Below are 430,922 nucleotides of genomic sequence, written 5' to 3'. Positions count from 1 at the left end.
AACCTTGAACCCACGAGCCGTGAGATTGTGACCTGAGGTGAAGTCGGACGCTTAACCGACCGAGCCACCCAGGTGCCCCTAGTTGTTTTGTTTCTTAGATTCCACTTATAAGTGTAATTGTGTGGCATTTGTCTTTCTCTGATGTATTTCACTTAGCGTAACACCCATTAGGTCCATCTATGTTGGTAAGATCTCAGTCTTTTTTTTTTTTCTCATTCATTTTTATGGCTAATATTCCATTGTATATATACACTGCCTCTTCTTTTTCCATTCATCTATTGATATGCTTAGGTTGCTTCCATATCTTGGCTGATGTAAGTAATGCTGCAAATGGGGGTGCATATCTTTTTAAATTAATGTTTTTGTTTTCTTTGGGTGAATGTCCAGTAGTGGCATTATTGGATCCTATGGTATTTCTATTTTTAACTTTTTGAGGAACTTCCATATTGTTTTCCACAGTGGCTGCACCAGTTTATATTCCCACCAACAGTGCATGAAGGTTCTTTTTAAAGATTGGATTATTTGTTTTTCTGATGTTGAGTTGTATAAATTCTTTATATATTTTGGATATTAACCCCTTATTGGACATATCATTGCAAATATCTTCTCCCATTTCATAGGTTGCCTTTTAGTTTTGTTGATTGTTCTCTTTGCTGTGCAAAAGCTTTTTATTTTGGTGTAGTCCCAATAGTTTATTTTTGCTTTTGTTTCCCTTGCCTGAGGAGACATAGCTAGAAAATGTTGCTAAGGTCGATATCAGAGAGATTAGTGCCTATGGTTTCTTAATAACACATACTATTTAATAAGTATTTCCCTACGTTTCTAAACAATCTTTATAGTAGTTTCAAAGACTGCCTAATCCATTGAATTGATTGCATCACAGATGACATATCACTTCCTTACTCGTTGCATGTATGGGTTTTTGCAAAGGTCATGTAGTTGAAGAAAGTGCCAGAGAATGCAGTACTCATTAGTGGGGTGGGAAGGGGGACCACGGTGAAGGTGCTGGTACCCACTGCCACGTGAAGGCAATGGGTACCTTGGGGTGGGCTTATAACAGGACAGAAACAAACCATTCACCTATTTTGCGCGAGACTAGCCCTGGTTCTATGTACATCAACTCACACTTCATCTTAAAAACAAAAACAAAAAACAAAACCCAAACCAAAAATCTTACATAAGAAAAAAAATGTTGAGGCATGTGTCATTGTTAGTATTGCAGGAATCACATGGTATCCCATCAAGGTCCAAAAGCCAGAGCCCGCTGGTCAGCACGTGGTAGAACTTCTGTTAGGTTCCAGGACTAGCATGGCTGCTGCTGGGCTTTGTGGAGTGGGTAGTGTACAGACTTCCTGCTCCTCCCATCCTTTATCCCATAGCTATGGCCCCTGGGCCCTGCCCAACTTCCTGGGATCATCCCACTGCTGGTCAAGGGAGAGCTGATTAGCCTTAGGCATAGACATAGGAATCGCCTGGGGGAGGGGTACTGAAAGTAGAGATTCTTAGCACGGCACCCCCCCCCATCCCTCCTCCCCATGCCATGCATGGCTCCCCATGCCATGAAGGTCCAGAGATCTGGGACGGGGCCTAGGAGTTAGCATTTTGACAAGTATGCTGATTACCCTGATACAATGAGCAACTGTGAGACACACAACCTCTGGACATAGCTTAGGACTTGTCGTCAAGGCTACTTTCTGGCTGGAAGGTGCTCCTGATGCTATCGCTGGGTCCCCACCAATGTACCCTGCCCACTTCTTGGGGAATGGGGCTTCTGTGTGACTGCTCCATGCCTCCCAGATTCTGGCTGGGCCCAAGTACTGGCTCATGGACCACCATGACCCTGGCCACTTTGCATCCTTATACTGCCTGGCTGTCGGGGAACTCACCAGGTGGCTACTTGGAGTGACACCCACCAACCTGCACGCTCTCCTATCTTGTCAACGTCTCCCCACCCTGTACTCTATGGGCCTTCTCTCACCTGCTACCAGGCCCACCCCAGGAGCCATGTCCTCCCCACCCTCCAAACACATCTTATCTCCAGTTGTACTTCTCCTCAGCCAGCCCATCCGCCTGTGAAAGCATTGCTCTCCAGTCAGAACGCAGACATCCCAGGAGCTCTTATGGATGCCTTGTTTGGCAGCTACTCAGTCTCCTTCCAGCTCCCATGTTTTCAGCCTTTCTGAAAAACAACACGTGTGCTCACCTTCAGTCATTTGGGTCCTTCATGAATCATCTCCAAAACAACACCTTTCCCAACCTCCACCGTGCCCTGGTCCGTACTCTGATCCAGGACGTTATGATATCTCTGGGCTCAAGAAGTCCTCTCTTTGACATTTACAAATGGATGAACATGAGGCCAAATATGGACAGTTACTGTTGGAGTCAGTCAGTCAAACCAAATAAATGTGATATATGTAATGAGGCCTCCTAATTATCCTGCTTTATAGTATTTAATCATGAATAATAGTAAGCAGTAAACTCTAGTTATAGTGCTGTATTGCTGATGACTCAGATATGCATTTGTAAATTAGACCGGACCTCTGACTCATCAACCAATAAAGTATGAACGTGTACTTCGTTGCATGTGCCTGCAATGGGCTTCTTTCACCACTAGAAGGCAAAGGTGCAGTGTTTCTGCCTCTTTGTTTTTCTGGTAGCTTAAAGCTCTGTGGGAAGGTGCCAGAGAGGCCGAGGGTTCCTAGGCTCCTGAAGTCCAGAAGAGGGTGGAGGCAGGGGGGCCACTGAGGTGGGAAAAGGAGGAAATCGACATTTACTGAGAGTTCACCGCGCGCTAGACTCTGCGTTGGTCATTCATGCATACGTTTATCGTTTAGTCCTTTCAGCCACTCAATTTACAGATGAGGAAACTGAGAATCAGGGGGACAGAATGACCTGCCCAAGCTAACAGAGCCAACTCTAGTGGGAGCACAGATTTAAACAGAAGCCTGTCTTGGTTCCAAAGCCTGTGTGCTTTGAGCCATAAATAACACCAGAAAGGGAAGGCTAGGGTGCCCCCTCACAACTGGGCTTTATTTTTAGGACTGACCTGTTCCTATCACCTGTGCTCAAACTACAGCTGTCTGTGAACTTCCTGCTTCACACAGCTGTGTGTATGCGTTTGCCTCCAGAAATGGTGCCTTGGAAGCCTGGAATGGCTCTTTTCTTTCCTGAAACTGAAATAATCAAGTATCCTTCTAGGGTCAGGCCTTGAATCCCAAAAGACCGACAGGACATCCTAGCCTAGGGCTCTAGAAATGGGTGTGAGCGGCTGCCATCAGTCCTGCCCAGGCAAGGTGCTGGCACCCGGGCCTCCTTGTTCTGACCTTCCACACGTCCAGTGCCACCGATTTTGGTCAAAGTTGTATTGATCTACTTTTATTCAGTTATGTGTATCATTTTGAAGAATACACCATGAACAGTTCTACTCCTGGGTACATGCACAGAAGAAATGAAAACAGGGACTACAGATATCTGTACCCCAGAGTTCACAGTGGTGTTATTCACAGGAGCCCAGTGGTGGAGTCAGCCCACGTGTCCACTCACTGATGAATGGGTAGACAAAATGTGTACACATACAATGGAATATTATTTGGCCGTAAAAAGGACAGAAATCCTGGCATAGGCTATAACATGGATGAACCTTGAAGACATTATGCTAAGTGAAAGAAGCCAGTCACAAAAAAGATAAACCTCGTATGGTTTCCCCAGTAGGAGGCACCTAGAGTAATCAAATTCAGAGAGATAGAAAGTAGAGCAGTGGTTATCAGGAGCTGGGATGGAGGGGAAAATGGAAGAGTGGTGTTTAATGGGTACAGATGGTTTCAGTTGGGGATGATGGAAAAGTTCTGGAAGTGGGTGGTGGTGATGATTGCACAAAGATGTAAATTATTTAATGCCACAGAACGGTACCTGGTAAAATGGCTAAGATGGCAAATTTAATGTCATGTACAATTTACTATAATTTTTAAAATTGTGCCGAATATTTCACTGAAAATCTCAGTCCAAAGCTGTTGGTGTCCTGTCCCTTAAAGGAGCCTTGTTTCCCACCAATCGCAGCCAAAGGTGTGCATCCCCGGGCATAAAGGAAGGCCCTGTTGTCTGGCTTGGCAAATAGGGGACCCCAGAGAAGGCTGACCCCCTGTACCATGCCCTTGAACACTCTTCAGATGCCCTCATGTCCCAGCCTCCCGTCAGACTGTGCCAGCGCCCAACCTGGATAATGACCATCCTAGACTGTTTCTGCTGCAGCCGTGGCATTGCTGGAGGAAAGCCATGTGCCAGGCAGCTGTCCTTGCGATTCAGGCTCTAACTCAGTCGGGACCTCCCTGTTGCTCAGAAATCCCATGTTTTCCAGCTCAAGTGCTATCAGTAGCTCATTCTCCACCATGACTCTTCCAAATTCTTTCTTTCATTAAGCTTTAAGTTTTTCAACATCCCCACAAAGCCTGCAGCAAGATCTCTCACTTTTCTCTGTCACTGACTTTATGTTCTTCTCCATCTTGTCTCCTCCCTTTCTGTTTTGCTTGGAGCTGATGCCCCAGGAGGATGAGGGCCTTCCGTGGCCTGCTGGTTCCCTATTATAACTCAGCATCAATGATTTTAGATATTGCGTGTTTTTTTTTTTAATTTTTAATGTTTATTTTTGAGAGAGAGAGACACACACACACACACAAACAGAATAGGCGGGCAAGGGGAAGAGAGAGAGGGAGACACAGAATCCAAAGCAGGTTCCAGGCTCCCAGCTGTCAGCACAGAGCCCGACGCGGGGCTGGAACTCACGAGATCGTGACCTGAGCTGAAGTCGGATGCTTAACCGACTGAGCCACCCAGGCGCCCCTGGATATTGTGGTTCTGATTAAGGTTTGCCCGAGGGAAGTTTCTGTCATTAAAAAAACAAAAAAACAACAAACAACTGTCTTTAAACAGCACTGACTTGGAGGACCAAGTACTTGTTTTCTTCTACAGCTGACTTCACCACTACCCAGTCCCCTTTTCTCCAGGGCAGTGAGGCTCCGTCGCCCTTTTTCACCATCTCTTACCTACAAACACGTTCAAAGGTATACACCCTAAAACCCATTTTCCCTTGACCCTGAACCCCCTTCAGCTTGCCACCCAGCCCTCCTCTCCTTACCGCCAAACGTAATGAAAAAGTTAAGAAAGCCTGTCCCCGTTTTGTGACCGTGCTTTCAGCTTCTCACAGCCTGGCTTCTGCCCGCCCTCAACTCTTCTTCTGAGACCACCGCCCCTGCCTCGCCCTGCACAGGACAGTCGCCACTTTCCATCCAAGCCTCAGGACCCTGCTCTCCTCTGCACTCTCAGTTCCGCCACTTTTCCGTCATTTGCTTCCTCTCCTCTGATGTCAACAGATTGTGCCATGAGTTTCTGCCTTCAGCCCTCTTGTCGGACACTTCTGCCTCTGCAGCTACAGCCTTTGAATGGCCGGCTCTCCCGTGAAGTTCTGCCTGGTCGCTCAAGCCTCTGGCTGGACTGGGCCACTTGCACTGAACTCACTGCTTCCCAAGCTAACCCTTCACTTTCACCTCCTCATCCAGCCTGTTTCCTGTCCCCATTGCCAGCATGCCCAGGGCTCTGTCTCAGGGGGCTTTAGCCCCGGAATCATCTACAACTCCTTCCTCCCACCAGACACCAGTCAATCACCAAACCCTATCAGTTCTGCCCCTGTGACCTTCCTCCCATCTTTTCCTTTCTGCTCACCTGCAGACACCCCCGCTGTATCAAGCTCTCTTGGCTCCTCCCTAGCCAGGCCACTCCTTCCTGTCTTCCCCACTCTGTCTCCAAGTTCCTGTCACTGTGCCTTATTCTTTTTTCTCTCTTTTTATTTTATTTTATTTTTTTTCTCAAAGAATTATTTATTTATTTTTAACTTTTTTTTTAATGTATGAAATTTATTGTCAAATTGGTTTCCATACAACACCCAGTGCTCATCCCAAAAGGTGCCCTCCTCAATACCCATCACCTCCCCTCCCCTCCCTCCCACCCCCCATCAACCCTCAGTTTGTATTTCTCTCTTTTTAAAAACTATTTATTTTGAGTGAGTGAGAGAGAGAGAGAGAGAGAGAGAGGGAATCCCGAGCAGCCTCCACGCTGTCAGCACTGAACCTGACGTGGGGCTTGATCCTATGAATATGAGATCATGACCTGAGCTGAAATCAAGAGTCTGATGCTTAACTGACTGAGCCACCCAGTATTTGAAAGCACAGCCCAGCAGACCACTGGAGCTATGAACCCTTCCTGGCTCCACTCCCCCTTCCCACCAAATCTCTCCCTGCCCTCGCTCTGCATGCTCTGGACCAGCCTCACCAGACCGCTCACCACTGCCCAAGTGCACCAGGGGCTTCCCCACCTCTGCCATCTGGCTTCCACCGGCTCCACAGCCTGAAACACCTCCTCAGGGGTCATCTCCGACAAAACCCATCCTTTAAGGGCCAGGCAAGTGATCCTTCTGGCCGGACATGGTCTCTTCCTCCTCCTGACTTTGGTAGCACTGGTCCCCCCACTTTTAAGTGTTCTGCCTTGTGGGATAATCCTCTCTGTCTCTCTGTGTCTGTGTCTCTCTCTCTCTTCTCCCCCTCCCCCACCCCGTGCTGGGATGCCAGCTCCTTGCAGCAGAAACCCTGTCTTAGTCATCTTTGTGTCCTCTTCAGCGTCTTATGCAAAGTAGATGCTCAAAACTACTGGTTAGTTTGAATGAAGAAGATGATCTTAACTTCAGATGGGGGTGGGGGGTGAGGCGATGTCACTTCTGTCAGTGCCTCTCTCTGGTTTCCACCAACAAAACACTTGGTCAGGTCACCTCTCGGGCAGTGCCGTTTCCTTGTTCTCTGGTCTCCTGCCACAGCCATCTTGGCACAACGTGGGGCACCTCAGGGTCTCTCACCGTGGCCTTGTTCTACTTTCTTCCTTTGATGGAGTTACAGAGAGTCTAAATTACCCTTTGCTAGCTTGCCCCTCTTCCTGGTCAGCCCCTCTGCGTCCCTGGTGGGTCTCCTGGATGCTATCAGGAGGGGCCTGTGCCTCTGTCAGGGCTCCTGCGGCGTGGAAGGCCCCAGGCCACTCCCAGAGCACACGTGGTGGGCTTTCTCTTGTTCCCACAGGAACACCTGGTTACTCACCAGGGTGAAGAGCAGGGATAATGAAGTTTTAAAAAACTTTACTATAAAGGCAGCATATAAGGAAGAAGAAAAACCTTCACTATGATCTCAGCTCTTTTATACAACGATTTTCATGTTTGCATGTTTCTTTCTGGCAGGGTCCATTTTTATACAGCTCTGGAAATAATATATATTTTATATATATATATATATTACATAATATATATAATATATATTAAATGTGTGTATATATATATTACATAATATATATAATATATATTAAATGTGTGTGTGTGTGTATATATATATATATATATATATATATATATATATATATATCATATTCCCCTAATTAGGGAATCCTGAACACTTCCCTGTGATTCTACACCTTTCAGAATATTTCTTGTAATGGCTATATAATATTGCCCAGGCAATAATTTATCTTTTTATTGCATATTCAGATTGGTGCTGAATTTTTTTTTTGACATTGGTGGTGATGCATATAGCTTTTATCGTATGTTTAATTATTTCCTTGGGATAAATTCCCGAGGATGGGATGATAAAGTCAAAGAACAAACATTTTTATGACTCTTGATTCTTATTCCATTTGCATTCCAAGAGTGTTGTACTGACTTACAGAGAATAGTATTTCAGTGCTACCAGAGTCCATTTTGTTGCTAATGCCTACTCAGATTCAACAAATATTTGGCTGCTTACTATGTGGGAGGCACTTACATATTTATTTATGCATTAAAATATCTTCCTAGGACCTTATATAGGCTTTCAGAGTTGGCGGACACCTGCTCATTTTACAAGTAAAGACACGAAACCCAGAGAAATTATGTACAGTGTTCAGCATTGCATGGTCTGAAAACAATAGCACATATACAGTAAGCCTTGAGTGTCTGGCCTTTGAGCCCCGGACACTGCCCCCGGCCTTTGAGCCACGTCCAGCTGGTGCAGTGTGGGTGTTTGTTTCTTTCCCATTAATGCAGCCGAGAAGTGACAGCGCGTTGTCCTCTGGCCACCGCCAACCCGGACAATCTCCTGTATGGCATATGTATGGTCAATAGAAGTGGGAAAGCTCCAGACCTCTAAGACCCCCACAGCTAAGCCAAGACCTCTGATGAGTAATGGAAGACTTATTTTCCAAAAAGGGGGACTTCTTTACCCCTTCTGGGTGTAATTCCCACAGACTGTGGCATATTAAGCATGAAGCGGCCTGTAATTCCCTGTCCTCCCCCTTCCCCCATGCCTACACTTACCCCCATGCCTCCTACCTTGCGGTGCCAGGGATAACCTTTCTGTGGCCTTCTATGCTCTCACTCTTTCATCTTTAAGTACCAGCTCTTCCAAGAAGGCTTTTTTAAATCTTCCCATGAGTCAGTTATCTACTGCCACCTAAAAAAACCATCCTGAAACTTTTTACTCAAACTAGCAATGATGTAGAATTTCCCATAATTCTGTGGATTGACTGAGTAGTTCCTCTGCTGGTTTCACCTGGACATACTCATTCAACATAGGGTAGGAGGGGCTGGAGGGGCTGATGGTCAAGATGTCTGGCAGTTGTTCGCTCACACCTGGGGCACCTCAGTTCCCCTTCATGTGGTCTCTCCTCCTCCAGTAAGCCGATGGTCTTCCTTACGTGGCATCTCAGGGTGATGTTCTAACGTGCAAGTGCCCGTCAAGCCTCTGGTGCGTCATTGTCCCACTGGCCAAAGCAAATCCCAAGGCCGCACTGAAAGTCTATGGGAGAGGGAGACACACACAGCGGGGATACTGGGAGATACCTAGTGGGTATACTGGGAGGCATGGTTAAGAGGACCACTCCTCTAACAAATGGCTCACATCCCTTGCACGTGGGATACCCTCACTCTTACAGGTGCCCGCACGCCTCATCCAATCAGGGCCCCAGGCTCACAGAGGAGGGCCTCCGGATCCAATCAGGTTCCGGTTTGTGCAAGGCTCCTCGCTTGCAGCTCCTCCCTGGGTCCCCTTGGGTCAAGGACGGTGAACTAAAAAGAGAATCATCTCCTCGCCTCACATCTCACAGTGGTGAGAGAGGGCTGGACGACCTTGGTAAACACTCAGGTCCCAGAAGGGAGTGGAGGGAGACACACAGTGACTGGGCAATTCTGAACCGAGCAGGATCCGAGTTGTCGAGGCTCTCTACTTTGGAGGTAAGGATGCTCGTGCTCCAAGGCCCTGCTAGCTCGCTGGGAGTGATTCCTCAGTCAATTGTTCTCTGTGCCTCTTAGCTTCGGAGATACTCTTCCGGGTCTGTAAGAACTGTGTCTGCAGCTGAGTAGCTCTTTCTGCCCTTAGATCGTGTGGAGCTGAGGGGGGAGGGAGGCTTTTTTCACTTTGAACTCTCCCTGTCCGAGGACTCCCCTAAAACGATGTCGGCTTTTTTTTTTTTTTTTTAAATCTGTCAGAGAAGAGTCTACTTTGTTAGACAAAAGCCATTCCCACAATTATTTTAGAGATGGTCCTCCCTCCACTTTGGGCAGCATGCCAGAGAGCCACAGAGCAAATGACCTCAAGATTCTTAGAAGCTCCTTTTCCAGAGAGAGCTACTAGCACCACCTTATATCTTTCTGAGGTCTTAACAAAGAGTCACAGCCTCAAACTTGATTTGATCTTTACCCTGAAGACATCCATGTCTTCCTTGGAGACTCCTGTGGGTTAGAGAGACTAGAAATATGAAACACTTGACTCTGGTAGCCAGCACACCCCACACCTCCCATCTTCCTTCTAAATTCTGCTGGGATGCTGAACAGTTCCTCCTTGCTGTCCCTTATGGCAAAAGCTGCTAAAAAAGACAATTTACGCTTTTAACATTCTGCCTGGAAATTCCCCGAGTCCGAATCATAAGCTTATTAGGCCAGTTTTCTACCTTCTAAATTCCTGCTGGGGCCGTTTCACTGCTAGAAGACACAGGTGCCGCCTTTCCCCTCCTGCAGATTTCCCCCCAAAACCTCCTGCCCCCCCCCCCCCAGCCTTCCTTTGCCACACAATCCAAAGCCAATACCACATGTTTCATATTTTTGTTAAGGTGCTAATTCCTTCCAGGTACCAGTTTCTGTACACTATTGGTGCGAAACAAATCACTCCAAACTTTGAGTCTTAATTATTATTCCTCTCATCTTCACAGGTCAACTGGGAGGCTCCTTTGTTGGTGTCACTAGAGCACGTGGCTGCACTTAAACTGTAAGATCAACCGACTGGAATGTCCTAGATGGCCTCACTCCACATCTGGCAGTAGGAGCTAATCAACAGTGAGACTGTCTCCGTTTTCCTCCCTGTGGCCTCTTCGTAGGCTAGACTGGCTTCCTTACATTATGGTCACAGGGCAGTGTTTCAAGAGAGCAAGTCCTACTGTGCAAGTATTTCCCAAGCCTCTGCTTCTGTCATGTGTGCCATTTGTCCCAACACACAAGGGCACGTGCACCACGAGCCATGACCCATTGGGGACCATCACTGTTACAGTCTACTTTACCATGCCTCTAGACTGAATGGGTCTTCTCCTTTGGGCTCTCCTAGTGCTTTGAACCTCTACTAAAATGCACTTGAGGGGCACCTGGGTGGCTCAGTCGGTTAAGTGTCTGACTCTGGCTCAGGTCATGATCTCGCGGTTAGTAGGTTCTAAACCTGTGTTGGGCTCTGTGCTGACAGCTCAGAATCTTGAACCTGCTTCGGATCCTGTGTCTCCCTCTCTCTCTGCCCCTTCACTGCTTGCGCGGGCGCTCTCTCTCTCTCTCAAAAATAAAATAAACATTAAAAAAAATTTTTTTAATACACTATGGCACCTGGGTGGCTCAGTCAGTTAAGCAACCAACTCTTGATTTTGGCTCAGGTTTGTGGGTTCAAGCCTCGCATTGGGCTCTGACAACGTGGAGCTTGAATGGAATTCTCTCTCACCTCCTTCTCTGCCCCTCCCCCACTCACGCTCTCACGCTCTCTCTCTCTCTCAAAAATAAATAAATAGGGGCACCTGGGTGGCTCAGTTGGTTAAGTGTCTAACTTTGGCTCAGGTGATGATCTCACAGTTCCTGAGTTCGAGACCTGCATTGGGCTCTGTGCTGACAGCATGGAGCCTGCTACGGATCCTCTGTGTCCCTCTCTCTGCCCCTCCCCTGCTTGCACTCTCTCTTTTTCTCTCTCAAGAGTAAAATAAACATTTAAATATAAATAAATGAAATATAAAAAAAGAAATGCATTTCTTCAAAAAATAATAAAAATAAATGCACTTAACGTAGTCTCTCTTTAAAGTCAGCATTTCTGTTTAATTCACTGCCATCTGTAAGTTTTTTTTTTTTTTTTTTGACTGGGAAAATTATTTTCTTTAGTGTGGGCAGGCGTCTAGTCTCACAACTTCCAGAGTTGCTTCTTGATGCCAGTGGCCTTGGTGACCTTGAGCACATTGCAGCACACAGTCTTGCTTGAGAGCTGGCACTCACCCACTGTGATAATGTCGCCAACATGGATGTCTCTGAAGCAAAGGGACGGGTGCATGGATATGTTCTTGTGGTGTTTCTTGAAGCGGTTGTACTTTGGGATGCAGTGGAGGTAGTCTCAGTGGATGAAAATGGTCCTCTGTATCTTCATCGTGGCCACCACACCAGACAGAATCTGCCCTCAGATGGAGACATTACCAGTAAAGGGGCATTTCTTGTCATTGTAGGTGTCCTCAATGGCCTCCGTGGGCATCTCAAAAGCCCAGACTGTTTTTGTAGTATTGTGGAAACTTCTCCTTGCCAATTTCTCTAAGCAGGATCCTCTTCTTATTGTGAAAGAAGGTCAGCTGCTTTTGGTAGGCAGGCTCAGTCTGAATGTCCACCATCTTCCCAGCCACCTGAGGAAGGGTCTGTAAGCTTCTTTAAGCAGATAATTTCCAGGTCTGTTTTCTATCCTACCTTCTATTTCATAGGCTCATATACAGTATGTGTTCATTAAATATTAGCTGTTAGTGAGAAAGTCCTAGAAACACAGTGCAGGGCATTGTCATTTGTGTAGTGTTGGCATGTTTTTCTTCTTTGAGGTTTCTCACCAAACACCAAACATAGGTTCTCAACCTCCTCAGGTACATGACTTTTCCAGATTTCTGAAGAGCCGTGAAAGGATGCTGACTGGTGAGAATGTTTAAGATATGATAGTCTACATATAGAATACAGTCTCATCCATCATAATCACGTGTAACACCAGCATCCCGGCCAGGTACAGACCCTCTGAGGTCCAACCCAAACCCAAGGCCTACATCTCATCTCTTATAGCCACAGCTCTTTTGTGTTCTGACCATGAGTCCTGGGTTTTGGGGAACTTGAAATCTGGTTGAGGAAGCATAATGGGTGTATATGAAACAACCCAAACTACTTACTTAATCAACATGTCAACAAATGTAAAAATCAATACACTACAACCGGGCCTGGCGGGGTAGGAGGTACAACACAGACATGGTCAGAATGCAGTGAAGTTAGTTCTAAGACAGCCATCTCCTTGGAGAAGGTGATGTTTGAGTTAGATCTGGAAACAGGGTATGGACAGATATTGATGGAGACAGTAAAGGATGATGTAAGTGGTATTAGCATCTATGAAGGTACGGAGTCCAGTGAATGAGGTAGGAAATTAACACTCAATGTGCGGAAGAGAGTACGTAGATCTGGAGGTGGGGAACAAAAAAAGATTGGGGAAATAAGTGGGGTGATAGACATGCCTTTAAAAGCCTCAGCAAATGACACCGAGTGTCATGTGGGTACCTGAGACTGTGGGTGAAGTTTGTTTCTGGAAGTTTCCTCACTCTACAGTGGTTTTCCATGCAGGGCATTAAAGAGTGAGTACTGCATACCTAAGAAATGGAGGAGGTGGGAGGCTGTCTTGCCAAGGGGGAGCCCAGAGCCCCGGGTGGCAGTGCCGGGCAGTTGCCAACACGGAGTGTGGGACTTGGCCCTCCTTGCGTTCCACGTGGTTTGCTATAGCTGTTGTGGCCCCTCCAGTTCCAAAGGGTGACTTTTTTTTTTTTTTCCTTTCTGCAATTTGGGCTCTTTGCTCGGGCATCTTTGCAAACGATGGAGACTTCGTGATGTGAGGAAAAGGAAGGACTTTTCTGGTATACAGTTGTCCTAACCAATCCTGGAAGCACCCTTAATATGACCTGAACTGAAGCCACAGAAGCCCCTGAGTAGGCCCAGAGAAGCACTCAATAGTAGTGACCCAAGCCCTAGAAGGAGTCGCTATGGGGAACAGGAAGAGGTGGAGGCTGCCACGGGCTGAGCGCTGAAATGCTGAGAGGAGGAACGTAATTGTGCCGACGTGGAGCAGAAGGGGCTAACCGCAAGATGAGGAAACTGGTAAATGTGGAGAAGCAAAAAAGAGATGGGACAGCTCAGCAGTGGTGACAAGAAAGCACATTCCTGTTCCTGGGGCTTGCTGGGCTCATGCATCCTTCTCTCTGGTTCTAGAGAGGAGCACAGAGGCAGCGCCTACAAGAGGAAGGGGCACGCATAGCTCTCTTCTCTGTCCTCCCTCATGTGACAGCAGGGACCTGAAAAACTTATCTTCCAATGTCCAAGGCGGTCTGGTGACATTCAGGAAGGTGAAGCAGCTCGGCACGCCTGCCCCTGTCGCCCGTGCGGGGACAGCCCGGGGTTGCATGCAGGCACGTGCGGGCACTGGGGAGCTGGCAGAGCCACCTTGCTTCTTCCGCTGAGCTCGTCCCCAAATGCCCTTTGCCCTCTTCCTACAATCAGAACCTCTTCAAATAACTAACTTTCACTTTAATGGAGAAGCTTGGTGGTTCTCCACTTTGGCTGCACACTCGATCACTTGCAGGCACTTTAAAAAAATGCAGTTCGTCTAGGATGGGTCCAAGATGTAGGGGCTTTTTCCAAAAGCATACCAGGTGAGTGGTACATTGAGAACAGCTGGATTTGCTAATCTTGAGCCACCTTAGTTTGGTCAACATGGAATTTGTTGATCTTTGGAGGTGTCTGAAAACACCACAAAAAGAATTAGCCTTTGGGAAACCAGCAAAACCTAAGAGATACCCTCCCTTGGAGACTGTGGCCCCTGGGTTGCCTTCCTGGGGAAATTCTCGAGGTTCTCTAATGTGCCGTGTGAGCTCTGGCCTCCTGAGCTTCCGTCTCCTGAGCTTCCCTCCGTAGGGCAGGATGGGAGTTCTTCGCGTGATCATCGGCACACAGAAAATACCCTGGCGGCTCAGTGTAGCTGTCTCTTCATCCCGGCACCATCCTGGACAGTTTTGTTGAAGAACACGATTGCTGTCCATAATGTAAATCTTACAAAGTCCCTTTTTTATTTTTGTTTTTTAAGTTTACTTATTTTGAGAGAGAGTGAGTGAGCAAGGGAGTGGGGGAGAGGCAGAGAGAGAGAGGAAGACAGAGAATCCCAAGCAGGCTCTGAGCTGTCAGCACACAACTCGCCACAGGGCTCTCATTCATGAACCGTGAAATCATGACCTGGGCCGAAATCAAGAGTCTGACGCTTAACTGACTGAGCCACCCAGGCACCCCAGAAAGTTTCATTCATAAAGGTTTTCCATGCAATTTGTCACAGACTCAGACCTCACATGATACTATGAAGAGTGAGAACACCCTTGTCTTAGCACCGCCCTCTTCCTGGCCATCCTGTCCCTAGCCAGCCTCCCAGTTGGTCTTCTGTGCAGTCTTCATTTCACGTTTGGACAAGACCGAGAACCAATGATTCAGCCTCTGGGGGGAAGGATTTCCACATTATTACCCACTGTGCAAAACAGCCTTTCCCATTTATCTCTTCCAAATTTGCCTCTTTCAACCACCATCAGCCAGCCCTACCTGCCAGGATTACAAGATTTGGTGACCGCGTCTGATCCAACTGTGCACACCTTTGGCATGTCTCATCTAAGCCCTCATCCTCCCCCGAAGGCCAGAGTTTGGTTTTTGCTTGTCATCATGTAAAGAACACTCTTTCTGCTTGTCATTTTAATTACTCTCTATTGAACCCTTTCCAGTCCTTTCACATCGTCCATGAGTGCCAGAGAACAGAATGACACTCATTATGGCGTGAATTTACTATAATTTGATACAAAGGTGGGATTGTGATATTTTGTTTCCAGTATTCTTATCTGCATGTTATTAGGGATTTTTGGTGGGGATTGAAGGGCAGGGCTGTGGATTCATAACTTCAAGAAATGGTTTTCAGGTTCATTAAATTATTTTCCTTGAGCTGTGATTATCTTCTTGTTGCCCACACTGACGCTCAGCTGGCAGGCGTCTGGCCTCCCACGCAGCTCGCTAACATCCTTCTGTAGCTTTACTTCCACTGCTGTCAGCTCACTACCTGGCCAAACTTGGTGTCACAAACGACCTTGGAGATTCCACTGCGTACCTCTCCCTCGGATAATTTATAACCGTGGAAATTAAGACTTGGATGTTCAAGCTGCCAAATGAAAATGAGACAGGTTCTAGGAGAGATTTTGAAAACTATTTTTTCCTGTTCTCAAAAAAGTGCATGCTCATTTAACAGTTTGAAAATATAAACAAATACAGAGAAAATTAAAATCACTCCTAATCCCCCCCACCCCGCCCCGAGATAATCTCTGCTAATATTTTGGTTTCTGTTCTTCCCATCTTTTCTTCAGGAAGGACAACACACACACACACACACACACACACACACACCCCTACAAACTTTTTCCCTCTAACTTTTTTTTTTTTAAACACAAACACTGAGAAACAAAACATTATGAGTAATTGGCAATAACTGTAATTTACTACTGCAATTAACTACCTGATGCTCTCCCAGCCTTCCTCCCACAGGGTAACTATTTTCTCCTAGTCTGGGTTTATTATTCCCTTGCTTTATAAAAGTGATTTTATAAATTGTGGATTTAAAAAGTGAATTCATAAATTGTTTGGGTTTACTTGATTTTAAGCTTTATAAAAATGTTATCATGCTGTAATCATACGTCTCTTGCTTTTTTCACTCAAAAGCACATTGGGTCACTTTATCCAAGCTGTTCTGTGTAGATACAATTATTTCACTGTGGCTGTTGTTTAATATTTCCATTGTGGAGATACCCACAATTTACGCATTCATTCTTCTCTTGCTGGTCACTTGGATTGTTCTTAGTCTTTTGCCATTATGAACAGCACTTGTACATGTCTCTTGGAAAATGTGTCAAGAAGTCTTTGGGGTGAAATCATTGGCTACAAAGCATGCAAAATTTCAGCTTCATGAAGCATTGCCAAACTAGCTGCACCAATTTACATTCCCGGGAATCAGTGCATAAGAGCTTCCAACTGATCAACCTCCTGTCCAACATTTGGAATCATCATCATAATTTTTTTCTTAATGTTTATTTATTTTTGAGAGAGAGAGAGAGAGAGCGAGAGCGAGAGTGAGAGAGCAACCTGGGGAGGGGCAGAGAGAGAGGGACAGAGGATCTGAAGTGGGCTCTGTGCAGTGAGCCTGATGCAGGACTTGAACTCAAGAACTGCAAGATCATGACCTGAGCCAAAGTCAGACACTCAACCGACTGAGCCACCCAGGCACCCCTGGGAATTGTCAGACTTTACAACTTCTGCCTCTCTAGTGGGTTTATAATATTGTAGTATTAATTTGCATTTTCCTGAATACTAAAGAACTTGAGGATCTTTTCATACATACACTTGCCATATGTGTTTGCCCTTCTGTAAAATGTCTGCTCATATTTTTGACCCTTTTCCTCTTGGGTTGTTTGTCTCTCACACATATTGTTAAGCAAAATTTGAATCATACTACACATACCATTTTGTACTTTTCATGACATGAAACATTCTTTTACACTGTTATTTTAATGACTGTGGCACCTTCTATTTCATGGCTATCTTGTGATTTAATCAAAGTCTTGTACCTGTATATATTTTTTCAATTTTATTTTTTAGAAATAGCTCTGGTAAGATATTCTAATGCATAGATTTAATTATACATCACTAAATATTTTTATTAAAAAAGTTTCAAGGATTTGGATTTCTGGGTCAAAGGATATCAACGTTAAAAAAAATGATATATATTTCCAAATCCCTTTCCAGAAAGGTTGTATAATTTATATTCTCCAAAAAACTCTTTAACACTGGATATTAAATATCAAATATTTTGCTAATTTAATTTGTAAATTTAGCAATAAAGATAATATTTTTAAATGTTTATTGGCCACTGTGTTTCGTCTTTTCCTGGTATTCTTTCCCCAGCTTATGGTTTGCATTCAACTAAAGGTATATCTAAGTACTATATACAAATTATTTGGTTTACTTCTTTCTCCCTCTTCATGTGGCTATGTCATTCATTTGACACCCAGTTGGGTTTATTTGTTTCTGTTTGCATCTAGTTACAGGTTTAAAATTTTTTCTTATGCTTGCTGATTTAATTTAATTTAGTTTTTTATTATTTTTTAAACTTTATTTAATTAATCTCTATACCCCACATGGGGCTTGAACTCATGACCCTGAGATCAAGAGTTGCATGATCTCCTGACTGAGCCAGCCAGGTGCCCCTTAATTTTATTTTTGAACATATATAAATAACACAAACATGCATCCAGAAGGCAAAACTACCCCAAAAGATACCCTCAAAATTGTCCCTCCCTCTGTTATCCTTTCTACCTGTTTCCTCACCCAATTTTTTACAGGCAAACAATTTCATTGTTTTCTGATTTATTGTTCTTATGATGATCTTTTAATAAAAGAAGCAAATCCATTTTATTTTATTTCTTGTCTTTATTACACAAAATGTAACATATTAGAGATTTGCTTTTGCACCTTGCTTTAAAAATTTTTTTTTACTGTTTATTTATTTTTGAGAGAGAGAGAGAGCATGAGCTGGGGAGGAGCAGAGAGAGAGGGAGACACAGAATCTGAAGCAGGATCCAGGCTCTGAGCTGTCAGCACAGAGCCCGACGCAGGGCTCAAACCCACGAACCGCAAGATCATGATCTGTGCTGAAGCTGGACACTTTACTGACTGAGCCACCCAGGCACCCCTGCTTTTAAAACTTAATAATACACCCTGGAAATTATTATAAATCAGCTCATAAAGATATTCCTCACTCCTTTTTATTGCTTCCTAGGAATCGACTGTAAGTATCATGGTTTCTTCAATCGGTCTTCTCTGTTTGGGCACTTAGGTAGCTTCCAATATTCTACAAATACAAATAATGGTACAGTGAAGAAGGGACATATGTAAGCATGCATATTATTTCTGGAGATATCTTTAGGGTAAGTTCCTAGAAGTTGGAGTGCTAGGTTGAAAGGTAAATGCACAAACCGTTCATTAGATATTGGCAAATGCCCCATTCAGAGGGGTTATACTGTTTCCCCTTCTCTGTAGTGGTATTTGTCTTCCCATAACCTCACCAACAGAGCGAGTCTCTATATGGCTGTACGGTCATCCCAACATCATGTTAAAAAGTCCTTCTTTGCCTCAGCCATTTGACTGCTTATCGTATACTAGATTTCCTGGGTGGTTGTACTGACTTCTGTACCTTCTATTCTGCTACATTGGTCTGCCTATTCGTTTGCCAGAACCACATTATTTTCGTTCAAGACGCCCCACGGTAAGTTTTGATATTTGTCATCTCTCATATCTCATTTCAGTGTTTTACTAGTGATTTTTGAGTGTTTATTTTTCCATAAAAGCGTTGGCATCAATTTGTCTAGCTACAGAAAACCAGAAAAAAGCTTGTTTCTATTTTGGGGGAATCATATTAACTTTATAAATGAACATAAGGAGAACTGTCATCTTAACAATGTTGAGCTATTTTAACCGAAACCAAGGGATGTCTCTTTCGAGTATACTTTTGTGTCTTTTGGGATTGTTTTTATAGTTTTCTTTTTTCAAAGAGCCTGATTTGTTGAGACATAATTCACATACCTTTCAATTCATCTATTTAAAGTGTACATACAATTCAGTGGTTTTAGTATAATCACAGGTTTGTGTGCCCATCGCCACAATCATTTTAGAACATTTTCATCAACTCATAAAGTAACCCCATAGCTGTTAGCAGTCCTTCCCCAATCCCTCCAACCCCTCCAGCCTCCCGGCATCCACCAACCTGCTTTCTGTCTCTGTCAATTTGTTTCGTCTGGACACTCCATATCAATAGAATCATATACTATACTGTCTTCTGTGACTGGCCTCTTTCACTTGGCATAATGTTTTCAAGGTTCTTCCATGTTATAACATATACTCTGTTCTTTTTTATTGCGAAATACGATTCCACTGAATGGATGGATGTACCACATTTTGTTTATCCATTCATCAGGTGATGGAGTTTGGGGTTGTTTTAACTTTTTGGCCATAATGAGTAAGACTATGAACATTTGTGTATAGGTTGCTGTGTGGGCATTTATTTTCAAGTCTCTTGGGGTATATATGTACCTAGAGGTAGAATTGTTAGGTCATATAACTTCATGTGTAATATTTTCAGGACTGCCAAGCTATTTTCTGAAAGAGCTGCACCATTTTCCTTCCCACCAGTTATGTATCAAGGTTCCAATTTCTTCACATCCTCACCAACTCTTGTTATTATCTGCGATTGTGATGGGAGCCATCACAACTGGGTTATTCAACTGGGTTAACCCTTCAACTGGGTTATTTGTGTTATAATTATGTTCGTTCATGTATTCTGGATATAAGTCCCTCAGCTTGTATGTTATTTGGAAATATTTACTCCCATTCTGTAGACTGTCTTTGCATTTTTTTATGGTGTCCTCTGATGCACAAAAGTATTTAATTTTGATAAAGCCAAATTTATCTGCTTTTTCTTTTGTCATTTGTGCTTGTGGGGTGTGTCTAAGGAGGCCAAGGTAATGAAGATTTACACCTATGTTTTCTTCTAAGAGTTTTATAGTTTTAACCTTTACATTTAGGTTGTTGAAGTCTTTTTTTTTTATATTAAAAATATATTTTTTAATGTTTATTTTTGAGAGAGAGAGAGAGAGAGACAGAGCATGAACAGGGGAGGGTCAGAGAGAGGGAGACACAGAATCTGAAGCAGGTTCCAGGCTCCAAGCTGTCAGTCCAGAGCCCAACGCGGGGCTCAAACTCGCAGACTGTGAGATAATGACCTGAGCCGAAGTCGGACGCTTAACCAACTGAGCCACCCAGGTGGCCCAAGGTTGTTGAAGTCTTGATCGGTACTGCAGAATGTGACTGTATTTGAAGATAGGGTCTTTAAAGAGATAATTAAATTAAAATGAGGTTGGTGGGCCCTACTTCATGGTGACTGGTATCCTTAGGACAGACACTCACAGTACAGAGCGAAGACCATGTGAAGACACAGGGAGGTGACGGCTATCAACGAGCTGAGGAAAGAGGCCTCAGAAGAAACCAACCCTTGTGGTACTATGATATTGGACTTTAAGTCTCCAGAACTGTAAGGAAATAAATTTCTATTCCTTAGGCCAATCTGTGGTATTTTGTTATGGTAGTTCTAGAAGATTAATACAAAATCCTACTTGGTTGTGATATATTATTTTTTTAATTATGAAAACATTTTTTAAATGTGTATTATTTTTGAGAGAGAGAGAGAGCAAGTGAGCACAAGCAGGGGAGGGGCAGAGAGAGGAGGAGACACAGAATCTGAAGTAGGCTCCAGGCTCTGAGCTGTCAGCACAGAGTCCGATGCGGGGCTCGAACTTGTGAACCGTGAGATCATGACCTGAGCTGAAGTTGGACGCTTAACCAACTGAGCCCCACAGGGGCCCAATTATTTTTTTAATTTTATTTTTTAAAGTTTATTTTGAGAGAGAGAGAGCATGAGCAGGGGAGGGGCGGAGAGAGAATCCCAAGCAGGCTCTGAACTGTCTGTGTGGAACCTCATGTGGGGCTCAAACCCACAAACTGTGTGGGCTGAAATCAAGAGTCTTAACTGACAGAGCCACCCAGGTGCCCCTTATTTTCTTAAATCATATGGGTCTTGCACTTTTTTTTTTATATTTATTTATTTATTTATTTATTTTTTAATATATGAAATTTACTGTCGAATTGGTTTCCATACAGCACCCAGTGCTCATCCCAAAAGGTGCCCTCCTCAATACCCATCACCCACCCTACCCTCCCTCCCACCCCCCATCAACCCTCAGTTTGTTCTCAGGTCTTGCACTTTTTTGAGAGAAATAACTTTCTTTTCTTTTCTATTTTTAAAGTAGGCTTCACGCCCAACCCTGAGCCCAACACCAAGCCCAATGTGGGGCTTGAACTCACAACCCTGAGATCAAGACCTGAGCTGAGAGCAAGAGCTGGACACTTAACCGACTGAGCCACCCGGGCGCCCCAAGAGAAATAACTTTCTCTATTTCTTTTCTTCTGGTACAGGACTGGCAAACTGCAACCCATGGGTCAAATCAAGCTGGCTGCCCATTTTTGTAAATCCAATTTATTTGGGGGCATAGCTACACTCACTTATTTGCACACATCTATGGAGGCTTTTGTGCTACAATGGCAGAGTTGAATATTACACCTGCAAACCCCAAATGTTTGCTAATCTGGTGCTTTAAAAAAAATTTGCTGACCCTGCTTTAGTAAATACCTAGGATGGGCTTATGTGCATATTATTCCTTGAATTCTTGCATTTTAAAAACAGTGGTTTTTTTTTCTTATAGAGTTCAGTGCCTGAAAAACAGCGTGGATGGGTGGATACAAAATCCTTAGCTTGCATCTTTTTTCCTTGCGTTTTTAGAAAATACTGAAAATGCTGCATCACTATTGCCTTGCTTTGCCCTTGAAGTCTAATGCCAAATATTTTGGTCACCAGGTTCCATAACAGACTATCTACCCTGAAACGTAATGGCTTAAAGTGAGAACTGTTTTGATTATAATCTCACAATCTTTGGGGTCAGGAATTTGGACGGGGGTTGGCTGGATGATTCTTCTGTTCCACATGGCTTCCCGTGGGGTCACTCAGTGGTATTCAGCTGATGGCTGAACTGATATAGAGCATTCATGATGACTTCACTCATATCAGCTAGGATCAGCTAGCCTCCTTCCGTCTCTGTGCCGTCTCAGAACCTCTCCACGGGGAGTTAGATGGTATATATTGTGGCCCAGGGCTTCAAGAGCAAGTGCTTTCAAAGACCCAGGTGGATTCTTCAAGACAAGACCTAGGCTTGGAATATACATCGCATCTCATATACATCACACATTCTATTGGTCAGACAATTCACGTGGGCCAGCCTGGATCAAAAGAAGTGACAAAGAATTTGCAGACATCTTGAATGTACTGCGTCCTAATTTCCTTACCCTTTTAAGTAATTTGAACTTTTTGCATGGAGGCTTTGAAAGTTATTAAAGTTTATTTGAGGAATGTCTACACCCAGCATGGGGCTGGAACTCATGACCCCCAAGATCAAGAGTCGCATGCTCCTCCAACTGAGCCAGCCAGGCACCCCCAAAATTATTATTTTTGTCTAACAGTTTGAAGAGTCTAGCTCTCAGAATTGGTCATTCTGTGATGATTTCCCCAAGTACATGGCAGCCCTTTCATTATGTACGTTTACGTTTTCTGATTTCCAGAAAGTTTCATTCTATGTGGAACTTTAGCTACACATTGGACGTTCTTTGCTTGGACTCAAATGACATTCCAAATGGAGAGAGAAATAAGCACAAAGGTATGGAGGCAAGGGAAAGTAGGAACATTCCAGGAGTTTGGATGCGGGGTGTGTAGGAAGCGACAGAAGATGCAGTGAGGAGATAGATGAGGGCCAGAGAAATGGAAGGTCTTGTGTGCCATGCTGAGCAGCGACATATATAGGCAGCATATTTTTGAAAGTGTTTTCTGACACACAGTATGGAATATGGAATGGAAGGAACCAGACTACAAGAGAGGGACAAGAGCAAAGGCTATTGCATTAGTCCAGTGAGAGGCTTAGCTACAAGGGACAGATTCTAGAGTTATTTATGAGGAGAATCAACAGGATTGTTGAGTGTGGTGGGGACGGGAAGGAAGGAATCAAGGATGACTCCCAGGTTTCTGGACTGGGCAGCTGAGCGACGGTAATGCTGAACGGCTTTAGACGTGCAGAACTTGGGATGTCTGTAGGACATCTAAGTGGGGAAGTCCAGTAGGCTTCTGTGTCTCTGGAACTCAGATGAGTGGGCAGAGTCAGATAATGCTCAGGGAGTTGCTGGTAAACATGGCCAATGAAGAGTGAATGGAATGAGTTAAGGAGAATGGGCGGGGTGAACTGAAAAATGAACACAGAACCCTGGAGACAGAGGAGTGTTCAGAGGAGTTAGGAGGTAGTCATGTCACGAAGTCCAAGGTAGTTTCAAAAAGACTGGAGTGCTTTGTGTTGTCAAATGCCACCAAGAACTCACTACCTGACTCAAAACTGGCCTGTGGCATTTAGGATTAAGCAAGACCTAAATGACTGAGAGCAGCACCTTGATGTGGTGGGGTCAGAAGTCACACAGCCATGGGTTGAGAAGGGGGAGGCTGCCGTGTTGGCAGAGTAGAAGTGCAAACTACTTTTAAGGCGTTTGTGAAGGCAAATACAGAAAGGGAACAAGTGGTAACCAGAAGATAGTCCAGAGTGACAGAGGGGTTTCTTTTTCTTGAGGACAGGAAAAGCTTGAACATGACAGATGGTGAAGGAAAAAGGTAAGAGTCGATAATTTTGGGAGTGAGAGAGGGAGCGTGATCGAAATATGTTTGAAAGGAGTTTTCTGAGGATGTGGGAGGTGATGAGGTACAGAACCGTGATGGAGAGATGCTAATACAAGTGTATTTAAAGAAGTTAATTCCCAGAATGCTTTATTATAGTCTAGCTCACATACTGATATTACCTAGGTTTCGATCAATACGGCAAATATAGCAGACAGTATTGACATATTTATTTTACATCATTTACACGTCTTTTCTCCGAAGGGTAGGATCAATGTTTTACCCTTTCAAAGCCTCCCACGTAGTTGGTGCTCAATAAGTGGTAAATGAATAAATAAGACGTCTCTTGCCTGTATTCTGAGTATCTTAGCGTATTCAGAACACAGTCAGGATCCTGAATACAAATGAAAAAGTCTTCTAAGCATGAAAAATGGTCCTAAAATTCATGTGTGAAAGGTGATGTCCTTTTTTTTGAGGAGCCTGTTTACCCTTACTTAACAAAGTTAGTTACCAGCATTTCCTTCACCAGAGGAGTTTAAAAATAGGAAAATGTGAGGAGGAGGAAGAGGATGTTCTAAAGGCAGGCAGGCATGCAGGCAGACAGCAGCAGGAGGTGGTACGATCTGCCTTACCATAAGGTGCCAAAAAGCAGTGAAAAACCAGACGTTAAAGCATACTGGCTTGGGGGCTCTTGGCTTAGGGACTTACATCATGGGCTCACATATCAGTAGCCCTTGAAGGACACTGCTGTTTTGAGCCTTGAGAAAGGCTCATCGTTGAGAAAAATGATCCTTTGAACCATCAAAAAAAAAAAAAAAAGTTTAGCTGTTTCTAATTTCGAATCATCTATGTTTGGAAAGGGTTCTATCAAAAATGGATAATACTAAAACACAAAAGCCGATGCTGAGATGGTAAACTTGGGTAGCCCTCTGTTCCTTTGCCCAAGCTGTTTACCTAGCCTTGGATGCACTCCTTTTTTTTCTCTTAGGACGTCTTTCTTTTTCTTCCTTCCAGACTGAACACAAACGCCACCTCTCCCTGGAGCCCCTCCACGCGGTTCCAGCGGAAGTAATCTCTTCCTCCTCTGCCCTCGCACAGCATCTCCCTGTGGCTTTGCTTTGCATGGGTCACCACACCTGGTTGTTTACACGGCTGCTTTTGCACTAAATTATGCGCACCTCGAGACCGGGGGGCCGTGACTGTGACCGTGACCGTGACGGTGCACCTACACAGCACCTGGTACAGCGCTAGGCACGGAGTCGGTGCTCAGTCAACGCTTGCTGAGTTGAATTAATTTGGAAAAACCACTCAGGGCAAGATCTCTTGCTCGAGGCGCGGATGAATGATTCATGGGGTGGTTCTTTGCATTCTTTACCTTATAGTCACGTCGTGCCGAGTATCCGGCTGCCCCGCACATACCTGTGGAATTGAAACGCACCTCGGCCGCCCGCCGCCAGTGTGAGCGACCAGCCCGAAGGGGGCAGGTTTCCCTCGCAGGTCTGCGAGCCGCCTGGCGAGCTGGGGGGGACGGGTCCTGCTCGGCCGCAGGGGGCGGGGTTCGAAGGGAACTCGGCCCGCTCGCCCGCCCCCTCCTCGGCGCGGCGGAAGCCCCGCCCCCGGCCGCGCGCTCGCGCAGGCGGCGCGTGCCCGCCCCCCGCCCTGCGCCCTCGCGCCCTCGCGCCCTCGCGCCGGGGGCGGGCTTGCTGCGCGTGCCGGGCGGGGAAACGGCGCGAGCCGGGCGCCTGAGAACGTTCGCCGCGGGGGCGGCTCCGGGGCCTGAGCGGGCTCAGCCGCCACCTCAGCCGCCGGGGCCGGGCCGGAGGAGGCGGAGGAGGCTGCGGCCGCCCGAGACCCTCTCGACGTCCCCAGCTCCGGCCGGGAAGTGAGTGACGTGGGGGGTTTGCGGCGGCGGCCGCGGGCTGCGGGAGAGGAGCGCGGTGCTGGAGCCTCGCGCCCGCGAGGAGCGGGAAGGAGCCCTCGCAGCGCCCGGACCTCAGGAGCCTGCGGGGGTGCAGGGCCGGGAGCGGCGGGGACGGGGGGCTCCGGGAGCCGGGGCCCCTGCACCGCGCGCGCTGCGAGGGGAGACGGTGCCGCGCGCCCGGCCCCGGAGGGGCGAGCGGAGGGGATGGAGCGGAGTCCCGGGCCGGCGCTGCCGGGCTCTGAGCCCCGGGCCGGGGAGGGGTCTTCGGGGTCCGGAGCGCACGGTGGCCGCAGGGCGCTGGGGCCGGGGTGCGGGCGCCGGGTTGATGCTCCTGGAGCCCGGCTCGCTGGGAGGGGGCTCTGCGTTAGGTGCTGTAAGGGGCGAAGGAGGCAGGTCCTGGCAGAGGGCAGGTGAGGCAGTTAGGCCCTGGCAGAGGGAAGGGAATTTATTTCAGATCACTCCCAAACACTGTTCGCCGAGGCGCCTAACAGTGAACCTGTGCACCGAGGTCACCTTTGAAAGGAAGGTGTCCTGAGAGGAGGCAGGATGCAGCTAACAAATGCTTGCTGTTAAATTCCTGTGCCAGGCCTTGGGATTAGGAAGACCTTCCAGCGTTCCAAGTAAACGTTTATTGATCAGCTACCTTGGGTAGAGAACCATGGTCAGCACTGAGGCCACAAAATAGCGTAAAACCCAACCGTAATTTGCTGTTTAGGTGCTGACAATGTGGTAGTGAAGGTATGCGTATAAAATACAAAGCAGCATGAATTTTGTCTCATACTTCATTCACTTTAGGTGTTTCTTTTTTTTTTTTTTTTTGGTCTTTTCCCAGTGTTGGGGAATTGGAGCCGTAAATGGCTTGGTTTGGGGATAAAGCAGAAGAGTCAGAGGAGCTTGTGGGAGAAATTTGGGAGAGTTTGAAGGCAGTTCTGCCTAACATTTAAAGGGGGGAGAAGGGAAGAAGAAATTTGGAAATTTCCTACTAAGCTCCGTGACTATCACTGCTATAGCCTCAATGGCAAGAACAGTGCGTGGCCCACGCAGTCAGACAAAAAATATCGATTGCATGAATGAACGAACCAAACAAGGTTTTGCTGTATTTTACACGGAGCACACTATTAAACGTTGGTGTTAGGGATGGCTGATGGACTTCCTCTCTTCCTGAAATAATTTCCTTTTTTTTTTTTTTTTTGGCGGGGAGGGCGGGGGGGGAGTCATGTAAGGTAACCCAGGTTCCTAGGTCTGGGTATTTAAAGCCATGGCTAAGGTGATGTTGTCGTGATTTCTTGTGGCCACACTGCCACTTTCACATCTTTATTGCATGTTGTCCAGCAGGAGCTTACTCCGTGGGTCATTGCTTCAAATCATCCAATTCTGGCCCTTTTGTTCTATCACTTGAGGAAGAAGAAGAGTACTTTTATCTAGGGAACAGTTCCCCCCCACCCCCCCCTTTTATCCTGGTCTTTGGATCTTTGATCTGTAGGAAGAGCGTGTATCTCTTGTAAGGACTGCAATTCTACCTGTTCTCTGCTGAGGTTGGATTTCTGGGCTCCCCAGCTCCCGGCTGCTGTTTCAGTGCCCCGGGTGGTAGTGCCTGTTGGGTTACTTTGTGTGCCAAATTAAAACTTGACCTTTTATGAGTTCTGTGAGGATTTTTATCATACATAAGTGGAATTACCTTTGAAGAGGGTTATGTAGTCAAAGTTATACTGGCAAGGGTTTTGAGCGTCCACTATGCATGAGAGGCAAGTTTTCTACTTAGAAAATTAGACTCAGAACCAGTAGAATGCCAAGTTACCATTTATTTTATGTCTCTAATAGAAATCTTTCAGGGCCTTCGTTTCTGTATACAAAAAACAAGAGTCATATTAATCCACATTTGGTCTTGTGCTGTAAGCTTTGAAGAACTAAGTTAATTTCTCTTCAGTTTTAGGACTGTGTACTTCAGAATGCATCCAACAGGAGTCCATCTGTTCTTGTTTTGGGGTGCCCTGCCCCTGTAATTTTGGGTACCTTATTCCAGGTTCTCCCAATGACATTGTATTTTATCTGTATATTTAATTTATTTTTCTTTTAAAATTAATTTTATTAATGTATAGTTGACATATAATAAAATGCACAAATGTCTATGTACAGTTGGAGGAGTTTTGAAAAATGTATATACTCTGTAACCACTACCCCAGTCAGGATATAGAAATTTACATCACCCCAGAAAATTCCCTCATGCTGGTTTACAGTCCACCCCCTCTCATTTTATTTACCTCTAATTACACAGCCATCAGGGCTCTAGAGTCTAGTTGTGCAGGATGTATATCGCCCAGCTTTAGGGGGTGCTGTTTATGTCAGAGTCCCTGCACATGGGACTTCCTGGGGTTGTCTCATGCACAGTCTATGTGGCTGTGTACTGCAGCTCTGCGAATGGCTTATGAATGCACATTTTCTTATAAAAAACTCAAATAGTACAGACAGAATAAATGCCCCCTTGGCCCACTCGCTTTTCTGCTGAAATTGCTGTTGTCAGTTGTAGAAGGATCAGTGGTCCTTCTAGGCCTTTTCATTTTCATCTATACACACACACACAGTATAGGTAATCCAGAAATAAAGCATTTTCCTTCTGCCCCTAAGTTATTGACATGATACTGTACACATTGTTCCGCAACTTTTTTTTTTTCCCTAACAAAATGTCTAAGATCTTTCCATGTTGGAACATAGGGATCTACCTGATTTTTCTCAACTACTCTATGATCTCTTATGCAGTATGTGTATTATAGTTTATTTAATCATCTCCTCATTAGGGTTGATGGGGGGTGGGAGGGAGGGGAGGGTGGGTGATGGGTATTGAGGAGGGCACCTTTTGGGATGAGCACTGGGTGTTGTATGGAAACCAATCTGACAATAAATTTCATATATAAAAAAAAAATCATCCCCTCATTAAAGGCCATTTAAGCTCTTTGCTATTTCAGACATTGCTGCAGTGAATGAAAGAAGTAGATTTGCTAGGTTGGTGGGGGGTACACGTTTTAAATTTTAACTGAGGGAGAATTGACTGTAGAACTGGTGGATCTGGTTCATTTTTTTTTTAACTACTAGGTAACGTTCAGTTGTGGACTTAAATCACCTTTTTCATTCTTCCTTCAATGAGGAACAGACAGTTGGGTTACTCTGGATACTTAATTATTTGATGGCTATATGTGTTGCAAATGCATCCTGCTAGTCTGAGGCTAGCCTTTTCCCTTTGTTAGTGTCTTTGTATACAAGTTTAAAATGTTAATGTTACATTTGTGAAAAAATTACCCTTAAATTAAAAAATGTGGTGTGTGTCTGGCTTAAGTAAATTTTCTCTACCCTGCGGTATGAATTATAGATTTCTATATTTTCTTCTAAAATTAAAAAAAAAGTTTTGCTTTCCATGGGGGATTTCTATGTGGTATAATGAAGAGATAATTTTTTTTTTCAATTGGGATAACCAGTTTTTCAGTATCTTTCCTCATTTTTTAAATTGTAAAATATACGTGACATAAAATTTACCATTTTAACCGTTTGTAAGTGAGCAATTTTGGCTCTAAGTACATTCACATTGTTGTGTAACCACCACCACTGTGCATTCCCAGAACTTTTTCATCTTCCCCACCTGAAAGTCTGTACCCACTAAACACGAACTCCTCATTCTCACCTCCTTCCAGCTCCTGACAACCACCATTCTACTCCCTGTCCCTGTGAATTTGCCTACTCCAGGTACCTCATGTGAGTGGAATCATACAACACGTGTCCTTTTGTGTCTGGCTTATTTCACTTAGCGTAATGTCTTCAGAGTTCATTTATATTATAGCATGTCTCAGGATTTTGTTTCTTTTTATTAAAAAAAATTTTTTTTTTTTTTTAGAGAGAGAGCACAAGCTGGGGAGAAGGGCAGAGGGAGAGAGAGAGAATCTTAAGCAGGCTCCACACTCAGCATGGAGCCCGACTTGGGGCTCCACCCCACCACCTTGGTATCATGACCGGAGTCGAAATCAAGGGCCGGACGCTCAACCTACTGAGCCACCTAGGTGGCCCCTGGATTTCTTTCCTTTTAAAGGCTAAATAGTCTTCCATTGTATGTATGTACCACATTTATTTATTCGTTCATCTAACAGTGGACACTTGGGTTGTTTCTACCTTTTGGCTACTGTGAATAATGCTGTTATAAACAGGGTGTGCAAATAAATATCTGTTCAGGTCCCTGTTTTTGGTTCATTTGTGTGTGTATCTAGAAGTGAGATTGTCCATGATATTTTTTAAAAAGTTATATACATAACTGAATATGACCAATGTGGGTAGATAGTGCACAGTATATACCTCTTCATCCTCACAGTTCCCCCTATTATTAACATCTTGTATTAGTGTGGTATATTTGTTACAACTGACGAATCAGTGCTGATACATTATTATTAATTTAAGTTCATAGTATATATATATATATTGGGATTCTCTTTGTGTCCTTTGTGTTTTGTGGATTTTGCAAATGCAAAATGTCATGCATCATTAATGTCATTACATGACATTTCATGTAGTGTCATTGCAGTATCATCAGAATAACTTCATTGCCCTAAAATCCCCTGTGTTCCAGCTATTCATTCCTTCCTCCCTCCTCCTGAGCTCCTGATAGCTACTGATTATTTTACCCTGTCCATAGTTTTGCCTTTTCCAGAATGCCATACAGTTGGAAAGCCTACAGTATTGTAGTCTTTCAGACTGCTCTCTTTCACTTCGCAATATGCATTTAAGGTTCCTCCCTGTCTTTTCTTGGCTTGATAGCTCATTTCTTTTTATCGCTGTATAATATTCCATAATACGAAAGCACTTGTTTGTTTATCCATTCACCTATTGAAGGACATCTTGGTTACTTCCAGTTTGGGGCAGTTATGAATAAAATGTCTATAAATATCCATGTTTGGGTTTTTGCTTGGACATAGATTTTCACCTCTTTCGAGTAATATGTAGGAGCATTTTTGCTGGATTGTGTGGTAAGAGTATGTTTAGCCATACAAGAAACTGCCTAACTGTTTTCCAAAGTGGCTGTACAATTTTGCATTCCTGATAATTAAAGAAATTTATATCCTAGCACCCTAAATGTACTTAAAAAATAAGTCTTTGTCAGACTGTTCTCTAAACTTCATCTGGAATGAATTCATATTCTTAAAACATTTTTTTTTTTAACATTTATTTATTTTTGAGACAGAGAGAAAGCATGAACAGGGGAGGGTCAGAGAAAGAGGGAGACACAAAATCTAAAACAGGCTCCAGGCTCTGAGCTGTCAGCACAGAGCCCGACACGGGGCTCGAACCCACGGACCACGAGATCATGACCTGAGCCGAAGTCGGACGCTTAACCGACTGAGCCACCCAGGCGCCCCTGGAATGAATTCATATTCTAATTGTTGCTTTTGTTGGCTGTGTTTCTTAGCATTATATTTCTTTATGTCTTTTGAAGTTTTGATTTACAGACTCATTCAAGTGTGAGTGCTTTTGATTGTGTTTTCCTTATTTCTGTGCTCACCCTTCTCTGTGTGGTGGTATTTCAGGCGCTTTTATTGCCTTTTTGGACCGTAGTCAAGAAATCAGATATGATGATGGTGGGTCAGGGGTCCTACTCTTTGAGATAATTGGGGCTATTTTAGATCTGTTCACAGAGTCTGTGAATGTCTCTGTTCAGTTCCTGGTGGTGAGGCTGTGTTTTTATCTTCCCATTTGTCTAGGCCTAGAGCAGTATACACACTGTAGCTCTAGGCAGAGACTGGCAGCAGTACATTGTAGCTTCTTTTCAGCTCCAGCCTCATCCTTGGCTTGAAGCCGTGAGTCTGGCTCAGCTGTCATGTCTCCTGTTTCTCCACCTCCTTCGCTTTGTGTTACTGTTGCCCTGCAGAAGATGTGCACCTGCTTCTGGACTCCAAGTCCAGTGAGCCTGTAGCTTCAGTCCTGCTCACAATTTTGTGTGTCTGTTTTGTTTCTGATCCACATGGGGTTTTACCTTGTTTTTGAGCATGTTCAAGTCATTTAAAAATATATTTAACAAATATTTTATCTATTGCTGTGCATTTGGAGTGGAGGGGATGCATCAGGGTTGTTTACTTACTGGGTTACTTTGATTAGAAGCCTGAATTGCCCAGGCTTCTTTGTAAAGTTCATGCCATTTTGTTGTCTGCGTTATTGCAATGCCCGGACCCTCCAGTATAGAAGTTGAATAGTAGTGATGATAATGAGCATTTTTATCTTTTTCCTTGATGAGAATGCTTCCAGTGTTTCACTATTAGATATACTTACTGAAGGTTTCTGGTAGATTTCTTTTGTCAATTTATGGAAGTTTTCATCTGTTCTTGGTTTGTATTTTTATTGGGTGTTGAATTTTATTCAAGGGCATTGTTTTTTTTTTTTTTTTTTGGTATTTGTTGGAATTATCATTCTTTTCTCTTTAATATGTTAAGACTAGGACAGATATTTCTGAGTTGTAGGTAACTGAGAGAAACAGGTATATTGTACATGGTTTATTTGATAATGCATTTTTAACAAAAAGCGAATCTTTATAAAACCCCATTTTGATTGAATTTTTGTGTATTAACACTATAAATAAGCTAAAACAAGACTGAAATGTTGTGATGAAAAAGTCTAGGCTAAATATTCTTGTAACTAAGCATTCTATAGTGAAATAGTGCACAGTTAAAGAATTTTTTTTTGGTAACTTATGGGATTCAACAAAGACTTTTTCAGCTCCTAACAATTCCAACTTCTTCCTGGCTTCTATTTGTAGGCTCTTTATTCCCTCCTTTTAACTTTTCTCTCTGCCTGCTCTGTCTCTTCTTGCCAGAGAGAGACCTTCTGCCAGGAATAATATTTATTTTGAGGCTACAGTGCATCAAGTGATTTTCATAGATAAGGACTACTCTTTAATCTTTATAACTTTGGAAGCTAGATATGGTATCTCCAGTATATGGGTGAGGAAATTGAGCTCAGAGAAATTAAAACTTGTTTAGGGCCACACAGCTAATTAGAAACCCAGGTAGTATTTGAACCCAGGGCAGACTTCAAAGCCCATGTTGTTTCTACAATACTGTCCTTAAATAGCATGTTTGATGTTCCAGTTAAACTTGAGTTTTGTGTTTTGGCTTACCCACATGATTCCTGAGCATGGTGATAGGACCGCTTTGTGTCTCCAATATGATTTCCTTGAGAGACTTTTTCGTTAGTCAGGTACTTCCTTGCTTTTTCCCAGTCTGATGTTTTGTATCTTCTGGAGAGATTTCTTATAATGATTAAATCTTTCTTTTTTTTTTTTTTTTTTTTTTTTTTAACGTTTATTTATTTTTGAGACAGAGACAGAGCGTGAACGGGGGAGGGGCAGAGAGAGAGGGAGACACAGAATCGGAAGCAGGCTCCAGGCTCTGAGCCATCAACCCAGAGCCCGACGCGGGGCTTGAACTCACGGACCGTGAGATCGTGACCTGAGCTGAAGTCGGCCGCTTAACCGACTGAGCCACCCAGGCGCCCCTGATTAAATCTTTCTTAACAAACATAGATATAGATATATACTCTCTCTATATATAGTATACTATAGATACTATAGATACATAGTATCATGGTTAAGTATGTGGGCTCTAGAGTAACTATTTTGGTTGGACCTTGAGTTTATTTTCCTTTAACTTTGTGAACATTATGAAACATTGACCTTCAGAGGTACAGAAAATAAAAATAGTGAATACCTGGGGCGCCTGGGTGGCTCAGTCAGTTGAGCGTCCAACTTCAGCTCAGGTCATGATCTCACAGTTTGTGGGTTCGAGCCCCGCATTGGGCTCTGCGCTGACAGCTCGGAGCCTGGAGCCTGCTTCAGATTCTGTGTCTCCTTGTCTCTCTCTGCCTCTCACTTGCTCACACTCTGTCTCTCTCTCTCAAAAAATAAATAAACATTAAAAAAAATTAAAACCTTTATATTAAGAGTAGTAATTATTTCTTTTTGTAACTTGTCTTTTTTTCCTCTCAGTATTGTGACACTCATCTGTATGGATATATGTAGCATACATATATGGATATATGGATATATACATCTTGGCAGAATGGGATTCTGGTTTTTGACTATATCATAGTTTACCTTTATGTTTTCTCATTGATTGGCAATTCATTTGTTCTGGATTTTTTTTTTTTTTTCCCATCACAAGTAACGCTGCTGTGAATATTTTTGTCACATTTCCTTGTGCACACATGCATGACTTTTAGAGTGTGTACCTAGGGGTAAAACACTGGCTTATGTGCCAAGCACATCTTTAACTTTAGTGGATATTACTAAATTTCTCTCTGATGCGTTAACCAGTTAACATTCACACCAGAGGTGTGTGGATTCTGTTGCTTCCCTGGTTTGTCAACGTTTAGTGTTATTAGGCTTTATAATTTTTGCCAAATTGCTGGATGAAAAATGTAATCTTATTTTGGTTCTGTCTTTTAATATATGTTTTTCTGATTACCAGTGAGTTTGAACATTACTCGATGTTTTTATTGGCTCTTTAGACTTCCATTTCTGTGATTTGCTTTTTCATCATTTACCTTTTTTTTTTGTTGCATTGTGTTTTTTCATACTTGTTTATAATTTTTACTACATTTTATACTAATGTAGAAAGATGGTATAATGGACCAAGAGTTGGGGGTTCTGGGCTTTCTTTATTGTGAAGCATAACTGTAACCTGGGACAAACATTTATTTGGATGCTCAAAGTAGGGGGTCTGGGTTAGGTCAGTCATTTCTAAGCTCTCCCATTCTCATTCGCCATTGCTTTGCTTTGGTTTTTGTAGCTCGTAATCAGTACTACAGATATATTAACTGATATTAAAGATATGAGAACTCAGAAAAGGAATTGCTAATGTCTAGGATTAACAAAAAAATTTTTTTAATGTTTATTTACTTTTGAGAGAGAGAGAGAGAGAGGGAGACAGAGTGTGAGTGGGGGAGGGGCAGAGAGAGGGAGACACAGAATCTGAAACAGGCTCCAGGCTCTGAGCTGTCAGCACAGAGCCTGACGCAGGGCTCGAACCCATGAACCTCGAGATCATGACCTGAGCCGAAGTTGGACATTCAACCAACTGAGCCACCCAGGTGCTCCATAGGATTTTGATGTGAAGGTTGAAAATTGCTATTTATTTATTTATTTATTATTTTAAAAATATTTTATTTTATTTATTTTTAAAGTAATTTTTTGAAGTGTTTTATTTATTTTGAGACAGAGAGATAGCATGAGCAAGGGGAGGGGCAGAGAGAGAGGGAGAGAGAGACTCCCAAGCAGGCTCCACTCTGTCAGTCCAGAGCCTCGCATGGGGCTCAATCTTAACAACCCTGAGATCATGACCTGAGCTGAAACCAGGAGTTGGATGCTTCACCGACTGAGCCACCCAGGTGCCCCTAAGATTTTATTTTTAAGTAATTTCCACACCCAACATGGGGCTTGGGCACACAGCTCCCAAGATCAAGAGTCAACACTCCACCAACCGAGCCAGACAGGTGCCCCTGCACACTGCTATTTAATTGGTTTTATTTTCTTTTCATTAGTTCCAAACTCATTTGAAAAAGTCATTTTTTTTTTAAGTTTATTTATTTTGAGAGAGAGAGAGAGAGTGTGTGTGTGCACATGCGTGCATGCGTGGGAGGATCAGAGAGGGAGGGAGAGAGAGAGAATCCCAAGCAGGCTCTGCACTGTCAGCACAGAGCCCTGTGCAGGGCTGGAACTCACCAGCTGTGAGATCACGACCTGAGCCAAAATTAAGAGTCAGATGCTTAACTGACTGAGCCACCCAGGAGCCCCCAAAAAGTCATTCTTAATATCTTTCTTTTAAAAAAAAGTCTCTGGGGACAAGCTTAACTATAGAAATAACTAACAAGGATACATTTTTTGAAATGTGACTATGAAAACTAGAGCTTTGCATGTCATTTCAAGAGTGTACCTTTTATTTACTGTTCATATGCTATTATTATTTCCTTATTAGATAAGTAGTTTAGTATCTTTGCTTAGAACTAAAATTTCCTCTTACCAACTAAGCAGCCTTTGGCAGGTTTTAGGCAAAACTAGGAGGTTTGTGTCGAGCACACTAGAGGCACCTGTTTCTCCTTTCTGTGGCTTACTTTCTATTACATTCTTTCTCTGATTCTTTGGGCACATTGCATTTCTACTTCTTTATCTCTTTCACTTTTTTTAAAAGCCTTTTCTTTATTCCAAATTTAGTGTTGCAAGTGATTGATAACAAAGTGTTTACTCTTCTTCCAAGTCTGTGTTTTTATCCTTTATTTTTTTAAGTTTATTTTATTTCATTTTTTCAGTAAACGCTGCACCCAGAATAGGGGCTTGAACTCACGACTCTGCGACTAAGAGTCACATGTTCTTCTGACTGAGCCAGCCAGGCACCCCAATATTTTTATACCTTAATAAATGAGAAGAATTGTTAATTAGGAAGGAGTCTTGCCTGTAGAATTCTAGTTTAGACATTACCCAGGAGGGTAGTTACATGATAACATCAATATTAATGATAATAATAATAATAATAAGTAGCTAACATTTATTAGGCTCTTATTTTGTGCTAGGCATTGGGCTAAATGCTTTACATAATTTATTAATAGTTTCCATAGCCCTGTGAGGCTATTATATTAGCTATTCAGAGCTCTTGGTAGTAGTGGAGAGCAGTTTTGAATGTTTTTTATTGGAATCTAGAGAACTTTTTTAGATTTGTAAAAATGCAAATCTTAGGGTTTCACAACATTTACGTCCCCTGACATTTTTTTTTTTTAAATCTGAAAGAGAAGAGAAAAGAAGAAGTGTTAGAGGAAAGATAGTTGAGAATTTTCCCGAAATAAATAAGGAGGTTCTCTTTCAGAGAAGTTTGAGTAGTGTAACTAGTCAAGTACTAATTAGTGATAATCTCCATTATCTTGGACTTCTTAAATAAATGGGCATCCAGAGAAAAACTGACAGGAGTTTTGCTGGGAGACAGTGAATTTGCACAAGAAGTTTTGATACCTGGGTGCTTTGGAGTAACTGACAGCTGGAAGGGTTAAGACATTAACAGAAAGATTCAAGGGAAATGAAGGATATTTAACACTTGGGTGTAGTACAGAGACATTCTGGAAATGTTTCTAGAGCCTGCTCTCTTTCCTTTAATCTTTACTGTGGGAATTACTTAACTTCCCCTGCAGACTTTGTCCAACTCTGAAGCATATTGCTGCCTAGATAGGACTAGAACCAGGACAAGAATCCAGACGTTTCGTTACACTAGCCTCCAAACCCCATTTTTTTTTTAAAATTAAAAAAAAAATTTTTTTTTAACGTTTATTTATTTTTGAGACACAGAGAGACAGAGCATGACCGGGGAAGGGTCAGAGAGAGAGAGAGGGAGACACAGAATCCAAAACAGGCTCCAGGCTCCGAGCTGTCAGCACAAAGCCCGACGCGGGGCTTGAACTCACGAACCGCGAGATCATGACCTGAGCCGAAGTCGGACGTTTAACTGACTGAGCCACCCAGGCGCCCCCCTCCAAACCCCATTTAACTGTGACGTGAGGTCTGATCTAGCACCCCAGTTTGTGGACCTGTGTTTTCCTCACTCCTGGAATCCTTCTGTCGTCCCTGTAGGGGCGATGTGGCACAGCCGAAAGAGAATAGGCTTTCGAGTCCCATGGGTTGTCTGCTTCCACCAATGACTAACTTTGTAACCTTAGGCCAAATTAACTAACTACATAGGCTGTAAATGTCCTTATCTAATTCTGCACCTGTATTACTCACTTGTTTCTCAAATCTAGCATAGTCCCATTTTCTCATTGTTGGTTTGTTTTTGTTTTTTTTTTAAGAGCAGTGGTTTCCAGAGTGGGAGGCATGCAAAATGATCCCCTAGGTAGGGTATAACAAAATATGGGCTTACTAATATTTCATCCGTAGGTCGACACTTTACTCCATCTGTATGCCTGGTGATATATATCAGGTATGGTAAGCAAAGTAACCTGAGAGGGGGATAGTGGGGACCACAAAGCCTGGAGGGGCCCATTGTGTGAGCCTCCTTATTTGTTGGCTTACGTTCTGTTCGGACATATTACAGTTCATCTCTGCCTGGATTAGTGGTCTTTCAGATTATGTCATCTTATTTCAATGAAGTGAACCTTGCTAAATAGACAAAGGGCTTAAAAAGGTTTCTGCAAAGAGTTGTAGATTGAAGTTTCAGACTCAACTGGAGATTGAAGTACTAACGTGAGGACACATGAACAACAAGAAAAAAGCAGAGCTGATACATGATATTATGAGCTTGTCAGTCTGATGCAGAGTACAAAACAATAATGATCTAAGTGGAATGAAGAGGAATCAGTAAAAAAAATTTGTTAAATACTATTTGATATATGGGTTTATATGCACTGTTGAGTGTAGTGTGTCTTAAGATATTCACTAATGATAGTATGAGGCTAATGTTATCAGTTGAGATATTTTAAAGCTAAGCATTTGGTATATGAAGACAAACTGCGCTTTTTCAGTAATGATTACAGTCATGAGCTAACTAATCTAGTACATTAAAAATTATTAAGTTAGTGATACATTTTTAGGAGATTCTTTGGAGATTTCTTACTTTAGGAGTAAAAGACAAAAAGCCATAAACCTTTGCTCTTCCTGTTTTGGTAAAAGTGGCTTAAATACTATATAGACAAATCAATAACTTTAGTTTGGTGACAAACTAGAATGCATCCTTTGTTGGGATACTCATGGAAGACATTGCTGAAGATTGAAATAATAAATATTATATCAAATTATGGAGTTTGCAGGAGTTCTTGTACATTTGGATAAAAGTACAGAACTATGGTATTTGGTATGCTCCTCTTTTAAAAAAATGTTTGTGAATTTATTTTTGAGAGAGAGAGCATGAGCGGGGAAGGGGCAGAGAGAGAAGGAGACAGAGAATCTCAAGCAGGCTCTGTGCTGACAGAGCTGACAGACACAGGGCTCAAAGTCACAAACTGTGAGATCATGACCTGAACCAAAACCAAGAGTTGGTCGCTTAACCGAATGAGCCACCCAGGCGCCCCTAGTATATTCCTTTTTAATAATAAGATATATGGTGTCCTGCCTGCCCTGTCACCACCCCCCAACCACTAAAGAAAAGATTTACTAGAGAATACATTCAAAGTAAATGACTTAACATTTTATTATAAAATAGGATGTATCAAGTGTAAAGAATGATACAGTGTACCCAGAATCCAGTCTGATAAATAAAACATAGCTACATAAAGTTGGAGTCCTTCTGCACTCACATCATTTTGCTTCCATCCCCAGAGAATTTGTGATGAATTTGGTGATGCATGCTTCATGTGTACTTGGAAAGAACGTGTATTGTGCCATTATCGGGTAGAATGTTCAATAAGTATCAATTAGACTAGTTGGCTGATGGTGGTGTTTGGTCCTTCTATATTCATCTTGACTTTCTACTTGTATTGATCATAGAGAAATACTGAAGTCTCAAAGTGGAAGTGTGGATTTGTCAATTTCTCCTTTCAGTTCTATCAATTTTTGCTTAGTGTATTTTGAGGCACTGTGGTTAGGTACATAGACATTTAGGATCGTTCTGTCTTTTCAGAGAATTCTTTATGTTACAGGCCCAACAAAACAATGCACAATGTTATAGATATTATTTCCTGCAATAGTGTTTTTTCAAGATTTTATTTTTAAGTAATCTCTACATCCAACATGGGGCTTTAAACTTAGAACCCCGAGACCAAGAGTTGCATGCTCCACCGACCGAGTCAGCCAGGCATGCCTATGCAATTGCTTTTCAAATCAGTTAAGAGAATAAAGGAAAAGAAACAAGTAATTGTTCTTTTATTTTTCTAATTTTTAATGTTTATTTTTTAGAGAGAGAGACAGAGCACGAGTCGGGGAGGGGCAGAGGGAGAGGGAGACATAGAATCGGAAGCAGGCTCCAGGCCCGAGCTGTCAGCACAGAGCCCGATGCGGGGCCCAAACCCATGAACCGCAAGATCATGACCCAATCCGAAGTCAGACGCCTAACCAACCCAGCCACTCAGGTGCCCCAGTAATTGTTCTGTCTTTAAAAACATTTTTTGAACAGTTTTAGATTTACTGAAAAACAATAATAGGGAGTACCCATACGTACCCCATGCCTGTTCCTTCTCTTATTAACATCTTACATTAGTGCAGTTCGTTTGTTACAATCAATGGACTGATGATGTTCTGTTATTATTAACTAAAATCTATATTTTGTTTAGGTTCCTTAGTGTTTCCTCATGGCCTTTTTCTGTTCCAGAATCCCATCCAGGATACCACATGATAATTAGTTGTCGTGTCTTCTTAGACTTCTCTTGGGTTTGTCAGTTTCTCAGACTTCTCTCTTTCCCTCTAAAAAATGTTTTTATTTATTTATTTAAAGTAAGCTCTACACCCAGTGTGGGGCTTGAACTCACAATCCCAAGATCAAGAGTCATATGCTCCACTGACTGAGATAGCTGGGTACCCCTGTTTCTCAGACTTTTCTCATCAAATTTTTTATGAAACTTGACAAACTTGAGTACTGGTTAGGTATTTAGTATATTTTCCCTCAGTTGAGATTTGCCTGATGCTTTTCCTCATGATTATACTGGGTTTAAAGGTTTTGGGAAGGAAGATCACAGAAGAAAAATGCCATTTTCATCACATCATATGAAAGGTACATTCTGTCAACATGATTGGTCACTGTTGGCTTCAGTCACCTGATTGACAGTTGTGTCTGCCAGGTGTCTTCACTGCCAAGGTATCCCTCCCTCCCTCTGTTCTTCTTTGGAAGGAAGTCACTGTGTGCAGCTCACACTTAAGGAGTGGGGAGTTATGCTCCACTTTCTTTAGGGCAGAGTATCTATGTAAATAATTTGGAATTCTGTGTAGGATATTTGTTGATTCTTTATTAATTCATTCACTCATTTATGTAAGTATCAACTTAAGGATATTTAATGCTATTTAATTTTGTTGCTGAAATTTCTAACTTTGGCCATTGGGAGCTTACAGTTGGCTTCTGTGTCTCTTTGATACGCCCCTGTCATGTAGTGTTTTCCCTCCCAGAACTTTCTTTCAAGATGCTCTAGGGCTCATGTTGTGTATTTCCTGCCTCAGCCATTTCTCCAAGGAGCTCTGGTTCCTTTTATTGGAGAGTGGTGTTATATACCAAAAATTGAGCACTAGGTGTTGTCATTGCTATTGGGATATTGTTGTTTCTAGGCCCTCTCAGTTGACAGAGCAAGGACGTATATCTGTGTATACTAACCCCTGTATTTACACGTATCTACAAATGCTTCTATGTGTGGGTATCTGTATCTATATTAAACTAACATGAACTTGCACTAATGTTTCCAATTGTAATCCATTACCACATGGATCTTGCTAGCTTCTCATCTTGCTTCTCTGTAACCTCACTCTCCACCATCTGCCATCCATTGACTTAGGTGTTCAGTTGCAGTGCCCATGCATACTCGTATCAGAATCGTTAACTTACAACCCGTGAGAAACTAGAGTATGGTACTTACGTGTGTTTTGCTTTGTCTTTAGTCTTACAGACTCCATTTATTTCCAGAGTTACTTAGGTCACTACTTTCCCCCTCACCCTCTTCAGTGAGGTTGTGTCATACATTTGTAACAGTAAGATTTTTTTTTGTCACATTCTGCATTTCATCCTGAGATCCTCTGACATTACAAGGATTTGAAAAAATTGACGTACATTAAGGTTCACTCTGAAATTTCTGTCGGTTTTGACAAATGTTTAGTGTCATTTACACTAAACCTGTATACTGTGAAAGTTTCTCCACCCTAAAACGTCCCCTGTGCTTCACCTGTTCATCCCTTTTGCCTCCCCGCCCCCCTCCGAAATCTCTGGTAACCACTGATTGTTTTAACATTTGTATAGTTTTGTTTTTCTGGAAGGTCCTGAGATTGGAATCATGTGGTGTTTAGCCATTTCAGACTGGCTCTTTTCACTTAACAGTATGTATTTAAGCTTCCTCTGTGTCTTTTCATGGCTTGATAGCTCATTTCTTATTGCTGAACCACATTCCATTTATGAAAGTGCCACAGTGTGTTTATCTGTTCACCCATTTAAGGACATCTTGGTTGCTTTTCATTATTTGGCAATTCTGAATAAGCTGGGTGTAATCATTTGGGTGCAGGTTTTGTGTGGATAGAAGTTTTCAACTCAGTTGGGTAAATACCGAGTTGTACAATTTCTGGGATGCATGGTAAGGCTGTACAGTTGGCTTTGTAGAGACTTCCAGGCCGTCTGCTAGTGTGGCTGTGTGTGTGTTACTGCCAGCGGTGGGCGAGGGTGCCTGTTGCTCTGTGTTCTGGTCAGCATTTGGTGTGGTCATTTTTGTTCAATTTCAGCCATTCAGTAGTATCTCGTTGTGTTTTAATTTGTGATTTCCTAATGATAAATGATATTGAATGTCTTATATGCTTATTTATCATCTGTATGTCTTCTGTGAGGTATCCGCTCAGATCTTTTGATCATTTTTTTTTTTAATTGGGCTGTTTTCTTAAAAAAAAAATTTTTTTTTACATTTATTTATTTTTGAGAGACAGAGAGAGGCAGAGCATGAGCAGGGGAGGGGGAGAGAGAGACACACACACAAAATCTGAAGCAGGCTCCAGGCTCCAAGCTGTTTGTCAGCACAGAGCCCAACGCGGGGCTTGAACTCACGAACTGTGAGACCATGACCTGAGCCAAAGTCGGACGCTCAACCGACTGAGCCACCCAGGCGTAATTGGGCTGTTTTCTTACTGTTGAGTTTTAAGAACTCTTTTTTGCACTTGGGATGCAAGTCCTTCATCAGAAGTGCTTTGGAAGCATTTCTTTCACATTAGGGCTTGTCTTTTCATTATCTGAGCAGTATCTCTTGCAGAATGGTTAATTCTGGTAAGATCTAACTGAACAGTTTTTTCTTTCATGGATTGTGTTTTGGGGTTTTGTATCTAAAAACTCACTTGTTTTGTTGGCTTTGGGCTTAGGACATTAAATAGCCTCTTCTATGGGCTTACAGTTTCAACCTTTTTAGATTGAAGAAACTTTGCATACATTCTCATAGCTAGGACTGAAGTCTTTTTTTTTTTTTTTTTTTTTTTTTTAACATTTTATAGGCTAAGGCTGTGTTTGGTTCTTTTTTTTTAATTATTAATTTTGCTTCAAAGACATTTATTGTTGCATTGTTTAAAGTAGTAGATAACTGAAAATAATTGTCAATAATCAAGGCTCAGATAAGTTTTTGAGGAGTATTTGACAGCTTGGAAAGATGCTCAGATATATTGTTATATTCCTCCCCCCAGCTTTATTGAAGTGTAATTGACAAATAAAATTTTATATATTTAAAGTGTACAACCTGATGATTTGATATATATGTGTACCTTGTGAGATGATTTCCACAGTTAATTAACACATCTATCATGTCACAGTTACCTTTTTTTGTGGTAGTTTAAGATCTACTCTTTTACCAAATTTCAAATACACAGTACACTACAGTATTATCAACTGCACTTACCATGGTGTGCGTTTGGTCCCCAGATTGTTCATCTAATAACTGAAAGTTTGTATCCTTTGATTACTATCTTCCCATTTCCCCTACGTCCTAGCCGCTGGAAACCACCATTCCACTCTGCTTCTATGGTGAATTTGACTTTTTTTTGTATTACTAGATTACACATATGAGTGAGATCATGGTATTTGTTTTTCTTTGCCTGGCTTGGTGCACTTTGTGCACTGATTTTTTTAAATTGGGTCGGGTGAAACTCCTGAGTAGGGTGATTAGGGTCCACTGAAGATGAAACGTGTTGGCATAAATATACCTAGTGGATTTCTCTGACCACAGGATGAGATACAGGAAGATGTGGGTGCAGAGTCTGAGATCATGGTATCATAGAATTTTATTTGTGCATTCACGTGGACAAAGATTTTGGCAGTCGAAATGGGAAAAAGGGGTGGATATGAGATATCATGAGGAAGGAAATGGCAGGGTTTGAAATCAGAGTTAGTATGTGAAGGGAATAATACAGAGGTGTTAGTTATCTCTCGATTATGAGGCTAAGAAAAGGCAAAGTGCCAGGAGTGTGAGTGGAAGGAAGTTAAAGCGATGTGCTTACATTCATGTAAGTGTTGATTTTCAAGGTTATGTCAGGAGCACAAGGACATACAATCAGGTATGGCAGTAGGATTAGATATTTGTTCATTGTGGAACTGTTAAAATCAGAATTAGAGAGCTTGAGTTCTTAGTATCCATGGAGCACTGGATGGACTTACCTATCAGTAAGGCTTAGGGAAATCATTTATAATAATCTTAGTTTATATGTACCCCATACATTTGGATTTTATGTAATCTGAATTGTTGTTGGCCTGGTTAAGTGAAAAAACTTACTGTTTTAAACAGTTTGAGTTCCCCCAGAAGCTGCCTCAGACAAGGATTTGAGTGCAAGTATTTTATTTTGAAGATTATCCCAGGAAATACCAGTAGAAGACCATGAAGTGAGATAGGGAAGGGAAGTTTTGCAAGTAAAGGATTTGTTATCAAGCAAGTTACAGCTGCAAGTAACTATCTGGAGCTTTCCCACTGGGGAACTCTAGGAGCCAGTATAAAACATGTCCTCAGAATTATCCCTCTTGAGGGGGCGAGGTAGGTGGTTAGGACCGTTTCCAGAGGGTGGTAAGTCTGTAATATTTCAAGGTTGGCATACAGGGAATAAAATGGACTTCAGAGGTCAGAGAAGGCCATCAATTTGTTGTTTATGTTGTTTTGTTTTTGAAGCAGATGCTGTCAGTCTAGTAGACAGAATTGGCAAAGGTTAGGAGATATGGGGAAGGGTATGGATATGCCTCTTTATACTCTGCCTTGTGGTTCTAGCATCTCCAATTCATTTCCTATAGGTCATCAATCGCTTTCACTCCAAGGCTTAAATGGGCCAATCTAGCAGTACATTAGGACTGGGTCCAGCTGTCCTTTTTGGAGCATTAAATCCAGTGTCATGGGGGAGTGTGCCTATATAACAGTTTCCTCACCAACCTTATACTTGGTCCCCAAGTTCAGCTCTCAAAATCCATTCCCAGGTATGTTCTCCCAGGTCCCATCAGTACATATTATCAGGTCCAATAGCTGTTTTGGTGAATCACTTCTTTCCATCCAAAGCAAGGACAGTACCTCCCTGTTCCCATGATGCCAAGACTTGACCCTAGTTGTTAGCCTAGAATCAGTGTATCAGTGAAGCCTAGAATCAGTGAAGGGACAGATCCTGAGAAGTGTCAGCATCTTTTGAGGCATGTATCTCAGATGAGGCCTTTCATGGTCTTTAGGCAGAGGAGACTGCCATCTTGTAGCAAGGGCAAGGGAGCCACTTCTTCCGGCCTAGAGGGTTCAGGAGAATCTTGACTGGAGTGTCAATTCAATATTTTTAATAATTTACCTCCTTTCATAATCAGAATTTGGGTCTGCTTTTTAGCACAATCTGCCTTCTAGTTGTAGAGGCTGAGGTTCCTTAAAATGCTGCTGTGAGGTCTTTGGGCTGTCTTACCATACTTTGAGTTGATACCTATATGATTTAGCCCTTGATGTTTTCTTTCTTCTGTGCATCAATGCTACTGAGCAGAAACTCAGCCAATTTCATTGTCTTTAAGATTCTTGATACCCCTGTATCTCTCAGATGCTAAAGCTATTGCATAACCTAGTCATCTTTTACCTGTATCTCTTCCTAGCTCCACCACATCAAGAATCTTATAATATTGATGCAACAGCTCACCAGGGGTTCTCACCAAGCCACTTACTACCAGCACTGGGAACCTTGTTGTCTGGTTGGCAAGTGATCCACTTACAGAATACATCAGAAGGACCTGTTATACCAGGGTCAAATTGGTCTTGTTTGAGTTACCCTAGAAGCAAATGCTGATATAAAGACTCAAGTGCAAGTATTTCTTGTTTGTTTGTTTGTTTGTTTGTTTTGTTTTTTGTTTTTTGTTGGTTTTTTTTTTTTTTTTTTTTTTTAGGTGATCTTAGAAGATACCAGGAGAATGGAGAAGTCAGAGAAGAGAAAGCAGCTAGTAAAGGGTTTCTTATCAGGCATTGTGAGTCAGCAAACTTAATTCCAAAGGGGAACTTAGGAAGCCAGTGGACAACATTGTTTTTTGATGCGTAAAGGAGCTGGAGTATTTATATATTAACTTCCATCAGTGAGAGGGCTCCTCCAGGAATGTTAATTCCCTGGGACTTCTGGACTGCCCTGCAAATGTCAAAGTAGTCTTCAATGGCCAGAAAAACCCTCAGGCAAAGAAATGCAGGTGTTGGCAACTGGAAGCTGATCAGTTCTACATGAAAGTAGTAGTATAGGTGAAGGAGTAAAGGCAGGATATCAACAGGGTCTTCTACACTCTTAAGTCAACAAATAATGTCAACGTCGTGGCTAATGTTGAGTAACAACCTCTTCTTGCACATTGGCTTGGTTTTGAGAGTTTTTTTTATATACTTTTATATATAATCCTGTGTCTGAAATGTGATTAGCTTGTCTTTTCATTTCTTACCAGTTTCTTACATAGAACAAAAGTGGTTAATTTTGGTGATGTTCAATTTGTCTTTTATTTTATTTTATTTTATTTTATTTTATTTTATTTTATTTTATTTTTTTTTATGGCTTGTGCGTTTAGTGTGATGTACTAGACCATGAAGACTTTATCCTGTGTTTTCTTCGAAAAGTTTTATACTTTTATATTTTACATTTATTTTCCATTTAGAATTATTTTTTGTGTATGGTGTGAGGTAGAGGTCAAGGTTCATCATTTTGGCATATAGATAAGCAGTATATTGAATACCAAGTTTGTCCTTCATTGAATTTCTTTTGCACTTAAAAAAAAATATCAAATGGCCTTTCTAGTACTGTGTTGTCTTGATTTCTGTGGCTTTATAGTAATTCTTAAAATTCGGGAGTGTAATCCTGCAACTTTTTTCTTCCTTTTCAAAATTGTCTTGTCCAATCCTTTTGCCTAGTCATATAAAATTTAGAATTGTCTATATTTATAAAAACTTCTGCTGGGATTTTGATTAGACTGTCTGGTTAGATGGTATGTCTTTCTGTTTGTTTAGGTCTTTAAAAAATTTCTTGCATCACTCTTGAGTTCCAGTATACAGATCCTTTACTATACATATTTTGTTAGTGTATACCTAAGCATCTTATTTTTTGTTAGAGATATCGTAAATGCTGTTTTCAAAGTATTCAATATCTAGTTGTGCAGTGCTAGTAAACAGAACTCTGGTTGATTTTTGTGTTTTGATGTTGTGTCCTGCAATAGTGTTAGACTCACTTTTTAGTTCTAGGAGCTTTTTTTGTATATTCCTTTGGAATTTCTACAAAGATAATCATGTTGTCTGCAAGTAAGGATAATTTTATTTCTTCCTTTCCAATCTGTTTGCCTTTTATTTCTTATCACTAGCTAAGACATCCTGTATAGTGTTTAATGGAAGCGGTAAGAATGGGCATCCTTGTCTTGGTCCCAATCTTAGGAGGAAAGCATTTAGTTTTCTACCATTAAGTGTGACTTTAGCTATAAGTTTTCTCTAGATACCCTGTAGGTAGAGAAAGGTTTTATTTCTAGTTTGAGTAGAGTTTATCATTAGGAATGGACATTGTATTTTGTGAAATGCTCTTTCTGCATCTGATATAAACATGTGGTTTTTTTTTTCCTTTAGATTGTTAATATGTTGGATTATGTTGATTAGTTTTCAAATGTTGAACTGGTCTTGCATTCCTGGGATAAACTCCTGTTGCTTCCAAGGTTTTTATATATTGCTTGATTCAATTTATAATACTTTGTGGAGGATTTTGCTTGTTGATGAGGGTTTTTGTGTCTGTGTTCATTAGAGATATTTATTTTTGTATTGTCTTTGTCTATTTTGGGTATCAGGATATTGCTGGCTTTTTAAGATGAATCAAAAGATGTTCTTTTGTATTTTCTGGTAGCAATTGTGTGAAATTGGTGTTATTTCTTTTAACATCTTTTCTATTGCTATTCCTTCATTTGCAATATTTTGTAATTATTTTCCCCTCCTTTCTGAAGAACTTTCTTTAGCAGTTATTTTAGAGCATGTCTGCTGGCTACAAATTCTCTTAGCTTTCTTTAATTTCTGAAGGATAATGTTCTCTCAATATAGAATTCTGGGTTGACCGTGTTTTTTTTCCCCAGCACTTTAAAAGCCTTGGTCTACCATCTGCGGACTTCCATAGTTTCTGATGAGAAATCTGTAGTAATTCATATCATCGTTCCTCTCAAACGGAGCTGGCAGACTGTGGTCTGTGGGCGGACTATTTTCTAAATAAAATTTTAACAAAGCCACACCCACTTGTCTACATATTGTCTATGGCTACTTTCACACAGCAGTAGCAATGGTGAGTAGTTGTAACAGAGACCACATGGCCTGCAAACCTAAAATATTTATGGTTTGGCCCTTCAAGAGAAAAGTGGCTGATCCCTGCCCTATGGGTAAAATGTTTTTGTTTTTTTTTAAGTTTTAAAAAAAAAAATTTTTTTAATGTTTATTGATTTTTGAGAGAGAGAGTTCGAACAGGGGAGGGGCAGAGAGAGAGGCAGACACAGAATCCAAAGCAGGCTCCAGGCTCTGAGCAGTTGGCACAGAGGCCAACACGGGGCTCAAACTCACAGACTGAGATCATGACCTGAGCTGAAGTCTGACGCTTAACCGACTGAGCCACTCAGGGGCCCCCCTTTTTTTTTTTTTTTAAGTTTTTTAAAAAAAGTTTATTTATTTATTTTGAGAAGAGAGATCTGTGGGATCATGACCTGAGCCCAAACCAAGAACTGAACACTTAACTGACTGAGCCACCCAGGGGCCCCAGTAAAATTTTCTTTTACTCTGACTTCTTTCAAGAATTTTTCTTTTTAATTTTATTTTTTATTTTTTAAATTTTACATCCAAATTAGTTAGCATATAGTGCAACAATGATTTCAGGAGTAGATTCCTTAGTGCCCCTTACCCATTTAGCCCCACCACCCCTCCAGTAACCCTCAGTTTGTTCTCCATATTTATGAGTCTCTTCTGTTTTGTCCCCCTCCCTGTTTTTATATTATTTTTGCTTCCCTTCCCTTATGTTCATCTGTTTTGTCTCTTAAAGTCCTCCTATGAGTGAAGTCATATGATTTTTGTCTTTCTCTGACTGACTAATTTCACTTAGCATAACACCCTCCAGTTCCATCCACGTAGTTGCAAATGGCAAGATTTCATTCTTTTTGATTGCTGAGTAATACTCTATTGTATATATATACCACATCTTCTTTATCCGTTCATCCATCAGTGGACATTTGGGCTCTTTCCATGCTTTGGCTATCGTCGATAGTGCTGCCATAAATATGGGGGTGCATGTGTCCCTTCAAAACAGCACACCTGTATCCCGTGGATAAATGCCTAGTAGTGCAATTGCTGGGTCGTAGGGTAGTTCTATTTTCAGTTTTTTGAGGAACCTCCATCCTGTTTTCCAGAGTGGCTGCACCAGCTTGCATTCCCAAAGAATTTTTCTTTGTCATGACCTCAGTTTGTGGGATCAAGCCCTGTGTTGGGCTGTGTGCTGGCAACTCAGAGCCTGCTTGGGATTCTCTCTCCCCCTCTCTGCTCCTCTCCTGCTCACGTATATATGTATGCATGCTCTCTCTCAAAATAAATAAACACTTTAAAAAAAATTTTTTTTTCAACGTTTTTTAATTTATTTTTGGGACAGAGAGAGACAGAGCATGAACGGGGGAGGGGCAGAGAGAGAGGGAGACACAGAATCAGAAACAGGCTCCAGGCTCCGAGCCATCAGCCCAGAGCCTGACGCGGGGCTCGAACCCACAGACCGCGAGATCGTGACCTGGCTGAAGTCGGACGCTTAACCGACTGCGCCACCCAGGCGCCCCTTAAACACTTTTTAAAAAAGAATTTGTCTTTTGGCAATTTGATTATGATGTGATCATTATAATGAGTTTCTTTGACTTTAACTTGTTTGCTCAGTTTCTTGAATTTGTAGGTATGTCTTTCACTGAACTTGCTAAGTTTTCAGCTATTATGTCTTCATGTATTGTTGAGCACCATATCACCACACTGTTTTTCTCCTTCTGGGATTCTGAGTACATGAGGAATGTTGGATCTTTTGTTTTTGTCCACCAAATTCCTGAGGCTTTATTCCTTTTTTTTTTTTTTTTTTTTTTTAAGAAATCTCTCTCTCTTTCTGTTGTTCAGATTGGATAATTTCTGTTTGATGTATCTTAAAGTTTACAGACTCTTTCCTTTGTCTTCATTCTATTGTTGAGTTCATCCAGTGAGCACCTCCTCTCCCCCAGTGAGTTTATATTTCAGTTCTAACATTTCCATTTGGTTCCTTTCCTATCTTTTGTTTCTCTACTGACATGTAAGATTTTATTTTTTTTTTATTTTTTTTTTATTTTTTATTTATTTTTTTATTTTTTTTTACAAGAGAACAATCTACACCTTTATTTATTTACTTTTCAGTTAGTTTAAATCCTTGAGGGGTACAGCATCACACGGATTCTGTGGCCAATGGCTTTAGCAGGAAGGTTGCTTCGGAATTTGGCACGAACCATGCCACTGTTTCCATGAGCACGAGTTACTTTTCCCCAGATTACTCTAGTTTTATTCGGTTTGCCACCAGGAGTCACTGTGTTGTTCTTTGCTTTGTACACATAAGCACATCTCTTGCCTAGATAGAATTCAGTTTCATCTCGAGCATAAACACCTTCAATTTTAAGAAGAGCTGTGTGCTCCCTCTGGTTCCGGAGACCCCGCTTATAGCCAGCAAAAATGGCTTTGGACCACAGCCTTCCAGACATATTTGTCGTTTCAGGAGTCCTGTTCCCAGCAGGCCTCCACGGGTCCCAAGATGACATGTAAGATTTTAACTGACGTTTCTGGGGTGCCTGGGTGGCTCAGTTGGTTGAGCATCTGACTTTGGCTCAGGTCATGATCTCACGGATTGTGAGTTGGAGCCCCACATCAGGCTTTGTGCTGACAGCTCAGAGCCTGGAGCCTACTTCTGAGTCTGTGTGCCTCTCTTGCTCTGGCCTTCTCCCACTCTCTGTCTCTGTCTCTGTCTCTCTCAAGAATAAGTAAAACATTAAAAAAAAAAAAAGATTTTAACTCATGTTTCAAGAGTGTATGTGATTGCCAATTGGAGCATTTTTATAATCACTGCTTTAAAGTCTGTCAGGTTACTACCAACTGCATCATTTCATCAGTGGCATCTATTGATCATTTTTCCCCTTGTGAGTGAAGATTGTCTTGGTTGTTTGTTTGCCAAATAATTTTGTGTTGTTTCCTGGACATACTGAACATTATATTGTTAGACTTTGGGTCTTCTTTAAATTTTATAGAGAATGTTGGTATTTTTATGTTAGCATTGTAGTTTGGTGGACATCCAGATGATCCAGAATATATTTATATTAATTTTTTCAAGATTAACTTGGAAACAAAGATACAATTTAGAAGATTGTCATGAAGAATTTAGAGATCTCCAGGAATTCTTATACCCAACTTTGAAAAAAAGTGATGTAGAGAAATAGCAAAAGTAGAAAAAGGATTTAATAAATGAGATGTGTTATAAAGGATATTATGATATTCTCTTTTAATCTGTGTTTAGCATTTAAGATTTGTTATTACCTTTTCACAGGCCAAGATTGAGGAAGAGGCAGTAAACTTTTAAGTAACTTTCTTTCTTAGTAATTACAGGCTATGGGTATCAACTTTTGTTTTTTTAATCTAAGTAGGACTTAGATTTCATTTAATTTTTGCTGTTTCTAGTTGCTTTTTCTTTTGGCTTTCTTTCTGTTTAAAATTCTGTTCTCTTGGGGGTAAATTGTTAAGTAACCAACATGTGTGTTGAAGAGTACTTTGTAACATATCAATGATCTAAAATGGTCAGTCTTAATTATCAAAACATTAGTTGTAGGATGTTAAGGATTGCATTTACATTTTAAATTTTCTTTAGGATACTATTTATAATTATAATTTGCCGGGCAACTTGTCTTAATGGATATGTAATTTGTGTAGCCATCATTTAATTTATGATTCTAACATATTTGAGAGTATGTTATGTAAATAACAGCTTAATTTTGCTTAAGGAAATTGTTAGGCTTACGCTCTTTGTCTAGATATTTTTTCTTCACAGAATAAGGCAAAATGCAGCGGAAATTATTAGAGATTTTGCATCACTAGGGTCTGTGCAATACGCTGTTGGGTTTTTTTTAGCTTTTTAGGTGTAGAGATTTGGCAATATGCATCTAAAAGCAACAGTTATGTAAGAAGTTTAGTGAAAGGGTTAAGATTTCATCTACCACTTCTGTTTGTGTGCCCTCAAGCAAGTTAGTGTTCTTTGCAGGCTGTTTCCTGATTTATAAAATGGGTATAATAAGAATGATAACCAGTATCTAGGATTGTTGGAAGTATTAAATGAGGTAATGCATGGAAAGAGTTTTAACAGAGTGACAGCCTATGTCTGTCAACCTAAATTATTATCATGTGATAAAAACTTACCTTTAGGAGCTCTTTGAGTTTGGGGATAAATACCTTTTTGTTTAATATTGTTTAATATAAAATAGAATATTTTATTTATATCTTTTATGTATAAGCTAATAACTTCTTATGTTCTTTATTTTAGCTTTTCATTATAATTATTTGCTAAGTTATACTTAGTAACATGTTTATCTTTGTAAAACAGTAGGGATATGGGAAACTGTCTCAGCTAATCCAGGACTCTGCAGAGAAAATAATCAAGGTTAGAAATAAGACATAGCTCCATATTTTCAGCACAGGAAGCAAATGTATGTGCTCATTTAATTATTAACTTTGTAATTATTTTAGAAGCTGTCAGATAAATAAAAGGACAGTTATTTGTCTTTTTCTGTATCAGGCTTTCACTTTGTTTTTACTGATGCTGTCTTAAATGTGCACATACAACTTGGTTTTTGGGACCTCTTCTTAATAGAATGATAAGCTCTTGGTTGAACTGTCAAATTACAGTGGTCTATTGTATCTTTTTTTGTCTCTAGGATGATTGAGGAAAGTGGGAACAAGCGGAAGACCATGGCAGAGAAGAGGCAGCTGTTCATAGAAATGCGTGAGTCTTGAGTGCTTCTGGAGCCCTTGTTTGTATGTGTGGGGATGCCTTTTTTTTTTTTTTTTTTTTTTTTTTCTTCCTGATCAAGTCACATCTTTAATCCTTAGCACATTCCAAGCTTTAGAAAAGGGAAAAAAGGGAGTTGAAGAATCATGGAGTCGAAGGACCTCAAGTCAGAGCATATATTGTAATTGAGTTGACTTGAATTGCTTTCTTTCTTTCTTTTTTTTACATATTTATTTATTTAAATATCTACAACATGGGGCTTGACCTCATAAACCCGAGATCAGGAGTTGCATGTTCTTCTGACTGAGCTGGCCAGGTGCCCTGACTTGAATTACTTTCTTAAGTAAGATCATGAATACTAAGGCAGAAATGTTACCTAGCATATCTATGAGTTTAGGGCACACCGGTCAGTTTATTTATTTATTTATTTATTTTTAAGATTTTATTTTTAGGTAATCTCTATACCCAAGCTGGGGCTCAAACTCATGACCCTGAGATAAGAGTCACATGCTCTACTGACTGAGCCAGCCAGGTGTCCCAAGGCACACCAGTCAGTTTAGACCTCTTGTTGTAACTCCATTGTTACCATGAGCTTGCAGGTGGTGATAAATAATTAATACATTATATAAATTAAGTTACACTGGATACAAATTCTGAGGTATAGAGGACTAAGTGTTAAAACTTAGAGCTATAGGAATAATTAAAAGTACAAATGTATAGTTTGGTATATTACTTTACAGTACGGTTTTAAATCTTGTTAAAAAATTATATTCTTCTATAAAACTCAAAGAGAAAGATGGCCGAGAGAAGTGGGTCATTTCCCAGTATGGTTATTTTGGTCTCCGATTACTTGTCTATGTGACCTTGACTCGTGCATTCATACTTGGGGGACCACAAATTCCTTTGCCAGGAAATAGGGTTATTGGTCTGTACCAGTGTTCATGATTGCTTTTAAAAGCATTGTACTCTTTTTAAAAAATGAGATCTTACAAGGACCCTCAACACGAGAGTGTCATAGAATCGGTACTGCTTCGTTGAAGAGGGGAGGCAGGAGCCCTGCCTGAGATAGCCCCTGAGATACTTGTAGAATTCTGGAATTCTGCATATCACAGAGTAAAAATCAGTAGATAAAGTCTCAGAAGCCTCTTTCAACAAGCAAGATATTTTAAACCTTTAGAGTCTTAGTAACGGGAGGCAGAGTTTGACTTAACTGAGATCTATGTTGTCCTGTCAAGCATAAGCTAGAGAAGTATTGAAGATGTCAGAGAAGAAATTTGTGACATTGGGTGGGCAGTCAGTCCGGGCGATCTTTAAGGAGTTCTGTAGTTCTGAGTCTCTAATTGCTAGTCATCCAAGCCAGACACCCTACAGTCACTTCCCTCCACCTCACCTTCCACCTCCAGAGAAATCACAAAGTGCTGCTGAGTTTTACCTCTTAAGGGACTCCTGAATTTCTCATGCCTTAGTGGCTTTAAATCCAGGCTCTGCTGTGAGACTATCTGTGTTTGGATCTCGGCTCCCTCATTTTCTGGCTGTATAATCTTAGGTGAGTTACTTAATCTCTGTGCTGCTACACTTGTCTTGTCCATAAAATGGGAGTAGTATCTATTTCATAGAATTATTGTCAAGATTAAATGAGATAACGTCAGGCCTTTAACACGGACACAGAATAGTAGGTATTTAATGTGATTAGCTGTGTTTAATATTTTTATCATTGTTACTTTTCTGAACTAAAAGCAATCTGTTTTGGATCCCTTCTTCCAGTGTCAACCCCTTGCAATCTGTGATCTGTGATGCTGCCAGTTGAACTGCAAAAATCTGTGTTACTTCCTTCATAAATCCCTTCAGTTGCTCCTCATCACTTTCCCAAGAAAGTTCAAGCTGCTGGGCATGCCCGGCAAGGCTCTCCTGGCCTCTTTTTCCCTTGGTTCATAGGTTCCCAGTTTCCATCATACACCATGGGTGTCACTGCCCGGTCATACTGAATTGGCTTTTCCCACATCGATCATATGTTTGATGTCTCTGTGCTTTTGCTCATGCTGTTTGGCTCACCTTCATCTGACTCGTTGTTCCTGTTTGCTGTTCAAGGCTCAGCACAGGGGTCATCTTTTCTATTTAATTTTTAACACATTTATTGAGGATCTATTATGTTCCACGAATTGTTCTAAGTGCTAGGGTTAAGGTGAGAACAAAACGTAGTGCCTGACTATGCTCATATTGCTTATACTTCGGCAAGGGGGAAACAGACCAAATAAGGAATCCAAAGAAATAAACAATAATTCCTGATATTAAGAAGTACCAGCCTGGGAGTGGGGGGGGGATGCCTGGGTAGCTCAGTTGGTTAGGCATCTGACTTTGGCTCCGGTTATGAGTTTGAGCTCTGCATTGGGTGAGCTCAAGCCCCATTTTGGGTTAGCTCTGGTTCTCTCTCTTTCCCTCTTTCTCTGCCCCTTGTGGGATTCTGTCTCCTCTCTCTCTCTCTCTCTCTCTCTCTCTTTCTCTCTCTGCTCCTCACTCACTTGCACCCTCTCTCTCTCTCAAAAAAAAAAAAAAAAAAAGAAGAAGAAGAAGTGGGGAGGGTGGGGGGTGGTGCCTTGGTGACTTGGTTGAGTGTCTGACTTTGGCTCAGGTCATGATCTCGCAATTTGTGGTGTTGAGCCCCGCATTGGGCTCTCTGCTGTTGTTGCAAGCCTGCTCTGGATCCTCTGTCCTCCCTTTTTCTGCCCTCCCCACTCACATGCACTCTCTCTCAAAAATAAATAAACATTAAAAAAATAAAAAAGAAGTGCCTGGGGTGGCTTCAGGAAACAAACATGGGCATGTGAGAGAGTACAGTGACGGTCGATATTTGGAATAGAAATTGGGTGTTCTGTGAAGAACTGGGTTTACTGCTTAGTGAATATTATTCTGATACATGAGCCCTGGATAAATTACTATTCTCTGTAACAAACTCAAGGATTTGGACAGTTTGGGAGATGTTTGGTATGGCTTCTTGTCTCTCCTGTTTTTTCACGCGAAGAATTGCATTGGTGGCAGTGATATCTGGCCTACTCTCTCATTTTCTACTCCCCCCAAATCTCCAGCATTATTCCCTTCTATGGATGCAGAAATCATCTTTTGCCAGCCTTCTCATACAGTTCTACCCTCTAGGTTTTGGGTTGATTTCATGTCAAGTTTGAATCCAGTGATCTTTCTCCACTCTTTTATTACTCTCAATGGTTAATTAATAGATTTTTACTTAAAAGAGACTTAAAAATTTTTTTAATGTTTATTTTTGAGAGACAGAGAAAGCATGAGCAGGGGAGGTCAGAGAGAAAGGGAGACACAGAATCTGAAACAGGCTCCAGGCTCTGAGCTGTCAGCACAGAGCCTGATGCAGGGCTCGAACCCAAACAACCACGAGATCATGACCTAAGCTGAAGTCGGACGCTTAACTGACTGAGCCACCCAGGCGCCCCGAGACTTCACTTTTTCGAGCAGTTTTAGGTTCACAGTAAAATTAAGAGGCAGGCACAGAGAGTTCCCATCTATTCCCTGTCTCGACACATGTACAGCCTCCCACATTATCGACATCCCCCACGAGAGGGTACATTCATTAAAACTGATGGGCCTGTGTTCACAAATTGTAAAACCCAAAGTTCATAGTTTACATGAGGGTCCATTCTGGATGTTGTACATTCTATGGGATTATATTATTTTTAAACGAAGACAGTTTTAATTCTTGTTTTTGAAATTCTTATGCCTCTTTTTCATTACCTACCTACTCATTAGGACCTCTGATATAAGAACAGGAAGAACAGGACGGATAGCAGCCAGCCTTGTCTTGTTTCGTACTTTAATGGGGATACATGTAGTATTTCACTGTTAAAATGATATTTGTTGCAGGGTTTGTACCCTTTATTAGGGTTAAGGAGGTAGGTTAAGGAACTACTTCTAGGTTCTAATTTACCGAGAGTTATTACTATTATTTTCTTTATTCTATATATTTATTTATTATTTCTTTAAATTATGAACGAGTATCGAATTTTATCAGATGTTTCCTGCTTCTCTTGAGATGTATGTATTTCTCCTTTATTCTGTAAATATAGTGCTAGGGCTAGCTATCTTTTCCTTTCAGGGTCAGAAAGTGAATATTTTAGGATATGGAGGCCATATAATGAGTTCTCTGTTACAGCGACTGAACTCTGCTGTTATAGCATGAAAGCAGTCATAATTTAATAATTTAGATAGGTTGTTTTTTTTATGTTGTGTGGCTTTATTATTATACCATTGTTATATTTTTCTATAATCTTCTTAAGCTTTTCAGTTTTTTTTTTAGGCTTTTCTGTTTTTAGACCATATATTTAAATTCCATACTATGAAGGGCAGTGAAATTAGTTTATTCTTTCTTTGTTTAATATTTTCTCTTGTAGACTAAGCACTATGAGAATTAGGATCACATCTCTTCATCCCAGTAGGCCCGGTAGCTCAATAAATATTTATTAAAAGAAGACTGGAATAAATTACATAGAAGGAATTTGGTAGTTTACAATTCTTACATGATATAAAACTACTAAGAAAAAGGTGATAAGTTAGAACTGTAGTTTGCAACTCTGGAGGTAAAGTGAAAGCTCTCTAGGTCAGGTGATAAAATGCTGACGTCAGGCCTCCCTCCAGTCTCAGAGACTGTGATTTTGTTTTTTGTTTTCCCAAATTTTGTCAATTTTATTGGTCTTTTCAAGGAACTTTTGGCTTTTGTTGGTCCTCTCCATGTATTTTGTTTCTTCCTCATTATTTTGTTCTCTTGTGTTTTTATTTTCTTCTTTCTACTTTAGGCAATTCTGTTGTTCCTTTTTCCAACTGCTTATTTTAACACTTTTTTCTTTCTTATATAAGCACTTAAGAACTTCTTTCCTGTGATTTTCTATTTTTGTGCTCCATGTGTTCCGATATATGCCATTTTCATGATCACTTCTCTGTGCTTTCTTATTTCTGTTAGGAATTATTTAGAGTACTCTTTTAAAAAAATTTGCAAATAAATGACTTTGAATTAAAAAAAAAATACTTAGCTGAATTGGGATATGGATCAGGGAATGAGAGACGTTCTAGAATCTTTGAATTTGGCGATCTTTTTTGTTACATGTTTTTGTAAATATTCCATGAGTGCTTGAAAATAATGTGTATGATTTCTGCATTATTTAGATCAAACTTGTTACATGTTTTATTCATATCTGTTTTGTCCTTATGGATTTGACTCCTTAATTACTAAAAGACGTTAAAAATCTCTGCTTTGATCATAGATTTTAAATTTTTTCCCCTTAGTTCTCTCAGTAGTTTGAAGCTTTTGTTTGTAGATGCGCATGCATTAAAATGTTACGTATACCTGGGAGATCAAATATTTTGTCATTATGTAGTTACCCTGTTTTTCTAGTAATGTGTTTTGCTGTGAAGTCTATTTTGTTGTTATTAATATGGCTGCACCAGTTTTTTTCTTTGGTTAGAATGCTTTGTATGGTATCTTTTCAAAACTTTCTGTAGCCTTATGTTTTGTGTGTATCCCCTGGAAACAGCATAAGCTAAGCTATTTAACAACTACCCTTGTGACCGACAGTCTTTGCTTTTTCACTGAAGAATTTATTCTGTTTAATTTTTTTTATGAATACAGATAGATTTCATTTTTTCATCCATCTTGCTTTGTGCTTCAAATGTGTCCTTTCTTTTTTCTTTTTTTCTTCCTTTCTTGCCTTCCTTAGATGAATTGAACTTCCTTCCTTCCATTCTACTTTTCCCTCTTCTTGGTTGTGAGTTTTTGTATTCTTTTCCTGTGGCTACCCTAGAAATTCTAATGTCAATTAAAATGAAGTTCAGAGCTTGATATTTATAACTTTGTTCAAAGTAATACTGGAATATAATGTTTTAGAGTACTTCCTTTATGAAAGATACACCACTTTTAGTATTAACTTTTTTTAATAATTTTTAAAAATTTTTGATTTTCTGTTTTTAGAGAGAGGAAAAGAGCAAGTAGGGGAGAGGGGCAGAGGAAGGGAGAGAGAGAGAGAGAGAGAGAGAGAGAAAGAGAGAGAGAGAGAGAGAGGGAGAGAGAGAATGAATATCTTAGGCAGGCTTCATGCTCAACACAGAGCTTGATGCAGGGCTTGATCCCACGATCCTGGGATCATGACCTGAGCTGAAATCAAGAGTTGGACGCTCAACCCACTGAGCCACCCATGTGCCTCAGCATTATCTTTTTTAACGCCAAAAGTTAGACTTTATAATTCTTTTGCATGATCAGTTTTTCTTTTGTCTCATCTATTTGACTATCACTTTCTTTGCTTGCTTTTAAAATTTCAATATAGGTGTGCCTGGGTGGCTCACTCAATTGAGCATCTGAGTCTTGGTTTCAGCACAGGTCATGATCCTAGGGTTGTGGGATTGAGCCCCACGATGGACTCCACGCTGGGTGTGGAGCCTGCTTAGGATTCTCTCTCTCCTCTTCTGCCTTTATCCCCCATGTACACATGCTTTCTCTCTCTCTCTCTCTCTCTCTCAAATTAAAAAAATAAATAAATAAAATTTAAATCTAAATCTAGGTGGAGCCAGCCATGTGTCCCTACCATTTCCCTTTGTGGTATCGTTTTTCTTTCTTTCTTTCTTTCTTTTTTTTTTTTTTTTTTTTAGTTCACCCCCTGAGAAGTCACCACTCTGTGGTCTGTACCTTCCTCTCTGCTGGGACCTCTGGCTTCATCTCTGGTCCCCAGGGTTTCTAATTGTACTGCCAAAAAAAAAAAAATAAGGAAGTCATTTATGTTTATATTTGTTACTTATTCAGACTCACTCTCTTGAAAGGTTTTTTTTTTCCTTATTAAAAGTGGTTGTAAGTTTTCGGGACAATTCAGAAATGTTGCTATACTTATATTTATTCAGTTTGTAATCTCTTCTCTCCTTTCTCCTTCTCTTCTCATCTCATCAGTTAGAGGCCTTTCTAACAAAATACACTTACCTCCTTGCACCTCCCATGGTCTGCCGAGCACCTCCAGCAAATCCTATGGCTCCCTCGAACATGGTTTGGAATCCTGTGATCTATCTGAAGAAGGCTAAATGTATCGGCATGTTTACCTGGAGAAAGGAGTTGGCTTTCCCACTGCTTTTATCTCTCTTTATCAGCTTTTCCAAAATTGTATAGTTTGTCTGATACTTCGACTTTACTTGGTATATTTTTGGGAGGAAGCAGATCAGTCTTTTATACCAGTGACATAGAACTTCCTAATTTTCAGTTATTTATCCATTCAGCAAATATTTCAGGAACTAGTCTTAGTATGTCCTACTTTTGGGCATATAATAGTGAACAACACAACAATTAAATGGTTTCTGTCTGCATCAAACTTAGTTTCCTGGAAATGGACATAAGGAACGATAGGGCAGTAGGGACCATGACTGGGGCAGCTCGGCGGAGGGTGGGGAGGTGGGTCCAGGAAAAGATCTGGGAGGAAGTGATATCTAGGCTGAGTCGGTTCAGTGATGTGATGAAGAAGGGGCTGGAGCAGTAAGTAGCACTTACAAAGGCTCAGATGAGAGGGTTTGGCATGTTTGGGTAATTATATATGTAGCCCATACTGATTGGGCTTGGGTGTGAGGTGGAATTTAAGAGTTGCATGAGCCAGACCTTTTAGTTGAGTTGGATAGTTATGTTTCCCAAACCTAGCTTGATTGTAGGACTCTCTAGACTGAAGATTCCAGGTTCCCCAGGAGACTCTGATACGAGCAGATACAATGAAACTCACCCATTTGATTTTTTGCTTTCCTTGGGATTTGGTTATACAATAGAGATTGATATCCTGTTCTCATGAATGAAGAGAGCCATAATAAAGAAAGAAGAGTTAATCCTTTCTTATCCTTTCCCTCTATGTTTTGGGTACTCAGTATTTCTAGATTGTCTCCTATCTATCTAGGAGCTTCACCGGGCTCTCCACCTGTGGCTAGGGTTTTGCCTGTGTGTTTAGTTAGGACTTTTTGTACAATTTCTTGATAAGCTTGATACATACTGTCTGACATATTAGTATTAAAGGGACATTTAGTGTATTTCTTATAATGAAGTATTCTCAAAATGAATGATAATGAAATGAACAGTAATCTCTTCTAGTTCAGAATACTCAAAGGGGTAATCATTTTAGTTTCTTCACTGGGGACTTTCTGTTCTATTTTTTTATGTGCCAAACTACAATATTTTCTGATCAGGAAATCAATATGACGTTTACATAAGGGACATTTTTATTAAAAAAAAAAATTTTTTTTTAACGTTTATTTATTTTTGAGACAGAGAGAGACAGAGCATGAACAGGGTAGGGGCAGAGAGAGAGGGAGACACAGAAGCGGAAACAGGCTCCAGGCTCTGAGCCATCAGCCCATAGCCCGACGCGGGGCTCGAACTCACGGTCCGTGAGATCGTGACCTGAGCTGAAGTCAGACGCTCAACCGACTGAGCCACCCAGGCGCCCCTTACATAAGGGACATTTTTAAAAAGCGAAGGCTATTCTTAGAGCAGTATATGAGGGTTTTCCTTATAGATATCTGGTAAGAGGACTGCTTCAGAAGAAGGTAAATGTATCAGAAGTTTGAGAACCTGGATGGTTGAATGTTGGTACAATAAGATTTTAATAAAGTTCTAAAGTTATTGATTATATCTTGACTTGTAGAAATTATTTTGGGATTCAGACTGCTGTTAGATTTTAAAAATGATATTATGGCCAGGGATCCCTAGAATGTCTGAATCCTGTGCCATCCCACTGTTACTTCCTTTTTCCACTGGGTTTAGAGGGATATATTTTCACAGCGTAAAAAAAATGGCAAAGGAAAACAGTGATAATTAATTCTTGACTAGCACCTTGAACTTAAGAGTAGAGATTTCTGGCAAACTGGGCTGGAGCTTATGGAGTTTCCCTCAACCAGTTTGCTTTGGACTTGTGTGATACTTGCTCTATTCCATTTTGCAGTACCTAAATCTGACTCTAACTGCACTGGAGAGAGAACCTGAAAGAGAGTGAATTATATACCATATGTGCTGACTTTTTTGTACGGTTACTTCTCCAGTGGTAAACATGGTGTACAGTCTGATTGATCAGATTAGTAATCTTTCTGTTTGGTTAGTTGGGGATGGAACTTCCCTTTCCCAGCTTCTCACATTAGTTTCCCTAGTGTTTCTCATATAAGTGGTATCGAAGGAAAGATTCACTCGAGTTATGAGTGTTCTCCCTCCGAGTTTTGTTAGGCTGGCAGACAGGATAATATAGGCAGAACTGCTGTCATGGTGCTGGGCATGGAGTGGGCATGAAGAAAGTGTGCCTGACCCTTCCTTACCCCTTTTGTTTTCTCAGAAGAAAAGCCTAGTTGCCATGTTATATATAGCCTGTGTCCATGCTGTGGAATAGTCACTTCCCAGTATTTAGAAATTAAATGGTAAGTCCAGTTGAACATATGTTGTTTGCCCTTTTTTCAGGTGCTCAGAATTTTGATGTCATACGACTATCAACTTATAGAACAGCTTGCAAATTACGATTTGTACAAAAGCGATGCAACCGTAAGTCATTTTCACTAATTTCTGTGATAGCTGGATAGTGCTCTCAATAATATAAATAAAAGGTTTTTAGTATCTTTTAGTCCTCCTGTAATGTTAATTGAATTATTTTTGTCTTGAATGTTTATTAAAATGTAAGCTTTGTCATGGAAAGGACTTGTCCCTCAAAATGTTTACTAAATTCAATAATGTAATTGGTTTCGATGCTGGCATAGTATTAATGTTCTTTAAGTGGGAGAATTGCTTTCTCCTTCTCACCTCTTTAATCAGCTTCTGGAAGAAAAGAAAAACAGTATTTTGATAGAGGTGTGATAAATTAATTTTCTTGATTAAAATGAATACAACATGAATCAGCCTTTTCTATAAGTAATCACTCCACAATTGCTACTTATAAAATAAGTAAATAAAAAATATATATGTGTATGTACGGATACATATATATACACACATGGATATAGAATCTTCTCTTAATTTCCATGAAGATTAACTTATGACAGAATTATTGCACTTTTCTTGTTTGTGTGTGTTAACGAAAAACTGTTTTGTGTAATGGAAAGAACGTTGGCTTTGGAATTGGAAAAACCTTAGTTTAGTCCTGGTTTTGGCATTTACTATAAACACATGATGTTGGGTCAGTCACTTTACATCTAAATACTTCTACCCTACTTGAAGCGTTACTTAAAAGTCCTAGTATGAAATTCTCTCTAGGGAGTTTACCATGCCATCTTAAACTGAAGTCTCTGATTTCTCAAAGCATTGTTTTTCAAATTATGGGTTTTGACCCACTAATGGTTCATGAAATCATTCTGATGGGCTGCAGCCAGATTTTAAAGCACATAATAGAGAAAAAAAGAGAAAGAAAAGAAATCAGAACACGAATTATATGGTAAGACAAAGTATTTTGTGAAAGTTTTGTTTTTTATATATTTAGACGTGTGTGTGTGTGTGTGTGTGTGTGTGTGTGTGTGTATGTTAAATATATTTCTGTGGGTTGTGGTAAAAAAAGTTTGAAAATCACTATCAGAGCAACTACCGTTTTAATAATTCTTCCTGTAATTATTTTTGGGAAATGGTAGTGTATGTGTGCAGTGTTGAGAGTTTGAAAACAGACTAGTGGCATTAGTAATATACAGTAAAAAGATGCATTGTTCTAGAAGCTTTATTTTGTCACATATGGTTTTTTTCACACGTGAGCTAGGGAGAGAGAGAGAGAGAGAGAGGGAGGGAGGGAGGGAGAGGGAGAGAAACTTAAGCAAGCTCCATGCTCAGTGTGGAGCCTGATGTGGGGCTCAGTCGCACGACCCTGGGATCATGACCTGAGCTGAAATCAAGAGTCAGACACTCAGGGCACCTGGGTGGCTCACATGGGCTCAGGTCGTGACCTCACGGTTAGTGGGATTGAGCCCTGTGTTGGGCTCTGTGCTGACAGCACAGAATCTGCTTGGGATACTCTCTCCCCGCCCCTCTGCTGCTTGTACTCTCTCTCAAAATGAATAAACATTAAAAAAAAAAAAAAAAATGAAGAGTCAGACACTTAAGCAACCAAGCCACCCAGGCATCCCTCACACATGATTCTTTAATCAACCTGAAAAAATTTTTTCTGTGGGTGTATAGTTTAAGTAGGAGTAAAATTTCAGTTTTATCCATATATATGTTCTATTGTCCCTTACATGGTTTATTGAAAAAACTATCCTTTTTTCTTCACTGCCTCCAGATCTTCTCTTCATACTCATTAGGAGAAATGTATAATTGTTCAGGGGCGCCTGGGTGGCTCAGTCGGTTGAGCATCCGACTTCGGCTCAGGTCGTGATCTCACGGTTTGTGAGTTCAAGCCCCGCGTCAGGCTCTGTGCTGACAGCTCAGAGCCTGGAGCCTGTTCTGGATTCTATGTCTCCCTCTCTCTCTGCCCCTCCCCTACTTGTGCTCCGTCTCTGTCTCTCAAAAATCAATAAACATTAAAAAAAAATTAAAAAAAAAATGTTCATAGCAGTTTCCGTATATGCTTTTAGACTCATGTGTTCCACTGGTCTATTTGTCTATCCTACCAGTAACTGCTGTTATAGCTTTATAATAAGTCTTAATATCAGAGCAAGTCTTCCTAGTTTGTTTTGTTTTTGTTTTTGTTTTTTTTAATTTTTTTTAATGTTTATTTATTATTGAGAGACAGAGAGAGAAGAACATGAGCAGGGTAGGGGCAGAGAGAGGAGGAGACACAGAATCCGAAGCAGGCTCCAGGCTCTGAGGTGTCAGCACAGAGCCCGACATGGCGCTCGAACTCACAAACCACAAGATCATGACCTGAGCCAAAGTCAGACGCTCAACCGACTGAGCCACCCAGGCTCCCCTGTTCTGTTTTTCTTTTTAATATTGGGACAGTTTTGGCCTTTTTATATTTATTTTCATATAAATTTTAGAATCTAATTAACAATTTCTACTGAAAAGAAACAATAAAACAACACTGCTGGGATTTTTTTCTATCTTTACTTTTTTTTTTTTTTTTTTAGTTTATTTATTTTGAGAGAGAGATAATGTGAGTGGGGAAGGAGTAAAGAGAGGGAGGGAGAGAGAGAGAGACAGACAGACAGACAGAGAATCGCAAGTAGGCTCCATGCTGCCAGCACAGAGCCCGATGTGGGGCTTGAACCTGTGAAGCAGTGAGATCATGACCTGAGCTGAAACTGAGTTGGACACTCAACTGACTGAGCTACCCAGGTTCCCCTCTTGATTTCTTTTTAGTTATAATTTACATATAGTAAAATTTATCCTATTTTAATGTATAGCCCCTGTGGCATTTTGTTGGGACTGCACTGAATCTATAGAGTAAGTTGGGGAGAATCAACCTAGTTCTAATATTGACATTTCCTCCAATGAACATGGTATGTTCCTCCATTTATTTAGCTCTTTAATTTCTGCCAGTTAAATTATAATTTTTTTTGTTTTTTTGTGGAGATATTTACACTTCCTCCATTGGATTTATTCCTAAAGTTTTGATGATTTATGATACTATTATAAATAGTATATAAAATTTAATTTTCTTTTTCTTTCTTTTTTATTTTATTTTATTAAAATTTTTTTTTTAATGTTTATTCATTTGTGAGAGATGGAGAGAGACAGAGCACGAGCGGGGGAGGGGCAGAGAGAGAGGAAGACACAGAATCTGAAGCAGGCTCCAGGTTCTGAGCATCAGCACAGAGCCTGATGCGGGGCTCAAACCCATGGACCATGAGATCATGACCCAAGCTGAAGTCGATCGCTCAACTGACTGAGCCACCCAGGCACCCCTTGTTTTATTTTTTTAAATGAGAGAGAGAGAGGTGGGGGGGGGGAGAGAGAGAGAGAGAACTGGAGGAGGGGCAGAGGGAGAGAGAGAATCCTAAGCAGGCTCCGTACCCAGCACAGATCCTGACACTGGGCTCAGTCTCACAACTGTGAGATCATGACCTGAGCCCAAATCAGGAGTTGGATGCTTAACTGACTGAGCCATCCAGGCACCCCTAAAATTTCATTTTCTGTTACTGATAGAAATACAGTGACTTTTATATCTTGACTTGTATCTAGCAATCATTCCAGACTCAAATATCAGTTTTAGTAATTTATCTGGAGAATCTTTGATAGTCTATGTGTAGAATTTTGTCATTTCTGAATAATGACAGTTAAATTTCATCATTTCTGAAACTTACATGGATAATTACTGCTTATTTATTTTGGTTTAGGACCCAAAATACAATAGAGATGATGATAGTTGGCATTTCCTATTTTTTTAATTGAAGTGTAGTTGCTACACAATGTTACATTTATTTCACATACACAACACAGTGATTCTACAACTCTGTATGTTACAATATGCTCACCGCAAGTGTAGCTGCCATCTGTCACCATACGGTGCTATTACGGTACCATTGACTATATTCCCTATGCTGTGCTTTTTATTCCCATGACTTACTCATTCCATAACTAGAAGCCTGTTATCTCCCACTCCTCTTCACCCATTTTGTCCATCCCCCCACCCTCTTTCCTTTGGCAAGGACTAGTTCGTTCTCTGTATTTATGGGCCTGTTCTGTTTTTTGTTTGTCCGTTTGTTTTTTACATTCCACGTATAAGTGAAATCATATGGTATTTGTCTTTCTCTGTCTGACTTATTTCACTTAGCATAATACCCTCTAGGTCCATCCATGTTGCAAATGGTAAGATCCCATTCTTTTTCATGGCCGAGTAATATTCCATTCTCTATATGCCACATCCTTTTTATTTATTCATCTATTGGTGGACACTTAGGTTGCAACCATATATTGGCTAGTGTAAATAATGATGCAATGAACATAGAGGTGCATATATATTTTCAAATTAGTGTCTTTGTTTTCTTTGGGCAAATACCCAGTAGTAGAATTACTGGATCATATAGTATTTTAATTTTTAATTTTTTGAGGAACCTCCATACTGTTTTCCATGGTGGCCATACCAATTTACATTTGATGGTGAGCCTTTCTTATCTTATTCACATATCAGAGGAAAAGCTTTCAACATTTTACTTTTAAGTAATATGTTTGTTGCAGTTTTCTGTAAATACCCTTAATCAGATTAAGGACATCCCCTAGTATTGTGTTTCTTCATTTCTGAACATAAAGTTTATTTGAAAAGTGTTGTTTTTTTTTTTTTTTTGATGATTTCTGACAATCTCATTTTGATCAGAGAACATGGTTGATATTACTTGAATCCTTTGAAATTTGCCTAGATTAGCTTTATGACTCAGGATAAGCTCAATTTTCAGACAGGTGGTTTGCACTCTTGAGAATAAAGCATATTCTCTAATCACTAGGGGCAGTAATTCATATAGTGCCCTTTATGCCTACTCTTAATTGTCTACATCCACACTTATGCTTTTGCATGTTTCCTCTATCACTTACTAAGGGAAATGTGTTAATTTCTCCCACTAAGCTTATGAAATTTGTCTCCTTGAGGTTCTGTTGAATTTTACAATATATACTTTTGATGCTATTGTAGGGGAGGCAAAACTTGACCCTCTTAGGGTCTCTGGTTGGGCCTGAGAATTAAATGGACATAGACAGATTGGCAGTTTTGCATGCAGAGTTTTCCTATACCTGGGAGCTCCCATAGGAAAATGAAGAACTGAAGGGGTGAGGAGGCATCAGTGCTGATACACTAGGGAGGAAGGAGTAGCAGTTGTGGAAAAGTAACTAAAATATATGGGGAGACTCAAGGAAGATAAGGGTTATTTTAACAAAGTCTATGCAGATTTCTCTTGGATTCAGTTCACTGTCTCTGGGGATAAGAATGTTTCTTTCCCTTTGGAATAGGGAGGGCATCTTTCACTTGGGAGTTTATTTCCTGCTTTCAGGAAAAAAAGAGGAATTTAACATGACCTTCTTGGCACCTGCTGTTTTTCAAGTGTCTTTAGCTCAAAATAATCCTTATGCCAAAGTGGCATGTTTTGGGGTCCTATTCTGCCTCCTTTCACTATTCTATTAGATATAAATAAATGAAAAGTTCTTAGATCTTTCTGGTGAAATAAAACTTTTAAATTGTTGACAATTTATTTTCTTTGTGTTTCAGTCCATCTTGTTGATATCTGGAACATGATTGAAGCCTTCCGAGACAATGGCCTTAATACACTGGACCATACCACTGAGATCAGTGTGTCCCGACTCGAAACTGTCATCTCCTCTGTCTACTACCAGCTGAATAAGCGCCTTCCTTCTACTCACCAAATCAGTGTGGAGCAGTCGATCAGCCTCCTCCTCAACTTTATGATTGCTGCATATGACAGGCTAGTACCTTATATGTTTACTTCATTTTAAGAATGTTTATCTCTTAGTCATCCTTCTTCCAGAATGTCTTGCTGAGTTGTCAACTTGGAATCACAGTTAAAAGGGAAATTACTCCATATGAGTTCCTTCTAAAGACTGGTTAAATGCCAGAGTGACTTACTATCACATATTAAACTCCATAAAATTATGGAGAATCACAACACTGAGACACAGTGTTTGGTAAAATTGTAAGTACCTTAGTATAGCTGTTCTCTATCCAGAGAAGTATAGCTAAGTTGTGAATTTGATTATGAGGCTTTCTATTTGACCTTGAAGCTAACCTTTCTTTACTTTGGAATAGTAAATGCCCCTTGATTCTAGTCTTGTTTTCTTCTCTTTATGTTTAGGATGCTGTTTTAATTTTTTTCAGTGCAGAACATTATCTTATACACCTTATAACACTAGAAGAAAACTATTTAAATGTACTACAAATTAAAACAAATAATTTGCTATATTTGTATTCATAGAGAATTAAGTTGGTATTATAAAAAGCAAAAAAGAAATCGTAAATGATGGAAGCATAGAATTTAATGTTTATATTCCGGGAACCAAGACTTTAGATTTTTGATTTCTGCTATACTGACAACCGTCCACTTTGGATGGGTTAATTCTTTCTGCTTCATTTTTTTCTCCCTGTAGACCTACTTTGAGTTTATACATTTGTAAAATGCTTTTATTTATTGTACTTCATAATATTGAAGATTCTGTGCCTTGATAAAACTCTGCAGGTGACAAAGTCAGGTCACAACATAGGCACTCACTAAATTTATAACATTTTTATAAGATGTTATCAAATTAGGGGCGCCTGGGTGGCGCAGTCGGTTAAGCGTCCGACTTCAGCCAGGTCACGATCTCACGGTCCGTGAGTTCGAGCCCCGCGTCAGGCTCTGGGCTGATGGCTCGGAGCCTGGAGCCTGTTTCCGATTCTGTGTCTCCCTCTCTCTCTGCCCCTCCCCCGTTCATGCTCTGTCTCTCTCTGTCCCAAAAAAAAATAAATAAAAAACGTTGAAAAAAAAAATTAAAAAAAAAAAAAAAAAAGATGTTATCAAATTAAATATTGTATCCATTTAATAGAAAATTATTTTAGGAAACTTGAATTTTTAAAACAAGAGTACACATGAGACATAAGTCCTAGAATTTGAATGCCATTTTTTTAGTAATTTGATTAGTGAATCCATAAGGTTAATTTTATATTGTCCAAGGAATGACTCTTTGGATACAAAGACCTTAGTAAAAATGTTATTCTGTGGTGAATAAGCAGCACTTATCATGACGCTAACTCAGTGAGTAAATCAGTTCAGGGTTGCACAATACAAATTAATTCAAGAAACAATTTTTTTTTATACAAAATCAGAAATAAAAGTCATCTTACTTTTAAAAAATGATAAAGCAGAAATTATATAAACTTTGATTCTATAACCATATCAAAAAGTTAAGTACTATGGCTGAGGAAGGAAGAAGGCAGAGCAAAGAAATGGCTAAGGAAGGAAGAAGGCAGGCAAAGAGATAGCAAGAGAGAGAACAGGAATACCCAACTTAGGAGCAGAAGGTGCAGAGGTTCTGGGACATATTCAGAGATGGCTAGACACATCCAGAGGGAGACAACGGAAAACAGTAAGCAAACAGTAAATCATATGAAGACAATCCATAGAAGGGCATGCTGCAGAGAACTAGGAAAAACAAAAAAAGATGAGTAAGTTAAGAGGAAGGACTGTAGTATGTCAGTGGTGAATTTGGTAATTCTCACATCATATCCTATTTAAAACTTTGGCCATAGGCATCAATAAATCCTTATATCACTGCTAACCTTGAAATCTTGAGTGTGTGTGTGCGCGTGCACGCGTGTGCGCCTGTGCATACATATGTATATATATGTACGTACGTAACGTACATATGTATGTATATGTATATATGATAACATCTTGTTTCACTCTAGTAATTTGAGATTGGCTTTCACATACTGGAAAAATGAAAGGATCTGGTTATTGGAATTTTATTTTTGAAAATCGTAGCATTTTGTGAAATATTTCAAATATTAGTCTCTGTATTGATTGGCCTCTTTATTACTTAGGCTGGAGAGTGCCTTTGATATGTAGAGTATGTAGTTTTTTATTTTTTTAAGTATGCTTCACACTCAGCGTGGAGCCCAACGTGAAGCTTGATCTCCTGACCCTGAGATCAAGACCTGAGCTGAGATCAAGAGATGGATGCTTAACCCACTGAGCCCCCCTGGCACTCCTCTAGTTCTTTATTTTAATTAATATTTTCAGGATTTCATATTTTATAATTCCTAAGTTAAAATTTGAATTACTAATTTGATTATTCTTAAATTCCCTTACCTCTGAATTTACAGTCAAATTTTGGCCAGCCGTGTTTTGTTACAATTAAAATACATTGTAAGGCTGTAAAACAATAGTAAGAAACAAATAGGATCCAGACTTTGTTCCTCAGGTGTGTATCTTATTAGGAATTATTTTCTTTTTCTGCTGAGGATTTACAGTATCTTATATTTGACAACTAAAACACAGAGAACAATGTTGTAAACATCTGTGTGTAGGACATTAGTAAAAGCTATGAGGAATAGCCAAAACACTTGGGTAGCCTCATTTTTTTCCTTATCAGGTCTTTAGTATAATAATATTGGTGGTAGTCATCTGGTCTGGTCTGAAGGTACAGCAGGCGATGCTGAGGGACAAGAACTCTTCCTTACTCTTCTTCAGTTGAGCCAATTCCATTACTTAGGGCTTGTGATTTGCAAACTCCCTTTCCATCACCAAAGTCTGTGTTAGGTCGGCGTCTTTAGTTGTAAGCAGTAGGAAGCCCACTGACGCGTGTGCTTTTGTAGCAGTGGGCGAATAGGCTCACATCACCAACGAGCCCAGAGGCCCAGAGGCAGGCCAGCCCTCTGTCTTCTTGCATCAGAGCTCTCGCTTCCATTTTTCTCTTCGTAGTGGTTGTGGTTTTGCCCTCCTCTTGTATCAGCTTCATCCTTTTGCTACATCAAAAAATGCCTGCTGTCAGCTGCTACATGCTTCCTGTTTCAAGTCTAGGTAGCGGGAGAGAGCTGGTTTCTTTCAACACCAAACAAAAGTATATGAGCCTCCCTCCAGAAATGTGCATTTGGGCCATGCATGTGTAGATGTGATGCTTTTTAGCTCAAACAGATCAGGATTTGTGTCTCTGGAGTAGAGTGGTTAAATTCTTCCCCTCATTACATGATGCCTCACAGTGGTGGGGGGGGGGGGGTGGTTGGACTAGCTATGAAGGAGATGGCTACGTGTCAACCCGAAACTGCTCACTGAGCATCGTAAACTTGTGGCTCCCTTTCTTGTTAAACGGCCCCGTTCTCCACCCAGCTCCTTAAATCTGAAACCTGAGAATTACTTACACCCTTCCTTCTTCTCCACTCCCATTTCCATGCCAGTTACCAAGGCCTGTCATTTCTATATCGGTTTAAAAAAAAAAAATTTTTTTTAATTTTACATTTATTGATTTTTGAGAGACAGGGTGAGACAGAGCATGAGCAGGGGAGAGGGAGAGAGAGAACGAGACACAGAATCCGAAGCAGGCTCCAGGCTCCGAGCAAGTGTTCAGACGGAGCCCGATGTGGGGCTCGAACCCACGAACCGTGAGATCACGACCTGAGCTGAAGTCGAATGCTCAGCCGACTGAGCCACCCAGGTGCCCCCATTTCTACATCTTGACTCGCTCAGATCTGTGTGCATCTCTCTGGCCCTACTACCACCCAGCCTGCCACCGTCATCTTCTGCCTGGACTGCTTCCGTGGCTTCTAACTGATCTTTTTACACGTGCTTTCTTCCCTCATTCATTCTTAGAGGTAATAAACATCGTGAGCCCTACTATCTAACCCAGGAACTTGAACATTAGCAATAACTTAGGTTTATCTCTCCTGTCCCATCCCACTGACCTGCACATAACTAAAGTGAATCCGATTCTGTGTTCTTCTTAACAGTTTTTTCCCCAGGTATATAGGCATAAACACAGTGTTAATTTTAATTATTTTTACTAATTGTAAAAAAGAAATTCATGCTGTCTGGCTGTCTGTACTATTACCTCATTTACTTTTTTCATTCATTTCATGTTTTTTTTTTTAACGTTTTTTATTTTTGAGACAGAGAGAGACAGAGCATGAATGGGGGAGGGTCAGAGAGAGGGAGACACAGAATCGGCAGCAGGTTCCAGGCTCTGAGCCTTCAGCACAGAGACTGACGCGGGGCTCGAACTCACGGACTGCAAGATCATGATGTGAGCCGAAGTTGGCTGCCTAACTGACTGAGCCCCCAGGCACCCCCAGGCGCCCCCAAGTGCCCCCATTCAGTAATATATTGTAACACTTCATTCATGTTGCATGTAGCCATAGTTCAGTTATTCTCGCTGTTGCACAACGTTCTGTTGTAATACTGTACCTGTCGTTTTCTCCAGGTTCTTGCTGCGGGAAACAGCACTGCCTGGAGCGTCCTGGCTCATGCGTACAAGTGTTCTAGACTGCTCTCTTGGTCCTAAACTGAGGAATAGAATTGCCAATTCGGGGTGGGGGGGAGGTGCGGTACATGAAATTCAGCTTTAGAGGATAGTATCAAATTATTTTAACAAATTATACCAGTGCATAAGAGATCCTTTCAATCCACATTCTTTCTGAAAGTTTTAGAATTGTCAGACTTTTTAGTTTTTGCTAAGTGATACCTCATTGTTGTCTTGATTTGCATTTTCTTGATTATCAAGCATGTCTTCATGGGTTTCTTAACCAAATATATTACTTCTGTGAAATGCCTCTTCGTGTCTTTTGCCTGTCGTTCTAGCGTGTTGTTTTCTCTCTTTGTACTGATTATAGGGGCTCTTCATAGACTCTCGATGACAGTTTTTTCTTGGTTATATGTGTTGCACATATGTTCTCTCCATTTGTAGCTTGACTTCTTACTTTTCATAGGATATCTTTCTCTTCAAATGTTTTTAATGAAAAATTTCAAATATTTACAAACATAGAAAGAATATTATAATAAATCTCAAGCTATCTGTCACTCAGCTTCAGTAATTACCAGCACATCCCCAAACTTACCTCATCTGTATCCTCAGGATCTTCACCTCCACCCTCCCTCTTTTCATGCCTTCTTTGAAGCAGATCTCAAGTATCATTATTTCGTATGTAAATATTCCAGTGCCTACATTCTAATGTGTTCCAGTACCATTTTCCCTCAGCTTTGCTCCAAGAAATACTACTGCTTAGAATGGAATGAAATTACACCTTAAATGGAACAAACCTATAAAAAAATCATACATCTAATGAAACTAGGTTTGGATAAAATCTTCAAAATACATCAGTATTGAACATATTAACGAAAGGTCAGAGTTATTGTTTACCATCTAAAAGAGCAGTATAAAACACTCTTGCTACTTTGAACAATCTAAAGATTTCTTTAGTGTAATGAGTTTTATGTATCTAATTTTGATGGGTAAATATGGAAAAAGTTGCTGTGTGGTTTGGAAATATGGCTAAGAACTGTTTTAAAGTCTTGCTCTGACAATTTGGACATATTTAAAAGTTTCCATGGTTTCCTCTTAATACTGAATGCTAAAAACAAAACAATATAAAAAAACAAAGCAAAAACAAACTCTTTCATTCTAAATAAAGCAGTTGTATTCCTTAAATTTTGAATATGCCCAGCTAGCGTATTATGGAATGGACGTTGCTGAAAAAGATAACGTTAGGTTACAGTCTTCCTCATTTGTGATTTTTTTTTTTTTTTTTTTTTTACGTTTATTTTTGAGACAGAGAGAGACAGAGCATGAACGGGGGAGGGGCAGACAGAGAGGGAGACACAGAATTGGAAGCAGGCCCCAGGCTCTGAGCCATCAGCCCAGAGCCCGATGCGGGGCTCGAACTCACGGTCTGTGAGATCATGACCTGAGCTGAAGTCAGACGCTTAACCGACCGAGCCACCCAGGCGCCCCCCTCATTTGTGATTTTCAAGCAAAACTATCATATCCTGGGAGGCATAAATACTTGATATATTTATGTACAGTATTTACTGTTATCTCTGCTTGTTGTCAGATGGATTCAGGATGGCAAGAAAAAATACAGCCAAACACAAGTGGAAGAGAACTAGGACTGAGTGGGAAGAGTTTGAGGTTCACAGAAGCAGCACATTTAACTCTTGCAAGGATGTGAGCATAACTCCTTTAGGAAATTTCCAGGGGTTGGTGGAGAATGAGGTAGGGATTTGGGGTGTTTTAAAAAGGTGAAATCCTCAGCGGAAACCTTGTGTGAAATGGAGAGAAACAGCTGCTCTGGTGGACCAGCAGGAGGACAGCCCACCTGCCTGCCCTGCGTCCCCCACGCTGCCTGGTGGGTGTCTTGATGTGGTGTCACCAGAACTGGTTCACTGAGTCACAGTCTGAGTACTTGGTGCCAGGATTATTCAGGGAGCAGAAATGAGTGAACTTGAAGTTCACTTACTCTTCCCATCACTTACTCATTATTTTGTAGCTTTTCTTTCAAGAGAAGTCATGCATTCATGTTAATTTTCAAAGAATCTTCTTGATTCCAGGATATGCAGATCTGAAAAGGGTTTGACCGTTAGCTAATATTTCAGAAAAACAATTTTTTGCTAATTATTTTGGCCTTATCTTACTGTCTCCTTTTTATGTGTTTATTTTTGTATTGTTGTTTTTTTAATGTTTATTTATTATTAAAATTTTTTTTTAAATATTTGTTTATTTTTGAGAGAGAGAGAGAGACAGAGCATGAGCGGGGAAGGGGCAGAGAGAGAGGGCAACACAGAATCTGAAGCAGGCTCCAGGCCCTGAGCTGTCAGCACAGAGCCCGATGTGGGGCTTGAACTCAAGAACCGTGAGATCATGACCTGAGCCGAAATTGGACAATTAACCGGTTAACTGACTGAGCCACCCAGGGGCCCCTAAATGTTTATTTATTCTTGAGAGAGAGAGAGAGAGAGAGAGAGAGAGCGAGCATGAGCAGGGGAGGAGCAGAGTGAGAGAGAGGGGCAGAGGATCTGAAGCAGGCTCTGCATGCTGACAGCAGTGAGCCTGATGTGGGGCTAGAACCCACAAACTGTGAGATCATAACCTGAGCCAAAGTTGGATGCTTAACCAACTGAGCCACCCAGGTGCCCCTATTTTTTGTTTTTGTTTTTAAGAAAAGGCAAGAAAGGGCATGCTTCTTCTGAGTGTGTTACTTTTTCCTTGCCTTTGTTTCTCTGAAAGTGAGGAGAGAGGTAGTAACAGAGAGATCTCTAGTCCATTTGGTACCTCCAAATTAATCTGATTAAGACACCTTTTTCACCTCAAGAACCTTCCAAAACTCCCTGTGGTTTTTGAATGAGATTCGTACCCTCACTTCTAATGGTATCATTCCTTGATTCTCTGTACATACCAAGCTCTAAGTAAACTACTTGAGGCACTTCTCAATTTTTCTAATATGATATACTCCCATTTCTCTCCAAGCATACTTACCCCAACCGCTACCCCACCCCGCTCAAGTTTTTATATACTCTGTAGCCTTACTTTTTACCACCAACCCCACTTTTATCCCTTTGATGACCTATGGTATTTGCCTGTGTTATTATTTTGACCTTAAGTTATACAATGCTCTAAACTGCTTCGTAAGTGTACAAATAAGGATGAAAGCCCTTGAGAGCAGAGATTCTACCTTATACTTCTTTGATTACTTGATAAACACAATGCTAAATTCTTAATAAATATTTGTAAGGTTGAAATGAAAAAATGCAGGCATTCTGATTGTGATAAAACTGAATATTATTCTAAGTTGATTTTACTTGATTAAGCCATTTGACATTTGCCAAATGGATTCTTGATTTGCAGGTGATTATTGCATAATCCATTCACTGTGAAGTTTTGTAAATTAAGATTAATTTGGAAAATATGAGTTTTTGAAAATCAACAAGAAATGTTCTTTTACTTTTAGCTGCATGTGGTAATTGGACTAGTAGCAGTGTTTGCAAAGTAGAAGTCTATTTTTATGTGAGAAGTACTAATTTATGGTTGGCAGCAGCCACAATTGTTTGTTAAAGATGTAGAAACAGCTTGTTTCTTAAGTAAAAAATGCCCCCTGTAGTCTTGTTTTCAAAAGTATTAATTTGCATAGCAAGTTCTTCTTAGCGCAAAGCTATAAACGCCATCCAGATTAGGTTAGTTTAAATATTTTTTTAAAAATAGGTAGAATTTGAGACTTTGCTGAACTGAAATGAGCAAGCTCTCAACGAAAGGGCACAGGTGAGGATGGCGAGGCTTCTGAAGGTGCCTGCATGTTAAAACATAGCAGTGTTTATTCAGGGTGACTCACTGTCTGCTTAGTTTGGCACAGAGCTCATCGTGGTGTTTTCTCAGTATTGGATAATAAGAACTCTTTTTAGAAGTCATGTGCATGGTTTATTGTCAGACCATAAAATGATAGGTCTGTAGCAGTGAATCATGCAGGGAAGTCTGAGAAAGAGAAGCATGATGTTTCTTACCGAGGGAGGGTGCTCCCTGGAGAGACTCTGGGTGGGGTTAAAATAACAAGTTTCCTTACTCCCATCATCCTCAACAAACACTACCTGTTTGCCCTTTCATTTTAGTATCTTTATGCAGGGGTTAATATTTACTGTTACTTATTTTTTTTAAATAACTTCTTTCACATTTATTTATTTTTGAGAGAGAGAGAGACAGAGCGTGAGCAGGGGAGGGGCAGAGAGAGATTGGGAGACACAGAATCCGAAGCAGGCTCCAGCTTCTGAGCTGTCAGCACAGAGCCCAACGCGGGGCTTGAACTCAAGGGTGAGATCATGACCTGAGCCAAAGTCAGACGCTCAACTGACTGAGCCACCCAGGCACCCCTACTGTTACTTATTAAGTATTCACCTACTAACTCTGAAGCTGTCATAGGTCAGATTTTCAGTTGAACCACATTTTTTTTTGTGATAAAACTGAATCCTATTCGAAGACAACGGATTCTGGGATGAACTTGGATTTTACCTTGGAAGGACTGAGAACATAGGTGTCGGGGAGGTTGTGTGTGCCACGACCAAGGGCAGCTAACCCTTGAGTTTCAAATGTAACTTGACTTGTATACAGATTAAATTCAGGTGTCTGCTGGGAAGGATTGAGACTGAGTTTTTCCAAGAAGAAAGAATCAATTAGATAAAGGACATAATCACAGGGTGTTAGGCTGCTAAGTGGCTGCAGCTCCTCTCTGCTGCCTCTAATTCTAGGCAAGAATGCAGGGGCGCTAAGGCAACACTAGAGAACACAGTGACAGAGACACTTTCCCTTTGCTTTGTTTGGGGGCAGCTGCAGGAAGTTTTAGTTACGCTTAAAGTAGACTGAGGAACCCAGTGCCAAGAAAAGCATTCAGAGCAAAGGAGTAAATGCTGACGTTTGGCCTACTAAGCAAACAGTTGAGAGGTGGGGGAGCTAAGATTCTTTCTGTTTGAAGAGAAAAATGTAAATAACGTGATTTCAGCAAGAATTCTGAGTACACCCTTTCACTAATTTTATTAAGTGATTATTTCTGTATGCTAAATTATACTTAGATTTTACATCAGTATCTTTAGTATTTAAAGTATCCTTAAATACACCATTTCTTAATTTGTTTATATCAGTATTTACTTTTGAAAGGTGAATAAAGGGCGCCTGGGTGGCTCAGTCGGTTAAGCGGCCGACTTCAGCTCGGGTCATGATCCCGCGGTCCGTGAGTTCAAGCCCCTCATCAGGCTCTGTGCTGACAGCTCAGAGCCTGGAGCCTGTTTCGGATTCTGTGTCTCCCTCTCTCTGACCCTCCCCTGTTCATGCTCCATCTCTCCCTGTCTCAAAAATAAATAAAAAAAAAAAGTTTAAAAAAAAAATTAAAAAAAAAAAAATGAAACGTGAATAAACCTTTTGATGGTTGAAACCGTGAGCCTAAAACTGTAAGCATTGTAAGTGGGAAGGTTAGTTCGTAATTCAGACCTGAACCCACTGCCCCATTTTCAGGATACACAATTATATATTTATAAACAGATTCTTTTTTTTTTTTTCAACGTTTTTTATTTATTTTTGGGACAGAGAGAGACAGAGCATGAACGGGGGAGGGTCAGAGAGAGAGGGAAACACAGAATCAGAAACAGGCTCCAGGCTCCGAGCCATCAGCCCAGAGCCTGACGCGGGGCTCGAACTCACAGACCGCGAGATCGTGACCTGGCTGAAGTCGGACGCTTAACCGACTGTGCCACCCAGGCGCCCCATAAACAGATTCTTCAACATGTTCAGTAAGCGTCATTCCTAAATCTGTGTGTAGGTCCTCATGATCCTTAATCTCAGATACCTCTCCTTTCTCCTTACTTAAAACACCCCCCACCTTGCTTACACGTTCCCTTTATCCTCTTGAGTTACACATTGACACGTACATGGATTTCCCCTCACCCTCAATAAAGCATGAGATGTTACGCGCACACATATTAGCACACCCCAAAAGGCATGCAGGCAGAAAGGGGAGAAGATTCACGGTGCGATGGGTGGGAGATTATGTGTGGATATTGCTGTGTGGCTGTACGAATAGGAAAATGGTTAGAAAGTAGATCTGAGAGATGATGAATTAAGGGACCACACATTACTGATAATAGTTGAGGGGTGACACACACACTGTCCTGTTAATACGTCTGATCAGAGGTCAGTCATTGAGATTAGTAATAATCTTAATGAGTGGAGGGGTGGCTCAGTCGGGTAAGTGTCCATCTTCGGCTCAGGTCATGATCTTGGGGTTCATGGGTTTGTGCTCCATGTCGGGCTCTGTGCTGACAGCTCAGAGCCTGGAGCCTGCTTTGGATTCTGTGTCTCCCTCTCTCTCTGCCCCTCCCCTGCTCACGCTGTGTCTCTCCCTCTCTCAAAAATAAATAAACATAAAAAAAATTATAAAAAATAACAAGTGGAAAAGGATACAAGTGCTGATCTAAGTCAGTTGAGAAGGATGTTGTTATCCTGTATTTGAATATAAGACTTTCTGAATTTGGAACTAATATCTGCATTAAAGCTGAGTAAAGAATATTTGAATAAGGGATATGAAGTATTTTAAATATTAGTATTTTAAATATTAGCTTCCAAAGCATTCTGAAATTTTTAAGAAAAAAGTGTTAAGTGCTCTTATGATAATTTTTAGAAGTAAAGGTGTCATAGTACCCATTAAGACCTGCCGTATGGCATTTATTGATGGGTACTGTACGTTAAATCTTTCTCGAGTAACAGAGTTGAGTTTGACCTGGCTCTCTTGTCAGCATGCCGGGCTCTGCCGCACCCTTCTGTTTGCATAAATGGCATCAGTTTCTTCTTTGCATCAGGAATAGATCCTTTTTTCTCTTTGAAGGAAGAACATGAGATTTGGAGCCAGAAAGAGTTATACAATCACAATATGATTAATTCTCTTTAATCTTTCATTATGTCCTTTGATTTTATCATTACCTGCAACATAAAAGCTGAAGTCTTAGTATTGCCTTCAAAGTTCTGTGTTGGTAGTTTTCAGCTCAGGATGCATATTAAAATAACACGAAAAACTTTTTAAAAATATCAAGAACAGGGTAGGGTTTTGGTATCTGGATTTTTGTGTCCACATTCATGAGGGATACTGATTTGTTTTTCTTTTGTTGTAATAGATTATTGTGTTTTTGGTATCAAAATAGTACTGGTCTCATAAAAGAATTGGGAAGCGTTTACTCCTTTTTTGTTCCCTCAAAGAGCGTAGAAATGCAATTATTTCTTCTTTAAATGTTTAGAATTCACCAGTATAGCTCTCTGCATGAGGAGCTTTCTCATTTGGAAAGCTTAAAAATACAGATTTAGTTTCTGTGATAGATACGGGCCTATTGAGGTTATCTGTTTCCTCAGTGTGAGCTTTAATACTTGGTGTTCTTCGAGGAGTGGTTTGTGTCTGTCTGGTTCATTGTTGAATTTATGGACACAACGTCTTTATATTTTCTTATTTCTATCATGTTTATAGAAGCCTTAGTTGATAACCCTTCTTTCATTCTTGATATTGGTATTGCCAATATCTTTCTTTTTTTCTTAGACAGGCTTGAGGTTTGTCAATATTACTGATTTATTCAAAGAACCAGCTTTTGGCTTTATTCATTTTTCTCTTTTTCTGTTTTTTAATTTCACTGATTCCTGCTCTTATGTATATATTTTTTCTTTTGCTTGTTTTGGGTTTAATTTGCTGTTCTCTTTCTAGTGTCTTAAGATTATTGACTTGAGAACTGTCTTTTCTAATATAAGCATGTTTAATACTTACAAAGTGAAAAGTGCCCATACACTCATGCTTTCCTTTGGCTGCCTTCTTTCCACCCTGGACACAACCATTGTTATTTTTTCAATATCCTTTCACAGAATGCTACATAGCATTCTAGCAATTATTTTCTTCCATGCTTTGCTTTTTTTTTTTTTTTTTAACTTAGTAATCTATCCTGGATATAACTCTTTATCTTTCACGATATTATTTTTTATTCTCTTTTATGATAGCATAAATAGCCAGTCTTTTATTAATGGGCATTTAAGAATAGGGCCTAGGTGGCTCAGTCGGTTGAGCGACCGACTTTGGCTCAGGTCATGGTCTCGCGGTTTGTGGATTTAAGCCCCGCGTCGGGCTCTGTGCTGACAGCTCAGAGCCTGGAGCCTGCTTCGGACTCTGTGTCTCCCTCTCTGTCTGCCCCTCCCCTGCTCATGCTCTGTCTCTCTCTGTCTCAGAAATAAATAAACTTTAAAAATTAAGAATAGGGCCTGGGTCTTGGTATTTTTAACAATTTTATTCTTTTTATGCATTTCATTATGAAAAATTTTATGCATACAGTTTATATATTTTAAGTGTCTTTTAACTTCTAGGTTTCCCTTCATCATTTTCTGCCTTAAACCATTAGCCTTGTCCAGTAATGGTAACTGTCGCTTTCCCGGGATTCATTTATTTTAAGCAGTTTATACTGAAAATTAGAAAATGCCTGCAGAAGGATACCTAAAACAGAGTACAGTGTAATGAATCATTGTAAAGCAGGTGTCCCATGTGGGTACTATGGCGGCCAAGGAGTCGAGGACTGTCAGCACCTGGAAAGCCTTTCGTGTGGTCCTTTTGTGTCTCCCCTTCCCTTCTCCCACAGGTAATCAGTATCCTGATTTTTATGGAAATCTCCTCTAAGATTAATTTTTACTTTCCCCTGGATACTCTCACAGATTGCAGATACTGAAATCTGTATCTGCAAACAACGGTTTGAGCAAGTTTACCTTAAAAAATGTCATTAGCTGTGTAGCGAGGCTCCGTCTACTGTTGATGAGCCCTGCCGCTTCATTCTTGCTCGCTGGCCATCAGGCATGCCTGCTCCCACTCTGGACTTCAGGAATGTTTTCTTTTGTTGCTTCATCTTTCTGGGCCACTTCACTTCAGGATACAAACTGCATCCAGTGGAGTTCTTAGTTGTAAGCAATAGAAACCATCTCTGGGGGCAACTGGGTGGCTCAGTTGGTTGAACGTCTGACTTCAGTTCAGGTCATGATCTCACGGTTCGTCAGTTCAAGCCCTGCATTGTGCTCTCTGCTGTCAGCATGGAGCCCTCTTCGGATCCTCTGTCCCTTTCTCTCTCTGCCTGTCCTCCACTCGCTGTCTGTCTGTCTCTCTCTCTCTCAATGAATAAACTTTAAAAAAAAAGAAACTGTCTCTGGCTAATTTATTAAAAGGGTATGTGTGACCCACAGACTCTCTAAGAAGGCTGGGAAAGTGGGCCTGATGACCACACCACCAAGAACAGATCTCAAAATTGTCACAAAAGCGCTCTAATGAAGACACCACTGCCACCTCTCTGGGGCACTGATATCGTTGCTTGCACCCCACATACCACTGACGCTGGGCCGTGGGCCTGCCACAAGTGTCTGTGTCTCTGCCCACTCAGGAAGCTGGAGGTAACTGCTAGTGCAGCCATGCTTGCTGGTGGAATCTTTGGAGTTCCTCCTTCTACAAGCTAATGGTTTTCTATTTGGTCTAGAGCGGGTGCGTCTTACTGGCAGAGCTTGTGGCATGTGGCCGTGTCTTAGTTTTGAAGAAAGATGGGAAAGCAAGCGGGTGAGGTTTTCTTTGTTTCTTTCTTCACACTTGGGTTGTAGGACACGTATTTGTCTCATAATATAAGGCATGCTTAAAGGTAGACTTGGCATTTAGATGGTTGGTGACCAAAAAGAAATGTCCACTGTAGAAGTTCTGTATTGGTTTTAGAAATCCATTCCTCTTAGTAGCTGATGTTCTTTGTAGCTTCTCGTGTGGTTTGTACAGTGCAGGGAGTGTTTGACACAGGCATATTCCTTATATTGCCAGGTGCCATATAAGATGTGGAGCGGTGCCTGTATTTCTGGAGAACTTTTATTTTAAAAACCCCATCCCAGGGAAGCCTGGGTGGCTCAGTCAGTTAAGTGTCAAACTCTTGGTTTTGGCTCAGGTTGTGATCTCATGGTTAGTGAGATCGAGCCCTGCATTGGGCTCCGTGTGCTGACAGTGTGGAGCCTGCTTAGGATTCTCTCTCTCCCTCTCTCTGCCCCTCCCCCGCTTATTCATTTTCTCTCTCTCTCTCTCTCTCTCTCTCTCTCTCTCTCTCTCTCAATAAGTAAAAACACTTAAAAAAATAAAAACCCCATCCTAATTTTAGCTAATTACAGGGATTCTGGTTTTATCTTATGAATAAACTTAAAGAGATGTAAGAGTCGAAAGTCATACTGTAACAAGCATTAGTATTTCCTGGAGATCTTTTCACTGAGAACCTTCTGGCTTATAAACCATTTGCCTTTTTTTCAAGTGCGATCTTACTGTATAAAAGTTTTGGAAAATGGAAGGCACCCTGTTAGGACCATAAGCACTTGCTTTTCAAAACCAAGGTGATATAGTTCTCATCACTGCAGAGGTATTTTACTCTTACTGTGAAACTTTGTAAGCGCAAGCTTTATAAAATGAACACAAAAGCCCATTGTTAGTTTACAAGTGATGACTTTAAAAACCTGCTAGTGAGGTTTTCATCTGCTGTGAAACCAGGGAATAGTTGGATGGAGGGAGCAGCGGACAGGTTGGGTCAGAGGGGCTTGCGGACACTGTCTTGTCTCTGCAGGTGGTGTGTGGCATTATTTTAGATAATTCATGTATGTTTGACATTTCATCTCCAGTTACTAAAAAAGAATTAATATTACTATCCCTTCCCCTACAGTTTTCTCACAGTTGTGGTATGGGAAGATCTGAGACAGATCCGATCAAGCTTCTTAGAATAAACACGTTGTAACGTAAGGTTGTCGTAGTAAGAACAAAGTGAATGTACTATAAAACCTTTATAGCAGTGTGCACCCTGTGGGTTTACTGTATAACAATAAACTGTTGTTATCGTGCTAGAAGGGACACATTTCTGAATTATTCAAACCAGGTGGTGCCTCAGTTTTGAATACTAAAAACAACTCAATTGTGGATTCAGTGGGCTAAATTGATAGGAAATTTATTTCTGGTTCATCCATTTGGCCTCTGTCTACATAGCCAGTAGAAAATTCTTTACAGAATGTTTATAAAGCTCATTTCCAAATAATTCAGGTTAGTTTTAGCACTCTGCCTAACATGCATGAGGCCTTAATTCTACAAAGGAAAACAATCTAAGGTTTCTAAAAATTCAAGGTAATAATTGTAGAATATAATGGTAGGGGTGAATGTACTGGTTGCTTGATATTTAGTGATACATTTGATTAATGCTTTTGTGGTCCAGATAGCAATTGTTCTAATATAATTTATTTTGCAGTGAGGGCCGAGGCAAGTTGACCGTATTTTCAGTTAAAGCTATGTTAGCAACGATGTGTGGTGGAAAAATGCTGGACAAATTGAGATGTAAGTACTTTCATATGATTTGAAAGATTTTATTTTCAAATTAGGACCTTTAAACAGTTTTAAATGAATGTTGTCAGAATTTTGGATGATGCTGTAATGAACTTTTTTGTGTTTTTACTAGATCATTCCCTTTGTAACAACTGGGAACTGGCTCAGAATATGTCAGTTATGCCACCTACTGTTGAGATGGACAAATTAGTTGAATTAATTTGTTTAGTTTTTTGTTTTTGTTTTTTTTTTTTTAGAATAAAGTAACAAAACTGAAGAGATTCAGAACAGGAACATGGACCTTAAAAAAGTTCTTTTAAAAATGTTTCCTATATTATTAAAAATTTTGCTTGCAGATGATTATGCTGATTGCTTTTAGTTAGAAAAGAAATTTGATTATTTTTACCAGGTTTGGTTAAGATTAGCCCTTTAAAAAAATAGCCTTATTCTTCATCAGAGGGTATTTGCTATGATTAAGCTTTTCCTTAGTACTTTAGAGTGCAGCTCAGTTATTTAGAAATTTATAGTCTTTTTTTTTTTTTTTTTTTTTTTTTAGTTATTGTTCCTAAGTCTTTTCTTACTTTTGGCCATTTTGTCATTTTACTGTTCCCTAAGTATACTGTAGGATTAAGTGACATCAAAGGAAGTGACATTCACAGTAATTTAATTTTGCTGCTTATGGTTTTCACTTATTCATTCATTAGATAGTTACTAACTGCCTGAGATATGCCAAACATCGTGCTAAGTGCTTTACATATATTTTCTCACTGAATGTTTAAAATTTCTTTGAGCAGCAGGTGGTATTTTCTCCATTTTACAGACAAGTTAACTAAGGGGGTAAAGCTGGGATTTCAACTCAGGCTGCTGAGCTTCTAGCCCTGCTCTAAGCTACTTTGTTGTCCTCCATATACTAATGCCGTGATGGGCGATGCACATACGATGCAGTACAAGGAGCAAAGTGCCATACTACACGTAAGGAGCTCTGGCAGGTTTCAGGGAGGTGAGATTGAAGCTGTGGGTTTTGATGAAGTGTTGAGATACCCTGTGAATTGCTTTGTTGAAGAAACTGCGTCATTTGTCCAGTAGCATTTCTCATGGACTGGATTTTGATGTTGCATCCCTATGATGTTCCTTTGCGTCCTACATTTTTTGTTTTAATTAAAAGCTATAAATGCTTGGTTGGATTTAAACACAAGCTTTTGGGCAAGGTGACTTGATAGGTACCTTTGTCTTCTGTGCTTTTTCTTACATGTTACCATGGCATTGAAAGTTGGAAAGCTGGATGGCTCACTAGATATAGATATCAATATTCTAAAGAAAGGTCTTACATAGTATGTTTGGTCAGCTGTTAACGTGGTTTATCTTCATTTCAAAATCAGCGGCAATGTAAACCAAAATTTCAGTAGTAAAACTTCTAGTTTCATTAAAGACTCTTCTATGTATTTTTCACATGGTTTCTCAAAATATTACTATTTGGGCTGAAATTTCTTCATATTTTTTAATTCTAGCATGGTGTTTTTCTGAGACAGATAATACAATACGGATGAGATTATATTTCATTCAAACATAAAGGAAAAGAAAGTTGGAATTTTATCTTTCTCTTATTTTTTAAAGTTTATTTATATATTTTGAGAGAGAGAGAGCATGAGCAAGGGAGGGGCAGAGAGGGAGGGAGAGAGAGGATCCCAGGCAGGCTCCATGCTGTCAGCACGGAGTCCAACTTGGGGCTGGAACTCACAAACTGTGAGATCATGACCTCAGCCAAAATCAAGAGTCAGACGCTTACCTGATTGAGCCACCCAGGAGCCCGAGGAATTTTATGTCTTTTTTAATGACGATGATACCAGGTAAAGAATATACATTGCCGTCTTTATTAGTACTGGAGAAAGTAGCTGAAAATAGAAAATACGTGATATAACTGCAGATTGTAGATGACTCTGGAGTCTTTCAGTTTCTGTGGTTAAAGCAGCTATATTTACATAGAACTGGAACGTGGCACATAGCAAATGCCAAAATTTTGCCAAATATCAATTGTTGCTGGAGTACTAAAATTACTGCAATTCCCTGTTGTAACTGCTAGTGAAAAAGTGCAAATTTTAGTATGATGTGAGATGTGGAAGGGATCCAGGTAATGGCAGGTTTTTCATTTGTTTTTAGGTGGCTTTCAAATTTCTTTTTTTTTTTTTTAATTTTTTTTAACATTTATTTATTTTTGAGACAGAGAGAGACAGAGCATGAATGGGGGAGGGTCAGAGAGAGGGAGACACAGAATCTGAAACAGGCTCCAGGCTCTGAGCTGTCAGCACAGAGCCCGACGCGGGGCTCGAACTCACGGACCGCGAGATCGTGACCTGAGCCGAAGTCGGCCGCTCAACCGACTGAGCCACCCAGGCGCCCCTAGCTTTCAAATTTCTTAGAGGAACACAAGTGATCACTATTCACACAGCACAAAAGTACACATGCTCAGGCCAATGTGACTTGTCACTGTATTCAGAATGCCAGATCATTGCACATCAGATATGGATTGATGAGATACCAGCCCACGCTAGGTCACTAATTACCATAGTTGTGTTATGCAGATAGGTCTAAAGTATGGCTTTCTAATCTTCATGTTCAAAATTATAGTTTCTTTTCCATCTGTAGTTCTGTTTCATTATTTTTATTGTACTATAATTATCTTCGCTTGAAAATGAGATGTTTAACATAAGTAAAACATTTCAGGTATTGAAGTCTGTCTCCACTTCTTAATTTTAATCATTCAGAGTGGAAACCACATTTATGTGGTCTGTCACTCTTGTTTTAAACAGAGCTCACTGGTTATAATTTACATATTTTTCATAACTCGGAGATGTCATCGTCTGATGCATTTGGGGCTAATTGTGAGGCTCTGGGTTGTTTATCCCTTCTGATGTTTTCAGACAACTTTGCTTTCTCAAGTTCTTGAGCTTTTTGTTGTTGTTGGTGGTGGTGGTGGGTGTGTGTGTCCCTTTTATCACTGGTAAATGTGTTAGGATTATCAGAGTACCAGTCTCTAGAAATCTTTCTTTGCTTCCGATTTACTTAAAAAAAATTTTTTTTTAGTGTTTATTTATTTTTGGGAGAGACAGAGTGTGAGCGGGGAAGGGGCAGAGAAAGAGGGAGACACAGAATCCCAAGCCAGCTCCAGGCTCTGAGCTGGCAGCACAGAGCCCAATGTGGGGCTCAAACTCGCAAACTGTGAGATCATGACCTGAGCTGAAGTTGGAAGCTTAACCGACTGAGCCACCCAGGTGCCCTGCTTCTGATTTACTTTTAATATGGAGAAAACATAAGCAAACTTCTGAGCGTTCTATTTAAGGTATGAATGTAAGTGATGACTCCTGTATTATGAGAGAAGTACTGGAGCTTTTGTAGTGTGATTGGCAGTTTGTCTGCTGTGAGAATCCTTTTCTCCTTGGTTTTCCAAGTCTCAGCTATGTCCTGCTTCGTTGAGAAGGCTGAATAACAGCTTAGGTAAAAGTGAGCTATAACACTATATTGTAATATCCAATGATATTTGACTATTCACTTTCCTTCTGTTTGTTCCGTTGACTTTGTTCTCAGTTTCTCCATCTTCCTCCCATTAACTGCACTTTCTGTTTGTTACCTCTGTTAATGTTCCTTTTATTTATTTATTTTAAATGTTTATTATTTATTTTGAGAGAGAGAGCACATAGGAGCGCACGTAAGAGGTGGGAGGGGCAGAGAGAGAGAATCCCAAACAGGCTCTGCACTGTCTGCGCAGAGCCCTACGTGTGGCTTGATCTCACAAACCTTGAGATCATTACCTGAGCCAGAATCCCAGAGTTGGACATTTAACCGACTGAGCCACCCAGGTGCCCCATGTTAATGTTCTTTCTAAATTCAGTTTTCTAATTTATGGAATACACCTTAGTGTTTCTACTTTTCTTCCTTTTATTTTGATCTTTCTGCTTTTTCCCTTTTGTTTTAGATTTTTTTTCCTATAATTTTCTCTCCCCCCTTTTTTGTTTGATATATTTTTTGTTTTTTTTAGTTTCAAGATAGCATTTAGAACAACTTAAACAATACTTGTACTTTTAGCTTGAAACATTTCTTGATTGGTTTTTTCAGATCTCTCTTAAGAGAGTTTCTGTCTCCAGGTAATGTTCATTTATAGAAATAGTTCACTGTTATGGCCATTAGGGACTGTATCCTAGATTCACAGTTAACTGGGATCACATTCTAAATACCAGTGATTTATAATCAGAATACAGACTTTAATTATAAGCCTAATCAAAACTTAGTAATGTCAGAAACCCTAAAAATAACTCAGAGAACAAAACTTACAGACTGTAAAGCCTATTATTTATGAAATCATACTTGTCATTTAATTTATGGGATTTATTTACTTTGTCTAATTCTGCTGTTTGTTTTCTAGGAAATTTAGTCTCTTATTCAGACCTCACCTGTCTTGCATTAAAAGATAGGAGCAGATAATTTAGGGCTCCTGGGTGGCTCAGTCAGTGGAAGGTCCGACCCTAGATATTAGCTCAGGTCATGATCTCATGGTTTGGGAGCCTGTGTTGGGCTCTGTGCTGACAGTGCGAAACCTGCTTGGATTGTCTCTTTCCCCGTCCCTCTGCTCCTCCCCCACTCATGCTTTCTCTCTCTCTCTCAAAATAAATAAACATTAAAAAAAGGATAGGAGCAGATGATTCATGTAATTTATATTTAAATCCTTTAAAAACCTGGCACTCCCATTTTGAATGACAGCCTAACAGAATGTATCAGGGAGGCTGTGAAAATATCCACATCCATTGACTCAGTCTGTTTCTTGAGTTTACCCTGAAGAATTAGTCAAGAGTGTGCCCTAAGTTTTATGTATATTTGTTATGACATTTTTTTATAATATGTGAAAGCTTGAAACAGTTTTAGTGTCCAAAGCACAGAACTCAGTTACAGTCTGGGATACTTACATGATTGAATATAATGTCCTCAAATATGTGTTTCAGATCAAAATGCATAAATGTAATATAGTTTTAGGCAAAAATTTATTACGCACATAGAAAAAGAAATAATATGCCAAAATGATAACAGGTATTTTTTCTGTGTTATAGCATAAAAATGCTTTTGTAATAAGAATAATTTATATTACTTTTGGTTTTGCGTGTTTCTGATATACCGCACTTTGAGTAGTCAGAGAAAAGATGGCCTGAGTGCTGATTATGCCCAGAACTGGCAGTTCTCACCGACATTTCAATTGCTTGCTTCCTTCATATTTTACTAACAGCCTGTAGAGGGGCCATCCTTTGCAGTTCTAATGAAACAGATTCACTTGTTTAAAATTTAGCTTCCTCTGCAATAGTCTTTTAACTGCCTGTCACTGCATAGTTATCCTGGCTGGTTTCTATTAACCATCCTTTCTCATCATTAGATGGAAATGACGGTTTAATTTGAATGAATGATGCCCACATTTGCATTTCTCATATAACCAAAATGTTCTAGAACTGGAAGCAAGTAAGAGATAAGTCCTAAATCAATGTTTTGTCAAAAGGAAGGCCTAGAGGGGTGCCTGGGTGGCTCAGTTGGTTGAGCGTCCAACTTTGGCTCAGGTCATAATCTCTCAGCTCTGTGAGAGTTCGAGCCCTGCGTCGGGCTCTGTGCTGACAGTTCAGAGCCTGGAGCCTGCTTCTGCTTCTGTGTCTCCCTCTCTGTCTACCCCTAACCCACTTGCATTCTGTCTCCGTCTCTCTCAAAAATAAATAAACATTAAATTTTTTTTTTTTTTTCTTTTTAAAAAGGGAGGCCTAGAGACTTGTCTGAGGTAGTTCCTGGCTGAGTCAGCACTAGAGGTTCAGACTCCATCCTCTAGCCTCACTCTGACTTAATGAATGCTGTAGGACTGTTCATGAGTTTGGGAATAAAATATTTATTTGGATTTGGTTACATACAGGTATTTATAAATATACAGATGTGTATACATGTTTTTGTGGGTTAGATTACTCAATTGGTAGAAAGATGACAGGCGGTGAGAGTCATTTGCCAGGGAAAGCTAACATATGAAAGAAAATGGCATTCTGTTTATAGACTTGACTCTTTATTGTAAACAACCCTATCATCTTGCAGAAGTGTATGATTGGTTATATGGGGAGAAAAAGAGTGGATAGATGCAATGAGTAAAGCCAGGGTCGTTATCACCAGAATAAAAGGTTGAAACAGATGTGATGATGGTAGAATAGTAGAATTATTTTGCCATTACACAAAAGACAGAATTTTTTTTAAGTTTATTTATTTATTTTTCAGAGAGCGTGCACGCGTGAGAGAGAGCATGGAAGGGGCAAAGAGAGAGGGAGAGTGAGAGGATCCTAAGCAGGTCCTGCGCGATCAGTCCGGAGCCTGATGTGGGGTTCAGACTCATCAACTGTGAGATCATGACCTGAGCTGAAATCAGGAGTCAGCTATTTAACTGACTGAGCCACTCAGGCACCCCCAGAATATTTTTTAAAGTGTGTATACATATACATTTAGGGACTTGATTGTGGGTTTTTCACAAGGGAGAAAGCCTACATTTTAATCTGGAAACATCTAATGGGGAATTAGCATAGCTTTTTTCAGAGGTATATAAATAGAAAAAGAATTACTGGGGAAATTAACCAGTGTTCTGGGAAGTAATTTAGTCCCTTAATGCTGAAGGGTTGAGGGCTTTAATTAGAGGACTAGTTTAATTTTTTATTAATTTTATTGTCTCTTCTTTTTTTTAATGTTTATTTATTTATTTTGAGAGAGAGAGGGAGAGAGAGCATTCCTGAGCATGCAAGTCGGGGGGGGGGGGGGCAGAGAGAGGGAATCCCAAACAGGCTCTGTGCTCTCTGTGCTATAAGCACAGTGTGGGACTTGATGTCACCAATGATGAGATCATGATGTGAGCCAAAATCGAAATCAGACCCTTAACTGACTAAGCCACCCAGGCGCCCCTCTCTTACTTACTACTTTGGTGAGATCTTTGTATTTGTATATAGTAAATCACAGTAACTTCACTCATTGTTATGCTTCATTTAAGATTAAAAAAAATTTGCAGTACTTTTTTACTGTTTTTCTTACAGATAAAAGAAGCCTAATCTTTAAAAAAAAATGCTTTGTAAACCAATAACTCAAGCAATAATAAATTAACTTCACTGTGCCTTCAATTTGGGGGTCTGGCAGTATTTCTCTTATTAAATCAAACAAAGAAACATGTTCTGGTTCTCTTATAATTGTAACATGGCCCTATTAAGTGATAATTTCTTTTTTAGTGAATTTTTAAAAAATTTACTCTGAATATATTATAGGACATAGTAACAAAGTATGATAGAAAATAATACTTTTTTGAGGGTAAGGTTGGTCATTTTATTGTCAGTTATTTCCTTTGTTACTCTGAATGAGTTAGGTATAGATGTGTCAGTGCAAGTATATACACAGATGTTTTTGTAACTGTGAAGCTGTAGATATGTGTATTTATGTGCTGGGCAGCTAAAGTTTCTGGTCTTGGATATTTCCACCATTTAGTTAGCGGGTAGAACTTAATAACTTGCTAATTTATCAGTTATTGAATACCTTGAGTGGCAACAGAAAACTTAACCAACAGTGGCTTCAACACATGGGGATGTATTTTTCTCATGTAAAATTAAGTCCAAAGGCAGGTAGGTCAAAGTTGGTACCATGAGTTAAGGATGTCATCAAAGACTCAGGTCCCAGCCTCTCGTCCTGCTCTGCCATATGGCTTTCCTCCTTACGTTCATAATGTGACCGCTGCATGCCAGGCCTCACGTTCTCATTCGAAGCAGAGAGAAGAAAGAAGTGCCTCTCTCAGGAAAGCAGAAGCCTTCCTAGAAATCCACTTTAGAGTTACCTTGTACAAGAGAGACTGAGAAGTTGTTTTTCAAGTGGAGCACATTGCCATTCTCATCACCGTCAGAGTTCAGTTGGGGAGCAGGCAGGGGAAGGTAGATACTGAGTAGTAGGCATGTTGCCACATCCCATATCGACCCTTTGTTTTCGTTCAGATTTAAGGAATGATTATTTTCCTCATAAGACTAGCACCCAGCTATTTAAAAATGAAGTTAGGGGTGCCTGGGTGGCTCAGTTGGTTGGGCGTCTGACTTCAGCTCAGGTCATGATCTTGCGGTCCATGAGTTTGAGCCCGGCGTCGGGCTCTGTGCTGACAGCTCAGGGTCTGGAGCCTGCTTCGGATTCTGTGTCTCCCTCTGTCTCTGTCCCTCCCCTGCTTGTGCTCTGTCTCTCTCGCGCGCGCTCTCTCTCTCTCAAAAATAAATAAACATGAAAAAAAAATCTTTAAAAAAATAAAATACATAATAAATAAATAAAAATGAAGTTACTATGGTCTCCCCTCCTTCCAAGGGCATCAGTTTTTCACATAATTGGCAACATCTTCAAAGCGCTGTATCTGCAGTCCTGAGCTGTGGCCCAGTACTCCGGTTCTAACTACCTGCAGGATGGTTCTGCATGGACATTTGCTGATTGGTTCAAATAAACTTATGTGCAAAGATAAATATTTGTGTCTTCAGGGGTTTTTCTTGTTTTGTTTTGTTTTTTAGTCAGGGTTGTCATTTTCCCAAACTGGAAACTTAGAATAATAACCCTAACTTCTTAAATTCCTTTATTCCCTAATCCAGTTTGCCATCAGCAGGCGTTTCCTGCATTGAAATGTCTTGGAGGTGACCCTCCCCGCCGCCCCCAACCTTACTGTCACTACTGCAGTTCACACACTCGCTACCTCATTTGTGCCTCCTCCACAAGGTTTTGTAGCTGATTTCCCTAGTCCTGATTTTCCTTTTTTATCCATTCTGTTGGTCACTAACAGTCTCATTTTACAGAAACTTAGCTTTCTAAATATCTTTTCCCTTCGTAAGAGTTTTTAAACCAAATTCAAAGTGATTTCCTCTTTCAAAGTTTTCTTTCATGACAGATACGTTTCTTATTCTGTCTTTATTTCCCTTTATTTCTCAATCTAAATTGTCTCTCACTGAAGAATGTAGTATACTGTTTCAGTACACTGTTTCCTGCTTTACCCCCCCCCCCCCAAAAAAAAGATAACAAATTCCTGCCATAGACACTTGCCTCCTCTTCTCTGGTTGTGTCCCCCAGCCCCCACCTCCAACCTCTTTTGACCTCATCATTCTATACCTTTCAAGGCCTAGCTTCTAATTCCTTTCTTCTAGAACTTCCCTAACAGGTACTGCCTATGTGTTTTGTAACTATTCTAAACTACATTTTGAAGAAGTGTGGTGTGATAGAGTCAGGGAAGTATAACTTTAAAGTATAACTTTAAATCTTGACTTAGCTACTTACCAACTTCTTAACCCTAAGCAACTTAACCTTTCTAAGCTAGTTTCCTTATCTATAAAATTTAAATAATTATGTGTACACACATACACCTTTTTGTGAGAGTAAAATGAGGTATTGTTTAGTAATGTATAAGGCACTTAGTATTAGGGATTGTTGCTTGAAAACAAAAACCCAGGATAATAGTGTCTTAAACAAAGCTGAAGTTTATTTTTTTCTTACATAAAAGAAGTCCAGGGTTAGGTAGTCCAAGGCTGATGTGGTATTTCATTTGGGACCCAGGCTTTCTCTACCTTTGTTTTCTACCATTCGAGTGCATGACTTCTGTAACAAAATCACAGTTACCACATAGTCCAAGGTGGCTGTTGGAGCTCCAGCCATCATAACTACATTTCAGATAGCAAAAGGAGGAAGAGGATAAGGAAAGAAGGGCCTGATTTCCAGCTTAGTCAGCTTTCTTTAACCAACCTTCCTGGAATTCCCTCATAACCCTTCTGCTTATAGTCTCATTGGCTACCAGTTAGTCACATGACCATGACTTGCTAAAAGGAGGCTATAAGTTTTAATCTCTTAGTTGGGTGCATTGCTGTACAAAATAAAATTAGTGTTCTATTACTAGTAGAAAAGAGGATAATTAATTTTGGGTGGCTACAGGCAGCCTCAGCCATGGTTACAACCTGTTGTGGTGCTTGACAAATAGGCTTAACAGGCATCTTTATGTCTCTGTTCTTTCTGTTCCACTTAGTGTCAATTTAACACTTAATTCTTCTTTGCTTCATATGTATCTTTTTTTTTTTCAGCTACACTGAAAGTTTCTTGGGGGATAAAGACCCCCATCATACTTCTTTGTTGTGTTTCATGACACCTAGCAGAATGCTTGGCACTTGGACCACATAGAAGGAACTTAATATTTGTTTGTTGATTAATTGATTTTATCTTCCACTAGGATTGTAGTTCTTTTAGCCTCTCATTGAATCTCCCCACCCGCCATGAGTATTTAATACTTTTTCTGCAGCTACAAACTAACAGCTATTTAGAGAGCATATATTGTAGATTTTCATTCCTTTGATACTTTCTTGTTTTTTAATGTTAATGTTTTTTTTCTTTTCTTTTTTTTTTATTTTTTTTTAACATTTATTTATTTTTGAGACAGAGAGAGACAGAGCATGAATGGGGGAGGGGCAGAGAGAGAGGGAGACACAGAACCGGAAGCAGGCTCCAGGCTCTGAGCCATCAGCCCAGAGCCCGACGAGGGGCTCGAACTCACGGACCGTGAAATCGTGACCTGAGCTGAAGTCGCACGCTTAACCAACTGAGCCACCCAGGCGCCCCTAATGTTAATGTTTTTTAAAAGTTACTCTGTGGAGTTGATAATTTAACATTTTATCTTTCTTTAGTTAATATATTTCAAATGTATTTTTTTTTCTACACCTAGTGCTTCAGGATAAATACCTCGAATTAAACCTAAAGAATAATGCATATATAACATATATCAATTACATCTATATCTGTTCTATACTTATTAATTATGTATAGAATCTGACTTTTTAAAATGCCACACTTGGCAGGGCCTCAGGAAACGATTTTTTTGTGCATGTTTAACTCACCCATTTGTTTATAAGGAAGCTCAATACTTTGAAAAAAAGTTTAGGTCACATTTCTCTGACACATTGATTTTGAGCTGTTGGTGATTTTTCTTTTTCTCCCCGACTATGGATGAGAAGAGACGAAGAACTAACTGGAGAGAAAAGACTCTCTCTAACAAGATAAAGAAATAGTATTACTAGAAATTTCTTTCCCATCTGCTTGAGTCAGACTTTATGGTAAAAATAAGATCTTATAGTATCAAAGTATCTTGGGGTAGAAGAATTTATAGGAGTTCTTTTTATTCTACTTTGGAACTCACTGAATGGAATATTTTAAACACGTTTTATGCTTCCTTCAAATTTATTCCTTCACGGGAATACATTACATTAGTAGCATATGAATATATAAATATAATACAGTTTCATACCCCCAAATCAATATGCTAATATATTCATAAACCCAAGCATGCATATGTCTTATATAAACACATACATAAATGCTAAGAGATAAAGGTATGTTGCTACAAATTCTTCTTGGAACAAAGTTTGTTATAAATAAAATAAAAAGTTATGTATCATTCAGTTATGTACACTCAAAAAGAGGAGGTAGGTAGACATACATGAATCGTTATTGGGTTTAATATTTAGGTAGATATTAAGTGGGTGGGAGAGAGGGCTGGGCAGTAAAGGAACTATACAATGTTAATAAGAAGGAGAACACATATTAACTAAAAATCATAATAGCTTTATGGTACTTTTTAATGGTACTTTTTGACCAGTATACAAATAACATAGAGTCATTTATAAAAAGTTTATATTTCTTTCTAGTTTGACTTTATTTGGTTTTGTTCTCATAGATGTTTTCTCCCAGATGTCAGATTCCAATGGCTTAATGATATTTAGCAAGTTTGACCAGTTTCTGAAGGAAGTTCTGAAGCTCCCAACAGCTGTCTTTGAAGGGCCATCTTTTGGTTACACAGAGCACTCAGTCCGCACCTGTTTTCCACAGCAGGTAAGGACAGTTTTGTAGAATCTAGGACTAGAAGAGCACTCATCCATCCCTCCGCCCTTTATTAGATTTCACCAGATTGCTTCTAGTCTAGGGACATAAAGCCTTGGGTAGAGGAGGGAAAAGAGCTTTAAGTGGGAGGGGTGTGAAAAAGAGGGCAGACAAAAAATTCACCTATGAATTCTGGTTTGGGGGAGAGGGGAGTCTTTTCTGGAAAATGGTAACATATGTAAAATTTTAAATTACCAACATTTTAAAGAAAAATGTTGAAGATGAAGTGTTTATATTATTGCTACTGGACATATATTACTTGCCTGAATGAGTTCTTTCAACTGTGAAATAGAAGAATTTTGGCGTAAAACTCTATACAATACTGGGCCATTGTTTTCTCAGCACCAAAGGCAAGGAATGCTACACGGTTCTCAGCTGCCAGCTCAAAATCTCTCGAGGGTACACTCTCGTTTTTTTTTTGTTGTTGTTTTTTTTTTAAATTTTTTTAACGTTTATTTATTTTTGAGACAGAGACAGAGCATGAACGGGGGAGGGGCAGAGAGAGAGGGAGACACAGAATCAGAAGTAGGCTCCAGGCTCTGAGCCATCAGCCCAGAGCCCGACGCGGGGCTCGAACTCACGGACCGCAAGATCGTGACCTGAGCTGAAGTCGGACGCTTAACCGACTGAGCCACCCAGGCGCCCCTACACTCTCGTTTTCATGTGAAGAAACGATAGACTGGGTTTCCTCTTTATTTGTGAGTGTCCTTGTGTGATCCTGCCCTAGAGATTGTATGTGTGGATTCCTGAGATCTTAACTGAGTCTCAGGGGTCTCAGAGCAGAGTGGATGCTGGCAGTAGCTCCATTTGTGCAGGTAGACATGAGATAAAAGGAGCTTCATGCTAAGCTTAGAAAGTTCTGGAAAGGGGGGAATTACTGAAAAATCTGTGTTAAAACTAATGAGTAAAAGATTAATGGAAGTAGGATATTGACATAGTCTGAAAGCATCTCCTCATAAGGTATTTATTTTTTATTTAAAAATTTTATTTATTTGAGAGAGAGAGAGAGAGAGAGAGAGAGAGAGAGAGAGAGTGTGCATGCATGTGTGCTCAAGCAGGAGAGGGGCAGAGAGAAGGATCCCAAGCAGGCTCTGTGCTGTCAGTGCAGAACCCGACGTGGGGCTCAATCCCATGAACTGCAAGATCATGGCCTGAGCTGAAATTAAGGATTGGATGCTCAACTGACTGAGCCCTACCATAAGATGTTTATTAATTATGAAAGGAAATGTAGTAACATTAGAAAGTTACCATGTTACAATAGAGAAACCTGTCAGATTGACATTAACCGAGTGATCAAAGTCCCTATCACCGGCGAAGGGACAGACTGATATCCTTGCCTCCTGAGCGAATGCACCAAGATGTACCCAGTATTGCTGTTGTGGTACTTGGGCCAGAAAAGCACAGCCTGAGTCTCCTCTTCCCTTCCCCCCCCCCCCATTTTTTTATGTTTGGTTTTATTTTTTACAGTTTTATTGAGATGTAATTCACATATAACATTGTAAAAGCTTAAGGTGTACAACATAATGATTTGAGATTTGTATATCTTGCAAAACAGTTATCACAATAAGTTTATTAACATCTGGCCTGAGTCTCATCTTGAGGAACCATCTGACAAACCCAACTGAAGATAGTTCTACAAAATAACTGGCCTATACACTTTAAGAATGTCCATGTCATGAAAGACAAAAAAAAAAAAAAACAAAACCAAAAAAAAAAACCCGAAAAAAACCAAAAATCTGTTCCAGGTTACAGGAATCTAAAGAGATAAGAAAAACCCAATGCAGTTTATGATCCAGAGTTTCCTTTTTGTTATAAAGGACACTGTTGGGACAATTGAAAAAATCTGAATACGTTTTGTAGACTAGAGAGTAGTATTTTGTTATTAAATGTTAATTTCCCGATTTTGATATTTGTATTAAATTATGTGAGAAAATAACCTTGTTTTTAAGAAATATAGGTATTTAATTTAAGGGTAAAGGGGCATCTCTTCTGCAGTGTTAACATTTGAGAAATCTTGGTAAATGGGAAATTTTTTTGTAATCTTATGATCTTTCTAGAAGTCTGAAATTATTTAAAAATAAAAAGTTAACACATAAAAACAACAAATCTAAAAGTTTGAGGACTGAAAGAACATCATAAATCAGATCCTCCTGATCTGTGATACTTGGATTCACAAAAGAAGCAAAAACAAACACACACATACCTTTTTTTTCTTTTACATTTAAAGTTAAGAATTCATATTTATTTGAACTCAGACTTTCAAAAACTATTTTGTAATTTGTTTAGAGATTACTCATTAGCTTTAGCACCGAAAGTGGCACCCATAATACTGGTGAGTTATTTTTAGTAAGTTCTGAGGAGATGTTCTTCCAAATTTGTACATACTTTGGCTTATTGTTTTTGTGGAAATTTGCCTCTGCGCATACTTTATGTCTTTCTCAGTATAAATGACAATATCAGCTTTTAGCACAGTAAAAATAGCTCTGTGCTTCATTTTATTCTAGTATAGTTTGCGTTTTCCCCATAGATATGCATTTCTAAATGAGATGAGGCTTTCCATACATATCCTGGTACAGGAATGTCCTTCAGGTATTAAAATGCCCTGAAGCGATGTGAGGATGAGTGTGATAAAGAAACTACAAACATTTTCCATTGATTTTAATTTATTTTTTAAGTAGGCTTCACGTCCATTGTGGAGCCCACTGTGGGGCTTGAACTCACAGCTGTGAGAACTGAGTTGAGATCAAGAGCCAGATGTTGAACCGACTGAGCTACACAGGGGCCCCAGACAGTTTTCACTTAGAATTCCTCTCGGTGCTACTGCTTTAGTAGTACCATTACATTAAACGGTTGCCCCCACAATACTCTGGGGTGATCATATCTGATGTACATGTGGCTTTTCACACAAGATACTTCCTGGAGGTCAGGCTAAAACTTGATCAAGTCCTGGAATGCTACTGTTAAGTAAAGTGTGTCAGAATGAATGGGGAGGGGAATTTATACAAAGAAGTGTCTGTGAAGAGTAACATCTGACCAGTGGATGACAGTTATGTGGGGTTTTAAACCTAAAGTAACCTTTGATCTGATTGTAACGTGAGGACTATAATGAGAATCTAGTACTGGAACGACAGTTTAAAATGTTGAAGAATATACAGAAATTTCCAGCTGTTAATCCTAGGATTCTCCAGATCACCTTCTGCCTTTATTGTGAGGCTTTTGAACTTACAGCTTGGCTGTTGCTTCTTATCTGCCTCTGATTCCTATAAAAAACTCAGTCTGTGCTTTGGTATGTGCCAAATTTGAAAAAGTCAGAGCAGCATCTCAGGCTAGAGGAAACTTGAGCTTTCCGTGGTCTGTAAAGATGGCCCAAAAAAGGACCCTCAAAAGAAAAAGAAACTACTGATAGAATGACCAAAAATATGAGACTTTGGACAGAGGTTCATGCAGCAAGAGTTAAATCCAATGAGTTTTGGGTTTCTTTTTGAAAATGGGCTTTTCCTGTATGGTTTATTTTCCTACCTATGTGTTTTTTAACACGAGTTAACTTATCCACCATCAGATAGCGAGAGAACAGGGTCAGTGTAAAGTGGAAATTGCTCTGTTGATTCACGTGCAGTTTTCCCAGCATATTAATGTTCTGGGCTGAGCAAAAAAGTGATCACAATGAAAGAGAATGTAGGACTGTTTTAAGAAAGAAGTGGAAAACCTGCAGAAGTACCTTTCTCTGGTGAAAGAAGCGGCTGGTTTGCAGGATTCATGAACTGCTTCACTTCTGTAGTATTAAGGGGTGAAACTGTGGATGCACAAGAAAGATGTGTGAAGACATTGTTTTTAGGACCCCTCACACCTGTGCTACAAAAATTGATTGATGGAGTTAGCTATTCCCTGGAGCCCGTATTTAGTTTTGATAAAATTGATCTGTGTTACAAGTTGTATGCCCTTATTATAAAGAAGGGAAAAAATGACTCAGGACTTAGGACTGAAAGGTATCATCTGATAGTGACCTTGTTGGCAGTGCCTGTGAGAGATTTAATTGTGCTATTAGTGTTGCTGTTGTTTTGTTCTCTGTTTACAAGGTGGCATCTGTTTTTAGGTTTGTGCCAACCCTGTTTTTTCTCATATACCTTATTTTTAAATCCACTGCTTTGCAGTATGCAGCTTTTCAGTGATGTCTGTGTTGCATTACAGGAGAAATTCTTGAATTTTTCAAATGATGTGAAGAGAATTACGTGTTTCTTTATTTTAATATAGCTTGAATTCTTTTCTAAAAAACAATTTTGCCTGCTTTTCACAAACAGACCCCAAAAAAGATGTTGGACTTAACATAGTTTTAAAAACACAACAAATATTAAAGGCATTTATAAGCTAATTCAGCAGAACACATCCACTGGAATAGCTAAAATCCAGACTGACAACTAATGTTGGTGAAGATTTGGAGCGACTAGAACTCTCATATGAGCCACTTTGGAAGATGCTCTGGTGGTTTCCTATAAACCTCAATATCAAAGATTCTTTTATCAGTTTCATAAACATCTGAGGTGTCCGTAATAAGCCACTGGAGTGAAGTTAATTCAAGAAATAGTATGCCTGGAATTTGTTTCAAAATATTCCATACTGAAAGAAGTGTGAAGGCATAAATTAAAATTAGTCATTATTGAGAATTGTTGAAGCTGGGTAACAAGCATATTATACTATTCTCTCTACTTTGGTATATTTTAAAATTTTTAGAAAAAATCTAGCTGTTTATTTGTGCTAATGATTATTGTCTGTATAAAGCACAGTGTTAACATAGCACCTCAAGGCTAATATTTTGGTGGGTAGACCAGGTATATTGATTTTTCAGTGTTTGTAAACTAACAAACTGACTTTAGAGACTTAAAAGTTATTAAAAAACAAGCAGTGAATATGTTAAATCTCTCCCCAATTTTTCTAAACTTCAGAGTTTAAGGATGAGTTCTGTTTCTCCTTAAAAAGATGATTGCTATTTGTTGTGCTATTTATTTTTTAGGTTCATATTGACTTTAGTTTGAAGTGTTCAGTCCACCCTGCAGAGGATCTTAAACTTGATGTCCGTCTTTATGGAAGACTGAATGAGTAGGGGAGAGAGGGAGATGGGAAGGGAGCGGTGCTCTTTCACTGGGTGTTGGGACTCTCCGTGATTCATGGGGAGGTGGGCAGTGGGTAGAAATGGGATTACATTATCACCAGTGGATTTTTCAGAACAGCAACAGTATTTCTTGTGCCTGGAGATGTCCTCTGGCTATACTTTGATCCGCATATCCTCTTCTGCTACATGCCAAAATGACTTTTCTCCCCACTCCATCTTTGAAGTGAGACATTTTCTGGATGTTCTGACTTTGTTTTCCTGGACGTTGTATAAAGTTTGATAAGAATTACCTGGTGCGTGTATATGTGTATTTCATAGGAATTCCAATTAAGCAGATTTTACAATCTCCATCAGCAGTCCCTCATTACCAAGATAATCTAGTTGGGTAATTACCATGTTTCATTGATTTGAAGACACTCTTTCACACCTTACCATCTCTGATATCCAGGTACCTCATACAGACACTAATATCTTACAATTGCACTTGGCCAGTAGTTATGATGGGTTGTCTTTTCTTGCACATGTGTGAACTTGGTCAGAGCTGTTCCTGTTGTCACTTCAGCTGAATTATGTCTACATTTGGTCCTGCGTATGCTGTCATTTCAAATGATATTAGCTCTCACTGAAATGCCAATAACCCCTGACCTTCTTTCTCTCCAATAGAAGCCCTCATATTTCATACCCCAGATAAAATAGCCCTTCTTCTTTGATGCTCTGAATCTTTCATTGTAGGATTAATTGTTCCTCTTCTGCATTCCCATGGCGTGTTATATCTAGTTCACTTACGCCCTGAAGGGATACACCTTGATCTCCTTCAACTTTATATCCCTGTGACTAACAGTGTCTGGAAAATGATTGATGCTTACTAGAGATTTGTTGGATTAAATGATTTAAATCAAATATGGCATGAGAAAGTTTCTTGGTTTGAATTCTAACTGAAAGCTTAAATCTCATGGATGTATCTGAAACCTTGTTGTTGTTTTCATTGATATTTTTATTCTGTGATTTTCTCAAATGAAACAGTCTTTGCAGTGAGGAAAATATAGTATTTCAGAAGTACTGAAGTTTCCCCCATTTTTTAACCATAATAAATAAAATCATCTCTAACAAAGAGCACAGCAGGGGTGCCTGGGTAACTCAGTCCGTTGAGCGTCCAACTTTGGCTCAGGTCATGATCTCACAGTTTGTGAGTTCAAGCCCCACATTGGTCTAGCTGCTTGTCAGCACAGAGCCTGCTTCAGATCCTCTGTCTCCCCCCCCGCCCCGCCCTTCTCTGTCCCTCTCCTGCTTGTGCTCTTTCTTTGTCTCCCAAAAATAAACATTAAAAAAAGAGCACAGCAGCATGATATTGTTATGTCATTACAAAGTACTTTAATTTTTCAAGTTCAAAATAAATTTGTGATATGGTCAAATTCAGTGTCTAATAATAATCAAAAGGCTGACCCATAGCACTGGTCCTATAACCAGTTAATTTATGTTTGTCCTGGTCAGACAAAATATTTTTAACTCTACACAAAAGTTTGTATAAAAATATTTTAATCTAGAAGACTTTAAAAACACTTTTAAAAATGTTTCAGGTTTGTTAACCGTATGTCATTCATGGTTTTACTGATTACCAAGTAAGTCAGAGCAATGAATAAGAAATACTTACCTGTTGGGGAACCTGGATGGCTCAGTTGGTAGAGCATGTGACTCCTGATCTCGGGGTTGTAAGTTCAAGCCCCACATTGGGTACAGAGATTAAAAATAAAAGTCTTTAAAAAAAAAAAACAAAAAACTTACCTGTTGCCCATAAGGAAATAGGAGGTTTTAATGGAAATGATGAGGCTGGAAATTGCACCTGTGATGACCCAATGCTAAACTAATTTACTTGTTTTCTCATGTTGTTTTAGTGATACTGGATTTCTTATTTTTAAGGGGTGGTCTCTACCCCCTTTTTTTTTTTTTTTTTTTTAAATTTTTTTTTCAACGTTTTTTATTTATTTTTGGGACAGAGAGAGACAGAGCATGAACGGGGGAGGGGCAGAGAGAGAGGGAGACACAGAATCGGAAACAGGCTCCAGGCTCCGAGCCATCGGCCCAGAGCCTGACGCGGGGCTCGAACTCACGGACCGCGAGATCGTGACCTGGCTGAAGTCGGACGCTCAACCGACTGCGCCACCCAGGCGCCCCTCTACCCCCTTTTAAAACAGGGAAAATGTAGTCATGGGTAGAGGGAAGGAGGTGAGAATGGCTCTAGGGTAATAATTGTCAGTATTGAGGATTAGAATAACAAAGGGCAGGAAGGTAGATGACAAAAAGAAATGCTTACTTCCAGGGAAAAATATATATGAGTACACACAAGGATAGAAACAGCCTCAGTGTTTTATAGAGGAAGGCAGAGATAAATCATGGCATCTCAGCTCAGTGGATCAGGCAGCTGTTAAAATGATTAGAAATGAAGACCTTGTAGCAAAACAATTAGTATTTTAAAAAAAGTTAAGTGAAAAAACATTATATATTTTTATCTACCCTATGTACATAATTACATAGAATCATATGTACATTTACAGGGAAATATAGGAAAATGAGAATTGTGGGAAGCAGTTTTTGCAATTTTGTTGTAGTTTTTGTTATAAATACTGTGCTATAAAAATAGAGAAAAATGCGGGCACCTGGGTGGCTCAGTCGGTTGACCGTCCGACTTCGGCTCTCACAGCTTGTGAGTTCGAGCCCCACGTTGGGCTCTGTGCTGACAGCTCAGAGCCTGGAGCCTGCTTCGGGTTCTGTGTCTCCCTCTCTCTCTGCCCCTAACCCACTCGCATTCTGTCTCTGTCTCTCTCAAAAATAAATAAACATTTATAAAAAAAAGGTTTTTTTTTTTTAAATAGGGAAAAATGCAAAGAATGTGTTCAACTCAAGGATGAAAAACAAAACAAAAAAGGAGAAAAAAGTGCTAACTGGTCATTTACACAGTCATTTACTAAATCACGGAATTTTTGAGCTGAGAGGTCTAGCACAGCAGTTCTCAAACTTTTTGGTCTCAGGACCTCTTTACAATAAAAATTATTGAGGACCCTAAAGAGCTTTTGTTCATGTGAGTTATTTCTATTAATAGTTCTATACTAGAAATTAAAATTGAGAAATTAAAGATATTGTCATGTAAAAATAACAATGAGAAGTCTGTTAAATCTTAAATGTTTTAATGAAAAAAAGCTATATATTTGAAAACATTTTTATGAAAAACTATATATTCGAAAACATACTGGGGCGCCTGGGTGGCGCAGTCGGTTAAGCGTCCGACTTCAGCCAGGTCACGATCTCGCGGTCCGTGAGTTCGAGCCCCGCATCAGGCTCTGGGCTGACGGCTCGGAGCCTGGAGCCTGTTTCCGATTCTGTGTCTCCCTCTCTCTCTGCCCCTCCCCCGTTCATGCTCTGTCTCTCTCTGTCCCAAAAAAAAAAAAAAAAAAAAAATATATATATATATATATATATATATATATATATATATATGTTTTCTTTTTTTTTTCAACGTTTTTTTTTTGTTTTTATTTTTGGGACAGAGAGAGACAGAGCATGAACGGGGGAGGGGCAGAGAGAGAGGGAGACACAGAATCGGAAACAGGCTCCAGGCTCCGAGCCGTCAGCCCAGAGCCTGATGCGGGGCTCGAACTCACGGACCGCGAGATCGTGACCTGGCTGAAGTCGGACGCTTAACCGACTGCGCCACCCAGGCGCCCCTCGAAAACATATTTTTATGAAAAAAGCTATATATTCCAAAACAAAAAAATTTAACAAGAATGCCATGGTTCTACATTTTTGCAAATCATTTTAATATTTGGCTCAGTTGAAGATAGCTGGATTGTCCTGTCTGCTTATCCTTTCAATCTGTTGTGATACGTTGTTTTAGTTGAAGTGTAGAAAGAAATCTGGCCTCACGTGGCGAGGAGTTGGGAAAGGGAGGAGTGCTTTAGTAGCTTTTTCAGATGGTTGTGAATCTGCCGCCTTGCCTCTGGAATGCCCACTGTTTGCCTATAAGAGAATGAGATTGAAAAGGGCAAATAATGCCTGAGAATTCTATGAAAATAGCCCCAGCCTCAGGGACTCATTGCAAATGTTTTAGGAACCAACAGGGCAGCTTCTGAACACACTTGAGAACTACTGCTCTACCTTTGATAGGTGAGAAAACTGAAACCAGAAGGGTAAGCGATTTTCCCCAAATCACATGGTTTATTGAAGACGCTACTGGGACACAGTTCTGGTTTCATTCCTCATGATTTTGGAGGACTTCACATCACAGTATGACCTTAGAACAACTTTTGTAAGCTGGCCCTGAGCATTTTTATCAGGGTCTAATGAGATGTCATATATAATTGTTCCTTTTCATCTCGAAGATTAAAAAAGAAGCCTCCATGATAGGTGAGTCAAAACTTGTTAGAGAAAGTAGCATTAGAATTACAGGTAGACTTGTAAAAATTAATTTTAATGTAAGATATAAAGTAACAAATTAGATATAAAATATATAGAAATATTAATTAAAACATACATTTAAGTTTTGGTTCCTACCTCTTGCTAGCTAAAAAACACTTCTTAGTATCTTCTTTCTCAGTAATGTTACGGGGACACTTTTCATTTTTTTGTTGCTTTGTTACGGTTATGTGCATATCCATAGGAAGAGGCATTTTCTATATCTGGACCTCCATTCAAATGTTTGGTGACTTTCTAGTTTTGTTTTTAATGTTGTTCACTCATTCCTCCGAGATTCCACTGAGGTGTCAGAAACGTTAGGGACTTGGATGCCTGAGATGGAAAACACTTTGGAAAACTTTATTTAGCCTAATTGAGTAGATATTTTTCAAATTTCACCCACGCACAGATATCTATAAAGGGCCTTTGTATGGTAGGTTCTTACTATTATCACCCTCATTCAGCCCTCTTGCTCGCCCCTTCCCTCCCTTAATTCAGTGATGGCCTCCAGCCTCTGTCCTGAATCTGAGGCTTTCCTTCCTCTTTCTTCATCTTTTTTGAGTTTTATTGCAAAAGCCTTTCTTGTTCTACATCTACTTTATCCTCCCTTTTCTGTTCCCTACTTACCAGTTTCTTTTTTTTTTAAGATTATTCTTAATAAGAATTATCTCCAATTTACATACAATGAAACCAAGATTCTCATATTTGCCAAAAAGATACACAGAAGTGAGTCTGTAGTCTCCTGTTTGCATGATGGAACCATCACTGCAAAGGTGTCACGGTGGATCGGATACAAATGCTGGAGGCCGCCATCCTCCTGACTAGCCACCCCGGTGCCTTCACTTGTTGCTTCCAATTTGAGGTGAACGGATTAGTGGTAAAAATCACTTGTTTTATAATATACTGGCAAAATCTTTGAGTCGGCTCTAACCAATTTTGTCCTTTTTTTTCCTTCCTGAAATAAAGTATTTTAAAGTTTTATGGGGAAACACTCCATTTCATATACCCTGTTTTTCACCTCAAGAAAAGGTGGTGGGACTGAGAACGTAGTTACTTGGGAGAGTGAGATGAGATTCTGGGTGCCTTTTGGTGTCCACATGCTCCAGTCCTCATTCCCTCCCCCTGCCTTTGAATGGTGAGACCAGGGCTTATTAGAAAAGCACTACTTACTGGGCCTGTATCTCCTGCTCTCCTGTGTTCACCCTTTTGTCTCTGCCCTTCTTTAGGAATAAAGTTGGAAGTGGGGGCCTCCGTGTCCAGGTTATAATCATAGAGCTCTCCCATCTCCAAAGCAGGAAAGGTGCTTTGTGGGTTAGAGGAAATAAGGAAAATTCATTAATTTGAAAATTTTTGATAATCTGTTCTATCTATATCTCATGGCTCTATTTTTTCTAAACTGTTTTCTGATTTTTTTGTATCCAGTGGAATGTAATTATACCGGTGTTTCACACACAGTGGAAGCTTCGTATGTATTTGTTTAAAAGAGAGAAATAAAGATGAAACAGAAAAATGCAGTCTAGCTGGGGAGATGATGTAATGGGGGGGGGGGAGTGATGGACATTGGATGTTTAGGCTCTAATTTCATCCAATTCTTCCCTTTAGTTTTCTTTCTTTCTTTCTGTACAAGAAAGTTGTTAAATGATGTTTAAGAGTGTTTGCCCCTCACTGCAGTATTTATTTAGTGATAACACACCAATGTTATGAAATGCTGGAGATACGGTAAACAATAAATGGAGTAGTTCTGCTTTCACTGATTTTTTTAATGTTTATTTATTGTTTTATTTTGAGAGAGAGAGCGAGTGAGAGCAAGCATGGGAGAGGAGCAGAAAGAGAGGTAGAGAGAATCCCGAACAGGCTCCACACTGTCAGTGGGGAGCCTGACTTGGGGCTTGATTCCATGAACGCTAAGATTATGACCTGAGCGAAAATCAAGAGTCGGGCACTTAACCACCTGAGCCACCCAGGCGTCCCTCACTGATGTTGTTTTATAATAAGGTGTGGGATGTCTGTCTCCCCCACTGGTTAACATAAATAGTAGTTTGAAGGACAGCTGAGTTCCTGTGCTGGCTTTGTGTCCTGTTTGAGTAGGACCTTCACAAGTCATATAAATGCTTCTTTATTTTCTCATCTGTAATATGAAGTTAGTAATAATACCTAACCTATTTACCTGGTACAGTTGTTTTAAGACTCAAAATAATGTGTGTGGAAATGCATGTGACTATTGTAGTGACATACAGTATGTTGCATTGTCTCTAGTAATGTAAAATATTGTATTTTGCTATGGAACTTCACAAGGATTTCATTACAACTTGGTTGGGAGAATTCTAGATCAACGTAATTTTGGAATTCATTAATAATATAAAGTATGTTTGCTCTTCTTCTCTTTACAGAAAAAGATCATGCTAAATATGTTTTTAGACACAATGATGGCCGATCCTCCCCCCCAGTGCCTTGTCTGGCTACCTCTCATGCATAGGCTTGCCCATGTTGAGAATGGTAAGCGGAACTTTTATCATTCAGTTTCTTGTGCTATAGGAAATACACGAGCTGATAGTATTTTGTAATGTCCTTAGCTATTACCATTGAAAATTATTAAAAAAAAAAAAAAAAAAAAAAAAAAAAAAAAAGAAAATTATAATTGACATTGGTTGTCACTCTGTCATTTGGATTTGTGATTTTAGCTTTCAAAAGAGGGATATTTCTTTTTTTTAATTACAAGTTCATTTATTTTTTTAATGCTTATTTTACTTTTGAGAGAGAAAGAGAGAGAGACAGACAGACAGAGCATGAATGGGGAGGGGCAGAGCGAGAGGGAGACAAAGAATCTGAAGCAGGCTCCAGGCTCTGAGCTGTCAGCACAGAGTCCGATGCGGGGCTCGAACCCACGAACTGTGAAGTCAGACACAGGTGAAGTCAGACACTTACCCTACTGAACCACCCAGGCGCCTCGATGGATATTTATTTCTTAAAGAAAAGTAAGGGAAGGGGACTTATTACTTAGGGTACCAAGAAATAGTAATATCAAACTTTGTGGTTCACACTCTTGGCTTTTCCCCCTGAGATTTCAGGTGATTGTTTTCTACTTGAACCGACCTGATTTACCTATGCCTTCCTTTTTTCCTTTAATTTATAAAATTCATAGTTCTAAAAAATTGCATATATGCAGTATCACCCACTAAAATTATAATGCTTTTAGAGTAGTTTCAAGGAGAATAGCTAAGGTAGGATTTGGTACTTCATACATCTTTACTTCTTCCTTTACTATTTTACCTTGAATTACTCTCGGTATCTTTTCCAGGAATTTGACTAAATCTGTTTTGCTTAAAATGACAGTTATCTCTTAGTAACTTCTTAATTTTTTCTTCTGCTGTTATCCATTTATCTCATTGTTTAGGTTGTCTGAGTTTGTTAAAGGAAAGGCTGAAGTTTTTTATGTAACCTCCCTCCTTCCTCTCCGGGCCTTTGCCTGTATCTTATTCCGCCAAAGAGAACCAGTAACAAGTGAAAGGAGCTAAAAAGCAGAGCCCCTTTTCCCTTTTTAAGAATGAAATACACTTCCATACTCTTTTTATCTTCTCTCTGTCCCATCCATATCTTCTGTTTTTAAACCTCTCAGCCTTTTGCCCCACTGTGGCTTTAGTTCACAGGTACCTTAGATTCAGGATTATTTAATTAAAGGTCGAGAATCTCTTGACTAAACTAAAACAGTTAAATAATTTTTTAACAAGATTTTTGGATAGAGATTTATACTGTTAAATTATTACAGTATTATTAGTTCTTTTGGAGGCAATACTTTTAACCTGAAGTGTTTTAGTACTTTTATATTCAATTTGTTTTCATGAAATCATTTTGTATTTGCTATGCCAAGTAGAAAGAATCTCTTTTGTTCTGATTTTTTTGTTATCATTGTGAACATTTTACTGTTACTTTGTATATAGTGTATTACTTGTTGATTACATTCTTATGAGGTTAGTGATATTTTCCTCAGCGACAGAGAAATAGTATGAACTCATTGCAATATCTTAAAAATAAAACATGTTATCTATCACGGTAACATTTATCTACATATCTTAATTTTTATGGCGGGAAGTAAATTCTAAAATTATGGTATTTCTATATATTTATATATGGTATTTTTGTTGTTGTTTGGGCTTTTTCTATGGACTTCATCGCTGGAATCATACTGAAGTTACTATTAATAAGGACAGATATCTATTTGCTTAAGCAGAAGTTGCACTTTTTTAATTGAAAAATCCAAGCATATAATATATAAGAAGGTACAACATGATGTATTCTTCCAAAAAGAATACTTTTACCAAAACTTGATCTTATTTATAATTGACCCAGTACATAGGTGATCCTTTCCTTATTCTGGCTCTCCTTTCCATCTGGTCAGCCCCTTATACTATCTAATGTAAGTGTTGGCTCTTGACTGGTGTAGAAGAAAAGAAAAATCACATAGACATGCATATTCATCCAAGATTATCAGAATATACTTGATAATTTAATATTAATATACATATATTTAATATGTATATATTTTTAATTTTTTTGAATGTTTATTTTTGAGAGAGAGAGAGACAGAGCATGAGTGAGGGAGAGTCAGAGAGAGGGTGACACAGAATCTGAAGCAGGTTCCAGGCTCTGAGCTGTCAGCACAGAGCCCGATGTAGGGCTCGAACTCATGAGCCGTGAGATCATGACCTGAGCTGAAGTCGGACGCTCAACCGACTGAGCCACCCAGGTGCCCCTATATATTATTTAATATTAACTGAAAGTTATATAGAATTATAAATTCTGATATGCTGATGTTGACTGTGTTGATATTAGCTCCAGATTGATTTGAGAGTAGTGTTCTTTGGTGGAACTTTACTAGATTGTATAGTTTTAATTTGGAGCACAGAGTCTTATCAGCACTTTCATTATTCCTTAGAAATATCTTGATGACAAAATGCTTGAATTTCTTAGAGGAATTATGTCCTTTGGAGTTCTTATTCTTGATTTTACTTTTTATAGTCTTTAATGATCTTGTTACATTGTTTTCTTCACCAAGTGCTCCTTTTTTTTTCCCCCCCTGAGTCTTGATGTACATTTTTGGAAACAGAACCCAAAATCCTTATTTTATTTTTTTGAGAGAGAGAGAGGGTGCAAGTGAGCGAGGGGCAGAGAGAGAGGGAGAGAGATGTGGGGCTTACTCGAAGTGGGGCTCTAGCTCACCTGATGTGGGGTTCAAGCTTACCTGAAGTAGGGCTTGAACTCACGAACTGTGAGATCGTGACCTGAGCCAAAGTCAGATGCATAACCGACTGAGCCACCCAGGCACCCCCCAAAACCCTTATTATTGAAATAAGATTGGATTTGTATACATATTGCTAAAAAGAGTTATTCAAGTGAAGATTTGAATACTATATGCCCTTTTCCTATTGACTTCCATTTCTTGTGTTCAGAATTGAATTGCCAGAGGGAACAATTATGTTACCAACACTTAAAAGAATAAACAACTGTCTTTAATATACAGTTATGCATTGCCCACTTCCCACTCAGTGAACTGGATGTTCAGGCTGTAAGAGAATCCCAGCAATCTCTATGAATCCTGACTGCTACCTGGCAGGTTTGCATAAGGTGACATGCTGTATGAACGGAGAAAAGGGTGACAGGTCCCTAAGATTCCCTTCCTCCAAATCCCCGCTGCTTTGTTGGTCTAGAGTACTTTATTTTACTGTTTTGCTACTTAGAACTCTTACCTAAAACTAACATGGTAATATGTCTAGCCTTACTTTTTTTTACCAGTAACCACAAACTTGTGCCCAGGCATGTTGTAGCATTTAGTTCAGCCAACATTTGAAGGCCTTCAGTTGAAAGTACTGTGTAAAATACCATTTTCAGGTAATAGAGACCCATAGTATATCATTCCAGGTGTTATTAGCAAAGGAAACAAATGTCTGTACAGCTGACAATGATAAATCTCTTTAAAAAGCAATGGGTTTGAAAAATAAATTTTAGACTGAAACTTTCTCTTCTTATATATTTATCTGAATTTGAGAAGCATGAGTCTCGTTTTAAAGAAATTGGTTATTTTCTTTTTTTTTTTTTTTTTTTTTTCAACTTTTTTTTTTTTTAATTTACTTTTGGGACAGAGAGAGACAGAGCATGAACGGGGGAGGGGCAGAGAGAGAGGGAGACACAGAATCGGAAACAGGCTCCAGGCTCCGAGCCATCAGCCCAGAGCCTGACGCGGGGCTCGAACTCACAGACCGCGAGATCGTGACCTGGCTGAAGTCGGACGCTTAACCGACTGCGCCACCCAGGCGCCCCGAAATTGGTTATTTTCTAAGGTGAATTGGAATGTAATTGTCTTCTCTTTAATGTTTATTTATTTTGAGAGAGAGCGAGCAAGCGCGTGTGCACGTGCAACACATGAGCAGGGGAGGGGCAGAGAGGGAGGGAGACAGTCTCAGCAGGTTCCATGCTCAGAGTGGAGCCCGACAGGGGGCTCAGTGTCACCGCCAGGAGGTCACGGACTAAGCCTGTATCAAGAGTTAGAGGCTTAACCTATTAAGCCACCGGGCACCCCTGGAATGTAATATTGTAACTTGAAAACCTTTTCTCATTTCTTGTTTTCCCCCCTTATTCTAGTAAATGGCGGCTCAGTTAACTAGGAGGCGCTTCAGAGTTTTCAGCGTTAGTGTTGTTTTCACTTTTGCTTTTTTGCGTTAGGTGTGGTTTTCCAGTGTATTGACTTGACTCTCCGAGTGAAAGTAAGATAACTTGCTTCTCCTCCTCTCCCGCCCCTTCTCCCCTGCCCTGCTGTCTGCCTGCCACAAGTCTTCCACCCCGTGGAGTGCTCCTATTGCCGGTGTGAGAGTATGATGGGCTTCCGGTACCGATGCCAGCAGTGCCACAACTACCAGCTCTGCCAAAACTGCTTTTGGCGTGGCCACGCCAGCGGCCCTCACAGCAACCAACACCAGATGAAGGAGCACTCCTCCTGGGTAACTGCTTCGTGTGTCAGTCCGGGTCCCCCGCTGTTCCTCTTTCATCGCCAACAGCACCAGGAGGGTCTCCCGACAGGTCCCTGGCAAAGAGGGACGTGGTGCAGTCAGATCTAGGTGCCAACACTTGGGATGGGTTGCGAGCGTGTTGCGCTTCATCACCTGATTTTACAAGCAGAATCTTTAAAGTTTCAGGAGCTGGAGGTATTATTACAGTTGAAATGGAAAAGTAAGCGAGAAGTGTCTTCTTATTTTAAAACTGTGCAAAGGTATTCTCCCAAAGCTTCCTCTCTGAGCTTTACGTGGGATTGAAAGTTCTTTTTTTTAAAGCATATTTTCTTCATGTCTGTAGGGCTTAAATGGGGTAAAGAAAGCTGCATGAAATAAAGGGGTTAATTTTTGTCTCTCTGAAGTTGGGGAAATACTGTATTTTACAGTTGCCACATCAGTGTCCTTATTTTCAAAAGTAGTCTTTTATTTTTATTTAAAAAATTTTTTTTTAACGTTTATTTATTTTTGAGACAGAGAGAGACAGAGCATGAAGGGGGGAGGGGCAGAGAGAGAAGGAGACACAGAATCGGAAGCAGGCTCCAGGCTCTGAGCCATCAGCCCAGAGCCCAACGCAGGGCTCGAACTCACAGACCGCGAGATCGTGACCTGAGCTGAAGTCGGACGCTTAACCGACTGCGCCACCCAGGCGCCCCAAAAGTAGTCTTTTAAGTAACAGTATTTGGGTGGAGGTTGATGTGTGATTTTCCTATAGTGTTTACAAATCATGCAACAAGCTTAGCATCAATCATTTTTCTTCCTGTCTCTCAATTTATTTTCAGAGTCTTAAAAATGCCATATATTTTTTTAATGTTTATTTGAGAGAGAGAGAGAGAGAGAGAGAGGGGTGGGGAGCAGGGAGGGGCAGAGAAACAGGAGGACAGTGTAGTCTGTTCACTGACTGCAGAGAGCCCAATGTGGGACTTGAACTCACGAACCATGAGATTATGACCTGAGCCGAAGTCAGGTACTCAACCGACTGAGCCACCCAGGCAACCCCCACAAAATGCCATACTTTTATTTCCAAAAAGTTGTTTTAAAAACTTTTCCCTCTGGTTTTCATTTGTTGGTTGGTTGGTTTGCTAAAGGGTAGAACATATAGAGTGTCATAAGTGTAATTCAGGATTTAGGTTCTTACCCTTGGTCATCCTACTGGACTTTAAGTATTTAGAAAGCTTCAATAATCAGGATTTTTTTTTTCTTTCCCTTTTTTCTAATTAGTCTTTTTAAAACTCAACCAAGAACAAAAAGAAGGTAAGTTCATATCAGGGATTAGTTAAAAAAAAAAAAAAAAAGAACAACTTTCAATCCACGTGTGCACTTTACTTCCTACATCTCTGACATGTTAGAGGTAGTTTTTTGTTTTTTGTTTTTTGTTTTATCAGATAGGTTTTCAGTTATACTTAACCATAAAATTTGTGTTAAACTGAACATCCTATCTGGGGTTTTGTTGTGTTGTAAATTCTAATATTGTTTTTGGTTGAGGAGTGATTATTTAAAAATTTTTTAAACAAGCAAAGGAAAAAAATACAACGTAGTAGTCTCTTCCCTTTTTCATTGAATAGAGATAATTTATAGATTTCCAAGTTGTTGCTTTTCCCTTTCTTAAAGTACAAGTGTCGCTTGGTGGTAAATGATTTGTTAATGTTTTTCCCACTGTTTTTTGTTTAGAGTCTAACTCTCAGCACTGAGATAGCTCTTTGCTCTGTTACCTTTTGTAATGATTGGATTCATTGGGATGTTTCTTTTGACAATTCTCATCTACATGTTGGGCTAGAGAATGAGGAGCTTGGGGTGCCTGGGTAGCTCAGTCAGTTAGGCGTCCAACTTTGGCTCAGGTCATGATCTTGTGGTTTGTGGGTTGAGCCCCACATCGGGCTCTGTGCTGACAGCTCAGAGCCTGGAGCCTGCTTCATATTCTGTGTCTCCCCCTCTCTCTCTGCCCCTTCCCCGCTCACACTCTGTCTTTCTCCCCGTCAAAATAAATAAACATTAAAAAAATTAAAAAAAGAGAGAATGAGGAACTTGTTCATCTTAATTTGAACTTGCTCATTTAGCTAATTTATAACCCTTTTAGAAATGGGAATTTTACATTTTTTTAAAATATAAGTGACTGAATATTGCTTTATGATTTACAAAGCAGGTTTTCCTGTGCTTTATTTCATTGAGCAAAAGCATACATAAAGTACAGAAATCACAGTGAATTTTTGTGCTTTTGCTTGATTCTCATAACACTCTTGTGTAGTAAGTCATATCCCCATTTGTTGTTATTTTTATTTCAGCTTTGTTGTTTTTTAAATTTTATTTATTTTTGTTATAGTGACTTAAGATTTCAAGAAAAATCGCAAACAATACGCATGCATCATTTTGAAGTTGCTGTCTGTTTTGAATTTTGATGAGTGTGTGCATTATGTGTGATTGATGCATCCTGGTAAAGTTTTTTAGCAGTGTGTGTGTGTGTGTGTGTGTGTGTGTGTGTGTGTGTGTGTATGTGACTTGTTTTTAGGATTAGAACTCTGTATGTATAATACCCTTGCTCTTTGAGGAAGATCTGAATGAATTTTGAGACTGATGTGGGTAAAGAAGTTTCTACTAACAAAAAATGTGTAATCTCTTTAATAGTCATTTCAGTATTTGAATAACTATTTCTCTGTGTTCACAAGGGATAAATTTAGTGTACGTTTAACAAGTTTGTATATGAATTTGCATTGTAGATTTGATAGGTGTTATATTGGTGCTTGGAAGTTTATTTTGATTTTTCCAAAAGTTTAATATTTTGTCTAAGTAACTATGCAATGTAATTCATTATTCTGTCAGGCATCAATCCATTCATTTGACTTTACTTTAGAAAAAAATGCTATATGGTGATTAATTCTGTGCATTCATTATTCGTTCAAAAGATATTATTTGAACTCATGCTGTGCGTACCAGGCACTATTACAGGCATATGAGATACATCTACAAACAGAACCGGACAAAGATTCCTGCTCAGTGGGGCTTGAATTTTAAGGGGTGTGAAAGAGACCATGAGGGCTCACTGACATTGCTCTTTTCCCATTTTTGCTTGGCATGCAACTAGACTACATTTCTCAGCTTCCCTGTATCTAAGAAAAACCATGTAAATACCAGTTATCAGTGGAATGTGAACAGAGTGATATGTGTCTTCCCAGAATAAGACCATTAATAGCCGAGGGCCTTTTTTGTCCTCTCTACCACAGCTTAGGGGAGAGAACTTCATTAGGACCCAGAGGAAGATGAAACCATAAATGAAAGGAAACTGGGTCCTTGAATGATGGGTGGAGAAGAATATCCTGCTCCCCTGCTTGACTTTGATCAAGAGAGCTAGGAGCAAGAGAGAAACCTTGTGTTAAGCTACTGAGGTTTTAGTGTTGGCTGTAGTAGCTGGTTCTGGAAGTAAGTTCTATTACAGCAAAACCTTGAGATTTGTGTTGTTGGCTTAGCTGTCAGGTAGCCCTGATAAGGACACCAATGTTGGAGGTGGGAAGGACAGAAATCTATGTTATGCAGTGGTGACCAGTGGCTAAATTTGTCATCCATAATAACTTAGAAGGTCCACTTCTTGCCACCTGAGCTCTGGGTCAAATGTTGGAAAGGACTGAAGTGCGAGTGTGTGTTGACTGTCTTTTGTTAGGTCTTACACGAAAGAGATGAGCTTAAGAAAGAATTGTCTAGTTTCCAAGCAAAAAATGAAAGGGAATAGAGAAAGTTCTGACAGTTGGAGCAGTGACAGGAAAAACAGATTGCTTGTAGACCCTAGAGAGCAATAGGTAAGAGTTGAGAAAGGCTTTGAGCCACAAAGGCCTAGTGAACCTTCTCAGTCAAAGAAAGATGACAGTCCTATGGCAAAGATCGAATCAGGGCATGAGTTCTCATTCTTGGCTGTTCATCAGAATTACCTTGCTCTCACTTACATAGCTTCTGATTTAATGGGTCAAAGGTACATGAAACCTAGATAAGACAGTTTTTAAAAGTTCCCTCAAGTGATTGCATCGTGCAGCCAACGTTGGAAACTGCTGACCTGTTGTTTCATCTGGACTCCAGGTGGCTTCTGTTAGTTCAAAGCGAGAGGAATGGAGGCAAAGACATAAATCAGCCTTAAGAATGATGTCCAGGAAAAGACTTTGTGTGCGGTTACTGGCACATGGAACTAACTGGAAACAAATAGATCAAAGGCCTACTAAGTTTTTGAGGGAATTATATATTGGCAAAGGAACTAGGAGCCTGCACTTAACAAGCCCCTGACTGTTCTAACTGTAAGACTACTTTCTAACGACCCAGAACTTGCTCTGCAAAGAGGTGGTCTGTGAAGGCTGTACGGCCTCTAGGAAGGGCATGCCAGAGCCCACTTTGCCAAGGAGGATATTAGATAAGGAAGAACCTTGTGCTTGTGCTCCTCCATTGTGTGTTGGGCCTGGGGAGGGTGGGTGTGGATCATCTGCCCAATCCGTTCATAGGGTCCATCATTTGGAGCTACGCATGATCCTGATGAAGAAGACTGTGATAGACCCAGACGTCCTGGACTTGTCTTTAGATGCACTGACTGAGTGGCGCTTCACATTTTCTTTTTGGAGAGGTTTGAGTGTGTTTTGTTTGTAGGAAAAGGGAGGAAACATATTTTGTGATCAGAAGTACTTATCTATATCCATGTTTTGCTTTTCTTCCTGGACCTGTACCTGGATGATCTAGCCCGTCATCCTTGCAGCCTGACAGGGCCATATGACTAGTTCTGACCAGTGGGATTTGTTTGCAGGTGATCTGTGTTACTTCTGGGTCAGGGCTGTTTAAAGCAGATGTATCTCATCTTCTCTTTACCCTTCCCACTCCCACTAGACATTGGCCACATGGAATGATCTTCGAAGAAAGTAATAGCAGCAGAAGCCCTTGAATGAAAGGGAGCTGGGTACCTAGTAGATGGATCAGAGCCCCTCTGCCAGTTTACACTAGGCTTGCACATGAACAAGAAATCAAAAAGCAGCATCCAGAGTATAGGGTCATAGAGGCCTTGTTGATAAAGTGAGATTTGAACAGAGTCTTTGGTGTATGATAGTAGACATCTGGGGAAGAGGAGGCATTTTCAGCATGAATCCTGTGAGTAGGAGTGTGTTTCTGAGTTCAGGGAACAGCAGAGAAGCTTATGTGGCCAGAGTGGAGTGAATAGGAGGAGGTCTATAGGAAAGGAGGACAGCTCACAAGGGCCTTTCTGACCATAATAAGGATGTTGGCCTTAACTCTAGTGGAATGAGTAGTGTTTATTTTTTTTACAGGGGAGAGAGAGAGAGAGACAGAGAGAGAGAGAGAGAGACAGAGAGAGACAGAGACAGAACGAATGAATATGAGTAGGGTAGGGGCAGAAAGAGAGGGAGTGAGAGAATCCCAAGCAGGCTCCACATTCAACACAGAGCCTGACTCAGGATCCTGGGATCCTGAGACCATGACTAGAGCCAAATTGAAGAGTCAGGTGCTCTGGGCATCCAGGTAGCTCAGTCAGTTAAGCATCCAACTCTTGATATCAGCTCAGGTCATTACCTCACAGTTGGTGAGATCAAGCCCTGTGTTGGGCTTTGTGCTGACAGCACAGACATTGCTGGGATTCTTTCTCTCCCCCTCTCAGTGCCTGCCTCCCTCCCTCTCTCTCTCTCTCTCTCTCTCTCTCTCTCAAAATAAATAAACACTAAAAAAGAATAGTTGGTGGCTCAACCAGCTGAGCCACCCACTTACCCCAGAATGTGAGTCCATAGGGTTTTGAGTAGAGGAATGGCATGGCTTGATTTATCTTTTAAAATGATGAGTCTGGATAACGTGTAAAGAGTAAAGTGGGAGGAAAAGATAGAAGCAGAAAGAGCCTTTCAGGAGAGATGACTGCAGTAATCAGAACAAGCTGTGGTAGGATGGTAGCAGTAGCGGTGGTGACAAGGGTAGAACTAGAATTTACTTTCTGAATCTGCCTAATGCGTTGGATGTGGCTTGTGAGAAGACAGGAGTGAAGGTTTTGTCCTAAACAGCTAGAAGGATGGAATTGTCATCAGCTGAGATGAGACCGCTGTGGATGGAGTACATGTAGAGGTTAGGATTGAGAGTTCACTCTGGGAATTCAGTTCAGTTGGATTTAAGTTGCTTACTAGACATAGGGAGTTGTTGGATAGGCCATGGCATATGAGTCTAAACATAAAGAAGTCTGAGATAGAGATGTCAGCTTGGGGGTCATTGGCAAGTGGTTGATATGTAAAGCCATGCAACTGAACAGTACCACCAAGTGAGTGGAAATAGAGGCGAGAAGAAAGAAGAGAAGAGGAATGAGAACTGCCCTCAGGGCTCATCATTAAGAGATCTTAGAGAAGAGGAGGAACCTGTGAACAGTGACACAAGGTGAAAGCCAGGAGAGGGTGGTGTTCTGGACTATGCGTGAAGGGTGTTTTGAGGAGGAGGGATTGATCCTCTGTGTCCAGTGCCGTGACAGTCAAGGGAGGAGATTGAGAAGTGGCCCCTCATCTAACATTGTAGAGGTGGTCTTGCAAGAACAGTTTCTGTGGAGTGGTGGGGACAAAACCCGACGCAAGTGGGTGCAAGAGGGAGTGGGGAGAGAGATGGAGACAGAGAGTATAGACAACTGTCAGTGAATATCTATTTCTAACCTTTCTTTCTTTCTTTCTTTCTTTCTTTCTTTCTTTCTTTCTTTCTTTCTTTCTTTCTTTCTTTCTCTTTCTTTCCTTCCTTCCTTCCTTCCTTCCTTCCTTCCTTCCTTCCTTCCTTCCTTCCTTTTCCTTTCTTTTTTCTTTTCTTTTTCCTTTCCTTTCCTTTCCTTTTTTCTTTTTTCTTTTCTTTTCTTTTCTTTTCTTTTCTTTTCTTTTCTTTTCTTTTCTTTTCTTTTCTTTTCTTTTCTCTCTTCTTTTTTCTCTTCTTTTTCTCTTCTCTTCTCTTCTCTTCTCTTCTCTTCTCTTCTCTTCTCTTCTCTTCTGTTCTCTTTTCTTTTGAGAGAAAGTGCAAGCAGCAGAGAGGGGCAGAGGAAATCCCAAGCAGGCTCCTTGCTCAGCGCAGAGCACAATGCCGGGCTTGATCCCCTGACTCCGGGATCATGACCTGAGCTGAAATCAAGAGTTGGATGCTTAACTGACTGAGCCCCCCAGGTGCCCCCTAAGACTTTTTTTCTAATAGCAGTTCTTAGCAGGATTTTAGGAGACTCCATTAATCCCACTTCACTTTTCCCCACTCACAATTGCAGCCGGGAGTTGGGCACATGGCAGTCTGTTCGAGAAGGTGGTTTTAACTGTGAGGAAATAATGGACTGCCAGTAGCCCCTGAACTGAATATAAGCCAACCCAAGGTGGGCCTTCCCAGCACGCAGCGGAGCCTGGAGGCTCATGGCTCTGGGAGCAGAGAAGCATGTTTGCTTTCTGTAGAGCTTGTGGATACCAGCAAACAGGGGAGGGAACGAGGCTGAGCTAGCATGTTCATTCCTTCTCTAGAACCAACCAGTCTGGTCCGAGGAGGGAGGGGCAGAGAGTGACCACCTGCTGGGGTCCTCCAGAGAAGGTCCTCCACATGGAAACAAGACAGTGGGCCATGGAATCAGTATGGATTTTTATATTCCAGTTTGCAAGGATATAGTCGTCATCTTCTCTTGGTCTTGGGTCATATTTCAAGTAACCTTGCCATTAGGAGGCCTGCACGTACAGTATTTCAGTTGCTACAAAATAAGCCACTCCCAAACTGGTCACATAAAACAACCATTTTTTTTTAAACGTCTTATTATTTATTTTTGACACAATGCGAGAGACAGAGTGCAAGCAGCGGAGGGGCAGACAGGGAGACACAGAATCTGAAGCGGGCTCCAGTCTCGGAGCTGTCAGCACAGAGCCCGACGCGGGGCTCGAATTCACGAACCGTGAGATCATGACCTGAGCTGAAATCGGACGCTTAACCGACTGAGCCACTCAGACGCTCCCAAAGAACAACCATTTTATTTCACCCATGGGTTTGGTGTCAGGAGTTTGAATAGGGCAGGGGGGCTGGGTTGTCCCTGCTCCATGCCCTCTGAGGTCTCTGCTGGATGACTGAAGTACCAGTGGGGTGGGTGCTTCTTCACTCGCTTGGCCAGTGTCTGCCCTGGGATGGTTAGAAGGCTGGACTCAGCCACACTGTAGACTGGAGCCACCTGTGTGGCCTCTGAACGTGGCCTCTGCTTTCCGCAGCATGGTGGCGGTGTTTTCAGAGACAGCATCCCCTGAGGGAGCATCTGGAGAACCAAGTGTTCCAAGAGGACTAGGGGAAACCCGTCAGGCCTTTTCTGCCTGAGCTGTGGAAGTCACGCAGCCACATTCTGCCAACTTCTGTTGGTTACAGTGTCAAGGCACTAGGGCCAGTCCAGCTCAGGGGAGGGAGAGGATGCTGGTGGCGGTGGTGGGGGTAAAGTCCCATCACGAGGAGCATGTGTGGTGTGGTGAGTGGGACGGTGCAGTTATGTTTGGAAATAATTTCCTGGCCTATAGTTAATGCTCAGTAAGGATCTGTTAAATGGGTGAATGAAAGGACACCCAGCCGTGCATCCAAGTCTGCCACACAGGAGGAAAGCCTTACGACCTGAACAAGCGTTTCTGTTTAAATGGTTAATTCAGCCATAGAGACTACCCTATTTTTCTACAAAGTTATGCTTTTTAAAAGAGCACTTTGTTAAAACAACGATGCATAATGTTTACTGGGACTTTTATTCCCTTATTTAAATGATTCAGATTTGGAGAAAGATTCTTTTAAAGTATTTCAAATATAGTGCTGTTGTTTTTAATCCCTGTTTAATGATCTTAACCCTGACCTTCATTTTCCTTGGTTGGGCATCCATGCTTTTCTGATTTACTGTATGCATCCTTCCCTCCCTCTTTTCCTCCCCCTCTTCCTCTTCCTCTATCTCTCATCTCTGTCTTTCAGTTACTGTGAAATATGTACAACATAAAATTTACATTTTATCTCTTTTTAGGTGTCCACTTCACTGGCATTCAGCACATTCATATTATTGTGCAACCATCACCACCATCTGTCTGGAACTTTTCCATTTTCCCAAAGAGAAACTCTTAACCCTTTCTAGATATATGAGGAGGGCTAGAAAGAAGCCATTTCCTGACCTTCCCTGTGCTTTACATTCAGATCTCTGCTTACCCTGGTCTTCACTTTACCAAGAGGTATTTGACTGATTTCCACTTGGCAGGAAGTGTGTGTGTGTGTGTGTGTGTGTGTGTGTGTGTGTGTTTATACAAAATACACTTGTAGCACAGCTACCATTTGTTTAGCTGAGTGCCTCAGTAGAGGCAGTTACGTAATATGGAATATGTGGAAGTTTTTCCTTTCTTCCCAGCAGAGGGCAGACTCCACCTCTGAACAAAGTTACTTCTCTTGTTCTTCAAAAATCTATAAATAAGGAAGTACTTGGATTTGTTTAGCAATCTGTTAACATTATTGCATCTTTTTAAAAAATAAATATTAACAGGCAACACACGTGTCTAGGATACTTGTTTGAGCATTAGTGATATTAAATAATTTACTTACTGACTCAGAACATATTCTGTTGTCAGAGACCAAGACCTCTGTCAGGTATTTAATTCTCCTCTGACTAGTGCACCTCTCCTCACATCTCTTGAATTCTGAGAGAATATGCATTCAGTGAGAAGAAGGTATGCCGTGCCTCTTGGTACACTTCTGCCCAGTTCCAAATAGTCACATCATAATTAAATAACTCCTTTGTACAGAGTGTAAAACTAGGCAGGAGGCTTTAAAAATTTTTTTAATTAATTTTTAAAATTCAAGTGCAGTTAACATACAGTGTTGTATGAGTTTCAGGTGTACAATACAGTGAGTCAACAACTTTATACCTCACTCAGTGATCATCTTAATTGTCCTCTTAATCCCCTTCACCTATTTTGCCCCTCTCCTCACCCACCTCCCCTCGGGTAACCACCAGTTTGTTCTCCAGAGTTAAGAGTCTGTTGTTTTGTTTGTCTCTTTTTTTCCCCTTGTTCGTTTGTTTTGTTTCTTAAATTCCATGTATGAGTGACATCATATAGTATTTCTTTCTCTGACTTATTTCACATAGCATTATGCTGTCTAGATCCATCCATGTGGTTGCAAATGGTGTTCTTTATTCTTCATTCTTTATTATGGCTGAGTAATATTTCATTGTATCTATATACCACATATTCTTTATCCATTCATCTGTTGATAGGCACTTGGGTTGCTTCCAAAATTTGACTATTGTAAATAATGGTGCAATAAATGTAGGGATGCGTGTTATCTTTTTGAGTTAGTGTTTTCGTTTTCTTTGGGTAAATACCTGGTAGTGGAATTATTGGATCATATAATAATTCTATTTTTAATTTGTTGTGCAGCGTCCATGCTGTTTTCCACAGTGGTTGCACCAGCTCATCTCCCACCAGCAGTGCATGAAAGTTCCTTTTTAGAAGAATTGGTTTTTTCAAAGGCATAGGGCAATATCCCCACTTGTGGCAAGTTACAACATGAGGTAAGGCAAATACATGAAGACATTCCGAACAAAATCTGTAAATGAGGCATTTAGCCCAACATCCCACAGTCCTCAGAGGAGCTGCTGAAACCGTGTCCACCATAGCTCCCACCTCGTGTTCATGAGTCACTATCGCCATTGAAGCTGTCTGGCCTTGCTCTTTTGCATGGCACTGCCATTCCCATCGTGATCTGTTGGTGATTCATTGCCCACCCTCCCCCCCATCCTTCTTACAGTTCTCCACATCTCAAGAACCTTTAGAACTGCTGCTCCTGGGGCGCCTGGGTGGCTCAGTTGGTCAGGTGTCTGACTGGATCTCAGCTCAGGTCATGGTCTCACAGTCATGAGATCGAGCTCCAAGTTGGGCTCCATGCTGGGCGTGGAGCCTCCTTGGGAGTCTCTTTCTCTCCCTCTGCCCTTCCCCTGTTTGCTCACTCTCTCTCTCTCTCTCTCTCTCTCTCTCTCTCTCTCAAAAAACAAAAACCAAAAAAAACCCTGCTGTAATCAGCAAGCTGCCCTCACTTTTACTGCTTCTTGAAACTTTTCTTTCACCCCCGTCTTAATTGAGGTTGACTGCCCTCTAGAATGTCCCCTTCTCCTGCATCCCTTCAGGTGGTAGCTATTTATTCTCCCACATCTGTGAGTTTTAAGGGGTTGGGAAGTAAAATTATTGTTAGGGTGGCTATATAATTTATCATATAAAGCAGACTTACTTGAGAGTGAAAGGGGGCACTATTTATGCAGGGACGACATGCATAGGCTGGGATTTCCTGGGTAAACAGTTTATGGACACTGTTTTGGTGTCCTGTTACTGCATAACAAATAACACAAAGTTAGCAGCTTAAAGCAGAAATTTGTTATTTTAGTTTCTGTATGTCAGGAGTCCAGGCAATGACATGACTAGATTCTCTAGGTCTTCCTGGGCTGAATTCAAGGTGTCAGCTCAGGCTGTGGTTATCATCAGTACTGGGAGGTCCTCATGCCGGCTCACTGGTTGTTGGCAGAACTCATTTTGTTGCAGATGTGGTATCGAGGTCCCCATTTTCCTGCTAGTTTCCAGCCAGGGATGACTCTCCTCAGAGGCCACCTGCAGTTCCTTGCCATGTGGCCCCATATGGAGCTTACAGAATGGACATTTGCTTTCTTCCAAGCCTACTGGAGCACATATCCCCGACTTTCTCTTCTGTAGCTAGCCAGAAAAAATGCTCCTTTTAAAGGGCTCACCCGATTGGATCAAACCCATCAGGGTAATGTCCCTGTAACATAGTCAAAGGAGTGATAGTTCATCATACTCACAGGTTCCAATGACGCTCAAAGGGGAGACATTTGATGAGGATAAGGGTTGCTGAGAGTCACCTTAGAATTCTGCATATCCTACTACTCATCCTGGTTATTTTCTTCCTTGCTTTCCACCTTCCACTTCTAGCCCATCACACCCTGAATCTCTTGGATCAAACAACGACAAGAAGCAGGATACTGCCTTGAGGCTCATGCCATTTTAACTCCAGCCCCCTTCTTCTTTCCTGACTGCAGTTAGCCCCTGACTTTCTGGCCATTTTCCTTCACCCCTGTATGGATTGGTACCAGAATTATGGTCACCTCTTGGTTGGTTTCAGTATCTGTATAGTCAGATCTTTTAAGACCCTGGCCACACAGTTTCTTGACTTCCCCAACTCTGTCTTCTCCACTGAGCCTCAGACATCCACTCCCTCACTTCCACCTGGACCCTTTTGCCAACTCCACCTGCTCTACTTGAAAACCACTGATTTAGACACCCCATTCTGTGTCGGTACCCGTTGTCGTTCCAGCTGACTTGTTCATCATCTCTCCCGAAGACCGTCCCTCATGTCTTCCAACCTCTGTTCCATTGACCTGTCTGCTTTTTCTTTTCTCCTTACCATTTTAGATACAGCGCTTCCTTCCTGTACCATAAACTCCACTGTCAGGTGATTTTTTATCCAGATCTCTGTCAACTAAATTCATGGATGACTTAAATCTGTCTGCTTTCTCCTAAGTACTTCTGGAGAAAGCCATACAAAAGGGCTGACTAGTATTAGCATAAATTCATGATCCCCAACTTTGTATTGATTCTCAGTAGTGCAGTCCTATCACATTGCTCTGATCACCTTGCTTTCCATTCTTGGCAATAGTCAATTAAAGTTGTGTAGGAATAAAAAACTCCATTTGTTAAAAACCATCTACCCCCACTCTTCTCTCTCTTTCAAAGGATGACCTCCTTTCTTACCACACAGAGAAAACAAAAGCCAGTAGACAGGAACTCCCATAACGAATTCTTTTTAGGTACCTGCTGCATAGCAAACGTACAGTGAAAACTATGAAACATCATTGAAAGTAATTAAAGAAGACCTAAGTAAATAGAAAAGCCTACACATTTATAGATCAAAAGACTCAATATTGTTAAGATGACAGTACTCCCTAAATTTATCTGCACATTCAATGCGATTTCCATGAAAATCTCAGCTGCGTCTTTACATAACCCTATAAGCTGATCCTAAATGCATATGGATATGCAAGGGGCCCAAAATAGCCAAAGCAATCTTGAAAAAGAAGAACACAGTTGGAGGACTCAATACTTCCTGACTCCAAAACCTATATTATCAGTAAAACAGTAATCAAGACAGTGTAGTACTTGCATGAGGGTAGATGTATAGATTAATGAAATAGGGTTGACAGTCCCAAAATAAACTCTTACATTTGTTGTCAATAGATTTTCAATAAGGGTGATAAGACCATTCAGGAGGGGAAAAATAGGCTTTTCAAAATATGGCACTGGGACAATTGGATATCCGCATGCAAAAGAATGAAACCAGACGCCTACCTTATACCATATAAAAAATTAACTCAAAATGGATTAGAGACCTAAATGTAAGAGCTACAAACAGGAAACTCTTAGAACAAAACATAGGCATAGATTTTCACGACCTTGGGATATGCTGCACCTTCTGGATGTGACACTAGAAGTACAAGCAACAGAAGAAAAATAGATAAATTGGACTTCATTGAAATGACAAAGTTGCTGCTTCAAAGGATACCAGCAAGAAAGCAAAAAGACAACTCACTGAAAAGGAGCAAATACTTGCAAATCACTTACCTGATAAGGGACTTGTATCCAGAATTATAAAGAACTCTTCGAACTCAACAAAACCACCAAATAACCCAATTTAAACATGGGTATAGGGAAAGTAGAGTGGTGGTTACCAGGAGCTGGGGGTGGGGGAAAGAAAGAAGGAGAGTCGTGTAATCAGTTTCAGATTCGCAAGATGAACAAGTTCTGGAGACGTGTTTCACAACAGTGTGAATATACTTAATACTACTGAAGTGAGATGGCCAATTTTCTGTCATGTGTTTTTGTAATGAAAAAAAAAAAGTAAGGTAACTTTGGGGGGGAAATGGGTAAAAGGTCTGAATAGACATTTCTCCAAAGAAGATATACAAATGGCCAATAAACCCATGAAAAGATGCTCAACCTCGTTAAGTCATTAGGGAAATATCTAATCAAACCCACCATCACATGCCACTTCATATCCACTACAGTGGTTAAAATAAGAAAAAACTGACAATAACTAGTGTTAATGAGGGTGTGAAGAAACAGGAACCCCGGTACACTGCTGGTGGGAATGTAAAATTTTTCCATTGTGGAAAACAGTTTGGTAGTTCCCCAGAATGTTTGTTTGTTTTAAAATTTTTTAATGTTTATTTTTGAGAGAGACAGAGTGTAAGTGGGGGTGGGGGGAAGGCAGAAATGGGGAGACACAGAATCTGAAGCAGGCTCCAGGCTCTGAGCTGTCAACACAGAGCCTGACGCTGCAGGGCTCGAACTCACAGACCGCGAGATCAAAATCACAGACCTGAGCCAAAATCCGACGCTTAACCTATTGAGCCACCCAGGTGTCCCTTTCAGAATGTTAAACAGAGTTATGATGTGGTCCAACACTCCTAGGTGAAAATTGTCCTTTGGGAGAAAATACATGTCCACACATACACTTGTATATGAGTGTTCATAGCAACATTATTCAGAATAGCTAAAAAGTGGAGATAATCCAAATATTGGTCAATTGACAAACGGATAAAAAAAATGTATGTCAATATAATAAAATATTATTAGACAATAAAAATAAATGAAGTACTGATACATGCTAAAGCATAGATGAACCTTGAAACTATGCCAGGTGAAAGAAGACAGATACAAAATGTCACATATTGTAGGATTCTATTTATCTGAAATTTATCTGGATCGGCAAATGCAAAGAGACAGAGAAGTGGTTGCCAAGGGCTGAGGAAAGGGAGGAATGGGGGTTGACTGCCAATGAGTATTGGATTTCTTTTTTGGGGTGAAGAAGATGTTCTGAAATGACATATTAGTTATGGTGGTATAACTCTTTTGGTATACTAAAAACCACTGAATTGTAATATTAAAAGGGTGAACTTTATGGTATGTAAATTATATCTCAATAAAGCTGTTATTATTTTTTTTTTAACCTGGTCAGGGAAAGCCTTTTTGAAGAGATGACATTTAAACTGAGATTGGAATGACTAACTTGAGGTTGGTGGTTATAAAATCCAAAGTCAGACCAGTCAGCATAGTTGTGTATTTACTTCCCCAGTGTGTAGAGGGTAAAGGAGCAGAGTGGATAAAGTTGGGGTTTCGACAGAGAGTCTGACAAAGGAAGAGCTGGCAAGAGGGGTTGGAGAGTGTGCAAAGAAATGAATATAATAATGGGCCATGGAGTGTAGGTTGGTTAAAGGAGAAATGAGGCCATGAGGTTAGATAAGGAACAATGTGAAGGTGGTAGGCTCAGTGGAGTAGTGGACCTGCTGGCCTTGAAGTTCTGTTGAAGGAGTGAGCTAGACAGAAGTTTGTAGGAGAATGAGGCGCTTGAAATTGAGATTTTAGGTGACGTACGGTAATTGGCTGTAAGATGTGCCAGGATGTGACTCTGAGGCTGGTGGCCAATGTAGAGTGAGGGAAGGTTGTTGAAGGTGAGTTCCAGGAATCCCAGTGTATAAGTTTCCTATAGGTGCCAGAACACATTATTATTCACTTGGTAGCTTAAAGCAGGAGTTTATTCTGTCATAGTTCTGGACACCACAAATTTGAAATCAAGATGTCAGCAGGGCCACACTCTCTCTGCAGACTCTAGGGAAGGATCCATTTGTATTAGAGTTCTTCAGAGAAACAGAACCTATATATATATTTATCTGTAAAGATTTATTATAAGGAATTGGTTTATGCAATTATGGAGGCTGACAAGTCTCAGGATGTGCATGATGAGTCAGCAAGCTGGAGACCCAGGAGACCTGATGGTGTAGAGCCAGTGTGGGTCTGAAGTCCTGGAAACCAGTAGAACTGATAATGTAGGTCCTGTCTGGGTTTGAAGGCTGGCAGCCTCCAGACCCAGATAGAGCAGATGTTGCGATTCAAGTCTGAAGGCAGGAAAAAGCCAGTGTCCTAATTCAAAGACTAGCCAGAGGAATACTCTCTTATTCGGGTGAGGGCCAGCCTTTTTTTCTGTTCAGCTCTTCAAACTGATTGAATGAAGCCCACTTATAGCAGGGAGGGGAGTATATGTTAATCCCATCTAAAAACACCCTCACAGGAACACTCAAAATCTGACCAAATATCTAGGCTCCCGGTAGCCCAGCAAGTTGACATGAAACTAACCATCACACCATTCTTTGTCTCTTCTCACTTTTGGTGGCTTTTCTTGATTTGTGGCTGTGTCACCGCAGTCACAGCCTCATTGGTCACATTTCCTCCTCTTCTTTCTCTTTTCCTTTGTGTGTCTATTTTATGAGGATACAGGTAATTGCATACGGGCCAACCGGATAATCCAGGATAAACTCTTCGGTCACAAGATCCTTAACTTAATTGCATTTTGCCATAGGAGGTAGCATTCACTCTTTAGCCATATAGAGTAATATTCTCAGGTTCCAGAGATCAGGGTGTTGGACATATCCTTCGGGGGCCACCATTCAACCCCCTATAACTAGCATATGGGAAGGGTCAATTCTATGTGGATGTTGGAATCAACAAGAATTATGTTAGCCGTAATGTTGGACTCCACTACAGAGGGATGTTTGATGCTTTGGTCCGATGACGTGACATTCAAAATTGGGGTTTTAAGAAAAAGAGAAAATGATATGGGAGTGGCAGTGAGATTCTAGGAGCACGTATCCACAGCTGGAGATCCAGCAGTTTGAGGGTGTGAGAGAGAAAGCAGGTGCATCTTGAATGGCTGTGAAGGGGGGGAGGGTTGGTTGGGTGGGGGGGAGTTGAGCCCTCAGGGAAAGCCAGGTTTCCTCCCAGGGCAAGAAGGTGAAGTAAGACTCAGAGAAGAGGATTCTTTGCCAGAGAAGGGATTTGGGGGATGGGGACTATGAAGACAAGTAGAAGGATTTGAGAGTGAGGATTAGTGAGATGGGGTCATGTAAGGGTATTGCAGAGCCTTATGAGAATCTAAGTGGGAGTCTTGGATTTCTTGTGGAACAAGCATGGTGTGATAACCTTATGACAAAGGTTGTGCTGGAATCAGCCCCAGATAGTGTCCAAGGCAGACCGTGGTGCTGTCGCTCTGAGTGTTAGTTGGGAGAAGCCTTGCCAGGCACGTGCAGAGCTCTGGGTTCCTATCTTTCCTCCTGTCCCTGTGGTATGAAGGTCTGGGGAGAAGGGCCCTGAAGTTCTCCTGACTGATGGCTCAGCTGACTGCTTCACTGACCAAGCTCCCTCTGAAACTGTGGACTTTCTGGTGCCAGCTGAGAGATAGAAGGAATAGGCTGGAGATATCCTGACAGCATTTATCAACATTTTCAATAGGTTGATCGGGATGTTTAAAATATTGCTTTTTTCAGCATCTGAACATCGCCCCCACTCTACTATGATATTTGGATGCACTATTTATTCTTAAATCCATTTACAGCTGCAAAAGTGCTGAGTTTGAAAGCAGAATATTTGAAATGGACCCAGCTGTTTAAAAAGATGGATGCTTATCAAAGAAAGGATTGGTGTATAGTTTATGAACAATAAGGCACTTTTTTTCCAACCAGCCTGAATATTCTTAGAGCAAAGAGATGATAGGGTGGTTTTCCATCTGTAGAGAAATGAATGACTTAACCCAAATGGCTTCTTCAAATGAGCGGTCTCCTCTTGGTGGTCATGACTTCCCACAGCCCTTTGTCCAGCTTTAGATCGTTCCTGATTCTGACAGCTGGCCACCAGAGCGGAACTGGAGAATGTATACCCTACTTCCATGTGTGGAGAGAATTACAGAGATCCATGTGATCCAGCAATGTGAATTGCCTGTTTCTATGTGAACTCATATATATCAGGAATTGTCATCTGGTGCTTTCTGAGATCTGTTGGTGCAGATTTAGGGGAGAACTTTTTCTGCAAAGAAGTTTAATACATGTGTATTGTATATTCCTCACATTCTCTGTCCACTTAGTGACTACAAAGTATTCAATTATGGAATGTTCATGTGTTATTGATTAAACCTTTGATTACCTCTGATAAACCAGATATATGTTCCCTGGCATTCTCTCCTGAACTGTGTTTTCTTCTCTTTCAGTGCCCTCCCTCTGAATTTTTCACACAGTTCTAGGTTTTTAAATGATCCCCCTGGACATGGATAGATTCCTGCAGTTCTTAATTTCAGCCCAGTCTTCTTATCCAGGTTAGGACTCCTATGTTCAGTGGTCTAATAGACATTTCCATCTTGAGGCCTTACAGACTTTTCTCTCAATACATGTTTCTAATAATGTTTCAGTCAGTTTGCTCCCACTTCTTTTTTTTTTTATTTTTTAAAAAAAATTTTTTTTTTCAATGTTTTTTATTTATTTTTGGGACAGAGAGACACAGAGCATGAATGGGGGAGGGGCAGAGAGAGAGGGAGACACAGAATTGGAAACAGGCTCCAGGCTCCGAGCTGTCAGCACAGAGCCCGACGCGGGGCTCGAACTCACAGACGCGAGATCGTGACCTGGCTGAAGTCGGCCGCTTAACCGACTGCGCCACCCAGGCGCCCCAGTTTGCTCCCACTTCTAAGTAGACAACTGTATCACTTAGAGGAAACTAACTTAGTAATTTTCCAATCGTTACAACTTTTAAAAACAAAAACAAACAAAAAAACCTCTGCCTTCTTAGGAACTTCTAGAGTAGCGGTTGCCCAAATTTGCCTGAAAAGACTGCTGGGCAGCTTATTAAATATACAAAGTACCAAGCCCCTATGCCTGGGAATTTTATCTTAGTAGGTCTGGGTTGAGGCAAAAGAATCTGCTTTGTTTTGTTTTATTTTTAAAACGAGTACCCCAGGATTTCTTTTTTTAATCTTCAGGCAAGTTTGAGAAGCTATTTGAGAGCAGTGTTAGGTAATAGTGGTGGTGGTGGTCTTCGGTCCTGACTTTGGCATGTCTGCCTCATGGATGCTGTTAATTGACTCCTGCCTCGACTTGTGGCAGTATTTGTGAAAGTCTCTGCAGCTATTGGGTGACCGGGTGTAGTCATATGGGTGGTGATCTAAGCCAGGCAAAGAGCCCTCTGCCCTGGTGATCCTTCAATAAACATTTCTAGTACCTGTTACATTCCAGGCTCCGGACAGCGCTGCTGTGCACAGAAGCACATGGCAGGTCTTCTGGGTTCTTTCGCCCCATGCTTCCTGCCCTCCAGCCTCTCTTTCCTGGGCCCTGACTGCCTGTCAGTCTACTTCCATAGTACTCGGTGCTCTGCTTCTTTTTGTTTTAGCTGACTAGACCCTTTGTTTGCTGAAACCTGAAGTATTGGTCACCTTTTCTATTTTGCCATGCAACCTGTCACTGCTTTTGAGCCAGAGAACTGTCCGCTCAGTCTATACTAGAAGCAACTTGTAAATCAAATGATCGAGAACACACTGAAGTTCTGTCTTACGGAGTAATGTTTGAAAGCTTTTACAAGTATCTTTGGTCTGGGACTTTTATTTATCGTTTCCACTCGCAGGCAGCACTCTATCAGTATTAAACTACTTGCAGGTGCTTTTCCACCATGTTTTCTTACCTTTCTTTGAATCTGTTGTTCTAGGTGCCCCTTTCCTCCTCTCCTCCCCATCTTCCTTGCCACCTTCTGTAGAGCCTCTACAATTCAGCTTAGCTGCTGCCTCTTTTCCTGGTTTCCCAGGCTGATTTCTGTATCTGTTTGTGCTCTGCTGTGGTCCACTGAACACCTCTTTGAAAGCACTCACCACCCCACTGTAAGTATCTGTTCGTTTGTCTGTACGTTCCATTATATCGTAAGTCCTCAGGATGTCATTAGTCTCTATACCTTAGTGTTTATTAAAGAACTTTCTAGGGGCTCCTGGGTGTCTCAGTCAGTTGAGCGTCCGACTTCGGCTCAGGTCATGGTCTCGCAGTCTGTGAGTTTGAGCCCCGCGTCGGGCTCTGTGCTGACAGCTCAGAGCCTGGAGCCTCCTTCGGGTTCTGTGTCTCCCTCTCTCTCTGCCCCTCCCCCACTCATGCTCTGTCTCTCTGTCTCTCTCTCTCTCTGTCAAAAATAAATTTTAAAAACATAAGAAAAAAAAGAACTTTCTAAAAGTTGGCCTTCCCCACTTGTTCCAGTTTTTAAACTACTTTAGGTCATGGACATGTTCATTTTATGCCCACCTGACTCTTTAGAGATTGATAACATCCAGTTCTGGTAGCATGTGGAGAAGAGGACTCTAGAAGATTCTTGGCAGGAGTGTGAATGGATACATTTGAAAAATAAGATTTTTAAATGAATACAACCTTTGACCCAACAATTCCCCATCTAGGAATTCTTCCATAAAAACATTTGCACCAAATATATTAGGATCTCTGTATGAGGCCCATCCCCACCCCCCAAAAAGGAAATGGCCAAAATATCCAATAGTAGCAAAATGGTTAAATTTTGTTATGATATATAATAACTATACCTATGGAATTCTGTATATGCAGTCAAAATAAGTGAAATAGATTTTTGTGTAGAGATACGGAAAGAAATCTGTAATACATACCCATTCTCCTTCCTCCTCAGAGGTAACCTCTACTGTGATTTTGGTGTTTAGTATTTCCATTCATATTTTTGTATTTTTTTGTTATACATATGTATGTGACTATTAAAATATATAGCATTCTTTCATATATATATATTTTTTTACGTTTAAAAATTTTTTTTAATTTTTATTTTTTATTTTTTAAAATTTACATCCAAATTAGCATATAGTGAAACAATGATTTCAAGACTAGATTCCTTAATGCCCCTTACCCATTTAGCCCATCCTCCCTCCTACCACCCCTCCAGTAACCCTCAGTTTGTTCTCCATATTTATGAGTCTCTTCTGTTTTGCCCCTCCCTGTTTTTATATTATTTTTGTTTCCCTTCCCTTAGGTTCATCTGTTTTGTCTCTTAAAGTCCTCATATGAGTGAAGTCATAAGATTTTTGTCTTTCTCTGACTACTTTCACTTAGCATAATACCCTCCAGTTCCATCCACGTAGTTGCAAATGGCAAGATTTCATTCTTTTTGATTGCCGAGTAATACCCCATTGTATATATATATACCACATCTTCTTTATCCATTCATCCATCAATAGACATTTGGGCTCTTTCTATACTTTGGCTATTGTTGATAGCGCTGCCATAAACATGGGGGTGCATGTGTCCCTTCAAAACAGCACACCTGTATCCCGTGGATAAATGCCTAGTAGTGCAATTGCTGCGTCGTAGGGTACTTCTAGTTTTAGTTTTTTGAGGAACCTCCATACTGTTTTCCAGAGTGGCTGCACCAGCTTGCATTCCCACCAACAGTGCAAAAGAGATCCTCTTTCTCCGCATCCTTGCCAACATCTGTTGTTGCCTGAGTTGTTAATATTAGCCATTCTGACAGGTGTAAGGTGGTATCTCATTGTGGTTTTGATTTGTATTTCCCTGATGATGAGTGATATTGAGCATTTTTTCATGTGTCAGTTGGCCATCTGGATGTCTTCTTTGGAGAAGTGTCTATTCATGTCTTTTGCCCATTTCTTCACTGGATTATTTATTTTTTTGGGTGTTGAGTTTGATAAGTTCTTTGTAGATTTTGGATACTAACCCTTTATCTGGTATATCATTTGCAAATATCTTCTCCCATTCTGTCGGTTGCCTTTTAGTTTTGCTGATTGTTTCCTTCACTGCGCAGAAGTTTTTATTTTGATGAGGTCCCAGTAGTTCATTTTTGCTTTTGTTACCCTTGCCTCCGGAGACATGTTGAGTAAGAAGTTGCTGCGGCCAAGGTCAAAGAGGTTTTGCCTGTTTTCTCCTTGAGGATTTTGATGGCTTCCTGTCTTACATTGAGGTCTTTCATCCATTTTGAGTTTATTTTTGCATATGGTGTAAGAAAGTGGTCCAGGTTCATTCTTCTGCATGTCGCTGTCCAGTTTTCCCAGCACCACTTGCTGAAGAGACTGTCTTTATTCCATTGGATATTCTTTCCTTCTTTGTCTTGGCTATACGTTTGTGGGTCCATTTCTGGGTTCTCTATTCTGTTTCATTGATCTTGAGTGTCTGTTCTTGTGCCAGTACCATACTGTAGTATGATTACAGCTTTGTAGTATAGCTTGAAGTCTGGGATTGTGATGCCTCCTGCTTTGGTTTTCTTTTTCAAGATTGCTTTGGTTATCCAGGGTCTTCTCTGGTTCCATACAAATTTTAGGATTATTTGTTCTAGCTCTGTGAAGAATGCTGGTGTTACTTTGATAGGGATTGCATTGAATATGTAGATTGCTTTGGGTAGTATCGACTCTTTCTAATATTTTTAAACTTATCAAAATAATATTATAGTGCATATATTTTTCTGCAGCTTCCTTTTTGCCCACATTGTTTTTTAAATGATCTCTATGTTGTAGTTATTGTCATTGCCATATAGGATTTAATTCTGTTAATATACCACATTTTACCCTCCTATTGACTGACCATTCAACTTGTTTCTAATTTTCTACTTTTCCAAACAAAGCTTTAATGGATTTTCTGGTGCAGGTCATCCTGTGTGGTGTGGAACTTCTCTCGGGTGTGTTTTTAGGGGTGGGATCCCTGATTTGGGGCACTGCGCACCCTCAGTTTTACTAGATATTGCAAAATTGCTTTCTGAGGTGGCTTTACCTCTGTGTACTCCCACCAGCAGTGTATGAGCCTTACTGTTTATCCACATCTTCATTTATAAGGAATATATTCGTTTTAATTCTCTTATAGAGCAACAAAACTCTTAACAAATTGTTTGAAGAGGAAGGGAATATGAACTGCCAGTTAGAGCTACAGAGAAGGAAGATTCTATCCATGGTATCAAACTGATGTTTTATAGGACAGTCCACACTCAGCACCACATTTTTCACTGCTGTGTAGACTGTGAAGGGGGCCACCTCCCACACAAATACAACGCTTTCCACTCAGGTCAGCTTGATATGGCAACTCAGTTGGGAGCAAGGCGTGGTGTTGAACTGTGTTTTTGTCTATCCGCATTCACAACTTTTTCAGTTTTAATTTACTTGCGTTTAATGTAGCACTCGTTTGTGCTTCAAGGGCCACTGTCACCCAGTGTGTGTAGAACCATAAATACTGTGTTGGCGATCATGGCATCCCTAGGTAGTCAGTCTGTCGATACTGACTTCCCACAGGTCTGTCTTCTTTTTCTTCTGAAAGAGGGGCTGAAGCTGTTCGCTGCTCAGACCAAGGTACTGCTGTTCTTTGGTAGGTACTGCTTCCTGCCCCATCTCTTGGTGGACCAGCTGGAATAGCAGTGGTTCCTTTTTTGTGGGTTAAGAGGTTGTTGTAACTTACAAGCATGTTTCAGAAGCCATATGCCAACTAATTACATTTTATTTTACCTAACCACACTTTCATAACTGTCAGAGAGCTAATACTCTTACATCTTGGAAGAGTAACAAAAATTACACGGATTACATTTCTCTCATACATTAATCAATTAAAATTATAGCTTTACAAACTAAGTTAAACTGGAGCTTAGCAATTTGAGTTTTTTACTTTCTGAAGTAGTTATTCTGAAGACCAAAAGTAATAATATATCACAAGAGATATTATAAAATTTTCAAAATAAATTTTTATTAATTTTAACTTAAAAAAAGAAGTGGGCATTCTGTTTCAAGGCAGTGGACTGAGGTCCTGGTGTAGCCATTCCTTCTTGTCCCAGCTACTTAGAAATGGTACATTGGAATTTTAAAAATAATCTGCAAATATACTAGAGGGATAAAAAAAAAAAAAGAAGGAAAACCCGTGGCAGGCCCTAGACTGTGAAGAATCCCCATGAAAAGCACATGGGATCCATTTGCAAAAGAAAACCTTGTTCCAAAACAACGTCAGGAAAGTATTGCTGCTCAAGATAGGAATAGCATCTAGAAGAATAGTGTCTATTTCCACTTGGAAGCAGTTGTTATAGGGAGCTGTGAAGGGCTCAGCACAATGACAGAGTGACCCCAGTACCATTGCATGGTGATGGAGGTGTCTCAGGCAGGTGTAGTGTATATAGGAACTGGGGTTGGAGAGACAGGGCTGAGTTCCAGGTGCTTGATGAATTCCAGAATAAGAAGCTCCCATGCTCTGAAGACTAGATACAAAGTCTTTCCATGAGGTGGTACCTCCTGTGCCCCTGCCACTCTCACTGAAGACACGTCTTCCTTCTGAGTAGGTAGTGCACACAGATAGACTGTCTGAACAGAGCCTTGACAACAAAGATGAGCACTTTGCTAGAAATCACCAAAAACCAGAGGAACACAACCTTGCAGAGGAGATAACAGAAGAATTTATCTCAGACATAGAATTAATAGAATAAATAGAACAGATTTTATAATATGTATAGTTGAAACCTTTGGAGAGAGGTGATCCGTTATTTTATCTACCAAACACAATTAAGTATTGATCCGGGAAATTACAATTTTGATTGTCAAAATAAGATTCATTACATGGGCTAATTGACAGTGTTTCCAGCTAAAGAGCAAGTTTGTGAGCTGGAAACTAGAGCAGAGAAATGTTCCTAAGCACATTGCAAAAGGATAAAGTAATAGAAAAAAACAGTTAAGATGTGGAGGATAAATGGAAGATTGCCATTTAATAAGAATCCCAGAAAGAGGCTGAGGAGAATGCAGACAGACTATATTTAAAGAAGTAATAGATCTAGTTTTGAGATGGTTGACCAAACACTACTTCTTCCTTCTTCTGCACCAAACCCATAGAAATGATAAAACTTTAAGTTAGATGAATAAATTCCCTTTAAAGATTGAAAAGAAAAGGAAGGGTGCCTGGGTGGCTCAGTCAGTAAAGCGGTTAAGTGTCCGGCTCTTGATTTCAGCTCAGGTCCTGATCTCACGGTTTGTGAGATTGAGCCCCGCGTCAGGCTCTGCACTGACAGCGGGGAGCCCGCTTGGAATTCTCCCTCTCCTGCTCTCTCTGCCCTTTCCCAGCTTGCACGTGCATGCTCTCTCTCTCTCTTTCAAATAAATAAGTAAAAACGTAAAAAAGAAAAAGAAAAAGAATGTTCCAGACCTGAAGCCATAAGACATCTTTAAGCAGAGAAGGTATACATTAAATGAGAAGTTGCAGAAATGAGCTGCTCCCACTGCCTGTTTGAGGTCATCACTACTGCCGGGACCCCGAAGCTGATCTGCCTACTTTGTCAGAACAGATTTCGCATGAGATCCTCTGGCCGGAAGGCCACTGCTGGCTAAGATGGCAGCTGAACAGTCCCTGTGGGAGATGTTTGCCTGGCCAAGAACCATGAAACACCAGAAGAAGCCTAGCACTGTGAAATAAAAATAGGAGAACAACACGTTAGGAAGCAGAACAATGAGAAAGAAACTTTAAAAATAGGTCAATTTAATTTTCCTAGAGGACCAAGGATAGACTTCCATGCTTCCAAGCATGCTTCCATGCTTCCAAGAAACAGAGGTTATGAAATGGTCAACAGTAATTAAAATGAAAAATATGCTTGTTGAACAAGCTCATTGGATAGGTTATAGCAAACTGGATATAACTGTGAGCAAATTAGTGGACTAAAATAGGGTGAGAAATTCTCTCAAAACTCAGCATCAAGAGATAAGAGTTTGAAACAAAGGTTGAGGCATTTAGGACCATGTAGAAGTTACAATATTTATCTAATAGGAGTTGCAAGAACGGAAAAAGTGCAAGCCCTTAAGTGTAAAGAGCCTGCGACATGTCAAGAAGAATATATTTTAAAAGGAACAACACAAAACAACACCTATATACATCCCGGTGATAATGAAGAAGAGAAATTCCAAAGAGATACCAGAGAGAAAAGACTGATGGTCTACACAAGAATGAGAATCCAGATAATATTAGATTTAATCTCTTTAAGAAAACAGTAGCACAGTGTCTTAAAGATGCTGAGAGAAAATAAATCAGAACCTAAATTCTGTTTCTGCCCACACTATCTTTCAACAGTGAGGGCACTCATAATAACATTTTTAGACTTGAAGGACTTTGACAGCCCTTTGCTGAAAGAACTAATTTAAAGATAGATACACTGCAGTAAGAAAAAAACAAAAAATGAACCAAGAAGGTAGCAATAGGATAAAAGAGAAAAGAAGAAGCAGAGAAAGCAGGAAAACAATGTTAAATCTGAGTAAACATTGGTTGTAAAAGAGAAGATGACTTTTAGCAAGTTGTAACTTTAATCAGCAAAGATAGCAACATGGAATTTGTGCTTAGGTGGAGTGAAAAGGAAATAAAAGCATGCATGGGATTGCAGGAGGAGGATGATAAAATGTAATCAACTCTATAAGAAAATATGTGCATTAAAAATGTAAGGGCAGCTACTAGAATCCGATATAAAATCTAGACCCTTAGAAGGGAACAAAACGTAAGAGACTCTTAAATATGGAGAACAAACGGAGGGTTCCTGGAGGGGTTGTGGGAGGGGGGATGGGCTGAATGGGTAAGGGGCATTAAGGAATCTACTCCTGAAATCATTGTTGTAACATATGCTAACTAATTTGGAGGTAAATTAAAAAAATAAATAAAAATCTAAAAAAAAGAAATCAAAAGAAAAAAAGAATAAATCAGTCATTCAAAGAAAAAAAAAATCTAGACCCTTAAAACTATTAGAAGAAAAACTGTAACACACACAAACTGGAACAATCCAAAAGGAGATGTGAAAGTAGAAAAAAAGAAGACCATGGTAAATACAAAGCACAAAATAAGTTGCTATGAATGAATTTAAACATACATATCAATAATTACAATAAATGAAAATGAATTAAACTCACCTACTTAAGAGGTAAAAACTCAGATTTAACAAAACAACAACAACAAAAAGCACACAGTATACTGTTTTAGGCAAGGATTCAAAAGTTGACAATAAAGGGACAAAAAAGGCAGTATAAAATATTAATATGAGACAAAACAAGGCAAACAACATTGGAAGGGACAAAATGGGAGTTCAAAATGCTACCAAAAGGTATAATTTACAAGAGTTGCTCTCAGTTGTGAGCCTATTTGTCTTGCTTTTAATAACTGCATGTCTATTTATGTATGTGTATAAATATATACATTTTGAAATTATTGTGGAGCCTTTCTCCATGGTGTCCCTCATTTCTGCACTTGTGACCTTCAATCTGTTCTAAGTATAGCAGTCACAACAATCCTATGAGACACCTCACATCCTTGCCCGTTCCACACACTCCTCCGGCTTCCCACCTCATTTGGGGTGAAGGCCCTACACCACCCAAGCTCTGCTGCCTCCTCTCTCCTCTTTGCTCCGCTCCCAGCACACTGTACTTCTTGCCATTCCTCCCACTGACTCTGCTTGTGAAGCTTTTTCCTTCCAGTGTCCCCATGCCCCAGCCCCTCCTCTCCTTCTGACCTTGCATCAGAGTGGAGCATTCCCCGACCCCAGTGCAGTAAAAGTAGAAATCAACAACAGAAAGAAGAAATAACCTGTATACACATCTGGAGTTCTAAGCCTGTGGGGTAAAGATAATGGATAATCAAAATTATCAAAATTAAATGACTGGAAAGCACATGTCGAAGCCTACGTCCTTAAATTATACACAAAGGAAGAATTATTATACCCTTAAGTATATAAGTTAGCAAAAAATTATAGAAAATAAACAAAATGAGATTTCAACTCTGAAACTGAAAAAGTACAACTAATAAGCCTAAAAAATATGACTAAAAGAACTTTATGCTGATGAATCAGAAGACCTAAATGAAATGGACAATTTTCTAGGAAAACAGATACTAACAAATTTAGTATAAAAGGTAGAAAATCTGAATAGGTTACAAACCAGTCATAAATATTGGAATGGGAATCACAGATCTACACGCTAAAGAAACCCTCAAGCTCAGACTGTTTTACAGGTGTTGTTCTCTCAAATCTTCAAGAAATCGATAATTTTCATTTTATGCCTGCTATGGTGGAGCACAAGAAAATACTGGAACCCATCTAACCAATTTTACTAGGCCAGCATAACTTCCATGTACAAATAGGCACCAGAAAACACCAGAAAAGAAAGCAATAAGCCATCCTTACTTAAGAATATAGATGCCCAAGGGGCATCTGGGTGGCTCAGTCGGTTGAGCTTCTGAATTCAGTTAAGGTCATGATCTCACAGTTCATGAGGTCGAACCCCGTGTGTGGCTTACTGCTGTCAGCACAGAGCCTGCTTCGGTTCCTCTGTCCTCCCTGCCCCCAGCCCCTCCCCTGCTCATGCTCTCTGTCTCAAAAATAAATAAATATGTTTTAAAAAGAATATAGATGCCCAAATCCTACATAAAAAAATTAGTAGTGGCACCTGAAAGGCTCAGTTGGTTGAGCTTCCAACTCTTGTTTTTGGCTCAGGTCATGATCCCAGGGTCGTGGGATCAAGACCCCCATTGGGCTCTGCACTGAACATGGAGCCTGCTTAGGATTCTCTTCTCTTCCTCTGTCCCTCTGCCCCTCTTCCCCACTTGTGTGTTCTCTCTTTCTCTCTCTCTCTCTCTCTCTCTCAAGAAAAAAAAAAGTAATTTGATGCATGATGAGTAGCATTTATCTTGGAAGCACAAGAATAATTCAACTTCTGAAGTTCTGTCTGTTGCTCCAACTTAAAACTGCTGGCTTCAGCAACATGGTAGACTGAGCTAACTGTAGTCTCCCATCCCCAGTGACAGATAAGCATGTTGGATTAAATGTAACAACAACAAAACTAAAATGCAGAATTGAACTTGAATAAAAGAGAAATATCTGGCTATCAAAAATTAAACCCCAAATTGTGGTGTCCCAAGGGGTTTCAGACTGGATACTGGATTTAGGCCAGTGGTTGGGGTTTAATGCCCCCATGGCATGGGAAATCTAACTTGGATCCATTCAAGATGAATAGAACTGATATTTTTGTAAAGGCTGGGACTTTAGAAGAGCAGCCTCCTTGAAAAAGAGGGACTAAAAATATTCCAGTGGCTGGAGAAGGTACAAATGGGACTCCCATACAAAAAGCAGTCTCTGCTAAAGGTGAACTCATTATTAAAAATTGCAAACTGAGTTATGAAATTATCAGCAAGAGAAAAATAGGAGTTTTAGTGTGCCAACAACTTTAGAAAATTCTACATTTAAAAAGATAAAGAAGTACATTTAGGAAGAGTGACATTTTAGAACGGAACAAGCCAATATGAAAAAGAACTAAGTTGAGCTTCTAGAAATAAAAATATTAAGGTTCATTAGAGGTTAAATGGCAGATTAGAGACAGCTACAGCAAAAATTAAGAAATGGGAAACAGATCTGAAGAAATTAACCAGGATACAGAATATTGAACACAGATACAGGGAAATGGAAAATGTGAAAGGCAATTAAAGGATAGAGCAAGAAGATCAACTTAGAATTCTGTACTTAACTAATCTATTCAAGAGCAAAGAAGAAAAAAGATCTATTTTTGCAAAGATTCTTAGTGGCTTTGCCCCCATAGACCATTGCTGAAGGAACAATAAAGTATATACTTTTGGGAAAAAATAGATTGAAGCAATAAGGAAGAAATGGGATACAAGAAGAATTGGTAAATGTGGGTAAATGTAAATAAGCATCATGTGTAAAATAATAATCAACTAATTTTTGTGGGCTTGACATAAGATGCAGCTAGAGAACTAATCAACGATGACACGAATGTGGCTGAGGCATGAGTAGAGGGAAAGGATTTTAAGTTAAGAGTTAAGAGTTAAGGATTTTAAGTTAAGAGTTAAGGATTTTAAGTTAAGTGAGAGTACAGATGCTAATTAAGATTGTGGTAAGTGTTCATGTTAAAATAGTTAGTGGAGGTTCCTGGCTTGTCTGAGGATTTAATAGGCTTATGTTTCTGCTTGGATCCCCTCCGTGGTGGCTTGGAGCTCAGGATGATGGACTCAGAGAGAGTAATTTGAAGTGAACATGACAGAAATGGCCTCCGAGGCACCAATACTGAGCTTTTTCCATTAGGCTGTTGTGCTCCCAAGTGTCAGGGCCTGTCAGCATGTGCCCTGAGCTGAGCTGAAGCCTGTGCTGTGCAAGCAATTAGCTTGAGGCTGATTGAAAATACCATCATCTGAGCTCAACAGCAGCAACAAAAATTGGGGGGGTGTCTTAGTGCCTGGTCCACAGTTATCTGAGGAAAGCAAGTTTTAGCCCTGGTGCAGGAGCATACAGGGCAGCAGTAACAGCGCAAGGCACTTCTCCCTCCCTAACTTGGAGTCTGCTTCTCAGTTGGAAACTCTGTGTCCCCATCCCTCAGCCAGGCTTCTCCTTCACGACCTCCATGCTGGTGCTTGGTGTCCCCAGTCTGTTGCTGACTCCTTGCAAGAAGAATGTCTCACTGTCCGGGGCGTCCCTCCTAATCTCTATGTGTTCTTTTCTCTGAGTGATTTTACCTGTTGAGGGGCTGTGTTATACTGTGAAAAGAATCAGACATGCCTAGTTTATATGAGCTTTAGTTTCTACACCTATAAAATTGAGACTGTTAACACCTAATTCATAAGACTGTTGGGAGGGTTAAATGAGCCTTACTTTGTGTGCAAAGCACCGTCAGGAACTTGACCCTACATTCTTTTTTTTTTTTTTTTAATTTTTTTAAATTATTTTATTTTTGAGAGAGACATAGTGCAAGCTGGGGAGGGGCAGAGAGAGAGGAAGACACAGAATCTGAAGCACATTCCAGGCTCCAAGCTGTTAGTCCAGAGCCCGACACAGGGCTCAAACTCATGAACTGCAAGGTCATGGCCTGAGCCAAAGTTGGATGCTTCACTGACTGAGCCACTCAGATGCCCCGACATTACATTCTTAATAACCATTGCTTCTAGTTCAGGAAAAAAAACAAATAACAAAAGGCAACCACTAAAAAAGTGGACTCAAAGAGTATAATTGCCATAAAAGGAAAACAAAATGAGAAAAAGAAAAAAACCTAAAAAGTAAGAAAAGATAAAGATGTAGGGAAAATAATGACATAAATAGTAAACCAAGTGATATAATAAGATATAGAAATAAGTAAAAGTATATTAGTAATCAGCAAATTAAATTTTCCAGATAAAAAGCAGCAGATGTCAAATAGATATTTAAATTTTTTTTTTTTTTACATTTATTTATTTTTGAGAGACAGAGACAGAGCACAAGTGGGGGAGGGGCAGAGAGAAGGAGACACAGAATCCAAAGCCGGCTCCAGGCTCTGAGCTGTCAGCACAGAGCCCGACGAGGGGCTCGAACTCACAAACTGAGATCATGACCTGAGCCAAAGTTGGACACTTAACCGACTAAGCCACCCAGGCGCCCCTTGTCAAATAGATACTTAAAAAAAATTTTTTTTTTAGTTTATTTTGAGAGGAGAGAGAGAGAGAGCACGTGCATGCACAAGTAGGGGAAGGGCAGAGAGAAGGAGAGACAGAATCCCAAGCAGGCTCCAGGCCATCAGTGCAGAACCTGATGTGGGGCTCGAACTCAAAAACTGTGAGATCACGACCTGAGCCAAGAGCCAAGATCAAGAGTCAGATGCTTAACTGACTGAGCCACCCAGGCACCATTTGATAATAATCAAATGGTTATTATTATTTTTCTATTTGACTTCATGCTGCTTATAAGAAACAGTAAACAAACAAACAAACAGAAAGGTTGAATGTTAAGGATAAAAAAAGACATACCACGCAAAGTACCAACTAAGAGAAATTTAGTGAAACTATATTAATTTCAGAAAATAGATTTCAGGGCAAAAATTTTTACCAGAGAGGCTAAAATGGTATATTTTACACTATGCTTGATCACAATAAAGTTGTTTTTTGTTTTTTGTTTTCTTAACCAGAGCTAGTTTGCCAAAGGTAAAGGATGCAGTTAACAATTCTCCACATGGGGCACATGGGTGGCTCAGTTGGTTAAGTGTCCGACTTCGGCTCAGGTCACGATCTCACCGTCTGTGGGTTTGAGCCCACATCAGGCTCTGTGCTGACAGCTCAGAGCCTGGAGCCTGCTTTGGATTCTGTGTCCCCTCCACTCCTCTTTGGCCCTCCCCCGCTCGTGCTCTGCCTTCCTCTGTCTCTCAAAAATAAATAAATGTTTAAAAAGTTCTCCACAAATACACCTTTACTAATGTAGCTGTAAAATACATAAATAATAGAGGCACAATAAGAAATTGAAAAATACGTTGTTAAAATGGGTAATTTTAACACACTTCCCTCAACAACTGTTAGAATCATTAGACAAAACACAGACCATAGGAAGTTTGAGTGCATCCATTAATTACACATTTTTTTCAAACACAAAAAAAAATTGACCACAGTAAGGAAGCCTCGAAAGAATTAGTATCACAGACTATATTCTGTGACTATAGTACATTTGACTTAATCAGTAACAGAAAGATGACAAGAAAACTGGTACGTTGGTTACTGAAAACTTAGTTGAAATGAACAAATTCCTAACACAATCCTTCTTACCAAAACTGGTTCAAAATGGAATAAAAACCCCAAATAGTGGTATAATCATTAAAGAATTTGAATTAGTAGCATAAAATCTTTACAAAGTAAACAACCAGGCCCAAATGACTTGACATGAGTTTCAACAAGCACTCAAAGAAAAGATGAATTCCAATATTATGTAACATTTCCCAGATTCCAGAAAAAATAATGAGCATTCCAGTTTCGTTCTTGAGGCCAGAAGAACCTTGATACCAAAACCTCATAGGACAGCAAGAAAGGAAACTTATAAGATGTTTTCATGAACAGAAGTAAAAGCCTAAACAAAATACTATGAAACTGATTCCAGCAGTGTGTACAAAAGATACCACAGCCTGATCACCCTGGTTTTATTCCAGCAATTAGAGATAAATTATTATAACAACTAAATTCATAGATTGATGGACTAAGTCCATATAATCATTTCAAAAGACTTATAGAGGACATTTAATAATACCCAATATCCATTGATAATTTAAATACACACACACACACACACACACACCCGAAAACAGTTTCAAAACAAAAAACCTTAGCAACCTAGAAATAGAAGGAACTTCCTTAACCTAATATAGGATATTTATAAAAACTGATAGTATCTATTATTTTTACTGGTGAAATGTTGAAATTATTTAAGATTGAAAACAAAACAAAGAGGCTTGCCATCACTGCTTCTGTTCAGCATTTTATTGGTAGTCTCATGCCGCATAATAAACAAGGAAAAGATGTTTGAATTGAAAGGAAACCAAATTGCCATTATTTGATGATGACTGTCAGTGTAGGAAGCCTGAAAGAATCTCCAGATAAATCAGTAGAACTAAAAACTTCTTTGTATCAAAGGACATAAACACAACATAATGAAAAGGCAAACGATGGAATGGGAGAAAATATTTGCAAATTGTATATCTGATTAGGGGTTCATATCCAGAATTTATAGAACTCCTGTAACTCAGCAACAAACAACAAGCAACTCAATTGAAAAATAGGCTAAGGACTTGAATGGACATTTCTCAAAGATGATATAAAAATGGGTAGCAAGTGGCAGACAACCTCTCCTTTGCTGTGCAGCTTGCTGCTTCCTTGTGATGTATGCAATAAAACTTTTATTTCCTTAAAAAAATAAGTGGCTGGGGCACCTGGGTGGCTCAGCTGGTTAAGCGTCCGACTTCTCAGCTCGGGTCATGATCTCACAGTTTGTGAGTTCAAACCCCGCATCAGGCTCTGTGCTGGCAGCTCGGAGCCTGGAGCCTGCTTCAGATTCTCTCTCTGCCCCTCTCCTGCTCATGCTCTGTCTCTCTCTGTCTCTCAAAAATAAATAAACTTTAAAAAAATAAATAAATGGCTAACACGCATATGAAAAGATATATGACATCACTAATCATTAGGGAATTGCAAATCAAAACCACAATAAAATATTCCTCACATACATTAGGATGGTTAGTATTTAAATAGAAGTGTTGGTGAGCGTGTAAGGAAATTGGGACCCACCTTTGGTGGAATGTAAAATGATGCAGCCACTATGGAAACCAGCATGAAGTTTCCTTAAAAAATGAAAAATAGAATTATCAATAATTCTACTTGTGGGTATATACCAAAAGAAAGCATAGTCTTGAGATACTTGTACACCCATGTTCGTAACAGCATTATTTACAATAGCTGAAACTTGGAAGCAACTCATGTGTCCATTGATGGATGAATGGGTATACAAAATGCAGTATATATGATGGAATATTTTTCAGCCTTGACAATGGGAGAAATTCTGATACATGCTCCAACATGGATGAACCTTGAAGATATTATTCTAAGTATCTGAAGCCAGTCACAAAAAGGCAAATACTGTAGGATTCCACTTATATGAGGTTATCTATAGTAATAGATAGATAGTAGAGAGTTCATAGGACCAAAAAGAAGACTGGTGATTGCCAGGGGCTCAGGGCAGGGGGAAACGAGGGGTTGTTTAATGAGTATAGAGTTTCAGATTGGCAGAATGAAAAAATTTTGGAGATTGTTTGCACAACCATGTGAATGTACTTTACTGGTAAACTGTACACTTTAAAATGGTTAAGGTGGTGGGAAGCCTGGATGGCTCAGTTGGTTACACATCCAACTCTTGATTTCAGCTTAGGTCCTGATCCCGGGGTTGTAGGATCGAGCCTCTTGTCAGGCTCCATGCTGAGCGTAGAGCCTAGTTAAGATTCTTTGTTCCTCTCTCTCTCTTTTCCCCTCCTCCCTCCCCTGCTTTCACACTCTCTCTCTCTAAAATTAAAACCAAACCGAACAAAAACTTCCTAAAAAAATATGACTTAGTCAAAAACAAGTGAAGTAGGAGTTATTTGCAAGATCTAACTTCCATAGGTCTTCCGCAAAAAAATATAAACAACTCTTACAAATCCATAAGAGAAAGGCAACCCTATGTAACACTACACCAAAGACAGGAGTAGGCATTTCACAGAGGAAGGAACCAACTGGCTTGTAAATATTGGAAAAGATACTCAATCTTTTTGGCAGTCAGGGTTGCAAATTAAAATCATTTATCACTCATTAGATTGGCGAATGTTAAAATGTCTGACAATAACAAGGGTTAGCCAGAACGTGGAGATTTAGGAAGTCTCTCACACAGCTGATGGGAATGGAAATTAGTGTAACCACTATGTAAAAACAAGTGGCGAGTGCCTAGTAAAATTGAATGTGTATAACTCGATCCGGTAATTGCACTCTGATAAACTCTTACACATGGCTACCAGGAGACTTAGACAAGAAAGTTTATGGCAACACTGTGAGAGGGGAAAAAATGGAAACATCCCAAGTGTTTATTAGCAGTGGAATGAATTATGATATAATTAAGCAATGACATACAGTCAGTTGGTGAAAAAATGAATGTGACATGTATCGATAGGGATGATTTGTAATGTCATTTTAAGCGAGAGCAGCAAGTTGTAGAAAAATATATCTATGTAAGTCTATATAGGTTTTAAATGTATTAAATCATGTATTTATGCATAATCACCAAAGTAGTAAAATCAAGGACATGATTAATACAAAATCCAGAATACAGGTTACCGGCAGAGGAGCAAGTGAGGTGGGAGGGGGCTCTTAGCCTAAGATCCCACAGCAAGGCTTCAGAGTGACAACCATATTTCGGTTTCTTAGGCACACTGGTGGGTAGGTAGGTATTTGTTTTATAACTTTTTAAAGTGCACATACACATTTTATACACTCTTATATAGACTTCTTTAATCGTACCCTGTAGTATTTTGAAGAAATGGTAGGAAATGTTTTGAAATTGACTAATGTGGATTAAGGTATTGAAAACGGACGAAGTTTGAAAATCATCACCTCAGAGTGTTTAGAAGAGATTTACTTTTTTAGGTTAAGGCTTCTCCATATATTTATCAGTTTTAGAGTCCAAGTGAGGGGAAAGTTACAGAGACAGAAAGTGGCATCTCTTGCAGAGTATTTTACACCACGTGTGGAAGACACCAGTCCCTGCGCCTCGCCTGCCTTCTTCCTTCCTCACTCCCTTCTTAACTTCTGTAAATATTTGGTGACTGACTGCCAAGTCCTGGGCATTGTCCTACAGGTCCAGGAGCCTGAGAGGTAATGTCCCTATCTTGGTGCTTAAAGCCATTTTTGGATTCATGCTTACAGGCTTTATTAATCTTAGCCTCCTAAACTACCTAGATAGCAAAATTCACTTCAGGTCCATATCATAATTTATCTTTGTAAGGAAGTCATTTATTTACATATTTAGACAACCTAACTGAATGAATGTCTTTAAAATTTTCGGAGTAAGGGCGCTGGGCTGGCTCGGTCAGTAGAGCATGTAACTCTTGATCTCAGGGCTGTGAGTTCAAGCCCTACGTTGGGTGTGGAGCTTACTTAAAATAATAAACAAATAAATAACATTTTCAGAGTAATATATCCTCTTTGGTTTGGTCCTAGCCCTTAGTTAATATTGTAATTCCTGAATATGTATATTTATTCTCAGTCTTTTTCCCTTTCCATACATGTCAAAACTCATGATATGTTCTAATCATTTAGAATTGACTTTAATGTATTAATTTTAGCTTCCTATCTATATTTTTGAGACTCAAAGTTGGATCTGATCTTAAGCCTTGACTTTAAAGCAGTATTTTCAAATGAATTACAAGCACACTACTAGAGATTATTAGGTGGTACAGAGGGAGCCATTTTTTATTTTAATAGTTATGTAGTTATTTTAATGTTCATTATAAAATATACATGTGAAACCTGTGATTTCATGGTTGTTTTTGCTCAGGATGCAGCTAAAGCAGTCTATATGATAATCCATCTCATAGACTACATGAATTAATGGCCCAGGGGGTTCTCAGACATAGCAAAATATCATGAAATTAATACATGGATCACAGATGTAGTGTTTAGTTGTAAAGGTGAATTAAGGTATTCTCTGATGTCCTCTCTCTCCTACTTGTGTTGTAACTCAAGAAATAAGTTTATATGGTTTGATCAGGAAAAAGCAGTCTAGAAAATTCATCTAGGCCCACTGTTCAAATAACATATTCCATTATGGAACAGATCCTGGAACTATACACATGATTAACATGTAGAGCCTACCTTTCAGGAGCACCAGTTTCACAGAAATAGGCACATAATTAAAAAGTGCATGATAGCATCGTTAGCATAACAGTGGAAATTTGTGCCCAGTAAGTGGGTAGCTTGGAAAGGTGGTCTCTGGCTTATGAAACTGTGAGAAAAGTCTGCCCGGAGCAAGACTTGCAAGCAGTCTTGAGAGATGAGCAGAAAATTTACAGAAAAATAGAATGGCAAAAGGTGATCTCAGAAAGGCACACGCCAAGGTACAGAGACCTAAGAGAACACGGTGTTTGGGGCTAACTGAGCAGCTTGTCATTTATGCTAGTGTGAGGAGAGGCGGGAGCCAGGTAGGAAAGCTTTTATGTGGAATGTGATGGTGGGTACTTAGATCTTATTCTATAAGTGATTAGGAGTCTTTGAAAGATGTTAAACAGAGAAGTGATGTGAGGTCTGGGGACAGTGTAGAAGACAGAGGGGAGGATCAAGTCACATTTCAGCCTGTTGGGCAAAGGGGAAATGGAGAGCACTTAGGGGGGATGTTCAGGTTTTTGCTTTGTTTAGCTTCATACGCTTTTTAGGAAATACTACATTTAGGCTTTGCTCAGAATTTAATGTGTTGAAGGGGTTAGTGGTAGGTGATTTGGAGCCAATATATGAAGTTTCCGAAGAAATTGGTATTATTTAGTCTGTGTTATAAACAAGGTGTTAATTAACTTTCCCTGCATAGTCTTAAAGGCAAAGAGTTTTGCTTATTTTGTGTTAAATACATGCAAGCAGCATATAAAAGTTAAGTGGAGATGTGATATCGATAAGGCACATGGCTGCAAACAAGTTCTGTTTTTCAATTAGAGTGCTACATATGGTAATATGTTGCAGAGGGAGTAGAATGAAATATTTACACCTTTTTGCAGTTAACATCCTGCCAAGAAAATTTCAGACAAATGTGTTATTTAAAGGGAATTGGGTGGGCAATAAAATCAGTATATGAAGAGCTTCCTTTATATATGGGTTTCCAATGTGAATGTTCTGAATAATTTAATTGTGGCATATTGTTTACTAATGTGTATATTTACTGATACATCTTAGACTTGATAGTCTTTGGATTTGGCGTGTGTGGTTCTACCTTACAGAGAAATGTATTAGTATGCCAACTTACTCTTGTACCTTCCGCATATCTGAATTTACAGTCACGGGTCTGATGCTGACTGCCTGTCTATGTGAGGGCACTCATCTGTGTCTGTATACATAGCCAGACCCTTAGCACCAAATGTTCTGCCTCACGTTTATTTTGGGAATATTCTCTTAATAGGCATGTTTTGGGATGTGACTTAGTCAGCTAATTTGCTAACATTCAAAAGCCACGAGCTCTCAGCATTATCTTAGCCTTTTAGTATTTTAGTCCACCAAAAATTTCTGACTCTGATTGGGAAATTAACTGTAACATCTTACCAAAAATGATCTAGAAGCATCAGAAGAGAGAGTTCATGCAAAGGGCACAGAGAGATGTTCAAAAGGAAAGTTAACGTTAACTTTATAGTCTGACTGCATGGTAGAAATGAGGGAGTAAGTATAGAAATGAAGGACCACAAATGACCTTGGGACAACTGTAGATCCCATTCTGTAAGGCCCGGTAAGGTTGATTATAATGCAACTTAGCTTGTATTTAAAAGATATTTTCTTTAGTTCTTGTCACCATGTTCTTTGGAAATTCCTTTTCATTATTTTGAAGATTTAATTTCTTATTTCCTTATTTTCTACTTTGACACAGAAATCCCCTGCAAAGAAGCTGAGCCATGCAATTAGTAAATCTTTGGGGTGTGTACCCACCAGAGAACCCCCACATCCTGTTTTTCCTGAGCAACCCGAGAAACCACTTGACCTTGCAAATATAGTGTAAGTATACACCTGGTTATGGATATGGATTATACTGAAATGGAGACCTTGCTGAATTCTTTTGGATCACAGCCAACTTACCTAACATGAACATTTAACCTTCTGGTTTTTACTTTACTTTTGGGGAGCTTAAGACTTCAAGATTTTGGGGCGCCTGGGTGGCTCAGTTGGTTGAGCGTCCGACTTCGGCTCAGGTCATGATCTCACAGCTCGTGAGTTTGAGCCCCGCATCGGGCTCTGTGCTGACAGCTCAGAGCCTGAGACTGCTTCAGATTCTGTGTCTCCCTCTCTCTCTGCCCCTCCCCTGCTCATGCTCTGTCTCTCTCTGTCTCAAAAATAAATAAACGTTAAAATATAAATAAACAAGGGGCGCCTGAGTGGCGCAGTCGGTTAAGCATCCGACTTCAGCCAGGTCACGATCTCGCGGTCCGTGAGTTCGAGCCCCGCGTCAGGCTCTGGGCTGATGGCTCGGAGCCTGGAGCCTGTTTCCGCTTCTGTGTCTCCCTCTCTCTCTGCCCCTCCCCCGTTCATGCTCTGTCTCTCTCTGTCCCAAAAATAAATAAAAAACGTTGGAAAAAAAAATTAAAAAAAAAAATAAAAAAAAAGACTTCAAGGTTTCATTTATTTAAATCACCATAAATATTTACATGGAAGCATATAGCTCCTGAGCCCTGAAGTCTAAGTGATAATGATCACAAACAGAAACTTTAATTAATATATTGAAGAGTAATTATTGAACTGGTTTTAGCAAGGTTACCTTTTGTTGTTAGCGTGTTCTTCCTTAAATCAGCGGTAGTGATCATTTCTTCTCTATGGCTGTAATGCCCACAGGGGTGTTTAAAACTGGTTCAGACAACATGGAAATGAAAATCAACTTAATTTGTTGGTTTTTTTATTTTTATGTTTTGTATTGAGAAAATTAGGAAACACAAGATTGTATTCTGTAAATAAAACTGGTGTTTTATTTTTACTTTCTTTGAATATTCATGCTAAATGAAAGAAAGCCAGACAGGATCAAAAAAGAGAAGTAGAGAAAGAGGAAGAGTAAGGAAGAGGAGAAACGATGAAACTTTAAGATTCAGCCTCTAAACTGGTTTCTTCACTTTGAATTAAATGGTGATGTTATGTGTCCTCCTGGATAAAGTCAGTAGGCTTTTGATCATTAGTCTTTATCGGGTGTCAAGAAGTTTTTCTGTTGGAATAGACATCTGTTTTCTTTAACCTCCTTAAAAAAGCAGTTAGGGTTCTTGATCTTTTATTTTCTTTCTCATTCAATAATCTGAAAAACTTCTTTTAAAATGGTACATACCTATAGATTAAAATTTTTAGAATACAAAAGAGCATAAAATGAAATGCAGCACATTCTCCCACACTTCGTTGTGTGTTGTCTGGCTTTTAGATTTGCTGGTGGATACCTCGATATCTCTGATGTATTCAGAGCCCCATTTTTTGACTTCCCAATTTTGGACACTGTTGAATTCCTTCTGTTGTGTAAGAAACCAGTCTCACTTATAACTCTACGTATCAACCCATCCCGGTTTTTCATAATTATATTACCATTTTTAAAGCTGATTACCTGTTATTTTATTTTACTTTTACCTTTGTAATTTTAAATACTAATCCTAAACCTCTATATCTTGTAACTTTTTTTGACTTGCACTGTGTGAACTGAGGAAATTAGTACCTTCTCTCTACTTCTCCCTTCTCTTTTTGCCTCCTGACTTCTGTCATCTGTCTTTCATATTGTCAATGCTGATATTTCTGTTCTCTTCAGTGACCATAGCTAAGTCTTCTGAGATTCATTAAGGGTCAAATCTAAAAGTTGAAAACCCGACAGCAGCACTTACAGTTCATGTTCATTGCAGAGTCAGTGCGCTTCGGTTCTGTGAACTCTTCCTCGTGGTGCCGGCGCCCCCGTCCCTGTGCAGGTACCTCCCGTCGGGGTGCAGGGGGGTCGTCTCCCGTACACACCACTGATTGCTCAAAATCAGGCCTGTTGACTTTATAACTGGATTGACTTTCTTGTACTGTTTTTTTGCTCGTCTTTTGGTTTCTTCTTCTTGCTGGGAAAAAAATAGATACTTTTGTTCCCCACTGTGTTCCATAGTGAATTTTACCTATTGCTTGTAATCCACTTTTTGATTAAACTTTTCAACCTTTCCCCTTTTTGGTTAGTGTTTGTTACATTTTTTGATTAAAAAAATTTTTTTTTTGCCTCTCCAGTATTGTAGTGGTTTTCTCATTCTCTCTCTCTCTCTCTGTCTCTCTGTCTCTCTCTCTCTCTCTCTGTCTCTCTCTCTCTCTCTCTCTCTTAGTTTTGAAGATGTCCCTTTCACTAATGTTTTTAGTTTATGTAGAATGGACTTTTGTGTATGGTGTGGTATAGAATATCCAGTTCTCTCTCTCTCTCTCTCTTTGCATTTGAATAATAACTTGTGTCAGGGCCATTTATTGGGTGATCAGTCATTTCTCCACTGACCTACATTGCCACGGTTGTCATAAATGAAGTGTCCAAATGTGCATGGTCTGGTTTTGGACTCTCCTGTTCCTTTGGTCAAATTGTCTATCCTTATACCAACATCATGCTATCTTAATTACTATAAGGGATTAAGTAATTTTTTTTTTAGAATGTCTTGTGTATTTTTTTGCCCTTTGCTCTTTCATATAAATTTTATTGACAGTTTACTCAGTCCCTCATAAAATTTTGTTGGGATTTTGACCTGAGAATCATGGAATCTAAAAATCAAATAGAGGAGAATTGACATCTTTATAGTATTAAGTCTTCCATGTCATGAATGTGTTGTATCTTTGCATTTATTTAAATATCATTTTGTGCTGAGGTATCTGGGTGGCTCAGTGGGTTAAGCATCCAACTCCTGATTTCAGCTCAGGTCATGGTCTCATGGTTGTTAGATCAAGCACCACATCGGGCTCTCTCCCTCTCTCTCTGCCCCCTCCCCACTTGCCCACTCATTTTCTCTCTCTCTCTCTCTCAAAATAAATATTAAAAAAGTAAATATTAGTTTGTGCCTTTCATTAAAACTTCATAGTTTTCCCCAGAAAGTTATTATATATGATAGATTAATTCTTAGGTACTTAAAAAATTTTTTTTTATGTTTATTGTTTTTGAGAGAGAGACAGAGTACGAGCAGGGGAGGGGCAGAGAGAGAGGGAGACAGAATCCGAAGTAGGCTCCAGGCTCTGAGCTGTCAGCACAAAGCCCGATGCAGGGCTTGAACTCACAAACTTTGAGATCATGACCTGAGCCAAAGTCGGACACTTAACCGACTGAGCCACCCAGGCACCCTGATTCTTTGGTACTTTTAAAAATTCTTCTGTATATTTGTTGCTGTTGCAAATGGTGTCCTTTTTTCTACAGGTTTTTTGAGATATAGTTTACATATAATAAAGGCATCCACTTCAAGTGTACAATTGAATGAGTTTTGTCAAATGTATATACACAGTCATGCAAATGGTATCTTTACTGAATTATGTTTCTTAACAGTGTGTTGCTGGTATGTGGAAATGCAAATTGTTTCTGTATTTTAATCCACTATCTAGTCATCTTGCCTAATTTGCTTATTAATTTTAGTAATTTTCACTCAGATTTTTTTGGATTTTCTAAAATAATTGTATCACCTGCAAATAATGATAGTTTTATTTCTTCCCTCCCACTCCTTGTACTTTTATTTTTATTTTTTTAATCTTTATTTATTTTTGAGAGAAAGAGAGAGAGGCAGTGGGAGCGGGGGAAAAACAGAGGGAGAGAGGGAGACACAGAATCTGAAGCAGGCTCCAGGCTCTGAACCGTCAGCACAGAGCCCAACACAGAGCTTGAACTCACGAACCGCAAGTTCATGACCTGAACCGAAGTCGGACACTTAACCGAGTGAGCCACCCAGGCACCCCTCACTCCTTGTGCTTTTAAATATTAATCATCTGGTTTTTTTCTTTTGGTCTTCTTAAGTTGGCTAGAGCCTCCAGTGCAATATTAAAGCAGTTTTTTTTTTTTAAACATTTATTTATTATAGAGAGACAGAGCATAGGAGGGGCAGAGAGGAAGGGAGACACAGAATCCGAAGCAGGCTCCTGGCTCTGAGTTGTCAGCACAGAGCCTGACGCGGGGCTCCAACTCACAAACCGTGAGATCATGACCTGAGCCAAAGTCGGACGCTTAACCGACTGAGCCACCCAGGCGCCCCTCCAGTGCAATATTAAATAAAAGTGGTTTAGGGGCGCCTGGGTGGCGCAGTCGGTTAAGCGTCCGACTTCAGCCAGGTCACGATCTCGCGGTCCGTGAGTTCGAGCCCCGCGTCGGGCTCTGGGCTGATGGCCCAGAGCCTGGAGCCTGCTTCCGATTCTATGTCTCCCTCTCTCTCTGCTCCTCCCCCGTTCATGCTCTGTCTCTCTCTCTCTGTCTCAAAAATAAATAAACGTTAAAAAAAAAAAAAAAAAAATTAAAAAAAAAAAAATAAAAGTGGTTTAGTAGGCATTCTTGTATTGTTGCTGATCCCAAAGAGATGGCTTTCAGCATTTATTAGTATGTTATTTGATGTAGGTTTTATAGAAGAAATTGTTTATCAGGTAAAAGAGATTCCCTTGTATGCCTAGTTTGCTAAGAGTGCTTTTTTTTGGGGGGGGGGGTCATGAATGAATGTTATCAAAGTTTTTTCTGCATTGACATGATCATATGAGTTTCTTTATTAATGTAGTGAATTACATTGTTTTTTAAACAACCATATATTCCTGAAATAAATACAAGTTGACTCTTCTTTTAATACATTGCTAGATTTCATTTGCTAATATTTTATTTAGACTTTGCCTATGTTTAGGAGTTCCAATTGTCCTGTAATTTCCCGGGGTTTTTTTGTTTGTTTGTTGTTGTTTTGTTTTATTTTTAGGACAAAGTTTTCCCCGTGTGCTATCTTTAAAAAGCTGAAGAGCATTCTCTCTTTTTATATTTTTTGGAGGAGCTTTTCTAAAATTGAAATTATGTACTTGCTCCTTCAATATTTGGTACAACTCACCAATGATGCTATCTCTGCCAAAAGCCTTAGTGGGAAAATTTTTAACTGTGAATTCCATTTTTAAAAGCAATTATAAGACTTCATTTTTTATTTCTTTTTGAGTCACTCTAGAACATTTTATATTTGTAGGAATTTGTCAATTTCATTTGTATTTTCAAAGTTATTGGGACAAAATTCATGACGTTTTATCTACAGTATATGCGCTAATGTCCCGTTTTCATTCCTACTCTCACATAATTATGGTTTTTCTCTGGGTTTTTTTTTCCCCCTCTTGAACAAATCTTGCCATAGGTTTGTCCCATCTAGTGGACTTTAAGAGGACCAACTTTTGGTTTTGACGATTCTCTTATTATATGCATTGTATTTTTGAATATTATTTGTTTCTACTCTTTATTATCTCCTTTGTTACAATTTCTTCGGGTTTATCTTGCTACTCTTTTTTTTAACTTCTTTAAAGATACGGTTAGCATATTCATTTCAGGTTTTCCCCCTCCTTATATAAGCATTTAAGGCTGTGAATTTCTCTAAGTAGTCCCTGAGTAGTGTCCAAGTTTTCTTATGTAATTTTTTTATTGTTCTTTGAGAAGTATACTTTCCTAATTTCCAAACATGTGAGGATTGTCTAGTTTCCTTTTTTGTTATTAATTTTTAGTTTAATTTAATTTTGGTCTAAAAAGCGGTCTGCACTGTTCAGTTCTTTCAAATTTGTTGAGACAGGCTTATATGTAGTATATGATCCAGTTTTTATTACACTCTTAGTAAGCATGAAAACATTTATTCTATGCTTGTTTGGGTTTAGAGCTCATAGTGAATGAATGTACGTCAGGTCAAGTTTGTTAATCATGTTGCTCATATCTTCAAAACTATACATATTTCACTAGGAAGTTGAAAATTTCTTCTTACCTAGTAACTCTTCATTCCTAATAATTCTGTATGTTCTCAAGTCTATTTTACCCGCCACACCTCTTTTAATATCTTCTGCTATATTTGCATAGCGTAACTTTCCCCACCCTTATACATTCAACCTTTCTGTGTCCTTAGGTGTTCAGCATGCTTCTTGTAAATTAAGAGCTGGATTAAAAAATGTCATCTGACAACCTGTCTTAACTGGCGAGTTTTTTCCATTTAAATGTGTTATTATAATATTATTATTATAGTTAGTCATTATAAGTAAAATTGGCTTTCATTATTACAGTTAAAAGTATTACACCATGATAATTGAATTTTTTTCTCCTCTCTTATTTTGTGCTATTTATAATATTTTAAAAATTCCCCTTTATTTGCATATCTCACTCTGGTCACCCTTTCCCCAGGACTAATCATTCTAATTAGAATGCTCATTGTATATCTTTTTCCCAGTACATGTTCTTGAAAACTACGTAGTGTTTTGTACCTCCTTTTAAAAAATTTATGTAAAGTGGCCCTATGCAGATTATACCTATTCGTTCTCCCTGTGATGGACATCCAGTTGCCTCCATGTAAAATGCTGCGGTAAAGACCTCAGATGTTTTTTCCCAGTGGAACAGGGTAAGACTTTCTTTAAACCTAGGGTACAGTTATTGGGTCAAAGGTTGTGTGTATCCTGACCAGAGGAAGTGTGTTGGGGAATCCAGCAGTTTAGTGTATTCTTGCAGTTAATCTCTCGCATCTGAATTCAGGCCCCACATGGCCATCTCTACCTGGTGTGCCTGGGTTCAGAGACTTTCTGGTCAGTTTCACTAGAGAAGAACCTCTAGCTGTTTTACCAGGCCTAGAAAAAAGTAGTCATTTGGTGTGTGGTATTGGGGACTGGGGTCCTCCGCTTTGTAGGTGGACTTTAAACCAAACCTCTAATTTTTAATGCAGCCACTCTCCCTTCTTTCAGAGGCACCTGGCATCTCTGGTCTTCTGTGGCTCAGGAGAACGTTCACCTCAGGTTTCTTCTCTCTATATTAAAAAAAGCCCTCCTCGGGGCGCCTGGGTGGCTCAGCCGGTTGAGCATCTGACTTCGGCTCAGGTCATGATCTCATAGTCTGTGAGTTCGAGCCCCACGTCGGGCTCTGTGCTGATGGCTCAGAGCCTGGAGCCTGGAGCCTGTTTCAGATTCTGTGTCTCCCTCTCTCTGACCCTCCCCCGTTCATGCTCTGTCTCTCTCTGTCTCAAAAATAAATAAACGTTAAAAAAAAAAAATTAAAAAAAAAAAGCCTTCCTCATCTCTGGTTTCTGTTAGAAATTTAAGTATGAATTCAGTTTAGGACTGAGGGCTAAGAATCTGAACCTTTAATATTTCTTATTGATTCTTATCATTTTATTATGTTTACCTCGGATCCTTTTTTAAAAAATTTTTAATGTTTATTTTTGAGAGAGAGAGAGTGTGAGTGGGAGAGGGGCAGAGAGAAAGGGAGACACAGAATCCGAAGCAGGCTCCAGGCTCGAGCTGTCAGCACAGAGCCCAACGCAGGGCTAGAACTCACAACGCGTGAGATCATGACCTGAGCTGAAGTTGGACACTTAACCCACTGAGCCACCCAGGCGCCCCAGATCTTTCTTGTTGTTGTTGTTATTAAGACTTTATAGATAAAGTTGTGGTTTCCTGTGTTTTTCCTAATCCCATTACCCTTTCTCTCTCCCATAGAGTAGCTCCTAACATTTATTTGGTATTTATCACTCTATACATATTCTTACACTTTTACCAGATGTTCATGCATCCATAAAATAGCATTATAAAACTTTATATAAGTGGTCATGTTCTACATATCCTTTTGTATGTTTATTTATTAAATAGTATGTTTTTGAGATTTATTGAGAATCTCAAATGACATTCCACCGAATGACTATACAATAAATAATCCATTCTCCTGTTGACAGACATTGAGGTTGTTCCTAGTTTTTCACCACAATCTACAGTACTGGTGTGAGCATTCTTATACAGAGAATTTCTCTAAGGTATGAGTGGAACCACAGGGTCCTAAGATACGAATATCACATAATCAGGATAGATTAGGTGATAATGCAGTGGAAAATTAACCCTCAAATCTCATAGTTTAATGCATGGATGTTTATTTGTCACTCACACGAAGTCCCATGTGGATGGGAAGGACTCTAGAGCCGCTGAACTATGGACAGTGGCTAATGGTTTAGGCTGCTTCAATTTTTGGCTCCACTATCTTAACATGAGGCCTTATTGATCCCTGCGGCAGGGAAAGGAGCTTATCGGGAACTCATACCCATCTTCCTGTGCTTTGGTTCAGAAGTGACACATGTGGGGTGCCTAGGTGACTCAGTTGGTTAAGTGTCTGACTTCAGCTCAGGTCATAATCTCACGGTTTGAGATGAGGTGAGTTTGAGCCCCACATCAGGCTATGTGCTGTCAGCACGGAGCCCACTTCTGATCCTTTTTCCCCCTCTGTCTGCCCCTCACATGCTCACTCTCTCCCAAAGATAAATAAACATTAAAAAAAAGGGGAGGGGTGCACCTGGGTGGCTCAGTCGGTTAAGTGTCCAGCTTCGGCCCAGGTCATGATCTCACAGTCTGTGAGTTCAAGCCCCTCATTGGGCTCTGTGCTGTCAGCTCAGAGCCTGGAGCCTGCTTTGAATTCTGTGTCTCCCTCTCTCTCTCTCTGCCCCTCCCCCACTCATGCACGTGCACACGGTCTCTCTCTCTCTCTCTCTCTCTCTCTCTCTCTCTAAAAATAAATAAACGTTAAAAAAATTTTTTTTAATAAATAAAAAATAAAAGAGACGGGACATGCTAGAAAGTCTAACCTTGTCAAGATGGATCTTAGTGTAGAGAATAATGTTTCTTACTAAACTTTTTAGTTTAAAGATCAAATTTGTTATTTTTGTTTGTTTGTTTCTGGCTTCCAATTCATGTTTTACATTAATGTGCTCCTCTCAAAATTAAAAGAATATCTGTGTCTATAAAAAAATTCTTATTTCTGGATTTTTTTTCTTTTTTTGTTGTTGTCAGATAAAAGATAAGAATTTAAGGGTTTTCTAGGGCACCTGAGTGGCTCAGTTGGTTAAGCATACACCTCTTGATTTCAGCTCAGGTCATGATCTCACAATTGGTGGGATTGAGCCCGCTTGAGATTCTTTGTCTCTCTCTCTCTCTCTCTCTCTCTCTCTCTCTCTGCCCCTCTCTCTCTTTCTGTCCCTCTGTGTCTTAAAATAAATAAACTTCAAAAAAAATAATTTAAGGGTTTTTCTTTCCCAAAATGGATAGCCATTAGTCCCAACTCCATTATTTTCCTGATTTGTTGCAGTTTTAATTTTGCTTTTCTTTTAGCAACTGATACTCACCTTAACACCCTGAGAAATAATATAAATCACATCTGTGTCTATATTTGTAAAATAATTCTCTAGTAAGATGCCTTTACCTTATGGTTTGTCTTTATCTTAGTGGCAGGTTAAGAAAAGCTTTTGTGAAGAATAACATTTTTGGTGAAGCCTAAAAGATGAATGGGGATTAGCCATGTTGGAGCTTAGTGGAGGAACATTCACAGCAGAGGGGGAACAGTAGGACAGAAGAGAGGGAAAGGCTGCAGAGGTGGGCAGAATCCAGCTGAGATTTTGGACATGATACTAAATTGGAGAGTTTTAGGTAGGACAGAGATATATTTGCATTTTGCATTTGTAAAAGTCACTGCCTGCATGGAAATAGGAGAGTAGGACAAGAGTGAAAAAGAAGAGGCCAGCTAGGAGGTTTTTTTCATAGGCCAGATGAGAGATGATGGTGGTTTGGATTCTCATGGTGATAGTGAGAAAAGTTTGTGAACACATAAAGAATGTAAGGTTTTACCATTATTGGACACCTAGAAATAAAATTAAAACCCCAATGGAAATGTGGGACAGGAATTGAAGTTAAGTATGAGATAAAGTATATTTTAATGTTAATTGCTTACATTTCATGTTAGATGTAGAGATTTATCCAGATCCTCATAAATTCAGGACTCAAGTGTTGTTGATATTTGTTGAGCACACATAGTATTCCAAGCCCTTTGCTCACCTCTCCTATATCATTTCATTTAACTCCTATAGCAACCTTTGCAGTATAAGTATCATTAACCATTAATGGGTCAGGAAACGGCATTGGTGAGTTTCAATGACCTAAGATTACACAGCTCAAAATGATGGAGTTGGGACTGGAGTCCACACCCAGCCTCTTTCCATCACACCTCACTTTCCTAACAGGCAGACCCAGTAAGAAATTTTTACCCTGGAAGCATACAGTCATCGGACCATTGTTTGAGCCCTACGGTTAGTTCTAGAGTGAAGAGAGAACATTGAATTGCTGTATGTTGGTTGACTGAAAAATAGAAGGGAGGCAGTGTGGTATGATAGAAGAAAAACTAGATTAAATATAGAGACATCAGGTGCACCTGGGTGGCTCAGTCAGTTGAGTGTCTGACTTTGGCTCAGGTCATGATCTCATGGTTCGTGGGTTCGAGCCCCATGTCCAGCTTTGTGCTGGCACTGCAAAGCCTGCTTCAGATTCTGTGTCTCCCTCTCTCTGCCCCCCCCCCCACTCACTCGTGCACTTGCCTTCGCTCTCTTTCAAAAAAAACATTAAAGAAAAAATAGAGATATCAGTTTGCTTTACTGTAAAGTGGTAATAGTAATACTTAATTATCTCAGGATATTGTTTAAGGTTAATGTATTTGAAAGTACTTCTAAGAGGTTAGGATGCTGTAATACTGTATTCTAAACTTTTAAAGTCTTTTCCTCAGAATTAAGTAAATCATATCACAAAAATGTAAACTCCAGAAAAGCTGGGACTGTGTCTGATGCTTCGCTGAGTTCCCAGTGCCCAGAATAGTGCCTGGTGCGTAGTCAGCGCTTCAAATGCATTGAATGAATGAATGACACTAACATGATCTATCTAAACAGACACCTCCCTCATCCCCTCCCCTCTTTATGTTTGTTTCTTCAGAAAATAGTACAGGTCACGTACCTACAGTAAGTCTCCACTAGATGTCAGGCATATTTCCTTGATTGGCTTATTGTGGGTTTTTTTTTTTTTTTTTTTCCTGGAGTTGAAAATATTAAGTAAACAAGGTTTTTCAAATAAACCTCAAACAAAACCAGTTCACTTATCATCCGTACTCTAGCAACTTTTCTTACTTATAAGTCTCTCAGAGAAATTAGGTATTTCCTTTGGCCAAAACATCTTTATAAAACTTCTGATTCTTGATGTCTGATAGACTTTCTGCTAGCCTAATTCAAGCAATTTGCTGTTGCTTAAGATCTAATTATCTAAACACACAGTCCTTATACCTAATTTCTTTAATTAGCAGTTAATCACTATTACATTTCAGTTTATGGTATTTATTTCTGAGAGAAAGCAAAACTTCCTGGTGTTGTCTTAGTGTATGTATTCCTCTGAATTTCGTCAGGGAAGAGCATGACCAGTGTCCCACTGGACATACCTGTGACTGATGTGTTCTCTTAAACAGGGATTGGCAAGCTACAGCCTGCAGATTAGACTTAATCTTAATAGGTTAGACTTAACCTATTGGCTGTCTTTGTGTGGCCCATGATCTAACAGTGGTTTTTATATTTTTAAATAACTGGAGAGAAAAAAAATAATATTTTGTGAAATAAATAGAGTAACATCGTGTGGAAATGTATGAAATTCAAATTGCATTGTCCATAAATAAGTTTTTTGGGACAGTCCACACTCCTTTACACATAGTCTTTGTCTGCTTTTGGGCTGCAGTGGCAAAATTGAATCTTTGTAACTAAGGTTGAATGACCCTCAAAACCTAAAATATTGTACAGCCTAGGAAATATAGTCAGTGGTACCTGTAATAGCAATGTGTGGTGACAGATGGTAGCTACATAGTGATGAGCATAGCGTAACATACAGACCTGTCCAGTCACTATGCCATATACCTGAAACTGACCGACTGAGCCACCCAGAGACCCCGCAGTCTATTTCAATTAAAAAAAAATGAGGCGCCAGGGTGGCTCAATCACTTGAGCGTCCACCTCTTGATTTTGGCTGAGACCTTGATCTCGTGGTTTGTGGGATTGAGCCTCGTGTTGGGCTCTACGCCACCAGTGTGGAGCCTGCTTGAGATTCTCTCTCTCCCTGTCTCTGCTCCTCTCCTGCTCACATGTGCATGCACACATTCTCTCTCTCTCAAAATAAAAATAAATAAACTTAAAATAAAAAATATTTATTATCTGGCTCCTCATAAAAAAAGTTTGCCAGCCCCTACTCTGAAGGAAGGGTTGGTAAAAACTTCAAATTTAGGGTACTTGTTGCTTATTGGTATTTTGTTTTTCTGAATGCTCATCATCTTTAATGGTCCAGGTTGTTTTTTCAGCCCAAGGGTTAAGGTTAATTGATAACTTCTTCTGTTGAAGCTCTTGGATAATGTTTGTTACCTAGAAACCAGACTGCCTTATTGTTTCTTGCTGCTTATGCAAATATAAATATTAGCCTATTTGAACTGAGCCAACTAGTTTTCTCTACACTTAGCATCAAAAGAGAATTAAGCTAGATAATAAAAAAAGTTATTTAAATTGTAATTAAAAACTTTAATATGGTTCTATTTTGTTCAATTTTAACTGCCCTTCTATTTAATACTTAGACTGTCTACGCATTATTTTGATTTGATCAAAACATATCCTCTCTTTTATTTCAACTTCATAGATTTTTTTATAACTTTAGACAATTACGCTTGAAACATCTCATCCTTACAGTATTTGTGAACTTATTAGCATAATATGATAATTCTGCCTGCTTTGTTCTTATTCATGACTTTAAGTAAATCAGTAGAAATTTGTGAGACCAGGAATAATGTAAGACCATTTATTAAAACCCTATGAAATTTGTAAGACTCTGAAAAAACAAGTCTAACTACTTGTTTATGTTATTTAGATATTAAGGCACATTTTTGTGATGCTTCTTTTATTTTTTTATTTTTAAATTATTTATTTTTGAGAGAGAGACAGAGAGACAGAACGCGAGCAGGGGAGGGGCAGAGAGAGACAGAGACAGAATCCAAAGCAGGCTCCACGCTCCAAGCTGTCAGCACAGAGCCCAACACGGGGCTTCAACTCACAAACCATGAGATCATGACCTGAGCTGAAGTCAGACGCTTAACTGACTGAGCCACCGAAATGTCCCATGATGCTTCTTTTAAAATGATGGATAAATCTGGATTTGGAGATGGCTTTTGTGACAAGGATGCTTCTGGGTAATTGTCCTGTGCCAAACTCAGTGCCTCATTGTTTGCAACTTTTTTAATACACTAAATTTGGGTGTTTTCAAAGAGAGTTATTAACTGGCTTTAACTGTATTCCCAAACAAAGTGTGGGGTGCAGTAGACTTTATAGTACTGATTTGTTGGTCTGGATTGAAATCACTGTCTTCCACAACTATTTACTGAATGTGTACTGTGACTGGGGCTCAGTGCTTGGTGCTGAGGATAGTCTTATTTGAGAAAACTGACAAGATGATACTTTTCTCTTAGATCATTGGATGAGTCTGATGTTCTCATCACTTGAAGGGAGTATCACATTCATTCTGGGTGTCTTGGTCTTTTGAGATTGAACCTATTGGGAAGGTTATAATTTTGAGCTGTTTCCAGCAGGTTAAGTATTATAATTTGACTCTTAGATCATAGCTCATCCGATACTAATTCTGTCTTGCATTTTGCTGTAGTGATTTTGAAAAACCTAGGCAATGGTGACATAATCTGCTCACCAGTGGGCCATCAGACACCTTATATTTCAGGTCTATCTAATTTAATCTTTGGAGAAAAGAAAAGCTGCTTTTCATTCTCCTGTTCATGTAGCCCGGAATGTGAAAGCTCTTACGGTTCTTAAGGTAAGCTCTTAGCATCATCTGACGCTAATTCTGTCTTAACGTTTGCTGGGATGATTTTGAAAACCTAGCACCTGAGGAATACAAGATTCTCTCAGAGCTTTGAGCCTCTCTTCACCCTGGTTTGGGTGTTCTTTGCTTGGCTCCATTTCAGGAGGATGGTCCAGGGGATTATTCGCTTCTGGGGTTGGGGCCACTTGGTAGCCCTGGAAGTATATCCTTCCAAAAAGAAAGATGGAGCATAGAGAGCACTGATACCAAGGGTCATGTGTCATGTTAGGTAGTCCTAGAAATAGGATAAGATTTTTGCCTGAACTTCAGTGTGGAGCTGTAAACACGAAGCCACACATGTGAGTATATGTGTACCTATCTGTGTGTGTGTGTGTGTGTGTGTGAGCGTGATGGTCAGGTGAACAGCAAATGTGATAACTGATTATGATGCAGTAAGGAGAAACAATTATTTAATGTAACAAACCTCAGGGTTTAATCCTAGGAGGGTAACTATTTACAAGTGGCTGTGACTTTGGTCTGCTGAGTTTCACCTCCCCGCCTTGGGATTTTCCTCACTCTGTTTACCACTACCTGTGCTTAACACAAGCTGTGCTTCTAAACTCTAAATTTAACATGGTCGAAACATCATCCCTTGTTTTTTTTTTTTTTTCTCTCTTCATTGTGGTAAATGCACATAACATAAAATTTACCATCTTAACCATTAAGCGTGCAGTAGTGTTAAGTATATTTATATTGTTGTGAAACAGATCTCTAGAACTTTTACAACTTGCAAATCTGAAACGATACATCTATTAAACATCAACTTTTTGTAGTAAAAAAACTACAAGCCTGTGGTAACCCCCATTCTACTTTCTGTTTCTATGAATTTGAGTACTTTAGATGCCTCATCTAAGTAGAAGCATGTATTTTTTTTTCTTTTTGTGACTTTCTTATTTCACTTAGCATAATGTCCTCAGGGTTCATCCATGTTGTAACATGTTTCAGGATTTCCCGTTGTTGTTTTTTTTCTAAGGCTGAATAATATTCTGTTGTATGTGTATATACCACATTTTGTTTGTTCATTCCCCAGCGGACGTTTGGTTTGCTCCCACCTTTTGACTGTTCTGAATGATGCTCCTCTGAAGATGGGTGTACAAAGAACTCTGTGAGACTCTGCTTTCAATTCATTGAGACCTATACCTGGAGATGGGACTGCTGGATGTTACAGTAGTTCTATGTTTAGTTTTGGAGGAACCTCCATAGTGTTTTCCATTGCAGTTGTACCATTTTACATTCCTACCAACAATGTGCAAGGGTTCCAGTTTCTCTACAAACTCACCAACGCTTGTTTTCTATTTTTTATTGTTTTCATTTTATTGAATTAGTCACCCTAATGGGTGTGAGGTCATATCTCATTGTCATTTTGATTTGTCTTTTATTTTTTTAACAGTTTTACTGAGGTACAATTTACGAACCATAAAATTCACCCACTGTGACAATTAAATAACTCCTAGTAAATTTATATAATTTTGCAACTGTCACCATCATTCAGCTTTAGAGCACTTCTGCCATCCAAAAAAGGTTCCTGGTACCGATTTTTGGTTCATCCCAGCTCCTACCAGTAGCCCCAACACAACCGCTGATATACTTCTTATTTCTATAGCTTTGTCTTTTCTAGCAATTTCATATAAATAGAATAATGTGTGGTCTTTTGTTTCTGGCTCTTTCATTTAGCATAATATTTTTGAGGCTTATCCATGTTGCATCCAATATCAATTGTTCATTCCTTTTCAATGCTGAAAATATGCCATTGTATGAATATACCACATTTTATTTATTCCTCAGCAGTTGATGGACATTTGGCTCATTTCCAGGTGTTGCTTGTCTATGAATAATGCTGCTATGAACATTTGCATCTTTGTGCGGACATAATGTTTTCATTTCCCTTGGGTGGATACCTAGCAGTAGAATTTCTGGGTCATGCAGAGTAAGTGTATATTTCATTTTTTAAGAAACTGCCAAACTGTTTTTGAAAGTGACTGTACCGTGTTGCATGCCTGCCGGCAATACATGAGAGTCCCAGGTTCCTCACATTCTCACCAGTGCTTCGTACGCTGTCACGATTTGGATTGTAGCCATCCTACTTAGTGAGTAGTGGTATCTAATTGTGGTTTTCATTTGCATTTCTCCAGTGACTAATGATGTTGAGCACCTTTTCGTGTACTTACAAGCTACTCATGTGTCTTCTTTGATATGATGGTCTATTTAAGATCTTTTGCCCATTTAAATAGACTTGTTTTTGAGTAGTTTTAGATTTACAGAAATGTAAAGATAGAACAGGGAGTTCCCGTTTACCCTGCGCTCGGTTTCCCCCGTTGTTAACATTTTACAGGTGAACCAATATTGGTATCAGTATTACCTGAACTCTATTCTTTATTAAAACTTCATTCATTTTGCTCCCAATGTCTGTTTTCAGTTGCAGTTCCCATCCAGGATGTCACATTCCATTTATTCATCATGTATCCTTGGGGTCCTCTGAGCCGGGACACTTTCTTTCACCCACTCTATAACTGGGTTGTTTATCTTACTGAGTTTTTAAGAGTTCTTCATATATTCTTGTCGTAAGTTCTTCATCAAATATATGATTTGAAAATAATTTTTTCCAGTCTGTGTCTTATCTTTGTATTTCCTTAATGATCTTTTGAAGCAAAATTTTAATTTTGAGGAAGCCCAATTTGTTTCTTTTTTTGTTTGTTTTAAGGATTATGCGTTTGATGTTACATCTAAGAAATCTTTGCCTGACCCAAGGTCACATAAGTTTTCTCCTATGTGTTCACCTAAAAGTTTTATATTTTTAACCCTTACATTTTAGTCTGTCTATAATCCACTTTTGTGTTACTTTCGAACTAATTATGATTGCTAAAAAAAATCCTTGAAAAGTAATCATTCTTAATATTGGAGAAATCTGCTTTTATTTGAGCTTTATTGCTTCCCAAGCCAAATCTAGAGTAAAACTATAAGGTAATTTCATGTAGACATTGAGCCTCAAAATTATATATTTCATCGAATGGAATTTCTTTTTTTAAGTTTATTTATTTATTTATTTATTTAGTAATCTCTATATCCAGCGTGGGGCTCAAACTCACAACCCGAAGATCAAGAGTCATATGCTCTTTTGACTGAGTCAGCCAGGCACCCCTCAAGTGGAATTTCTCAATAGAATGTGTATACTGTGATCTGGTTGCAATTTAGAATAATCTGAATATTTCTTGACACCTTTATAGGTCTTTATATTGCCCACTTTTGATTAGTAAGTACCTGAGTTTAGTACCTACTAAATTAGCCCTTTTCATTTTTCTTAAACCTCAAATCTATCTACATGTTTCTAACAAATTAATCTTCTTGAGTTACTGCCTTTATCATATTACTTCCCTATTTAAAAGTCTGCAAAACTCCACTGCCTGTGGAATTAAGGGGCACTCCTCAAGTTGGAATTCAAGGTCCTGTGTAATCAGGACCCACCTTACTCTTTGAATCTTATCTTCTGCTACATTTATGCAATATGAAGCCTGTGCTTCAGCCAAACTTGCCTCCTTCTTTCCCTTTAAAATTTTGTATCTCTTCCTGCCTCTCTGAGCAGGCTCATGAACTTTCCAGGCCAACTGCCCCCTTTCCTCAATGCCCTTCTTTGCCTCTTTCAGACTTTTCCACTTTTGTATATCCATGAGCCAAGCTTAAATTCTGCTCTATCCATGAAACCTTTGAATCCTAGAAACAGCTAACTCGTATGGATCTCTTCTTTCCTTCCCTAAATTCCTTTAGCTTTTGTTGGTTTATCAGTCATTTGAACACCAAAAGTGCTGTTCTTTTCTCTAAGGACTTTTTGATTCTGTATCAGGCCTGGATTCCTTAAAGTTGTAAGCACGTGCTTTGCATCTTCATTTTCTTTTTTTTTTTTTTTTTTTTTTTTTTTTTTAAATTTTTTTTAATGTTTTTTATTTATTTTTGGGACAGAGAGAGACAGAGCATGAACGGGCAGGAGAGGGGCAGAGAGAGAGGGAGACACAGAATCGGAAACAGGCTCCAGGCTCCGAGCCATCAGCCCAGAGCCCGACGCGGGGCTCGAACTCACGGACCGCGAGATCGTGACCTGGCTGAAGTCGGACGCTTAACCGACTGCGCCACCCAGGCGCCCCTGCATCTTCATTTTCTTAAGGGCTCTGATCGAATGTCCTTTGTGTCTGCTATGTTCCAGGTGTTTGTGGGACTAAACTGTACTGACTTGTATGCTTCTGGAGTATGAAGCACAATTGTAAATTCTTGTTGAATTAGGTTAAGTTTGGCAAGTTACTTGTAGTCATTCTCTTCAGGGTCACATTTTGGGACCTGGCTTGTTTATTGGTTATGACTTTGCAGACCTTACTGAAGCTTTGGAAGGCAATCAAGGAAAGGCTGCTTAGATTGTAAAACTCTGTATTTTTTTATGAGCTTTTGGAGAGGTTTTATTTTACTATTCAGAATAATCCTAGAGGTCAAGATAAGGTCAAAATATGGCATCTTCTCCTTTGGTAAAGTAACCTTTCTCTTTTGTCTTACTTATTTTTTCCCTTTTGGATAATGCTAATGGATCATCTTCAGGGTAAAACTGGGTATTTTATCTTCAGGCATGAATTTCAGGAACGATTCTGTTGAATAGTATTGAATGGTCTTCCTCCTTGGTTTTTCACTTTTTCAACGGAATTCATTTTGGAATTTAAGTGACTTCTTTCTCTTCAGTCATTTCTTCCCAGCTGTCACCACCTCACGTTTAATTCTCTGTAAGTCCAGCTGTTATTTTTCACTCATGTCCTGTGTCCAGTTTATCACCAGAAAAACATTCTTGTTAACAGCTTCTCCATAGAGTTTCTTGAGATGAGTATTTAACATCTTCATTTTAAGAAATTGATTAATTTGCCATGGATATCATCTCTGTGAACCTCAGACCTTTTGAGAGCTTAAAAGTCTAGAAGTGGTGTAACATGGAGGGGTAAAAATGTTGCTGACAGATTGACACTGAGTATGAGAGAAAGAGAGAAGTCAATTTGGCCTGAACAACTGGAAAAATAGAGATCGGGATACCTAGAGGTGAAACAAGTTTGGGTAGAATGGGAGCTCCATTTGGGTTTTTTTGATACCCAAATAGAGATGTAGGCAGTTTATATATGTCTGGAGGGTGTTCATGTGTATAAAGTTTGGAAGTATAAATTTGGAAATTGACAATTTGGAGGTAATGTTTAGATAGAGAGGAGAAGCGGCGCCTGGGTAGCTGAATCGGTTAAGCTCGGGTCAACTTCAGCTCAGGTCGTGATCTTGCAGTTCGTGGGTTCGATCCCCGCATTGGACTCTGTGCTGACAGTGCGGAGCCTGCTTGGGATTCTCTCTCTCCTTGTCTTTCTCTGTCCCTCCCCTGCTCATGCGTGCTCCCTCTCTCTCAAAATAAATAAATAACCTTAAAAAAAAAGAGAAGAGAAAGCATGTAAGAATCAGATCCTGTTACTAGTTTCTTTATTAGATGATCATTCAGTTAATTTATTTTTTAAAATTCTTTTTTCCTAATATGCAGAGTTAAGGCAATTTTTTATTTTTTTATTTTTATTGTTTTGAAGTTTATTTATTTATAAACTACACCCATTGTGGGGCTTGAACTCACGATCCCCAAATCAAGAGTCACATGCTCTTCTGACTGAGCCAGCCTGGTGTCCCTAAGGGGATTTTTTAAATTTCCAAACACATGAGACTTTTAGGGGTATTCCTTGATGCTTTCTGATATTATTGAATTTTGATCAGAGGTGGTATTCTGTGTGGTATAGATTCTTTGGTAGAGTTGAGATTTCTTTTAGGGTTAAGTATGTGAACAGTTTTTTCTAAACATCTTGTGTTTGTTTTAAAAGATTCTCAGATTATTGAGTGCAGTGTTCCCGGTATTCCCATTAGATCAAGTTTATTAATTATGTGTGTTAAAAAGATGAAATTTAATCTTAAAAATAAAAAATGCATTAAGTGTCTATAGATGGAAATGCCAGCTGGCTGAATATTATGGGAGAAGCTTTTGGTACATCTTCCATTAAGAGCATTAGATACAGAGGAATTGTTTCTTAGCAATTTGGACAGAAATGACCATGATGTACTCTGGAGAACTGTGCGATGACTCAGAGAACCTTTAGTGATGACGAAGACACGGATATCAAAGATGCATTCAAAGAGTTTGGATGAAATTGAGTCATGAAAGTGAAACAAAATTCTGTTTCTAAATTATTGTGTCCTTAAATGTTAAGTAGTGGCAGAAGGAAGGAGAGAAATGGGATAAATAGAAGTGCAAGTAGCTACAAGCTTTTGATATATTTTTTCTCTTTTAAAAATAGGGGAAGGCGATCTTTCCCAAGAAAGGATTTCCAAAAACTAACTTGAACATGTAAACCTTTAAATGAATCCATCCAGTCAAATGGCTTCCTGGTGTGGATGCAGTGGGAGTAAGTTACAAATGAGAAAGTACTGGTGGATCTAAAAATTTACCATCTTCAAAGTGAAAAACACCCTAGACTCCTCCTACCACGTGCTCCTGTCTGCGGGAGCTGAGCTTCTGATGACTGCATCCGTCTGTCATTTTCCCCAACCTTTGTTATGGTGGCAGAGGAGAAATAGTGACGGTGAAGACCTTGGGCGAGGGAGCTGTACCAACGCCATTGTCAGCTGTACTGACAGACAAAACAGAGGCATGGGGTGTGGAGCCCATAGCAGTGAGAGATATCACTTAGGTAATAATTAAACGGCCTTCACGATCTGTTGCTCAGTCCTTGCAGTGTTTAGGTTTAGAAACTTTTTCAAAGCCAAATAATGTCATATATTAGGGATTTTTCTGTAACTAGAGAATGAATGATGGGTTATTTATGAATATCTCTGAACCTTTGAACATACTAGTACAAGTTGAAATTGGGAGATACGTATCCTGCAATTTTGTTCTTTTGAAAGATTGTCTTGGCTATTTTATTCTTCTCTTATTTCTATATGAACTAAGGATCAACTTGTCTAGTTGTATAAAAAAGGCAGCTGTGATTTTGACAGGGATTGCAGTGAATCTGCAGATCAATTTGGGGACTATTACATCTTCCAGTCCATGCACGTGGAATGGCTTTCCTTTATTTTTTTAGACCTTCTTTAATTTCCTTCAATGATATCTTAATAGTTTTCAGTGTACAACAAGTCTTCCCCTTCTTTGATTAAATTTATTCCTATTTTGTTCTTTTTGATGCTGTTGTAAATGAAATTGTTTTCTTAATTTCGTTCTTAGATTACCCATTGCTAGTTGATAGACATGCGACTGATTTTTTGTATTGACCTTTTGTTATGTGGCATTGTTGAACTTATTAGCTCTAATAGTTTTGGGGGGTTTTATTTGTTTTTTGTTGGATTCTTTTTTGTTTGTTTGTTTTTAGCCCCACCCCTGTTTGGGGAGTTCTTTAGAGTTTTCTATATATGGGATCATGTCATCTGCAAATAGAGATAGTTTTACTTCTTCCTTTACAATTTGGATACATTTTCTTTTTCTTGCCTAATTGTTGTGGCATACCCTCATTATGGAATGATAATTTGGCTGGATTTAAAATCTAGCCAAAAGATGTTTTCCCTTCATTCTTTGAAGGTATCATTCCTCTGTTATCTTGTAACCAGTTTTGATGATAACAATCTGATTCTCCTTCCTTTCTGTTGAATCTCTCATATTTTACGAGTAACATTAGTTTCCTTTATAACATTAGTGCTATAGTTTTTACTATAATTAAAAAAAATTTTTTTAACGTTATTTTTTTTGAGAGAGAATAAGAGAGAGAGCGCACGCGTACAAGTACGGGAGGGGCAGAGAAAGAGGGGGACACAGAATCTGAAGCAGGCTCCAGGCTCTGAGCTGTCAACACAGAGCCCGACATGGAGCTCGAACCCAGCAGCCATGAGATCATGACCTCAGCTGAAGTTGGACACTTAACCAACTGAGCCACCCTGGCGCCCCTACTATAATTTATTGTTTTATTTTTATTTTTTATTTATAACAGTTTTACTATATAATCTATCTAGCTATGAGCTCCTTTTCTTAAAAGTTTATTTCTATTTAATTTGTTTTATTACTCAAAGGATTCTTATTCTCTAAAGGCTCATATCTTTCATCAGTTCTGAAAAATTCTCAGCCATTATCTGTTTCAGATACAATTGCCTCTTCATTCTCTTTGGTCTTTCTGGAACTCTGACATAGAGTTTAAAACTGAATTTCACTCTCATGTTTCTTAACTTTTTTTTTTTTTTTAATTTTTTTTTAACGTTTATTTATTTTTGAGACAGAGAGAGACAGAGCATGAATGGGGGAGGCTCAGAGAGAGGGAGACACAGAATATGAAGCAGGCTCCAGGCTCTGAGCTGTCAGCACAGAGCCCGACGCGGGGCTCAAACTCACGGACCGCGAGATCATGACCTGAGCCGAAGTCGGACGCTTAACCAAACGAGCCACCCAGGCGCCCCTCTTAACTTTTAAAGAAAATGTACGATCCGCCTTCCATTGGATTCAGTATTATATTAATCCTGTGTTTGGAGTGTTTTTTTTTTTAATTTCAATAATTATGATTTTCATTTTTAAAATCTCTAATTTGTTTCTTTTCAAAACATTTTATGGATATGGGGTACCTGGGTGGCTCAGTCAGTTGAGCATCTGACTTTGGCTCAGGTCCTGATCTCATGGTTTGCAGGATTGAGCCCCACATTGGGGCTCTGCACTAACAGTGCAGAGCCTGCTTGGGATTCTCTCTCTCTCTCTCTCTCTCTCTCTCTCTCTCTCAAAATAAATAAACTTAAAAAAAGAGAACATTTTATGGATGCTATTCTATGCCTTAGGTGCCTGAGGATATTAAATATATTAATTTTAAAGGCTTTTATAGATGCTCTGTTTTCTCTGTTTCTTTGGAGGGAGGGGGAGTTGAGGGTTTGTTCTTCCAGCTTCCTCAAAGGAGGCAGCAGTCCTTGTGTGGGGGTCATGGAAGCTTTGCACAACCCTTGCTCACCACAGTGGCTTCTTGTTTATTTTCTTCCTTGGGGGATACTTCTTTTTTTAGATTTAAAGAGTTTCCTTTTTTTGTGTTGCTTCTAGCTATGTATACATCAATTTATTTTTATATCTTCAAATCATTTTTGTTTGGTGCAGGAGGGTAAGCTCTCTGCATGTGCTTAACCTGCCACCTTGAACCTGAAGTCTCTCCACTACTTCTTTAGCTGATTTATAATTCACTGTCACAGCACTGTCTTCAAAGGTCTCTGTGTGGCCTTTCCAGCAGAGACTTTGATACACTTTTAATGAATGGTGTGTGGTTCTTTATTCCCCTTGCAAACTCCCTAACGTATTAGGGCATTTCAAATTACTTTTAGATTCTTTTGGCCCAGAAATTAAATACCAAGACTGCTTTAACAGGCGTCGCTGGCCTGATGTGTTTAGTCCATATGGGAGGGAAGTGCTGCTGTTTTCATGTGCTCAAGTGCACCCCTGAGCACACTGTTTCATCATCATTAGGCCTCCTGCTCAAGTGTTTTCACCATCCCAAATGGCCTGACCATTAGCTATCCTTTGAATACATATTCTCAATTTGAAATTCAGGTGAGGAGGTGCCCGAGTGGCTCAGTCAGTTAAGTGTCTGACTCTTGATTTCAGCTCAAGCCATGATCTCATAGTTCGTGGGATTGAGCCTCACGTTGGACTCCCAACAGCATAGAGCCTATGTGGGATTCTCATTCTCTCTCTCTCTCTCTCTCTCTCTCTCTCTCTCTCTCTGTCTGTCTCTCTCTCCCTCTCCCCCTCTTGTGCTATCTCTCCCACTCTCAAAACAAATAAATAAAAAATAAAATTCAAGTGAGCCCTGCACCAGTTTGCACTTTTAGGTTTAGCTAATCCATTGTTTCAAGTAGATTAGAATTATAAGTAGAATCATAAAATGTCATTATTGAACCAGTATTTGTTGAGCACCCACTATATGCCAGCCGTGGTGTTAGGTGTGTGGTGTGAACCCAAGGGTGCAGTCAACTCTGTGGGCCCCATTCTCAGGAAGTTGACAGCCTCTTAAGTGAGACCAATCAAGAAGTCAACGCGAATCACATATAATTGCAAACCGTGATAAGTCCTGTAGAGGAAAAGAACAGGCTACTATGCATGAGCATAGCAGAGACTTCTCATTTAAATTGTGTAGTAAGGAGAGGAGTTTTTAAACTTTTTTAAAAAGCAGCAGTGGAATATTTTGTTTATATGACATTTTATGTGGAGTGGAGTGGAGCTGCTTTTATGGAAATGAGGTTGAGATCTGATCCTCTTGCTCTCCTTCATGGTGACTGAAGCACCTCATGGAATCCTTTGGTGCCCAGGGAGCATATGTGGAAGCCACTGTTCTAGAACCAGCTCCCTTCATTTCACAGACCAGTTAGCTGAGGCACAAAGGGCTTCATTGTCCAGAGTCATGTAGGTCACTCAGTCTGCTTAGTGCGGAATCAGAACAAGAACCCACCTCTCCCAAACATGCATTCTTTTCACTCCCCCCCTGCCTTTCTTCCCCCTTCATGTGTTTTTATTATAAAATTAAGGTATTTCGATCTCTGTTGTGCTGTGGTTCTTTTTTTCCCCCGAAATTAATTTTAACCCATTGCTGTTCACATTGCCCTTCACATTCTGTGCTCTGCTCCCCCTTGTCTGTCTTCAGCATTTGTAACCGTGAGAGATATTATCTCACTGCTATTTTGTTTTTATTTTATTTCTGATATATCATCTAAATCAACTCTTTCATTTTCTGCCAAGAATTCAAACACATACATCCGTTTTATTTTTCAGGTTTTTAAAATCAGTATCAAAGTGTTTATATTAACCAGTTAGCTGTCTGATGTGTCTTGTTGTCTTTTCTTGCCTCTTCGTGCATCTTAGCAAATGATAGAATTTTTTGCTAGGCACTTAGGTTTTTAGTCTGGGTTTCATTTTGACTTTCCTGTTTTTAGTGTAGTACTTGTATATCTTTTACCATTTTGTTTTGTTTTTGTTTTATTGTGGCAGAGAAGTCAGGGCCTATGTAACATTTTTGCTCAGACTCTTAGGAAGTATAAGGAAGTGGTAAACTAAGACGGACTGGGAGACTGAGGCTGTAGTGTCTGGGCAGTGACTGCAGAAAGGAAGGTGTTTGTCCTCATTTGGGAGACTGGTAGGGAATCAGTGATTTGAAGCAAAATGGCACGTGAGAACTGTTCTTGGGAAAGCAATTTTAACCATGGGAGATCAGATGAGTAACAATCAAAAGTTCTGTGGACACCAGCGGACTACCAGAAAGCCCTTACGATGTTATTGACGTTACGCCGGCCAGCCACGGCAGTGTGGGGGTGCCGATGGAGGTGGAGACCGGGGCCAGACAGATGTAAGGGCTACTGAGGAGATGAAAGAGATAGGAGGGCACAGGATGACTCAGAGTGTCAGGGATGTCCTCATCCTGGGAGTGCCCTGTTGGAGGTGTCCCTGAAAGCCCATTCGGCAGCTCACACTGCACAGCCCTTCTCAGCTGCCCTCTGATGAGCTGCCCTTCTGAAGCCAGGAGCTCTTCACATCCAAGGGGTAGGTAGACACCATCGTCTATTTTTTTCACTCTGCCACCGTTCCCATTAACTCCTCAACAAAACGAGACACCAAGCCTTCCTAACTCTCCCTTCCTCCCAATCCTACCTACCCAGCTTGCTTGGCAGGTACAGTACCGCAGGCTGCTTTCCTGTCAAGCAGTTGGCCATTAGGAGAGGAGGTGGGGGATGCTCCTTAATGGCCCCATCAGAATGGAATTGCCGACTGGATTAATGGGGTCAGTAATTTGCAGCGGAACTTGGATTCTCTTGCAAGAGGTGTGTTTCATGTTTCCGCTTCCAAGGAGTGGTACCTACTCTGTGTGTGACATCTGCCTTTCTGTCATTGGCTGCACCCGACTGCTTGATGGGCTTGCTGACGGATGCAGACGTGTGTTTGCCTTCTAATGAACTGTGCGCTCGTACCTCCTCTCCCCAAGATGCTCCGTGGGATAAACTACCTTGTGGAGAAGATTCTTCGTCATGCGATTGTTCTGTTTCCTTAGAGACAACAGCAGTGTAATACACTAGATGTCAGATCCATAGAGAAAGAAGAGGCATTTGCTACAGAACGTAAAGGTTTGATAGCTTTTCCTTGCCTTTATGTTTTTGCTGCTTCAGCTGCTGGGCTGATGACGATTATGTTTATTTTTGGCAGGGTGCAAGGGCCTCTGGAACTTCCCAGGCATTTATTATAAAGGGAAAGCCCACTGTTATCTTTTCCTGTCTGCTTCGTTATAAAAATACCTGAGAATCAGCGTGTCTTCTCTAATAATGTATCTGTTTCCATTTTTGAACACAGATTTCAGTAACGATCATGTGAACAGTCAGGAAATGACAGTGTTGCACCATGCGTTGACCCTTCTGTGAACAGAAACTTGTTGAAGTTTTTAAGTTGCTGTCTTTTCTCATTTTTCTAGAAATACAGGAGTTAACATCTATATAAAGTATTGACAACTTCCTATCTAAGTTTAATGAATAAAGAGAACAAAGAGAGAGGGATTTAGTGTGGAAAGGTTTTTGAAATAAAATAATACATTTCTGTTGATTTAGTTATCTGTCTTATTAGGACCCTTCCCCTGCTTTTTCAATATAATAACAATTAAACTGATCCGTAGTGCTAAATAATCTAATTCAATAATTCATTTTATAATTCTGTCCTTTTCCAGAGTAGAGCAGGATATCCAGGTTCCTCAGGGTCCCTCTAGCTGTCATCTGGTGGTGAAAGTTCTGTATAAGAATGTGTTTGTGGTAAACCTTTCCTTCCTGAGAAATATTTCATTATAAGTATTATACCACAAATGGCTATGATGAACTGCTAGAAACAAAAATTGAAGCATGTATATCTTGTTCATAGGTCTTTATTACATTGATGAATTAGTCGCAATGTGTTTAGATTAGTAGTTGGTTTGGAAACTGAAATCTTTTCTCTTAATTAATTGTAAATGACCAATAATATCATGAGATGTACTTCCCTAGAAGTCAGAGAAACTTCATTGTAGACAAGTAATATCACATTTATACTATGTTTACAGTACCATATATTTTTTTTAACCTTATGGTTTTCCAAAAGGTAGTTTTGTTTGTTTGTTTATTTATTTGCTTTGGCGGATAATCATAGAATATAGTGGAGTAACAGAGATGGTTGGTCTGGTACATAGAAACAAAGAACAGGGGCGCCTGGCTGGCGCAGTCGGTTAAGCGTCCAACTTCAGCCAGGTCACGATCTCGCGGTCCGTGAGTTCGAGCCCCGCGTCGGGCTCTGGGCCGATGGCTCGGAGCCTGGAGCCTGTTTCCGATTCTGTGTCTCCCTCTCTCTCTGCCCCTCCCCCGTTCATGCTCTGTCTCTCTCTGTCCCAAAAATAAATTTAAAACGTTGAAAAAAAAATTAAAAAAAAAAAAAAAAAAAAGAAACAAAGAACAAAACGTCACGCTACTCGAGGAGCATAAAAATGATCTCCATTTGTCATGACTGTTGTCAAGAGGCGGGGTGTTTTTTGAGAGACTAATAGAATCAGAGAGATAAAAGGGATCTTAGAATCTGTCCTTCTTCATATTTCACCAGAGCTATGGTGTGCCATTATTATAGATCATTGTAACTCTCGTGTATTCTCTTCATCATAATGGAATAATTAGATAAACTGGTTTTCTCATTAGATCACATATTGTCTCAGTGTGGGGTCTGTGAATAGTTTTATAGACTACTAAATTTTGGAAGTTAGTGACAAAGAAGACAGAAACATATACTACCTTCATCCTAAAGTAGTGTTCATCTAGGCTGATCATCCCAGCAGAGATCCCACAGTACCTGGACCCTAGACACTGACAGCTAACCTTGACTTTGGAAGAAAGTTAATCTTTAAATAAGTGAATATTTTTCATTGATTTGCCCTGCAACCTTTTTTTTTTCCCTGGGAATAATAACCTCTTTATACAATTGGTCCTCTCTCAGACCTAGGTGTGCTGTTCTGAGAGAACTCCCAATCAAAATACTGGGCCCTCTGTCTACCAGAGTGGGCAGATGACTTGAGGTGTTTTCTGGGAATTTCAAATTGGAATTAGGGGAAGAGGTTTTATTCTCCAGTGGTGAAGCTACAGTATTAGGCAGAAACTATTTCTTGTTAAGCATAAAAAGCCATGAGATCTGTATAGACTCTGACCCAAAATGAGATCTCAGCAAAGAGTCAATGTCCTAATGACGTTCCAGTGTCCTGAAAGCCAGCTGTACCCCCACCCTTCATCAAGTTGACTTATGAGTTTGTGTTATCATTGGTTATCATTTGGTGATGATACTCAGGAAATTCCCCTTTTTTTCCTAAGTTACTTCATGTTAGATTTGAAGCCAGTGGTCCTGTTCTTCCCTGAGAGCTCTAATCTGAAATTTTCATTTGGGTAATATAGGAGTAGGATGGTGAGTCTGTAGATTTGAATTATTCAGTGAGTTCAGAACCAGAAAAAAGTGGGTTCCAATTCTCATTCTGCCACTTACTAACGTGACCTGGAACATGTTAATTCTCTTCTTTGACCTTTATTTCCTTATTAGTAAAATAGAAATACCATGATGAGCAGTAGCAAGAATTCAGATAATGTATCTGAGGACCTAGCTCAATGCTAATGCAATGCTTGGACTCAACAAGTGTTAGTTCATTGACCCTTCCCTCCCCAACCTTCTCCAGTGTTCTAAAAGTGAAGAAATAAATGTAAACTATTTAGCAAATCTTCTAACTTCATAAGATTTTTCATTCTATTTTGTGGTGCTGGTCTTTAGTTAATTGTCGGAAATAATTAAGTTGTTGTCTTTGTTATAAATGATTTTACACATTTTTGGTTGTACACGATAATTGTCAAATCAGATTTGACTTAAGAATTACAGTACATTAAGCTGAAACCTAAATGTCTGTTGTTGCGACGACTGATGATTATGAGGACTGACTGGTTTATAAACTTGTCAGCAGAGACAACCTTCAACTTCATTTTGTTTTTTGTTTTTTTCTCAAAGTGAACAGTGCTAGGCATGAATGAGCCATGGATTTTGGTGTGTTTCTCTATTGATAAAGTCCTTGTTTATTTATATGGAGTTTGTAGTGATCAGAAGGGCTTTGTGGTGATACTATAACTTCAGGAGCAATTTCTCTGGTAGGAGAAGTGAGAAAGTGTAACCTTGCCGAGTCTATGAAGAAGGACATTCCAGGTAGGTATCAAGGGGAAGACTTGAAAGCAGGGGCTGAGAATAATTTGCCTGAAAGGTATGAAAGGCCTAAATAGTTTGATAGATTAAAGAATGAAGTAGTCTTCAAGGTAGGTTTTGAATCTATCTTAAAGTATGGTGGAATCTGCTGCATAATCTTGAGGATGAGAATAGTATGATCAAAGTGAGTAGGGAAGAGCGGTTCAGAAGCAACACAGGGGTCTAGAATTGAAGGCAAATAGCTGGCTACAAAAATAGTTAACTAAAATCGTTAAGCACTTCATCTGTGAAGCATCGTTGTGGGCAATCATCAAGTAAATGAAAGCATACAGCATAATAAAATCTTTTTCCCTTTCACACTAACAGTAATAAACAGAAACCAAAAAATCTGGTTAAGAAGTCCCCAAGCATGGGGCGCCTGGGTGGCTCAGTCGGTTAAGCGGCCGACTTCAGCTCAGGTCACGATCTCGCGGTCCGTGAGTTTGAGCCCCGCGTCGGGCTCTGGCTGATGGCTCAGAGCCTGGAGCCTGCTTCAGATTCTGTGTCTCCCTCTCTCTCTGCCCCTCCCCCGTTCATGCTCTGTCTCTCTCTGTCTCAAAAATAAATAAAAAACGTTAAAAAAAAAAATTAAAAAAAAAAAAGAAGTCCCCAAGCATGTGATTGAGCTGTCAAGGTAAAAGAGAATTGCAGGATCACGGTCTTAGCCTCTACAAACAGGAGAATATTCTGGGAAGAAGAGCAAGATAATGAGCAAATACTTTTAAAAGTCTAGGGTAGGGTTAAAAGTATCTCACTGTCTGGATGACTTCCTACAGAATAGGTTCTGTCAAAGGACCTACAGAAGTGACAGCACTTACAGGTGCCCAGGACCTCAGTGTTCTCTCAGGCTTCAGTTGGCTTTGTTCTTGTGTCCCTTCATTCACACATAATTTTTAAGTAGCAGTTTTGCTTAAACAACAACATTATACTTTCACATCCTTGGTTAGAGAGTTCCACCCAAAAAGTATCTATGTCTGGACCTAGGTCAACTTAGAAAACCAAAACAAGTAATTACACGCAATGTTGGTCCTGAGCCCAGTCTTAAACTCTCTCTCTCTTTTTTAATCAGTCGTCTGGCTGATAGAATAGATAATTTGCTCATTAAACCTATGTATTTTGTTAGACTGAGATGAGGAATCCATAACACCTTTGAAATTAAGATTAGATTTTAAATTCATCTTAATAAATTAGGATCTGTTTTGAAGGATCTGTTTTGAGGATCTAACTTACCCAGTTTTCCTTGGGGCAGCCTAGAGGTGGTGAAAGATGAGAGCTCTGCAGCCAGATGGTTTGAGATCAGATAGGCATTCATGATACAGAGCTTTAAGGATGTGATAGGGGAAAGAGTAGAGTACCCCAAAACTACTCCAGGTGTATATTGTTTTACCTTCCTATAGAAACAGCTTTTTAAGAACTTTGATCTAACACCATGCTTTTGTTTATAATTTATAGAGTAAACAGTCTTAAGTAAGCTTTTCTGAAAATGCAGTAATCAAAGTAGTAGAGACACTACACCATGGTTAAGAACAGACACAAGAGCAACACCGCCTTGGTTCAGATCCTCCTTCTGCCAGGATTTGGCTGTGACCTCAGTGTGCCTTAGTGTCTCCGTCTGTAAAATAGCGTTAGTAATAGTATCTGTCTCATCGAAGGCTGTAAGGTTTAAGTGAGTGAACCCTTGGGAAATGTTTGAACTGAGTGTGACACATATTAGGCACTCAACAAGTGTTGCTGTTGTTATTTAAGACACCCCATTCTGCTGATTCCATGACACAGTCACAGATGAAAACTTGCTGTGGCTGCAAGCAATACCAATATACTTACCCAATATAACAGCTAATAATGTCATTATTTCATTCTCCAAGAATAGTTTCACCAAACCTGAATTTAACAGAAAGATTACTTCTTATACACTGCACTCCTCTGTATTCTGCATCATGGTGCTAACTTGTGACCAACAAATATTTCCCAGAAGCCTGCTCCATGTCTCATACTCTGCCGGGTACTTGAAATACAGTGATTAAAAAAAAAAAAATCACACAAATTTCTCACAGTCTGGGAGAGGAGATAATGTGCCCTGATCTAATATGTTTTATTAACTTTCTTTTGCGGGATTGTGGTGGTGAGGGTGCTGAGGGGATGTACAATTTTGCATCTACTCAAATCATTTAAAGGTCTTTTGTCTACTCACAGTCCCTCAGTTAAACATCTTCCTTCAATTTACTTTCTTTATGATAACAAAAAATGGTATAGGCTCACTTCAGACAATTTGACTCGGTGTTATAGCTTCTTTTTTTTTTTTTTTTTTTTTTTTTTTTGGTCTTTTTTTTCTGCTTTATAATTTTTTTTAACATTAAGCATCTTTTTCTCTGGAAATCAGGAAAAATTAAACCGGAGAATTTGGGGAAGTACAGGAAAGTATAAATAGAAGGAAAAAACTAGCCATAATTCGACTTCTCTTAACATTTTGACATATTTCCTTCAGTTACTTTGTTTACTTTTATTATTTAGCTGAGAACATGCTGTGTGTATATATAATTCTATTTACAGGGTTACTGTGAAGATAAAATGATATATTTACAGCTCTACACACAGTGTCTGATAGGTATACATCAAACATTCAATAATTGTTAGTATTACCGTAGTTATCATGCCCTTTTTTACCTCTTATGTGGTAAGCATTTAGAAAGTCTTCATAGGGGCGCCTGGATTGCTCAGTCGGTTGAGCATCCTACTCTTATGTCGGCTCAGGTCCTGATCTCAACCTGTCTGTGTTGGTGGGGCTTAGTGCTGACAGTGGGGAGCCTGCTTAAGATTCTCCTCTCTCTGCCCCTCCCCTAGCTTGCGTGCATACATGCTCTCTCTCTCTCTCTCTCTCTCTCTCTCAAATAAATGAACATTTAGAAAATCTTCATAAACATTGTACTTTATTTTTTAATTTTTAAATTTTATTTAAATCCAAGGTCCTTAATATATAGTGTAATAATGATTTGAGGAGTAGAATTTAGTCATTCGTCACTTACATATAACACCCCGTGCTCATCCCAACAAGTGCTTTTATGCCTATCACCCAATTAGCTCATCCCCTCATCCAGCACCCCACCAGCACCCTCAGTTTGTTCTCTGTATTTAAGGGTCTCTTATGGTTTGTTTCCCTTTCTTTATCTTATTTTTCTTTCCCTTCCCCTATGTTCATTTATTTTGTTTCCTAAGTTCCACATATGAGTGAAGTCATGATATTTGTCTTTCTCTGATTTATTTCGCTTAGCATAATACACTCTAGTTCCATCCATGTTGTTGCAAATGGCAAGATTTCATTTTTGATCGCCAAATAATATTCCATTGTTTATATATACCACATCTTCTTTATCCATTTATCAGTCGATGGGCATTTGAGCTCTTTCCATACTTTGGCTATTGTCAATAGCACTGCTATAAACATTGGGGTGCTTGTGCCCCTTCAAATCAGCATTTTTGTATCCTTTGGATAAATACATGGTAGTTCAATTGCTGGGTTGTAGAGTAGTTCTAATTTTAATTTTTTGAGAAACTTCCGTACTGTTTTCCAGAGTGGCTGCAGCAGTTTGCATTCCCACCAGCAGTGCAAAAGAGACCCTCTTTCTCCACATCCTCGCCAACATCTGTTGTTGTCTGAGTTGTTAATGTTAGCCATTCTGACAGGTGTGAGGTGGTATCTCATTGTGGCTTTGATTTGTATTTCCCTGATGATGAGTGATGTTGAGCATTTTTTCATGTGTCTGTTGGCCATCTGGATGTCTTTGGAAAAGTGTTCTTGTCTTTTGCCCATTTCTTCACTGGATTATTTGTTTTTTGGGTGTTGATTTTGATATGTTCTTTATAAATTTTGGATACTAACCCTTTATCTGATCGTTTGCAAATATCCTCTCCCATTCCATCAGTTGCCTTTTAGTTTTGCTAATTGTTTCCTTCACTGTGCATTTTATTTTGATGAGGTCCCAATAGTTCGTTTTTGCTTTTGTTTCTCTTGCCTCTGGAGACATGTCAAGTATGAAGTTGCTGCAGCCAAGGTCAAAGTTGTTGCCTGTTTTCTCCTCTAGGACTTAGATGGCTTCCTGTCTTACATTTAGGTCTTTCATCCATTTAAAAAAATTTTTTTTAACATTTATTCATTTTTGAAAGACAGAGAGAGACAGAGTGCGAATGGGAAAGGGGCAGAGAGAGAGGGAGACAGAATTTGAAGCAGGCTCCAGGCTCTAAGCAGTCAGCAAGGAGCCCGACGTGGGGCTCAAACTCACAGACCGCAAGATCATGACCTGAGCCGAAGTCAGCCTCCCAACCGACTGAGCCACCCAGGCGCCCCAGGTCTTTCATCCATTTTGAGTTTATTTTTGTGCGTGGTGTAAGAAAGTGGTCCAGGTTGGGGCGCCTGGGTGGCGCAGTCGGTTAAGTGTCCGACTTCAGCCAGGTCACGATCTCGCGGTCCGTGAGTTCGAGCCCCGCGTCAGGCTCTGGGCTGATGGCTCGGAGCCTGGAGCCTGTTTCCGATTCTGTGTCTCCCTCTCTCTCTGCCCCTCCCCCGTTCATGCTTTGTCTCTCTCTGTCCCAAAAATAAATAAAAAACGTTGAAAAAAAAAATTAAAAAAAAAAAAAAAGAAAGAAAGAAAGTGGTCCAGGTTCATTACTCTGCATGGAGCTGTCCAGTATTCCGAACACCATTTGCTGAAGATTGTCTTTTTTCCATTGGATATTCTTTTCCTGCTTTGTCAAAAATTAGTTGGCCATACGTTTGTGGATCCATTTCTGGGTTCTCTATTCTGTTCCATTGATCTGAGTGTCTGTTTTTGTGCCACTACCATACTGTCTTGATGATTACAGCTTTGTAATACAGCTTGAAGTCTGGAATTGTGATGCCTCTAGCTTTGGTTTTCTTTTTCAGGGTTGCTTTGGCTATTCGGGGTCTTTTCTGGTTCCATACAAATGTTAGGATTGTTTGTTCTGTCTCTGTGAAGAATGCTGGTGTTATTTTGATAGGGATTGCAGTGAATATGTAGATTCCTTTGGGTAGTAGCAACATTTTAATAATACTTGTTTTCTAATCCATGAGCATGGAATGCTTTTCCATTTTTTTGTGTCTTCTTCAATTTCTTTCATAAGCTTTCTGTAGTTTTCAGTGTATAGATTTTTCACCTCTTTTGTTAGGTTTATTCCTAGGTATGTTATGATTTTTGGTGCAATTGTAAATGGAATCAATTCCTTGATTTCTCTTTCTGCTGCTTCATTATTGGTGTATAGAAATGCAACCAATTTCTGTGCATTGATTTTATTTCCTGCGACTTTGCTGAATTCATGGATGAGTTCTAGGAGTTTTTTGGTGGAATCTTTTGGGTTTTCCACATAGAGTATCATGTCATCTGTGAAGAGTGTAAGTTTGGCTTCCTCCTTGCTGATTTTGATGCCTTTTATTTCTTTGTGTTGTCTGATGGCTGAGGCTAGGACTTCCAACACTATGTTGAATGACAGTGGTGAGAGTGGACATCCTTGTCATGTTCCTGACCTTAGGAGGAAAGCTCTGTTTTTCCCCATTGAGGATGATATTAGCAATGGGTCTTTTGTATATGATTTTTATGATCTTGAGGTATGATCCTTCTATTCCTACTTTCTTGAGGGTTTTTGATTGAGAAAGGATGCTGTATTTTGTCAAATGCTTTCTCTGCATCTGTTGAGAGGATCATATGATTATTATCCTTTCTTTCATTAATGTGATGTATGACATTGATTGATTTGAGGATATTGAACCAGCCCTGCATCCCAGGAATAAATCCCACTTGATCATGGTGAATAGTTCTTCTAATTCTCTTTATTCTTTTAATAACTCTTGCTAGTATCTTGTTGAGAATCTTTGCATCTATGTTCATCAAGGAAATTGGTCTGTAGTTCTCCTTTATAGTGGGGTCTTTGTCTGGTTTTGGAATCAAGGTAATGCTGGCTTCATAGAATGAGTTTTATCTCAGATGCGATTGTGTTTCAAAACCCCACACTTCAGAGACCCCTGTGGCTTGGACCCCCGCCGACTCTCTGGGGGAGGGTCTTGCTGAGCAATGGCCGGGTGCCCGCTTGCCCAGAAAATGCTCCTGCAATCTGACAGCAGCAGAAGTTCAGAGATTATGGCAAATCACGACACACAGCTAGCATGAGGTTTCACCACACTCTGGCATCTTTGTCCCAATACCAGCAAATGTGGCTGCTCTATGGGGTCCACTAGGACCTTTGCCTGTGGCAGGCCATATGACCTCTACCAAATGCACTCCATGCAGGGGAACCGCTTCTTCCCGCATGGCACCCGTGTGACAGAGCCCGCTGCCTGCTCCTGGGGATTTGCCCTGGTTCCCCACCAGAGCACCACCAGGACTGAACTCCGGAACTTCAGACTCCGTGCTCCACTGTTTTTAGAATCCTGATGCTATTGAAAAGCACTCCTTTCTTCCTGTCCGTGGTTTTGGGGAACAGATTTCTTGTTCAGTCACCTGCAGGTGTTTTTACTCTCTCTCTCTCTTTCTCTCCAGCTACTTTCGAGGGAGTGTTTTTCTTGCACTCTCCCAATACACCATACTCTCCCCCTTTCTCTGTCCTCTGTCTGCAAAAACAGCTCCCTATGCTCCACAGCTTTTCTCTCCCCCAGTTCACCTCTCCGCACTGGGTACCTGCCAAGTTCTTTGGCTCAAGTTATGCAGATTGTTGTGTTAATCCTCAGATCAATTTCCTAGGTGTGTAAAATGGTTTGGTGCTGATCTAGCTGCATTTCAGGGATGAGACAAGCTGAGGGTCTCCATGCTACCCCTCCATCTTAACTTGAAAGTCCATAAATGATTTTTAAAGGGGGTATGCATTAGGAAAAAAGTCCTTAGGGCACCTGGGTGGCTCAGTCGGTTAAGTGTCTGACTTTGGCTCAGGTCATGATCTCATGGTTCGTGGATTTAAGCCCCGTGTCGGGCTTTGTGTTGACAGCTCAGAGCCTGGAGTCTGCTTCAGATTCTCGCTCTCTCTCTCTCTGCCCCTCCATTGCTTGTGTTCTCTCTCATAAAATAAATAAATAAATAAATAAATAAATAAATAAATAAATAAATAACTTTTTTAAAGAAAAAACTCCTCTTTCTCCTCAAGATTCAGGTTCATTAAATTGAGGGTAGAGCTTGCATATCTTACTTTCAAAGCTTCTAAGATGATTTCTATGCATACCCTTGATTAAAGTCAGTGATTTATTCACAACCTTTTTGGGTCACCTTTTCAAAGCCCATCTATTGGTACATCATCCTTTGGCTTAAAAGCTTTCCATGTTTCCCCCAATGCCATTGGTATAAATTCCAAACTTCTTAGCTTGTGGTAGAACAGGCTTCATTCACATCCTGGCCCTAATCTACTTTTCCAGAGGCATTTTCAGCTATTCCCCTTCAAGTGCCTTTGAGTCCAGCCAAATAAGTTAAACCCAAATATGCCATGTACTTTTGGGCTTCTGTGCCTTTTCCCATACCATTTCATCCATCCAGGGTACCCTTAACTTTTTTCTGTATCTGAGAAACTCCTCAGTGTTACTTCAGCCTCACTCCCATTGCCCCTCCTTTCCTCCAAGAGTAACTGCTCTTCTTTGACTCCTCAATTTTAGCTGCTTTCACTACTTTGCATTATGATGATCTGTTTACATACCTGTCTTCATCAATATGTAGTTAGGTTATTGGGATGAAGATAGCCTTACTTATCTTTTGTGAGTAGGTACCCAGGAAGAATGCTTCTTTCTTTTTGATTAAGATTTTAAAAATTCTCTCCATGTCTTCTTTTGTATCGACTACTTCTGCCTAGCAGATTGCCTTCTGTCTGTATCATCCATCTATCTCCTCAAAAAATTGGCATGTCTTATGAACAAAGAAGGAACCTTCCAAATTTGTACAAAGAGATGGTTGGTGGTCATTTGGGTATCAGGGAACTCATTCGTGTCTAAGGATGCCTTGTTGAGATCTTCATCAAAGGAAGATATAAAACATCTGGTGACATGTTCAAGGTATTCAACACGGTTTTGCACGTTAAAGAAGACCAACAAAGCTGATCTGATGAGTTGTGTCAATTCTGCCTTGTAAGTTTCTGAAACTGGTACTATTAATGTCTACTTCACACCTGGAAGCATTTTTTCAGCTGTGTCCTACTGGCCATATGAAAAAAATTTTTAAGCCAGAAGTCATTCTTGGTGTATTACATCTCCTAGGACCACACCTGAGTTGTTGGTTTTCACAGTGAATTGTGGGTCTAGTGGTAGATCCTAAATAAAGACTCCCTTTATGTTTTCAAATTCCTCTTTCATCTTGGACTACGAACACATAGTACCTATTTCTCTGGGAAAATGTGCTAGAAGTTCACAAAGGGTATGAAGTTTTGGGGGGAGTTAAGATTAGCTTCCAACTTACAATGTAGTCATTACTGTCTGGTTCTGAGTTTAGAGAAGAGGCTTTGATGTATGTGCTGAAAGATAATAATTGAGCATGGGGCCCTTTGTTTGTTGAGCATCGACTCTTGATTTTGGCTCAGGTCATGATCTCACAGTTTGTGGGATCAAACCCGGTTTGGGATTCTCTCTCTCCCTCTCCCTCTGTCCCTCTCATTTGCACTCTCTCTCTGTGTCAAAATAAATAAACATTAAAAGAATGATAATAATTGAGAATGCTATCTGCCAAGAGATAGAGATGATTGTTAACCAGTCTTGTGGCATCAGACCAAACAAAATACTACAAATCATGAAATTTTATCACATGGATCCATGTGTAAGAAATTTTTTTAAAAAATTTTTTCCATTGTCATTTTTCCTCTGAGAATGTCAGAAAGGAAATTGAATGTAGTAGTATCTTCAATATTGAAAAATACTAGGTATCTGTATTAGTTCTGAAAGCATGAACATGTCCTTATCTTATTTGGGAAATGGGTCACTAATAATAATATATTAAACGAGCAAAGCCCATTCTGTTTTCAGGACCAGAATGTTTCTGGTGCCCTCAGGGATGAAAAGCTGTGATGTTGGATTTGTTTCTTTCATAGGAATTGTCTCCTTGTTCCATTTGGACATTTAGTCCATTAGAACTAGAGTTAATCTCTGTTCATTTTTATTATTAGCCTAAAATGATTGATTGATTGATTGATTGATTGATTCATTGATTATAACTCAGCACAGCTACTTGGCATTAATAGGCTTGAAAGTGTGGGAGGCAATATTGGATATCTGCCTGGAAGATAGGTGGGGAAATATATAATGTAGAATTAAATTCTAGCCTAGAAAAGCATATTTCAGTTCTGAATGTCTTACTTTGCAACTTGTCACATAAAGGGAGGAATGTGTAATAAATAAACATAGTACTGTGGCTTAAAAGTCAAGAGACCTAAATCTGTTCCCTGCAAATTACTTTTCATTAATCCTCTCTGTTAAATGGAAAACCATTAAAAATATTTCCCAGGGTGCCTGGGTGGCTCATCGGTTGAGTGTCCAACTCTTGACTTTAGCTCAGGTCATAATCTCAGTTTGTGGGATCAAGCCGCATATCGGGCTCTGCACTGAGAGCACAGAGCCTGCTTGGGATTCTCTCTCGCCCTCTCTCTCCCTCTCTCTCTCTCTCTCTCTCTCTCTCTCTCTCTCTCAAAAATAAATAAATAAATAAAATATTTCCCCACCCAGAAATGAAATTGGTTAAAAAAAAAAAAGGTAGGTAGGTAGTCCTTGGCTTAACCTGAAAATTTTCCCTTGCGTTTTTGAGTGTATTATAAAACCTACAAAACAGTAAAGGCTCTGGTCCCTTAATATTCACCAAGACTTGCTAAGTATAACCTCTACAAAATCACTTTACATAATTAACTCAGCACTTAAATATAAGGAGAAACCAGGAGCTAGTTCCCAAGCACCTAAATATGAAAGAAGGACTTTTTTGCTTCACTTTTTGGCTTTGATGGACAAATTTCTCTGAAAAGTACTTCTTTCAACTTAGGAAAGGAAGTGAGAGATTTCCCAGGAGTAATATTTAGCAATAGTCATGTGGCTCCAATGCAAGACAGCAACCCTTTGTAGCTGAACTTGGTGGGGAGGAAGAAGAGCAAAATCATAGATTCCTTTTGGTAAGTTTGGATTCATTCTTTTAAGACTTTCTCAAAAAGGAGCACTAGATCTTGAGTCCAGAAAACCAGTGCTACAGACGAGTTATCAAATGTACTTACCTTAAAATTTAAATTTAGATTATGTTATAAAAGAAAGCATTCTAGGGGTACCCAGGTGGCTCAGTTGGTTAATTGTCCAACTCTTGATCTCAGTTCAGGTCTTGATCTCAGGATTGTGAGTTCAAGCCCCACATTGGAATCCACAGTCTGCATGGAGCCTACTTAAAAAAAAAAACAAAAAAAACATTCTGATTAGAGGATAAGTATAAAATATGGATTGATTGTTAAGATTCTAGTAAAGCATTAATAAAAGAATTTAGTACTTAACAGCCTGTTTTGGTAAAAAGTATGCAAACTAAATCCATCTTGTTCATCTGTGATCTTCCCTTTCTTGCCGATGACAAACGTGTGCTATGGCTATGGCATCTTTTGGCATCAGAGTCTCCCCATCACCTCCCAACTTGATCCTGTGTTTACGTTGGTCTATTTTGATGGGCTTTTTCCATCATTCTTTTCTGCCCTCCCCCTGTGCCCACCTGCCAGTTTCTTGACTCTGCTGTGCTGCCTTCCTGCCCATCTCTTCTTCCATCACGGGCCCATTTTTGACACATTGTCCTTCTTTCTGTTCCTGGTTTGTCTCACTCCCCTCCTCAGGCTTGCACGGTGCTGTCACCTGATTCGGGTATGCCCAGGAAACCTAATCCTTTCCACTGCCCTCATCATCATGTCTGTCCACCCAAATCTTTTTTTTTTTTTTTTTTTTTAACGTTTTTTTTTATTTATTTTTTTTTTTTATTTTTGGGACAGAGAGAGACAGAGCATGAACGGGGGAGGGGCAGAGAGAGAGGGAGACACAGAATCGGAAACAGGCTCCAGGCTCCGAGCCATCAGCCCAGAGCCCGACGCGGGGCTCGAACTCACGGACCGCAAGATCGTGACCTGGCTGAAGTCGGACGCTTAACCGACTGCGCCACCCAGGCGCCCCTGTCCACCCAAATCTAAGGGAAGACAGTGAACTCTAACCAAATCAGGAACAACGTGCAAGTTGCCATTGTGACCCTCATAATATACCACAAACGTCAAACACCTCGTAACCCTGGAAACACCTAAGATACAAAGATACTAATTAAGTAGCAGAACTCAGCCTCTTGTGCACTAAAACTACGGAACAAAATCCGGTGAAATTACATCCCTGTCATGGTGTGTGTGTGACCAGTTGCTCCTCTTGATGCAGTGCAGCTCTGTGGTCCTTTGGCTTTGAGTGAAAGAACCCTTCTTGTTGAGTTTGCTTGGGCTGCACCTATCCATCTCCACCCTTCCTCCCTGTGAATCCTACTGTGCTTATCAGAAGCAATGATAGTTGGTTCCTTTGCCCCTATCACTCTTTCATTTGTTTCCCCGGTCCTGTTGGTAATTATTAATACAATGTAAATGTCTTTCCTTTCAGTCCTCCTCGTCCTCTGGCCAACATGAACGACACCATGGTGAGCCACCTGTCCTCTGGGGTGCCCACCCCCACCAAGAGGTATGTAGGGTCTACGCCTCAGTCACTGCTCAGAGTTGGGTACAGGCCTGGCCGGGGAAGCAGAGATTCCACAGGGCAGAATTCTCCTCCTTTAACTGTCTTTTAAAATTATTTTGTGATTTTTTTTTCTTCTTTTTTTCCCCACTAACTCGTAAATGTAGCACCAAAGGAGTCTGCTTGTGAGTGGTGCCTGAGGTGGAAACTCTTCATTTGTGACAAGCAGTGAACACAGTGTCAAAGCAGATTTGGCACTTTGGAAAGCCTCTTCTTTAACATTAAATAATATTTTGATGATCATGAATTTCAACAATTTTGCATTTGCATTCTTTAAATGTTGAAGATCGCTTCTGCTTCTTGATTAGACTGTGTGAACTGAATTAATCCCTGATAATTCTCCTAAATCAATGTGTATATGATTCATAAACATTTAAGTTGAAAAGCTTGGGTCTTTCTCTTAGTTTTACAGAGAGTCTCCTTTAGGGTCCTACAAGGAGCTAGAACTGTGTAGTCCTTTCTCTTCTTTATTTAATTTACTCTTCTCCAAAATTCTCTCAGGCAGGACTTAAAAGAACTCTATAATGGCTAACTTTCTGTTTGATTTAAGCTGTTCCATAATGAGAGTATTGCAGAAACTCCCTCAAGGGCACAGCCATTAAAGAATCCTTTCTACCACCCAAAAAAGAACAAAAAAACAAAGACATTCCAACCAACTCCCCAAGTTCTTCCTGAAGAAAAACTACTTTGTGCCATATGTACTGATTGCTTTGGATTAATTCAGCTATAGAAATGTCATCTGCTTAATAATACTGTGACTTAACATATAATATATGATACTTAAGATCAACTGTGTTTGTTTTCATTGGCTAAAACTCCTGGAGCACTCTTTCCCAAACTTGACTGCTGAGAAGATTCAAAAGAATCACGTGGGTCAGTTATTAAAAATACAGTTTTCTGGGACCACATCAGACCCAGTGGATCCTGAGATCTTGAGAAGTTACACCTCTAACAATAAGTATTCCAGGTGATTATTATCATCAAGCAAGTTTGGGAAAGAGCCTTAGAAGGAAGCTATGGAGTAAACTGGAATAGAGGATTTAGGGATTAAATCAGAGTGACCTGATAATGTGTTGTCCACTAGGAAACTCAAGACGACCAGGTAAGAGTCCTTGCCTACAGCCTTGTTGAGACACTACCGCTTCTTCTTCTTTTTTTTTTTTTTTTTTTTCATGTTTATTTTTGAGAGAGACAGAGACAGAGCATGAGCAGGGGAGGGGCAGAGAGATTAGGAGACACAGAATCTGAAGCAGGCTCCAGGCTCCCAGCTATCAGCACAGAGTCCGACACGGGGCTCGAACTCACAAACTGCGAGATCGTGACCTGAGCCACCCAGGCGCCCCCCTTACCGCTTCTTTTGAGCAGATTTGAGTGGTATTCTTGACTACAGCATAGGCTTGAGCCTGACTGGCTGCCTTTAAGTCCTGGCTTTCACCTGACCTTGAACAAGATTTTTATCTTCTTTTTTTAAATATATAAAATGGGGACAATGATAGTGTCTACCTTGTGGGGTTATGCGAAAATTTAAGATATTGTTTTCACTATTTAAGAAGTAAACTGATGAAGGGTGCCTGGGTGGCTCAGTCAGTTAAGCATTTGACTTCGGCTCAGGTCATGATCTCACAGTTCTTGAGTTCAAGCCCCACATTGGGCTCTGTGCTGACAGCTCAGAGCCTGGAGTTGCTTGGGACTCTGTCTCCCTCTCTCTCTGCCCCTCCCCCACTAGTCCTCTGTCTCTGTCTGTCTCAAAAAATAAACAAACATTAAAAAAAATTAAGAACTAAACTGATGAGAGAAGAGGTGGTGAAGAAACAATAACTTATAGATGACACTCTTTTTAGCAAAGTCTAGTAGACTTGGTCCTTCCTAGAGGTGGTTATCACAGACTTTGTAGGCGTTGACCAGCAGAACAAAGGCAGCCAGAGCCCTTAGCAGGCCAGAACGGAAGACTGAGCGCTATAATTTATTAAGAAGAGTAGTTGTCATATGGGAACAAGATGCTCCCATCCTAACAATTTAGTCCTTAGAATTTTAGATTTCATTTATATTCAGGATGAGATTATGATGTAACACGTGGGCATCAATTGCATAATCCATAGATTTGGCTTTTTGTGGCCCAAGTTACCAAACCAATGTAAATTTCCAACTAGTATTCTGTTTACTTCCTTAAGGATTCATCAGTTTTTCTTTTTTCCTCCAAATGTCATTAGACGTGTGTCTCCAGAGTCTGGTGAAAGCTAGAAACCCAGCACATCATCCCAGTCATACAGAACCTTCCTCTGCTGGGGCAGAGAATCCTCAAGGAGAATAAAGCTACTCTCCAGAATTAAGAAGTTTCCTTTAGGACTCAGCATACGACATAAATCACTGAATCAGACAAGAACATGCACAGTAATAAAAATGCAGGAAAAAGTTATGAGCTACAGTTTCTGTAAGAGCTACAGTTTCTGCCTTTTCAGGAGGCAGTGCATATGAAAGTAGTGATAGCTCCAAGGGTCAAAAATACTATGTGAGTCCAAATAGAAGATGCTCACAAATGTAAGAGTGACTTTTTAAAGAAGAAAAACTTGTCAATGGCAAAGATGCTGGCTGTCATGTGAGATGCTGTGAATTATGTTCCTGAGAGGGTCCACTGTAGGGATTTGCTCTATATAATATTCTTCTAGTATTCCTATATTGAAATTTCTATAATTGGAAAGAAAATTTCATCTTTGCTTTAGACTAAATAGTTCCTGGAAATTTGCTTTCTTTAAAAAAAACCAGAAGAGGGTTTGCTGACTGACTCAGTCAGTTGAGCGTCCGACTTCAGCTCAGGTCATGATCTCACAGATAGTGAGTTTGAGCCTTGCGTTGGACTCTGTGCTGACAGCTCAGAGCCTGGAGCCTGCTTCGGATTCTGTGTCTCTCTCTCTGCCCCTTCCCCGCTCATGCTCTGTCTCTCTCTCTCAAAAATAAATAAACATTAAAAAAATTAAAGTAAATAAAATAAAATAACGAGAACAATGTACTTAAAAACAAACAACAAAAAACTTTCAAAACTTTAAAACAGAGGCTTAAAGTCTCCCCCTTCTGCTGGATTTCCTCCAAGGCTTGCTTCTGTCCCTCTTTTTCCCCAGGGTTCAGAATGTGAATGGTGGTATTAGTCTCTGGACTAAGGTACTGTATTATTTTATTTATTCATTCATTTTTATTTTGAGAGAGAGAGAGAGTGAGCGAGCCGGGGGGTGGGGCAAAGAGAAAGGGAGAGAGAGAATCCCAAGCAGACCCTGCTCTTCCAGCACAAAGCCTGACACGGGCCCAGACCCATGAACAATGAGATCATGACCTGAGCCGAAACCAAGAGTCGGATGCTTAACCAACTGAGCCACCCAGGCACCCACTATTATACTGTTTTAAATCATTACATATATTCAGACCAATATCGAAAATTTTGCCAATATATTCTAATGTCTTCTAAAGCCTTAGCGTTATTTATGAATATTTAAACTTTTACAATTCTGTGGGCAGTTCATATAACTATGGCAGTAACAAAAACTTCCAATATGACACTTTTTGCTTTGTGCATTCAGTTGGTGTATTAGTATTAACTCTTTTAACTTCGTGTATTAAAATTTAACTTAAAATGCACAAACCCAATTAAGCAAGATGAAAAGGTTGTAAATGAACTGCTCTATAGCATTGTGCTCGTAGTTAGTACCAGGTAGATCTTATGGTATGTGTTCTTACTATAGTTAAAAAAACAGAAAGGAAAACAAAAAGAGACAAACCCACAAAGACAAAGGCAAAGGCAGAAGTGTCCATGGATCACAAAAGCAACTTAAAAGCCGTCGGAATGTCTATCTGTGGCTTCTCCATCTCTTGGTTACTCACAGAATGCCATCTTCCTTCCCTACTGCTGCGAAACATCTACTTCTCAATACCGCCGATGGCTTCAGACGCACAGCCACAGCATTGGCACTCAAGGAGTTATGCTTTTCCTCCCTTCAGTTAGAAAACTCCAAGGAAGGGTTCTCAACTGTCCTGGATTGGATTACTGCCCACCCTTGTGAATGTGGTAGGCCACACCCATTAAACCTACATCATCAAAACAGAGGAGGGAGTGTGTCCCCAAAAGATGGTCATACTGTCAAGAACAGAAGAGAGAGGTCGTGGGAAGGACAAATAACAGAGGCTGTTGGCAGACCACCGTTTTGCTACCCAGCACACAGATGTGTGCAAAAGTATATACATATACACACCTTCTCATACAGGTTTCCTCTCCTAGGGTTTTCCTTCCCATAATGTAGCATTCCACGTACAACTGCAAATGGGTGCATGCCTCTCCCAGGAGTCTGTCCACGTGCTGTAACAGCCCTGGACCCTGGTTACATAGATTACGTCCATTCACCCAGGTCAGGTCTAGGTGTGTCTTTCTATGACTCCTTAGCCCCTCCTGCCCTGAAGCAAATGATAAGTTGTAAGCACTTTGCACCCAGTCCACAAAGGTAGAGATCAGAAAGTAGGAGAATTGTAATTCGGACAGCAGGAAAAGGGAGGTGACAGAAAACATGGCATATTAAGCCACATCTGCTGTGTTTCCTTGTGAAACACCACCAAAATGACAGTGCGGGGATTATTTTGAGTAAAAACCCGCAAAAAAAAAAGAAAAATGAAAGAGGAGACCATACCAACAAGAATTTGGAAGCAGCAAAGCAGGTGGGTGAGTGGAAAGAGATTTTACAGACTGGAGAAGACTACAGCATAAGCAGATGGGGAGAGGAGCCCAGAAGAAGGCCCACTCCAGGAATTAGAAGGCAAAGGGAGGATGCAGAGCGTTTAGTTGGTAGTCTGTACAGGAAGCGCTTCGAACCACAGACCATCCACATGACTGGGTAATTGTCCCTACCCCACTCTGCCAAAGAGTTGAGGTTTATATTTGGGGTTTTTGGAACAATACAGCCCCCACGAGATCCTAATTGTCTTCATTATCTCACCCTTGGTGGGCTGAAGCAACTGGCTTCCAGACAACCCATCTCCCTCCCTTCGTTCTGAAGACTTCGGGAAATCACTGCTCCATCCTGTTATTCCTCTCCGGTGCCTGGAACTCCAGCCATCAGGGGCACAAGATCGAAGCCCCACGATCCTTAAGATCACAGTTGAACCAGTTGCTTTTCTTAGTGGCCACGTAGCAAAGATACATGTGTCCCCTCCCTGGGATGGAGTGTTGCTACCATCCATTCCTCAACCCGACTCAGCTAGTTCCACTCAGTGTTACTCCCCACTTCTAGTATCAGTTTCTGTTTTAGTCAGAACCCTTGGCTATAAGTGACAGAAGCTCAGTTTGGATGAGCTTAGGGAAAACAAGAAGATTTTTTTGTTCTTGTAGCCAAACTGGGGGAAGAAGAGCAGGGCTGTACGTGGCTGGGCCTCAGGGATGACCAGAGCCAGGGGGGCTATAACTCACTTAGGTGTTTCCCTGTCTCCCTCTGCTACCCTCCTGCTCCTTGCTCCTCCCTGTTGTATATCAGCTGATTCTTCCCTATAATAGTTACCTTTCACACAGCAGGGAATATATCTGTGAGACCTGTGTGTTCATATTTCATAACCTCAACCCTATAGCGATTGCCTTTCTCTTAGTTCCGACTTGGAAACTCCCAATGAGAGTTCTTTTTGGTCCATCTTAGATCATGTTACCCATCCAGGGGTTTTCTGTTTGGTGGCCCTACCTAGATTACCACGGTTGAATGGGTAGGGGTCGGTTTTCCAAAGAAGGGGGTCTGCTCTCTGTGGAGAAGGTAAGGATGCTGAAGAGACATTAGCTATAGACTTCTTTTTTGGGTGATTTCTGAAAAAAAAATTGCATACCTAAGTAGATTATATCACTCTCGCATTAGCATAGATTTGTTTCAGGAGGCCCTTTTTACCCCCCTACCACCTCATTTTTATTTTCCTCAAATATTAAATAGTGCTTTCTAGTCTGTTTGGTTTATAAAGATGTATTGTGTGCCACCATCTTTGGGTAGCAACACGTAGATATTAGAGCCACTAATTCTAAGAAGTTACCAATTACTAGGAATCATAAGTAAAGGCACGATTTTATCAGTCAAAAAAATTTTTTTTTTAATTTTTTTTTTTCAACGTTTTTTTATTTATTTGTGGGACAGAGAGAGACAGAGCATGAACGGGGGAGGGGCAGAGAGAGAGGGAGACACAGAATCGGAAACAGGCTCCAGGCTCCGAGCCATCGGCCCAGAGCCTGACGCGGGGCTCGAACTCACGGGCCGCGAGATCGTGACCTGGCTGAAGTCGGACACTTAACCGACTGCGCCACCCAGGCGCCCCATCAGTCAAAAATTTTTAACTTAACACATACTTCACAAGAAGGAGAAGTATTTTTTAAAGGCCATAAAATGCCATGTTCTATATTATTTCTGAGATGAAGACACATGACCAAGTTAAGAGATGCATTGCACTATAATAGTATTATAATGGCTTTCTGAGTGGGTGCCAAGGCAAAGGTTTTATCTTGTTATCTACAGAATACTGAAGAACGACAGAAGCCACAATCTGTTGTTTTTAGACTGAGAACAACAGAAATATTGGCAAAACGAAGAAAGGAGGCAAACTGAAATTGGTCAAGCCAGAAATTATCCATTTGTGGACTCAGGCTATTGGTGCTCTTCCCTCCTGTGAAATGAGAGTGAGTTTGGTTGAAAAGCAAGAATTAATGAGGGTTTAAGCAAGATCATGAAACAACTTAGCTTGCATGAATTCTTCATGAGAATCTGAGACAACACAAGAATTACTTTTTTCTCCAATCTATTTTTGAGAGACAGAAAAGCAGAGTAATTGAAAATTAACACATAATTTTATGTGACTGCAGGGTCCTCAGTGTTGGCAGATCTCCAAAGTCCATCTGATGGCCCAGGCAGTCAGCCAGGTTTTAGCTGCCTCTGGGTTGGGATTAAATTCCATTTCCATTCAAGCATTTAAGGTAAACCCTTCAGCAGTTCTAACTCAGGTTAGTACAAACAGAAAGCTTGAGTATTTCCAAGTCCATACTTTAAAGCTTAAGGTTGGAAAATTGAAGCTTACAGAAGCATAGTAACTCCTCTCCTTGCACTGAAGTAATAGTTACCTCCTCTCATTGGACTGAAGCTGGAGGTCCTCAACCTGAGTAAGAATTACATCCATTATGGACTGTCAGCAGACCAGAAGGGAAGAAGGAACAGGTCTGGGGAGAAAAACTGTGAGTTCAGCATTGCGTGTTCAGACTGAGATGCCTGAGGGATCCTGAGAGTGATCCACAGAGTGATCCAAACTCTGTGGAGTTTGGATGTGGGGGGCCAAGGAAAGGAATAGATGATTCTCCTCCAGGTTCCTTTCTGGCTTACAGTACTTATGGTCGAAACATGGGAGGAAGATTTGGGCAGGAAGATAGCAAGATTATGTTGAATTAGAAGTGCCTGTGGGACACAGAGGAACCAGACCATAGCATGAGTTCTTGTCATCCAGATTCTTCCAGCTACCTCACATTCACACTAGCAAAGGGCAGGCACATACTCAGATCCAACAAATGTACAGAACCCACACACACACAATTTTACACATTTTTCACATTTGGAGGCTGTTAACTTGAGTCTCTTGACCATATCTGCTCTTAAGAAGCTGACTCAGTGCAGGGCACCTGGGTGGATCAGTTGGTTAAGCGTCCAACTTCGGCTCAGGTCATGATCTCACTGTTGGTGGGTTCGAGCCCCACGTCAGGCTGTGTGCTGACAGCTCAGAGCCTGGAACCTGCTTCAGATTCTGTGTCTTCCTCTCTCTCTGCCCCTTCCCTGCTTGCTTGCACTCTCTTTCTCAAAAATAAATAAGCATTAAAAAAAAAAAAAAAGCCGACTCCGTGCGGTATGCTGCTTTGTAGTGAAAGGGGTGTGCCAAAGGCTTGCACTTATAATGGAAATTCCTATAGCAATGCTGAAATTCCTATGGTGATCCAGTTTAACCATGGCTCTTCACTCCTTCTAACATCAAACTATTACAGTATTTTAACTTAGCCATAGTAAAGCAGATATTTAAAACAAATCAGTGCTGTGGTATAAATTCCTACTTTTTTCATGGATCTTACTAGGAAATCTCCAGTCTACTCCCCACCTCACCCCCAATCTAGTCCTTTCTTTGTTACCAGACATTTTACTGAAATGCAGATCTAATGATGTTACTCTCCTGGTTAAAACTTTCCAGTGGCTCTTTGTTTCTACAGCACTGTCCAATAGCATAGAAACCAGAATGGTAGCCATTAGCCAAGTGTGGCTGTCAAGCACTTGAAATGTGACAGAGGAGTGAATTTTAACTTACTTTGAATTAATTTGAATGTAAACAGGTACATGTGGCTAGTGGCAACACAATTCTATAGGATTAGGCCCACATTCTTCAGTGTGGCTTTGGAGGCTGCTCCAAGGTGACGGTTGCTAGTCTCCCCAGCCCTACCTTATTTCATTCTTTTTATTTGGCTTCTACACCCAGAATTACTCAAATCACTTACAGTTCCCCAAGCAGGTTTCTGCACCTGCTCCTTCCTTTTTGTGCCTTCCCTTCCTTTTTCCTTTTATGTCCCTCTCTTTGTCATCTAATTCTTCCTTCTGAACTTAGCTTCAGCTCCTCCAGGAAGCCCTCCCTAATACCCTACAACTAGGTTAAGTGTTCTTCCTCTGTGATTCATAGCATGTTGTACATATCAGTGTATCATAATTACCTGTTTGTTCCATGCTTTTCTAGACTATACGCTCATTGAGAGTGAGGACTCACGAGGCTTTATCCAGAAACATACTCCTTTTCTTCAAGTCGTGCTGCTGTTTTGTATCTTAATCAGTACTTCTGTTAGGAAAGGGGTTTTCTTCCTCAATTACTTCAAGCATGTGGCATCTTATTAACATTGCCTGCTTATTCCATTCAGGGCAGAGAAATAAAGGACATGAGTTCTACTGAAGTATCTGGTTCTACTCCAGTACTGCATGATTCATTATAGCTGCCCCCACCCCTGGTTATCTGTAACTTTCCTCTGCAAGAGTGAGAAACCCGGCCCCCATCACCCACCGTCCCTGTGCCTATTTGTTTAGCCATGGTAGCATGGATAGTGGTTTCAGAACTGTTTATTTATTTCTTTAATAGATTACTGAGACATAATTCATTCACCATACAATCCATCCACGTAAAGTGTACGATTCAGTGGGTTGGGGTATGTTTACAGAGTTGTGTGGCCATCACCACAATCAATTCTAGAACATTTTCATCACCCCCACTACTAAAAGATCACTCACTGTGGTGTGGAGAATCGACTGTAGTGGGCAAGAGTGGAAGAGGAGGGCAGTCAAGGGCTGTTGGGTGGCACTTGGTGAGACGTGCCAGATAGAAAGGATGGCAGCAGTGGGGGCAGTGAAGGGGGCTGGTTTCGGAGGGCAGCCAGTAAGGCTGATTAAGGAATTGGATGTGGGGCACGAGGAAGTGAGAAGAAGAAACAAGAAGACTTCTGCTTTGAGCTCGGTGACTGGGTGAGTGGTGGTGCTGTTCCTTTCAACTGGTCAGCCTGGGAGAGTGGCAGGTGAGGAAGTGGGTGGAGAGAATGAGCTCTGTTTTGAACATGTTCAGTTTGGGATGCCTGTTAGGCAGCCAAGGGGAGATGCTGACTGGGCCCTCTAATACACAATCTTGGAGCTCCAGGGGGAGGTCAGAGCTGGAAATGTAAACTTGTGAGGATTACAGTAATACCTTTTGGTAAGATTATTCTGAGAATAAGCAAAAGAGCATATATGAAAGTCTGTGATAAGGTCACAGGTACTCTGCTGATAATGACTACTACATTATCTTCTGTAATCCTTCCTGTACTCTCTAAAGTCAGTAATACATGAGGTAGATTTTATATTATTATTTTACAGATGAGGGGACTGAATCTCTCTGTGGACAGATTAAAGCCCAAGTTCACATAGCAAGCAGGTATCAGAGTATGGATTAAACCCAAGCCTGCCTCACTCCAGAGCCCATGCTCTCAGATGCTGTGCTCTCCTGCCTCCTGCCAAGCAATGAGCCCTGCTCCGGGGCTACAGACTGCCACTCCAGAAGCAGCCTCTGCTTCTGACCTTGTCCCACCACAACTTACCCTTCATCCCCACCCTCACCACTCACATCCCTTTCCCTTGTGTCCTGACCCCACAAGTGTGTCTCTTAACTTCTGCCAAAGCACCCTCTCTTGCTGCCACTGGAGCTTCTGCTGAAGCCATGAGACACTCTGCCTTAGATTCAAAGGCCCCCATCATCTTGGAGAGCAGGTGTCACCCTGGAGTGTGCATCTGGAGCACCTAGAAGCTTGTTTCAAATGCATAGAGCTGGGAGGGTGTCTTGGGAAGGAAAGTATGCTGCAGAGAGAGATGTGCTCATTTCATTGTCACTCCTCTTTTTTAACTCTGGTTTATTCTACTCACCCTTGCTTTTGCTGATCTCCCTAACTGGACAACATTCTATTCTTATGTCTTCTTCTTCTTCCTTTTTGTTTTTGTTTTGTTTTGTTTTGTTTTTTCTGTTTTGTTCCTTAAGTAAGCTGTACACACAATGTGGGGCTCAAACTCACAACCCTGAGATCAAGAGTCACATGCTCTACTGACTGAGCCAACGAGGAACCCCTATTAAGTTTTCTTAGAGAAAAACAGTGCCCCTGTCATCTTAACACTTACTATATTAGCCATTTTACATTTATTTTTGCGATCATCTCTTTTTCTACTAGACTGTTAACATCAAGAGAGCAGCAGCCGTGTCTGGATCCTGCTTACTGTGGTATGTCTTCCTCTCCTGGCACGGTGCCTGACATCCAGTAGGTGCTCCAGACATTGACTCAAATGCCAAATTTCCATCAGAAATACTTCTAGAACTATTGTATATTCTGCCGTGAAAATCACTTACTTTTATGGATGGAATTGACATGTGTCAGCCTAGAATAGAACAAATTATTATTATTATTATCATCATTATTACTATCGTTATTATCATTATCATTATTTTATGTATTTATCACTTGTGTGGGGTTCCAAACTATTCCAAACTACTGACTTTGCTTTAGAAAAACAGATTTCTAAAGCAAAACCTACTTATAAGTTGGGGGTTGTATATAGATTTATATTTTATCAAAAGGGAAGAATTTAAAGGAAAAAAATCTGGAAACACAGGTACACCTTTCAGTGGAGTATATATTATCACATGTATATCTAACATAACACCCACACCTTGACACAGAATTGTCAGAAAATATATGGACACTTAAGTGCCTTATTTACTGTAGATGGCTACTGATAATGCCTTTCATTTTGGTTTAGATTCCTCATTATCTGGCCAAAGACACTAGTTCTGAATAACAGTTTTCATAGAAAGTTAAAATGGAGTTTAGTTGGACTATTGCTTCTATAGTGAATGCCTACAATTTCTTTTCTGCCACTCCCTTTGGAACGCACCTTGGTCAGATTTTCACATCCTGTTCGCTGCCAAACCAGTTCTTTCAAGGAGACCAGTGACTTCCTCAGCGTTAAATTCACTGATGAATTCTCAGGACTTATCTTAATTGATATATCCATGGCATTTGACAAAGATGATCGCTCCCTTCTACTTGAAACGCTTTCTATACTTGCCTCCAGCTATTGTGCTCTTCTGCTTTTCCTCCTCTTCCTTCTTGGCCCCCTTTGCTAGTTATTCCATACCTCTTTGAACTCTAAATGTTAGTATGCCACAGGGAGCACTTTTCTTTTCTGTTTGGCCTCACTGTAGGTGATCCCATCCAGACTCACAGTTTTTAATACTGTCTACATACCAGTACTTCTAACCTTATTTTTCCGGACCAGACCTTTTTTGCTGAGCTCTAACCTCATATATCTCCTCAGTGGTATCTTCACTTGGATCTAATGCATACCTTAGTTAGATGTCCCAAGCTGAGTTCTGTATCTTCCCAACCAAACCTACTTCTCTCAGGGTCTTCACCGGCTCAGTTAATGGCGGTCTCATTCCTGTAGTTGCTCGGTCAGAAGTCTTGATGCTTATTTCGTCAAAAATGTCAGATTATTAGATCAGCTTTATCCAAAAACACTGTCAGAATCTGTCCAAGATCTTGCTGTTTCTTACACCTCTACAGCTACTGCTACTTTGCTGGCCACTCTTGTCTCTCATATGGAACGTTGCAGGAAGCTTCTAATTAGCTGCTGCCTCCCCATTCTCTGACACTTTATCTTCCATAGTGCAAATGATCTTATTAAAATATAAGTTCTTTCATACCCTACCTCTGCTCAAAACCCACCAATAACTTCTCATATCAGAGTAAAAGCTGAAACCCTTATGATGGCCTTATATAACATTGCTACTTTTCAATCTGTCTTAGAAAGAAGCACTTTTGTTTTGTTTTGTTTTAATTTTTAGTTTGAAGTAGACAAATACTTTACAAAAGTATGATACAAAATGAGTTACTATGGGAGAGAATTCCACGCTGGTCATGATGAAGTAACTGCTATAAGATTAGCTCTTCCACTATAAACGTCTAGAAAACTATTCTGAATATAACACTCTTTTCAGAAATTAGACAGTAAGTAGGGCAGGACTCTTCTCCAAGGGAAAGGAAGTAAATGAGGAGAGCCCTATGATTGCCCAGGCTTTCTGCTGGGAGGCATTTACCAAACTCCAGTGCCAGAGACAAGCAGAGTAAGCCTTATTTGCTGAGAATAAGAAGACAGAGATTGGAGTTTAGGGAGGCTATAATTTGCCAAGTAGAATACCGGAGGGGAGGAAGCATTTAGAGAAAGAGCTCCATAAATCTGCATACAGGTCTGTTAAGTCTTTGGCTGAAAACAAGCTGCTTGTGCATAGAATGAGATTTCACAGGACCACCAAAGAACAGCTACCTGGGAAAGAACAGCTCAACTCCCAGGGATTTGAAAGTAGAACAGCTACTCAAGCTCAGACCGTTGTTTGGGTTCCAATCAACCAGAATAGAGACATCATGGAACACTTGGAGCACCCCGGAAAGGCCACACCTTACGAGCAGGGTGAAAATAGCCCTAGATAAAAATTACCATAGATCTGCACTAATGAAGCTTTAACACAGGCCTCAAAAGGACCAAACTGTCCACAGGTAAATTAACTGACTACTAAAGTCTTTAGAAGAAGACAACAAAATTCAGACATTCAACAACATACTACTCACAATTTCCATCATCCAGTAAAAATTTAGAAGACGTAGGAAGCAGCAGGAAGGTATGGCCTGTAACCAGAATTAAATTAGTCAATACAAACAGAGCCAGAAATAACAGGCATGATGCAGTGAGCAGACATGGACTTTAAAACACTCACAATAAATAGAAAAATGTAAAGGAAAATATTAACGTAATGAGAAAAATGAAAATAAAAAAGAACCAAGTGTAAACATATTGGAAGTTTCTGAATATATATTCTACTTCAATGACAAAGTTTTAAATTGAAAAATACAACTTCTAGAGTTGAAAGGGATAGTACCTGAAATGAAAAATTCCATAGATGGACTTAACAGTAGATCAGAAATTGTAGACAAAAAAAGTCCACTGAACTTAAAGACACAGCAATACAAACTATCTAAAATGAAACACAGAAGGGGCACCTGGGTGGCTCAGTTGGTTAAGCATCTGACTTCGTCTCAGGTCATGATCTTATGGTTCATGAGTTCGAGCCCCACGTCAGGTGAGCTCAAGCCATGCTTCTCTCTCTCTGCCCCTTGCTCACTTGTGCTCACTCTTGCTCTCTCTAAAATAAATAAATAAATAAATAATAAATTGAATGAAACACAGAAAAGTGGCTGAAAAATTAACAGAGCTTCTCAAGACCTACGCAACAATGTCAAACAGTTTAAAAGAGGGAGGAGAGAAAAATTATTCCAGGAAATTGTTTTTCCAAATTTCCAAATAAATTTTTGCAAATTAAATGAAAACCATAAACCCATAGATAAAGAAGTTCGGCAAATTGTAATCAGGATAAACAGAGAAAACCATACCAAAGTACATCACAATCAAATTGCTGAAAACCAATGATAAAAAGATATTTAAAGCAGCTAGAGGAAAACAAAATGTTATATACAAGGGAACAAAGATAAGGTTTGTTTGTTTTTTTTTAACTTTTTTTAAATATTTATTTTTGAGAGAGTGAGACAGAGTGCAAGTGGGGGAAGGGCAGAGAGAGAGGGAGACAGAATCTGAAGCAGGCTCCAGGCTCCGAGCTGTAAGCACAGAGCCCGAAGCGGGGCTCGAACCCACAAATGGTGAGATCATAACCTGAGCCGAAGTCGGACGCTCAGCCGGCTGAGCCACCCAGGTGCCCCCAAAGATAAGGTTTTGAAATGATTTCTCAAAAACAATGCACGCTAACAGAAAATTGAATGGCATCTGAAAGTAGTGAGAGAACCTGTTTTTATTTCTTCTAAAATACATAGATTTCCTAGCTTTATCCACTGAAAAGTTCTAGAAGCAGTGATGATACTCCAGGAATAAAGAGCACCCTAGTACCCTGACTGTGGTCTCTAAATACTCTTTCCTAGTAACGGGAACCTGGAATCCTTGAAAGAATAGTTGATTCCAGATGTGGGGCAGGACATGCACAAGACAAGACTGGGACATCATACTATGCCAAGCAAGGAAGCTGATAATATCTAATGGATATATTAGATTAACACAGGAGCCTACTTATAGGGGGCTCCCACTGGCCAAAGACAGGATAATTTGAGCATCTAAAATATTATTATAATGGATTGAAGCAATCAGGTACATAAAAATCTATGAGATCATAATGATAAAAAAACAACAACAACAACAACAAAAAAACTCCTTGGTAATCATTGTAGGTTACTAGGGCCCTAACTCATTGTTCTGAAATTTGTTAAGTAATAAATGTCAACCATTTGTTTTACCTTTCTTGAATGAATGATACTTCATGATAAACAAATAGAGAAAACTAATAAATGCAGAAAAGATGATAAAATTGCAACCCCACAAGAACTAATGAATCTAGGAAAGAACTCATTAGTAAATCCTAAAGCCAGTAGGTGAAAAATTGGTGGGGAACTTTATACTAGAGAGATGTGACCAATAACTTCTGAATTCACTGATCAATGTTTATATTCCATTATGTGCCCCTATTTGATTTGTAAGTGCACCGTATTACCTATGACAGATTCTAGCCTCTTCTCAAAAATGAAACAAAAGCAAAAACATCAAATATCCAGATCCCGCCACAGGGAATAGAGAAACAAATTGAATGGCAACAAAGAAGCAATCAGTTAAATCCAGAATGTAGGATACGCTGTTTTCTTCACAAATGACATGAAAGAAACAAGGAAAAGGAAGATTAAAAACAAAAACATACAAACCAAATGCAAAGTGTGTGAACCTTGCTGGGATCTTGATTTTAAATGTAAATGGATATTAAATTGGAAATTTTTAGATGGGCTGAATTAAAACTTTTTCTTAAATGTGTTTAGGTGTGATGATGGCATTATGGCTATATAAATTAAGTGTTCCAAAATGAAATAATAAACTGGGATTTTCTCCAGCCACCCCTTTCAAGGCAAAAAGTTGAGGGATAGACTCAGCAAGTTGACAAAATGTTGATTTCTTTGAGGTTGGGTACGTGAAAAGTAGTCATTAGTTTATTTTGTGCCTGTTTTAACATTTCTGGAGTAAAAAATTTTTAAAAACTCATGTGCAGGGTCCTACGGAACGTCTATAAAAGAGCCTCACTCAGAATGTATACAGTGTTGTTTTACAATGAGAAACAACTCTGACAAGTTTGGTTTAAGTATCAGTTTTATGGGAGAAAATAGAATGATGCTAAAGGCGGTATCCTTATAAAAATAAAAAGGTTTAACTGGTATCATGAGGTGACACTGAAAATCTTTTAATGTGTAGACAAAAGCTGTAAAAGCATTAGAGGGCGTTTAGTGATGTTAAATAGACCCAGGCTGCCTGTTTTCCTGCCAGAGGGCATTCCCTAAAATGGTGCGTCCATCCCAGAGCCCAGAACCTGGGTAAGACTGGTGGGCAAGGCTCCTTGGCGACCCCTCCTTGGTTTCTTCTGCTCAAAGGCTAAAGTGTCAGTCAACCAAGGCTGTTTCCTGAGGGACTGCTTTTGTCCAAAGGATTTGTGAAATGTATTCTCTATGGTCTAACACCATATTCCATTATGCATTGTGTTTTTTTATTTTCCTTATCATGATTTTTTTTTTCTATTTTTCTTTGAAGTTTGCCCATTTTAATCCATGTTCATTTCTCGCTCTATATGTGTCTGTGTCGTGCTTGCTGTCTTTGCCTCCATTGTTCCTAGGTTACAGTATAGCCAGGATATACCCAGTCACTTGGCCGATGAGCATGCGCTGATAGCCTCCTATGTGGCCCGTCTGCAACACTGTGCACGGTCAGTGGTAGCGCAGCAGCAGCAGGCGGGTAGCCAAGGGCTGATCAGAGGGAGGGAGAGCTATGTTACCTGGGGTTGCCAGCTGGAAAAAGCTCTGCATGTGGGGTTTTTCTTGAGAAGCTACCAGCTATGTTTGGCAGAGCTTAAATAATTGCTAAAGCATTAACTTCTGAAAGAGAAGGAGCCTTGCCAAGCCCGGGCACTTACCTAAACATATAGTCAGAAATGCTCTTATGAAGTGGAGTTCGCTTCCTTCGGCCCACACGTAAAGGCTGAGCAAATCTCAGACAGATGTGCAGTCTCAAGATGCACATGCACAGAGTTACCTGATGCCACGTCTCACTGTTCATTCTTGTGTAAATAATGACCCCTTTCTGTCGACATTCAGGGCTTAAGGTTGATCAACCCACAGATGTCTCACTTTGTCTCGTCTAAGGTGCCATCACCCCAGAACGTCTTTACGTGCTACATCTTCATCTCTGTCTCCCAGATCCATCATTGATTAACTAAACCAGTGGTTTTCAGCAGTGATATTGGATCATTGTCACCCCAGGGCCTTTTCCAAAACATATATCCCTCCTCATATTGTATGTATTATAATAACTCCATGTACCCCTTTCTTTGACAACTGTGGTAGGGACTCACTGTTAATGTGAGAATATGCCTGGTTCCTCAGTGGGTTAGGATGGAAAAACATTTGATAACCACTAACTCTAGCAAAGTTAGATTAAAAGGATTAATACCAATCTAAGTGCTGTTACATTCAGGCAGACACAAAGCTACCTGTCCACTCTGTGCCCACACCTACCACCATTCTGCAAGGAGAATAGCAGGTAACGTTTAAATCATACAAAGCCATCCCTCCACTTCACCTAGCAGCAAATAAGAGTCACTATGCCAAACGGATTCTTAATTTTAGCGAGGAAGCCATAATTTATTAACTGAGCACATAAGAGAGCTGGAGCCTTGCATTTTGATCTTAGTTTTGCACAGAACCTGCGATGGCTTCATAGGAAGGTCATTTGAGCTTGTTTTATTTCCTGCGATGACAAGAATAATTAATGTGAAATATATATCTTTGAAAAGGATTGTTTTTTACATTTCATACCATTTCCCGTAATTTTACCAGTGTGACTAAATAGCATTGATACGTTTAGGCATTTGTCTCTAAAGTCTACTTCTTTACTTCCCAAGTATTTTTAATATAGGCCTATCCTATGGGAGGGGAGGGAAGGCCTGATAATTATGCATTGTATCACAAAGAGTGTCTCTTCATCCAACAGATGATTTCTGTACACTCTGTCTCAGCTCCTTGGATCTAGGAATAGAGGTGTCTCACCTCTGGCAGGACAGCTTACTTATTATCAATAAGGGCATTTGTGTAGGTGATTAAAAGTTTCCATGGTGAAAATAGGAGCAGAATGTTGGGCAGGGACTGCTACCTGGTATTTCAGCCCAAAGAGATTTATGGTGGGTCTAGCTTAGGTCCTCAAGCCTCCTCGTTTAGGGATTAGGCTTCCTGTGCAAGAGCTGGTGGCTGGGAGGCCTGGGGGAACATGAGGATTGGGTGAGTACTGTATCTCTTCTTGAACCTAGCTTCATGCTTCCTCAAAGAAGTCAGAAATTTCCTGGCTAATTCTGAAAATGAAAGTTAGCTCAAGCAGAAAAATAAGGAACCTTTCTAATTTTCCTCTTAATTTTCATTGACCTTAAAACCTCTGATCAGCATAAAGTTCTAGTTTCTGACTGGAAAGCATAGCCAAATAAAGCAACCGTGTCGTCCACACTTGTGTATAAATGACAAACAGAATTAACCTTCCTAGGGGGTGGAACATGATGGAGGAGAAAGGAGCTCTTTTGCACAGAGGGAAAAAATGAAGTGTTTGTTATATCCCTTGCCAAAACAAAGGGCAGACACTTTAAGTCCCATTTCTTAGGCTGCCACTCCCTCTATAATATTATCCACTTGTATTATTAAATGTTCATTTTTGTTGTTTATTCAGAAGATAAAGGTAGTTCTCTTATTTCTAACAAACATCTTTAAGGCACAAATATTACAGTTCAGCCTTGACCTTGGGGCCTTGGCCCTAATGTATTAAAGCCAACTGATGCTAGCATGTTCTTATTACAAGATCATCTTTTCAGAGGATGATGAGACATGCTGGAGACTGATACTTGCATACCTGAAATTATCAAATATTCTAAAGTGGCACAGGCAGAAGACTTAAAGCACCTTAAAAAAAAAAAAAATCCATCCTAGAAGAAAGACCAAGTTAATCTTAAAGAATTAGCCACAGAGATTAGAAATATAGAAAGGTGAAAACATCTAGGAAAAATACATAAATAAGGTCAGACACATCTCTATAGATTTAACATCACCCTTCCCAGATTCCCCTCAGTAATTATTACAAGATAATGTAATGGATAAATGACAGTTGATGTAACATGCTAAATTAAAGGAGTGAATTATTTCATAATCCAATCCGAAGTTCATTGCATCACATATATACAGAGCTAGCTTCTTTCATCCAGGTGCAGCAGTATTTGATATCCCAACTAGGTAGGTCTTTCAGTTTTGGGGGTACCAGCACTCTTATGAAAGAGTAATGAAGTAAATTAATTTACTCGAAGATGAGGCTATAATGGTAACAAGCTTGGTAAAAGAAGAAAAAGGAGCGTTGAAAGGGAAGGTTTGATACCATGGATTCTTCTCTGACTTTAGCATATGTTGGACATGCCCTTGCCCAGGCTTCTTACTTCTGTTCAGCCAGTGTTAAGTACTTTTCCTTAGCCCTGTTTTTCATGGTGCTTTACTTTTCTCTTGGTCTTTTTAAATTCAAGACCTATGTGTAAAAGTCACAAGTTCTTCCAAAACATTTGATTAGAAATCCCTCTTTCAGATTTTGCAGATGGTCTGTCTTTTCTCAGACCTTGAATTCAGAAAGAAGTGCCCCTTCTGATGGTGTAGGAGCAGGGAGATAAGTGTGGCGTCTGTGGCCTCATCATTTCTCTAAACCCCCTTTCTCTCAGAGGACCATGAGTATCTATGACCCAGGCTTCTGTTTATTTTGCTACCATACTTGTTTACAAGCTTTCTCCCATCTGTTCTTTCTAAAAGAAAAACGAAGGTAGGGGATGTTTAATGCACACCTATTGAATTTTTGTCTCCTTGGTAGTGTCCTGGACAGTCCTAGCCGACTGGATGAGGAACACCGGCTTATAGCTCGCTATGCTGCCCGGCTGGCTGCAGAAGCAGGAAACGTGGTGAGTAAATGGAAGGTCCTAGCAGAGTAGCAGAAATTAGCATTATTTTAATATGCAAATGGTAGAGGGATGGTAAACTTGAAATTTAGGAGAATAGATATAGGTACCTCAGGAACAAAAGGAGAGGCATGGGTTTAGGGAAGGGATTACAGTGACCTTTAGTTTTATCTATAATATCCTCCTTAAAAAATGAGTCAAGAAAAGAAAATCAAAGAGCTAGAATGTGGTTCTTTAAAAAGATTGAATAGGGGCACCTGGGTGGCTCAGTCGGTTAAGCGTCTGACTTCGGTTCAGGTCATGATCTCACAGTTTGTGAGTTTGAGCCCCGCAAAAGGCTCTGGGCTGACAGCTCAGAACCTGGAGACTGCTTCAGAGTCTGTGTCTTCCTCTCTCTCTGCCCCTCCCTCACTCATGCTGTCTCTCTCTCTCTCACAAAAATAAAAACATTAAAAAAGAGGATCAAATAAATTAATAACCCTTTAGAAATCCTGATAAAGAAAAAAGGAAAGAAAACACAAATTACCAGTATCACAAATGAAAGAAGCGACATTGCTACAGATCCTACAGGTATTTTAAGGATGATAAGGAAATATTATAAGCAGTTTTTTGCCAATAAAGTTGGCCACCTAGATGAAATAGACAAATTCCATGAAAGACACAAGTTAGGGGTACCTGGCTGGCTCAGTTGGTAGAGCATGCAACTCTTGATCGTAGGGTTATGGGTACGAGCCTGATGTTGGGTGTAGACATTACTTAAAAATAAAATCTTAAAAAAAAAGGCAAATTAACAAAACTGACATAAGAATAAATAGAAAATCTAAATAGTCCTAAATCTGTTAAAGTGATTGAATTCATAATTAACTTCACACAAAGAAAACTCTAAGCTTAGAGGGCTTAACTATTGAATACTATCATGTATTTAAGGAAGAAATAATAACAATCTGACATAAATTTTCAATAGAGGAAGAAGAAACACTTTCCAAGTTTTATCAGGCCACTCTAACCTGATACCAAGACAAAAAAGGCCATGACAAGAAAAGAATATCAATAACCAAATTCTCTCATGAACATGAAAAAATCTTTAACAAAATATTAAAAAATTGAATCTAGCAATATATAAAAAGGATAATACACCATGATCAAGTGAGATTTATCCTAGGAGTGCAGATTTAACTAATACATAAAAATCAGACAATGTAATTTGCCAAGTTAGCAGTTTAAAAAAGAAAATTATAAGATCATTTCAGTAAGTGCAGAAAAAGTATTTAACAAAATGCACTGCCCTTTCTCTTTTCTTTTCTTTTCTTTTCTTTTCTTTTCTTTTCTTTTCTTTTCTTTTCTTTTGTTTTCTTTAATCTCGGTAAAGATTATTGACATTGAGAATTTTTTTAAAAAAGGAAATAGTTCTATAAAATGCCAATTATTACGGACATTAATTAAGAGTCACGAGTCATGAAGATATCTAAAGCCTTTCTCAACTTATTTATATTTTCATTCTTACTGCAGGTAGTGTGCTTGCTTTCATTTGTCCTATTTCCAAATAGAACAGGATTTTACTATTTTGGAAATTATTGAATAAGGCTTTGACCATTTTTTTCTATTTTTTTATTGTTTATTCACTTTTTTCTATAATTTATTTATTTTTTATAATTTACATTCAAGTTAGTTAGCACATGGTGTAACAATGATTTCAGGAGTAGATTCCTTAAGCCCCTTACCCATTTAGCCCACCCCCCCCTCCCCCAACCCCTCCAGCAACCCTCTATTCTCTATATTTAAGAGTCTCTTATGTTTTGTCCCCTTCCCTATTTTTATATTATTTTTGCTTCCCTTCCCTTATATTCATCTGTTTTGTATCTTAAAGTCCTCATATGAGTGAAGTCATATGATTATTTGTCTTTCTCTGACTGACTGATTTCGCTTAGCATAATACCCTCTAGTTCCATCCATGTAGTTGCAAATTGCACTGCCCATTTTCAGTATACTAGTAGTAGAAGAAACTTCTTAAATCTGCTAAAGAACACCTACAAGAAAATCTACAGCTAATATAATGAAAGGTTACATTTTGGACTATTTCTCCTACCTAATATTGAGAACAAGACAAAGGTGTCCACTTTCACCACCTCTATTCAAAATCGCCCTGGAGGTCTTAGCCAGTACAATATGGAAGAAAAGGGGAAAAAAGGAAGAAAAGGGTGTGAATATTGGAAAGGAAGAAGTAAAGCTGTTATTATTTACAGATGACACGATGGTGTAGAGACTGTCCTAAGGAATCTACAAAAACACTGCTAAGACAGATACATGACTTTATAGCAGTGCTGCAAGATACAAAGTCAGTGTACCAAAATTGATTGTATTTCTATCTACCAGCAGTGAATCATTAGAAAACTAAATTTAGGAAAAACACCATTTACTATAACATTTAAAAACATCAAATACTTATGGATAAATTTCACGAAAGATGTTAAGCAATAAAATATTGCTGAGAGAAATTAAAGAAAACCTAAATAAGTGGAGAGGTATGCCATAAAATATTCAGATTTAATATTGTTAAGATGGCAAAATTTTCCAAATTAATCTACAGATTCAATACCAGTCAGAACCTCAGTAGACTTTTTATAGAAATTGGCCAACTGATTTTAAAACATATTTGGAAACCAGAGGACTTAGAAGAACCAAAAGTCTTTAAAAAGAACAAAGTTGGTGGACTTAACCCTACTTGACATCAAGACTTACTATACAGCCACAGTAATCAAGAAAGTGTGGTATTGGCAAAAAGATAGACAAATGAGGCATCCATAAGATAAGCTCATATGTATAAGGTCAAATGACTTTTTTTGACAAGGCACAAAAGACATTTTGGGAAAGGAAAATCTTTCTAACAAGTGCTTCTGGAACAGCTGTATATCTATATGAAATAAAGAATCTCAAACCATCCATAGAAACCAACTTGAAATGTGTCATAAATTTAAACCTAAAAGCTAGAACCATAAAGCTACTAAAAGAAGGCTTAGAGAAATATCTTCATGACCTTGGAGCAGGCAAAGAATTCTTAGAGGGATCATGAACCATTAAAAAAAAATTTTGATAAATTGGACCTTTTTGAAAATAAAATCTTTTGCTCATCAAAAGATACTATCAAAAAAATAGACAAACCAAAACCTGGAAGAAAATATCTGCAACACATGTCTGATAAAGGGCATACTATGTAAAGAATTCCTGCACCTCAATAATAAGACAACTCCCAGTTTTTAAATGGGCTCAAGACTTGTCCAGACCCTTCACTTCACAGAAGAAGTTATGCAGATGAGCAATAAGCACATAAGAAGGTGCTTAATATCATTAATCATCTGGAAAATGGCAATTAAAACCATATTGACCCACCAGAATGGCTAAAATGAAGAAGATTGACAACATCAAATGTTGGAGAGGATGTGGCACAAACAGAATTCTCGTACGTCAGACACCAACAGTGCATACTGTTTGATTCCATGTATATGAAATTCTAGAATAGGTAAAATTGATTTATGGTGATGGAAATCACATCAGGTGCTGTTTCTGGGAACGAGGATATTGAAGAGAGATAAAGAAAATTTCTAGATTGATGGAAATGTTCTGCATTTTAATAGAGGTGTGGGTTACAAGTTATATGCACTTGTCAAAACTGATTGGATGGCGTATTTAAGATACGAGCATTATATCTCAGTTAAAAGAAAAAGGAACCAAGAATGGTGAATATGGAAGAGTTTGCATTGAAAAATGGCTAGCTACCCAGGGATTTGCCATATGTTTACTATAAATTTGAAGTAATTTATAATAAAATGTTCCCTTTTTTCTTTCGTTTCAACCCTTTCCTTGAAGAGTTATATGCATATTAATATCCATTTCCCCTTCCTTCTGCACACATATTCATCGTATTCATTTGGCAACTATTTATTACTTATTTTATTTACTATGATGAACAAATGATTCCTGCCCTTAGGGAACTAACAGTCTAGCGAGAGGGACAAACATTAAACAAATAATCACACTACTACCGTAACTACAAACAATTAGGTGCAGTGGAGGGAAAATAGAAGGAGCTATGAAAATGTATAGCAGGTCCCTGCTTTATACTGTATGGCTTCTGTGAGAAAGTGTTACTTGTGTTGAGATCTGAAAATAAGTAGAAGAGAATTCAGTTTCCTAGGAGCTAAAAAGAACTGAAACCCAAAGCAGCCCATGGGCTGCTGTTGCTCCCACTCCAGCCCTGTGCTTGGATTTTAATTGTCTTGAGGTACAGTGGGCAAAGCCTTGTGCATATGCAAAGTGGAGAGTTGGAAAGGAAGCTTTCACATTAAGCTAGGCCCCCAGAAGCACAACCTGGTGAAAGTATGATACAGAAGACATCCATCTGCTGGCACAAAAATAGAATCGGAAAGCTTACGGGTCTCCTCCTGTAGGAGCAGAAGAAGAGGTCTCCCCTAGGAATTCACAACCTTAGTCCTGTCTGTGTTCGTGTTGGGTGCATTTACATAACTTCATAGTTTGAGAAACACCCAGGTGAAATTCTAACATGAAATTAATCCTCTGGCATGGAAGAGAAGCAAAATATAAATCCTCTCCTAAGGTTAACGTTCACAGTTGAGGCCAAGCAGACATGAACTCCTGAGCATCTCTGTAAAGGAAGGAATCCAACTAGACATGAGAATCCCAACTAGACATGAACTCCTGAGCATCTCTGTAAAGTTAGACCCTCAGTGACTTTAGATATTAGAATTATTGGCTATAGAATAGCTGTTTAAAATTTCTTCAGACCTGAAAGAAGGAATTAAAAACGTAACAAAAGACTAAGAAGACCAGAGATGAAAACAAACCAAATAGAATATAAACATTTTTAAAAACCAAAGTTGTTGAAATGTAAAACTCAGTGGATGAGTTAAAGGTCAGATCAGACACAGCTGCACAGAGAATTAGTCTGCTAGAAAACATATGCAAGAAAGTTTCCCAGATGCAACACAGAAAGATGAAAAGATTGAAACAAGGTTTTCACACTTACAAGATAACCAACAGCCATCTGATTGGAATCCCCCTCCCCCACTCCCCCACCACTAAAAAAAGGAAAATAAAATTATTTTCTATTAGGTGAGAAAATATTTTAAGAATTAATGGCTGGGGCGCCTGGGTGGCTCAGTCAGTTAAGCGTCCGACTTCAGCTCAGGTCACGATCTCGCGGTCCGTGAGTTCGAGCCCCGCGTCAGGCTCTGGGCTGACGGCTCAGAGCCTGGAGCCTGTTTCAGATTCTGTGTCTCCCTCTCTCTGACCCTCCCCCGTTCATGCTCTGTCTCTCTCTGTCTCAAAAATCAATAAACGTTAAAAAAAAATTAAAAAAAAAAAAAGAATTAATGGCTGAAAATTTTCCAAAATTGATTCATGACATGAATCCTCAGATTGAAACATAACAATGAGTTCCAAACTTGATAAATAATTTCGCACCTAGATGTATCCTAGTGAAACTACAGAATACAAAGACAAGGTACTCAAAAAGCAACCAGAAAAGATAGATACCTGCAAAGAATTGATAGATTTCTCAACGCCAACAACAATTCAACAGTTTTTTTATAAACAAAAAAAACCCGCTTTCTTTAAAAATAACACTTCCAATTATATCCACTGCTGCTGATGTTTATGTTGAAACTTTTAAGAATTTTCTTTGTGAAAAAAGACAGTTGAATATCATTAATGTACTGAAAGTAACTAACCCTGTCAAAGGAAAAGGGGAAAGACTTTCTGGTAAGCATTGAGAAAGGCCCCAGTGAGATTCATGCTGAAAGAATAACACTGATAGCTAACATTTATTGACAGTTTACTATGTGCCAGTCATTATTCGAAGTGCTTTGCATATATTAGCTCATTCATTCTGCAAAACAATCTCATGAGAAAACTAAGCCTCAGAAAGGTAAGGAAACTATTCAAGGTGACAGTTGGTCAGTGGCAAGCTGGGACTGGGGTACTAGTCAATCAACTCCTGAGATTTAGCTACAGAAGGTTGTAGTTCGGGAAGAGCATTAAATCTGGAAGAAAGAGCAAGACAAAAGGAAGAAGGATCTGAGGCTGAAACAACAGACTGTGTGAGCATTAACCAGGTAAGGAACACCCAGTGTGTGCCAGGGGGGTGTTTCAACCTAGGTAAAGGCCCTGAGGTTGGAGGTTTCAGCACCGAAAAGATGTCTGTGAGGCTGGAGCCCAGAGAACAATACTTGGAGTGAAATTAGGCTGGACAGGCAGGCCAGATCTCTCAGGACCGTCTTCTACAAACACAGTATACTAATTTTAGAAATGTGTGCCAATTTATGTTTACTTCTTCATAGAGAAATAGTGCTTCCAGTGGAGAGTCTGGCTTTGTTTCTCCCCCGAAAAGTAATTTATTCCTTTAGATTTGTTTAGGCTTCGACATCTTTTCCTTGAGTATCTAGTATTAGGTCATATATCTGACTCCCAACATTACAACTCTAAAGGTTAGTGAAATGGAACAGAATGGAGGACAGGTGGGGAGAAGTCTGAGGAAAAGAAAAGTTCCATTTAATTAGTTAAACCTTACATGTGTCCTCAGTCACAACCATTTAAGTTATTTTAGAAATTAATTAAATTTGTTGAGATAGCATTGTGGTTGAATGTTTAAAATTAAGTATATTTAATGCCATCATGTAGTCTTGTTGACTTTACATAGTACTTTAAAAATACTGTAAATAAAAGCTCCAAAGCCACTTGACCCTGAAAAGGAGGTCACGTTCTCCTTTCCTGCAAACAAGATAAGTCTGTTTACACCTGATAGTTTCTGATGCCACTTCTCTAATTCGTGTGAAAATGATAATTGTTAGAATGGTCTTGAGTGGAAATACTGATAAGGTCCCTTTCATCTTCAGTTTATTTTCCAGTGTGTGGTTATCTTCTAAATATTGGGCCTCTCAGGAAGGATTCTTCTTGACTAGATTTCTGTTAAACAGAGGACTACTAATCTGCTAATCTCTTGCCGATACAAGTGCTTTGCATAAAATGGGTGTAGTGCTCGAAAGAATTTATTTATAGCCTGCCAGATAGGCTTTGTATTGACGTTTTACTTTTTTTTTTTTTTTAAACCTTCTTTCACAAAAAAAGACCATTAAATCACTTAAGCAGCCAGCATGGCACCCTGTGGAGTACCTCAGTGTCAGAGCCATCCCTTCTCTTTTAGTTGACAACATGGCCACTGGAAACCTCTTCAGGCTGACCCTTGAACAAAGAAATTCTAGGTTGTTTAGATGAGCCAGGAGAGTTCATTTGTTTTCCTGGAGTGCCTAAATTCCTTTAATAAAAAAAAAAAAAAAAAAAAAAAAAAAAACTACAGTGTGTGGTAAATCATAGTAATAAGAGCAAATTCTTAAAATTTCATCACAAACATCAGCAACACTAGATGTAATCAGAGGAGAGTTTTTGTTTCTTTATTTTTTAAGTTTTTTTCTTTATGAAAAATGTGAAATTCCTTATGGAAGACTTGGAAGAAATGTGAAAGGAAGGGGAAACATTTTGTTGTCATCCCACCCAACATGTTTTCAAGAAGCTTTTTTTTTCAGATAGCCCAGCCTTCACAGCCTTATCATCACATCGACTGCTCCAGGCATGCACCATTCCAGAAATATCCTTATGGCTTCTTGCAAGTAAAGATCAACAGTATCCATGTGGTGTTTTGCACACATTTAATGACTCAAAGCCCCTGTAGAATAGTAATTAATTGTCAAACGTGGGTACATGCTATAATCGTGTGAAGCATTTAAAACGTAGAGATCCTTGGCTTTGCTTCCAACCTACTGAATCAGAATCTCTGTGTTTAGAGCCCATTGATTTTTTTTTTTTTATTTAAAAAGGAAAAACAGAACTTTTTGTAAACAAAAATGTATAGCTAGCTAGGGAACCACTGCCCTAAAAATCATTGGGTTTTTGAGAGGATTAGTAATCCACAGTCTTCTAGTTAGTCTAAGTGAGATTGGGGTGATGGGAGGGTGCCGCTGGAGTATGAAGAAAGCATAGCTGATATCAGGCACATCTCTCTGGAACTCCTCCTGCCAAGCTCATACAGATGGGAAGCCGCCAGCCCTTTTTTAGGAGGCTTCAGAAATGCATGCTACCAGATTGCAGTTTGCTGACTGCATTGGCTTTCCTTGGTTTTTAAAAATTTGCCCAGGTTTACACAGAGGGATCTTGTTTTTACCCTGTATTTTTCAGATGTATTTCCATCTCATTAAAGATGCTGGAGCTCTCTGAGATTACCTAAATCTAAGAGAATGCTAAGTGGTCCTCTTCACATCTCTTTCTGTAAATATTCCCATTTTACAGCTGAGAAAATAAAGGTGTAGGAAAATAAAATAAGTCAAGGTCTGCATAGTGAGTAAACAGCAAAATTTAGGATTCCTCACTAGCCTTTCTACTTCCATTCTTATCCCACTACAGTAATAAACTTTATTATAGAATACTTTTAGATTTACAGAGAAATTACCAAGCTACCACAGATTTATATAACCCATGCTGTTTGTCCTCTTATTAACATCTTAACATTAGCATGGCATGCTTATTGCAATTAATGAGCCAATATTGATGCATTATTATTATTACCTAAAGCCCATACTTTATTCAGATTATTAGTTTTTGTTTCTTTTTGTAAACACTTATTCATCTTTGATAGACAGAGCATGAGCGGGGAAGGCGCAGAGAGAGGGAGATACAGAATCTGAAGCAGGCCCCAGGTCTGAGCTGTCAGCACAGAGCCTGATGCGGGGCTCAAAACGAACCGCGAGATCATGACCTGAGCCGAAGTCAGACGCTCAACCGACTGAGCCTCCCAGGCACCCCAGATTTTGTTAGTTTTTATCCAATGTCCCTTTTCTCTTTCAGAATTCCATCAGGATAGCACATTACATTTAACTGTCATGTCTGTTAGGCTCCCCTTGGCTGTGACAGTTTCTCTAACTTTCCTTGTTTTTGATGACCTTAACAGTTTTGACGAGTACTAGTCAAATGCATTGTAGAATGTCCCTTATTTGGGATTAGTCTGATGTTTTTCTCATGATTAGACTCAAGTTATGGCTTTGGAGGAGGAGGAGGAGAAAGAGGAGGTAAGTGCTGTTTTTCTTCCATTGTACCTGGGGTACATAGCGTCAACATCATTTATCTATCACTGTTGATGTTGACCTTGATCACCTGGCTGAGGTAGTGTTTGTCAGGTTTCTCCAACATAAAGTTACTCTTCCCCTCTGCCTCCACACTGTCTCTTTGGAAAGAAGTCTCTGCGGACAGCCCACGCTAAAGGAGTGAGTGTTAAGCTCCACCTCCTCGAAGGCTGAGTATGTACCTACAGTATTTGGAATTGATTCTGTATTTCCTTGTTTAGAGCCCTACAGTGGCTTCATACTACATTCAGAATGAAATGGAAACTCTTCTCCAAGGCTAAAAGGCCCTTGGCGATCAGGGTCCCGGGGTCATCTCCTAGAGTCAGCCACCATTTTCACCAAAGCCCACTTCCACTCCATCAGTGCTGACCTAAACACACCCAGATGAAGCAGCTGCAGGCCTTGCTTGGCCTTTACCTAGCACACCCGTCCCTCAGATCATCACCCGGTTAGCTTCCCTGCTTCACTGAGTCTCAGAGAGCCTTTTCATAACCACCTTATTCAAAAAGAGTCTTCTGTCTCAGTTCACTCTGTTTTATGACCCTGTATTTCTTCATTGCATCTATCACTACTGATGGTATGTACTGTCTTTGGTTCCTTATCTTTCTCTCCCAGCATAATGTAAGCTACCTGAAGGTGGGGCTGTATCTTATTCACTAATGCATCCTAGTTCCTAGCACATAGTAGGTGCTCAGGAAGTATTTGTTGACTAAATGAATAAACTTGTTAATTTTTGAAAGAAATCATCTTTAGGTCTCTTGTGGTTAAAGTATTCCATGTCTTTGTGAACTAATAATTCCCTTTCTGTCTTGTTCCCTTCAGTATCCTAGAGGCATTTTAGGAAGAGAGACCTGGCTTTTTTTTTTTTCTTTTAAGGAGCACTGTGAAGTTTAAGATAGTAAATAAATACAGTCCCAAGTTTCTCTGTTATTTAATGTAACTTGACTGTGTTTCACATTTGATTGGGGGAAATCAGCCGTCATCAACACTTACCACTGGGGGCTCTCCTTGTTGTCATCTCCAGGTGGAGAGGCTCTGAGCTCCAGCTGGAACTGCTGCCTCAGGATAGAAGTCTTTGACCCGCACTTCTTTGTACTTGAGTAACAATACTTCTTGGTGCCTAAGAATCTCTCCTGGTTAGGAACTGCTGATAATAACTCTTGATTCCTGTGTTAACCTCTTCTTTGAAGGAAGCCTCAGCCTTGCAGTAACTCAAAACTGAAAAGATTCTTTAGAAATCGCCAATGAAATACTATGAGGTTTTTGTTTGTTTGCCATGATGAAGCCAATTCCTTTTGAGAGTCCATTTCCTCATCCAAATTTTCCCCAACATCACACTAATAAGGAGCCATTCGCTTCAACTCCAGTTTTCAAGAACTGGAAATCTGTTATTCACAGCAGATTTAGTCTCAGGCAAGCCACTTTTGTGAGGCTCAGCTCTGGCTCTCACAAGAGTCTGAAAAGAATATAGAAAATTTGTTCAGTTGGCTGTTGGTCCACTCTAGAGAAAGAAACATCACCTTTTTTCCTTCTTTTAAGAAAAAAAATATTTGGTAAAAAAGCCTCCCACCCACATTTGCTGTGCTGTTTTGCCCCTGTTTATTTAGGAAATGCCACATGAAAAGAACTATTTATTGCATCTTTAAGCTCTAGACAGGAAACAAGGTTTCTGCTTCACGGTAGGTCATGTTTTGGGTAGAACCAAGAATGTGCAGTGTGAAACATAGCCATCTCAGAGCCTTCATTTTGGGCTTCCGTTCTGGTTAATCAAAAAAAGGGAAACGTCATCTATTTATCCATTTTCCTAGTTTGTGTTGATTGGCTTTCATATTCTTAAAGGAGGCAACAAGGGTCAGAAATGTCAGTGGATATGCAAATCATAACCACAAATGATTTCGCCAGAGAAGATATGCAAATGGCCAGTAAGCACATGAAAGCATACTCAATATATTAGTCATAGGGAAAATGCAAGTTGAATCCACAATGAGATACCACTTCACACCCACTAGGATGACTATGATCAAAAAGATGTACAATTACAAGTGTTGACAAGGATATGGAAAAAATGGAACCCTCCTACATTGCCAATGGGAATGTAAACTGGTGTAGCCACTTGGAAAAGCGGTTACTGTATAACCCAGCAATTCCACTCCTAGATATATACCCAAGATAAATGAAAACCTATGAGTACACAACACGTGTCCACAAATGCTCATAATGACGTTATTCAAAACAGCCAAAAAGTGGGAAGAACCCAAATGCCCATCAGCTGTTGAATAGATAAACAAAATGTAGTATATCCACGTAACAGAATATTATTCAGCTACAAAAAGAAAGTATTGCTACATGCTACAACACAGAGGAACCCTGAAAACATTTTGTGGAGTAAAAGAAGCCAGACATAAAAGATCATGATTCCACTTATATGAAATATCCAGAGTAGGCAAATCCATAGAAATAGAAAGTAGGTTAGCAGTTCTCAGGGTGTGAGTGTAGGGGGAATAGGGAATGACTGCTAATGGGTATGGGGCGGGGGGGGGGGGGGGTTTGAGGTGATGAAATATTCTGGAATTAATGGTGATAATCTCACAAGCTTGTAAATATACTTAAGTCCACTGAATTGTACACTTTAAAAGGGTGGATTTCATGGTATGTAAATCATATCTCAAAAAACCCACAGTTAAATATTTCACATGAACTAGAATGGTTAAAACAACAAAAGAAAAAAGACAATGACAAATGTTGGCCAGGATGCGGAGAATTCAGAACCCTCATTCATTGTTGGTGGGATTCTAAAATGATACAGCTACTTTGGAAAACAGTTTCATAGTACCTCAAAATATTAAATACAGGGGGCACCTGGGTGGCTCAATCGGTTGAGCGTCCGACTTCACCTCAGGTCATGATCTTGCGGTTTGTGAGTTTGAGCCCCACTTTGGGCTCTGCTGACAGCTCAGAGCCTGGAGCCTGCTTTGGATTCTGTGTCGCCTCCTCTCCCTGCCCCTCCCATGCTCATGCTCTGTCTCTCAATAATAAATAAACATTAAAAAAATTTTTTTTTAATATTAAATACAGGGGCACTTGGGTGGCTCAGTCAGTTAAGCGTCTGACTTGGGCTCAGGTCATGATCTCACATTTTGTGGGTTCGAGCCCCACATCAGGTTCTGTGCTGACATCTTGGAGCCCAAAACCTGCTTCGGATTCTGTGTCTCCCCTCTCTCTGACTCTCTCCCACTGGCACTCTGTCTCTCTCTCTCAAAAATGAATAAACATTAAAAAAAAATTTTTTTTAATTTTTTTTTTAACGTTTATTTATTTTTGAGACAGAGAGACAGAGCATGAACGGGGGAGGGTCAGAGAGAGGGAGACACAGAATCCGAAACAGGCTCCAGGCTCTGAGCTGTCAGCACAGAGCCCGACGCAGGGCTCGAACTCATGGACCGTGAGATCATGACCTGAACCGAAGTTGGCTGCTTAACCGACTGAGCCACCCAGGCGCCCCTAAAAAAATTTTTTTTGGATATTAAATACAGAATTATCAGATAACTCAGGAATTCCACTCCCAAGTATTTACTCAAGAGAAATAAAAACATATCAACACAATGACTTGTAAATGATCATTTTTAGCAACTTCATTTGTAACAGTCAAAAGCTGGCAACAGTGGAATACTATTCAGCAATAAGGTGGAAGGAGCTCCTGATTCATCGAACAACAATGACAAACCTCAGGAACATCATGCTTAGTGGAAGCCAGAAACTAAAGACTACATGTTGCATGATTCCATATATATGAAGTTTCTAGAAAAGGCAAAACTGCAGACAGAAAGCACGTCAGTGGTTGCCTGTGGTTGGGGATGAGAGTGGCAATTGACTGCAAGCCAGCATGAGGGATTTTTTGTGGTGATGGGAAATGTTCTAAAACTGGACTGTGGTGGTTGGTTGCACAACTGTTTAAATTTACTAAGTCTCATTGAATGGTATACTTAAAATGGGTGGATTTTATGGTATGTAAATTGTACCTCCAAAATCTGTTTTATTTTTTAATGTTTATTTTTGAGAGTGAGAGACAGAGAGAGAGACAGAAACAGAGCATGAGTGGGGGAGAGGCAGAGAGAGAGGGAGACACGGAATCCAAAGCAGGCTCCAGGCTCTGAGCTGTCAACACAGAGCCCGACGTGGGGCTCGAACTCACGATCTGTGAAATCATGACCTGAGCCAAAGTTGGACACTTAACCGACTGAGCCTCAGGTGCCCCAAAAATCTGTTTTAAAAAATCAGTAGTCTTAAGTTTCTGGAATATTTTAATCACACACACACACACACACACATACACACACACACAGAAAAAAAAAAAAACCAAAAAACCCTTTGCTTTCTTCTCACTGTAGACCCGTCCTCCTACTGACTTGAGCTTTAACTTTGATGCCAACAAACAACAAAGACAGCTTATTGCAGAACTGGAAAACAAAAACAGGTAAGAATGTAGAGGCCAAGCCAGTTTCTAAAGTCCAAGACTGTCATGTGAGTATCTGATTCTCCTTTTCCTTGCAGACTAGTTGTATTTTGACCATAAAGGAGGATCCCACCTTAGTGAATATAGGCCAGACCAACTCATGGGAATGCCCCTACTCTGATTTGGAGATCTCTGCATGCTGTATATTCTGGTAGCCCAAAGCCCTGTTCCTGTGCCCTCATGGATTCTTTTTCCCGTGCCTTCTCCCACCTACCAGCTCCCCTCTCATGATTCCCTTTTCCACCCCACCCCTCTTTCACTTTATCTGGTCATCTTATCCTGGCCCACTGTGCTGTATGTGACTGTCTGCTCTCTCCCCACAAAGCCATTTAAAGTCACAGACACCAGACGGCACACCAGTATGCCCTGAATAGTAGAAACCGGGACAAGGAGATTAGATGTAAAGTAACAGGTTTTGGAAGAAGAAATGGCAGCTCTTATCACTCGGGGGCTCAAGAGGAAGAAGGGAGATGGGGGGAGTTAGCATAGGACCCACATTCAGAGATTGCAGGGAGTTCGTTTTTCCTTTCCCTAGAAAGAAAGAAAGTCTTCTAGTGGCTGTTTTCCTTTAGTGGAGATTTTTCAAATTCTTGAGAAGAGTGTTTATATGACTTTCTCTACCACAAAAGATTGTTTCATTGAGTAAATATGAAGTGTGGAAATGTCAAGAAGGTGGCTATTCCACATCTTGGTCATTTGGAAGCAGTCAGAACAAGATTGGTAGAGGCTGTTCTAGAATAAAAAGACCTGACAGGAAAGAGCTGTGAAGCACTGTGCAGCCAACTTTCTTTCATCTGGCCTCTCCAGGGAGATCTTGCAAGAGATTCAGCGTCTCCGTCTGGAGCATGAGCAGGCTTCCCAGCCCACCCCCGAGAAGGCCCAGCAGAACCCCACATTGCTGGCTGAGCTGCGGCTGCTGAGGTAAGTAGGGATACTGCACCACTGTCTGCAAAGGATGGTCTGCAGTAGGCATTTACGTGTCGGGAAACAAAACGAGTAGGATAGAATCTGTTTCTCAATACAACTAGTCCTGTTAGAGCAAACAGTTAAAACATTCCAGTCATTCTGTTACTGCTTCAGGTGTTTGGATTCTGAGAACTTCAGCCATCATGGCAGAACTAGGTCAACACCAGTGTCCGGCTCCACGACAGGCAGAGCAGTGTTTACACTTTTATGATTGCTTTAAGAAGACTGTGCTCCCATCCGTCTTCTTATTTTGTTAATTAGTCTGACTTTGAAGACCCTTGGCAGGAATAATGCTCCTCTGTCCCATGAGTATATACTCCCGGTGCTTCACAGTCAGAGCAGGACTCTGTTGAAGGGGAAGGGTGCGTGTTATACAGGCACATCTCTGAGATGCAAAACCACGTGGGAATCCCTTGCACCACCGCTGTGGAACCTTCCCACTTCAACATAGATATAAACGGCCTCAGGGCCCGGAGACTCAGGGCTCAGGACCCGAATGCGGGCAGAGATCTGCTTCAGCCCCCACTGAGATGCTGTTTTGGAGCGAATGAAGAAGTCTGCCAGAAGAGCTTAACATGAGAGTGATCTGATCAAAGTTATTAGGCTCTTATTTCCTATCAGTCTTAAAAAGATGTGTGTGTACTGTTTGGTAAATGCAGACATTTTTTGGACGCTAAGCTAGTGGCTGGCTTCTCACCAGACCTCTAGATGTCCAAAGAGTATCCTTTCTGTGTAGGTTGTAACATTTGACATTGCACAGTTGATTTTTAATGTGCCATCATCTGGGGTTCTGCATAGCCGAATATCCTTTTGTAATTCTTCCTTTGGCTTAGGTCATGTAGCTTCTCAACCATCATTTCTTCTCCTAGAGAATGGAGATGATTGTTTTTCTATAACTGTCTTTCTTTCTAGATTTATATCATCAATAAATAAGTCATAAAGAATTTAAACTGTGCAGATGAAAATCATTAGAGATACAGAGATTCCCATTCTTCTGAAAATTCACTTTAGTTCCTAAATTTAATTGGGCTTGAGGATTTGGTTCCTAGGCCCTCCGTTGCATGTCTGGGATGTTAGCAGCTTGGTGCTACTCTCCGAAGTCTGGGAGAGCATGTGCAGCTGACTCAGTCCCAGTGTTAACTCTGAACTCTCGGCATAAGATACAACTGTTCCCTTTTCCTCACCACAGCCCAGGCACAAGTAACTGTTTTATATCTAGCAAAGCAAAAAATGATTATACTCCAATCTTAACTGTTGCTGGAAGTGGGATCGCTAAAAGTCCTTAATTCAGCCGGAAGTGTCTGGAAAATGTCACTGATTTAGTAGGCAGAGGGCTGAGCCCAGGGATGTCATGTAGGCAGCAAGAAGCAAGAATTTACCCTAAATCTGAGGAGGGTCTAAATCTTGAAAAGTCCGGAAGTGTTTAATCTGAAAAGCAGCTTCTGTTATCACTAAAGAAAGAGAGACTATTTAGTAAGCGTGCAGGATCAATTGCTTATGCACACAGACAAAACATATTGGCTCTCCACTTCACACTATATACAGAGCACACTACCAGATGGATTAAACATGGAGACAAAACTTTAAAACTTCTAGAAGAAAATGTGAGAGAATTTCTTTAGGATTTTGGAATAGAAAATAGTTTCTCAGAATCACTTACCGTGAAAGAAGTTGGTAAATTCATCTATATTCATATTGAGAACTTTTGTTTATCAAAAGACACATAAAGGGCAAGATTCATTTCTACGTATCTGACATCCTTCTGGTTTTGATCAATATATACGAATCCAGGAACTGCCAGGTACCCAGTTAGTGTAATAAAACGAGATAGAGAATTTCATTCTTGGGATTAGTGGTTATGAATTCTGTCTTTCCCCCATGATTGTTATTTTTAATTTTAATTTTTTTTTAAGTTTTTTAATTTATTTTTGAGACAGAGAGAGACAGAGCATGAACGGGGGAGGGTTGCAGAGAGAGGGAGACACAGAATCTGAAACAGGCTCCAGGCTCTGAGCTGTCAGCACAGAGCCTGATGCGGGGCTCGAACTCACGAACTGTGAGATCATGACCTGAGCCAAAGTCGGACGCTTAACCAACTGAGCCACCCAGGCGCCCCATGACTGTTATTTTTAAATGGTATATTCATTTCAATAATATATATGACAAATGTGTAAGATATGAAGCATAAAGATAAAATGAATACCCATGAACCCACACCTTTGTCATGTGTTGTTAAAACCATGTCGTGTGTGTAAGTGCCCCCAAGCCCATTTCCTTGCTTCCACGTTCCCCACAGAGCTCTCCTCTATCCAGAATTTGGTTTATCATTGTCTTGCTTTTTAAACAGTATCTATCATCAAATATATGTGTATTCCCACATAATAAAGTGTTTAGTTTTGCTTTTTGTTTTTTGCGCTTTATAGAAATGTTGTTATATGCATAGAGTGGAACCTTTCCCCCCTTCAGTACTACGCTTTAGGGTCGTTCCATGTTGTTGCTGTAGCTACATATAGTTCCTTCATTTTCACCACATAGTGTAATTATTTGGTTGTGCATAGCACAGGGAAAGAGTACCGCATCCAGTCTCGGAAGTTCAGAGAAGAAAGGCTCTCTAGAAAATCGAATGAGTCGGTTTTTCTTTATTGAATTTATACCTGTGCTGGAAATTTAGGGAGTATGAAGACTAGAAAACAATGATTCCATCTTACAAATTTGTGATCTAGTTTTGGAAATAAACATAAAATAATTTTCTGGTCAGTTAACTAATATTATATAGTGTTAATAAATAGTATGGGCATTATGCTATAAGAAATCTAAGTATGAAAATATATAGAGAGGCTAGAAGCAATTAGACCCATGGAGGTGGTGGAAGTTGAGCTAGACCATGGAAGGTAGGGTTGATTTGGATGGAGTCTGGGACAAAACATTTCAGATTAGAAGTGGAGTTGGGGTTCAGCATGATCCCCCAAAGAAGTATGATACATTTCAGAGAAGGGAAAGAGTCTTAGAACTAAGAATTTGTTTCGGGCATCCATTGAATTAATCTTTAGAGTGCCAGTGATAGGAGATAAAATTACTTGAGGAATTGAGACCAGATTCTGGAGAGCCTTAAGTGATAGGTGAGTGGAAATCCTTGGAGGATTTCAAACAATGATGGTGTTAACTTCACTAGATGTTAATTGAGTACATACTGGATGTGATATTCTCTTAAGCATTCAGTACATGCAAAGATGAGTAAGACTCATCCCCTAACCTCAAGGATTTTGCATCATGGTAGGTATGACAGCAACGCAAGGTAAAATAAATTAGGTGCCACAGGAGCACCAGTTGTTGTAGTGATTAATTAAGCAGGATCTGACACCTGCTGAAGTAATTAGGAGTAGCTTCCCGGGAAGAGTGACATTTGGGTGGGACACTAAGGAGTGAATAATATTTGGAAGAAGTTGGGGAATTGCTGGGATTTGTAAAATGATAGGATCTGTTTAAGGAAAAGTGAACCATCAGCTGGACCTCCAGACGTGGAAGGGAATAGAAGGTGAGGCACTAAGGATAGGCATGCAGGTGGGGTCTGGAGCAGCACTCTGATAGAAATAGAATGTGGGCCACACATGTAATTAAAAACTTTTCTAACAACCACAGTGAAAAACTAAAAGGAAATAGGTGCCATTAATTTTATCTTTCATACCCATGGTCTTATTTGATCCTCCAGATATTGCCATAGTTGTTTGTATGTAATTAGTCCCATTTTAGTGAAGAGAAAATTGAGGCTCTTACAGGTTAAGTGACTTGTCCAAGGTTGCAATATTTAGTAAATGGTGGGCCTCAAGCCTCTTGATTTCTATTCCACTTCACCATAACAGATGAAATCAGGATTAATCAGGCTAAGAGACCATTGCACGTGTGAGGTAAGGCGTGCTTGGATAAAGTGAGAGACGGGAGAGAAAGACACATACATTTCTAGGAAAGAGTCATCTAAGTCGGATGACTGAATATAGGGTATAAGCAGGAAAGTATCTAAGAGGACAGAAGTTTTCAGCCATGACAGCTAGAAGAAATGAGGAAAGAGAACCATTTGCGGACTAAAGTCTTAAGTTCGGTTTTGGACTTATTGAGCTAGAACTGATGCGAAACCTGGCCTCGGAGAAAAGTGAATTCTCTCAGACACAGAGCCACCCTGATGTCAGTCTCACTCTTGAGGCTGGCGTCTGGTGCTGGAAGCATCAGCTACTGAACCCTGTTTCCCCTGAGCAGTTTTCATACGTTTTCTCCACTATCAATTTAAGTTCGGACTCGTTTCATGTATCTTTCTAAAATTGACTTCCTGAGGAATTTTTAAAATCACTTTAACAATGATATTAATCATGCTTTGTTCTGTATATGGCCATGTGCATTTTCCAAAGCATTTTTACATACTATTCTCACAACAGGAAAGTGAGCAAAACAGATATTATCACCACTTTCTACATAAGGTATCAGAAGTTCAGTAACTTGCTCAGCATCGCAGACCCCAGTAAATAGCGGAATCGGGTCTGAAGCCCATTTCGCCTAGGCTTAGACCCTTCCTTGAGGGTCCCTTTGTCTTCAGAGCCTCATTCCGGATGGGCTTCTCCTCTCGGACAGGCAAAGGAAAGATGAACTGGAGCAGAGAATGTCGGCGCTGCAGGAGAGCAGGCGCGAGCTGATGGTTCAGCTGGAGGGGCTGATGAAGCTGCTGAAGGTAAGAGAGAGCCCTGGCCGCTCCCCCACGCCCCCCCCCCCGCCTCCCTCCCACCGCTTGTTCCCCTTCACCTCCAGTTCAGCTGCTGCCGCCCCCCCCACCCCTGCCGTGCTGCCTGAACAGGGTGCCGCTAAAGGCTTAAATGGCACTGCCCGTAAAGTTAGACACGACTCCATAAAGTCATCTAATTAGTGTAAAGCCTGATTATAAAAAATGAGTAACTGGAATTAGCGTCATGTCCTGAGATAGTGGTAGGCAGGTTTATAAATAGGATGTTAACTATATGTAAACAAATGTTTCTCGACTATTTGAAGTTTCTTTTAAAACAAATTTTCAAATATTTCGCCTAAATACTCAAGAAGGATTAAGAGTCCGATTTTAGTAAGTATTATCGCGGCAGACCAAGCTAATCAGACTAATTCTAATGAATAACTTTATTAGGAGGAACAAAAGAGCATCCCAGCTCTATGTTTGTTATCTTGGGGCTTGAATAAATTTGGAATGATTCAGGTGTCACTATCGTTGTTGACATATTACAACATGCGACAAATGTATCACAGCCCCTATACCCCAGAGGAGAGAAAGGCACACTTGGCATTTAAGTGTCCTCACCTGGACAGTTTGACTGGCACTCCACAGAAATATCTACCCAGATACGTAGCAGCAATACCAGAATACATTTGTTCCTGCTGTTAGTTCCTTCAGTCTCTGTGTCTGTGCTGGGAAACCACTGTGTTTTGTGGTACCACACCAAGTTCGCAGCCAGAGTGGAAATCACAAAGTGTGGATTACCTCAAAAGCCAGGCTGAGGGGAGTAGATTGAATCCTGTGGTAAGGGAGTCACTGACGGTTTGGGAAATAATAGTTTGGGAAAATATGTAGAGCGGATCAGAGAGGGAAGAAACTAAAGGAGAAATGGAGATAAATATAACTGTCTAGCCCAGTGATTGTGCTGCATCACAACCTGTGAGTGTGAGTGTGTGAGTGACAGGGGTCCAGACTAGCAGTGCGGCTCAAGGAAACATCAGCTTGGAGACTTTTCTTCAACTTCTCTATGCTAAACGAGTCCCTTCATAGTGAAGCAAGTGGTATTAGCAACTTGGGTGAATGTAGCGTTTGTGTTTTAAACTGACTTTTGGGGCGCCTGGGTGGCTCAGTTGGTTAAGAGTCCGACTTCGGCTCAGGTCATGATCTCACAGTTCGTGAGTTCGAGCCCCGCATTGGGCTCTGTGCTGACAGCCCAGAGCCTGGAGCCTGCTTCACATTCTGTGTCTCCCTCTCTCTCTGCCCCTTTCCTGCTCATGCTCTGTCTCAAAAATAAATAAACATTAAAAAAAAAAACAACTGACTTTTGACTTGCTCAAGACAATCGCTTCTTTTAGTCTTTTTTTTTTTTTTTTAATTTTTTTTTTCAACGTTTTTAATTTATTTTTGGGACAGAGAGAGACAGAGCATGAACGGGGGAGGGACAGAGAGAGAGGGAGACACAGAATCGGAAACAGGCTCCAGGCTCCGAGCCATCAGCCCAGAGCCTGACGCGGGGCTCGAACTCATGGACCACGAGATCGTGACCTGGCTGAAGTTGGAAGCTTAACCGACTGCGCCACCCAGGCGCCCCTCGCTTCTTTTAGTCTTAAGCTGAATCTCTTTTTCTAACTTTGGTCCTGGGTATTTGGCTTGTTTTGCATGGACGTGTTTCTTTTTTTTTTTTAATTTTTTTTTTCAACGTTTTTTATTTATTTTTGGGACAGAGAGAGACAGAGCATGAACGGGGGAGGGGCAGAGAGAGAGGGAGACACAGAATCGGAAACTGGCTCCAGGCTCCGAGCCATCAGCCCAGAGCCTGACGCGGGGCTCGAACTCACGGACCGCGAGATCGTGACCTGGCTGAAGTCGATCGCTTAACCGACTGCGCCACCCAGGCGCCCCGCATGGACGTGTTTCTACATTAACCCTGTTAACGGAATTTCTCTTGAGAAGTATTTCGTGTCTAAATGGGTCTTGTTTAAAGAAAACCTGGCCCAGATCCCTCTAATAGTTGTCAAGTATCCAGCTAATCCAACCCAATCACCCACTCAAGATGGCAGAGAGGGACTTAAATGCATTTGGCCGGTATAGCATCTGGAGCCGTGTGGGGCTTTGAAAGTCCTGCCATTGTGGGGTAGTCCCCTGCAAGATGGGAGATAATAGGGGATCCACTCATCCCTGGCCTGTGTCAGACTTGCTTGTAGTAAGTTGCTTTCAGACATTGCCCAAACATAGGTGGGAAGATACCCTAGGGTAATTTTTGTAAAAGGCAAAAGGTTTATGCAAACTGAAGGGAAGTCAGAATGCATTTCCCCCAAAGTCCCACGGTGTGCTTTCTCGTTAGCTGCGCCGCCCTCAGTCTCCGTTAGAGTTCCTGGTTCAGAGCCCTGTGAATATTGTTGTGACCTGGTTCACTTCTGATGCTTGTATTCAAGGGCTGGGCAGAATGAGCTGAGGCCTGGAACTCTGATCCCAAACGCTGAGCTTCTTTGTATTTCTAGCTACTGTCTTACAGTTATAATTTCCTAAAATAAGCAGGATCCTTGTGCCCCATTTTGTAAAATCCCCTGCCGGCTTCTTAAATGCCTTATAATTTACTTACCAGATAGGCTGAGGCCATTCAGACTGGGAGGAAGAATTTGCAACACAGAGCAGGAATGTTGTCTTTTTACCCATTGATTAGAATTTACAGTTGAAAATTTCATGCCTCTCTAATGTCCAGCTTCCTAAAAAGATGACAGCACAATCCTAATTTGTGTATTATAATGCACTCCTAGAAGGTCACCCGTAGGAATCATTGACTTCCATGAAAATTTCAAAGATGTTTTCCTACTATTAAGAAAATATATTCACTAACCCATAATAAAAATACGCTTTAGAATCCTAATTTTAATTTCAAAGGACTGTCCTGCCCTCGTTGATGTTCAATCTGCTAGCATTTAATTCTCTCATAAAACAGCTGTAAGCACTTAGTCAAATGGACAATGAAACCACATGGTCTGGGATACTCATAAATTAAAATACACTGCACAGTAAATTTCCATTTCACAGGGAGTTCTTTCTACTGCTTCAGTGAAATATTGTGTACATTATCTATTTATCTGAAAAATGATAATTTAAAGAAGGATGTATATGAAGTGTTCCCATTGTTTATTAATTTATTCAATAATAATCTTAAGTCCTTTTTTGTAAGAAGGCAGGGTAAAAATTAATCATGCATTTATTTAACAAGAAAATATTGGTTCCTAACTGTCACATTTAGGTATTTGGCAGTAAGACCAAGGAGTACCAGGGACCTTCTTTCTTTCTTTCTTTTTTTTTTTTTTTAAGTTTATTTATTTTTGAGAGAGAGAGACAGAGTACGAGCAGGGGAAAGGCAGAGAGAGAGAGAGAGGGAGAGAGAGAGAGAGACAGAATCTGAAGCAAGCTCCAGGCTCTGAGCTGTCAGCACAGAGCCCAACGCAGGACTCGAACTCACGAACTGTGAGATCATGACCTGAGCCAAAGTCGGACACTTAACTGACTGAACCACCCAGACACCCCTCAGGGACCTTCTTAATTGTATTTTTGGTTTTTTGGTGGCATGATGCAGACTGACACCCAGGTACCCATGGTGAGAAGGTATCTTTTCCCTACATTTCCCCCCCTGATTAATGTGTATGGATAACCTCTGTCCCAAACTTATTTAAGCTGGAAGTGGTTGTATGTTGGTATTTTACTTTCTAAATCATGTTTCCAGTATTTTTCTGCCTCATTTTTCATTTTCCTAATATTGCTTTTGAAACAGAGTCACCAGGTGAATTCTGCAGTTTTGGATTTCAACCTTATTTGCAAATGAGGTTTAAAATATAAATTATCATGTAGATAACTGCAGTACTTACGGTGTTACTTTGGCCACCTAGCCAGACATCCCCCATGTGGAAAAGTCTCACATGTTTTTAGGTGACATAAGCACTTTTGGATTTGTGATTAAAGTATTATTATTCCCTTTAAATCAACCTTGGCTCCTGTGCCAGTTGCCATCAGTCAGTGTTTACTGACACGACTGACTGACTGAAAACAAAAACCTTACATCTGAGGCCTCGTATCTGACCTGTTAAGTGTGTTGACAGAGCCTTCAAGGCTTTTATCTGAGCAACTTCTGTGAGTTTAAATTGTAAAACACCATCCTTAGTAACACATTGTCAAAGCCCACCCTCTGCCAACCCCAGTGCACAGCAGAGGCCCCTACCTCCTGAAAAGGCTGCCCTGTCCACCATTCCCGTCCTAACCTGACATGTGTCTCCTGCAGATTATCATGATGTCATGTCCTGGGACAAACTATCCATAGCAGAGTTCCCAAATGTGCAAATGGGAAACATTGCTTCCTGAAATTTCCCTATTCTGTTGAGCCAAAGCACTGTTACCTTGCCTGGAGAAAACAGTAAAAATAGGGAGGTGTCTTAGAAACAGTCCTGAGAACTTTTGTCCTTGTCTTCTGACCTCAGCTGCAATTTCAGCCTGTCAGGATTGCCTCATCCCTCCCCCACCATCTCAGTGTCCATTTCAACACTTAGTGCCAGCAATAAACACACATTTTAAATGGTTTAATAACTCTTCCTATGGCTCTTTGCCCTGCCGAGTGAATGGAGAAAAGTATTCTGCCTTACAGGGAAGCCTGGCTAGGAAGGGAAGGCTCTTCCCAGCTGTGGAATTCTAAGCCCTTCTGACCAGAGCCACGTGCCAGATGTAAAAACTGAAAGATGCCAACTTCTTTTTCTTTTGTTTTAATTTTTTTTAAAGTAATCCCTGCACCCAAGGTGGGGCTCGAACTCACGACCTCAAGATCAGGAGTTGCATGCTTTACCAACTGAGCCAGGCACCCTAAGATGCTAACTTCTTAAGGCTTACTGAGCTAACGCTCAGGGCCTTCTTTGCCTGGGCTCCTGTGAGTATAGGTTTGGTCAGGCATCTAGCAGCTGGCTCCGATTATGAAGAACATCTTCTTGTGCTCAGTTGGAGTCTCCAGAAGAGAGTTCTTGGTGCCTGTTTAATTTCTAGTCCATGTGTCTTCCTTGCAGGAATAAAATTTTTTTTTCCAATTTTTTTTACTTCCTCTCTCCTTTTTGTAACTGGTTGGATTTTCTGAAACCATTCTTACCATTGGCCCCAGATCTGCAGACCCTGAAAAAGCAGAAGCACCCGTCCGTCCCTAAGACTTCCTACACACATGTTCAGTAAAGACTGCCTGCACGGCTGGATCCGATTTAAATAGAACCATTACAGCAGCTTTTAGATTTGCACACCCTGGGCAAAGAGCAGAGGCTCCCTGACCACAGTTACTCATGATGAGGCAGAGAAAGAAGAAGCACAAAGGCCCATTAAAAGACAGAGTAGCTGAAGAGCAAAGGACCACGGAGAGACAGACTCAGAAGTGTTTCTCTCGTCTTTGCTGTGCTTCTCCCCGCGGCGCCCAGTGGTGCATTGTGATAGCTGAGAGTTGGCAAGTACCCACTCTGCCCGCCGTCACTGTGAGGCTCTAAAAGACAGAGACCACATCTTATCTTCAGGTTTCCAGGGCCTTATGCATAAGAAGTACTAAATGAACCTGTGTTGAATTAGTGGAAAACCGAGGTCGAGAGTTCTTTTTGAAAAGCCTCTCAGGGCCCTGAAGCAGCTTCCAGTTTGTTGGAGGAATGGGGATGGGATGTAAGCGCATCTTTGGGACAAAACCACAAAAAAGCAGCCCCAAAGCAAGTGGAGAGGAGGGGACTAAGGAAGAGAGTCTGGTCAGGTGAAATTGCTAGTTTGGGGGAAGTTTTTAGGGCAGTGGCTCTCAAACCAGCAGGCATCAGAATCAGCTGAAAGGCTCTGAAACACGTTGCTGTGCCCCACCCACCCCAAGAGTTTGGATTCAGGTAGTCTTGGCAGGCGCCCAAACTTTGCATCTCTGACGAGTTTCCAGGTGCTGCTGCTTTGCGAACCATTGGCCTAGAGGAAGGTAGCTGACACATAGGAATATTAGGAATGGGGAGATTGATTATTGGGCTTCTGGGTCCTAGTTGAGCTATTTCTTCCAGTCTACCCTAAACAGCTATGTGAGCTCGGGCGAGTCAGGCTCTCTAGGCCTTTTCTGTCCATAAATGAGGAAGTTGGATTAGACGGTTTCCCAGTTCTAGAGGCTAGCCCTGAATGAACTGGGTGGGACGGAGGCCTGCCATTCGCTCTGTGCAGCTGATGGTGCCTGATGACCGTCTGGGCCTTTGGTCTCTGAACCCGTGCGCCTGGCCTGGTTTGCCTGATTCTTCCATCATTTCTTCCAGATGCTTTGTGGTGATGGCCATTAACCTCTCTCCTTTTTCCCTCTGCCTTTTTTTCCATCTTCAACACCTCTAGGAGGAAGAGCAAAAGCAGGCAGTAAGTGAACTTGGGAATTCTCCACCTGATTCTTGCTCCTTTTGCATGTTCTTCTCTTCCTCGGAGAACTGTTACATTCTTTCTCGTCTCCTCCCTGCACAAGTTCGCCTCTGCAGAATTGGTGATGTGTAAAACCCTCAGCCGTTCGCTCCATAGTCGTGTAAACCGGCCTGAAAGTCCACGTCATGTTTACCTCATTAGCAGAGCATGTTCTTACTTGAAACCAGAGCTCGTTGAATTGTTGTTAAAGTACACATCTGTTGTGTTTATTTAACTACGCATGATTAGCCAGGCTACGATCGCATTTCCCTGCTTTTGCATTCGCTGCTGCTTCATGTCTAGAGTGACTTTAACTGCTTGAAACAACTTTCGGGGTTGTGGGAGTGACCTCAGGTCGAAATACTACATCATGAATGATTGTGCATGGAAATGTATAGTTTTTCTGATGACTTCAAATGTCCTTTAGTCTCAAACAGGCTTCTGGATGCTCCAGCCCCAGGAGCCTTCTTAACAAAGTTACCAATGAAAGCTAAGTGACTGGTTATGCCCTGAGTGATTTCCTGTTCAGAGTCTGCTCCAGGGGGAGCTCTGGTTTTTGAGCTGCATGGCTGTTGCATGGTGTTTAGGGAAGGTTTATGTTTGTTTTTATTTTTCCGGACAGCCCTTAACCCACACAAGAAAATCAACTGAGGGCCTATCCACAATAGTAACACCATATGTTTATATAACATAGTAAGGTTTTCAAAGCATACATTTTTTTTATACAAGCTAAAGCTGATTTTTAACTTACCTCAGGGCTTTAATTTTAAAAGAGAGAAATATGAATGTTTAATTCAAAAAACTTACTTGTTTCTTTTTCAAAAAACAAAGTGATCCATGTTTTAGATTAAGAATAGGAATATACAGGGGCGCCTGTGTGGCTCAGTCAGTTAAGCGTCTGACTTCGGCTAAGGTCATGATCTCACAGTTAGTGAGTTCGAGCCCTGCATCGGGCTCACTGCTGTCACTGCAGAGCCTGCTTTGGATTCTCTGTCCCCCACCCCACCCCACCCCACCCCCCGCCCCTACTCCCCTTACTCCCTCTCTCTCTCTCAAAAATAAATAAATATTTAGAAAAAAAAGAATAGGAATACCCAACAGTATATTTATTATTTTCAGTTGGGAGGGCAATGAAATAATAGAGTGAAGAGGAAAAGAAAGGAAGGAAAAGATCAAATGGGGGAAGAGGCAAGAAAGGAGCAAGGGAGAGACAGACTGTCAGAAGGAAAGCAGATAGATTATGGGATTAAGATAGGTGATCAACCCAGAAATCTCAGTGGCTTTACTGTAACAAAAGTTTGTTTAGTGTTGTTTTTGCTTTGTTTGTTTGTTTGTTTGTTTGTTTCCTCATTGACACGTAGTTTATTGCTTTGATCTTATGGCACTTCCTCAGTAGGTACATTCATATGGGCAAAGCAGGAGAAGACAGCATGGAAAGTCAAGCCCAGTCATTAAATGTTTCTCCCAGGAAGTGACACTCATACTTCTCTTTCCCTCCATTTCATTGGCCAAAGCAAGTCATATGACCACACTTAACTTCAAGGGGGGCATAGACGTATAATCCTCCAGTTTGCTTAGAAGCCACAGAGACGCGGATGCCGGTAACACCGACCACAAATAGGAGGATGGGTGCGCTTGTGTTGAGGGAAGGAAAGAGAACATCTCTCCTTCCTTCTCCTTTCTCCCGCTGTTTCCCTGACAGTCTCCTCTCCTTCGTGGTGCTCCAGGGCATCACCTCACCTGTAGCTGCCGACAGCCACTGTTCCCCTCCTTCTCTTCTCTCCTCTATACCCCAAAGATGCACGTTGCAGCTAAAACCACTTGCTGGGACCTTACTCCAACAATCTGCCCAGACTAGCATCTCCTCCCTCTGGGAATGTGCCGGCTCAGAGTGAAGAACCCTACACCTTACCTGAGAACTCTCTTTCCGAAGAGGGCGGGCTTTATGAGTATCTATTTTAATGGTAGCAGTAGAGCTTCCAATAGACGTTTCATTCTTAAAAAACATCATGGATTGCCATGTAATCCAAGAACGAGAAATTGCCACTGCTGGTATGTTATTTCTCAGGTCGCTTTAAAGCTGACCTTGAGCAGACAGGGACTTAAATAACCTGTTCGCTTCAGTGACCTTTGAGTCTGTGTGAGATCATCATGCCCTTGAAGTCGGCAAAGTAAGAGGCTAGACCCAGACTGCTGAAGCTCGCCCCTAATGAACCACTTGTGTGTATGTCTTAGAAGTTCTCCATGGCCGTGGTCCTGAGTTCATGACCTTGTCTTCGTACTCTCTTAGGACCGTCCAATGCACAAATTGGTACAAATTGTCTTTTCCCCATCTTTCTCCACTATGATATAGGTAAGACATTCTGCTCTGTGGATATAGGTTTAAATATCCTCTGTTTACATCACAGGTTTAAACTGGACCCACCCAAGGCTCAGTGCTGAGGCTCAAATTTGAAAGCTCAATAGCTTTATATAATTCAACATTTTAAACAAGTAGACACATAAAGCTTTAGAACTAGTGCTTCTGTTTTAGTCTGTCTCCTTACTGAGTGAGATACAAAAAGGTATTTAGCACAGAGCTAAGTTGTAACTTTTTCTTCCTTCCTGGGTTCTGGCTGGTATAGTTTAATTTCTTCCCCATCATAATGTGTTACCTATATGGGTGATTAAATAGTTGTGAGAGACTCCTACAATGAAGAATTTACTAGACACGCTTCCCAAAATTGGCTCTATAAATCCATTATAGAGAACTTTTCATGTAGTCGTCTTCTTGCTTCTTTCCTCTTTAGGGATTATTTTAGCTTTGGGGGGATTTGAGAGGAATAGGTAATGACTGTGACTTAACAGCTTTGGTGCTGTGGGTCCACCTTCAGCCTTCAGCCACTTCTCCAGGGCTTTGAGTGGCATCAGCACCTCAGCTGATAATTCTTCTGTCTTTCCTCTCTCCCTCCCTCCCTCCTTCCCTTCTCTTTTCTCAGATCCAAGAGTTATAATTAAGGGAAGAACTGCCTGGCTATTTCAGATAAGACTTCACTGAGTGACTCTTCAACCCACAATATACCCTACAGTTTAACAGGCTCAGGAATTAGATTGTATCAACTGAGTCAGGGTTAATCAGGCCCGTGATAATCATCAGACTGTAATTAAAGGACTTTGTCTGCCTTTTTCACTACTGCCATCCCCAGTCGCTAGCTAGTGCCTGCCACAGAACAGATACTCAATAAATAGTTGCTGAATGAAAACTAGTATTAACCAAATTTACAAGATTTCGAACTAAAAGTGGTGTGAATTTATAAGTTTATTGATTATAAGGCACAGAACTGCTTCGAGTATTTAGAGCAGTGACTTTGCTCAAGGTACTCCTGTTCCCTACTCGTTCAGAAGACTAAATCATGGTTCAGAAACGCCCTTTATAAAAAGGAATCAGAAAAAGGAATTTCAGGGTCGCCATTAATTATGATTAATGCTATTACCATTTCTGTCTAAAGAACAGATGTTGAGTATGTAGAATAAAATCATCCTCTCTTTTTTTTTAAATACATATAATCTATAAAATGTGGGATATATGTAGTTATTTGTATCACTTGAAAGTATTTTGATAATTGTTTAGTAAAAACCTGGCGCCTACAGCCTGGTTAGGGGATTCACCAGCATGTTACAGAGGAACTCACTAAGGTAACAACAGACTGACGAGTAATGCTGGTGATGGTATTTACTGCCATTGGTGCACTTGAGCTGTGGGCTACTCCGGTCCTAGTCTGGAGGGATTTCAGATGTCTAAATTCATGCGAGTTACATCTCAGTGTTCCATTTTTCCCAGTGACTCAACACACCATAAAATTGTACTGCTGGATTGCTAACACCAAATAAAATGAGCTATCCAAGGCAAGAGGTACAGTTTACTCATGAAAGATGTTGCCTGGAACATTTCTCTGAATTCTCCTATTAGACATCACTACTTTTTATATACAGATCAACATCAGGCTTAAAGACTCTAACTTTAGATAGTAAGATATAAGAATAGAGGGCTCCCATGGGGTTGCCTTGATCCAAATTGGTAGTATGGTAATGGTCCAGAGGGTTAGATAGATGGGACTCTGAAAATTGTGTAATTAGAGGAGTCTTGGGGATTCCACTAAGAGAGCATTGACACGCTTGGAACCTTTCCTTTTACTTCAGTAAGTTGGAATATCAAGTGGGATCTTGCCACATGCCCTTTCTGATTTCCAGAATCAGATGAATAACCCACTACAACTACACCAAAGAAAGCATGGTGTGAGCTGGTTCTTAAAAGCCTGCGTCTCTGATCTGGCTCCCCCAAATATACCTCAGAGGAAGGGTGCTCAATATTTAGTTAGCCACGGTTGACCCATGAGGGTTCTAACAAACTTCATGAATATTAACTTTGTAAATTTAAGAAAAAGTACTTTTTAAAAACCCTATACAACAACAAATAAAAGCCTCCTTTGTCCATTAAAGAGATTATTGGTGAACCCCTCGATGTGCTCATGGACCACTTCTCCTCTCGCTTCACTTAACCTTTAGATACAGTCTCATTGGGAAGTGATTCAAATTCACATGCCTCTAAATCTTCTGGACTCTCTGACCCCACCATACTCTAAAATAGAAGGCTGAAGCTACTTCTACCCCGAGGCAAAGAATCGCCGTTCACTTATTTATTCAGCAGTGTCTTACTACGTATGTTCAAGACAGTGAACTTGGCGTTTTGGAGGATAACAAGAGGAATCCTACAAAAATACCACCCTCAAATAGTATGAACGTTATTTCATCATTGGCATCATGCCTTAAATACAGAAACACATGCCAGGTCAGTGGTATCCTGAGCTATAGGCACCACTGCTATCCCTCTAAGTTTGTGAACTCCACAGATGTCTTTTGGTAAACAAAGATCAGTGTGATGTACTGTGTGACTCTGCCATAGACCTTCAGCCTGGGTTCCAGTCCTAGTCTGTCTAGATGACCCCATGTGCTAACTGCACGTAGATTGCCTTGTGGGTCTGTGAAGTGGGCTCATTCACCAGTCCCGGCTCCTGTACTCACTATAGGAACCTGGTAGTTTGTTGCTTTGTTTTTCATTCAGTTTTTTCCCCAAAGGAGAAAATATTGTTACAGTATTAAAAATAAGATTTGTATTTCACTCCCCCAGAACTCCTGGAATACCTACAAGGAGTTTACAGTGTGAGGATATAGGGGGAAATCGCTTTGAGTCTCCGCAGTATTTTTCATCACCCTCGTCAAGGACAAACTGAGAGGTTTCCTTCCCTGCTTTTCTATTTCCCTCCTGCACTACATTTCTGTCTTTCCCTCTCTTGGACAGAATGCATACAGCATATGAAAACTATCTTCCAAAGTCTCCAGGGAAATTCTCTACACACCAAGCTGGAGAAATTGTCCTTCCGCTGGAACAACATTGAATTCCTGGGACACACTGTCTCACCCAGAATACTACAATCTGAGTCTCAGCAAAGCATCAGCAGAAAAGAATGAGTGAAAGGTGACTTTTTTAGGTTCTGAGCCTGAGGATCTAGGAAAATGATGGGAACACTGACTGAAGAAGTAAGAAGAGGAGATGATCTGGGTTGGGGAGGGGACTTTGACCTGTTTTTGAACATACTGAGTTCTGAAGATTAGGCAGGCACTCAGGCTTTTTGCCTGATCTACCATATATTTGGGGATATGCAGCTGGAACTTCAGTGGGAAAACACGGCTAGCATTGTAGATTTGGAAGTCTTCAACATAAAATTAGGGTTGAAACCATAAACATGAGGCTTAGGGAAAAACCATAGTAGAGAAAAAGAAGAAAGAGGAGGTGGGAGGGGTAGGATTGTGGGTTCTTGGTGAGCGCTCAGAAGCTTTCAAGAAGGAGAAAATTAATAAGACAATAGGATAAGGAAGCCCTTGGATTTGCCAATCAGGAAGTTACCAGCAACCCTGGAAAGAAAATTTTCAGTAGAGTAGTAGTGTAGATAGCTCTGAAAAATAGGCTTTGTTTTGTCCAGCCGCCACCCTGCTTTGGTTTCAGCCCAAAGGAGAGGGAATTAAATCTTCAATCCTCCTTATTGAATTACATATGAATGGATTGCTCTTGTGATTCAAAGGTCCTTCTCATCAAAACCACTTTTCTGTCTAAACATGTCCATAGACTTTACTAACCTGTTTCCTCATCTGCAAACTTCAGCTTCACAGTCCTTTGATGCTTTTGTCACCTGTACCAGCCAGTATGTTGGGGAAAGGCGAAAGCCAGAAAGGGTCTATAGAAAACCAACTGGGTTCATTAGACTGGTGTCTCCTTTTGTGACTTTCAAATGCACTGGGCTTTTCTTTCAACACCCAGCTCCTTCCTCAGTGTTTCTTCACGCCAGCCTTCTACCTCCTCCTTTCCAGACAAAAGAAAGCATCCTAAGAAAATATCCGCTGCTTCCCTGAAGCCCCCTCCTTTGGTTTATCTCTCGGGCTTCCACAGGAGGAGAGGAATCCCTAGTGCTCTTCCTGGTAGACCTCCCCCCAGCATCCTCTCTTGGCATGGATTGGATCTATGATCCTTCACTTGGAGAGCATCTGTAGGCATTTCATCAAATCCTGATCCTGCACCAATCTCTTGGGTCTTATAGCTGACCTCGGGCTGGTTCTGATGTTCCGTATTAACACTAACGCAACAGTAGGGAGCCTTCTCTCCTAGAGTCCTTAACTGAAATGAACATCTGCTTAGTTTCAGCTACAAGAAGCATGTTATAAAAGGTACACTAGACTTTTTTGCACTCTTCTCCATTTGCTGCCAATCATAGTCTGGCAAGTGGAATTACTGTCATTTGGCATTACCGTATGGATGCCCCGATGCTTTAAAAGAAAGAGAAGGGGGAGGGGAGAGAGGGAAGAAGGGAGGAGGGAGAGAAAAGGAGGAAGAGAGAGAGAAAGAGAAGAAAAGAAGAAAGAAAAAGTAGAAGCTTGTTTTACAAAATTAGAGGCAAAGAGAGAGACGGTTAACTGTAGCTAATGTGGTACCTTTAATAAGAAACCACACCAACTCACCACAGGTCTACAAGCTGGCTAACCGTAAATCCTTCAATACTTTTATTATTTTGTATTCTTATTAACTTAAATATATATGTAACATTCACTATTTATTCATTGCTTTCACATCTCCAATTTCAACTGCCGTATTTAACCAGCTCAGACCTGAGGAAACCAAGAGACAATCTAGGAGACTCTGAGGCCTGTAGCCGCCCCCCACCCCCAGGACATCTTCCAAATGTGCGGAAGATACAAGAGTTTATTCTTGGGCCCCTTGACGATCCTAACCTAACCCGAGGCTACTGGTGACCTGCCCTTCCTTCCACAGCAGCCTGCCGCCTGGGAAAAGAAGATTCTGACTCACCTTCAGCCAAGTTTCTCATCCTCAGCACGTGGAACTCTGGGCCACATAACTCTGGGGAGTCTGGGGGTGCTGATTTGTGCATTGTAGGGTGTTTAGCAGGACCCTTGACCTCTACCTGGTAAATTCTAGTGATATCCCCCTCCCCAAGCCCTAGCAGGTGAAATTACCCCCAGCTGAGAAGCACTACCCTGAGCTCAGAGAACCTTGCTCTGCGATACAGCCTGAGCCGCCGAGGCATCCTCAGAATCCCTGATTCTGAGGTTTACATGTGGACTGGATGGTGAACGATTCCCAGGCACCTTCCCCGCAAATCAGTCCTCTGGCCATATTTCCTGTCAGCTCCCTGTCTGCACACTGTCTCAGGTTTCTCCTCATCCACGCACTTGTCAAGGTGCAGGCAAGTTTTTCTCCAAAAGCCTGCTTGTGTCTCTCTCTTTCCACTTCCTACCACCTTTCTTCATTCCAGCCTCCATCATCTGTCACCTGGTCTGTTGGAAGAGCCTCCGCATAAGGGCTCCTTGTGCCCTATCTCTTCCTCCTCAGTCCCTCCTTCACGTTGCTCCAGAGCCAGAGTCCTAAATGCATGGCACTGGCCACGCCATTCTCTCCTCTGGAACCTTCCCCTAGCTCCCTGTGCCGCTGCCCCCAGCAGGGGTCAGTAGGCATTTTATTAAAGGGTTAGACGGTATGGGGCGCCTGGCTGACTCAGTGGGTAGAACATGTGGCTCTTGATCTTGGGGTCTTAAATTCAGGCCCCACACTGGGCATCGAGCCTACTTAAAATTAAAAACAAAAAAAAATTTTTTTAAAGGGTTAGACTGTAAATATTTTATGCTTTGTAAACCAAATCAGAGATATTATGTAGGTACTTGTATAACCATTTAAAATGCAACCATTTCAAAATGTGAAAACCATTCTTAGCTCATGGACTGTAAAAAACAGGTGGTGAGCTGGATATGGCCATAGGCTGCCGTTTGCCATCTCCGGCCTAGTAAATAAACTAGGTGACTATTTATTTAAGGCTCAGATGATGGTAGGCCACACTGCTCTTTCCTACCACGTGTCTATGTGCTCCCTATATGCTAGCCCCCCCACACTGCTCCTTACCCCCCACAGGCAGCCTCCCCTCCCAGGCCAGCGGCCTGTGTTCATGCCCTTTCCTCACCTGGATTGCCCTTCCCGAGCCTTTTCTGCCTATTGAAATTATAGCCCTCAAGATACTCTCAGATGCTACCTCTTCTGTGAAACCTTACCCTGTTCCAGAAGCTCAGAGTTACATTCTCTCGATTCTGTGCTTTTCCTTTGTGCCTCCACTAAGGCATGGATTTCACTCTCCTTTGTATGCTAATTGCATACATGCCTAACAACCCCAGGGGACTGTGAGCCTGCTAACAGTGGACACTTTGCCCCTTTGTGACCCACAGCACCTTTCAAAGTAGAATAATGGCAGGTGGTCCTCTATTGAGCTGGTGTGTGAAGCATTTTATGTTCATCCACACCAGCCTGTAAAGATATTATCTCCATTTTGCATATGAAGAAACTGAGATGCAGAGAGGTTAAGTAAGTTACCCAGGTGCATGCTGCTAATAAATGGTAAAGCTGACATCCAAACTAGGTCTCCCTAACTGCAAAGCCTGGACTCTAACTGCTGCATTGGGTACAGCAGGGACTCAGCAAAGAATGGTGCTGTTGAATAAGGGTGCCATACCTCACCATATGAGTTTTGCATACCTATAAGTAGCCTTTAAATTTGACTCATTGGAGTTTAAAATATCCCTGATAGGTTCTGGCTTCTTGCCTGATCACCGATTGAGCTGTCTGAATAAGGACCATGCTCTCCTGGCAGTTTATTCTCTTTTTGTTTCTAATATGCAAGCTGAGTGTTTTGTATTCATTTTATAGGGATTTTCCCTTCAGTGAGGTCCCTGATCATTTCACCGAGAACTGGCTTTGAAATGAGAACTAAAGGAATACCATTCTCAAATAGAGTCGGACAGACTAGGAGAAACAAACAGAAAGAGGGTAATCTAGTCTTAGAATTTATGAGCTTCCCTATCTGAAAGTTTAAATTTCAACTTCTTTTGATCTTTGGGTTTATGTTGAGTTGTAGTAGGTTGTTCTTTGTCCCTGGAGCTTAGTATGCTTTCCTCCTCCTACTAAGAAAGATAGCTAGACAACTTGCCTCCCACCCCTCGAAGCCTTGAGGTAAGCTTTGTCTTCTGCAGTGTAATTGGACTTGAACAGGGACGGAATCTACCCACTGCCAGTACCGAGACCATAAACATCCAGCAGTCCCATGGGAGCTGTTTCCTGTCTTATAGCAACTTACCCCATGAACCACCACAGTGAACAGTGAGTGACAGGCTGTGTGTAAGCCCTGAGTTTCCTGAAGTGACGTGGGAACAAACGGGTGCCAGCCCTCTGCAGAGGGACTGCTGGCACACTTTTTGGTGGCCCCATCCTATCCTTCCAACAGACCTACACAGTACGTAAATGTACGTTCATGGTATCTGTGGTGGAAAGAAAAGAGAGACATCGTAAAACTCGTCAGCTCTTCTCTCTGGTGTTTAGACGCAAAGTTTACCTTGAAAGGCTACACAACACTTAAGTCACACAGCACCTTTGCTCAGATAGGAAGGTCTCCTGGCGTGCTCTTTCGCTGTTTCTAATTCACCCCGGAGGGAATCACAGCCTGTTTCTTTGCTCGCTCCATGCGCTTGTCTCTCTCGTCTCCTCCACCTCGTTCTCTGCTGTCTGCTTGCTCCCATCCCTGGTGCTAACTACTAGCGGTCTCAACTGTTGTCGTGTTAGGCACGCAGGATGGGCAGCGCGGCCTCCTGTCTCTCTCCTTTCAGCTGCACATTTGATGTGATGGCTGCATTTTCCGAGCAGAGCCACCCAACATCAGATCGATATAGTATGTGGGGTTTGTTTTACCTTTTCTTGAAGGGAGAAAAATCTGCCCCAAGTCCATTCTTTAGGGGCACCTGTGTGGCTCAGTCGGTTGAGCATCCAACTCTTGATTTTGGCTCAGGTCATGACGTCTAGGTCATGAGATTGAGCCCGGAATCAGGTTCCAAGCTGAGCACAGGGCCTGCTTGGGATCTCTCTCTCTCTCTCTCTCTCTCTCTCTCTCTCTCTCTCTCTCTCTCTCTCCCTTTCAAAGTAAATAAATCGACATTAAAAAAAAAAAAGTCCATTCTTTATACATCCCATTCCCCTATACAGTCAGGGTTGCCTTATCTAAATTTCAGACTTGCAGCTCCTTTCTCCCAGGGTTGATTTTTGTGGATTTTGTTGTTGTTGCTGTTTTTCTGAGAGGGCCTCTGAAAATCAGCAGCAAAGAGGCCAGTTTGTTTAATTTAAATACACTGCAGCAAAATGAAGGTAATTGTCCACAAAGGCCATCTGCTCCCTGGCAGGTATCCACGAGTCAGAGAGACAGATGGAGGCTAAAACGCCTCCTTCTGGTACCATGATAACAGCTTAGCTCAGAGTTTCAGGTGGGTCTGTGTTTGTGCAGAGGATACAGTTATCAGGGCTCCATAGAGGGCAGTAACTCAAAATCAGGCTTTTTGCCACAAGCCGCTCCAGGCTCGATTACCTAACTGTAGTGTGTACCAAGGAGATAGGAAAAAATTCATACCTGTCCCGTGAAGAAAAAGAAGGGAAGGAAACAGTATTTCTGGAGCCCCTCCTGTGTGCCAAGCACCATGCCGAGGATGCCTGAACACAGCTGAGTGTGGTGCAAATCACCCTTCTGCTAAGGACAGTGCCTTTCTCCCTTTGGGGCCGGCTCTCTCTGCCACAGCCTGTGAGCTCCTGTCTCTGCTCACAGTGTCCTCAGGTCACCTTCTCTGGCATACTGTGTACCTGCTTTGGCTCCAATATTAGATCTGTGTCATAGACAAGAGACTAAGTCATAATCACTGTACTCTCCTTTCGGGTCTCGACTGAAACATGGGTTCCTCCAGGCCTCAGCAACACCGTGCTATGCTTTGGTTTTCTCCTAGCCATATGAGGCCGTTAGAAGACCCGGGTACCAGTCGTAGCCTTCCTACTGATGTATTTGGAACCTTGTGGCCGCTCTAGGCATCAGTCTCTTCAAATATAAAATGAATGTTGGACTAAAAGAGAGGCTATTTTCTTGGGGTCATGAACATTCTGAAATTGTAAGCATAATCTCTGAGTCCTTTTCTTAGAATGTGATACCCAGTTTTCTCAGGTTTTTAAACTCTTTTGCTAATTTAGAAGAAGTGAAGAGCCAACAGACCGGAGAGCGTCTCAGAATGTATTTCTCGAGCTCTGTATTTCTAGCAGAATTGTTTCTAACTACAAGGGACCTCTGTATTCAGAGAACCTGAGTGACAGGGCATGTATTGTGTTCAGTCATTGGTGACTGGCCCGTGCTGCATTCAAGCCTTTGTTATAGGTCGTATTACAGCAAGATCCCACTGTCCTTGCATCAGGAAACCTTCGAACACCAAGTAGCGTATTGCAGACCTTCCCTAGCTTCCCCAGGCTAACTGCCCCTGTCCTGGCAGCTCAAACCCAGAGGCGCAAGATGGTTTTACACCCGCATGGGAGAGTTTATCCCCATCCCCTGGAGCCGCCTGACTAGTTCCTCCACCTTTCCTGATTTCTGTGTGATTCGCAGGTTCCCCATAACTTCAAGGTTCCAACTGCGATGCTGCCCCCAGCCTGCTCCTGTGACCATTTATTCTAGATTGGTTTGCAGTGACTGGAGTGCTTGGCAGTCTCTGTGGGGAGGTCCTGCCTGCCTGAATGTAAAGCCCATCTGCGCTTCTGAGACATGGTGAAATTTCACAACGCAGTGCCCCAGGCAGATTGTAGTGTATCTGTCTGGCCCAGACCTGTCGAGAGGGCAGAGAGTGAACAATCCCTACCCAGGATCGTAGGTAACTGATAGCACGCCTAGAGTGCTGCGCTGCACTGCAAACAGGGTCTCGAACTCTGTGTGCTCTGCGCACTCCAGCTTGTGGGCGTGTAACTAGAAGGGGCTTATTGAAATTCTGTGCGTCTTGAGCTAGAATCATCCTTGTTGCAGTCACCTGCTCCCTGCACCTCCGTAGAGGCTCTGTGTGCATGAATCTAAATGGACAGCATCTCTGGTACTCACCGTACTGGTGAGAAGGGTATGTTCGGGGGCGCCTGGGTGGCTCAGTCGGTTAAGCGTCCAACTTCAGCTCAGGTCATGATCTCACAGTTCGTGAGTTCGAGCCCCACGTCGGGCTCTGTGCTGACAGCTCGGAGCCTGGAGCCTGCTTCGGATTCTGTGTCTCCCTCTCTCTGACCCTCCCCTGCTCATGCTCTGTCTCTCTCTGTCTCAAAAATACATAAAACATTAAAAAAATAATAAAAAAAAAAAAAAAGAAAGGTGTGTTCGGTATAGAACATGCCGTTATCTGACCCTGAGATGGCTGCCGGGAACCCTCAGAAGATCCTTCACCGACGGCCTCTTTGTGACTGGAGCAAAGCCGTGATTACTTGACATCACTGAGATGACGTGACTTGGCCAAAGGCATAGAATCATAGAATTTTAAATCAGAAAAATACTTCAGAGATCATCTGCTTGATGCCACTCAGTTTTACAAATGAGAAGACTGAGCCCCAGAAAAATTAAAAAGCAGGTGCTGTACGGTCAAAAGAAAACCCCAGGTCTCCCGACTTGCAGGCCATGCCCTTCCCACCGAATCACACCTCCTCTTTGTGTGTCTACCCCAGAGTGGTGGAGAGAGCTAGGATTCCATCTCAGAACCTCCAACTTCCCCCTCCTCTTCTGAGTCTTTGAATTGGCAGCAAAGAATCATCTCTAAGGCCTGTGATTATTGACAAAGCAAAGAGGTTGGGACTTCGGCATCAGGACAGGCTCATTTACTCAGGGACTTAGACACATTCTCTGATCGGGTAGAATGTTTTTTGATTATATATCCTTGCGCCTATTCTCATTCACAGTCCTCTTTCCCTGAGTCTCTGGGCTTGATCTCTCATGTTCCACAACCTTCCCTCCCATTCCTTCTCCATCAAATGTCCTTCAGATGGGACTGACCCAATAATGTATCAAGAAGAAAATCAACCTGAGAATATGAGTTACCTGTTGCTGTATCACAACTTACCCCAAAACCTAGTGGCTTCGTGGAATAAATATTTATTACTTCACAGCTTCTATGGGCCCGGAGTCCAGATGCTGGTCCTCACAAGCTGAGGGTCAGGGTCTCTCACAAGGGCTACAGGCATCTCAAGGCTCAACTACTCACATGTTGTTGGCAGGATTCTTCGTGGGCTGCCGGACTGAGGGCCTCAGTTCAAGCCAGCTGGCGGCTGGAAGCCGCCTCAGTTCCTTGTCACGTGAGCCTCTCCACAGGGTGGCTCACAAGATCGCAGCTGGCTTCATTAGACTGAACAAACAAGAGAGAGAAAGAGTGTATGGGCAAGACCTAAGTCACAGTCTTTTATAACCTGATCTCAGAAGCGACATCCCATTCTCCTGACTCAGTAGCAGCAGTCACTATGCCCAGACCACATTCAAGGAGAGGGGATTACACAGGAGTGTGACAGCAGGGAGCAAGGTCATTGGGAGCCTTCACAGAGGTCTGCCTACCAACCACATTTACTCATCTAGTTAAGTATGTCACACAAAGCTTTATTGATGACTGATAGATTTAGTGCTCCCTGGAGATTACTGCCTGCTCTGGCTCCATTCCCACTTTCCATTACTGAAGAAAAAGGGTCAGAAACTTGATATACCTCATTGTCATTTAACAAACATTTATTAAGCATTTACATGTGCTTAGCACAATGGTAAGGAAGATAAAATTTGAGAGGTGAGGTTAATGCTGTCAGAGTTCTGGGGAGCATGTCAGGAATCTGACCCTAGAGGAGGTGACCATGAAGCAAATGCCCCGAGGGGCAGCAGGAGCTAGTCTGACCACACTGGGGGTGGAGAGCTTCTGACCAGAGGACGACAGGCAGAGAGGCCTGCAGGCAGGGAGAGCAAGCCTTTCTGTAGATGTAGCACCTGTCGCCCGTCCTGCTTCTTTATGTCTAAACCACCCAGTGGCAGCCATGGGCATGCCTGCACCCATGTGTACCTCCTCCAAGACCAACCCCAGTCTCTAGGCCTTCCTGAAGCCGTGGCCTCGGGCCTCGGGCCTGACTTGAAGTATGTGTGTATCGATTGGCTGTGGTTTGTGCCTCTCCCGGGGCAGTTGGGATTTACTGACCTACCAGGATGCCAAACCAGTGTTGCTCTGCTGGAGCCTGAATTCACACAGGGCTCTTGATGGTTCCATCCCAGCATTGTTGTAATCCAACGTGACCCTAAAGCCAAGGGCTGGTGCTTGAGATTCACTGGGGAGAATCGTGCCTTCCCAGCAGTCTTCATTTTTCTCTTTCTACTGCTCTGAACAAAGACAACTTCTGAAGCCTGTTTTTTATCTTCCTCGGAAGGCATGTCCTGGGCACTGATCCCAGGAAGAGGGCTTGATTATTTCCAAGCTGATGGTGGGCAATAGGTTTCATTTTCTGATCCTAGAGTTTTAGCCACATGTGGCTTTAGCTAGAGTTTTAGCCACATGTGGCCGGCCACCTTGTGCATCCCTTTTGCCTCATCCCCCATCATCATTTTCCTATTAAAATGCTTTCAGAGGTTCGGTTTCATGTTCTTAAAAAGCAACCTAGTTGCTCATCTTGGGTTTTGCGACTCTGACATTTAGTCCTCAGGCAGCGGTGCCTGGCCCAGATCGCACTGAGGGAGATTTAGGGAATACTTGTGTGCTTAATGCTGGGTCAGCCCTCTGCGGGGACGACAGACAACTGTCACACAGTGAAGTGCATTTGAATTTCACAAGCCACATAGATACGCAAAAAAGAAATCTTTAGCTGGACTTCATCCCTCTTGAGTGCTTGCTGTCTGAGCTGGACACAGTCTGGGCATCTCCAGGCAAACTCTGAAGCCAGTCATCCCAGATTCTGGCACCGAGATGGGTGCTGTGCCCTGGGGACTATGCTGAGTGCTGTGGCATCAGGGGAGGGGTGTCCGTGGCTCCAACTCCATGTGTGGTGAGGCAGCCCGGTCCTTTGCTTGTGGCCAAGCCTGGTTCTTCTAGGCAGCACTCCTCACTCCCCGGCCGAGGCAGCCGAATTCATAGGCTCTCCCGGCAGCCAGGGTGCACACGTGATCTCTGTTAGGCTCTAACTCTTCTGTGACTGAGAGACCACTTGAGGCTCGTTGCCTCTGCAGCTGGGAAACCGTGGGCTACAGGGGTGCATGGGGTCCTTCCTTGATGCTGTCCGAGCATCCCAGGCATCGATCTTCCTTCCATGCCCCTCAGCTCTTGGAAGCCCAAGAGAGGTTGGGGCTTGGCCCGGGTCCACCGCGTCTGCGATCTCCTGTATCCCACACTGTGCTGGCTCATAGGACTTCCCTGCAAGGGACACACCACTGCATCAGACTTTCTTGCTTTTCTGCACATCCTCTTACCTCTCTCCCAGCTTCATTATCTCACTTGGATTGGGGCTGGAACTGCTGGATCTGGCTGTTCATAAGCACTTTCCAAACCAGAGTTAATTGTATACTTTATTATTTGTCCCCTCCCCCCCAAAAATGGCCAAAAGTCAGGGATGATGGTAATTATAGGGTAAAAGACAGAGGTGATTCCCCAGGATACAGTGATTAATATGTGATAATGATTTATATTAATACAGTGATTAATGTGTTATCCAACCAAAACGGGATTCCTGAGATGTTTATAAACTAGTTGGGAAGAAAAAATATATACCCTGAAAAAAAAATAAATGATAATACATGTTTCATGTACGCTGACAAAAATAAAATATTTCACAAGATAGAACATGTTTAATTGTCAGAGGAAAATTATTATAAAAGTTAAACAGCAAAAAATAGCAAAAAGAGATTTCGTAGTATTTCCTTGAATGGATAAACCACATTCTGTTAATCTATTCACCAGTCAATGAACTTTTGGCTATTTCCTCTTTTGGCCTACCAGACCATAGCTACTGAACATTTGTGTCTGAGTTTTGGGTGGACATATGTTTGCGTTTCTCTTGGACACATACACAGGAGTCAGATTGCAGGGTTATATGGTAAGTTTATGTTTACCATTTTAAGAAACTGCTTACCTGTTTTCCAGAGTAGTGTACCATTTTATGGTCCCATCGGCAACATACAAGCGTTTCGGTTTTCTCATGTCCTTGTTCGTCTTTTTGATTATAGCTCTTTCAGTAGGTAAGTGGTATCTCATTGTAATTTCAGTTCTCATTTCCCTATTGATTACTCATGTTGAGCATTTTTCGTGTGATTGTTGCCCATTTGTACATCTTCTTCAGTAGAATGTCTGTTCAAGTCTTTCCCTGTTTTGTAATTGGGTTGTTTGTTTTCTTATTATTCAGCTGTAAGAGTTCTTTCTATGTTCTGGACACAAGTTTCTTTTTTATTTTTTTAGTTTATTCTTGGTGTTTTTTTCCATTTCTGCTTTATTGATATACAAACTTGTAAGATATTTTTTTTTAATGTTTATTTTTGAGAGAGAGAGAGAGTGAGCACGGGGGGGGGGGGGGGGGGCAGAGGTAGAGGGAGACATGGAATCCAAAGCAAGCTCCAGGCTCTGAGCTGTCAGCACAGAACCCGCCGTGGGGCTTGAACCCACGAACTGTGAGATCATGACCTGAGCCAAAGTCAGACACCCAACTTACTGAGCCACCTAGGCGCTCTGTCGTTTTCATTTTCTTTTAATTTTTTGAAGAACCTCTACTCTGTTTTCTCCAGTGGCTGTACCGATTTACATTCCCACCAATAGTACACAGGGGTTCCCTTTTTTCCATGTCTTCACCAGTACTTATCTCTTACCTTTTTGATAATCATCCTAACAAGTGTGAAGTGATACCTCATTGTGGTTTTGATTTGCATTTCCCTGGCTACCTTTTCATATACATATTGGCCATTTGTATGTCTTCTTTGGAAAAATATTTGGTTCCTCAGTCCATTTTTTTAAATTATTTTTCTAAACAAAATGTTCATTTATTTTGAGAGAGAGAAAGAGTGAGAGAACTTGAGTGTGAGCAGGGGAGGGGCAGCAAGAGTGGGAGAGAAAGAATCCCAAGCGGACTCCTCACTGTCGCCACAGAGCCCGACACGGTCTCGATCCCACCAACTGTGAGATCATGACCTGAGCCGAAATCGAGAACTGGACACTTAACCACCTAAAGCACCCAGGCACCCCTGCCTTAGTCCATTTTTTAATTAGATTGGGTTTTTAGTTTTGTTTTGTTTTGTTGCTGTTGGGTTGAATGAATTCATTATATATTTTGGATATTAACTCCTTATCATATATATGATTTGTAAATATTTTGTCCCATTTAGTAAGTTGCCTCTTCATTTTGTTTTGTTTTGTTGTTTTTTTAATTCTTAAACATTTATTTATTATTGAGAGACAGAGCACGAGTGGGGGAGGGGCAGAGAGGGAGACACAGAATCTGAAGCAGGCTCCAGGCTCTGGGCTGTCAGCACAGAGCCCGACGCGGGGCTTGAACTCACAAACCGCAAGATCATGACCTGAGCCAAAGTCGGACGCTTAACCAACTGAGCCACCCAGGTGCCCCGACCTCTTCATTTTGATGATGGTTTCCTTGCTGTACAGAACCTTTTTACTTTTGATGTGGTTCCACTTGTTTATTTTTGCTTTTGTTGCCTTTGCTTTTGGTGTCATATTCAAAAAAATCATTGCAAAGACCCACAAGTTCTTTATCAGATATAATTTGCAAATATGTTTTCCCAGTCTGTGACTTATCTTTTTTATTTTTTCTAGTGCTGTCTTTTTTATAATATTTTTGAGATAAAACTCACATACCATACAGTTCACCATTTTAAAGTCTATCATGCAGTGGTTTTTAATATATTCACAGAATTGTGCAACCATCACCACAATTGACTTTAGAACAATTCATCACCCACTGAAAGGACCCCACATCCATTAGCACTCACTCCTTATTCCTCCCAAGTCCCCAGCCCCAGGCAGCCACCAATCTACTCTCTGTCCCTATGGGTTTGCCTGTTGTGGACATTTCATATAAATGCAATCAAACGATATTCTGTCTTTTGTAACTGGCTTATTTCACTTAGCATAATATCTTCAGGGTTTGTCCACGTTGTAACATGTATTAGTACTTATTCCTTTACTTGCCGAATCGTATTCCATTGACCCTTGAACAATGGTGGGGGCCTTAGGGGTACTGACCTCCTGCACAGTTAAATATCTGTGTATAACTTTTGACTCCCCCCAAACTTAACTACCAACAGCCTACTGTTGATCCATATGTTACCCATGACATAATCAGTTAACACATATTTTGTATGTTATATGTATATGTATTCTTACAAAAAGAGAGTTAGAGAAAAGAAAATGTCATGAAGAAAATCATAAAGAAAATACATTTATAATGCTGTGCCGTATTTATCAAAAAAAAAAATTGGGGTGCCTGGGTGGCTCAGTTGGTTAACATCCAAACTGTTGATATCAGCTCAGGTTGTGATCTCATGGCTGTTGAGATCGAGCCCCACGTCAGGCTCTGTGCTGAGCGTGGAGCCTGCTTGGGATTCTCTCTGTCCCTCTCTCTTTCTCTCTGCTCCACACCCACTCAACGTGTACTCTCTCTCTCAAAATTAAATATGGTTTTTTAAAAATCCACATATAAGTGGAGCCGTGCAGATTAAACCCATATTGTTCAAGGGTCGGCTGCATCCCACATTTTATTTAAATCATTCATCAGTTGGTAGACCCTTGGATTGTTCCCACTTTTCAGCTCTTATGTATAATGCTGCCATGAATACTTGTGTACAGATTTTTGTGCAGACCTGTGTCTTCATTACTCTCGGGTATATACACGAGACGTGGAATTGCTGGGTCGCGTGGCACTCAGTGTTTAATCTTTTGAGGAACTGTCAGGCTCTTCTCTAAAGCAGCAGGAATGCACCATCTTGCGTTCTTGCCAGCAGCGTGCAAAGGTTCCAATTAAGCTGCATCCTTGTTAACACTTGTTATTGTCTACCTTGTTGATTGTAGCCATCCTAATGGATGTGAAGTGGTGTTTCATTGTGGTTTCGATCTGCATCTCCCTAATGGTTTATAATGTTGAGCATCTTTTCAGGTGCTTATTGGACATTTGTATGTCTTCTTTGGAGAAGCATCTATTCAGGCCCTTCACCCATTTTTAAATTAGGTTACTTGTCCTTTTGTTATTGAGTGTAAGTTTTCTTTCTGATTCCAGATAGAAGCCCCTGATCTGATAGATGATGTGTAAAAATCTTCTCCCATTCTGTGAAGTGTCTTATTACCTTCTTAAAGGTGTCCTTTGAAAAAAGTTTTTAATTTTCATGAAATCCAATTTATCATTTTATTTTGTAGTTTATGTTTTAGGTGTCATATCTAAAAAGTCATTGCTTAACCTTTTCTTCTAAAAGTCTCCTGGGTTTCATGACCCATTTTGAATTAGTTTTGATATACAATGTGAGGTAAGGGTCTAAGTTCCTATCATTTGTATCATGGAAAGATCTCAGAAAGCATGCTAAGTGATAAAAGCAAATTGCAAAATGATATGCACAGTATGATACCATTGATGCAAAATTTTAAAGTATGAAATATCATACATTATTCATAGTTATATAGGTACACATAGGAAAAAGAATTCACCCCAAAATCTTTGATGATTGTTGCCTCTGAAGGGATGAGAGGAGAGACTGGGACTGGACACTAATAGGTCTTCAGACTTCTCTGCGGCGTTTCTAAGTTGAAATGAATTTGACAAACTAAGAACAGTTTGCAATGTGGGTGTTTATCATGTTATGCTTTTTAGCTTTCTGTATATTTTAAACGTCTCAAATTAAAATACACACACATACGCTCACACAAACCAAAGGGTTAGAGAACAGACTGTTTCTTTGTGGCGCCGCTCGCACGCCGGCCGAAGCGCTGAGGTGAGGCTTTGTGCATGGAGCCCGTCGGCGTGTTTGGGGCAGATTCTGTCGTGCGGGGTGTTTCTGAGCTAGATCCCCAAAAGATAAATCTCTTCATTTGAACTAATTTGCCCACTTTGGCTTCTATTTTCCCAGTTTTGCTTCCACAGAAAACCTGCCCTGTGTCACACCCAGTGTCCCTTGTTCTGAAGAGCAGCATCGGGGCCCAAATCTCAGTGAGCTTCCTTTAACTAGAATTTTTAAATGTGATCCCCTTGCTCCAAGCTTCCTCCGAAACTGTACCGGAGCCTTCACAGGGAAAGTTTGGCTTCCACCAGGTGTGTGTCCGTCCTCACCTGGTCCCCATGGAATGGCCCCGACAGCCTCACTGTGTGCTTTTGGCAAGTGCGGCGACCCAGCCCCTGGGAAGCAGCCTGCAGCGGAGCTCGGACACGCGCTCAGGAGCGTGATCCCCTCGGGCTGGGAGTTCAGAGGTGCCGGGTGCCCGCCGTTGCCCTGGGAGTGGAAGGGGCTCTTCCGGCATCTCCGTGAGCTGTGTTGGCCTGACACAAAGCTCTTCCGCTTCCCTCTGTGTTTTTCTACCATAAAATGGGCACAAGAACATACACCCTTTCTGTTCATTCACAAGTTATTGTGAGGGTCAAGTGAGGTCATGTCCATAAATGTGTTTGCAAACAAAAAAGAAAGATGTTTGTGTATCATTTTCCAACTGTGTGGCCCCAGCCCCTCTCAGATCCTGGACCCAGCTACTCTGCTCAGGCTGTCTGCCTGCGAGGACCCCCTCTCCATGCTAGCCTCTGCTTTTCCTCCCACTTTTAGTCCAGTCTAATGGGATTCTCTCTCCTTCTCCCGCCCCCACCTTCCTTCCTTTTTTCCTTTTCTTCCTCTCTGCAGTCCTAGAGGCAGCCTGACTCCTTCCTTTCAAATGTGATCACGCAGTGCACTGGCCCACTGAACTGAGCTCTTTCGGCTGGCTTAGACTGACTGAGTAGAAGGACTTTCTCCTTCCTCAAAGAGGTAAGATACCTGAGGTAACACGTTTCATCTCTCTGATTCTCCCAGGCTCAGGCCACAGGATCACCACATACATCCCCCACTCATGGAGGCGGCCGCCCGATGCCCATGCCTGTCCGCTCAACGTCTGCTGGCTCCACCCCCACCCACTGTCCGCAAGACCCACTGAGCGGAGTCGGGGGAGACATGCAGGAGGCCTTTGCACAAGGTGAGATTTGGGAGCAGAGCTCACTGGAGAGCTAGAGGGGTTTGGAAATGTGAATGAGATTCCTACTGGGATTTTTCCAGTTTCTTTTGTGAGCTTAGCTGTAAACGATCAGATTTTCATATACAGTATAAATAAGTCAAGTGCTGGTCCCTTCTCATTTAGATGGGCTGGTCTCCCAACGGGAGGTCTACAGGCTTCGTATGTTTGTGAAGAGCAGGCCTCCGGGGCTTCTGTGCTTTTTTTTCCCCTGGGTTACGGGAAGTGCCTTGTCCTTTGGGCTTTGCCTCCTCTGGAGGAATTGGGTGGTATCATTCCTGGAGTCATGCTTTGCCTGGAAACTCTTTAGAGCAACTAAGAGAAGGAAGAGTGGAGCTCTAAATAGGGCCTTGCTGAAGGCACACTCAGCACAGGATCACTACAGCTGTCTGAGGGGCTAGCGACCAACCGTGTCGTATAGTTGGGGGAAGACGCCGTGGCTAAGGAAGTCCTGTCAGGGAGACAAAGTACTGCCTGGTGGAGCTGGTGGAGAGTAAAGTCCTACATCAGGCCAACGAGCCTGGAATCCGACTCTCATTCTGGAATCCAACTCCCTTGACCGTGGCTGAGAAGCGTGCTGCTGATGGGTTCCTACTCCTCAGGTGGAAAAGAAGAGGGAGTTCGAGAAGGAGGACTTGGGTGCCTCGTGCCCCTGATGTGCCTGGGAGCGGGTGGAGATGCCCCATCTCCCCTAGGTGCCCTGCACCGCGTCTAGGGCCTGGCAGACCGAGGCGTGCGCTCGGCTCTTTCTCCACGCCCGCCCACCTGCCATCGCCGTCTGCTCTGACTGTCCTCAGGTACGAGGAGAAACCTCCGCAGTGACCTGCTGGTGGCCGCTGATTCCATCACCAACACCATGTCATCCCTGGTGAAGGAGCTCCACTCAGGTGAAGCCCAGAGCTCCTGCCCGGCCTCACGCGCCCCTTTCCATCCCCGCGCCCTCCTCACATCCTCGCCACGTGGTAAAACATCATCACGTAGCACACGCCACCTCAGTTCACCACTCAGCCTTTTTGCCTTCTAGGAACACACTGGACGTCTTGGCCCAGGGAGCCTCTCTGCCACACGTGATCACACAGAGACGCTGACACGTTATGTTTCTCTCAAGAATGCTCCTTGCAGGACAGACCCAATCCAGACTTTAAAGAAGTTCAGAGCCCCACGCACACACAGTTAGCCCCTTTCCCTGCTTCATTCGTCCTCCACCAGCTCTCCGTCCACAGCCTCTCTCTCCCCAGGGCTGCGCGACCGCCTCGTTCTGAGGCTTTCCTGGAAGACTGGAACTGAATCAGCCACAAAAGCTTCTGGACTTTCTCCCAGTTGCCTTTCTGCTCTCTCCTATTTGATTTGGTTTTGAAACCCTATTCTCTCCTTTTGTCCACGACTAGGCTCTGATTTCATGTGACGTTTGTGACCTGAGTCTGTTGTTCCTTCGCTCCTCTGTCCAGTCTTCCCTGTGGCTCCTTCCTCAGTCTCTCCATCACTTAGCTATTTCGCTGATTTTCCAGACACCCTTACCTCATTGTTCTTCTTACATAAAACCCATGAAAGAGAGAAATAATAAAAGGCCATTCCCCTATCGTCATATTTTCAAGACTCCCCATGACTCTCTTCATTTTATAACTGCCAGCTATTTACTAATCGGTTTAGAGTAGTCAGATTCCCATGTTCCGTATTAAACACATAGGTTCCCTTCCTGAGCACTACATATGGCCCTCCTTTGTTCTTTTCACCTAATATAATGCTTTTGAATATGTTGAAGTCGCTTAACAAGGTTATTAAATAAAAATATAAAGCAGTGTTTCCATGGACTGTTCAAACACATCCACTGAAATCATCAGTCCAGGCTCTTAGGGAAGGGAAGCCTTGGGTATTTCTTCAGACCTTTGAAGGAGAAAGCATACACCTTTAGTGTTGTCATGGGTCTGGCCCATGGCTTCACTCTCAAATCTGCCTGATTCCACTTACAAGAGAGTAAGCGTATGGCCTAGGTTGGTTTTTTCAATGCAATTAAGATGCCAGTTCTCCCGTGGTGGGGGTGTGAAGGTGACAGAGTCTCCATTCTGGTCCCATTCCTCAATCCTCAGAAGCACAGCCCCCTCTTTATTGTGTGATAAACACACATAAATACAAGAGGTGACTGCCTTTGAGATGACTTCATGGGTGAGTAGAGATTCCCTTCCCTAATAGAACTTCCCACAGATGCCAGAAATCCCACTTTTTGAAAGAATTTCAGGCCATGAACGTTAATCACACTGTCCCTTGTGACTACTTACTAGGGTTTGGGCAAAATCAGTGGCTCATGAGCTCATCACACTAGATGAGAGGTAACCGGACACCATTAAACACACGGCACACAGAGACCAAATAGCTCCACAAAACTAACAGGTCACAGGGATACCCAGCAATCTCTTATGGTAGGAAAGGGTGGTTTTAACAAAATGATGTGATGTATTTGGAAGGCGCCTTAGAGAGCGTGTCGTCTAGTCCCCTTCAGAAATGCAGTGAGTGATTATCAGAAGAGTGATTTGCTTGAAGGGGTGAAGCTGGTCCTAGAACTTAGGTCTGAAGAACCTGAAGCCAGGGCTCTTCCCACCACAGAGCCCTTCCGTCCACACGGGACAGGATGTCAGATTCACAGCCCCACGAGGGCCCCTTTCACTGACTCTGTTCCCTCCCAAGCCCTGAAGTCCACAGGTAGATGTGGACTAAGTCCACACATGACAGCACCTTTACAAAATTCAGAAACAGATTCCCTTTACACGCGAGCTGCCAGTTTCTCAGTGAATGGAAGAGGCTGGCCCAACACCCACACACGTTTACTGTCACCACCAAGGGTTTTGTTAGGATGAGGTGAGATGTTCAGATTGTCTCTACGTATTTTCCATACCATGTGAGCATACTGTTTATAGGTATAGCTTGTCCTCCTCATCTTTTTCGAAATACTTTCACAAATAGTAGAATCTAAAGGTTGGAAAACATCTTAGAAGTCATCTAATCCAGGTTGCTGCCCAGTGTAAAAGTCCTGTTTGAATATTTCCAGTGAGCTCATTCATGACCAGCTCTCATCATGAGGAAGTTCTTTCTTATCAGGGAGCCAAAATTTGCCTCTCTGTAAGCAGTTTATTCTCATTCCACCCTCTGAAGCCACCCAGAGTAAGTTCAGTCCTTCCTACTCCTATTAATTTGGCCTTTCAAGTGTTTGATGACAGGTAACATGGCTGTCCCTATGGCCTCTCTTTAGGTGGCTGTTCGATGTTCCTTCAGCCATTCTTTCTTAGAGAGAGAGAGAGAGAGAGAGAGAGAACAAGCAGGGGAGGAGCAGAGAGAGGGAAAGAGAGAATACCAGGCAGGCTCCGCACTGTCAGCACAGAGCCCGACAAGGAGCTCGATCTCACAAAACGTGACCTCATATGACTTGAGCTGAAATGGAGAGACTGAAACGTAACAGACCGAGCCACCCAAGGCGCCCCTCCTTCAGCCATTCTTAATGTGACGTGGTTTTCACTTCACCATTTTGCTTGCCAACACTGGGTTATGGTCGAGAGTTTCAAGGCCCCAATTCAAAATGAGCTCCCAGAGCTGAGCACACTCCTCCCTATCACGAGGGATGTGCTCCCTGCAGAGCCCAGCTCTCTGCTGGCTCTGTTGCTGGCTTCCCTGCTGACTGCGCTGGGGGTGACACCTCTTCTCCATGCCTGCTTTCTCTCAGGGAGGCTCCAGGGAAAGCAACCTTTGAGGACATTAGCTTTTAACACACAGCCACTTTGCTGTTCAGTCATTTTAAGTTTGTTATCAGCCAAAACTTCTAGTTTGGGGTGGTTTTTTTCTTTTTTAAAGAAAAAATTTAAGTTTATTTATTTATTTACTTATTTTGAGAGAGACAGACAGTGTGAGTGGCAGAGGGGAAGGGAGAAAGGGAGAGAGAGAATCCCAAGCAGACACCATACTGTTTGCACAGAGCCTGACATGGAGCTCGAACTCACCAAACTGGGAGAGCATGACCTGAGCAGAAACCAGGAGTCTGACCGAGCCACCCAGCCGCCCCCTTTTGGTGGTTTTTTCTTTTTTCTATTAAAAAACAATTTTTTTTTTAATGTTTTATTTTATTTTTGAGAGAGAGGCAGACAGAGCACAAGCGGGGGAGGGGTAGAGAAAGAGGGAGACAGAATCTGAAGCAGGCTTCAGGGTCCGAGCTGTCAGCACAGAGCCCAGCACGGGGCTTAAACTCATGAACGAGAGATCATGACCTGAGCCAAAGTTGGAAGCTTAACCGACTAAGCTGCCCAGGCACCCCTGGTTGTTTTTTCTTAACAGAAGCCAGTGTTAATCTAGGTATTCTCCCACCATGTACTTTTATGGTTGCTTTCTTGAACCTGAATGCAAGGTATTAGATGTATCCCTAGTGGGTGTCGTCACCTTAGGGAAAGCGGGCATGGAGAAGAGGCAGCCACCCCGACCTAGTCACCAGGGAAGCCAGCAACTGAACCAGCAGCAAGGTGAGTGACCTCAGCTGTGCTGCCCCTAAGGGCGTAGGGCTTATGGGTAAACAGTGCTAGGGTGTGCACCACGCAGGGCGCGTACTAGGTGAGCGTCAGCACCCATGCAGGCCTGGGACCGTGAGCCTTTAGCTAGGGCTTCGTCCCAAGCCTTCTGAGTTACCGCCGTCACCCTCCCTCTATGCTTGTGCTGTGCTGAAGGGTCACTGGCCTCCTTGGACTTGTTTTCACAGCAGAGGAAGGTGCAGAGGAAGAAGAAAAGAAGATGCAAAGTGGGAAAGAAAGAGGTAAAGGCAGCTCACAGGACCCCTAGTTTGAGTGGGAGGCAGAGCTGGACAGCCCCTGAGGGAAACTCCCCTCCCTTTTGTTTCTGCTTTCCTTCCTGCTGCCCCTTCCCCCAAAGCTTTCCAACCCCCACAGTTCCTTCTGCCTACTTTTCCCAACCGACCATCAAGGTTTGCCCTGGAGGTGGCGGTGTCAGGCGATCAAGAAAAGCCTCCTGATTTCCAGATACTGTGATAGATGGTTCGGATATAGGAAGTAGATACCAGCAGAGCACAGAACATGACCCTTTGCCTCCAGGAGTTTATAATCTAGTCAGAAAGGCAAGACAGAGATATGCAGAATAAATAGGAGATAAAATGAAGTAGCAGGAAAAGTTAATCATCAAACTTTGAGTGTGTGATTATAAATACAAGAAACATTTCTGAAAAGGAAGCGATTCTTGTGGGCAGAATAGCCAAATGGTTTTCTGGCCTCGATGGAAGAATTAAAAGCAATAAAGAAAGGTATCAGCAAAGGACAGTAATGCCTTCCTCGTTTTCTTGTATAGAAAACTTGCTTAATAACTTGTTATGAACAAGGAGCTGTGCTAAATGATGTCCACGTATTATCTCATTTGGCACTTAACAACCCTGTGAGACACATAACAGTGTCCCTATTTTACCACTGAGAAAATAGGCTCTCAGAAGTATAGATCATGTAGCTGTAAAGCAGCAGAGATTCAGTGTGAACTGGGTCCTTCTGACCCCACTTCACACACTTAATCTTCATGTGTCTGTGCCATGCTGAACAAAAAACATCTGGGAGTTATATGAGCTCTTATTTCGGTCCTATATTAATATGTCTATTTCTGGATTCCTCCAAAACATAAGCTCCACAAGGTAGAGATTTCGGTCTGTTTTGTTCAGGATGTATCCCCAGTGCCCAGAAGAGTGCCTGGCACATAGTGAGGTGTCAGTAAATTCTCACATACAAGGAAGTAAGCCAGGTGATGTACCAGAGAGTGCTTCGTCAGGGACAGAGCGGGAGCGGCCCAGAGGAGGCTGGGCTCTGGAAGGTGCACCCACTCTCTCTACCCCTGCTGAATGCTCTGCACTGAGCACACCCTTCCTGTTTGATTTCACAGCCCCCGAGCAAGGATTCGAGACAGGGCTCAGAGCGGTTCAATAACCTGCACAGATCATAGCTGGCAGAGCCGGGAATCCATGCCCATGCAGCTGGTAGACGAGGCGAAGTGAGAAAAGTCGTAAGGAAGGGTGGGAAGAATTGGAGTGGGAGTTGCAGGCGAAGAAGGTGGGAAGGGAAGGGAGGGGGGGGTGCCTGGGGGTAGGGTCTGCCGTGCTGCTTGCCACGGGGGCTCGCGGGGGCAGGAGAGGCAGGCCTTCAGAGTTTGCCACCAGACTCTGAGACTGTCCAGGATCCTGGGAGGAGTGGAGAATCGGAGTCCAGGTGCCACAGTCCTCTAGAGAGTCAGCGAGGCCTGCGAGGCAGTGGACGGCAACTGTGCGGGATTGAGGACCACGGCATATTTGGCATGGCCGCCCAAATGTCAGAAGTCGAGGTCAGCTGTATTTGAGACATCTAGCAGTGTCACAGGGAATGGTAGAGAAGACCCTTTCCTTGCCGAGAGCAGACCAGGGGGAAGGCAGAAGGGTTGTTGTCCAAGAGACGAAGCAGGGAGGAGATGCACAGAGATAAGTTCACACTCCGTAAACACGTGCTCCAGTCACACGCGTGCACAAGCACGCGCGCGCGCACACACACAATTCATCCAGATCCTAGCGTTCATGTGGAATGTTCTGGCTGAAGACGTAACATCTGCTGCTTTGGCCTCTCTTCCCATTGACCCTCCCTTCCCAGTAGCTTTTCCCATGGCTTCTCCTCAGCCTCCCTGTATTCTGTGCAGCACACGGAGGGCGGCCCTGACCACTTGGGCCTTGCCATGACCATGGACTGCAGCCCAGGTCCTGGTTCAGGGCTGGGTGTGGGCTGCATCTCACACGTGGACGGGCATAGTTCCCATTGCCTGGTGCCCCCTGGTCTCAGGGGCCTCTGTCTGCACCTGTGTTCCCTGCCAGCATCTCTCCTCTCTGCCCCTCTTGCTCTTAGTGTCTCCCCATCTCCCTTCCAGTGCACACACCAACATTTCTGTCTGTCCCCGTGAGACCTTGTGGGAACACCTGAGTTTCCGTTGCTGTGGCTTTAGGTGCCATCCCAAGAAAAAGAGTGTTAAGAGCCAGGGTGAGACTTGAGTAGGGTTTTAAACAAATGTTTGACTCTTGGCATTGTACATACAGGTCTCAGGATATGTCTTCTTAGCTGAACTGTGGCAGGTATGTGGGTGGAGGTACAAGCCAGGTATTTTTACAGATGGACCTTCCGAAGGTCTGCCGTGGCCTAGACATGAGATTTTGCTACAGACCAACATGGCGGTAACTGCGGTCACCGAGGCGTTGGAGAAGAGTGACTGTCAACCGTAGAGAGAGAGGAGATGTGCTTCTTTGGGGTTGAAGTGATGCTGACCTAACATAGACACAATTTGGTCAGCACCCCACCAGGCATAGTCTGCTCAGTGCAAAAACCCTAAGAGCCAAATGGGCACTTTTGAAAAATTCGTGACCAAGCCAGACTTCACCAGCACGTTCGCCCCTACCTCAGCCCCCTCACTGCCTTACCCTGGATCTCTGGCTGGCTGCATTCTGGGGAATGCTTCTGCTCCCCTGGGGTGCCGCACTGACTTCGCGTCCCCTCACTGCTCGCCTGGGGTGTTCAGAGTCCTTGTCGCCAGGACTACACAGATGAAACAGACTGACACGGTACTTCAGAGCCCGAAATTCATCTCGGCCACTCCAGGGCCTCATGTTATGCTCCTTTGTCCTTCAGAACTGCCTCTCCCAGAACCTGCCACCCATGGTGTTGGGAGCTGTAAATCCAGTTTGCTCGCTCAGAGTACGCCGGTGTATGTCCAGTAGGCTGACAGCAGCAGCCCTCTGTGAATTCTCAGGCTTTTGTGGGTGCAGTCGGTGTTCAAGATTTCAGGGGGAGCAGGAGTGATTGAGCATCCCCAAGCAGACACGCCTGCAGGCAGGAAACACCGCCAGTATCGAAATTTAATTCCTTCTCACCTTGGTCACTTTCAGAACCAGATGGGCTGCGCCCCCAGATATAACCGCTCCCTAGATTTAGGGTGGCTTCATTTCCATTTTAGTAGTAGTATTTTCCCTCTCCCGAGAGACACTTGTTTCTCCATGGTTGTTCTGCGTCCGTTGCAGGTGCTGGTTGTAGGTAGCGTGACTGTCCTGGCCCTTTTCATAGTTGGTTGGGAAAAGCCAGCATAGGGGGCAGAAAGGGGAGAGTGAAGTCCAGAAGCCCGTGGGTGTGTGGGCCGGTAGTCCCCGGGGAGAAGATGCAGGCTGGTGAGACACCCCAGGCGTGACTCCGTGTGTTGTTTGTATCCGTGCTGCACAGGTTAGCAGAGGAGCCGGGACAGAGAGGAAGCGCGGGTGAGTACAGTGTTCTCTGCCCTCCCCACGGCCCCTTTCCCTTTGTACCCACGGTCTTCCTTTCCCTCCTCCCTTTCCTTGGTCTCACTTTCCAAGCCAGCCACCCTGAAGGGGGGAGATTCCGGTTAAAGCTTTTCTTAAAGAGCCCAGTTCACCTTTTCGCTTTGCCTCGGCCCCGCTATCATACCCTCTTGGCCCCTCTTCCCGGCTCTGGCCCATCTTGCTCTACGCTGGGTCTGGCCTGGGCCTCCGGCATCGGTTGGTATCACTGGTGTCTGGATGCAGCCGGCAGACCCAAGAGCTGCCAGCTGACACAGGCTCTGGGAGCCAGTGGCCAAGGCTGTCCCGGCCACCTCTGCCACCTTGCCGGTTGCCCACAACCACCGTCATTTCTCTCCCAGGGTCTGTGCCGGCGCCCCAGGGTTCCGACACCCAGAGCTCTGATCTGCCTCGGAACCTGACCACAGACACGTATTTCCGTCCTCCAGGGTCACATCCACTCCAATAGAGCCAACCAAGCCATTTCCTGTGGTGCCTGCCAACCCGCACCCCCTCGTCCTAAAAAATTAATGAAAATACAGATTTCCCTCTGGGACAGTGCTCACTCCTTTAGGAGGTAGTCTTTCACGTCTTTCATCTGAGGACCTTGGCTCTTCTCTCCTCCCAGTTCCAAGACAGTGAGGCTCCGGGGCCTGCTTGCTAGAAAGAAGGGATGAAAATAATTGGACAACTAGTCTGTTCAGAACAGTTCTTTGGAAGATAGATGTCTTTGGTTTGACCGCGAGATGTCTCTTTATTTGTCAATCTTTCTTTCCCTCCCCTCCCCCACTTCTTGTGTTTAAAAGTTAGGCCGTCTTCCTCAGTTACAGATCTTCCAGGCAGAAAAGCCAGGGCTGCAGCCCCATGATCCCAAAAAAGGAACATCTCCAGGCCTTTTCCTGCCGGCCCCACCCCCCACGTGCACCCGGCCCTTGAGGGGCTCTGTTCTGCCAGTGCTGCGGGACCTGCCGCCTCGGAGCCTGCACTGACTCAGGGATTGTGCAAGCCTCTATGGGAAGCACCCAAGCTGCAGAAGTTCTCTCGCTGCCCTGGAAATCTCAGGGCCTCCGGGGCTTGGGCAGGGTTTTACCTAAATTCACTGCACATTCAGGCAAGGCCCTTCCCAACAGCAGGCCTAGGCCGCTGCAGCCAACGAGGGAGTCAGGAGCTGACTTGCCCCTCGGGAGCTTGCCAGAGCCCCCCTCCCCGGGGGCACAGAGGAACTGGGGGATAAGGATAGGCACGCCAGAGCCGTCTGCCCCCCCCCCCCCCCCTTCCTGCAGATGAGGGAACGAAGGAGGCCCACGGCCTGGGAGCTTGGTGCCAGAACTAGAAGCGGAGCTGGGTCTCCTGACGCTGTCCTCAGACCTCAGATCAGGAGTTGGGAGAAACTCATCAGGAGTAGACCCAGGTGGCTCAGTTTCACAGACCCTTAAGTTCTGCCCTCTTCCGGCCTGAATCTGAGGTGTCGTCCCTGCCACCCAGTGTTTGTAAGCACCTCTCCAAGCTCAGTGCCCTTCTCCTCGGTCACAATCCTTCTTCCCAAAAAAGCACCACATCCCAAACCTCGCACTGTAAACCCCGTTCTTTCTTCCCAGAAACGTTTCCTGGCCCTGTGACCCCAGCAGCAACTCCCAAAAAACTCTAGGTACCCCCCACAAAAGAGAAAGCCCCTTTCCCTAAAAAGGAGCACGAGTGTGATCGACTCTTTGCATCTTCTGAGTTGAAAGCTAAGCATCCCGACAGCCCCATCCCAGGACATTGCCTTGCCCCAGCAGATGTTAGCAGCATTTGCTTGGAGACCCTCTGCAGCACCCGTGAGTAACAGCGTGTCTGTCCTGCACAGGCACAGGGGACATGCAGCAAGCTGGCGTTGACGTGAGGAAGGCGAGATCTTCCCCCAGAGGCGCATTCCTGTCCACCTTTCGGCTGCACACCTGGACCAGGCTTGCAGGCTGCCAGACGTCACTACCTGGCAGGAAGAGGGGAGCCCGAGCCGGTGGGAAATGGGAGGGACTGCCTGATGCCGCTGCCGCCGGTGGGCCTCCCCCTTGCACAGTCCTGCATGAACTAGCATCTTCCTCACTCCCCTCGGGCCACGGTCTCATCTCTGCAACAGGAATTTACCGGGAGGTTGAAAAGAGAAAAGAAACAGCACGAATCTCCTGTGTGTGTGACCTGATGGAGTTCTTGCTGGAGTTCTTGCTGGCGTCTTGCCGGCACATCGCGTGCTCCCTGGGGTGGGGGTACGACTTTCCTCACCACCTTTGACCTTTAAAAACCAACAGGTTTTCTTCCCTGTGTCGTGCAAAGACAGCTTCAGGCTTTACTGAGTTTTACAGATATTCACACCCTGGCCACAGTGCTAAAAATAGCCTCCTTCCTTTCTCTCATACTGGTTAGCTAGGCTTCCGCCCCGGTTGGTGCCGCTCGCTGCTCAGCAGCCTAGGCGGCAAGGGGGAGCAGAGAGCAGCCCAGGAGAGGATTCTTTGCAGCAAAGCCCGCCGCCAGCCGGCCAGGGAGCGCTGACCGGTGACCACCAGAGGGAGCACTGACCCCCGGGCGCTGTGCTCCCGCCACCTCCCCCTTCTCAGGGTTCCATTCTGCTCTGGCACACATGATAATCAATCCCAATTCCCGGTGATTTTCATTTATTTTTTTTCTGCTCCCTGGGCTCCAGGATGTTATTTTTAGTAGTGGAACGGCTATAAATATTTATAAAGGGCAGCGACTGGAATGAAGTGAGAGGCCCCACAGCTGGCTCTCTCATCCCCCCAACACACACGCCCCTGCGGACCCCTGCCCGCTGCCTGCGGAGCCAGTGGGCTCAGCCCGTAGCCACCCACGGAGGGAGTCACGTGGAAACCTCGTGAGGGCGCAGCCAGGGTGAAACGGGTGGGGTTGACTCTCCATCCTTCCCTCTCACTGTCCCCGCTTCCTCATTACTCCCACCCAGGAAGGAGGTCAGGGCTTATTCCGGGAGTGCTGTGCGCTGCTAGGCCCAGGGCCTCCATGTCATGAATACTACGTATGAGGGGCAGGTGCAGCCTGGATCGCTCCAGCTGTGTGAGAGCAGAGAGGAAATGGGAGCCTGCGGAGAGGCCCCACGCCCGTGGAGGGCTGGCCTTCCACAGCAGCTTCCGAGCGCTGTCTTGGCCCAGCCGTGACCAGCAGTGAGCCGAGGCCCCGGAGAGCCAACAGGGATTCTGGTAAAACAAAAGCACTGGTGAAAAGGTTCTCCCACACGCTCAGGAAACAGGGATCCAGCCTTGCCTGGAGGGCCAGATGGGGCAAGAATGAAAGTAACCATATGGAAAGTTCTGAGGGACACTCCGTGCCAACCAGTGGTGAGAATAGGTATGGGATGGGGGGGCAGGGTGGGGGCGGCAGGGCTATAACAAGGTCTCAGGGATGACTGTGTGCTCCCCCCACAATCCTGACGTCCCACACTTTGGACCCTGCCCCTGAGGACAGAGCAGGACCGATTCCTCACGTGAACTGCTTGCTTCTTCCAGAGCAGAAGGAGCCAGAAAACAGATTAAAAGCACCAGTGGCTCCAAAACAGCCAAGGGCTAAGGTGCACATGGTGTATGGCAGTGTTCTCTGGGCCCCCTGTGTGTCCCTCCACACCTGAGAGGTTGCCCGAGCCCACAAGGCCCCCAGCCACTGCTCGGCAGGTTCTTGCACCAAGGAGCAGCCTTAACGTCCTCAATCGCAGGAGAGGCTCTGGACTCCCAGCCTCTCACGTGTACTTGGAGGACGATAAAAAGGACTAGAGAGAGCCACGGCGATGAGCTCAGACGCCAGCATGACAGTGCATGGGGTGTTGGGTTTTATATAAACTCTGGTTGACAAGTGAGTTCTTTTACAGCTAGAATATCCACCATTGTCTAAGGCCCCTGAGGTGCCTCCTGACTTCTTGGCATGTGCTGTAGAATGTAGATCCGTATCAGGAGCTTGAAGCTGGTCCCTTTCCTCAACTCTGACCTGGAACACAGGTGTCACCCTAGGTAGGGGGCACTTCCTTCTTAATTGCTCTGTGACCATTTAGGAGTCTAATTGAACCTGAGTAGATGATCTTTTAAGAGAAGTGACGTATACTGTCAGCATCATAGGCCCCCTGGGCTGCTGTTTCATAGCCGTGAAGACCCCTCGAGAGGTCCTAAATGCATCCTGGGTCTTGAGGAAGCCGCAGGCCCACCAAGTGCAGATCCCAAAGTCCCAGCCGTGCTGAGGTTCCATTTATTTTCACAGCCCCCTCGTCTGCTGCTTGCGCTTTATCCACCGGCAGACTCCCCTTCTTTTGCGTTGCTTACTCCCTGCTCCTGCAGTCCGTGACGGCTTCAGAAAGGTACAGTTGCTATGGCAATGCCTAGAGCCATCTGAATTCCTGCTGCACCTTCTGGAAGAAAAGGCCTTATGAAGAACCATTCAGTGGATTCCAAAGCTAGCCAGCCTCCCTGGGCCTCTCCTCTGCCAGGGGCCAGACGCCTGTTGCAAACTGGAAGTGTGGGAGATAGGTAGCCCATCTTCCTTGGGATGAAACTCCCATAGCTGCAAGCCACACGCACCTCAACAGGCTCTCCACGTGTGGATCAGAAAACTAAGGCTTCCTACCTGGGGCTCTCAGGGAAGATACAAGACCAGTGGTTCTGAAACTTGGAATCCCCCGGAAGGCTTGTAATGTATGGATAGCTAGGTTCCACCCCCCAGTTTCTGATTCAGTAGCAGTTGTAACAAGCTCCTGGATAGCATTGGTGCTGCTGGTCCAAAGACGACGTGGTGAGGACTACAGTACACATTTATGAGGAGAAAAGGTTCAGGAGCCATCGCCAGCAGGTGGAGAAAGGCCAGAGTCGGTGGTCTATTCTAAAGGAAGAAAAAGAGGGGCCTCAGCAGTCCCTTTTCTTGGTTAGATGCCCTGGGGAGCATGTGCCAAGACCAGTGGTCTTAATTTTTTTTTTTTTTTTTTTTTTTTTTTTTTTTTTTTTTTTTTGTGGTCTCCAACAAGCAATTGGACCTGCCCCATAGACATGTTAAGAGAGGGCAGCATTACAAGACAGGCCATGAAGGCGTGGAAGAGCAGTATCCCAAATGCCCAGTGACTGAGTGGGTCTTGCACGGTCTGATCTTAGCAACGGGGGAGGCTGAGGGCCTGCCTGGCTCCAGAGGGAGTGGGGGGGGGAAGTGGCATAACAGTCCCCCGGCCCCCACAGGGGGGGCTTTTGCACCCAGATGCTTTCCCCAGAATGCAAACACTATATTCGATGTTAAACCGTATTCGGGGCCCAGCTGGGCTGCTTACTTCCAGCCTACCTGAAGCTGCAACTCCCATGAGCAGAATCCATTGCCCAAGAGGAAATGATTACTGGAGGGCCCAAGGTGAGGGCAGCAGGCCTTCCCAGTTATGAAGAGCAGATCCCGGGGGTTGTGATGCCTTCTCTGCACACTTAGCCCTGCCTGGAAAACCAGGTCTGTGGGTGGTGTGCCGGTGTCTCTCCTGCCCGGGCATGGCTGTGAACAGGTGGAGTGTGCTGGCACCATCTGCCCTCTGCCTCCTACTCCAAGCGGGGACGGCCAGGGCAGGGCCACAGGGTAAAAGGAGTGGACATCGAACCAGTTTACAAGTTCCAGGAAGCGATACCAGCTTCTCAGTTGTGTGAAGGTTTGGATGGGCGGTGAGCACTTTTGTTTTTGAAAGTGGGTAATTCCTGAGGGAGGCCGTGAGGAGAACTGGGACTTGCTGGTGGTGGGAGGGCTCTTGAAAGGCAGGCACCAGAGAGCGTCTTGGTATTTCTGAAGTGAAGGGAGCCTAGCCCTGCTAAAGGTAGAGATTAAGAAGTGACACGTACGAGCGCCTGGCTGGCTCAGTCAGTAGAGCACGTGACTCTTGGTCTCTTCGTGAGTTCAGGCCCCACGTTGGGTGTAGAGTTCACTAAAAAAAAAAAAGAAAAGAAAAAAAGTGGGGAGAGGACAAGTTAGCTTGATGTGGGACTGTCATTCATTCGAGAAGATACTTCGGAGCTCTGACGGTGTGCCCAGCCCCAGGCCCCCCTCTCCAGGCCTCAGTGAACATGGGGCCTTAGAGGTTAAGGTTGAAGCCTGGTCTGAATTCATAACTAGGGCATGGGGGTGGGCTTGGGGGGGGGGGGGGGCTGCGCTGCCTTCTGAAGCCTGTCAGACTGGGGACACAAATGGGACAGCGCACCGGGGAAGGGAAACGGTCACACCAGAGGGGTTCTGGACACTTGGAAGTGTTGGTCTTCAGGCCCACGAACAGGAGAGGAGAAGAGGACGGATGTGTCTGGTAGAATTAGAGCCTGAATCCCCTGCAGAGCCCTCAACCAGAGGAACCTCTTAGGACGTCGGCCTGCAGCCATTGGCGCCCCTCCCGGCCGGAGTTTGAAGGCCCGCGGCCTGCGGGAGGATGGTCGGCGGACTCGCTCCTCCCCACCCCCACCCCAGCCCTGCTGAGGGGCACGGTGAGTCCTCAGTGCACCTGCACATACGTACAGTGGGGGCCTCTGGCTTTCGGGTTTTGGCCACAGGTGCTGCAGCTTTCCCCCCCTCAGGAGAGTGAATCCTCACACGAAGCACATGATCTGGGGTGGGGTGGGGTGAGGTGGGAAATGTAGCGGGCACGTCTACACCAGCGGGTCTCAAGATCACCTGTACACCGTGAGCTGCTCATTCAAGTCCCAGCTCCTGGGTCGTGCTGGCTCCACCATGGCTTGAACCCAGGACTCCTGTCACTTAATCTTTCCCTCCCTCCTCCACCACAGCTGCCATCCTGGCCCACCAGGCATCCATCCCCTACCAGCAAGAACTCTATCTGGAGCTGGACCCAAAGCCTCTGGAAGTCCTCCCCACCCACAGCTCCTCAGAATCCTGGGCCTGCTGGTCAGAGCCCCAGTCTTCCTGATCCCTCAGAAAGCCGGCCCTGGGGCTCCTCTTCCACAGAGCCTGATGGCCATCGGTGGCAATGGCTGATGTCTTATTCACCAGCGTGTGAATGGCCTGGGTGAGGCCCTGCCTGCCAAGTCTCCTTGGCCTTTGAGGTCTTGCCTCTGTGAAGCTTCCCTGATGGGGTTGGCCCTGTGGAAGAAGGTGTATGCACCTGGGGCTGCCGAGAGGGAGGGCACGCAGAGAGGAAGTAGCGAGCCAGGCAGGGCCGAGGAGCAGCTTGGGGACAGGGCGGGAGCCAGGTGCAGGTGTCAGGTGCCCAGGGGGTCAGCCTGAGCTTCCTTCCAGCTGGATGAGCTTCCAGCCAGCCCAGCTCCTCGGAACCAGATTCGGACTGGACAGTGGAGTGTGAAGAAGGAGGCTCTGGGCTTGGGGACCTCATTGGGTTCCCCGTCTTGCCATGACGGCTGGCCGGCATTCGTCCTACTTTGCTCCTTGCCTAGGCAACCACCTGGGTTCACCCTTTGCCACCCACCTACCCTGGGAGCCCACTCAGAGGAGGAGAACAAAGGACAGGAATACAGACAGCAGGGCAGAGTGAGGGACATGTGAAAGACCAGAGAGAAGAGAGTAAAGAGGAAGGAAGGGTGGGAAGAGGGGCAGAGCTCAGGTGAGGAGGGGAGCTTTTCACCCTGGGGCGCAGGGGACAGGACTGCAGGTGGAGACAGGACGGGATTTGGGGAACAAATTCTCACTCCTGAGCCCCAGGCTTAGGGGATCTCATTCCTGTCCTGTTGCCACAACTCACCCCCACATTTTACCCTAATTAGTCCCCACTGGAAAGCGAAGCATATGCCTTCCTCTGGGATTCCTACCCCCAGCGTGGCCCTTGGCCCAGAAGTCAGAGGCCTTATCTCGCCTGCCCTCCCTCCTCTCCGAGTCCCACCCTGCCCCCAGCCCAGTTTATAGAGCTCAGTTGCGGCCTCCAAGGGGGTTGATGGAATTTCCCTGGGGGGTGTCTTGTTCAAGGAGTCTCTTATCTTCCTGCCTTCAGCCATCACTGGAGAGTGGAGGGGACTTAGATTGGGGTCATTGAGAGGCCTCTGCAGCCAGACTTTGCAAACGGGGGGTTTAAAGCCAGGGTGGAGTTGAGGAGGCCTTGTTTAACATTTCTGTTTACTGAGGCCCCTACCCTGACCTCCCACAGGCCACCTCACCTAGCTGGTCTCTCCCTGCCCCCATTTTATGATGAGATTGGGTCTTTCTTCACCTGCATGTCCTTTCAAGCGGGGACAGCAACCTGGACAAGGCCACTCTCTGGCCATATTGTACACACAGAGCTACCTTCAAAAAGGCTTAGTACACCCAGGCACACCCAACACAGGAACTCGCTTCGAGCAGGGACCTGGAGGAACTCAGAAGTCACAGTCAGCCCTGAGGCCCCATGTCTGGAGAGGACTGTCCAGGCACCATGAAGAGATACGAGCGAAAAAAAAAAATGGAACTCTACCTTGAGAAACCAGCCAACAGAGCTGCTTGAAGACATCTAGGAGGGAGTTAATGAAGCAAAATACTGGAACAGGAAAAAAAAAAAACAAGAGAATTATGCACATAATCAACTGTCGAGCCCTAAGATGCATGAAGCGTCAGGCGTCCTGATGTCACCGGGTGATGACAATCAGGCAGGTTTCTTAAAACAGGCTTTGCTCTAAAGAGGAGTGAACAGAGTATGTTAGATGCCTACTGTGCACCAGGTGTGTTCACACATGTGGCTCTATGTAGGGTCATCCACTCAACCACAGCTGTGATGTAGGCATCCTCAACGCAGAGAAACCGGGCTCAGAGCAGTCAAATGACTTGCCCAAGATCACAGGATCCTCTCTGTCTGCCTGACTGGGACGCAGCTCTCCTTCCCACCGTGTCAGACTGCTGAAATGGCAGAATTTCAGCACCGTTTCAAGGAAGAGGAAGAATATTCCAAGGTGGGAGGAGGAGGAGCAGGGAGATGGTTCAGGGGAGGAAGTGAAGTGTTGAATCAGTTGACTTCACTATAGCCTGGTTTGCCTACTTTGAAAAACCACAATGAAGAAATAGTCACCCAGATTTCCTTATATATATAAGCAAGTATAGATATTTAATCTTAACCAAGATCGTATCTCTAATTCCTAATTTCACCTCTGCCTCTGGGTGTGCCTTTCTCCTATGCTCCCCAGTCTGTGCAAATCCAGCCTGTACGTGCCACAAACACTTGAGTTTGTCCCCCACCCCACCCCCCCGCCCTGAGACCCATAAAGGCCCCATGAGACGAAGCCTAACAAGAAGAGAAGGTGGAAACGTTAGCGTGGACCAGCCCGTATAGGTCATGTACGTGTGCTGACACTGTTCCAAGCACAGGGACTTAATCCCCACCACGCCCCTTGAAAGCTACTAGCACCGTCGTCCCCAATCCACAGATGAGGCAGCTGAAACAAGGAAAGGGTTTTGCCCAGGGACACAGGGACAACCAGTGGTGGGGACGTGAATCCAGGCAAGCTGTCTCCGGAGGCATCTCCCAGCCACCATGTCTCTCTGGCTAACAGTGACTGAGCCAGATGTCTGTGCCTGGCGCTGCGATGTGCTTTCAACGTGTTACCTCACGCAGGAAACGAAGAGATAAAGACTCCGCTCTGGTCAAGCCGACTGGTCTTCCGCTAAGGCCCACCCTGCATTGTGGGCACATCACTCACAGGGGCCAATATTAGCATCGGGGGCTCCCCAGCCTCCACCTGACTGCAGGGCAGGATTGGAGAGTTCTCCATCCACTGTCACATCTGGCCTTGACTAAAGGGACTTGCGGGGGAGGGGGTTCCACCAGCAGCCCCTGGGGATGGAAGCAGGGGGGAAGGCAGGCAGAATCCCTGACAGAAACAGTGGGACGGGAAGGTGGGAATCAATGGGAGTTTAATAATTGGCCCCACCGAGACGCACCGGAAGGATGCGCCTGCCTTCCTTCCTTCAGTTAACATGCATCATGGGAACTGGCTCCGCTGCTTAGGGTCACCCTGAACCTTAGGGCAGGGGGTTGAAAGACACCCCAAGAGAACACACTAATCCCTCTATGCCTCACTTTGTAGCCTGGTCTTAGGCTAAGTGAGCATTCACCACACCTACGCGGCCTAAGCCGCATCACAAAGCCTCCTCATTAACTGACAACGATGTTTCTATCTAATCACCAGGTTTCCCCAACCCTGGAAGGAGGGTCCCTTCCCCACCCTATTCACCCTAGCGGAGGGAGGTCTGTCTGGAGCTGTGTCATCCAGTGACTGACCGAACTGGTCTGGCCAATCACAGGAGATCCCCCTCCTCTCTGCTTCTCAATTGCTTGCAGAATCAGAAGTGTAAATAAGTACATATTGCAGAATTCTTCATTTGCCATCCACACTTGGTCGTGTGTGTAAAATGTCTCTGTCCCCAAGGTGGGAGGACATATATGTAAAAAGGCAAAAACACAAGGTGATGCTTGTTAATCACCAAACACAAGGTCCAGAAAAGCGCCCCGGGGAATCAGGGAAGGCGGAGGAGTTCAACCACAGGTAAATCAAATGATAGGAAAAGATGAAATAACAGAAAACATCGTGTCTCTTATTACGTGAACTCATTCCTTCACTTGCTCACTCAGCCTGTCCAAGGCTGCTTTTAGATAGAATTCCAGTGAGTTCTTTTACTGTTTCCTATGCTTATAGGGTCTTAAATATGCCTGGTCAGCTCCTTTAGTGTCTTCATTTTTTAAAAAACACATATTAAAAGCTATTTTTGAAGCAAAACCCTCCTCTTGGGATGAGACTTCCCATCACTGGCCCTTGCCTTTGAAGCCACACGTCCCCTGCTCTGAGCCAGTGTACCTCCTCCGAGGTCTCGCTCAGTCTGGAGGCCTGCGGGGTGGCCGTGTGCCTCATCTGTTTTCAATTAAACCCTCAAGCTGAAGCTGGGTACATGGCTTTAGCAAGTTGAGTTTCCAAAGGGTCAATCTTATTTTGAACGAGCACGTCAAAACAAAATCAACTCAACCTAAAACACCTACAAAGCAAATAAATCCATCTGTTTGGAGATTTACTTTTAAAATGCTAGGGCAAAGCAAGGTGCAAAGGGCCCAGGCAGCCTCCAGGGAGGGGAGGGGGATCTGTTTCAGCTTCCCTAAAATAGGAGGCGAGGACTTGGCAGCCCAAACCAGGATGCTGGCCTCGGGTGGTTAAGACTAAGGCCTGGGGTGACTCCTGCCTCCTCCCCTCCTCGGGCCCAGGACTGGGGCAGGTGACCGAGAAAGTGCGCACTTCACCCGCTCTGGCCTCATCTTCGCCCACTGCCGATGCCAGGCCGGGAAGAGCATTACAAGGCCACGGGCATCAGAGGCTGGGAAGGGCAAGGCTCACTCCTCAGACCCACACCGGGCTGACGCCTCATGGGTGGGGTTAGCTGGTGACTCGACGGTGACACTGACGCTTGCTCCTGCCCCAGCCGCATTTGCCCGCTTGGCCCTCTGGGGAAGGAGCACTTTGAGGATCATGACACCAGAGAGGTCGGGTGCTCATCATCATTTGGACTGAGGACATAGACACTCTGCTTGCTGTTTGGGGTCTAAGGAGGGTGTAACAGAGAATGGCCCAAAGTCATTTGCTTTGGCCCGAGGGGTGTTTTTAAAACAATTTAATGGTCTGCAAATGGTGAAGCATCAGAAGATTTCACAGAAAAATCCAGATTTACAGCTTCTCTGGAAATGTTAGACTATCTGGCTATTCTGGTCCCACAAGTCCCCCCATGGCAACGATTCTGCTGAAGACCGCCAGACCTCCCTTCTCTCTCGAGACTGTGCCTGCGCATCCCAGGGCAGCTGTGCTGGGGGCTGCTGTGGGCATGGATCCTGCTGCGTGGTGGTGTCCTTGCACCCCCTGAAGCCCCGACCAGAGAGCACCTACCCCCTGACCCCCACTCCCACCTCCCCACCATTCCCGAGCTGCAGCCTGGAAGGAGCCTCCCTTTGGCCCCACCGAGAACAGCCCTTTTAATAAGGGCCAAGGCAGCTGAATTTCTGGGGAGCACAGACTTGTGGGAAAGCATCCACACCCACAGGTACGCCACCCCCTTAACCGTGCAGAGCCAGAGTTCTGGGACAGAAGGGTCAGAGAGGGGCCTCGCTGCTGAGTCAGAGACAGTCCCCTTTGCCGGAGTCAACTGCTCCTGGTGGCTGCTGTCACTGTGCCTTCAGCCACCATCACTCTGGGGGAACTCCGACAGCAAAAGCCCCACACCCCAAATCTATATGTGGACCACTGTTTTGCTCATCGGCGGGCGATGTAAAATTTGCATAGGTAAATGCCGAACTATGGTGTTCCTGGCAGACGTGACTTTGGGCCACCCCGTGGTGATGGCAGGCCTGGTAGTGACTGTCCAGGGTGGCCCTGGGCTCTAAGCAGGAAAGGAGAGGTAGTTTTAGGGAAACAAACAACTGAGGAAGAATATGAGAGATGCTTCAATGTTGTCACAATCAGGAAGTCAGCGAGCACCCAGCCTAGACACTCACCTCCCTTGAAACATTTATGCTTTGTGTCTCCATTCATTGAACACATGTGACCTTGAACCTCGGAGCTTCCACCCCCAAGCCCACTCTGAGTGGGGCAGAGGGAGAGAGAGAGAGAGAGAGAGAGAGAGAGAGAGAGAGAGAGAGAATCTTAAGCAGACTCCACACTCAGTGCGGGGCTCAATCCCACGATTCTGGGTTCATGACCTGAGCAGAAATCAAGAGTTGCACAGTCAACCAACTGAGCCACCCAGGCGCCTCTTCCTTGGAGCTTTTTAACATCTTCCAGAATGGACTGTAGGCTCCCTGAGAGCAAAAGAAGACTTCTTCAAGTCTTCTCACAACAGGAAATACTACGTTCTCCAACATTCCAAGTGACGAAAATGAGTGCGTATGGTCAATTACCTAAAGCACAAATGATTTCATGAATATAGATGGATGTAACGTAGTTACATTTCTGCCCCTCAGCCAACACCCATGGAATCCTAGGATAGTATCTGAACAAAGTTTACAAGTAGTATTGCTATTTGTTGCTTTTTATTAAAAAAAAAAAAAAATCCATCTAGGGCGCCTGGGTGGCTCAGTCAGGTTGAACATTCGACTTCGGCTCAGGCCATGATCTTGCAGTTGGTGGGTTTGAACTCCGCATCGGGCTCTGTGCTGAAAGCTCGGAGTCTGCAGCCTGCTTCAGATTCTGTGTCTCCCTCTGTTTCTGTCCCTCCCTCCCTCACACTCTCCCTCTCTCTCTCAAAAATAAATAAACATTAAAAAATTTAAAATAAATGAAAAAGAATCCACCTGCTGTCACCTGTCTTCCTGCTTGTCCTCCACCCGCTGCCACTCCCAGCCTGGAGCTAGAGCGTTGAAGCCAGGTGTCCTCTCCTAAAGGAGCCTGGGGACCTCCTCAGGATTCCATAGGCGCTGATGCCTGCCCTGGGGGTGTGTCCTGGCCCACGTGAAGCAACGATTTGTTCTGTGGCAGTGGCCGCTGAGGGTATTCCCACTTGGGAACACCCAGAGGGGGTAAAAACCTTCCGAGACACACCAATCAACTTGAGGCATGAGAGAAGGAGCTAGAAGACTAAGTGCTGAGAGCATATTGGGTGCTGACTCTGAGCAAACAAATGGCCGATGTATGGGGACCCGGAGAGTGCACTGGCCTGGAAATGAAACTTAAATAGGAATCAAAGTATTGTGTAGACCGTGCCTAACTAATATGGGCAAAAGACTGCTTTTCAGTGCAGTTAATGAATGTGTGGTTTAAGATGATGCAGAGAAGCATCCGCCCCTAGAAAAAACTCCGGGAGGCTAAAGGGGAGGGTGAGGACCACGTAGAGAGGAAGGGGGAGCCAGTGTTTGAACTATCTGGCATTGTCCCGCTGCCCAGGAAACACAGGCTGCCTGTGGACCCGGGCCTCCCACTGGTCATCTGGGGGCTCCCCCACCCTCGCTCTAACTCTCAGCTCTGGCATCCCGAGTGCCTCTGCCTGCACTCTGGCTGTTTATGCCCTCCAGCTGACCTGCCCATGGATGTGACCGGCCCAGCTCCTGGAGAAAGTCTGCTCCAACTCAGTTGGAAGCCATCCAGTCCTGTTGGGGCACCTCAGGCTCCCTGGGCTTCCCCCGTGACCTCCCCAGACCTGGCTTCGGTTTATCCTTTTGAATCCTCTCTCTTTTCTCTCTCTGTGAGCCTGCCCCCTGCGTGTCCCTCACTAAGGCTCCTCCTTCTGCCCCATCTTTCCTCCCAAGCACCTTCACCGGCAAGGATCCTGCCCTCTTCTCTGAGCTTATGCCACCGTCTCTCAGAGGCCTGGGTGAGGTCCCGTTCCTCGGGGAACCTTCCTTGGGCTCCCCACCCCTGTCCTAGTCTTCTTGGGCAGCCGTAGGGTAGAGTGGAACAAACACGGGCTTTGGAGGGCAGCCATGCCTGCATTTGAATCCTCACACAGCTCCTTTCTAGAGTGTGACCTCAGACAGGTCACGCCTTGTTCTCTGCATCTATAAAATGAGGATCGTTCCAACGTACATGGTTGCTATAAAGATTGGGGCGCCTGGGTGGCTCAGCTGGTTAAGCATCGGACTTCGGCTCAGGTCACGATCTCTCAGTTCGTGGGTTCAAGCCCCGCATTGGGCTCTGTGCTGACAGCTCAGAGCCTGAAGCCTGCTTCAGATTTAGTGTCTCCCTCTCTCTCTACCCCTCCCCTGCTTGTGCTCTCTCTCTCCCTCTCTCTCAAAAATAAACATTTAAAAAATAAAAAAGATTAAAGGTCCGAATGGCACTCAGCACATAGCACCGATCCATAGCCTTTCCTTTCCTTCCTTCCTCTGACCCTAAGCGCACCACCCCCTCAACACTGCAGGTGCTGCCCCTTCGGAGCCTCGGCCTCGGGGCGGGCTCCTGAGCCATGCTGGGCGCTGGGTGGCCCCCAGTCACCCCCGTGATGCCTCCCAGGGCCAGCGAGAGCTGCGAGGGCTTGGGGACCAATTCATCCCCCTGCACAGACACGCGAGGGGCCACCGTCAGGTCCGAGCATGGGGTTCTGAGCGCCGAGCGGAACCTCTGCTCGTACCGCAGACTCCACCTCACAGGAGGAGCCACTTCTGGGCCAGGGGTTGCTCCAGGGGTGTAGGGAAGGGCCAGGACAGGACGGGAGCGCCACCTCACAGGCCGCACCGCCCGCCACCAAGTACCTGCACACCCCTCTCTGGTGACTGCCTGCCCCCTCGGTTGGCGAGGCAGACTTTTCAAACCTCTGAAACAGCAGAGTCTGCACCAGCCTTCTCTCAGGGCAAAGGGGCCTCTCAGAGCAATTTATCCTTCGTTGGAGGTACCCGCTCCGTACATTCCACGTTTAGGCTGAGGGAGGTTTCTCTACAGGCCCAGGAGAATCTGCTTCATTCATACATTTAACAGATATCTATAGGGCACCCACCTACTACGGACCAGACATATCCCAGGCCCTGGGGCTACAGCAGAGAGGGACCAGGTGCCTGCCCTGTGGAAGCTTATATTCCAGTGCGGGAGCCAGGCAACAGATGGTCGTGTAACGTCAGCAGGTGGAAGTTGCTTGGGTGGGGGAAGGGAGGGGGGAAGTGTGGTGAAAGTTTAGAGACTACGGGGCGGGGAGGGCAGCGTGTGAACTTTTCAGTGTTCTCAGTCTCTGCCCCAATGCGCAGGAACCGGCACCTTTTTAGAGGAACAAAGAGAAAACACAAGTATACTTGGCAGGAAATTCCTCTGGTCGGTATCCAATTGCGAACCAGTTCAAAAGAGTCCTGGCAGGTTATGACCCTCTGGGTCCTGTCCCACCATTGCCAGCCACCCAGGCCAGACTCTCCCAGCGACTAATCCGGTCTCAGACTAAAACCCTCCTGCCTCCTTTTTTCCTCCTTCTTCTCTCTGAAGTCCACGCTGTGTTCTGGACTCCAGGCCTTTGTTTCCCTGACAGGTGTCGTTTGTTTGCTTATTTGTTTTGTCAGCCCTTCCTTGGCCACCTTCTCCAGGGACAAGGTTTATAGTTCCCCTGTCACATCCAATCCCAGAAGATAGCTTTCTAGCTGGAGCAAGAAAAGAATATTCTGGAAGCTACATACTTTCCAGTGCTTTCCTCCACACCAACCAGACAAAAGCCCAGACTGGCCACCTTGGCTGCCAGAGAGTATCTACAAAACCACCTCAAATCTCCTTCTACTCCTCCCTGGCTTCCCCATCTTCACAAGGGAGCCCACCGGTGTTCTAGAATGAGATCAGTTACACTTCAGTTTCATACTCTTTGGGTGAGTGGCTCTGTTGCCTGTACTCAGTACTATACTTCCTCAAATCTCCACACTTCTCTCTCAGAGCACCAGCCACTTCTCATTTATTGCCACAAAGGAGTTTTGTGTTTGTTAAAATTTGACATGGGTGTGCTTGCTAAATCATGTCTGTGAGCTCCTTGAGGGCAAGGCCCATGTCTGTTTTCCTCACCGTTGACTCCACAAAACCCCACCCAATGCCTGGCAGATCGTAAAAGCTTAACCAACAGCTGTCAAATGTGCAAATAAACTATACCCAAGATGCAATTATTATGTTGGTAACACACATACGACAGAGACTAAGGAAACAAAAAATGGTAAGTCTGAGTGGTAGATCCTAAACCTTAACTCCCTTATAAATAAGTGATGTATTTACATTTTTTAAAGTTTGTTTTTATTTATTTTGAGAGAGGTAGAGTGGGGGAGGGGCAGAGAGAGGGAGAGAATGAATCCCAAGCTGACTCTGGGCACTGCCAGCACAGAGCCCCACGAGGGGACTAGAACTTCCCAACTGTGAGATCATGACTTGAGCTTAAACCAAGAGTCGGAGGCTTAACCCACTGAGCCACCCAGGGACCTCATAAATGATGTATTTATTGTAAATAGGTGTGACCAAGGATTTTCCCTGATGTGCAAATTTATGAGGTGTCTTGTAAGGGTATGAGAAATGGAAACTCAGTTTTAGTTGTAAAGAAAAAAACAAAACAAAACATGAAATACACACGCGCTTCCTCTCGCCCCTCCCTAAAACCTGCTCTGGACACGAAAAGAAAGCGAGACTGAACTCAACCAATCAGAAGTCAGCATTGCCGAGGCCCCTCCCCGCACATGGGTGACAGACAGCGTGCTCGGTACCAGCCCAGCGCCACCTGGAGGTCGAGGAGTGCAAATGTGGCGCCTGCCGAGTGGGTTCTTTGCCCAGCCAGACCTGGCCACGTCCCTGGGGCCCCTAGAGATGCTGGCCTCCGGTCCCCACGCCCACTCCGTCACACCCACCCCCAATCAGACTGCTAAGGGGTCGTTCAGGCAGGAACCTCTGAGGAGCTCCGGACAGCGCCGTTTATCTGATTTACTCCAGTGACATCCCGCAGCTTTCCCCTACTTTGTTGCGAATTATCCCTGCTTGACCGGAAGAATGGATTTGGTGAGTAAAAGGGTCTCAGAAAAGTGATACAATAGTGGTTTTAAATGCTTCCATAGCATCTCCTTTGGGCCCCACCTCCATTAAGCAGATGGATGTGGCGAGGGAGTGGCACCCTTTCCCTGGTCCCCGCCCCCAGCCAGTGGCCCAGAGAGCCCAGGGCTGGCCCTGCACCCTGACCTCCAGGTCCCCCTCTCTGACGGGCCTTGACTGTCAGCCCTGCTCTCCCTCACCAGGTCAGGGCACAGAACTTAATCCTTAATCATTTCATATTTCCTTATTCCTCATTTGAAAGGAAGTCTGAGCAATACACCTTCCAAGGACACTGAAGATTTGCTTGGCTCAAGGTGGATTTTCCCCTTGTGTCACTCAGCACAGCCCCTTGGGTGCTGCTTGCCCTCCTCTGCAGGAGAGGTTTGTTCTGGAAGGAGGGCTGCCCAACATCCGGGAAGTCCAGGTGCTCTCAGGAACCCCCTTCACTGCCCGCCCTCCCCAGATACGGGGAAGGGCAAGAGGGGACGAGTGTGGGGAAGAGGGATTTTTATTTTATTGAGTACCTGCTATGTGCCAGCTACCGTGTTAGATTTCTGGCCGGGACAGCAGCATCCTCACAAAAGCCCAAGAAGTTTGGTTTAAGAAATATATTTATCATTGGAATGTCACATATTAATTTTATACAAAGAAGCATATCCCTTTAGGCTCTTCCTTTATCACCTAGCCCTACTTTTCTTGTCTGTGGCCAAAAAGAAAAAAAAGGTGGGAGTCTATGGGTGTAGAATGGAGAGGCTGAGGTACGCCACCAAAGTCACCTGAGAAGGGATGTGAGGTCCTGTACCGGAGGGATTGTGAGGACTGGAAATGAGGTTCCAGGCCTTTCCCTGGTGGGCCAGGAGGAAGCTCAAGGTTTCTGAAGAAACTGGCTCTGGAAACTCCAAGATGACGTGCCCTGTCACGGGGGAGTAGACAGGGCAACTCCGGGTGCCCCGCTCACCGCTGGCTTCTGGGAAGGGATGGTCTGTGTCAGCCACCAAATCTGGGAGATCTTCTGAGCCCGGGGTCCACTGGGGTTGGTGGGGGAGCCACTTGGTCCAAGATCACCACAGTGGTGAGAGAGGACTTGCTTCTTGGGTGCCCGAGTTTGCTCTGGCAGAGCCAACAGCCACCCTGGGACTAAGACAGGCCATTCCTGCCACTCCCGGAGTGAGAGGCCTCACACCCTGGAATCCCTGGGTATCAAAGTAAAGTAGACTGTGCTGGGGGTAAACTGAGGCAGGCACAGCTGTGGGGGCGGGGAGGGGGATACCTGAGAAGTCCCAAAGCTTAGCTTTTCCCTCTTTGGTGCAGCCTAAGCCCTGGTCTCTATTTCTTTTCCTCGTTCCAATTTCCTCCTGGCTACTTTGTTCCCAGGAACACACGAACCCCCGGTTTGGGTCAGAAAGAGCTCCCAAGGCCCAGCTTCTCCTTCCCCTCTCCCAAGCCTCTTTTTCCTTCTCCGCTGCTCTCTTGCCTTGCTCATGGCCTCCCATATCACCACGGCAACAGGTGACATTCAGCTCCTGGGAACTCACTAATTGTGGGATAAAAGACATGGTTGGTCTCCAAGTAAAGAAATTTCAGGATGTCTGGGGATAGGCAGGTTTTCTGAATGCTCCTTGGATGCTGGGAACCTAGGACGTTTGGGGGAAGGTACTGCAGGGGCAGGGCGAGGGTGCAGCGGGCCCCGGGACGGAGCTGTGAGCCCAAAGCCCCACCTGTGGCATGGCAACAGGTGAGCCGGCGAGCCGGGTGCATCAGCTTGGCCATCCTCCCGTGCCCAGAGGAGCCCGGGGCCCCTGGAAACTCCACGTGGGCACCGAATGTGGCTGGGAGTCCAGGACGGTCCTGCTGGCCACTGACTTGCCAAGAGACCTCTCTGTGCCTCCGCGGCCTCGTCCTTCAAACTGGGATAATGGTCTCTGGCCCGAGGGCCTTCAGGTTTGTGGTTAGGATCTAATGAGAGCCTAGCCGGAAAGCCCACCGTAAACTTTGTGTCCCGTCGAGGGAATTTTCATTATTCCTCTCTCCCCTTCTGAGACGAGGGACAGAGAGAAGTGGGAAAGCAACTCATAAAGGCACTGTCAGCACACCTGAAACTAATATAACACTGCATGGGAATCATACATCAATTAAAAACATGAGGCTTGCGTTAGAAATTAACAAACAAATGAAAGTACCGTCCGCTGATGTTTGTGGAGCGCTCGCTGTGTGCCCGGCTCCGCCCGGGGCACTCAGCATGCCGTTAAATTCTCCCAACAAGTGCAGGAATCGGGCAGGACCGTCACCCCCCCATGTTACTCCCAAGCATGGCCAGGCCAGCACGCGCATCCATATCTGCCTGAAGTGAAGCCCCTCCCCTTTGCCCCAACACCATCCAGGGAGCTCCTGGCCTGGGGACGCACCCTCCTGGGAGTCTGACCTGGGTTCCGTGCTCTCTGCAGCTCACCGTGGGGGCCTGGGCAACATGAACTTCTCTGGGCGTCCATCGTCTCCTTCATTTATAAGGAGTTTGCTCTCCAAGTCCCCTGCCAGGTCCTCAGGGGGCATGTCTGTCATCCCTGCCCTCGTCCTCTGTGTGGTTAGAAAAGGAATAGATGTGTAGAAGGGAGGAAGACCTGGGATGGGGGGGGGGGGGGCGCTGAGCCCTAATGTGGACCTTGGGATTCCCGCAGCCTTTGAGCATCGCCACCTGTGGTCTAGACTCAACCTCCCGGGGGATGGGGGCTGGGGTGGGGGGCAATGGAGGCTATTACCAAGCCCATGTTTCAGAAAGCGAGTGTCCAATAAGGAAAAAAATGACTTCCCAGGTGGAAAAGCGAGTTAGCGGCAGAGCTAGGGTTGGAAGCCAGATCTCTCAACCCCCAGGCTGTTCTCAGCTCCCTGGGCCCAGGCCCCAGCTCGGAGCAGAGGAGGGAGAACAAGGCAAGTGGAACTTTCTGAGACCCTAAGGGAGAATCCTGGCCTTTGCCAGAGTCCAGAACCTGCCTACAGCTCTTGGCTCGTGGCCCCTTCCTCCTCCTTCAAAGCCAGCAACGGTGGGTGGAGTCCTTCTCATACCTTGTAATTCTGATGTGACTCTTCCGTCTCCTGCTTCTAAGGCCCCTGTGATTACACTGGACCCCCTCCCCTGGGATAATCCAGGTGACACCCCCACCTCTAGGTAGGCTGATTAGCAACCTCAATTCCTCCTGTCATGTGACCTAACATTTTCACAGGTCCCGGGGATTAAGATGTGGACACTGTTGGGGGCCATTATTCCAGCTATCATATGCCCCTTGTCCCAAAGGCGGCATCCCCAAATGGTCACACGTCCTGCACATCCGTCGGGTGGGCTGTGATGTGCACCTGCGGCTGTCTCCTATGCACCTCTCAGGAAAGTCCGTGTCCAGCCCCAGCCTCGTCCTTTGAGGATTTCTCCTCCATTCCACTTCTTGCCTCCTGTGTGCTCCCTGGAAGTGTGCCCAGGAGGTGCCCGCTGCTGATGAGAAGGCCCTGGTTCCCATCTTCTCGGCTCTTCCCTTTCTATGTGTCCCTCCAACAAGTGGACCCACAGCCTCCGGGCTGGAGGAGGGATGGGGAGACAGGTCCAGATTGCTGGCCAGGCTCAGCAGGGGAAGGCAGATGCCTCTGCAGATGGGACGGGGAGACGGTCACTGCTGGTGCATCAGTCAACAGGCCGCCAGTCCAGGAGTGTGCAAAGGGCTATGGAATCGGTTCCTGCCCTCCTATCCCCTGAGGAGGGTCCTGTGCCCCCCTGGCGAAATGGAGTTGGTTTCAGTTGGCGAAATGGAGATGAGGGGCCAGGCGCTGCCTGCTTGTGTGCTCTGCTCTGCTTGGAGGTGAAGGTGGGGGGTGGAGGAAGCAGACCTGGGCAGACAATTGAGCTGGAATCATCCGGGGACTGGGGTGGAGGCCGTGAGTTTGTTCATGTCCCCTGAAGTGCTGGGCCAGCTGGGAATTCGGCATCACCACTTGTCTCCCTCCGTTCTGTCCCCTACCCCTCGCACTCTCCTGACACCATCCTCTCAGGGGCCACCTGGGGCAGTCTTAGGTCAAGTGCAGACACCTTGTCTTTGCTCCCTGTAGTAGGCAGCTTCTAAAATGGTTTCCTGGTACGCACACCCTCATGGAATCCCTTCCTCTTGAGTGTGGGCTGGTCCTGGTAACTTGCTGTTTACAAAGACAATAGGACGAAACTTCTAAGATTCTGATACAAGAGTCTGTGTCTCCGCCCTCTCCCTTTCCTGAACACTGTCTCTCGCTCTCTCGGGCTTGTCACTCTGATGAAGGCAGCCGCCATCTTGTGAGCTGTCCCGTGGAGAGGCCCACATGGCAGGGAACTGAGGGCTGCTCTCAGCCTTCAGCCAACATGGAATACAAGGCCTCAGTCCGACAACCCCCAAGGAACTGAATCTTGTTAAGGACTCCCACATGAGTACACTCAGAAATGAATCTTTCTCCATGGAACCTGGAGATGGCTGGAGCCAGCTACCTGTGGGAGACCCTGGCCCAGATGACCCCACTGAGCCACCCACAGATTCCTGACACGCAGCATCTGTGAGACAACGAATGTTGCTGTGTAAGCCACCAAGATTGGGTTAATTTGTTATGTGGTGACAGATAACAGATACAGCCCTTTCTCCTTGACCCTGTCGCCCCATCATCCCCTTGTCCTTGGCCTTTGTGTACTCATCTGGTTCTCCCCTGGCCTTCCTGAGTCTCCTTCTCTCTCCTTTGCCATCATCGCCTCCGCCCCCAGGTGGAGGTCCACTCCGGTGTCTCTGGTCTCCACACTCCTCAGGGAGAGCCCACCTATTTCCGGCTCCAGCAATGTGTAAGTACCACATCTATTGCGATGTTCTTCCAGTCGTCTCTCCCCTTCCAGCAGCTCATCTGCATTCAGCTCCATTTCTCCTCTGGCCCCTGAATATATATTTTATCTGGATGTTACTATAACAACCCAAACCAGTGAATATGTCCCTTCTTGTCATCTCTGTTTCCAGTCAGCAGTAGATGTTCCTTCTGGAAGGCAGCTGATAGCTGGCCCAGACCCCCTGCCAGAGCTGAGCACCAGTCTCCTCGCCTCTGAGCTGCCTCACTCCAAAGCAGACGCACCTTCCTGAAACACGAACCTCAAGATGTCAGATTATTGATCACTCTCGCGTCTCCATATTCGTTCCCATTGAACTTGCCTGATGTTTCCCACCAATGTCCAACCATGACTCCAGCAGCCAGGCCAGGGTCTGCAGGCTGGTTCTACCATATTCCACCTGTGTGCAGGTTGGTTCTCCTCCCTGGCCTCAGGTTTCTAACCTGAACCTAAAAACTGGACAGGCCCCAGATAACCTTCAACAGGTGAATGGTTAAACTGTGACCCATCTGTACCATGGAATTCTACCCAGAAATAAAAGAAATAAAACAAAAGAGCTATTGACACATGCAACAACCTGGATGAATCTCCAGAGACTTATGTTGGGTGAAAAAAGCCAATCCTAAAAGGCATGACTCCATTTATATAACATCATCGAAACGAGAAAACTAGAGAAATGGAGAATGGATTCGTATTGTCCAGGGTTGGGGAGAGGCACAGGGGAGGTGGGTGTGGCTGTGAGGAAGCCAACATGAGGAGATGGAAATGTTCTGCCCACTGACCATGTCAGTGTCAATATCCTGATTGTGAATAGGACACTTGAGTGTTGAGAGAAGTTTTCGGGGGGGAATCGGGCAAAGAGTATGGAGGATTTCTCTGTAGTAGTTCTTACAACTGCATGTGAATCTAGAATTATCTCCCGAAAGGGGTGGCTGGCTGCTCAGTAGGTAGAAGGCGCGACTTTGGATATCAGGGTTGTGAGTTCCAGCCCCACATTGGGTGCAGAGCTTACTTTAAAAAAAAAAAAAAATCTATCTATCTATCTATCTTATCTATCTATCTATCTATCTTCAGGGCACCTGGGTGGCTTAGTCAATTAAGGATCTGACTTTGCCTCGCAGTTCATGAGTTCGAGCCCTGCATTGGGTTCTATCCCATCAACACAGAGCCCGCTTTGGATCCTCTGTCCCGCCCCCGCCAAGCCCCTCCCCTGCTCGAATTCTCTCTCTCTCTCTCTGTCCAAAAAAAAATAAACATTAAAAAAAAATCTCCAAAAAGTTTAATTAAAAAAAGATACCCTTTTATTGAGTTGCATGGAGCTCATCTTAAAACCTGGAAGGTACGTTACTAATGAAATGAAATGAATGAAAAAAACATTTTACTCACGAAAACATCTGTACCCGCAAAGTACTGACACAAACACAGGTTTCCAGTCTTTTATCTTGACATTGAATTACATGCCCCACAGAAAGCCAGGTGGGCTGTGGGGTGGCTCAGCCGCTCCCCGGAGCCCATGAGACCCTATTCAGCAGGTAGTTCCTTTCTTTCCCCTTCCCTCTGGAGGAGCAGCGAAAGGGGGAAACGACTTGGGTGAGGGGAGGCGCAGAAGAGGCAGGAAAGTTCTGTAAGGCAGGGTCACCCAGTCTGAGGGTGCAGGCCAGCAGCAGAGGGTGAGGGATTGAGGGGGAGTGGCCCCAGTCATCATGTTCTTACCCGCCACATACCTCCCCAGATACTGCCCTCTCGTCCCTGATGCCCTCACCTACCTAATCCCAACTGGCCTTCAGCTTGGCTTGTGTCTCAAAGGGATGACCTCTGATTTATGGAGAAGTAACACACACACACACACACACACACACACACGAAGAAAGAGACCCACAGCCTGAAAGAAAAATGGTCAAAAATAAACTGATAGTTCTTAAATACAAAGGGCCCTTAAACATATGAAAAGACGATCGACCTCCTCAAAATGAGAGACATAAAAGGCACAATGTGTGGTGAGACCACTGCTCACCCACCAGGGGGACGGCATTCTCAACTGGCAACATGCTTTCTCATACATGGTCATGGTGGGAAGGCAAAATGCTACAACCCCTGGGGGTGATTTTTTTTAACTTTTTGTTTAAATACAATCAAACTGGGGCTCCTGGCTGGCTCAGACGGTAGAGCATGCGACTCTTGATCTCCGGGTTGTAAGTTTGAGCCCCACATTGGGTGGAAAGATTTAAAAATAAAATCTTTTCTAAAAATGCATTAAAAATAAATAAGAAGAACATCTTAAACTTACAGAAAAGATGCAAACACAGTAAAAAAACTTAATTTTTTCTAAACTTTTCATGAATGTGTCAACACATTGCCCAATAGCCTCCAAAAAACTGTAGTATATATTTCTTTCAAATACGGGCATTCTCTTTCACAATTAACTACAGCATAAACATCAAAATCAGGGATGTAACATTGACCCATTACTACCAGCTATCCTCAGACCCCATTCAACTTTCTCTTATTGTTCCAATAATGTCCTTTGTAGCAAAAAGATTCCATCCGAAATGCACACATACACTTGTTATGTCTTTAGTTTCCTTTGATCTGGAACAACTCAATCTTTCATTGACTTTTGTGACCTCGATATTCTGGAAAAACACAAGTCAGTTATTTTGTAGAATATCCCTTGTTTTGGATTTGCTAGGGTCTGATGGCTGTGTCCTCTCAAAAGCCATACGTTGAAACCTACCCCCCAAGGTGATGGAATTAGGAGGCGGTGCCCTCATGACTGGGATTAGTACCCATTTAAAAGAGCCCCCAGAGTGCTAGCTTGTCCCTTCCACCATGTGAGGACCCAGAGAAAAGATGGCTGTTTAAGCACCAGGAAGCCCTCACCAAACATTGAATCTGCTGGTGTGACAATCTCGGATTTTTCAGACCCCAGAGCTGTAAGAAGTGAATGTTTGCTGTTTACCGGCCACCCAACCCATGGTACTTCGTCACCACAGCCCAATGGATTAAGATAAGGTTTGTCTGACATTTCCTCAAGATTAGATTCAGGTGATGCATCTTGGGTTGGAATATCAAGAGAAATGGTGCCCTGTTGTTCTCACTGCATCCTGTTAGGTGGGATACCATTTCAGCTTGGCTCATTACTGATGATGTTAACTTTAATCACTTGATTCAAGGGATGTGTTTCAGGTTTTTCCATTGTAAAGTCACTCTTTTTCCCTTTGTAATTAGGCAGTATTTTGTTGGGAAGTACTTTGAGACTATGTAAATATCCCCTTCCTCATTAAACTTGCAGTGTATTCATTTATTTCTAGCAGTGTGGACTCATAGATTCCTATTTTATTCGGTGTTGCTATCATTGATTCTGATGCTCAAATATTCCCACATCTTGCCAGCAGGAGTCCCTCCCCTGGATCCCATGATTCTGTGAGCACTCCCTTACTTTTTTTTTTTTTTTTTTTAATTTTTTTTGCGCTTCCTTACTGTTAAGTGTGACGTGTTCTGGCCTCATCTCGCTCCTTGCTTGACCCATCTCGGGAATCTGCCATTTCTCCAAAAAAATTCAGTTCCTTTTAGTAAAGAGTGGTATTTAGAAACTAAGATCTGGGCATGAGGTGTGCTCATTGCTATGGAGGTTTTAGTACTTGTAGGTGCTCTCAGTGAACAGAAAAATGGAAAATATAGGTAGATACACATACACACATGTGTATATATATATGTATGTATATATGCATACATTTTACATCCATATTTATTTCCAGATCTGTCAACACACAGTGTGAGGCTCATGCTGGGGTGAGAGGTAGAGGCTGAGGAGTCTCCTGGGGGAAGGGGCTGAGCCAGCATCTCGAAACGGGGGAGGTTTATGACAGTTGCTGTGGGAAATCCAGTAAGAGGGTAGAAGACCTGAATAAAAGGACCGTGTATTGGCACACACAAAACCACACCGAATGAATGTGTGTCTTTCTGATTTTCTCTGTGAGTGAGAAGGATGACATTTTAAGGGTCACAAAGCATTTTCCTAGCCGCTCTTTGTATTCGTGCTTACGACTCCTGTGGGGGGCTGGCAAAGTGGTCCACCCAGTGCTTTGGGTCTTTGGGAGGGGGTGGCTAGTGGCTGGTCCATGGAATGCCCAGAAAATGAGCTGACTGGCCACTGGCTGAGGCCTTACGGAAGTGATCTCAAATTCCCAGAGCCAGGGATTGCTCAAGGTCTGAAGGAATCCCCAGGAAGCCATGATCGCGCCAAGAGGAAAGCTGGCCCTCCCCCAAAGAGACTCCCTCCCGGTAGGCCCTCCAGCCCAGCCATGGAGGACTGTGAACCAGGGAGATTCTCCCAGGACCCGCACCTGGATCCACTGTGGAGAAGTGGGTGTGGTGGAGGCCGCGGTCTGGCAACCCCTGAAGGCTCTTTCCCTTCTCCTCTTGCAAAGTCAGTCCTTACTGGGGATAATCTGTTTTCTGTCCGCCATCATAATTTCGGTGTTTTGGGTGGTTAAATTTGTAATTTAGCCACCGTTATAGAAAAGGAGCCACATCCAAACCTCATTGAGAGAAATGCACATTACTCAGAGATCCCGATTTTAGAGCTGGTCATGACTTGGACTATCTTCTTTTGGGAAGGAGATCAAGTGCATTTTTAGTTGTAGATGGCGTGGGTTCTTCATTTGAGGAGGAACATTTTAAAAATGTCTTTTTTATTGAGGTGAGATTCACATACCATCAATCATTGAAAAATGCACAATTCAGTGGCACGTTGATGTTGTATCATGTATATATGTATATACAACATGCGATGTTGTACAACCACCGCCTCAATCAGGTAGGCAGAGCATTTGGGAAGTGCTCACACGGGGAAAGAAGGATGCGTAACGTGTTTGTCCAGCCCCCTTCCTTTGGGGGAACAGCTCTGCTCCTACTCCACGGGGTGCTGGCTAGATCCGTCGGCCCCAGCCACCGCCTGTCCTCACCTAGGGGGGTGGGCATGTGATTCATGCTATCCTACTGGCTGTAGAGCCGGGTTCGGGGTGGGCTTGTGACCAAAGCCAGAACAACCGGAGTAACCCTTGGAACTTGTCTGCTAGGCACGGCACCTTTAGTGAGGGTGGCGATGAAAACCAAAATGGGACAATTATGTGTCTCAGACCTTGAGGCTCGAGGTGGGGGAGGGGTCGTTGCTAAAGGACGGGGAGCTTTATGTCCTGGAAGCATTCGGGGGCTTCCTAAGGGAAAACGATGTTCTTCCACTGGGATTCTAAGCTGGGAGGATGTATACCTGAGGCTGTTGGCTGCCATCTTGGGGTCTGTTTCGAGGAGGAGAGAAAGTGCCAAGGCAGTGGGGGAGCAGACAAGAGTGATGGAGACAGTGAGGCCTGGAGTTAACATTCGAGACCCTGGATTCACCTAGTCCTGAATCTCCAACCCTGGGTTTCCCAACTGTCTAAACTCTAAACTACTGAATCCCTTTGTTTGTTTAAACCAGTTTAGGCTGGGATTCTGTCCCGTGTGACTTGAGAGTCTTGACTAATATAACAACCCACATGGAAGGTAGGTGGAAGTGTCACCATTTGCTATAGATGAAGAACCTACGTGGATAGCGGTCCATGATGCAGCTCTCCTGGTGGGTGTGACGAGCGGTGAGTATTAAGATGGCCTGAGTGATGAGTCACTGTGGGGTTGAAACCACCGAGCGGGATGGAAGGTGAGCCGGGTCTGGACGTTAGGACGAGGTGCTGCAAAGGCAGGTGGAATGGTTTCGGAAGCCAACTGACGTGGAGGACATAAGGTCTACCGGGGTGCGGGGCCCAGGGTAGACTCTCATCTGAGTCAGACGTGTGGGAACCGAGTCTCACCCTCTAGAATCCCTGGGTGGAAGATGTTAGAGGAACATGTTGTCAGTGAAGGAGTTGGAAGGGCCCCTGCGGTAGTCATTGGTGCTGGTTGCTAAATACGTCTGATTCTCGCTGCTTTAAGGTCTGTGGTAGTGATTACTTCCTGGATCCTGAGAGCTGAATGGAGCCGTATGACTGGTTCCAGCCAATGAGTGACAAATGGCTCTTGTCAGTGTGATACTCTCCAGTGCTCTCCTTGAGATGGTGACTCTTCCGTCAGCCAGGGTCCCAGAATATTCCACGGACTCTACCCTTCTGCAGACTTGCCACAGACACGTAACAGGAACGAGAAAAGAAACTTACGTGATTTTTTTTTAAGTAATATATCTAATAGATTTAATTTATAGTTGTACCATGCTCAACTTTTGTATTGCGGTAAAGTATGTATAACATAAAATTGCCATTTGAACGATCTTTAAGTGCACAGTTCAGAGGCATTAAGTACATTCGCATATTGTGCCACCATCACCCCCCTCCATCTCCAGGACTCTCCCCACCTTCCCAAACTGAAGCTCTGGACCCACGAACACTAACTCCCCACTCCTCCTCGCCCAGCCACCCCGCCCCGCAGCCCCAACTTCCTGGCAACTACCATTCTGCTTTGTCTCTGTGACTTTGACCACTCTATGTACCTCACGTAAGTAGAATCGCACGATTTTTGTCCTTTGGTGTCTGGCTTATTTCACTTAGCATAATGTCTTTGTGGCTTATCCGTGTTGAACAGGTGTCAGAATTTCCTTCCTTCTTAAGGCTGCACAATATTCCACTGTATGTAGGTGGTACATTTACTTATCTATTCGTGAACATCTTCACCTTTGGGCTATTGTAAACAAGGCTGCTATGAACGCTGGTGTACAAATGTCTAGAAGAGTCTCTTTCACAGAAGGGGAATTTCTGGGTCATATGGTAATTCTAGGTTTAATTCGTGTGAGGAACCATCACGCTGTTTTCCATAGAACTTTTGTGATTTTAAATCACCAAAACTTGGGGTTGTTTGTTATCGCAGGATAACCTAGCATATCCTGACCCACACTGCCCCTCGCCCCGGATAATCTAGGATCAACCAGGGTTCTGCAGGCCACAGTGGAACAGACAGAAGTGAGGGGGTATAGGGGCCCAAAGGCTAACTCGATCTGAGCCAGACCCAGTGTGACATGGGGTGTGGACCAGTAGGGTTTGCCACAACTGCTATGCCTCTTCTTGGGACCACCTGGAGGGTCCTTCTCATGCCAAAGACATCAGGGCCACACTCTGGAACCAACCCTGTAGCCACATGGTTGCTTCTCACTGGACACAAACCCCTTCTAACATAGTCAGCTTGGGCCTCTTGACCCCAGCACCACAGATATCCAAGGTCACGCACATCATGGGCTCCATCATTATGGATTCCATCATAAATAGTTCTAATCAGCAGAAACTTATATTTGCCCTTCTTGATCCTGAGGATTTCAGCTTGTGAAGAGTAACTATAATGTGTTAAAAGTATGGTGTGGTGATCTCAGAGTCAGATGAACCAGGCTTTGAATCCTGATTCTGCGGCTTCCTGACTGCATGGCTTTGACTAAGCCTCAGTTTCTTCATTCGTAGAGTGAGGATAATAGACACTACCACACAGAGTTGGCAAGGGCTAAGGGAAATGTGCGAAGTCTGGTGCCTGGTGTACAGGACATGCTCGGTAAACAGTCGCTATATGGGGGCACTATTCCGTAAGCCTTTGAGGAGGGGAGAGGTATGGTGCCATCTTTCTAAACACGGTTTTCCCCTTCGCCAAGTTTTAGACTATTTGTGGATGCCCGCCTTGACGTGGAAAGCAAAGTGGCAAGGAGCTTGCAATGTGCACCTTCATTCAACCGATGTTTATTGAGAACCTACTGGGTGCCAAGTGCTGGGCTACATATGTGGTTCCTATCCTCATGGAAGAAACAGTACAAGTTTCTAGAACTGGCCAGCTGGAGTCCATGCATACAGGGCCTGCCATCAGTGGCATGGGGGCGGGGGACACTTGAGTGAGGCCAGGACAACTGTGTGGAGAGTGGCCTCTGACCTTGAGGCTGGGGAGTGGGGGAAGTGTACAGGATCTGGAAGCATTACAGAGCTTCCAGAAGGAAAACCTCTTGGATGAAAGTTCAGCTCTGTGTCTCAAAGAGTTAGGTAACTATCTGTTCCTGTGCCCTCCGCGGGGTGAAGCTGGTGGGGGAGAAGGGAAAAGTAGGACTGGTTTCAGCAGCGAGGGCCTGAGTGCCCATTTTCAGTAGCCCCCACCCACAAGTGGGAGGGTAGGTGCCTCGGGAAGGGGGCGCTCCATGTCCCGGGTGAGGGAACTCAGGGCACTGCCATGTAGCTGAAGTGCTAGGTGAAATCGGGGTGCACAGTGGAAGGGGCTGATGGAGGTACAGGCAGAAGTGGAGAGCCAGTCGGGGGGGATTGGGGGCCCAGCACCAAGCCTTAGAGGTAGCGATGAACAGAGGGTGGCTGTGCTGATGGAAGTAGACAGAGATGCCCCAAGTCAGAAACCAGGAGCGGGAGAACTCTCTGGGAAATGAGAACAACCCCCGCAGGGAAGGGGTGAGTAAGCGTGAGGGTGGAGTGTAGGTGTGCACAGAATCTTAGAGCTGGAAGGGATCTTCAATGTCATTTAGTTCAACCTCCCACCCCACGAAGTCTTTCAGTCTTCCACTGTCCAACTGAGGGCACTCAACTCTACTTGGACGCGTCAAGGTACGGGGAGCTCACTCCCTTTAAGGGGACTCATCCTATAGAGGTGCCCGAGCCTCTAGGACGGCCTGGATGGACCTGGCGCCCCGACCTTGGCCCTGTTGAGTGGGCTGGCCTCCACTCGGCGGCGGCACCTGGCGGGGGTGGCGGGTCGGGTGGGGATTGCTGTGCGGATGGGCCGGCGCTGCTGTCCCCAGCCCCAGTGCTGAGGCAGGCAGAGTGCAGTGGGCTCTGGTGGAGGTCGGGAGAACTGCAGGGTGAAGGCCGCCGGGGGCTCCACGGGCTGCTGGGGGGGAGGCACTGACACCGGCCCAGGGAGAGGAGGGGCCGCTGTCCCTGCGGCCAGTGCTGGATGCGGGGACCCAGCGCAGAGGCAGCGCCAGGTAGCGGGGCACCCCGCGGGGGGAGGGCTGCAGCAAGGCCCCCGGCGGAGTGGCCCGGAGAGCGGCGGAAGCTAGGTGCCCAGGCCCAGCGCAGGGTCGGGGCGCCGCGGGGTCTGGCCCTCCGTCTCGCAGCGTGCGGGGACTCCCGGCGGGGCCGCAGAGGCCGGGAAGTCGGGCCGAGGGCGCTAGGACCGGCCGCGCGCCCAGGCCGCTACCGCCGCGGCGCCCCGGGGCCCCCCAGTCGGCGCTGCCTCCCGGGCCGGCTCCGCAGCGCCGGGGCCGGGGCCAGCGCGGCCGCGGGGGGCGAGCAGCGGGCGGAGGCCTGGGCCCGCGGGCGGCCGGAGGGAGGGAAGGAGGAAGGCGGAGAGAAGGGGTGGGAGGGGGGGGACCCGGCAGAGGAGGCGGAGAGAGGGAGCGCGACAGCGAGAGCGGAGGGAGGGAGCGAGCGAGGCAGGCGGGCCGGGAGGGAGGGAGGGCGCGCGGGCGGCGGCGGCGGCGGCGAGAGCAGAGGACGAGCCGGGACGCGGCGCCGCGGCACCAGGGCGCGCAGCCGGGCCGGCCCGACCCCACCGGCCACACGGTAATGAGCGCCGCTGCTGGCGGCCCGGGAGGCCGGCCCGGAGGCGGGCGGAGAGGAGGGGAGGCCGGGCGGGGGGCACGGCGGCGGGCAGTGCCCGGCTTGGGGCACGCTCCCGGACCCCTGCAACTCGGCGCCGGGCGCTCGCGGGGCCAGGGCTGCGGGAGGGGACGGCGGGCCGGGCTGGCCAGGGCGGCGCGGGGGATTTGAGGGTTTGTTTATGTCCCCGCGGGCTCGGCAGGCGCCCCCTCCCGTCCCGCCCGCTCCCGGCGCGGAGCCCCCTCCCCGCCCCCGCCCGGCTCCGGGCTCAAGTTCAAGTCTATACAATGCCGCGGGGGGCCCCCTCCACCGCCGGCCTCAGCCGCGGTGCCCGGTTCGGCGCTGCCGCAGGGGCCCCGGCCTGGCCGCCCCCGCCTTCCGGGCCCTGCCCCCGCCCCGGGGCCCCGCCTGGGGCCTGCGGCCGGGGCGCTGGAGGGCGCGGACCCCGACCCGGAATGATCGGCTCCCGCCGCGGCCCGCAGGGAGCGGGGGAGGGGGCGGGGGCCGGGCCCCGCGCAGGCTCCGCGGCGGCGGCAGAAAATGGCAGCCTGGCACGACCCGGCCCCCCGCCCCTCCCCCCGGCTCCCGGCCCTCCTCGGCCCGGCGGGGCGGGGGACCCGGGAGGCCCCCGGGGGCGGGCCGAGGGGTGATCCGGGGGCCGGGCCGAGGAGCGCTGCGCTGCGATCCTCCTCCGGCCACCTGTGGCTGGGGGTGCGGGGTGCCAGCGGATCTGGGAGGGGCGGCGGGGGTGGGGAGAGTGCCACTCGGGGGGCACACCTCCCCGCGGAGGGCCAGGCGGCGCGCGGGGGGGACGTCGTGCCTGGCTCCTCCCTGCCCCCGCCGCGGGCCGTGGGAGCCGGGGCGGCGGCGGCGGCGGCGGCGGCGGCGGCGGTGGCGGCGGCGCCGCAGTGTGGGGGCGGGGCGGGGGCGGGCGAAGATCCCGGGCCCGGGCTGCTGGGGCCGGAAAACGCGGGGATGGGAGCTGCGGGCCGGGGCCGGGAGCGGCGCGGGTGGGGGCGCCCAGGGTCGCCCCCTGCAGCAGCACCCCCAGTCGCACACACTCACACGCACGCGGGCACACTCACGCACACGCACCCCCGCTGGGCCGGTGCAGACGTGTCCTTGAAAGCTTCGCATCTGCACAGTGAAGGACGAGGCCTCGCAGAGGCTGCCGAGCGGGGTCTTCGGCCCCGCGCCCCGGGAGACCCCGAGCTTCGGAGCCGCAGGCGGCCGCGGTCCGTGTCCCGCCCTCACCCCGGCTCCCCTCCCCCAGGCCGCCCTGCCCTCCCTCCCCTTCGGCGCGCACCGAGCTGGCGTGGGTCCAGGGCCCGCCCCCGGCCTCCCCCAGCCCCCCATCGCTGGGGCCCGCGGCCCTCGGGCTGCCAAACTGCATTTCGCTTTCCTGGAACCTCCCTTCTTGGGGGCACCCACTTCCCTCACTCCCCCCTCTGTGATTTCCCACTTTTCTCTCCATCCCCAACGTCCTTCCACCTCTCTACTGCAAAGCCAGTTGAGTAGGTGTTGCTGCCCTGGAAGGGGGCCGGGGGGGGGGGGGGGCTCGCTCAGTCTCAGTGGCTTTCTTCCCCCACCCCCCCACCCCCCCACCCCCGGCTCCTGAGGGGAGCCCCCTGTGGCTGCACCTTGACCCAAGATGGCGTCCAGCACCCAGCTGGGCAGCCCCGGCCTGAGGGCGGGGGGAGGAAGGGCCGGGCCCCAGAGCCACGCCACGCGCCCCCTCCCAAACCAGCAGGGACAGGAGCCTGGGCGAGAAGCGCCCTCTGCCCTGTGACCCAGCTTGCCCCCCTCGCAGCCTTGCCCAGAGACTGCCATCAGCATCCCCGCGGGACTGTTCAGTCTTCATGTTTCACCCTGGGCTTGCCAGCGGCTGAACCGGCCTCCGGCCTCCTGGGCGGGCGGGCTGCGAAGGGATCCTGGGATCAGGTGCTGCTCTGCTGTGCCTCCTCCCTTCCAGGCAGATGTGACAGCTGCAGCCAGGGAAGCTTTTCTCCTTAGGCGTTGCTGGAGTGTTAGGACTGGCCTGTGGGATTTGGGGAGCCCAGCTGTCAGGCGGAGGGACCCTCTTTGGGCTGTCTTCTCTGCTGGCAGGGGCTACCTTCTGGTGGTTGAGTAAACCCCCCGGGGTTTGGAGACTTGGGTTGTCAGGAGGGAGTCCCTGCTAGGTTTCTGGGGTAAGGTGGTCCTGCTCTGCCTCCGGGTCCCGTTGAGCCCCCGGTTGAGCTGTTTGACAGGCAACTGTGTGAAAGTGTGAGTCTGCGTGTGTGTGTGTGTGTGTGTGTGTGTGTGTGTGCATGTGAGTGCATGCGCTGCACCCAGGCAGGGGCCCACAAACTTGTGCGGCGAGTCTGGCACCTGCCCGACTGCCTCCCTTCCCGGGCCCCACTTCTTTGGGCCCTGGCTCCCTCTCTGCACTCTTGTCCAGCGGCTTGGTGCTTGTCTTCAGCTACTCCTCAAAGCTCAGGCTGACCGAGGCTCTCCTCGTTTTCCATCCCTGGCGTGGGGTCTGCAATGAGAGGTCGGCCTTAGGAAGGTGAATTCCTAATTCCTTCTAGATTCCCTGAGTGCCGGGCGCACAGTGCAAGGACTGCCCACCCCCACCCCCCCAACCCCAGCACTGGAGAAGACGACCGGACTGTGGCCATCTGTCAGGGTGTCTGCGGACAGGATTCCTCTGTGGGGTGGGGGTTGGACTGGAGCTTGGAGGTCCATTCCAACTTTGAAATTCTATGGCTCTGATTCTAGTGGTGGAATTTCAGACCCAGGAATGGGGGCGGGGTGGTCTGTTTTCACCACATGGCGGTAATCCGGAAAGGCTTCCAAGGAGAGGAGGTCTGAGAGAGCAAGGCCTCCTGGGGGATGGGCCTTTGAAAGGAGAAGGTGGTGTGAGGGTGGGGGCCCTGCAGGGAGACAGGTTTGTCACAGGTGACTCCACAGAGGCTGTAAAAATGCAGCCTCCAGTTAAACCTTCACACGTGTGTGATTTACGTGTAAATCTGTGTGTGTACATAATTTCTGAGGGTTTTGTTTTGCTCTGAGTCCAATTCACAGTATGCCGACTCCCTTGTGGGTATTTTCCTATCACAGTCACACACATCACTGCTGACGGTCCTCTGAAAAAGGCCACTAGGGAGACAGGACTTACAAAATACTTGCCCAGGGTGACCTGGCCCCTGGGGAACTTACACTGTCCCCCGCTCCAGCTCTCCGGGGCTGCTGCTCTGGGTGACCGTCTCTCCCGTAAGCCTGTGGTCTCCACAGGACAAGGACCTTGACTCGGCTGCCTCTGGGTCCCCCATCAGACATTTAGTGGGGCCTCCATGGGTGTCTGCTGAATGGCGGGGGAGTTTGCTACACATCTGTGTTTTTGGTCCCTGTCCTCTCCCTAGCCGTGGCCAGGCAAGGCTGCGTTTGTTGGAAGCACAGAAGAGCTTCCTCAGATCAGTCTCACTGGCTCCTGAATGAACGGGTCAGTTAAGAATAGACCACCCACTCCCCATCCTTGGGCCTGAAATGTTACCATTAGAATACGAGCCTTACAATTTAGGGTTGAAAGAGAACTTGAAACTCTGAGAACACTTAGAGCTGAGTTGGGGGCTGTCTGTGTGTGGGGCCTGGCTGGGCTTGGAAGTGCTACCCTGAGCCTGAGGCCAGAAGAGCCAATAATGGCCTGTCACGTGCTCCTGCTCCTTTCCTTCGTCACTTCCTGCTGCCTGTAGGGGCCTGGGGACCCTGACTCGGGTGTCCGGCGCCCTTGGGGATTGTTTCCACTTCCATTTTGGTATCTAACGGTGGAGTCAGTCAGCAGTCTGCCTCCACCTGCCCTTTGAGGCTGGGCATCTCTATGGGCCTGCGTTTGGCCGCTCCTGGGGGCTTTCATGATAAACTAAGGTGCCAGATTCCGTTCCCTGCAAATCTTGAGGGCTTGTTTTTGGTTCTTTCTCTCCTTGACTGTTTTTCCCTAAAACAAAACAAAACAAAATAACAAATCTGAGGCTCATGAAGTGTCACAGGTGTGTGTGTGTGTGTGTGTGTGTGTGTGTGTGTGTGTGTGTTCAAGCCTGCCTCCACTTGGCTGAGTGTTCTGGGCAAGACAGGGTGTGGTGCACGTGTGTCTGTGTGTACTTCTGTGTACACGGTGTGCAGCCGCGTGGGGAGGGATAGGACTTGCTTAGACATGAGCCTGTTTCGAGGCAGCCGAAGTGAGGCCCCCCCCCCCCCCCCCCGGAGACAGCCGCTTCCCTGCTGTGAGATCTGGGGCAGCTAACTTAATTTCTCTGTGCCTCAGTTTCCTCACCTGTAACGCGGAAATGAGACGAGGCTCTCATCAAGGTGGTGGTGAGGATTCCAGGAGAGAGAGTGCACTGCCTTAGCAGAGAGCCAGGGCTCAGTGTTAGGCAGCTGTGACTGTCTTCATCACGTGGGCAGCTTGGGTTGGACCGGCGCTGCAAAGCGCTCTGGGAAGCCTTGTCCACCCTCCTCTTTTGCCTCTTTTGCAAAATCTTGGACAAAGGAGGAACGTGCTGATTCTGATTGGATAATCTTCAGAGGTGGAGGCCCCTCTGTGCCACTTAGCTGTCTGTTCCTGAGTGTAATGGATCCCATTGTCAACAGGTTGTCTTTGTACCCACCTTCGATCCCTCACGCTGCAGTTCCAGGCTTTATTCTGAGCCTGTCTTCAGTGGCCCATGTGTGTTTGCTGAGCATTTCCCGTGGGCAAGGCCCTGGGCTAGGATTTGAGGAGACAACAGAGTGAGTTTACGATGAGCCCAACTAATTAATGACCACAGACCGAGGTCACAGGAGAGGGAGAAATAAAGTGCTCAAAGGACGGTGAAGTCACAACCATCTGAGGTCGTCCGGGAAGGCTTCCTGGGGGTGGCGCCTGAGAGGGGCCTCAAAGCACTGAGGTGGGGTTTCCAGGCTGAGGGGAGGAAGCCAGGCTGCTAGGTGGGGGGGCGGCGGTTGGGGTGGCTGGAGTGTAGAAGAGCTGCTGGGATGTGGGATGGGCCTTGGCTGTGCTGGGAGCCAGACGGAGACCCCATATTGATTTGAGGAGAGCGGCCCCTGTGCCCTAACGCCTGCGTGGCCTGTGGACAATGGCTTTGAACTACCCTGCTTATAGTGGCTTTGCAAGGTGGGGTGGGGAGAAGACAGGGACAGAAGGGAGGGCAGGGAAGGGGCCAGCTGATTTCATTTGGTATAGGCTCTTAATGATTTCTTTATATTCCAGAGACTAGCACTTAAGAGCTCAGACTTGGAGGGAAACAGCATATTTAAATCACACTAACCCCAGGGGGGCTGTGGCCAATAAGGGAAACACCAGTTGGGGTAAGGATTACATGCCAGTGACAGCAACCATGGTATGAATGGGGAGGAGGGGGGGGGTCCCTTGCTTGGCCTCCCATGGCTTCCCCTAACCCAAGCTGAGGTGCCCTGGCATCCAGAACATTCCTGCAAGGGGCTGTGAGTAGGAAGGGGATGGGGGCGGGAGAGGCTGACTCTGCCCTTCCCTCCAGTCTCCCTCCCGCACACGCAGCAGAACTGAGAGCCCAAAGCCCCCAGCTGGGGGTGAGGGTGGGCATGAGTGGGATATGACTGAGGTGTGGCTGCAGGTGCCTGGCAGCCCCCAGCAAGGACAGCCAGTGCTCAGGGCCCTCCAGGCCACATCTCCCTTGCTGATCACATCAAGCCAGGCCTGTCTGGAGGACAGCGACAGGGGGAGGAGGTGCAGACGTCTGGGGCTTTCCTAACTGAATCCCAGTAGGGAGTGGAATTTTTTTCAACCATAGCTCAGCATTGTCCACTCCCATCCTGCTGTGGTCCCCTCTGACCCCTAAGGCTTCCCAGCCTTATTTACTTCTATAACCAGTTTCCTATTTTCTCTTTCCTGCGGTCATGGCCCTGCTCACTGTCATCCCTATTGATCTTTCCTCTCTGTTTCCGTTTCAAATGTCAAGGTCATTTTTATTCTGAGCCAGTTGTTAGCTGCCCTGTCTGGGTGCACCGAGGGGACGGAGGACCGTCTCTCTCTGCTAGTAAGCGGAAGGTCAGAACTTGGGTGTCCTGATTCCCAGTCTAGTACTCTGCCTGCTGGGCTGTGTGGATGGATCTGGGCTTTGGTGCAGATGTTCCGGACCTAACAGATCGTCTAGATCCCTGTGTTTCAGTGGTGCTTACTTGAACAGGTGAAACATGCTCAGAGGGGACATTATGGGACAATGGGGTCAGATCTATGGTTTACTGAGCCCTAGACTGGACGTGGGCCATGTCATGGTGACTGTTTGGGAATGCTGGGGCTTGGGGCTCTGGAAGTGTGCCCTCCCCTCAGAGGTTCCCCAGAGCACCCTGAGAGGGGCCGGGGAGGGCACCCAGGCCTGTGCCTGGCAGGTGAGATCCTCTAACACTCCAGCAAACGGTACCTGTCGGGCAGGGACTTCTTGAGGGAACGGTCCTGTGTGATTAATTTTAGAAATCCTGGAAAGGTAAATACATTTGTGGATAAAGGGGAATCTAAATAGACCTAAGTCTTTGAAATGAGGTCGTAGCATGTCTACTCTGATGTGTTAAATGTCCATGATACGGTGCTGGGTTACCCGCAAAAGCAGGGTGCAGAGTGTGATCTTGTTTTTGTAAAATCCTTTAAAAGAAATACAAATATACATGGACAGAAAAAGTTGCTCTGGAAGGACACACAGCAGACCTGTCAACAGAGACTTTGCCTTTTTTGCTTTATATGCTTTATACGTTTTTTGTAATCTTTGGAAAAATGTAAACACATGTGTGTTGCTTTCTTAATGACAACAAAAATAAATAAAAGCATACTTTTGAAAGCTTCTGGAAGAATATGAAAAAAATTGAGTCGTGCCAGGGCTGGAAGAATGGCTTTTTTTTTTTTTTTTTTTTTTTTTTTTTGGTAATGGATTAGATACGGGCTTGGAGACTGACAGCAAAGGGTAGAGCCACTCAGGTAGCTGTCTTTTCCGGAAAGGTTGCAGGAAGAAATATTGCAGACACTCTAGGCAAAGGCCTGGGCTAATAGGGATTGGGTGAGAGTGGAAAATAGGCAGCTGGCTGAACTCTTGGTCCATGCCAGGGCCAGTGGACTGAGTTAGTTTTCTAGGGCGGTGACTAGAACTCTCAGTTCACCCAGGATGGCACACAAGTCATCGAAGATCTTCACAGAAGGCTTCGATATGGCGGCTGTTGTGGCCCAAATGGTCCTCTGGGAACCGGAGGTATAACCAGGCCCTGGTCCCAGTACGGAGCTCAGGGGATCCAGCCCTGGCACAGCATGGACAGTGTGGGGAGCCGCACACAGGGAGGACAAAATAGGGCTTCAGGAGACCCCCAAGAGGGATGGAGGGGGTTCTGGAGAACTCATCCAGCATGTGCCCAGCTCTGTGATCTGGAGGCCCATGAGTGGGTGGCAGTGACCCCGGTGATGGGGTGGAGAGGTGAGGAATGGCAGGTACAAATTCCTCGGCCTGTTGCTTGGCAACAGCACCCACCTTCCCCTTCCACGGCCTCCTCCTCCGGCCCTACCCCCGCACCCATGGGTGCCCTCTTGGAGTTCGCTTTCCACTCTGAGGCTGCCCCTGTTTAACGTGACTTGAGAAAGGGTATGCGGCCTTGTTTGTCTCTGCCCCCCCCCCCCGGATTAAGGCAGGAAGATAAATGCAGTAACGTGTGCTGCAAGCAGGCACAGAATGTGTCCCTCTGCCGCACCCCCCGCCCCTCAGCCCCAGGCTGGTAGAGGGACGGATGTGCTGGGCAAAGCAGAGCCCTGGCAGGCAGGGGGCGGGGGCACACCTTGAGCATCTCAGCCCCACTACCACTCACTCACCGCGGGCCCTAATGTCTCTGTGCCGCAGGCCCTGCATCTGTGAAACGCAGGGAGAATAGCCTGCCCACCTTCCCGGGGTTGCCCGCGTCGAATGAGATACTGTATGAAAACCAGCTGGCGCTGTGCCCGACACGCTGTAGGTGGTGAGGAGATGTGCGTTCCTTTGTTTTAAGTGGGGTCATGACAGGGCTGCATGAGGGTGACGGTGGGCACCGGGTGAGATGACCCCCGTGAAGGCCTTGTTGCTCTGTACGACCCTACAGATGTCTGTCGTTCTCGCTGTCGGGGTTTCAGGGCCTCCTGTGGGAAGCCAGGATTCAGCTGGGTGGTTGATCTGTGAGCCCTCTGGCCCTGGCCGCCTGATCTCTGGGCCTTTCATCTGGATGCGTTAACTTCAGTCTTGTCGGAGTCCGTGCCCGCTGGGGACCTCGAAGGGCCCCTAAGTCCTGGGCCTCTCTCTCTCCCTGCCCTCTAGTCTCTTTGGGCCCAGAGCAGGCAGTGACCTCTCTGCCGGGTTCTGGCCCTGCCCCCTGGCCTGGAGGCGTGGGAGGCTCTAGACCACAGCGGGCTGGCAGCTGGGACCCAGCGCTGGTTCCTAATGGTTTCATGTCCAGCAACAATGGTGGTGCCTATTGCCATCCTCTGTCCGGGCCTGGTTCCCCCCCGCCCATCTGCTGGTGTCCTGAGGGCCTGCCTAGTACTGGAGGCTCAGCTGGGAAGCCCAGTGGGGCCAGGCCGTTGCTTCTGTGTTTTTTCTGTCAACACCCTCCACACAGCCTGGACTCCGAGAGAGCCGGGGTTCAACAGAGTGAGATGCCAGGGCCCCGCCTTGGCAGGTCTGGCAGCTCTCGAGTTTTCTGTCCAGAGGTCCTTTGCTTCAGATCCTCAAGTCACGTTCATCTATTCATTTGTTAAAGACCTACTATGTGCCAGGCACTGGCCACAAAGATGAGAGAGGCTGAGCCGGTCCCTGTGGGCTGAGCCCACAGTAGGTGAATCTGACCGGGATGATGATTATTATCTGGCAGGGGAGTGGAGGAGTGGAGAGAGCTCCGGATACCACAGGGGCTCAGACGTCTCATTAGAAGGGGAGAGAAAAACAGCAAAGGCTTTTTTTTTTTTAATTTTTTAATTGAAATTTAGTTGACCTATAATATTAGATTAGTTTCAGGTGTACAACATAGCGATTCGACAATTACAGACATGATGAAGTGCTCATCAGGATACTGTTCTAAAGGACGTGATGCTTGAGCTGAGTGTCAAAGGGCAGGGAGCGGTCAGCCAGGGGGTCAAGGGCATTTTCTGACGTCACGGGATGTGAGGAATGGTGGGATGCGGGGTGGAGCTGGACCACGGAAGGCTGGGGTGTTATCCTCTGGCAGATGTCGAGCTTGGAGTAACATGTCCACGTTTATACCCGAGCGGGGGGGTCCAGGGGCCTCGAGGCAGAGAGACTGGACAGAAGGAGGGGGGCAGGGAGCCTAGTCAGAAGGGGAGTGGCAGTGCGGGCATGGAGGTGGGGCTAGAGGCTGGGCAGTGTCACTTGGCCAGCTGTGTGGGGAGAGGCTACAGCCACTGAGAGGGCACCGGTGGGGGGAGCCCTGCGGAGGCTTCCCGTGGGGGACAGGACTGGGGCTGGAGGGAGGGACAGGGCCCAGCATGATGGATTAGAAGGGCCGGCATATTTTCTTCCATAGCTGGTAGCAACTTCTGTAGACTTTTCGGAAGGAAGTAACTGGGGGCTACTGATGTTTGAGGGCCTGAGCCGGACCTTGCTCGTCTCAGGAGCCCCCTCAGAAGATGAGCCTTAATGCCTAGGCTCTGTCCCCGGGCTCCCTGGCTGCAGGGCCCCGGGGTGAGTCCCTTCACCCTGGAAAATGGTACGCGAATTGCAGAGTTGGCGTCCACCCTTCCCTTTAAGGCAGGGCTGCCGAGATAGGTGGGGATAAGCCGGGGACAGCAGTTTGGAGAAGAAAACAAGAAACAAACAAAAACCATTTCTCTAAGATAGAAATGAATCTGCCTGTCGCAGGAAGGGCCATTTCCAAAGGCCTTCCAGCAAAATGACGTGAGCTGAGTTAGCACCACTGAGACGAGAGGCAGCGTGGCATCGTGCCAGGGCCAGCAGACCCGGTTCTGGACAGACAGGGGTCTCAGCTTGGCCCTGCCACCTCCTAGCCGCGTGCTTGGGCAGATCACTCCATGCTTCTCAGTCTCGGTTTTGCCATCTGCAAAGTGGAGACAACCTCACAGGCTTGTGTTTGCTTCTTTGAAACGCTGCTTCTTGCGCTAACCCTGGATATTTTATGTCACTCGTCACACATTTTATGTCACTCGTCTTTGAAAAGAATCCTTATGCAGTTGGCCTCACAGGTGTTCGAGAATTAACATTCAGCTGCGCGTGTTCCCTTCTGGTGCTGTGGAGGCACACACGTGCGCACCCCTTCCTTCCCTCTCTCAGCGGCTGAGTTACTTCTTGCGCTTTGCCTCCAGGAGGCCCGTGTCACCTGCCCGCAGTCAGTTTTGAGGAGTTCCCTGTCCTGGGAAGGTCCACGTATCACGTTCCATTGACTCTCCTGTTTCTCGAGCCTGGGTCACCCCACTGTATTTGAAGAGCGTCTAGTGGGCTAAGTGGGAATCAGGGGAGTCGGTTCCTTTTCTCTTTAATAAAGAGGGGGCAGGACTGTCCACGGCCGTGTGGACAAGAGAGGGAGAAGCTCTGCACCGTGTGGGGCCTGGGCAGTGGCTGGCTCAGTGTGCCAGGAGGAGGGGTGTAGGGCCCTGGTGGCGTCTGCAAGGTGAGCTTGGGGTGGCCTTGTCTGGACAGCGAGGCCAACTTCCTCGTGAGTGGCCACGCCATGGTGACCATTGGCTGTATCGTGGCCCCTGTGACGTGTAGCCATGGCCGCGGGGAGACCTTGGGAGGTCAGCCTTCTGGTGGAGGCTCTGGCGGGAAGATGGCGTCTCTGCCTGGGCTCCCGTGGTGGTGATGTTGGCGGGAAGGCCTGGGCCAGAGTCAGGCTGGCTCTGGCTGGGGCAAGAGGTTGGGGTGGGGACCACGATCGACTTCAGAGTGGAAAGCAATGTTTCTCTGGTTTGTATAGACCTGTGCTTGCACCCTGTCAGAGGGATGGCCCTCTGGAAGCCGGGCGTATATGGACGGAGGGTGTGGTGGTGTAATCAAATGAAACATACAGCATAATTCATCTGGCATGCCCTTAATGGTATGCATAATTGTGCTGCATGGTAATTAGGTGTAAATGGTAAGCAGTTCACATAAATGTTTTTGTAATTGGTATTAATTTTGCAGAGGCAAACTAAGTGTATGCGGTTTTCTCTTCTTGCTCGGTTAGTTTTCTAGCACAGGCAATTCCTAGCTCTTGGAGGAATTCTATTGCAAATGTTTGTTTATCGGGCAATGTTTTGTGTTTTCTATCAGAACAATGTTATGAATGGTTATGAGGTTCCCAAGCTGGTTTCCAAATGCCTCTTTGGCCCATACAGTAGGTGAAATGTGTGATGCATGTGCAGGGGGTGCCTGGAGCGTGAGGAGAGAGAGAGAGAGAGAGAGAGAGAGAGAGAGAGAGAGAGTGTGTGTGTGTGTGTGTGTGTGTGTACATACGTGTCTGTCTATATATGTGTGTCTCTGCGTGTCAGTATGTGTCTGTATCCGTCTGTGTGTGTGTGGAGGGGTGAGTGTCTGTGTGTGTCTGTGCACACACGCATCTGTCTGTATCTGTGTGTGCACATGCATGTGTATCTGTGTACCCGTGTCTGTGCGCACACGCATGTATATCTGTGTATGTGTGTGCATGCATCTGTCCTTGTATACATGCCCGTGTGTGCACACATGCACCTGTCTGTGTGTATCTGTGTGCACACACGTGTGTGTGTGTGTGTGTGTGTGTGGCCATGATGATGGCTTTGGGGCTCTGGTGAAGAGGTTGCCCATACTTGTGGCCAGGGGCCTTGGACTGGGGGATTAGGGGCAGACGAGGGCTTTAGCTGGCAGAGATGACTCTGGGTCAGGCCACCATGAGCGACAGGCACTTGTAGATGTGATCTTAAGCCAGAGTCTAGGTTTTCTAAGGACACTTCACTGGCCTTTTGCCCTGATTAATGACATAATACTTTTTAAAAGAATTAACATTTATTTAGTGCCTACTGTGTCCCAGGCGCTGTGCTAAAAGCTTGACTTGGATTCTCTCATATCCTTTGTTTGTTTGTTTGTTTGTTTGTTTGTTTATTTTTGAGACAGAGACAGAGCGTGAGCAGGGCAGGGGCAGAGAGAGGAGACACAGAAACTGAAGCAGGCTCCAGGCTCTGAGCTGTCAGCACAGAGCCCGAACCAGGGCTTGAACTCACAAACTGTGAGACCGTGACCTGAGCCAAAGTCAGATGCTCGACCGACTGAGCCACCCAGGCGCCCTGGATTCTCTCATATCTTAAAATAGGGGCTCCTATTCACTCCACTGCACAGACCAGACACCGCAGCCTGTGTCCCTGACTGGCAGGGCCAGGGTTTGAGATGGAGTCTGGCTGAGCCTCCCTAGGGCTGAAGTTTGGTGGGGGCGGCGGCGGTGAGAGGCCCCGGGGCTGCTGCTAGGGGCTAGTGACTCCGAGAAGCACTGCCCAGAACCTGGAGCTCTACTTCCTCCCCTCGACCCCCTTCACAAAACGTTTGGTTTTGGTTGGGGCAGAGGGTGAGGAGAAAGCAAACCAGGGACAAGTGAGTAGTTTATGTAGCAATGGGTGGAGAGGAGCTGTGCCCCGATAGCAGCTCCCAGGTCCTGAAGACCTTTTCAGGGACATCTTAATTGTGGCCTGGAAGGGGGTCAGCTGGGTGGTCACTTGATTTCGGAGGAGGGTGAGAAAGCGTGAGTGGAAGAAGCATGTGCGTAGATGGTGGGGAGAGAGTGGCAACAGGCCATGTGGGGACTCAGCCTCCAAGGGCCCGGAGGGGTGTGGGAGGCCATCCCCCCTTGCTTCCTGTGGTTCACTGACACCCTGACCTAGGACCCTCATGACCCCCTTCACCCTGTGCATCTGGGGGCCAGTGGGGCCTGTAGACCCCACAGCAGGTGTATGTTCTGGCCTGGGAAAGGTGGTGCAGGAAGCCAGGAGCTCCCGCAGGGGGCCTTACTGTGGGCAGAGTCCCTCGGGGGGCTCTGCTGAGCGACCCCTGGAATGGGGCTTGTGGGGGGTCACTCGGGGCACCGCAGCACTGTGCTGGGGATGTTGCAGCTGCCTGGGAGTGATTTCACACAGTCCTCTTTGCCTCAAGGGTCACCCGGAACAGGGAGGAGGGGGGAGGCAGCTGTGAGCTGTCTGGGGGGACAGCAAGGTGCAAGACATGAACTCTGACCTCCTCTGTTTGGGAAAGCAGACACACGCATATACACATGAAAAGCGAAATGACCACGTGACAGACACTGATTAAAGACCACTGGATGGGTGGTCGAGGAGAAGCAGTGGGCATAGGGGGTGCTGAGGGACGGGGGGAGGGGACTCCCTCAGGGGAGAGGACGGGGTGGGTGTAGTCACAGGTGTGGGAACGGAGGGTGTGAGCTGGGGGACAGTGACCGGCCCTGGAATGATGGGGTCGGCTGGGAAGGTGGGGGGTGAGGCCACACGGTGGTGAGCCATCCGTGTAGGTCTGGACCAGAGTTCAGATTTTACTGTGCGTGAAAATCATAGGCCCGATGGAGTTTTAAAAAAAATAACGGCTGAATTGAGATATGATTCACATACCATACAATCCACCCGTTTAACGTGTGCAATGCGATGGTTTTTAGTACATTCACAGAGTTGTGCGACCATCACCACAGGCAATCTCAGAACGTTTTCATCAGGCATCATAGGTTTTGATGGAGGAGGCCACGTGCTGCGGAAAATCTTTGCTGAGAGGCCGGGGTGGGCGGTAGATATGCAAGAGGCAGGGAGCCCCGTCGTAGAACATCCACCAAGGTCGAGACCTGTGGCACAAAGGGCCCGGAGGGCGGAGGTGGAGGATAGAGGCCCGAGGACAGGATCAGGTGCTGGGTGGACTGAGGAGGAAGGGGGACCTCGGTTCTCTTCAGGCCTTGGGGCTTCGGCGGCCGAGGGGGGGGGGGTGGTGCCACTACCGCGTAGGGAGAGAAGTCAGAGGAAACATGAGGCATCTGGGTCTAGAAGAGTGGGATTTTAGGTGGTTGCAAACCAGCCAGGTGGAGATGTCCAGAAAGTGGGGGTCTGTACTGACCCCGGTGCCTGAGCGTCTCCGCAGAGGGGACCACGTGCCCCACGGGGGTGCCCGCCGTGCAGTAATAGCTGCCCCCCGAGACAGCAGAGGGGCCCGAGGGGTGGGAGAGTCAAGGGCATGGAGCCAGGGGGAGGCATGGGCAGGACTGAGAGCCAGAGAGTCGATTGGCTTGGAAGCTTCCAGAAGTAGGGTGTCTTGTGGCTCAGCAGTGGCACTCAGTAAACGGTGGCCGATCGAGTGCTGGAAGCAGGGTAACGGTTAGCTGGCGAGGAGGCTGAATCGAACTCAAGGACCATGAGGATGGAAAATGGTCCTTTGAGGCTGTGAGTGACCGTATCAGAGTCCATTCAAAAGACAGAAAGCACATCGTGATCCGAACAGGTTTTACTATCAAGACGTGTTAACTACAACTGGGGTTGGGAGTAGTGAGAGACCGGCCGGTGAGATGTAGGACGAACTACAGAGAATCTAGAAATAGCACGTGTGAGACCAGCCGCCTCCCCGGGGGTCACCATGGAGCGCCCGGGGAAGAGGCCCACGCCGGGGCCGATATCCCGACCTGGATGGAGAGGGCACGGCTGTGGCTCCCTGGACGACAGGGAGCTGACTGTGGAGACACGTTGGAAGACCTTGCTGGAGACTTGCCCCTGGAACTCACCGGAAGCCATCCTTTGGGTCCCAAGGAAAGCTACGCGTGGGTCACACTGCCACTAAACTACCCAAGGGGAGTGTCGGGTGGAGCTGTTGGCTGCTGCCGGCTGTTAGGCACTCCCCAGACCAGGCGCTTCAGAAGCCCCCTCGCTGCAGGAGCCGGGGCCTGGGAAGTTGTGTACAGAGCTCCGGGAGAGCACCCCAGGTCTAGGAAAGAAGACTCCCTTTTCTTCAGTGTCCCTCCAGTACCCTCTGGTGGCAGAGTCTAACGCCGTGCCTGCTGGCAGAGGAGAAACACTTCAAGGGCCTGGTTCCATTTTCACCGAGCAGGAAGTGAAGGATGAATAAATCGCTAACTGGCAGTCTATCTACCCCTTTGGCCGCACAACTGCGTTTGCACCTTTCACACCTATTTGGGCTCCCCTACAACTACAATCGAAGCCGTGTTTCTACCTAGCAAGACACGGCAAGCAATTCTTCTCACCCTTTCCCCGAAGAGTCCCACTAAGCACTGGATCAGCCACTGTCTACGTGAATAGCTTCTCAAGTTCAGCCACAGTGCCACTGACTATTCTGTTACCTAAAGACTAAAGTATAGGGGAGGCTGGCTGGCTCAGTCGGTGGAGCATGTGACTCTTGATCACAGGGTTGTGAGTTCGAGCCCCACGTTGGGTGTAGCGATTACTTAAAAATAAAATCTTTTTTTTTTTTTTTAAAGACTAAAGTATAAATTTAACTTCCAACAGCTTGTATATGAAATAATGGGAAGAAGGAGGAAAAAGAAGAAAAACGGTTACCATGTACAAATAAACACGTATATGTATCCAGTAAATAGAAAGTACACAAAACTACTGTTTTCATTTCTGTGTTTGTTCCCAAGGCCACATTTGATGTCTGGCTCCTTTCTCCCGTTATCCACCCTAGATTTCCTCTGTGCTCTACTGGAATGTCAGCAGGCCAGGCTTCTTTTACCTGGTGCAGGGGCCCAAACCTTGATTCTCGAAGGATCCGAATCCCTCGTTGGTCTGTCTTTTATGTTGTTGTTATTGTTACTCTAGTTTTTCCATTAACCCTAACTTTGGGGCTTGGAAGTTCTAAGAGGTGACTGAGAGAATCCTCTGGATTCCGGATGTGGTCTTCCTTGTCTCTGTTACGAACCAGCAACTCAGCGGTGTGGTAACTAGGATCGATCACCCAAGCCAGTGGAGTAACTCCTTTTTGGGGGCTCTTGGTTCAGTGGCGCAGGGGTCCAAAAAATGCCAGGCTGTGGACTTGCTTTCCAGTGGAACCATGGTGGTGTCCCCTTCGGGGATTATGACATTTCACACTCCTTGACGGTTTCAGAGACAGGAGGTAGGGGCCACAGGCAGGGGTCAACAGGGAGTAAGTGAAGAGGTCCCGGAGCTGGCAGGTGTGGACCATGGGCTACCTCCAGGGGAGGACAGGACCGGACCCACGCTCACGGCTGCTCAGACAGCAGGCCCTGCCAGGGCTCACGTGGCTGATTCTCATGTGGACCCTCAGCCTGGCCACCCTGGCTCTCTGATCCAAGGCCCGGGACGCCCATCTGACTGCTCCAGCACCCATGGCTCCCCACAAGTCAGGCATCTCCTGACCTGTCACACTCAGAATTGCATGCTCCTTAACGGAAGTCTGTACTGGTTCTTTTTAATGCCCAAGGACAACTTCGGCTCCTTACCAGCATCTATTTTGGGTATAAATCTTTTTTTTCCCTCCTTGCTTTCGGGTCTGTGTCATGGTAACCATTAGTATGAGCACAGGAGTCTGATTCAACTCATCTCTGCCGGTGTTGCCACCATCGTGGCAGCAGGTTTGGCGTGATCATAAATGCTCACACTGGTGGTGCCCTGGCCTCGAGGGGAGTGTGACAACCACAGGTCATCTTGTTGTGACTCCAGAGCCAGACAGATGGGCTTTGAAGTGGCAACAGGATGGCAGGACTGTTGGCCTGTTGCCAATGGCTTTTGGTATTCTCTGTGCAGCTGGTGGTTTGGATGGGAGGGATGTTTCTGGAAGCCAGAGGAATGGTATGATGATGTGCCTCTCACTCACGCTGAGAGGGAATGAGCAGTCCAAAGGAGACCCCCCCCCCCGCCCCCCATCCAGCTCAGTCTTGTGACTGAGAGAGGCTGTGGTAAGGGGAAAGACTTGGCAGATAGACATCTCTGTCTAGGAGGCCCTGATCGCTCCCCTCAGCCTCCTACCGGCCCCCAGTTTACTAGGCCCGGAGCTTATCGCCACCCTGGCAGATGATTAGGTGGCGAGGGGCACACGATTACTCTCCTGCCTTTGGTCATCCACAAGGTGCATTTGTAGCTCTGCCCAAGCTCCAGTAGGAAATTCAGCTATGATGCTGTTATCTCTGGGCTGGTGCCACACCAGGGGCGTAGACAGATGAGCTGCGGCGTAGGCTCAGCACGTTCATCCGTGACCAAGTGCTGCCATGTTTGTAAGGACTCTGGAGTTAGATGGACCTGGCTTCATAATCCTGCCCTGGAACTTTCTACCTGTGCTCCCTTGGAGAGGTACTAAACCCCTCAGCCTCAGGTTTTCCTTCTATAAGACGGGAATAACAAGAGAACCATTTCATACATTTCACAGGATCGTTGCAAGGATGAAATGGGACCATACGAGTCTCTTAGCAAGTGCTGAGCACATGGTAGGTACCCAGTAAATAGCTGAATGAATGATTGACGCGTTGGGCAGAGCCCGGGCTACTATGATTAGAAAGTTGTTTACCACCACGCCGACTCCTGCCCTCCCCGCAGACAGGCCTCACCAGGAAAGGGAGGCTAACTGGAAACTTTGCTTTCAGACCAATCTGTGCCCAAAGTTAATATGTCTGCAACAGCCACATGTTAATTGTAAGAGGACATGATGAAGTGGAAAACTCTGGACTTCAGGGTGGGACAGACGTGGATGTGAATCCAGCTCCACCACTTAATAATGACCTTGGGCAGCTTTCTTAACCTTTCGATACCGCACGTTTCTCGTCTGGAAAACGGGGAGGGGGGAGGGGAGAGTCCCCACTTCAAAAGGTCGGAGTGCGGCGTGACGATGAACAAGATGTTGCGGTTGTAAAGCTCTATTCACAGGGGCTGGCACGTCGTGGGAGCTTCGTGAGTACAAGCTCCTGTTTGAGTGACGTCCGCTCACGGGCACTCGGGGGATTTCAAGAAAGGAGAGAAAACCGTGGGCTGGATTAGTCAGGGACTAACAGTTGTTTAAATGTACTGAGGATTTTCTTTGTGCCCGGCACCCTTGTAAGCATGTTCAATGAATTTCGTTTGAATTCTCACAACAACCCTGTGAAGTGGCTCCTATTATTACCCCATTTTACAGCTGAGAAAACTGAGGCCGAGGGCCATGGTTTTGCCCCAGGTCACACAGCTGATAGAGTAAGCAGGTCAGGATTTGAACCCACGCAGGAAGAAGCCCTTTAGGAGGCTGAGATTAGCATATGAGTCAGGACTGTCAGCCACACGGCACAGACTCACTCACACCCAAGCAGGGAAAGGCTTCCATTACTGCGAGAGATGCCCTGCCTCCAGGTACAGCTAGATTCTCGGGGGCCTAGACAATGACCTCAGTGTGCCATCCCTCTGTCTTCAGCTCTTTGTTCTCAGGCAAGCCCTCCCCCGCAGGCAGCCGCTCCTGACTCACATCCTACCCTGTAGCCTTTCCATTGCACCACCACGTCCCCGGAGGCGTCCGGTTGGCCCCGCCTGGTCACGTGCTCACTCTGCCTGGGGTGAGTTGTGGGGTCAGGACAAATACGCCCCAAGCCCCCTGGTGGGGAGGGGTAGATAGCTGGAAACAAGCAAAGTCCACAAGGGGAAAAGTAGACTTTAGACGGAAGGGGAGGAAGGGCCTGCTCCAGAGATGGTCTATGTTTTTCAGCGATGCAGATCGAGCACTTGAGATGGAGTGGAAGGGGCTCTTTCGATGATGACATCAAGATTGTGTTGTTTTTTTAATTTTTAAAAAATTTTTGTTTATCTTTGAGAGAGAGAGCGTGAGCAGGGGAGGGGCAGAGAGAGAAGGAGACACAGAATCCAGAGCAGCTCCAGGCTCTGAGCTGTCAGCACAGAGCCCGACAGGGGGCTTGAACCCACCAACCGTGAGATCGTGACCTGAGCCGAAGTCGGAAGCTCAACCGACTGAGCCACCCAGGCGCCCCGGGATTGTTTTTGATGGAGAAAGGATTTAGGTTTGGGGCAATTCTGGTTTTGTTCCTGGAAGAGAATCGTTCTGCGCAGGCTCTTGTTGAGGTGACATAGCGGGGTGACGGTCTCAGTGCCGGTGGGCGCAAACCTGGAGGGGAGACTTGGGGTGATGAGCTGGGGAGGTGCTGATGGGGTTGGGGTTGGTGAGGAAGGTGGGGACGGTGCCGGGGATGGTGTGGTGGCAGGCTGGAGGCGGGGGGGGGGGGGGGGCAGGTGACGTGGCAGGGATGGCTCAACTGTGGGTGTTTGGCTGAGGTGGGCTGTTGAATGAGCCGGTGTTGCGGTTAGGGACGTGGGCAGCCATGGCGAGCACAGATGCACTTTGGGAGGAATGGAAGGGACGTGCAGCATCCCGGGCAGGGGCTGTGCTTGGTGGAAGTGATGTACGGGGAGGGATTAGACACGTTCGGTGAGGGGTGGGGTGGGGGAGCAGGGAGGGAGGCTCCCCTTTTATAGCTGGTGATGGAACTGTGTGTGGGCGTGAGGCACTGGTCATGGTCATGCTGTGGGAAGTGATGGTTTCACAGAGCAGCAAGGTAGAAGGGCTTAGACGCACTCGTAGAGGAGGATAGAAGCCAACGCCAACCAGTGGTTGAAGTTGGGAGGTAAGCCCTCTTGCCCTTCCTATTCCCTCTTTAAAATACTTGTGTTAATGTTTATGTATTTTTGAGAGAGAGAGAGAGAGAGAGAGACAGACAGAATGCAAGTGGGGGAGGGGCAGAGAGAGAGGGAGACACAGAATCCGAAGCAGGCTCCAGGCTCCGAGCTGGCAGCGCAGAGCCCGACGCGGGGCTTGAATCCCCGAACCGTGAGATCATGACCTGAGCTGAAGCTGACGCTTAACCGCCTGGTTAACCCAGGCGCCCCATAACATTCCTGTCTTATTTCCTCACAGCAGTACATACGCATCACGTAAGACGTCAAGACCAACATCACTTCACCAAAGAGACCCTCCCACCCTCTCCTTCTCAGAGGCGACCACTTTTAGCTGTTTCTTCTAGCAATTTTGCATCTCGCGTTTCTGAGGCATGTGCATATTTTTGATTCTTCCATTTTAGACATTTCCCATTGATTTCCTATTTAGTAAGTAGGCATGCAGCTCCCTTACACGGCCAGCCTTTCTGCTCCGAAATCGCTCTCGTGGTAGGGCATACTATTAACAGTGCTCTTTCAAAAATGTTTTATGCACATATGAATGTATGCGTGTGTATACGTGTCATAGGCAGGATATTGCCACGTCCCCACCCCCGCCAAGAGGGACGCATCCTAATCCCCTGAACCTGTGGATATGTTACCTTACGTAACAAAAGGGACTTTGCAGGCAGGTCTGATTAAGTTAAAGATCTTGAGATGGGGAGATCATCCTACATTCTCTGGGTGGGTCTAGGGTAATCAACAGGGTCCCTAGAAATGAAAGACAGAGGTGGGAGAAGCAGAGGAGATGTGATTCTGGAAGCGGAGTCAGAGTAATGCGATAAGAGAGAGCCTGGCCGTTGCTGGCTCTGACGATGGAAGGGACCATGAGCCAAGGAATATGAGTAGCCTGTAGGAGTCGAAAAAATCAAGGGAATGGATTCTCCCTAGAGCCTCCAGGGAGGGGAGTGCAGCCCTACCAACATCTTGATTTTCAGTCCAGTGACAAGAACCATTTTGAACTTTTGTTTCCCAGAACTGCAACATGACACATTTGTGTTGTTTTAAGTCATTAATTTTGTGGTAACTTGTAACAGCAGCAACAGGAAATGCATATATATATATATATATATATATATATATACACACACACACACATATATATGTGTATATATATATATACGTATATATACGTATATATATATACACATATGTGTGTATACATATATATGTATATACACACACACACATATATGTGTATATATATACGTGTATATATGTATACGTGTATATATATACACATACATATATGTATATATACGTGTATATATATATACACGTATATATGTATATATATACGTGTATATATATATATATATGTATATATACACACATACATATGTATATATACCCACATGCATTACATAGGTGTGTATACACACACACATATTTGTTAAATCAACTAATGCATCTGTATTCAGAGCTAAGCCTTATAGTCTACTGCAATCGTTTCCTTTTTTTTTTTTCCACTGAAGTTAACAATGATCTGGTTTCTGCATCTGCCTTATTTTCTTTGTACTTTTTGCTAGTTGCTATCTCACCTTCTAATAGCTGTTGGTGTGGCTTTCCATAGGGCAGTCACATCAAATATTACATGCTCCAGACCCAGTTTTCCTGTTCTCGCTGGAAAGTTCTTTCCAGTTCTAGCTGTGTGGCACGTTGTGGCTGCCATTCTGTGGCTTCCTTTTGTGGTCCTCCGTGGCATTCCCTCTGCCTTCTTTCGGGTCGAAGTTCCTGTTTCCTGGATCTCGCCTTCTTCCTCTTGTCTGGTTTACTCCCCCTTTTTGGAGCACATCGTCCAGGACAGATACCTGTCAATATCCGAATCCGTCCAGTTCCTGAGTTCAAATGGCAGAGTGGGAACAGGGAGTGACACCTGTAGTCTTGTCGGATTAAAAAGACCGTTCGATGGTCAAGGGCGTGGCAATGACAGCAGTCAACAGGCCTGAGGCTTAGGTGACACTGCTTTGATCCAAACAGTGACCCTCGATGGCTTCACCTGGCCTGTTTCCACCTCAATCCTGGAGATCCCCTTCCCTTGTCTCGTGTGTCTTAGAGGACATCTTCCTGTGTTCCTGAGAAAGGAGCGTCTGGAAAATATATTCTCCTATCACACGTAAATGATGACGAGGCTGCGTAAAGAATTCTAATGGGAGAATTATTTTAAGAATTCCAAAGGTATTGGTCCTTTGTCTTCTTGCTTTCCACATTACCGTTGAGCGATCCGAAGCCATTCTGCTTCCTGGACCTTTATGTGTCACTTTTTCTCCTGGTCTGCAAGATCCTCTCTTGATGTCAGTGTTTTGAGATTTCACGGTGACGTGCCTTGTGGTGGGTCTTTTCAACCAGGTCACTCATGTCTCGGTTCTGGGAAATTCCCTTGAATTATTTGATTGGTAATTTTCTCCCGTTTTTTTTGTTTTTGTTTTTGTTTTTCTGTAACGCCTGCTTTTCAGATGAAACTTCCGGACCAGTTCTCAAGCTCTCTTTCCCGTCCTCTCCTATTTCCATTTTTCTCTTTGGAGTAGCTTTGTGTTGAGTTCTGCATCTTGCTAGCATGACTTGTACCTTCGGCAAATCTGTTTTGTTCTCTGAGTGTTCTCTTCAAATCGCGCCACGTTCTTGTCTCATGAACGCGGCGTCTGATCTGGGCCTGAAGTCTAGGTTTTCCAAGTTGCGGTTTGCTTTGGGTTTCTGCGTTCTCGTCTCTGTCTTCCAAGTCAGAGGCTTCCCTCTGATGTCTACTGGTCCATGATGGTCCTTTACAGGATTAAGCACGGGGGACGAACAAGCGGATTAGAAGACCTGTGCATGATGCTGGGGCTTGTTGTGTGGCAGACCCACCTGGTTGACCTAAACAAGCCATTTGGACACTGTTTGGCTTCCGGTGGCAGCATCTATGTCCGCAGGCCTATCCCCTCGGACTAATGAGATTCTCCAGAAAAGGCGAGGGTCGGGCTGCCAGGGTTCTGGGAGCCCAATGGGGAAAAGCTGGGGGCACTCAACGTCAGCGTTTAAAATAATCTTCATCTCCCGGATTTAGATATATTACCTTTGCTCTCAGCTGCACCAGTCAACTCTGTGCAGAGACCCCTCTGTTCTGTTCTCTCCAGAGAGTAAACCTTCGGACTCCATGGGGACAGGACCTAGGGCTTTTACTTCTTTCCTCCAGTCTTCTTCATTTTCCCTTGTCCGTCCCCCTCACCCCTGGTCTGGGAGGTAGCTGGTGCTACTGTCTCAAGTGTCTTTTGAAGATTCTTGTCATAAAGCAGGTCTGATCTGATTTGATTTGAGGTTGATTTGAAATCAGTTTTGTCTGAAATTTGGCAATCACGAAGCGGCTTTCCAGACCCCAAAATGTCGTGGGGAGGGGGTGTCTCCTCTCTGTTCGGCCCCAGCCCGTGACTGTACGTCTTGAGAAACAAAACAAAAAAAACTTTTTACCAACTTGGATTTAGACGGTGGTGAAATTTGGTGTGTATATTCAAAATTCCTGTCCTCTTTCCCACAGCGGGTTTGGAATTGAAGAGTGATAATGGTGACTGTGTAGGTTGTGATACCCAGATATTTTTCTGATGGGATTCCTTAAGCATTTTTTAAAGATGTTGCTATACACATTATTTACGGCCACTGTGGACATTTAGAAGTGTAAAGAAGGAAATAAAAGCTGCTTGTCCTTGGTGGTAGCGTTCCTGGCATGGATTTTTCTTTGGTGGTGGTTTTTGTGGCACAGCCCTTGGCACCGGTGAGAAGGAGGCTTCGGCGCCAGGAGCAGCAGAGAGCCGTGCTTGGCGAAGGACCGTCGCCGTGGTGGACACATGCCGCTGGGTTGGGACCGGGGGCCCAGGAGCTGGTCGCTCCTCTCAGCAAGGCTGCTTGAGAGAAGGAAGCTTCCAAGGGCAGGTGGAAAGCGCCGTGTCGAGTCCTGGAGCTTGGCCACCGCCGTGGGCCCCCTGGGCTGTGCGGTGCGTGGCCTGCCTGACCATATGCCGGATGGTTTTAGATGATGCTGGGTGATTCTTAACAACACTTTCTGACAGATCTGTTCCACTGAGTAGCACAAAGGAACCTATAGACTGACCCAGGTCAGCTGAGTTTGCGGTGAGTTTGTGCGTGCAGCTCAGATACCAGGGGGATATGTGGAGGAAGGGGAGGAGGAAAGAGGTTTCCTTTCCTTTCCGGGGTGTCTGCCCTCAGGGTCAATGTCTTGTGATGTTCCGCTTTTCCCTCCTACTTCCTACTCTTTTCAATGGCAACCAGAGGTTCTCTGAAAGTGTTTTTTTTTTTTTCTTGCAGAAGCTCCCTGGGTGTTTCTGGGCCTCAGGGCAGTATTGAGACAAACATCTGGTGGAGGGTTATCTGCCTCTTACTTACTTTGTGCCTGGGTCTTCACCAACTCCATTCTGGGGCTCTGGGGCTCCTGAAGTTATCCCAGCCTTGTCTGCGTCTCCCCTTTGCCCTTGGAGCCTGCAGTAGCTTGGCCGGGAGGGGCGAGAAGACACCTTGTAGATAACGGAGTCTACCTCGCCCCATTTCACGGTTGAGGAAACTAAGGGTGGGAAGCCCGAGTCAGGACTAGAACCCACATCTGCTGACTCTGGGTTCAATATTCTTTCCAACCAGATAACTCCCTTATCCTTTTGAAGGTTTTAATGTGGTTGGGGCGGGGGGGTGGTTGTAAGGCCATTAGGCATGTTTGTGCTAACAAACGGGGTGTGGGTTTGAGGGGGAATGACTGGCTGATAATGGAGGGAAGCTTTATGGAGCTCTGGGTTGGACCAGTTCTCTAATGGGCTCTCAAGAGTTGTTTCTGTGGGGTGGTATAAGCTGGGGGACAAAGCTTCACAGACAGTCCCCCCAGAGCTTTAGTGAGAGAGATCTGGATTCAAGTTTCTGCTTTGACTCTAGAATATGGACAAATCCTAACCTTTTTGAACATTAGGTTCCACTGTAAACGTGGGATAGTAATAGTACTAGAAGCTCCCCGAAGGAAGGAAGGAAGGAAGGAAGGAAGGAAGGAAGGCAGGCCAGCGTGTCACGTGCTTAGCACCGTGTCTGACACTTAAAGCAATACTCCTCCTGCTGTCTGTGCACTCGTGCATTTGGGCAGCAAACATTCATGGAGCTCAGTACTGTGCCGAGCTTATGTGTCTGCATAGCACCTGGGGTTTCCTTCAGGTTCACCTGTGGGGGCTTGGAGCATCTACAGCCCACTGGGGTCTGAACTTACAGCCCCTCCTGTGCTGGCCCTAAGGAGGCTCCTCCCAGCCCCAGCCTGTCCCAACACACCCTGGGCAGAACCCACCTTCCAGCCGCCGCCGTCCCTGGGGGAGGGGCCGCGCCCGTGGGAGACCCAAGCCTGTGCTTTCTCCAGTGCCTGGTTTTCCAGGGAGCCTTGGCTGGAGGGGGATGGGAGAAGGAGCCCGAGAGGGAGGGGAAGCCTGGGAAGCAGAACGGGAACTGGAAGGGGAAGGGTGTGGGTGGGCCCAGATCCAGCTGCCTCCCACTTTCCTTCTCCTGCCAATCCCCTCCCCGCGGGCGGGTGCACTGGAGGCAGGGGCTTGGCCCGGGTTTCCTCCTGGGGGGTGGGGAGCCCAGAACTCAGTGTCTCCGAGCAAAGGGGGTTGAATCCGCAACACCCCCACCCCGAGCAGAGGCCTGCGGCGGGGGCTTTGTGATTTCACTGGCTTGAGGCCCGCACCTGAAGCAGGGAAGATGAAAAAGCCCCTAAAATCAAGCAGGGTGGGTGCGGAGGGCCCCCTCAAGCCCACCAGGTTCCCCCGGGCAAATGGTGCCGATCCGTGGGGCTCGAGTGGGGGTGGGGGGGAAGCAGCCTCCCGTCAGCCGTCACCGTGGCCTTGGCTTCGGCCTCTCCCCACCGGGGCGCCCTCCAGACTGCACTGCAAACCTAGGCCTTCAGCCTGGCCGCAGCCCGAGTTCAACCTCAGCTCTCTCTGGGCCCAGGCGCTGGTCCTAAAGTGAGCTGACATTCATTTCACATCCTGTGACTGCAGCTCACTTCCTCCACGTGGTGGGAGCGGTGTGGGGGCGGGGGCGTGAGGGGAGGACAGATTAGAAGGAAAATGTAGCGGGGCTGGGGACCTCTGGGATTTCCCAGGGGGTGGCTGGGTGGGAGGGAGGGTGCGGGAAGCTTTCAAAGGAGAGAACAGACGTGAATGAAGAAAAGGGAGGAGGCAGGAGGCAGTTAGAAGTCCCAGAAGTGGCGCCCACTGCGCCCCAGCAACGCGGAGGCCCCGGGGAGACTGTTGCTGCCTCGCAGGCAGGAGGTGGCCCTGGGGGAAGCCAGGCGGTACCCTGCCAGCTGAGTCGGCCTCGGTTTCCCCTACTCTCTGGGGTGCTAGTTTGGCCGGAGCTGCTGGTGAGCCTGGGAAGAGGAGTGAGGTCAGAGGAACAGGCCTCACAGGCCCCGGGGCTGAGGTGTGTGTGTGTGTGGGGGGGTCAGGTGGGGCCTGGGTTGGGGGTGCCCTGCCCTGCTGACCCCTCTTGTCTTTCCCCCACAGGTGGAGCCACTGGAAGTCCACACCGCAGGCAGCAGGAGTCTCCCTCAGCACCGGGATCTATGTCTAAGTTCTAACTCTTGCTTACAAAGACCACGATAATTCCTTCCCCAAAGCCCAGCAGCCCCCCAGCCCCGCGCAGCCCCAGCCTGCCTCCCACCGCCCAGCTGCCCGCCATGCCCTCCAGCGGCCCCGGGGACACCAGCAGCTCCGCTCCGGAGCGGGAGGAGGACCGCAAGGTGAGCGGCTGGCTCTGCCCAGGACCCCCTAGGACCCCAAACCCAGGGAATGGGAGGGCCCGTCCCCGAGCAGTGACAGCTCTGGTGTGCTGAGCGCTGGACCGCGCAGCTCAGCCTTCGCGCTGGGCGGTGGAGGGGGGTGATGTCCCCCTTCGGGTGATGGCTGGTAGAGGTTCAGTCCTGGTGGTACGGTGGGAATTTGAACCACGATCAGGCTCCAGGACCCAGGCTTTTCACCTTCCTGGTGTCTGAGCAGAGGCTCAAGCCCTGGGTCTGTACAGTGTTGGCAGTCGGCCTTGCAGAGTGTCCCCAAACCCAGATTCCTTTCTGGATTGGCCTCCTACCAGCCCTGTGTCCTCGGGTTGGTCACTTTACCTGTCTTAGCTGCCTCTGCTTCCCCAGGGTATTCGGTAGCTTCTGGGAGGCCAAAGACAAGTTCAGGGAGGTTGGTAGATGTGAGGCCGCGTGAGGGCTCCCCCTCCCACACAGGGTGACACCAGTCATCCTGGAGATGGTGATTTCCTGCCCCTCACCCCCACCCCGGGCTCTGAGTGAGTGTCACTTGTGACCATGGAGCTAATGACCTCCTTGTTTTCAGAGCCCCATGAGAGGTGACCTCATCACCCTCTGCTGAACTCCAGGATGAGCCTAAATCAGAGGAGATCCCAGCAGACCAGTAGGGATCCCTGCTGGGTCCCCACAGGCTGCCTTGGAACCTCACCAAGCCGTGTCCACCTGTAGGCAAAGCCACCCTGAACCCCCAACGTTGGGATTCTGTGTTCCCCCTCTGTCAGTGAAATGGTAAACCCCACCACCACCTTTCTGGGGAAGCTGTGCCAGCCACGGGCCTTTCTGGGGTGTCCTATCTGCCGTGCCCTGGTCCCCACAGTTTCCTCTGCCTGCTCCCCTTTTCCTGAGCAAGGAGCGAGGGGTGGTGATGCTTGGTTGGGGGTTATAGTTTGTCCTTCTGGAACTACAGTGGACACCTGGCACCGGGCATGCCCCCCCCCCCCCCCGCCCCCGGCACTCTGAGGAGTGTCCCCTCTGTTTGGCCACCGTCAGGGGCGGCCCTGAGACCCGCTCACTGCTTACCCTCCCCCATGCGTACTCAGCTCCTTCCTGGGTTTGCTCATTCTTAGAGCCTGTTTCGGTTTTCTGAGTGGTTTCCATCCATGTGGTTCTTGGAAGCAGCCCTTGAAACAGGTGGGGCAAGGGCAGATGGCCCTAGTTTACAGGTGAGGTCGCTGAGCCCAGATACTCAGTGGTGGGTCCAGATGAGAGCCTGGTGGGTCAGAACCTTTCTTGCTGCCCCGCCTGCATCAGTCCTCGTGCGGACACACGCACAGGTGTGCGCACAAAGCGCAGGCACCTGCCTTCCCAGCCTGGAATCCGGCAGAATGCCCCGGTTGGGGGTGTATACGCAGCAAACTGGGGAGAAAGTGCTTGCCGTGGCCCACTGAGCCAGGCTTTCTAGGCGCTACCGGTCCCCTTCTCTCTGACCCCCACAGAAAATAACAGGTAGTCCAGGTTATCCCGTGGGCCTTCTGGGCCACTCCTATCTCGGGCGGCGGTAGACCTACACCCTGCCACCACGGAGTCAGGGCCACCTGCAGCTGGCCACCTGTGCTCTTGAGTGGAAGCTATGGGTAATTCCCTTCCCTTCACCAGCTCTGCTTTGCTCCTCTGTTGGATTAGGTGACCCTGACCTCCTGACGTGGCCTGATGCCCTGACTGGTGCTGACACAGCTCCAGTCCACACACTGGCAGGTGGGGAAGGTGGGGGGGGACAGTCAGGCCGGACTCCTCTTGTTACTGAACTGTGCCACCCTGGATAGCAGAGGCCCTGGCTCCCTCACATGGAAAGCAGCAGATCAGGCTCCCTGTGATGACAGTTCAAGATCGAGAAAGAACACTGGACAGAGTCAGAAGTCCCCAGGCCCGGGCCTGAGTACGCCACTTCCTGGAGATGTGACTTCAGGCCATCCGGGCTTGCATTTGCTCAGCTGTGAAGTGGGGATCATGACTCTGGCTGTGCCTGTTTTACAGGGTGGTTGTGGAAGTCAGATGAGGTCACGGGCATGGAAATGCCCTGCAAACAGCAAAGTCTGGTCCAATTATGAGGGATTACGATTGCTATTATTATCTACCCATAGTAACTGTTCTGGCTCATGCGGCAACAAACACACACCCAAGCCCCAGATCCTGGTGCTGATAGAGCGGCCGATAGACGGGGGCTGGGGCATGGCGGGCGCTCCTCCCCAGCCGCCCACGCCCACAGCGCGCATGCCGGCTCACCTGGCACACCTCCCTGGCACCTCTGGGCTGGCTCCCACAGCTCCAGGGAGCCACCGGGGAGGGCGGGTAGAGACACAGCCGCCCACGCTGGCCCGAGAAAGCCAGGCCTGGGGCAGAGGTGCCTTGTCTGCAGAGGGGGAAGATGGGCTTGGGCTGCGGCCCAAGGAGCCTGGCAGAGTTGCCTGGGGCACCTGGCATAAAGGAACTGTTTGGTGAGCCAGAGGGAAGGGGTGTGGCCACGCACTGGCCCCTGCTCCACTGGGCCCCACGCCCCTTCCAGCCTCCTTCCCGGCCACGCCTCCACGCACCTTCCACTTGGGTACTTCCTGGAGCTGCCAGGCCTCTGTTTCTGCGGTTTCCTCTGCCCGGTGTGCCTGCTCCCTAATCTTCACTGCTCCTCTCTGATCAAAGCCCTTGCTTCCTTCTGTCGGCCTTGAATTATAGTTTGTAGTGGACACGCAGTTCTCAAAACGTGACCCTCTAAACCGGCAGCCCCAGTGGCCCCTGGAAAGGTTAGAAATGCAAATCAGAAACTCTGGGGCAGGGGCCCAGCAATCTGTTTTAACTAGCTCTCTAGGGCATCTAGGAAGTACTCGTGTGGATGATATCCAGGGGGAGGGGAGGGCAGGGCAGGGCCTGACTAGCCTCGAGTAGATGCTCAGGAAATACATAGCGGATAGCAGAGAAAGGGAAATGAGAGGGGTAAGACCCTCCCACGGAACAGCAGCCTGGGGCCTGGGTCAAGCAGGCTGGGTGCAGTGGTGGCTGAGGCAGAGTGCGTATGGCTGGGAGTGCATAGAGGGGTCTGCCCAGCACCTCTTCTCCCTGTGGCCTCCCCTACCTTGCCATCCGTATGTTAAGTGGGGAGGCTGGGACAATGCAGATTTGGGGTGGGTAGAGCTCTGGGGTTCTCTCCAGGGTGGGTCGGCTGGGTAGATGTAGCCACATGGAGGGAGGGGGAGCTGGCCTTATGGGGGATGTGTGTGGGGCGGGGGGCACGTCCAACAGCAGGGAGGCCCGGAGCCAGGGTCCTGGCTTGCAGAGGAGCATGGAGGTGGGGTGTCAGGCCCTGCATGGAGGGGAGGGGAGGGGCAGAGGGAGCAGGAAGGGGCTGGAAAGGCCTCCTCAGTTCCCCAAATATGAATCAGCGCCTGGCCACGAGTCCAAGCCCCAGGCTGGGCCCCCGATCACGCCGCTCCCCTCTTTCTTTCCTCTGGCCTCAGAAACACAACAGCCAAGATGCACTGAGTGCTATCTGCCAGGTGCTACTTTAAGCTCTGTGCTTTGCATTATCTTATTTCATTCTGACCATTGCTCCATAAGATAGGCTGTATTCTTTTCACCCTCCATCTTATTAACGACTAAATGGGTGCTTGGAGAGGTGCGGTCACTTGCCTAAGGTTACACAGCTCGTCAGTGGCTAGCAAGTGGGCTTGGAACCCAGGCAGACTGTGCTCTTGGCTGCTGACCACCAGGCTGCCTCCTGCATGAAGAGGTAGAATGAGTGGTGCCTCCAGGGTCCTGCCCATATTGCTTCTGCTGCAGGGGCCAGGATATTTATCTAGACTGGAAGTCGGGATGGCCAGGGAATGCCTTACTCCTCGCGACAGCGCTCTTGCCCCAGGGTGGGTGTTGGGGGCACTTCATCTCCAGTAAGAATTCACACACAAGTCTAGTGGGCACGATTGTGGGTATGTGCGTGCGCACACACACAGGCACTCCAGACACACGCTGGTCAATGAAGACAGGGCTGTGGACACCCTACTTCTTACCATGCCTCCTTCCCTGCCTGTCTGCCTCCCTCCTGCACCCATTCTCTTTCCTTCTCTTCCTCTCTTTCTTTCCAGGTACCTCTCCAGGCACCTAGCACATAGTAGGGCTCCATAAGTCTGTCAGATGAACTAAATAAACATTCCTGTAAAGGAATGGGGATAGGAAGGTACAAGCCGTGCCTACCATCCGGGGGGGAGAAGCTGGGTGGAAGAAGCAACAACAGTGGATGCATATTTGTGCTGGGGGAGCACAGTGAGTGTGCCCGTGTGCGTGCGTGTGTGTGTGTGTGCATGTGTGTCCACCGCTGTGGCCGGGGCTCCCTCCTCCAACCCAAAGGCCTGGCCCAAAGGCCTGGCAAGTGCCGACTTCCCTTGGGCACTGACTACTTCCTACATTCTGGTACACAAACTCAAGGGCACCCTGGGTAGGCTTCCCCTAGCTCCCCTCTCCATTGTTCTTGCTGGTCCACAGGTCTGCTGCCCACTCTGGGCATGCTCTGCCTTTATCACACTCAGATGCCCACACATCAATGCTTAGGGCCGGCTCTTTGCTTTATAATAGTCACTATAGGGGTTGTTTAAATAGCATCCCTCTTAGTTCATGCAGACGGTAACAGAAAAGGTAGCTTTACCCTTACCTCTTCAAGAACACAGCTACGACTAAGGGCACATCCGTTTGTAGTTCAGTGGAGTCGATTAGATGCTTGGTCACGTGGAGTGGACGTGTGACGTAAACAGTCCACCCCTGAGCCGACTGGGACCCATGTTTTAGGTCCTCTAAAATTCTTTACGTTAGATATGACAGGCGTACCTTGGAGATACTGCACGTTCCTTTCCAGATCCACAGGGCAAAGTGAATACTGCAATAAAGCAAGTCAAATGAACTTTTTGATTTCCCAGTGCCTAAAAGTTACGCTTGGGCTATACCGTAGTCTATCAAGAGTGCAATAACGTGTCTAAAAAATGTACAGACCTTAATTTTGAAACATTGCTAAAAATGCTAACCATCATCTGAGCTTTCAGCAAGTCGTAATCGCTGATCACCATAACAAATAGAATGAAAATTTTTGAAAAATTGCAAGAGTTACTAAAACGTGGCACGAAGTGAGCAAATGCTGTCAGAAAAATGGTGCCGGTAGACGTGCTTGACACGGGGTTGCCACAAACCTTCAATTCATAAAACACGTGCTATATGTGAGGCACCGTAAAAGGAGGTAGGCAGGTCAAGTTTAGGTAACCTGCAGTCACTACAGTCTTGGGAAGGTGTCACTCGGACTCTGGAGACAGACCTGTGTTTGCGTCTGGAATGCGCCGTGTGACTCAGCGGCATGGCCTCTGAGCAGGGAAAAGAGAGGTTTACATGGTGTGGTTTTTTTTTTTTTTTTTTAATGTTTATTTATTTTTGAGACAGAGAGAGACAGAGCATGAACGGGGGAGGGGCAGAGAGAGAGGGAGACACAGAATCGGAAGCAGGCTCCAGGCTCTGAGCTGCCAGCACAGAGCCTGACGCGGGGCTCGAACTCACGAACTGTGAGATCATGACCTGAGCCGAAGTCGGACGCTTAACCGACTGAGCCACCCAGGTGCCCCTACATGGTGTGTTTTTAACACAGGGACCTGATGTGTTAAGTTAGTCTTATGACTTATTTTGGATAACTAGCGAGCTTGCTCTCTACCTACCTACCTACCCACCCATGTATTTATCTACCTGCCTATCCGCACACTGGTGGGGTAGGTGCACTGTAGCCCCCAGGAGCTCAGGAGCTTGGCGTGACAGGGTGGAAAACGCAGGCGGGGTGTGGTGTGGGTTGAAAGTCCACTGAGAACCTGGCATGGGGAAGGAAGGTCATTCCTGGGTCCTCAAAAACAGGCCTGAGGTCCCTCTTCCCTTCATGCATTGAATAGAAGCGACACTGAGGCAAGAGACAGGGAGCCCCAACTCCTGACGGGAAGGGCTGTGGCTACCTTCAGAAGCTCAGGTGAGGTTCCCTAGGTCCCTCATGGCTTAAATGGTCAGGCTGGGGATGGAGCTCCTCCCTGCCAAGAAGCACGTCCCACAGGGCCTGGGTGGGAACAGCCGAGCTCGGCTTTGCAGAGGAGAAGGGCAGACTGGAGTGGGTATTCCAGGACGTTCGGGAAATGGGGACGATGCCCTTCCTTTCTGGCACCTGGGCCTGGTCGTGCCCTGCAGAGAGCTGCGGGGCAATGAGGGATATTGCTTGTGATCATCCCACTTAATGTCTGCACGCTGTGGTAGGGCATGTAAAGGAGCTTCCTTGGCTTGGCAATTAACTGACTCAATCCCGCAACAACCCAGGGGGCATCTCCTCTCATCACCCCCGTTTTAGAAGGAATGGAGGCATAGGGAGGCTAAGAAACTTGGCAAAGTGTCACATGGCTGTGAAGTAGTTTTACCTGGATTCTCTCCCTCTATAAATCGAGAAAAATCATGCCCCACGTAGCGTTCTAATGCCTCCGGAAAGGGGGTGCCTGGTGGGGTGGGGATGAGATGGAGTGCTATGTAGAGCTTGGGTGGGCTTGGGGTCCACGGAAGGGACACTCTACTGAGGTGCTTTTTTATTTATGTGTTGTCTCTCTCTAAACTGAGTGCTCTATTTGCTTATCTTTGTATCCAGCACACGATAGGTGCTGGATAAATATTTTTTGAGCACGCCCATTAGACTGGCCTCACGTCGGCCTTGAGGCCACGGAGGTTAACCTGCCGGGCTGCAGTGTGTTGGGTATGTGCTTAGTGGAGTCTCCATTCCAGAAGGCAGTGAGGCCCCATCATGGCACACAGCTTGTCGGGGAGGGCTGCACCCTGGCAGGAGGGCCTGGGAAACCCCAGGCACCACCATTTTGAACCATTTGGGGTTTCCAAATAGCATTTATGGGGCACTGGAGCTGTGGGAACCCCTCGGGGGCATGGCCTTTTGGGAGGGATGGGGCCTTCCTCAGTATGTATAATATGAAGCAGACCGATGGGGCAGTGAATACTTGTCGAATACTGATGAATAATTGGAACAGAGGACTGATAGTTTGGGAGGTGACTGAGATCGTTAAAAGCAAGGGACTTTGGGGGGTATGTGCAGCCATTCCTGGTGCCACCGCGTGGCCACTCACGCTGCAGCCTCGTCCTCCCCGTGCGTCCTCCGGCAGCGTGCCCTGCCACCCACCTGTCTGTGGGCCCAGCCTGGGCGTGTGGCACCTGTGAGCACATGTGCGCAGTGTGGTGTGCAGGGTCCTGTGGCTGTCACTCTGCAGAGCTGGGACTCGGGCCACCCAGAACGGGGCTGGGCCTGGCGGAGAGGCCAATCGGTTCCATTGAATTCCACGATCACAGACGGCCCCTGGAGGCCAGCCGGCCAGCTGGCCAAGGCTGTACATGCCTCTTGTCCCAGAGGGTCTGGGCAAGTGGCTGGCTGGATCTGTCAAGTTCATCCCCTCAACTCAAACACCAACTTGAGACATCTGCTCAACGGATGCTGGGTCGGTAGCATCCTCTGTACGCTCTGGAGGGAGCACGTACATCTTGCCGGCTGTCTCTGGGTGGGACGTAGATCTCTTTAGGGGAGGGGTCCTGTGTCTAGGCGTGAGCCTCCTGAGACAGCTGTGTAGATACGCACATGTGAATGCCGGTGTGGGCCTTTACCTTGGATCGCCTGCACGCTCACGGTTTCCCTGTGACGCACACGGTGACACACGTCAGCAGCACGTGGCGTAATAGGGTGTAATGGCACGTGGCAGTGGAAAGACCCATGAGCTGGGCGTCGAAAGATTGAAATTTTGGTTCTAAAGACCTTTTTTCCTGGCTCCCTGATCTCTGTAAGTTAGATAACCTCTCTGAGCTTCAGATTTCCCGCCTATGTAATGGAAAAAAAAAAAAAATACTAATAATGCCGGCTCTGCTTTCTGTAAAGCAGAAGAATAAAATGAAATAATGTATGTGAAAATGCTCTGTTAATTACCACCTACTGTACAACTGCAAGAGATTATTATCGTCATAGCCCAGCTCATCAGAATGAGAAGTTGTATGTGGCTTAAAATAATCCATCCAGTGAGCTGGGTTAAAATCTAGGTCAAATCATAGCCTCAGAAGTTTAGAAAGGCTGATGGTAACTACCTAACCTAACAGGCCACCAAATGTGAAGGTGCTTTGAGAGCTGTAAAGAGTTACATAAATGTAAAGTGACATGACTCTGTGTAAGCCTAGAAAGTACACGTTAGTCATCCTGTTTCCCGATTTGAAATCATAAAGCTCAGGGCAGCACCGGAGCCTCATGCACAGTTATCTTCACGTAACTGTAGGTTTGTAGATTTGCATGTGTGCCTCTCTCGGTGTGTATGGAGTCACCTACTGAGAGTACCTACTATGTGACAGTCACTCATCAAGTGCCTTTGAGTGCCTGCCTCATGCTAGGTGCATCGGTCTAGGCTTTGGGGATGCCAAGGTGGATAAGACATAGTCCCTTCCCTCAAGGCACTCACAGCCCATCCAGGACAACTGCTGGCCATTGCAGTGCTGGGTATTTGGTGCCATGGGGAGAAAGGACCTATGGACTCCGTCAGAGGAAGGGACCAAGAGGAAGGAAATCCAGGAAATTAGGTTGGAAAAGTAAGGATTTGCTGGTCAACCTGAGGGGGAGGTAGTCGGGACAGAAGGAATGGTCTGTGCCACGGCGCTGGGGAAGGAAGCAGCCCACTTTTGCAGCTGGTGCAGTCTGTTTACGGTGAGTGGGAGGAAGGCGGTGGGGAGGGGAGACCAAGGCGGCTGGCCAGATTCTGGGGGACTTCCTTCACACGGGCTAAGGAGCTTGGTTGGATCCTGCAGGCCCCTGGGAGCCCCCTCAGCAAGGGCTTAAGCTCTGCAGAGTGACATAATCAGCTTTGCATTTTGGAAAGATCAGAGAGCCGGTGTTCCTGAGTATCCCACTGCAGTGGTACCAGCCAGATGCTGGGCTTGGTCTGTAGCAGTGAGTGATGGCTGCAAATGCAGGGCACTGGGTTCTGCCTGGGGGTGGGGAGGGAGGGGGGAAGGGGAAGAGGGAGGGATGCACTTTTGTGAATAGTTCTGGTCAGGACGTGTAGAGCGGGAGTTAGTAGTTCTTCAGTGACTCTCATGTGTCAGGTCTTGATATATTACCTCATTCAGTTGTCACGGCATCGCTGTAAGGTAGATATTATCAGCCTCGTTTCATAGGTGAGCAAAGAGAGACTCAGGTTAGATGGCTTGAAGTTACTAGTGACTCAAGAGCAGGACGGGAAGGCCAGCTCATCCCTGCCCTCTCCAAATCCCACCCAACTAGAATTTCTGTCCCCTTCCTGCCAACCCCCACTGTAGGAATTGACTAATTCAGTCCCCTTAGTTGAGTTGACAGATGAGGAAACCAACCTGGGCTCATGTCTGTTCCTGCTAAATTTGTTACTGTTTTCCAGCTGCTCCAAGTCACTGGGGATCAGATTCTTCCCTTTCAGAGTATTAGTGATGCTGCCTAATCAGGGCTGCTTACAGATTTGATAAGCATATTTTACATTCCTTTGCTCAACCCATCAGCAAAGATATTGAATGAAGCCAGCTCCGTGACAGATGCGAGAATGGACCTCTTGATACGCCTCCTTGAGGGGCACAGCCCTGAGCCATCTGTTCTCCTTCTCTGTGTGTCATCCCCCTGACTGTGTGTGTGGACTCAGGCAGGTCCCGAGCCGGAGGCCTTACTGCCCTTCTCCTTGCCCTGTGACATCACTACGTCACGGAAGAATGATGTGTTGGCCCCAAATAACATGCTTTTTACAAAGCCGTACTTAAGGGTCTGATGGAAAGGGCATGGGCCAGTTGTTACCCGGACCTGAGTTCCAGTCCCGACCCGGGCTCTTGGGGAGATTGGGTTTCTTCATGCACAACCCAGGGGTGAGGCCTGAATGCCGGACCGGGCGTATCGCACTTTGCCCTGCACCTGGGCCAAGGTACGGGCTCAGCATGTGGCAGCCTGCCCTGGTGATGTCCACACTTTCAACATGTCAGGACCTGGTCAGGTGGCATGGCATTTCAGGCATCCCACCCCTTCCTCCGGGGGTGTATTGCACTGAGCTGAATTCAAATGGGGGGAAGATACGTGGAACATCTCCTTTGCGTCAGGCATAGCCAGTGTCACTAAGGGGCCAACTTACAGCAGTCTTCGGGTAGCACAGCAGTTGCCTCTCAGGGGCCCCTGAAGGCTTCTGCACGGGCTGCACCGGCCTCACGGGTCCTGAAATGTCAAGTGTCATTGTTTTTAGGTCATCGCAGTGTGGTGATTGTGGTTCCTTAGTGCCGTTCAGGGGCTCTGAATGACTTTCACTTCTCAGGTTAGTTCAGAGTAAAAGTTAGAAAACCAAATGAATCCCTCTGTAAGAAATGCAGTTTGTTAAAGAAATCATTCGTAGCCCAGAATTTCTGGGCGGTAGGAGTCTTTCCAGACCCCGTGGCCACCCAGCCTGACCCTGATCCACATCGGTGCCTCGTTCTTGCCTGTTGCCTTGTGCATTCCAGTCCCATGGGCCTGGCCGTGAGGAGTGGTCAGAGGCTTGGCTAGGTCTGGCCCAGTGCTTTCCAGGCAAATGCAGGGGCTGAGTAGGCCTCCTGCTGCCAGGGATTATGTAAGCCCCTCCTGTGGGGGGCATGCGGAACACTCACTGAGCGCCGGGTCTGTTCTAGGCTCTGGGAACTCAGCAGCGGACAAAACAGACAAGGGGACAAAACATTGGTTCGGTCCTCTGAAAAACTTGAGAAGCAGGCAGAATGGACACCTTCAGATTCCCCTTTTATGGATGAGCAAAGTGAGGCTCAGAGAAGATGGTACTATAGCTAATGGATAAGCCGGGCTCAGCCCCATTTTGGTTTGCTCTAAGTCCTGCGCCTTTGCATGACTTCACGTTGGCTGTGCTTTGTAAACGCCGGGTTACCTGGTCAGAATGATTAAGATGTTGCCCAGTTAGCAGTGGTGGAGTCAGAACAAAAGCACTGTCTCCGCCTGAAATTCACTGCCATTCTGTAGCTTCGACTGAAACCTTCACAGAGACTAAGCTGCATGGGTAAGATTTCCTCTGTGATCCAAGTGATCATTTCTTATACGGGGTATCTGCGAGGTCTCACCAAGGACAGCTCAGAGCCGGAGGGCTGGCCTCCCATGGGGGCACGTGCCCTGGCCCCCGCACTCAGGCCTCCCAGAGCCCTCGTGGAACCCTCCCCACCATCTGACGGTCCACCTCTGTGGCCTTTCTGCTCTCACAGCTTCTCTGCCGTGTCTTCCTAAAAAGAGCCTGTCAAGGGTCTCTGGTCCTGATGCAAACTCTCTCTTTCCACCCTGGACCCTCCCCTCCCGCCCACAGACAGGCAAACCACAAGCTATTTTGAAATCACAGAAAATGAAAGTTGAGTGGGATGTTGAGGGACATCTTGATTAAATCCACAGGGAACCTGTGCGCCTTCCCTTTCTCTTCTGTGGCACCAGCGCGGCTCTGGGTTGGCACCCTCCCCAGGGTGGACTGGGAAGCCATCTTTGGCTCCTGACATCATGGAAGGTTTGAAGAGCTGCCTGAGATCCCTCTGCGGGGTCAGGGTCCCTTTCTCCTTCCCCATCATTGTTTCTGTTTGTGATTAGTCATGCTGGAGCCGGCTGAGTCAGAAGAAACCCGTGGGTGGTTTGTGGCCAGGCTGGAGCAGTGAGGCAGGAGGACTTTCTAGGTTTGCGTCTCTGTGCTCCATGAGACGACAGTGCAGGGCCCGGCTCTGTCAGGTGCTGGGGGAGGTGGCTCACAAGACCAAACTTCTGGTCCAGAGCTCCATGAACGCAGGGCATCGAGATGAACCAAGATGGTGTCCCTGAGATGCTCCTGTGGGGTGACAGGCATTCATGGCAAATGCTTCAGGGCAGATACATCACAGTGACTGTGAAAGTCCTCCATTGTTTGCCACAGTCCCCATGCCAAGTGCTGCCCAGATTTCCAGTCGCCAGATTTACAATTTCGTGTCATGTGACTTTATGCTTTACAGGACAGGTGATTCATGAAATACATAGCTGATTTAACTTTTGTACTTGTGTAAGGTTGGTTTCATATAAATAAATTCCTATCCAGAAATACACTTTTTGTCAGAGCACGTGTTGTGACCCTGTGCTTGAGAAAAACGTGACCGCCAGGAAGGAGAGCGGCACAGCGCTTGGGGCAACAGCGTCTGCCCTCAAGTCTTCCCCAAGGTTTTGCTTAAATGGGACTCTGAGGGGCAGCTTGAGCTTTGCCAGGCAAGAAATGGATGAAGATCGTCCCCACCGGGGACTAACAGCCTGGCACGACCCCGGGAATGTGGCTGTCACGGGGGTGGGTGGGACAGGGGAGGAGGCCTCTTGGATCCAGTCCTGGCTTCACAGGCTGTGTCTGTACCCGCAGGAGGGAGAGGAGCCGGAGGAGGCTCGTGGCAAGGAGGAGCGGCAGGAGCCCAGCACAACCGCACGGAAGGTGGGGCGGCCTGGGCGGAAGCGCAAGCACCCCCTGGTGAGTGTCATGGCATCCCCTCCCCCTCAGCGCGCGCACACGCGCACGCGCACGCGCGCACTAAACAGCAGTGACGTGTGTCCTGCGGGGACCAGGGGGCGTTAAGACTCGGCAATGCGGTGCACGCCTGCGGGTGCAGAGCTCGCTGACATTCCCTGTCCTTTGAACCCTACCGCCACCCTCACGCTTTCCTGTTTTCTACACTGAACTGGAAACCCCTAGAGACCAGAGGATTTGCGCTGCGAGTCGTGGCGGAGCTGGGACTTTTCTGGAAGGGCAGTGGCAGTAAGAGAGCCTGAAACGTTCCCCAGGCCAGGCCTGTGGCTTTGACAGCAGGACTTGCTGTTCCCTGGCCAGCCTGCACAGGCCCCTCCCCATCCACCCCCCACCCTGGGCTTCAGCCCCACCTGAGGACCCGGAGGAAGGGAACCCAGGTCTGGACGTCTGATCCAAGTGAGTAGGAGAGCTGCAGGTTGATGGGTCCCTTCAGAAGAAATAAGTAGAGGGGCTCCTGGGTGGCTCAGTTGTTAAGCGTCCGACTTCGGCTCAGGTCATGATCTCGCGGTTTGTGGGTTCGAGTCCCACATCGGGCTCTGTGCTGACAGCTCAGAGCCTGGAGCCTGCCTCAGATTCTGTGTCTCCCTCTCTCTCTGCCCCTCCCCTGCTCGTGCTCTCTCTCTCTCTCTGTCTCTCAAAAATAAAATAAACATTAAAAAAAGAAGAAGGAGAACCTGACGCTGTTTAAGTGTGGGCTACAGGGCCAGTCCCAAGCCCAGGCTTCTGGGGGCCATAACCTCTGAGTCTAGGGAGAGTCCCGGGGTTGCCCAGGATGAAGAATGCTCCAGAGGGCATGCCCTGGGGGCTCTAAGAGCTGGCCTGCCTATGCCTTAGACTCAGAGGCAGAACAATAATTATTTGCCAGCACCAAAGACAGCTGGTTCCTTTCTTTCAGTTCCTTCCAGCTGAGAATGGGAGAGTCAGAGCAAGTAGGCAAGGGAGGGCTGGGAGCTCAGATTTGTAACTCAGCCCATCAAGGAAATGTTCTCAGCAGGGCAGGGTTTTCTCCCTTGGGAGAGAGAGTCGGGGTGAATGGTGGCCATGGTGAAAAGGACAGCAGAGGGAGGGAGGCCTCCACCAGGGGGAGGGGAGGGGAGGTTCTTAGAGCCAGGAGGTTTGGGCACCTGTGGGTACCAAAGCGTACACTGCCAATTCTGTTTGAAGGGGGGGGGGGGGCAGAAGTTAAGTCGTTTAATTGGTAAGTAATTTTAAGTATTTTAATATTAAAGCAAACATGGATATTTTATGGCCTGTGATGAAAAATTCACATGAAGTTGAAAGATAAAACAGGGGACTTCAAAGGAATTTCCAGCTTGCAGCAGACTCCAGGCTGTACTCCCAGATTCCCAGGGTGCCCCTCCACTCTCCTTCCCCATGGGCATCTGGGAGAAGGTAGAGGGCCCCAGTGCAGGCTGGAGGGAGGGGGCGGGGAGCCAGGCTGAGTTAGAGCCCACCAGTTATTCCTCACCTGCACATGTGGCCACGATCTGTGGCCGAGAACTCGGCCCCCACCCCCCATTCAGGCACACCTGGGACAAGAATTACCACCTATAGCAAATAAAGACCTGGCAACCCTTTGCTCATCCTTGTGAGTCCCCGGGACCAGAGGGAGGGCATATCACTGAGAGGGGAGGGGAGGCCCCGGGAGAGAAAGTGCAAGGCAGTCAGGGGCAGGTTTGTGGAAATGTGTCCAGAGGTGGACGAATGCGAGGGAGGAGGGGCAGGGCCAAGTGGGTGAAGGGTCAGTGGGTCGTATGCCCTCCCCACCCCTGCCTGGAACAGGGGCTAGTGTGGAAGGAAAGGCACTGTCTTTAGACTATAACAGACCCGGGTTTAAATCCTGGCTCCACCACTGACCACCCGTGTGACCTTGAAGAAGTCACCGCCTGAACCTCGGCTTCCCCCTTGGAAAAATATTGATGATAAGGATTCACTCCTCCTAGATGCCTGTGGGAGTTAAATTGGTGCAAGCACTGGAGAGCCAGGGCTTAGCAAAGGTCGGTCTTCCCTTGCCCGGCCAAACCTTTCCTCTTTAGGAGGCTACAGCAACCTCAGTTTGATAGAAGAAACAGATTTACTGCTTACCAGCTGTGTGACCTTGAGCAAGTTACTGAACTTCTCTGAACTTCTGCTGCTCCATCGGGAAAACTTAACCGCCAGGAACACTTGTCCTGTCCACCTCCAGGGATGCTTTGCAAACAGCCAAGTGGATCCAAAAGGGCAGGGCAGACAGTGGAATAAACCTGCTCCTGTGCGGGGGTCCGTGGGGCCGGGGTCTACCAGATCTTTCGGGTGGGAGCCAAGCATTGGCCTCTCGGCAGCCCTGGTGAGAGGCGGTGCAATACTGTGCAGGTCACAGTCTGCATGTGGCCCAGCCCATGCCCTAGTGGACATCTGCAGCCCCCGGACTCTCAAGAGAGGCCCCAGGATGGGAGAGAGACCATGGGGACGGCAATGCTGACAGGGGGACAGAGGGCTGAGGCAGCTGTTGTGAAAGGGACCCCTTGTACTCTGGGGCAACAGAGAAGAACTGACCCCGGAATAAAAGCTCACAGGCCTTCCCAGGCAGCAGGCGCCTGGCCCCCGGAGGGAGCCTGTGGGGGGGAAATCGGGGAAGTTTGTGTAGCCACTAGAGGTCGGCTCCCAGGACGGAGCAAGTGCTTGCCCTGGCCTCCTCGCCTCCCAGCAGAGGAGCAGAGCCGGAGGGCTTCATGGGGACCCGGTACAGCGGCAGCCCTGGGGACAGACTGACCAGAGAGCTTTGAAGCAGCCGAGCCTGTGTCATCCAGCTAAGCCTGGAAACAGGAGGGAGCCTGGCTCAGATCCCGACAGGTGGCACGGAGGGGGAAGTGCGGGGAAGCTGAGCGTGAGAGCCAGCTGCAGCCGGGGTCTTAATTTGTGCATGTCCCGTGCTGAACAGGGAGGGGTGAGGTACAGCCACTACTGTCCCTGCTCTCGCCTGGCCCCAAGGCTAAGAAATCATCGTCTGCCTTCCCGTGTTGTCCACAAGGCCTGGATCTCTTCCACTCATTCCTGCTCTGGCATCAGCCTCCTGGCTGCACCCTCACCCAGACCAGACCCCAACTGCCCCCAATATGCTTTGTAACCCCCCAGTGACAGATACTTCACACCCACTGAGCACCTACCAGGGTGAGGAGGCCACACGGATAAAGAAGACATACCTTTCAACCTAGTGTGTTAGAGAGAGGGGGCCCCGTGCAGTTACACTAAATACTGTCCACGGTACTTTTGTGTTCAAGAATCTTCATTTCTTATGGGACAAGGTCTGGAATGCCCCATCTGGCCCCTCTCCTGAACCTGCTCTGGTGCTCAGCGTCCACTGCTTTTGTCATAGAAACCCTGTCCGCCAGCTGCTCCCTGAGCACACCGGCCCCATTTCTCTCACTACCTTGGGGGCTTGGTCCACAGCCTTCCCTTCTCTCTCCTGGCCCCACTGTCATAGCCCATCAAAGCCTGTCCTGCAAGGGAAGCCCGCTTTGGCCATCATGACCCTCTCTTCTGAGCTGTTTGTAAAATTAATCCCAACGAACACAAAGGAATAAAAGACAAGATATTAAGCCCACTGGGGCGCCTGGGTGGTTCAGCTGGTTAAGCATCCGACCTCGGCTCAGGTTATGATCTCACGGTTGGAAATTTTGAGCCCCACATCGGGCTCTCTGCTGTCAGTGCAGAGCCTGTTTCCGATCTTCTGTCCCCCCACCCCTGTCCGTCCCCTGCTCTCTCTCTCCCTCTCAAAAAAAAAAAAACATTTAAAAAAATATTAAAAAAGGGGCACCTGGGTGGCGCAGTCAGTTAAGGGTCCAACTTCGGCTCAGGTCATGATCTCGCAGTCCGTGGGTTCGAGCCCCGCATCAGGCTCTGTGCTGACTGCTCAGAGCCTGGAGCCTGTTTCAGATTCTGTGTCTCCCTCTCTCTGACCCTCCCCCGTTCATGCTCTGTCTTTCTCTGTCTCAAAAATAAATAAACGTTAAAAAAAAAAGATATTAAAAAAAAAGATAATAAGCCCACTGATCATGTGCTTGGATGGCACTGGTCTTCAAACTATTATACGTCTTTAGGGAACTTGAAAATAAGTATTTTGAATTTTTGCCGATTCGATACTGTCACTACAGCCACACGCATGAGTTTGTATTTTACAAAAGTACTATTTCTTGCTGGATTGAGAACTGAGAAAACAAAACCAAAAACCTGGCCTTTCCACCCTGCGTAGTTGGAAGAGCACACGGAGAGAGCTCGTGCCTTCCACTAGACTTAACGTTGACTGCCACCCCACATCGCACTGAGCTGAGCCACACTGCACTGTCTACCCACCTCACTGAGGACGCAGACCAGGAGCAAAGGCATAGTTAGGGTCGTGTAGCACTTTATTGCCTACAAGGAAAGGCCTTGTGCAAGGGTGACTTACTTACCTGTGTGAGATAGGTGGGGCCTCTGTCATTACGATGCCCACGTTCAGATGAGGAGACTGAGGTTCAGAGAGGATGTTTGGGACTTGGACTCCACACCTCCCTCCTGCAAAGCCCACAGCACTCAATCCTCCTTACCACGCCAGCCACATGCTCTGGAAGCCTGGGTGTTCCCAAAGCCGCCTGAAGTTAAAATGTGAATGCAGGGCTGTTTGAAAGAAGTGGAGACCTGGTCTAAAAAGCATACAGAGAAATGCAAGTCAGATATAATAGGAGGAGGGTGACCAACCCAAGTACCAGGGAGCCTGGGGGTAAATGGGCAAGGCTGCAGCGGCCTTCAGAGCGAGAGGGGGGCCCATTAAAACCGGGCAGTGGGGCTGGTCTGCAGCGCTGGCCTCAGAGCCAGGATGCTTGCGCCGAGCAGGCAACAGGAAACAGGAAGCCCATGCGGGGCTGGGCGTGGCTTAGGAAGGGAGCTGGCACCTGGGCTCAGGGCCTGTGGGCTGGCCGGTGCCCGTGATGGGGAGGAGGGAGAGCAGTGTGCAGGGCTGATTTCTGCCGGCCGGAGAGTGTGAGCCTGTGCGTGGGTGCGAGCCTCAGGGTGGGAGGAAGAGGCATCTTCCTGTTCACCAACTCCTGAGGACATAACAAGTGGAGGTGTCTGAAGCCGGGTCCTGCCTTGTCACAAGCCCCAGCAGCCCTGCAGGCACCTTTGTCGTTCATGCTGGTTACAACTGGGGGACTAGGAGGGACAGTTTCTGCCCTTGCCCACCAGACCCTGGGGAGTGACCAGCCCTTTAGGGCTCCATACCTTGTGTACTAGCTATATGTATTTATTCATTGAAGATTTATACTCACCGACTTCCTCCAGGGTTATTTTTTGCTCAGTGGGAGCATTCTGAGGTCACCTCTTGCTAAGAATAACCCAGAAAGGGAGGGGGAGGGGGAGGAGGAGGGGGCTGGGAGCAGGGGCCCAGCTCAGCCAGGCCAGCCCAAAGCCAACATTACTCACTCCACGTTGGAGGCTGAGCCTCTGACACAACGCCCAAATGAGTTCAAGAGGGCAAAGCTTCCCCTCTTCGCAGCAGAAGACTTGGGGTGTAAACTGGGAAGTTAGGGAGCCATTTCACTGCAGCTCAAGCCAGCTGGGGACAGTTTAACTCAGCTTTTGGGCGTTTGCAGTGTTGGCTCATTTTCCAACCTAATACGAACTTTTGATTCGTCTCCAAGTTCAGACAGAGCTCAAATCCCCTCTTTGTGTCCAGGTCAGAATGGTTCCTTCACCGATCTTTGGAACCTTGATTCAGTGACTTGGTGCCCCCTGGGTTTTATGCACAAAACTTTCAGAAAGTATCTCCCAGTCCTGGCTGCCAGCCCCTCGGAGGGCTTCGCTGCCTGTGAGGGTGCCTCGATGCAGTGCTAGCACCCGTCTGTCCGTGGTTTCCGAAGTGTGGGGAGAACAGTTCTGTCGCTCATCTTAGGAGGTTAGAGACCTCTCGTAACTATGCCCTGCAGATTCATCTGCCCATTCTTGCACCTGATGGGTCAAAGCGGCACTTGCCAGTGCCATCCAGGACCGAGAGCCTGGCTGGTAGTCTGGTCTTCAAGTGCCAAAGACATGCTGGGGGGGAAGGAGCTGGACTTGGGCCTGGGAAGGGAGGTAATGTTTACAAGTCCAGGGAAAAGTGGGAGACTTTCCTACCTAGGACCTTCCTGAACAAAGGTATGGAGGGAGGAAGGCGCACTGAAGGAGGCACTGAGAGCTGACTGGTGTGGCTGAGTGGCTGAGGGTTTCATTTATGAACACATTAGATAGCGGTTGGAGAGGTAGTTGGCAGGCGGCCCGAGGGGTTTACACTTTATCCTCTCAAAAGTGTGTTTATCTAGGAGATTTTTGAGGGGGTGGGGGGCGTGAAGCAATGGGGGTCATGTTTTGGGCAGCCGGCTCTGGCATCCATGAGCATGGGGGGTTGAGCACGAGAGACTGCAGGGAGATAGGAGGGTGAGGTGGGGCGGTGCCAGAAAACACCCCCAGAGCCTGCCAGGGGAGGCAGCGTGGGACAGAATTGGCGGGGCCCACACTGCTGACCGCTGCGGACCGGGGAGAAGGAGGGGAGAGAGGAGATACTGCAGGCCCCATGGATGGCATCAGTGTTGTTGTCAGAGATGGAGACGTCTGGAAGAGAGCAGATTTGGCAGGGGCCCTCGCAGAGGTCACTCTAGATAGCTGGTCTCAGCGAGCATCTGAGTGAAATCCCAGAATCTCTGTTTTGTTTTTCCAAAATTCCCTGTTTCTTTTCATCCCGCCTTGGTCCCTTCTCCAGAGTCACACATTCCAGGGCCACCTCCAGAGAAAGCCCTACTTCCCTCCAGGGGTGGCCTCCAGGGGGCTTCCTAGGACCCCGTGGGCCTCTCTGGAACCCGCCCTGCACCTGCACCACTCCTGTGCTCCTGTGGGTGCTCGCCAGCACATGCACCCGGACAGAGTTGTTGACGCTGGTTTTCTTTCATCATCATCACCTAGGGAGTTGTGTGCGTTTTGGTCCCACCACCTCGAGGAAGATATAACCGAACTGGAAAAGTTCCAGAGCAGGGCAGCTAGCTTGATCAAGGGGAAGGCAGGGCTGCCAAGTGAGGACAGACGAGACTGTGGCTCCCCAGTCCGGAGAGACAAAGGCTAGAGGGGATGCGATTGAAGTTGTGAAATCATGTTGAGGGGTGGGGCGGGGGGGGGGGGGTTGTGGTGCACCCCAGTGGGGTGGGGTGGGGAGGTACCCCTTTGAAACTTTAGAAAGGTACAGGAAGCACAGAGAAAGCCCCATTTTCCATGGTGGATTTCCTTCTTACCAAACCCCAGGCCTGGATGGTAGGGGTTGAAAATAGAAATAACTTCAGAAGAGATTTACCTAAATATGTGGGTCTTCTATACCTGGTGGCTTTTTAACGGGAGCCTCCAGCTCATCCTGAAATCCTTTGAGGTTGACTTCAAAGAGCACAGCCAGGCCCTCTTCCAGGTGGACAGGTGTCCCTGCTGGAGGCAGAACCTCGAGTGGCTTGGCCACCACCAGGCGTGTTCGTTCTTGCACGCACTTGCCATGGCCAGCAGGGGCGCAAACTGTGTGACCTCTGAGGCTCTGCTGAGCCCTGAATTTGTCTCCTAGAATCAGTGTCTGTCTGTCTGTGTCTCTTTCACACACACACACACACACACACACACACACACACACACACACACACGGTAGAGAGATCTGCTTAGAGTCTGCCTCCATTCACCTCAGGAAGGCAGAGCAGGGAGGCTTTGGGGACCTCTTTTGGGAGTTGGCAATGCGTGGACCTCTCTGGCTCTCCCTGCCTCAAGGCCACGTCCGGCCAATCAGATCGAGGGCCGCCAGGAGAAGGGGCTGCAGGAAGGCCTGGGGCAGAGGCGAAGGGGGGAGTGTGGGGCCCAGCGCCAGTGCTGTGGGACAGGCCGCCCTGCAAGCTGAAGTCAACCTGTAGCTGGAGTCAGCCTGGGAGAATCCAGGGCTTGGTGGGGGGCTGACGGGCCCGCGGGTACAAGGAGAGGGGGATTGTGTGTGTGTTTTTGTGGACACGGCTCTGCCGCCTCCCCCGCGCATCTCCCGGGCTGTGCCTCCGGAAGGTGGCGCACCCCTTGTGTGTCTGTGCGTGTGACTGTGTGTCTTCAATCAAGAGGCCAAGGCTGGCAGGATGCCAGGGTTCCCGGCTGGCACAGAGCTGAGTGCTGCCAAGGGCCTTAAAGGCACAACGGCGGTAACACGGGGTGGGAGGGGCCGCCCCACATCTGCCGGCCTCTGGGCTTCCCGCCCCAGCGCTGCGCTGGGGTGCAGGAGAGAAGGCCCCTTTTAGCTGCAGCCCTGGCCTCCAGGGCTGCAAGGGAGAGCTATTTAGGGGCCCAGAACCAGCCCGGGAACCTGACTCAGGCCTCCAGGGGCTTCCTGTAAGAGAGGCCGGGCCCTGGGCCGGCCCCCTCCACACCTGGGCCCAGGTGAGCCTGCACACGGGGCTGCCCTGGACAGCTGGTCCCTGTGCCCTGGCACCCTCAGTGAATGGGTTCCTGTGCCCTCAGATGTCTGGGCCTCGCCTCCTTTGTATTGTTTTCCTCATCTCTTATTTGTCAGGTTTTAATTTTTTGTGTGTAAATATTATTATTATAATAAAGGGCCTCTCGAAAGTCATTTCCTTATTTGGAACCTTAGCACACTGCCCCACCTTGGGAGACGAGGCCTCATCTGGGGGGGGGGGGGCGGGTGTTCTGGGGTCTGGTCCAGACTTCCAGCAGAGGAGGAGGCGGACAGGGGCGGGGGCCTGGACAGGTTCACTGCCGAAGGTTGCTTCTTGCTTTGCCTCCGGCTTTTCCCTGCTGTGGCTGCTGCCAAGGAAACAGCCGGCAGCCTTTCCCTGGCCCTGCTTAGGCACATCAAAGCCTCCTTTTCCTCCTTGGAACCCTTGGGATTTGAGGTTGGGTTTTTCCAGAGACTCAACCCAAAGAGGGAGCTGGCTTTCAAATGCCTCTCTCGTACCTGGGTCATTCTGGAAGCTTTACCACTTAGAAGGTGTGTGACCAGAGGCCTTGGTGCCTTTTTCCTCGGAAAAGTGAGGGTAACGCTACCCACCAGGACGATTGTGATAATTACATTTATTAATTGCATGTGCATATTTATGCCGCGTGCTCAGTGCTAGGGAGCTGTAGGTGGAGTCGTTGGAAGGGAGGGGAATGAAAAGAGACGTAAGGCAAAACTCTTGAGTCTATGAGGGAGACACATGGTGAATAATGAAGTGTAGCAGAGGCGTGCTGTAACGAGCTAGGGTGTGGAAGGCTCGGTAAACAAACGTGCCTGCAGTGGGCTGGGGGTTCGGTGACCTCTGGACTGGACTTTACCCGCCCCCCCCCCCAACACCTTTACTGCCAGGCTGGGGTGGGGGGGCTGGAGGGGCTGACTGTGACCTGGGGACAGGGCCTAGCACAAATACCTGCCTGGCTGGGAGTGTGTGTGTGTGTGTGTGTGTGTGTGTGTGTGTGTAAGAGACAGGCAGACTTTAAAATGTTCCTTAGGAGACACAAAGTAGAATAGTGGTTACCAGGGACTGGGGGCACAGGGAGTGGGGAATTAGTATGTGGTGGGTGCAGTTTCCATTTGGGATGATGACAAAGTTCTGAAGACGGATGGTGGTGATGGTTGTTCAGTATGAATGCGCTTTAACGCTACTAAATTGTACAGTTGAAAATGGTTAAAATGGTAAAATTTTATGTTAGGTGTATTTTGCCACAATACACTTTTTTTAAGATGTTTTAAAAAAGGTTCTTAGAAAAAGGCAGTCTGCTCAGTGCCCCCCATTCAGCCCAGAGGTTTTCAACAGCAGCACTGTTGATATTTGGGGCCGAATAATTCTTTGTTGTGGTCGCTGCCCTGTTTTTGTATGGTGTTCAGCAGCATCCTTGACCCCTACCCACTAGAAGCCAGCAGTAGCCCCAGCCCAGTGTGACAATCAAAAGTGTCTCAGACACATTACCAAATGTCCTCTGGAGGGCAAAACTGCCCCCGGTTGTGAACCACTGCATTTGCCAGCTTGAAATAAGCTGCTCACAGGAGAGCCCGAGGCGGGGGTGGTAGGCAGGGGGGTAGCGGTAGTGGAGGAACCATTGTCCCAGAGTGGAGGGGTCTTGCCTGGAAGGAAGGCAAAGGTCAGCAAATTCTGAGGGACCCCAGGAGGCGGTGGGCAGGGTTTGAAGACCCATAATGGGGCATACAGGCAAGAGTAGGTACATCGTGGGCAGTGGGATCAGGCTTTACCCATAACTGTTGCCCCCTGCCCCCAGGGGGGAGATGTGACTGGGCGCTAGCTGCCGCCATTCCCATTCTGCCAACTCTGCCGCCCCTCCCCCCAGCCCCACAGGTGAGAAGCAGAGGAAGCTGAAATTGTCACCTTCAGCTGCTGATGGTGGCTTCTGAAAGGACCAGGGGCTTCTGCTGCTACCCCTCCCCCTCACCTCCATGGGAAAAAATAAGTGTCTCAGGGTGTGCCGCTGTGTCTCCTTTCAAGGCAACTGTGAAATAAAAGCAAACAAAAACCGAATTTTAAAGTTAACATCTGACCTGCAACTAAGTTGAAACTGCCTCTCAGCAGATGAGCAGGGTGTTCTGAGTTGTAACCTAAGCTTGGCATGCAAGAATCGGTTATGAATACTGAGTGCCCAGCAGGTGCCCTGCTCCTGCTGAGTCGAGCTGGATAAAGCAAACTCCTTGCCTCCAGGAGTGGACAAGCCCAAGGGTGACAGGGGACAGGAGAGGAAGGAGCTGGGAGGAAGGTATGGAGGTGGGGGCAGAAGGGTGCAGTTCTGGCTCGCCCGGTGGCTTCCAGATGTGGATCAGGCTGTGCTCCTCACCCGAGATGTCCCTTTCAGGGTGTACGCAGCCCCTCCAAGAGATTTGGACAGTCACTTCAGTTCATTTGCCTGTGGACCTCCTTCCTTCCTCTCAGAGGTTTCTTATAGGTGGATTCAACCTGCTCAGTTGCCTGGGCCCCAGAGAGGAAGCCAGTGAGGACCTACTGCTGGCTTGGGGAGGGGAGGGTTCTTTTTTTTTCAAGATTTTATTTTTAAGTAATCTCTATATCCAATATGGGACTTGAACCTGTAACCTGGAGATCAAGAGTCACATGCTCTACCAATAGAGCCAGCCAGGCATCCCAGCGTTGGGGGGTTGTGGAGGGGGTCTTGAGTTGGCTCAGGGGCTGGCCTGGGCAGGAGTCAGCAGCTCCCCCGATTCCAGAGCTTTGGCTAACGCAGACTTATCTAGAACCAGAGAGAATGGGCAGTGGAGGGTGGCGCGGTTGGGAAGAGAGGAGGTGAGGACTGTGTGGGATCCAGGGGGGATTTCAGCCCACCGAACTAACCCTGGGGCTGGAGCTGTGCAGAGTGCTTCCCTTCGCCTGATTCGCCCACCTCTGGAGAGGGTGTGGGGTCTGCTGCAGACTAGGGTCCTCCCGGAGCGGGCTTGGGAGGGGTGTGTGAGCAGCGTGGGTGTTAGAACAGGTCCTCCTGGCTCTCTCTGCTGGAGCTGGCGATCAACAGGAAGTGAGTCCCAGGGTGAGAGCAGGCCATGTGGTTCCCAGGCAGGAAGTTAGTGACAGCAGGGCTGTCTCGAGCAGCTTTGGGGGGCTGGGAGCCTGTCCCAACTTGAGGTGTCTGTGGGCAGCAAGTGGCCAGAGGGGAAAAGGACGCGGCCACGGTAAGAGCTTGGCTCTGACCTGAATTTCCCAGCCTGAGTTGGCCAGCGGGACCCCCACCCCATCTTCCTGGGAGTGCCATGTTCACGGCTCTGTGGTGCCCGACACAGCTGGGCGTTGGGAGCGCCCTGAGGGTCCGGGTATGCCCTACTCTACCTGGGCTGTCTAGAGGTGAGAGGATTTGTACCAGGGAGGGGCGTGCTAGGCCAGGGAACCCTGTTGGCTTGAGCAGGGAGGTGGGAAGGGCCGTCTGAATCCTGGACAGAGTGTGTAGGTCCCAACACTCAGAGATGGAGACTAAGGAGAAAGACGGGGCCTCCTTGCTCGCTTGTGTTCCTGTGTTTGGCCTCCTGGCTGTGGCTTGGGAGGCCCTCTGTGCCCAAGGCTAGGTTAACAGGAGGACTTCTTGTTCCTGCCAGAGGCCTCCTCTTTTTCTTGCTACAGCCCCCACCCCACCCCCAGCCTTTGAGGGCTGCATACACTTGCAGCTTTCCATGGGAGCTTCCCTTCCTGGAAGCAGGCCTGCCCCAAGCTACCCCATTCGGCCGGTCCCTTTGCCTCAGGCTGCTCTGTAGGCCTGGCCTGGAGCCTTGTCCAGGGAAGACTCTAGTTTTTATTTTGATTGATTTATTTTTTTTGTCCCCAAGACCCTTGTCCCTATTTGCCACCCTGGAGGTTCCTCAACAGATGGCAGCAGCGGGCTCAGGGTTGAGGATACAGACCCTTAGAGCAGAAGCGGCCTTGGAGATTGCTGGGGAGGGAGACCAGCGCTCTCTCTCGGGCCGTCAGGGTGCACTTGAGTGGTACAACTCTCTGGAGGGGATTTGGCCTATTTACTCACACTTAGGCAGGCCCTCTACCAGCCAGCCCACTTGTGGGACTCCAAGCTACAGAAATACACAGGTGCACAGAACTGTGAAGTGCTCGGGGTTCACTGTAGGTAAAGTAAATCCCCCCAAAGGCTCACTATTAGGGAACTGCTTGAATAAATTATGGAGACTCCATTCAATAGAATGTTGAGCAGCTGTGAGATAGGAGACGGATCCATATGTACGGGTATGGAGAGATGCCCACTCTGCTTGTTATGTGAAAAAGCAAGCTATAGAACACAGAGTAGTATGATACCCTATTAGAAAAAAAAATCTGGATCTGGATGTGTGTGCGAATACATATGTATAAACATGTAACTCACACATGATTGTAGATGCATAGAAAAAAAAAAGTCTAGAAAATATACTCACCAAACTGTTGATCAGGGTTTACCTGTGATTTTGGAAGTAGGGAATTGAAAAATGAGATTTAGGGGCGCCTGGGTGGCTGTCGGTTAAGCGTCTGACTTTGGCTCAGATCATGATCTCGAGGTTCATGGGTTCGGGGTCTGTGTCAGGCTCTGTGCTGACAGCCCGCTTCAGATTCTGTGTGTCCCTCTCTCTCTGCCCCTCCCCCTCTCACACTCTGTCTCTCACTCTCAAAAATAAATAAACATTAAAAAAAATTATAAAAAGAAAAAGAAAAAGAGAAAGGAGCTTTAGCCTTTTAAGAAGACTCATTTTTGTGTGGCTTGAATTTTTATAATATATGTGTCTGACTTTTAGAAACAGAAAGAAAAAAAAAAAAGACTTAAAAAGATGGGAAAAACCTCAGGGGACTAGCCTAAGCATCTCACCTTCTAGGTGGGGCACCCGAGGCCCCCTCCTGAGCATCGCCTAACTGGCAGGCCAGCGGCCCGGTCTCCCTTCTCATAGGCATTCCGCGGATGCGGCTGGCAGGTGCCGAGGGTGGCCTTGTGCCCGTGGGCATGGCAGAGCACTGATCACAGGGGAAGCTAGCTTTCTCTGGCCCAAGAGGACACCTCCCTTCCTTCTGAGATGTCTGGGCCTACTTGCCCCCCGGGGGCCAAGCACAAAGTGCTCCTCAGGCTCTCCTCCCCTCACTCTGTCCTTACAAAGTGTGTGGCCTTAAGCAAGTCACAGAATTCTCTGAGAGCCTCCTCAGGGAGGTTGAGTGGCTCTAACGGGGTAATGGTGACAAGGAGTCTTGCCCACCATGCAGTGACACTTACAAAGGACAGTCACGATTACCCTTGATGGGATTCTTACTACCTGGAACTGTAGCAGGCTCGGGTCTTAGACTCTTGGGATGGAGCGATACATTTCCTTTCAGAGGGGAATATGAGAACACGCGCCGGGGAGGGCTTACCGCAGAGGCTGCAAACTGCTTCTGTTGGGGTTCGGGGGGCGGTTTCTCCCGGGGCCTGGGTGCTGGGAGAACACGTGGGGTCCAGAGCGGAGGGAAAGAACTGTGCCGGGCTTTGGGGCCCAGCAGAATGTATATTTGAGAGGCTCCCCCTTTGACTCTTCCGCTCCAGGGGGCAACTGGTCACTATTTGGGTCTGGGCCTTAGGAGGCCAGAACAAAAGCCAGAGACATTGGACGGAAGTCAGATCAGCCCACAGTGCTGACGGCAAGGAGCTTGCTTGGGATTCTCTCTCTCCCTTTCTTTCTGCCCCTCCCTCCTCCCTCCCTCTGTCTCAAAATAAATAAATAAACATTAAAAAAAAAAAAAAAGTCAGATCAGCCCAAGGTTAACAGAATTGATTTGGTGGCACTAGAATCTTCTGAGGAATGGTCCTAATTTGCAGTAGGGATAGTGCAAGGGATGTTTGTTGTTTGTGTTTTTGTTTTTTAAAAAATCCTTGATTTTTTTTTCTTTTCTTTTATGTATTTATTTTTTATTTTGTTTTATTTTTTATTTTTTTAAATTTACATCCAAATTAGTTAGCATATAGTGCAACAATGATTTCAGGAGTAGATTCCTTAGTGCCCCTTACCTATTTAGCCCATCACCCCCCACAACCCCTCCCATAACCCTCCGTTTGTTCTCCATATTTATGAGTCTCTTCTGTTTTGTCCCTCTCCCTGTTTTTATATTATTTTTGTTTCCCTTCCCTTATGTTCATCTGTTTTGTCTCTTAAAGTCCTCCTATGAGTGAAGTCCTATGGTTTTTGTCTTTCTCTGACTAATTTCACTTAGTGTAATACCCTCCAGTTCCATCCACATAGTTGCAAATGGCAAGATTTCATTCTTTTTGATTGCCGAGCAATACCCCATTGTATATATATATATATACCACATCTTCTTTATCCATTCACCATCAATGGACATTTGGGCTCTTTCCATACTGTGGCTATTGTGGATAGTGCTGCTATAAACATGGGGGTGCATGTGTCCCTTCAAAACAGCACACCTGTATCCCGTGGATAAATGCCTAGTAGTGCAATTGCTGGGTCGTAGGGTAGTTCTATTTTCAGTTTTTTGAGGAACCTCCATCCTGTTTTCCAGAGTGGCAGCACCAGCTTGCATTCTCACGTTTATGTATTTATTTTAATTTTTTTTTAACGTTTATTTATTTTTGAGACAGAGAGAGACAGAGCATGAACGGGGGAGGGGCAGAGAGAGAGGGAGACACAGAATCGGAAACAGGCTCCAGGCTCCCAGCTGTCAGCACAGAGCCCGACTCAGGGCCCGAACTCACGGACCGTGAGATCATGACCTGAGCCGAAGTCGGACGCTTAACCGACTGAGGCACCCAGGCACCCCTTATGTATTTATTTTAATGAGGCTCTAGGTCCAATGCAAAGCTTGAACTCACAACCCTGAGATCAAGAGTCGCAGGCTCTGCTGACTGAGGCAGCCAGGCGCCCCAGAACATTTGTTTCTAACAGCGGGCCGCAGCGTCGGCTTGGAAGCCCTATGTCACCTCAGGGAGCGGGGGTGGTGGCCAGGGTGGCCTGGGCAATGAAACCAGCCTGGCACACCTACCGGGATTCTTCTCCCGCTTCGGAAGCTGGAGCGCACAAACCCCTTGACCTCAAGGAGTCAGGCCCACGAATCCCTTGACACTGAGAGCAAAACCGTGAGTGTCTCTGCTGGTACGGATGCTTACGTGAACACGGTTTTCTGGACAAAGAGGACATCACTCACCAGAATTTCCAGAGGGGTTAGTGATCTAAGAGAGACAAGACCACTGGTCTAATCCTCTCCTCCTGTTTCTTCATCTTCCAGGTGGAAAGCAGTGACACGCCGAAGGACTCCGCAGTGACCTCCAAGTCCCCGTCCATGGCCCAGGACTCAGTCCCCTCAGAGCTGTTACCCAATGGGGACTTGGAGAAGCGGAGTGATCCCCAGCCTGAGGAGGGGAGCCCCGCTGGAGGGCAGAAGGGCGGAGCCCCAGCAGAGGGAGAGGGTGCGGCTGAGACCCCGCCCGAAGCCTCCAGAGCTGTGGAGAATGGCTGCTGCACCCCCAAGGATGGCCGAGGAGCCCCCGCAGAAGAGAGTGAGTCTTGGGCACAAGGGGCAGCCTCTCTGGGCTCCGCAGGATTCCCCCGAGGGTTAGAGACTTGGGGCCAGCAGGTCCGGTCCGGGGAGGCTTGGGAGCTGAAGGTCGGTGGGCTTGCCAAGGCTGTGCCCTGGAAGCGGCTGGCTGCATGCAGCCTGCATACGTATTTTATTTGGCCCATGTAGTGTTTTAAACATCTAAAAAAAATTAGTTGCCAGTATTTAAAAATCAAGAAATTTCACATAAAAATCTGGAGTTTTGGCTTCTCGTGAAGAAAAAAAAAAAAAAGCCAGATCTGGAAGCAGTGGGTTTGCAGAATGCTAACAGTTGCGGGACTGGGGTGATGGCTGTCCCCCCACCCTGCCCCCTACTCCTTCGTAGGCTGGGTGTGCACCTCAGTTTCCCTCAGCCCTCACCTGGCGCGCAGCTCTCAGGGATGGTTGTGTCTGTAGCCTCTGGGCTCTTCAGGGCAGTGGATGCCCTTGTAGGTGTTAAAAGCCCAGTTAGTCTTCCCCAGCACAGATGTCCTGAACCCAGCACAGTTCAGCTGACCCCGCTAAAATGTGGTTGTGACTGAGCGGGGCGGGGGAGGGGCTGATGGGGTGGCCAGGGCGCTGCCCGGCCCAGGCCCCTTTCTCCCTGGACTTTTTGGCCTCTCCCTGGAGTCCTGGAAAGTTGCCTACTTTTCTCTTTCAGGTTAAGCCAGTGATTTCAGGGCCAAGCGAGCTGTAAACATGTTGGTAATGAGGACAACTAGCATTTGTACAGGGTTCACAGTTTACAGAGCGCTTTCTCATATATTATCACATTTGATCCTCCCAGGGCCCTGCCAGGTTGGTTTGCATATGTGCATTTTAAATTCAAAATGTCTTCTTTCCAAGTGTGTATGATGGAATGAGTAAATTGATTAATTGGCATCGCTTATTTTGCATGGATCCAAACCCAATATTCATGCAAGATTGAGCGCATTTCCAGAAAAGAGAGTTCCAAATTTATTAAAAAATATCTTTCATTCATTTATTATTCAACTAATACTTTGATGTTCCCATTATGTGCAAAGCGCTTTCTGGGGCACTCTGTATTCGTTGTTTTAGTCCTCCAAACAGTCTTCCGGAGGTATTATTATCCCCATTTTAAAGCAGGAAAAACTTGCCACTTAGTGAGAGGAAGTGGCTTGCTCAGGGACCCTGAGCCTGTAGGTGGTAGATCCAGGATTCATTCCGTCTTAGTCTCTGGCTTCAAAGTCGGTGTGCCCTTCCACTGTCCCCTTTTATTCTGCAATGGGGCTCGGGGTGGGCTGGCCCAGAACTGTCCAGGGCTCCTGCCCTCACCCAAGTGCCTCATGGGATATGTCCCGACACTTGGCAGGATTGTTCAAGGGGCCTGAGTGGGGGGGAACTGAGGAGGAAAGGGAGAAGACACCATCCCTCCCGTTAAAGAGACCAGGTGTTCCAGAGCAGAACCTGGGAGCCCATCAGCCCTGCCCACCAAATGTGCCACTTCCCGTGGGTACATCCTGGCTGACTCCCAGATTCCTGGGATCTCACCACGACTGGCACCAAGCTGCTGTGCAAGGTCAGGGCAGGTCCTTCCTGCCCAGTGGGGTGGAGCCAGAGCTCTAAAGCTGCTCTTAACCCTTAAGGGTTTGCTTTCAGTTTGGGATTTCCCTGTCTCCATTTCTGTTTGTTCTCAGGAGTTCCTTCTTGAGTCGGTCAATAGGCGTTTGTTAAACACCTATTTGGTGTGTGTGTGTGTGTGTGTGTGTGTGTGTGTGTGTGTGTGTCAGGATCTGGGGAAACCATCATGAACAAAAACCTGGTTCTTACCTTCAAGGACCTCACAGTCAGCTGGAGAGACAGACATGAAAGAGAAATTCACACTTAAAAGCTTGTGATTAGGGGCGCCTGGCTGGCTCAGTCAGTAGAGCATGCTGGAGTTCAAGCCCCACGTTGGGCATGGAGCCTACTTAAAATAAAAGTTTTTTTAAAGTTTAAAAAAGAGAAAAGCTTGTGATTATACAGGGAGATATGTTCTCTAAGAGAAAATAAGCATGGTTCTGTAAGGAACGGTGACCAAGGAACCTCAGCCGGTCTGGCCTGTTACACAGAAGCTGAAGGATGAGTGGGGGCTCACCACGTGAGGGGTGGTGCAGGATGAGGGAAAAAAGGTACACAGGCTCCCAGGTAGGAGGGAGCAGGGCACCCAGAGACCTGATAGAAACCAGCAGGGCTGCAGTGGAGAGAGCAAGGGAGAAGGGTGTGAGATGAGAGCAGAGCAGACAGGGCCGGGGCAGGTCTTTGAGGACACCTTCGGGGCTGGGGAGGGGGGGGGGGGCGGTGACACGGTCTGCTTTGTGTTTTGAAAAAAAAAATCACTTTGTGCTCTGGATCCTGGAATGGAACAGAGGGGTTGGGAAGCAGGGTTAGGACGCTGCTGCAGGCGTTGAGGGCGGGGGAAGGTGGCTGTGACGAGTGAGGTGGCAGCAGAGATGGAGAGAAACAGACAAGCCCCAGAACACCAGGGGAAAGGGGAGAGAGGGTGTCGAGGTGACTCCTGGGTTTGGGATCTTCACACATCAGGCGGACCTTCCTCAGAGTCTTAGTGCTGAGTGTGGCAAGCAAACACTCCGGGCCTCCCCGACCGCCCAGCTACGGCCTCAGAGCGCTCCTGTGTGCTGCAGCTATCCAGGAGGGGGAGATACTGGCCGTGCTCAGAGCTGGTAGGACCCCTGAAGGCCACTGTGCATTGCCCGGATGCTGAGACCCGTGAGGTGCTACCTGGAGGCATGGGCAGCGGTCTGCCAGGCCAGCAGTCAGCCACACAGAACACGTACTCAGCTGCTTAGTTCCAAGGAGGAAGGAGACTAAGGCCCCAGGGGAGGAAGTGAGTTAGCCATGGTCTCCCTTCTATTTCCCTCATTCCAGATCTCTTGGCGGGGGAGGGGCATCCATCCCCTCTGGAACCCCTTCCGTTAGCTCTATCACAGGAAAGACAGAAGACTTTAGGGCAGCGTTCTTGTGCACATAGGTGCCCCAGATCCTGATAGTACAGCCAGGAGAAAGAAGGAAGAACAGGGGAGATGATGAGTAATCAGGACAAGAGCCACCTGGATAGGCAGGTGGTGGCCTTGGGACCGCTCCTGCATTCCTAGCATTAATGCCGCCATGATTATAATAGAAACGACGGTAATATGGCTTTCTTTTACTGAGTAGTGACTATGCGTTGAGTGTCCTATATCCTCACTACTCAAAGTGGCCCGTGGACCAGCTCTGTCACCGCGGAAGTTAGAAATGCAGAATCCTAGGCCCCACCCTAGACCTGTGGGGTCAAAATCTACATTTCAAAGAGATCCTGATTTCGATGCATATTCAAGTTTAAGAAGCCCTGCTTTTTATGTATTCTCTTGTTTCATCTTTGTGATCACGTGAGGAAGACTCTTATTGTCCCCATTTTTCAGCTGGGGAGACTGAGAGTTCGGAAAGGTTAAGTTACTTACCCGAGACTGTACAACCAGTACAGGACCAGATCAGGGTCAGCACAAAGCCCCTCTCTGAACACTCACTATTGGGCTAGTGACTGCCCTCTGAGGCAAGCCTGGCCTTAGACTTGTCATTGAGATTTGGGTTCCTTTTCAAGGGAATTTGGGGTGGCCCCCAGCTGGGTATAGGCTTAGACCGACAGGTAAGTGTTGGAAACATCCCGGCCTCTCCTGCCCCCAGGACCTAAGATACTCGAGGGTCATGTCTGAGTCTGCCAGGGCCACCCCGGGAGGCATGCAGCCACCTGGCCCGCCTGTGACCCTGGGTCTGGGCCAGGAGCAGATGGACCGCAGAGGGAGTGTTGAGAGAGCAGCTGACCCTCCTTGACTCAGGACAAGAGCGGCATTCTGAGACAGCCCAGTTTGTTGTTTTGCTGGGCCAGGCTGGAAAGTGTGTGTGTGATATCACTCAGTGGGCATGTGCAGAATCTGTCAGGGAGAAAATTCCAGAAAGAAGCCAGTTGGAAACTACATGAGGAAAAGCAATTCTGTTTGGGGGAGCATGGGGGCCAGGGAGTGGGGAAGGGGAGAACCTGAAGGTGGTACAGGGTAAAGTGAGCTGGCTTGGGGTTCAGGAGCCCCGATATCTGATTTCGGCCCCGGCAGTAAGTCACTCCACACCCACCCAGCCACCCACCCCCCAGCCTCAGTTTCCTCATTGGCAAAATCTAGGGACTGGACAGGTTCTCCAGCATCTCTACAGTCCCCTTCAGCCCTGATTTTCTTTCATTCTAATAAATGTATGATTCCCCATAATGAGATGCCATGGAGGGCCCCCCCATAGGAAAAGCTTGAAAGGTCCAAGGGACCCTGGGTCGTAGCCTGGTCCGAGGGCAGGCTCCCCCTTCTGGCAGCCCAAAGCCTTGCTGGGAGAACGTGCAGGTCTGAGAGGAGGGGGACCCCCGGGGGCGGGAGGGGCACCTTGCTCCAGGGAGAAAAGTCCGGGAGCTGGCCGTGCTGAGCGGAAGCTCAGACGAAGAGACAGAAAGCCCCGGGTGAGACACACTTAAAAAGCCTGTCGTGTAAAGTGTTAGCTAGCACCCCCGTTCCCACTGCGCACACCCACGACAGACACTCCTGCTTCCTCCCACGCCCCCTCCCCCACCCAGGCAGCCAGCTCAGCACCGTCCCTGTCGCATGCCGGCACGTGGTGCGGTGCCCGCAGCCAGGGCCCTTGTGGGCGCTGCCCCTGCCTCCCCTCCCCTGGGCTCTGGGGGCGCTGTAACCCCGGACTGCCCCTGCCCCAGGGGCACACACAAAGAGCCTCAGGTCTTCTCTAGCGAGAGAGAGGGAAAGAAACTTCCTCTCTGGGGGCCGAAGAGGCCTTCAATGCTGTGTCTGGTTTCCGCTTCAGAGCCAGGAGATGAAGTAGGGGCTGTTTTTTCCGTTTTGGGCTCCCCCACCCCAACTACCGTGAACCAGCCTTAGTGACCTTCCTGCTTTGGGCCCAAGCTCAGTACTCTTGGCTTCAGAGAACCGAGTTCAGGGGCCCAGGTGAGAAGGGGCTCACTTGCCCACCCCCACCTGCAGGAAGCTCTGGAAGGCATAATTAACCCAACCCCGCCGCCAGACTGCCAGGTGTGTGCGGGGCCTGGGAAGGGCATCTGGGTGAGGACCCCGAGAGGACCGGGATAGGAGCACAGGATATTCTGGAGGAGTGTGGCTGTCCTCCTGCTTGGGGCCCAGAGAGGGACAGGGAGAGGGTGAGACTCCCCTATAGACAGAACTTCTGGGGCTTCTGCTAGGGGGGTGGGGGGCTTCCAGGAAATGGCATCTGGGCCCAGTGAAGGAGCCACAGGGTAGAGGAGCAGGGAAATGCCTTGGGGACAGAGATCCAAATGAACGTTCATTGAACACCTACTATATGCCAAGCCCTGCCCCAGGCACTCAATGTTGCCAATCACCTAAAGATATTAGAACAGTTCTCTATCTTAATGCAGTGAGGAAACAGGCTAGGAGAGGTTACAGAGGTCACACAGAAACAGCCGGAATCCAAGTCTACTAGAATAGAGGCTTAGCTCAGGGACCTGAGAAGGGGGGTGGGGGGAGAATGGAGTACAGAGGCAGATATCGATAACAGAACCACAATATTGAGAATTGCAGAAGGACCTTAGAAATCATCTCCAGCATCATTATTTTCCAGATGAGGAAACCGAGTCTCAGAGACAAAGTTGCTTCACCAGAGTCTTGCTCCAGTGGCTCTGTACCCACTGCCCCCCAGGGTATCTTTGCCTGACTCCATACAGGGAAGAGAACAGCTCCCTTCCAGGGTAGGGGAGGCTGTCTGGCCCCTCCTCTGGGGGAGAGAGCTGTTTCTAGACGACCCCTTTTGTGTGCCCGAGACAGTGTCTGTGGGCCAGAAACAGTGGCCCTGGCTTTTCTATTGTTCCTTCAGATTTGGGCCTCCAACCCCACACCAGTCCCTTCTCTGCTCTAGGCCCTGCTCTGAGTCCTTGGGGCCAACACCGTGCCTAGCACGCGGTGGGCCAGCAGGTTTGACACACGAACAACTGAACGGCTGGAGGACCCCGTCTCTGTGGCAGGGACCCCAGGCACAAGGTGGGGCCTCTGAGCCACTCCTGTAACTCTGCGACAGTCCCTTTGTTCTTCCCTCTCCACAGGCAAAGAACAGAAGGAGACCAACATCGAATCCATGAAAATGGAGGCAAGTGTTTTCCTCAACCCCCAGGGGCTCTGTGGATCCTGGTTCTAGGAGAAGAAAGCCACCTCTCTGACCAACTGTGGCCAGTGTGTGTGAGGGGAATCCTGAGGTGGCCCTGCCCCTTTCTCTACCTGTCCCCCATGTTAGGAAGAAAGGAAATGGGTGCGGAGGTTAGCAGTCCCCCAACGAGGCAGCCAGCTGGTCCCGCTCTGAGACCAAGCACCTCCCCTCGTGGTTCACGTCCACGTGCCCCGTTACCCCACGGCTCACTCCTCCAGCCCAAACAGGGGCTTGCCCAGCACTTGCAGGGTCGGCATCTCTGGCCAGGAGTCAGAGCTCCTGTGTCGTGTTCGAGGTGAGTGCCTCCTCAGTTTCCCCTTAGGAGGAAGAAACCTTGCAGTGGGACTGTCGGTGCCCATCTTAATGCCAGTCTGTCTCTGTCGTCTCTCTGTCCTAGGGCTCCCGGGGCCGGCTGCGGGGTGGCTTGGGCTGGGAGTCCAGCCTCCGCCAGCGGCCCATGCCGCGGCTCACCTTCCAGGCGGGGGACCCCTACTACATCAGCAAGCGCAAGCGGGACGAGTGGCTGGCACGCTGGAAAAGGGAGGTGAGGTGCCTTCTGGCCTGGGCCCCAGCCCGTCCCCCAGCATTGGAAAACCAGAAGTTAGCTTCAGCCGCCTTCCGGAGCTGTTGTCGGCCCCTGGCTGAGCCTCAGTTTCCCCTTCAGGTTAACCTCTTGCACTTACAGGGAACCGCTCAATTAGTAGGCAGTGACTGGTCTCTTTGTCCGTTCAACAAATGTTTCTTGATCGCTTACTGTGTACCAGGTAGTGTTCTAGGCTCCGTGCCTATATAATTCTTGGCCTCGTGGAGCTGACATTCTGATGGAGGAGATAGAACAAATAAAGACAGAAAAGTAAAGAAGGGGCTGAAGTAGAGGATAACAGAGGCCTGCTTTAGGTGGGGGTGGTCACGGGAGGCTTCTTGGAGGAGGTGGCATTTAAGTTGAGACCTAAAGGAAGAGGAGAGCTGGCTCTTATCGGGTCACTCCTTGGTCTTTCAGTCTCCACTGCCTCAACGCCTCTTGCTGCTAAATCCCTCTACTAGCTAGCTTCCACCCCTCACCCCACGACCCCCGCGGAAGGTGTCTGGTGAGGAGCGGAGTGGGGTAGTGTTCTGAGAAGAGGAAACACACAAGCAAGGCACTTTGTTTGGCAAAGTGAGAGACCAGTATGCCCAGTGTGAAACAAGCAAGGGAGGAAGTGGGGCTGGACGAGGCTGGGAGGTCGGCAGGGGTCCAACCACATGGAGCTTTGCAGCTCCTGGCCAGAAGCTGGTATAGTTCTGAGGACATTGAAGGTTTCTATGCAGAGGAATGATCTGATGTGGATTAAAGGGGCAGCAGTGGACACATCGGGATGTACTTTGGAGATAGAATCAGTAGGGCTTGCTGATGGAGGGGAGAGGCGGGGGAGGGGAGGACATGGGGGGACTCCGGGACAACTCCCAGGGGTCTCACCTGAATACCAGTGATGGTTGGGCCATGTCCTCACATGGGGATGGCTAGCGGAGGGGCAGGTTTGAGACCGGCAGGAATTCTGACTTCAGTCTGAGATGTGGAGGTGCCTGGAGCCTGGGGGGCAGGGAGGTCTGGGCTCCAGATACAAAGGTGAGAGGGCGTTAAGAGCAGAAGCTAGTGTTTAAGTCCGGGGAAGCTGATGAGCTCACCCAGGGACAGGGAGAGAGAAGAGACAAAGTCCCAGGATCGCAGCCACAAAACCCCACTATTTATGGGCCGTGTAGAGAGCAGGACTGGCAGGCTGCAGGGACTGACGAGGGGCTTGGGGGGTAGCTGAGGGGAGAAGAGCCATGACTCAGGAAGGAGAAGGCTTTCCCAAGAGTGTTTGCCTAGCCCTGTGGAAGGTGAATTCACTGAGACATGCTCATTGCATCTGACGCCCTGGAGTTGGCCAGCAACTTTTCTAAGAGCAGCTTCCGTGGGGGGTGGAAGCCAGCCCATGGAAGGCTGCAGCCGAGAGAGGAGCTGAGGAGACTGCAAGACCAGGGAGGCCCCAGTCTATGAAGCCTGATTTGTGGGGCTGCTCTCCTTCCTGTCTGATTAGTAGAGAGAAGGCGGTTGACCTCTGGCACCAGGATTGGAGCAGAAATGCCTTGAATTGCCACCATCTGGGACATGGCCTACAAAGAAAGGCCTTATCCCGTTTTACATTGTGTGAGAGCTTGCTCTAGAAGAGGTTCAGAACAGGTAGGGGTTTGGCTACTTGATTGTTTCCAGTTCCTTCGGGATCCAGGAAGGCAGAAATTTCTCTCCGGGGGGAGCCTGGAAAAGGGGCAGCCTGTCTGAGGTCTGGGAGAGGAGAGAAGCACTTGACCCTGAGCACGCAGTGTGGTCTTTGGACTGGAAATTTCAGGAACTTGGGCTGTTTTTGCCATCTGGTCAGGTGCCCACCAGTCAGTTCCCAGGGGCCAGCAGAGGGGGGCTTTGCTTTTTTCTGCTCTCCCTTAGCCCTCGGGCCAGAAGCTTGGACACGATGACTTTTAGGCCTGGTAAATTTATAAACTCTGTGGTCCTCAAACTGTGCTCCCTTGAAGAAGCAGTATGGGGGCCTGCCCTCAGTTGCAATAGAAAAGCGGATCTTTTCTCAACTTGCAGGAAACATTAAGACAATAGGTGTATTTTCTCCTAATTTTAAGTGTTCCACTAAAATTTCAAGACTTTATCATGGATGTCTTGTAGCATACGCAGAAGCAGAGAGAGTGATGTGCCGAACCCCCATGTACCTATCACCCAGCTTCAACCATCATCAAAAGCTTTTCTAGTAAATCTTAAACCTTTGGCCTCTGCTTCCCCACCCCCAGCCAACAAAGGCAACCAATGAGCATTTACAGAAACACGTACAAAGTTGAATTAATTTAAAATGTTTGAGGTATGTGCCCCAAAAGTATATCTGTTGGGCTCCTGGCTGGCTCAGTTAATAGCATACCTGACTCTTGATCTTGGGGTCTTGAGTTCAAGCTCTACATGGGGCATAGAGCTTAGTAAAAAAAAAAAAAAGAAGTTAAAAAAAAATGTATTTCTTCTGCCAGTAGAACTGTTCCTCATTCATATTCTATAAGTACAGATGTCATAAAGCCTTCCGTGATTTCCAGTACAGGTGTTAGAACTGCTGATCTCCTCATTCTCAAACTAGGGGGCTGGGGCCGCACTTAAGCGCTGGCTACAAGCTCAAGCCCCCTTCGGGCTTCCTACTGCCCGCCGAGGCCTGGCCACAGCACCACCCCTGCCCGCCTTGGGCTCGGCCAGGGAGCTAGGAGAGAGCTAGCTGCGGGCAATAAGAATGTTGGGGAAACACAGGTAGCTCTCAAGAGTGCCAGGTTCCCTTCAGACTAAAGGGTAGTAACTGTCACCAGCAGGCCTGTCTTCCGAGTGGCTTCCCAGGGGTAAAGAAACCCTTCCTCCTCTTGCGGCCTCATCCTCGTTCTCTGGCGTCCGACCCTTTCTTCCGACACTGCCTCACTAGGCCTTCCTGACCTTGGCCCTGGGATCCTTCCCCGTTTCCTCCAACGGCATCTGCTTGACACTCTCCTCTGTCCCTTAACTATGGCATCCCCAGATCTCTGCCCGCCCCCGCCTCCTGCCAGTTTTGATCCACTTACCGCTTATGTGCTCTCCTAGATCCTACTAGGTGCCCTCCTAAAACCACAGTTCCAGCTGTTTCCCAGGCAGTGTCACTTGAAGGCCCAGCCGGCTCTTCCTAACCTCAGAAGGTGACACCTGCTCTTTAAAACTTCCCGCAGGGCACCATTTTTGAGCTACGAGAACCCTCCATGTCTCAGCACTGTATGAGATATTGAGGGTACCAGAAGCCTAGAAGATTCCTAGTTACCCCAAGATAGGACAAGGGTTTAGGGCACCTCGGGAAGAGCATCACCCAAAGGGCTTAGGGCGGTTCTGCCTGGATCATCCATGCGTCAGCAAGAGGTGGCTTTTGGCTTCTAAAGAATGGACTAGAATTTAGGGAAGGGGAAAAAGGGCATTGCAGAAGGAGGGATACGGCATATGCAGAGGTTCTGAGGCACCAGGCAACGTGGCCTTTTCAGGATCAGGAATGGAAGTTGGTGAAGAAACACAGGATGTAGGGCTTGAGGACTGTGTGTCTTGTTTTGGGGCTCCCACCAGACCCCAGTCTGCACCTGCTCCTTCGCTGGTCCACATGCCCCAACCTGTGGGGCCTGCTTCCTTCAAAATACTCCTCTGTCAATCCCGTTACTGACTGAGGTTTACTCTTTCCTTTTCCATCTGAGATTACCTACCTCCCCAGGCTTTCCTCTACCTCCAATTTTTTTTTTTTTTTAAGAAGGCTTAGAATATCACAAAATGAAAGAAATTTAAAATAAGCGGGTGAGGAAAATGAGACATGTGCTCCTTCCCTGAGACTGAGGTGGGAATTCTGGCTGAAGGTGGGAAGCTGTCATTTTCTGTCTGTCCTATCACATAGTCACTTCCTTACTAATCCTTTCAAGGGTTAAGCTCCGCTTGAATCCTGACTGGGCCCTGCTATACAACCTACAATGGCTCCCCATTGTCTCCCTCATCTGTGCTAGAAATGCCCTGGCTGTTTCTCAAGGCATCATCTCTCACTGGGACCTCACAATCACCCCACCCTGTTTCACTGCCACTCTCTAAGAGGAAGGAAGGCCCTCTAAGAAGGACCAGTCCCCCTTTAGATTTGCTGTGCCCCTTCTTTCTTCCCTTTGTCCCCGCTGTGCTTTCCTTTATATGCTCTGCAGGACTGAGTCCACAAGGCTCTCTAGGATTTCTCCAGTTCACACTGACCTCCTCCCTTCTCTGCACCCCATTGCCCTTACTGCTAATGTTTTTGGATGAAGCACTCAGTTATATTTTGTAGGGTACTTTTCACTATTTCTCGTGTGTTAATCCTGTCTTCCCCCATCATGCCCAGCCTGATATTGGATAAGAATAGGCTCAATATATACCTGCTGGTTGGCCAAGCAGTTGAGACATTGGTGGATGTGGGACACCTCAGGGAGCTCAGGCCCTTGGATTTCTGCCTTGAGGCCCCAAGCCCTTGGTTTCCATATGGTTTCTCGGAGGTGCTGACAGGTGTACCTGGAGAACAGCATGGGGCAGGAGGACCCGTGTGATTAGACTCCCACGGGTAAGGTGGTGCCCTGATTCTTCTGCACTCCATGCTCCCGCTATTTCTGCCGGGCCTCCGCTGTGCTGGAGCCGATGAGAACCTTCCCTGCCCTGGAGGAGCTGGCCCAGGCCCTGGCAGCAGGGAGGGCAGAGGTGAGGCATTCCTCCTCCCAGAGGAGGGCAAGTCCTAGCTCCTCTTTCTAATGATTAACAGAACACAGTGACCCAGGGGAGTATGGTGGGTTTAGGAAGGTCTTCCCACATGTGTCACTTCATCGGATGTCACCACCGTGAGGCAGAAGAGGTGCAGAGGGCTGCTCAAGCAGCGGGGACGGTCGTCTGGCCAGAGGGGCCGAGGACTCCCACGGTTCCAGTTTGTGTGGTTTCAGGACTCCCTTGTAGCTGCGTGATGAAGAGTAATCTCTTCACCCCGGCCTGATTCTAAATTATGTCAAGGCAAGGACACCATGTCCTGCTGATCTAGGATCTGGTCTCTTTCCTGGCTCCCATCCTGAAGGGAGGGACTCATGCACCTTTACACTTATTAGATGCTTAATACATATTCAATAGTGATGACAACAAATAATCTGTGGTTCACATAGAGACCTCCCCTCTCCCGCCTATATCAGGCAGTTCCCCATCCCCTCCCCCTGGGCCCCCCAACAGGTGGCAAAGCTTTTATGTGCCTTTGGAGGGGACTTCGAATGCCACCTGGCCACTTACGGGATGTGGGACCTTAGGCATCACTTTTAACCTCACCAGGCTGAGAGCCCTTGGTTGTAGCTGGCCTTGGATGTGCCCTGAGCTCCCGGGTGTATCTCGTATGCACGAGAGCGGCTCTTGCCCGGCTTGCTTTCCGCCTCTCCCCAACCCGAGCTGGGTAGATGCAAGCACTCTGGGCACCTCTGTCCCCAGGGGTGGCACTCAGGGGAGACTGGGGAAAGGTTTGCTGAATGAGTCAATAATTGTAATCTCAGAACTGGTGTGGGTTAATAAAATAATCCTTAACATTTAAAGCTCCTAGGGCAGGGGTAGCGTATAACAGGAGCTCGATACTTTTCTAAATGATTTTAAATGACATAAGTATTACACAAATGCATTCTTGTCGTGAAAAACTCCTCCCTCCCCCGTGATTCTAATTCCTCCAGCAGAGGTGCTTGGTTGTGAGTTTGGTGTATATACGACATGATTTTTTCTATCCATCTCTGTGTGTATAAATATATAATTTTACTTCACAGTTGCTTTTGTTTCTCTTCCTTTTTTACATAAATGGAACCACATTGTAGTTTTGTTTTACAGCTTGGTTTTTCACTTACAATAAGTCTCAACAATCTCGCCACGTAATCACTGTTCTATCCCAGCATATGGATTGCCACGATTTTACTCAACCGTTCTCTGAGTGGCGGGCATTTGTGTTGTTTATAGTAGTTTACTGCATACGCGTTGCAGCAGCGAACATCCTCGGTCATGCCTCTTTGTGCATCTGTGTTCCTCTAAGACACCTAGAAAGAGGAATGCTAGGTCAAAGGGAATGTGTGTTTTGCATTTTATCGAACCTGCCAAGTTGCCTTCCAAAAAGGGCAGTGCCATTTGTGTGCCCATAAACAGGGTATGAGAAGACTTCCACCTTTGCCAACATCAATATTTTGCTAATCTAATGGGTGGGGAAAAAAAAACGGTATCTTGTTATGATTTTAATTGGCATTTCCCAGATAATAAGTGAGGCTGGACTTCTTTTCATATGGTTATTGGCCATTTGTGCTGCTGCTTCTGTGAGCTGAGCAAATGTTGCTTCCTCTTGCTTTATAACCCTGCAGTCTCAACAGACTGTGCTTCCTGTCCGTCCTGGGAAGAAACAGCCTGTGAATGTCGAGAGGGTCATCTCCTGCTGTGCTATATTCCATTTAATAAGCAATCACTAAGCGCCTACTAAGTAGGGGGCCATTGTGCTTGGGGCTATAGGAATAAGGAGATGAATTAGGTGTGATTCCCCTGGGCTCTAGCACTGGAGACTTGAGAAATGGCTACGCTAGTAGACCATTAAGGACTAAAATCAAATTATTAGCAAACTACGCGGATAGCAGTTTTAGGGTATTCTGACCGGCAGGCATCCCTCTCTTATCCGCCATACGTAAATTCATGACAACCTGAACTTTTGCAGGATGGCCTCAAAAATAACATCTCCTTCAAGGAGGTGATGCCATTTGGGGCAAGCATGACAAGTATGTACTTTACCAAAAGGCTGAACAGGTTTTTAAAGGTATTCCTGTGACAGCCTATAATCAGAGTGACTTCCAGGGCTGGCTGTGAAATTGTCATCATAGAGGCTCCCACTGTCTCCTGAGGGGATGGGCTGTTTGCACACTGGAGTGTTCACTTTATCAGGGGGCACAGAGAATAGCTCTTAGAACAACCCTCACTTTTTAGTGATGAGGAAACAAATGGCGGCGGGTGGGGGGGTGGGCGTGGTGGTGGTGGTTGTGGGCGGGGTCTAGCGGCTGGCCGAGGTCGCGGAACTAGGCAAGAGGGGTTGGACTGTACTGAGCACCTACTTTGTACCAGGCACTGTGCCAGGAGCATTCACTTTCACCATAGAACTAAGATCTGGTATGTTCCAGTGGCCCAGCTTAGGTCACGAATCCAAACCTAAGTTTATGCACTTACGGGAACCACAGGTCAAACTTAACATACACCAATCACAATCGTCCAGCTCAGCTTTCGTTGGCTCACCTTACCCTAGAAAATAGGACCTGCTAGCCTTATAAGGAAATTCCGCACTTCCTAGCCAATCATGCCTTGTTTCCGTGTTACCTCTTCTAAGAGTCTATCAAAGTCGCTTCCTGCCAGAATCCCTCGGGAAGAGTACTCCATTGCTTGTTAGGCACTGTACTCTCCGATCCTTGGATTCTTCTCCCTGGAATAAAGGACATCAAACGCATTACTGAATTGTATTGTTTTTGTCATTTGACAGATATATTATCTGCAGTTACTATAAGAACTACCTTTATCCCTATCTTACTCCTAGGAAACTAAGATTCCCCTAGATAAGGAGGTGAGAACCACACGGATATGCTTGTAGAGTGTTCCCAGGGGCAAAACCCATCCCATGCTTCTTCTGTTTTGCGCCCAAATGACTCACCTAGAACAGAATCTTCCTGGTTTGCTGATGGCTTCTCCTTAAAGTATGGGGTTAAAAGAGAGGGATAGTGGGGGCGCCTTAGTGGCTCAGTTGGTTAAAAGTCTGACTTCTGTTCAGGCCATGATCTCAAAGTTTGTGAGTTCCAGCCCTGCGTTGGGCTCTGTGCTGGCAGGGCGGAGCCTGCTTGGGATACTCTCTCTCTCTCTCCCTCTCTCTCTGCCCCTCCCCCACTTGTTCTGTCTCTCTCTCCCTCTCTCAAAACAATAAGCTTTAAAAAAAAGAAAAAAGGAAAAGAATCATGCCACATTTTAAAAAAAGAGATAGGATAGAGCTGGCCCAGCCCTACCCCCCACCCCCTGCCCCAGCTGCCGCCTCCACTCCCCACCTCCTGGGCTGCCTGAGCCAGGTTTGGGTCCTTTAGGCCCTCGGGACTGCCCCCGCCCCGCCCCCGCTCCACTCACTTGGTCCTGAGCCCCTCCTTGAATCGCTGTTTTCTCATGAAGGTACCTTTGACATTGTGAGATTGGATTAAAACAATGTTGGAATGAGATTCACAAGGCTTGGGATTCAGGAGGCTTGGTTTCCGGGCTCAGCCTCTGCCCCTGATCTATTTGAGAAGATCTTTCTCCTCTCTGCACTTCAGTTTCCTCATTTGTAATGTGACAGAAATAGACTCAGCTGACCCCAGAGATTCTAAAATTTTACAATTTGTGGGGACGAGGGCTCGAGTCATGACCTGTAGCACCTTTGTCTCCTGTACTACCTTGTACGTGAATTCGAAATTAACTATCTGAGCACGTTCTCAGACCTTACATACATGCCTCTTCTAGAAACACACATATAAAGTATCCCGACAAGGATTCTTAATAAAGACTTTCGTAATATTTACGTGTTTGGTGCTGGAACCTAGTTTTCCTTTCCTCTTCACTACTCTTGACTTGGTGCTCATCTCCAGACACTAGGCCCAGGCTAGGGAGAGGCTTGAGTTCATACAAAAAAGGCCATGTTGCAAAGTACACCCCTCCACCCCCGCCAGGTGACACATCTTCCTAGGGCATTTCCTTAGCTTGGGAATTCACATTCCAGCTTCTGGCTTTGGTGGCCCTCTACCTAGATCTGCCCAGTATTGCTAGTTTTCTTTTTATTAATCACTGATTCATTCATTCATTTATTCATTCATTCATTCAAAGAACCGTCGAACCTTATCTGAGCTTTAAGATAACACCACATGTGTCTGCGGATCTACTGCATTCCGACATTTTCTAGACACTACGGAAACAAATTGGAAGGAAAGTCAGAATCCCGGCCTGGGATGCCTCCTTCCCCTGGGAGACGTAGGCAGGTAGGTGAGTACCTTGTGCAACCCGGTACGGCCATTTTAGGACTAGGAGCAAACAGGCCATGGGAGCACTAACTAGCCTGAGGACCTCGGGGAAGGCTTGCCAAAGAAGGGACAGCACGCAGCCCTCCCCCTGGAACCAGCCGTCTGCCTGACAGGGATGGCGGGGGAAGAGCGTTGAGTGGGATCTTAAGGTAGGTGCCGAGAAATCCTCCGGGAGTTTGGGGTCTGGAGCACCTCCAGATGGCTTGCATATTTAGTCCCAACTTTGAGAAGCGTTCTTATAGCACCTTCTATGGGGCAGACAAAGGAGAAGATATAACAGTGACGTTCTCTCTGCTTTGCTTTAAAGACCAGACCATTTGTCCTGGAGACCCCAGGGATGTTGAAGCACGGGGTGGCCGGCTGGACTGTGTGACCCTATTAAGGAGCCAATAACTCTAGATGAAAGAGTTAATGGACTTGAATTCAGTTCTTACCAAACACACACAGCACTGTACTGGTGCTGGAGGAGACGCATGGGCACAGCTCCCGTCCCAGGGACATGTGGCTAGTGGAGAAGGCTGGAGCGTTCACTGTGAACCTCGGTGTCGGGTAGAGCGTGGGGCTTGTTCTGTGCTCCCGGTACCAAGAGTCTGGTGAGCACAGTGGAGGGCAAGGGCACTTTTCCAGGGAATTTCCAGGAAGCTTCCTGGTGGAGGCCTCCTTTGGGAATTCTAGTAGGGATAAATGAGGAAAGAACCACCGAGGGGGCAAAGAGAAGGAGCCATGAAGCTTCTGGGTTGTTCAGGGAACAGCAAGAGATCTGGTAACTAGGGTGTGAGAGTCGGGGAGGAAGCGTTAGGAGAGAGAAGACTACAAAGGAAGATGGTCAGATCCGCAAAGGCCTTCCTGTCACAGTCAGGAACTGCTTCATTGTGCAGCAGAGAGCAGGAGTGTGAGAGAGGTGGCCGTGGCTTTTAGGAAGGTAACCCTGGCAGCATGGCAAGGGAGTCCAGAGCAGAGAAGTCGAGAAGCAGGACAAGTTAGGAGGGCATTCGGCTGGGCTTTGACTGAGGGTCCAGGTAACAAGAGGCGGACACGAGAGACTTGATAGAATTGTCTCCGGTCGGAGGACAGGGAGAAACTGGCCTCGTATTTAGGGGCTGGGGGTGGTGGTCATTATCTGAGCTAGAGAATCTTGGAGGAAGAGCGGGTTTGGGACTGGAAGGTGGTCTGGGCTTTTGATTTTCTTAAGGATGTATTGTGATGAGCAGGAGCTTTTAATTTTAATCAAGTCCAATTTATCCTTTTCTTCCCCCCATTTTATTGGTTAGCATGTGTGTGTATCTCTAAGAATTCTCTGCCCACCCCAAGGTCATGAAAATATGTTCCCTTAGGAGAGGGTGAGTTCGGTGTTGGACAAGCTGGTTTTGAGAAGCCGGCAGGGTGGCTGTGCGCTGGGAGAGGTGTAGCAGGCAGCTCTGAAGGTGGGTCCGGAACCAGACTCTGGAATCACTGCTGTGGAGGGCACGTGCGCAGAGCTGGAAGGGAAGAGCCGGAAGCAGGGAGAGCAGCCTGTTGGAGACCAGGATAAGGAGGGGCAGGGACTTGGAGCTTCTGGGAACAGCTGGTGCCCAGGACTACTACGAGGGCTTCGGAATCCGAAGGAGTTCTGGAGCCCATTAAAGAACCAAGAAAGCCCCCTCTTTCACCAGGCTGTGGAGCCCTTTCTAATCTCTGTGAAGCATCTGGCCATCCTGGTCCTCCACCTCTCAGTTTCTACTCTCCCATGACAAACATGTCGTGTGTGTGTGTGTGTGTGTGTGTGTGTGTGTGCGCGTGTGTGTGCGTGTGTGTGATTTTACCAGTTTTCAGATCTGCCATTTTTTAATTACAACTCCTTATAGATGCCTTATGACTCTTCCCCTATTCCTCCTTAGTCTGTAAATGGTGAGCAGTATACATATTTAATTTTTCATTTCCAACTCAGAGGAATTAAACACCAATAGGGATGAAAGAGCTTAGTCTCCTGTATATTTGAATCTAGATGCTGTTTCAAGGGCAACTCTATGGGGCAAACAAAAACCAAAAACTGAGTTGGGCTTGCTTTATACATAACAAAGATGCCGTCGGCATTCAGTGTGTCTTAGAGGGCGGGTTGCTGTGATACTACGTCAGAATCATGTGGGCTGTGCATTCAAAAAAGGCATGTTCCCAGGCCCCATTCAGAACCCAAGGAGGCACAATCTCTAGGGCGGTTCCTGAGAAAGCTGGTTTTCTAGCCAGGTCCCCAGATGATTCTGTGGCTTATGAAAGCTTGAGAACCACCAAGCTTTGGATGACTCCAAGTAAAGCAAATCTGGCACAGAAGAGATCCCCCCAAAGGTGCATTTGTCATTTCACCTACCGCCCTATCAACCGCATGGGGTGGGGGGCGCTCTGTGCACATTAGGATCACCTGGGAGTCTTGTTTTGTTTTAACCACCACCGCCAGGGCCCCTCCTCTGGATTTATTACATTTGGAATTTAGCGATGGGCCCTGGCCCACATTGCTGCTAACGCTCTCCCAGGTGATTCTAATGTACAGCTGTTGCGTGAGACTCTCTGATCTTGGAATACTGAACTGGGAAAGACGTTCGGGCTCTAAGGCAGGCAGAGCTAGGGAACCGTTTCCAAACATGGGTGGGGCGGGGGGGAGAAGACCGGAAAGGACTTGGTACAGGAATTCAAATTTTCCCTTTGGGATGGAGATAGTAGGCGTTCCTGCTGTTTCCAGCTGTAGTTTACTGCAATGCCTGTCTGCCGGGCTCCTCCTGGGTCTTCTCTTTGGACTCTGAAACTTGAGAGGGTCTGCATGCCTGAATCTGAATGGTGGTCCCTGAGCCCCTCCCTTTGACCCCCAGAGCCTGGAGAAGGGGTGGGGGAGGGGAGGGGAGGGGAGGGGAGGGGAGGGGAGGGGAGGGGAGGGGAGGGGAGGGGAGAGCAGGGCAGCCCTGGCTGTTAGGGTTTACCAGGTTCCTTTTGACCCATCTGTCCCAGGTATAAAATCAACACTTCTCTCTAGGGCCGGGTTTCTAAAGCAAAGTGAACATCGACAAGTCCTCAAGCAAGCCTGTCATAGGGTTCTTTCCACCTCTCAAAATGTTGCACCCTCATGACTTCCTTTTTTTTTTTTAAGTTTATTTTGAGAGAGAGGGTGTGCGCGAGAGCACGAGCAGGGAAGGGGCAGTGAGAGAAAGAGAAAATCCCAGGCAGGCTGTACAGTGTCAGCACAGTGCCAGATATGGGGCTTGAACTCATGAACCATGAGATCATGACCTGAGCCGAAACCAAGAGCGGACACTTAACCGACTGAGCCACCCAGGCGCCCCCCTCCTGACTTCCTTCGATCTCACCTGTACTAGTCAGCAGATATTTGTGGTCCTGTCAGACTGATTAGGAAATCAGGGTCCAAAGAGGCTAGGCACTTATTAAAGGTCTTGGCATCAGCTATGATCCCCTGCTCAGTCTGAGACCTCACATCCCACTCTTTGATGTTGCCGTGGTAAGGTATGGGGACCAGCAGCACTGCCACCTGCACCCCTGCTCCCTGCCCGGACCCGCACTCCACTCACTCACAGGTGGAGCCCTGCACACCCAACAGCTCCGGGCTAGGGGCCGGGGAACTGATTCGCAGCGGGGAGCTGGCTTTGTGGGGGAAGCCTTCCCCTTATGGAGCAGACCTGGAGCGGTAGGGAAGGAGAGGGCAGATGGGTGCAGTGAGGAAGGAGGTAGCAGCTGAAGCTCCAGAAGCCTCAGGGCTGCTCTGTCGAGTTGGGGCTCCCAGGCACACAGCATTAGGGGGGGTGTAGCAGTGACTGCAGAGATTGAGGGGGCTGGGGAGGAGGGGTGGCTGCCTGGGAATGTGGCAGGAAGAGATGAGGTGAGGGGTCGGCCAGGAGGTGCCTCCCAGGCTCAGAAGAATGCATCTGAGTGCATGGATGGCACGCGGGGGGGGGGGGGGGGGGGGGCGGGGAGCTGGGACTCCTTCTCCCTCATAGATAGGCAGGCGCCATGCCTGTGCCTCACACCTCTGCCCCTCTATCTGCCGGGGAGTCGATACAACTGCAGACACCCCTAAAGATCTGGCCGCTCCTGTCTGAGAAAGCTGGGAGGCTGTGCCCACTCCTGGCATACCCTCTGTCATCCTCCCGTTGCTGCCTTTACTGATTTCCGTCTCCTCTGACTGCCCTCAGCACATGGAGACAGCATCCCTACCACATAATTTACCAGCTAATTGCATGCTGTCTTGCATGAGGGCTGTGGTTCCATGTGCGGTGGGTCTTGGGCACACAATTAGGCTGAGTAACAGAAGGGCGGAGGCCCGTCTCCCCCACCTCCGCAGTATCCTCCCCCGGCCCAGCTACTGCAGGTGCTCAGAACTCCCGTGCTCCCGGATTCCGGTGTCTGGGTGTGTTCCAGGCGGGCTCCGAGGTCGGCCCCGGAGTACAGCCCGGCCTCCCTGTGGGTTCTTGGACCGGCGAGGGGGAAGGGGCGCCCCTGCCCCTCCGGCATTTGCCTGAATACTGCTGCACCTCTCCTGGGCCCAAGTTTGGGAGGATGGCACAGAGCCCAACCAGGCCAGCGCACTGCAGGTTGCCATGGCGACCCTTTTGGTCTCCTTCCGAAGGAGGATAGTTTCTTTCAGCGCAGATCATCTGCCTGGGCCGCCACCCTTCTGTACACTCTGGGAACCAGACGGCCCAACCCCGCTACCTCTGCCTTGTGCCACAGGGGATAGCTTGTCGAGAGAGGCTCGGTCCTAAATCACAATCCAGTATCAGACAATTGCATGTTCTGGCTTGAAGGGGAAGAGAGAAAGGCCCAGGACACACGGCCTCCCTGAGGCCTCCCCTCCGACGCTTGCACTGAGGAAGCTTCCCCCCACCTACCTATCTCCTTCCACCTACCCCTCCTGCTCCAGACCACTTCCTCTCCTAGTACTGGCTCTGACCCTCTGGGTGGGCTCAGTTCCTGCAGGTTTCGGTTTCCTCGTTTGTAACAAGGACAGCCAGGGCCTTTAGTGGTTTCCACACCTGGCGAGAATCAGAATTACCTAGGGAGGTTTTAGCAGATTCCTGGGCCCTGCCCCAACCTACTGATCTCCACAAGAGGGCCCAAGAATCTGTATTTTTAAAAACCTTGGGTGATCCTAATACAATTAAACCCAACCGATTTGGGGATTCTCCTAGCAAGATGATCTGTGGGGCTCTTGTGGGAAGAAAAGGAAGGCCTGCCCTGTGCTGAGGACTGACTGGCCTTTCTGGGTTCCCAGGAGCTTCTGAAGAGCCCCTTGCAGGTTACTCTTGTCAGGAAGCGGGTGTTTCCTGGTCATGCTGGCTAAGCCAAGACCAGGCCCCCACCTTTCCCCCACAGGAGAAGCCCGGGGAGAGAGAATGACAGGAAAGGGGGGGGGGGTGTTGCCATAACAACCAGCTCTAGGCAGAGGCCTCCCTTCCAGGGGCTGGTACTTCACCCCAGTAATGGTGGTTTCCATGGAGATGGGTTACTGAGGGACAGGGGGAGCATTTGCCCCACTTAGAGCATTAGTCAGGAGCTGCCAGGAGGCTGAACATCTCTAGGTGGGAGCCTTGGACCCCTGTCAACTTCAAGCCCCCCCCCCCCCACACACACCTCCCGCAACTATGGCCTCTGCTCTCCAGGTGCTGGTCTGACACTCTCCCTGCTTAGTTGCTCTCTCTGTGACTGGTCTCCCTAGCAACAAGTCCTGCTAACTCCTTGCTGTTGGCTCCGTGGCTATTTTTAGCTTCACTGCCAGCAGCCCAGTCCTGGTCATTTGCTTGCAACCTCCATATGGATTGCAGGGGAACAGGCAAACAAAGATTCCCGGCCTCTGGGGGGGGGGGGGGGGGGGAGGGCAGACCTGGACCTCTTAGCACCTATTAGAATTTTGCTATGGACAGAATCTGTCCCTAACTGGGAACTTTGGCAGTGGATTCTGGATGAGGCTCCTGAGACAATGTTGAATTCAGTTCAGCAAACACTATCTAAATCCTCTTCAATGTGCAAGAAGCTCGAGTCCACACTGCTTCCATATGAAGCTGAATAACGTCCAGTCTCTGCCCTCTAGGAATTTTTAATTTGTGGAGGAGAAAGATGAGTGAGTGCACGATCGCCTTAGTATGGGCAAATATTGGCAGGTGCTAAGAGGATTACAAGGTGCTATGGGAGTACCTCCGAGTGGGGGCAGGGCAGTTTTTCAGTAGGGAAAGGTAAGGGGGAGGGGCCAGAGTACCACTGTCCAACAGAACTTTATGCAATGATAAAAATGTTCTAAGATCTGTGCTGTCCAATATAATAGCCCCAGCCACAGGTGGCTCTTGGACACTTGGAATGTGACCAATGCAACTGAGGAAAATAACTTTTATTTTTATTTAATTTTTAATTTATTAAAAACATTGTTTTTGTTTATTTTTGAGAGAGAGAGAGAGAGAGAGAGAGACAGAGACAGAGGGCGAGCAGGGGAGGTGCAGAGAGAGGCGGAGACACAGAATCCAAAGCAGGTTCCAGGCTCTGAGCTGTCAGCATAGAGCCCGACACACGGCTCGAACCCATGAACTGTGAGATCATGAGCTGAAGTCGGACGCTCAACCGCCTGAGCCACCGAGGTGCCCCTAATTTTAATTAATTTAAATAGCACATGCAGTGAGTGGCTACCCTATTGGACAGTTCAGGTCTAGAGAAACTTTGATGGTGGAGATAACTGATGAACTGGAAGGATAGATAGGATTTGGGCTGGTGGGAGTTGAAGGGGAGGAGCAAGGAACAGCATGAGCAAAGGCACAGAGGCAGGAAAGGGCATATTTCGGGAATAGCAAGTGGGTGGGCTGAGTGGGCTGCGTGACATAAGCGCTATACGGCTTGTGGGGGCCTTGAATGCCATGCAGAGGGTTGACTGTAATCAGCAGGTAGTCAGAGTCTAGTGCGTAGCACTGAGGCTTTTGAGCTACAGGTAGGAGAAGGGCAGGTTCGGAACAGACATCCATTTTGATCTCTCGGCCTTTTGTGCGGACCAGATCTCCTTGGGATGGCTGCGAGTGCTTTTGTGGCAGAGTATACACAGTGTTTCCTCAATATGTGGCTTTGCAGATGGCTTCATAGGGATCATGGCTTCTCTGGCTTTGAGTAAACGGACTTGTGGTTAAATGTCCTGTTTGATGGCAGCAACATGACCTCCCCCTGTCCTGCCGGCACCGGATTTCATGTCAGAGCGTACCGCAGAACACTGAACTTTGAGTTAAAACCAGCCCAGCAGGCCTGGCGTCCCCACCTTGACCTGTGGGAATTACTGCTCTTTACTGGTGGATCGTGGCCCTCGTGCCTCATCTCAGGTCTGGGAGCTGGAGAGTCAGGTTAATGGCACGTCTTGTGATCATGTTCTTCAGAAACACAGGAGAGCGACACATAGCAGAATGCTGAGATTTATAACAGGACGTGTCCTTGCCACACAGATCCTAGCACTTGTCCTGCTGTTTTCTGGCAACTTACTGGCATCGGAGTCGCTGGAAAATATAATTAAAATGAGAAGTTTGCTCGATGAGTGCAGGATCAGGGCGAGGAGTCAGGTGTCCTTAAGAGGTGTTTCATCAGGCCTGTTGAATCACTGCTTTCTGCCTGTCAAACAGGAAACGGCCCTCTCTTTCAAGTTACCCTCTCTTTTGGGCCATCCTGGATACTTCCTCTCCAACACTTCTTTTAGGCTCTTGACATCCACTAGATCTTTTCATCCAGCAGTTCCCCCTTTCAACATACTTTCTAACGTTTCCAAAAACCTGGCTTGTTTTATGTGACACTCCTATTTCAGGTTTATGATCTTTATTGCAATCAAAAGACCTATCTCAGGGCTCAGTTGGAAGAGCCTGCGACTGTTGATCTCAGGGTCATGAGTTTGAGCCCCACATTGGGACTACTGATTTCAGGGTCATGAGTTTGAGCCCCACATTGGGTATAGAGATTACTTAAGTAAATAAACTTTAAAAAAAAAAAAAAAAAAAAAAAGACCAACTCAGTAACCAGCCTGGGAAGGTTCCTTTGGAAGGTCAAGGACATACATGACCTGAGGATCCTTGAAGGCTGCCCTGTTTTTTCCCTGCTAAAGTCACCTCGTGTCCTAGATTTGAGGCCTCTTCTGTTTTGGGGCACGTCTCTGCTCACTGAGCACCAAGAAGACATGAATCTCTGAGTGATGCATACATACAGAAGGGGGGCAACTTTCCTGTCCGCATAGCTACAAGAGGGGGACGGTACTCTAGGTTGGTGAGGGGACAACTTTGAGTTGGGTCTTTCTTATGCTTAAGTTGGGAGCTGGGTGGAAGAGGTTAAGATTTGGGCTTAATTTTAATTTTTTTTTTTTTTTCAACATTTTTTTTATTTATTTTTGGGACAGAGAGAGACAGAGCATGAACGGGGGAGGGGCAGAGAGAGAGGGAGACACAGAATCGGAAACAGGCTCCAGGCTCCGAGCCATCGGCCCAGAGCCTGACACGGGGCTCGAACTCACGGACCGCGAGATCGTGACCTGGCTGAAGTCGGACGCCCAACCGACTGCGCCACCCAGGCGCCCCGATTTGGGCTTAATTTTAAAGGATGAGAACAAGGAAGTTTGGCAGTTGGAGGGAAAGGCTACTTGATTAAGTGGGCCAAGAGAAAGTGAAACTTATGGTCCTTGTCCGAGGTGACACTTTGAATCCTGGTTGCATGCACCAGGGATCGTTACTACTGTCTGAAGAAGTCCCAAGGCCACAGTGTAGAGTCTAAAGTGTTTAACCTCGTATTAGTGGAAAAGGAGATGCCATGGATGAGATCTAGAGTTTTTTATTTATTTTTATTTATTTTTTTTTAATGTTTATTTATTTTTGAGACAGAGAGAGACAGAGCATGAACGGGGGAGGAACAGAGAGAGGGAGACACAGAATCCGAATCAGGCTCCAGGCTCTGAGCTGTCAGCACAGAGCCCGACGCGGGGCTCGAACTCACGGACCGCGAGATCACGACCTGAACCGAGGTCGGACACTTAACCGACTGAGCCATCCAGGTGCCCCAAGATCTAGAGTTTTTTAAAAAAGAGCTGGCCAAACCAGATCAGAAATTTCATTTTGAGAGGAGGCCTGGGAGGGGAGGTCTAAAGTGGCCTGTTTACAGGCCCTGGATGCCCAGGAGGCATCAGAGAAGAAGCTCATCCAGAAAGGATTCCAGCAGGCAAGAAGCACAAATTCAGGACTTCTGGTCTCTGCTTGGGGATCGCCTGAAAAACTGTTCCAGATCCCTCGACTGGGTTGAAAGATGGGTTGGAACAGAACAGCCTGACTCCTTCTCCTTGCTGTGTGGATGGATTCTGAGTCTCAGTCAGGGTTGGGAGAGCGAAGTGTGAACTCCCCAAGTATTATTTGGAGAAAGCTCTCTGATTTGGAGTCTTCCTCCCTCTTCAGGGCTTGCTTGCTCTGATGGCCCTCAGAAGGGTGCCAAGCCTCAGGAGGGATGGTGGGCCGTCCTTCACAGCACATCTCTTAACCTCCTTATACCAGCACCTGTTCCAGCTGGTATGTTCCCAGCTGACTGTGGCTGGAAGCCAGGCACCTGGGGCAGTATCTCTTTAAGAGATGCTCGTATTCCAGGGCCTGGGAGGGCAGATGTTATCACTTCTATTTTGCAAATGAGAAAACCAGACTTCTTGGGGTTAAGTGACTTGTTCAAGGTCATGGTGATGGAAGCAGAACCCAAGTGCAGATCTTCTGACAAGTGCTGCTGGCTAAACAGCTCTCTGCTGCTGACAGCATTTACCTTCAGTTCCTCTGCTCCTCCTTCTAATTCATCTTGCAAACGGAAATCAGGCTGATCTTTCCAAAATAACCATTCATCTGGTCTTGTCAGAAACACCTGTGTTATTCTTCACTGCTGTGGGATATATCCATTGACATCTTTCTCTGCACCCTTTTAGCCTTAGTTGTCTTGGGAGGTGGAGATGGGCAAGGATTTCCCCCCACCTCAGCCCTACATCTCTTATTTCCTTTCTATCTTCATTCCAAATCTGATTCATCTCTGCTCCACACTGACCTCTTAACCTCATTTATCATTCATACTAGCCATTTTTTGTTGTTGTTGGGCTTTCAAGCCATCCAAGTCCACGGGGCTTGGTATTTGTGGTATAGTTATCTTCACAGATGTTTTTTCAATGACCTTTTCCTATCTCTCCAAGTCTAGTTGAATCTGTCAGCTCCTTGAAGGTAGGGCCAAGAGGGTCTGCTTCTTTATCAGATGTGGGTAGAGAGAGAGTGTGTGTGTATGTGTGTCCCTCCTCCCTGGGATAGGGGCCTCTGCTCTGGAGGAGGGAGGTTGAAATGGTTGAGTCCGCACCTGGAGGCTCCAGAAGAGGAATGTAGTCTTCCTGAGCACCAGATAATTGTGCCTGGGAAAGAGGAATTGCTACACTTTTAAACTAGAGTGTGCCCCCCCTGCCCCCCCCCCCCCCCCCCCCCCGGCAAACGGGAAAATGGGACATCCAAGGCAGATCCTGAGTGACGTAGGGGACCCAGGGACTTGGCCAGGAAGAGGTTTTCAAAGCCTGAACTCAAGCCACGCGTTTAAGGGACCCCTGTCTATCCACCTGTAGTATGAAGAGGAGAGCCCTCTCCCCAACAGTTCTTGTTCTGGAGCGCTCCCAATTTCTGCAGGCGCCTTCTGTCCATCTCTGTGTGCTTTGAGTTTTCCCTACAGCTTCCTGGGCCTCTACGCTCATCTGTAAGCTTTTTCTTCTTTTTTTTTTTTTGGTTGTGCTTCCGAGAGACGGACTTTTACCAACTTTCTCCTGGCTCTCCCAGGCTGTCCGCAACCTCCTCTCTTGTTTTGCCGGCGCTCCTGGTACTCTCCACGCTCCCAGCTTACCTCCGCCGCTGCAGTGCAGCCCCTTCCCTCCCGGGTCCCCTTCCCAGCCTCCGCGGGCTCCCCGCCTCGCCCCGAGGCGTCCCTCGGAGCTCACGCAGAGTTGGGGGTGAAGGGGGCGGGAGCGCCAGCCCAGAGGAGGGGGCGGTGCCGCCTCCAGCCCAGGCCTGGGCGGGGTCCTGGGAACGGGCGGAGGCCCAGCCGCGCCCCCAGGCCCCAGCGGCGGCCCGCGCCCCTCGGACGGGAGGAGAGGGGCTGGCCCATTGCCAGCGTCTGAGAGCCGGCCCCCTCCCCCGGCCCGCTCGCAGCCAACCAGGCACTCCAGCGGGGCCCACGTGACCTGGAGTTCTAGACAAAGAAAATGTTCAAGCCCTCCCCCCCACCTCCCCCCTCCCCCTCTCCCTGGCCCCCTCCGCCCCCAGCCCCATCGCCCCCTTCCCCTCCCCCCAGACGGGCAGCTACTTACAGAGCTTCAGGGCCGGGGCTCACACCTGAGCCGGACCACAGAGGGGCTGCACCTGGCCTTATGGGTAGGTTCCTGGACGGAGCCCTGGGGAGACTGGGGGCGGGGAGGCGGCAGGGGCCGGTGGGAGGATCTCTGGGCCGCTGCAGCCCTCTGGATTTGAGAAGAGTCAAAGTCTGCCTCCCTGGCCCGCAGGAGCTGGCTGCTGTGCCTGGCCCGAGTTCTGGAGATGCTGAGTTAGTGCTGTCCCACCCACTCCCTCTTCAGGAGCCCCCAGCCCCACTTCTCCCTGTGCTCAGGTGGGGACTGGCGGTGCAGGGGCCAGAAGAGCAGCCCCAGCGTGTGTGCCCGGGGCAGCAGTCAGTGAAGCTGGGGGGCAGGCCCTGGCCCACGGGAGCTGGGAGACCAGGAGTTGGGCTGGAAGCAGCCCTTTGGCCGAAGTGGCTGGCTGATGGGTTGTCGGCATTTCCTTGCTGACCCGTGCTCTTGGCTGGCGGACCATGCTGTCCTCGGGCCATGCCAACCTTGCAGCCTCTTGGGAGGGACGGTTTCTTCTGCGTGTCACTGGGAGCCACGGGGCAGGCCAGGCAGAGAGAAATGGTGCTGGGTAGGAAGGAGCAGTGTGGCCCTGACAGGGGCTGTGGCACGTCAGCGGCTGCTGTGGAGGGCAGCCTGACGCCGACCTGGGAAGGCAGAGGTGCCTGGGACAGCCTGGGATCTACTGCACCGGCAGTCCACATGGGCGCCCGGACCTCTGACCTTTGGAACGGAAAGCAGCCTGAGTCGCAGAGGAAGGTGGAGGCGGGACAGCTGCCCAGGAAGATGGGCCTGGACGCGGGGCCCTTGCCTCTACTAGAGCGGAGTTGCCAGTGGCTTTCCAGGCTGGACAAACTCCAGAGAAGTGGCTTCCTTGAGCCACGGTAGTGGGGGGTTGGTGCGGTGTCTCCCTGGCCCTGCCCAATCTCTGGGCCGCTCTGGCGTGGGCTCTTGTGAACTGGGGGTAGGAGCCTTTAGCCCAAATGCCAAAGCCCTGAGTTAACCCTTCTTTCTCCTATTGTTTGCCTGGGGAGGAGGGTGGGAGTGAGCGTGGAAAAAAGGCATTCCCACACTGCCCTAGGCAGACTATTCTAATGAGGCCCCTCCCCCACCCAGCCACCGTCTCTGCCACTTCTTCCCCTTTCCTCTTGCCTCCTGCTGCTAACCCACCCCCATCCTCCTTCCCCCACCCCTGCTGGCCTCGTCCCTATGGAGGCCCCCTTCTTCCTCCTCCTCCTCCGCCTGCCAAAACCCTGCTGGGTGCGCGTTCTCCTGCACCTAGTGGGTTGGGGGTGCTTAACAGCCGTCAGCAGCAGCATCTGACAAGCTGGGGGAAGTTGTGGGGGAAGAATAATGTTCAGGAACTCACAGTGGAGGGGTTGAGAAGAGAGACAAAGGGGCTGTGGGGGAGTGAGGAGGGTGGCATCAGGCACGATTCCCTTCTAGACCTGGGGAGCCCGGCACCCACCCGCTGCTGTTCTCTGTGCCAGTGGCTTCACCTTTCCAAAGAAGGCCCCTCCTGCCCTCTGCCACCCGCAACCTTGTTCTGGCCGAGGGGCCTCGTCACCCCCGAAGCAGGGTCTTTGGGTCTCCCACAGCAGCACCCTGCTGTAGATCCGTGCCTGAATTTCATGGAGGCATGGTGTTTCTCCGTGAGCGGATCTGGGGCTTCAGTAGTGTTGCCACAGCTGGTCCTGGAAGAGGATGGGGTTGAGCACACACCTAGGCGCACGCACCTTCTTGTGAGGGAGGAGGTGGTAGATAATTGATGGTGGGACTGGGAGGGCAAAGTCCCGGCAGGTGAGCAAGGGGCTTGCGAGGGAAGAAAAGTTGCCCTGCCTTCTTCCACCGCTGGCATCCAGCTCCTTTTCCCAGCTGTTTGTGGGCTGGGGGCAAAGGATGCGGTGTCCCATCTTAGAATTTGTGGAGTCGGGGGAAAGAACCAGGACTTCATCCTCAGTGTTTCAGGACTGCACCAGAAGCAGGGTTGGTCGGTGGCCTGGAGGCAGATGGGAAGACCGAAGGGAAAGAAGGGAAATGAATCGACGACACAGTAGGCCTTTGAGCTTAAAACAAAGGTTCTTCACCTGGGACCCTGGCATCTGGGAGTCCGTTGACAAGCTTTGGAGAGAGAGTCCTTGGAAATCTTGATACTTATATACATCAGATTCTTAAACCAGTCAGAAACAGTGGAAATCCTTTAGATCAAATGCTTTTTTAGGTTGGGCAACTTGGAAGAGAAAGAAAGGACTGCTTAGAATCGGCTGTTACTGCCAGGCGAAGGCGGGAATGTAGGTGCTCCGACTAGCTTAGAGCTCTTCTACTCCAAGTTGCTTTGTGATATTCTTATGTAGTCTTGAGGACGGGCTTGCATTTACAGCTCTAAACTCTCTGGGAAAGCTTCATGTTGAAAGGCAGATTGAAGATGGGATGTTTTTCTCCGAATGTGGTGGAAACAGGTGCAGAGCCTTGAAGTTTGAGATTCATGTGTCCCTCAGATTCAGTAGCTGGGGTGACACTAGGGGCAATGGTTCTCAGAACTAAGGATCAAGGATTTTGTTCTCTTCTGTAGGGTGATGACAGTTTTGGAGCAGGTTTGGGGAAGGATGAGAGTGATGAGGCGAACGGATGGAGGCTGGCCACTTGGGAGCATAATTGGGTTTGGATTGTTAATTGGTCAGTAGGATGGCAGACAGGATGTGTGGCTTGTAGGGTGTTGGATCTGAAAGGTGCGTGTAGAAAGAAGGGGGGAATCCGATAACATGCATTTGATAACAATGCTAAGAACTCCAGAATGACGTAGGAGCAGACAAGCTCTGTGGCTCTTTCTGTGGGGTTTGAGCAGAGAGGGAACACAGAACAGTGATTTCATCCTTGGTAGACATCACGACAAAACTGGATTTGTGGTCTGGAAGCCAAGACCAAGAATAGCAGGGGTTGATTGCCCAGGAAAATTACAAAGAAAAGGACAAGAGGATCCAATTCGTGCTTGGGAAGTAAGATCGAGGGCGGAGCCAAGGTCTGTGCCTAAGCTGAGGCACACAATTACTGTTTGAGTAGAATTAATCTTCCCATGTCAGAGGGTGGGCAACTGGTGATGCTGACCGATGAAGGAAGATTTTTGTGCGAGGCACAAGAGGAGGTTGGAAAGCAGCCAACTGTTTTGAGTTCACCAACCAACTTCAGATCTTCCCGTTTTCCATGGCAAGCCAGTTGAGTTGATGAGCAAAGAACTCAGCTATACTTCTGTCACTCTCTCCAGGCCACAAAGAGATTGAGAAGAGCCCTCCCGTATCAAGCGGCCTTGCTAATTCCTGGAGAGGTCAAGGTAACTTCTGTTACCTTTGTTTCTCCAGGCTGAGAAGAAAGCCAAGGTGATTGCAGTAATGAACGCTGTGGAAGAAAACCAGGGGTCTGGCGAGTCTCAGAAGGTGGAGGAGGCCAGCCCTCCCGCGGTGCAGCAGCCCACTGACCCTGCGTCCCCCACTGTGGCCACCACACCTGAGCCTGTGGGAGCCGACGCCGGGGATAAGAACGCCACCAAAGCGGCCGATGATGAGCCAGAGTACGAGGTGAGCGGCTCGCTTCTTCACCTGCCTCGTCCAGCTCTTTCCTGGGTCCTTCCACTGCCAGCTCTTCCCGTCCTGCTCTCCTCTCTCCACCTGACCCCAGGCCTCTTCGTCTCCCCAGTCTTGCTCTGTCTCGGTCCGTTCAGATGGAGCTCCCTCCTGGCTGTCCTGACCCTCAGATGCCCAGGGCTGGGGTTGCCATGGGGGGATCAGGGTGGCAGGGCCTCGTGACCACCACGTAATGACTTCTGCTCCTTGGGGCTCCAGGACGGCCGGGGCTTTGGCATTGGGGAGCTGGTGTGGGGGAAACTTCGGGGCTTCTCCTGGTGGCCAGGCCGCATTGTGTCTTGGTGGATGACGGGCCGGAGCCGAGCAGCTGAAGGCACCCGCTGGGTCATGTGGTTCGGAGACGGCAAGTTCTCGGTGGTAAGTTGTGGGATTTGGTGGTAGCCTCGGGGAGGGACGGGTCTGGGTCCCAGGGGCTATCTAGGCTTTTTGGCTGGAGGCGAGGTCCAGAACTGGGGCGGGAGAAGCGGTCTCGGAGAGCTGGTGCGCCTGCCAGGCTCTTGCCTCCCAGGACCCTTTCTCCAGAACTCCTTTCCTGCTTGCATTCAGGTCCTCCCCCACGCTTGGGTTGGACTCCTCCTTTGAGCATCGTGTAATCATTTGTCGATGCATCTGGTCCTCTCAAGGGCAGAGGCCGAGTCCTCACGCCTCAGTACCTGCCTGTTGCCGGGCACGCGGTGGGGGCTCGGGTGTGGCCGGAGGAGCAAGGGGGCGTCGCTTGTTCCTCCAGGTGTGTGTTGAGAAGCTGATGCCCCTGAGCTCGTTCTGCAGTGCTTTCCACCAGGCAACCTACAACAAGCAGCCCATGTACCGCAAAGCCATCTACGAGGTCCTGCAGGTGAGTGCCCCTCCGAGGCAGAGGGGGCTTAGGCAGCAGGGACCCCTAGCTGGTCTAGAAGCTGGAGGGCAGACGTTAGGCCCAGGCAGGGGGTCCACCTGTAAGGCCCTTGGGAATCCTCTCTGCGCTCCCCTCCTCCAGTGTTCTCCTGCGGTCCTGCCCTGCCCCTTCTCCCAGCTCTTGCCTCAGGCCACCTTTGCTGTCCTCCAGCCTGTCCTGACGCTCTCCCCAACAAGTGTTGCCCTCCAGGTGGCCAGTAGCCGTGCGGGGAAGCTGTTCCCAGCGTGCCACGACAGCGATGAGAGCGACACTGCCAAGGCCGTGGAGGTGCAGAACAAACAGATGATCGAATGGGCTCTCGGAGGGTTCCAGCCCTCCGGCCCCAAGGGCCTGGAGCCACCCGAAGGTAAATGCAGGTGCTCAGCCCAGCCTTCTGGGACCCCTGCCAGCCAGGTAGCTCCATGCCAGGGCTGGGAAGGCTCTGCCTAGAGGCACCAGGTGCCTCTGTCGAGAGGCCCAGGGGGTGTGTCCCTTTCCCTGGGGTCAGCGTAGGGGCGGTGCTGCTCTGGGACGCAGAATAAGATGCTCCCATTGGCTTGCTGGCACTGGGGGGCTGGGAGCTAGAACAAGTTGGGGACCAGGCTGCACCCCTTTGTAGGCAGAACAGAGGAGGGGAGGGAGCTGGCACTGCTTGTCCGTGGTAACCACAGTCTCGTCACCTGCTTTCCTTATCCAGAGGAGAAGAACCCCTACAAAGAAGTTTACACAGACATGTGGGTCGAGCCTGAGGCAGCTGCCTATGCACCACCCCCACCAGCCAAAAAGCCCCGAAAGAGCACAACTGAGAAGCCCAAGGTCAAGGAGATCATTGACGAACGCACAAGAGGTAGTTGGCCTGGCTCTGGAGAGAGTGGTGTGGCAAGGCTGGCGTTCAGAGGCGCGGGCATGGCCCTTGCGGCCCCCTCTGATGCTGGGCTCTCCTCCCCTCCGCAGAGCGGCTGGTGTACGAGGTGCGGCAGAAGTGCCGGAACATCGAGGGTGAGTCCTCGTGGGCACTGACTCCCTGGGAGGTCCATAGTCTGTGGCTCCCGGCACGGGCAGGAGGGCTTGGCTCCTCGTGTGGTGCCCGGCACAGAGTAGCATAGGTATTTAGAAAGGTTCGAACGTCACAGGATGTCAGTACCCAGTCAAGGCCTCTGTCCTGTATGTCCCACCCCCAGCCTGCTTCACACGCTTTCCTGTCAGTGACATGGGCTGGTCCTTAGGGTTTGGGACACTCCAGTGGGTCAGAGCGAGGTGGCCTCTTGGATTTGCTTAAACCTGTGACCTTTGGGCCTTTTACTTTTCCTCACCTTCTCTCATCCCGTGGTCATTAGAGCATCTCCTGTCTGTTTCCCTTGAACTAGTCTGTCCAGCGTGGGGCTCTCAGGGCTGGGAAAGATGGGGCAGGAGCACGAGACTTAAAGACAGCCCAGGGACTAGACTGTCCCCAGAGTCATCCAGGGTCAGGGCCTTCTCCTGGGCGGGTTTCTGTCATTGAATTACACCTTTCCTGGGCAGTAGGTGTTGCTGCTCTGAGAGCTAATGAGCTTTAAGATTGGGGCCCTGGTGTCTTCCTGTTCCGTGGGTGCTCTCCCAGACTCCTGTCTGCCTCCTTTTGGGGGCTGCGGCTCTAACACGCCCTTTTTTTGTAGCTTTTCTGGAGTGGGCTTTGGCCCAAGGTGGGAAGGGGCCCTTTGGTGACGTTCACTCCGCTTTCTCTGCTGTCCCTGCTTTCTAGACATTTGCATCTCTTGTGGGAGCCTCAACGTCACCCTGGAACACCCTCTCTTCGTTGGAGGAATGTGCCAAAACTGTAAGGTAGGGGCACACCCAGCAGAGACGTGGTTGAGAGTGACTCTGGGGCCCTGGCTCTCTGTGCCATCTCAACTCATTGGGCTTATAGTCGCCTGGGGTGGCAGCAACGTTGACCCCACAGTTCACTGTGGACGTAGAGTCCTGATAACAGACCCTGGGCCTTCAGAGCGTTTACTTGCCCTTATTTGTCCTCCCCGGAAAGATTCTTCCCCCTCTAAAGCCCATTCTGCTCCCCGGATGTGGGCTCACAATGTCACAGTCCCTAGTGTGGGGTGAGGGAGAACGGGCTGATGGATGGATGTCCTTGGGGGCCCAGGAGAAAAGTCCAGCACCGCAGCAAGGGACAAGGGGATGCGGTTCCCTCCCTGGCGTTGCTCTCGTGCCTCTTGATTCCACGCACTGCCGTGGGTTGGGAGACCTGCTGTCCCCTGCTCAGACCTGGGCTCAAAGCCCACCTTCGCCGTGGCTGTCCTGGGTGCTGCCTGATGGTCTCTGACCCTCCCCTCTGCTGTCTAGAACTGCTTTCTGGAGTGCGCCTACCAGTACGATGACGACGGCTATCAGTCCTACTGCACCATCTGTTGTGGGGGACGCGAGGTGCTCATGTGTGGGAACAACAACTGTTGCAGGTGAGGGTCCCTGCCTGGCCCGCAGCCCCCCAGCCGAGCTCCGTCCGGGGCCAAGCGCCCCCCCTGCCCGGCCTCGGCCCCGGCCGCAGCCCTGGCCGCTCTCCAGCCCTGCTCCACTGGGCTTCCTTCCAGGTGCTTTTGTGTGGAGTGTGTGGATCTGTTGGTGGGGCCGGGGGCCGCCCAGGCGGCCATCAAGGAGGACCCCTGGAACTGCTACATGTGCGGGCACAAGGGCACCTACGGGCTGCTGCGGCGGCGGGACGACTGGCCCTCGCGGCTGCAGATGTTCTTTGCCAATAACCACGACCAGGAGTTTGTGAGTGCCGGGCCTGGGGCGCCTCTTTCCACCCCCTCCCTGCCGGACCAGAGGGCAGGCTCGGCCAGAGCCAGAGTGCTTGGGTGGTCGAGGGGCCTGGGCAGGGGTGTGGGTTTGGAAAGCCAGGGCAGCCCTAGTTGGCTGGGGGGAGGCCTGCCCCGGGTGCAGGCCTGCAGAATCCTGGCCGTTCACCTGGCCTGTTGTGCTCATGCCTAGGACCCTCCGAAGGTTTACCCACCTGTCCCAGCCGAGAAGAGGAAGCCCATCCGGGTGCTGTCTCTATTCGACGGAATTGCTACAGGTGAGTGCGTGGCACGGACCCCAAGATGTGCCACCGTCCTGGTCCCGGGACGAGGAGGCTTTGCCTGAGGGACCATGTGTGTGTAACTCCGGCAAAACAGAGTGATAGTTAACATGACAGCTGTTAAAATATTACCTCAGAGAGGAAACTTCTGTGCTCAATGAGAAGTAAAATCAGTGGTAAACCAGCATGTTTCTCTATGGGGGAGGCACTGCAGCAGAGGACAGGGTGGTCGTTAGCCAGAGATCATTGAAGATTTTCACAAAGCCTCAAAGGACAGACTCGGCGACCAAAACAAAAGCACAGGCAGTTCTGTTGTGTGATGACTGTAACTTACAGTAAAAACAAACAAACAAACAAAAAAAACTATCAACAAGGGAGTCTAAAGAATATTTAAATCACCCATAATTTCATAATTAGTGTTTTGGTGTCTGTCCTCTTATATTTTTTTTTCTGCGGGTATATGAATGTGTGTTTATATAATCATGCATAGATAGATAAATAAAACGAAAGGATAGTAAAATGCACACTGTGTTGTAACTTGCCTTTTCATTTGATACTAAGAGTGCTTTTTCATGTTAACATGGACCTCCCTTACTGGAAAATGCTTCATAGGATTCCATTGGGTAAAAGTACCATCATTTATTTAACTGATCTCTGTTGGGTTGTTTACTGTTTTTTCTCTGTTACGAGTAGTCCTTGACAGTATCTTTATACACACATACACACATAGACTGTTCTCTTGTAGGGAATGCCGGGTCACCGTATGGGAAGTTTTTTTCATGCGGTTCTTGACCTTGCCAGAGTGCCCTCCCGAGAGGTGCTACTGACCTCTGTCCATCTGCCAAGCCCCTAGGCCGAGGGCTTCTCCGTTTTTGTTTTTGTTTTTGTTTTTGTTTTTAAAGGTTTAATTTTTTTAACGTTTATTTCTTTTGAGAAAGGGAGAGCACATGTGAGGGGGAGGGACAGACAGAGAGGGAGAGAATCCCAAGCAAGCTCCACCATGCTAGTGCAGGGCTCCAACCCATGAACCAGGAGATCATGACCTCAACCACCCAGGTGCCCTGAGGGCTTTTCAGTTTTGTTTTTTTTTTAATGTTTGTTTATTTTTGAGAGAGAGAGAGAGAGAGAGACAGAGTGCTAGTGGGAGAGGGGTAGAGAGAGAGGAAGACCATGAATCTGAAACAGGTTCCAGGCTCTGAGCTGTCAGCCCAGAGCCCGACGCGGGGCTCAAACCCACAAACTGTGAGATCGTGACCTGAGCCGAAATCGGACACCCAACTGACGAAGCCACCCAGGCGCCCCGGCTTCTCAGTTCTTAAGAAAGGAACAACCCTCTTCAGAACTTGTGACCAGAGGGAGACGGGCTGTCAGAGGGCCAGGGTGGGGTAGCATCCCGGGCCAGATGCTTATGTGCTCAGCTCCACGTTGGTATTATGTAAACGTGGAGAAGTTAATTTACAGCCTTGGTTTCCCAGGCCAGAACCTTGAGGCCTTCTGGAACCACGTCACACCCCAACAGGCTGTAAATGCTCCTTGGTGGGGAGGCCTGTTGAGCAGTGGAGATGATGCTGTTTCTCCGGAAGCTCTCAGGGTCTGTTCTAATTGTTTCCTTGCCCTCAATTAGCAGGCATTTGTGGAGGGATCGTGGTAAGAAAGTGAGTGTAGCTCGCTCAGGAGGAAACACAAATGAGACTCCTCTGTCCTGAAGACCATTTGCAACCTAACTGCTGAATTAGAAATACACACCGTTGTAATGAGTTGGGGAGAGACGCAGAGTGCTAGGGGCTTCCAGGGGCAGGGAGGTGCTTCCAGGGGGCTGCGGGGTGGGGGGTGGGGGGTGTTGGCGAAACCTTGTAGAGAAGGTGGCATTTATTTATGTTGAGTCTTGGAGGCTGGGTAGAATTGCAGCAGGAGGCCATGGGTGAGGGGTGAGGAAGGCTAGTATATGCAGGATGTAGAAACAGCAAAGAAGAGGCCTCCCCAAAAGTCACCTGCTATTCTCTCTGGTCCTGAAAACCATCTGTTGTCTGCTCTTGACTGCCTTTTTGCTCATGCCAAAGTAGGCATGACAGAGGTCCAGAAGGATCCTGCAGCTTACCGGGCAGGGTAGGGTTCAGGCCTGTTGCTGACCCATGTGTCTAGTCAGCCAGAGAGCCCCCTGCGAAGACCAGGGTGCTGGGAAGGAGACCCAGTGACTGTGCCTTTTGCTGGCTGGCATAGGGCTTCTGGTGCTGAAGGACTTGGGCATTCAGGTGGACCGCTACATCGCTTCCGAGGTGTGTGAGGACTCCATCACAGTGGGCATGGTGCGGCACCAGGGGAAGATCATGTACGTCGGGGACGTCCGCAGCGTCACACAGAAGCATGTATGTCAGCGCAGTGGGACCCGTCCCGCCTTCTCTGCGTCCCTTGCGCTTTGCTCCTGGGGGGGCGGCAGCGCCCCCTTGCATTCTATTCATTTGCTCTTTTCCTTTGTCCTTTTCCCCAGCCTCTTCTCCTCTTCCGTTTTCCTCCTGTCTGCAGAGGAAGATGGGCAGCCCCCAGCTAGCTTCAGGGCCTTTTTACTAGAGCGCCTTGGTTCCCGTTAGATTTCTAATACTTTTGGCAACAGCTTTACCAGCCTCCGTTTCTGGGGGGCTCTGGCAGCGTCTTGCCCAAGTGACCCTTTGTCTTTCCAGTTATCTAGCTCTACCCCTGAAACTGCAGGCCCTTGGGGATCCCCAAGGGCATTTGGAGGGTGTTCAGATGGCCCAGATACCCTGTCCAAAATGTGCAGAGCACAAAGTACCCTCAGATGCAGCTGCCCAGCCCGGACTGCCTTCCCTCTAAGTGGCTGCTTTTCCTGTCAGGAGCACGCTGTTTCCCTGCTGGCCTCAGAGATTATCCGGTTGAATCCCTTTGTTTAGGAAACTGAGCTCAGAGAGCCTCAGTGCCCATGGGGCGGTGTGTGTGTGTTTGGGGGAGGGGGGCATATATGTGGTATTAGATACGAACGTATGTAGTGAGCATACCAAGCAGCCGGGTCTCCTGTCTCCCATGCCAAAGCACTTTTTTGCCAGATTCACAGATAATTTCTTCCTTTCTGCCTCTGTCCCCGGACATCAGGCCATCACATTACCTTTATCCTCCCAGATCCAGGAGTGGGGCCCGTTCGATCTGGTGATTGGGGGCAGTCCTTGCAATGATCTCTCCATCGTCAACCCTGCCCGTAAAGGACTCTACGGTAGGTGCCGTGCTCACCCCTCCACCTTCTGAGCTGGTGCTTCCGCACGTAGGTTTCCTACTTGGATATTTCTGCCCTGGGACAGCTACTCCCAATGACCCTGTCCTCCCTTGCCCTCCCTGTGCCCGAGCCACACCACTGTCTCATGCAGACAGCCCCAGCTGATGGCTTTCTCTTCCGACCTCTCAGAGGGCACTGGCCGGCTCTTCTTTGAGTTCTACCGCCTCCTGCATGATGCGCGGCCCAAGGAGGGAGATGATCGCCCCTTCTTCTGGCTCTTTGAGAATGTGGTGGCCATGGGCGTTAGTGACAAGAGGGACATCTCGCGATTTCTCGAGGTATAGCCAGCAACCTTGGTTTGGCCAGCTCACTAATGGCTTCTACCTTGGACTGCTGCTTTATCCCTGTCTCATCTGCATTGTGGAGCTGGGGACTGGTGACTTCTGCTTTGCAAGGGGCCTGTTTGGGAAGCTCAGGGCTTCCCATTTAGGGAGGAAACATTGCTAGAAGCCGACCCTGGAAAGAACCTGTGGTCTCACTCTAAGAGGTAGTATGTGGGTGTGGGCCTCAGGGCTTGAAGGACTGTTCCTAAGTCAGGTGGGGTGCCAGACTCCTAGAGTTGGGGTTCTGTGTGGTGCTTCACTGGGGGAACCTTTGAGATGGCCAGATCAATTTTCCCCAACCAGAATGGCTTGCCCTCACTCCCTGGCACCACGACAGATGCCCTGTGGCATCTGAGAAGGAAAAAACATGGCTTACCGTGGGTCCCAGCTCAGCTCTGAGCCGGCTGGAGCCGTGCACTCAGGATCTCTGTGGCCAGAGGCATTCTTGGGGTGGGCAGTCTGGGAGCTCGAGCCCACGCTCCCGCTCGGTGTTCTTACGTTAAGCGCAAGCGTCTGTTTGGCTCATAATCTGGACACACAGTGAACACATCCACACTCATTGGAACTTTCTTACTCAGAGCCTCTGGGTGAGCTAGAGGTATGTAGTCCAATAGGGTAGCCATCAGCCACGCGTGGTATTTAAATTGACATTAAAATTCCTCAGTTGCTCTAACCTCATTTCAAGTACTCGTTAGCCACCTGCAGCTACTACATTGAACAGGGCAGACAGAAAACATTTCCGTCATCACAGGGTGTTCAGTTGGACTGCAGTGGTCTAGAATGTTCTAATGAGAGCATGTGGAATGTGGCTGGGTTCCATTCTGGCTTTTCCTAGAGGCTTCAGGCTGTTCCACTGTGTGGCTTCCTGAGAGAGGAGTAAGCGCCTTTGAGGCTGTAAGGCTCTAAAACTAGCAAAATTTCCTGGCGCACTCTGATTTTCCTCTGTTGCTCATCTTTAATCTTTCTCCTGTTTTGTAGTCCAACCCTGTGATGATTGATGCCAAAGAAGTGTCAGCTGCACACAGGGCCCGCTACTTCTGGGGGAACCTTCCTGGTATGAACAGGTTGGTGAGAGAGCACGGGTCTGGGGTGGCTGCGGGTTGGTGTGGACAGGCAGCTCAGGCCAAGGAGGAGGAGGTCACTGAGGGGCCCTCTTGGGCAGCCACCCCTGCTGACCAGCTTGCCGCTCTGCCATGTTTTTCTCTGTTTCCTTCTCCTTGAGGGAGAAGGGGAGTCAGGGCATAGAAAATACTTGCCTGAGAAATCAGAAACTAGTGGCTGAAATAAGACCTTTGAAAGTGCACCCTTTACACAAAAGGAGAATCCCCATGCTGCTGAGCTACATAGTTTGCGCTCCCACGTCGGTGATGGATCCAGACTGTGCTTGTCCTTAGTCTTCTAGGTGAAGCCACGGAGGGTGGATGTGGGATGGGAAGGCGTGGTGCCCACACCTGGGCCACATCTGCTCCAGGAGAGGGACCCTCGAAGCAACACTGGGCAGCTTAGAGGGTCCAGCTTCGCTTGTCATCCCCACACTTTGTTAGCTTCAGGTCCTTTGTTGGAAGGATATTCTTTGTTTAGGTTACATAGGTAGAGATTTTAATCTCCAGATGTTCATGAAGGCAACTTCATTTCTTCAGTGGAATAAATGCATTCTAAAAAGGCCTATGAGGAGAAAGGAATTCTGGTTGAGAGTCTGTTTAAGAGCAGAGTGAGACCCACCCAATCTAGATATCTGTTATGTAGGGAAATATTTTCCAGGATGTTCTTTTTTTCTTTTCCAGAATGTTCTAAGAGTGGATTATATACCTTGCTATATCTATAAATCAGAAACATCGTCTAACCTGGCCTCAGTCTTCTCCTCTTCGTCTCATCCATTACGTGAAGTTGTAGGAACATCCCTAGTCTCCTACCCATGTCGCAAAACTGCTTGCTGTCTTTTGTGAGGGCTTATTGATGGGAGGAGATGGGTCAGGAGGAGAGCTGGCCTGAAAACTGTTTCAGTGCCCTCCTAAGCTCCCAAGACGTATGTGTACTGGAAGGGCAGACTGCATTACACAATCCGGTGTTTCATGGAGCCACGAACTCAGTGTCTCCTCACAGATCTTGGTCCTGTGGGATTATTCTCACTTGCTTCTTCCGACTCTAAAATTCTAGAACTCTGACCTTCGAGGAGGACCAGAGGTACCACAAGGGACCAAGTAGAGTGAGTGTGTGCGTGAACAGGGCAGAGGCTGGAGGCGCCCACTCAGGCCGTGGGTCCCTGTGGGTCCCACGCTGAGGTGGTGGACTGCCATGTGGAAACCTTCACTAAGTATTCTGAAAGGTCAGAAAAGGTCAGCGCCGAAGGTGATGTTCAGTGATCTGCTCTGCCCTGTGAGAAGTGACACATTGAATGTCACGGAATTTTAGTCTTCTGGGGACTGTGCAAGAATGTAGGCCTTTTTAACTATACATTTAAGGTGTACACTTCGATGAATTTCATCCAGTATACACACCCATGGAAACCGTCACCATAGTCAAGATACAGAACCTTTGGTCACCCCCAAAGCCTGACAGATACTTTGAAAGCTCAGTATATTTAAAGATAACTGACAAGAGCGATTGGGTTTTCCTTCTTTGGGGCAGGTGTTACCTGCTTATTCGTGGATTGAGACCACTGTGGAACTTCCCTTTAAGGATTAATACTTGCTGCACTGTCCTTGGATGGCTGCAGTGTGTGTGCCTGTGTTTGGGGGGTGTTTGAAGGGGGTCACAACCTGTGTGAGTGACATCAGCCCTCTTTTCCTTCTCCGTGTGAATCATGGCCGCCAGGCGCGTCCCCGATGCTCTCCTGGTCTCTGGTGTTACCTTCTCTTTCTGCCTCCTAGGCCGTTGGCATCCACTGTGAATGATAAGCTGGAGCTGCAGGAGTGTCTGGAGCACGGCAGAATAGCCAAGGTTAGCCCCCTGGCACCAAAGCCGTCTGCTGGGGGGGGGGGCAGGGAGAAGGGCAGAGAGGGCGGGGTGAGCCGGAGTGACCTCTGGGGCCGTGTCCACAGCTAGTGTGGAGAATGCACTTTGGGAGGTGACACGGGGTCATGCAGCCAGTCGGCCAGAGGGGCGGGCCCGGGGGACAGCTTGGAGGGCAAGGAGAGAGATCAGAAGTCCTTCCTAGTCTCCGGCGCATCCGTTGAGCATCGCCTGCTGGTCCTGTGGGAAGCAGACACTCGATAAGACGTCTTTGCCAGAGTCCCTGGATCCGCTCGGGCTTTTAAGCTTTTTGGCCAGGGCCTGTTGCACGAGCCTTCGGGACCGCACATCTCTCCTGTGATGTGGAAGCCGCATCTCTCTCTGGAGAAATCTCCTGGAGCGAGTCCACTAGGCGTCAGGGCCCACGAGAGCAGGCACCGACATTCGCAAACACTGCTGGGACCCCAGAGGTGTCCGAGCTCCTGAGTCGTTTGGCTTCCTTTTGCCTGCAAGTTACTTCACGTGTGCAAGAACCAGTTCTCAGAAGACTTAGGAAGTTCAGTCCTGGGCTCGAGCTGCTACTTCTCAAGTCCTTGGCCAGTGGGACTGGACTAAGGATGGCCGGGTGACCTCAAAGTGGGACGAAGAGCAGGGCGGTGGGATCTGCAGAGGCTCACACCGGAGCCTCACCCCGGCCACCGGAACGGACCGGGCCTGACTTGTCAGTGTCGGACTTGCCTGTCCCGGCAAGGGCCTGGCACATGTGTTAGACGCACAGCCGGCAGATGAGTGCTCATTCTTTTCCTCTCCTTGTTTCTAGTTCAGCAAAGTGAGGACCATTACTACTAGGTCGAACTCCATAAAGCAGGGCAAAGACCAGCATTTCCCCGTCTTCATGAACGAGAAAGAGGACATCTTATGGTGCACTGAAATGGAAAGGTAGTACCGAGGCCGGGTGCTGGTGTCGTGGGGTGTGTGGGGTGAAGCGGTGGCTGTCTGTGAGGGAGGAGGGATCGCTGCCTCCTCCGGCCAGGCTCGTACCTTCCACAGGTACCCTGTGAGCGGTGGGTCCTCCCAAGTGTTTCCTGACAGGGCAGGTTCCTGGGGAGGACTCCTGTGCATCGTGAGGTTGGTCACACAGGGTAAGAGGGGTCTAGGAATCGGTTCGTGGTGCCTTGGGTCGCTCCCAGAGGTCCCTGCTCAAGCTGCTAAACCACAGGATCTTCCTCCACTTGTGCTGCTCGTTGTAGGTACTTTGCACACCGGGGCAGCGCGGGACCAAGGTAGGCCTCGCGGCCTCAGCACTCTGATTTGGTGCAAACCAGACTCTGGGGCTAGATTACCTCTTCAGTGTCAGTGTAACTGCAGCTTAGCCAAAGAGACCATTTACGCAAATGAACAGAACAAACAGAAACTTGAAGCTTCTGAACTCAGGCAAGAGTCCAACTCCTTTGTTGAGTCTGCTCTTGTGGAGAAGATACCAGGGGTGGTGGGGTGGGGGGTGTATTTATCTATCTAAATGTTTATTTTTTATTATTTTTGAGAGAGAGAGAGAGAGAGAGAGCACGCGTGCATGGGGGAAGGGCAGAGAGAGAGGGAGACACAGAATCCGAAGCAGGATCCAGGCTCTGAGCTGTCAGCACAGAGCCCGACGCGGGGCTCGAACTCACAGGCTGTGAGATCACGACCTGAGTCGAAATCGGATGCTTAACCGACTGAGCCGCCCAGGCGTGCCCTAGGGATTTGCATTTAAGTATATAGACTTCCATACCCGCTGTGCCTGTGTCTCCATCCTCTCAGGCGGAGGTGTTTTTCACAAATGCTAACTTTGTTTGTACGGGGAGGCGCCTCTCGGACAGCGATTATCTTACTTTCCTTCAGGTCCACAGAAAGTGGCTGGGTGCCTGAGTCGTGCTTGGTGAAGAAGGGCAGAAGATTTGGCAGACTCGCCCACGCCCACATTGACCCCTGCCCTTTCTGCCTTGTGTCTCTAGGGTGTTTGGCTTCCCTGTCCACTATACCGACGTCTCCAACATGAGCCGCTTGGCGAGGCAGAGACTGCTGGGCCGGTCATGGAGTGTGCCCGTCATCCGCCACCTCTTCGCTCCGCTGAAGGAATATTTTGCTTGTGTGTAAGGGACATGAGGGCAAACCGAGGTAGTGACACAAAGTTAAACAAACAAACAAAAAACACAAAACACAACAAAACACCAACAACATGAGGATGGAGAGAAGTATCAGCACCCAGAAGAGAAAAAGGAATTTAAAACAAAAACCACAGAGGCGGAAATACCGGAGGGCTTTGCCTTTTGCAAAAAGGGTTGGACATCATCTCCTGATTTTTCAATGTTAATCTTCAGTCCTATTTAAAAACAAAACCAAGCTCCCCTCCCCCCCCCCTTTTTTTTTTCGGTCAAACCTTTTGTTTTCTACTCTTTTCAGAGGGGTTTTCTGTTTGTTTGGGTTTTTGTTTCTTGCTGTGACTGAAACAAGAAGGTTTATTGCAGCAAAAATCAGTAACAAGACATAGTAACGATACCTTGCAGAGGAAGGATGGGAGAGAAGGAAGAAAGGAAATTCTATAGAAATCTATATATTGGATTTTTTTTTTTTTTTTTTTTTTTTTTTTTTACTATATATCTTTTTTTGTTGTTGTCTCTAGCCTGATCAGATAGGAGCACAAGCAGGGGACAGAAAACAGTGACACTCAGCGGCAGAATTCCCTCCCAGCCACTGAGCTGTCTTGCCAGCACCATTCCTGGTCATGCAAAACAGAACCCAACTAGCAGCAGGGAGACAGAACACACAAGACCCTTTTATACAGTATTTCAGGTGCCTACCACACAGGAAACCTTGAAGAAAATCAGTTTCTAGAAGCCGCTGTTACCTCTTGTTTACAGTTTATATATATATGATAGATATGAGATATATATATAAAAGGTACTGTTAACTACTGTACAACCTGACTTCATAATGGTGCTTTAAAACAGCGAGATGAGTAAAAACATCAGCTTCCACATTGCCTTATGTGCAAAGGGTTTTAACCGAGGATGGAGGAGGGAGGCAGCTTGAAGGTGAATCGTTAACCATGGCGGGCTCTCCCCTTGGTATTTTCACAAGGTGAAGGAGGAGAATCTGGGAACTGCGTTCTCCCGCTTCTCCCTGCCAAAAAGGGGGTGAGACGAGGTGGTCGGACCGTGGAAAGCTAAGAGTGGGATTCATCCAGGCTCACGCAATAACCTTTTGATTTTTTTTCAAAAAGGAGACTCCCTCGGCAAGATGGCAGGATAAGGGGTCTTCATTCCCAATTTCTCACATTAGCCGATTCGAGGGCTCCTTGTGGTGGGATCAGAAATAATCCAGAGTGTGGGAAAGTGACAGTTAAAACCCCACCTGGAGCAAATAAAAAAACATACAAAACGTACTGGTGCTTTCCTGTCTAAGTCGCCTTTTGTGTGTTCTTTTATGAGGCCCTCACCATCCACCCTCTGTGCACAAGGCGGCTTCTGGCCCCTGGAATGTGATGTTTTTGGTCATCTCCAAAGGCTGCAGTTTTATACTGGGAGGCTGATGACACCTTTTGTTATAATTATTATTATGGTTCTGGTTATAATTATGTTTGTTTTCAGATTTTCTTTAAGAAAACAAAAACCCAACCCCCCTCCCTTTCGGTTTCAAACCAAGGTGCGGGGAGCAGGGTGCTTCTAAGTTAGTGGTGGCCCTGGTGCCCTGGCTCCCCACCCCTCGGGCCAGGTGGGCCACCGGGCGCAGCGACAGCCAGGCGGCCAGAGGAGTCCCCGAGGCCGGCCTTCCGGGCGCGTCCCTCTTCTCTTCTACTCCCCTCCTCTCGAGTCCCGGGTGTCAGGGCTGGAGGGAGGACCGGGCCATCTCTCTCCTCGTGTGTATGATTGGAGTGGTGTGTATTTCTTTTCTAGTACTTGGTCTGATGATAGCTGTGCTCTTCGTTGGAGCCAGCAGCACCTGGAGCCCCCGAGTGCACTGACACCTCCTACCGAGGCGGGCAGCCTGGCGTTGGCGGTAGGCAGGGACAGCATTGGTGGCTCCAGGGTGAGGGCCCAATGGGCAGATGCTTGCCTGGATAGATGGGGTGTAGATATGTGGCATATAGAGATATATATTTTATAATGGGAGGGGGGATGGCACCTCCTGGGACTGGCAGGGCTGGGAGGTGTGCTGTCAAGCACATGGTCCCGAGTTCGCATCCCTAGAAAGATAGGGCCTACGGTGATAGGCGCTATATAAATACATAGATAGGGTCACGTATAAGAAATATTATGTAGTGGGGAGCGGGGCAGGGGGGCTCAGGATGCTGAGCCTCGGGTCCCACTGCAGACAAGCCCCACGCCAATCAATCAATCCCACACGCACACACAGGAACAGAATTCTACCGATGCAGAATGGACGCGTGCACGCGCGCATGCGTGCGCACACACACACACACACATACACACACACACACACAGCCAGGGGGCTCCCAGCGCCCTTCTCCCCAGGATTCAGGACTTCGTGGCGTCGGCCCTGCAGCTCTTTACCTCTGTTGCCCTGATTGCAGGTAGACTGTCAATCCCAGAAGTTGCTAGGTGCTGAAGGCAGGAAAAGGAGGAGGTTTTATTTTCGCAGGTGCTCTCCTCTAGCAGGTAGCGTTCTATCTCTTTTGCCCCTGGTGATGTCAAAAGATTCTTCTGTTAGCAACCTGTGATACTGACCTGCAACTCTAGGCACCAGTAAAGTCAGCCCTCGACTCCCCCTACCTATTCTCCCCCAACCAAAATAAAATTGACATCCAGGTCTGTCTCGGCCAAGGGGGCTTCCATTGGAAAAAAAAAAAAAAAATGGGACAGTGAAACTCATCATTTGAATAAAGCAAATTAATAATTGGTGACAAAACTAAACCAAGGCTTTGAATCCCTTGCTCATTGCTCAGGAGTCCGCGCACAGCTGGTGGCCGTGGTCTCCTGTTCCTTTTAGAGGTGCTTGGTCCTGGGCCTCAAGCTACTATTTCCTTGTCAGATTGGTTTTTAAAATCACAGCCAGTTGCTTCCTGCCGGCTCTGTGACACGGTGGCAGGTGGCGATGGTGGGCCCCCCTGGGGCTGGAGCAGCTAGGAGGGGGGATCCGTCCGCCCCTCCCTCGTTGGAATCCCTGTACTAAATCGTGGTGCTTGCCCGTCCCTTCCTCCAGCCGGGCTCCATCCTCCTGGCCTGGAGTTCACCAGCACCACTCCAGGAGGGCTGTGGGGAGGAGGGCTGCCTCAGGCAGTCCAAGGTGCTCCCTCCCCCACTGGCCAACACTAAGGTCTTCGCAGTCCCCAGCGTCAGGACCGTCTCTTCCGGGCCTTCCTTCTGCAAACAGACTTACCGGCTCTCTCAGCCCTCCTAGGCTTTTCGTCCACTGCTTACGCGAAGGGGTTTGCCTTTCCCGATGGCCCAAGCTCCACCCAGGGGGTCGGTGTGGGGAAGAAACTTGGCAGCCATGGATGTGGCAAAGCCTGAGGGCTTAGTGTGGGCCAGCCAGCTTGCTCGGGGGAGGCCTGGCTTTTGTGGGTGATAACCTAAGAGCACTTGTTCCTCCTGGTCTAGCAACCTGACTAGGCCCCGGAATGGGCCAGATGACAGTTCACAATCACCAGCTTTTCTTCCAGCCCAAGCCGTGGGCTTGGTCCCACAGTAGAATTTGAGAGGGTGTAGGGGACCTTGGGGATGTGCCAACTTGGCCATGCCAGATGCTCTCAGTCTACTTCCAGCCCCAGCAGGGGCGCTTCTGGGGACATGTATCTGGTCGCTTTCTAAAGGAGGGCTGTGCTTTGGCTGAGGCGGGGTCGTGCGAGGTTTAAGGTGGGGATCGTTACGCTTGCTGTGGGCGAAGCCGAGGGTAGAGGCACAGAGCGGAGAAACCAGGAGGGCCTAGGGAAAATTCTGGAATATGTCCCCAGTGGGATCTTCTTTGTAACGAAATTTACCCCTGGAAACCAGGGCTTCTAGGGACTGAGGAGGATGCCTCCCCGTTTGTTGCAGGTGCCAGGTAGAAGGTGGTGCCAAAGAGATTGGTGGCTTTTGTCCAGGGGAGGTAGTCAGGGGCCTGTGCCAGGGTCACAGAGCCCTTGGTCGCCTGTCTCAGGAGGAGGTGAGTCTCCAGCAGGCGGCTGCTGAGCCCTGTGGGCCTCAAGCTGGCTGGTGCTAAGCCCCTTCCCTGTGGGCTGACTAGAGAACAGTAGGCTGAGGAAGCAGCAGGTGAGGACCAGGGGGGAGAGGGGTCTCGCGGTCAGTACATGACGACTTGAGTGCATTACTATCTGTTTTTCTCTCTAGACCCCAGAACTCTCCTGCTACTGAACATTCTTCTAGAAAGCAAACTTCCCCAAAGAGCATCCAGGACCTCTTAGCTTTTGAGACAGGCCTGGGAGTGGTTGGCTGGTGGAGATGCCCCTGGGAGTCTTGGTGAGTCGCTAGGGTGTGGATTGGGACAGCAGGGAAGGCTGCTGGACCTTGAACTGGGCTAATGAGGCCCGGCTCCCCCTCCGTCCCTCTTTGCTGGCAGCTCTGGGAGAGCCTACATGGGAATACCCGCCATGTCCGGCTCAGGAAGGTCTGTAGCAGGAGCAAGGGAAGGAAGGTTTCAGTGGAGCCGTCTGGGAAATGTTCTCCAGGAAAACCACAATCAGTAGTCTTCCCGTGTTTGGTGATCTAAGTGTAGGTAAAGCAGATCTGGGAGGAGGTTTCGAATTCCTGTCGCTGTTCTGCTTGGCCAGAGTTGCTGTGGCACTGGGGTCTTTCAGAGGAGTCATTTTTAGGAAACTTGCAGGATCCCCCTCTGTGGGGTTAGGGCTGTGGGACCTGCCTGGCACTGTGATCTGAGAGAGGTGGCAGTTTCCTTTGGTCAGAGAAACAGCAGACCCAAGATTCTGGCGAGAACAGCATTTCTAGCCAGGCCCCATTTTGATCCCAGGAGGTGAGGAATCTGAATTTGTCTCTCTGCTCACTCCCAGTGCTTGCGATTAGAGGTGACACCGGAGTTGTCCTTGGTAGGGAAGGCTTTCCTCCAGCACAGGCTTGGGGGTAGGGGCGAGGGGAGGGGGGGCGGTTGCCGAGGACTGGCCTGGAGCTAGCATGGCCCTGCCGGCCTTTCCCTGCTGAGGCAGGGGTTAACTCCAAATGTGTGCAGGACCTGGGAGGAAAGAGGAGAGATTAATGGAAAAGATAGACTGCACGGTTCTCACAGAAGCTCTCGAATCTTTACGTTTTGGTAAAGGAAGCCTGGGGGTCTTTGGGAGGCAAGGGCAGCCCCTCTTGTCCCTGGGTGTCCTCAGAGACCTGGCTGAGACGGGCCTTTGCTTGGTGACGTCTGGCTCACCACAGACCCTGGGCAGTAGAGTTTTGGGGGTGGGAGAAACCAGGAGTGAGGACAAGGACGGAAGGGCCCTTTGCTCGTCGTGACTCTGCCCGAACGGAGGCCCACGGACTCCTGGAACTCTGGTAACTGGAAAACTCCCCCGTTCTGCTCTGCCCGAGGGCCGTGGGAGAGCGGCTTTCCCCGACCCCAGTCTGGCCGGCCTCCAGCCCGGCGCCTGAGGAGCTGAGCAGGGATCGAAAGCCTCGCCCCGTAGTCCCATTTCACTTCCCAGACCGATTCGGCTGCACAGCTCTAGAATTCACCAACCAACCAAAATGCCGAAATTTCTTAGAATACGCAGAGGGAGGAGGTGACTCAACAAGGTGCTAAAACATTTTATTAAAAATATATATTGTTAAATTAAGTCTGCTGTCTGGACAATGACTGTTTGTTTTGTTTTCTTGTAGTGGAGTTTAAAAGAGACTATTATTTTACTCTGATATATTATTATTAAAAAGGCATTTTAACTTTGTACTTGAAAACTAAATGGGCGGTTTCATGTGTTTTAGCTGAGGCATTGAAGTAGCGGGTGCTTACTTATTTGTGGGAAATCATGTATTCATACTGAAGAATAAACTCCGTAGCTGATTGGGTGATACCTTTTACTGTTACAGACGATTTCGCTTTGACCCCGGCGGCAGAGCACTTTTATTCCACATTCCACGCAGCTAAATGCAGGACTTCCTCCCCAGCCCCCCCTCCCCTGCCCCTTTTCTCTTCACTTCCTCTTTTCTCCTTTTTTTTCTTTTTTTTTTTTCTTTTCCTTTGGTTTTGTTTGTTTGTTTGTTTTCCTGGTTCCAGCACCCTTTCACCACTGTATTTTTTTTTAGGGTTGCTTCTCTATTTATTGACAATAATAATGTACATTTCACAGTCTGGTTCTGGAACATCCGAGGAGGGGCGCGGGAGAGGGCCCCCGAGCGGGTCCCCATCCCCGTCCCCCTGGTGTTCCGTTGTATCTCTGTGTAAGTGATGCTCGTGACATAGCTGTTTATGAAATAATTAAAGAGGTCAATGCGTACAGCAGATGTAGAAAGTCTGTCAGTTCCGCCTTCATCACATTTTTTTTGTGCCCAGAAGACTATAATAAAGCTCCTTTCTAATGTACTTGTGCTGGAGAACACTTGAATAAATGGACTGTTTTTGTGCAAAAAGAAAAACGGAAAAAGCACCGTAATAATGTCCTTTTGTCTTGCGTCTCCTTCCCCCTGACATGACTGTTCACAGCCTTCCCAGAGGGGTCAAGTACCCAAGTGGGGAGGGACTAGCTTTGGGTCCAGACAATGCAGCTTCTCCCTTTAAAATATCACCTGTGTGAGCATTAAGTAGGGGCTGTAAACTGGGTGAAAAAAAGGACGGTTTGGTCAACTTGAAGCTCAGACAAGCTACGTAGTGAGACGGGGGTCAGGGTGGGGGTGTCTCTGGAAGAGCACGTTCTGTCCTGGGCTGAGGGGTAGACGTTTCCAGGCTGGAGCCGTGAGAGGAGGGCCTCGTGCCAGCGCCCGGGTCAGCCGAGTGGAGGGCCTTTTGCTTATGGGCTCTGTTGCCCTCTCCAGGGGGTTTCTCCAACACACAAAGGTGTTGAGAGGAAGGCAGCTGAGAGGTAGACAATCTGAACTGCACAAGGGACCCTGGGACAAACTGAGGCATTTGGCCTAGGAAGGAGGAGAGATGTTTGCAAACACTGACATGGTAAGCCTGAGGGGCTGGGATTGTTGGGGTAGTTCCACAAGGGAGCAGAAGTGGCGACAGTCGGCAGGAAGTCAGCCCATTTCAGCTCCGCTTAAGATCCTTTTTTTGCCCCTGGCCAGCAGTGCAGTTAAGAGGTACCGGGCAGCCATTTGGGGATGCCACCGGCCTTCCTTGAAGCCCCGAGTCTGGGTCCCTCTCACTGCCCCTCCTCAGAACTGTCTTGCTAGTGGCTTGAAGAGCCCATTCATATGCAATGTCCCCTTCATCCTTGCCACTCTTCCCCTAAAAGTCACTAGTTCCCGGTCTCCCGCCATCTAAAAAAAAACAGAATCTAAGCACATACGAGAATTAGGATGTTCCCCTTACGGATCTCAGCTCTAAGAGCCTGGCATTCTGTGTGGCGTTTCTATCTCCTAAGTGCCAAGCAAGTTCGGCCAGTGGCTTCCTAAGGGAGGATTATTCAAGGTTTCTTTCCTACATTAGACCTAGGGAGAGGTTTAGGGCTGCACCATTTTGTTGGCTGCTTTGAAAGGAATTCTAAAGGGAAAATTTGAGGAAAGGGAGAAAATCAGCTTTTTTTCATGGGCACTTTTCTTTACAAAATTGTAAATGTACACTTAACTTTTATCCTACTTTTTTTCTCTATTTTTCAGTGTTGATGTAGAATGCTTTTTTTCTAAATGGCTGCATGGCATTTTCTTGTTGGATATCTGTTTCTATATATATGCATTTTATTTTAGCTATAAATAGAGCTGCAATAAATATCTTGATGTGTTGGTTTTTTCCCCCCTATATTTTGTATTTTTTCTCCATAAGCTAGATTCCCAGAAATGAGACGTCCTGGGGCTGAACGATGAAGATTTTGGTTGGCTCCTGACACATTGGCCTGATTGCCTCTCAGTGGTCAGCAGACAGATAGTGTGGATCTTCAGTCTGAGGCTCTCAGTTCAGAAAAACAAACACAGTCCTTAGTTTGACCATCTCAGAAACGTGTTAATCCCGGTGAGGAAGTGAAGGCTCAAAGCGTTTTTTTTTTCCCCCTGAGAAGCTGGAAATCTGTAGCCAGAAGCAAGAGGTGGAAACAACATTGGTCACTCAGTTTGGAAAAAGAACTCACCTGGGAGTACCCACCTGGAGGCAGCCTCGGGAGGATGGAATTCACACTGAATCTTTGAGATGCTGGTTCCAAGGCTGAGGAGAAATGGGAGGGTGTCCTGGGTACCCTCTAGCTCTGAAAGCCACGCTGGGACCTCCCAGTGCCACCTGAGCTGGAGGTGGGCGGTCTGGCCGGAGCTTACGGGAGGGAGCTACCGGGGCCATTTCATTAGTAAAAACCATCTTGCGAAGTTCCTGCCTTTAAACCAGGTACCATCCGATGGTGGCGGAGAGGGACAGAGAGGGAAGGGCCAGGGCTGGGCAGGAGTCAGGTCGTTGTGAAGGGACGGAATGCCCAGGTGGGTCTGCCTGGGCTGGGGAGGAGATGTGCCACGCTCCCAGGCTTGCTGGTTCAGGAGCAACTTCCTTGGGTTCAGCAAGGTTGACCTGGTGAATGCAGAGCGGAAGAGACGAGAGAGGGAGACGAGAGGCTGTCTCAGAGCTGGCTGGTGGGGAGGCTGCCGTCCACAGCAAGGCCAGAGGTGGTGGGCACAGGCAGTGGGTGTCCGGTGTGGGGGGGTGTTAGGCGAGGGGCTTCAGCGAGGGGCAGAAAGTGTATGTCGAAGATGGGGGCACAAGGAAGTCCCATCCGAGGGGGACGGGGCTCCCCTGCAATGGGCTCCTGGCATCACCCCCCAAAGCTCCCTTTCTCTCTGGTTCTAGTACCCTGTAACAGAACGAGGCCCGCTGGCCTCAGCTGGGAGCCTGTGGGGGAGGCTGCTGGGCTGGGGGGGAAGTGCCTGGGCAGAGTCCTCTGATGGGTGGGCGGCTAGAACAACAGTTTTCAGAGCTGGATTCAAATCTCAGAAAGCAACCCAGCCGACCCCTCATTCTCAACGCTGAAGTCCCAGGTGCCCTGAACTGTATCAGAAGAAAGAGGACAGCATGTAGGACCCTCGGATCTGAATCCTGTGTGACCTCGGGCAGGTTAGCTACTGGTCTTGAGCTCAGTCTTCTCACTTGGAGGCCCAGGTTCCGTCTTCTTGTCCGTCAAGCATGTGGCTTTTGGCTCCCCCTCCCCCCACCCAGGTGTGGCCGTAGCTGTGGGGCCTGGGGAGACACACCCGCCGCCACCGCCACCAGCCCTCAAAGCCCAGGGCTTTGGCCAAAGTGGGTGTGCGGTGGCTGAGGGAGGGAACCCAAAGTCTCTCAGAAGCTTTCGCTCTGATGGATGCGCAAGGCCCCACCTCTCACTGCATGACCATCCCTTGCCTGGCCCTGACTTGGCCCATGTGACAGTGACATGAGCACTGTAGATCACCCGGGGTCTGGGTTCTGCCTGGCCCAGCGTGAGGACTTCCGCAATCTCCCTGTCCCTTCCCGCCCCGCCCCTCCCCTCCCCTCCTGCCTGGCTGGGGATCTCCCTCCACAGGGACCGCCCTTGTCTGCTCTGAATCCCACTCTGTCCTCCTGCTTGGCCATGGCTCTCTCTGTCTGGCACCATTGGTCTCTGTTTCTCCCCGAGCATTTCCTAAATGGCACCCATCGATCTTAAACACACGTGCACACTTGACCTTGACCTCCCTCCAGATGCCCTATTTCTCTGCTCCTCTTTACAGCAAAACTCGAAAGCACTCCTGGGATCTAACAACTCAGCTTTCTTCCTCCCATTCTCCTCCATCCATCCCAGCGGGGCCCTCACCCCATCACCCTGTCACCTCTCAGGAGCTGGGGCCCGGGTGACCCCCTCCTCCCTGAACCACCTTGTTCCCTGGGCTCCTGACATCATACCCCGTGTCTTCCTACCCCCCCCACCCCACCCCACCCCCCGACTTCTTTGACTCCTTCCTGTTCTCTAAATGCTGGAGGGCTCCAGAGACCCCGTGTCTGCTTTCACCCCGACTTCCCTGAAGCCCAGCTTCTCCTATCCAGCTGCCTGCTTGGCCTCTCTGCTTAGGTGTAAAACAGGCCCCTCAAATGTGACCTGCCAAAAACAGAACTCTTGGTCTCCTCCCGGCTCTCACACTTCACTACATCTTTGTAACTGGTGCTTAATTGGTGTCAAAACCCTGGGGCTCATCCACCATTCCCCTCTTTCTGTCACAGCCCACTTCTCGGTCACCAGCTCGCACTGACAGACCCCTCTCCACATATACCCTCATTGGGCCACTTTCACTGTCTTACTTTTGCAGCTTTCCCCAAGTCTTCATCATCTGGCCCTAACCGGTCTCTGTCCCCATCCCATGACAATAGATCTCTTTGTTCTGTTCCCGTCCCTTTCGGTTTCAGCCCGTTCAACACACAGAATGATCTTATTGAAAATCAAACTCTTAACAAAAAAAAAAAAAAAAAAAAAAAAAAGCCCATCCGTTGTGTGCACCTGCAGGGAGTGTAAACCCTTCTGCCCTGGCCTGCAAAGCCCCGCCCTCCTCACACGCTCCGCCTGGGCCTCCAAGCTCTTTCCCAGCGCAGAGCATTTTCGAGGTGCCCTCCACCTGGAAATCTTGCTCCCCTCCTTCCTCGGCCTGTTCGGCCTGTTCGCTCTCATCCAGGTCTCGACTCAGAGAAACACTAACTGCTCTTTCTCAAGTACTTTTGTGCCCACTGCTTTCTGTCACATGTATTATCTTCCTAGCCCTCGCCCTCTCCGCTTCTGACTCAGTAGTTTGCTTTCCTGGCTGTTGTCTTTCTTCTCCACTCAAACGAAAGCTCTGCAAGAGCGGGGATCTTTCCTTTGTTTCTGCAGTGTGCCCAGGGCCCAGACCGGGTCCTTACATAACTATTGCATAGGAAACCTAATCATTGCTAGAGTTGACATGTATTGAGTGCTCAGCGTGTACCAGAAATCATTTCTGCATTACTCATTTAATCTGCTCAACCCTGTGTGCTGAGTGCTATTATCCCATTTTACAGATGGGATACATACTGTGCTTGTGGTTGCACATAGGGGCAATGCCCAAATTTCAAACCCTCTCTGCTCGCTGCAAGGCTGCAGGTCACAGTCCGAGTTACCTGCCCCTACTCTATCTCTCACACACCTTGGGCTGGTCCATTAGGGTCTCTGTGGCAGTTTCCAGCTCCCTCCCCAGAGGTCTGGGTGTGCAGCCCCCCACGCCTGCTTCGCTACTTAGACCTGGCTCCTCCTCCAGCCACACCCCCAGGGAGCTAGCTCTTCAAGGTGTGGGGAAAGGAGTTGGAAGACAGGGCATGGGGGCACCTGGGTAGATTTCTTATTTCATAGCTCTTCTGTGCGCAGACATTCCTACTGGTACCAGTTCCTTAAGAGAGGCTCCCCTGGCTCAGATTAGGATCTCCTCTCCCCTAATTTTCTGGTTCAGCCCTTTATTTCCTTTGTAGTTCTTATCATAATTAGAATCGTTTTGTTTACTCATTTGTTGTGTCTCTCTCGCTAAAATGGAAATCCAGGAAGGCAGAAATAGAGTCGTCTTGTCCTTTGGTATACCCCCAGAGGTACATTGCATGTTTGTGGAATGAATGGGTAACCGCAGGCAGCCCCACACCTGTGTGATCTCCAGGATAGCGGCTCTCGAGAAGCCTCTTGCTGGGCTGAGCAGGGTTTCTGGAATTTTTTACAATGTATGGGCCTCAGTTAGTTCCAACTCGGTTGCATAAATGTTGGTTATGTCCACAGTGCACAAAGGGCAAGGAGAAGGGAAGCAAAGTTCATTATTGAGTGTCCACCAGATACAAGAAATCCTAGCCCGCAGCTGCCAACAGTGACCGACCTTCCCATGGGTCCAGACTTGTGCCAAGTTCTTTACATGCATTAGCTCACTTCCTATGCAAAGACCTCGTAATTGTGCCATTTTACAGATGGGAAAATTGAGGCTTATCAAGAGTACCCAACTTGCCAGGTAGAAGCTGGATGGAGGTGTGGGAGGCTGTTTCCCACACCAGAGGCTGTTCCCACAGCCTCTGGCTGTTCCCAGAGGCTGTTTCCACTCTCCAGGCTTCCTCAGAGGGGGGCTCTGCCCAGGGGAAGGAGACGTCTGTGCTCTCTGCATTAAAGAGAATGGACCATGAGTCTTTAAAAAAGTTAATCTGACTCCCTAGCCTAAAATTATGTTACTCTCACCTTCAAAGTAATCAAAAAAGGGATAAGTGAAAAATCAGTCATTATCCCAACCTCCCAAATTTAACTGCTGTTGGAATTCTTTTCTCTTTCTTTTCCATGAGGCACATATACAACTTGATTCATTTAAGACTGTATTATTCGTCAATATAGTGTTTTGAAATAATAATTACTTTTTGAGAATTCATTGCGTGATGGATACTATTTTTTGTTAACATTTTACTGTGAGCATTTTCCCCATCACTATTTTGAAAACATCATTTTCAATGGCTGCGTATTATTCTGTCTCACAGATGTAACATAATTTTATTTCAGTTTTTCCTCTGAGCAGTAGGGAGGGCGGGAGAGGGGGGCGCGGGGGGACAGGGGTGGTGGGAGGGGACTCCTATCCCTACCACCCGGGAGCTTGGAGGAAGGGTTGGCCTCTGACCCCCACACACATGCCCCCATCCCACTGGCCTGGCCAGCCTAGCTGTCTTCTCCTCCCCTGGGCCCCCTGGGATTTCCGGGGGCACTGGCAGGTCCTTCCCTCACCTGTGCGGGCCTTGCTCAAGGGCCTGGCGCCCTCATCTGCTGTGATGACAGGATACCCTGTGACTGAGACGCACCCTCCCGGCAAGGAGCACAGCCTAGTGGATCGTTTATTCAACCTGGTGTCTGTATGTGATCATTTTCTAGCATAAATGTTTGAAATGTGATTTCAGGTGGAAGGGCTCGGGACCCATATGAGTAAATTGGCCCTGGAAGGATTGTGTTCTCCTGTTGGTGGCAAGTGAGGGCACCCGAGTGCGCCCCCCCCCCCGCCCCTTTGACCGGTGGAACAGCAGGTTGAGAAAGGGCAGGGACATTAGGGGTTCACCCCTATCTGGGCGGGGGCTTGGGAATGTCTCCGTGGAGTTTTCAGAGGAAGAGTTCTTGGGTGGCACCGCGTGAGGCGGTGGGTGCAGTTGGATGCTGGGGTGTAGTGGTGGGGTCCCGGATGGTTGGGTTGTAATCTCCCAAACTAGGAAGGTGATTTCACTGCTCTGAGCCTCTGTTTCCTCAGGGAAATGGGGGTGATAATGAGATTATCGTGGAAATTACAAGGATGTTGTGTAAATGGTCAGCACCAAGGGCTGGGCTGGGCTATACAGAAGCACAAAAAAAATGCTGCGTATACGTGTGTGTGTGTGTGTGTGTGTGTGTGTTTGGTAGGTCCAGGAATGGACACAGGTTTGAGATGTGTACAAGGTCACCAGGGCCCACAGCCTCCTGCCTTGGTAGACTGAGGCTGTGAGGTCCCCCTGTTTATGTGCATTTTCCTCCATGTAAATCCTCCATACCTGGGCTTCTAGGTTAACTGAGCCAGAGGGAGGGCCCTGAGGACTTCTGGGTTTGTAGCCCCAAGGGACTCAGCTGTGAAGGGATTCCTTCTGGAAGTGGAGAAGAAATGTGTGTGTTGTGGGGGATCAGGGGTGCTGCTCTCTCTGTCCTGGCTTGCCACGGAGGGGAGTTTGGGACAAGGGCAAGAAGTGGGTCCTGCTGGCCAGTGCTCACCCCTTTTGAGTTTGAGTGAGGTGTTTATAGGATCCTGGAAGGAGCAGGATCCAGGAGGTCTGGGCCGGATTCACCATTCACCTCCTGTGGCCAGCGGGAGGGGGCAGCTATGCCTGAACAGGCTGCTGGCCTCATTCCCTGCAGCTCTGAGGAGCCAGGGACCCCCAAAGGCCTAGGAAAGTTTGGTCGGGCTCCCCCCACCTGGTGGTGTGGTCTTTTGTTGAGTATGGCATATGGAAAAGGCATTGGACTTGGGGTCCAAGACTATTCCCTGTTGGTTCTAACTGTACACTTAGTGGGCAGGGTACTTGACCTCTCTGAGCTGCAGTTTATTCGCCTGCAAAATGGGTTAACTTTCTGCTTTAGCAAGGTCCTCAGAGCGTGACTGTAGGAAGCCACATGAGGTGAGGGTTGTTGAAACCCCTGGTCAACCTGGTCAAAGGGGCCAGCCTCTGCTAGAGTGCAAGGTCAGAGACAAGTTCCACCCCACCCTTCAGTACATGCGTTATCCAATTCCTCAAGTCACACTTGTCCCACTGAATTAAAAAAATTAGAAATCAAAGAAAGGCACAAAGGAAAAAATAAAAATATCACAGCGGTTACCTGGGTGTATATTTTTGTCAAAACTGATCGAACTGTACTCTTAAAATAGGTACGGTTTATTGTATGTAAATTATACCTCAATAAAGTTTTTATTTTTAAAACATTTATTTTTAAGATTCCCACCGTCATTGGCATTTTAGTATATTTACTTCTAGATTTTTACTTATATGTAATATATATTCTATTATATATACATATGTAAATGTGTGCTTTTCTGTATACAAATATATGTACACAACTCTAAGCAACTCTCAAACTCTAAATGTATGTATGTGTGTGTGTGTATATATTTATTTGTTTTTTAAATAAAGATGGACCATGACGTGCACGCTGTTTGTGAGCAGAGGCTTTTCCGAAGACGTGGCCACCAGCTGGCACTCTCCACCTTCGGGAGGCCTTACCCCGCCTTCATTATGGGACCAGACAGTGCGCACTGGGCCCCCTTCCACACCACGTGCTGTCCAAACCAGAGTCACTCAGGGTGGGGAGCCAGCCTGCCCTGCATTCGGCAAGGCCTCTCTCAGGCCCTGAGAACCCTGGGCAGAGGAGGCACAAGGCCTGTGGGCAAGCCTGAGGCAGGACACAATGCTGATTGAGTGACTTAGAAGCGAGAATATCTAGATCCTTGGCGATGGCGTAGGTAGGGAGGAAAGCCCACCTGGGGTGGGGCCTGGGGAGGGACAGCAGTGGCATGGGCTAGGTCTCCAGAGGTGTCAGGGGAAACACAGAGTCCTGTCTGGCTGATGGAAGGGGGCTCGGCAGAGCTTGGAATAGGTGCGGAGGGTTGAGGGATGATGCTTGGGTCGATGTGGGGTTTACCAGAGAGAGGGGGTCCCAAGAACTGCCGCTGGATTTCTGTATGGCCGCAGCCCATAATGGGAAGGTCTGATGGACGCCCTGAGCCTCAGAGTCTGCCTGTGTAGAACATATCATCTACGTCCAAAGGGCGGAGTAGGCAGACGAGGCACTGGGGTGGCACTACAGGGGCTGACTTCACTTTCCCTCAGGAGTCCGGGACCCTCTGTCTTCTCAGCATGAGAGAAACTTTCTGGTCAGTTCATCCTGCATCCCTTGAGCTCCTTGGAGTGAGTTTTCATGGTGACATATTACAGAACCACACACTTAACAAAAAGGAAACAGACCCGCTCGGAGTTAGGAAGGATATGGGATTGGTCACAGAATTGAACAGGCATCAGGGTTGGTGCCTCCGGTCTCTCTCTGTTTTTGTCTCTCTCATTTGCTTTCTCTCTCCTTCTCGATTTTCTGTCTCTTGCACTCTTTCCACTTCTATCTTTTGTTTGACTCTGCCTGGCTCCCTTCTGTAAACAGACTGATTCCAGATAGGGTAAAGGTGGTCACTGGCCACTCCGAATTCAGGCGCTTGTAGCTCACAGCGCCAGGGGAATTCTCCCGATGGCCTTCCATCTCACTCATTACAGGGACGGTCGCTGCGTCCAAGGAAGCCGGGTACGCTGAGTGGCCACGCCAGAGTGATATGGTTGAAGGGGATGGAATAGAATCTCCTTCCAGAAGGAAATGGGGTTGCCAGGGGCTGGTCAACCAAAACCGATAGCAACCAGATGATGTCGCACGTGATTTTCAGGATAAAGTTCACAACGAAGTAGGCAGAGGGTCCGTATGGAAGAGCACAGTCTGTTCGAGATGACGGGAACACAACAGAGGGCACTAGAAATTACTAGTGGCTGACTCTCAGCCCTCGATGAGACTGCTTAGCTCTTGGAACAGTCAGAATACAGAACTGATACGCCTATTCTGCAATTGCTTGACTCACATTTCAAGGCTACAGCAGCCGGAGGAATCAAACCTAGAAATATGGGTCTTAATTATGGTAACAGTACAGTGTGGCAAAGCCAGAAAAGCAGACAGACCAGAGAAGGAATACTTGCTCTTACTAGCTGTGTAACGCCTTCAAACACTCAGTTCCCTCGCCTGTAAAACGGGAACAATTGAAGTCTCCTTCCCTGGGTTGTTGTGATGATTAAGACGCGTACATGGGGTGTTCGATAGAGTATATACACCAGCACCCAGTACATAAGATCCACAGTATGGTGTTAGTCTTTGACCCATTGCAGCTATCAGTGAAATTGCTGGAATCCCAGCCCAGCTCCGTCCCTCTGTTCTGGGGGATCCTTGCTTTCCAGAAGGCATCCCAGATGCCTTTCCTGGGCAGAAGTAAGTCCCGGAAGGTACATGGGACCTCTTTGGATGGAGGAAGATGCCTTGAGGACTTGCCTTGGGCTGGGCCCATCCTGCCTTCCCTGCGAACTTGTCCCAGGGCAGCAACAAGGCCCAGAAGCCCACCTAAGCTATTTACATCAGGGGGACTTGGACTAAATGGTCAGAGCATTCAGGCACCCAGCCGCAGGAAGCAGAGCCGTTGTCTCAGCGAGGAAGGACGCCAGGCAGCAGCTTTCTCAGGCATTTCTTCTTCTCCGGGGCCATGTGCACTCTGCCTGCTGCCTTCTAGCTTATCTGTCCCTTCCCTTGCCTCTGGATGCCCATTTATATGTGTCTCTCAAGGCCCTTTCAAAGGCCCCGTGGCCCTGCTTTTCCAGCCTCCCAGTCCAGGCACCAACCCTGGCTGAGTCCGGTCTCACCCTCCACACCAGCTTTCTCAGGTAGGTTCTGGCTGCCCACTTGGATGGGGCGGGGTCACCCCAGGCCAGTGAGCTCTGATGGGAATGGCTCATGGGGGGCTGAAGCCCATCTTTTCTCAGCGAAGGGTGCGGCCAGCTCTCTCAGAGGAACGGGTGGTGGGGAGGTGCACTCACTGGAGGAGAGGCTCTCAGCAGCCTACGTGTATGTGCTGAATCCCAAGGCTGCTTGGTGTGGTTGACAAACGATACCAAGATCTATGTGGTTCGGGTGAACACTATACAAAATTCCAATCCAGTGTTGCATTAGTTTCCTGGGGCTGCTGTAAGAGAGGCCACAAACTGGGTGGCTTAGAACTACAGTTTCTTGCCTCACAGTTCTGGATGTTTGGAAGGCCAAGGCCAAGGCACTGGCAGCGCTGTGCTCCCCCTGATGCCTCAAGGGAGGATCCTCCCTTGCCTCTTCCTACTTCTGGTGTCCCCAGGATTTCCTTGGCTTGTGCCTTCGTCCCCACATGGCTGCCTTCCCTCCGTGTCTGTGTCTTCATATGGTGTTCTCTCTCTGTGTGTCTGTGTCCACATTTCCCACTTCTCAGAAGGACACCAGTCATATTGGATTAGGGGACACCCTGAGGACCTCGTCTTGCCTTGATCACCTGCAAAGATCTCATTTCCAACTCAGCTTACACTCACAGGTACTGAGGGTTAGCACTTCAAACAATCTTCCTGGGGGACGAAATTTTATCCACAACAAATACTGATAACTAAAACCTATTTATTTTTTTAATGTTTATTTTTGAGAGAGAGAATGCATGCACGCAGGGGAGGGGCAGCGAGAGAGGGGGACAGAAGATCCAAAGCAGGGTCTGCGCTGACAGCAGAGAGCCTGATGTAGGGCTTGAACCCACGAACAGTGAGATCATGACCTGATCTGGTTAGATGCTTAACCAACTGAGCCACCCAGGTGCCCCGATAAATAAAATTTAGTGGGATCACCGCCATGCTAGCTGTGACAGAGATGCTACACAAACCTTAATTTACTGTCTGGCCCTTCTCAGGAAATATTTGCCATCCCCCGCCTTAAGGGAGCAGGGTAGGGTTCACAGAAGGCAAGGGGCGTCCTGGGCTAAGCAGACAGCAAGGCTAACCACCAAGTCAAGGATCTTCTGGGCAACTGTGATCTCCGAGCTGTCACAAGGCATTTCACGAGGCAGCGTTAAAATACAAAGCATTGTCTTGGGGCACCTGAGTGGCTCCGTGGGTGAAATGTCTGACTTCATCTCAGCTCATGATCTTGTGGTTCGTGAGTCCAAGCCCTGCTTTGGATCCTCTGTCTCCCTCTCTCTCTGCCCCTCACCCACTCACTCTCTCTCTTTCTCCCTCTCTGAAAAATAAATACGCATTAAAAAAAAAAAAATTACAAAACGTCTCAAGTGAAAACCCCTTCAGAAACAGCTCACAGTTTCTCTTCCCTGTGGAGAGGGCAGTGTGGGAACCGGAGCCCTTTTGCACAGCGGCGCAGGGCACATCTGGAAGGGGGTCCCCTGGGAAGGAGGCTCTGCGAAGTCTGGGGAGGCACCTCCCTTCCCCTGCCCCTGACCTTGGGGGATCCCGCTGGAGGGAAAGCCTCAGACGACTTTCTCAGGAGCAGCCAGAGGAGGCCCCGTGGGCATTGCTTTATTGGCTCCTTTGCTATCAGATCCTGTTTGCGTCCAGCTGCCCCGTGGGAGCCGGTCTTGAGCCTGCCCGTCCAATTCCAGAGTCCAGGCCTCTTTGGCTGCAGACGTTTGGGAAGCCTCATGTCATATCTCCCGCTTGGTGAGGAGATTTCCCTTTTTGGCTGTGGTGGGCTGTGAGTGGTAAGGAGGCCGTGGGAGACACCCGGCCCCCCCACCCCGGGCTCCTCTGGCAAGGATGGTGAGTTGACTGTGCTCAGGGCCTGGATGATGACCTCTCAGTACTCAGCCTCCTGAGTACTGGCCAGGCCTCCCTCTGCTCGTCACCTGCCTTGTCCTGTCCAACCTCTCCTTCTCTGTTCATGGATAACATAACGCGGCCACATTAAAGAGAAACGTTAAGGAAAACCTCTCCAAATCCCACCACCTTAACACATTTCTACATATTCAAGTGTTCTTTAAAAAAACAAAAAAACAAAACATCCCTGGGGCACCTGAGTGGCTCAGTTGGTTAAGCGTCCGACTTGCGCTCAGGTCATGATGCCGCGGTTCGGGAGTTTGGGCCCTGCATCAGGCTCTGTGCTGACGGCTTGGAGCCTGGAGCCTGCTTCAAATTCTGTCTGGGGCGCCGGGGTGGCTCAGTCGGTTAAGCGGCCGACTTCGGCTCAGGTCATGATCTCACGGTCCGTGAGTTCGAGCCCCGCATCGGGCTCTGTGCTGACAGCTCAGAGCCTGGAGCCTGTTTCAGATTCTGTGTCTCCCTCTCTCTCTGACCCTCCCCACATTCATGCTCTGTCTCTCTCTGTCTCAAAAATAAATGAACGTTAAGAAAAATAAAAAAAAGAAATTCTCTCTCTCTGCCCCTCCCTCGTTCGTGCTCCCTCTCTCTCAAAAATAAACATTAAAAAAAATAAAAATAACATAAAAAACCATCCCTGTGTGATAAAATTGTATAGAACTGAACACACATGCACACATGACTGTAAGTAAAACTGGAGAAATCTGAACGAGGTCAGTGGAGTCTCTATCACTGTCAACACGCTCGTTTTGCAAGATGTTACCATGAGGGAACCTGTAAAACTGTCTCTCTCTGTATTCTTTTTTTTTTTAATTTTTAAAATTAATTTTTAATTAGTTTTTTAATCTGCCAGCTCAGAGCCTGACACGGGGCTCAAGCTCACGAACTCTGAGAACATGACCTGAGCCGAAGCCGGACGCTTAACCGACTGAGCCACCCAGGTGCCCCTCTGTATTATCTCTTACAACTGCATGTGAATCCACAATTAACTGCGTAAAAGGTCAATTAAAAAAAAAAAAAGGAATTTCGAAGGATCTGTGATCCGTGAGTAGGGACCATTTCGTGTCAACCGCTTTTCATGGATATGATGTTGTGAACGTTTCCCCATGTTTCTACAGCACTGGAAATAATCATGGAAAGACGGCCCAGCATTACATCTCGTGGCTGTCAATCTTTACTGAATGAATACTTCTCCCTTCCTAGGTTTTCAACTGTTTCCAAGTTTTAAACACTGTCAACAATGCCAGAATGAACATTATTATGCACATAATTATTTCAATAGGATCAACACCCAAGGAGTGGGGCCACTGGGTGTAAGGTTTTGGAGTTTTATGGCTGTATTAGGTAGGATTAATTTCATATTATGATAACTTTATTATTGCTCTTCCTTTCTAAGGTACAGATTGGCTTTTTCCCAAGCGAACAAAAATCCTCTGCTGTGCCTTTCAGCGTTCAGATGTGTTGGAAAAAAAGACCAGGATCCTCCAGCCTGTTTCCAGCTGCAGAATGTCACCTGGCATTGGGGTCACAGAATGGGGGCGGCAAAGTTCAGCTGGGGGAACCGTCACTGGCGTTACCCTCCCATGGGGGCCTTGGCAGGTGTCCTGGGAACTTACAGACACAGGTGCCCTCCACGACCTGACCTTCTCCCAAGCAAGACAAGACAGCAGAGGCCAGGAGGCGGGGTGCAACCTTCCTGAAAACAGAGCAGTATTTGCTCACTCTCTGGGGGCTCCTTCCAGAGCTGCAGACAGCCTTTTCTAGAACACACTGGGTTTGGTTAAAAAATGGTGGAGAGGGGCGCCTGGGTTGTTCCGTCGATTGAGTGTATGACTTCGGGTCAGGTCATGCTTTTATGGTTCAGGGGTTCAAGCCCTGCATTGGGCTCTGTGCTGACGGCTCAGAGCCTGGAGCCTGCTTTGGATTCCGTATCTCTCTTTCTCTCTGCCCCTCCCCTGCTGATGCTATGTCTTTCTCTTTCTCTGTCTCAAAATTAAATAAACATTAAAAAAAATTAAAAACCAGTGGAGAAAATGCTGCATCCTTCAGCCACCTGGTAGGGAGGACTCTGAGCGAGAGGTCCCTATTTTCCTGGGAGGCACCCAGGAGAGCTGGGTGAGCTGTTTGAAGACACAGGTGGGGGCTTGAAGGGCCAGCCAGGGTGGCATTGGGCCACCATCAACCTGCTGGACGGTTAAGGCACCAGGGATCACACAGGCCTCCACCCGCCTATTAAACAAACAGATTTAGGGGCACCTGGGTGGCTCAGTCAGGCATCTGACTTCAGCTCAGGTCATGATCTCTCAGTCCGTGAGTTCAAGTTCCATGTCGAGCTCTGTGCTGACAGCTCACAGCCTGGAGCCTGCTTGGGATTCTGTGTCTCCCTCTCTCTCTCTCTGTCCCTCCCCTGCTCACGCTCTTTCTCTCACTCTCAAAAATAAACGTAAAAAAAGTTTTAAACAAATGTATATTACATTTTTTTTTTACCTTTATTTTGTAATGTTTATATTATATCTAGTTTATTTTATTTTCGTTCTCTAAATTTTATGTTTTATTCCGTATCAGCTTTAAATTTTATCTTATTTTACTTTATTTTTTATATTTTATTTTATCGCTTTGTTTTATCATTTTAGTTTTACATTTTATTAGCTTAATTTTTTATGCATTCGAGATTGCCAGATAAAATGCAGGACATGATGCATTAAGCCCAGTTTAATTTGAATTTTAGGTAAACAATGGATAATTTTTTAGCATATGTGTCTCTTGTTTAATACATCTTGTTTTGTACAAATATGTCCCAAGTATTCTGTCTTGTTTTTTTATTTAAAAAAAAAATTTTTTTTTTTAACGTTTATTGATTTTTGAGACAGAGAGAGACAAAGCATGAACGGGGGAGGGTCAGAGAGAGGGAGACACAGAATCTGAAACAGGCTCCAGGCCCTGAGCTGTCAGCACAGAGCCCGACGCGGGGCTCGAACTCATGGACCGCGAGATCATGACCTGAGCCGAAGTCAGCCGCTTAACCGACTGAGCCACCCAGGCGTCCCCCTCCCCGCCCCCCAGATTTTAGAAGGGGGCCACTGGCACCCGCAGAAGGAGCCATGACCTCTGCACGTTGAATTTCTATAACCTCTACTGGACCACATCCTCTAAAAATGTCCATCAGACTCATATCCTGTGAGCACCAAGCTCTGAGGGTGGGGCCCAGGTTGGCCACTGTGGGACATGGGCAAGCCACTGACACCTCAGTTTCTCCATCTGTGAAATGGGGCCGCTGCTGGGGCGACACAGGATGAGTGAAGTGAAAGTGTCTGGTGACCTGCAAAGACAGATGTGCCGTCTGCTCCGCTTCGTACCCAACGCTGGGCTGTAATTCACAAGCAATAACGTCCACCAACTCATCTACAACCCATGGAGTTCTGACCTATGTCTACAGTTGGGTGATTGCCACAATTACAAATATCCCCCCCTTTTTCTCAGGTCAACAAACATTCGTTGAGCATTGTGCCCTAGGTTGTGCCGGGCACTCTGGGCACAGAGATGAAACCCGAGGTCCTCTCTTGAGGACCTCAGAGTCTGGGAGAGAAGACGCACCCCACGCACAGCTATGTGAGAAGCAGCACGTGCAGGGGGCACAGCGGGGCACAGAGGCCCATCGAGGCATGAGGTGGCCATTATGAGTGTGACCGCCTCCACTATTTCCCAAGCTGGCTGCCTCTACTGCAGCCCGGCCAGGCCCTCAGCCCTCCCTGCAGCGGCTCGCTGGCTCCCATATACACCTACATCCTCTTTTCTCCTTTGTATCTTGTGGGAACGCGTTCCTCTTCGTGCTTCAAGGCCCAGCTCAGATGTTGCCTCCTCAGAGACACCACCCCGACTTTCCTGGGGGTTCTGGGACAAATCTGTGGCTCCCTGCTCAGTGGATTGGGGGCCTGAGCGGGGCAAGGAGTGTGGGGCCAGGGCTCAGGAATGCAGGTAGGAGTCTGGGCAGCCTTCTCCTGGACCAAGTCCACCCAGCCAGGAGAATCTGTGCTGGGCAGGAAGCAGGGTTCAGGCATGGGGGCAGCGAATGGTGGGGGGTAGGGGGTAGGGGGTAGGGGGTATATTTGCTGGCACAGCCTTCTGGATCGGGAATAGGTGGTATCCATTCAAATACTTATCCAGCGGGTGCCAAGCAGGCTCCTACCGGGCGCTGAGGCTTGTACTCATGAAAGTGTGTGTGTGTGTGTGTGTGAGTCATTGGGGTCGGTGGGCAGAACCGGCTCAAACCCTTTCCCTGCTTTCCCTGGGGGTGGGGGGGTCTCCCACTTAGGCCCTGAGCTCTTAAAGCCAGTGTTGGTGGCCACTGGCCTCCTGGGTCCTGCAGTGGAGAACATAACAGTCATGGTCTCTGTCCTCACAGAGCTTTTAGTCCAGTGTTGTGTGTGTGTGTGGCGGGGGGGGAGGGGGAATGACATTTGTCATAGGGCAGAACTGAGGGGTGGCAGAATGTCTGTGGGGGCTCAGAACGACCCCACTCTCACCGGCCTGTCAGCATTGCCTTTTAGGTAAGTCTGCAATCCACCTATCTCTCAGCACCACGGCCATCCCTGCCACCGGCGTGCCCTCTCTGGATGGCCAAACGTCTCTCCACAGGCCCCCGCGGCCCCCATGGCCAGTTCATTGCATGGCAGCCTGGGGATCTTAAAACAACAACAGCAGCCACAATTTTGGTACTATTGCAGAGGTAATACATGCTCAGTGTGAAAATTCAGATGGTGGAGGAGTTTATAAGGTGGTAGAAAGTGAAAGATAGACGCCCCCCTCCCCGCCCCCCCCGAACTCCAGGCCTACTTCCCAGAGGCCATCAGTTTCATGTGTATCCTTCCAAATTTTTCCAAAGCATATACATGCTTTCATCTATGTGTATATACATAACGATATAGATAATTAGATGTGTGGGTGTGCGACCTCAAAAAACAAACAATTCAGACTTCTGCACCTGCCTGTTTTTTTGCACCTTGCATTTTTTTTGAAAAAAAATTTTTTTTTAACGTTTGTTTATTTTTGAGAGACATAGAGAGAAAGAACGCAAGCAGGGGAGGGGCAGAGAGAGAGGGAGACACAGACTCCGAAGCAAGTTCCAGACCCTGAGCTGTGAGCACAGAGCCCGACGCGGGGCTTGAACTCACGAACCTCGAGCTCATGACCTGAGCTGAAGTCAGACGCTTAACCGACTGGGCCAACCAAGCGCCTCAGAAAAAATAGTAAGTTCCTTTTTTAATTTCTATTTTTTAAATTCTGAGTTAGGCTGAGCTTTTAATATGTTATCCACACGAATCTCTTTTCTCTGCTATGTGTCGTCTTGTTTGTCCTTTCTACAGGGTTCGAGAGAAATATATGCATGCTTTCTTCTCATGCTTTCACGGTTCAGTTTTTACATTTAAAATTTTGATCCAGCCGCAATTTATTTGGGTGCAGAGAAAGGTATGGATCCACATTTAAGTGTTTTCGAAATGGCAAGCCATTTTCCCGGTGCTACTTACTGAAGAATCCTTTCCCCCACTGATGTAGTATCACCTTTATGATGTTCTAAATTTCCACACAGAGTCAGGGTCCATTTCTGGTCTCTCTATTGTGTTCTATTGTTGTTTTAATATTGTTCTATTCTGCCAATTTTTGTATTTATGTGTGCCAAGCTGCTTTATTTACTCCAGCCTTATAACATATTTTATTACCTGGTAAGATTTTTTTTTAAGAAATCTACTGGCTATTTTCACTCGTGCACTTTCCAGATGAATTTTAGTGTTCTTTTTACCAATGTAACGGGTAGGCAGCCGAAACACATATCTACGAAAATAATCTAATCGCACTGTCATACGTGTTGTGGAGGGAAAGTACCGGAAGTCGGAAAAGTGTAAAACAGGGGCCCTAGGATCCAAGTTATATTACATGCATGTGGCACCCATATAGGCAGATTTAAGAAAACATTATGTTTTCACAATACTGTCCTTTATTCCAGACAAAATGTGTCTTTCCATTCATTCGAGTCTTTTCTGTCTCTCAGGAAAGTTCGCAGCTTTTCTGTAGATCCGTATTACATCTTTCTTGATAAATGACTTTCTAAATAGTTTCTTCTTTGTGCTATTCTTATGAATAGATTCTTGTCTTCAGTTATACTTTCGAACTGGTTATGTTTGTTACAGGGGATCTTTCTAAAAGGCCAGTCTTTTGCTCAAAACACTCAAAACCCGGCAGTGACTTCCTGTAGCCCCGGGAGAAACCCCACACTTGCTCATCGGCTTACAGACTCCTGGGAGATCTGGCCTGGCCGTCCCTCTCCCCACTTCCTCCCTCTGCCTGGCCCCAGCCTGATTACTGTATATCCATGAGTTCTGAGCTTAATAAAGACCTCCCCAGGGATGTGGACCCCTCTGATGAAGTCAGATTAAGTAGGGACACTTGTTATATACTTTCATGTATGACAGCGGAGTTAGAGTTATTCTTGTGATGATGTGTTCCCCACCCCCTTCCCACAGAACCGTTCTCCAGGAGTCACAGGGTTCTGCCTGCCTTTTCCAGAGCTGCACCCCCAGCCTTTAGAATAATGCCAGCAGGTGGCAGTCGTTGAGCGAAGGCAGGTATTTGGACGGCAGTTGTGTGCCCTCACTTTGGGTCTAGATAGAGCACCCATTCAGGACTGAGGACCTGGAGACAGCCAAAACCCACATGGGTGGCATTTGAGGCTGCTCAGCCAGTGGGACCTCACTCTTGTGACGAAGACACTAAAAGCTTCTCATATGCCTCACCCTGCTTTGAAGAAGAAGCCACCCACATACTGGACCGATGGCTGAGGACATTAACTCAGTGGGCTTCCATCTAGCCATCTGCAGTGATCTTTATGAAGTCCGTGCGGCAACACAGGTTACGATAGAAGTGAGCATATCAAGATAAAAAATAGAGTGATTACAGCCGGGAGGTTAAGTGCCGTGAAATACTTGATTGAAGGAATGAACTAGGTATGAAACAGGCAGGACTGGAAACTCCAGTGGCACCAGAGGTGTTAAGGGTACGTGATTACTTTTTATTCCCTTACTTTCGGGCTTCTCGGTTGTCTACAAGGGAGTCCGGCAACTTCTACGACGAAAAAAATTCCCCCAATGGTTGTCTAAGCTTTTCCGGGGTGGCACTGCACTAAGTGGCCACGAGAGGGCAGGGCTGCCCTACTGTTGGGGATTGTAACCGCCAGACCAAGTTTCTTCTTTTTTTTAATATGAAATTTGTTGTCAAATTGGTTTCCATACAACACCCAGAGCTCATCCCAACAGGTGCCCTCCTCAATACCCATCAGACCAAGTTTCTTCTAAACACTTTAACGTGCAGGCTTAGTTACGTGCCTGGGGACCTTTCTGATGAGAGGAATCAATCCCATTTCCCCCCACACCTAGATCTCAGTTCCCCAGATTGGGGGCAAAAGTATCTCTGTCTCTCTCTCTCTTTTTGTTTTTTCTTTTGTGCGAAGAACACAACCTGTTCCACTGGCCCAGCACCTCCTCTGAACCAGTCATTTATTGAGTGCTGAGCCCCTCCGAGTGTCTTCTCTACTAATAGGACTCAAGCTCTACCTTCCTGGAGCTTGTCCCCGGCTTGCTAACCTTCAGATTTACACAGCAAAACCCAGGCCTGGAGAGATTCTAAGCCTTGCAAAGAGAGTCAAGGGCTTATTTAGAAACCTGTGTTTTGAGGGGCGCCTGGGTGGCGCAGTCGGTTAAGCGTCCGACTTCAGCCAGGTCACGATCTCGCGGTCCGTGAGTTCGAGCCCCGCGTCGGGCTCTGGGCTGATGGCTCGGAGCCTGGAGCCTGTTTCCGATTCTGTGTCTCCCTCTCTCTCTGCCCCTCCCCCGTTCATGCTCTGTCTCTCTCTGTCCCAAAAATAAATAAAAAATGTTGAAAAGAAAAATTTAAAAAAAAAAAAAAAAAAAAGAAACCTGTGTTTTTATTTGGGTGTCCATTCAAAAAAGCAGGCGGTACTGACTTGTGTGTGGCTGGGGCTTGTGGGCAGGTTCGTTCATTCTCCCCCAACATGCACCAACTGCCTCGTCTCCACAGGCACTGCTCCGGGTACTGGGGAAGCAACAGACCAGGTGCTCGGGAAACTCACAAGTCTGGTGGTGGCTGGGGGCACAGAGAAGCACTCCATGTGAAGGTGGTGCTAAGTGCTCTGAAGGAAAACAAGCAAGAGAAGGGGATTGACAGCGATAGGCTGGGGTACTGTTTTGTACAAAGAGATCGGGGAAATACCCCAGGAGGTTGATTTTGAGCAGAGACCTTAATAAAATGAGGGAGCCAGACTAGTGGCCCTCTGGGAGAAGGCAGAGCAAAGGCCCCGAGGCAGTGTGTTCAGGTGGGAATGTGTTTGCTCAGCCGGGAGTGTGTGTGTGTGAGGTGTGGGTCCTGTAGGGGTGCAAGATCCCCCAGATCCCGTGGGCTGGCTCTTGTAGACTCTGCCTTCTGCTCCGCGTGAGTTGCTGCACTGAGAATAGTCTGTACAGGCACCAGGTGGCAGCAGGGAGACTGGCCATCCCGGCGAATGATGGTGGTGGCTTTGCATCTGGGACACGCAGTAAACTGAATTTGCTGAATTGGACTGAGCTGCTCCGAATAGAGCTTGCTCAAAATCAGTGACCTCCTGACCCCCTACAGAGAACGGAAAAACCACTGCAAGAGTAAAATCTCTGAAGGAAAAACGGTCTTGATTTTGGTGATTGGGGTGAAAAGGAAGATTTGTCCTTCTTCTCAAAAAGGAAATACAGATTTCTGAAGGGCATAGGATTGTGGCCAGAAATGCCTGGTCAGAACTCAGATTTGACAGCTATCTGAAGCCCAGGATGGTCAAGTGACTGATCCACGGTCACACAGCGGCTTAGTGACCATCCGGGATTTCGGGATGAGGATTCTTGCCCTGTACTGTGTGCCCCCTTCTACTTTGTTCCTTCTCCTGGGCTCTCAGATGGGCTCTGTTCCCACAGTACAAATCACCTCGCCCCCAAGGTTCCCAAGGTCTGCGAGTTACTCTGGTACTTGCCCTCTGGGCCAGGTCATGGCCAGCAATCCAAACCTCGCCTTGTTCTCCCAGGCCCCTGAGCCGGCTCTGGTCCTCTCTCTACTTGGCGGGCACCCTGGTTCTCTCACTCCCCGATCCAGAACAGAAATAGGTTTTGTCCATTACTAATGTTTCACTCAACATTGATGAGAGGAAGAATTACAAGAACTCTCGGAATTACAAGGGCCCACGTTGTTTGACCCAGTTCTGTATCTAGGATTTATCCTAGAGAAACAGGTGGAGACTCTTACCTGGGCATCCCTGCTTGGTGGACCGTATTTTGAAATAGCACCGTCTAAAATGACTTCTGCAGCCTGTGGCTCCACAGCCTCCTGATTTGCCCCCTCTCTGGCCTCCCCTTCTGGGTCTCTAATGGGCCCCTTCTCTGCCACGCACGCTCTAAATGGGGCTCTAAATGGGGCAGTAGGCTCCCACCGCTTCTCCCCACTATGTGCTCTGTTGGTGCACCTCTCAGTTCCCGTGGTTGCAAATGTCCTCTCTGTGCTGATTCTCCCTCTGTTAGGTCTTCAGTCCCAACCTCCCAGTGGCCCCAGTCCCGTTCGGCCAACTGTCTTTTTTTTTTTTATATATAATTCACATACCATAAAATTCGCCATTTTGAAGTGCGTATTTCAGTGGCTTTTAGTATATTTACAAGGGTGTGCAACTATAACCACTGAATAATTCTGGAACATTTTTATCACCCCCAAAAGAAACCCCAACCCACAAGCAGTCCCTACCCATTCCCTTCTCTCCCCAACCTCTAGGCCACCATGAGTTGACTTTCTGTCTCTGTGAATTTGCCGGTGCTGACGTTTCCTATAAACGGAATCACAAAATACACGGCCTTCTGCCTCTGACGTCTTCCACTGAGCCTGTTTCCGAGGCTCATCCGTGTTGTAGCGTGAGTCAGCGCTTCATTCCTTTTTGTGTTCACATAAAATGTCACTTTATACCGCCATATTTTGGTGATCCATTCATTCATGGATGGACATTTGGGTTATTTCCATATGGGGGCGATTATGAAGAGTGTTGCTATGGATATTTGTGTACACGTTTTTGGGTGAATACATTTTCAGTTCTCCCGGACAGACACCCAGGAATGGAATTACATTTCACTTTTTGAGGAACTGCTAAACCGCTTCCCAAAGCAGAGGCACCATTTTTCATTCCCGTGGGTAATGTGTGAGTTCCAGCCACGGGGCTTTAGAGGTTCCCCCAAGAGGCCTCGGAGGACTGTGTGACTCAGTGAGTCAATATATCATGTGAACACTCTCTCTCTCCTTTGTCTTGGTACAAGGCACACAGCTAACTGTTCAAGCCACACACTTGGGGACAAAACTGCCTACGTTCTTGACCCCAGTTCATCAACAAGACCTCTCAACTGGATCCCAAACGGTTCGATCCATCCAGTTGGCTACCTCCCAACTGGATCCCAAATGGCTCGATCCATCCGTCTCCACTGCCAACACCCCATCCATTCACTTGAACGGCCTTCGCGGTCTCCTGTTGGGATCCCCATCTCCAGTCTTGCTCCCTCCAATCTACTCTCTAGCAGAGTTATTTCCTTAAAATACATTTAAAAATTAAATCAGAGCCATATATATATATATATATACATATACATATATATATATGTATATGTATATATATATACCTGGTGAGAAAATTCAACTCTTTTTTTTAAAGTTTTATTTATTCATTTACTTATTTATTTATTTAGAGAGAGACTGTTTGCATGCGCAAGTGGGGGAGGGGCAGAGAGAAGTGGCGGGGGGAGAGAGAGAGAATCCTAAGCAGACTCCTCGCTGTCAGCGTGGAGTCCAACGCGGGGCTTGAACTCACAAACCATGAGGTCATGACCTGAGCTGAAATCAAGAGTCAGATGCTTAACCAACTGAGCCACTGAGAAAATTCAACTCTTAAGTGGCCCACAAGGCCATCCCTGATCTGGCGGCCAATTAACTCCCGGACTTTGTTTCCTACCTCTCTCTTCCTTTGCTCACTCCAATCCAGCCTCGCAGGTCTCCTTACTGTTCTTCAGACCCACCAGGACCACTCCTACCCCAGGGCCTTTGCACCTGCTGTTCCCGCTGCTGGTATGCTCTTCTCCCAGACGTCCACGTGGCTGTCTCCTTTGCCATCTTCACTCATCTACTTACTACTTACATGTCACTCAGTGATGCCATCTCTGGGCCACTTATCTGAAATTGTAACTCCTTCCCCCTCCCATCCTTCTCTCCTCTTCCTCCCCACCCCCCCCCCCCCCCATAGTACTTACTATTCTGTAACACAGTAAGGATTTTATTTATTGTCTTCCCTTCTGGATATAAACTCCATCTTTTAGCTGTTTTGTTTATTTCTGTATCCCTAGTGCCTAGAACAAGGCCTTGCACCAAACTAGCTCAGCAAGTATGTGTTGAGTAAGTGAATGAATGAAAAGCAACTGGTCTACCGCTCACCTCTTTCCCAACACACTACACTCCACTTCTTCAGAAATAACCACTTTTCACCGTGTGTTTTGGTAGTTAACTCCATTTCCCTAAATAACATGCTACCGCTGCCCGTCCCGAGTTACCCATTTAAAGCATCTGCTGACTTCCCCAGACCCTGCTACCTCCATTCCATCGCCTCCAAACTTATATTTTACATTGAGTGAAATCATCAGGACTATGTAAATATTGTTCTCTGCAGAGACGAATTTGCGCTCTGATTATCTTTCTTTCCTTAAACAGCTCTCGGCTCTTCCCAGTGCTAATTGCTTGTGCCGCCCCCGGCACCGTTTATCACTATTATCTTGATCCTTATAAGTTTCAAATGTTGCACCATATTAGAGATTCTTAGGAGTTATCTTTTTCCCTCCGTAGTATGTTTCACAATTTGTAACTATCCATTTATTTGAACATTTACTTTCTTAAGTGTCTGTCTCTCACTGGAGCGTAAGCTTCTAGAACAAACCCTCTTTGTTTACCAGAGCATTCCCAATATCCAGCACCTCACTGCATGCCTGGCACATAATAGATCCTCAATACATATTTAGTGAATAAATGAACAGTAAAAACTCACGATATATGTGGCTGTCAGTGGCTGGTTGGTTGCACAAATTGTAGAATTGTCTCTGTCATGGAATAGTATTTATTTAGAAACCATAAGCGATAAAGGCTGAATACTCTTCCGAATCATCGTTGTTTTGATTCTTTTTTTTTTAAACTTTGTTTATTTTTTAATAATCTCTACGCCCATCCTGGGGCTCGAACTCATGACCCCGAGATCAAGAGTTGCCTGTTCTTCCGACTGAGCCAGCCAGGCGCCCCTGTTTTGATTCTTGTAACAGCTCAATCCCCCAAACTTAGCAGCTTCAAAGTAACCATTTTATTACAGTCAAGGATTCTGTGGGTCAGGAATTCACTTCCACATTATTGTTTTTAAAACTTAACATTGTGGGGTGCCCGGCTGGCTCAGTCAGAGGAGCACGCGTCTCTTGATCTCTGGAGGATGTGAGTTTGAGCCCCGCGTTGGGTACAGAGATTACATAAATAAATAAATAAACTTAAAAAAAATAAAACTCACCATTGTGCTTTTTCGTAGAAGACTGAAACGTGGCCATTACAGAAGAGTCGGAAGAGATAAATAAAAAGAATAAACAGACTCTATAATCCAATTCATCTGTCAATAAGCACTGTTCATACCTGCGGCGCGTCCTTCCCAAGCCCTTTGTGTTTTGCTTTCAGGGAAATTCTTCCAGACTTAAACAAACGCAAGTGGAAGCCCGCCTTCTTGGCTTGAGACCCGTGTTTGCCACTCAGCAATACACTGGCTGTCTTTGCCCATCTGCAGTAGCAGACCTCAGTGTCGTGCTTCTAAAATAGCTATTGTCTGTTCACTCATTTGTTCCTTCCTCGAACAAAGGAAGGGATGTGCCACGCACGCTCTGATGTGATGTTGAAGAGACAGGTACCGCGCCGGCTTCGTGAGGCTCGCTGTCCCTTCAGCATACGAAAGCACCACGGCCTATTAAAGCAATCCCCAGCTGATGGATACGTACGTTGTTTCCGTCTTTTCCTCTTACAAATGCAGACACCCCTCTGCATAGATCTCCATGCACCGATTCGTGCACTTTCTGAGGACAAATCCCAGAGATGGGATTGCCGTGGTAAAGGACAGGTAGGTATGCTGACAGGACGGGTACATAAATCCAGATTTACAACCCAGCAAACTGGTTTCAGTTTACATTCCCTGAAGTATGAGTGAGAGTCCGTTTTTGTGTCTGATACCCATCTTGTCAGTGCCTGCCAGCACTTTCGTCTCTGGGCACGCC

General features: G+C 45.5%; 3 protein-coding genes, 3 long non-coding RNA genes and 1 pseudogene across 37 annotated transcripts; 3 read left to right on the top strand and 4 right to left on the bottom strand.

The window, feature by feature from the left end:
- Positions 1–10,175: 10,175 nt before the first annotated feature.
- LOC131484472 (small ribosomal subunit protein uS17-like) lies at positions 10,176–25,318 on the bottom strand (annotated as a pseudogene).
- Positions 25,319–25,481: 163 nt separating this feature from the next.
- Positions 25,482–270,385, top strand: DTNB (dystrobrevin beta). 26 transcript variants are annotated; one of them, XM_058682731.1, is made up of 23 exons: positions 25,490–25,629; positions 29,552–29,765; positions 52,764–52,831; positions 62,310–62,390; positions 67,960–68,173; positions 84,020–84,105; positions 95,858–96,012; positions 108,004–108,109; positions 112,439–112,605; positions 151,464–151,588; positions 192,409–192,486; positions 208,891–208,980; positions 212,157–212,244; positions 221,331–221,372; positions 225,815–225,900; positions 226,747–226,860; positions 231,526–231,622; positions 238,025–238,045; positions 259,555–259,714; positions 260,548–260,637; positions 264,483–264,536; positions 268,000–268,034; positions 269,920–270,239. In XM_058682731.1, coding segments are annotated over exons 2-22 (1,929 nt in total). In that variant the 5' UTR covers positions 25,490–25,629; positions 29,552–29,763; the 3' UTR covers positions 268,005–268,034; positions 269,920–270,239. The 26 variants fall into 26 exon arrangements, 25 of the variants coding, with proteins under 25 accessions (XP_058538715.1, XP_058538714.1, XP_058538727.1 ...); XM_058682744.1 differs by lacking the exons at positions 25,490–25,629; positions 29,552–29,765; positions 269,920–270,239 and adding exons at positions 195,657–195,696; positions 199,100–199,219; positions 203,297–203,346 and having other exon boundaries at positions 268,000–268,029; XM_058682732.1 differs by lacking the exon at positions 29,552–29,765 and having other exon boundaries at positions 25,482–25,629.
- LOC131484473 (large ribosomal subunit protein eL33) lies at positions 50,184–50,602 on the bottom strand. The gene has a single exon (XM_058682746.1). It carries the CDS (start codon positions 50,547–50,549, stop codon positions 50,217–50,219), a length of 333 nt encoding a protein of 110 aa, XP_058538729.1. The 5' UTR covers positions 50,550–50,602; the 3' UTR covers positions 50,184–50,216.
- On the top strand, positions 115,289–123,643 carry LOC131484475 (uncharacterized). The gene is made up of 2 exons (XR_009248270.1): positions 115,289–119,040; positions 120,138–123,643. It is a non-coding gene; the product is annotated as an uncharacterized LOC131484475 (long non-coding RNA).
- A 1,393-nt stretch (positions 270,386–271,778) lies between the features above and the next one.
- LOC131484474 (uncharacterized) lies at positions 271,779–280,251 on the bottom strand. The gene is made up of 4 exons (XR_009248269.1): positions 280,101–280,251; positions 276,487–276,549; positions 273,390–274,008; positions 271,779–272,475 (listed from the first exon to the last, which is right to left on the bottom strand). It is a non-coding gene; the product is annotated as an uncharacterized LOC131484474 (long non-coding RNA).
- Positions 280,252–299,245: 18,994 nt separating this feature from the next.
- DNMT3A (DNA methyltransferase 3 alpha) lies at positions 299,246–399,928 on the top strand. 6 transcript variants are annotated; one of them, XM_058682713.1, is made up of 23 exons: positions 299,246–299,358; positions 326,189–326,424; positions 338,916–339,020; positions 354,818–355,088; positions 361,251–361,294; positions 361,749–361,895; positions 385,724–385,939; positions 386,204–386,362; positions 386,733–386,840; positions 387,090–387,246; positions 387,577–387,726; positions 387,834–387,878; positions 388,621–388,700; positions 389,214–389,326; positions 389,459–389,642; positions 389,859–389,943; positions 392,167–392,312; positions 393,079–393,169; positions 393,359–393,507; positions 394,531–394,616; positions 396,423–396,492; positions 397,325–397,443; positions 398,499–399,928. In XM_058682713.1, exons 2-23 carry the CDS (start codon positions 326,362–326,364, stop codon positions 398,638–398,640), a joined length of 2,730 nt encoding a protein of 909 aa, XP_058538696.1. In that variant the 5' UTR covers positions 299,246–299,358; positions 326,189–326,361; the 3' UTR covers positions 398,641–399,928. The 6 variants fall into 6 exon arrangements, with proteins under 6 accessions (XP_058538696.1, XP_058538695.1, XP_058538699.1 ...); XM_058682712.1 differs by lacking the exon at positions 299,246–299,358 and adding an exon at positions 299,819–299,938; XM_058682716.1 differs by lacking the exon at positions 299,246–299,358 and adding an exon at positions 325,309–325,409.
- LOC131484470 (uncharacterized) lies at positions 367,697–375,328 on the bottom strand. 2 transcript variants are annotated; one of them, XR_009248266.1, is made up of 3 exons: positions 375,200–375,328; positions 369,282–369,384; positions 367,697–367,972 (listed from the first exon to the last, which is right to left on the bottom strand). It is a non-coding gene; the product is annotated as an uncharacterized LOC131484470 (long non-coding RNA). The 2 variants fall into 2 exon arrangements; XR_009248267.1 differs by lacking the exon at positions 375,200–375,328 and adding an exon at positions 370,071–370,129.
- Positions 399,929–430,922: the final 30,994 nt, after the last annotated feature.

The sequence above is a fragment of the Neofelis nebulosa genome, chromosome 9 (genome assembly GCF_028018385.1).
Source record: "Neofelis nebulosa isolate mNeoNeb1 chromosome 9, mNeoNeb1.pri, whole genome shotgun sequence".
Classification (NCBI taxonomy): domain Eukaryota; kingdom Metazoa; phylum Chordata; class Mammalia; order Carnivora; family Felidae; genus Neofelis; species Neofelis nebulosa.
This window is presented reverse-complemented; position numbering and strand designations above follow the sequence as displayed.

Coding starts and splice junctions, on each gene's coding strand:
- DTNB (XM_058682745.1), top strand. CDS start 52,765: ATGATTGAGGAAAGTGGGAACAAGCGGAAGACCATGGCAGAGAAGAGG. Junction 96,013..108,003: donor GCACCTGTTTTCCACAGCAG/GTAAGGACAGTT, acceptor TTCTCTTTACAG/AAAAAGATCATGCTAAATAT. Junction 112,606..151,463: donor TGAAGGAGCACTCCTCCTGG/GTAACTGCTTCG, acceptor ACTTTGACACAG/AAATCCCCTGCAAAGAAGCT.
- LOC131484473 (XM_058682746.1), bottom strand. CDS start 50,549: ATGTCTGGAAGGCTGTGGTCCAAAGCCATTTTTGCTGGCTATAAGCGG.
- DNMT3A (XM_058682713.1), top strand. CDS start 326,362: ATGCCCTCCAGCGGCCCCGGGGACACCAGCAGCTCCGCTCCGGAGCGG. Junction 326,425..338,915: donor AGCGGGAGGAGGACCGCAAG/GTGAGCGGCTGG, acceptor CTGTACCCGCAG/GAGGGAGAGGAGCCGGAGGA. Junction 385,940..386,203: donor ATGATGAGCCAGAGTACGAG/GTGAGCGGCTCG, acceptor TTGGGGCTCCAG/GACGGCCGGGGCTTTGGCAT.